Source organism: Schistocerca gregaria, chromosome 4, assembly GCF_023897955.1.
Source record: "Schistocerca gregaria isolate iqSchGreg1 chromosome 4, iqSchGreg1.2, whole genome shotgun sequence".
Classification (NCBI taxonomy): Eukaryota; Metazoa; Arthropoda; class Insecta; order Orthoptera; family Acrididae; genus Schistocerca; species Schistocerca gregaria.
The window spans coordinates 316,552,307-317,129,022 of record NC_064923.1 but is presented as its reverse complement, the minus strand read 5'-3'; the positions used below and the strand labels follow the sequence as shown (position 1 = coordinate 317,129,022).

Here is a 576,716-nt window from a genome sequence, read left to right as displayed (position 1 = left end):
AGGGATACAATTTTTTACATGGAACAATAGTTGTTTCTATCATGCACTGAAATCCTTGAAATCAATTATGTACAAATCATTTTAAATCATATTCCTATCAAGTTTAGTTTGGAGCTACAACCCTTTAAAGATTCAGAAGGAAAGAAGGGATAGGATGGTACAACCTGCGCATCGAGAAATAGCTAAGTTCATGCTTGTTTGCATCCAGCATCAGGCGTTGTTATTTAACTTTCCTGAGATGATGGAAGCTTTGAGTGAGAAATAGAATGCCACTAATCACATAAGAACCACACACTGTACATAACGCAACGCGCCTTCTAAAGGTGCTGCCAACGAGACGTAACGTCACCGGTCTCGCGGATCGACAACCTTCCTCGATACGCTATTATACTGCCGACTGCCGCCGTACAGGGCAGTATAAGCGACATGTCGAACCACACAACACAAAAAACGGGGTTCAGTGTGCTGCGGTCTCTGACGTCGAATGAAGATGGCTTAAAAAAAATGGCTATGAGCACTATGGGACTTAACTTCTCAGGTCACGAGTCGCCTAGAACTTAGAACTAATTAAACCTAACTAACCTAAGGACATCACACACAACCATGACCGAGGCAGGATTCGAACCTGTGACCGTAGCGGTCGCTGTGCTCCAGTCTGTAGCGCCTAGAACCGCACGGCCACTCCGGCCAGCGAAGATGGCTTACACGAACAACCAGTACGTTGACATGTTGCTTATGCTCGGCGAATAACAACACGATGCCACTGAATAAACCACGGCGTAAGCCATATGATATCTTAGGAGAAGAGCTCCGGCAGCTACTACGTTCTTACGTGCTGAACAATGCAGTGAACCGCCATAAGACGTATTACTGGGCCGCGGACAATCCTCGGCGGATATGACCTGTCAAACATCGACTTCGGTGGTCTATTAACGTGTGGTGTCGAATGCTAAGGGCGGATGAAACCATCGGCCCACACTACCTCACAAGTACACTGTCAGGTGAGATGTATCGAGCTTTTGTAGTCGGCAGTTACGGTGCTGTTCTTGAACATGTGTGTCTAGGCATCGGAGTCCATATGTGGATGCAGCACGGTGCTCAGTCAGCATTCGTATGCTATTGTGGAAGAACTGAACAACAGATTCCCTAGAAGATATCTGGGGCGCCGTCGTCCTTATGAAAGGCCCACACTGTCGCCCGATTTAACGCCAGTATATGTCTTTTTGTGGGATAAAGAACTGTGTTAATACCACTGAGCCCACGACACCAGAAGATCTAAAGCGGCGCATCGACGAAGCATGTTGCTCCGTGACACCGGCGACGTTACATATCGTCCGCAGATCCTTTAGAAGGCGTATTGCGTTGTGCATTCAGGAACATGGACACATTTGAAAACCTCATCTAGATCAATATTCCACCTCCAGAACGTCCATCATCACACAGTCACGAGTTATGTACAGCGTGTGGTGTCTGACTCCGAAATTTTGAAGGGTTTTAGCTCCCAAACTGAACTTGATAGGAAAGTGATTTAAATTGACTTGTACACAGCTAGTTTCAATGATTCCAGAGCATGATAGAAACAATTACTGTTCCATTTAATAATTTGTATCTCTTTGCTTCAACAATTTGGAGAATAACACAATAAACTATGTTCATAGCTCTGTAGAAAGTGTAACGTTTCGTATGTTGACCAGACGCAATAAATTTTCTTGTCACCTATTATTAGTTTATAAATTACATGGGCAAAAATTTTAACTGAAACACCCTTTTTACAATCTAGAAACAATTGATGTGGGTGTAAGAACCACCAGCGTCCTATTGGGATGAGGGTGATGATATGAACAGAGAAGAGAGAGAACGAAATGGACAGACAGCGATGGAAAAGGAGGAGATGGGCACAGATAAGGGAGATTAGGAGATGGATAGAGAGAGGGAGAGGGAGAAATGAACAGGGTGAAGGGAGTGGAGGAGATGGACAGAGAAAGAAAAAAATGAAGAGGAACAGGGGGAGAGAGGAGGAAAAAATGGACAGAGAGAGGAGGCTGAAGGAAATGGACAGAGAGGGGAGAGGAGAAGATGGAATTAGAAGGGCGGGAGGAGATGGGCAGGGAACGAAGGAACAGGTGGACGGAGGAGAGAGGAACAGATTGACAGAGAGAGGGAGAGAAGAAGCAGGAGGATATGGAGAGTGTGTGGGGAATGGAGAAAGCAGACAGACAAAGTAGGTGGAGGAGAGTCGAAAACAGGGGTTGAACGAGGAGATGGGCAGAGAGAGGGAGGAGGAAGAGATGGTCTAATAGAAGATTGGAATGAATAAATACACGGGGAATGCCAGGTACTTAACTAGTCTCCTCTGTCAAAACCAATATGTGTTCCGCAAACAGAGATCTTGCGGAACTCAGCTCACTCTGTTCGTCTGTGAGACCGAAAGCGCCGTAGACAAGGGCGCACAGGCTGATGGCGTGCTTCTTGAGTTCAGGACGACATTCGGTACAGTTTCAAATTATTGTTTAGTGAACAAAATACGAGCTTACGAGTGTCGGGTCGGATTTGCGGTTCGATTTCGAAATGCCTTAGAGATGGCACTGAACATATCGTTCTCAACGGAACAAAACTGGCACTTGTAAAGGTAAGTACCTCAAGGACTGTTATAAGGCTGCTACTACTTACAATTTATATTAATGATGTAATGGATAGTGCCGGAAGCTCCGTGAGTCTATTCGCGGCTGATGCTGTTGTCTATAGGGAGGTTTCAACGCCAGAAGACTAAAGCAAAATTGAGGAAAACCCGAAAACTATAGACCACTGGTGCAAGGATGGTAGCTGATCCTCAACATAAACAAATGTAACTTACTCTACGTACGTAGGCGAAGAAATCCACTACTGTTCGATTACACTATTAGTGACAATTCATTGGAAACGGTAACTACCTAAAGTAACCACCCGGAGCAATCTAAAGTCGATTGACCACATAAAAGAAAAAGTTGGAAAAGTAGTGCCGTACTGAGAGTCATTGGGAGAATCTCACGGAAATGTCATTCATCCAAGAAAAAAGTGGCTTACAAGGGAGAGCGTTACAAACTCCAGTGGCAGACGATACAAGACAGGCGTTGTGCTCCACGGGGAGTTTTGCTGTTGAAATTTCGAGAAGAATCGGAAGACATACTGCTTTCCCCCAAATGCATCTCGCGCAATGTTCTTGACGAGAAAATTAGATACGTAGTGTGGGACATTACCGACAATTATTTTTTCCACGCTCCATACGTCAATGGAACAGGAAAGACGGAAAAGATAATTGTACCAGAAGTAACCTCCACAACACACCACAAAGTGGTTTGTGGAGTATAGATGTAGAAGATAGCAGGGATATAATACAGGGATCGAAAGGCTATTTAGAACTTGTACAGAAACCAGACTGCGGTTATAAGAGTCGAATGATGTGAAAAGGAAGCAGCAGTTGCGAAGGGAGTCAGTCAGGGTAGTACCTTATTCCTCGTGCCATTCAATTATTGCTATGAAAAAGCGATGAAGAAAACCAAGGAGAATTTTGGAATGAGGATCAGAGTTCAGATGGAAAAGGAGGTGACGGGAATGGATAGTAATGGTAATTAATCGAAACCCTCCGATGCCAACAGGTGTTGCTGATATACCTCAATGGGGACAGTTGAAAATATGTGCCCCCGACCGGGACTCGAACCCGGGATCTTCTGCTTACATGATAGACGCCACCGAGGGCAGAGAGAATAGCACGACTGCAGTGACTTATCCTTTGCACGCTTCCTGTGAGACCCACATTCCCAACTGTCCACAACCTACATTCGTAATGTTCCAAAAGGATATTTTTGCCCATTCACTCATTACTCGCGCCAACTGATGTGACGATTCCCGTAAGAGTTCGGCAAAGTGTGCGCATTCGTACAGAAAAATGGATAGTGTCTTGAAAAGAGATTATAAGAAGCACGTAAAAAAAAGTAAAACAAGGATAATGTAATGTAGTCTAATTAAAACAGCCGATGCTGAGGGAATTAGATTATAATATGAAATATTAAAAGTAGTACATCAGTTTTGCTATTTGGGCAGGAAAGTAACTGATGATGGCCAGAGAAGATATAAAACGCATACTGACAATAGCAAGGTAAGCGATTCAGAAAAAGAGAAATTTGTTAATATCTGACATAAATTTTAATGTTAGGAAGCCTGTTCTGAAAACTTTTGTCTGGAGTATAGCCTTGGACGGGAGTGAAATGTAGAGGATAAACAGTTGAGACAGGAAAAGAAAGGAATAAATGGTTCAAATGGTTCTAAGCATTATGCGACTTAACATCTGAGGTCATACTCCCCTAGACTTAGAACTACTTAAACCTAACTAACCTAAGGACATCACACGCATCCATGCCCGGTCCCGCCTGAAGCGCCTAGAACCGCTCGGCCATAGCGGCCGGCAAAAGAAAGGAAGGTTTTGAAATGTGTTGCTATAGAAGGATGCAGAAGATTCCATTTGCACATCAAATAACTGATGAGGAGGTGCCGAAGCGAAGTGAGGAGCAAAGCAGTTTTTGGTAGAACCCGGGTGAAAGAAGTGGTCAAAAGACAGGACAAATATTAAGGCGTCAAAGAATCGTCAGTTATGTAAAAACTGTAGAGAGAGACTAAGACTCTTATACAGTACGCAGGTTCAAATTGAAAAAGGTTGCAGTAGTTACGCACAGATGAAGATACTTGCAGAGAAACGACTAGCATGGAGAGCTGCTTCGAATCTGGCTCCGGAATGAAGACCGCAGCAACAACAACTTTTTCCCCTAAGGTAGTATGCCTGCCCGGTGTAACTGGTAGCCGCACAGGGATTAGCTGAGCGGTCTGAGGTGCTGTAGTCATGGACTATGCAGCTGGTCCCGGCGGAGGTTCGAGTCCTCCCTCGGGCATGGGTGTGTGTGTTTGTCCTTAGGATCATTTAGGTTAAGTAGTGTGTAACCTTAGCAGTTAAGTTCCATAAGATTTCACATACATTTGAACATTTTTTAGCTTGGAACCAGTTTTTCGCGAGTTGTTGAGCGGATGCGAAGCTACAAAATGTATCGTGCCGCTGATAAAGGCGGAAGGAATCATCCCGGGTGTCACGTAAAATAGTTTAAGAAAACCACGTGAAACCTAAATCGGGGTGGCTGCAGAGGTAGTTGAACCTGCTCCTCCGGAATGCGAGTCTGGCGACGTAGGCAATGTGTCACCTCACTCGGTTATATACCTCGTCGAATCTGGGCACAAAAGCTACTCCGTGGCGGTGGAACGGTGATCTGCCGGCGTGGAAACTGTCTCCGGTGACGCGAAGCCGGCGCCTGCTGCAGGGTGCTATCTGTCACGGACGCGCTCCCTCGCATTTCAAAGCAGCCGTTAGCAGCGCGTGTCGGTTTCCGACCCGTAGCGCGCGGTGCGAGGCGGCGCGGCACGAGTTGAAGGCGTGCAGATGCAGCGCCGCGTGAAAAGGAGCCCGGCGTGAGCGGTGGCCAGAATAGCAGAGCGCGCTACGCGACACCGCGCAAACACGGCGCGCTCGCCTCGCCGGCTCGCCTTACACCGGGCGGGCACCAGACAGCGACACCGCCACCGACCCGGCCGCTCTTGTCTGGCGACACCTGCCAGCCGCGCTGCCTCTGTCCCACAGTTGAACGGCACCAGCCTCGGTGACGAGGCGCGCATACCCCTCACAGACTTCAGTCCGGCTGATGTACTGCACTGCTGAAGCACATTACTATGTCGCTACTGTGAAGCATACCGGACCAAAACTTAGTCACCCGCCCCCCTTCCCCCCCCCCCCTCCCACCTCCAGCCCCACACTCCCCATGAGGCATCAGAAAAACCGTAGCTGCTGGTGAACCTTTCAGGTTGTATGGTCCTGCTCCATGAAAATACTGCATTCCTACCGCTTTGTCCAGAGCTGCAATGAACATCAGCAGAGATACCCCCAGTAACGCTGAGTCTTGCCGACCGTGTCGACCAGAATATTGACGACGAGCATGCCTGCCCTCCCGTTCCCGTGAAATCTAGCATCACCGAGCGGGGTAACGCTGTGGTTCAAAATGGTTCAAATGGCTCTGAGCACTGTGGGACTTAACATCTGAGGCCATCAGTCCCCTAGAACTTAGAACTGCTTAAACCTAACTAACCTAAGGACATCACACACACCCATGCCCGAGGCAGGATTCGAACCTGTGACCGTAGCGGCCTCGCAGTATCAGACTGGAGCGCCTAGAACCGCTCGGCCACAACGGACGGCGGTAACGTTGTGGTTACCACACTGGACACGCAGTTGGGAGGACGACGTTTCAAACCAGCGTCGGAACATTCTGATTTAGGTATTGCATCATTTCCCTAATCGCTTAAGGTAAATGCTCGGATGGTTCCTTCAAAAGGGTACGGTCACTTTCCTTTCCATCCTTCCCTAATCCGAGCTTGTGCTCCGTCTCGAATTCGTTGCCGACGGGACGTCATTGTAACTGCGGACGTTAGGAATCGAAAATTTTCGCGGAACGGGACCACACAACTCGGAAGATTCACCAGCAGCTACAGTGTTTGTGATGTCTCATGGGGAAGAAGGTGGGGGGAGGGGGGGCGGGTGAGTAAGTTTGGTCCAGTGTGCTTCACGGTAGCTAGACATAGTAATGTGATTCAGCAGTGCAGTACATCAGGTGTAATTTTGAAATGAAATGTCGTGTGACAAGGGCCTCCCGTCGTGTAAACCGCCTGGTGCAGGTCTTTCGAGTTGACGCCACTTCGGCGACCTGCGCGTCGATGAGGATGAAATGATGATGATTAGGACAACACAACACCCAGTCCCTCAGCGGAGAAAATCTCCGACCCAGCCGGGAATCGAAACCGGGCCCTTAGAATTGACAGTCTGTCACGCTGACCACTTTTTTTTAATCTCATTTTTTCGCTTTTGATCGTTGAATCTGCTCGGGGCGGACGTCGTAAGACATCCGTTTTAGTTCGTTGTTGATCTATTAACTCAGTTTTTTTTATTACACGGGGTAGCTAACCCTCTGACCGAACACGCTGAGCTACCGTGCACCACTCAGCTACCGGAGGCAGACAGGTACAACTTTTACATGCATGTATTGAGTTGCTGCGTACGTTCGTAGTGGCCGAGCGGTTCTAGGCGCTTCACTTTGGAACAGCGCGACCGTTACATTAGCAGTTTCGAATCCTGCCTCGGGCATGGATGTGTATGCTGTCCTTAGGTCAGTTAGGTATAAGTAACTGTAAGTCCTAGAGGACTGATGACCTCAGATGTTAAGTTCCATAGTGCTCAGAGCCATTTGAGCCATTTGAACCATAAGTTTAATAAACCAAACGGATCCACGTAACAGAGACTTTGGTCATCAATAATGTATACTCCTTCACTATTTACAACAGTCTGTCAACGGCGGTGTAACTTTACTATTCCGCGACTGTAGAAATCACGCGGTTTTGAGACGAACAACTCGTCGAGTCACTTTGGGAGCGCATTTTCATACGGAAAGGAAGTTCATTGAAGGTTGTTCGATACAGAGCGGGAAAGATGAAAATCTGAGGGCGCTAGATAGGGTGAATAAGGTGGGTGCGGAATGATTTCCCGAACCAGCTCCTGTACAGAGTTTTTTCATCAGTGGACCGGAATGCGGGTGGGCGTTATCAGGAGTAGTATGACTTCAGGCAGCCTCCGCGGTTCTCGTTCTTGGACTGCGTCCGCAAGACGTCTTAGTTGTTGACAATAAGTGCCAGCCGTGATGGTAATATCTTGACGAAGGAATTCGTGGTTCACCACACCATCGCTGTTCCGCCAGAAGCTTTTGTATTATTTGAGCCGCCATTTGTTGGTCATTTTGTGCTCTTTTTTATTTCAATAAAACCCGAAGTCATTTCAAGCTTGTGTGTCAATTTTTGTCTCTCTGCCTACATTATTCGTGAAGTCTGATTTTGTCCATTATAAATGGTTTTCTTTAAAGCCTGCGGCTGTGAAAATACTGAGTTGTTTATAAATAATTTTTCTGCTACCAGACGTGATTTTCTTTTATTCATATTTTACACAACGCGTTTCGAGAAATGATACCCGTTTTCCAGTATGTACTTCTTCGTACTAACACATTTTTATGTAATGTTTTCGAGTTGTGAGGTTCTACCTTGTTTTGTTGGTTTTATTGTAATATACAAAAACGCGTAATTTTAGTTATTTGGCGATTTTTATATGTAGTTGAGATGATATTTGGAAGAACTTGTACATACAGTTTTCTTATGGTCCATTTGAGCAGAGTTTCACACATATTAAACATCATACATAACTCTCAGTGCACAGTACACATAGAGAATGACTCACTTAAACAAACAGTTGAAAAGATGTTTTTAGATGTAATTGGCAGAGATAATGTTACAGGTCCTCCACAGATATGCCATCATACAGAGTGTATTTATCTTAACGTTGTGGATTATAATTTGCTTAATTTATCTTACGATGGTGCTCATTTCTATATGTTACTCTTTTATTCACCGATTCATTTTCAAGTTTTTCGGTCAGCATTTTTCTTTATATTTTCCGTAATCTGTACACATTCCGAGTTCTTCTAACATAACCATTTTATGCCCTTTATTTAGTCGATGGAGTACTTTGAGATTTTGCTCTAGATTTCGAAATGGATACTCTGTGTATGTATGTATGTATGTAGCTATCACTGATGCGAACTTGTGTGTGTGTGTGTGTGTGTGTGTGTGTGTGGGTGGGTGTGCTGTGTGTGCAGGCTTTAATGTGTTCTTGACCTGGTGTTAAAATTTCGGCGTGTTTGTCCTTGGGAGTACATGAATAATTCCCGGCGTGTTATTTGGTATATTCCAGAGTCTGAGTATGGGTCATGATTACACTTTATATTATGTATTAGTTATGGTTGTAGTTTATTTGATGTAGGAAACCCAACTTTTACTTTGTGATTTTTGAAAATATTTGTGATCTTCTGTTGTATATTGCCAGTGAAGGGGTGCTAGATATACAGCTACATCTACGTGGTTACTCTGCCGTTCAAAATTAAGAGCCTGACGGAGGGTTCAATGAACCACCTTCAACCTGTCTCTCTACCGATCCACTCTCTAACGGCGCGCGGGAAAAACGAGCACTTAAATTTTTCTGTGCGAACCCTGATTTCTCTTATTTTATCGTGACGATCATTTCTCCCTATGTACGTGGGTGTCAACAGAATGTTTTCGCAATCGGAGGAAAAACCGGTGATTTAAATTTCATGAGAAGATCCCGTTGCAGCGAGAAACGCCTTTGTTTTATTGATTGCCACTCCACGTTTCATGTCTGTGGCACTGTTCGCGATAATGCAAACCGAACCGCCCTTCTTTGAACTTTTTCAATATCACCCGTCAGTCCCACCTGATATGGATCGCACACCGCCCAGCAATACTCCAGTCTCCTTAGTAAATCTGTTGCACCTTCTAACATTCGTTTTTGTCTTTTTCTTCTGTGGTATGCTTTGTGTTTGCGTCTTTCTTCACTTTGTTTAGAACTGTTTTAACCACGGAAGTAGTTTAAACATTAGCAACTGCAGTCTGTTTCACTATATTTATTTCTTGTTGCATATTTTCTTGGTTCATAGCTATTTTTAGTTGCCATATGTATCACTGATCTGTATGCTGCCCGCTTATGTATGTCCAGGTGACCTGAGGTTGCAAGATTGTGGTGTCGGTCATTGTATTTTTACTGTAAATTTTGAAGATGTATGTGTTGTTGTTTCTTGTAATATTTAGGTCCAGGTAATAGATGCTTTTGTTTTCTTCATGTTCCACTGTAAATGTAAGTTTCTCATGTGGATTACTGAAGCAATTCAGAATGACTGTTATGTCTTTGGAATCCCCTTTCACTAACAGTAGTGTGTCATCTACATATCTCTTATAAAATTCAGTTTCCTTTAGACAGGGTTCTTGGCTACTAAATAACTTTTGTTCCAAGTGATTTACGTACATGTCAGCTATGGTACCCAATATGCATAATCCCATTGCTAGGCCATCCGATTGCTTATAAATGTTGCTGTAAAGATGCAGTAGTTGTAACTTACAGTTAGCTGGTGCAATTCGACAAATTGGATGATGCCTGTGTATGCAAGTGTCTTATGTTTCGTAAGGTTCTTTTGGCTTACTGTTACAGTTTCTTGTGTGGGTATGTCTGAGTAAAGGTTGGTAATGGCAGATGATAAGAAATGAGCATCTTGGGGGGAGATTTTTACCTTTTAGTTTTTCAGCTAGCATCATACAATTTTTTATAGAATATATTGTTTCATATGTATAATTTTTCCTCAGTACGTTCTTCAGTTTCTGTGACAGTTTGTATGCTGGCTTATTTATAGAGTTCACCACAGAACGTGTCGGATTACCTTCTTTGTGCACCTTTGGCTGCGCTCTTAGGCATGGTGTCTTCCGTAAAGTACGTAATTTTCAAATATTAACGGACTTTTGGGTCAACAAGTAGATTCAAGTTTCAGAGGTAGCATAAGATGCAAACCATCAGCACACTACACAAACGACTTAGTAATCCCAGATGGACTTTGGCGACGTGCGCAGTACGTAGGTATTCCTACTCTTTATTTATATGGTCACGAGCGCTGCTGTACCATACTATCGCCACATTTTACAATAAATAATTCACCTAACAAAAGATGTTGATAGCAGTCTTAAGACTTATGATGCAAGATACAGAAAATATAGATAATAGTCGGACTACAAATATTTCAGAAAAAAGTTTCTTTTAATGCTCAGAAAAACAAAAAAAACGAGCGAGAAGACGCCATTTCGAAGAGCTCACCAGGTTGACAATCGTATGTCTGCAGTGTCCCTGAGCCTGTGTAAAAGCTCTGCTGTTTTGCGTTCTTTTGTTTTAATGTTATTCTTCGTAGTGTCCGATTTTCTCTTTTTTTATTTAATGGATCGGAGAACACAAGGAAAATTTTTAACCATATGTTCCTTGTAAATCAGACAGGCCACTTTTAATCTGAAATAGGGTAAACCAGCCTAACTTGGTGGTATTAAGAATTGTAAATGAAAAGCGAAACAAATATTCAACATAGAAAATGTATATTTTACATTTAAGAGACCAATACATTGCTCTCTAGCTCATGATAAAGAACATTTAAGAAACGAAAAACTGTTGAAATTATAAAACGTCGTAAACAAAGTGGGCATTCTATGTAATTTCGTTATAGCTTATCTAATTTTATGGCATTATATCCTTAACTTCATGGTAATGTGCTTCATTCCTTGACAGGTTTCATTTGCGCTGTTAACGTTTACTTAACGCACTTGTCATTCATTTTTAGCATCGGTTTCACTGTCACTAACATTTGCACAAGTATTACCCATAAGTGCCGTAGCGTCAGGTGAATCGATGGACTGATCTCTGAAACCAACGCAGACAAAAACAACATTCAGTCCACAACTGTAGCTGTCTTTACAAGTGATGCTGATTCCATCACTTCTCTTGTGCTTCGACATCTGCTTACCCTTACACACTGATTTCACTGTTCTACATGGGTTAGTGGAGTATTCCGACCAAACGCTATTGCCTGCATTTGTATTATGGAATTAACTAACTTAACTTGCAGTAACTCTTACGGGCAAACGGTATACCCATTTTGCCAATGGTCATATTGTCTTTGTCACCATCAGTGTAATCTACATAGTCTTGTAAAGCACTCCACGAAATAAAGAAATGTTTAGCAGCTTCGTATATCGACCACTTTTCTGACAACACTTTCTGAAGTGCTGCACGAAGGCCATCAGTTGAAAGGACTTGTCTTATCTTGCTTACATAAACCAATTTTGGCTTTTCTTTCTCCACACGTTTGCCTAGAGATGCAGCTTTTGTTTCTGAAATGAACGTAAACATTAAGAGTTGTTGTTTTCCTAAGAGAATGAATCAGTAATAAGATATTTAAATCCAATTGCCATGACTAAGGTTACAATTATGTTCAAAGTTACTTGAAAAATTTATCTTAATCAATTATTATTACAGGATCAACCAGCAACCAAAGTATTTCCATCCACACTAACATTAGTAAACTACCTGTTCCGCATACACCATTCATTCCATACCAGAACGTCTTTCCCATGTGAAGATATTCCTGCCATTTGATGAGGACGGTTGGAACTGTGCATAAAAGGCCTGCTTTACGTAAGGACAAAGAATGTGTATGGTATCACGAAATAAAGTACGTCATGTAGTTAGGTAGTTTTACCCTACAGCGAAATAATTATTAAATAAGAAAATTTCATATATTCACCCTGTCTTCTACAGGTTGAACTGATTCGTCTATATATTCGCTAAAATGCTCTGTTTCGCTATAATTTGAAAATATATGTACGTAACAAGGCAAAAATTCCAAAAAATGATTTTCTATTGACACTTGAACCAGTCAGCGTTGTTTATGAGCGTAAGAATTATTCACACTCACACAAATAGCCAATGAAACTTTATCAAAGAGGGAACGGTTTCAAATGTTCTCACAACGAATCGTACCGCTCTGTAGTCATATTTCGGACGGAAAAGAGCAGGATAAAAGGAACAGCGCCGTGCCACTGCTGCTGCCATATCGCGCGCCCCTCAGCCCCTGAATGACACCGTCACCTGATGCCGTACCAGATGTGAATGCTGAGTGGGAAAGAATGCCTCACCCCACCGGGGCGCCCAGGAAGCCGCTCCAAGGAAACTTCTCAAAACCTACTTAACAATAATGTCGCAGTGAATGAAGGTGACACGAAGAACCTGTTCCATGCAGTAGAATTGGAAGTTATGTGTGTCTCATGTTTAGTAAATCTAAAGTCACAAAATGTAAGGAAAAGTAAAATAAAAAAATGTGTTATTTCTGATGTCTGCATACGGCCGTGGTCCAAGGCATAATGCCCTACCTAACGTTTCGAGGAAACATCATCAGAGGCTTTAACGACTAGGAAAGCAATTACTGACTCGACAAGCTTAGCAATACAAACTGTTTGTTCGAAGCCACACTGCTGGACTAGACAGGTTTCATCATAAAGGGTGTAAACTTAAGTTTTTTCAATAATTTTCAAGCTCAATCAACGAAACAATTGTGTATTTTAGCGGACAATCCTGATCACAGTAGAATTTAGCACGCCTCATATACATGAAGTGTTTCTGAACATTTTATCAGATCAAACATTTTGTTCCATAGATGCATAGTGAAGAGTTTTCCGATAACGTGGAACACGTCACAAAACGAGAATGGATAATACACATTTACAAAAATGAAATACGCTGATATCCGTTCCTCACATCCTAAGTGAAACGTGTTTTCATTTAAGAGGCAATAACAAACTTGTCACAAGACCATTTTACGCTTGCGATCTGAAGTTTTCCCGGCGTATTTCCAATTTGAACAGTTCTCGGGTATCCGACCGGGTAGCGTCGTAATTGCTCCACAATATTTCGGCAGACGTACACGCTGCCAACTTCAGGTGGTTCCTGACGAAGGCTGTGCTGTTCCTCTCGGCGACCTATATATACTGGCCGTTACCCCCTCCACCATTCCTCTCCTGGTGTCTTCGGTGCGGGCGGCGAGGTGGCTACTGGAGGTGGTGGGCGAAGCGGCGCCTGGGTCTGAACTGAGGTCTCCAGTCTCCCTGCTGCCACCGTCAGGGGCGGTCCTCGATATCTGGGACCGCATCTTTCTCTCCAGGCTGAGTGCAGGGTTCCAAGCCTGACTAAGTTGAAGGCCGCTGTCTTCATTAATTAGATCGTCCTGCAGTCGGATTTCGATGGCCTCTTTAGCAACGCAGTCCCAGAAGTAGGAGGATTGACAGAGTATTTTGTTTTTTCATAGTCCATAGTATGGCCAGTCTTTATACAATGGTCAGCCACGGCTGATTTAGTGGCCTGGCGTAATTCAGTGTTGCGCTTGTGTTCGCGGCACCTCTCTTCCACAGTGCGGACTGTCTCCCCAATGTATGATTTTCCGCACTGACAGGGAATTTGATAAACGCCAAGTTTTCGAAGACCTAGGTCATCTTTCGTTTATCAAATTGACACCGTCCAGCACTGCCGTTTAATGAAACAAAATACGAGATTACTGAGCGTCGGGCCAGGTTTACGACTGAATTGAAGAGTTCCTCACAGATAGAATTCAACACCTCACTGTTAACAGGACAAAATCGACAGATGAAAAGGTAATTTCCGGAGTTTCACGAGAAAGTGTGATAGGTTCGTTACAGTTTACAGTGTATGGGGTCGTAAGCTCGTTGAGACTGTACACAGTTGATACAGTTGTCTGTAACAAAGTAGCCACGCCAGGAGACTGTATCGATTTGCAGAACGACCTGCAGAGAAAAGAACGAATGGTGCAGGCTATCACAGTTGGTCCTGACCGTCAGTAAATACATAAAAAAAGAAATCTAATATTGTACAACTACACTGTTTAAGCCAAATTGCTGTGGTCAGTATGTACCGTAAACTATCTAGGAGTGACTGTACAAAGCAACCTTAAGTGGAATAATCACATAAAACAAACAGCATATGGCAGACAAAGATTCATAGGAAGATCTTAAGGAAATGTTACTCATTCATGAAGAAAGATTAACAAGTCACTTGTTCTACTGTTTTTCTAGTATTGTTCATCAATCTTGGATTCTTACCTGGTAGGACTGACAGAAGAGACAGAGAAGATCCAACGAAGAGCGGCACGTTTCGTCAGGGGATCGTTTAGTCGGCACGAGGGCATTACAGGTTCAAAAAATGGCTCTGAGTACTATGGGACTTAACATCTATGGTCATCAGTCCCCTAGAACTTAGAACTACTTAAACCTAACTAACCTAAGGACATCACACAACACCCAGTCATCACGAGGCAGAGGCATTACAGGTATGCTCAACAAACTCCAGTGGTAGACGTTATAAGAGATGCGTTGTGCATCACGGAGAGGTTTACTACTGAAATTTTGAGAAAGCACTTTTCTGGTAATGTCGGAAAATATATTACTTCTCCCACACACGTATTGCGTAATGAGTGCGGCAAGAAAATTCGAGAAATTACAGCTAATGCAGAGGCTTATCAACAAGGGATTTCAAATCAATTGCGTATTTTTAGATTTCCACAAGGCTTTTGACACCGTACATCACAAGCGGCTTGTAATTACATTTCATGCGCGTGGAATATCGCCTCAGTTATGCGACTGGATTCGTGATTTCCTCTCAGAGAGGTCACAGTTCATAGTAATTGACAGCGAGTCCTTAGTAAAACAGAAGTGATTTCCCGTGTTTCGCAAGGTAGGCCCTCTGTTGTTCCTTATCTACACAAATGATTTAGAAGACAATATGAGCAGCCGTCTTAGGTTGTTTGCACATGACACTGTCGTTTATCGTCTAGGGAAGTCATCTGAAAATCTAAACGAATTGCAAAACGATTTAGATAAGATATCTGTATAGTGAGAAAATTGGCAATTGACCCTAAATAATGAAAAGTGTGGGGTCAACCAGATGAGTGCTAAAAGGAACCCGTTAAACTTCCGTTACACGATAAATCAATCAAATCTAAAGACCTTAAAGTCAACTAAATGCCTAGGTATAACAGTTACGAACAATCGAATTTGGAAAGCCGGCCGGTGTGGCCGAGCGGTTCTAGGCGCTACAGTCTGCAACCGCGCCCCCGTTAAGGTCGCAGTTTCGAATTCTGCCTCGGGCATGGATGTGTGTCACGTCCTTAGGTTAGTTAGGTTTAAGTAGTTTTACGTTCTAGGGGACTGATGACCTCAGCAGTTAAGTCCCATAGTGCTCAGAGTCATTTAAACCATTTTGAATTTGGAAAGAACACAAAGAAAATGTTGAGAAGAAAGCGAACCAAAGAATGCGTTTTATTGGCAGAACACTTAGAAGATGAAACAGATCTGCTAAAGAGACTGCCTACACTACACTTCTCCGCCCTCTTTTGGAGTACTGCTGCGCGGTGTGAGATCCTTGCCAGACAGGATTAACAGAGTGTATCGAGAAAGTTCAAAGAAGGGCAGCACGTTTTGTATTATCGAGAAATAAGGGAGAGAAGTCACGGACATGATGCAGGACTTAGGGTGGGCAACATTAAAACAAAGATATCTCTCTCTGCATTGCAATCTTCTCACGAAATTTCAATCGCCAACTTTCTCCTCCGAATGCGAAAATATTTTGTAGACGCCCAGCTACATAGGGAGAAACGATCATCACAATAAAATAAGGCGAATCTGAAATCGGACAGAAAGATATAGGTGTTCGTTTTTTCTGCACGCTGTTCGAGAGTGGACTAACAGAGAATTATTGTGAAGGTGATTCGATGAAACCTCTGCCAGGAACTGAAGTGTGATTTACAGAGTAGCCATTAAGAGGTAAATGTAGATTCTTCCCACACGCTGTTCGCAGGTGAATCAATTAATGATACCAGAAGGACCCTGCTCCGCTCACCGTCAGGTGGCTTGCGGAATGTTAAGTAGATTTAGATGACTGGAGAGCTATCACAACTGGTATTTAATCACAGGAGCAGGATAGAAGCCGACTGGAAGAGCAGCACAGAAATTAAAACTAGGATAACAATGGCAGAAAATAAGTTCTTTAAGAAAAGGTAAATTTTCTGCAGCATCGCTGATACAGATTTGAGGAAATGATTAACGAAATATTTTTTATTGGTTCTCCATCTGTATTTCGCTGAAACGTGGACACTGAGAAAGAAACATAGGCAAGGCTTTTGAGATGTGCACATGGCGGAGAACTGAAAAGTATAATTGGGTGGATAGAGTGAAAATGAAGAGGTACTGAGAAGAGTGGGGGAGCAAAGAAAATTACTAAATATAATAAAAAGAAGGAACTCCGCCACTGCCGGTCCCAAGTCCGGGCCTCATCTCGCAAGTGATGAGGAAGGAGGAGGGGGAGGAGTAACATCTCGTTAAAAAAAAAACCTGGGTCTATCTGGCTCCGGATGGCAACACCCTGTGAAGGCCCCTACCTATGGTTACATGTGAAGCTCCAAAATCCAGACACGTCTGCGTGGCAGCCACCGGTACTCTGGTCAGCGTCTGTTGTCTCTGTGAGCTCGGCTATGTTTGAATCTTCTGGAACTCAAAACTCTAGTCGTAATTATGTGAGATTCTTCGTGATTTCACCACCAAAACCTCAACACAAACCTATAATCATGATAGAACAATGGGAAAGAATCCTCTACCCCGGGCCCCAGTCAGTAAGACTGGGTAATAGACCTGATCATCGGATTCCAGGGGTTTAGGCACGTCATGAAGAGAAAAATCTGAGCTTCTGCAAAAACACTCAAGACAAAGAGAATATTTTACATGGGAACACTCAACACAAACACGCTACTGAAGTCAGGTAAATTGAAACAATTAACAAACACCATGGATAAATTAAACATCACACAAACACGCTACTGAAGTCAGGTAAATTGAAACAATTAACAAACACCATGGATAAATTAAACATCAAAATTATGGCAATACAGGAAACGCGATTAGCAGATGAAAGCCACTTTGATTCGGGAAATTACGGAAAATATAAGGGGAAACCAGGCATAACAATTCCAGGAGGTAATCTCAAACTCTCTAGAACAGGATTTGTAGTACATAAATCGATACTGGCCTCTGTAATAGATTTCACCTCCAAATCAGAAAAAATTTCAACACTCACAATACGATCTTCAAACACAGCCTATACACTGATTAGTGCACATGCCACCACAAATAATTATAACAGGAAGAACCGAAAGATGATAGAGGACTTCTGGGAAGATCTGGAAGAAACTACCAGCAAAATCCACAACAATCACTTAAAAGTGTTACTACGGGATTTCAATGCCCAGTTACGCAAGGAAAGAAAATTCGGAGACACGACAGGGAAACACACTGCCCACAAGAGAACAAACAAAAATGGAGAGAATTTGATAAATTTCTGCAGGAATTTTGAGCCGAAAATTATGTCAACGCAATTCCAGAAACAACCCAGAAAACTAGTAACTTGGAAATCCGCCAACAATGCTCTACGAGAATTTCAGATAGACCTATCCATGAAAAACGCTTGAGAAATAATGAACGTAAGAACTAGGAAAGGAGTTTTTGAGTCTGACCATCATCTTCTCCAAATTAAAGTAAAATTTACACCTAACAGACAGATCAAGAGAACCAACAGATCATTCAGAACAGATCCAGAGTACCTGCAACTAAACAAGAAAGAAATAATAGAAGAAATTACGAAAATCATCAGCAACAACTGGACAGAACTGTCGGAAAAAATGAGAGAACTGATAAAACAACTGGGGCAACCACCGAGGAAAAGGAAACATCGATGGTGGGACATGACATGCGAGAGAGCCATAGAAAACAGAATACAAACCTGGAAAAAATTTAACAGCCATAGAATACAAGAAAAATGGTAAGAATTCAACAGTATACAGAAAAACACTTCAAAAATAATCCGCAGTGAAAAAAGAGGTTACAAAAACAGCAGGTTTAAGGAGATAGAAGAGGACCTCACCAGAAACAACACACTGAATTTTTACAGAATATCCCGAGAAAATATGACAGAATGTCAACCTCCAAGCTTGTGCTTCAAAAGACAAGGTGGAGCACTGGAGACATATCCCAAGAAAAATTGTGAAATATTAGCTCAATACTTTGCCACATTACTCAATTGCCATGAACCAAAACAGAGATTACAGTTTACAAACCCAGAACTTAACCACGACTCTGAACCCTCAAAAGACGAAGAAATAGTGAAAATAATAAAATCATTGAAAAATAACAGAGCACCAGGAGAAGATTGACTGATTGCAGACATATAAAAATTAGACCATGAAAACATTACACCCAAAATACACAGAATAATCAAAAACATCTGGGAAACAGAAAAGGTACCAGAAGAATGGAAGTCAGCCCTAACACACCCCCTCCACAAGAAATGAGACAAAACAGACCCTAATAACTATAGATGAATTTCGTTACTGCCTGTGACATACAAAATTCTATCCAAAGCTCTGTTAAATCGCCTACAACCTCAGATACGTTCACAAATCGGAGAGTACCAAGCAGGGTTCAGGAAAGGAAGATCGTGCAGTGAACAGATCTGGCGCCTGAGAACAATATTAACAACGAGAAAGTCAAGAAACCACAAAAACATTTGTTGATTTCATGAAGGCCTACGATTCCATAGACAGAGAAACACTATTCAGTACAATGGAAGAAATGAAAGTAGACAAAAAGACCAGGAATCTAATCCAGGAAACATTAGAAAATCCAAAATCCAAAGTGAAGTTCATGGAAGAGATCTCAGAACCGTTCGAAATCAAGACAGGAATGAGACAGGGAGATGGCCTGTCACCCACTTAATTCAACGCAGTTTTAGAGAAAATAATCAAGACATAGGACAAAGAAGTCAATTTGGTAAAGATGGGGAGACACAAAAATAGAACCGTCAAGACAAAATGTCTGGCCTTTGCCGATGATATAGTCATCATAACAAATAACAGAATAGACGCCCTAGAGACACTACATGAAATCGCAGTCAGAACAGGACTACAAATTTCGTATGAAAAAAAAACAGTACATGGACAGAAAATCCACAGACAGAAACCCGTTGGTAACAAAGTATGGAAAGATAGCACAAGTAGAAAGTTTCAAATACCTGGTAGAGATTATACAGAAAACAGGACTAAATTCGACAGCCAATGAAGAAAGAGCTGCAAAGCTACAAAAAGCTTACAGACTCACATAGAACCACTACAACAAGAGAGATATTTCTGTGAATGCTAAATTAAGACATTACAAAACATCAGTTTTACCAGAAGCCTTTTATGCTTCAGAAACGACAGTAATCAGGGGAAAGACGAAAATCAAGGAAATGGAAAAGCAAGAGAGGAAAATTCTGAGAAAGATCTATGGGTCAGTTCAGAGAACGGATCTGGATAAAAAGACCGACAAAAGAACTGTACAAACAGACAGAGACAATTGCAGACAACATCAAAACAAGAACGGCTAAATTCTATGGGCACGTTTATAGGATGAACGAAAATAGGCTGAGAAAGAAGATTTTTAACATAGTGATAAGTAATACGATGAAAACTAACTTGGCAAAGGAAACCATGGAAGACCTCAAGAAACTAAATAGCTAGACAGAAGAAATAACGAACAGAGAAAAATACTGAGAAAAAATCAGGAAACAGGAATTCGAGGAAACACCAAAAGAGAAGAAACCAGGAAAGAAGTGGACAGAAGAGAGGAAGAAGCAACACAGTGAATATATGAGAGGTTTTAGGGAAGAGAAAAGAAAGAGAAAAAAACTAAATGCGATGAAAATTGATTGTGTTTTAACACTCTCCTAAATGGGTGATTAACGATAATAATAATAAAAGAAGGCAAAGAGATTGGAATAGGACACTGGAATGGACATATGCACTCTAAGAAAGGGAAAAAAACGAGGCATCACGCAGGAATTATCCGAGTGGAACGGAAACCGGTAGGTGTGATGTACAAGTACAGACAAATAAATAATTACAATTTCGGAAGAAATGGATGATTTATTCAAGATAGAGAGCTTGAAAACTGCCTCTTATGCAAGCAGTTATTTGGGTTGGCATTGCTTGACAGAGTTCTTAGATGTCGTCCTGAGGGATATCGTGTCAAATTCTTTTCTGTTGCAGCGTTAGAGCGTCAAAAACCAGAGCTGGTCTAGGACGCTCCCCGTATGCTCCAAAGGTTCTCAATTGTGGAGAGATCAGGCGATATTGTTGGTCAAGATATGGTTTGACTAGCACGAAGACAAGAAGTGGAAACTCTCGTCGTATGCGGGCAGGGATAATCTTGGAGAAATATCATCCCAGGGTGGTTTGCCATGAAGAGTAACAAATGGGGTGGAACTCATCATTGAAGACAACTCTACTCCAGTCCATTAGATTCCAGGCCAAAGATGTGTATGGGGACACCCCAAACAACAGTGGGATACCAACGTGACTGTCGCCCGCCATTTGGCCCGACATCGATTAATGGTAGTCTGGGGTATCACTTCTTTTCATAACGTGACCCCTTTGGTTGTCGTTCAAGGCACCTTTACAGCATGGCGGTACGTCGACGGTTTCTGAGCCCCGTTTTGTTGCCCTTCATGGCAAGCCATCCTGGGGTAACATTTCACCATATGGCGAGAATTCCTATTGCTTGTCTTCGTACTAGCCAAACCCTGCTTGGCCAGTAAGGTCACCGGATGTCGCCCCAGTTGAGAACTTTTGGAGTTTTATGGGCCGAGTCCTCCAACCATCTTGGGATGGTCTAACTCCCCAGTTCCGCACGTTATCCTTCAGAAGCACATGCAACAACTATATCAGTTAATGCCAAGCCGAATAACTGTTTGCATAACGTCTATAGGTGGACCAACACGTTATTGACTTGCTCAGTTGTGAAGCTCTTTATCTTGAATAAATCATTCATTTTTTCTGAGATTGTAATCATTTGTTTGTTTGTACAGGTTTATCACATCTATCGATATCTGCCGCATACAGATAATTCTTACGTTGCGCTTCATTTATTTTGTCTTAGAATGTATCAAGAAAGGAGGAGGGGCCTCTAAAAACAGACTTAGAGGAAATCGAGGCGAGAAGGACACGATAATGTAGTAGAAAATGGATGCTGATGATGATTTCTCCAAAATTTATTCGGTATCCGAACAGAGAGTTTTTTCACTAGTTAAAGAAAATTATTCTTTTCTTACTGTGTTGGCAAACTACAAAAATATTAGTATCAGTTTTTAGTTTATCTTCTTCCACTAAACGTAATTTGTTGCTTACTTTCCAAATATCTTTTAACCCTTAAATTGTACTAACTATCGAATTTTAACTACTTTGTTTTCGTTTTTTGTCTTCATTCCAGTATGTAATTTATATGCACCAGTCTTCTTATTCACCGTTTCGAGTCCAATTTAGAAGAATGAATAAAATAGCTATTTAAAACCTGACGTTATTTGAGATGCATGATTGCTTATCTAATACCTGTTTTTCCAAGAAATATTTCAATTAGGTTAGCAAACAAGATCTTGTGTATTCACTTAAGCTTATCCCAATTCGACTTTTTCCACATTCACATTATGACATTTATCTATTTCGACAAAAGAAATACTCTACTGTTTCATGTTATCAACTCTCACTTTTGGCAAGGTTTTGGTTTCATTTATCTGTTATTTTCTTTGTTTAGCAAGTCTGAATTTCTCTTGCTGTTGACTATTTTTCATTCATTTTACGAAGTACGCAGTATGCAGCTTAAATTTCTTCAAAGATATGAGAGTATTACAAAAAAATACTCCATAATAGTATGCACTCCACTGCAAAAACAAGGATTTGCTAGTGTTTTAGCTTTGTTCGATCATTCTGGAACCATGACCTCTTCGACTTCAAGAATTCATATCTTTCACCTCAAATCTTCAAATCTGTTACACACATTTACTTGTTACTTGTAAAGTGCAGTTTTGTCCCTCTCTCCCTCTGATTCTCCTTTCTGGTCTCTCTCCCCCCCTTCTCCCCCCCCCCCCCCTTAAAACCAAATTTTTAGCTGAGTAGGCAGTTTTGCTTGCACCTCTTTCAGTTATTGCTGCGATGCCCGTAACATCCACACTGCTGTTTGTTTCACGTTGCGGTAATTCATTTCCAGCTGTTACTCACTCTATTTACCTTTTTTTAGGTTCTGTTTCATCAGTAAATAGCAAAAATTATTTCAGTTTGTAACTATATGACACATTAAAACAGAGGATGCATCGGGACTCGAATATGGACATCTGGCGGTAAAAGACAGGGAAACAAGTGTTCCAGGTCTATTATGCAGCATCGATCTTTCGAAACAATTGAAGAAACTCATATTACCACCACAAGCTGCCTTTAGTTTATAGGGCTCTGTTAGTATCATTTTCAAGTCGACGTAAAAATACATTATAATAAGGACATCTTCGTACAATAGGTTACCACGTAAAACGTCATTTCCAAGTTACCAAGTGTCCATCAAGGACATTTACATAGGACTAGACCTATCGAAGCACGTCGTAGAATTGTGACAGATCTTTGCTCCTATGTGGTGAGGAGAACATATGACAGCAGTCGCCGATAAAGCATTATTTTCTAAATGCAGCTTATGGTGGTAGCATAAATTTCTTCAGACATGAGTTCTACAAAAAAAATATACTCCATAATAGTATGCACTCCACTGCAAAATCAAGGATTTGCTAGTATTTCAGCTTTGTTTGATTATTCTGGAACCATGACCTCTTCGACTTCAAGAATTCATATCTTTCACCTCAAATCTTCAAATCTGTTACACACATTTACTTGTAAAGTGCAGTTTTGTCCCTCCCTCCCTCTGCTTCTCCTCTTTGGTCTCTCTCCCTTCCCTCTCCCCCCCCTTTTCTCTCTCTCTCTCTCTCTCTCTCTCTGTGTGTGTGTGTGTGAGAGAGAGAGAGAGAGAGAGAGAGAGAGAGAGAGAGAGAGAGAGAGAGGGTGGGTGGGTGGGTTACCACAGCCTTTTCCGAGATTCACGATCTTCTGCACTCGTCAGTCAGTAATTTACCTCGTCTGTCGACTACAGTAAATCAGTTCCCAATAAAACAGCCATAATTTTCCTTTTATAGAATGAAACAGGCGCTTATTTCCTTCGCATGCTTTTTATGAGTTTCATCTTCTATAGCTTTCGATTTGCCGTGCAGGTTAAGTTCTTTACGTGAAACTGGATTCACATGTAAAATGAACTTCGTCTCATGGTCGCCATTGATACTATATTCATGTCGGTCTTTAAAGAAAGTTATTGTGTCATTTTAAGTGTAAATGGGCATGTAGTCTCCACGTTCGTCCCCGTTAATGCGTAATATAGGATAACAGTACACCGAGTCACCATAAATTGTTATTGTGCCCTTCACTTTACTGCCGCTATTCCTGTTTAAGTCCTGCATTAGCTTAAAAACAACTCCGTTTCATTTATTTTTCTATTTATTTATATTGTACTCAGGTTCTCAATGTTAAGTGTACTATACTAATAAATGTAAATTTTTCATATTTTCTATTCGATGAACTCATCGCAGGAATTCGTGTTACGATCTGTTACATCTGACAGGCCTGTCTCTAAAATAAAAAACAAGAACTCTCAAAAATTCGTCAGTATTTTGTCACGTTCAGACGTGTCTTCTTTTTCTTTTTTAATGTTCACAATTTTGATGTTTCTTATTTGTGCGCTTTCATAAGCTGTAGCCTCTTCGAAAAGAGCAGAGGGAACCCATAATTAGAGTAACACGTTCACAGTATCAACGCCTTTGAGAATGACGGCCGGAGATGATTCTGTTGTTCGATTGCACCGACAATTTCACTGCCGACACTGCATGCAACTGTGATCAAACAGTCCCTTCACATGAGTCAATAAGTTTCACTCGAATACTTCCGTATAAAATGTCAAAATCAGTATGTGTGATAGCAGACCTGTAAAATTTAGCCGACGAAAAGTTAGCAAGTGAATACAAGGTTGTACCAATAACGAGAAATACGGGATCACCTCCGGGTCTCCACCGAGAGAGGAGAGATACTCACAGACGGAAGGGAGAGGGAAAGACGAAGGAGGAAGAAAGTTACCAAGATATGATCATACGGAGTGTCTTCTCAGATATGAAACTGGTTAAAAGATGTTTTAACTGACAGAACCTGAGCGTTCTGTAGTATATCATTTCCCGACCGTCCGACAACTCTACCCACGCACAATGAATATCAGGCTATGTAGTGATTGGTAAAAAATCATTTTTGACAAAATGCTATGTTATTAATTTTATCTGAACTGTTTATGACTGCTCAAATTACCTATGGACGTTGGTTAGACTTCATCTGTTATTATTATTATTATTATTATTATTATTATTATTAATCTATCAATAAACAGACACAATCACGGTTGTAAGTATCTCCATTACCGATAACCTTAAGCAGCATCAAACTCAAGAATATTTTAATCTACAACAGAATTAAGTGGTATACGCCCATGCTCTCATGCTCTTTTGATCACAGACGCATAAAAGATTATAGAAAGTACGTCCAGGGCCCGCTCGGTTGGCCGTGCGGTCTCACGCACGGCTTTCCGGGCGGGAAGGAGCGCCTCGTCCCCGGCGGATTTGTGTCGAGATCCGGTTAACCGGGCAGTCTGTGGATGGTTTTTAGGCGGTTTTCCATCTGCCTCGGCGAGTGCGGGCTGGTTCCCCTTATTCCGCCACAGTTACACTACGTCGGCGATTGCTGCGCAAACAGGTTCTTCACGTACGCATACACGACCATTACTCTACCACGCAAACGTAGGGGTTACACTCGTCGAGTGTGAGACGTTCCCTGGGGGGTCCACCGGGGGGCGAACTGCACAATAACCCTGGGTTCGTTGTGGGGAGGTGGAGGGGTGAAGTGGACTGCGGTAGTCGTCGTGGGGTTGTGGACCAATGCGGCTGCGGCCGGGACGGAGCCTCTCAGTCGTTTCTAGGTCCCCGGTTAACATAAAATACAATACAAGTACGTCTAAGTTTATTAAATATAATTATGTCGAAGATTTCAAACTAACTGCATTGTTGCTCACAATGAAAGTATAAACAGTTATCCAAACTTCCTTTTTGCTTTATTTGTTTGGCCAGTCTGTCCTTACTTGCTTCATAATTATTGAAAGTATTTTAATTTCGTCTTTGCGATTACAAGAAAATGCATGTGTTTGTCAGAAAACACGTTTCTGAGTTATCCTTTCTTTTGGAACTGTTGCTGCAGGCCTAATTCTATATTACTTTGCAGAACTATGCAGTTCCGATGTGAAAGGCACCACGGTATATCACCACCACTGTCTGAGATATACTGTGTTGTTTTTCATATCGAGATACGCATAGTTCTGCAAAGCAGTATGGGATTAGGCCAGAATCAATACTCCCAAAACAAGGATCAACCCAAGAAAGGTGTAAGCAGACAACGTTCCTAAAAAGAAACGCGTTTGGTGACTACAACATGCACTTTACCTGTAGTTGTAAAGAGGAGACTAAAATATCTTCATTAATTTCTTTTTGTATACGCTGAAACTACAGAAAATTTGGCCTAACTAGGTAAACTCTCAATGAAAAGTAAAACTCGGAAATAGTCGGTATAAACCCTGACAGCTCGTGAAAGTATTCTACCGTTTCACCTTATGTAGGCTACAGATCCAACATGAAAATTGGTTGTTCTTATTATTGAAAAATTTATCAGCTATAGAGCAAAACATTCATTCTTTTTCAGTCCGCAAAGCAGAGAATGGAGCAATACAAAAGTTCAGAGCTGTGCCTAACATGTAAAACAATATTTTTAAGAAAAAATGGAAAGAAGAGAGAGAAGGAAAACAAAGTTCTAAAAAACATAGGAATACAACTGAAGTAAAGAAGAAATGCGATAAGAATTATGTGTTCGTAGCATTAGAGATATAATAACGAAATACTGTGGCAATATGCACATGCAATTTACGTGTCAAATCACGAAGCAGATATGTAACAGTGAGTAGGTTCATTTTGTGTTCCGGAAAAGGTAGAGTGTCGATAAGAATTTCGCACAGTCCAGTAGACATAAAAGTAAATGATCCGAAATTCAGTTACAGTAAACTCTAAAGATGGCTCGTATGAACGAATTGTATTTTACTCTACATGCGGTGTCCAACCAAAGATTTTCAAATTTTGGCCACATACGCTTCATTTTATTTACTATCATAGCATTATTGGAGTTCAGTGACACATTAATGAAGCGAGTCCACGCAAAGCTAAGAACATACAGGTACAATAAGGGGAGATTGTTCTACATACTTACGCTGTATACGATTGTTTCTTGTTCTTAATTTCTGTCGTGTGTAAGCAAAAGTGGTTTTAAATAGAAGATGTTATAATGCTTTAGTGAACTTCACAGCGTTAGGAAGGCATTTTAAACGTTTTTCTGGTCTTAAATGCATATTTGATCCAGTAATACGACGCATTTCACCTAGCTAATTTAACTTTCCTGTTCTTGCAGGTTTCGAATAACCAAGAAGAGAAGTATGTGACGTGAAAAGACTGTTTTCGTAATCCAGCATTTCCCTTATTACGGACTGACGAAACTGATGTTCCGTAATAAAATGAGGCACCTACAGCCGTCCCTATAATGTCATATATTGTATGGCTACCAGTTTCGGTGTTTTGGTGCACCATCTTCAGGCCTCAGCTGTTGATGGTTGGAGAGACAACATCACGGTTACATGTAGTCTGCGAAATCCAGTTATAGACGTTTGCCCTGATGCATCGTGTATATGGATGCTGCTAACCCCCTTAACATCAGCTAAGGGCTGAAGATGCTACACTGAAGCACCGAAACTGGTAGCCATACAATAAATGACATCATAAGGATGGTTGTAGGTGTTCCATTTTATTACATTAAGTGGACGGCCGAAGTCCCTCTCCAGTCACAAGGATGGACATACAAAAACTGATGTTCAGTGGATGTCCTCTTCTAAAAAAAAAGGCTGGGAACGTATTTTGCTATGTTTGATATATGTCAAATCTTTCCATCTCAAAGCGTTCAATAATCGGCGCAACCAAAATTCATGTGATTTCTTTACACCTGAGACTATAATCAGAGTGATTAGTACACCCGTAAACAACTCAGACTAGCATTTTTTACCTAAACACTTCCACCAGAAGCTAAAGGGGCATCAAACATGATGGAGGTACGCCGGCTTCAAGACTGTGAACGGATGACAACTTCCCTTACTATGCATTGATAATTGTGAAAGCGTTTTTACGATTGGTATTTGGAGGTGGGCTATGAAAGTAATTATTACTGCGCGTTATTTTTAACTCTTCGTAATATCATTTAGTCCCTGCATCTCATCTATACTTTGCTTACCTGCATTTAAGGTAAGGTTATATAGACTTGCGCGAGCAAATTACCGTGTGGCGTAAATTCAAAGAAACAGCATGGGCAGTAATGAGACATTTGTACCAAATAAATTAACAAACGGTAGAGCTGATCCCCCATGGTACATGAAACAGATCTGAACACTGTTGCAGAAACAACGAAAAATGCATGTTGACATCATACGAGTCAGTATTTCATCTGCAAATAAGGATGTCCAAAGGACTTTCTAGCGAACAGATCATGGAAATTCTATACAATTCTGATGTCAGTGACGATGGAAATGAATGGGACATTAATAATGAACTGAATGAATATATGGAACCTCTTGACAAAGACCATATCATAGGATCAGATGAAGCTGATGATGAAATATCAGAAGACACCACACATTCACGTGAATAAGTAGAAGAAGACGAAGAGGATGATGATGAAGAAGAAGAAGACGAAGACACTGGAGATTTGTTTGTTTCTAGAGGTGGACTACAATATTCTTGTGAACCACCAAAAGGTGGGCGGCGTCGACGTCGCAACATTTTGAACGTAACACCTGGCCCAGTGAATGATGGAAAAATAATCAAAACACTAACAGAGTCATTTTTATTATTCATCTCACCGGAAATCGTGAGCATCATTGTAGAAGAAACGAACACACACACACACACAGACACACACACAAACATGCTTCAGATTAATTACGGTAATTACATGTCCTGTTCTTAGAAATAACGTAGGACAACGCTGTCTTAGCTCAATGCCAGCTGTACAGCTCCTGTCAGTGGCAAGTGATGAACGCGGCTGGTGCTGCCATCTAGTATCAGACGCGACAGGGAGCAACTTCCCGGCTGCACTGTCGACCGCATGCACCAGGCGTGGGGAAGGATGTTAATAATGTCGATGTCCATCGCCCTGTCATCGAAGCAGCAGTTTTCAACCTGGAAAATTATTAACGTCCTTCCTCTGAAGAAATTTTTGTAGAACAAGACTGCATTGGTATCCTCCTAGGTTACACATAAAATGTCCCGTTTCGCAAATTTGTAAAATATTTCGTCCTCGATTGAAGCCATGTTGTTAGTTGATAACATAGTTAGTTACGTGTAACGTTAGTAAACGAAATCTTTGCATTTGTGAGCTCATTGTCTTTACAACGTACTCTAATAACGAAATTCTATTGTGTGTGTGTGTGTGTGTGTGTGTGTGTGTGTGTGTGGAAACACTATAAGGAAATCTAACAATAAGCAAGGAATCACTGAGAGTATTAGTTAAAACATATTTACGATTGAATTTGACTCCAAGGTTTGATATTAATCATTTTATGATCCTGACATCTCCTCCAGTCCTCTTTCCCCTTAACTGTTCTAACTCAGCAAACTTGACACTAATGCATTCATGACAATAGGGAAAAAAATATTACAATAACTACAAATGCAAATAATACTTGAACTGCCATTTCACTTGAGTATCCCTTATCTATACCTGTCACTCGTGCGACCTCCGATTTCCCTTATTTTATTATGATAATCGTTTCTTCCTATGTACGTAGACGTCAAAAAAATATTTTCGCATTCGGAAGAGAAAATCGGTGATTCAAATTTCGCGAGAAGATCTCACTGCAACTAAAAACCCCTTTGTTTTAACGATGTCCATCCCAAATCCCGTATCATATCCGTGACACTCCCCCATTTCTCGATAATACAAAACGTCCCGGTCATCTTTGAACTTTCTCGATGTATTCCAATAATCCCATCTGGTACTCCAAAACTGGTAGGACAAGAGTAGTGTAGGCAATCTCTTCTAACTGTTCTGCCAATAAGACGCATTCTTTGTTTTGCCTTCCCCATAACATTTTCTATGTGTCCTTTCCTATTTCAGTTGTTCGTAGTTGTAATTCCTAGGTATTTAGTTAAATTTACGGCCGCTAGATTTGATTTATCGTGTAACGGAAGTTTAACGGGTTCCTTTTAGCAATGACGTGAATGACATCACACTTTTCATTATTTCGGGTGAATTGCAATTTTTATCTTCTGATGACTTTACTAGATGATAAACGACAGAATCATCTGCAAACAAACATTATGGATCCGCCACCAGCTTCCATAGTGCCTTGTAGATCACTTGGGTCCATGGCTTCGTGGAGTCTGCTCCACAATCGAACCCTACCACCAGCTTTTACCAACCGGAATCGGGACTCCTCTGACCAGGCCATTGTTTTCCAGTCCTCTATGGTCCAACCGATATTGCCACAATAGGTGCTGACAGCCATGTCGCGCTGTTAGAAAATTAACTCGCGTCTGTCGTCTGCAGCCATAGCCCATTAACGCAAAATTTCGCCGCACTGTCCTAACGCATACGTTTGTCGTACATCCCTCTTTGATTTCTGTGGTTATCACGCAGTGTTGCCTGTCTGTTAGCACTGACAACTCTGCGCAAACGCCGCTGCTCTCGGTCGTTAAGTGGAGGCCGTCGACCACTGCGGTGTCCTCGTTCAAAGTCTGTTGATTTCTATCGTGCGGCCATAATCGGGTCGAAAACCGTTTTAGATGAATCACCTGAGTACAAATGACGTACGCCAATACATTGACCTTTCATACCATGTGTACGCGATACTTCTGCCATCTGTGTATGTGCGTATCGCTGTTCCATTACTTTTGTCACCTCAGTGTGTAAGTGGCTGGGTAAGTCATTACTTAACTCAGAGGATGGCTAGGTTTTTTGCTGAGTGGTTGGCTAGTTTAACGTCATACGGGGAAAGTTAGATGGGTAGATAGGTTGGCATATACGGATTTGTTCAGCATCGTACCCTTTGGGTGGTCATGGTGAAACAGTGGTTTATTTTATTTAACACTTTTAATGTTTTGTTTATTAAAATTCTAGAGCTCTCCGGTATCCGGATAGCATAGGTAGGACTCGGGCAATTGTCGTGCCACTAGTTTATATAAGGAATTTATGACGTATAACCCACGCGTGTGTCTCGGGATTTTATGAAAATGCTCTTCCTCTCACCATTAAACTTTTTCCATGTGGTAGAGGGGTGTAAGTTGTTGTTTGAAGGCTTCTATTTGGGCAATCATGCCCCATGAATTTAGTTGGCTGTAATTCGATAGGCGGATGGCTGCCGCCAATGTGGTTGCCGTTGGGTTTAACAGATAGCGCCTAAGACGTTTGCATAAGCGAACTGATCACAGGGTTTTAGTTTATGACGGATGATGTTGGTTATATTTGATTTGGTGGTATTATTTTAGGGATCTGAGAGGTTGAAAGGTTTATTCATGAAGGAACTCCGCCCCCTGCCTCCCTATTATTTATTTTATATTGACATATGGTTTGAGTTGTACTGGTGCCACTACTGCCTATAGGCCTAGTATGGCAATGTAAACAATTTTGGAGTTTTTAATTTTTTTAAATTCTTTAGTGTTAACGTGTACGGAAGTACTAATCCGATAGCTAATCGTAATTACACCCTGTTAGATGTTATATGCTGAGTATATTATTATTAAATTACATGTGCACGCACGGAGCCCTACCGAGGGCGCTTCGCTGCTAGTTGACTTGTTTAGCGTCAGTATACGCTCTGCTTCAAGACTGCTTGTGTTGCTGTCATGTTTTTCGACACTTTCTTTGAGTTGTCAAGGCTGTTCGCCTGGTTGGTTAGGAAGCAGTTGAAGTTTGTGGTATGTAACTCATATGACCAGATCTCATTTTCTGTAACGTTGAGACGTGTTGAGTGTGCTGTTCACTTATGTTTTGTACTTTTTTGTAACAGATGTCTGAAGATAGGTGTAATCCCGAAACGTATATCAACAGCGTACCACCTCCAATAGGTTAATGCTTTAAGGCACCGTAGTTTTTTTTTTTTTTTATCTTTCATTCCAACCCCGGATGGGGGAAGGCGGGCACATGGAGAACCTAACGTCCTTTGGTGCCTTACATTAGCTTATGTAATGCTGTTGTGGCTCTCTTTATTTTGGTCTTTGGGGATTCTTATTTCCATACTTCTGTAATCTGTTTAGTTATTTTGAAAATCTATATTATTTTTCTCGCTCTAGCGATTTTGTCTGTGTGGGAGGGTGTGCCGATCCTGGCATTCGCCCTTGTGCTGAGGGAAACCTCCCTAAAACCCCAGCAAGGATCCATGTTGTGCTGTTGTAGTGTCTCTCTTTGGTGTTTCTTATGTTTTGTTTTCTTGTGTTGTTGCTTCGTATATTGTGTCCTCTTTTGCTTCTGTTAGGTGTTCTATTCTGTTTTCAAACCGACCTTCGGGTTGACTATTTATTAATTTAGCAGCAATGAGTATTTGCGGGAGTGACTGAGTCGTCATCGTATGTTGAATATGGTAGCTGCGGTCTGCATCGTGGGAACAGGACGGCGCGATGTTTCGACAATAACTTTGCAAACAAGTCGCGATACAATTACCCGTGTGGGACGGGCCACGCAGCAGCTCGCCCTCTCGGCGCGGACAAATATTTTGGGGGAATGGGCCTGTCCGGAGAGGACAAAGGCGGCAATTCCACACGCGGACCCCCGGCGAGCCGCAGCCTTTCTCATGGAAATGCCCGCCGCCGCCCGACACTGTGTGTATATACAACACACCCACACTGGAATCCAGACGGCCGCTGACAGCCGCGAATTGCTCTAAAGTGACGTATGAAAGAGTCCGCCGACAAATCAGACGTTTCGCCACAAAACGCGTGGGGCGCGAGCCCGCGAGGCTGAAAGCCGGCCTGTAGGGGGAGCGATCGCTTTCTGTGTCCGACGCGGTGCCGGCGCGCACTCGCCGGCTGAAAGGGAGGCCCGTGTTGGCACCGCCTTACACCCACTCGTCCGGCCCGACGTGCCGGACTGTTTATTGCTCTATTTCAGGCTCTGCTGCGCTGCCTGGCGGGATATGCGGTGGCGCAACCACACCTGATCGGGCAGATACGCTTCATATTTTCGACCTCACTCGCGGATGGAATATCACGTGTTGTTGTTCTACTCGTCATTCCGAATATCGGTCTCATGCTGTTGTCCATGCTAGTCCATCATATGGTTCAAATGGCTCTGACCACTACGGGACTTAGCATCTGCGGTCATCAGTCCCGTGGAACTTAGAACTGTAATTAAAATCGCTCAAAAGAGGAAAGGCCGCTAGACCTGATGGGATACCAGTTCGATTTTACACATAGTACGCGAAGGATCTTGCCCCCCCTTCTTGCAGCGGTGTACCGTAGGTCTGTAGAAAAGCGTAGCATCCCGAAGGATTGGAAAAGGGCACAGGTCATCCTCGTTTTCAAGAAGGGACGTGGAACAGATGTGCAGACCTATAGACCTACATCTCTAACGTCGATCAGTTGTTGAATTTTGGAACACTTTTCTGGAGACTAGAAATCTACTCTGTAGGAATCAGCATGGGTTTCGAAAAAGACGGCCGTGTGAAACCCAGCTAGCGCTATTCGTCCACGAGACTCAGAGGGCCATAGACACAGGTTCACAGGTAGGTGCCGTGTTTCTTGACTTCCGCAAGGCGTTCGATACAGTTCCACACAGTAGTTTAATGAACAAAGTAAGAGCATATGGACTATCAGACCAATTGTGTGATTGGATTGAAGAGTTCCTAGATAACAGAACGCAGCATGTCATTCTCAACGGAGAGAAGTCTTCCGAAGTAAGAGTGGTTTCAGCTGCGCCGCAGGGGAGTGTCGTAGGAACGTTGCTATTCACAATATACATAAATGACCTTGTGGATGACATCGGAAGTTCACTAAGGGTTTTTGCAGATGATGCTGTGGTGTATCGATAGATTGTAACAATGGAAAATTGTACTGAAATGCAGGAGGATCCGCAGCGCATTGACGCGTGGTGCAGGGAATGGCAATTGAATCTCAATGTAGACAAGTGTAATGTGCTGCGAATACATAGAAAGATAGATCCCTTATCATTTAGCTACAAAATAGCAGGTCAGCAAGTGGAAGCAGTTAATTGCATAAATTATCTGGGAGTACGCATTAGGAGTGATTTAAAATGGAATGAGCATATAAAGTTGATCGTAGATAAAGCAGCTGCCAGACTGAGATTCATTGGAAGAATCCTAAGGCAGTAGGTTACAGTACGCTTGTTCGCCCACTGCTTGAATACTGCTCAGCAGTGTGGGATCCGTACCAGATAGGGTTGATAGAAGAGATAGAGAAGATCCAACGGAGAGCAGCGCGCTTCGTTACAGCATCATTTAATAATGATGAGAAATCAACTCCAGTGGAAGACTCTGCAGGAGAGACGCTCAGTAGCTCGATATGGGCTTTTGTTAAAGTTTCGAAAACATACCTTCACCGAAGAGTCAAGCAGTATATTGCTCCCTCTTAGGTATATCTCGCGAAGAGTCCATGAGGATAAAGTCAGAGAAATTAGAGCCCACACAGAAACATACCGACAATCCTTCTTTCCACGAACAATACGAGACTGGAATAGAAAGGAGAACCGATAGAGGTACTCAAGGTACCCTCCGCTACACACCGTCAGGTGGCTTGCGGAGTATGGATGTAGATGTAGAAACCTAACTAACCTAAGGACATCACACACATCCATGCCCGAGGCAGGATTCGAGCTAGCGACCGTAGCGGTCGCGCGGTTCCAGACTGAAGCGCCTAGAACCGCTCGCCACGCCGGCCGGCCCTAGTCCATCATGTACAATTATTTCCATATCTGCATACCTGCTGCACCCTAAATCCATTCAAGTCTGCTTATTGTATTGAAACCTAGTTCTTCCTGTATGTACACTGCCAGAAAAAACAACAGCATAGTCAAGGACTGTGTTCAGCGGCACCAGGGTGTAACTTAAGTTTATCTATGTTATGTGGATGTTATTTGAGGGCTGCGACTGTAGTGTAAAATTTTTATGAAATAATATATGTTGCAACACTCACTTGTTACTAATATTTTATTATAACGACGCGTTTCGGCAGCATGCTGCCTTAATCAGGAGCATTTCAAGTTACTTTTACATTGTAATTAATATGAATTGCGGATAGTTTCCTTTGTTGTGTGTGCTATTGAGGTTAAATGTCGAAAAAGACTCCTGCTCAGGAAGATAAATAAGTTATAGTGTGTACTTCATGTGATAAGCATTTTATTTTGTTAGTGTATTTACGTACATTTTTGTTGGTAATTTCGTTGTCTGCCACCCAGAGCACAGTAACAAGTACTTCACAACGTAAACCTTCTACAGTCATTTGTTTACATCAGTTCAAAGAGTCTTAAAAGCTAAGATAAATTAGTTTCTATTGTTAAGACAGTTGTATACAGGGAAGATGAAACATTTACATTTAGATGTATTTATGTCACAGCAAATATTAGGCGAGTAGTTGGTAAAGACAATTTTTTTCAATGAAATAAGCCTTCAACAGCGGTAAAGTTTTTATGGAAGTTAATGTTATTACTTTCAAGTTAATCATTTAGTAGCATTACTCCAAAAGAAAATGTCTTTACCAACTTCTCACCTAAATTTTGTCATGGCATAAATACATCTAGATATAAATGTTTCACCTTCATTGTATACCACTGTCTTAGCAATAGAATTTAATTTATCTTGCTTTTTAAGACTCTTTCAGTTGACGTAAACAAATGATTGTAAACAGGATCAAGTTGTGATGTTCTTGTTATTGTGCTCTGTTTGCCAAACAGTGAAATTACCAACAAAATTGTAAATAAATACTCTAACCAAATAACTGATCATACTTGTCACATAAAGTACATACTATAACACATTTATCTTCCTGAACAGGCGTCTTTTTCGACACACAAATTCACTGGAACACACAGCAAAGAAAACTAACCTCAGTTTATATTAATTACAGTAAAAAATAACTGTAAATGTGCCTGATAATGACATCATGCTGCGGAAATGCGTCGTGCTAATAAAATATTCGTGGCAAGTGACTGTCGCAGTATATATTATTTCATAAGAAACACGGTATAACATGTAGATACCGAACGATCATAGCGTTAGTCATTCATTTGTAGAAGTCATTGGCGATCAGATGGCACCCGCCAGGTTAGCCGAACGCGCTAACTCGCTGCTTTATGGACTCGGGTAGGCGGGCCCGCCCCGGACCGGCGGATTAACGACGCGGGATGTGGTTTTTAGGCGGTTTTCCACATCCCCCTAGGTGAATACCGGGCTGGTCCCCACGTCCCACCTCAGTTACACGGCTCGCAGACATCTGAACACTTTCGCACTATTCCATGGATTACCCTAGTCGCAGTTGGGGTACACTAATTATTTCCAGGAGGTACGGGGTGGCGACTGGAAGGGCATCCGGGCACCTCTTCAACTAACATTGCCACATCCGACTAAACATGCTGATCCTGCATATCCGCAGAAAAAATGGCACAAGCAAAAGAAAGAAAATAAAGAAAGAATTGGCGATCAAATGGAACACTGGAGGGCTGTCAGTGCACCCTGAGTTTCGACCCTAAAACCAGTAACTTTACTGAGTTTAAGAGGTGAACAGTGTCTGCAACAATCATTCTACGGTACAACCATGCCCCACCGATGAGTACGTGCTCCTGTTGAACAGCTTCAGCCATTTGAAAGGGATCGCACTGTGGGCCTGCGGGAAGCTGGATGGACGTCTGGACGGACTTGGTTCAAATGGCTCTGAGCACTATGGGACTTAGCTTCTGAGGTCATCAGTCCCCTAGAACTTAGAACTACTTAAACCTAACTAACCTAAGGACATCACACTCATCCATGCCCGAGGCAGGATTCGAACCTGCGACCGTAGCGGTCGCGCGGTTCCAGACTGTAGCGCGTAGAACTTCTCGGCCACTCCGGCCGGCCTGGACGGACTGCTACACGTGTTGGTCACAGTGTATCGGTGATGTGTCGCTGCTTTCGACAGTGGCCTGTGGAGCATTTCCACGCCTGTAGACCAAGTTATGGGCGTCCGCGTAGTATAGACGTACAAGACCAACGCATTGTGCAAGTGGCAGTGTCCGACGGAACATCATCCATGGACAAAATCCGGGCACATGTTGTACCTGATGTTTCATCGGGCATGATTAGGAATCATCTGCTTGCAGCAGGAGTAAGATCACGTGTACCTCTAGCCAGCTTACCACTGGTATCACCAGGCACGTGTGGTCAAACAGCTGACTGAAGAGTTGGCTGTCGCTCTGTTGTCTTCGGTATGAGAGCAGATTCTGTCTGTACGAGAGTGACGGACGTAGGAGTTATCGAGTAGACGTGATTAGTTGCCTATTCCAGAGTGCATTTGCCCATGAGAGACAGGTCCCACCCCAGGCTTCATGGTGTGGGGGTCATCAATTACAAGTCGTGGTCACATCTGGTGCTTCTGCAGGGTAAAGTAACCAGTGCCCGCTACATTGCACAAGTTGTTATCCCAGTGCTATGTCTTCGGCGGAAAGCCGGTGAATTTTTCAGCAGGACAACGCACGTCCGAATGTGGCTGCTGCGACGCAACGTGCTCTTCGTGGTGTACAACCATCTGCCTGGAGAACCAGATCATCAGATCTCTCGCCAACTGAACACATACGGGGCGTGGTATAGCGGAAACTTACTCGTTCTCCTGTAACAACCGTTGCCGAGTTGCAACAAAAGGCTTATTACACACCTTTACGATCGTTTGCATGAGAGAATACACGCCTACCTTTTCGCCAGAAGGAGTGTATTGTGTATTGATGCAACTCTTTGGGCACTCTTTACTACAACTAGTGTGTTTCATTTGGTATGAATTCGTTATTATACACACCTAAAATGATGAACAACCGGTCAAACCTCACTCCCCAATCAAATGACCTTGTCCTTGAAGGTGTCGCCTTTTTTCCGGCAATGTATTTAACCCTCCTCCACACACACACACACACACACACACACACACACACACACACACACACACACACACGCTTTCCACCGTCTTAAATTAAATATTCCTCGATAAAAAGCTTGTCGGAAGGGTTTTCCCATTTGTATTATATAAAAACAAATACTAGTTATAAGTTAAGAGTTGGAAGCGCATCGAAAGCTTCTGGTTGGCTACCGTTGCACACTGTCAAATAGTGCAGGTCCTTGAGTAAACCCCAGTACGTCGTAACGCTATGAGAAATCAAGACGGAAACAACCCAAAGACGAGTTTGCAGCTTAAGTCGTCAACAGTATCATAACTGGCACACAACTGGTAAGTGTGCTGAGATGAATACAAGACTGAGGTGCTCCGGAGACCGCGGGATCGCACCATGTGGTATGACATGGTCAAGGGCTGTATTTCTCCGGCCCATTGTTGTGTACTTTCCACCTGTTGTGAGTACGCGATGCTGCCGTTTGTGAAAGCAAGTACATAATCTCACTGTTTGAGTCACTGACTACAAAAATTGGTTCAAATGGCTCTGAGCACTATGGGACTTAACATCTGAGGTCATCAGTCCCCTAGAACTTAGAACTACTTAAACCTAACTAACCTAAGGACATGATCGAGGCAGAATTCGAACCTGCGACCGTAGCAGTCGCGCGGTTCCGGACCACTGACTACAGCAATCGGTCCTACAAATCTGTCTGTTCCTTTAATCAAGTTGTCTCAGACACTTCTTTCCACTCCAGTTCGATTTAGTACCGCTTTCGTTAGTCACCTGATCTATCCATCTAATCGTCAGCGTTCTTCTGTTGCATCAAATTTCAAAAGCTTTTATTCAATTCCTTCTCTTTTCAGTTCATCATCCATGTTTCACTTCCGTATACTACCACACTCCAAATAAGTAATTTCTGCGAAGACTTCCTAGTACTTAAGTTTATATCCGATGTTAACATTAACAGAATTAAAGATTCACTTTTTCGAAACCCCGTAATTGCCTCCCATTGCGACACGTAAGTTGGAAATTTGGTTCAAAGGTGCCTACAACAATCTTCAGTAAAGGTGGAGAAGCGTGGTGCCCTGCTGTGTCATTCACGGGCTCGGCGACGCTTTAAATAGCAGGTGTTGACACCTACAAAAAAAAGACCAGAGCTCAGAAGTTCGTGTGAAGCGTAAAGTGGGTTAATGATGTCCCTTTGGAACCAAATTTCATCACAGTTCTGCTCAACGACGCCATGGACATGTCATACGAAAGAAAGTTCGTCACACCCCGTGCTACTCACATTTCACACTGTCTTTTGATGCCTGCGATGGAGGTTAGAACTGCGACGCCTAGCGTTGAAATCACGCGATTTTCTTATGAGTGGACGAGGAAAACATTTCTGACATACAGCCGCTCAGAATCGACACGATGAAGGCCTCCAGGGGTCGCATAAAGGGCATTACTGGAACCATTCCTTTGCTTGGGACAGTGAGTGTTGAAGTGTCATCGATCATCGATTACTTCACACTAGCAGTCGACCACAACAAAGATACTGCATGTCAACGCAGCATGAACGCCAGCGTCATTGTCGACGAGGCTGGAGAGACGACTCCCGGAATTGCGAGGCGCCATCGAAGCACAGTAGTTACGAAATACGGCCGCATGGCATAAGCAGTATTGAGTTGTGCCTGCGGGCAAGAGTTAGTAGCAGCTGTAGTGTGGGAACTGTAGGTTGGCTATCTCTCGCAGCCCAGTGTTTTCATCTGCTTTCTTGTATTCTACTGACAACCAAGAGTTATATGTATAATCCCATTCTTGTTAGTTTCAGTCACAGCAGGCAGGAGAGCCATATAAGACACATGTTCTATCATTACTAAATAAAGGGTTGTGTTCATTTACTTTGTGTGTGTGTGTGTGTGTGTGTGTGTGAGAGAGAGAGAGAGAGAGAGAGAGAGAGAGAGAGAGAGAGAGAGAGAGAGTGTTAATCAATTGACTATTCGCTATGTTCGACTGTGTGTACAAAAGGAGAATGCCACTGTGTGCGTGTTAATCAATTGACTGTTCTCTATGTCTGACTGCCTGTACAAAAGGAGAGTGCCACGCCTTGTCCTTGACAGTCGGTTTCAAACGCGACAGGAACTGCTGATGTCTGTGAATGAAGGGCACACCGACCAGTTTCCAGGCAAACACTGCGAAGGCAACAACATGTAATACGCATCTGAACATCTGGTATCTCACCAAATGCCATTGCTCACAAAAGCACATATCACGGTGTCTTCATTGGGCCAAACAACACTTAAATCGGAGTGCAACTGACAGGAGGTGTGTACTGTTGCCCGGCGAGTTGCGAATTTGCTCTTTTCAAAATGAAGCGTATCGACCATACTTACTTACTTACTTACTGCGTGGGCCACACAAACCGCAGTCGGTCTTTGGCCTCACCCATCAACCTCCTCCAGCGTTCTTGGTCCATGTGTTCTTCTTCAGACAGCCCCAGCGTACCCATATCCTCTCTGACTTGATCAATCCAGCGGAATCGTGTTCTTCTCCGTGGTCTTTTGCCTCTAATATCTTTCTCCACTACATGTCTGATGATCTGGCCTTCTCGACGCATTAAGTGTCCATACCACTATAGTCTTCTTTCTTTGACCACTGCCACGATGTCCATTGACTTGTATAGCTCCTGCAATTCACAGTTCTTTCTTTTCCTCCATCTACACCCTCACTGGCCCAAAAATCTGTCTGAGGATGACATTCTCAAATGTCAGGAGTTTTCTTTCCATCTTTTGGGTAATGGTCCAGACCTCTGCTCCATATACGACTACAGGTTGTATTATTGTCTTATAGATCTTGGTCTTTGAGGATATCGATAGAAGCTGGGACTTCAACAGCTTTTCCAGAGCAAACCTTGACCTGTTTCCTGCTTGTATTCGTGCCGTAATTTCCTGGTCCATCTCGTTCCTTTCATTGAGTATAGCCCCAAGATATTTAAAGTCTTTTACCCTTCCAAAGACTTTGGCCTCCACCTTCAGGGGCCTGTCATCATTTTCTCTGCTAACTACGAGGTATTTTGTCTTATCCATATCAACTTCAGGCCTGTTCTCATTGCCTCTTCCATTAATGTTATTGTCATCTGAACCAGGTCTTGCTCTTTCTCTGCTACTAAAACTACATCATCCACATAGGCCAGGGTATTGATCCTTCTTCCCAGCTGTATTCCTGTCTCTAGGCTTGCTACCTTTCTCAGAGCCCTCTCCTGTACCAGGTTAAACAGCAGAGTGGATAGGCAGTCTCCCTGTCGCACTCTAGCCCCCACCTTGAACTTTTTTGATATGTTTCCATTTACTTTCACCATGCATGTTGTCTCCTGGGTGCATATCTGTGTCAGTTTCATGCGTTTTCTGGTAACTTTAGCTCTTTCGAGTTCTTGCCACATTGCTTGTCTATTCAGACTATCATATGCTTTTTTGAAGTCCACAAAAAGCGGTGAACGTTTTTGCAGAATTCCCAGTTTTTTTGTTAGCACGTGTCGTATTGTATGTAAATGGTCTACAGTTGACTTTTCCTTTCTGATGCCTGCTTGTTGGAATCCCAGTACTGTCTCGACGTGTGGTGTTAGTCGCTTCAGTAACAACATGCTCATAGTAGTGTGCTTCCTCTATAGTTGCTACATCTCATTGTGTCTGCTTTCTTTAGTACAGGGCAGATGACAGACTCCTTCCATTCTTCTGGGATCCTTTCCTTCTTCAAAATTAAGCAGACTAAGTGGTATAGTCTCGCTTGAAGAGTAGCTCTTCCCTTCTTCAGCATCTCTGCAGGTATACCATCTATTCCTGGTGCCTTCCTCCTCTTCAGCAGTTTTATGGTCGCTCTCACCTCTTCCTTACTTTTAGGAGGAAAAGGTGTTCGCGCCAACAATGTATATGGCTATTGATAATAAAGCTATTACTAAGAAGGTCGTAGTAGGTGCGCAAGTTATTCTGCATGGTCCTTCAGTGTTTTGTGGACGCCTACTGAATTTTACACTTACTAATGCTGATGCTAGTGCACATGGTAATGGTTGGGTTACTGTGGTAAAGTGGTGGTAAAGTGAAGACTGTATCGGGGCTGCAAACTTTTAACAGCCGAGAAGTTATTGCTTATCTTATATTTCAGATACGTGGGGTGTATAACAGAGATCGTGGTAGATCTTATTACATGTCTACAATGCCATTGGTTCTTAGGAAAAGGACTCTTCGTAAAGTAAATGAATCATAGTCTGTGTCCGTGTGGGTTAAAGGTGCATTGAACTGTGCTTAAATTTAAGTTGTTGGTGGTGTCACGCATTATTATAGAAACTGAAATAAAGTATGCAACAGGTGGGAGTTTTCTTTAAAAATAGAAATCTAGCTTAGCTGCACCTGCTTGCCGTTTGCTGTTCTGTTTTCGAGAAATCTGCAACAATGTTGTAAGACGCGAGGCAAGCGGAAATTCTGATTAGGGCCAGATAATTGCTTTTTTTCAGTTGCGCATTTAATAACAAGACAAGGTGCATTCATATCTGTTACAGTTCAGTTCAAATTGGGTTCTGTTTAGTCAAAGGTTAGCATACAACTTTAAGTTTGGTGACAGTTCTTCGGTACATAGTTTTCATAAAACGTAGACTTTTATAGAGTAGAAAGTAAAGTTGGGACAAATTTCAAACAGAAACAAATATAGCGGGGAAACGTAAGCAATGGGAGAGGGGGATAAGGATGTCACATCAATGGGATCGGTGGACTTTTGCCTGAATACGATTCAGTTTAAACAGTGTGTGGAGATTGTGCCACACTTAGCATTGTGCCGTAATCGGTCTTCGGTGACCTACGGTGAAACTTAACGGAAAAATGTTTGAGTTAAGTGAAGCCACTGGCGGTGTAGCAATGTCACGAGGGGACTCCGTCATGAAATATGAATCGATTAAACCGCGGACGATCACACTAAGACTTGATTCGCATTATCATGAACCTAAGGGTGCTGAGAAATCACTTTGGGTCCGTGTTGAGCCTAGCTTGCCGACAGGAATTTCGTGTGTGGTGGAACCGTTAGAAGAGAATGAAGTCTAGATCAGGCGGGTTGCATAGTTAAACGAGGTTCTGTACACATACAATAAATAAAAGGTGAAAATAGGGTACATGTTTCAACAGATAATTTTAACGCAGAGGACGTAGGATTAACAAAGGGGTTGTTAATCGCTAATATGGATAACCTGGAGGAAGAAGAATGAGACACCAGGGGTGTCAGCCACAGATGATCACTCGTCGGACGCCGCTGAAACTGCATCGCTACGAAACGTAGAGAGAGGGAAGCAATAAGGAACCCACAGAAAATTTACTTTTGAAATTTAAGGATTTATTTTTTTCAAAATGGCCATTACCAGCTACACATATTACAAAGCATTGCATACCAACGGGAAAACCGTAAACCATACAGAATACCTAGGTACTTGCAGCCAATTCTGGGGGAATCTGTCGATCAACAGCTGAAAGACGGAATAGCAGAAAGAAGGGGGTGTAGGAATAGTCATCAAGTGAAAAAATCAGTGGATGGAACACAAAAATTTTGTTGTGATTACAGACATCTAAATGCAAAAATGATTTAGGGCAATGCAAATATTTTTCAACAATGAGCTTGACGAGTGGTTATCATCAGATAGAGATTTCACTGCAGGATCGAAAATACAAAAGCGTTTTTGGTACCATGGGGTCAGTACCAAACCAGAAGAAAGCCACTCGGATTAAAAAATGCACCTCCAACGTTTCAGAGATTGTTGGACAGAGTGCTCAGAGGTTTAAAACCAAAGCAATGCTCAGTGTATCTCGTTCACATAATCAGCTATGGGAGTTATATAGAATAGCATATACAGCGATTAAGGGCAGCGTTCCTAAGGTTAAAACTAGTGAAATTAACACTGAGTGCAGAAAAGTGTAATTTTGTGATGGGAGGGGTAGATATCTACGTCATATTATAAGCAGAGATGAGGTTAAGAAAGAAACAAGATTAGTTAGAGCTGTACATGAATTTCCTGTACTACAATCTGAAAAGGAGTTGCAGCCTTTCTTAGGAGTCGCGAACTATTACCGCCGGTTCGTGACAGGATTTGCAGATATTGTCAGACCGTTGACACAGACGTTAAAATAGGGTATTAAATGGGTGTGGCCAGAGGTATGAGGAGCTTTTGAGAGCTAAAATAGGCTTTAACAACGAGCCCGATATTGGTATTTGCGGATTTTAATAGAGAATTTGTTTCATTATGTGATGAATCAAACCATGCACTTGGCTGTGTGTTGTCACAAGAGATAGAAGGCGTAGAACATCCGGTAGCTTACCTATCAAGACAAAGAAATTCTGCAGACTGAAGTTATTCCATAATGGGGATAGAGATTTTAAGCCTGATTTGTGGAATCTCTTATTTCAAATGTCATCGGCTACAGTAAAAAGTTTAGAGTAACGACAGATCATGCGGCATTAAAGTTATTGTTGGGATTAAATTATCCATCTAGGAGATTGTCGTGATGGACAGTAAGACGAAGCGAATTTGATTTCGAAGTCAGTCATAAACCTAGGAAAATGTACGGAAATGCGGCTGGCTTTAGTAGAAAAGTAACAATAGTACATGCTAACCAAATACCAGGGAAGGCTTATATACTGACTAGCGTTGAGGAGCGTGGTTATAAAAAAATCGCTTTAAATCAATGAAAGGAATCATTCGTGAGTTTCCAAGTGCTACTGGCAATGCAACTAGCACGGTGACTGTGCCTAGGGAGTTAGGAAGAAGGGGTACATTGATCGAGCAGCTTCTCATAAGCCACACATTTTTGTAGTCAATGCTGAACAACACTTGCGGTGGTGCATAGGGAGACACTACTAGACATGGGTGACGGGAAATTAATGATATGGAGTGATGCATCAAACTATATCCTATGATAATCCCACGGAAACGCTCGGGTTTGGTGGACACCTGGAGAATATTGCATTGCGAATTATGTACAGTAGAGAAACAGTTCGGAGATGGTGATTGTATCAGCACGACGGTGTACCCTGTCATAAAGCAGGCAATGATTTGTGGACAATAACGTTACTGAAACGGACTGGCCTGACAAGATCCTCGATGTGAACCAAGCGCAACACCTATGGGATGACTTGGAACGTCGACTTCGGTCCAGAACCCAGCATCAAACAGCACTGCCATCTCTGGTTTCGACTCTTGAGGGAGAGCAGGCTGCCACTCCTCCATAGACACTCAGGCACGCCATTAAAGTTTCTAACAGTTCAAGCCGTCATAAAGTCGAAGGTTCGAAATACCTTATATTAATACCCACCAACAGGAGTCTGGAAACATATAATCGTGTAATGTATATTGGCTCTTCAAGAGTCTCTTATCTAAGTTCAGTACTTAGCCACTGGGCATGTCCACCTTCCGGACATACCATTACGTTGCTTTTAGTTATTTACTTAGTACAGAGTCTTTGTTTCTGGTAATCTGGGAAGTTATGTACCCAGTTGTAGCGGTGATCCAGTCAGACTCATTTCTTTATGCGATATGTTTTATAATTATATGAAAGTGTGGTGACAGTTCCTTTCGCTGCTGTCGTACATGTTATGTAAACTGAAGTTGGAGGTCGTAGTCCCTTTGCATCTCCCCCATGCTCGCATCAAGAACTGCAGGTGGAACGCAAACGTGCATCCGCACTGAAGGTTAAGGAGTCACTGTCCATCGAGGCGAGTAAGTGGTAAGTGGAGCCAGGTGAGAGGTGGGTTGGTTGGTTGGTTTGTTTGGGGGAGGAGACCAGACAGCGACGTCATCGGTCTCATCGGATTAGCGAAGGACGGGGAAGGAAGTCGGCCATGCCCTTTCAAAGGAACCATCCCGGCATTTGCCTGGAGCGACTTAGGGAAATCACGGAAAACCTAAATCAGGATGGCCGGACGCGGGATTGAACCGTCGTCCTCCCGAATGCGAGTCCAGTGTGCTAGCCACTGCGCCAGCTCGCCCAGTGAGAGTGTGGGTCAGGCAGGGAGCGTGTCCAGGTAGTTACGTGTAGTTGCGATAAACACTTTGCCCGGATGACGTAGTGGTTAACGCTGCTGTGCAGTAACAAGGAGATCCCGAGTTCAAGTCCGAGCCCGGCACATATTTTCACTTCTCACCGCTGATTCCGCATAAAATCTCAATCCAGCTGATATCACCATTAGTTCCTTTCCTTTCCTTCCTCTTCCCCTCTTCCCCCCCCCCCCCCCCCCTCCCCCACACCTACCATCAATTTACGTAATAGCTTCATTTTGATTTGTTCCTGTTGCTTCCATCAACATTCCCTCTTAGTACTATGGAAAACGGCTTTCCCCTTCCTCTCAAACTCGAACAGATATGTAGGCGTCTATAATCGCTTTGATACGGGCCGCTCGTTAAGAACCAAATCCGCCCGCTGCTTTGCTCTGAAAGGCAATGATGACGCGACGCCGATGGGGCGTAAACAGCTGCCGAGGGCGCGCCCACCGGCCAGGAAGGAGTGTTTTGTTTAATCTCGCAGCGCGTACCTGGCGCCACGTGGCCGCACCCGTAATGAAGCGCGGGGCGCCGCCTGCCCGCCCTATACTTTAAAAAGCTGCTCTCTTGGCCGGCGCGCCACTCGGGGCACAATGTGCGCCGGCGCTCCCCCGCCGGCGGGGTTTCGATGCGCGGGATTAGCGCGGGCACAATGTGAGTGCGGCTGATTGGGGCCGTCCAATTTGCAGCTACTGCGCGGCCCCTGCTGCTACAATAGCCGCCGCCCGCCCTGCCTCCACGGGCTGCGCAGCGCCGCAGACCTCGCCGTCGGCCCCCCGCTGCACTAGCGGCGCCCGCACACACACTACCGGCACCCTCACACCTTACAAAGCCGCCCGCCTTGTGACTGCACTCTTGCCATCCTCCACCTCTTCCAGTCTTGTACTGATCTTCTCCACATTTACGCTGAGATAACGAAAGACATGGGATACTTCCTAATATCACGTCCGACCTCCTCCTGAACGGACCAGTGTAGCAACTCGACATCTCGTTGAAAGTCCCCTGTAGAAATACTGAGCCGTGCTGCCTCTATGGCCATCCATAGTTGCGAAAGTGTTGCCACTGCAGAATTTTTCGTACGAACTGACCTCTCGTATATGTTCCCATAAATGATCGCTGGGATTCATGTCGGGCGGTCTGGGTGGCCCAATCATTTGTTCTAAAAGTTCAGAACGTTCCTCCAACCCCCCTTCTTGCAGCGGTGTACCGTAGGTCTCTAGAAGAGCGTAGCGTTCCAAAGGATTGGAAAAGGGCACAGGTCATCACCGTTTTCAATAAGGGACGTCGAACAGATGTGCAGACCTATAGACCTACATCTCTAACGTCGATCAGTTGTAGAATTTTGGAACACTTTTCTGGAGACTAGAAATCTACTCTGTAGGAATCAGCATGGGTTTCGAAAAAGACGGCCGTGTGAAACCCAGCTCGCGCTATTCATCCACGAGACTCAGAGGACCGTAGACACGGGTTCACAGGTAGATGCCGTGTTTCTTGACTTCCGCAAGGCGTTCGATACAGTTCCACACAGTAGTTTAATGAACAAAGTAAGAGCATATGGACTATCAGACCAATTGTGTGATTGGATTGAAGAGTTCCTAGATAACAGAACGCAACATGTCATTCTCAATGGAGAGAAGTCTTCCGAAGTAAGAGTGATTTCAGGTGTGCCGCAGGGGAGTGTCGTAGGACCGTTGCTATTCACAATATACATAAACGACCTTGTGGATGACATCGGAAGTTCACTGAGGCTTTTTGCAGATGATGCTGTGGTGTATCGAGAGGTTGTAACAATGGAAAATTGTACTGAAATGCAGGAGGATCTGCAGCGAATTGACGCATGGTGCAGGGAATGGCAATTGAATCTCAATGTAGACAAGTGTAATGTGCTGCGAATACATAGAAAGATAGATCCCTTATCATTTAGCTACAAAATATCAGGTCAGTAAGTGGAAGCAGTTAATTCCATAAATTATCTGGGAGTACGCATTAGGAGTGATTTAAAATGGAATGATCATATAAAGTTGATCGTCGGTAAAGCAAATGCCAGACTGAGATTCATTGGAAGAATCCTAAGGAAATGCAATCCGAAAACAAAGGAAGTAGGTTACACTACGCTTGTTCGCCCACTGCTTGAATACTGCTCAGCAGTGTGGGATCCGTACCAGACAGGGTTGATATAAGAGACAGAGAAGATCCAACGGAGAACAGCGTGGATCATTTAGGATCATTTAGTAATCGCGAAAGCGTTACCGAGATGATAGATAAACTCCAGTGGAAGACTCTGCAGGAGAGACGCTCAGTAGCTCAGTACGGGCTTTTGTTAAAGTTTCGAGAACATACCTTCACCGAAGAGTCAAGCAGTATATTGCTCCCTCCTACGTATATCTCGCGAAGAGACCATGAGGATAAAATCAGAGAGATTAGAGCCCACACAGAAGCATACCGACAATCCTTCTTTCCAGGAACAATACGAGACTGGAATAGAAGGAAGAACCGATAGAGGTACTCAAGGTACCCTCCGCCACACGCCGTCAGGTGGCTTGCGGAGTATGGATCTAAATGTAGATGTAGAATCGTGAACAAATGAGTCCCGGTGACATGGCACATTATCATCCATAAACATTCCATAGTTGTTTGGGAACATGAAGCCCATGAATGTTTGCAAATGGTCTCCAAGCAGTTGAACATTCCCAGTCAGTAGTCGAGTCAGTTGGACCAGAGGCCTCAGTCCATTCCATGTAAACACAACTCACACCATTATGGAGCGACCACCAGTGCCTGCGCCTTGTTGATGGCTTGGGTCCATGGCTTCGTGGAGTCTGCACCACACTCGAATCCTGACATCAGCTCTTACCAAATGAAATCGGGACTCATCTGAACACGCCACAGTTTTCCAGTCATCTAGGGTCCAGCCAATATGGTTACGAGAACAGGAGAAGCACTGGAGTCGATGTCGTGTTATTAGCAAAGACATTTGCGTCGGTCGTCTGCTGCTGCAGTCCATTAACGCCACATTTCGCGGTACTGTCCTAACGCACGCGTTCCTCGTACTTCCCTAATTAATTTCTGCGGTTATTAGAAGTAGTGTTGATGGTCGTTAGCACTGAGAGCTCTATGCAAACACAACTGTTCTCGGTCACTGTCGGCCAGTTCGTTGTCCGGGGTGAGAGGTAATACCTGAAAGCTGGGATTCTCGGTACATTTTGGACATTGTAGATATTGGAATATTTAATTCCCTAACGATTTCTGAAATAGAACGTCCCATGGGTCTATCTCCAACTACACTACTCGCCTCTAAAATTGCTACACCACGAAGATGACTTGCTGCAGACGCGAAATTTAACCAACAGGAAGAAGATGTTCTTTATTGCAAATGATTAGCTTTTCAGAGCATTCACACAGGGTTGGCACCGGTGGCGACACCTACAACGTGCTGACATGAGGAAAGTTTTCAACCGATTTCTCATACACAAACAGCAGTTGACCGGCGTCGCCTGGTGAAACGTTGTGATGCCTTGTGTAAGGAGGAGAAATGTGTACCATCACGTTTCCAACTTTGATAAAGGTCGGATTGTAGCCTATCGCGATTGCGGTTTATCGTATCGCGACATTGCTGCTCTCGTTGGTCGAGATCCAATGACTGTTTGCAGAATATGGAATCGGTGGGTTCAGGAGGGTAATACGGAACGCCCAACGGCCTCGTATCACTAGCAGTCGAGATGACAGGCATCTTATCCTCATAACTGTAACGGATCGTGCAGCCACGTCTCGATCCTTGAGTCAAGTGATGGGGACGTTTGGAAGACAATAACCACGTGCACGAACAGCTCGACGACGTTTGCAGCAGCATGGACTATCAGCTCGGATGCCATGGCTGCGGTTACCCTTGACGCTGCATCACAGACAGGAGCGCCTCCGATGGTGTACTCAACGACGAACCTCGGTGCACGAATGGAAAAACGTCATTCTTTCGGATGAACCCAGGTTCTGTTTACAGCTTCATGATGGTTGCATCAGTGTTTGGCGACATCGCGGTGAACGCGCATTTCAAGTGTGTGTTTGTCATTGCCATGCTGGCGTATCACCCGGCACTTCGAACAGTGGACGTTACATTTCAAATGTGTTACGACCCGTGGCTCTAACCTTCATTCGATCACTGCGAAACCCTACATTTCAGCAGGATAATGCACGACCGCATGTTGCAGATCCTGTACGGGCCTTTCTGGATACAAAAAATGTTCGACTGCTGCCCTGGCCAGCACATTCTCCAGATCTCTCACCAACTGAAAACGTCTGGTCAGTGGTGGCAGAGCAACTGGCTCGTCACAATACGCCAGTCACTACTCCTGATGAACCGTGTTATCGTGTTGAAGCTGCATGGGCAGCTGTACCTGAACACGCCATCCAAGGTATGTTTGACTCAATGCCCAGGGGAATCAAGGCCGTTATTACGGCCAGAGGCGGTTGTTCTGGGTACTGATTTCTCAGGATCTATGCACCCAAATTGAGTGAAAGTGTAATCACTAGTACAATATATTTGTCCAATGAATACCCGTTTATCATCAGCATTTCTTCTTGGTGTAGCAATTTTAATGGCCAGTAGTGTACAATTCCGCCTTCGAAGTCTGTTAATTCCCATCGTAAGGCAATAATCACGTCGGAAACAGTTTCACATGACTCATCTGAGTGCAAATGAGAGCTTCGCCGATGCACTGCCCTTTCATACCTCGTGTACGTGATATTACTACCATCTGAATACGTGCGTACGCTATCCCATGACTTTTCCACCTCAGTGTATATCTACACTCCACCAGCCTCGATAATGTGAATGACAGACGATGCTTCGAATATGAGATGTAACCGACGCAAAAGGAACTAATGAACTGATCGATTCAAAACATAGCTTCGTAACACTTCTTGATTAGTTTGATTTCTTGATTGCTTATCTGTTTCGAATCAATTTTGCAACTGATTTTCAACTACCTTCCTGATGAGCTAGAGACTTGAAACTTTCAACACAGGTCACAACTGGATGATAATGAAACATGAAGACGCTTTCGTGTCTGGTGGGTGAAGGAGGATACTTTGTTTTCCTGTCTGAATATCTGTTCAATTTTTGCAACTTATTTCAAACCAGCTACCACATGACCTAAATACTTGAAACGATCAACAGTGCTCAGATGTGGATGACAATGCAATATTAATTCGCTTTCTTGTCTGGTGAGTCGCGAAGGGTACATTGTGTACCACTGACATTTAGCTAGTTTCCTCTTCCAGTCCCGAATGTTTCGCGATAAGAACGATTGCTGGTAAGCCTCCGTGTAAGTTCGAATCTCTTTAATATTTACCTCCACGTTATTTTCGCTAAATCTACATAGGAGTAACCAATATATTAGTTGACTTAGGTGTAGAGAATTTGAAAGAAACCTGAAATTACCCACACGTTTCTGTTCTAGATCAAAATCTTCCAAATCCATTGGTAAATCCCACAAACTTTTTTTCTATGGTTTGTGCCTTTGTCCTGCGGTTTCGCAGGGTCGTCGTGGTTAATCGGATTAAGCAATGTAAATTTGGGGGGTGGCCGGATGCTCATCCTGCCGCCACCCCATACCCCCTGGGACGGAATGAGTATATCCCAGCTGTTTGCGTCTAGTGTCATCATGGAATATTGTGAATGCGTACAGATGTCTGTGAGCCGTGTAAGTGAGGCGGGACATGGGGACCAGCCCAGTAGTCACCTAGTGGGATGTGGAAAACAGCCTAAAAACCACATACAGGTTGGCCGGCACACCGGCCTTCGTCGTTAATCCGCCAGGCGGATTCGATCTTGGGCAAGCGCGCCTACCCGAGTCCAGGAAGCAGCGCATCAGTGCTCTCGGCTAATCTGGTGGGTAATAAATTCAATAAACACAGACTAAAAACAAAAAATGATTATTTAAATAAAAATCTTTTTAATAATAACAGGTTTTTAAAACGGATTTAAAAGTATAAGATTATTTCTCCTAGTCCCACGCAGATTCCTGACATCATGCAGATAGTCCAAAAGATCTCTGATGTGATTTTCTAGTAGCTGTGAGAATACTTACAAAATTTAAAACGAAAGATCTGGGGCAGATACAATAGATAACCAATAAATAACCTAAAAATCACACAACTGTTAATATCATTTGCAGTGCAGTAAAATTGTTAGTGACGTTGGTGAAGTATTCGTGCTTAAATTATCTGTTGCATGCAGCCCACGTTTTCGTTTTTAATTTTGCAAGTATTATCATAGCAATTAAAAATTTACAAGTACAAATTTTCAGAACTACCTGTTCGGGGTTAGGAGTATGGATCCAGCTAGGAAAAAATTATTTTATATTTTTTAGTTCGTTTTAAAAACGTATTATATTAAAAATATTTTTAATAAATTATTAGTCTAAAATAAAGAAGTAATACGGAGCAAATGGGTTATTTATAACTTGTACAGACACCATACTGTAGTTATAAGAATCGAAGAGAACAAAAGGTACGGAAGTGGTTGAGATGGGAGTGAGACAGGGTTGTAATCTACTCCCGATGCTTTTCAGAATGTGGATCCAGCTAGCAGTAAAGGAAAGTAGGAGAAATTTCGAGAGATAAATAATGTACAGGGAGAAGAAATAAAAACTTCGACTTCTGCCGGTAATAGTGTAATTTGGCCAGAGACAGCAAACGACTTGGAACAGCAGTCGAATTAAATTAATAGTGTCTTGAAAGGAGGTTATACCATGGATTAAATCAGGTGATTCTGACAGGTGTCAGGTTCTAAACTGACATTACCACGTTCTGATCCATTGCCTCTTACAAAAAATTAGACGTCTCACAGTGTAAATCTTGATGTAGCTGCTGCAGCCATAACACACACACAAAAGGGATGCTTTTAAATAAAAGACAGTTACAACATAAGAAAATTGAAAGAGTTTTGGGGCGTTGTGGAGCGTTTCCAAACAGCTCTCCGAAGTTAACTGAAGACCTCTACATTTGAACTCATCTGCCACAGTGACGGGATAACTGATGACTCTGTGTTCCGTTTCAATTGATACCTCATATTGCAGTCACCTACGCGATCACTGTTTCGGTGCCACCCATCCCCAGAAGGTGACTCCACCAAAACTCTTCCCCCATCTCAAACAAGTAACGTCAGTCAGTCATTGTGTGGTAACCAACAGCGTACCAGTGGACGGATACGATGGAAAAAACACCGTCGATATACTGCAATAATAAGCACCACAGTTGATAGTGAGAACAATTTTAGTAAAATTACAGTAATTTCAACACCGACCAATGTTGCGACAGCATGCTTCCCATTTTCAGTAGCATCTCTAAACCATCCCCTCCTCAACTTTGCGAGTATCATTGCGAATGTAGTTAGATGACTGTGTAGTACGTCCATTTATAGTTAATTTTCGAACATATACATCATCAAAGTATACCAGAGACCGATCTACATATTTCTAGCACCTCAAGCATAGTGCATAATTTACGATCCTTCTCTATGCGGATGGGAGTCACAGGGCATTCTCGCATTCTTAGGATAAAGTTAGAGACTGAAAGACAACCCCCCTGCCCCCCCCCCACCCCCCTCCCCAGCACTGTGTTTGACCAACTTGCCCTGAGCACCGTTACTGATTTAATCTGCAGCTTACCAAAAGTAGTCCGATACATTTCGCGTCTCGTGAATGATTGGAGCTTGCCGAGTCAGTAATTGGTGTTCTGCACCCATCCAAGTGCACAAGATTTCTACAGATGCGCACATGTCGATGAGGTTAGCCCCCCCCCCCCCCCCCCCCCATATCGGTGTATAGTAGTAGATCTGGAATTGTTGTGACGTAATAACAGACGGTTAAGAAGAACAAGAAACGGGTGGTTTTTATGCATGAAGGAGCTACAGACAGGTGGAGTTCGAAGCATTTTTATGTAAATCAACTACTTTATCAATTCTAAAGTACTGTTCTAGTGTCTGGAATCAGTACTGGGAAGGTACTACTAAGAGAGAACGTAAACACACGCACTCCTAAGGCTACACGGTTCTGCACTTAAAACAGGCTATAATGTTTGATCGCTAAGGTTTCCGAACTATTAGTGATATGGAATGTAACGCTGTTAATTTTCCAATGTAAGAAATATATTTCCAGCGCATGACATACATCCCTCTTGCAGGTTTCTCTATGATAAACTTGTAAGTAGCCTGCTTATATGTGTGTATGTTGGCAATGCTTTAATCTGCATTACTATCACTGACAGTGCTGTGCACCCTCTGTAAGAGACTCTTTTTTTTTGTTTTTTGGAACTGTATATCACGGACGATTATATAATTTTTTTGAACTGGATGTCACATTATTAAGATAAAATTTGCTAAACTCATTGTTTGCTCTGCAACACAATCTTTCCTTTGCTAACCACATGCCTGTTAGTAGTTAGAATATTTTATTTACCTGGCTGTATTGGTGCTTGCTGTATCGCTTAGTTCGTGTAATGAAGTTTTTTGTGAAGTAAGTGTCTTACGAAATGTATAGGTTATTGTTATGATTTCTTCTAATTCAGAGCCATTCTTTTGTGATAATTATTTGAGCAGTCAGATTGCGTTTGAGTTGTATTTGTGAGGAATAATTCCGTAGGTCACATATGAAATGATAAATACAAGCAACGTGACAGTTCCTTCAGCTTCACTCAGCAGTTTCAGAATTAAATTAATGAGTTTCATATTCCTAGTTATTCCAGTCCAAGTAAAATATATTAAGAAGTTTCAAACATGGTAACAAACTGTAAAATGAAAAAAACTGCTTCCCTAAAATATCGATTCTGTGTGATACATGCACAATGTAGCTTTCCTGAGATGTATAGCGTCCACTGGTCACATCCCATCACGGTTAAGAAATTCTACTGTGCTCGCATCAGTCCTTTATAAAATGATCGTTAGTAACTGAGAATATCTCTTACAAGGAAACAGATAAACGCATAGCAGAGGCGTTTGACATGTGAAATTACACGTCATGCCTCCTCTAACTCTGTAAACAGGACATCTGTCACGCTGATATATACACGAGGATTGCAGTGCCTCACAAACACCTGTCATTTACTTAGAATCACCTTAGTGATGAAACTGAAGTCTCGATTAATTGTCCAAGATGCGACAGGGGAATGGAATACGTCACATAAATCGTCGTTCGTGTAGAGGAATGTGTCGAAATAGGATGGTCACGTTTCATCACATATGAGATGGAAGTTCTCTGATGACCGAGAGGTTTGCTGTTAACGATCGCAAGTAGACGGTGCCATAAGTCATACACAGAACACGTGGTTGTATAGGAATCGAACGCAGGCTATGTCACACGACTGACTGAATAACGAAAAAAAATGGTCAAATGACCTACAGCAACATCTCCTTCCCTCTCTATAATGCACCATCAGTCTGCCATAAAATCATACTTCGTTACAGCTCCGTCTCAACCGATCACTCCATCCGCTCTCTGTCATCCTTTAACGCACGTACATGTAAGTTTAGAGGAAGATGGTTCTCTGTTTTCCTGGAAAGCGTCAGGTACAGTAGTCAACTCGCGTGTATCGCTGTTACTTCAATAGACATACAGCAGGATGTTGCTTCGACGGAAAAAAAATGACTGTTTTCCTCGTTCCCCGTGCTTCCATGTCAACGTTTTCTCGGGTTCCTTTTGCGGTCGCATACTTGTTCCCGTTTACAAGAACTGTTCTGCGTCAACCAGAGGACAAGCAAGTACTTCCTCAATTTCCCCGTATTTCGGTGTATTATCCCTCAATTGATACGTATTTTCCGTCGTTTTTCGTAATTCTATGAATTTTATGTCGCTTCTACCCATGCGATCATGACATCTCTTCTCGTTCCGTGTTCTAAAATTGCTTGTAAATGTAGTACAGCTGCCAACACCTAGTATAAATGCACTATTTTTCTGGTCAGGCTGCATAGTATAGCACTGGAAAACAGAGACCCATCTGCCTCTAAACTTACATGCATCTGCGTTAAAGGATGACAAAGAGTGGATGGAGTGATCTGTTGAGACGGAGCGGTAACGAGGTACGATTTAATGGCAGACTAATGAAGCATTCTATAGAGGGAAGGAGACGTTGCTGCAGGCCATCCGTGACAGATGATTTGTTAGCAGGCTGCGATAATTGTGCACGTTCGGTGTTCCGTCTAACATAAACGGGCATATGAGCTGATAGTTGACTATTCCTCACCATACGTTTATACTCCATGGACACTGATGTTGTACCTGAGGAAGCCAACAAGTATAGTCAACAGGCCAATAGAGCATGTTTCGACAGTTAACCTGGCCATGATTAGAAAATGTGGCTTCATCACTAAACAAGGTACATGATGCATCGGGAGTTTCCTGTCGTAACGCCCATGTACAGAAGTTAATACGATTTTCATAATCGTTTCCATGCAACTCTTGATGGAGAGAGATGTGATAGGGATGGAACCTATGTCGACAGAGAATTCATAGTACACTTGCCTGACTCGTGCCTCTTCCTCCTGCTATTGGGAAGGTGCTATTGTGCGAATCAACTGCAAGCGGTAAGAACATTAATTCCCCCCTCTTCTATCGTCACTTGTTTCATTCTGTTACGTTGTCTAGGTGTTACACCACCACTTTCACTTAACTGGTGCAAGAGGATGTTAAACAATTGTGCAGAGATGATTGACGTTTATTGGGATATCTTGCCGCATACACATTTCAAGAACGAACTGCATTCTTCCTCTGTCTCCATACACCATGAGCATGTCGGCTTTTTCTGCATTGGTAAATCCCATCGTCCACTCAGGACCTATTGCTTGGACTGTCACACACTGACTAGCAAGTAGCAACGCACTTAAGGAACATACAAGCATACTGTAAGCAAACATTACAACATCATACCCAGCAACTACGGAGGTTGAATGGCACAAACCAGTGTCGATCTGGAAACTCCTCAAAATTCGATATCTCGTAAACGACTCGCACTAGAATCCTGCAACAAACACCACTGACATTCTAATTTACTCTATTTTTAGTTTGTTAAAATCCATTTTAAAAGTGTATGTTTGCCCAAAAATACACTTTCTAAGTATTATTACAATATATTTATTGGCTACCAATACGAGCTCCAGACTACCAAGCTATTCTGTGAAAACCGCACATCAATAGCACTTTTCATTTCTGCAATATTTGCGGTGCAAGTGTTAGGTGATTCATGCAGTATATCGCCCATATAAATTCAAGCAGCTTAGGCGAATGTTCAGGCGATACATCATCTTTTACTTTCAACAGTTACAAACTGGACAGAAAAAGTCAAACATGGTTCTACAGTTCTTGAAGACGATCCACGTGAAGCACATACTAAAGATTCATCCAGCCATAAAGACATAAAGAAAGTGCCCAATATTAGAAAGCCGAAGAAATAGCTGACGGCGTAGGCACGTAAGAAGAAAGGGTACTGTAAATTAGTTACAAATAACTTTGCAAAGGCGAATGCGACAATTGGTGACTGTTGACTAAAAGCAGATGTGGGAGCAAATTTATTGGCAAATTTTGGATGGTTTTATTTTAAAATAATACAGCTGAGTTCATGCTCAATTTTTTACTGTGGATGAAGAGTGGATATACCATTTCGTGCCAGAAACGAATTAGTGGAAACTGTATCAGAGTACCAAAAAAAGCGAGACTCATTTAATTTGGCAGAAAGGCATGGTGCTGTAGGAAAGCGAAAGTTACTGTTCTTTCTGATCAGCACTGAAAGGGTAAAACAATAATTGGCGATCATCTTCTTTAATTTCAACTGCTATGAACTTGTTAAACGTTACAACCAAGGTTTAGAAAGGTCTGTAGCTAACATTCGGATGGACATAGGCAGACAGGCTACATATTTTTGTAATGTATGTAATATATATACGTATATCTACAATATGCAAAGATCGAAGAGTTGTTACTACAGATCTTGAAAAGTTCTTGAACTACTTCCAGTTTTTACACGATACTCTATTGAACATTCGGATGGCATAGGCAATATATTTTCGTTATACGTTACACGTATAAATGTATATGTAGTATATAAACGGGAAAAGTTGTAACCAAAAATTCGAAATGACCTTGATGGACTTACTTCAGTTTTTTACATTATACTCTGCTGAAATTTCAGACGGAAATTCACAGAAAGAGGGGGAAAGAAGAGATCGACAGAGGCAAGGGGTAGGAAGTTATCCACAGAGATATGGGAGATGTATGGAGGGAGAGGGGACAAGGAATTTAGGATATATATGTAATTCCCATACATATTTAGTAATTGTGAAGCACTACCGTGTTCGCTAGTATTCAACACTTTTCCCCAGACATTTCTCTGTCAATTGTTTCTTCTGCTTTTATTTTTTTTCTAAATCCTTTTTTACTTCATGGATCCAATTTGTTGTTGACTTTTTATTCCACAAATATTTGAAAACCTTTTTGGTTTACATACTGTCTTGCATTAGAAATAAATGAGCAAAAAACAACAGTCTTCTTTTCTCACTAATCCTGATGTGTTTCCTGTGTTTCGATGAATTTCAAACTTTCCATGGACCTAATATTTTCCTAATGATTCCTCCTTCTAGTATCTCTAACTTACCTAAATTATGGTTTATTGCTAAACATTCACTTTCAAATCAACATTCTGGCATCACTGCTATATTGAAATGCCTTATTTTTGCATTTCCAGAGAGGCTTTTTTTTTTCTAACAGTGTTCGGTTATACCACATGTCCTTCCCATTTTTTGCAACATTCCTCTACAGCAGCATTTTCCAAACTTTTCTTGGATTACCTCCTCCAGATTTTTTTTTATTTCCAATCTGGGCAGTATTGTTTCCAGTAATTTCGGTACGTTTTTAACGTTTGTATAAAATTTGGTTTTCTCTGCAGCAATTCTATAGCCCGTCCCACTGGATATTTCTTTTAAAAGATTAATCTGTACTGTGTTACACCAGATGTCACGTTTCCAGATAGTATAAAGAAGTCGTCTGCAGATGAGAGACGATTTATTCTAATATTTTTGTTTCCTCTCCCCAGTCTTATTTGTGTAATATTACATTCATCCAGTTTTTCATTTCAAATGCTCACATATTTTTCCTGGAACACAACTAAAAAAAATTCGTGATAGGTCGTCACCTTGCCGTACCCCTGCGTTTGTTCCGAAGGGCTGAGATATGTCTCCCATAATTTTCCCTTGTTAATTTAGATTTTACCTCAAATTCTCGGATTATTTTATCTGCAGTTTGTTTCTCAACGGAATCAAAGGCATTTTTTAAATGAACAAATATCTGTATATCAATTTTTCAACTCAGTAGCCTATGGCGAATGATTGACTTGAGGTTAAACATTTGTTCACAACATGATCTGTCGTTCCTAAAGCCACCTTGACATTCACCTAAGTGACCGTCCACGGTTGTTTCTGCCCTGTTTAGCAACATGTTGGAAAATATTTTACATGGAACTGGTAGCAAAGAAATTCCTTTGTAGTTGTTAAATCCATGTTAATTGCCTTTTTTATATATTGAAGGCTACCTCCTACTCTCCTGGGACGTTTCTTGGTTTTCCAAATTTCCTCAATTAGTAGTTTTAGCCCATTTTTTATATATGGTAGAGCCCATTTCGAAACATCTGCTGTAATAGAGTGCTTTGCAATAGCTTTATAGTTTATTAAGGTTTCCCTTACTTTCTTAATTTCTTTAATAGATGAAGGTAAATCTTCTAGATTTTCATGAGTATTTCAGAATTCCAGCTTAAAGATTGGTTCTGAGCAATTAACAAACTGATTAAAATATTTCGCAAGTATTTCGCAATTTTCAGTATTGCTTAAGCCAAATTTGCCATTTTTATTTATGAAACATGTACATGAGGTTTGGTGTACCTTCTGTTTGCCCCTAAAAGTCTGATATAAATCATAGGTTTTATTTTTTGAAAAGTTTTTCTCAATTTCCTTAATTTCCCCAAGTTTCCACTTTTCGAAATGTCTTTCAGTTCTTCTAATTACCCTTGCTGTTTCCTAACTGACATTCTCCAAACTTTTCTTGGGAGCTTCCTGAAGAAAGTAGTCATTAATTTCTTGTGAAAATTTTGACACAGACTGATAAGTCTCACACCCTTAGTGTTGGTTCTTGGGCTGGGTAATGCCCTACCATGTTTCTAAGTTTGTTTTCTCTGCCTATTTGAGTACTGAAGTCACCCAAAAGCAGCATGGTGTTCATCTTCTCTATTTTGAGAACATTTTATAATCCTTCTGTTTGTTCGGATCTTCCTGTTGTCTTCATTTATTGGTGTATAGCAATTAGTAAGTATGCATTTATTGATTTGCATTTAATTGATAAGGTAGAGAGTCTTTCTGAGGCAGATTTAAATTGTGTTACATTCCCTACTACACTTTTATGAACCCTGTAATGGCGCCCCTTTCATAACTCTAATTGCCGGTATGCTTTCGAACATACATAGTTACAAGAATCTGTTACATTTTCTTCTGGAAATCTGGTTTCTTGAAATGCCAGAATTTGAATTTTATTTTTCTCTAAAAGTATTTCTAGTTTTTTTTTCTTTACCAGATTTGAGTAAGGAATTTAAATTTAATATTGTCATTATTGTTATTTCTCACAACAGAGAAAACAATGTTGGATGTACTCAAGTTTACTCCATGTTACTTCTACCTTCCTTCGTAAAAGGCGTGCATATTGAGTAATTTTTACATTACTACACGCAAGATATGGGGGTTTCAGAAAAGTACTATGTCTTTATTGTCTATACAACATCCTGGTATGCTAGACAGAGCGCTCTTCAGGAGGTAGCCGATCCGAGGGAGGGAAGCGTTTATGCACTGACGGAAAAAAATCGCAACACCAAAAAATAATTAATGTAGAGTAATGAAATTTCAGGAATACACTTGTCTAGGTAACATGTTTAAGTGATTTACATTGGCAAATCAAAGTTTAATGCAAACGCGAGATGAACCATCGTAAATGTGAATTGCTGGTACATTAATAATAATCAAATCAACCGCCAAAATGTTGAATACAAGCTAGCAATCGTGCACGCATTGTGTTGCACAGGTGCCGGATGTCAGTTCATGGGATGGAGTTCCGTGCCTGTTTCACTTGTTCGGTCAATACAGGAGCGGCTAGAACTGTTTGTGGATTACGCTGGAGCTCTCGTCCGATGATGTCCCACATGGACTCCGGTTGGACACAGATCGAGCAGACCATGGCAACACATCAGAACCCTGCAGAGCATGTTCGGTTTACAACAAAGGTATGTGGGCGAGCGTTATCCTGTTCGAAAACACCCTCTGGAGTGCTGTTTACGAATGGCGGAATAACAGGTCGAATCACTCAGTTGTTTAGGACGAGTGGTAGGGACAGAGCATCGAGTGACATTATACTGAGTGCACTATCCGAAAATTACCTTGAGCAATTAAACAGCGAACCGACTCGTGGAGATAACATCTTGGACCTACTGATAACAAACAGACCCGAACTTTTCGACTCTGTAAGCGCAGAACAGGGAATCTGTGATCATAAGGCCGTTGCAGCATCCCTGAATATGGAAGTAAATATGAATATAAAAAGGGAGGAAGGTTTATCTGTTTAGCAAGAGTAATAGGAGGCAGATTTCAGACTACCTAACAGATCAAAACGAAAATTTCTGTTCCGACACTGACAATGTTGAGTGTCTATGGAAAAAGTTCAAGGCAATCGCAAAATGTGTTTTAGACAGGTACTTGCCGAGTAAAACTGTGAGGGACGGAAAAACCCGCCGTGGTTGAACAACAAAGTTAGGAAACTACTGCGAAAGCAAAGAGAGCTTCACTGAAAAATTTAAACGCAGCCAAAACCTCTCATACAAACAGAAGCTAAACGATGTCAAAGTTAGCGTAAGGAGGGCTATGCGTGAAGCGTTCAGTGAATTCTAAAGTAAAATCCTATGTACCGACTTGACAGAAAATACTAGGAAGTTCTGGTCTTACGTTAAATCAGTAAGTGGAGCGAAACAGCATATCCAGACACTCTGGGATTATAATGGCATTGAAACAGAGGATGACACGCGTAAAGCCGAAATACTAAACACCTTTTTCCAAAGCTGTTTCACAGAGGAAGACCGCACTGCAGTTCCTTCTCTAAATCCTCGCACAAACGAAAAAATGGCTGACATCGAAATAAGTGTCGAAGGAATAGAAAAGCAACTGAAATCACTCAACAGAGGAAAGTCCACTGGACCTGATGGGGTACCAATTCGATTCTACACAGAGCACGAGAAAAAACTTGCCCCCATTCTAACAGCCGTTACCGCAAGTCTCTAGAGGAACGTAAAGTTCCAAATGAATGTACTCTTTAGGAATCGACATGGACTCCGGAAACAGCGATCGTGTGAGACCCAACTCGCTTTATTTGTTCATGAGACCCAGAAAATATTAGATATAGGCTCCCAGGTAGATGCCATTTTCCTTGACTTCCGGAAGGCGTTCGTTACAGTTCCGCACTGTCGCCGTATAAACAACGTAAGAGCCTACGAAATATCAGACCAGCTGTGTAGCTGGATTGAAGAGTTTTTAGCAAAGAGAACACAGCATGTTCTTGTCAATGGAGAGACGTCTACAGACATTAAAGTAACCTCTGGCGTGCCGCAGGGGAGTGTCATGGGACCATTGCTTTTCACAATGTATATAAATGACCTAGTAGATAGTGTCGGAAGTTCCATGCGGCTTTTCGCGGATGATGCTATAGTATACAGAGAAGTTGCAGCATTAGAAAATTGCAGCGAAACGCAGGAAGATCTGCAACGGATAGGCACTTGGTGCAGGGTGTGGCAACTGACCCTTAACATAGACAAATGTAATGTATTGCGAATACACAGAAAGAAGGATCCTTTATTGTATGATTATATGATAACGGAACAAACACTGGTAGCAGTTACTTCTGTAAAATATCTGGGAGTATGCATACGGAAAGATTTGAAGTGGAATGATCATACAAAATTAATTGTTGGCAAGGCGGGTGCCAGGTTGAGATTCATTGGGAGAGTCCTTAGAAAATGTCCATCAACAACGGAGGTGGCTTACAAAACATTCGTTCAACCTATACTTGAGTATTGCTCATCAGTGTGGGATCCGTACCAGGTCGGGTTGACAGAGGAGGCAGAAAAGATCCAAAGAAGAGTGGCGCGTTTCGTCACAGGGTTATTTGGTAAGCGTGATAGCGTTATGGAGATGTTTAGCAAACTCAAGTGGCAGACTCTGCAAGAGAGGCACTCTGCATCGCGGTCCAGGTTTCGAGAGGGTGCATTTCTGGATGAGGTATCGAATATATTGCTTCCTCCTACTAATACTTCCCGAGGATATCACGAATGTAAAATTAGAGAGATTCGAGCGCGCTCGGAGGCTTTCCGGCAGTCGTTCTTCCCGCAAACCACGCGACTGGAACAGGAAAGGGAGGTAATGACAGTGGCACATAAAGTGCCCCACGCCATACACCGTTGGGTGGATTGCGGAGTATAAATGTAGATGTAGATCACCAAATTGGCTTACAAACTCGCAGTCAGGGTGCGTGGGATAAGCACACAAGTCCTCCTGCTGTCATACGAAATCGCTCCCTAGATCGTGACTCTAGGTGTAGGTCCAATGTATCTAACACACAGACAGGTTGGTTACAGTCGCCCAACTGACTTCCTTCTAACCAACACACTGTCATCACTGGCAGCGAGGCAGAACCAGCTTTCATCAGGCAACACAACAGACCTCCACCCTGCCCTCTAATGAGCCCTCGCTTGATACAACTGAGGTCAGTGGAAAGCCCGCTACAGGGCGTCTGGCTCGGAGCTGTCGTTGAATTAACCGATTTGTAGCAGTTCGTTTTGTTACTGTGGTGCCAAATGCTGCTCAAATTGGTGATGCAGATGCAGTACGATGCGCCAGAGCCATAGGCCAAACACGATGGTCTTCCCTTTCGGTGGTGCCACGTCACCTTCCGAAGCCCAGCCCTCTTGCGAACTTACACTCTCGCGACCACCGCCGCACCAATCAAGTACAGTGGCTACATTCCTGCCAAGTCTTTCTGCAACATCGCAGGAGGAACATCCAACTTCTCGTAACCCTGTTACACGACCTTGTTCAAAGTTACTGAGGTGTTGGAAATGGTGCCTCTGTCGCCTTGAATGCGTTCTTCATTAACATCATCTCCCCACGTGCAGTCTCAAAGGTAACTAGCTTTCACGACCATTGCAGCGCGACCTGATTTGCATCTTCATACTGACACTTCTAGCGCCATACTTTTGCTACTGGTGCGAATTTCGAATAGGCGTCATCTGTCAGATGTAGAAACAAGCGTACCAACTTTCATTTTTGTTGCACAGCTCTTTCTTGGTGTAGCGAATTTTTTCCGACAGTGTATTTTTCATATATCAATTTCTAAATTCTACAGTTAACTCCCGTAGAATAAAGTAGCATGAAAACTAAGCGCTTGAAAATGTCAACAAATACTATAATTTATGAGCAACGTTCTTGTCAGTTTGTGTGAGCGCCTGCTCACACGGATGCTCTTACGACCTGATCAGTAACATCCTAGATAGTTAAAGTTTCACATTCAACAAGTTTACCGTTGGCCTATCTGCTGTCACCAACAAATCCGACAAACCACATGAAGTTGAGTAAGGGAAGACAAGGAGTAAAAGACTCTCCACCAAGAAAAAAGAAAAAATAACAATCTGACTTCCCCGAACTTAGCTGGAAACGACTGAAACAAATAGCACTCCACTCCTTTATACGCTCGTATAATCAATTCAGACTTGTGTTTATAGTCGTTGTGTTAAGTGAAATACTCTTAACGGCGAGTACACACTTCGATTTTACATTGTGAAAATTATGATGCTGTTAAAGTTATGAGGTTTTTTAATTATTACATTTCTTAAATTAACTTCATGACACATATTCGTCTCAAATATTCGAACGAGTGTTTTTCAAGTGATATATTTCTCTGAATGAGGCCTATTATTTCTTGTATGTTATATGAAAGGTACGAGAAATACTTAATCAAATTCGTAAAACGTGGCGATACAAATAGACCCTGCACAATTGTTTGAAGTTTAATGATACCGATCCACTGATAAACCTGAAACTCTAAAGAGTTATCGCAAGTCATATTGTTCGTCAATTTCCAGAGAAATGTTTTACACTGAAGAAAAATTTCTTTATGGAGAGGCTGAGTTACTTAATTAGTTCCGCGTGGAATCCTAATTGCATTAACAGTCTTTTCGTCGTCCTCCTAAATACAGTTATCGCCATTTCCAGGCCAAGAGCCCAACAAAAACAATGACATTTTCTGCAAGTGATACGAAAACGTACCGGATGCAATACTGAAATTTATTCTTTCACGTTTTTCCAGATTTTGATGTGTCGATTACAGGATTTTTTTACAACTAAACACTAGCTTTTCTTTAATTTGCCCTGAGGTTCCAGAAGCAAGAAATAAAGCTACGGAAATAATAATTACTGAGACCACTGGCATTCTTGTATACGATGGTTTACGAGCATTCATCGACTACAAAGTTACTCAGTCTTTCTTCTCTAGAAATGATAAATTGCAGTTTTCACCCAGTTCACTTGACTGATACGCTATATATCCAGTATTTTAGGGGGTAACAGAAAGCTTCGTCTTCACTTCAGCTACGAATTCCTCTATAGTACTGGCTACTAATGAGATCTCCTCTTCACGTTTACTTGCGGTAAACTTCGTAATTTTGTAACTTCCTTTTCCGTGTAATTTTCTTAATGTTTTTAACCTCGCCGGAAAATCGTGCAAATGAGTAATGTTCATTTCACCCGCAATTCATACGCCCAGGCTCCTATATTCCGCTCAGTAACGGTGTACTGACTCCTGCGAGAAGTCCGAAATCTTTCCGACAGTTTTTCTTTCATACTTTCGCTAGTTTCATTTTGGCGCATATTTCTTACTTCGTGTAAATTTTTTTTACATGTATACGATTCATCTCAGATTTTGCGAAACGAAACCAGCTTTGCATACGGCTGACGTATAAGCCTTTCCTCCCTCTTTCTGTCAACTAAAAAGTTATAGCCTATTCTTTCTCAACGAAAACTATTACTGCACATATTTTCTTTGGAATTGGAAGGTAACCTAGTTTTGTTATGGATTTTAATTATCACAACAATCATCATTTGAATCACAATTCACTTAACTGACCAAGTTATTTCTTATTTCCTCCAATGTTTCCACGATTTCTAACGAAATTTCAACATAATTCGTACGAATGTTCAAGAAATTAACTAGTAAGTAATACATATGTAGGTCTTTAGATTTCGACGGCATACTTACATATTACATCTTTGCAAGATTGAAAACATTAACTGGATTCCACATTACTATGAAACTCTGGAACCTGCACCAAAACAGATGATATCAGCAAACAAATACGAAGAAATCACTAAAAAAATTAATTCAGTTTTACCACCATTGTTAACACTTAGCGATATCATAAAGGCAACAGCTAATTGTTATGGAAATTAAATGAATTGCAAATCCGAACGAATAATAATTGCTAACAATGGTGTCAGAGAAACTATCAACGGAAACTGAAACTCGATTTACAAATTACAATGGCATTGTGCCGTGTTACCCGTTTACGATGTGCCGTCAACCAAGGAAATGTGTCCACAATGTTGTGCATGCGCTGTCAGGGGTGTACATCTTTCGAGCCGCCTGGTGAGCTACGAATTTGGCAAATGTCAACTTTTCTTTAAATACTTGCAGCATGTCTTAGCAGCTAAAATTTCGATAGTGTTTCTCTCGGAGTATTCTTCCCGCACAAAAAATTTCATGTCGTGTTGGACAGTTTCCTTGTAAATAATTATGTAAACAATCATTAATACAATAAAACGCTTTGTGTATTGTATTGTTGCTATTATTAAAATCGTACGCATCTCTGGCACGTTAAAAGTGTGGGTGGCCGCAAGTAACAATTGCGGGGTGTCGTGTGCGTATGGCCGGCCACGGTGGTCTCGCGGTTCTAGGCGCGCAGTCCGGAACCGTGGGACTGCTACGGTCGCAGGTTCGAATCCTGCCTTGGGCATGGATGTGTGTGATGTCCTTAGGTTTAAGTAGTTCTAAGTGCTAGGGGACTAATGACCACAGCAGTTGAGTCCCATAGTGCTCAGAGCCATTTGAACCATTTGTGCGTGTGACCACCCTCACCCCCTCCCCCTACCACGCCACTGACAATCACGACCAAACAATGGATCCTCGCCTGTCTTCAGGTTATGTTACAGGGCAGCAATGACGATGGGGATGACTGCAGTTTTGACATTCCACACTCATGTAACCATGATGCTCAGATCTTTATATTTCTGTTTCTACTGAACTGAGAGCGAAGGATAAACGACTTCCAATATGCATCCGTGTGAGCCCTAAACTGCTCATATCTTATTTTCGTGGGCATGGCGACACTAGGATCGTTGTGCAGTCAGCTTAGAACTTGCGTGTCGTTCGAACCTATCGGTAATAAATCTAGCAGCCCGCCTCTGAATTGCTTTGATGTCTTCTTTAATCCGACCTGGTGAGAATCTCCAACATTCGAGCAGTACTCAAGAGTATGTGGCACTAGCATCCTATATAAAGATGAACCACAATTTCCTAAAATTTTCTCTGTAAACCGAAGTCGACGATTCGCCTTCTCTACCGCAATCTTTCATTATCGTTCCATTTCATATCGCTTTGCAACGTTACGCCCAGATATTTAAACGACGTGACTGTGTCAAGCAGGACACTACTAATTCTGTATCCAAACATTGCGGATTTGTTTTCACAATAAAGCGCATTAATTTATATTTTTCTACATTAAAAGCTACCTGCCGTTCATCAGACCAACGAGAATTTTTTTAAATTCATCCTGCATCCTCCTATAGTCACTCAACAACGACACGTTACCGTACACCACAGCGTCGGTAAGAAACAGTCCACCATATCATCTACGTTTATAGGAAGTAACAGCGATCGTATCACACTCGTGACGAGACCCTTGTCCCTAATGAACACTAGTAAGAGAGGACAGCGTGCTGGGTTCTGTTACTTAAGAAGTCTTCAAGCCGTCAGAGGTGACGAAAGTCATGTGATAGTGATATGCTGATATACAGATGGCGATAGTAGCGTATGCAAGGTATAAAAGGGCAGTGCATTGGCGAAGCTGTCACTTGTACTCAGGTGATTCATCTCAAAGGGTTTCCGACGTGTTTGTGGCCGCACTTCGGAATTCAACAGACTTTGAGCGCCGAATGGTATTGGGAACTAGACATATGGGACACCCTGTTTCGGAAATCGTTAGGGAATTCAATATTCCGAAATCCCCAGTGTCAAGACTGTACCGAGCATACGGCATAACAGGCATTACCTCTCACCACCGACAACGCAGTGGTCGACAGCCTCCACTTAATGACTGAGAGCAGAATGCGTATGCGTAGAGTTGTGGTATAAGCAGCACTGCGCGAAATAACCGCAGAAACCAATGTGAGACGTGTCTGTAAAGACAATGCGTCGAAATTTTGACGTTAATGGGTTATGGCAGCAGATGACCGACGTAAGTGCCTTTGTTAATGGCACGAAATTGCCTGCAGCGCCTCTCCTGGGCTCGTGACAGTATCGATTGGACCATAGACCAGTGGAAAAAAGTGACCATGTCATATGCGACCCGATTTCAGTTGGTAAGAGCTGAGTTCGAGTGTGGCACAGACCTCAAGAAGCCATGGATCCAAGTTGCCAACAAGGCATTGTAAAGCTGGTGGTGACCCCATAATAGTGAGTGTTGTGTTTACATGAAATGGACTAGGTCCTTTGGTCCAACTGAACAGCTGGATACCATTTGCAGCCATTCATGGACTTCATGGTCCCAAACAACGATGGAATTTTTATGCATGACAATGCGTCCTGTCACTGGGCCACAATTGTTCGCAATTGGTATGAAGAACATTCCAGATAATTCGAGCGAATGATTTTGTCACCCAGACGTCCGGTATGATTCCCATCGGACATTTATAGGACGTAATCGAGAGGTCAACTCGTGCACAAATTCCTGCACCGGCAACATTTTCGCAGTTATGGACGGGTATAGAGGCAGAATGCCTTAATATTTCTGGAGGGGACTTCCAACGTCTTGTTGAGTCCACGCCACGTTGAGTTGCTGGAATACGCCGAACAAAGGTAGGTCTGACACGATATTATGAGGTATCGCATGACTTGTCACCTCAGTGTATTTGGGTACCTATTCCTTATCCTTGTACCGTAGTTCACAGTCTGCAGTGAAGAGGTTTATATACACTACTGGCCATTAAAACTGCTACACCACGAAGATAACGTGCTACAGACGCGAAATTTAACCGACAGAAAGAAGATGCTGTGATATGCAAATAATTAGCTTTTCAGAGCATTCACACAAGGTTGGTGCCGGTGACGACACCTACACCGACATGAGGAAAGTTTCCAACCGATTTCTCATACACAAACAGCAGTTGACCGGCGTTGCCTGCTGAAACATTGTTGTGATGCCTCGTGTAAGGAGGAGAAATGTGTACCATCACGTTTCCGACTTTGATAAAGGTCGGATTGTAGCGTATCGCGATTGCGGTTTATCGTATCGCGACATTGCTGCTCGCGGTGGTCGAGATACAATGATTGTTAGCAGAATATGGAATCGGTGGGTTCAGGACGGTAATACGGAACGCCATGATGGATCCCAACGGCCTCGTATCACTAGCAGTCGAGATGACAGGCATCTTATCCGCATGGCTGTAACGGATCGTGCAGCCACGTCTCGATCCCTGATTCAAGTGATGGGAACGTTTGCAAGACGACAACCATCTGCACGAACAGTTCGACGACGTTTGCAGCAGCATGGAGTATCAGCTCGGAGACCATGGATGCGGTTACTCTGGACGCTGCATCACAAGCAGGAGCGCCTGCGATGGTGTAATCAACAACGAACCTGGGTGCACGAATGGCAAAACGTCATTTTTTCGGATGAATCCAGGTGCTGTTTACAGCATCATGTTGATCGCATCCGCGTTTGGCGACATCGCGGTGAACGCACATTGGCAGCGTGCAGGCCTATTCGTCATCGACATACTGGCGTATCACGCGGCGTGATGGTACGGGGTGCCATTGGTTACACGTCTCGGTCACCTCTTGTTCGCATTGACGGCACTTTGAACAGTGGACGTTACATTTCAGATGCGTTACGACCCGTGGCTCTACCCTTCATTCGATCAATGCGAAACCCTACATTTCAGCCCTGTGTGCCTAGGTCGTATGCAGTCCTGATTGTGGCGCTCACCTGCACGGCGCCAAACACGCATACGACCATCATTGGCACCAAGGCAGAAGCGACTCTCATCGCTGAAGACGACACGTCTCCATTCGTCCCTCCATTCACGCCTGTCGCGACACCACTGGAGGCGGGCTGCACGATGTTGGGGCGTAAACGGAAGACGGCCTAACGGTGTGCGGGACCGTAGCCCAGCTTCATGGAGACGGTTGCGAATGGTCCTCGCCGATACCCCAGGAGCAACATTGTCCCTAATTTGCTGGGAAGTGGCGGTGCGGTCCCCTACGGCACTGCGTAGGATCCTACGGTCTTGACGTGCATCCGTGCGTCGCTGCGGTCCGGTCCCAGGTCGACGGGCACGTGCACCTTCCGCCGACCACTGGCGACAACATCGATGTACTGTGGAGACCTCACGCCCCACGTGTTGAGCAATTCGGCGGTACGTCCACCCGGCCTCCCGCATGCCCACTATACGCCCTCGCTCAAAGTCCGTCAACTGCACATACGGTTCACGTCCATGCTGTCGCGGCATGCTACCAGTGTTAAAGACTGCGAGGGAGCTCCGTATGCCACGGCAAACTGGCTGACACTGACGGCGGCGGTGCACAAATGCTGCGCAGCTAGCGCCATTCGACGGCCAACACCGCGGTTCCTGGTGTGTCCGCTGTGCCGTGCGTGTGATCATTGCTTGTACAGCCCTCTCGCAGTGTCCGGAGCAAGTATGGTGGGTCTGACACACCGGTGTCAATGTGTTCTTTTTTCCATTTCCAGGAGTGTATATGTCCAATGAATACCCGTTTATCATCTGCATTTCTTCTTGGTGTACCAATTTTAATGGCCAGTAGTGTAATTTAATTGTGTGTTTCACAGATACGTGGGAAAAACCCATGCCACTACTCGCCGTGCTAGCCGGCGTCCCAATGACGTTTGCCATTAAGGATCAGAGGAGTATTGTAAACGCGCGGAGTAAGCTCTAAAGTCTAAACAGTGACTTGCCAGCGGCACTGTACGGCGTATGCTGCCCGTCTTACTCGATGACTTTTCCTCGGCGGCCGGGACCTCGCACTCAGCTGAGTGCCATTCCCCCCTCCCCTCGCAACGCAGCGGGGGCAGGCAAGTGGCGGGCGCGTTGTTATTCATGCGCCGCCCGCCCCTGCAATTTGCCGCCACTTGGCCGGCGGCAGCGCGCGAGGAGGGCCTGGCCTTCCGGCCTGCGGGGGATCCCCGACCCTCGCCGCTAACACAATTGTCGTGTAATGGTTCTTGTTTAAACAGGTGTTGATTACATTTATTGAGGAGTGTCGAGTGACGACGTATTTATCTGGAAGGGAGCGCAAGGCACGCATGCTCGCCCCCTCCGTGTTTGCTCGGCTTCTCTTTCTTTACCGCTCGCTTCGCGCCGTGTGAGACGATACGTACGGCCGGTGCCATCCGATCCCGTTCCGAGCCCGCGCTTTTATTTTTACCAGACTTGCTACATATCAGTACTGGGCTACTCCAGTTTCTGTTACATGAGGAATTCAGCTGCTGACGCGCCTCGTAAAAAGTCAGTATAAATTCGAAAACTGAATCAATCATGGAATAATGCAGATAGAGAGGTACAAATTGACACACATGCTTGGACTGACATGGGGTTTTATTAGAAACAAAAAAATATAAAGTTCAAAAAATGTTGACAGATGGCGCTTCATCTGATCAGAATAGCAATAATTAGCATAACAAAGTAAGACAAAGCAAAGATGATGATCTTTACAGGAAATTCTCAATATGTCCAGCATCATTCCTCGGCAATAGCTGTAGTCGAGCACTGTAAAGCATGCCCGGAGTTATGGTGAGGCATTGGCATAGGATGTTGTCTTTCAGCATCCCTATAGATGTCGGTCGATCACGATACTCTTGAGACTTCAGGTAACCCCAAAGCTAATAATCGCACGGACTGAAATGAAATGTCGTGTGACGAGGGCCTCCCGTCGGGTAGACCGTTCGCCTGGTGCAAGTCTTTCGATTTGACGCCACTTCGGCGACTTGCGCGTCGATGGGGATGAAATGATGATGATTAGGACAACACAACACCCAGTCCCTGAGCAGAGAATATCTCCGACCCAGCCGAGAATCGAACCCGGGCCCTTTGGATTGACAGTCTGTCGCGCTGACCACTCAGCTACCAGGGGTGGACATCGCACGGACTGAGGTCTGGGGACCTGGGAGGCCAAGCATGACGAAAGTGGCGGCTAAGCACACGATCATCACCAAACGACGCGCGCAAGCGATCTCTCATGCATCTAGCAATACTTTTTTTTGGTTCTAGTAAAACCCCATGCCATTCCAAGCATGTGTGTCAATTTTTACCTCTCTATCTACATTATTCCGTGGTTTATTAAGTTTTCAAATTTATACTGACTTTTTGATCACCCGGTATATAAAGTATTTAAACCGACAAACTCTGGGAGGTTGTAGCGGACTACAAAACAAATATTTTTCTCTAATGTCATTTTTTCCTATGAGGAGTATTTAAACCGGCAGAGGGAGATCTCTCTGGCGACAAATTAATTAAACCAACCAACATTCTTCCATTTTTTTATGACAAAGAGACAATACATTAATTCCATTTTTTTATGACCAAGGGACAATACATTAACACAACCCAATTTCAATTACAGTAGATTTTCAAAAATTCCTCAATTGACACGTAAACAAAAGGTTACACTGTCGGATCATGTCCTGTCTGACACGGGCAAAAACCCCAGGAGTATCCTGAATTGTTCCTGCTGCTGCTACTATCCGGGCAACCAGATTCTCTTCTCATGCAACAGGGTTTGCGTAAATAAGGTTGTGCATCTCTCCCCACACAAAAAAAAAGTCCAGAGGGGACATACCTTGGGATCGAGCAGATCATGGTACAGGACTACCTCTGCCAATCCACGTTTCTGGGAACCGTCGGTCAAGTAATCGACGCACACGACGACTGAAATGTGCCGGCGCCCCGTCATGTTGGAACAACGTGCGTTGTTTTGTAGGGAGTGGGGCGTCTTCCAGCAATTCTGGCAATGTTCTGGCGAGAAAATTGTAATAGTGCCTGTCATTTGATGGCCTAGGTAGCAGATACGGCGCAATTAAACAGTCCCAACAACACCGACCCACACATTAACGAAGAACCGCACTTGATGAGCGCTAGTAACTATGGCATGTGGGTTATCCTCACTCCAAACATGCGAATTGTGCATGTTGAAGACAGCATCACGCCCGAACGTTGCTTCATCGGTAAACAACACAGAGAATGAAAATGTAGCATGCATTTCACACTGTTCCAGGTACCACTGCGAAAACTGTGCTCTGGGTGGATAATCAACTGATTCTAAGTTGTGGACACGCTGTAAGTGAAATGGACGTAACAATTGCTCTCGAAGGACTGTTCTTACATTCATCTGATTGGTCCCCATGTTACGTACAACTGCACGAGTGCTGATTGAAGGATCCCGCTCCACATGCTGCAAGACAGCTGTCTCAAATTGCAGCGTTCTTACCATACGATGGCGTCCCTGTCCAGGTAATCTGCTGAATGACCCGGTCTGGCGCAGACGTTGGCACACAGCAGCGAAGGTCGTATCATGCGGGATACGGTGATTAGGATATTGTTGTTGATAAACCCGCTGTGGCCGGCCGGTGTGGCCGAGCGGTTCTAGGCGCTTCAGTATGGAACCGCGCGACCGCTACGGTCGTAGGTTCGTATCCTGCCTCGGGCATTGATGTGTGTGATGTCCTTAGGTTAGGTAGATTTAAGTAGTTTTAAGTTCTAGGGGATTGATGACCTAAGCTGTTAAGTCCCATAGTGCTCAGAGCCTTTTGAACAATTTTGAACCAAACCCGCTGAGCAGCTCCTCCGTTGTGGTGCACTACGTAGTACGCACCAACCATATCAGTGTAAGCAATGCACAACTACACTGGTGGACAGCAGTTGCCTACAACTGAAGATCGTAATACGCCCCCTAACAACTGAAGATCGTAATATGCCCTCTAACAAATGAAGATCGTAATACGGCCTCCACCGGTTTAAATAATCCTCACAGGAAAAAAATGACATTAGGGAAAAATATTTGTCTTGATGTCCCCTACAACCTCCCCGAGTTTGTCGGTTCAAATACTTTTCACCATATATATATATATATATATATATATATATATATATATATATATATAGGGTGTTTCAAAAATGACCGGTATATTTGAAACGGCAATACAAACTAAACGAGCAGCGATAGAAATACACCGTTTGTTGCAATATGCTTGCGACAACAGTACACTTTCAGGCAGACAAACTTTCGAAATTACAGTAGTTACAATTGTCAACAACAGATGGCGCTGCAGTCTGGGAAACTCTATAGTACGATATTTTCCACATATCCACCATGTGTAGCAATAATATGCCGTAGTCTCTGAATGAATTACCCGAAACCTTTGACAACGTGTCTGGCGGAATGGATTCACATGCAGATGAGATGTACTGCTTCAGCTGTTCAATTGTTTCTGGATTCTGGCGGTACACCTGGTCTTTCAAGTGTCCCCACAGAAAGAAGTCACAGGGATTCATGTCTGGCTAATAGGGAGGCCAATCCACGCCGCCTCCTGTATGTTTCGGATAGCCCAAAGTAATCACACGATCATCGAAATATTCATTCAGGAAATTAAAGACGTCGGCCGTGCGATGTGGCCGGGCATATCTTGCATAAACCACGAGGTGTTCGCAGTGTCGTCTAAGGCAGTTTGTACCGCCACAAATTCACAAAGAATGTCCAGATAGCGTGATGCAGTAATCGTTTCGGATCTGAAAAATGGGCCAATGATTCCTTTGGAAGAAATGGCGGCCCAGACCAGTACTTTTTGAGGATGCAGGGACGATGGGACTGCAACATGGGGCTTTTCGGTTCCCCATATGCGCTAGTTCTGTTTATTGACGAAGGCGTCCAGGTAAAAATAAGCTTCGTCAGTAAACCAAATGTTGCCCACATGCATATCGCCGTCATCAATCCTGTGCACTATATCGTTAGCAATGTCTCTCGTGCAGCAATGGTAGCGGCGCTGAGGGGTTGCCGCATTTGAATTTTGTATGGATGGAGGTGTAAACTCTGGCGCATGAGACGATACGTGGACGTTGGCGTCATTTGGACCGCAGCTGCAACATGGCGAACGGAAACCCGAGGCTGCTGTTGGATCACCTGCTGCACTAGCTGCGCATTGCCCTCTGTGTATTGCCGTATGCGGTCGCCCTACCTTTCCAGCACGTTCATCCGTCATGTTCCCAGTCTGTTGAAATTTTTCAAACAGATCCTTTATTGTATCGCTTTTCGGTCCTTTGGTTGCATTAAACCTCCATTGAAAACTTCGTCTTGTTGCAACAACACTGTGTTTTAGGCGATGGAATTCCAACACCAGAAAAATCCTCTGTTCTAAGGAATAAACCATGTTGTCCACAGCACACTTGCACGTTGTGAACAGCACACGCTTACAGCAGAAAGACGACGTACAGAATGGCGCACCCACAGGCTGCGTTGTCTTCTATATCTTTCACATCTCTTGCAGCGCCATCTGTTGTTGAAAATTGTAACTACTGTAATTTCGAAAGTTTGTCCGCCTGAAAATGTACTGTTGTCCCAAGCATATTGCAACAAACGGTGTATTTCTATCGCTGCTCGTTTAGTTTGTATTGCCGTTTCAAATATACCGGTCATTTTTGAAACACCCTATATATATATACACTCCTGGAAGTGGAAAAAAGAACACATTGACACCGGTGTGTCAGACCCACCATACTTGCTCCGGACACTGCGACAGGGCTGTACAAGCAATGATCACACGCACGGCACAGCGGACACATCAGGAACCGCGGTGTTGGCCGTCGAATGGCGCTAGCTGCGCAGCATTTGTGCACCGCCGCCGTCAGTGTCAGCCAGTTTGCCGTGGCATACGGAGCTCCTTCGCAGTCTTTAACACTGGTAGCATGCCGCGACAGCGTGGACGTGAACAGTATGTGCAGTTGACGGACTTTGAGCGAGGGCGTATAGTGGGCATGCGGGAGGCCGGGTGGACGTACCGCCGAATTGCTCAACACGTGGGGCGTGAGGTCTCCACAGTACATCGATGTTGTCGCCAGTGGTCGGCGGAAGGTGCACGTGCCCGTCGACCTGGGACCGGACCGCAGCGACGCACGGATGCACGTCAAGACCGTAGGATCCTACGCAGTGCCGTAGGGGACCGCACCGCCACTTCCCAGCAAATTAGGGACACTGTTGCTCCTGGGGTATCGGCGAGGACCATTCGCAACCGTCTCCATGAAGCTGGGCTACGGTCCCGCACACCGTTAGGCCGTCTTCCGCTCACGCCCCAACATCGTGCAGCCCGCCTCCAGTGGTGTCGCGACAGGCGTGAATGGAGGGACGAATGGAGACGTGTCGTCTTCAGCGATGAGAGTCGCTTGTGCCTTGGTGCCAATGATGGTCGTATGCGTGTTTGGACACTAGATCGCGTGTTAGAAATTTGATTGTAAAGGAACATTAATTGTGGGTGGTGACAGGTATGAGGGCGGCTCTCAGACCAGGCTTAGAAATATCTGCCCCTGAACTCCGTGTTGCCATCTGCCAAGCACGCTTGATAGATGTACATCCAAACCGTCATCGAACCCATCGTTCTACCATTCCTAGACCGGCAAGGGAACTTGCTGTTCCAACAGGACAATGCACGTCCGCATGTATCCCGTGCCACCCAACGTGCTCTAGAAGGTGTAAGTCAACTACCTTGGCCAGCAAGATCTCCGGATCTGTCCCCCATTGAGCATGTTTGGGACTGGATGAAGCGTCGTCTCACGCGGTCTGCACGTCCAGCACGAACTCTGGTCCAACTGAGGCGCCAGGTCGAAATGGCATGGCAAGCCGTTCCACAGGACTACATCCAGCATTTCTACGATCGTCTCCATGGGAGAATAGCAGCCTGCATTGCAGCGAAAGGTGGATATACACTGTACTAGTGCCGACATTGTGCATGCTCTGTTGCCTGTGTCTATGTGCCTGTGGTTTTGTCAGTGTGATCATGTGATGTATCTGACCCCAGGAATGTGTCAATAAAGTTTCCCCTTCCTGGGACAATGAATTCACGGTGTTCTTATTTCATGGAGGTGATATATATATATCACTAACTATTGCCACCTAGAATAGCTCCGAAAGTATGACAGTTTGTGGGACAAATGTTGCATGGGACAACAGGGGCCATAAGATGACGTTGGTTTTTTGTTGCTTGGTGGGGTCGCGTCAGGGATATGAAGTTCAACTTTGTTTTTTGAAATGGGATGCTCTAGTTTCGTACTTATTTTCTGATAGGGGCTATAGAGACGAATGCAGTGATGTGTAACAGCAAGGTCTTTGAAGGTCAACGAAGGTCAAAAAGGTGGCATGAACTTCCATTTACAGAAGGTATACGAAGTGATGACCATTGCTATCAATACAGTGCTTCAATCTTCTTATCATGGATTGAGTGCTACTCTTTATCACATCGGCACTTATCAAAGCACATGCTCTGACAACTCTCTCTTGTACATCGTGCAAACGGTAAATATCCGCCTAACTAGGCGTATCCATCTAACGTGACACTGATATGTAAACATCATTCGGCGGTTTCGTAACAGAACACTAATAGGAACGGTAAGACTAGTATCGTCAGATCAAGCGAATATGAATGATGTCTTCCTTCGAAGAACAAGTCGATATGTTTCTCATGTATGGAGACTGCCAACGCAATTCAGTGAGAGCTAGAGACTTTTACGCTGAAAGATATCCTCAACGTACTCACCCTACACGTCGTACATTTACATATGTTTATGATAAATAGAGAACAACTGGATCTTTAACGCATCGGAAATATATCTGGCAAAGGAAAGTTAATAACGAGGAAACAGAAATTGGTACTCTTGCCACTGTGGTTCGAGATACTTGTGTTAGTTCGCGTCATATCGCAAGCGGATCTGGCATGAGTCAGAGTAGTGTTGTTCGTGTTCTGCATCGCCATAAAATATCATCCTTGCCATATCAGTATCCACCAAGAATTAACTGGTACGGATTGAATGCGTCGCATTGAATTCTGCCGATGGGCTCAATTTCAAATTCAGAGGGATGACACATTTATTAATTTGATTTTATTTACTGTAGAGGCTACATTCACGAACCATGGAAATGATAATCTGCATAACATGCATTACTGGGCAAATGAAAATCAATGTTGACTGCAGCAAGTTGCACACCAAAAACCGTTGACGGTGAATGTATGGTGTGGGATTCTGGAGGACAGAATTATTGGCCCCTATTTCATCGAAGGAAATCTTAATGGTAGGAAGTACATCACATTCCTGCAAGAAACATTAGGTCTGTTATTGGAAGAAATGGCTTTAGGAACAAGGAACAGAATATGGTAGCAACACGACGAGCGCCAGGCACATTTTTCGCTGATGGCGGGAAGTGAGTTGCAGACAATTCCCAAATCGTCGGATTGAATGCGGAGCAGATGCATCGTGGCCGGCTCGTTCGCCAGAACTGACGCCTCTGGATTTTTTCTTGTGGGGATTCGTAAAGGACATTTTTTATAAAGACGTTCCAACTACACCTGAAGATACGCGAGAAAAAATTGTCAGAGTATGTGCTTCGATAAGTGCCGATGTGACAAGGAGTACCATTGAATCCATCACAAGAAGATTGCAGCACTGCATTGATACCAATGGTCATCACTTCGAACACGTTCTGTAAACGGACGTTCATGCATACACGTTATAATACACGTTTGAATACACGTTGTAATTGTCGTGAGCGTTAGTTACCTTTGACACTGGACGTGGTGAGTTGATGTTAGTCAAGAACACCTTTAAGACGACAAAAACGCCATAATCAACACCTCATTGAGTTTGAACGAGGTCGTGTAATAGGGCTACTATAAGCTGGACGTTCCTTCTGCTGTACTGTAGAAAGACTTGAATGTAGCCACTGTACATGACTGCTGGCAGCTGTGGTCACGAGAATGTACGGTCGCAAGACGGCCAGGTTCCGGACGGCCACGTGGATCTACCGAGAGGGAAGACCATCGTGTTCCTTGGGCTCTGTACATACGTCCCCCTAAAGGTTTGCACATCGTGGTCTGCTACCCTTGGGAGAACTCGCCCTTTTCTCGATGTGTCACACAACTTTTTCCACAAACCGATCATACACTATGTGATCAAAAGCACCCGGACACTTGGTTGAAAATGACTTAAAAGTTCATGGCGTCCTCCATCTATAATGCTGAAATTCAATATGGTTTTCGCCCACCCTTAGCCTAGATGACAGCTTCCACTCTCGCACGCACACGATCAATCAGGTGCTGGAAGGTTTCTTATAGAATGGCAGCTCGTTCTTCACGGAGTGCTGCACTGAGGAGAGGTATCGATGTCGGTCGGTGAGGTCTGGCACGAAGTCGGCGTTCCAAAACATCCCAAAGGTGTGCTATATGGTCAGGTCAGGACTCTGTGCGGGCCAGTACATTATAGGGATGTTATTGTCGTGTAACCACTCCTCCACAGGCATTGCATTAGGAACAGGTGCTCCATCGTGTTTAAACATGCACTCGCCATTCCCGAATTACTCTTCAACAGTGGGAAGCGAGAAAGTAATTAAAACATCAGTGTTGGCCTGTGCTGTGATAGTGCCACGCAAAACAACAAGGAGTGAAAGGCCCCTTCATGAAAAACACGACTACATCATACCACCTCCTTACACACGCTGGCAAATGACGTTCACCGGGCATTTACCATACCCACACGCTGCCATCGGATCGCCACATTGTGTACCGTGATTCGTCACCCCACATAACGTTTTTCCACCGTTCAATCGTCCGATTTTTACGCTCCTTACACCAAGCGTGGCGACGTTTGGCATTTCTCGGCGTGATGTGTGGCTTATGAGCAGCCGCTCTCCATGACATCCGAGTTTTCTCACCTCCCGCCTAACTGTCATAGTACTTGCAGTGGATCCTGATGCAGTTTGGAATTCCTGTGTGATGGTCTGGATAGATGTCTGCCTATTACCCTTTACGACCATCTTCAACTGTCGGCGGTCTCAGTCAGCCATCAAACGAGGTCGGCCTGCACTTTTTGTACTGCACGTGTCCTTTCACGTTTCTACTTCTCTGTCACATCGGAATCAGTGCACCTAGGGATGTTTAGGAGTGTGGAAATCTCGCGTACAGGCGTACGACACAAGTGACACCCAGTCACCTGACCACGTTCCAAGTCCGTGAGTTCTTCTAAAGCCGAACTGTACATTTGATAGCAAATCGTGTGATATAAAATGATCAATTAACCTTACATACACAGCCTTTTCGATAACTTTTGCAAACACTGATGGCATAGAAATAGGTCTAAAATTAGCTATATTATCCCTTTCTCCCTTTTTTAAAGAGCCTTTACTACTGAGTACTTCAATCGCTCAGGAAACTGACCATCCCTAAAGAAAAAATTACAAATTTGGCTAAATACAGGGCTAACATGTGCAGCACAGTACTTTAATATTCTACTAGACACTCCATCATAACCATAGGAGTCATTAGTCTTCAGTGATTTAATTATTGACTCAATCGCCCTCTTGTCTGTATCACAGAGGAGTATTTCAGACGCCAATCTCGGAAAGGCATTTGCTAAGAAGTTTATATGATTTCCTGTAGAAACTAAATTTTTATTTAATTCACCAGCAATGCTCAGAAAATGGTTGTTAAATACTGTTCATATATCTGATTTATGAGCAACAGAAATATTATTACTGCGAACTGACTTTATATCATCAACCTTGTGCTGCTGACCAGACACTTCCTTCACAACTGACCATATGGCTTTAATTTTATCCTCTGAATTAGCTATTCTATTTGCATACCACATACGTTTTGCCTTGCTAATAACATTTTAAGCACCTTACAATACTGTTTGTAATGGGCTACTGTAGCTTGATTGTGACTACTTCTAACATTTTGATATAATTCCCGCTTTGTTCTACATGATATCCTTATCCCACTAGTCAGTCAACCGGGCTGTCCATTACTGCTAGTACCTCGTTTAGAATGTTCTAATGGAAAGCAACTCTCAAAGAGCATGAGAAATGTGTTATGGAAAGCATTGTATTTATTATCTATATTGTCGGCACTATAAACATCTTGCCACTCTTGTTCCTTGACAAGTTTTGAAAAACTCTCTACTGCTGTTGGATTAACTTTCCTACGTAGTTTGTAATTAAATACGACATTGGTTTGAGAATAAAAACCTTTTAGTGTTAAAATTTGTGCATTATGGTCTGAAAGGCCATTCACCCTTTTACTAACAGAATGCCCATCTAGTAACGAAGAATGAATAAAAATATTGACTATGACTGTGCTACTTTTCCCCTGCACCCTAGTTGGAAAAAAACACAGTTTGCATCAGATCATATGAATTTAGGAGATCTACCAACATCCTTTTTCTTGCACAATCATGTACAAAATTAATATTGAAGTCACCACATATAACTACTTTCTGGTACTTCCTACGAAGTGAATCAAGAACCCTCTCCAGTTTAAGGAAAAATGCTCTGAAGTTGGAGTTAGGGGACCTATAAACAATAGCAATTAGAAGTTTAATTTCACTAAATTCAACTAATGCTGCACAACTTTCAAATATCTGTTCAGTACAGTGTCGTGATAGTCTATGGACCCAAATTAAATACTGTTTTTTACGTACACAGCCACTCCCCCACGCCGCAAAGGGTATCGCCAGGAGTACTCCAGGGAGTGTGATAGAACCGCTGTTTTTCTCTACATACATAAATGATTTGGCGGATAGGGTGGGCAGCAACCTGCAGTTGTCTGCTGATGATGCCGTGGTGTACGGTAAGGCGTCGAAGTTGAGTACCTGTATGAAGATCCAAGACGACTTAGAAAAAAAAATCCAATTGTTATGATGAATGGCAGCTAGCCCTAAATGTTCAAAAAATATGTAAGTTAATGCGGATAAGTAGGAAGATCAACCTGTAATGCAGTATTACTAGTGTCTTGCTTGCCACAGTCAAGTCATTTAAATATCTGGGCGTAACGTTGCGAAGCGATGTGAGGCGGAACGAGCATGTGACAACTGTGGTACGGAAGGAGAATGGTCGACTTCGGGTTATTGGGAGAATTTTAGAAAAAAAGAGTGGTTCATCTGTGAAGGAGACCGCATATAGATGCTGGTGCGATCTATTCTTGGGTACTGCTCCAGTGTTTCTGATCCGTACCAGGTCGGATTCAAGGAAAACATTGAAGCAATTCAGAGGTGGGCTGCTAGATTTGTTACCGGTGGGTTCGAACAACACGTAAGTGTTACGGAGATGCTGCGGGAATTCAAATGGGAATCCGTGGAGAGAAGGCGACATTCTTTACGAGAAACACTTTTGAGAAAATTTAGAGAACCGACACTGACTGCCGAACTACTCTACTGCCGCCAACATACATTGCACGTAAGCACCACGAAGACAAGACACAAGAAATTAGGGTTCATACGGAGGCATATAGACAATCGTTTTTCCCTCAATCAGTTTGTGGGTGGAACAGGAAGGGAATTGGCTAGTTGCGGGACAGAGTACGCTCCACCAAGCACCGTACGGTGGTTTGCGGAATATCTATGTAGATGTAGACACCCTTGTCGCAGTCGGCAGCTGTACCTGTTTTCTTCGCGAGAAGTCTGTGCACCATCCTTCTTGGATATTTACGTCCTTGAGCACGTGAGGAAAAGGTACCCTCATCGTTGGACTACAAGGTTAGGTTCTGTCTCGTGCCGGCACGATCGCCGAATCTCACTTCTCTGTAATTTCTTCCTACGGTTTTACCTGAAACAGTAGGAGCGTGAAACGGCAGTAGACAATGAAAAAGCACTAGTTCTTAGCTGCGCGTCTCGCTGTATAACTGGTAATAAAGAATCTGAGAGACGGTGCCAAAATTTTATGCGCCGTTCAAGGCAACCACACCTGCTCCTCAACACCGATTTCGTCCCAATTTTATTTCCATTTTTTTACGCTACTTACACTGTAAATAAATCGAAATATCAACAAAGTATCTCACTTCCTGAAAAATTATTGATAACAGCTCTTTCGGACCCAATACTCAAAAGCTAGTGAATGATTTTTTTTTTTTTTTTTTTTTTTTTTTTTTGGTAATGACAAACAAGTTCACAAAATAATACGACGAGATTTTTCAAGACGAAAAATGACTGCCATCGTGCAGTTATCAAGTGATTTCCCTCAAACGTACTCCACTATTGCAGCGCTGCAATGAGGTAAAGAATTTGACCAAAAAGGTTCAAAATTACCGTTATAGAGAGAGAAAACGAAATCATATCCAGAGAGGAATACATAAAAATATATTCCATTGGCGAAATGAAGCATTTACTCAGGGTTTTCTGCTAAATTGTGCCATGAGAAAGAGACCCTTTTATGAATGTACACAAAGCATTTTTTTCTATACAAACTTTAAAACTGTATAAATGCATCGCTTATAGCGTGTGTGAGATGCCGAGAAAATTATTGCTGTCCTTGTTTTTACTATGAATATCATCCCAGCATATGCAAAACGTCAACTATAAAATCATAAAAGTATCTAATTTTTTATTCGAAGTGCTCATGTACGTCTTAGAATACCTTTCTGGAAATTTAACTGCAATCCCAAATTTTCCTTTGCCTTTCCTTTACATGCGGTCCATGAAAACACTAGCTTTACGCCCACTGCTTCACTCGCGACACATTTTTACAAAAAACTTTTCATCTCCCATTTCACCCTCTTAGGGGTGGAATATGGAAAAAAAACCCTTCTTAAGCGACGGCTGCGTTGTAAGAGCAGCACCCTCCCCAAATTTGAAGTTCCTATCCTTAGCAGTGTGGGCTTGGCGATGATGTGTCAGACTCACATAGGGGCTGAATGTCCAAAAGCAATGCTACACATACTTTTTTAGTTGTAACAGAGAACCCAAACACAAGTTTACAAAGATTTAGCTTTGAAAATGCTTTCATAATGAAATAATTACATAAAACTTTCCATCCTCTATCTCATTCTAATAGGGAGTTGAGTTTCCAAAACCACTGAAACACGTATTTTGTTTATTTGTAACTGAATCATAATACTAGTTGTCATAGATGTATATTTAAAAATGCCTTAGTAGTTCTTTAATAATGATTTATATTCAAAAAACTTTACTCTGCTGTTTTATCTCCTTAATGGTTTACTTCTGACTGCTAGTTACAGACCAGTATTGTTAACTCCTGTTTTCTCAAAAATTCTTGAAACAATTATGTATAATCAAGTTAGCACGTATTTAGATAACTTAAACTTAATAAGTAACAAACAATATGTATTCATGGAAGGTAAATCAACGACAGATGCTATGGATTCTCTTGTATAATTTGTTCTGGATGTGTTTGAGGCTAGGGGATTTGTTCAGGCTACATTTTGTGATCTGAGCAGAGTGTTTGACTGTGTGGACCATGATAGTTTACTGAATAAGCTATCCTATTATGGTTTTGCTAATACCAGCATAAATATGATTAAATTCTTCCTTGAGAACCGCCTACAAGTTGTATGCATTAACGGGGAGAAGTCAGATCTGATTAATGTTAGGTTTGGCGTGCCACTGGGCTCAGTACGTGGACCTCTATTGTTTTTACTTATGATTAATGACCTGCCATCTTTTGTTAACTCTCACACAATAATGTATGCCGATGACACAACTTTTTTAAAGTAAAAGCTCAGATTTAAACACACTAAAAATATAGTTAAAGATACCCTTGTTCAGAGTTCATTACAGTTTAGTGCAAATGATTTACTGCTAAATGAAAGTAAGAACCTGGCATTTCTTTAGCTTAAGAGAGATTCATGACTTAGAAAGTATAAAATTTTTAGGTGTTATAGTAGACAATAAGTTGGCATGGGAACCACACGTTCAAACATTTATCTGCCAGACTCTCAAGAGTTATCTATTTAATTAGAAACTTAAAAAGACATGTCCCTAACAGTTTTATAAGATCAGCAAATCTTGCTTTCTTTCAAAGTATCATATCATATGGAATCTTATTGTGGAAAATAGCAGTCGGGTAAAGGGCATTCTACTTTTACAAAAAAAAAAAAAAAATGTAAGAATAATAACCGACTCAGATAAGTTAGAACACTGTAAACCCTTGTTTGTTAAATTGCAATGCCTGATGGTAATAAACTTGTACATCTATAATGTTCTATTGTATGTTAGAAACAATATTTCAAATATATCATTAAGAAGGGATGTCCATACCTATAACACCAGGAACAAATCATGTTTAGATGTACCACATCAAAGACTATCCAAGTCACAGAATTCATATCTAGTTCTTGGACTTAAGTTGTACAATACATTAAGTATAGATTAAAAAGAGTTACCTGTCAATATTTTCAAAGCAAAGTTGTACAGAATACTAGTAAATAATCCTTTCTGCACAGTAGACGAATTTTTTGAAACTGAAAATAGTGTCTTTCAACACTGTATCTAGCGGATGGCCTTATGTCATCCTAACTAAATTGTATTTAGTAATTAATGTTAAAAATGTAAGTTATCTTGACGTTGTCTATTGCTTTATGAGCTGAACGACAATAAAATTTGATTGATTGATTGAGAAACAAAATTCTAATTTTGTAGTTATAGTTTCAAAATGCTTTAACAGCACATATGATCAGTTAGGTGTGGAATGTTGAACAATACCTTTTTAAAAAATGCCTAGTGTAAAGACCCACACTAGTGGTTTGGGTGGGCTATGATGACTCATTCAGTGAGTCAGTCAGTCGGGATATTGCATTTATATGTAGAGATTAATAAGTACAATATATTGGGCTTTATTTAGGTTTATTTGCAGTGTAAGAAACGCAAAAATTGGAAATAAAAATAAGTTTTTGCATTGGGACTCGATCCAACGAGCGTCTGATTATTCACAGTGTCAGAGATAGTTTCACTGTCAACACGTGACGAATGGTGCCGCCCTCTATTCGCTCTATATAAAACGGGATCTTCGCGGCCTAGCGGTTAGTCGTTGGCTCACCTCGGAAGATGTTGCTCACAGTAGGCAATGAAACTTCAGGAGGAAGAATTTCTACTGTTCGACTATGGCCTCTTAGACCGGAAGTTTTAATTAATGAAGACGCTGGCCGTGAAACCCTACAAGTTATGATTCGTCGGATTACTGTTCTGCATTCTTTGCGCGGCGCCAACTGCAGCATGGAAATCACGCTAACATAAATGTCTGACGCCTCGCCCGACCCGCATCTCTAAACACTTAACCATATGTAGCTCCCACTTATGTGAATTTTACCTCTGCCCAGGCACTGCACACACCACAAATTTGGGTGAAATCTGTGATGTCGACTAGATGCGGCCCCTTATGAGCTAGGAGGGTTGGGGGGGGGGGGGGGGGGGGGGGAGCGGTGAGGGCAACTCATATTCCTTTCGCGGTCAATAACATAATCGTTTTGAGGTTTCATGACAAATGGTTCGTGGTGCACTTTCTGCTACTCAGTGTCCATTACACGTTCTGGCTGTCTGGAAACTGGCACTGATCAGATACGTATGTGTGTCTGCGTGCCAGGGACTGGTGGAAGTTGGGTCTGTCAAGTTCATTATTGTCTAGGAGGACGAAGAGGGCAATTGGCAAGTGGATACATCGATGGCGTCATTGTATGTGTGCTTTGAGGTTGGCGGTAGTCATTTTGCACAGTTGTTATGAGCTTAAGTTGTGTCTCACACACACAACCAGCACACCTTGCGCACGCATGGCTACCAGCTCCAGCATCTCCAGCTGGAATCTGGATCATCATCTCCATCATGTTTGACAGCACACAAGATACTTCACAAACCAATCAAATTTCTCAAGTAATTCGTTATATACAAATAGTACTGACTTCCTTCCATTAAAAAGGACATCAGCTGAGGAAATTACAGAACAGATTTGTGACAGGTCTGCAAGGATATGGTCTAAAACTGAACTACTGTTTGGACAAGGATATGATAATGCTGCAGCCACAACTAGACATATTAGTGGTGTTCAGAGATGTATTTTGGATGTAAATCCCAAAGCAGCTTTTGTGACATGTAACAGTCACTCACTCAATCTCGTTTGACTACATGCAGCAATAGCTGGAACAAAATTGGCACTGAGAAAATTGTGTAAACATTTTTCTCAAGATCCACACATAGGTGGGGTGTTCTTAAACAAAGTGTTCTAATTAATGTGAAGAGATAGTGTGACAAGATGGAGCTCAACATGTGAATCTGTGCACTTGCTTGCTGAGCACATTGAAAGCATTATAGAAAATTGGAAATCTTGGGAAATAGAACAGAAGAAACACCACAAACCAAGGGGGTGCAGACAGTTCATTGGTTTGGTTTATGACCTATCCTTTGGTTTAATTCCTTTAGTTCTGGAGTGCTGTACCTACAGCAGTGAATGATGTTCAGCTGTCCCTACAGCAAAGATGCTTTTGACATGATTACTGTGCTCGAAAGCTGAAAGCACAGACTTTACACTCAGGTCATAGTGCAGAAACGGACGTGACGTGGACTCAACAAATTGCTGGAAGTCCCCTGCAGAAATATTATGACACGCTACCTCTACAGCTGCCCATAATTGCAAAAGTATCGCCAGTGCAGGATGTTGTGCATGAACTGACCTCTCAATTATGTCCCATAAATGTGCAACGGGATTTGTGTTGGGCGATCTGGATGGCTAAATCATCCCCCTGAACTGTCCAGAATGTTGTTCAAGCCAATTGTGAACAAATGTAGCCCGGTGACATGACACCATTGTTTGGGAATATGAAGTCCACGAATGGCTTCAAATTATCTCCAAGTAGCCGAACATAATCACTTCCAGTCAATGAATAGTTCAGTTGAACCAAAAAACCCAGTTCATTCTGTGTAAACATTTATGACTTCATTATGGACCCATCGCCAGCTTACCTAGTGCCTTGTTAACAAGGTGGCTCCATGGTTTCATGGGGTTTGCACCACACTTGAATCCTACCATCACCTCTTACCAGCTGAAGTCACGACTCATCTAACCAGGCCATAGAGTTCCAGTCTTCTACGATTTAACTGGAGGGGTGCAGCAGATTCAAAATGGTTAAAATGGCTCTGAGCACTATGCGACTTAACTTCTGAGGTCATCAGTCGCCTAGAACTTAGAACTAATTAAACCTACCTAACCTAAGGACATCACACACATCCATGCCCGAGGCAGGATTCGAACCTGCGACCGTAGCGGCCATACTGGCCAGCTGCCGCAGGTGATGTCATGCTGTTAGCAAAGGCACTGTCGTAAGTCATCTGCTGACATAGCCCATTAATGCCAAACTTCACAGCACTGTCCTAACAGGTATGTTCGTCACACACCCCACTTTGATTTCTGCAGTTATTTCATGCAGTACTTCTTGTCTGTGCTACTGGTCGTTAAGTGAAAACCATCAGCCACTGTGTTGCCCGTGGTAAGAAATAATGCCTAAAACCTGGTATTCTTGTCATATTCTTGACACTGTGTATCTCAGAATATTGAATTCCTTAACGATTTCCAAAATGGAATTCCCACATGTCTACCTCAAACTACCATTCTGCGTTGAAAGTCTGTCAATCCCCTTCCAACGGTCATAATAATGTTGCAGATCATTTCACATGAATGACCTGAGTACAAATGATGGCTCCCTCAATCCACTGCCATTTTATACCTTGTGTATGTGATACTACTGCCACCTGTACCACGGCATATACCTACCCCATGATTTATACACTTCGGTGTAATTTGTCAGGAAAGTCACAAAAGCAGCTGAGGGAGCCATACTAAGAAAGCCATGGAGTTATGCTATATTTGGTATTTGAACAGAAACAGGAATCATAAGATGAAAGAAGTTGACTCTGGCTTAAATTTAATTCAGGAAACTCATCAGGAACAGCTTGAGGCAATAGACAAGCTGACATCGAAATTCAAAAAAATGTACGGTACAAATGGATGTATTTCCTGAGCTATTCTACTTCCATCATTTCAAGTACTACTGGATGCAGAAAAAGCTAAATTCATTGTTTGAAACGTACAGTGTTTACTTGAGAAATCTTGCAAATTGAATGCTTCAAATATGATTGCTTAATTACATACATCATATTAGATACCAAATTTCCTTATTTAAAAAAGTTTGACGCAACTTCTCAGCCATTGCAGTGTGGGTTCCTCATCTTCAAATTCAGCAAACTAGATCTTAAAAATATTCTTACAACAGAAAGAAAAAAAAACTAAGGGCCACCCTAACATACATTTAACAGCTTTCCTTCATATGCTTGGTGAGAACTGAAAGCCTTGGTCAATGAAACTATTCATTCCTCTGACCCATTAGCATTTTATGTGACAGGACAATGTCAAAATTGTTCCTTGAACCATCTACCACTAATACCAAAGATCTGTTGGCCGTACATGTAACTAGATATGACAATGAATTCAGTTTAGAAGTTAAACGACTTCTTATATTCTTGTGTCCCCTGCAATACTGCAACCCTTACATGAGATTTACACTGCATTAGATATACATTTACAGTGATAACTGACATCACTGAGAACTTACTGCAACTCTTTAGTTTTCTTCCTATTTCAGTTCTATGCCTACCTTGCAGAGTGTATCACCAAACATTCAACACTAAAATAAAAACCTTTGCCTGTCCTAACCCTCTCTCCCACACTGCCCATTTATATCACTTTTCATGATCTGAAGAAGCAGCATACAATTCCAAGAGTTAGGGGTTTTACTTTTATTTATTTGAGTCTACCGACTTCAATGGGAGCCACACCTCCTGTATGTAAGCACTGACTCATCATTGTCACTATTTATGAGTTAAATGAACCTCAATTTTAAACGTAATAGCAATTTATACATACTTCTCTTAATTTAAGAGACAACATATAAACATTTTCTTTTATACTGTTGAATCTGTTATTGTGAGGTCACCAAGATAATTATTGTGTGATATGCAGTGGAACTTTGATTTTACGTTCTCTGATTTTACATTTTTCACGATTATTTTATGTTTCTTCCTGATAAGGTTGACCATGATTCTATGTTCTTACTTGACATCTCGTTTCACTTCAATCCATTTTCTTCCTATTGACATTTGATGTGACTGAACAATTATTAAGTAGTACAAAATAAAGACCATTTACAATACAGGTGGTGGTGGAGTTCATGGAATATTTTTGGCCATTGCAGAGAGGGGAGGCATGAGGGTGGAAATGCCAACGTAATCCACAATCAGCGATGCTAACACAACTTGCAAGATTTACGAGGGTAATCCCAAAAGTATGGTTCAAATGGCTCTGAGCTCTATGGGACTCAACTGCTGTGGTCATTAGTCCCAAAAGTATGGTCTCCTATTTTTTTTAATAAGTACAGATACTCTGATTGTGTGGCAGTTGGTCACGCTGTTATGAAGAGTGCTTCACACGCAGTCTGTAAACATGCGCACACCGCACTCGGGCGCTCAGTCTTGGCTTGGCAGCCATTGAGAATGGAGCTCCTGTTAGATGATACCACCAAGTGCGAACTGTATGCAATTATTCGGTTTTTGAACGCAAAAGGGCACTGCACTGATTGAAATCCATCGCCGATTGACGGAAGTGTATGGTGAGTCGTGCATGGATGTCAAAAATGTTCATAAATGGTGCAGAGAGTTTGCAGCTGGTTGGACCAAAATTTACGACAAACAAAGGAGCGGGAGACTGTCAATTTCTGAGGAGACATTGTTGAAGATTGAGCAAAGCATGCTTGAAGATCAGTGGATCACCCTGGATGATCTCTGCACATTGGTTCTTGAGATTTCCCAAAGCATCACTCACAGAATTTTAACAGAAACACTGAACTACCAGAAGGTGTGCCCAAGATGGGTGCCATGCATATTGACTGAAGACAACACACGGCAATGAGTAGATGGTTCCCGCACATTTCTTCACTGCCTTGCAGCTGAACACAACTTTCTGGACTCAACTGTCACAGGTGACGAAACCTGGGAATAACACTTTACACCTGAGACCAAGCAACAATCACACCAGTGGCGGCATCCTTCTTCTTTTGGGATCAGAAAGGGGTATTGTTGGTCCACTTTATGCCCACTGGGAACACAATTAATGCTGACATGTACTGTGAGACTCTGAAAAAACTCAAACGGGCAATTCAGAACCGAAGAAGAGGAATGTTGAGCAAGGGCGTACACATTCTCCATGACAACGCTCACCCCCACATCACTCGGCAAACCGTTGCTCTCTTGCAACAGTTTCAGATGGAACATAATCACCCAGCCACCCTATAGTCCTGACTTGGAACCCAGTGATTATCACCTGTTCCCTAGGTTAAAAGAACATTTGGCTGGAAAGCAATTCAGCTCCAATGATGAGGTGAAAGACGAGGTTCATAACTTTCTGAACAGCATAGCAGTGAGCTGGTATGACATGGGCATACAAAAACTGCCACAGCATCTACAAAAATGCATCGACAGAAATGGTGATTATGTTGAAAAATAGCTACATGTTCAAGCTGTAAACTGATGTAAACTATTGTAGAAATAAAGAGGTCTATGTAGAAAAATAGGAGAACTTACTACTTTTGGGATTACCCCCATAGCTTAACCGTCCAATTATGATACAACTCCTGCTAGGCTGTGGCAGAAATGGGAAAAATAGGACAGTCAACGTGAAGTGTTCTGGACCACCCTCCTTTTCTTGTGACACTTGTAACTCACTCTTGCCTTTTGCGCGTATTTCCGATGTGCTGTATTCAGCAACAACATCGATTGTCAACCTTTTAAATTCAAACACTGAGTCTCGAAGAATATTCACATAAGAATAAAGGAAACGTCAACCATTTCAAGTTAGTGAGCTCTTATTGGCTGGCAACTTGTTATGCCACACTGCAGCCACCACACCACACAACACAACACATGTATAAATTAGATAACTGTCCCATTTGCCAACACACTACTGCCACAGATTATAACTTAAAACCTGCTATTTTGAGAGTTCTTTTATTTTGTGTTTACCTTGAAAATAGCAAAAATTTATAGCTTACATGATGAAATAAACTGAAAACTGTGAAATATGGTGAAAACTGCCGGATTACAACATCTCAGCTGCAGCCATAGCTGTATAGCAAGGTGATGTCATGCTAATGCAGTGACTTCTAGCATGCAGAGTGATCAACAGCAAGCTTACTTGGCTGCTTGTTCTATAGTGACGTGACTGGTGACCAGGGATCAGTGTAAGTTAAAACTGATTGACCTAATAATCAGTCCGACGCCAAAGAATTGACATTGGTAGGAAACTGTTTATTCAGTGAAAACAATAAGCTACTTAATTGTAAACCAAAGTGACAATACACAACCAAAAGACATAAAAATATGGAACATAGAAAAACAAAGGAATGAATATCATGCATGGGAGAATGCACAAGCTACTTTTTGTAGTCGTGACATCACCCGTGAGTTTTCGACTGTTGAGTCTTGCAATCATGTTTGATCAACCTCTGTGTGAACTGTTTGCATTTCGATAATTCATTTACTTAGTAGTGTGTGTGCCGCATTAAGCTGTTTCAAAGTAATGGCACAATGAAAATTCATCACAAATACATCACCCCTACCATTAAATGTCAGTTAATAACATAGCAATGACACAAGACTTGAAGAAATGTTATAACAAACAAGACTTGAGACAAAAGTCATACAATTAAGCCTTAGCATTAAAACAGTCTGGGACTTTGTTATGAATATATTACAAGTATGTTCTCATTTACATTTTAATATGATTAGAGAACGAAGGTTGAAATAAATTTTAGTGTTTATTTCCGAATATCCAGGGGCGTTGGCAAGGGGGGGGGGGGGCTATGGGGAGTATCATAACACACCAGATAAAATGACTTCAGAAACTGTGAATATATTACTTCAACAGATTCAATCATTTTTTTTATAATTATATAGCAAAATAGATTGCATTATATTACATTTCAAACAAATTTTAACAAAATAGTAAGGGTGGCAAATAGTTTACTTTCTAAACCAATAAATATCATTTAACTTAAAATGGGTGTCTTATTATTTATTAATATACATTGGAGAGCTGAAACTATGGAAGAAAAAGTGGGCTGATGAAAGTAAAAGAGCTGAAACAGCAACTGAAGCTTTAAAAAACTGCGACAAGAATTTTTTCCCAAAGTATATGTTTCACTTAAAATATTTGGGATTATCCCTGTCACAACAAGCATTCTGAAATAAAGCTTCTCTACTTTGAGACGAATGAAGACTTATTTATGTAACACAATGGGACAGGTGAGACTAAATGGATTAGCTCTTGCAAATATACATAAAGAAATAGATATGGACATTGAAAATATCATTGACATATTCAGTAAAAAGAAACAGAGATGACAAATTGGGCAGAAGACAGAAATATCCAGTGAATTTTGTTACAGAACTTTTTTTATATTCATGTCAAGTTCAAGTTTTTGCATTCATGGCATCTTCTGTATCCAGAAAATTAATAATGAAAACTTACTTGTTGCAAGTTCACCTTTTTTATGGTTTATATAATTAATAATAATTTTTTTACCTTGAACTCCAAAACTGTTACCAAAAACTACTTTAAGCAACACCAATTTTACCAATTTGTCGGTGGAGAACCCTTACTCTCCTTTTGTTAAGTGATATTACATTCCCCCATTCCCCTTCCCCTCCCCATTAGCTCCCCCCCCCCCACCCCCACCCCCCCTGACCAATTTCCAGAACCACCCCTGCGAATATGTACGAGGGTCACTCCAAAAGAAATGCACACTATTTTTTTTAAAATACATCTTTTATTCTACATGTTTGAAAGTTTTACAGTGCGTAGATACATCCTTTAGGAACAATATTTTCATTTCTCCACATAATTTCCATCCCTCTCAACTGCCTTATGCAATCTTGGAACCAGTGTGTATATACCCGCACGGTAAAATTCTGGACCAACCTTTTGGAGCCAGTTTGGCAGTGTGCACAAGGGAGTTATCATCTTCAAACTTTGTTCCACGAAGAGAGTCTATCAGTTTCCCAAAGAGATGATAGCCACATGGAGTCAGGTAAGGACTGTAAGGTGGGTGTTTCAGTGTTGTCCATCCGAGTTTTGTGATCGCTTCCATGGTTTTTTGACTGACATGTGGTCGTGCATTGTTGTGCAACAGCAAAATACCCTGATTTTGCCGATGTGGTCGAAGACGACTCAGTCGAGCTTGAAGTTTCTTCAGTGTCGTCACATATGCATCAGAATTTATGGTGGTTCCACTTGGCATGATGTCCACAAGCAAGAATCCTTTAGAATCGAAAAACACCATACCCATAAATTTTCCAGCAGAATGTGTGGTTTTGAATTTCTTTCTCCCCCCCCCCCCCCCCCCCCTGCCCCCTTGGGTCAATTTGCATGATGCCACTCCATCAATTGCCTCTTCATCTCTGGTGAAAAATGATGGAGCCATGTTTCATCACCTGTCACAATTCTTCCAAGAAATTCAGCTCCACCATTCTCGTACTGTTTGCTGCATACCGCTTTTCTTGTTTCTTTGTGAGCCACTGTCAACATCCTGGAAATCCACCTGGCACAAACCTTTTTTATCGCTAACACTTTCATTATTCTGCAAACACTTCCTCCCCCTATCCCAACACAGCGTGACAATTCGTTCACTGTGATGCATCTGTCAGCAGTCACCAATTCGTTAACTCTCTGCACATTGTCTGGAGCGTGTGCACTACGTGGCCTGCAACTGTGAGGACAACCCTCAATATTGCCAAGCCCACTTTCATCATGTAACCTGTTTGTACTGTGATCGACAGCACTTTTTCAACCTCTTGTGGATGTTTCCCACTGTTTCGTTTTCACAGCACATGAATTCTATGACAGCATGTTGCTTCTGACGAATGTCAAGTGTAGCAGCCATCTTGAAGACATGCTGTGATGGTGCCACTCATGGGAACAGGTTGAACTAAGTTTGAAAACAAGTGAGAAGTATGTATCTACACACTGTAAAACTTTCACAAGTACAGAATGAAAACTGTATTTTTACAAAAATAGTGTGCATTTCTTTTGGAGTGACCTTCATCGTTATTTCCATGTGTGTACTTAGGCAGGAACAAAATAGGACAGCCTTATATTGCTTCCAGTGAAACGAACAGCGAAAAAATTCATATTCTACCTTGTCACAATTACTTCGCTGTTTATTTCCAAATATGTGGCAATTTCTGAGTGTTTGTTTAGGCAGGAACCTTAGAGGGCAGCTTTAATTGGTGCTATTGAAATGAGCAGCATTAAAATTCATATTCTTTCTTCCCACAAGTGTATTGTTAGGCAGGAACTAAAGAAGACAGTTTAAATTGCTGCGTGTGAACCGATGAGCAATAACATTCATATTCTTACTTTTTACATGTATGTAACACATTGCACAACCACAAATACATTCCTCTAAAGCATTCTCACTACAACTGTGTGTGTCTCCTCTCACTAACACATGCATAAACATCAACTCTGTGCTATAGCGACCAAAAAAATCGGTAGCCTCATTTCTGGTCGCCTTCATTGTGCCACATCAGTTCCTGCAAAAAGTAGTGTGAAATGTACTTGACCTGCACAAATCAGAAGCAAAAAATAAAAAACCAGTGCTCCTGGCAGCCGGGCGCAGAACTTTGATAGCTGCAATTCACTTATTACATGCAGAACAGTGTGTGTGTGACTGCCAGTGTGAAAATACGTTGACAGCTGCAATTCATTTGTTACACCATGCAACACTGCACTTAGACACACTATGTGACACTTTGCTTCTACACACTAGCATGTAACAGCTGTTGTGTCAGATGCTATAAGAGTGTGGCAAATTGAGTGACCACAGCTTTCACTTAGGTTAAATTTATATGGTTACCAGTATACCTCATACCGCTCTCCACTACCATGCACTAATTTTACTTACAGTAGTTCTGCTCAGAGTCTGTCAACGGAATCTGGAATGTATCATGCCTCTACCAATAGCAGCCAATATAGGCTACTCCATTTGCTATGTGTGACACCACAATAACAGGATGTGTTCAGTGAACAGTTGTGTGATGGCTTGTTTGTCTTTGTTGCAGTCCTCAATGGTGTTTACTGCACTGTGGTGGCAGACAGATTGTTGAGAAAGAGAAACACTGAAAACACGGCAGGCATAACTTTATTCCATATTCATTGGTATAAGCAAGTATCACACATGAAGGAAAACTTGTGTGTATATACATACTTTCATTAAATGTACTGTGTTTACACTACAGCAAGTCAGCTTAATTCACCATGCTCATCAATTTTTACTTTCTTCTGGGTGAGCACAAAGGAAAGATATCTCAAAAAGACATGTTTTGATTTTTAATTTTTGGTCATAGCATGTCGGAAAACAGCTCACTTACCTTGTACCCATATACTAGTTTCAATTTTTTGACAAGCTTTTGCTTGCTGATACAAACCTGTGATTTTTATAGAATTGATGAAATTCATTACCACAAATTATTGTTTAAACAACATGTTGACATTTAATTTCCTTCACTTGTACAGATTTTATACAATGTATTGGAGAGGATTAAGATTTTTAATCATATATGCCAATTACAAATGTTTCTGCTCATATTCTGGTGGTTTTAATATTTTCCTCAATTCTGCATTTTCCTCTATTTTGCGTTTCTTAAGTCTGGACCGCATAGAAACATAAAATAGGGGTTCACTGTAATCAGTTTTGGTACTTCCGAATATTACTGAAAATCTCTTGCCATTCCAAAAGTTTGAAAACCAAAGGAAATTTCAGTCATGATATAATCTGTGATTCATCATCATGAGATAATTTTAAATATGTGTGAGTGATATTAGTTTCGGAAAACACCAATTGACTTACTTGTTGGTGGTTTATACACACTTCCGTGACTATTCTTTATTGGATTACAGATCAATATTTCACAACTAGTGCAACCACAAATATATTCTGATGACGCTGAGGAGCACATTCCATCATGCAGGGTGGCCCAAAATGACATTTAAATGTCTTTTGCATAACATCAATGTTTGTAGAACAACAGAGCAAAAAGAACAACATTAAGTAATTAGTGTCTGTATGAAAACACAATTTGAAAGATATGTTCAACCGCATCAGTTTGAGGTGTCTGAAGAAGAAAAATGGTACATCTTTTAGTGTGCTAAATCAAGTGGTGGTAATTATTTCTGTCAGATTTGGACATAAATATAAATAAATGAACATTAAAACCATTTTTGTCCTTTCTGCAGGTATTCAGCCAATGGTCCACATTCATATTCCACATGCGGCCACCAAAGGGGATTGATGTAGGTTGCTCAATATGAATGATACTACAGAGTTTCACAGTTCCTTTTATGCAATCCCTGATAAAGGGATTCAGGATGCATCCATATTAAAATATGTGAGAGTAAAAGTTCCTTGGAAGGTGAATAAGGATGAATGTGGAAACCTAAGGGCTTTACATATGAGTATTTTCTAAAGTCCTCACAAAAAAATAAAAAAATAAAAAAAAAATTACGAAGCATAGAGTAATAGGTGTGTTTACAAGATTCCCAAGTGGTCAGACTCAAGTGCCTGTTGCAACTCATGGAGGAGATCACATGGGTAAGAAAGTATGGAGGAAAGTGAGAAGCTGTAAAATCATTCACCCAAAATCCTGAAAGACTGTGAAAGTCATCACGGTATGGGGCAGAGTGCTACAATATGTTATCTCATCTAAGTACTGGGAAACTTTTCAAACCCTACATTGAAAAGAAAGTTTCAGAAGGGCAGACAGACTTATATGTTAAGAAGTCTTTCTTTTAAGGAATTTTTAGCAGTAAATCCAGCATTAGATTTTCCTTGCCTACCGTAGATGAATATAGCACTTGCTTGCAACTTGATGTCAAGATAGAGGTGGCTAAGGAAGACACTGAAAGGAAGAAACAATTGGATACTGAGAAAATAGTTGATGTAAAACCAGCAAACAGATTTTTTACAACACTTAAAAACTAAAGAAAATGATTGTTTCTTGATTTCTTATGACAGTCAAAAGAGCTTTGTTCTTCTGGAACTTAGTGACCAATCTGTGTACTATGGTAGACAGCTGTAATACTATAATTTGTCTGTCACAAAAGGTGTGTATAATGGTTCCCTGGATCCTGATGATGATACAATATACACTTGGATTGAATATCAGTGCAAGAAATCAGTTAATGAAGTTGCATCAGTAATTTTTAATGAGTTGAATAGTTGTAATCTGACGGATCTGAAGAGTTTATGACTTGTCGCAAAACACTATCTGGTAATATTGGTCTCAGAATCACTGTGAAAGAAGACAAAAGAATAGGATGTGAATAAGATACTGCAAAAGCATTTTGGTACACCTTGGGGAGAGACAGAAAAACAATGAGAAAACCCCATGTAGTGATGAAAATTGTGATGACTGAGTGCCTCAGTGATCCAGGGTTTGCTGAGCAATTGGACACTGTAGCCATAGCAATTGATTGTTAGTTAAATTTTAAAAATTAAATTATGTTTTTCAATTTTTCAGTAGTTTTGAGGATTGATGTCAGAGACACACCATCAATATTTTTATACATTTGAAACTAGCTTTCATTTTATGAATTATTAGTTATGCCTATTCATTAAAACCTAATAACAAATATTTTCTTATTAGCTCTCGTAATTGTAATTTAGCAGTAATGATAAAATTTGTATTATAACACTCATTTTTTTAATAAAACACTCTAAACATGTTTGTTTCAAAAATGAACTTCTATTGCTATTTACCGATCAAAACCAGACAAAAAATAAATTCCAAAATGAACACGGACAACTTGATTTTCCATAATAAAATTGAAAAATTTAATGTGAAATAATATTGATAACAGTTTTTTTTAAAGTGGTTCTGCATAGGTAAAGCTAATGTAATCAAAGTTGACAACTGTAGTTTTAACATAATGACAGTCTGCACAAACATAATGTTCAATATCTTATGACAATATCTCCAGCCACTTAAAAACTGTAATTTTACTTTCAAAATTTAATCCTGTTCAAGGTTTGGATAGTGGATTCAGTTCAGATAATGAGAGTACTATAATCATACTAACAAATTCATATGCCAGTTTTTGTCTACTTACAAACTCCAAAATAATCTGCAGTGCGTTATTTTAAACAGCTCGTGTTTCAGTCAAAATTCCCTCATTTTTAATCACATGAATAAATTGCAGCAGTAAAAAACAAGCTTCATTCTTTTTCATAACCAGTGTAAATATTATTCTCTTTTACCCTGTGATGAAACCATGGCCAAATGTCACTTGGCTGGCTCAACAGCTGGATTTTATCAGTTCATCATCTCCCTTCTGAAGCTCCTTTCCTTATCATGCCAGCACATTTGTGGTTGAAATCGGCTCCTGAATTGCCAGAAAACCACTATGTTTCAAGGTTATATGTAAATAAGAAGGCTGTCCTTAAGGAATGTCTTTACATCCTAAGTGTATGGGTTTACACCACCTTGAATTCCAGAAGCTTCAAGTGTTGATGGTGTTGACTAGTCTATTATGGAAGTGGCTGACATACTTAGCACATAAGCTCTAGAAATATGACTGGGTCAAATGTAAATATCCCTGTAGCTTGGGACCCAGTAAGTGCTTTTTTTATGCTCCTATGAGACAGACCTCCTGGAAAAGCTTTGCAGTTTGGTAAATTGAGACTATTCTCCCTGGGTTGTTCTTCAGCTACTTTATTATTTTATGACTGTGTTATGAATCAAGTGGACGAAAGAATGTAGAGTCCAATGACCGAAGCCATTGGATACAATGCGATGGCAGAGACAACAAAACAAATAGATTTTCTTTAGCCCATGTTTCTGGAATTTCACCTGTTTCATCTTGCTTGCACAATACACGTGGGCACACATGCGCTTGCTCGTGCTTGTGCACTCTAGCTGGAAAAGGATTTACTCTGAAAGCCAGCAAGTTTTCTTCTGTTTCGTGTGTTCCCATCAACGACTTGATGCTTCTGCTATTTTTCAAGTGGTCTCCTTCACTTCTAAATAATTTACATTCTACCAGAATTTTACTATTTATGTAGCCTTTCTTACTATTCCATGTTGTTTGCAAAACAGAAAATATATTCTGTGCTCCTCTTTCACTAGCTCATCACCTGTAACTAAGTAAACTTTTATGTGCAATGCTTCCACGTCATCTGTTTCCTAATTAATTATGTGATTCTACCTATTTTATTTATTCAGTTATTTACGTTAACACATTTAGGATGCACTGGTGAATGTACTTCAGCTTTCTCATGATTGACATATTTGAAACACGTAACAGTAATGACTTTATATGAACATTTATTATTACTTTACTATAACAATTTAATGCAAAACAGTTACGAATGGAAAGGGAACAAATCAACAGAAAAATAACAAGGTAAATAAAAGGAGTAAACGAGCACAGAATATACTGAGTAAAAATTATGAATCTTCAATTTCAATTGGGCGCAGGAGCTAACAGGAAACTATAGGTTTTTACCATTATTCCACGAGGTACGGTAGGTTATTCCATAATTTAATACTTGTGATGTACAATTACTTGGCATAAAATTCTGGGGCATGGGGAGGGCAGAAAATAATTTGTACCATAAGTATCAAGTACATCATCAATGTAGTCATGAAAAAATGTAATCTTAGGACAAACATGTGAGGCTGTTCTCCCTGAAGAGACACTGGAACAAGCATAGCGAGCGATAAACCTCAATTCAGCTCACAGAAAACCTGAGTAACTGTCTGCAGGCAATGGTTACATGATTGCAGATAGATGCATTCTTTACATATCATACAATAATGTAAAATGAGATCAGGAGTATAACAGTAATTAATACATATAATATTACTTCCTGAACCATTTTGGATAGGGAGGATAAGAATAGTTCTATTACAAGATCTTCTAAAAAGTACGATTTTCCATCTCTTCATAGAATCTTTTGCATTGCACTCATTACATACTGAAGGTAACCTATAACAAATTGCAATATATACAGGGTGGATGACCCAAAACATGCACCACAAATATTTTGATAATGGAAGGCACCACTGATATGCAGATTTCACAAAATGTAATAGTAGGTAGGGGGTTGGGCTATACAGCCCATACATAGAGAGTTACGAATTTAAAATGTGTATTTATTTAGGACAGGTACAAATATTTCTATGAAACAATGGCTACTGACAGTCCACAATCAAAGTCAGCTAAATTACAATGTCAGTGGTGTTTGTTACAGGAGTCTAGTGCAAGCAGTTTACAAGATATCATAATTTGAACATTGTAAACACTGGCAGTTGTTTGTTTCATGTTGTAGCACAAATGAATGCAATTTTCACATGGGTGCTGCCTTACACAGAAGTTAATAAGTCTCCAGAGGTGTTGTGTTGTTAAATGGGACATTGCCTAGGACAAATGAAAGAAACAAAGATAATTGCAGTATCTCTGTGTTCAAATTGAAAACAATCAGCGTCAATACAAGCTTGTAGTCTGCCATGCAACAATTGCTGTACGCTTTCTAGCATTTCAGTAGAAATTGCAGTGCAGGCATCAGTAATACACTGTTTCATATCATCTTTAATTGCTTGAAGAGGTCAGTGTCTATTGGGATACCTTTGGGCATACAGGGTACACAAACAAACGGCATACTTCCTGTATTCACCATGAAGCATGAGCATGTTCGCCTTTTTTGCATTAGGATCTTCTAAGCACATGCTACTTCGTCCACAACTGTCAGAGTTTAGAATGTTCACAGTATGGTAACTTGTAAACTACATGCACTAACTCCCTGCAACAAGCACCAGTGACATTCTCATTTGCACCACTTTTAGGAATTTACTGTCAATAGCCATTGTCCCATTTAAAAATTTGTAACTGTTATTAAAAAAAACTGCATGTTTGTCCATGTCCCAAAATCAGTGTATTGGCTACAAATACGTGCCCTTGTTTGCAAATCCAGTTCTGTGAAAACCACGTAATGATAGTGCTTCCTTATCCAAACTATTCGTGGTGCAAGTGTAGGTTGATTCACTTCTTGTATCTCCTGTTATGCCATCCAAAGAGTGAGGTGCCAAAGAAAGGTTGGTATCCCACAACTTAACCCCAAGAATAGATAGCAGCTGTGAGTTGCTTCAATGAATGAGCGACACAGGGGTAGCCACGCCCACAAACTTTTTCTACGCAGCTGCAATGTCTTCATCTACTTACAGCTGAGCACAGTACTGCACAGCCCAGTCCACGATCATCAAGTAAAGTAATAGCATGATCTTCTAGTAGGCCAGCTGTGTAATCAATGTCTTAGACACAATTATAAGTGAAGTTATGTCAAGTGTATTTCAAGTGAAAAGATTTCAAGTGAAAAAACTTGTGGTTTGTCCGTATCAAGTGATATGTTAATGTTCAGAGCCAGTTGTAAATACTCACGACAGTTTTGTGGAAATGGACTATACAAAATTAAGTAAAGCTTCTTATCTACGTCTTGCTTCTATTACACCTACTATACACAGCAGCTGAGTCCTACAGTACATCCTATTACTAAAATAAAAATCACATTTGTAAAATAATCAGCTTTGCATCCATATGATTACAATATGCAATATAAAAAAATTTATTTATAATGTACTATACAATAAAAAAGTTATAAAGCCATTACAAAATATAACAACATTAACCATTAAAGCAGCTGGTATTTTATACCATTCAATATGAAACATTATGTATTTGATATTTTATATCATGACAATACGAATCTTATTGTCACTCCACTGCTTTATTTGTTCATCAGCTAGCTTGAAATACATCCTGCTGATGCCTCTGTAGATGTGTGGAATGACATTCTTTACTTTTAATACTCACTTTTGTAAAAAATACATATTCAAAACTGAGTTTTGAAATGAATTAATAACGAGTTAAAACAATTCGAAAATTCTCTGTAATGAGATGATCATCTTGAAATATTATTACAATATTGACTTCAAAATCTGAAAAAGAAACAAAGAATTAATATTTATGTAACTCTAAGAAAACACATTAAATAAAGTTGCAGTTCTCTTACTATCACATAAAGCGCTTACAATGTATTAATTATTCTTACAATTATCCAAGCTAATCTATCAATTTTCTGTGAAATATGAAAACATATGCAAGTATCAGAGACAAACTTTTGATATGAGAAAGAGAAAATTCAGGAATGACAAAGATTCACAGCAAGGACTTACACAAGCAGCAAGACTTACACATTAGAACAATCATCACTTTGGTGAATGGATGTCTAAGACAACTATTTTGCATCTTCAGCTTTTAGAAAAATGTGCATGCTTTTAAAAGAAATTAGTCTTTAATTTTCTTCTACTTTATTTTAAACAAAATATCTTATGTTTTTTGTTGATCTCCACTTGGCGCTTCTGGCTTCACATTTAAGATTAGTGATATACGTCATAGCTGTTACTATAGTTACAAAGTTTTAATATTTATTATTTTGCAGAACAAAAAGAACTCAATAAAGTAATGTTACATGAAATAAACTGTAAGTTCTTGTCTGGCAATCAACTGCTTCCAGTCACTATTGACTGGTGTACGGTATATTCACTAATTCTTCTAATAAATCAAGTCATGTCTTACTGATATTCTTACAATGGACAGAGAGATTAATGAGTATGATGTCACGAGACTATTTATCATATGCTCAGAATATAATGGGAAGATTGTTAAGTTTTTCTATTTTCTGGATCTGAACTGGCAAGTCGTGTCCAACATGCCACGTTTCAAACTGGATTCCAACCAAAAAACACTGAAAGTTTGTTACAATTTCTAAAGCAATAAACTGCTGCTTTTGTGTGTGTATACACTTGTTTAGATCTGGAATCAACATGAACGTGACAACTAAAAATTTATATTCCAAATTCAGTACGTGTTTGAAATTTGTTTTGGTTTGTAGATGAAACTGTTGCACGTAGGCACGTAATGGAAAATAGCAAAATAAAAACTGAAATTTCTCATTCTATAACAGAAACACATCTACATTTACATCTACACCCTGCATACCACTGTAAAGTGCATGACAGAGGGTGCAACACACTGTACCCATTCCATTCACATATGGAGAACAGGAAAAATCATTGTATAAATGCCTCTGTGCATGCTGTAATTACTGATAATCTAAGTTTGTCCTCACATTCCCTATGGGAGCAATATGTATGGGGTTGTGGTGTATTCCTAGAGTCATCATTTAAAGTCGGTTCTTGAAATTTTGTTACCAGAATTTCTCAAGCGTATCCATCTATCTTTAAGAGTCTGCCAGTTCAGTCCTTTTAACAACTCTGTGATGCACAAAAGCAAAACGAGGATAATGGAATGTAGTCGAATTAAGTCGAGTGATGCTGAGGGAATTAGATTAGGAAATGAGACACATTAAGTAGTAAAGGAGTTTTGCTCCTTGGGGGCAAAATAACTGATGATGGTCGAAGTAGAGAGGATATAAAATGTAGACTGGCAATGGCAAGGAAAGTGTTTCTGAAGAAGAGAAATTTGTTAACATCGAGTATAGATTTAAGTGTCAGGAAGTCGTTTCTGAAAGTATTTGTACGGAGTGTAGCCATGTATGGAAGTGAAACACCGACGATAAATAGTTTGGACGAGAAGAGAATAGAACCTTTCGAAATGTGGTGCTACAGAAGAATGCTGAAGATTAGATGGGTAGATCACATAACTAATGAGGAGGTATTGAAAAGAATTGGGGAGAAGAGGAATTTGTGGGACAACTTGACAAGAAGAAGGGACCGGTTGGTAGGACATGTTCCGAGGCATCAAGGGATCACAAATTTAGCATTGGAGGGCAGCGTGGAGGGTAAAAATCATAGAGGGAGACCAAGAGATGAATATACTAAGCAGATTCAGAAGGATGTAAGTTGCAGTAAGTACTTGGAGATGAAGAAGCTTGCACAGGATAGAGTAGCATGGAGAGCTGCATCAAACCAGTCTCAGGACTGAAGACGACAACGACGACGACGACGACGACAACAACAACGACGACGACGACGACAACAACAACGTGATGCTCTCCAATGTGTCAAACAAATCTATGATCTTTGATGATCCCATTCCCTGAATACATTCAATATCCTCTTCTACTCCTATCTGGAATGGGTTCCACACACTTGAGCAATATTTTAGGATGGGTTAAATGAGCAGTTTGTATGCAATCTCCTTTACATATTTACTGCATTTCCCTAGTATCCTATCAATAAACTGAAGTCTGCTATCTGCTTTACCCATGACTGAGCCTATGTCAACATTCAATTTTGTGTCCCTACTAAGTGTTACACCCAGGTATTCGTATAAGTTTACAGGTTCCACCTGTAAATCACTGATATTATATTCATAAGATACTATGTTTGTTTCTATCTTTTTTTTTTCATTTTGTTAAGAGCACAATTTTATATTTCAGAACATTTAAGGCATGTTGACAATTTTGCACTAGTTTGAAATCTTATGAAGGCCTGACTGAATATTTGTGCAGCTCCTTTCAGACTATATGCCACTGCAGATAACTGCAAAATCTACAAGAAGTCTGAGGTTATTACTAATATTGTCCATAAGATCATTACTATACAATATAAACAGCAAAGCACGCTACACACTTCCTTGGGCTACACCTTAAGTACCTCTCCATCCAGGACAACATGATGTTTCCACCCTACCAAGAAATCCTCAATCCAGACACAAATTTATTCTGATACCACACCATGACTGTACTTTTGATAACAAGTATAGGTGAGATACTGAGTCAAACATTTTTTGGAAATCGTGAAATACTGCATCTACCTGACTGCTGTGATCCACTACTTTCAGCATGTTGTGAGAAAAGTGCAAATTGTGTTTCACATGATACACTTAATTTTCATTTGGCAGGCAAATTATGTAGAATTGGATGAAAAAAAATATTTTACTTATGTTGCAGCAGGGTTAAATTCAGTCATAATATGATGTAAGGTCTGTTCTCTTTGTTAGTTTCAGATTTGTTTATAACTTCATCACTAGTATCTCACTCTATAGTAGGGCACAACATGTAATAAAACTTTCCGACACTAAAACTGTTGCTAAGCCTACACTCTTAACACACAAAAATCTGAAGATGTGGAATAAAGTTAAAAATCAGTTACAGCCCTACGCTTTCTGTGAAATTTTGACTACATATGTAATAAGCTGTCTGTACTCCATTTTACATCACATCTGAAGTGACAGTGACTGCAAGTTCTATTACAATTTTGTTATTTCTACATACAGTGTATTAAAACATGATAAGTTCCTCACCAAGCCATATGGACTCTTACATCTCTTATGTAACATTTCCAAGCACAGATTTCAGAATGGATCTTCTACATCATGATTTAAAAAAATTAAATGTCATATGACATTGCTGGTTGGAATATCCCCACAGTTGGAATTCAGCTGCCTAATGGAAAGGGTATGAGTTGTGTTATATGTGTATTTGTTGAGTGTAGGTGAGTGTAACTGATGCATATACAATGAAGTGTTACTTTTTTGTTGTTGTTGATGATGATGATGATGAGAGAAGGGAGAGGGTGGCACCCAGTGGTAACAAATAGTTTACCCCCTCAAATAGCATCAAGAGGGCCATTGAATTTTACATCCCCATCTGATGGGTGAATCATCACCAACAATGCCACACGTCCTCACTTCATGAGACACTGCAGACAGACACTAGCACCTCTCCTTGCCTTGCTGGTCAAACACTTGCAGAGAGAATTTCATTTACTCCCAGGATTAGAAGTGGGTTACCTCAGAGTCGAGTGCCACTGTGTAAACATACTTTAATGGCTTTGGCTACAGAGATCAGTGATATTGTGACTGTGCAATGTTGTATGACTTGGGGACACACATAAATAACTGATAATTTGCTGATAACAGGGGAATGGTTGAATCTCCTGCATATGCGTAAACCCACATTTTCTTTTATTTTTTGTCTTTTACAACTACATCACAGATATCACTGCTGATTCAATGCATTCAGCACATTCACTTTGTGGCACCTGATTCAAGAAATTGAGTAATTCAGTTCATTATTTATTAGTCTCTTAACAAATTATACATCCATTTTATTGCACCCCTAACCTACTTGCTACATTTGACTAACCTTGCCCAAGAGTTTTCATCGTACGTTACATCTTTTGCAATGAAAGTGGAAAAGATATATTGCCACTTACTGTAAAGCAGACAAGTCAAGTTGCAGACAGGCACGATTAAAAGACACTCAAATATAGCTTTCAGCCACAGCCTTCATTTGTCAAGAGAGAAACACACACAACATTCACACCTCAAGCACACATGACCGTCAACTTCAGCATCTCCAGTATTTTCAGCCCGAGGTGCTGGAGTTGGTGGTCATGTGTCACGCATGCATACTTCTCTCTCTCTCTCTCTCTCTCTCTCTCTCTCTCTCTCTCCCCTGATGAAGGCTGTGGCCAAAAGCTATATGTGAGTGTCGTTTAATCATGCCTGTCTGCAACCTGACATGTCTTCTTTATGGTAAGTAGCAGTCTATTTTTCCACATTGTTGATATTCCTACCTGGAATTTCCATTGTTTGATATTTCTTTTTACTGCAGATATGTTGCACTTCTTATCCTTTCTTCATCCTCTGAACAATTTAATGAATTAGAATTCTCTCCTTAGCTGACCGTTTCACTTTCCCAAGAAAAGTAAGCACAAGAAAAACATACATCTGAGTTTCCTTGTTTCTTTGGTCTACAACTGAAACTTCTGATAGGCCGAGATTTTCCTGCAGATACAATTTTTATTGTAAAATGCATAGTAATACTTTCTTTTAATTTTTTATTATACTTACCCACTTTAAAATTGCTTGTTGCTAGTGTTGGGCACGTGAATAGTCTTGGAAAAATCATGTATATGGGAATAGCCAAACCACAGGGTACATTTCCTTCCCCTATCTGGATATTCTGGATTTCTGTTGCTGTGAATAAAATAAGTACATCATTATTTCACTAAAGTACAGTCCATCAGATACATCAGAACTTATCTTTAAAACACCTATTTTTGGAAAATACTGATATATCACACAAACAAAAGTTGGGTTCAAATTAATGATATGTTGCACAAAAGTTGGGCATACAAGAGGGGAAAAAAAACTCACAGATTTAGCTTGATTTTGGACAGAGTGTAAATGAGGAAATTTCACTAAAATAATTCTTCATGAACAATGGCAATCATTTTGCAACATTCTCATTCAATTGTCCATTGTCCGAACAGTTCTTTTTCATGATACTGCTACAGCACTAGAAAACACTGGCTATTATAAATAGCCTATAATAATGGCATTTTTCAAAAATTCAATGGCATCATCATGAGGGCATTTCTGCAAATAACTTATACCCTCTACTTGAAGATATCCTTGGTTCTAACCATCTGATCACATATGAGGGCATGTTTCTTTAGTATAAGACTGACCAGCTTGAGTGTCACTTTACCTCTACACCATTCAGTTGAAGCAACAGTATTCTTTCTCTCATCTCTGGCGCTTATATCATTGTCACTTCATCACATTTATTTATGTACTCAAGTCTGAGGCACAGTCATAGGATCCTATAAACCTATAATTTCTGGTAAGGAAATAAAAGCTGTTTATACATATACACAATACAAAATTGAAATCAAACAATCTCTGCCCAGAAATGAGCAACCACTACAGCATTTTCATGTATTTTTAACAACTTCTTCTCATTGCAAGAACCAGGACAACATAAACACTGACACAGATGTTTCATTGTCTGCAATTCTACACATTCACACAGTTTCATCCCTTATGAGTATCCCCATATCATTAGGTTGTCCTTCGACGCTTTCATAATCTCTTTAGGGATCACCACGTGGTCCAGGCTGGTAAGCATTTTGTTGACTTTGCTTGACTGCTTGGATGATGAGTTATTTTGACTGCCCACAGCTTTTCTCTGGCTTTCTTGGTTGTTTTTAGCACAGATGTTGATTATAAAAAGCTCTTCCAACACTGGAATCAAGGTCTTTGTGGAGTACGTAAGGAAATAGAACAGAACGGAAGTTTACTGTCTCATAACATCTAGTATTCAAGTCATTGGCTTAATGTACAGGATACTCGTCAAAACACAAAAATTGGTTTTGCTAGTTTTCTTATAATATCATTAATACAATATACTGTACTGGAAGTGTAATTAATATGCAACTAATATTTTTTCTTAAAAAGTAACAAACTTTTAAAAATTAACAGTCCTAAGTACTTGCTCTCTCCTTCATATCCATATAGTGTGAAGTTTGAGCATAAAGTTTTAAATGATAGGTGGGCAGCATAAAATTATTTTGATTTCTGGTGTTGTAGTGTTGCTGAAAATGATTTGCTACAAATAAATTTGGATTACTGCATACAAAGATGATCAGCTCATAGATGTTCAGTGAGGGAACACTTAGTATACTTAGATTTTCTGAGTAGGTGACACAATTCCCTTCACCCTACATTGAGCACATTTTTAGTGATGGTTTTCTGAAGTATTAATATCTTACACATATGGTTTGAGTTATCCCAAATTCCAATTCTGTACCTTATTACTGACTTTTAAATGGCTCTGATATACTATTTTTATTTATTATGCCCATAATGGTAGCACTGTACAATATCCTTTATGCATTCTTCTGCTGAATAGTAACATTTCTACACTAGTTTCTCATATAAGCAAATGCTATGCTATTTAATTTATTTGCAAGGTAATGTAATGTGAGCCTCAAGATGGATTTTTATCCAGTTGCATTCCTGGGAACTTCAATCATCCAGCTTTCTGAAAATCTTTGGTTTTGTAATTCATTTGATCATCATTTCATTTTGCTTGTTTTGTTTTAGACTGCATTGACTGAGTCTTTTCATGTTTAATTTTAACCCATTTAAATCAAACAATGTTTCTGATTTTTCTGAAGAATTAGATCAGTATTGTTACTTTCAATAATTACACATATTTTACCTGCACATAAAACTGATGGACACTCAATATTAAGTGGCAGACCATTAATGTGAAACAGAACCATGGGGTATTCCTTGTGAAATGGTTTTCCATTCTGAAGTATACTGCCCTCTCTCTGAGTGGTTCACACTATAAAAGGCCTTTCATAGGCCACAAAAAATTCCTGTGCCATGCAGTAAGTTGTCTAGAGAGGACCTAATTTTATCTACAAAAAGGTTTACAGCAGATACTGTAGTTTTGCCTTTTTGAAATCCATACTGATTTTTTATATTATTTTAAATTTTTTATGAACTTTTGAATTTGTATTGTGACTACATTTTCAAATATTTTAAATGATGGAATAAGAGAGATTGCACAATAGTTTCGCTTATGTTTCTTCATGCTTACATATGTAAGTGGGTCTAGTAAATAATAATCTTGAAGACATTGGTTAACTATTGTAGAGTGTAGTGGTGCAATTATTTTAGAGACTGTTTTTAACACTTTTGCTGGTATCTCATCCCACCCATCCCATCCTGCTGATGTTTTATTTTTAGTGATAGTATCACATTTTCTATATCTTTTATAGTAGTTCTGTTGAATGTATTGAAAAGTTCAGCTTCAAATTGCTCAGTGTTAAAGATATTGACACTTTCTGGGTAATTTTCTATGTTGGTGTTTGATTTGTTTATGGTTATAAAGAATTTATTAAATAATTCTGAAACTGGAGCAGGATTTAAAATAGTTTTCACCACTATCTGGATTTCAGAAATACCATGGCCTCTAGCTGTGGCACTTGTTTCAGCTTTGATCAATGGTCTTCACAACTTTTTTAAAAGTATTTTTGTAATCTTTTACACAGCTAACAAAATCAGTACTTTTGTTATGTTTTAGTCCCGTACTTAGCCATCTTTTTCTTGCAATAGAGACTTTTATTTCTTCATTAATCCATTTTACTTTATTTTTGTTCAGATGTTACTCATTTTCTTTGTGATATATAATACACAGACATCAGTCAGTGTCTTCAGGCTAAGGAATGGTTAAACTGTGCTCAGATCTCAGTCGACAACTCATTTTGAAGTTTGGATTGTAATCAGCCAAAAAATTAATTCCCAAAAATATATATTGAGTCTCCAACTAATACTGGAATCTTGATTGCTACTGTTTCTGTTAGTTTTTGTTATTGTGTAATAATTTACCACCATTAGTCATTACAGTTGTTAGAAGTTTTCCTATCTTTGTATTTGGATGGACTTCAGTTTTGAAAATTATTGTCCTTACAGTTGTTTATTCAATTCTTTAAATCCAGACTACAATTCTAGAGAGATATGACAACTAAATTCCACAAACAAACTGGTAAAAGCCCCCACTTCAAAGGCTGTAAATAATGAATCTTCTAACATTTAGTTAATCTACTCTATGAGACAGAAAATCAACAATGATATCTATTTTGTGTTTTTTTTTTTTTTTTTTTTTTGTTGAGGTCCTGAAAAGCCACATTTGGTTTATTTTGATCTATTGGGGATATAAATGCAAAAATAATGCTTCACATTCTAAATGCTGAAACTTACCATCTCTTGCATATCCCTCAGCACATCCACATGTTTCTACACGCACCAACTGCAGTTCCACAGACTTGATAGGTACTTCACAGTGTTCCACTACAAGCTGCAAGCAGTAATAATCACATAATGTACTGGAGCACATCTGTACTTCAAGTAATGGGTACATGTATTACACATAATACATTATTACAAAATATGGAAAACAATTATTTGTATACAAAATAAATTTAGCTAGCATTTCACTGTCATTCGTGGAGGGAGATGGCGCATATATCATGCACTTCAGGGCTTCCTGCCATTTCAGCAGCAATAGAACAACAGATGATTGAGCATCATGTGTTCATTTACAACATTTTTCTCTTAAATGTAGAGCCTATCATTGCAACACCACAGATATTTCACTGCCATTTTAATCGAATAGCTCCAAGTTGTAATACAATCCTACCATAAGAAAAACATGAAAAATTATTAAAAAGAAACCACCAGGTCCTGATAAAAAGAACAATACCTTAAAATATCACTGGTGTGAGAGAAGCAATCATCGAGAGACTGAGAGGGTCCAGACATCGATATATGCACACTGTCTATAGCTGAGCAGTGGATCTGTTATAAAAATGTCATGCCTGGATTAAAAATTAAATCCACATAAAATGCTTGTTGTTCATGAGAACAAAGATTGGGTCTTTTAGCAATGAGAAGACTTCAATGCATGTACACAAGTGCTCTTTGAGGAGGATTCAAATGCAATAGTGTATTTGAGCAACGTGGGGAATCTTCATTTAAATGGGTCAGTTAACAGGCACAGTTATCACTTTTGGGCCTCTGGACACACTGTGTGATGCACCATAGCTCCTATTGGTGTAATCATATCTTATTTTTTTGAGGACCATGGTGTAATAGTGACAGCTGCCAAAATTGTGGAGACAAGAGATCAATATCAGGAACTTTAATTTTAAACAGAACAGTGCAACATCACACACTGCAAATGCATCCATGGCAGTTGTGGGGAACATTTTCCCTGTAAGCCTCATTTCTCATTTCAGTGACATGCTGCAGCCTTGATGATCATCAGACTTGCCTGCTTGTGACTTCATCTGGTGGGGGTATCTGAAAGAAACAGATTAGAAGTAATGACCTTCACAAGGGACGACTGCTGCTACTGCAGACACCACCACCTGAAACAGAAGTCAGCACTTCTAACTTTTGAAATAAAGGTTCCTTCTTCAGGAAGAAAAGGAACTGATTAGGGAATATTGGAAGAAAGGGGGTGGTAGGCCACTCTGGCTGTAGTCAGAGAAGAGGAAAGGCATCAAAAAGAGTAAGTGGTCGACTATAGTATAAGTTAGCAATCACTGTGACAGCTTCAGTTCAGTGATGAGAGAAGGGACAGCATGTAAGTAAAGATGAATTCAAAAACTGGACAAGTAGGACTCATGGTCTGAAGGTTCTGTGCAAACTTGATTATATATATAGATAATAATGATAACAACAATAACAACAACAATAATAATAATATTGTGTGGATCAATGACCTTTGGGAACTTTCAGGAGACCTATAGTTTAAAAAGGAATCAAAACCCCATGTCCCTTCTGGCAACTCCTCACATTGTTTAGAGGAGAAGGCAAGGTTAAAACGAAAACTGAAAAATCCATAGCCTGACCAAGATTTAATCACTTGACCTCTTGGTTTTCCAACATGCACCTTACTGCTAAACCATTAGGACAACATGTACGTAGCTAGTTCAGCTATAGGTTTCGATGAGGGAGTTCATGAGTACCAATATCATGACATATATGGTCTATCAAAATATGTGACATGTATGGCCATATACTTTGACTGCATTACTGAAAAGCCCAAATTATTTACACTGCTCAAGGACCACAGACATTCATATTTTACATAATTTCAACTAGATACCTCTACCTGTTCTTCGAAAATAGGACTCTTAACAGACATACAATAAATACAAGGAGAAAAAATGTTATATGATATAATTACAAATTACAGTTTTCATATTTTTTCATTTACTTGTACTGTAATATCTTGGTTCTTGTCAAATTTTATGATTCTAAGTCAATGGGAACTACCCCACAGGTTTTGAAGAGTACGTTTGAGAGTATCGAAATGTGTGAAATAAATGGCCAAAATCTTTTGATTGCACTGACTAAGAAGCTTAAATTTTTCATATCGCCAAGGGACTGTAGACCTTAGTGAACGACATAACTTTCAGCTTGATACTTTCCCCATTCCTGAGAAAAAGGGATGTAACTGTAGGACAGACAGAAGACAGGTGGACAACAAGGTGATCATATAAGGGTTCCACTTTTTCAATTGAGGTACAGAATCCTCAAAAGGAAGAGAAAATGCAAAGTGAAGCAAATTATGTAATAAATGAATAGGAAGTAGGGGGAAGAAAAAAAGTGGTTCAAATTTTCAAATGTGTGAAATCTTATGGGACTTAACTGCTAAGGTCATCAGTCCCTAAGCTTACACACTGCTTAACCTAAATTACCCTAAGGACAAACACACACACACCCATGCCCAAGGGAGGACTCGAACCTCCACTGGGGCCAGCCGCACAGTCCATGACTGCAACATCCTAGACCGCTTGGCTAATCCCGCATGGAAGGAAAAGTGGGGGAGGGAGAAAGATGAGTTACACAGAAGGGGGAAAGGGACAAGTACGTAAATAACAAAGGTAAATAAGTTATGTCAGACACCATATTGGAAAGAGAGAAGGAGAAAAGGAGGCAATGATGAATGAAGTTTCTCTTCCTATTCTAATCCATTTCTAGTTCCCACTCTGTACCATCTGTTATTCCTGAACTTAAGCTGTCATATTAATAAATGCATTATTTTTGAATGTTTACTCTGGCACATCTTTCTTCACCTTTGCCTAGGTTCTTCTTCATTCCTTCCCTACATATTGTTTATTAGAAATTACTTCACCTGTTTATTAATGCCTTCCCCCTATCTCCAACATATGTGATGAAACCTCTTCTTCCTCTCAACTCCCCACCCTCCCCGCAGTTTAACTTATGTTCAATTTCTCTCTATTCCATTACTATACAGTTAATTTCACTTTCCATTTTCTCTCACTCATCTAATCCATCTTTAGTTCGTACTCTGTCTCTTGTATCACCTGTTTCATTCTTCACTTTTGTCTCCTTAGCCTAAGAATACTAGGTCCCCATTTACAACTTCCCTTACCTATTCCTCTTTCCTAGTTACATTTCTGAAAATTAGAAGTGATGCCTTTTATTTTGAGTGTTGTGTTGGCAATGCAGGGAATTGTGATGAGGTAAGTAGTGATGGCACTTCTTTCTCTTGTGATTTTAAGTTTACTTAAATGAATTTTCCTTTTAGTGTAATTAATAAACTGTTTCTTCACATCACTTATGGACTTAGAAAAAAAAAAAACTTTTTATAATCTAATATGTTTCAATTTCTACGAAAAATGCCAGTAAATTACAGTGACATATGAGTAATTTACGAAACACATGTGAGAGCAATAAAAGTGAAATATCAGAGAGAAGTTTATAATAACATGGCATGATGAGATGAATTTGTACATCAAGCAAACAGTGAAGAATTTTTTAAAAAAATGAAAAAGAGGAATAACATTTCAAGCCAAAGAGCTGCCAAAATGCACACACATCATAGCTATTCCATTCAAAATTGATGAAGGTTTGTAAGCCTTGTTGAAAAAAAATGAATAAAATGCTTAGCACAGAGTACAACTTACAGATTTTTTTAAAAAAGTAAGGCGAAGATAACAATGATAGAACCAAGGAGAATAGCAACTTGCTTAGTATAGAAGGCACAGAAGGAATTCTCTTATCAAGGAAGCATGATTACACGGCTTTCACCCACAAGAAATATTTATATGGAGTTGAAGACATAGTACCTGAAAACATGGGAAGGAAAACATGGATTGTGGCAGATCCAGACAATAATGAAGTAGAAATACAAGCAACTAACTTTAAAATTTAAGTAGACGATAAGGTGTGACATGAGAGGTTCTTATAAAATAGACAAGGGAGGAAAAGTCTTAGAGAAGAAGGTTTAAGTTAATGGGTCATGCGCAACAGCAACCAGAAAAGTTAAATGGCACTGGAATGACAAGCAAAGGCGGGCATTTATAAGCTGAGAAAGATTAGTAGCTGGATAATGGATTATAGAGGATTTGGACACAGCAGATGCACAGAGATTAAAGCATTGACTGAATATAATAAGAAAGAGGAAACACTTTTTATTTCTTCCGAATCTATTCTTCTCTACTCTCCTCAGAAGGAACTATTAGGTCCAAATGCTAGGATAGTGCCACTGTTTGGTTGCTAAATTCAACTACATCACTGGTGAAAGCTGCCCTTCCTGGGCACAGACAAAAGTGCATGTTACCGGAGGAGTCTGGTCGTGGCAGCCAGAGATGGTGGTCATGTGTTTGCGAGTTCTGTTTGCATGAGAGACTGACACACACACACACACACACACACACACACACACACACACACACACACACACACACAGAGAGAGAGAGAGAGAGAGAGAGAGAGAGAGAGAGAGAGAGAGAGAGAGGGGGGGGGGGGGGGGGGGAGTTGTCTCATTCAGAAGAATGCCTTTTGGCCAAAAGCTTACTTAATTGACAGTCTTTTTGTTGTGCCTATCTGTAACTCAACATCTCTGCTATACTATGAGTAGCAATACAACGTTTTCATAATATTGTCATTACTGGAGGACCAGGAATTTAGAAGGACTGTACAATAGTTTGAATCCATTCAGATTGCAATGAATGATAACATTCATTAGAGAATCACTTTTCATTTACAATTTAAGTTAACATTCACAAAAAATATACAGCCTCACATTTAGTGTACAAGGTGTGTGGGTCACAAGCTATGACAGCCAACCGACAGTCTCCATTCACTACTGTTCTGTTCCTTGCAGAGGCAAGTGTACCATTAAGTGGCCCGGAATGGGTGGCCTTTTGGCCATTCTCCCTCAAGCGCAAATAATTCCAGAGTGAGCAGCACTATGCAGTGACCAGGTCAAATGTACCAAACCACTGCCGTAATTTTTATATGTGCATATGAGTAGTACTGATGATATTTCTGCTTAATAATTCAAGCGAGTTCATTTGGCCGCAAGAGGGCTGAGTAGACTCCATTCTGGATCTTCCACCACAAAAATGTCTGAAGTCACTGTGAACTGAATCTAGTATATTCACATTGTATCCACCTAAGTCAACCATTAGATCATGGATTGGAAGTAGTTCAGTTTATTGGCACTGCCAATGAAATAATGTACCAGGGCATTAGCAGACAATCATAACAATATGACCTCTAAGTGCACATCATACTTAGCTGAATCTTTTAAGTAACTTATTTGGATGTCTGTTGCTTGATTATTGAAGAGAGTTTGCCAAACAAACCCAAACTAAAAAGGAAAAAGGGAGGGAACCTGCCACAGCTACAAAATCAAACAATGGAAAATCCAGTATTCCGAGAAGGAAAGTTGCTACTCACCATATAGCCTAGTGGAGATGCTGAGTCACACACGCACACAGCAAAAAAGACTCTCACAGTTATAGCTTTCGGCCGTTAAGGCCTTCGTCAACAATAGACATACATATGCACTACACTACCCCCCCTCCACACACACACACACACACACACACACACACACACACACACACACACACATATGGTTGGGATGGTGGAAAGCGAAGTGCAGCAGGTTAGACTGAGGGCAGGGGAGAGGTGCGGGGTGGGGGGAGTAGCGGAAAAGGAGAGAAATGAAAAGACTGGGCATGGTGGTGGAATGACGGCTGTGTAATGCTGGAATGGGAACAGGGAAGGGGCTGGATGGGTGAGGACAGTGACTAACGAAGGTTGAGGCCAGGAGGGTTACGGGAACATAGAATGTATTGCAGGGAAATTTCCAACCTGCACAATTCAGAAAAGCTGGTTTTGGTGGGACGGATTCAAATAGCCCAGGCTGTGACGCAGTCATTGAAATTAAGGATATCATGTTTGGCAGCATGTTCAGCAACAGGGTGGTCTACTTCTTTCTTGGCCACAGTTTGTCGGTGGCCAATCATGCAGATAGACAGGTTGTTGGTTGTCATGCCTACATAGAATGCAGCACAGTGGTTGCAGCTTAGCTTGTAAATCACATGACTGGTTTCACAAATAGCTCTGCCTTTGATGGGATAGGTGATGTTACCGACTGGACTGGAGTAGGTGATGGTGGGAGGACGTATGGGGCAGGTCTTGCATCCAGGATTATGTAATGTCAGCAGACCTAGACCAAGGTCAAGGTCAAATCCCTGTTGGAGTTTTTCTGTGACTTACGTAATGCCTTTGGTCCAGTTGATTTTAAAAACGAAGCTACACGTGTACAAAATTAGAAGAACAGCCCTCAATATCTTAAAGTCATTTCTGTAGAGCAGAAAACAAGCATTGGAAGTGTCATTCAAGCAAGGGCAACATCTATCAAAACTATAAGACATAGAATGCGGTGTGCCACAAGGCAGCATTCTAGGACTCCTCCTAAATGAACTGATTGAACTACAAAAGCAAGATGTAAGAGTGGTCAAAAGCAAAACATTTTTAAGGGTCACTGTAGACAGTTGTTCAGGGTGGAAAGTTCGTATTGCTAACATAAGCAATAAACTTAGCACTGCTGGTTTTGCTTCTCAGACAAATTACACCACTAATGACTGGAAATGATATGTGTGTGGTGCATTTTTCATAATTCAGTTTTATAATGAACTATTTTATAGAAATCTGGAGTCACTGAACTGATGCAATTAAAATATTCAAACTACAAAAGAGAGTATTCATCATAATAGGAAACATAAGAACAAGTGACAGCTGCAATGCAGCATCTATTTTTTAAAATATAAGATTCTACTTTCTATAGTTTGTATATACACAAAATTCTGTTTCTCACTTGGGACGGTAAAGATAAATTCAACAGAAAGAAGGCCATACATCATCACCACCATCACCACCATACTAGAAACTGCATGAAACAAAGAATTCCACAGCATAACACAACTCAACTTCAGAGAAACAATGATTGCATGGCAGGAATGTTGTACAACCGCTAATGCCAAATCAAAAGTTAAATTTGAACTTTTGATGAAACAGCTACTATTAGAAACCCCTTTATATTCAATCAGAGAATTTCTTTCACATGAAATTAACTGAATAAACAGGCAGAGTTATGATGCAAAAATGTACACAGGAAGAGAGAGAAACGAAAATTAAATGGTGTAATTTTTTAAAACTATTACTGTATCTAAATTGTGTAACTTTGGTACAGTATTTTTGTTTTTAAATTTGTATTACTGTAAACAAAACGGAAGTTAGAATGTGTGTACAATATAAGACAGTCTTAGGCATTATATCTAACATGATGTAACCATGGTACAGAATTACAAATATGAAATTTTCTTTCATTTGTGTATTTAGAATATGTATGCCTCATAAAACCTTTTGGCTTACTGTATCTAAAATTATGTAATTATTATGTAAGTTCCCAGAATGAGATTTTCACTCTGCAGTGGAGTGCGCACTGATATGAAACTTCCTGGCAGATTAAAACTGTGTGCCCAACCGAGACTCGAACTGGGGACCTTTGCCAGGAAGTTTCATATCAGTGCACACTCGCTGCAGAGTGAAAATTTCATTCTGGAAACATCCCCCAGGCTGTGGCTAAGCCATGTCTCCGCAGTATCCTTTCTTTCAGGAGTGCTAGTTCTGCAAGGTTCGCAGGAGAGCTTCTGTAAAGTTTGGAAGGTAGGAGACAAGATACTGGCAGAAGTAAAGCTGTGAGTACCGGGCGTGAGTCGTGCTTCGGTAGCTCAGATGGTAGAGCAATTGCCCGCAAAAGGCAAAGGTCCCGAGTTCGAGTCTTGGTCAGGCACACAGTTTTAATCTGCCAGGAAGTTTCATTCTGTAAGTTAACTGAAGAGGTATTTTGGCTAACATTTACTAGTTAGCTAAGCCAATGTGCAGAATGGATCAATACAACTAATGTTCCTTAATGTGTAAAACCGACAAAGCACGTACATGCTTGGACATGCTCCATAGATGTACACCATTAGCTGCTAAACAAATAAATGCCTATATGAAAACCAAGAAATATTGCAAGGAAGTTTTATTTAGCATGTGACTATCAGTGTAGAGAAACATTGGATTGCTGATTGAAAGGGTAGTAGTCAAAACCTACCATTCCTTTTTAACCTTCCCTAATCTAGATCTCTCTCCTTCCCACAGAAGGAACTGCTAGTTCTGAAAGATAGGATAGTGTCAGTTTTATTAGTGCCTGTTAGTAATATTGATACCTCCTGAAGGTAACTAATAGACAGCAATCTTCCTCTCATAATTTTAGAATTTTCTCAACTTACTTTTTTTTATACAATAAGGCATAAATATTGGCCTGAAAGTAGCTCACGATCACAGGTTTATAACAGAATGGAAGCCATATGATGTTAATTTATTTAATGAACTGTATGAAGCAGTATTCTTCAATAGTGTAAAATAATGTGTTTCATATGGTGGGCAACCATCTATCCTTTAAAAATCATCTCAAAAGACTTGCAGTTGTATTCACCATCAACTATATTTATTATTTTGGACAAATCTGAAGATTACCATGAAAATCACATGGAGACGAATTAGGATGTATACATTAACATCACAAGCTACAACAGTGATGTCCATATAGACTTAACTTTCAGGTCCAAGGATTTGAGTTAAGTTCTATATTGTGGTGCAATGATCTGTAAGAGGTTAACTCTAGAATAGGTTAAGCCATGAACAGCAAACATGTAATTTTCATTATTCTTGCAGCTTTTTTCAGGTGATAGACTACCTACATTCAGTCACACCAAAAGTAACAAAGATGTTCTGTAGAAACAAACTCTGAACAGCTCAAACATTAATGCCTATAAATCAAACTAGTAGAGGAAACATTGGTTTCTGAGTATTAGGTGAAAAGGTCTGATGAATTAAATGAGTTCTGTTCAACACTGTCGAAATATTATGATCTTCGCTGCCCTGCCAGAGAAATGAAGAATGTGCACTGTTGATTTATAAAGGAAAAATACAATCAGGCTAAGAAAACATTTAAAAGTTAAATTGAGAACCTTATTAGGCAGATTAAAAACAAAGTAGCAAAGAAATCTGATAATATATGTAAAACATTCTGGTAGCTAACTGATAAATACAGTAAAGGTACTGAGAAGATGAATGTGGAATCATTCAGCACATGACATGACTAAATCCCAAACACTATCTGTAATATTTTTAATAAATATTTCATTTCTCTTATTGACTAACCAACCTGTATTATAAATGCAAAGGTCAAGACCCTATGTCACCACGCTCAATGTACTGATATTGAATTTATGGAGGGGAATGAGAAGAAAATAAGCAAGGTACCACATATGATAAATAAGAAATATTCATTTGGATAGGGGAGCACACTCAGTGCAACTACAAAAGTAAGTGTAAATGGTATCTCGAAATCTCTTATCTATCTGATTAATTGCAGCGAAAAAGTATTGACCTGTTCTAAAAATGAGTGTTGTGAAGCTAGTGTACAAAAAAGGAAGTGAGAAAAATGTATCCAGCTACAGATCAATATCATTAATTTCCAGATTTAGTACAATACTTGGAAGAATTAGCCTGTCATGGTGTACTGCCTTCTTCAAAAAATGAAAACTGCTTATAGATTCTCAGCATGGCTTTGATGACGAATCATGCATAACTCTAACCAAGCACATTGTCTGTTGTACCATAGGGTGCAGACTGCAAGTATATTTCTAGACCTGATAAGGGCTTTTGACTCGGTAACCTGCAGTTTACTTCAAAACTGTTGAATCCACATACCTGCTGAATCATAAGCAATGCACTAAAGTGACTTACAGATTAGATGACAAGATTGTAAACTTTCAACCACCAGTGACACAATAATGTGATGTGTACCACAGAGCTCAATACGTGGTTGCTTTCTCTGCCTCATATACACTAACTGATCAAAAGTATCCACACACCTATACCTATTAGTGCACATTAACATGGGGTGTGTCTACCCTGTGTCTGTGAGACAGCTCACCTTCCACTCGGAACACTTTCAGTGAAGTGTGTGAATGTCTGTGGGGAATTGCAGCCAATTCTTTCTCAAGAGGTGAAGCCTGAGAAAGTTGTGATGTTGGATGTGGGGATCTGTAGTGAAAATGACATTCTTAATGACCAGTCAAATGAAACCCAAACACCTGCTACAACAGGACCATGGAATAGTTCCACTCAAAAGTAATCACCACATGTGTTAAATATTTATCCCATTGATCTTTCTGTTTCATAGAATGTGGTTGGCTACTGAGAGATCCCCAACTGCACCCACTTCTGCACTTCTTCACTGATTGAAAATGACGTTCATGCATGTCTTACTTCAGATTGCCAAAAAGGGGGAAAGCACATGCTGAAAGATATCAGCTGTACAGAGGACGATGAAGTGTTCCCAAACAAATTGCTGAAGCACAGCCTTTGTTTCAGTGGCAATATGGGAGCTGGCATTATTGTGCAACAGGATGATTCCATGCAACAGCATTCCAACAGCCTAAGGGCAAAGGCAAAGCCAACAGTGGAAACATCCCACATCTCCCCTATCAAAGAAATCCAAAGCTACTCACACACATTCAGTTAAGGTCATGATGATGTTTTCGACTGCAGAGGGCCTCTGGTGTCAAGTTCCTCGAGCACAGAACGACAATCAATGCACAGTACTCTGAAGACACATTGCAGAAACTGCAACACTGCACATAGTCAAACCGCATGGGAATGCTCTTGCATGAAATCATCTCATTTCACGATAACACTTACCCCCACACTACCATTTGGACGAATGCTACACTTCAGCAATTTGGTTGGGAAACACTGCAACATCCTCCATTCAGCCCGGTTCCTTCACCATACGATTCTCACATCTTTCGCAACCTTAAGAAAGACATGCATATATGTTGGTTTCAGTCAAATGAGGAAGTGCAAGAATAGATTGCAGTTGGGGATCTGTCAGCAGCTGACCACATTCTATGAAACAGAAATTGGTTATTTCATCTGTTGTGGTGAGTTTCGATTTTCATTTGACTGCCCCTCATAACTCATCGGAAAGGTGTTCCACTGGATTCATGTGAAAGCTGTAGGCAGGCCAGTCCATTTCAAGAATGTTATTTTCCACAAACCATTGCCTCACAGATGCTGCTTTATAATACAGTACATTGTTACACTGATACAATCAATCATCAACTCCAAACTGTTTCTCTGCTGTAGACAGTGAAAAATGCTGTAAATGTGTTCATATCATACTGAATTTAGCATTTTCTTAAGTAGAATATGGAGACCATACACTAACCTTAAAAATGTCCCATATCATAACACGACCTCCTCTATAATTTAATAGTGACGTAATACACAATGGCAAGTAACGTTCTCCACCCATTATCCAAACTCGAACCCTCCCATCAGCAGGCTGCTTCAGACAGTAGTGCAACTCATCACTCTAAATCATTCATTTATCTTAATCCAGTGGCATTGCTCTTTACAGCAACTCAAGCATCACTTAGCATTGGCTACATAAATGTATGGCTTACGAGGAGCTGTTCGCCCACTGTACCCCCGTCTTTTTAACTCCCTACACACAGTCGCTGTGCTAACTGGACTGCAGGTAGCACTTTGGAACTCATGAGTGATTCCTTTTGCTGATTTCATAGTTACCCTCCACAATGCTCGACAGTCCCTGTTAATCAGTACATGAGGTCTGCTTGGCCTAGCTTTCGCTGTGGTTTTTCCTCCGTGTTTCAACTTCATAATCACATCTGCTTTGGAAGGTCTGAAGTTTCCCTGATGAGTATACTCAGTTGACAGCCAGCAACTAGTCAATCTTCAAAGTCTCTGAGCTCTCATGGCCAATCCATTTTCCTGTTACTGTTTCTCTACGGGCAACACAATACTTCCTGCCACATTTTACACTAGCAGGTCAGTGAATCATGATGTTTAGTTTTCAATTCTGTATTATACAGGAGTGTCCAGATAACTTTAATCAGATAATGTGTATTACATCTACATCTATACTTCACAAGCCACCTTGCCACATATTGCGGAGGGTACTTTGTGTCCACTGTCACTCACAAACTCCCTCCCCCCTCCTTTTCTGTTCCAGCAGTGAATAGTTCATGGGTAGAATGATTACCAATAAGCCTCTGTGTGGGCTTCAATATCTCTGATTTTATCTTTCTAGTCTTTTCACATGATATACAAAAAGAGGAAACAACGTATTTCCAGACTCTTCTAGGAGCATGCGCTCTCAGCACTTTAACACAAAACTACACTGTGATGCAGAATGCCACTCATGCAGCATCTGTCACTAGTTGATCATCTCTGTGATGCTACGTGCTTACTAAATGAACTCTCTGGATCATATATATTTCCTCTATCAATTCTATCTGGCCTGGATTCCATACTGATGAGCAATATTCAAGTACTGATTGAACAAGGGTTTTGCAAGCTACCTCCTTTGTTGATGGATTACATTTCCCAAAGATTCTTCCACTGAATCTCAGTCTGCCATCAGCCTTCCCAGTGATTAGATATATGTGGTTGCTCCACTTTGAATTTCTCTGTACACATACACCTACATATTTTATGGAATTTACTGCTTCCAAAGGTTGTTCTGCAATCACATAATCATACAATAACAACATTGTACAACTCATTAAGTCTTATACAACAGCAATGCAGGTAACACCTCAGTTACGTTCTGTGGTTGAGAATAAGTACGTATAATCCTTTGCTAGTAGTGGAGTAAGTGAATTAACTAAATACTATAACAATCACAGCTTCAAGATAAATATCACCAAATCTCAGTTACTGATAATTAAAATAGGCAGTTCTCGTCACACCTATGTGAATAACATATGTAACATCTTGTAACAGAAACTGACAGCTGTAAATTTGTGGGTGTGTACGGTGATGAAAACATGTGGTGGTTAAACCACATTAATTCTGTTATGCAGAACAGTCAATAGTGGCTTACATCTCCTTAGCCAGCTTGCAAAGATAATGCACAGCCAAACATTGCAAACTGTATACTATGGAACAATTTACTTCTGTCTTCACTAGGGGATTGAGTTATGGGTCTATGCAGCTGATGTTCACTTAACGAGAGTGTGACAGGAGAGGGTAATAAGTCTCATACACAGCAACAACTCATCAATAGTAGAGGCAACATACAGTCACTGGCACCAGTGAATTCATGCACCGCGGAGGAAGCAGAGACTGCTTAAAAGAGTGTTCGGGTGCAGCTCTAGTGAACTTATAATCCTAGAGCAGATTGGTGGAGGTGGGTATGGGGTAGGTGGCTAATGGATGTTGATGACAGGAGGATCATAGGGACATAGGATGTGTTTCAAGGACAACTCCCATCTACTTAGAAAACCTGGTGTTGATGGGAGGGGGATGGGGTGGGAGGTGGGGAGGGGTGGAGTGAAGGATCCAGATGCCATGGGTTGTGAAGCAACCAATGTAATCAAGCATATTATGTTCAGCAGCATGTTCTACCAGCAGGTCGTAAACACTCTGCTCCTGACTAATGTTCGGTGATGACCATTCATTTGGCTGGATAGCTGGTTGATAGTCATACCCAGATAGAACACTACGCAGAAATTGCAGAAGAGCTTATATAAGACATGGCTGCTTTCACAGGTGGACTGCCTCTAATGGGATACAATAAGTCTGCATCTGAATTGGAGTAAGATGTGCTAGCTGAGATATGACCCATATGGCAAATTGCTGGGAGCGAGTGTGGCATAGAGATGGACCAAGGTATTGTGCAGGTACCATGGGCAGTGGAATAGCATTTGAGATATGGTGGGAAGTGTTGTGGGTAGAATGATTCTCATTTCCAGGCGCAAGAACCTGTACCTCTACCGTGCCCCAGGCGCCTAACTTTACTCATTCTCTTGCCCTATCTCCTCTCCCTCTATTCAGTCACCCCCTGTCAATCTTATTGTCAGTGTGTGCTGCACGAACACACAGGTGTTGATGCCCATGTGTCAGATTCCTATCCCAGCAAATGCTGCCTCTCCCTCACTTATTCATATCCTATAAATTGTTTACATTTTGCCATAACTTCCCATTAAAATTCTTTTACCTGCAATAAGAAATGGAGAATCATATCATGAAGAGTTTGTGCAACACAAATACTTTAATCTTTATACACATTTAAATTAATTATATTTTTATAGGTCAATAATCTGAATTCGCCAATTTCAGTGGGTACATGATTACAACACCACGAAAATAAAAATCTTTCAGCACAGGACAAAATTAAAAACAATGGCATGAAGCCCATACATCAATGATTTGACTTGGTTTGACAAACTACTAAACTACCAAAGAACATGCAAAGGGAATGATTTTAACAAAAAATAAAAACTTTTCTAATAGAAAAATATTTGTACTCATTCAAGAAATTTCAGGAAGCTGTTTATGACACAAACCAGTGGCATATCACTGTATAGTAATAAGAGTGTAAAATAGATACAAGATACAACCACTGTTTTATGTAACATATTATGCAACCAAATAAAATAGAAAGAAACTTCCACATGGGAAAAATATATTAAAAACAAAGATTCCAAGACTTACCAAGCGGGACAGCGCCGATAGACAGGCACAATAAAATAACACACAAACACACACACAAAATTTCTAGCTTTCGCAACCAACAGTTGCTTCTTCAGGAAAGAGGGAAGGAGAGGGAAAGATGAAAGGATGTGGGTTTTAAGGGAGAGGAGACTTAGCTTAGGGGGAAAAAAGGATAGGTATATACTCGCACTAGCATGTGCGAGCGCGCGCGCGCGCGCGCGCACACACACACACACACACACACACACACACACACACACACACACACACACAAACACACACACACGATATATTGAAGGGCTGTCCACTCATGCGAATGGACAGTTTGTTGCTGGTCATTCCCACATACAAAGCGTCACAGTGTAGGCAGGTCAGTTGGTAAATCACGTGGGTGCTTTCACACGTGGCTCTGCCTTTGATCGTGTACACCTTCAGGGGTTACAGGACTGGAGTAGGTGGTGGTGGGAGGGTGCATAGGACAGGTTTTACACCGGGGGCGGTTACAAGGGTAGGAGCCAGAGGGTAGGGAAGGTGGTTTGGGGATTTCGTAGGGATGAACCAAGAGGTTACGAAGGTTAGGTGGACGGCGGAAAGACACTCTTGGTGGAGTGGGGAGGATTTCCTGAAGGATGGATCTCATTTCGGGGCAGGATTTTAGGAAGTCGTATACCTGCTGGAGAGCCACATTCAGAGTCTGATCCAGTCCCGGGAAGTATCCTGTCACAAGTGGGGCACTTTTGGGGGTCTTCTGTGAGAGGTTCTGGGTTTGAGGGGATGAGGAAGTGGCTCTGGTTATTTGCTTCTGTACCAGGTCGGGAGGGTAGTCGTAGGATGCGAAAGCTGTTTTCAGGTTGTTGGTGTAATGGTTCAGGGATTCAGGACTGGAGCAGATTTGTTTGCCACGAAGGCCTAGACTGTAGGGAAGGGACCGTCTGACATGGAATGGGTGGCAGCTGTCATAATGGAAGTACTATTGCTTGTTGGTGGGTTTGATATGGACGGATGTGTGAAGCTGGCCATTGGACAGATGGAGGTCAACGTCAAGGAAAGTGGCATGGGATTTGGAGTAGGACCAGGTGAATCTGATGGAACCAAAGGAGTTGAGGTTGGAGAGGAAATTCTGGAGTTGTTCTTCACTGTGAGTCCAGATCATGAAGATGTCATCAATAAATCAGTACCAAACTTTGGGTTGGCAGGCTTGGGTAACCAAGAAGGCTTCCTCTAAGCGACCCATAAATAAGTTGGCATATGAGGGGGCTATCCTGGTACCCATGGCTCTTTCCTTTAATTGTTGGTATATCTGGCCTTCAAAAGTGAAGAAGTTATGGGTCAGGATGAAGCTGGCTAAGGTGATGAGGAAAGAGGTTTTAGGTAGGGTGGCAGGTGATCGGCGTGAAAGGAAGTGCTCCATTGCAGCGAGGCCCTGGATGTGCGGGATATTTGTGTATAGGGAAGTGGCATCAATGGTTACGAGGATGGTTTCCGGGGGTAACAGACTGGGTAAGGATTCCAGGCGTTTGAGAAAGTGGTTGGTGTCTTTGATGAAGGATGTGAGACTGCATGTAATGGATTGAAGGTGTTGATCTACGTGGGCAGAGATACGTTCTGTGGGGGCTTGGTAACCAGCTACAATGGGGCGGCCAGGATGTTTGGGTTTGTGAATTTTAGGAAGTAGGTAGAAGGTAGGAGTGCGAGGTGTCGCTGGGGTCAGGAGTTTGATGGAGTCAGGTGAAAGGTTTTGTAGGGGGCCTTAGGTTCTGAGGATTCCTTGAAGCTCCGCCTGGACATCAAGAATGGGATTACCTAGGCAAACTTTGTATGTAGAGTTGTCTGAAAGCTGACGCAGTCCCTCAGCCACATACTCCCGATGATCAAGTACCACGGTCCTGGAACCCTTGTCAGCTGGAAGAATGATGATGGATCGGTCAGCTTTCAGATCACTGATAGCCTGGGCTTCAGCTGTGGTGATGTTGGGAGTAGGATTAAGGTTTTTCAAGAAAGACTGAGAGGCAAGGCTGGAAGTGAGAAATTCCTAGAAGGTTTGGAGAGGGTGATTTTGAGGAAGAGGAGGTGGGTCCCACTTTGATGGAGGACGGAACTGTTCCAGGCTACCATGTGTAATTGTTGTAACACTGTTATTTTTTTACATTTGCAACAGCCACCATTTAGATAATATGAAGAAAATGTAAATAATTAAATGTTGCAGAATTCATCACAATGGTGAGAAGTTAGTATGGATGGTGTGGAGACAAGTGGGAAGACAGTTCACGTATCCCAAATCTGGAAAGTCTTAATGTGTCAAGAGTTGCAGTAAATTATTTTCTGTATAAATAAAAAATTTAATAAAAAAGAAGAGAAAGGAAGATTAAGGGATCCAGGAGGACTATTTAAAATGATTCATCAGTTTTTACTAGTTATGTATTATTAACGGTTGCTGTGATGTCACCTTTTGGCAAGCATATTCAGTTTTGTTGTTAATTTGTGAGGCCAACAAATGTGAAAGCAAAAAGTCATGTTGTGGTGACAGGCTAATTTGTAGCTTCACCCGATGTCTGAGTTTGGTTGGAAGGTAATGGTTTGGTTGAGAGTTGGTGAAACCAGCTAATGTGTGGGGGAAAAAACCCTATATGTGATGACAGACTGGTCTGGAGATTAGACCGTTAACAGCATTTGTCACATATTTCCTATGTCACTGGTCAAAGTTAATGACATGTATCGAATACTGATGACAGTGTCATTAGAGTCAGACTCATTGTCCAGGAGAAGTTCACACATACTCAAGAATGAACTCATTAAATTATTTCACTTGCAACTATTTACATAAGAAATGCCTGCTTGCCTCTGCCAAGCTAACGATGGTAGTCAATGAAAGACAGCAGAAACGAATATTAAGAATGGTAAAAGAAACCACACACATTTCTTTCGCATTACTTACTTATCTGGCAGTATAGTGACTAATATGGCACTGTATATACAGGACTATCAAAGTAAACACCTTAAATCTGTCTTCTTCTTTCATATGCAAGAATTACCTCTCCAGTGAATGGTTTTGTGATGCAACACATGGTGGAGTCAAGATGTCCTGATACCAGAAACCTTGGAATTCGACCTTTGTCTTTAATATTTTGTAGAGACTCAGGGGTGATAGTGAATTTCACAGGATGGGGCACAGCTTTTTCAGACGAATTTGGCTGTAAATAATAAAAAGACTGTTACAATGAAGGAAACATTACATAAATGCTATCATTTTTCTAGAGATATATACATAAAACATATTAATGCACATTAACAAAGCTCTTACGTGATTTGCTGAAGTTAATTACCACAAGCAGAAAGACAGAGAGCATCTATAAAAACATTGTTATTAGTAGTAGCTACATACAAAGTACAGTGCATTTGTAGAAATTCCCATACTTACTTCTCTCAAAAAAAGGCTTAATATTTTTATCCCCATAGGTTACTTATGTGTGTGCTCTGAGGCGAGAGAAATGCACGCAAGAAACTATATCTACTTTCAAAAAAAAATCTTCTACAACAGCATATTTCATAAATGTTCACTTTTGTCACAAAAAGAAAAAGAGATAGTACCTTATACTCCACAATAAATTCAGCAACCTTGATGAGATCTTTGGCTAAAAAGTTTCTCTTAATTTCACATCTCAGAAGGTACTGAATATTCACAAAAACACCATGGTATGTCTCATAAAGTGTCCTGTTGCCTTTAGGAACCAAAGGAAATTCAAATGGGATTTCAGTCTTCCCAGCAGGAATCTTTCCTGTTGGAGAAACTTCTAGGACACAAGAGACTAGCTGTATAGGCTGAAATGCAATACCAACAAATAAAGTATAATAATTCAACATAAACACATATGATGAAATGCAGATATAGCTTCAAATCTAATAATTAAAAGTAAATAATCTTCTGACAATATTTATGAGTCTTAGTTGAGTGTGTCCTGAGAAAATGGATTCCTGTGACAAAGAACTGGGGAGATACGTTAAAGAGGATGGGTTAGTAAGCAGCATGCAGTACATTTGTGGAAAGAAATGGGAACTTGTTAGAGACAATATTTTTGTGTGTTATGACTTGTCTTGTCATCAGTTCACAGTCAAAGTTATGCAGTGGATCACCTTGCATTTTATGTACAACATATTTACTTAAATATGTATCAAAATACTTGTAGGAAGCTTCTGCATTATGTAATATAGTTTCTCTAAAGTAACTGTATAGTTCTTGTTTTTATAATGAAAAGTAAAATATGGCAAAGTGTGCTAATTATGCTGCTAACGTATCATCAGGCAACACAACAAATCCATATGCTACCACCTATTTATTTTGCACTCACGTTCATTGGTATCATTAACCCACAACCAAATAATCACAGTCCAATGTAGATATTCAGCCTAGCTACAGATGAGTTACCAAAACCAAGATTAAGGGGAAGGTAGTGGGGGGGAGACACTCCACTAACATGCTTTAGCCCCATCCACTGGCTAATATTTCGCTGGAGTCCTCATTTTAACTCTTCAGTAGCTGAATCACGTCATATGTAGGCTACTTGCACCAAGTTTATTTCACTTTTATTTCCATAAAGCATTAGTGGTCTGAAAATAAATGAATAATACAAGTTGTTGGGTGCCTGTAATAAAGCAGCTGGAGTCCACAGTAAAATATTTTGAACGAAAACAATTAGAATTTATGTTCAAATGCTTAGGAATTCCTAAGGAACCAAACTGTTGAGGGCATCAGTCCCTAGACTTACACACTACTTAAATTAGCTTAAACTAACTTATGCTAAGAACAACGCACATACCCATGCCCGGAGGAGGACTCAAACATCTGGTGGGAGGGGCCGCACAATCCCTGACACAGTGCCTCAAACCGCATGGACACTCCGCACAGAAGTTAGAATTTATAAAAATCTTACACATTGCATGTTTAAAATCAGGCCATTGAACTTCATATTGCTGCCCTATTCTTAACTTTAAAAAAATTATTGACCAGTCACCCTATAAACAGTCAAACTGCTAACCTAAAATCCAGACTGGTGTCCGGACAATAAGCACAATCCGAAAAAGCATACCACACTCGACTTTCTATCAGCACAAATAAAAGTAAGATTCCCTTTATATTCGTAGTTGGGCCCTTTGCAGCATGCAAAACTCATTCAATAAAAATGTGGTACACTGAAATGAAACATAGTCATTGGCAAAATAAATCTGTTGATCGGCTACACAGAGGAGGGAAAAAATGCAGAGGGCAACATCTGGGTTAGTTTGCGATACCAGAAGGCTGGGGGGGGGGGGGGGGGGGGAGGTGCAGAATATGTATAAATGTGTCAACTGAACCTACCGATACTGGAACTCTGGCACGTTCCATAAAATAATGATGATGTGGCGTATGGCGTCATATACGCAAGTAAATAGCGAACACAACACTGACATTGTTTCTCTTGCGTCTCTCTCTTAGCTCTTGCATTTAAGGTTGTTGTGCCAAACTAGTCTGTATGATAGCCCGAGATCTAAGTTTGGTGGAAGGTGCCAATTTCAAAGTCAACAATTGGGAATACGAAAGCTTAGATGTGGCGACATACTTATCTGTCGCGTAAACTGAAGTTTGGTTTAATTTAAAAGTTGGTAGCTTGGTAGCTATACTATTTCGAACGCTTCTTTTAATCAATGAAATTAATTATCTTGGCCTCTTTATAAATTCCGCAGAAACACGCGGTTCAATTAAACTAAACAGTGTTTCGAATTGCTCCACCCAATTGTCAACATCTACAACTGATCGAACCATCTTCAATATAACTATATACGCTTCTGCCTAAATACCTTAACAGAATTATAAAACGCTTCAAATATTCCAACATTCTTGGCGCTGAGTTGCAGGTTGACAGTTCCTTCCATCGCCAGAGTGATTCCATCATGTTTGATGTCAGACGTTGACTGAATGAAAATAACGCCGGTAATTTTCTCCTATGGAAAAACGGAGATAAATACAGAAACGAATTGTTTGGGTTGCGGACAACATAAACACAAAGAAGTTCAGAACTACAACATACTCCTTCGTGATAAACTTTATTTGCTTTTTTCAATTTGATATCTAGATTTGTTGACATTTTCCTACATAACCTCTCACGCAACTTCACACTGTTGACAGACTAGCATTACCAAAGATCACGGGTACAGACATAACACATCTACATCCATTCTTGACCAATTAAGGAAGTGTCTCGAGCCTTGCTACGTTCCGGTTTGTGGCCCGGAAAGTGGCATCACGAGTCTAGCTGCTGTAAACGCCTGGCTGAAATAACAAATGAATTGCTGACATGGGACTATGCTGAGTGGAATATGATTGTACATTCGTAGCTATAAAATTTGAGCACTTTGTCTGATTTTTATGTCTCAGTTACCCAGAATAATCTGTGGAGCAAAATATAGGGAATCTTGTAGCAACTTGTTTCCAAAAACAGAGGTATTAACTGTTATAAACACATACATTCTAAAAGCCATATTTCTTGTGAAAAGACTGCACCCAAACACTTATTCAGATTTCCACCAGTACAATACTAGAAATAAAGAAAGATTTTACATTGGCAGCCACAGAACAGCAATTTACGAAAAGGGGCCTCAGTACGCAGGTAAAAAATTAGCTAATGCACTGCCTAGTGCAGTCATGGCTCTTCCTACAGTTAAACTGAAACATCAGCTTAAGAAATTTTTAGTGAAACATCCTTTCTACGCATTTGAAGAGTACCATACTTATATGAAGAACAACAAATGCTTTGTGAAATTATGTGAATATAAATCAGTTAACATCTTATTGTAATTTTGTTGTAAATTAATGACGTATTCAGAAGAATGTGTCTTGTGTATTGTACAAATAACTTTACTCATTACTGTTTCTTTGTACATGTGCAGTGTACCATTCGATGTTGAATAAAGCTATTATTATTATTATTATTATTATTATTATTATTGCATATGCATTAAACAGATTAGCGAATGTACTAAAATGACTGATGGCTACTGAGGGGGAAAATATAGCGCTAATTACAATACAGTTGTGCTTAAGAACTTTCGTCTGACAGAAGGAAACCGTTTGATGGACACACTGGTAATCATTTGATTGAATGTACGTGGTCAAGTCAATCATCACTGTATGTTAATGAGAAATGTATTACTGTGTTGAAGCTTATCGTAAAATTAATACAAAACCATACCATATGCTACTGGCACATTTGAGATTACTTTACATTTATACTGATATTTCAAATGTAAATATTACGCTAAGTCCAGAAATTACTTTAATGTTGTACAGTTATTTGTTTAAACCAAGTAAAAAACTCTCAAAATTTCTCTGTTACCGATGGCTGTAAGCCGCTTCATCCTCGTATGTTTCTTGTTGTCTGTATAACCGGTATAGGTTAACTGACATCTCGATCTCAGTGAAATCAAAACTATTAAAATTTATTCAAACTAAAAGTGAAATCAAGATTGCTGTCATACATTGGGTAATGTCTGTGTAAATCACATCTTTGTGATAATCAGTCACGCACCTTTTGTTTCCTTTCAAAATAAGGCATTTTTCTTACCGAGCAATGGTAATACAAGGTTAATGTCGTAAATTACTGAAACTATTACTATATAATTCAGGCACGTATCTAATATTCCTTTGATAAGTCTGATTGTTTCCTTTTTCACAAGAATGGTGTTAGTGTACAGTAGAGTTTCCATAGAGACTAATAAAAAGAATAAAATGTTAACAGAAGAAAGTGTAGCATACAAGCAACATTTGGTTCTTGCTGTGTGAAAGATGAAACCACTTTCAGTAGCTTGCTATATGCCTGCTGAGTAGGCCCACGCCTACATGTCAGTGTGAGATCTAGGTGTATGACTAGCTATCTAGCTGAGCATTAGTTATTAACTACATGACTGAGTTTGTGATGAAAAATATAAAAAGCATCAACTTCACTGTTATTTATAATATAGATGTCCCCTGAAAAACAATTAAGAGTACATATTATGCCTACTGTCTTTGCCACCTTCAATACGGGTTCATATTCTATGGTAATTTGGCATTGGCAAAGCGAGTTTCCAGAATAAAAAGGCCATTAGAATAAAAAATAATGTCAACCTAGAGACTCCTGTAACCCCTGTTTAAGAGTTAAGCTATCCAACCTCTACCATATGTATACACAATGAAGACCCTTTTCTTTTTTTTTTAAAAAAAAAGCTAAAGTATGGACAGGTCATAGCAGGCTGTTTAAACAGTGACAGTCATCATGATGACAATGTTCTTTTCTTGATCTTCAGTCTGAAGACTGGTTGGACGTATTTACATCTTTAATTGCATAAACTATGCAGAAAATAAATTCCAACATCAAATGTAAAACAGAAACAAAAATAACAGAGAAACCAAGCAAAATGAGAATAAGCAAGGATATGAGACTAGGTAAACACAGCACACGTCTAGCAGCTACTTTCAGAATGGTAAAACATGCACAGCAGGCGTTCACTTAAACTATATGAGTAGAATCATGAGATGTCAGAGTCTGGTCTCTACTTCTGCAGTACAGATGGGCAAAACGGTTATTTTGGACTATGAGTTATCGCGATTACAGCTATTTATTTATATCAGTTACTTTTAATAAGTTACTTATAACTGTCAGTTATTTTTACTGTCGAATTTCCAAGTGGGGATATCGTTAAAGAAGTAAGCAGGTGGAATCTGTCAGTTAGTTTATCAGTATAGCCGGCCGCGGTGGTCTAGCGGTTCCAGGCACTCAGTCCGGAACTACGAGACTGCTACGGTCACAGGTTCGAATCCTTCCTCGGGCATGGATGTGTGTGATGTTCTTAGGTTAGTTAGGTTTAAGTAGTTCTAAGTTCTAGGGGACTGATGACTACAGATGTTAAGTCCCATAGTGCTCAGAGCCATTTGAATCATTTTATCAGTATAATTAAAACTGCAGATATTGTGAACTGGTAGGAATGTTGGCTGAATCATATTATAGCCTTAGCTAATTAACTGTCCATTCTATCTCAGTTTATGTTCTGAGGGTTAAAAGCATATCATTTCCCAATTATACAGGGTGATTCAAAAATGCATGTAAATATTTTAAGGGTGTATTTGTGAGGTAAATATAAGACAAAAATGTTCTATACAATTTTTGCTATACTTGGCTTATTACAGAGTTATGAACAAAACATGATAATACATTCAATACAACGTAAAGTATTTACTTCCCAGAGTTCACAGTTTAATTACAGTGCATTTGGACTAAAAACGCAAACTGGTAAATAAACGTGACGTAACAAACTGAAACAATTCCTCGCGAATACTGTATTACTTTAGTTCCTGTTGATTGAACTAAATCAATGCAAAATACCTAAGGAAAATACGTGAAGAATTTACAGACTGTACTGTACTGTATTTGCACAAATCTTAATGCAATGCATGTTCAAAATGCTGTCCCTGAACTTGCAGACAGACCCGTGCTCGTCGCCGCAATGATCTCTGTACATTACACATTCCGTTCAACTCTCCACGAATAATTTCACAACCACCTTCAATTCTTTGTTGTAGCACTTCTCTGTTCGGTACTGCAGAAGAATACACCAATGTCTTTAGTCGGCCCCATAAATAAAAGTCTAAAGGGTTCAGGTCAGGTGATCTGGCTGGCCAAGCAATTGGTCCTCCGCGACCTATCCATCGATGTGGATACGCATCATTGAGGTACGCCCTCACGTTGCGGCTGTAATGGGCAGGAGCACCATCGTGCATAAACCACAAGGTGGCTCGTGTTGCAAGAGGGACATCCTGTAACAATCCAGGCAATTCCCCCTCCAAAAATTCGCGGTAAGCATGCCCAGTCAGCCTTGGAGGTAGAACATGAGGTCCGAGTAAGTCATTCCCCACAACACCACACCAAATGTTTATGGAGAATTGATGTTGATATCCACGCACAATTCTCGCGCCAGGATTCTCGACAGGCCACTGGTGCATATTATGCGAATTGATTACACCCGCATGAGTAAACATGGCCTCATCTGTGAATAATATCCGCCGAATGAACATTGGATCATTCAAATGACGCTCTTGTAACCACTGGCAGAATTGCTGACGGCGAGGATAGTCTGCAGGTGTCAATTCGTGCACTTTGTGCAGGTGAAATGGATGCAACTGTTGTCTCCGAAGCAGCCGCCATACAGTAGATTGTGGAAGTCGTACAGCTGCACTAATTTGTCTCGTACTGATGGCTGGATCTTGGTCTACCAGGTCCAAAACATGTTCCTCGACGTTCACTGCATGCTCAAGTGGTCGACCTGAATGTGGCCCAGGACGAATGCCATACTCCCGCATACGTCTGTCCACAGATACAAACGTCTGATGACTTGGTAACCGTCGTCTTGGAAACAGCTCACTGTACCTTCGTCTTGCTGCAAGTGCGTTTCCATCTGCTGCACCATACACAAGGTGCATATCAGCATACTCACTGTTTGAGTACATCATGTGCACGAGACCTGTAGCCTTCCGACGATGAATGAACGACAGGAAGTACGTTTCCGTTACCAACAACATCAGCGCCATCTTCTGTACAGTAGGAGTAAACAGCAATTGCAAACACAAACAAACACTATTCATGCAGTTTCGAATCAACTGTTGGGAGATACGTATGTGCATTACGTACCAGAATATGGCATCCTGCTGCTTGCACTGACGTCGTTTTGATACGGACATGACTTTCGTATTTTAATGATAACTCTGGAATTAAACGTTTATGGAAATACATTTATAGAACATTTTTGTCTTATATTTACCTCACAAATACACCCTTAAAATATTTACATGCATTTCTGAATCACCCTGTATAAAGGCTATTAGTCGCTATTAGGAATCTGAAGTAACATTCTCACTTATTGTGGGTACATGGATGACACCTTCGAGTAGCAAATGGCAATGAGGAAACGATTAAAGTGATGGCTGTGAAATTTAACAGTATGCACCCCAACATAGAATTTGTGGTTGAGCACGAAGTTGAACAAGCTATAAATTTTCTCGATTTATCTGTAAATAGGTCCACTGATAAACTGACACTGCCATTTTTAGAAAGCCAACGTTTACAGACAATATTATACCAGTGGATTAATGCCACCGAAAAGTGCATAAATTAATCTATTTTCAGGCCATGCTAAATATGTTAAAAAAGTTGCCCTTAAATGAGAATGACATTGAAAAATATCTGAATAGTTTAGAACAGATATATAGGTCGAATGGTTATATAGTAAAAAAGTTAAGTCTCTGTACAGCAAACTTATAAACAACAGAAGCAGTCTGGAGGCAAAAACACAGCAAAAAGTAAGGAGGTAATTTCATATAAAGCAATAAAAAAGTACAGTGCAAGACCGAGCACAGAGACAGATTGTTGCTTGATGCCACTAAATACAGTGCGGCGCTCTGCTTCGAACTGTCACACGCCTCTCCCCCCCCCCCCCCCTCCACCTTCCTCAAAGTTGATTCTGCATTGAAGAGGTAAAGTTTTCATTATCTTTGGGGGAAACTGACGTGATAACGTGGAGAATGTCAATCGCTGAATGGTTTCCACCTTGAGTGCTATACTGGTCTGGTTTTCAGAGTAGGAAGTCAGAGGGTCAGCTAAAACACTAAGCCAAATACTGCACCTGAATAGCCATACACACATCTGTGATCCAGTAAATGGAGGGTCCAGCTATATCAGGCTACCTAATGATATAGCTGATAAGCAGGCATCTATTAATGTCCAAAATAAAACCGATCAGGTTTGTTTTGCATGGTCAGTCCTGGTTTTGCGAAAGAAATATTAAACAGAATCCATAGTTCACATCTCAGTACAGTCATAAGCGTTATAACTCTCATGTTATTGAGTTCCCCATCAAGATCCAGACTGTACCTAAATTTGAGGTGCAGAATACTGGAATATCGGTTCATGTTTATGGCCTGGAGAAGAAACACAAGTCAGGTGAGCAGGACAAGCAAGTTGTCGTTAACCCTCTCCATTTCTCAAAATTTGCCAGGCCACGTGGAGTGGCTGTGCAGTTTGAGGCGTCATGTCACGGATTGCATGGCCCCTCCCACCAGAGTTTAGAGTCCTTCCTCGAGCATGGGTGTGTATTGTTCTTAGCGTAAGTTAGTTTAAGTAATGTGTAAGTCCAGGGGCTGATGACCTCAGCAGTTTGGTCCCTCAGGAATTCACATACATTTGAACATTGTTTAAAACTTGTCAGTGAGTGCAAGATGCATGTAAGCACATTGCTCTTCTCTTAATATGATATTATCACTGTTTGGATCAAAGACATGTCCCACCTTATTGCCTCCCAGATGAATAAAGATTAGGGTAATCAGCATATTTGCTTTAGATGCCTGAATTATTTCTCCTCAGACAATTTATTAGCAGCACATCTAGTAGACTGCACTTCCAAGGATTCGGTACATGTTATTACACCTACTGAGGAAGACAAATTCATAGTTTTATATAAAAAGTTTAAAAAATTTAAAAAGCATAAATAGAAATAAGATATTTGTATATTTGTTTATTCATACCTAATATATGTACAGCCTGTAAATATATATATCTAAGCACCGTGTGTGTCTTGTAAATAGAATAGTTTTTAAGTTTCTCACCCCCCCCCCCCACTAGCCAACCAAGTCAGATTAGTTTTAAGTGTATACAATCCATCAGAATTATTATTATTCTGAAAACCATTGCAATTAGAATCTAAGTATACACAGTTCACAGAACTATTGAAAAAGCTATGCTTCTGGGACTGTGGAATTTAGTTGTAGTAAAGAAAGTATCTCCACATTAGTTTTTAGTATAGATTTAAAAAATTCCAGTGCCACTGGAAAAAATTTTGTAAAAAATATTCGCAATAAGTGACACTGTTGTAGGGTGTAAGTTAAAAATATCTCTGCATTGGAATAGCAGAGACTAATTGTACCTCAAGAATACTATATTGTAAACTCAAGAGCTGAACTGTAATCTCAGAAACTGAATTGTATTTTTGTGAACTGAATAAACAAAAAATCGTTAATATACGTCTTTGTTGTTGTTATTTACAAATAAGCTATCCCCTATTGAATTATATATATATATATATATATATATATATATATATATATATATATATATATATATATATATATATAGAGAGAGAGAGAGAGAGAGAGAGAGAGAGGGGCTGTGCAGGTCACAAATGGCTTTAGTTTTTCCGAAGATGAGTGCTTTTAACGAAGTTATGTTTAAGTTGGAAAATAACAAAATATATAGAATGGTTGCATGGAATTACACATATTGTGCAGCACAAATTGGGTTGCAGAAGCAGGAGGCACATGACCATGTCTGCTTCAAAAGACGTATAGCAAACGTATCTAAATTTATATCTACTATGCTACTATGCTTGAAGAAAACCAAAGGCATAGTATCTGGGTAAAACTGTAAACTGTCAAACCTGGAACAGGGTTAAGAGAAATCATACACACATTATGAGGTAAAAATTCATTTTTTTCTTATCGAAAATAAAGGAGTTTTACATTTTCATAAGCAGACACAGCAACACTGGTTTCACACATCTTCTTTCTGGGTCGATGGAGAGCAGGTTATCTGTAGAATTCCAGGTCTTGAATAGCAGCAGACTTGAAGTTTTGACGCATCCACAAGATCTTCTCCAAGCCCTTCACATAGATAATGGTATACATGCTGTCGAATAATAAAAGTGACGTCACCATATCTTTATAGGTTATGCCAGGATTACCCCAGTGAATTCCATGGTAGAAATGTTTTAACCACGTTGCACTCTTCTGTGTTTTAGCGCAATTCACATCCTTGAAGGACCTTGGTGATGCAATGTTTGCTGAAAATGTCTCCATTATTTTGGCATCTTTTGTGTATGCTACGAATGCAACATCTTTAAATATGAACTGTCTGCTCTCATCATCACAGAAACCCTCAGGGTGTGCAATGATGTTCATGCTTTGGGATGCCACTGTGGAACATTCTAGGTATGGTGCAGCACCTGCTCATTTATACACCTTGTTGCACAACATCAGTGAGCAGGCAGTAGTTGATGGCATGGTCATGTAGAACTAGAGCATATCCTGCAGTATGTTCCAGGAAATTTGTCGAAGATTCAAATTCAGTTCATACATTTTTAGGTCCAGATTTAATTATCTCAGTCTGTTTTGAGCAGTCTATTACAATGATTGGTGATAGCTTCCTGAATTTCTGTGGACTGAGTAGACACCCTCCTCCTTTTTGTTCAGTACTTTCACAGTAAGAAGCACGAAACCTTGCATACATCTCATATGTTTGACTGTATACATTTTCATCCCACTGCAGGTGTAAATTGTCGTATGGGTACACCTCTGAATTCAAGTAGACTCTGGCATTAGTTAACTTGCAGTTGTCGAATACAGTTTATCATTTGATATATTCCCTATTTTCAGTCTATCAGTCTGAAAGAAAAGTATGATGAATCTAGCCATTTCTAGATGCGAAGAGGATTTAATAGCCCCTGTTTGTGTGCTTGCAGTCAGCAGCACTGGGTACTCGAAAACCTCCCATGAGCGAAATGGTAGTGACAGATATGTACCGGAATCCTGAGATCTTATGAGCTTCAAATGCGCCTAGTCTGATACACTGATGTAGGCATTTCCCGTATTATTTTGCTGATTGTGATCGTATTCTCCTCTTTAGCTTCTTGAATGTATGAGTCGCACTCTGTACCACAATGAGTTCCTGTTTAGTATTCGCAATAAACTGCCTCATGTCCTCAAAGTAACCCATAAGCATTTTAGAGATATGCAAGCATTAAATCGTTTGTACTCTGCAACTGTTCCATCTGTCAGATCGTCTATTAACCATCCTGCACTCTCCAAACCATTCAAATCCGTGGCTGATACAGAGACGTATGTTTTAAGGTTTGATGTTATGCTGACACTACGTATACAGTCGATCTCAGACACATTGAGCTCATAGAGTATCTCTTGAAACAGGAATGCTAAAGCATTATGTGTACATTTGGATCCCACTGAAGTGCTGCCGCCGGTTATCTTGAATGGAAGCAACAGTGTGTCTTGGTGCTGAATGACAATCCTTAGTTCATCATTCTTTTTAAATGTGGTTGAAGCAAAAGGTTTATGTGAGAACTATTCCTGCTGTACAATTCGCTCATCATTCCTTCTAGACTGGTTATACTGAGTGGGGACATCACTACAAGGTTTCAAGCCCACTGATTTAAGAAACTCGTAACACGCACATGTTATCACTTTGCGGTTCAGCAGCGAAGTGACGTGCTGTGGATTGCATGCACTGGTTTTATACCTATGCCCCTCCTGCTTTAGATGTGATCGTAGAATGTTTTCCCCACCACGAAAATCGACAAGATGAATATTCTGATCCACAATAAGCAACTCCAAATAGTCCAATGTCTGAACTGTCAGTGGAGTTATATTGCATTGATGGGAGTATCAACAATCTTATACCCTGTTACAACTGAGGGAAAAATTCGTAGATAGGGTGAATCAGACTTTCGTTGAAGTAGGAGTTCATTACAATGTTACACTCGATTCGGATTGTGCTGACAGACAGTATTCCACAGTATGATCTGACTTGTAAAATTTACTAGGATCCTTCTTCAAACCTGTCCTTTTGTGAAACCCAGTAGGCGCCCTGTTGAACCTTTCTGCATAAAGTCCATCGTTGCATTCACAGTCCTTATTTCAGATTTAAGTGCACTGATGTTTGCATGTAGCCCAATACCTTTCCCAAATTGTTTTAAGACTTAGTTTAAATCGTTAATATCATATGCACCAGGTTCTATTTCCACAATGTCTTCTTCACCATGAATACCCAGATACTTCTTTTTGTTAGTCTCCATAATATTTGGGATGCTGTTGTATGTCTCCAGTCCAATCAATGCAATACTCCATTCACGCTCAAATCAATTGGTGGGAAGTAATTTGCACATAATACAGATGATCGTTTTCTTTAAGTCAAAGTGTACGATATTGCATCTGAACATCAAGTGATGAAGGAATGTTTAAAGCTCTTCCTTATATATTCTTCTCCTTCTTTGTAAATTTCAGGAGAAACATGATGAGTAGATGTTCGCAGAAGTGTGTAATAAAGTCATGGTGCGCCGAAAATTGTAGAACACACGTCTTCTGCGAGTGTAGAACACATGTAGTACTGTTGTAATTCTTCTGGCGGTTGCAGATCACTAAATGAATGGAAATAGTAGATGGTATCTGCATTTTCATAGAATATGAGACCCAGTGGGTGCCGAGATCTCTGGTAACATCTAAATTCACAATACCACATTTACCAGTTTTCCACATAGTCTTTGGCAATGTATCCTGCATAAACGTACCACAAACTTAAGAAGTTCAGTATTTGTGAATGGCCGATCTGGTAGGGCTGCTAATGGGCTTTTTTTATTTATGAATAGACCAAACCCTTTCCTGTATGGTTTCAGATATAGTCCTTTTCTGATGGCTGCTGCTTCCATCATGCAGTTATGTCTTCTTGCTTCTTCTGATTGCACTTGGGAGTTTTGAGCGTTCTTGGCTGTTCTGGCAATAGCTGCAGCACCACCAGTCAGCGAACCCCCTGCTGAGAGAGCGGAGAGGGCTGGGATGAGGAATGGAAGAAAACTACCTGATGTCTTGGGTACTGGCAGAACTCTAGATGCTTTAACCGATTCTCTTCTTATTCAGGTTACAGCTTTTTAAACTCCCTTCTTCATCTTCATCGTTCTCTTCTTCTCCAGTGCATGACATGCAACATTCATAACTCAGTTGAAATTCATCACTCATAAACCCAACTTAATTTTTCCGCACATGCTTTTATCAACAACAAATGCTGCAATGCGTTGACCTATACCAATATCCTTTTTTCTGCATATCATGTTAACCTTATCAGCTGAAATCCTATCTTCACTGTGACAACTGGGAGATCTTTATTTGCCTTGTATGCAATGTCATGTTCCATACACATTTCATCCAGCAGATTAACTCCCTTATCATCATATGCCAAGCATTTATGAAGCTTTGTTCCAGTTCCACAGTAGTCATATCCCGCAATAAGTAATTCCACTGGTAGTTTGTCTATAACACCACCACCTCCTCTAATGTGTCTCCTAACACACAAGTTATGCTACTGTGCTGGGTGTGCTCTATGCACCCCATTATATAGAAAACTATCAGCGTCAGTCCAGCTGTTCTGTGCTGCAGGAAAACCACACCATTTAACTAGTGCTCTATTTCCCCAACGTCTTACGTCTTTTCCCGTGAGAAATACACCCAGTTCACAGTTCTCTGCACTTCCTCAGCGCAGAAGCAATGTGCTATTTCTTCACCTTTACTATCCTTCAAGATATAAGTTCCAGAGTTCGTTCTTTACACTTTGGAAACTGTAAACATCTCTGTTGAGCAGTTTGGTAGGCATGATTTCTCAAATGCCATCTTGTGTTCTGAGATACATATCAAATCACCTACATTAAATTTCTGTTTACATGGATCCAGCATTTTAATGCGATAGTATTAGTATAGTATAAATGAGTCCATTATCACAAGCATCAATTCGTCTCATTTATATTGTGCTATATTTAGTTCAATTACACTGCGCACCTCCCTCCCCCCCCACATGAACCATGGACCTTGCTGTTGGAGGGGAGACTTGCATGCCTCAGCGATACAGATGGCCGTACCATAGGTGCAACCACAACAGAGGGGTATCTGTTGAGAGGCCAGACAAACGTGTGGTTCCTGAAGAGCGGTAGCAGCCTTTTCAGTAGTTGCAGGGGCAACTAATCTGGCCTTGTAACACTAACAAAAACGGCCTTGCTGTGCTGGTACTGGGAACGGCTGTAAGCAAGAGGAAACTACAGCCATAATTTTTCCCGAGGGCATGCAGCTTTACTGTATGGTTAAATGATGATGGCGTCCTCTTGGGTAAAATATTCCAAAGGTAAAATAGTCCCCCATTCAGATCTCCAGGCAGGGACTACTCAAGAGGATGTCGTTATCAGCAGAAAGAAAACTGGCGTTCTAAGGATCAGAGCGTGGAATGTCAGATCCCTTAATAGGGCAGGTAGGTTAGAATATTTAAAAAGGGAAATGGATAGGTTAAAGTTACATATAGTGGGAATTAGTGAAGTTCGGTGGCAGGAGGAACAAGACTTTTGGTCAGGTGAATACAGGGTTATAAATACAAAATCAAATAGGGGTAACGCAGGAGTAGGTTTAATAATGGCTAAAAAAATAGGAGTACGGGTAAGCTACTACAAACAGCATAGTGAACGCATTATTGTGGCCAAGATAGATACGAAGCCCACGCCTACTACAGTAGTACAAGTTTATATGCCAACTAGCTCTGCAGATGACGAAGAAATTGATGAAATGTATGATGAGATAAAAGAAATTATTCACATAGTGAAGGGAGACGAAAATTTAGTAGTCATGGGTGACTGGAATTCAAGCATAGGAAAAGGGAGAGAAGGAAACATAGTAGGTGAATATCGATTGGTGGTAAGAAATGAAAGAGGATGCCGTTTGGTAGAATTTTGGACAGAGCGTAACTTAATTATAGTTAACACTTGGTTCAAGAATCATAAAAGAAGGTTGTATACATCGAAGAATCCTGGAGATACTAGAAGGTATCAGATAGAATATATAAAGGTAAGACAGAGATTTAGGAACCAGGATTAAAACTGTAAGACATTTCCAGGGGCAGATGTGGACTCTGACCACAATCTATTGGTTATGAACTGTAGATTAAAACTGAAAAAACTGCAAAAAGGTGGGAATTTAAGGAGAAGTGACCTGGATAAACCGACTGAACCAGAGGTTGTACAAGGCTTCAGGGAGAGCATAAGGGAACAATTGACACGAATTGGGGAAAGAAATACAGTAGAAGAAGAATGGGTAGCTTTGAGGGATGAAGTAGTGAAGGCAGCAGAGGATCAAGTAGGTAAAAAGACGAGGGCTAGTAGAAATCCTTGGGTAACAGAAGAATATACAATTTAATTGATGAAAGGAAAAAATATAAAAATGTAGTAAATGAAGCAGGCAAAAAGGAATACAAACGCCTCATAAATGAGATCGACAGGAAGTGTAAAATGGTTAAGCAGGGATGTCTAGAGGACAAATGTAAGGATGTAGAGGCTTATCTCACTAGGGGTAAGATAGATACTACCTACAGGAAAGTTAAAGAGACCTTTGCAGAAAAGAGAACCACTTGTTGAATATCAAGAGCTCAGATGGAAACCCGGTTCTAAGCAAAGAAGGGAAAGCAGAAAGGTGGAAGGAGTGTATAGACGGTCTATACAAGGGCGATTTACTTGAGGACAATGTTATGGAAATGGAACAGGATGTAGATGAAGATGAAATGGGAGATAGGATACTGCGTGAAGAGTTTGACAGACCACTAAAAGATCTGAGTCGAAACAAGGCCCCGGGAGTAGACAACATTCCATTAGAACTACTGATGGCCTTGGGAGAGCCAGTCCTGACAAAACTCTACCATCTGGTGAGCAAGATGTACGAGACAGGCGAAATACCCTCAGACTTCAAGAAGAATATAATAATTCCAATCCCAAAGAAAGCAGGTGTCGACAGATGTGAAAATTACCGAACTGTCAGTTTAATAAGTCACAGCTGTAAAATATTAACGCGAATTCTTTACAGATGAATGGAAAAACTGGTGGAAGCCGACTTCAGAGATGACCAGTTTGGATTCCGTAGAAGTATTGGAACATGTGAGGCAATACTGACCTTACGACTTATCTTAGAAGAAAGTTTAAGGAAGGGCAAACCTACGTTTCTAGCATTTGTAGACTTAGAGGAAGCTTTTGACAATGTTGACTGGAATCCTCTGTTTCAGATTCTAAAGCTGGCAGGGGTAAAATACAGGGAACGAAAGGCTATTTACAATTTTTACAGAAACTAGATTTCACTGATAAGATTCGAGGGGCATGAAAGGGAAGCAATGGTTGGGAAGGGAGTGAGACAGGGGTGTAGCCTCTCCCCAATGTTATTCAATCAGTATGTTGAGCAAGCAGTAAAGGAAACAAAAGAAAAATTCGGAGTAGGTAGTAAAATCCATAGAGAAGAAATAAAAACTTTGAGGTTGGCCTATGACATTGTAATTCTAATAGAGACAGCAAAGGACTTGGAAGAGCAGTTGAACGGAATGGACAGTGTCCTGAAAGGAGGATATAAAATGAACATCAACAATAGCAAAACGAGGATCATGGAATGTAGTCGAATTAAGTCGGGTGATGCTGAGGGAATTAGATTAGGAAATGAGACACTTAAAGTAGTAAAGGGGTTTTGCTATTTGGGAAGCCAAATAACTGAGGATGGTCTAAGTAGAGAGGATATAAAATGTAGACTGGCAATGACAAGCAAGTGTCTGAAGAAGAGAAATTAGTTAACATCGAGTATAGATTTAAGTGTCAGGATGTCGTTTCTGAAAGTATTTGAATGGAATGTAACCATGTATGGAAGTGAAACGTGGACGATAAATAGTTTAGACAAGAAGAGAGTAGTAGCTTTCCAAATGTGGTGCTACAGAAGAATGATGAAGATTAGATGGGTAGATCACATAACTAATGAGAAGGTATTGAATAGAACTGGCGAGAAGAGGAGTTTGTGGCACAACTTGACAAGAAGAAGGGACCGGTTGGTAGGACATGTTCTGAGGCAACAATGGATCACAAATTTATCTTTGGACGGCAGCATGGAAGGTAAAAATTGTAGAGGGAGACCACGAGATGAATACACTAAGCAGATTCAGAAGGATGTAGGTTGCAGTAAGTACTGAGAAATGAAGAAGCTTACACAGGATAGAGTAGCATGGAGAGCTGCATCACACCAGTCTCCGGACTGAAGACACCAACAACAACATACTGTGCAATTGTTTCTGGGAGGACGTCTATCCATTTTTATGAGCCACGAAGATGCATCCACATTTGATCTCTAATTGTTCTCTTCAGATGTTGTACGATATTCGCCTTCAGGTAGGTGAAAGTGGAGTAGTGATGTATTCCATATCGTTGCATCACGGTCTTGAAATACCTATTGTAAAACTCTCCTCTGTGGTTAGTTTTGAGGTTGTCTGGCCATCAGATCATTTCCTTCTGCAGGAAACGCTCAAACACATCCATAACATTTCTCCCCATTTTTGTTCTAATAGCTAATACCAAGGAAAATTTTGAGTATGTATCAGTAACTATTAAAATATTTTTTAATCCATTATTCTCATGTGAATAATCCATCATATCTACCATAAGTCATCCAAACCTTTAATCATTACATGCCTATGAGGGAATGTTTTGTGTGCTGGTTTGTGCTGTACTGGAACTACTGGCTCCATACTTATTCGATGATACCACTGTCTCTAAGCTCAGATATTACTGAAACAACCTCATTCGAATGAGCTGTATTACCTGCAGCAGCTGATGGAGCAGGCATAGTCGATAAATTAGCTCATTGGTGTCGTCATAATATATCCACTGCGGGATTCGATTGTTCACTGCTTTATGCTCAATGTTGATACCACCACCAATGCCTCTTCTGTTGTTGTTGTTCTTTTCACCATGAAGTATTGGTTTTTAATGGTTTTATATTTTTGCAATCTTATGTAAATCAGCCAAATACAGTATTTCATGGTACATTTCCCCATTATTAACTGAATAATTTATGGTTTTTTTCTTGGGTTTTAGGAAAATAAAATTCATTAAACATAGTGTTGTCTCAAAACGCCTATCAACAATCTTCATTGTGTCATTAGGCTCCATATCCAGCATGTGCAGTCTTACCCTGCTGAGGCCAGATGTCCTACCAATCTGGCCAGGAATGTGACAGATAATGAATTCGACATTGGCAACACCATCGTTATAGTGTGGTTTGGTTTTACTGAGAGCTGCCTGAGAAATTCAGTAACCGGCTTAAAGGTCTCTCTCATTGCTCACTGTCGATCAATGTGCCATAACCTTAGCAACCATAGTTTCTCTCGAAAGGCTTGCCTCGGCTGAATGACTTTCTGCTTCGTTGTATACTAATCAGACGTCTCCGCAGTGTGAGACTTTATATATCCGCTCTTCCTCCTCTTATTATGTGCCTGATTCTCCTTCTCAACAAGGGCGCCTCAATCTAATTTCCTGTAAACAGCCTCGACTTTTTCAGTTCAGTCCGTTACTTTCTTACAGATTTCATTAACTAATTCATTTAATGGATTGATCATTTTCACAAGTGTCCAGTAACACATGTCTAGTTCCCTGTGCATACCCCTTTTATGGACGATAGCCTGAATTTTCATATCCATGTACAAGGTAATGTTCTGTTTATGTACACCCATTCTCTCTGGTTGAGAGCTAGACATGAGCGCGAATTTATCCATGGTGCTTCGTTTATCGATGTACTCACCTCCCTTATCAGGCTAAATATGCAGAAAGTCTTAGAAGTTTCACCTGTACCTACCATCATTCGGTTTTCTTGTTTTATCAATAACGAGACACCCATACTGTGAATGATTCCAGCAATCGACACATATCTTTACAAAATCATGGAAAGACACTTCCTACATGTGCCTGGTAAATGTGTTTTAAATTCAAATGTCTTGTTTGAAGACTATAATGCGGTTTGTATTATTCCTAACCAACTGTTTCTTTGGCTTGGATAAAATACATCAGCACCCATCTGACGACCAAACAGAAATATTTTGGAATTTGGTCTTGGTTTCCCACAGCAACATCGTCAAATATAAACACAGTGTTTGGCTTTACTTTTTCAGGTGTGGGGATATCACAGCTTTCTCTGAATGTCATGCAGGTAACGACTTTTTCAGCGTGCAATATCTTCTGTGATAGCTGATACTTGGGCTGAAACAGTGTTTTAAAAGTACACAAACATGTTCATATCGGAATTCATCTACATGTGTTAGGAGCGTCATGAGGACGTAAGTCTTGCCACAATTGGATGGACCTACAGTAATTGTTGGTATATTATCAGGAAGGAGCATTCCGTTCTTCTTCTTCTTCAGGTCTTCCTTTGCATTTTCACAGGACCAGTCACTGACAACAAAGTCCTGAAACTTCACCCACCCAGCCATGATAACGACTACGTCAGGTTTTGGTTTGCAGCGGGCATTTATAGAAAAAATGAACACTTGCTATAATAATAATAATATATGTAGCCACTATAGTGCACCATGTTACCGAGTGAGCTACAATGGCTATATCTTTTTTTTGTGGTCATCAGTCTACTGACTGGTTTGATGCGGCCTGCCACGAATTCCTTTCCTGTGCTAACCTCTTCATCTCAGAGCAGCAAATGCAACCTACGTCCACAATTATTTGCTTGACGTATTCCAATCTCTGTCTTCCTCTACAGTTTTTGCCCTCTACAGCTCCCTCTAGCACCATGGAAGTCATTCTCTCATGTCTGAGCAGATCTCCTATCATCTTGTCCCTTCTCCTTATCAGTGTTTTCCACACATTCCTTTCCTCTCCGATTCTGCGTAGAACCTCTTCATTCCTTACCTTATCAGTCCACCTAATTTTCAACATTCGTCTATAGCACCACATCTCAAATGCTTCAATTCTCTTCATTTCCGGTTTTCCCACAGTCCATGTTTCACTACCATACAATGCTGTACTCCAGACGTACATCCTCAGAAATTTCTTCCTCAAATTAAGGCCGGTATTTGATATTAGTAGACTTTTCTTGGCCAGAAATGCCTTTTTTGCCATAGCGAGTCTACTTTTGATGTCTTCCTTGCTCCGTCCGTCATTGGTTATTTTACTGCCTAGGTAGCAGAATTCCTTAACTTCATTGACTTCGTGACCATCAATCCTGATGTTAAGTTTCTCGCTGTTCTCATTTCTACTACTTCTCATTACCTTCGTCTTTCTCCAGTTTACTCTCAAACCATACTGTGTACTCATTAGACTGTTCATTCCGTTCAACAGATCATTTAATTCTTCTTCACTTTCACTCCGGATAGCAATGTCATCAGCGAATCGTATCATTGATATCCTTTCACCTTGTATTTTAATTCCACTCCTGAACCTTTCTTTTATTTCCATCATTGCTTCCTCGATGTACAGATTGAAGAGTTGGGGCGAAAGGCTACAGCCTTGTCTTACATCCTTCTTAATACGAGCACTTCGTTCTTGATCGTCCACTCTTATTATTCCCTCTTGGTTGTTGTACATATTGTATATGACCCGTCTCTCCCTATAGCTTACCCCTACTTTTTCCAGTATTTCGAACAGCTTGCACCATTTTATATTGTCGAACGCTTTTTCCAGGTCGACAAATCCTACGAACGTGTCTTGATTTTTCTTTAGCCTTGCTTCCATTATTAGCCGTAACGTCAGAATTGCCTCTCTCGTGCCTTTACTTTTCCTAAAGCCAAACTGATCGTCACCTAGCGCATTCTCAATTTTCTTTTCCATTCTTCTGTATATTATTCTTGTAAGAGCTTCGATGCATGAGCTGTTAAGCTGATTGTGCGATAATTCTCGCACTTGTCAGATCTTGCCGTCTTCGGAATTGTGTGGATGATGCTTTTCCGAAAGTCAGATGGTATGTCGCCAGACTCATATATTCTACACACCAACGTGAATAGTCGTTTTGTTGCCACTTCCCCTAATGATTTTAGAAATTCTGATGGAATGTTATCTATCCCTTCTGCCTTATTTGACTGTAAGTCCTCCAAAGCTCTTTTAAATTCCGATTCTAATACTGGATCCCCTATCTCTTCTAAATCAATTCCTGTTTCTTCTTCTATCACATCAGACAAATCTTCACCCTCATAGAAGCTTTCAATGTATTCTTTCCACCTATCTGCTCTCTCCTCTGCATTTAACAGTGGAATTCCCATTGCACTCTTAATGTCACCACCGTTGCTTTTAATGTCACCAAAGGTTGTTTTGACTTTCCTGTATGCTGAGTCTGTCCTTCCGACAATCATATCTTTTTCGATGTCTTCACATTTTTCCTGCAGCCATTTCGTCTTAGCTTCCCTGCACTTCCTATTTACTTCATTCCTCAGCGACTTGTATTTCTGTATTCCTGATTTTCCCGGAACATGTTTGTACTTCTGTGATGGCCCTTTTTAGGGATGTCCATTCCTCTTCAACTGTACTACCTACTGCGCTATTCCTTATTGCTGTATCTATAGAGTTAGAGAACTTCAAACGTATCTTGTCATTCCTTAGAACTTCCGTATCCCACTTCTTTGGGTATTGATTCTTCCTGACTAATGTCTTGAACTTCAGCCTACTCTTAATCACTACTATATTGTGATCTGAGTCTATATCTGCTCCTGGGTACGCCTTACAATCCAATATCTGATTTCGGAATCTCTGTCTGACCATGATGTAATCTAATTGAAATCTTCCCGTATCTCCCGGCCTTTTGCAAGTATACCTCCTCCTCTTGTGATTCTTGAACAGGGTATTCTTTATTACTAGCTGAAACTTGTTACAGAACTCAATTAGTCTTTCTCCTCTTTCATTCCTTGTCCCAAGCCCATATTCTCCTGTAACCTTTTCTTCTATGCCTTCCCCTACAACTGCATTCCAGTCGCCAGTGACTATAAGATTTTCGTCCCCCTTTACATACTGTATTACCCTTTCAATATCCTCAGACACTTTCTCTATCTGTTCATCTTCAGCTTGCGACGTCCTCATGTATACCTGAACTATCGTTGTCGGTGTTGGTCTGCTGTCGATTCTGATTAGAACAACCCGGTCACTGTTCACAGTAACACACCCTCTGCCCTACCTTCCTATTGATAACGAATCTTACACCTGTTATACCATTTTCTGCTGCTGTTGATATTACCCGATACTCATCTGACCAGAAATCCTTGTCTTCCTTCCATTTCACTTCACTGACTCCTACTACATCTAGATTGAGCCTTTGCATTTCCCTTTTCAGGTTTTCTAGTTTCCCTACCACGTTCAAGCTTCTGACATTCCACGCCCCAACTCGTAGAACGTTATCCTTTCGTTGATTATTCAATCTTTTTCTCATGGTAACCTCCCCCTTGGCAGTCCCCTCCCGGAGATCCGAATGGGGGACTATTCCGGAATCTTTTGCCAGTGGAGAGATCATCATGACACTTCTTCAAGTACAGGCCACATGTCCTCTGGATACAGGTTACGTGTCTTTAATGCAGTGGTTTCCATTGCCATCTGCGTCATCATGTCGTTGATCATTGCTGATTCTTCCGCCTTTAGGGGCAATTTCCCACCCCTAGGACAAGAGAGTGCCCTGAACCTCTATCCGCTCCTCGCCCTCTTTGACAAGGCCGTTGGCAGAATGAGGCTGACTTCTTATGCCGGAAGTCTTCGGCCGCCAATGCTGATAATTTTAAAAATTTAGGCAGTGGCGGGGATCGAACCCGATACAGAAGACGTTTTGATTATGAATCAAAGACGCTACACCTATACCACGGGTACGATTTTATAATGATGGGGTAGTGAAATAAGAAACACAAGAAAGATTCGCGATTGTATATATTTCATTTACATCTCATCAATGATACACCAGCTGCCTTAAATCAACAAAAACAACTGATTCATTTTACGGTATTCCCGAGTAACTGTTTCTTGTATGTAGTAAATTCGACATGTTTTTCTCTCAAACTGACTGGAGTTTCTTTAGCTTCTTCTTTTGACAGCGTATTGATGTGCTGTTCTATATTATCTGCATACACATTCTAGTACAGAGATAGTTCACGATGCCTTTATACACAGTTTGAACATAAGGCAGCCCACAGTTAAGTCTTTCCAGCACAAGGACAGTGTCGTCTGTAGACCAAACAAGTTTGTAACGGTGGAGTGTTGGGATCGATCTCCAGGTCTGACCATGAGTGCCACGCTGCCAAATAATGATGTTATAGAAAGCCTCAGATCCCCACAGTAAATATCTGGAGATGGAGAATACTCAGGGTCGTCTGTTCATTGATGTTATGTTCTGCACGACACAGTTCAATCCTTTCCAGCTCCATAAATCGCAGTTTGACACATTTCGATGCATTTGCAATTTCTAACACAACACGCCAATCGATGTCCACTGATGCTTCTTATACCAATATTTAAGCGCTTTGAACCACTAGCTGTTAAATTATAAATTGAAATGGAAAGCAGTAGAAGCTTGGGGGAATCGGTTGCTTCTCATCCACCACATCAACACACTGTTCTTACAGTAATACCGAAATGTTCTGGATGGTGCATACGTCAGAGATCAGTACTGACCCATACCGTGTGGTGTACGGCCCCCAGCACACGTCTTCTGAGAACCAGAGACTTGCTGGGTATCTAAATCAATGAGTGGGACAGACAAAAGCATCTTGTTGTCCTGCTCCAGCAAGTGGGCTATGTGCACTACAGGATCCCAAGTGCAGCTACGGCTGCTAATCCTGACATGCCAGAGATCGCTGCAAGTCCCAACGAGGCAGTGGTGTCTGCTGCTGGTCCAGGCACCCAAGAGGTCGCTGAACAAAGAAGAAACAATAAGAATCCACAGACAGTGAAAAGAGTTGAGCAAAGAATGGGAGCAGCTACATAAGTAATAGCAACAACGTCATGTAATTAGTACTTACTTTTAACCTTCTTCTGTGATGAAGTCGCAAATAAGGATCTCGACTACTGGTGACACTTGATGATTTTTCTTCTTCCAGAGATTGACTGCGACTGGGAGTGGAGAGCTATCGCGCTCCCCTTATATCCCCTCCATCACGATCACGTGACCAGAAATTAATTATTTACTGACTTCAGCAGTATTTCTGGAACGATTCCCAATCAGGCATTTGCCTTAGAAGGACGGAGTTCTAGCTTGCGTCGGTATTCTGTAGACGTTTATTTGATAAACACTGCTTTTTTTGCAGTTCGGTCTGACCACGACCAATAGTGCATGCAGGCCCAGCAGGACAAGAAGAGAAACGGAGGAAGAGCATGTGTTTCGACAGGAATTTTTCGAGTGCTTTTGTTTGAGGATTAGTGTGACATTCAGCCTGTCAGTCACATCGCCCAAGCAGTTTCTTCTGGACAGGCAATCGATTTAAGTACTTCTTTATACGATCTGCATCTTCCCAAAGCGGAGAATGATGAGCAAGAGAAATCCAACCCCTGCAAACAGAATTTTTACAAATAAACAATATACCTATGTAACTGAATTTCCTGTTGTGAGATCCCTCCTCTCCAGCACAGAGCCGTCAATTCCCTGGTTGGGAAGGAGAGGGGAGAGTAGGGTAAGGGGTTTTAGCAGAAGAGGAAGGGGTAATTAATTAATCAATTTAAGAAGTAGTCAACCAAATTGATAAGAGTGAGAATAACTCAGGTCTGAAAGTATATCTCTATCAGTGAAGGAGAGGGTTGGAGGTTTCCTGAGCGGATTGGGAGTGAGGAAGGGGAGGGGTGGGGGAACAGGTTCTTAACCAGTGAATCAAAAGGAAGGATTATCCCTAGGGGGTCATAATCCACTTAGCAAAACAATAGGTTGAAGACCTGTCAATCAAAAGAGAACAACAGGTTTGCTCCTGAATGTATATTTGCCCTTGATGCAGGCAACCTGCACTAAGAAAATACGCCCATGCTTGCTTTGTCCCACTACTTACATATACACTAAAGGTTAATTTATGAACTAATGTACCAACAGCAATAGGAAAATTGGTCTGGGTTAGTGTAAATACATACTTAATGAGGGAGCTGTTACATATGATAAAACCCTGGCACTCAATGAAGAATTAGATAAGTCAAACTATATGGTGCTTAGGGGCATAGTATGCGTTTTGGATACAGATGGAGAATTTATGATTTTCGTGACTTTAGACAATTTTGGCCTGGATGAGATGAGTCTACCAAAAGACCTAATTGTTGCCAGTTTGAGTGTCTTGGAAGAAGATGATACTGATAGGTCAGGTGACGACCACAGCTACAACCATGCTATTAACAGCTCTGCACTACATGATTAAGTTACACACTTGCAAGCACTTACAAGGGAAAGGTAGTGAAGACATGGAAGTTTTACTGCTTAGGATCACAGTTTTGTTCAGTACAGTGAGTTTTTTTACCAAAGACATTGATTACACAGTATAGGATACAAACAGGAAGCAATGCTCCGTTATATAAGACACTATACAGGATCCCAACGCAGTTAGAACCGCTAATGGAGGAATTCATTGACCAACAGTCGGCTGACGGAATCATTGAGGATAGTAATAGTCCCTGAAATGCATACATAGCCAGTATGCCCAAACAGTCATTGGATAGTACCAAAAAATGTAGGTTCTGTTGCGATTATCGATTCTTGAAAGCAAAAGCCGTCGACAATATGTATCCCATCCTGAACAACCTGGAGACACTCTACAGTCTGAGCCAACGTATTATCTTTTGACTATAGATTTGAAGAGTGAGTGCCACCAGCTTGAAGTAGTTGTAGAAGACCAGTCAAAGACAGCTTTTTCCACATCATGGGGACATTACCACTATTGCAGAATGCTGTTTGAACTAAAAAACGCACCAGCTACATTTCACTGACTCTTAGGTGGAATGCTTCACAGATTGGGACCCAAGAAATGCATGTTGTGTCCTGATGATATAACAGTATTTTCAAAGGATATGGAAGAACACAAGACATGACTGGAAGAAGTCTCTAAACGACTATCAACAACATGCTTGACACTCAGTGCCAATAAGTGACATTTCACTAAAATGAAATTAAATGACCTAGAACATTTAATTAGCCATCTACTGTTATGTTTAATATCAGCAGTTCATGATTTTGTACTAGCACAAAACATTACAATCATTTTTAGGCCTTTGTAATTATTGTACAAAATTCGCAAGGGACTTTATACAAATTGCCAAGTCCCTGAATTATCTACAAAGGGAAGTAGTAAAATTCGAGTGGTCAGTAGAGTGTCAAGCCACATTCGAGAAAACTGAAACATGATTCAGTATCCAATCAGGTGTGTTGATATTTACTAACTTCGACTAAGAATTGATCCTGCACTGTGAAGCAACGAATATCACACTTGGTTGTGTTTTGACCCAGATCGTGGATAATAATGAATATCTATAGTCTCATGCATCGAGGCAGCCGAAAAATGCAGAGTACAATTATTCAACGACATTAGAAGGGATGTTAGCCATTACATATGGTGTTACCTACTTCTACTGTTATTTTTACAGACAAATATTTGAGACATTAACTAATCATGTTTCCCTTAAGTGGATATTTGGATTGAAAAATACTTCCAACAGGTTAACAAGGTGGTACTGAAATTAAGTGAGTTTAATTATGAGGTAGGGCGTAAACCTTGGAAAGCACACACTAACACAGACGTGTTAAGCAGTAAATGGAAGAAAGCACAAGCAATGGACATATACTGTTGGGCTTTTGGGTCACAGCTACAGTTTTTGGTGCATAATGGTTTGCTGTGCAGAAGTACGAAGTTTGAATTATTCGTGGAGTTTCTGTACTGTATGGAAACAAAGTCTTACAACACTCACATGATCATTTCTTGGCGGATCATGGAGAACGTACAGTGACAGACAGACGTGTAGCAGAAAATTTTTGGTGGAGAAGTAGAAAGCAATATCTTGACCAGTATGTGAAAGATTGTGTACCATTCGCATAAAGAGCAGTTTTGAGCCACCAACATTTGCCATTACGAGGATTACCAGCTTTTTAAAATATTTCGTTTAGGTATTCTTGGATCTTTCTATAGGACAGCAGCTGGTAACACATATATTCCAAAGATAACAGATCATTTTTCCCAGTTCAGGCCAATGACAGCGATTCCAGACCAGTGAGCAAGCGCAGCCAGGAACGCTATGGTTAATAACTGGGTACTAACATTTGGTGTCTTGTATACAATAATTACAGATCAAGGTACAAATTTTAAGTCAGACCTTCTGAAGCACTTATGTCGCCTGCTTTGTATCTGAAAACTTTGCCCTCTCCATTGACAAGCGAATGGTCATACTGAATGGGTTCACCGTACAATTTCGGAGACGATAAGCCATAATAAAAATAGCACAATAATTAGGAGACATATTTGCAAATATCGTCTCAGCTTATTATTAAAAAAATACACTGTAGTGCACAAATTTCACCAGATGAAGTAGTACATAGTAGATAGATACTATCTCTCTTCATGGTTCTGAACCCTAAATTAGGTGCCAATGAGAAGTCAGTTAAGAAGTTTCCAAACTGGATAAGAGAAGTTTGGCACAACGTCAAATAAACGAATACAATAACATTTGAACTTCAAGAGAAGATGGGCCAACATACAGGGATATGTGATTGGAGGCTTTCCTGGCGTATGTGTTGTTTCCAGGGCTCTTGGGTGTCCAGCCAGATGTGATCGTTGAAGTCCAACGATATTTCGGTCAAGAACCTGTCCACCATCATCAGGTGGTTCTGATGTCATCAACATATAGGGCCGATTTCACGTGCGCCACTTATGGGGCATCGGCAGTGTAGAAGGATTACAACAAGAGCCCAAGCACTGACCCCTGCGGCACTCCCGCTCGAATCGGCCACTTCATTGATCTTCCATCCTCTGTGCAGACGTGGGATGTTCGTCTGGCGAGGTAGGAGCGGATCAGTACTCCATGTGGCGTTGGTACCACGTGCACAAAGAGTTTGTACATGAGGTCGTTGTGCAACACAGATTTGAAGGCCCTGGAAACATCGAATAGCACTGCCCCATGGTATTCTCGCGTCTCCAGGGCGTGCATAGTTTCTTCCACCAGCCTCAGCAGCTGGTGGGTGGTGGAATGTCTGCCCCTGAACCTGAACTGCTCGTCGGGATAAAGGACTCTTCTTCGACGTGTCGCAGCAGCCTCTTGACATAGAGTCTCTCGAATATCTTTGAGAGGGATGAAACCAGACTAATGGAACAGTAGCTGGTGGCCAGACGAGGTTGTCAATTCCATAAGCTCCTCTTGCCTTTATGATGTTCAGCAGGCGCAGCTGCTCTACTACATCCTCTTCCTTGATGGGGGTGATATCGTCATTCTCTTGCCTCATTGATAGGTATATTGGAAGTTCTTCATTCACATGTCAGATGTGATCTAGGCTCATGTCGTTCTCAATAGCTGCGAAATTCTCCACGAAAATGTCTGCTGATACGCTGGCCTTCACGTCTGGGTTGCAGTCGTAGTTCTGTCCGATCTGTAGTGGCGGGATACGTTGCCACTGGCGAAGGAAACTTTTGACAACTCGCCATGTGCTGCCGTCCTCTGGGTTTAGGGAGGCGACCAGGCCAGCCCAATCCTAGTTCGTATAGTATTCCACTGATGCCTTGATTTATCGCCTCATCTGGTTTAAGCAGCACTTGGTAGCTGTTTGCCACGTGAGCTGACACTCTCAGTAGATCTTGTTATTTTCCATGATGGCCTCTTCGATGTGAGGAGGGAGTTTACAGGAGCGGTCCTGCTGCTGAGGTGGGCGTCTCAGTATGGCTGCTTGTAGAATTCGGCGGTTCATGAATTCAAGAGTGGCGTTGGCACCCACAGTGTCAGGGTCTGGTAGGTTCTCCAGCACGTCGAGAACATTTTCAAAGTGCTGTAAGCTCATCTTCTTGTAGCAGTGGCGACGGGGAGGTAGTACACTACCTACAATGTCAATATCGTAGATAGCTGGCAGATGGTCCGGTGACATGGCGCAGGGAGTTGTGGTGGCCATATGTTGCTTGACGCCTTTGATGATGGCTACGTCAAGGACATCTGGCTGCCATCTGGCAGGGTAATTGTTGGGTCAAACGGCCCCAGTATGATGGCGCCACTTTGCTGGGCGGCGTGCAGTAGGCGGTGACCGCTGGCAGGAGGCAGCGACCGCTGTCATTTATAAGGCGGGAGTTCCACTGCTTGTGCTTTGCGTTAAAATCTCCCACAATGAAGATCCTCCCCCGCTTTGTCAGCAATGCTTGAATGTCAGCAGCCTCCAAGTTCTCTCTCGGTGGTCGGTAGGTCGCAATGAAGACGATCTGCTCGAGCATCGTATTGACAGTGACTCGTGTTGCGTACATGGTGTACAGTGCTGGCAGATGCACCAAGTGGTGTTTCAGCGAACTCTTCATGTATACAGCAGTGCCACCGCCAGCCGTCAGCTGTCGTTTCGGTAGCATTGGTAGTTTGCAGCTGGCATGTTGACTCCAGCTTAGAGGTGAGTTTCGTACATGAGACATATGTCGCTTCTCTCGCCATGGAGGAATTGGCGAAACTTATCCTGCTGGAGACAGAGACTGTTTGTGTTGAAGCCGCAAACTGTGAGAGCATGGATGTGACGAGTATCCATGATGGTTCTTCATGGGAACGGTGCTGGCCTGGAGAGGTGCCATAACAGCCGTCACAAGGAAAGGCAGTTGTAGTAGGAGCTTGTTGAGTGATCTCAAGAGTGATCGGACTTCTCCGGCATCTTCTCTCTGGGCAGGGGCAGCCATGGTGGCGTCCTTTGACCTGGAACAGTGCAATGTGACTGGGTGGCGGCTGCTGGCTGTTGTGCAGCTCGTTTTGAGGGCCGCGGTGTGGTGAAGGGGGCGGGGCGCTCCGTACATCGGCCTCCCCCTCTAGGTGCTGTCTGCGGAGCAGCTGCTTCTTTATCTGGCTGCTCCTTGCTGTTGGTGTGGGTTTGTGGTGGGTGCTCCCACTTTGACGGCATCCACAAAACTAGTGCCAGGATGCACCTTTTTAGATGGCACTGCCTTTCCTTGCTGATTGTTGTTGGACTTCTTGAACGCCTTGCAGCTCTTTTAGCTTGCCACATGAAGCTCACTGCAGTTGCTGCATTGTGGTGCGTCTTATTTCTTCAGAGAGCACTCTGTTGTAATGAGGGCCTGCACATTTGATGCAGCAAAGTGGCAGGAAACAATACTGCACCAGGTGGTCTAGGCCCTGGCATGAGTAACACTGAGGCCGCCTTCTCTTATCTCGAAGGGACTCGACTGTCACTCGTACTCGGCAATGTGCTGCAGTTGGAAAATTTTACGATTTTCGACCAGGACAACACAAAAGAAAGGCATGTCCCTGTGCATCCTCAGAGACTTTATCAGGCTCGTTGATTGGACACCATAGCCCAGCACCTCCAGTTTTTCCTTCATATGGCTAGGCTCCATCTTCATTGGTAGATGGCGTATGACCACCATGAGGAGTTTGAGGAGGTCCGCACTGCGTGCGTAACAGTGGAGCCCCTCCTTACTGAACATGTCCATGAGTTTGCTCTGTGCTTCAGTGCTGCCGACTTTGACCTTAAGAAGGTCGTTTCGCGACTGTTGTTGGTTCGATCTCTGCGATCAGGTGCAGGAAATCGTTGTAGGTACCACCCCACCAGACGACGACAGGCGGCGGAGGAGGAGGTTTTCCCCCCTGTGACAGCTTGGGCCACTCATGCCAGCATCCCTCGAATCAGGTATACCATTGAAACGATTTTGGATTGGTAGCTGTTGCACTGGCTGGAGCACGTTGGCCCTAGCAGTGTGCTTCCGGCTTGGAACGAGAAATCCTCGTCATCTTCCTTCCAATTAGGAGCAGGCGCAGTAACGTCCTTCTGGACCCTCTTCTTTTGACAGCGACTTGCTGCTTGCAGATTGTGTTGTGGAGTCTTCTTCATCAGAGGCGGCTCTGCGTTTCCGCGAGGATTTCAAGTGTTCGCGATCTTCTAGGAGCGTATTCTTAGGGAGAATTCCCTTTAGGAATCCCAGGGCATCAGCAGCATCCTGGATGCGTGCTTCTGTCTTATCGGCACTCGGTGCAGGGTCAGCAGCCTGCGTGGTGGGCCTGACGACCGCCGTCTATGTCTTCCAAGCTGCCACAATGATTTTCGTGTCCCCATCTTGGCGATAGAGGTGACCTCCCATAGCCACGCAGTGCATGGCAGCGTTGTACAAATCAACAGAGTCGCTTACATGCACAGATGAATCTGTGTGCTACGCAGGCTCGCAATCTTCCAGCGACGTAGTGCGAGTGCCAGTCGGTCGTAGGTGGCAGGCAGGATGTCGCCGGAGGAGCAAGCTCCATCAAACGATGATCCACAGGGCCCTCGCTTCTGCAGCCGAGACTGCGTCCGCATAACGACCCTCCAACCCTCTAGTAGTGTCCTTCTTGTGTTCCACTGCCAGAGACTGACCATCGTAGACGACGAGCAGGAGGGTACCGCCGACAGAGCAAGCTACACCAGACGGCCCTGTGCCATGCCACTCGCTTCTGCGACCGAGACCGCGTAATCGTACCCCTGTCCCATTCTCCTAGCAGCGTCCGTCTGGTCGACCGGGTATGAAAGCTGGTCCGTTATATCTGGGAGGCCGGATGGGGCCGCCGACAGAGCAAGCTCTACTGAAAGGCGATCCGCCAAACCCTTCCCTCCATCACCGCTTACATCTCGCCTCATCATCTCGCAGTCTGTTAGCTCATTGTCGGTGTTATTTATGTCCGTCAGTCGGGCTTCGATTCCCTGCGCCGACGGTCCGTTGCGGCCGCCGACATTCCGATTGCGTGTGCCAAAGTTTCGATCCGTTTGCGAGCGCCGACCCAGATCCGCGCCATCCCCGTCGCGCCGGGTGCTGAAATATCCTGTAGAGTGTCCCAGTGGCCGTTGTGGAAGGATCTTGTGTCCGCTTGAGGCGTGACTCATTCGCTGGAAGTCGGGCATTCAGCATCGTCTCCGTCAGTCTGTGACACGAAGCCATAGGCCCCCACTTGTATGGGAGACAAACCAGGAGTGGTTTCGGCTGTGCTTTTATTAAAGCTCAGACTATCATTCACATTGTGATGGCACCAGCGGCTGGATTAGCAGCTGGTGAGCATTGTGTCTTGTTAGCTGCGGGTTGGCGCTATTTGGCGCGCGTCTTCCTGGTGTTTCAGGCCGCTTTTCCAGCCACTTCGGGAGTCTTATTGCTGCCGCACGCACTCCACCTGCTCCCCCGAGGCGTAGGGCATTTTTCAAAGTCAGGATTTGGTCGCTGGTCACACACCCGCTTTTGGTAGGCAGTTAGTGCCGGTGTTGTTGCTGGAAACGTATAATGGTGACAACAAAGGCAACACCCGGTACTCTCTTGGCAGTTTTACTTCGTCTTACTGCTCTTTACATGGACCCCCTCCAGAATGTAGGCGCAACAGTCGTCCCACTGGGGGGGCTCGTCGATCGCAATTTTACACAATACAGAGAACGTGAGCAGGAAGCCCTCAGCTCCAAGCATATCTACCAATCGTCCGCCCCACCACCCTATCCCCCACAGCACTCTGTGAACCCACCAGAACTTTTCTCGTCCCCATCCATCTCCCTCTCGAAAGGCCAGTAACCGACAAGCCTCCTCCCCCCCCCCCCCCCAGAACCGAAAGGTAAATTCTACCAAATACGACATCGGCACCAAGACGACATACGTCAGACAGGTGTCAGGCACGCAGACAGCAATCGCTTGACAAAGAAAAATGCTCCCTTAAAACAAACAGGCATGATAGGAAATCGGATGAGATAGCCCACTTGCATAACAAAAAATGCACGGTCGGAACACTCACTAGAAAAGTCTCCCACAGCCAATCGAGGCGCCCAAGAAACAGCCCTCAGAAAAGCACCCTTGGACATGCTGATAGTGGACGACACGGTCCCAGAGGCAAACATTAGCCTACCATTCGATAGCGAGCAAGCCCTTCGAAATGGCCAGAAGAACGGCTCGCCGTGCGTCACGTCCAGGAACAACCCACACCCACCTCCCTACAGGAAACACGTTCGACGCAGTGACGTCATCTTATTTACTGGCAACAGTCGCGCCAACACGCCCACCACCACCAGCCAAAAAATTTAAGATCCCACCCATAGTCGCATAATTCCCAAACACATACTCGGACCTCTATAACACCATCAAACAGGCCTTGGGAAACAGAGGTTACCCAGCGAAGTCAGCAGGGGGAGAGAGGATTAAAATCATCCTGTGTCAAACACAGAAGACTACCTCACAGTCAAAAACGCGCTAAAAGAGAAGAACATCCCTCATTATACATTTATTATATTCACTGAAAAGCCGCTAAAGCCAGTTTTCGGGGAATACCTACCAAAATAGTCACTGAAGACATCAAGAAAGACCTAATCTCCCAAGACTTTGAAGTACGCTCAGTTGGGCTACTCAAAAAACCAAGGAGGAGGAAAACAATGCCACTGTTCCTAGTAACACTCCCTGACACCCCTCAGAATAGGAGGAACTTTCAAGTCACGAGAGTAATGGCTCTAGACGTGACTGTAGAGACACTCACACAAAAAACAGGCCTCAGGCAGTGCTACAATTGCCAAGGGCTTTCACATGTCGCAACAAACAGTGACATGCCCCCCCTTCCCCCCAAATGCGTATGCTGTGCAGAACAACACCCCTCACAAGACTGCCACATGAAAGAAATGGGAGACAAAGTAAAATGTGTAAATCGTAAATAGACAGGACACCCCGCTAGCTACCGAGGCTGTGAGGTAGTAAAATGGACAACAGACCGCATGAGAGGAAAAAAGCAACAAAACCAAACAACCGAGCGGCACATTCCAGAACCAGGACAGAGCGCAACACAGCTAGGCAGGCACCCACTAGGCAAGCTGCATCTACCACCAAAACCGCACCAGCATGGAACAGTGGTAGGGAATCGCCGACCTACGCTGAAACAGTGTCCCCCGAGGGAGAACCGATCCACCAGGACAGGACAACAGACCAGGCGACAAGAGCCATTCCACATTCCCTTAGTCTCAACCAGTACGCCGGTCTAAGGACGCAGAATGCATGCAAACACAGTTTGTCACCCACAACAAATAGCCGCAGTTGGTCTTGAAGCATGCAGTAGCCATCCCAACTTCCAACAGGCCAACAGGAGACGCAGGTTGCACAACTGGCCCTTACTGCTGCTGAGCGTCCTGCGTGATAAATCAATGATAACACCTGGTGGTCACGATAATATACGTGCATGATGTGGTAAACCCAAAATCAAATTGTGTTCTAGATGATATGAGAGTGTCTACGGAATAGCATGTGGAGAGCATGCGCGACTGCAGCGATATACCATATCGACCTCGCTGTGTCCAGAGATGCCGCCTGAGCGACGCGCAGCAGCCGGCCGCTATTGTGAAGAATCGACAGCATCGATGATTATTACTTTAATTGTTAAAAGTTGGCGTGGCGTTGCGTGTTTGTTCCTTTTAAATGGTTCCAATTGTACAACGAAAAGGATTAGTTACTTCCCGGATAGACCTCTCACCGACCAAGTGGTGATAGTGGTGTATATTAGGTCTGATCTTATAGCGTTTCACTGCGTGGTCTAGTGAGGCTACTCAGTTGACAGTCTTGGGAGAGTGCATGGAATTTTGCCGATTATAGTTGTGGGAACAGTTTCGTTCGTAAAATTTGCTGGTGTGAGTCCCGCGTGAGCCTGATTTAATTGAGAGATTGATTTGTTAGGTGCTGAGCTTTGTGGAATCGGTGTGACCGATATCCCGTTGCATTGTATGTTGAGTGGTCGCCACGAGCCCAGAGGTAATTGGGTTGCTTGTCGTTTTTATTGAGGTGGTTTGGGTATTGTGCATGTGTGTATCGAGAAGGGAAAGCCTCGAAAACGTGTTGGTAGTTGTATTTTCAAGACCACTAGCTTGAAGCAGACAGCGAATTGGATCATAGGACGACGAACTGTTTTACTATACGGTGATGGTGTGCACGTATCACTGAGTAGACAACCGATAGTAAATTGAAGGAACCATTTAACGAGCTACACGTAGCTGAACCAAAACTTGATTCATCAAGGTGACGAGTGGCCGATTTAAATGTTAGGGAACTTAGCGGGTCGTGTATGGTCAACGCCTGAAGAGGTCAAGATTTGCTTTTAAATTGTAACTTACGGTTAGTTAAAAAGTGGCGGTGACATTTAGGATTTTTAATTTTTTATTACTTGTTTCCGTATTGTGGGGAATGATAATATACTTGCTGGCACTCGTTCACTGGTGATAACCAACGTGTATTGAAATACCTAGAACGAAAATAAATCCAATTTTATTGGGGTTAAAGGAAACCTTCCAGTCTATTTAATTGGTATCTAGTGAGAATATATTTATATCATTTTCGGAAGTATAAAAGAGTGTAATTCAGAGATATTGATACAGTGGAGTCGATATCACATATAATGTGGTGTTTTTAAATGTGCTTGGTAAAAGTTTCTTGAAAGAATAAAATTATAAATAATCTACTGAAAGTAGATCTTCTCAGTATTAAAGAGAAGATTTCAATTAAGGGAAAAAGTTTTCTAGATGATGAATAAGTTTAATTGATTATTTACAGAAAGGCCAAAGACTTTGCTACTAATAAAGATTCGTTATTCCATGACGCATGCGAAGCCTCATCACTTACATATTATCGCCGCGTCGCGTTGGAAAATTATTTAAGGGAGAATTAAATATGTTTTAATTCCTAACAGTAGTGATGGAAGTGTCCATAAACAGAATAATCAATTCAAGACGGTAGACAGGTTGGTATTCTAGTACAAGTAATAAAATAATCCGAGTTTATGTCAGAGAGTACGTACTGCGTTGTGAAAAGCTCATTGGGAAAGATAATAATTGCTAGTTGGATGTCGCATTTATCATCACGCAAGATAATCAGGTACTGAAATTAAAGTAATTTGCTGCTCTGACGAGATCAGTATCGTAGACAACGAGAGTGGTTCATTAAACAGGCCCATTTATTCACTACTGCTTAACTTCAGTAATCTTTGGTGTGTAAATATTGCTAAGTGATTATCCGTAGTTCTATCGTGGCTCAGTACTATTTCGGCGTTGTCTCTAGGCAGGGTGTTGTTCCCATTGTTTGGCAGACAGGCTGTTTGCACGGTCAGCAGTTGAGGTGACTGCAATATTAAATGTATTAAGGCCGATTTCATGTCCGATTAGTTCATTGCCAGTGTGATTGCAGCGCAGGCTAGATTCTTGTCGTCATCAGAGTCTTCTCTCCAACTGGAATCTTCTGCAATTAGATAGCGTTTTGCAGTCTTATCTATTTAAAAATAGGAAACTGTACTTAATTAAAGGTGTGGTGGTCGACTGGTGGCCTAGTACTTTGCGCAACAGGATACTCTGCAATAACGGCATAGAGACGTTGGTACAGTACGATCTCTTGTCGTTGTCAATCGATCTTGGGCATTGCCAGTCACGGACCAGTACAATACCCAAAGTTACGTCTGGGTAGGTGACACTATAAACTCCTCAAAACAAGCATTTCTGTTCGGATTATCCATCGGAAGCAAAGGCCCATCAGGTAAAGGGAAACGTCTGTTTATCGCACACATTGGCAGCAAAGCAGGGTTCGTTGAAGAATGTTTGTGGACTTTCGAATCCAAGAAAAGTGGAGATTACCATGAGGAGATGTGCGACGAAACCTTCGAGAAGTGATTTCAAGATGTTGTTCCTCGGCTTCAGGAAAATGCAGTTAATGTTCCTGATAACGCGCCGTACCATTCTCGAAGAATAGAAAAAGTTACCAATGCGAATTCCAATAAGCACGAAATATCAGAGTGGCTAAAATCTAAAAACATCGATTTCGAAGACGGTATGTTGAAGAAAGAACTTTTAGATATAGTTAAAAATCACAGAACAGCACACAACGAATACGCAATAGATGTAATGGCGAAGAATGCGGTGAAAGCTTTTCTCAGAATTCCTCCGTACCATTGTGAATTAAAAGCCATCGAGTTAGTGTGGGCCAGAATCAAAGGCTATGTTGCAGCGAAAAACAAAACATACAAAACGCCCGAAGTTAAAGTACTGCTAGAAGAAGCAGTAAGAACAGTGACTACAGAGGATTGGAACAAGTGCGTTCTCCATGTCATAGAAAAAGTGTAAACTCAAATGTGGAAATTAGACTGTATTATAGAGGGGAGAGAGAATCGGTTTGTTGTAAACCTCAATGAAAACAGTGTAAGTGAACCTTGTTTCGTCCTTTATCATTATTATTACTGGTATTGTTACTAAAATTAACAATTAATTGTGTTTGAATGGAGCGTTTTGTCAGCAACCTGAATGAAAAGAAATCTGCCTCGACAGAATGAACTCAGTTTTACATTATTTTAACATTACTGGTATTGTTAAATTTATTTCGTACATTGTTGCCCTGGTGTCTCACAGTCCGCTGTGACAGCTCGGCAGCCAGCCGAACGCCGCCAGCTGCAAAGCTTGCGCCAAGGATTTTCCACACCCCTATATATCACGTGAACACCGAATGCTTCCTCTGGAAAGAGGGGTAGTCGCTCACGTGACACTGTTTATGTTTCGTCCCAGCTCTCGGTGAATAGACTTTAGTAGCCAACTTATTTATGGAGAGTTTCGAAAAGGAGGCACTACAGGCGGCCGACCATAAACTTGTGTGTTTTTTTCCGATACGTGGACAACACGTTTGTCATCTGGTCCCATGGATACGATCATCTACAGGCGTTTTTCCGTTCACTACAACATACAGTTCACAATGGAAATCGAGAAGGAAGGTAAATTACACTATTTTGATGTACTTGTAGAGTGGAGATCAAATGGCACACAGGGTCATAGCGTGTACCGCGTTCCTACACATACAGACTTATATTTACGTGCCTCAAGTTGCCACCATCATGAACAACTCAACGGTATGCTTAACACAGTTCTCACAGGGCATACTCGATATCGGACGAACAAAATCTGCTCAAAGAACTCAAACACTTAGAAAATGTGTTCCGCAAGAACGGATACAGCAATAAACAGATCCAGACAGCACTCAGATGACAGAGAAACAGCGGAAACCCAGATGAAGAACGTCTAAAGATGAGGAAGCAGGCCTTGCCTTTCTACCTTTCTACGGGCAACGTGACGTCAAAAATTGGGAGACTGCTAAAACAACGCAAAATTGACACTGTCTTCCGACCACCATCCAAGATACGCGCCTTACTGGGTGCAGTGAAAGACGGATTCAGCCTCAAGAAAGCGGGCTTATATAATATTCCATGTGGTTGTGGTGAATCCCACATCGGTCAAACAAACTGAACAGTCGAAGACCGCTGCAAAGAACACTAATGCCACACGTGCCTAGTCCAGCCCAACAAATCGGCACTGGCACAACATTGCTTGGAAACTGGACACAACGCAGAATACGAAGAGACTAAGATTCTGGCTCCTACCAGCTGCTACTGGGACAACATATTCAAGTAGGCCATTGAAATTCGTGTAACAGACAATCTCATAAACAGAGACACATGTTTACATGTTTTTAACTCAGAAAGACACGGAAACCGCTACTTAGCTCCATCAAGGAGTCCATCTCAAGCGGACTCAAGATCCTTCCACGACGGCCGTTGAAGGCACTCCACGGGATTCTGCATCTTAGCAGCCACAATCAATTCGTCAGTGCTTGCAATTGGAACGGCGGCGGCCACTGCACGGCGAGCGGGGTCTGGCCTACAGCCATGATGAAAAGGCCATCGCCCTCGCCGACACCTTTGAGAAGCAGTTTCAAGCGGCAGAACCCCAGGATGAAGAATATGAAGAGGTAATCTGTCGTCAACTGGCTGTCTTCCTCAATGCTGAGGAGGATCCAGAGGACAAACCCCCGCATCCGAAGACGTGACAAAGCAATTAGGTCCCTCCCTACAAAAAAGGTGCCAGGACACGATAATGTCACCAACCAGCTAGTTAAAAATCTTCCACCCTCGGCTATCGAACACCTCTATAAATTCTTCAATGAGATTACTCGAACCCGCGAGCTCCCGGCTTACTGGAAACACGTGGAAGTGGCCGCGATACACAAAACAGGGATAGACCCTTTATTCCTGCAGCACTACAGGCCGATTAGCCTCTTGCCAACTCTCAGCAAGTCCTGGGGCGCGTTTTGTACAGTCTGTACACTGTGAACTCTCCCGCAGCTCTCATGGTGCACACCACACAGTATGCTGACGACACACCCTTTTACTCTCGTAACGCGAATAAGGACCTGATCATTCTTTGGCTACAGAGGCTTCTAGATGACACAGAAACCTGAGCCTGTCGCTGGCGCATCACCATCAACCCTGGAAAGACACAGGCCATACTGATCACTCAGAGGCTCGGGAGACGCGGACCCCCTCAACCCCTTCTTCACCTGCACTTACATGGATCTCGACTCCCCTGTCACAGATCTGCCAAGTATCTCGGTGTAACCATGGACTCGAAACTAAGGTGGAAATCCCACATAGACGAGATCCACAGGAAGGTCTGTGCCAGAATGTCCAGCCTGCACCCAGTCCTCAATACAACCAGCTCCCTTCCCTGCTCTGTAGGAGTAAATGTCTATCAGGCCCTTATACAGCCAGTAATGGAGTATGCATGTCCTGTCTGGGGATAAGTGGGGAAGCAGCATCTGGACAAACTCTAGAGGCTGCAAAACTGCCCCCTCAGGAGGGCACTGCATCTACCCATTGGATTCCTCACTGATGATCTGCACACCACTTCCGAAATCCCCCTCCTCAAAGAAAGATTCCAAGATCTGGCAAGGTCATTCTACAAGAGCTCTTCCAGATCTGGAAATAACCTCATCCTCTCCCTAGGTCGGTATGACATGTCCTGTGATAAGCAAAAACGTCCTATGACGATGTTCGACGACTAAGCTAAAGAGAAATATCCCAAAACCTCCAAATCCTAATAGCAATCAGTAATCCTTAAAATACCCAACATCTCACCAACCTCAGGAAAGTACAAGACACTATCAAGACACTGCCACAATACACAGACAGCCAAAACTATCCAAGATAATCACATACACATCATACATTGTGGAGTAAAAGCCAACAGGCTATAAATTCCTCCATAGACTTACCCAAGGAGGGGAAAGTAAAAGGTAAGAGAGAGAGAGAGAGAGAGAGCAATCAGACATTCAGTGCAGGGAATCGTAGCTCGACTGACAGACATAAATAACACTTACAATGAGCAGACAGACCATTCCATCTGAACCACCTGATAATGGTGGAAAGGTTATTCGACGAAATATCGTGGGGTTTCGACGATCGCATATGGCCGGACACCCGAGACCTCTGGACAGAACATACAGAGAAATCACACAGTATCAAGTAGGTCAGTGGGTTTTGGTAACTAACCCATACACAACAAAAGGAAGGACGAAAATTTTTTAACTAAGTACTAGGGTCCATAGTAGGTGACAAAGATGATATCGCAATTGTGTATGAAGATCTAGTTTCTGATGAAAACATCAGTTATTCATGTAAGAGAAGTCAAACCCTTCAATGGAGTGGTAGATGTGTTGCCACAGATTCCAACACCACAGGTGGCGCGGAATAAAAACTCTAGGAAGGAGTTAAACCTTCAGAATTCACATAGCATACCACATGCATTACTTTCTTTTGTTAACCATGTACTTTTTTCTTTCAATAATTGGGTTTTGTACTGTTTTGTTTTGGGTTTTTTTGTTATTATTTGTGCTAGACCGTTTAATGAGTTCATGTTGTGTAATACTCAGATGTTACTAAAATGTAGACTTTCACGGCCGGAAATATCATGTCCATTATAATTATCCGGGCTGTTTTGCGATGGTCGGTTGATGAATTCTGTGTCGATTCCCAACGTTTCGTCTCCGTCTCCCGCAGTCGGAGACAAAACGTTGGGAATCGGCACAGAATTCATCAACCGACCATAGCATAACAGCCCGGATAATTATAATGGACAATACTCAGATGTATTTTGTTATGCACAGAAGCTTTTGGAAGGAGGGAGGGAAATTCCTTTCTCTCAGGTGGTATACCAGCATGGGCTGCCAGGAAGAATATGGTAATTTTGCTGCTCCTACACTTTGTAGATTAGGGAACAGGGGTCGAAATATGAAACCATCCTCTTGAATTTGGACTGTTTTTTCAAGACTTCCAATGTCCTGTTAACTGGTCATCGGTGGAGACTTGGTATAATGCTAAATGTATAGAAAATGAGAAACAAGGCCCATGGATTAGAAGATACCTGTAGGGAATTCCAGAAAGAAAGTGAGAAAAAGGAAGTTCTAGCGGAAATGGAAGTGGAATATTGAGGTAACTTTAGCAAAGTACAGCTGAAGTAGATAATCGACCTGGTGATGAGCACATTGATTCAGAAAAGAGAGAATGGATAAATGTAGGTGGACAACTATTAAAATCAGTGTTTGGAACAGCAGATGACACATATGTTCGAAGTTTAAGTAACACACTTTTGTCACCACAGCAGTTCTTAGCAGGACTACAAGAAGGGCAAATGGATTTTATAAGTGAGTGATAGCATATAGCGGAACCAGATGAGGGCAACTATGCATTATTTTACCACATGTCAGTAGTTGAAGTGAGAATGGATGGAGCACTACTACATATGTCAGTACATTTTCCGTTAGTAGGAGCCCAGTAATAATGTTTCATTATACACCCTTACCCAATGAAATGGAACATGGTAGGAAAATGGGTTTAAGTATGCATTAGCAAAGTACTGATAATTTCGGAGAACAGAGAAACATTTGTGCTCATGTCCAAAGAAGAGTTACAGGATTGCCAGCAAGAGAGTATTATGGTCTATCGAAACAGAATGGTGTGAACTGACATGTACACACGTGATTGTTCCTGAGGAAATCCAAAGCAACAGTGTGTCAGAGAGAAGTATTAAACCCTTATCTGCATTACCAAAGAATAGGTCCACATTGGATATATTCGTTATACTCTCCAAAGATAAAACTTTTGAATTGCTATAAGAAAGGAAAATCATGGGGTATGTCCAAAACGGAACTAAAATATAGAGGAATCTTAATCCTTGACTGGGCATACTGTTTTATATAACATGAGTGGGCATGTGGTGACTTTGTACACAAGTAACGAATGGCTTCCTTTATGCTACCAAGGCAAATATATATGAGCAAAATCGCAGTTTAATCATAGTTGAATGAAACAACGATGAGATAAACTTAAACAATATGAGCTAAAGCTTTGTTTAACTACACAATAATGGAATAAACTTTCATTATATCACTCTGTTGCCATGGACAAATGTTATCCCACAGTAATGGCCCACTCGAAACATTAAACAGTGCAGTTGTCTCAGACCCCAGGCAACTGCTTATTGAATTACTATCTCCTAGACAACTGCCTCGTTGCGAGACTGTGCTGCTAGCTCGTAATCTAGGTCATTTTCTTGCATGAATCGTTTCTTTCTCATCTTGCTAGCCGTTTATTTTACACTGACGTACAAAAGAGACTGGTATAGCCATGGGTATTCAAACACAGAGATATATAAACAGCAGAATACAGTATTGCGGTCGGCAACGCCTGTATAAGACAACAAATGCCTGACGCATTTGTCAGATCGGTTATTGCAGCTACAATGGCAGGTTAGCAAGATTTAAGTGACTTTGAACGTGGTTTTATAGTCGGCGCACAAGCGATGGGATACAGTATCTCCAAAGTAGCGATGAAGTGACGATTTTCCTGTACGATTATTTCACGAGTGTACAGCGAATATCAGGAATTTGGTAAAGCATCAAATCTCTGATATCACTGCAGCCGGAAAAAGATTCTTGCAAGAGCAGGACCAAAGACAACAGAAGTGTAACCCTTTCGCAAATTACTGCAGATTTCAGTGCTGGAACATCAACAAGTGTCAGTGTACGAACCATTCAAAGAAAACATCATCTATATGGGCCCACTCGTGTACCCTTGATGACTGCACTACACAAAGCCTTACGCCTCACCTGGGCGCAAACAACACTGACATTGGACTGTTGATGACTGTAAACATGTTGCCTGGTCGGACGAGTCTCGTTTAGAATTCTGTCGAGTGGGTTGACGTGTACAGATAAGGAGATCAGCTCATGAATCCATGGACCCTGCATGTCAGCAGGAGACTGTTCAAGCTGGTGGAGGCTCTGTAATGGTGTTGGGCGTGTGTAGTTGGAGTGATATGGGACTCATGGTACATATAGATACGACTGTGACAGGTGACACATACATAAGATTCTGTCTGATCATCTGCATCCATTCATGTCCATTGTGTATTCCGACGGACTTGGGCATTCCAGCAGGACAATTCGACACCCCACACATCCATAATTGCTACAGAGTGGCTCCAGGAACACTCTTCTGGGTTTAATCACTTACGCTGGCCACCAAACTCCCCAGGCATGACCATTATAGAGCACATCTGGGATGTCTTGCAACGTGCTGTTCAGAAGAGATCTCCACCCCCTCTTACTCTTGTAGATTTATTGACAGCCATGCAGGATTCATGGTGTCAGTTCCCTCCAACACTACTTCAAACATTAGTCAGGTCCATGCCACGTCGTGTTGTGGCACTTCTGCGTGCTTGCAGGGGTCCTACATGACATTAGGCACGTGTACCAGTTCCTTTGTCTCTTCGGTATATTTTACTGCTGCTCATTTAGGCGTATGAAAACACGATTTATCACTTTGTTACCTCAAGCAATAATGAAGTAATAGGTATGGGCTCACAGTTGTGAAGTAACAGTGGAACGGGTTAACAATTTTATATGTAAGTGGCTCACTTTATACACAGGTGTACCTTCTCGAGGATTAATAAATGGTACAGTTTGCAATATAGCCAGAATAACTTTTCACTTACCAGCAACTGTTATCAAGTCGAGACATCCTCTATCATGTTGCCCAGAAAAGCCGTTGGAGATACTACCAGTCAAAAACTTAACATTTTAAATAGCACCCTAAACCCTGACATCCTTTGCTCAGTGGAGCAACATAGCATCACAGAAGGGGCGGATTTCCACAGAAGATACATTACAGCACATCCAACAGGACCGCAAGAGGTGGCATTATCAGACTGTAAACAAAGGCATTTCAGCTACAAGTACTAAAGTGATTCGTCGTCATTTGAGTGACTTACAGAGAAAAACTATACAACACCAAAAATTATCTACTGATTAGTTTGAAGATACGACAGAATAAACTACAGAGTAGTTAGAATGAATGATAGGTCTAAGCACTAGAAAGTACGAGGAAGGAACTGATTAGAAATTAGTACAATATTTTACGGGGACTAAGAATTGTGACACTGACTTCGATTTTTATGACAGGGCGGATTATTAAGACATGTAGACTAGAAGGTAGGTATGAACATTTGGGACGAATTTTATAAACTATGGTGGAATGTTGCACAGTAGAATAGTAAGTAACTGCAGCAATAAAATTTTGTTAATAACCAGTGGAGAGATTGGCAAGTGAGGTGCACCTGCTGGCTATGAAACAGCGTCATAACTGAATGTCAACAGGGAGGCCTTAAGTAAACCAAGTTGGAGATTGTTTCGTCAGACTTTGCGAGAGGGGAGTCAAGAACCCCTGATTCAGCACTTTGACAACAGCGCAGAACAGACAGAATGTGCTATTGTAACCGGTCTAAATGTAGTAAATTCACTGAGAGACGTCATAAAAACGCTTTTCACGATGCAAGCTTTGCATAAAGGAACGGTTTGAACTCCTGAAGTTAAACAACAGAACAGTCTAGAGCACTGACAGGCTCGGAAAACGAGAGTATGCTCGACCACGCTCGGCCACCAATGTGATAAGCATCACGCCATCGCCTGCCATAAGACCTCCAAGCTCCTCAAACTCATTCTCAGCATTAGGCCATTACATCCGCATTATGGATACCAATAGAAGATAAGCTCTACTGAGGTGCAGGATGCTCTGGTGAATTCACCAAGTGCCTACAAGCTGTCACTAACATGGAGTTCACTGCTGCAAATCATCTGGCGGTGGAGGGAGCTTCTGATTCGCAAGCCACAGTTGCTGGTCACTATGGTGACTGACTGAGGATGGGGACCAGGCTGATTTTCCGTTGATGAAAAACTAGTCTTTCCATTTGCAAACTGTTCAACTTCAACTCTGCACACCTGGGTCCCCACTACTGGGACAACAGAAGAACCAACTTACTGTCTGTGTGTTCAGACTGCCACTTTGGCTGCCCTTTGTGGGGCTGCTGGGACTGTCATCTACACACCACCTTGACAACTAACAAAAGCTGCATGCAGATTTCTGAGGCGAAGCCCAAACACAACTTTACTCATCGAGAGCCCTGAGGTTCTGTTGGACATCCACAGCCACACCAGGCTGCAGGAACGCAAGGCCCCTGCATCCTTCTATGACAGACCCACAGCACTGACCACAGGCATGACAGACCTGTGTTCAGCAAGTTCCTAACCAGGCACTGATTTGCCACGTAGCGCTTTCATGCAGTACATACAAGCTTGTACAATGGTTGCTCCTAAGCAGTGCCGGGAAGAAGAGGGAGTCATTGTGATACTCATCATCATCATCATCATCTAAGACTGATTATGCCTTTCAGCGTTCAGTCTGGAGCATAGCCCCCTTATAAAATTCCTCCATGATCCCCTATTCAGTGCTAACATCGGTGCCTCTTCTGATGTTAAACCTATTACTTCAAAATCATTCTTAACCGAATCCAGGTACCTTCTCCTTGGTCTGTCCCGACTCCTCCTACCCTCTACTGCTGAACCCATGAGTCTCTTGGGTAACCTTGCTTCTCCCATGCGTGTAACATGACCCCACCATCTAAGCCTGTTCGCCCTGCCTGCTACATCTATAGAGTCCATTCCCAGTTTTTCTTTGATTTCCTCATTGTGGACACCATCCTGCCATTGTTCCCATCTACTAGTACCTGCAATCATCCTAGCTACTTTCATATCCGATATCCTAACCTTGTTGATAAGGTAACCTGAATCCACCCAGCTTTCGCTCCCATACAACAAAGTTGGTCGAAAGATTGAACGGTGCACAGATAACTTACTCTTGGTACTGACTTCCTTCTTGCAGAAGAGAGTAGATCGCAGCTGAGCGCTCACTGTATTAGCTTTGCTACACCTCGCTTCCAGTTCTTTCACTATGTTGCCATCCTGTGAGAATATGCATCCTAAGTACTTGAAACCGTCCACCTGTTCTAACTTTGTTCCTGCTATTTGGCACTCAATCCGTTTATATTTCTTTCCCACTGACATTACTTTCGTTTTGGATATGCTAATCTTCTTACTATAGTCCTTACATTTCTGACCTAGCTCTGAAATATCACTTTGCAAACTTTCAATCGAATCTGCTATCACAACCCAGCCAGTCTATTGTTTTCAACATATGATCCATAAATAATATGAACAATAGTGGCGACAGATTGCAGCCTTGTCTTACCCCTGAAACTACTCTGAACCATGAACTCAATTTACTGTCAACTCTTAACTGCTGCCTGACTATCCATGTAAAGACCTTTAATTGCTTGCAAAAGTTTGCCTCCTATTCCATAATTTCGTAGAACAGACAATAACTTCCTCCTAGGAACCCGGTCATATGCCTTTTCTAGATCTATAAAGCATAGATACAATTCCCTGTTCCACTCTTAACACTTCCCCATTATTTGCCGTAAGCTAAAGATCTGGTCCTGACAACCTCTAAGAGGCCTAAACCCACACTGATTTTCATCCAATTGGTCCTCAACTAATACTCGCACTTTCCTTTCAACAATACCTGAGAAGATTTTACCTACAACGCTGATTAAAGAGATACCTCTGTAGTTGTTACAATCTTTTCCGCTTCCATGTTTAAAGATTGGTGTGATTACTGCTTTTGTCCAGTCTGATGGAACCTGTCCCAACTCCCAGGTCATTTCAGTTATCCTGTGTAGCTATTTAAGACCTGACATTCCACTGTATTTGATGAGTTCCGACTTAATTTCATCCACCCCAGCTGCTTTATTGCACTGCAATCTATTGACCATTTTCTCCACTTCCTCAAATGTGATCCTATTTCCGTCATCATTCCTATCCCATTCGACCTCGAAATCTGAAACATTACTGATCGTATTTTCACCTACATTGAGCAACTCTTCAAAATATTCCCTCCATCTGCCCTAGGCATCCACAGGATTCACCAGCAGTTTTCCTGACCTGTCCAAAATACTTGTCATTTCCTTCTTACCTCTCTTTCGAAGACTGCTAATTACACTCCAGAATGGTTTTCCAGCAGCTTGACCCATAGTCTCCAACCTGTTTCCAAAGTCTTCCCAAGATTTCTTCTTGGATGTGATACTCTTACAAATAAATGATTGTTAACTGAATAATGCTCCATTAGCGTCCCAGTGCTCTCCAGGATCAAGCACCCCCACTCTCCACGCAGCCTCCTGACATCAATGCAATTGCGGCATGTTCTGTAATGCTATGCACGTTCAGAAAAGCATTTCAATTTCAAGACACGCTCTTTACTACTAGTCTATGAGGCCCACTCATGATGAATGAGTAAAAAGATTTTCATATAAATAGGGTGTTTCTAATTAAAAATGCGGATTTTCGCGCTGTAGTTCTGGTATTCTAAGTTCACTGCCAGACCACTTGAAGTGGTTGTGTCGTTCTCTGTTTACGTGTCGTAACATGGGCCTTGTACTTTTGATATTTTAGTGTTCTGTGGTCCCCTACCATTGTTGCTCATGTTGGTTGGTGTTTCGTAAACTAACTACTAATATGCCTAAGGGAAAGAGCAAGCTTACTAAAGAACTGCAAGAAAAGTATTCCTGTTGTAGATGTTGCAGGGATGAATTTGAATGCAAGTTTAGGGCCTAAAATATAGTTTTAAAGCAGTTGGTTGCAAACATTCCACTGACATCTGATGAATAATAAACAAATTTTGAAATCTATACACTTTACAGAAAGTATTCTTGGGTGATGTTAATCAGTAGCAAATGGCAGAGAACGAATGATAATGTACTGTAATTGTTTCTAAATACAAAAATGTAGAAGTGCAGAATAAATATCATCATCCATGTTTTCTCAACCTGCAAGCTCCACACTTCTGATAAGTACTTGTCAGTAGAAATTCGAACCACATGCAGCTACTGTTGACCTGTGTGACCTAACAACAACTGTGTTACAACAAGTGGGATGTACTCAGGGTCAAGGCAGGGGAGATATTTGCAAGTGCATTCTAACTTTCTGCAGGTAGGGAAGTAAGGGCTAAAAGAACAATAATTCACTAAAAAAAGACAATACAGTTGCTTTCCCAAAACTTGTTTGTTCACACATCCCTACATTTTACAAAGATTGGCTTTCACATATGAAAAATCCAGTGATATGATATTATTTTTTATGGCACACTGACAAGGTATAGAATAAAACATATGTATGAAAATTAAACTGTAGGAAACAAAAGTTGAAATGTTAAGGCAGTGAGAAGTCTGATCCAAGAAGTACAAGCTACTTCTTTTGAATAACTTCAGTTTGTGCTCTGCTGTTCGTAGCACAATGTTATGTTTCATCACTTACTTAAAAATGGATCCAACGAAATGGTCTTAGGATCTTTCTTAGACTGTTAATTAGTTATTTGCAGCTGGAACTGTCATTAGATATCAGAATACTAAGTGCATTTGTTTCATTATCGGGTGATTCATGAGGAGGATATTTTGTTTTAAATATTAGGCTGTGTGGAATAGTGTAAGATGACTTTTATTTCTTTAAAATATACTGTTAAAGTTTAACCATATCTCATTTATAAACCTGCCCCTTCTTTACAGATATATGATTTTTTTGTATTTTCTTAAATATGGAGGCATTTCTTTTATTTATTATGGTTTGCGTGCACCATTTCATGCACCATAGTCTTTGTTTGTGAAATACTATAGAACCTGCAATCATTTCAATATTACGATCTCTGATAATCAGTTTAATTATAATTTCTGAAAGATAACATATTTAAATAACAAGTCAGTAATAAATTTTGCCAGTAGATATGCTCTCCAAGCCAAAACTGTAGATTATTGCTACTTCCAGAAGAAATTGCATTAACTTTCGTAAAAATTCTGAAATAAGTAAGTCATTTAATGAAAAGGGCCCCAGTTTCCTTCAACGTTGCCGCCATTGCTTTTCACTTTAATATAAAAATAGTTCACAACTCGAAAATTTCCATTCATATTAACTGCAAGTAAGATAATTAAATCCCAGTTAAAAGGCAGTGATATTAAGTTGGCGACCTCAGACGAGAAATGCCAAGTAATAAATAATAAATGAAGTTTTATTGTGGATATAATTGTTACAATTTTATATTTTTAATTATATATATTTTCTGTTCCATGTATGAAACACATAACTAATGTCTTCAATTGAGAAACATCAAGAGTGTGAACCAAGAAAAGGAATAATAAAAGCAATAATGCGATAAGAAATCGCAACTGTAAGATAAGGAAAAACAGTTTAAGGCCAAATTTTGTACTACGTGTTAGAAAGCATATGGGCTTGAACTCCTTTCCTGTTTGAATTCATAGAATTATTTGATGTGACTTTTAGGTACATATGTGTGAAAGCTACGCACCACAAATGTTGTTATTGTGGTCTTTAGTCCTGAGACTGGTTTGATGCAGCTCTCCATGCTACTCTAACCTGTGCAAGCTTCTTCATCTCCTAGTACTTACTGCAACCTACATCCTTCTGAATCTGCTTAGCGTATTCATCTCTTGGTCTCCCTCTACGATTTTTACCCTCCACCCTGCCCTCCAATGGTAAATTTGTGATCCCCTCATGCCTCAGAACATGTCCTACCAACTGGTCCCTTCTTCTTGTCAAGTTGTCCCACAAACTCCTCTTCTCCCCAATTCTATTCGATACCTCCTCATTAGTTATGTGATCTACCCATCCAATCTTCAACATTCTTCTGTAGCATCACATTGCGAAAGCTTCTATTCTCTTCTTGTCCAAACTATTTATCGTCCATGTTTCACTTCCATATATGGCTACACTACTTTCAGAAACGACTTCCTGATGCTTAAATCTATACTCAATGTTAACAAATATCTCTTCTTCAGAAACGCTTTCCTAGCTATTGCCAGTCTACATTTTATATTCTCTCTACTTCGACCATCATCAGTTATTTTGCACCCCAAATAGCAAAACTCCTTTACTACTTTAAGTGTCCCATTACAAAAGTGACCTAAAACCACAAATAGCGGAATTTATTCATGGATTCGCGGAATGGCTAAATGTGGTTAGATTGTTCAGTTTTGTTGGTAATTATTGCATCTGAAAGTGATTTTCAGATATAACATTTGTGTTTGTTGGAAAGTGTATTTTTGTGTCTACGATTTTGGTCTATATAACTCATGGATATGGGAAAAATAGGAAAGAATCCAACAGTTGAGGACGAGGAGAATGTACACGATTCCTAATTAAATTCCGACGATCGGCAAATTCCGCACGTTGAACCAGAGGCTTGTTCTGCTGCAGACAATGCTGATGTGCCAGTAGTATTGGAAGCCAAAACTGAGTTAAGAACTCTTGTACAAGAGATTGCGTTGCAAGATAACCAGCGGAATGAAGAGTTCGTTACGTGGCTGCATGAGAATGACAACCAGGTTACCAAGCATTTAACAGCACAACGTGACAGATTTATAGCTCCCTCGTGAACTGGTTGCATCAAAAGGATTCACAGGTTAACGAAGCGCTTAGGACTGAAATACACACATTAATTAACCGTAATTCAAAATTCTAGTGCTGAAGTGTTGTTCAGCGTAACAAGGAGAATAGTGATGTTAAAATTGAATTAGAACAAATTAAAGCGATGCTAAAATGTGATCTTCCTAAGTGGAAGGATGACGTGGAAGAACACATAGGCAAACTGTAGCACAAGTTCTCAGCTGTGCAGGCGGAAGCCCAGCAGCTGCGGCAACAAACGATCCGCATATGCTTTTACCGTCTCCACAGTTGGATGTGTTGTACAGAGAAACACCATCCAACAATTACACGAATGAGAGGTATTAGTCATGTGATACAGGGGTAGCAAATGCATCGATGAATGTCTTGTTGCAAGAAGTTTGCTGAAGCATCGTCAATTTCACACCTACGACCCAGACAAACAAGGGGACCAATGCTCCATTGTTTTCATAAAGAGTTTCCGAGGGATACTGGCCAGATCCTGGATAGACACTCAATAAGCATCAGAAAATATAGATAAATATGAAAGATATGAACAATTCGAGAGAGTGTTTTTATCAAAGTACTGGTCTCCAGACCTGCAAGAGAGATTAAGAAAAGAAGTGTACTCATTTGATGTTTGCAACAGTAAATAGGGTACTTTAAGCAAGTATTTTGAGAAATATATCAAAGACAAGATATTGGGATGATACTGTATCAGGAAAGCTGTGATTCGAATTTTAAAGGCGAAATTACCTTTAAATTTAAGAGAAAAGCTATTGCATGCTCCTGAACATGATATTGAGCAGTTCATGTCCATTGTTGACTCGATATACTTGTTGCACGAGGACACAAAGCCTGGACTCAAGACAACAGGCAGGATAAACAATGTGTACCACAATAACTGTGCTAATGGGAACCAGAGCCGAAAACTTAACAGTAACAGTGTCTGTAACGGGAATGGAAATACCTGAAATACATCCCCACAAGTTTATAGGAGTAACCATGCACAGAAAGGCAACAACCGACAGCACTTTAGAAAGAAAAGAAGGTATGATAATCGTGTAATCCCGGTTATCGGAATGACAACCACAGGAATAACCAGAGTAACAACATAATGCCACCAACATGGCCAACTAGTAATCGAATACTATACCACGAAACAGCTGACAACAGCATTCGATTCAGAATAATAACCCAAACCAAAGTAATCAGAATAACAGTAATAATACTGACGGGTACAAAACCAACCTGTGGGGCTAACTGAAGTGATTGAAAATAATCAGCTTTCAAACAGCCTGCCAACAAACTAATTTAGATCACATCGAACCCTCAGATAGTGGTTGGGAATAACGTAGGGAGCAATATTCAAAATCAGATCAATCTGATCCGTTATAATAACGGCGTTGATATCCGTGATGAATTGTCCTCCGAGGAAAAAATCTGCAGAAAGGAAAACAATACAGTGACACAGACAGCATTTGAAGCTGAAGTAGGTAAAGTACCTACAGTAGTAACTGATACCGCTGCATCGGCAAACTTTATTTCGTATAATTTGTTTAAACAAATATGTACTTCCCACATTACCAGTCGAGAAGTGTAGAACTGTTGCTGCGAGAGGCACCAGGTCGAAGAATATTAATGGGCAGAATCAGTTGGAAATATTGACAGGAAATGGAGCATTTTACTGCACACTCCTGGTGGTTGACAATTTGTCAGCCAACTTCATTATCGGTGTAGGATTTCTGCAAGAGAAGAAGCAAAACTCGACTACTCAGCCATCAATTGTTATATTACAGTTGATTGAAAAAATTTAATTCTAGATTAGCTCAAAACAAAAGATCGCCATGGCAAATTCTTTCAGTAAGTGAAAAGTTTGTAGGTATTTAACCTCCACTGACAGGTGGTAGTTCAATTACTCTAGCTGATGAAACAAAGTATGCTAATGTTGACGACAACAAGCAAGATCTCGAGGCAATATTACTACGCAAGATATAAGGTTAGATTACTTATGTGAGTACCAGAGAAATGATCTATCCAATCTCTTGCATGGATAGCTACATGTCTATGCAAAAAAACCAGTATAATAAAAGGACACGTATATCACATGCAAGTTTAGCCTCATGAAACATACTGTCACACAACCTATTCGATTCCTGGACCAAGAAAGAAGCTGCAAACAAAGATATCAAGAAAATACTAGAATGAGAAATAGTAGAATCATGCTACCAAATATAATTAGGGGTTTACACCCAAATAAACATCTCAAAAACTGTATTTAATGAATGTAACATTTCTATTATATATACGCGTGAAAATATTTCATTTCTGTTTTCATGTCCACAATAGAGTTAGTTGTAAGAAGAAAAGTCTCTAAGCAATTATATGGATGTAGTAAAGAGAGGCTGAAATGCATTTAAAGGACACTAAAAATTGCATTGTCAAGACTCCATCTTGCCTGTAAAGCCAAAACCTGTCTTATAAAGACATCTCATGTAATAAATTGTAAGTAATAATATAGTTTTTTAATAGAATTTGTTGATAGTGTTTTAGTTTTAAGATTATTTATACTTTGGCTCCAAAATACGTGATTAGTATTTATGCCAGAAGTACATGTCCCACAAGCTCAAGATAAAAGTTTTGAATAATAGTGTATGTACTCACATGCATAAATACTGAAGGACATATTTTCTACAGGATGATGTCCTGTGTCAATACTTTAGCCATCAGGAAAGAGTTTCAGGTCATCTATCTTGCAATTACAAAAATTTTTCAAATGGCTCTGAGCACTATGGGACTTAACATCTGACGTCATCAGTTCCCTAGAACTTAGAACTACTTAAACCTAACTAACCTAAGGACATCACACACATCAATGCCGAGGCAAGATTCGAACCCAAGACCGTAGCGGTCACACGGTTCCAGACTGAAGCGCCTAGAACCTCTCGGCCTCACCGGCCGGCTATCCTGCAATTAAACTATGTGCTTATTTTGGCACTTATTAATGTCCTCAGACATTAGTTTTGAATTTTAGTGTTATTTTTATGTGTACTTTTTTACTGGTATGGTACAAGATTGGAAATGGCCCTTGAACTAGTTTTTACTAGGAATTAAGAAATAAACTGGGTGGTACATATTAACAAAACACATGCATATAAAGCACAGCCACACAACACATAAAATAATGGTGAAACACAGTACGCAACGAGAATTTTCAAAGAGATCGAAAAAACTGATATAATTAGTGTTCAAGTACAGCCTTGTTCCAAAGTAAATATCAAACAAGTAAGGTAAAATTATGTCACATCCAAAGATTCCCCACACAGCGAAGGAAACCAGCTAATTTGAATGTTAGATTTAATGCATAGCTTCCTTATCAACGTAATTTGAGTCAAAAGACTGCATGAAATTGCAAACGAGTAACAAAAGGAATACCAAAGTAAGTGCTATTAAAGGCTTCCATTCCCACGCCCGGGTTCGCGGGTTCGATTCCTGGTGGGGTCAGGGATTTTCTCTGCCTCGTGAAGACTGGGTGTTGTGTGCTGTCCTTAGGTTAGTTAGGTTTAAGTAGTTCTAAGTTCTAGGGGACTGATGACCATAGATGTTAAGTCCCATAGTGCTCAGAGCCATTTGAACCATTTTAAAGGGTTCCAGAGAAAGCTGTAGTACGTGAACTTTGTGTGCAAATAAACAAAACTGTGCAATGGAACTAGTCTGTGAGAACAGTGACCATACTAGCAATGCAAAGTGCATAATAACGTTGACGCTTACCTTCAGTGAAATGTTCAATCATGTGTGCAGGTGCAGCATCTTGTGTAGAAACTCTTAGGTAAAGCACAAGAAGCCGTTCTAGGGAACTAACAATCTTCCACACGAAAATCTGGATTGTTGCGGTGGAATGTAAGCCACGTGATCGCCCAGTACTCACAACATTTCAAAACGTAGAGGCTTGTTATCGCTAAGCAATGAACGCTCTTTTAGTGGAAAAAGTAATAGTATTATATGCCAACAAATAAACTGCAATACTCATTGCAAACAATTAACAATCGTCATGCAGTCGAAAGAAACGACAACATGGACAACAGTACAGATAGCAAAACTTCACTGCAGCAAACAAAACGCAAACGAAAGAAATAAATGGACAGAACGAACTATAAACTATCATTACAAACAGAATATACAATCATTATATGCATCCATAGGATAATATTCTTGCTATTACCACCTCGTTCAGCCAAACCGCGTAATTGCATTGCATATTAATGCTTAATAAATTGTATTCCATGAATCCCATACCCAAGATGCCTGTTCTGTGGAAGACCAAGACCTAGCAACCTGTATCCAGTAACCAACTGCAAATCCTGGCATGTCTTCCATGTTGTTGTCCGCACATTAGGGTCCTGGCATCGACTACTGTCTACCAGTAAGACCTGTCGCTCCAGCAATCCATAGCAAGATCTATCATCACCTCTACAAATCATTGTATTCGACTGTGAAAGATTCTTAATCAAACTCAATTTTTTAAAGACTGTTGTTGTTGTGGTCTTATGTCCAGAGACAGGTTTGATGCAGCTCTCCACGCTACCCTATCCTGTGCAACCTGCTTCATCTTCAAGTACCTACTGCAACCTACATCCTTCTGAATCTGCTTAGTGTATTCATCTCTTGGTCTCCCTCTACGATTTTTACCCTCCATGCTGCCCTCCAATACTAAATTGGTGATCCCTTGATGCCTCAAAACATGTCCTACCAACCAATCTCTTGTTCTGGTCAAGTTGTGCCACAAACTTCTCTTCTCCCCAATCATATTCAACACTTCCTCATTAGTTATGTGATCTACCCATCTAATATTCAGCATTCTTCTGTAGCACCACATTGCAAAAGCTTCTGTTCTCATTTTGTCCAAACTATTTATTGTCCATGTTTCACTTCCATACATGGCTACACTTCATACAAATACTTCCAGAAAAGGCTTCCTGACACTTAAATCTATACTCGATGTTAACAAATTTCTTTTCTTCAGAAACGCTTTGCTTGCCATTGCCAGTCTACATTTTATATTATCTCTACTTGGACCATCATCAGTTATTTTGCTCCCCAAATAGCAAAACTCATGTACTACTTTAAATTTATCTTTTCCTAATCTAATTCCCTCAGCATCACCTGATTTAATTCGACTACATTCCATTATCCTCGTTTTGCTTTTGTTGATGTTCATCTTATATTCTCCTTTCAAAACGCTGTCCATTCCATTCAACTGCTCTTCCAGGTCCTTTGCGGTCTCTGACAGAATTACAATGTCATCGGCAAACCTAAAAGTTTTCATTTCTTCTTCATGGATTTTAATTACTACTCCAATTTTTTTGTTTCCTTTACTGCTTTCTCAATATATAGGTTGAATAACATTGGGGACAGGCTACGACCCTGTATCACTCCCTTCCCAGCCATTGCTTCCATTTTCTGCCCCTCGACTGTTGTAACTGCAATCTGGTTTCTGTACAAATTGTAAATAGCCTTTCGTTCCCTCTATTTGACCCCTACCAACTTCAGAATTTGAAAGAGAGTATTCCATTCAACATTGTCAAAAGCTTTCTCTGAGTCTATAAACACTAGAAACGTAGGTTTCCCTTTCCTCACTCTATCTTCTAAGGTAAGCTGTAGGGTCAGTATTGCCTCACGTGTTACAACATTTCTATGGAATCCAAACTGATCTTCCCCAAGGTCGGCTTCTACCAGTGTTTCCATTCATCTGTAAAGAATTCGTGTAACTGTTTTGCAGCTGTGACTTGTGGCAAGCGAATCTGACAGGAGCCAGAGTAGTGTTGTTCCATTCCCCTATGACTATTAAATTTTCGTCTCCCTTCACTGTCTGAATGATTTCTTTTATCTCATCGTACATTTCTTCAATCTCTTTGTCATCTGTGGAGCTAGTTGGCATATAAACTTGGACTACTGTGGTAGGCGTTCTAGTATGATAAAAAAATTAAATATTGATATATTTCAATTTTTCAATTTTATTCTAATACTCATATAGGTGTTGTATTTCATACCGTGTTCCAAGTTTGGCACAGCTTTGCCACAGACAATGCGAAACAGGCCGAAGACATCCCTCTTCTGGTCGGCTCCTGATCCTTATCAGAAGGAGGCTAGTTTTTGATTACACAATGGCTTCTGTTTTTTGGAAAAGTACAACCCGGATTCCTTTACGTAATCAGTATGAATTTTATAAATACCTAAGGGACCTTTAATAATGAACAATAAAAATTGCATTTGCAAATGAAATCATTAATAAATGGGGCAGCTATGAGTTGTATAGAAAAACAAGGAATGGCTTTCTGCCCACGACCAGGATACCACAATATTCTCTGCTGTAATAAGGCTGATTGACATTTACAAAAATAATATGACATGGAGGTAAAAAAGGGAAAGAATAGACTAAGAATTCTGTAAAAACTAAATATATTCAAATAATTCTCACAAACAATTAGGGCTTATTTATAAACAGAACAACTTACATAAGTAATTTTCTGACTATGTTGGTGTGATAAGATTTCAACCTGTCCTGAGATCGCTTCTTGGTTCACGTCTGTATCACAAACTAGACTCATTATCTTTCTCTTTCTTTTGATGCAATTCTTTCACTGTTTAACACTTTTATAACAATAGTTTGCCGATTTACAGCACCGAACCTAAATTACTTGAATTTCACCAATTAATAGCTGTTGTCTGCACGCTGGCAAGACCGCTCATTTTTATGGCTCACAATCGACCTTTTTTACCCTTTCACATTACGAGAAAACGTGCGATAAAATCTGAAGATCTATAAAAGGTTTTACCATCATCTTTTTTATTTACACCAAAGCAGAACGCTCAGTTCAGCATCTGTTAAAACGTTTCTCTGACTGTGCAGTTGATGTATTAGCGTTTGCGCTAGATGTGCATCTTTACAGCTACCTAAATTATATAAAGCAAATGTTTTTCAAAGAATAGGTCTCATCTTATAAGTTGATCCTTTTTTTATGTAGCCTGGTGAATGCCTTTCCAAGGATACTTACAGCTTTCTTACTACAGAAAGCCCAATAATATTACACCGTTGGCTTCATGTCCATCTTGGCTACAATAATCCATTCACTATGCTGTTCGTAGTAGCTTATTGGCACTCCCGATTTTTTATTCATTATTAAACCTACTGGTGAATTGCCCCTGTTTGATTTTGTACTCATAACACTGTATTCACCTGACCAGAAGTTCTGTTCCTCATGTCACCGAACGTCACTAATTCCCACTATATTTAACTTTAACCAATCAATTTCCCCTTTTAAATTTCTTAATCTACCTGCCCAATTAAGGGATCTGACATTCTACGCTCCGATCCGTAGAACGCCAGTTTTCTTTCTCCTGATAACAGCGTCCTCTTGAGTAGTCCCCGTCCGGAGATCTGAATGAGGGGTTAGTTTAGCTCCAGAATATATTACCCAAGAGGACGCAATAATCATTTAACCATACAGGCTGCATGCCCTCGAGAAAAGTTATGACTGTAGTTTCCCCTTGCTTTCAGCTGTTCATAGTACCAGCACAGCAAGGCCGTTTTGTTTATTGTTACAAGGCCAGATCAGTCATTCATCCAGACTGTTGCCCCTGCAACTACTGAAAAGGCTGCTGTCCCTCTTCAGGAATCACACATTTGTCTGGCCTCTCAACAGATACCCCTCTGTTGTGGTTGCACCTACAGTACAGCTATCTGTATCGTTGAGGCAAAATTTAATGTGTTTTCAAAACGACATGACAAAATACCTACGAATTTCTGAAATAATTTGCATGGTCTTGTAACATGTAAATATGATGGTACTTCGATATCCAAATATTCAAATAATTTTCAGTGAACAAACAGACTGAGGACTGTACGTCCATCCCTTGATTTTTTTCCCCATTTTCCTTTGGACTATGCCTGAATAGGTGGACAAGTAATTACAGTTGGTGTACAAGTTAGAACAGAGGCCTCAGTCAAATAACAAGGGCATCAGTAAAGTGTAAATTTGAAGGCAAATGTACTCAAATAATCGTCCTTTTCCTGACATGAATGAAGAGGTATCCATGTCACATATAAAACTGTGAACTTATGCCCGTGAACTATGAAAACAACAAATTAAGTGATTCTATTTAAATGTTGATCTCCGACAGTCAAAAAAGTGTGATCTCAACATTTAGGGGCATTTTATAACGTCCCCAACTTTTACATGAAATGTACTCATTGTTGTTGTTGTTGTTGTTGTCTTCAGTCCTGAGACTGGTTTGATGCAGCTCTCCATGCTACTCTATCCTGTGCAAGCTGCTTCATCTCCCAGTACCTACTGCAACCTACATCCTTCTGAATCTGCTTAGTGTACTCATCTCTCGGTCTCCCTCTACGATTTTTACCCTCCACGCTGCCCTCCAATGCTAAATTTGTGATCCCTTGATGCCTCAAAACATGTCCTACCAACCGATCCCTTCTTCTAGTCAAGTTGTGCCACAAACTTCTCTTCTCCCCAATCCTATTCAATACCTCCTCATTAGTTACGTGATCTATCCACCTTATCTTCAGTATTCTTCTGTAGCACCACATTTCGAAAGCTTCTATTCTCTTCTTGTCCAAACTAGTTATCGTCCATGTTTCACTTCCATACATGGCTACACTCCAAACAAATACTTTCAAAAACGACTTCCTGATACATAAATCTATATTCGATGTTAACAAATTTCTCTTCTTCAGAAACGCTTTCCTTGCCATTGCCAGTCTACATTTTATATCCTCTCTACTTCGACCATCATCAGTTATTTTACTTCCTAAATAGCAAAACTCCTTTACTACTTTAAGTGTCTCATTTCCTAATCTAATTCCCTCAGCATCACCCGATTTAATTTGACTACATTCCATTATCCTCGTTTTGCTTTTGTTAATGTTCATCTTATATCCTCCTTTCAAGACACTGTCCATTCCGTTCAACTGCTCTTCCAAGTCCTTTGCCGTCTCTGACAGAATTACAATGTCATCGGCGAACCTCAAGGTTTTTACTTCGTCTCCATGAATTTTAATACCTACTCTAAATTTTTCTTTTGTTTCCTTTACTGCTTGCTCAATATACAGATTGAATAACATCGGGGAGAGGCTACAACCCTGTCTCACTCCTTTCCCAACCACTGCTTCCCTTTCATGCCCCTCGACTCTTATTACTGCCATCTGGTTTCTGTACAAATTATAAATAGCCTTTCGCTCCCTGTATTTTACCCCTGCCACCTTTAGAATTTGAAAAAGAGTATTCCAGTCAACATTGTCAAAAGCTTTCTCTAAGTCTACAAATGTACTCATAGTAATGTAATTATGCCAGACACCTCTGGATATTATACCGATAATTATACAAAGACAATAATGTGTAATTAGTATAAATAGTCGTGAAAGAAGGGTACTGGTGGGTTTTCTTTTTTGGTCTGCTCTTTTGCTCTTTTCTTTTTGATGCTGTGTTTGTTTGTCTCTGTCAGTTAGCTTGATTCGTGTTACGCAATTAATTCTGTGGGTCCAATGAAATCGTCATAGAAGATCTTTCTTAGGCTGTTACTTGATTATTTGCAGCTGTAACTGTTATTAGACATCAGAGTACCAAGTGCGTGTGTTTCATTATCGCGCTTTTCATGTAGAACATATTTAGGTTTAAGTATTAGGCTGTATGGAATAGTGTATGTTGACTTTTATTTGTTTAAAATATATTGTTAAAGTTTAACCATATGTCATTTATAAACCTGTCCTTTCTTCGCAGATTCATGATTTTGGTGTTTTCTTGAATGTGGAAGCATTTCTTTTGTTTAACATAGTTTGCATGCGCCATTTCATACGGCATAGTTTTTGTTTGTGAAATACGATGGAACCTGCAATCATTTCAGTATCAAGAAGCGTGATAATCATTTTAATTCTAATTTCTGAAAGGAAACACATTTAAATTCACGTTCAATAACAAATTTTACCAAAAGATATGCTCTCCAAGCCAAAACTGTGGGCCATTGGTACTTACAGAAGAAATTGTATTAAGTTTTGTAAAAATTCTTAATTAAATCAGTCATTTAGTGAAAGAGGCCCCAGTTTCTTTTAAGGCTGCCACCATTGCTTTTCATTTTAACATAAAAATAGTTCATAGCCTGAAATTATCTTTCATATTAATTGCAAGTAAAATAATTAAATCTCAATTAACAGGCAGTGACGTTAAACCATTCTAGCATCTCCTCAAAACGTTAGTCCCATTCCAGAACCTCTTTACTGAGCCTGTCTCTCTCCTCACTACTACCAATCCATTCACTCCTGCCTTGTACATGCTTCCTAAAGTTCATAAACCCAGTCACCCAAAACGCCCCATTGTGACCAGTTACTGTGCCCCCACTGAGAGGAACTACAGCTCACAACCCGCAAGCTACCCTCCTATATAGAAGACATTAATCATTTCCTCCACTGTCTCTGGTCCTTTACGGTCCCAGATTGTCACGATTGATGGCAGCCCACTTTACATTACAAGTAAAATTCCTCTCCCCACCGCCTTGCCGCTATTAGACACTACCTTTACCAAACCCTGATTGATTCCAAACCTACAACATCTTTCCTGGTCAACATGACCAACTATATCCTCACCCTCAATGACTTCGCCTTTAAAATAATCACCAACAAAATGATATGTGGTACAGCAATGGGTATTCCAATCGAAGGGAGGACTATGTCCAAAAAGATACATCTGATCTACAAGCTACACTACAACCACTGAGTTGCGTTCTACGTGGGCATGGCAGCCAACAAACTGTCTGTCTGCATGCTTGGCCACAGACAAACTGTGATCAAAAGACAGCTGGACCACCCAGGTGCCGAGCAGCTCTCCAACACGTCAGTGAATGCTTCACAGCCTGCGCCATGTGGATCCTTCCTAGGATCTGAATTGTGCAGATGGGAGCTCTCCCTGCAATACGTCCTATGTTCCTGTAACCGCCCTGGGGCCCTATTCTGTATCGCTCATACCGATCGGTCTAGTAGGTCAGTCTCGGTAGTGACGTCATTTTAAGTTCTTTATCGAAATATCCTATTCTGTAACCTTCTGAGACCTGTTACCTAACGGTCCTCCCACAGATTTTACAACAATTGTACCGAAAGGTTTTGGATTTCGGTTTGACCCTGTCGATCGGTGAGCTGTGGTTTACGTACACCTATAATTTGTTATTTTAAACGCATTTAGGGGTTTTAGCTTTGGATTTAGTGATTGTGTTATTAAAGAATCATATGAGGAAGCATCCAGTTGGAAAGTAAGTCCATAATAGACTATTTTCCTTTGTTAGAAATATAGTCAATATTCTCTCAAAATGTGTGTTATTTTTATGCAAATAAGAGTTTAAAGATCATCAAATATCATGACATCAGCTCAGTTTACGTATATTACATGAGTGCGAACTGACGTTACTACTGCCTTTGGGTAATTTTTCCCACAAATTACTTAGTTGGTAATTATCGAAACGTGTTTACAACTTTCAAGTAACAACAGAAAGAAATTTTGTGAAGCCTGATATTGGAAACCTTCCAAACTATCACATATTTATGCCTTACACAGCACCGTTTGGCAGCCTACGTTACTCTACACAATTGTACGAGAACTGAGCACAACATTTCTGTTGTTTGAGGTGGCCAAGTGATGCCGGCACGGTAGCTCAGTGTGCTCGGTCAGAGGGCTAGCTGCCCTCTGTAATAATAATAATAAAAAACTGAGTTAATGGATCAACAACGAACTGGAACGGGTGTCCGCCCAGAGCAGATACAACGAACGAAAACGAACAAAAGGAGATTTAAAAAAAAGAGGATTAGCTACGCTCTGTAATAAAAAACTGAGTGAACGGATCAACAAGGAACCTGAACGGCTGTCATCGGACGTCCGCCACGAACAAATTCATCGCCGAATATAAAGCAAAATGAGGCAAAAAAAAGTGGTTAGCGCGGGAATTCGATACGAAAAGAGGCGGGTTTGCGCACGGATGTGTGCTTTTTTTCCCTTTTCATATATGCAACACTTTCTGAGACATTGTTATTCGTGTAAGTTAAGACTTCTCTGCAATATTCGTTATTACTTACATGTAAGAGTGCACTTCCTCAGTAATGATTTCGTGATTTCTGTGTGTTTAAAAAACGAAATATGAAATTGCTGGAGCAGAAATTGCTGTGAATGAAACAACCGACAGTGACCTTTATATTTTTTCTTGTCAGAAATAATTCACCATTTTTTCCGAATATGTAGTGATTTCCAAGTATGCGGTTAGACAGGAATCTAAGAGCAAAACTTAAATCACTGGGAATGTAACTAGCATCAGTCATCTACATAATCTTGGTTGTCACAAGTATTTATCTGCGATAGAATCCTCAACAACAGTAGACAGAGATGAAAGATCTCCGCCTTAATATTTTTAGACCATAGCGCCATATACGAAACATTTTCATTCATGAGATGCACTTTGTAAGCTTCGACGAACTGCAAAAACTCTCGAAAATGTACTTTTCCAATTTTGATTTTAAGACCCAAATTGTTGACGTATTATATAGGGAAGTGGGCTACTTAATGATTTGGAACTCTGGGAGCTAGTTATAACCACATTCTGTTTATATTCTTATTCTTTGACACTCTCAGAATAAATTTTTCGGGTATTTTTTGGATGTATTAGTACAATTTGGTACTACACACTATTCATAACTCATTTTCCGAAACGTAAAATCCAAAACACGATGTCAGTGTGAATAAGATGACATAATGTCGCATTTACGACCATATGCAGAATACAGTCAAATACGCTATCTTTATTATGCATGCATGGAAACATGCGGTCAGGGAAACGCTAAAAATTTCTATGCATTTCAGCTGAGAATCATGGAAATGGATATACTGCGCCTGATACTGTTAAGGAGGAGGCAAGAACGATGAAGGCAGGCAGTTCAGCTCTTTGGAATGCGGCACCATGCGTTATGGCAACGTAAACGCAATTTTCGGTACTTCGATGAATAGGGCGCCTGTGTCGTCTGGTAGCCGCTTTGTGTTCGTGGCTGCAGTGCGCCCGCGCGGATCTACAGCCGCATGCTTTTGGATGGCTTGCGCGACGCGAACTGACAACAGAATACAGGGGCTCTAGACCGTTCGGTGCTCGTGAGTAACGAAACCATCAGCACAATGGCCCAAAGATACACAATAGGCACCCTGGCCTCAGCTTTCGTTAGTCACTGTCCTTCAACCATCTACCCCCTTCCCTGCTCCCACTCCAGCACTATATAGCCTTCTATTCCACTGTTCCACCAATACACCCACAGGTTCGTTAATTCTCTCTGTTTCCACTCCCCCACCCCCCAAGCCTCTGTCTAACCTCCCAATTCCACCTAGCTGCCCTACCATGTCTCCATCACGCCCCTAAAGGCTGCCACAAGCAGCACTTTACCGTCACTCACCTTACCATGCTATCCCTCCCCACCCCAGCCTCCTCCTTGCTGCCACCATTGCATCTCCTATTATTTGCTGTTGCTTGCAGTCTGGCCTCAGTGGCCAGAGACAGTGGTAATGTGTGAGTGAGCTGCACTTGTCAGATTGTGTTTATGCTACATTTTTTCTGAAGGATAAAAGATTTAGCAGTCTTTTTGTTGTGGCTTGTTCAAGTGGCTCTGAGCACTATGGGACTTAACATCTGAGGTCATCAGTCCCCTAGAACTACTTAAACCTAACTAACCTAAGGACATCACACACAGCCATGCCTGAGGTAGGATTCGAACCTGCGGCCGCGGCGGCTGCGCCGTTCCAGACTGCAGCGCCTAGAAACACTTGGCCACAGCAGCCGGCTGTTGTGCCTGTCTGCAAGTGAACATCTCCACTATATGTTGACTAGAATCTATCCTTTCCACAATATCGTCAAAATTTGCCCTTTTAAGTTGACTGAAAGACCGTTAATTTCAAATCAGTTTACCATTTTTGCAAATGAGTTATTTACTAACATTCTTAGTATATTTCCTGAAGGATTATTAATTGATATGATAGTGTCATCGACTAACGCAGTGATCTGTCCATGTTCTGTGCACAGAGGCGAATACTTTATAAACATTAGAAAAAGCAGTGGGCCTAATACTAGCTTTGAGGCTTTCCAATGGTAATGAAGCCACAGCTGAAGATACATTACTACCATGTATTCCTTCCATTATTACTTTTGCTTTCTACCATAAAGGTGAGATTCAAGCCACTTGCCTACTCCTTCACACGTTATGAAGGTTTTGACTTTATTCAAAAGAATATGGTAACTAACAGTGTCAAAAGCTTTTGACGAACCACATAATATTCCAGCTGTCATAATATTGTAATTTATGGCTTCCAAAACATTGTCAAGAAATGCATTATTGCATCCTCTGTTGATACACCTTTCTAAAACCCAAACTGGCTATTGCTGAGGATGTTCTATTTTAGTAAGATGCTCAACCATTCTGCTGTGCATCAATTTTTTCCAGCACCTTACAAAAACTGAGAGTACTGACATGATGATACAGTGTATTGGTCATGTTTTAAATATTAGAATGCTTTCATGTTGCTTGTCACATGAAAATCACTGAAATTTGTATGTCCTGCATATAGTTTGGAAAATCTGGAGCCATTGTTGCATGTCAGGGTCTTGACACAGGAGTTCCTTCATTGTAGTTGTACTATATTTTATTGCATGTGAAAGGGTAACATGAAGTGAACAACACTTAATGGAAACATTTCATTTTGACGTCACCCACACTTATCAAAGACCACAGGAACTGCTGTCAACTTTTGTTAACATTCCATGATGGGTGTTTGGAAAATACTATTTTGGATTCTGTAATTTTGTATTGGAACTTGCGTTTTATGGAAAAAGTCCATTTCAAGGCAGTGGCACACTGAAGATTTATAAAAACATATCGTTCTTGGTGCGATTTGTCATAGTTAAATGTCACATAATGACGTATTGGTGGTTAAGGCCTTCACAAGATTTAAGTTACATTACAAAGGGTAAGCTTTTGTATTCATATTAGGTTAGCATCTTGGTGTATCTCTATGTTAAAAGGTTCTGAGACCATCTCAGTAAGTCATCAGAAGTAGGTTCAGTAATATTCAATGTTATGTAAATATAAGAGTGCTCTCTCTCGCTCTCTCTCTTAGGAGTGAATTGTCTTGCCAATAATTTAAAAATCAAGCACAAAACATGCAAACACGAATTAAATATTGAAAACACGATGATTATCTGGTGAAGCAAACCATCACTCAGAATAAAAACCCAGAATAGACTGACACATGAATCAAAAGGTAACTTAGTCACATCAATGTGACCTTTTTCCTAATTCTTACAACAAATTTTACCAAAACCGACACGTTTTCGAGATATCCTCAGTGATTTGGTTGTCTGAAACAGCACTTATTTTATTGGATGTAAGATAAATGGGCTGCTGGTTTAATACATTTGCTAGAATGGCTACCCATCCTTTCTAATTACAGACCAACTCCCAAAACTAATTTTCAGGATTCCTAGAAATAAGCTTTAAGGAATACCATTGAATATATACGAGGGTATTTCGGAAAGTAAAGATACACTGTACGCCAGAGGAACAGAAATGTTTTGGAGAGCAAGTTGGTGTTAACCTTAAACCATTAGCTTTCTCCTCGCGGTTGTTAGGCAGTTGAACGTTGCTTCTGGTTGGAGTTGGTTGTGTTTAAAATGGCTGCGCCAATTCAGAATCCCACCAAATGTGGAGTGCGCTCCGTCATACGTTTTCTTCATGCAAAAGGTCAGCGACCAGTGGCTATTCACAAAGAAATTGTTTCTGTTTATGGGAACATTATGAATCGAAAAAATGTAACGAAATGGTGTCATCATTTCTCTTAAGGTAGGACCGATGTTCATGACAAACAAAGAACAGGTCGGCCATCTGTAATCTTTGATGTCCTTCTTCAGAGAATGTAGGAAGCCATTCGTGTGAATAGACGTCTCACATTGAAAGAATTGCACCAGATGTGTCAATGACAACTCTTTATGATGTTGTGACTGTCAAGTTAGGGTACAGGAAATTGTGTGTGGAATGGGTTCCAAAACTTCTAACAGAAGAACACAAAAAGAAAAGGATGGGCTTTGCACTCGACTTCCTCACATGCTATGCTGAAGCAGGTGATGAGTTCCTTGATCACCTGAATCCAAATAACAATCAATGCAATGGCGCCATTCGAATTCACCAAAAGCCAAGAAACGCAAAACGTCTATTTCAGCGAAGAAAATCATGGCTTCTGTTTTTTGGGACAGACAAGGCATTCTTCTGTTAGAATTTATGCATCCTGGAACGACAATTAATGCTGCTGCATGTTGCCAGACTTTGAAACGTCTTCAAAGGGCAATTCAAAACAAACGCAGGGGAATGCTGACAAGTGGAGTCCGCTTGCTTCATGACAACACTCGGGCTCACACAGCGCTTGTAACCAAAGCACTGCTCAAACAATTCAAATGGGATGTGTTGGACCATCCACCATAGAGACCGGACCTTGCGCCCACCAACTTCCACGTATTCTGTTACCTGAAGGCACAGCTTGGTGGAAAATGATTCCACGATGATGAAGGATCAAAGATTAAGTTGAAGTGTGGTTCCAACAACAGGCGGCAACCTTCTATGACTGTGGGAAACAAAAGCTTGTGCACTGACTTAACAAATGTTTGGATAACGGGGGTGATTATGTCGAAAAATAACAAATAATCCAGTTAATAAGATGTAAATGAAGTTTTCTAAATAAATGTTCTATTTAACGACTGAGAGCCATTGAATCTTTATTTCTCAAAATGCCCTCGTATGTTATTGTTCAATGCTGGCTGGTTTCAGTTTTTTTCTGTGTAAACCAGAAAATCGCCTCACTTTCAGCGTTGACGAAGGCATATTAGGAAAAATGGTACAAACATTTTGGTAAGACTCAGAGTAGTCAATCAGTATTCATCTGATTGGAATTAATGATGTGTGTCTTTCCTCAAGGTTCCATCTTGTATCCATTGCTTTTTCTTGTGTATATTTATGACCTCTCGTCTGCTATGTTGTCAGAAAAGATTTGGCGGACAGGGTGGGTAACAGTCTGCAGTTATTTGCTGATAACGCTGTGGTGTATGGTAAGGTGTCGAAGTACAATAACTGTAGGAGGATACAAAATGACCCAGACAAAGTTTCTGGTTGGTGTGATGAATGGCAGCAATGTAGACAATGTGAGTTAATGTGCAATTAGTACAGTCCTGCTTGACACAGTCACGTTGTTTAAATATCTGGACATAACGTTGCAAACCAATATGAAAGGGCAGAGGCATGTGAAGATTATGGTTTAGTGGGAGAATTCTAGGAAAGTGTGGTTCCTTTATAATGGAGACTCCATGTAGGACGCCAGTGCGATTTATTCTTGAGTGCTGCACAAATTTTTGGAATTCACTTCAGGAAAGGAAGAGATCGAAACAATTCAGAGGCACGCTGCTAGATTTGTCACTGGTAGGTTTGAACAACATGCAGCTGTTGCGAAGATGCTTCAGGAACTGAAATGGGAATCAGTGTAGGGAAGTCAATGTTCTTTTTGAGAAATACTATTGAGAAAATTTAGAGAAGCAGCATTTGAAGCTGACTGCAGAACGATTCTGTTGCATCCAACATACATTGTGTTGAGGGGCCACAGAGATATGATATGAGAAATTAGGGCTCATGCTGACACATACAAACAGTCGTTTTTCCCTAGTTCTGTTTCTGAGTGGAAACGAAGGGAAATGACTAATAGAGGTATAGGGTACCTTTTGCCATGCGCCATGAGGTGGATTGGGGAGTATCGATTTAGAGATAGATGTAGGTGCTACAGTTGCTTTGCTTGCAGATGATAACAAATATTGCAGTACATAAAAAGTCAAATACAGATTTAGAAATGGCTGTTAATAAAGTTTTCATTGACATTAGTAAATGGTTTAAAGGTAATTAATTGTCATTAAACTCTGAAAAGACTCAGTATATGCAGTCCAGAACTTTTAAAAGATTTCCTTTCAGCATGTGTATAGTATACGAAGACATGACGATAATAAATTAAGTTGTAAAGGGCATACCATAGAATTGCTGAAGCACATAAAAAGATTGCAGATTCAGGATATAGAAATATAAAAACATGCATACCTTGCTTACTTTCATTCCATTATGTCACATAAGATCATATTCTGAGGTTACTCATCAAACTGAGCGAAAGGTTCTAGAGTGTAATGGCCTGTGTTAAGAATCATATGTGGTGTAAACTCAGGAGTGTCATATAGGAACATGTTTCTCAATGCATTTATTCCTTAATGAAATTTGTTGCAAGTAACATGTCTCTATTTCCAACCAATAGCTTGATACATAGTAGCATTAGTAGGAATAAGAACAATCTACATAAAGACCTAAAATCACTTACCTTTGTCCAAAAATGGGTTCAGTGTTCAGGAACACAAATTTTCGATAAATTGCCAGCAGCAATTAAGAACTTGGTTTCAGATAAAGCACAGTTTAAACAGAAGGTTTTTTGGTTTGCAACTTCTCCTACTCTATAGATGAATATCTCAACAGGGACTGTTAGACTGACTTAAGCAGAAATGTCTTTTAGATTCAGTTTTGACAGCACTTGCTCGCAATAGTCAAGATTAAGTATTTTGTGTATAATAAATTTATTAAAAGTGCACAACTATGTTTTATTCTGACAGTGTATTAATTCTGTAAATATTATCAGTTCCAGCTACTGTAATGTATTCACATATCTTGACAATCTCCTGACAAATTTTCAGGGAAGTATCATATTCAAAAGTTCTATGTTGTTTACTGTTATACTTTCTGACATGTTCCACATCTATGGGAATCATCAAATTTTGGGGTTTGTGGAACGAAAAGTGAATCTAATATAATCATGGATATGACGCTTCATAATGATATGGAATGTGTCACTTTCACATTAGTTTTCTTTACACAAAATAATTTTTTTTTACAGTTACTACTTCATAGCTAAAAATTCACCTGCTGAGTATAAGAAGTCGTCATTTGGAAAATCTTTTAATTTGCTTTTAAATGTTGGTGGGTTGTCTGTCAGACTTATTAATGCTATTTGTGAAATGACCAAAGATATTTGTGGCAACATAATTCGCCCATTTCTGTGTCAAAGTCAGATTTAACACAGAATAGTGAAGAATATCCATTCTTCTTGTGTTGTAGCTATTCACTTCAGTATTATACTTGCATTGGGATAGATTATTAATAACATATTCTATAAGCGAATATATGTATTGCAAAGGTATTGTGAATATCCCGTGTTCCTTAAGTAAATGTCTGCAAGGTGATATTGGGTGCACCCCAGCTGTTATTCTGATTACACGCTTTTGTGCAAGGAATACATTTTCTCTTAATTTTGAATTAACCCAGAGTATGATGCCATATGAAAGCAGTGAATGAAAATAGGTATAGAAGCTAATTTACTGATACGTTCATCACCAAAATTTGTAATAACCCTAATAGCATAAGTAGCTGAACCTATTCATTTCAGTAGATCATCGATGTGTTTCTTCCAATTCAATTTATCATCAGTACACACTCCCAGAGACTTTAAATATTCTGCCCTAGCAATAAACTTCTGTTCATAGTTTATATTTATCAATAGTGTAATGCCATTTACTGTACCGAATTGTCTATACTGTGTTTCCTAAACATTTTGTGAGTGTCCATTTGCAGAGAACCACTTAATAGTTTTCTGAATGACATTATTTACAATTTCCTCAGCTCATTCTTCTTTTTTTGGGTGTGATTACTATAATTGTATCATCAGCAAAAAGAACTAGATTTGCATCTTCAAGAATACAGAGTAGTAAGTCATATATATATTAAGAACAATAGTGGACCCAAGACTGAACTCTATGGGACACTGCTCTTGATACCTCTGCAATTAACGGTCTCTTATGATTTTTTTGCAGATTATCTGTACTGTTAATTTTAACATTCTGCATTCTTCCAGTTAAATATGAATTAAACCATTTGAGCACCGTCCCACTCATACCACAATACTTAATCTTAGCTCTAGGTATTTCATGATTCACATGATCAAAAGTCTTTGACAGATCACAAAAATCCTAGTGGGTGTTGCTCAGTTATTCAGTGCATTTAATATTTGATCAGTGAAAGAATATATAGCATTTTCTGTTGAAAACCTTTCTGAAAACCAAACTGACATTTTGTTAGTACCTCATTTTAATATACATATAAAATGCTACTCTTAAATACATTACTTTTTGGAGAATCCTGGATAAATCTGTCGGAAGTGAGATTGGGCGGTAGTTGTTAGAATGAGACCTATGACATTTTTTATGCAATGGTTTAACACTAACATATTTCAGTCTATCTGGAAAAATGCACTGTTTCAGTGAGCTACTACATAATTATGTGGCTGAGAATCCCACTTATCTGTTGGGAACAAGTTTTAGTACTCTACTGGAAATGCCAACAATTCTATGTGAACTTTTACTTTTCAGCGGAATTTATTATTTTCCGAATTTCAGTAGGAGATGTTGGTTGATTGTTAGTTTTATCAAACTGCATAGGTATTACGTCTTCCATACACTGTCTTGCATTTTCTAATGAATAGATGGGTCCTATTTCCTCTATAACACTTAAAAATAATTATTAGAAATATCTTCTACTTCTGAATTCTTGTTAAGAAACTTTTAATTGAGTTTGGTAGAAATATAGTCTTACTGTGCTATCAGTTATTGCTGTGTTTTCCTTTTAACAATCTTCCAAACTGTTTTCATTTCATTATCAGATGTGCTAACCTCAGACATAACCCAAATACTTCTGGACTTTTTAACAATTTATTTAATACAGTGCAGTAGTTTTCATAATGTTTCTCTGTTTTGCGATCATTACTCCACTTAGCTATAAGACTCATTTCTCTTTTCTGTCTAAAATATTTTTTCCCTTTAGTAAGCCATGGATTTTTACATGGTTTCTCACAGTTATATATCCGTTTTCTTAGGGAAACTGTCTTCAAATATACTCACAAGTGTATCACAAATTAGGTAAAATTTTAAATTAGCATCATGTTCCCTGTACACCTCATCACAGACTCACTGTTTCAAGTTTCTCCTAAAAGTTTCGATTGTTAAATCGTTAATTGAACGAAATATTTTGGAGGACTGTTATGCATTACCATATGCAGCTATGTCATATTCAGTAACTAGCTGTGCATCATGATCAGACACACCTTTCTTAAAGGGAAAAGTTTTTATTTGATTAATTTTATCTTGGTCTATAAAAACATTATCTATCAGTATACTGCTTCTATGTACCACCTGAGAAGGGAAATAAAAAACTGATGTCAGATTGAAAGAACTAAGTAATATGTCAAGGTCAAGCTTTCCATCGGACTTTTTCAGAGAGTCTACATTGAAATCCCCACAAACAATAATTTACTTCACACTTTCTGGCAGATAACACAATAAAAAATCCAAGTTTTTCAAAAATAGCTGAAAATTTCCCAATGGGGACTTGTACATGCCCAAAATTATAAAAGTACCACTATTTAGTTTAAACTCACATGCATATACTTCTGTTTGTTGCTCTACACAATTTTTTTTAGTTTCCAAATTTTTCCTACTATGACAGATTATAACATAAATGGCAACTCCTCCTCTCCCCATAGTGCTCAAACTTATATCCTCTTACATTTACCATTTTGATACCTGTGACTACATGATATTCAGACAGGCATTTTAATTCTTGCCAACATTTTAACGTCTCGCTCATCTGTAGCCCAGTTCACATGACTCCAGAACTTTACGTATTTAAAAACAATGTAACTTCGAGGTTAACGCCCATGCTGCTAAGAATAAGTCTAATCACCAGTTTAGTCTACTAGAGGTGATTTTTAGTTATATCACAGTCTAGCAAAACAGTAGTGACACTTGGTCTCGATTTCGTTGCCTACTGCGCCAGCAGCGCACCGAGCGGCCAGTAACTAAAACTATGAAGTTCTGTGCGATCGTGAAAGTTGTTTATTTTGGTTTGTACAATGGTCTTTACAAACGGGAGCAACAACAACAACAAGATACAACCTCTTTTTCTAGGTTTCCTAAAGACACTGAGAGGTGTATACCGTCAGAATTCGCTTGTGAACTACTTGTACATATTGATGATTAACGTTTCGTTTTAGGTGCAGAAAAAGGGTAGTGAACAGCAGACTAGAAGATCTTGTGAAAAAAGAACCTGTTTTGTTCGCTTCATGTCAAACAAAACAAGTTCATGAATGTAGACAATAACAAACTCATGTGGAACGCAGTAATCACACGGTTTGATATCCCAAATAAGCCACCTCACTGACAACGAAGAGGAAACTGCCACAAACGTTCGACAATCTGTATAAGGCTGTAAAGCACTCCTATGACAAAGAAGCAGCCAATTCAGCTCTCCATGTATCAGTGCCAGAGTCATCTGCGTCAGTAACACAGACCTGCGTTGATGATGAAGTGGGAAAATTAAGTGCAGTTATTCGTGTCTACAAAGAGCGTGTGGAATATAAGAATGTGCAGATCGCTAGACTTCCTGCAAAACTGTTGCAGGACATGGAAGTGCCTATCATTTTGAGTGAAGACAGCAACAGAAACTGCAACAGAAGGATCAAGTGAAGAAGGACAAACAAATTTTTAAGATTATAGGATCGCAATATTTTAAAAAAGATGCCCTTGACTTGTTGCTGAGTCAGATTAGAATGCCACTGAAGGAGAAACGTGTTGCAAGATGGAAGCTGTTTGCTCTAAATTTTTTATATTACAGTAATTAGGCATACGGCTTTTATCAGAATGTTTTATGCTTCCATCAGCGCATACTTTACAGAGGGATGTGGAACACATACAAATAAAATGTGGGATAAGTGACAATATATCCACCTTTTAAAGCAGAAGGTACAGCATTTCCCTGATACTGATAAGCTAGTGAATATATCTTTGGATGAAATATCTGTTATGGCATATTTAATATATGACAACAGTTCTGACAATGTTATTGGCTTTGAGCAACTAGAGTTTACACATACAGCATATTTCTCCCGATATGTGGCAGTTGCTTGTCTCAATTAGAGTAATATAATCTGGCAACAGGCGACAACGACTAAATCACAATAGGCCTACGAAATGACAAATGGGGTGTCGATCCCTTTTGCTCACAGAGGTACATGTCAGTGTTCTTACGTGGAAATCTGTGTGTTTATATGCTTTCGATATCAACGTGGGAAGCTGCAGTTCTATCCAATGTAACATGTGTTTCTTCAAGAACGTGTTGTAACTTGCCACTGGATTCATGATTTTTATCCTTACTTGCAGTTATTTTAGAATCATTTTTAGAAACATCTATGTCTTCTGTTATTACACAAACTATTGGAGGCAACAGAATAATTCAAATATTTTGTAAATCATGTAGGAAAGGGATACAAAACAAACATTATGCTTACGATGCATCTGACGTTCTCCTTTCTCGCCGCTTGGAGCGCTAGTGCCACTCCAGTGTCAAATGGTTACAACTTGTACAGCAGTGAGTGTCGCGACTGTGGTTATATTGTTCTGAACATCATGTTCGTCTCGCGTGTTGTGAATCGAACGATTACGAAAGTCGATACACAGTTGCAGGGGCGCCGACTTATAAAAAATCTTGGGGGGCCGGGGGGCATACTGGGGGGTCCTACCCTGCGACATTTTCTAAATTTCAGATGAAAAATAGATAGTGAAAAATGGTTCAAATGGCTCTGAGCACTATGGGACTCAACTGCTGTGGTCATTAGTCCCCTAGAACTTAGAACTACATAAACCTAACTAACCTAAGGACATCACACACATCCATGCCCAAGGGAGGATTCGAACCTGCGACCATAGCAGTCCCACAGTTCCGGACTGTGCGCCTAGAACCGCGAGACCACCGCGGCCGGCATAGATAGTGAGTTTTAAAGCTTTTCAAGCATTTTAGAGTAACATGATCGACATTGGACCCCTGAAAACTGAACTCTCGATAACTCAACACTCCGGGAAACTCAACAAGCATGACACATTTTTTGGCTTTGAAAAAAGAAAGAAAACATAAACATGCATGGTATTTTCGTAAAAAGCCACTTTAGGTTACAGTAATAATCATGCTTATAGACTATTTCAGAGCAGTGAATATGTAGCTCTCAAAAGACTTAAATTATATTTAAATAAATCCTAAACTATCATTAAAAGAATAAAACATAAAATATTGCTGTTGCACAGTAATACCACTTTGATTAATAAGTGAAATAGCTAATTTAAGCTTACTTTGAATAAGGCTTTGGATTCGTTAAATAAAAACAATATCTCAAAGTTAGTGCTTTAATATGGTTAATACAATATGCCTAAAACTTTTGGTCTAAAAGTATGTAAATAGCGGGTTTCAATTGGATCTTAAAATCTAAAAATAGTACTAAACTAGTACTAATATTTCGAAACTGAAAATTTAACATTATGTATGTATTTAATTCTTTATTTTATAAAGATTTTTAATATTTCTCTAAATGCCATTATTAGGCCTAGAGTGTCTTTAGAAAGGTGCAGATGTCGACCGTCTGACTGAATTACTGGATATGAAGTCGTTGATGACTGGTCGGATAACCAATGCATCGAAAAAATCTTGGTGGGAATGAAGAACAGCCAAGTTGTTCGATCGCTTCTGTCCCATTGTTGATCTGAGATATGACTTCAGACACCTAAGGACGCTATTTAACCGTTCTGCTGTTGCTGTCGTTATTGGAACTACTTGGAGAAGCTTAATGCATTTCACTACTTCACATAACATTTCTCCAACTGCAGGCTCCTGTATAATGTTCTCTCTTATGTCAGAGATATTTTTTTCATACCAGTTGTTTTTTATTAGTGATATCGGATAACATATTTAAGTGTAAGTGCAGTCTCTCAATGTCTAGGTCACGTTTTAAAAACTCAGTTGATTTTTCCAAATTTGTTTCACCTCTGTTTACTAAAAGCAAGCGCTCTTGTTCAGTTGCAATGACCTGTGTGAGTCCAGTTGAAGCAAACCGCTCAGTAATGCAAGATTGCACCATTTTACAAACTTCAATGTAAATAGCTTTCTAGTATTCCTTTGGAGTTTTGAAAGTGTGTGGTGAGCTGGCTTCGTTGTTTTCACATCTCTTTGGTATACTTCGATTCCAAGGAACTGAAGGATCATCAACTTGTGAAGGTTTTTCTTTTAACCACAATTCCCAGATGTGTTCAAAACTATTCCGCCTTCCATTCAATATACAAATCAAGCCCGCATATATTTTTTCCAGATCAGCAACAATTAGATGAGGGCACTGAATTTTTTCAGTGACATCCTCTACTGGGTTCATAGGATGGTAAAAAAGACATAAAAAGAAATAAGTCTTGAATTGTAACATTGAGTCAAGGTAGCGTGCACTTATGTAACCTGCCTCTGTTTTGTCCTCTGCAGGAAAAGTTTCAATAAACTCTAGACGTTCTTCAAAGTTTTTCCAGTATTCTCAAGATATTAGAAGCTCACGTAGTCCATTGAGTCAGGCAAAGGGGTCGTAGACCAACCTGGTCGTTGGCGCTCTCACAGTGTATGCTTCTAAAAAGTCCCATCCTTTTGTTGGATTCCCTTACAGTGGTTATTAAGTCACTGGCTAAGGCCATTATATCCTTCACAGATGTAAGATGACAAAGACTATCTACAAACTGTGAGCAATGCAGTGCACATAGCGTGCTTTTGGTTGTACATCCAAAACTATCTTTTTTAGTCCTTTGAACTTACCTCTCATATTCGAGGCAACATCATAGCACTGTCCTCTTAAGTTATCCATTGACAAATCAAGACGAGCAAAACCGTCTTTTAAAATACTAAACAGAGTCTGCGATTCAGTGTTGGGTTTCTCATATAAGCCAATGAAGTCTTCATTGATAATTAAGCAATCATAGACAGTATGAATACAAAATGACACTTGTTCATGAATCGAAGAATCACTTGTTTCATCAACCATAATGGAAATATGTCCAGTCTTCTTGATTGTAGCCAATACCTTTCTCAACACAGACTTTCCTAGTAGATCAATGATCTCGTTTTGAATATTGTGGGATGTCCACTTATACCCCCACTGTCCTAGCCAATCTTTCAACTCACATATGTTATTCTTTCGGAGTTACAACAATTGAAAAAAAATTGAGCTTACATCTTTGTGCCCTTTAATTGCTAGTCGTTGTCGGCTTAGAAATTGTGTGGTAGTAAAAATTGTCTCAAGAGCAAAACGGCCTTTCTTCATATCACTATCTAACTATTCATCCAATTGGGAGACCACACTTCGGTTAGTGATAGAATTTAGAAACAAAACACCTTCTTTTGTGTAAACATATTTTCATAAAGACAAAATTTTTCTAAAGCCTTTTTCCAGTTAGAAAACCCTATGGAAGTAAATGCATCTTCTTTGTTAGAAGAAAATTGTAATAGATTTTTAGCAGCTGCCTCTTTCCAGGTTCTGCAAAAAGCTTTTTTGGTAGATGTTTCATATTTTAGCCATGTGTATTTGATCAACCAAGACTTCTGAAATGATCTTCCCTTATCGGATCGTCCAGGTTTCGGCTGTGAACGGTTCTCGCCTGAAGACACTGAAGCAGTTGACGACTCAATAATTGTTGGAGGTTGACTTGCAGTATCATCAGCTTCCAAGTGCGCCTTTTTGGTAACAAATTTATTCATTGCAAACTTAATTCACAATACACTGAGAGAAAAAAGTAAACAAATAAAATATAGTCATATAAAATAGTCTAATAGACACTGAAGTCGGAACACTTAACACGTCGGCAGCATGTACTGAATGAAACTATCCACACTGAATGACTGCAATAGTAGGTTGGGCTTTACATAGCCGAGGCGTCGAAATGTCTCGAAGCGTCAAGGCGACGCGAGGCGGAGGGTTCCAGGCGCTTCTACTCCAGGCCTTTCGATGTCACCGCGGCTGCAGCCCTGGCTCGCTGGCGCCAGACTTTACCCGATGGTTCGCACAGCGGAACAAATCTTGTGTGCCCACAGCACCGTAACATTATCATGATTCACACCACTCATTTTCAGTTAACCTGCTTACTACTGTAATAATTATTTGTTTTAACTCGTTACTGAATGTATTTTAAAAGGTAACTGTCGTCAAACAAGGAAAATAAAAAATTCCAAGATAGTTTTGTGATTTTTACACAGTATAATATAACTAATAATTCTCTTAAATTATTGGGAGCACCGTCTCCAAACGAATTTTTGAGGGGGCTCGGGCCCCCTCAGGCCCCATTGAGTCGGCGCCTGTGCACAGATGGTTTCGTCTTCAATACAGCGTGTGACGTCAAAACGACGTCACGTGTGCATGAATTCCTGTGAAATGTAAACGTAAACAGCTGGCCGCCAAACATGTCAGAGATATAACTGTTTTTTGAGCTGTCAGGTACAAAGTGTCAGAAGTGTAGTTGACGTTTCTACGTACTAATCCGATAGCTTTAGATATATTGTTTTATTAGTGAAACATGGGACTATCGTCCATCATTTTGGCGCCTTTTAGGTGGTACAGAAGGAACGTCGTAGACAAAATACTAGAAGCAATCTATTCCAGGCTTCGAAATAAAATTGATAATACGTCAGAAGTCGTTCTCAAAGCCGGCGTAGGCGCAGCTGTATTATCAGTAGTTATTTGGACATCAGTATTTTTATATGTAGCATTTTATTACACCTATATGCCGTCTATTAGTCACACAAGACCGGTGCATTTTCAGTTTGAGTAAGTACACTGAATTGTATTTTTTTTTTTCATGTGGTCCGCCTGTAGCTAAGGTAGACATATCGTAGACTTAAAATCTTACATTTTGGGTTATCACTGTATAATGATAAATTAGACAGCACTGACCAGCCCTCCAGTTTAGAAGAAAATTAACATTTATAGCAGTTTTACAATTTGTTTTAGTTCGCTCCCCCCCCCCCCCCCCCCCCTCTCCAGACAGTTAATTGAAACTCGCTAAGTATTTATAGTGGAAAGCACTGTGAACTGTTCATGTTAGCTGTATAGTCGTGTAGCGGATAGCTAAAGAAAAATAAGTTATGAAGACAAAAAAAATTGTAAAAATGTTTTTGTGTACAATGGAAGAAAGCGACAAAAACTGGCCATATACATCAAGCTAGTGCACTTCTCGAAAGAGAATTGAAGAGGTCAAGAATTATTGTACTTTATTCTACTAATTAATAAATAATTTAACAAGTGTTAACAACAACTCACCGAACAGGTGAGGTGCTGAGTCATGAAAATGCTCATAAACAAAAGACCGAATAAAGCTAGCTTTCGGATAAATCATTTCATAAAGCTACAGATTAAACATACACATACATACTTATACACAAAAAGCAACTGTATAGCTATGTTGTGCTGTCTGACTGTACTGTGTTGGCACTGCAGCTTGAGTGGAAAGGAGAGGCAGGGAGGGATTTTTGTATCTGGTGGGGTCACAGAAGTCTGTCCTTTCAGAATGCCTTCCAGTCAGCCCCATACCGAAATCCAATCATACAGAACTTGTCAAAGACTTAGTCTCTTTCATCAGTGGAAACACTATTATTGTCACTGGCAACACGAGCTAGTCACAGACAATTCCAACTATCCTCTAATGCAAGGTGATGATTGTGTTCGTGTGTGGAGACCCATGGTGAGCTGCACCTGTGAAATGTCCAGGATATCGACAGATTTCCAAGATTCTGTGATGTTGTGGGGAGGCTTTGGTGTTGGCAGCCACACAGATCTTGTCATTATCCCTCATCGCCTTACTGCCAGACAGTGCATCGAACAGATCCTGTTTTCCCATGTGGTGGTCATCAATTTGTTCTAATGCCAGGGCCTATGTGGCAGGCATCAGCAGGGTTGTTTTGCAAAGCCTAGATATTGAAGTAATTGAATGGCTGATGGTGGGTCCTGACCCAAACCTCATCATGTATACTTGGCACATGCTTGACAGATGTGTTCATGGCCATCCTGCTCCATCACAGATCCTCCAATAACTCTCATGGTCCCACATTGAAGAATAGATACAGATACCAAAGGGTGTTAGGCAGTGATAAATGCTCACGGAGGGCAACCACCTTGTTGAGGCTCTCAAATTCCAATGAAAAGCAGTCAGTGTGACAGGATGAATTATTGTTTCTATTTTGTTTTTGACACACTGTTGCACATTTCAGTTCTTTTTATGTAAATGATTGAAGATGTAATGATGTTTTATTGTGTAGGCCTACTTAATTTGTGAAAGATACAGTTATAATTTTGCTGCATTCACAGGCCTCAGTTGTTGCTCGAAGGAATGTGGCAGATTCTCAAAGTCATGTTCCCTAATTATTGTGAGCAGTGGATCAGCAAAATATGCACAGACATGTATAAAACATTATCTACAAACAAGTGAAAATTATGTGACTTCTGAAATTTTCTCGGCGTATTTGTTCTTCTAATAATTTACGGGTATGCAGCCAGATCCCGTCGACATTCTGCCATGATATTTCGGCCCAGAGACGTCCGGCCATCATCAGGTGAGTACACAACTACTGAAGAGCCCAGGTGCAGTCGCGGTATTTATGCCGAATCTCGCGCAAGCGAAATGTACTGGCATCCTACAGCGCACGCGTCAGGTGTTGACATGCGCGGCATATCCGAGTTGTACGTGCTGCCCTCGGTGGTGAAAATAAAAGATCATCTAGTCATTGAGTATCGAATGACGCTGTCGATTCCGCTGTGATTGTATAATTTTAATAACAGGATTCCAATTTTTATCCAGCTGAATCGGTGGAAATATGTCTTGCCGATAATCTTATAAATCGTGACAACGGCTTTCAGCTGGATAAAAATTGGAATCCTGTTATTAAAATTATACAATCACAGCAGAATCGACAGCGTCATTCCATACTCAATGACTAGATGATCTTTTATTTTCACCACCGAGGGCAGCACGTACAACTCGGCTATGCCGCGTATGTCAACACCTGATGCATGCGCTGTAGGATGCCAGTACATTTCGCATGCATGAGATTCGGCATAAATACCGCGACTGCACCTGGGCTCTTCAGTAGTTGTGTACTCACCTGATGATGGCCGGACGTCTCTGGGCCGAAATATCGTGGCAGAATGTCGACGGGATCCGGCTGCATACCCAGAAATTATTAGAAGTGAAAATTATGATTGAGACGAAGCATTAGTGTTATATCCTGCATAGTGATCCCATCCTAGAAGTCCAGTATAACTTCCCATCCTTACCCAAATCCATAGGGCCATCCCAAAAACTCTCCTCTGAATCCCTCTACCTCCTGAAGCTAGTGATCCCTATCACACCCACCTTCTACATGCTTTCCAAAATTCATAAACCCAACAATCCTGGACATTCTATTGTAGCTGGTTACTGTGTTCCACCAAAAGCATTCCTGCTGTTGTTGACCATGATTGGTAACTAATTTCCTGCTCCCTAAGCTCTCATATTAAAGATGCAAAACCATTTTCTTTGTTGACTGTCATCCATCCCCATCCCTTTACTGCATGGATTCCTACTCATAACTGTTGACACCATTTCCCTATACACCACCACCACCACCTGTGCCCATGGTCTTGCAGTTATCAAACACTACCTCTCCCAGTGTCATTCAGACTCCATACCAACCAACTCATTCTTTATTTAACATCCTTGCACATAGCTACTCCTCCTGTGAGTGGAAGGTATATAAACAAATCTATGATATGGCCAGGGCACCAACGTGGCATGTTTCTTTGGCAACCTATTTATGTACTACATAGAGGAAAACTTACTAGACAGTCAGAATTTATGGCCAGGGCACCAACATGGCATGTTTCTTTGGCAACCTATTTATGTACTACATAGAGGAAAACTTACTAGACACCCAGAATTTCAAACACCTTGTCTAGTTCTGGTTAACTGATACCATTTCAGAATCTGGACTCCGGACCTAGACACACTGTCCTCATTCCCTCATGGCCTTCAACACTTTCTCTCACATCCACTTCACTTGGTTCTCCCCAGCCCAACATGCCATCTACCTAGATGTTGATGTCCAATTGTCCACTGTACACATAGCTCAGTATCCATCAACAGTACATATCTTTTGATGGCTGTCATCCTGCCCACAACAAAAAAACCCTTCTACATACTCCGGACACCCACTGATGGTGCATCTGCAGTGACAAGAAACCCTTTGCCCAGTATGCAGAAGGGTCATTCCATGGTAACTCATGTTGCAAAGTGATGTTTATCTTATAAGTTTTGGACAATTAACGGAAGGAAATCTTTCTATTAAATATTTTTTTAACCTCAAAACATACTTTATGCAGAATGCTCTATAAACCTATATCATAGTAATTGTTACATTACTATATTTATAAAACCAAATCTTATAATTATAGTTGGCAACTCACTTTACATTCCCAAGAAATGGCTTTTGCATATGATAAAGAAAATACAAAACTCTGCTCTGTTTTATGTGAACATTTCTTGTAAGTTTTACACACAATACCAGAAGGTCTTATAAGTATTTTAACAAAGTCCCAAACATTTAATCTCCAATAAAATAAATATTAAAACATTGTGAACAAGTAACTCATGTTACAACATACGCTAACTCACGTTGCATTGTCACAGATCACAGTCAGACTTGAAATAACCACGGGAATTTACAGCACTTGGAGGGTTCACTTTTCTGACAAGCTTGTCTTTAGTGTAGTATTTCTCTTCTTTAATTTCAGGCCACTTCCTAAACTTCTCACCTTTCATCATAACAATCAACCTTAAAGTCACCATTTTTAATTTTAGTAACATTACCAGAAAAACATGAATTGTCATATTTTACCACCACCAAGTCATCTACTTATATGCCTAGCGATTTTTCTGTTCTGTTAGTGTTTTCATCTGCAACTGATGAAGTGGTGTCTCCTACAACTCCATTATTATAGACTTCCAAGTGATAAATTTTAGAAATGTTCAAGAAAGGCTTGCAGCTCTCGATTAAGGCCAAGAGATGTAGTTTTTTGCTTCTTTGGCTAAAGTCTTCTTCACCCATAAGAACTGTTGTCACATTAGAAGAAGAATTCAATAATGCTTTTATAAAATCTGTTGCATTGTTTACAATACATTTCCTACTTTTCACACGAGACCAGACTTGGCATTTGACAGCCCCACCAATTCCACCCACTGGCCCCTTCCCATGAGAAGTTGCAAAGTACTTCCGTATAATTCTTTTGGCATGACTCTTACTTAGAATTTTTATAGCCTCTGCAATATATCTGATTTTAAACTAGGAAGCAGGACCGTCTGACCAGATTAACTTCTGTAATATTTTTTGGTAGGTCTTCAAGAAGTCTATCAAAATCGGGAATGACTGTTTTTTGTGTGGTCCAGATTATCAGATACCAATATGTAGGGGTGAGAAGTACCTGAATGCCAAATCATGGTAGTAAAAATACTAATTTGATTCTGCTGCCAATGTGCACTTTGAATTTCATCTTGACTTACACATGTAAAATTTTCAGAAAAATCGATTTGCATGATGGCAGTTAGAATCGCAGAAGGCAGCGATACCTTATCACTCTGATAGTTCTTTTATTGTTCTCTCTTAAAGTATCAGTGCTCTAAAAATTTAGGTCCCATGGTAAGAATGTGATCAATAAGATTCTGTAATATACCTTCTTCCCCTACATTAAAAATCATGCCATCACTCTCCTGCCACACATACCATTTCGCACCATACTCTTGTACAACAGCACATAAACCAAGAAGTTTAACTGCCAATAAATCTTTACATTTCATGCACTTTTCCAACCAACAATTGGCTGTAGCCTCTGCACATAGAAAAAGTTCTGGCCAGTTACTGGTGTACTTAGGTATTGCCTTTCGCATCTTTTACAGTCACAACGTCTTTGTATCGAGGGGCCTGTCTGCTAATTTCATCCCTTTCATAGAATTTGCTAACTGCACTTATTATTTCATCACTTATGTTTTGTTTAGAGATTGTTTCTACTTCTAAAGGTTCAACAAATGTATGATACAACCTTCTAATAACATATTTTTGTTTTCTGGATGATGTTTGAAGTACACATTTCGCTTTTGATATGGCTTTTCTCAGTGAAGACCTATTTTTATATGGCGGAGAGGCAGAACTACTTGGCGTAGCTGAAGATGCTTTCTTTAGTCGCTTCCCGTACTTGGTAACTCTTTCTCTAACATTCCGTTTCCTGTCTGCAGCAATTATTTCTTGTTCTCTTTTACTCAAACATTTTTCCTATTACTGTTTCTTTTTCCTGAATTTTTTCATAGTTCCCTTGTGTTTGATTTTATACTCTTCATATCTGCCTTCATCTTTCAATTTCTGCCATCTCACCTTTTCAGCAGTACTTAAAGGCATTCTGCAAAAATTGCAAAATGTTGTAAAGTAGGAATAGCTATTCCCTATGGGATTTTATGTGTCATATGGAGATAAATATACATTAAATATGTTGAAATACACTCCTGGAAATGGAAAAAAGAACATATTGACACCGGTGTGTCAGACCCACCATACTTGCTCCGGACACTGCGAGAGGGCTGTACAAGCAATGATCACACGCACGGCACAGCGGACACACCAGGAACCGCGGTGTTGGGCGTCGAATGGTGCTAGCTGCGCAGCATTTCTGCACCGCTGCCGTCAGTGTCAGCCAGTTTGCCATGGCATACGGAGCTCCATCGCAGTCTTTAACATTTGTAGCATGCTGCAACAGCGTAGACGTGAACCGTATGTACAGTTGCCGGACTTTGAGCGAGGGCGTATAGTGGGCATGCGGGAGGCCGGGTGGACGTACCGCCGAATTGCTCAACACGTGGGGCGTGAGGTCTCCACAGTACATCGATGTTGTCGCCAGTGGTCGGCGGAAGGTGCACGTGCCCGTCGACTTGGGACCGGACCTCAACGAAGCACGGATGCACGCCAAGACCGTAGGATGCTACGCAGTGCCGTAGGGGACCGCACCGCCACTTCCCAGCAAATTAGGGACACTGTTGCTCCTGGGGTATCAGCGAGGACCATTCGCAACCATCTCCATGAAGCTGGGCTACGGTCCCGCACACCGTTAGGCCGTCTTCCTCTCATGCCTCAACATCGTGCAGCCCGCCTCCAGTGGTGTCGCGACAGGCGTGAATGGAGGGACGAATGGAGACATGTCGTCTTCAGCGATGAGAGTCGCTTCTGCCTTGGTGCCAATGATGGTCGTATGCGTGTTTGGCGCCGTGCAGGTGAGCGCCACAATCAGGACTGCATACGACCGAGGCACACAGGGCCAACACCCGGCATCATGGTGTGGGGAGCGATCTCCTACACTGGCCGTACACCTCTGGTGATCGTCGAGGGGACACTGAATAGTGCACGGTACATCCAAACCGTCATCGAACCCATCATTCTACCATTCCTAGACCGGCAAGGGCACTTGCTGTTCCAACAGGACAGTGCACGTCCGCATGTATCCCGTGCCACCCAACGTGCTCTAGAAGGTGTAAGTCAACTACCCTGGCGAGCAAGATCTCCGGATCTGTCCCCCATTGAGCATGTTTGGGACTGGATGAAGCGTCGTCTCACGCGGTCTGCACGTCCAGCACGAACGCTGGTCCAACTGAGGCGCCAGGTGGAAATGGCATGGCAAGCCGTTCCACAGGACTACATCCAGCATCTCTACGATCGTCTCCATGGGAGAATAGCAGCCTGCATTGCTGCGAAAGGTGGATATACACTGTACTAGTGCCGACATTGTGCATGCTCTGTTGCCTGTGGTTCTGTCAGTGTGATCATGTGATGTATCTGACCCTAGGAATGTGTCAATAAAGTTTCCCCTTCCTGGGACAATGAATTCACGGTGTTCTTATTTCAATTTCCAGGAGTGTATATTGTTGGTTGTGTTGTATGTAATTCAGAACAAATCTGACTCCTTAAAATTATAACTAATCCTACAAAAATTATGGTAACTCACATTACATAAATAAAGGTAACTCACGTTACATGAATTAAATATCCTATACCAGGAGAAGCCTTCCGGGAGGCAATTTATTTGAGATACTAAATTAGCAGGTACACTTATGTGAAGGACAGCATGGAATATAAGTTTCTATACTTTAATGTATTTTGTGAAAATCTTGTGGTTCATGGTGTGGGTTCCTGTAGTCATGTCCTAGTTCATGAACCACGGGCAACGTATGAGTGGCCAAGTAAGTGGTTCTGACAGTCGGGATACCAGTTACTTTGGAATAAGGCAGGGCATCTCGGACATATTCTGAGTCATGGTCACCTTTGTGCTCATACGACAAAGACTACCAAATCCCACGGTTAGTCCCTCAACCGTTACGTGTAATACCCAATGGGACTCGGGGCAAGTAAGGCTAGCAACCTGCTTCCCTGGTACTTTAAATATGATGCTGGCAACAATCAGAGCAAAATGCCTCAGACCTTTGGAGGTGACGGAGTCCCACCCCTAACTGACAAACCAGGGACTCCTAAGATACGACTTGGCAAACAAATGGTAATGAGATGGGGAGCTATTAATATCAATGGGGGCTACTCTGAGAAGAAGGTAGAGCTGGCAGAGGCTGCAAGTAAGATGGGGCTGGACATTTTAGCTGTTAGTGACATTCGGGTAAGTGGTTAGAAAGAAGAGGAAGTGGGAGAATACAAGGTCTACCTGTCAGGAGTCAAAGCAGGGATAGCACAATGGGGTGTAGGGCTTTACATCAGGAAAGAAATGGAACCCAGCGTAGTTGCAATAAGGTATGTAAATGAATGACTGATGTGGATAGATTTGACAGTGTCTAGCAAGAAAATTAGGGTTGTGTCAGTATATTCGCATTGTGAAGGGACAGATCAAGATAAGATGGATAGTTTTTATGAGGCACTCAGTGATGTAGTTGTTAGAGTAAAGGACAAGGACAGTGTTCTGCTCATGGGTGATTTTAACGCCGGGATTGGAAATCGAACAGAAGGGTATGAAAAAGTTATGGGTAAATTTGGAGAGGATATGGAGGCCAACAGGAACGGGAAACAACTCTTGGATTTCTGTGCCAGTACGGGCTTAGTAATCACAAACTCCTTTTTTAGACATAAGAACATTCACCGGTATACTTGGGAAGGCAGGGGAACTAGATCTGTCATTGACTATATAATAACAGATCAGGAATTCAGGAAGGCTGTGAGGGACACACGTGTATTCAGGGGATTCTTTGATGACACTGATCATTATTTAATCTGCAGTGAAATTGGGATTGTGAGGCCGAAAGTGCAGGTGGTCAGGTCCATATGTAGGAGGATAAGAGTGGAGAAACTTCAGGATAAGGAAATCAGGCACAAGTACATAACAGTGATCTCAGAAAGGTACCAGTTAGTTGAATGTAGTCAATTACAGTCATTGGAAAAGGAATTTACAAGGTACAGGGACACAGTACTAGAAGTGGCTAAAGAATGTCTTGGAACAGTAGTGTGTAAAAGCAGGAAGAAGCAAACAGCTTGGTGGAATGACACAGTCAAGGCAGCCTGCAAAAGGAAAAAGAAGGCGTTTCAAAAATGGCTACATACTAGAACACAGGTAGACAGAGAAAGTTATGTTGAAGAAAGAAACAAAGCCAAACAGATAATTGCAGCATCCAAGAAGAAATCTTGTGAAGACTTTGGAAACAGGTTGGAGACTATGGGTCAAGCTGCTGGAAAACCATTCTGGAGTGTAATTAGCAGTCTTCGAAAGAGAGGTAAGAAGGAAATGACAAGTATTTTGGACAGGTCAGGAAAACTGCTGGTGAATCCTGTGGATGCCTAGGGCAGATGGAGGGAATATTTTGAAGAGTTGCTCAATGTAGGTGAAAATACGATCAGTAATGTTTCAGATTTCGAGGTCGAATGGGATAGGAATGATGACGGAAATAGGATCACATTTGAGGAAGTGGAGAAAATGGTCAATAGATTGCAGTGCAATAAAGCAGCTGGGGTGGATGAAATTAAGTCGGAACTCATCAAATACAGTGGAATGTCAGGTCTTAAATAGCTACACAGGATAATTGAAATGGCCTGGGAGTTGGGACAGGTTCCATCAGACTGGACAAAAGCAGTAATCACACCAATCTTTAAACATGGAAGCGGAAAAGATTGTAACAACTACAGATGTATCTCTTTAATCAGCGTTGTGGGTAAAATCTTCTCAAGCACTGTTTAAAGGAAAGTGCGAGTATTAGTTGAGGACCAATTGGATGAAAATCAGTGTGGGTTTAGGCCTCTTAGAGGTTGTCAGGACCAGACCTTTAGCTTACGGCAAATAATAGAGAAGTGTTAAGAGTGGAACAGGGAATTATATCTATGCTTTATAGATCTAGAAGAGGCATATGACTGGGTTCCTAGGAGGAAGTTATCGTTTGTTCTAGGAAATTATGGAATAGGAGGCAAACTTTTGCAAGCAATTAAAGATGGGTAGTCAGGCAGCAGTTAGAGTTGACGGTAAATTGAATTCATGTTTCAGAGTAGTTTCAGGGGTAAGACAAGGCTGCAACCTGTCGCCACTGTCGTTCATATTATTTATGGATCATGTGTTGAAAACAATAGACTGGCTGGGTGAGATTAAGATATGTGAACACAAAATAAGCAGTCTTGCATATGCAGATGACTTAGTTGTGATGGCAGATTCAATTGAAAGTTTGCAAAGTGATATTTCAGAGCTAGATCAGAAATGTAAGGACTATGGTATGAAGATTAGCATCTCCAAAACGAAAGTAATGTCAGTGGGAAAGAAATATAAACGGATTGAGTGCCAAATAGGAGGAACAAAGTTAGAACAAGTGGACGGTTTCAAGTACTTAGGATGCATATTCTCACAGGACGGTAACATAGGGAAAGAACTGGAAGTGAGGTGTAGCAAAGCTAATGCAGTGAGCGCTCAGCTACGATCTACTCTCTTCTGCAAGGAGGAAGTCAGTGCCAAGACTAAGTTATCTGTGCACCGTTCAATCTTTCGACCAACTTTGTTGTATGGGAGCGAAATCTGGGTGGATTCAGGTTACCTTATCAACAAGGTTGAGGTTACAGATATGAAAGCAGCTAGGATGATTGCAGGTACTAGTAGATGGAAACAATGGCAGGAGGGTGTCCACAATGAGGAAATCAAAGAAAAACTGGGAATGAAGTCCATAGATGTAGCAGTCAGGGCGAACAGGCTTAGATGGTTTGGTCATGTTACACGCATGGGAGAAGCAAGGTTACCCAAGAGACTCATGGGTTCAGCAGTAGAGGGTAGGAGGAGTTGGGGCAGACCAAGGAGAAGGTACCTAGATTCGGTTAAGAATGATTTTGAAGTAATAGGTTTAACATCAGAAGAGGCACCAATGTTAGCACTGAATAGGGGATCGTGGAGGAATTTTATAAGGGGGCTATGCTCCAGACTGAACCCTGAAAGGCATAATCAGTCTTAAATGATGATGATGATGATGATGATGATGATGATGATGATGATGATGTGAAAATCTTAAAAAAATTGGCATTTGGTAACTCATGTTACACATTTTGGGTTAGCTTATATAAATGTTTTTGTATTTATCATCCTTAAATTGTTTGCTTCTAAAAATATACCAAAAAGAAGAAGAAGTTTTGCACTTTAAAGTGATATACAAATCATAAAGAAATATTATAAATTTCATGATTTTTTTCTTACCTTGAAATTGATCAAATCTCCTGCATGAGCAAACACAACAATACAATCTTCAAAACAATGGCTCCCAGAAGTAAATTATAGGTTTTGGAGGGAAAAAATCAGTCTTCCCAACAAAATTAAATGCCCAAGCTACATATGTAACAGGAGAAACTATTCCCACAGAAAAATTAATTTTTTGATAATGATTCCTCATTTTCATGGAATGACCCAGAAGGTCTTACAAAAGGCCTTCACAGACACTTTTTCCTTAACCACAAACATTGTCTGCACAATATCCTCACATGCCACTGACCAACCCCAAGAACCAGTTGCAAAGGAGCACCGTCATCATTGCCCAGTATCATCCCACACTGACACAACTGAACCATGTCCTTTGCCAGGTCTTTGATGGTTTATCATTGTGCTCAGAAATGAACTCTATCCTACCCACAATCCTTCCCACACCTCCCAAAATGGTAAACCATCACCAAACCCAATCTAAGGAATATTACTCCATTGTTATGCCACTTCCATTTCAAACAATTTGTCAAAAAGGTCATACTTCTGTGGAAGACTCAAGTGAAAGACTTGTCCAATGCAAACACCCAGCACATCATACTACTCCCTTCCCATCATGGACTTACCATATTGTATCAGTGCAGGGACATCCATAAGAGCAGCATTTCATATACCAGCTCCATTGTAATTTCTGCAGTGCATTTTATGTGAATGTGGCCACCAGCTTGCTATTCACCTGAATGAATAGCCACCACCTAACTAGGGCCAAGAGCAAAGATGAACACTCCATTGCTGAACAGATTGCTGAGCAGAACATGTTTTATTTAAATGAGTGCTTCACAGTTAGTGCCATTTTGATCCTTCTTCCCAACACCAGCTGAATTATGTAGGTGAGAGTTGTTCTTGCAAAATGTCCTTCAACCCTGTGATCCACATTGCCTCAATTCAAACTGGGGTCCCACATCCAACATCACCACCTTTTACATATAACCTAAATTTTGTTACTCACTTTGTGAGGACAAAGGATCTTCTCACTATGGCAGCAATAGCACCAGATGCCGATGCTCACCACAGTATTTAGTATTTAGAAAGGTGGCAGAATAGTTGAGAAATGGGTCTACATTTAGAACGGAAATAGTTCAGATTCCTATCTTGCTATCCAGATTTAAGTTTTCTGTGGTTTCTCTAACTTTTGTAAGATAAAACACAGGGGTGTTCCTTTGAAAAGAAAACTCCCTATTTACTTCTCCACCCTTCTGCAAAGATAGTTTGTGCTCAGTCTCTTATTACCTCTGTTACCATGTGCCACAGTCAGACCATTGAAAGCCCTATGTTGTCAGAAAACCTGTGACGTGTGAATTCTGAACACTATGTAGAACATGGGTTACATGATTGTCAAGAGGTCATTCTATGACATGTATCCCTTGGTATGCTCCTTGCACCTATAGACCTTTGGGGGGCTGAGGTGGTCAGTGGTTTTTAGGCAAGTAACGTCTTTCATGTTTGAAGATACATAATTGGATGGATGAAAACCTACTTACCAGGTGACTGTAGGAGAACACACAAAAGATATGGAAATGTGCAAGCTGTCAGAGCCAGTGGCCTCTTTAGGGGAGACTTACTGGATGGGGTGAGAAGGAGAGACTGATTTTTGGGTCATGCACCAGCCAAAATTTTAAAGTTTATGAGCATAGAGGTGAAAGATTGGGGTAATAAGCAAGACAGAGGTTACTGAATAAAACTTTGTGCAAGTGTTAACAAGAGTGGAAAGCTAAGTGAATTGTATATGGTAGACAGGTGAGGGTGCAAGAACAAATACAGTTGGAAAATAATGGAAATAGAAAAATAGAGTGAGTCAAGAAAAATAATAGTTACTGAAAATAAATGGTGAGACCACAGAAATTTACGTAAACTTAGGCCAGGAGGGTGGCTAATACCAAGTACATGTTGTAACACCAGTTCCCACCTGCAGAGTTCTGAGAAACTGGTATCAGTGTAGAGTATCAAGATGGGCCATATGATGAAACGAGACACCATGGTCACGATTGTCATGCTGTAGAGTATGCTTTGCAACAGGATATTGTGTGTTGCCAGTATAAACCTTCTCATTATGTCCATTCATTTTAGCTGATAAACTGGTGGCAATCATGCCAATGTAAAAGGTTGAACAGTGTTTACGTAACAACTGGTACATGGCATGTGGCAGTTACAGATTGCTCTCTCTTTCACAGTATATGTTTTGCCAGTTACAGGGCTGGTATAGGTGGTTCTAGGAGGATGCACTGGCCGAATCTTATAGCGAAGAAGGTCATAGGGAGATCCAGACAGCAGTACATGATATTTCTCATCTCAGCCTTCTCTGCACTTAATACCCCACCACTGTAGTTCGAAAGGAGATTTTCCAGACCATCACATCCTGTTCTGATACTACTGATCCCTCCAAAAAACAACAACAATTTAGGAGTACATCTCTTGTCACTCAGTGCTGTCCTCATCTCGACTGTATTAACCAGCTACTTCAACAAGACTACGACTTCCTAAAATCATGCCCTGTAATGAGGTCCATTGTGTGTGATATTTTGCCCATCACAAATAGAATAGCTTTTTGCCATACCCCCCACCCTGCCCCTCTGAACCTTCACAGTATCCTGGTCAGACCGTATGCTCCTTTGGCGCCCATTCCCCTCCGCTATGGATCTTACCCCTGTGGCCATCCCAGCTGTAATACTTGGGCAGTGCACCCTCCTAGCATCATCCATATCAGCCGTGCAGCTGACAAAACCTATATACTGTCAAAGGGAGAGTCACCTATGAATAATGAATGGGGATGGAAAGAGGGTATAGGCTCTATACTGGCAACACACAATATTCTCTCGCAGAGCATGCTCTACATTAATTTCTGTTGCCTCAGTTTTGTTTTCAGTAACTCCACCTGATCTTTGCTCCCTTTTATTTTTCTATATCTTTTATTTTCTGAATGTCTTTTTTTCTGTGCCCCTCCCTCACCTCACCTCTCTACCATGCATAATGCACCTAGTTTTCCATTCTTATTGACTCTTGTACTATATTTTTCAAGGAATCTCTGTCTTGCTTATTATGCTATCTTCCACCTGTAAGATGTTGGGTTTCCAAATCTCATCTGGTGGTGCAGGTACCAACAATCAGTCTTTTCTTCTCATCTCATCCAGTAAGTCTCCCACAAATTGGGGCTCTCTGTGGCCTTTCCATAATTCTCCCCATTTCCTAAACCTTGTCAGTCCTTTTGTTTCAGATCTCTTTCTTTCCCTTCCATCCTTTTACCAGAAGATGATGCCACTGGCTCTGAAAGCTTGCATATTTCCTTATCTTTTATATGTGCTGCCACTTGTGGGGTCGACAGAAGTGTCCGATCCTACCATGACGTAGGGGTGTTGTCGTGTGTGATGTCATGACGGCGCGGAGTTTGGTTTGTGAGTATGGCGTGTTTGTAGATGTCGTCGTATTGTGGTTCGTTGTGCTCTCTGGTGCTATGTTCAGGGTTTTCGTTTGTGTGGTGTAATGGGCTCAGTTTGCTTTTGCTCATTATCCAGAATTGTTCAAGTGTTGGCTGTGTTTGTAGTGGAATTCATTTCAGTGAGTTAACGATTTTGTGTGAGGGTTAATTTAGTGTTTTTTGCTGTACATCGGGTGGTAATTTTAGTAAAATTAATCGGTTGTTGGTTTTGTTCAGGAATGGATATGATGGATAAAATTAACAGTGTGCAGGTCAAGGGAAGTGTTCGATCCCAATGTGTGTATGTGTATGTTGATATTGGTATCGGGAGATGTTTTTGTGCTATATAGGCCAAGGGAGGTGTTTGATCCTAATTTATGGGATCGGGAGCTGCTGCTGAGATATATAGGTCAAGGGAAGTGTCCGATTCCAGATGATATTGTGTTTAGTGGTATTTGGGGAGTTTTGTGATGTCGGTTTTTCTCGTCGTTTTGTGTGGGGGTGGGTGTCTAAATTTGTTTATATTTATTTTGCCCCCACCCAAAAACACTCCATTTCCCGTGCTTGTCCCATTAGTGTCATTAGGCTTTTTGTGGAAAGTGTGTGTGTATGTTTTTCGATGTATTTTCATCCTTATAATGTGTATGTACCAACTTTAAATGCGCCATATTGGAATCGTGATTTATGGTCATTTCGACCATATTTGTGACGTCATGGGTCAAAGCAGATGGGCGGGATCGGACGCTTCCGTATTTCCCACTTGGGGAATAGATTTCTTATCTATCTAATTATATGATATTTTCAGACACTGATTGCTTTCAATGATATTTTTCACTTTTGGGTACACTTTTTAGGTGCAGCAGTGCCTTAAATGAAGCTGCTGAGATTGTGAACATAGAATGTCGGTAAATTACTGGTCAAATAAGCAGCAGCATTTAATGTTAGTGATTGTATAGTAGTAAATGAGATCTGTTGTAAAACACAACATTTGGCTGTATGCTACTTTAACCAAAAATAAATGAAGCTGCTTGTATTACTAATGATAAGAAACTGTTTGCTGTGATTCATCTGCACACAACTGTGTTTTGATCTTGAACTGTCTCCTTAAACTGAGACAAGTTTAATTGAAACCAGTCATCTCAGTGACACTTACGTATAAGGCTACACTGCAAATGAATACTCACAGAAAATACTTCATAACACTTACAATTATATTAAATATAATATAGTTCTTTTGTTCAGGAAATCTTTTCTTCAGTTTCCAGCTAATCTTTCTATTCTCTCTACTTCTGATTGCATGAGTTATTTTGATGGTCATATAACAAAACAGCCATTACCTTTATTCTCTCATTCTTTAATGTAATTTCCTCATGATGACTTGACTTAATTTGATTATATCCAATTACTTTGGTTTAATTTTACTGCTGTTCATCTTGTCTCCTCTTTTGGGGACACCAACCATCATATTCAACTGTTCTCTGAAGTCCTTTGCTGTCTCAGACAGAATGTAACCTGGAAGTTTTTATTCCTTCTCACTGAACTTTAATTCTCTTTCCAAATTTCTCCATGGTTTCCTTTACTTTGTGCTTAATGCACCGATTGAATGACATGAGTGGTATCCTATAACCATGCCTCACTACCTTCTCAATGACTACTGATTAGTGTGTCCTTTTCATGCCCTTAAACTGTCATGATAACAGTGTGGCTTCTGTACAGGTTATAGATTTATTCTCATTTCCTGCACGCTATCCCTGATAACTCCTGAATTCCAGGGTGTATTCCAGTTAATGTTGGAAAAAGCTTCTTGTAAAAGTACAGATGTTATACTTGCAGCTCTGCCTTTCTTCAGACTACTTTCTAAATTAAGTTTTGCACATACAGAGTGAGATTATTAACTGTGTACTTAGTTTGATGTTGTTTAAGTATTGGCTGATCATCTGACCTTTGTGAGGCAACTGTAAAATTATTGAGAAACAGAATGACTGACCACTACTTAGCTTGAGTAGTGTTAATTCTAGTACTACAGATACACATGTAAGCATAAAAAACAATTCCTGTATTTTCAAAATATTAGTTCCTTCATCAGAGAGGAAAGGGTTATAGCTTGGGAAAATTAGAAAGATGTGGCAGGACCCTCCTGTTGCAAAAATAAAAGGAGACCTGCAACAAAGATGACGGGGAAGGCATCAAGGTAACTGTTTTGTGCCCTCACTAACCACAAAGCAGGGAATGCAACCTTAAATGTTGGTAGGGAGATAGAGGACAAAATTGAGTCACTGGATGTAGCAGTGTATGAAATTTCACAACAGATCGATAAGATTGACATATAGTGTGTGGGGGGAGGAGGGCACTCTAAAAAACAAATGTTTCCACTGTATTCTTTGAACTGTTAATATTCAGTTCTTTTATTTTAGTTAAGTATATGCTCATCTTGAAAGATGGTATTGTAGTCTGGGGACTGCCAAATTGCCAAATACACCCTACACAGAAGGAGAACATGATACCAATAACCAATTATGTACACACTCCTTTGTGCATCAGAGGTTGAAGATCTTGCTATTGAAACAAGGTACACATTAAATGGTTGCCATTACGACAATTTTTACAGTTTAACTATAGTTACAGACAAGGATAAATGGAAATTTATCAAACCATATACCTAATTTCTTGTTGCTTGAGCCATTTCGGAAAGAACAGACACCATATCCATATAAGTATATAGTTCTGGCAATACCAGCCATGACCTTCTCCTTCTGTGTGGATGCACACATATTATCTGAACTCTTACGGGACTTGGTAAGAATGTCTTCCACGAGTAATGAGTGTATTGGGTAGGGACACTATGAATAAGGTGAGAATGTGGGTCTCGTCGGAGGCATGCGCGAGATAGCCCCAGCAGTTGCACTATCCTCTGTGCCCTCAGCGGATCAGGTGGATAGACTGTCTGCCATGTAAGCAGGAGATCCCGGATTCGAGTCCTAGTTGGGGCACATTTTCCCCTGTTGATATATGTCAATGCCCATCAGCAGCCGAAGGTATTAATATATAATTCTAATTTCATTCTAGTCGGCTTCAGGTCATCATAAGTGTCTGTTCTTTCGGACTTGTGTGAAAGAACAGACACCATATCCATATAAGTATATAAAAAAAGTCTTCTGCTCTGGGTGACACTGCTGAGTTTGTGGTGCGTGACCATCAGAGCTATGTTTTGGGTCAACCTGTGCTGTATTGGGCAGTTGACTGATGAGCAGCTGCTACACACAAGAGTTAGTCATAAATTAGAGCCTCATAATTTGTCTTGCAGTTCACAAGAAAACAAAGTGTACACCCAACTTTTGTAAGTATTGTTTCACTTTTCAGTGTAATTTCTCTGAACAAAATGATACAGGGGTGAAGATATGGGACCAGCACTAGGGAGGTTGGCAGTTCAGATCTCCTTCTGGGCATCCAGATTTATGCTTTCCGTGTATTCCCTCTAGAGATCAATTAAGGCAAATATAATAATAGTGTCTTTGAAAAGGACCTGATTTCCTTCCAGAGTCAGAACCTATTTTCCATCTCTAATGGCCATCTTATTGATAGAATGTTAATCCTTAATGTCCTTTCATTTTTCAATATGATTTCCAGCCCTTTGGCAATCCATCAGTGAGCTCAAGTATTGCCAACTATATTTGTTCCTCCATCATTAGCACAGGTATTTTTATGAAATCTTCAAAGTGAAAACTGTGAATGATGAACTACATTTAGTTTTGCAGTTGGATTGTAGTCTGTCTGATAGCACGAGATTCAGGCTGTATTGTAGATGAGGCAAGATTTCCCATCCAAGTATTGCAGTCTGAACAGTGGTTTTCCAACTCAATTCAAGTCTTGCCTTTGTCTGCAAAACTTCCTGAGTTTTTAGTGAGCAAACTCGTGAAGAAATGCTTTCTTTAGTATGGTGAAATACTGCACTTAAAAACACTACGATCTCTCACTACTGTGATCCCCAAAGACCACTGTCATTGTATTCGTAGCATATTAAGTAGTTTTCAACTTCACTTTCCTCAGAAGTGTTGCAACTTTGATTAACAGTCTGTCACAGTATTTGCTAAAAATTCTATGTAATCCATTTTGAAGGAGGGTTATAAGTTTGTAGCTACTGTATTCTTTGCCTCATTATTATGACGAATCAACATCCTCAGTACCAGTGTGTGCAAAAAATTGTATGTATAACCAAATTTATCAGTAACAGTAAACACACTTCATTTAGTAATGGGAAAATTGTATCACACTACTTCTGTTTTTACCTGATTGTTAGAAGGGAAATAATTGTTATGCTGTGTATTTGGTGACCAATCACTGACTGTGGCAGGTCAACCACACTGGTTTTGATCTGCCAGCAGGATTTTGTTCACCCATCAACTTAAATAGGGTGAAAAACTCAGCACTCAACTTTGCTGATATCCACTTAGCATTCCTAATACTATTCATGTCATGGTTACAAATCAAAATTTAACCTTCAGCATTCAGGGATTCTGTCACAGCTTCTTGTCTGATATTCAAATGACTATCGTTGTTTCCTGTCTCATTGCAAAGTTATCACATGTTAACTGCACCTACCAAAATTAAAAAAGAAAAGCATAGGTAAACATTATAACTTTTGCCCCCAAAGTGAACTTGTATCTTTACTTTATTCCAGTTCCTCAAACATGTCACAAAAGTCAATGCTCTCTTTTATTGTCCTCTGTTCCTTGGAGTTTCTTGTTTATCATTTCCCTGTACTGAAGCCAACTTTTATGTATTTCAGCTGTTATGGCTCCTAAACACTACAAAAACAGCCATTTGTGAAATTTAGACAGATGCTATATGATCAACCATTTAGCTTTGTGCTGTTATGCCATATGCTGAACAGATGTGTCCATCACACAGCCAGATGGTTGAATATACAGCATTGACACTCTGAATATGGTGAATAAATGCAAAGCTACATTGAAAATTATTAAAACAGACATGAACTGGTATGACAAAGTGCATCACTCACCAATTCCACAACCCGTCTCAGTGGCTGGGATTTCTAACTCACACTTCCGCGGTGGCGCTCGACCTGGGTGTTAGCCAGTTCAAATCCTGTTGGTGGAAAAAATTTTCACTGCCGGTATTTGGTTGGCAAAGTGAGGAGACATGGTGGCATATAAAGTTCATGATCACCAGACCTTGGCCAATGCCCTGGTTTGAGTAGCCTACCAAACCTCTTCGCAGTGTCTCATGAAGTGAGGGCATGTGACACAGTCGATGGTGATCTGGCGATTAAGCTTGGTAAAACACACACACACACACACACACACACACACACACACACACACACACACACAGTATTACAGAAAGTTGTAACAGAACATGTTGCGAATACGCAGAATCAATTCCACATGTGATTCTAAATACACACACTTACTCCATTCTCACTTAGATGACAATGTTGTGGAGGGTGTTAGCGAAACAGAGGCTCTACCACCCATACAAACAATAAACTGACTGACAGGTTTTGCTGAACTGGTGTGGTCTAGAGGGTCATCAATGGACCAGCAGCTAAGTTCAGTAATTCTGGGGTAGATTATTACAGTTGCCCTACAAATTTTTACCGATGGTTAAAATAATTATTCATGTCTTAAGTGTAGGCACTTATTCAGAATGCTCAAAAATATTGGTAGACAAACCAGTTCATAAGAAAGAAGGCATAGCATCTACATATACATATTGACCTATATCACTGATTGATACCTATAAGATAAAAAAATAATAGAACAGTGCATACATAGACACACAATCACATATTTTGAATCTGATGATAACTTAACCTATTCACAATATGGGTCAAGTTCAGTGTTTTGACAACAAAATAGTTAAGAGCATGATAGATTAGATTAGATTTAGTTTTCATTCCATAGACACAAAAAATGAGATGATTCTCATGGCTGTGGAACATGTCAGAAGGTATAACATAAAAAAACATAAAACATTTGAATATAATACTTATTTCCCTGCTCATTTGTCAAGAGGTTGTCAAAATAGGTGAATATATTACAGAAAACTGGAACTGCTAATATTTACAGAACTAGTACACTCTCAGAATGAAACATTGTTATGCACACTTAATAAATTTATCATACACAAAACACCTAATCTTGACTGTAGTGACCAAGTGCTGTCAAAACTGAAGTCCAACAGACATTTCTACTTGAACTGATCTAACAGTCCCTGTTAAGATATTCATCTATATAGTAGGAGTTACCTATCGAACAGTCTTTTGAACTCTCTTTAAACTATACTTTATCTGAAACCAAGTTTTTAATGGTTGCTGGTAATTTATTGAAACTGTGGTTTCCTGAACATTGGACCCCTTTTTGGACCAGGGTAAGTGATTTTAGGTCTTTATGTAGATTGTTCTTATTCCTAATATTGATAGTATGTATTGAGCTATTGGTTGGAAATAGATATATATTACTTGCAACAAATTTCATTAAGGAATAAATATACTGAGTAGCAGTGGTTAGAATACAAAGTTCCATGGACAGGTTTCTATATGATGTTCTTGGATTTGCACCACAAATGATTCTTATCACATGCTTTTGCACCCTAAAAACTTTTGTTCGGTTTGATGAGTTACCCCAGAATACATCCCATATGACACAATAGAATGAAGGCAAGCAAATTATGCAAGTTTTCTCTTGTTTGTATTGTCTGCAGCTTGTGGTCTCATGGTCGCGTTCTCGGTTCCCGAGCACGGGGTCCCGGGTTCGATTCCCGGCGGGGTCAGGGATTTTCACCTGCTTCAAGATGACTGGGTGTTTGTGTTGTCCTCATCATTTCATTATAATTCATGAAAGTGTCGAGACCGAACTGAGTAAAGGTTGGGAATTTGTACGGGCGTTCATAACCGCGCAGTTGAGCGCCCCACAAACCAATCATCACCACCACCTATTTGTATCTCCTATGTGTGACATCGTTATCACTGCAAATACAGACTTGTTTAGGCACTTAAGCAATTCTGTGGTATGCCCTTTCCAACTGAATTTATTATCAACTTGTAATGCGGGATATTTAACACTGTCAACCTCTTCGATTTGCACGTCTTGATGTGTTATACACATGCTGGAAGGAAATCTCTTACAGGTTTTGAACTGCATATAAAGGTTCTTTCTAAAGTTTAATGTCAGTGAATTAGCTTTCAAATCATTTATTAATGTCAGTGAAAATTTTATTAGCTGATATTTCTAAATCTGTACTTGACTTGCTATGTATTACAATGTTTGTATCATCTGCAAACAAAACAAACTTAGCATCTGGAAATGTAACAGACGAGAGGTGATTAATGTACACAAGAAAAAACAATGGGCTCAAGCTGGAACCTTCAGGAACACTTTATGTAAATAACTCCCAATCAGATGAAGACTGGCTGCTTACAGTACAGGTATTCCGCAACAACACCCTTTGTTTTGTTAGTTAGATAAGACTTAAACCATTTTGCAGCATTTCTGATGACACCATAATATTGTAAATTACTTAAGATAATTCTGTGGTTCACGCAGTCAGAGGCTTTTGACAGGTCACAGTAGCCTCCAATTTATTATCTAATGAATTAAGTACATTCTCACCATAAGTGTAAATAGCTTTCTCTATATCAGACCCCTTAAGGAATCCAAACGGTGACTTGGTCAATATATTATTTTCAGTCAGATGCTTCATGAGGCGTTTGAATGCAATCTTTTGAAATATATTTGAGAAAGTTGGCAAAAGTAAAATTTATTGACAGTTTGATAATGTCTCTTTGTCCCCCTTTTTGTATAGAGGCTTAACGTCAGCATATTTTAGCCAGTCTGGAAATAGTCCGCTGATAAGAGATTGCTTACACAAATAGCTTAGGTAGAATTCAACTTGCGTGAGCCCTCTTTGATACATTATCATACCCACTAGAATATTGATTTTTAAGGGTTTTGCGATGTCTTTGGGAGACACCAGTGTCATTTCCATTTTACAGAAGTTATTTTTAAAGTCTGGTTGCACTGTTCACTGAACCTGATATCTGCTAGCTGTCAGTAACAGAAATGAGGCACTTATTTAAGAGGTTTGCAACACTACATGTGCTTGCTATCAAAGTCTCATTTATATTTAGAGCTATCTGTTCCTCTAGTGTTTTGGCCCCACCTCTGTCTGTCTACACTATATCCCACACAGTTTTTATTTTGTTGCTCGATGTAATTATCTTATTCTCATAATAAAGCTGCTTCAATCTCTGAATTGCTTGCTTCAATATTTTGCATTATTATTGGTTATGCTCATAGAGCTAACATCAGGTGCACAATTATTTTGAAAGTGAAGAGATAATCTGTGCAACACCTTTGAACCTAAGGAAAACATTTGGTATGGTCTCTCATAATATTTTTCTCAGGGAACATGACTTTGGAGTAAGTGAGACTGCCCTGTGACTGATACACTCTTCCTAAAATAGCAGAAAATAATTAGTGAAGATAAATAATAAAAAAGTCAGATTGGCTTCCAGTTACGAAGGCATCTGTTCATTAATTATATAAATGATTTTGCCCACAATTGTGACGTGTGATGCAGTGCTATATGAAGATTTATTTATCTATCCATCCATAGAAAATGTAAATTTTAAGCATGTTGTTGTTGTGGTCTTCAGTCCTAAGACTGGTTTGATGCAGCTCTCCATGCTACTCCATCCTGTGCGAGCTTCTTTATCTCCCAGTACCTACTACAGCCTACATCCTTCTGAATCTGCTTAGTGTAGTCATCTCTTGGTCTCCCTCTACGATTTTTACCCTCCACGCTGCCCTCCAGTACTAAATTGGCGATCCCTTGATGCCACAGAACATGTCCTACCAACCGATCCCTTCTTCTAGTCAAGTTGTGCCACAAACTTCTCTTCTCCCCTATCCTATTCAATACCTCCTCATTAGTTATGTGATCTACCCATCTAATTTTCAGCATTCTTCTGTAGCACCACATTTTGAAAGCTTCTATTCTCTTCTTGTCTAAAGTATGTATCGCCCATTTTTCACTTCCATACATTGCTACACTCCATACAAATACTTTCAGGAACGACTTCCTGACTTTTAAAGCTATACTTGGTGTTTACAAATTTATCTTCTTCAGAAACACTTTCCTTGCCATTGCCAGTCTACATTTTATATCATCTCTACTTTGACCATCATCAGTTATTTTCCTCCCCAAATAGCAAAACTCCTTTACTACTTTAAGTGTCTCGTTTCCTAATCTAATCCCCTCAACATCACCCGACTTAATTCGACTACATTCCATTATCCTCGTTTTGCTTTTGTTGATGTTCATCTTATACCCTCCTTTCAAGACACTGTCCATTCAGTTTAACTGCTCTTCCAAGTCCTTTGCAGTCTCTGACAGAATTACAATGTCACTGGCAAAACTCAAAGTTTTTATTTCTTCTCCATGGATTTTAATACCTACTCCAAATTTTTCTTTTGTTTCCTTTACTGCTTGCTCACTATACAGATTGAATAACATCAGGGAGAGGTTACAACCCTGTCTCACTCCCTTCCCAACCACTGCTTCTCTTCCATGTCCCTCGACTCTTATAACTGCCATTTGGTTTCTATACAAATTGTAAATAGCCTTTCGCTCCCTGTATTTTACCCCTGCCACCTTCAGAATTTGAATGAGAGTATTCCAGTCAACATTGTCAAAAGCTTTCTCTAAGGCTACAAATGCTAGAAACGTAGGTTTGCCTTTCGTTAATCTAGCTTCTAAGATAAGCCGTAGCGTCAGTATTGCCTCACGTGTTCTAATATTTCTACGGAATCCAAACTGATCTTCCCCGAGGTCAGCTTCTACCAGTTTTTCCATTCGTATGTAAAGAATTCGCATTAGTATTTTGCAGCTGTGACTTACCAAACTGATAGTTTGGTAATATTCACATCTGTCAACACTTGCTTTCTTTGGGATTGGAATTATTATATTCTTCTTGAAGTCTGAGGGTATTTCACCTGTCTATACATTTTGCTCACCAGATGGTAGAGTTTTGTCAGGACTGGCTCTCCCAAGGCTGTCAGTAGTTCTAATGGAATGTTGTCTACTCCCGAGGCCTTGTTTCGACTCAGGTCTTTCAGTGCTCTGTCAAACTCTTCACGCAGTATCTTATCTCCTATTTTATCTTCATCTACATCCTCTTCCATTTCCATAATATTGTCCTCACGAAAATCACCCCTGTATAGACCCTCTATATACTCCTTCCACCTTTCTGCTTTCCCTTCTTTGCTTAGAACTGAACACATAAACACAGACACAGAGCTACATAAATGCACACAGTTTACACACATAAATAGATACATACATTTCTTGTCTTCTGAGTTACTCATTTGGACATTGTATGTCACTGTTCTATTGAACATATTGTAAAATGCTTCTGAATTGCAGTAATTAGTAAGTAGCACAGTTGTCAACAAAATTTACACATCATTTTAGTTAATCCTTTACAGTATAGAACACTTCCCTAACAAATAATTTTTAGGGTATTTGTAAAAGCAAGTATTTCACTTTTGTCTTTGATCTCTTGTGGTAGTTTATTGTATAGCTTAATTTCATGATATAGCACACTATTTTGGGTTTTTATTTTGTTTTTCCTATTGAGACATAAGTGGTGGCTGAATCTGGATCCATGTTTGTGGAGAGACCTGTTCGTTGGGTACTGATCAATGTGTCTTTTGCAAAATGTACTCACATGGAACAGTCAAGGTTCCCATAGATTTAAACAACTCAGTGCAGTGAGTTCTCTTGCTACTTTTTGTCATAATTCATACAGCCCTCTTTTGTAGCTTAAAGATAGTTTTTTCTTCTCGTTTGTTCCCCTTAACAAACAAAAAAAAGTGACACAACACTTGTCATATGTGATACCAACTTCGAAAATGTCCATCACAGTTTGGTGGTAGTGATGGAGAGGCCTACCACTTGGTCTGAGGCTAATGTACTGCGTGATTGTAATTAATATTAAAACTTTCAAACGGCTGTAGAAAGAACACCACTGGTCTACATCTACATCTACATCTACATGACTGTTCTGCAATTCACATTTAAGTGCTTGGCAGAGGGTTCATCGAACCACAATCATACTATCTCTCTACCATTCCACTCCCTAACAGCGCGCGGGAAAAACGAACACCTAAACCTTTCTGTTCGAGCTCTGATTTCTCTTATTTTATTTTGATGATCATTCCTACCTATGTAGGTTGGGCTCAACAAAATATTTTCGCATTCGGAAGAGAAGGTTGGTGACTGAAATTTCGTAAAAAGATCTTGCCGCGACGAAAAACGTCTTTGCTGTAATGACTTCCATCCCAATTCGCGCATGATATCTGCCACACTCTCTCCCCTATTACGTGATAATACAAAATGAGCTGCACTTTTTTGCGCCCTTTTGATGTCCTCCGTCAATCCCACCTGGTAAGGATCCCACACTGCGCAGCAATATTCTAACAGAGGACGAACGAGTGTAGTATAAGCTGTCTCTTTAGTGGACTTGTTGCATCTTCTAAGTGTTCTGCCAATGAAATGCAACCTTTGGCTCACCTTCCCCACAATATTATCTATGTGGTCTTTCCAACTGAAGTTGTTCGTAATTTTAACACTCAGGTACTTAGTTGAATTGACAGCCGTGAGAATTGTACTATTTAACGAGTAATCGAATTCCAACGGATTTCTTTTGGAACTCATGTGGATCACCTCACACTTTGCTTTATTTAGCGTCAACTGCCACCTGCCACACCATACAGCAATCTTTTCTAAATCACTTTGCAACTGATACTGGTCTTTGGATGACCTTACTAGATGGTAAATTACAGCATCATCTGTGAACAACCTAAGAGAACTGCTCAGATTGTCACCCAGGTCATTTATATAGATCAGCAATACTTCAGTTTTACTTGATGATTTGCCGTCTATTACTACGAACTGCGACCTTCCTGACAGGAAATCACGAATCCAGTCACACAACTGAGACGATACACCATAGGCCCGCAGCTTGACTAGAAGTCGCTTGTGAGGAATGGTGTCAAAAGCTTTCCGGAAATCTAGAAATACGGAATCAACTTGAGATCCACTGTTGATAGCGGCCATTACTTCGTGCGAATAAAGAGCTAGCTGCCGTGCACAAGAGCGATGTTTTCTGAAGCCATGCTGATTACGTATCAGTAGATCGTTCCGTTCGAGGTGATTCACAATGTTTAAATACAGTATGTGCTCCAAAACCCTACTGGAAACCGACGTCAATGATATGGGTCTGTAGTTAGCTGGATTACTCCTACTACCCTTCTTAAACACTGGTGCGACCTGCGCAATATTCCAGTCTGTAGGTACAGATCTGTCGGTAAGCGAGCAGTTGTATTTGAGTGCTAAGTAGGGAGCTACTGTATCAGCGTAATCTGAAAGGAACCTAATCGGTATACAATCTGGACCTGAAGACTTGTCCGTATCAAGCGATTTGAGTTGCTTTGCAACCCCTAAGGTATCTACTTCTAAGAAACTCATGCTAGCAGATGTTCGTGTTTCAAATTCTGGAATATTCCATTAGTCTTCCCTGGTGAAGGAATTTTGGAAAAATGCTTTCAATAACTCCACTTTAGCGGTACAGTCGTCGGTAACAGTACCATTGGCACCGCGCAGTGAAGGTATTGCCTCCGTCTTGCCACTTGTGTACTTCACATACGACCAGAATTTCTTCGTATTTTCTACCAAATTTCGAGACAATGTTTCGTTGTGGAACCTATTAAAGGCATCTCGCATCGAAGTCCGTGCCAAATTTCGCGTGTCTGTAAATTTTTGCCAAGCTTCGGGATTTTGCGTTCTTATGAACTTCGCATGCTTTTTCCGTTACCTCTGCAACAGCGTTCGGATCTGTTTTGTGTACCACGGGGGATCTGTTCCATCTCTTACCAATATATGAGGTATGAATCTCTCAATTGCTGTTGCTACTATATCTTTGAATTTGAGCCACATCTCATCTACATTTGCATAGTCAGTTTGGAAGGAATGGAGATTGTCTTTTAGGAAGGCTTCTAGTGACACTTTATCTGCTTTTTTTAATAAAATTATTTTGAGTTTGTTTCTGATGGATTTGGAAGAAACGGTATTGAACCTAGCTACAATGACCTTGTGATCACTAATCCCTGTATCAGTCATGATGCTCTCTATCAGCTCTGGATTGTTTGTGGCTAAGAGGTCAAGTGTGTTTTCGCAACCATTTACAATTCGCGTGGGTTCGTGGACTAACTGCTTGAAATAATTTTCGGAGAAAGCATTTAGGACAATCTCCGAAGATGTTTTCTGCCTACCACCGGTTTTGAACAAGTATTTTTGCCAACATATCAAGGGAAGGATGAAGTCCCCACCAACTATAACCATATGAGTGGGGTATTTATTTGCTACGAGACTCAAACTTTCTCTGAACTGTTCCGCAACTGTATCATCGGAGTCTCGGGGTCGGTAGAAGGAGCCAATTATTAACTTAGTTTGGCTGTTAAGTATAACCTCCACACATACCAATTCGCACGGAGTATATACACTCCTGGAAATGGAAAACAGAACACATTGACACCGGTGTGTCAGACCCACCATACTTGCTCCGGACACTGCGAGAGGGCTGTACAAGCAATGATCACACGCACGGCACAGCGGACACACCAGGAACCGCGGTGTTGGCCGTCGAATGGCGCTAGCTGCGCAGCATTTGTGCACCGCCGCCGTCAGTGTCAGCCAGTTTTCCGTGGCATACGGAGCTCCATCGCAGTCTTTAACATTGGTAGCATGCTGCAACAGCGTAGACGTGAACCGTATGTACAGTTGCCGGACTTTGAGCGAGGGCGTATAGTGGGCATGCGGGAGGCCGGGTGGACGTACTGCCGAATTGCTCAACACGTGGGGCGTGAGGTCTCCACAGTAAATTGATGCTGTCGCCAGTGGTCGGCGGAAGGTGCACGTGCCCGTCGACCTGGGACCGGACCGCAGCGACGCACGGATGCACGCCAAGACCGTAGGATCCAACGCAGTGCCGTAGGGGACCGCACCGCCACTTCCCAGCAAATTAGGGACACTGTTGCTCCTGGGGTATCGGCGAGGACCATTCGCAACCGTCTCCATGAAGCTGGGCTACGGTCCCGCACACCATTAGGCCGTCTTCCGCTCACGCCCCAACATCGTGCAGCCCGCCTCCAGTGGTGTCGCGACAGGCGTGAATGGAAGGACGAATGGAGACGTGTCGTCTTCAGCGATGAGAGTCGCTTGTGCCTTGGTGCCAATGATGGTCGTATGCGTGTTTGGCGCCGTGCAGGTGAGCGCCACAATCAGGACTGCATACGACCGAGGCACACAGGGCCAACACCCGGCATCATGGTGTGGGGAGCGATCTCCTACACTGGCCGTACACCTCTGGTGATCGTCGAGGGGACACTGAATAGTGCACTGTACATCCAAACCGTCATCGAACCCATCATTCTACCATTCTTAGACCGGCAAGGGAACTTGCTGTTCCAACAGGACAATGCACGTCCGCATGTATCCCGTGCCACCCAACGTGCTCTAGAAGGTGTAAGTCAACTACCCTGGCCAGCAAGACCTCCGGATCTGTCCCCCATTGAGCATGTTTGGGACTGGATGAAGCGTCGTCTCACGCGGTCTGCACGTCCAGCACAAACGCTGGTCCAACTGAGGCGCCAGGTGGAAATGGCATGGCAAGCCGTTGCACAGGACTACATCCAGCATCTCTACGATCGTCTCCATGGGAGAATAGCAGCCTGCATTGCTGCGAAAGGTGGATATACACTGTACTAGTGCCGACATTGTGCATGCTCTATTGCCTGTGGTTCTGTCAGTGTGATCATGTGATGTATCTGACCCCAGGAATGTGTCAATAAAGTTTCCCCTTCCTGGGACAATGAATTCACGGTGTTCTTATTTGAATTTCCAGGAGTGTATTTCAACTTCACTACAAGATAAACTACTACTGACAGTCACAAACACTCCACCACCAATTCTGCCTAATCTATCTTTCCTGAACACTGTCTGAGACTTCGTAAAAATTTCTGCAGAGCTTATTTCAGGCTTTAGCCAGCTTTCTGTACCTATGACGATATTAGCTTCTGTGCTTTCTACTAGCGCTTGAAGCTCAGGGACTTTTCCAGCACAGCTACAACAATTTACAACTATAATTCCGACTGTTCCTTGATCCAAGCACGTCCTGCATTTGCCATGTACCCTTTGACATTGCAGCCCACCTCGTACTTTCCCAAGGCCTTCTAACCTAAAAAACTGCCCAGTCCACGCCACACAGCCTCCGCTACCCATGTAGCTGCCAGCTGAGTGTAGTGAACTCCTGACTTATTCAGCGGAACCCGAAACCCCATCACTCTATGGCACAAGTCAAGGAATCTGCAGCCAACACGGTCGCAAAACCGTCTGAGCCTCTGATTCAGACCCTCCACCCGGCTCTGCACCAAAGGTCCGCAGTCGGTTCTGTCGACGATGGTGCAGATGGTGAGCTCTGCCTTCATCTCGTAAGCAAGACCGGCATCCTTCACCAAATCAGATAGCCGCTGGAATCCAGAGAGAATTTCCTCAGATCCAAAGTGACACACGTCATTAGTGCCGATATGTGCCACCATCTGCAGCTGGCCGCACCCTGTGCTCTTCATGGCATCCGGAAGGACCCTTTCCACATCAGGAATGACTCCTCCCGGAATGCACACGGAGTGCACACTGGATTTCTTCCCCTCCTTAGCCGCCATATCCCTAAGGGGCCCGATTATGCACCTAACATTGGAGCTCCCAACTACCAATAATCCTACCCTCTGCGATTGCCCGGACCTTGAAGGTTGAGAATGATCCTCTGAAACAGGGCAGGCAGCTGCATCTGGCTCAGCCAGAGACAGTGCTTGAATGATGTCAAATTGCAATAGAATGTTATCGGAGAAGGGGGAAAAGTCTAACAGAAGAAAAATAAATAGGCTAGTTACAAAATGTAGCATAGATGGCGCTGTAAGCATCATAATTTAATAGTGGTTGACCATAAATGACAAATGAATTGTACAACAATGCCTAAGGTGTACGTTTGACGTTAAACACTATTCACTGTCCATGGGTGTACAGGTGTGATACCGTCAGTTACGTAAGCCCATCCACCATGGCAAGGTCATATCACATCAGATGGGAAAAATCGGTTTTTAATTGTCCAGAGACAAAAAAAACTGCATAAAAAGCATCAATCAAAATTGAATCAGACTATTAATGTGACTGGTGCAAAAGGTGTTCCATATGCTGTCCATTGTTTTCTGCAACAAATTGAAATTGAGAAACAGCGTGTTCCACAACTGATCGAAGTGTTTACGGGGTCACATTCAGAATGTGTTGTCCAATGTTTGCCATCCTTGCAGCCTAGTTTTCAGTCTGAACACTGAACACAACATCTTTCAGATAGCCCTGCAGCCATAAGTCCCACGAATTAAGATCAGGTGATGTGGATGGCCAGGCTGTAGGAAAATGGCAACTGATAATTCTAGAATTTCCAAAATGGCGCTTCAGCAACTGCCCAACTGGATTTGGAATGTGTCGAGGTGTGCTATCTTGTGTAAAAATGATCCCATCCACCCTGTTGGAGAGCTGGAATGATGTGGTTGTGCAAAAGACATTCATAGCGCTTACTGGTTGATTTGCATGTGGATTTTCTCTTGCCCATATTTGACAATTCTGTGCATTGACATATCTTGTCAGATGGAAGTGGGCTTTCTGTCTACAAAATCATCCATGGCCAATCATTGTCTACTTCCATGCGAGCAATAAATTCTAAAGTAAGGTCTTCTTGGTGACAGGTCAACAGGAAGCAACTCGTGCACATGGGTAATTTTGAATGGATAGCAAAGAAGGATGTTTTGTAGGATTTTACGTACCGTGCTCATGGGTATGTCCAATGTTGAGCAATTCTCCATGCACTACATGTTTGCATACCACCAGTTATCTCCTCCCACATTGCTGTGGCCCCTGCTTCCACTGACATCAAATCAGTTTGTTTCCTCCCTCTACCAGGTTGAACACCAAAAGAACCAGTCTTTTCGAATTTTCGAACCATTTTCTCCAGACCCATGGCAGCCATTGTACCAACGCCTTTTTTTAAACCCTTCAGTGTCCTGAACTTCTGCAGAGTGACGTGTGTACGGTCATCATTCTTGTAACATAGCTTTACAAGCAGAGCACGATCCTGCATTGAGACAGTCATGGCGAATGTTGCAGATGCGAAAGAAGGAAAAACCGTGTACCTGGCATGTTTATACCAACTTCGTGTTCTGACACCTACAACACAATATATTGATTAACTTTCACACTATTTTTTTTTCTTCTGCCAAACGATTTCCCCCCTTCTCCAATAATATTCTGTTGCAATTTGACATCATTCTGACCAGTGGTGCTATTTCTAAAGCATTTTGATAGTTTAACTTTAATTATAATCACCTTTACTACAGAACAAGAACAGTGAAGTGTAAGACATTATATTCAATCCAAATGCACCCAGTAATGATAAAAAAGTTTATATGGATTTCCCATAGAAAAAATCCTTGATTGGAATATTCAGTAAATAACTCCTATTACAAGCATGTTTTGCATTCTTCCAGTTACACTTGAGCTTCTAAATACTCCTGTGGGATAATTTTTAGGCTCAAGGCTAGTGCTTAAAGGGCAAAAGGAAGTCATCAGGTGAATTGCAGCACTTAACTGACATGAATTGCATAGAGATTATTTCAAAGATCTTAATGTAACAAGAGTACCTAATCTGTATATGTATTTGTTAAAGAAAACCTAAGTATAATCTAAGTATGACCATAGCAACTACAAATATCTTGGCTTTGTCTACTTCTATTAATAACCAGAAAGTGACTGCACTGTGCCATTAAATAAATTTAAAAACAGCATTGTAAAATGTATGAAAAGTAAATAATTTTACTCTTCTTAGGTGCGTGTGAAAAAAGATATACATATCTTATGTGAATAAGCTATAAGCAAAGAACAGACTGTAATTAAAACCATAAATCACACTGATTATAAATATAAATCACAATGATTATAAATATTATTATTGTCCTATACTTATTGTCATTTACCTAACTGTTTGATAATGACATGATTGTTACAATAAATATACCAAATAGTTGCTTATAATAAAGAATCTTAATTTACATTTACAACAGACTGTTTCGGCTTTATTGCCATTTTCAAGTACGTGCAATTACAATTTCGGTATGGATGCCAATGTCATTCATATTAAAATAGCTGTCTCGTACTGATGTCTAAGTTGAAGTGACATCCTTACTGTTTGTGTGTTTCAGTTTTTAATTATATATTGCTGTTCACCTAATTATGGAGTTCATTTATATTCTAAATGATTACTATTTTTATTCAAATTTACCTAATTATGCAGGATTTATTTTGTACCTATTAACATTTACCTAATTGTTCTGTTTAATGACACTGATCTCATGAATAAAGTGAATGAACAATTGGAGTATGGGTCAGCTGTATGTGCTTACATTTTCTGGGCTCACTGCATATTCCTGTTGATTCTCTTTCCTCAAGGGGTTCATGGCATGCCATTTGTATTGTTTTTTTATTGTTACTGCAAAGAAAGAAACTACATGTACATACATACTCTGCAAGCCACCATATGGTGTGTGTCTGAGGTACTACAGTCTACAAAATTGTTTAGGCTTTCATGGCCACTTGTTGACAAACTGCCTATTGACTTCTGTCTCGGGTTCTTCAGCCGATGTTTATCTAATGATTTTACTGACATTTCGCCAGCATGAGTGGCTAGTATTGTCAAAGCTTCACCCTCCATTGCCACATTGTCGGCAATGGAGGATAAAGCTTTGACAATGCCAGCCACTCATGCTGGCGAAATGTCGGCCGAAGAACCCAAGACAGAAGCCAATAGGCAGTTTTTACTACAGTCTACCACTCACAAATAGAGTGAGGGAAAAATGACAGTCTGTTTGTCTCTGTACAAGCTATAATCTTTCTAATTTTATCTTCACGGTCCTTACATAAAGTGCACCATGGTGGCAGTAGAATCATTCTGCAATCAGCCTCAAATATCGATTCTCTAAATTTTTTCAATAGCACTCCTTGAAAAAAAATGTTGTGTTCCCTCCAGTGATTCCTATTTGTGTTCCTGAAGCATCTCTGTAATACTTGCATGTTGTTTGAACCTACCAATAACAAATCTGGCCTCCCACCTATGAATTGTTCCTTGTCTTCCTTTAATCCAAGATGATGCATATCCCAAAAATCCGAACAGTACTTAACAAAGTGGCACCATAGTGTCCATCTCAGTGCTGTCTTTATGTATTTTTGTATAATATTTCCATACTTTAATTAATATGTTTTGTTTAAGCTCATGTGTAGAGAAAAGAGGAATATGCAGTTATCCTTCTGCTAAAGTGCAGCTAACAAGAAAACAGTCACTATTGATGGTAGGACAGCAATACAAAATGTCTCTTAACATAGAGATGCCAGAATCACCTGTAAATAAAAGGCTCGGTAAGTGACAAGAAGTTTGAACTTCAATAGAAGTGACATAAACTGTATTTTCTTAGAATCCATGGATCATTTTGTGCATTGAATTGTAATGATGTGGAATAAGTGATTTTACATGCACATTGCAAATTAATTTACAAATATGGCTATATGCTGAATATTTCTAAGTTTTTTTTTTTTTTTTTTTTTTTTTTTTTTTTTTTTTTTTTTAAATACAGACACATGTTCGTAATTTGTACCCTATGGGTGTGTGTTGAATCTGCTAGTGTTAGCAGACAAACTGCCACCATAGCCACCTCCACTTGTAATTGAATTCTGAGGTGATATAGCTAATCCCCTAGCTTTTGTTTTTCATATTAATATTTTTTACTTTATATGTACATTTGTTGGCAAAATAATGGAAACAAAAGAGATGATTATCTTTACTAATAAGATGTTCAACCAAATCTGCTTCTGATGCATTTGGTACATCTTTTGCCAGCGGAGTTGTTGTAACTCTCACTTTAGGTAGCAACATTATTGTTTATTGTTCTGTAACAGCAACTTAGATAGTTAATTGGTCAATTATTCTATGATCATCACAAAGCAGTAGAATAAAGTCCAAGCATGACTTAGCCAGATAACATGTATCTCATCATCAAAATTCCATATAGGGAAGAGGTAGTGGAAATAACAAGTTCATGATTTGTACCACTATAGACATATAATAAACAGCTGGAGCACTGCAGGGTCCACATGTAGAAGTGAGTCAGATAACAGTAACTGTGATTGAGATTGCTGTTGGGTGGCCTTATATGTGGCTCGCTAGGGAAGCTCATGTGACCAAATCTGTGATATGAGCCTTGTTCCCGGTGCTGGTACTCTTGCAGGATGTATGCAGCATTAGTCATGTTAATATGTCAATAACATCCATCTGCATATTCAGGGATTACTAAAAGAGCTATGAAGCTTTCAAATTTTTCATTTCATAATTTTGTAACAGTAAATTATTGTATAACCACAAAATTCATTCTTTCCTTCTCATCCCATCCAGTAAGTCTCCCATGACCCGGGGTACTGGGTGACTTTTCTAAATTGTACCCCTTTCCCTAAATGTCCTCAGTTCTTTTCCTTCATCCCTCTTCCTTCCCCTTCAACTCTTGTGCCAGAAGAAGGAGCCATTGGCTCTGAAAGCATGTGAAAGTTAAATCCTCTTGTGTGTGCGTTCCCCTGCCACTGCTTGGTGAGTAGACTTTTTTATCGGTCCACTTACAGTAAATTACTTTAACATGACATGTGAATTTTGTTCTGTTATCTGAAAATTACAGCCAGTATAATTTAAAGTGGATGATTAAATAAGCACGTGTATGGTGTACTCAAATGTTGCTGCACACTGCACATGTATTACTTGAACTCATATGCTTCTGCTGTAAGTATGTGTGTCACTCCAAGCACTCTCTTTTGAGAAGACTCTCCTTATTGATATCAAATTGATTATCTTCATCCAACTACCACAAAATGATGCCAGATTTACAGAGCATGAACCTTTCCAGCAATAGTATTCCAAACTGTACCCAATGGAAATCATCATCCCAATTGATAAGGTCCCCACATACGTATTTATTTTTTATTTGTGCAGGCGTAGAGGAGATGAGTATGACGTTGGTGCTTCACAATGCTGTGATGTTGATACAGTGAATCTTTCAAAACTTGGGACAACTCTTCAGTGTTCTGCAAGTTTTGTAATTCAACATAATTTTTGGCTCCCTTTTGCATCCTAATATATTTTCATGGTTCATTTACAGAACTGTTGCTTGATAGTGAGTTGTGCACAAATTATATAATAAAATGATACACTTTCACTGTCTTTACTGCAGTTTTTCCAACTCTAAAGTGGAAAAGATAATTATATCGTTTCTCTATCCATGTTCTACTTTGGGTGCATCGTCTTGGCACCATGTTAATGTTCATCAGCATTTCATGTAATCATCTACCTGTGAACGTTTTTGGTAATCTGATTTGGCAGTTTCCTACCCTGTTGCACTTATCTGCTTGGTATAATTATCTTGTCAGTGTCTTGTATGTTAAGTTTTTTTATTGGGTACTTTATCAGCAGAAACACAGTTTCTGATACACTTAGCAAACCTATATCTTCCTTTCCAACTATTGCAATTGTTTCTTTTTGATTTTGTACATATTTTCTAGTTATGGACATGACTGTATTCAGTACACAGGAAGTATGAATGACCACACCTTCACTCACAATTTTTTCAAGTTTTATTGAATCATGCAGCACATTTTGGACCCTGTGGGTCCATCTTCGAGTGCAGATTGTTTTAATATGCTGTTTACTTCTGCTCTAGTGTGAGGTGAAGTGAAATGCTTGTTCTGAAAAATCCAGATATTAAACAGCATCTGTGATGTATTTTGTAATGTGCAAGTATGTGCCTTGAGTTACATAATGTGTGATTACAGAATGGGTAAGTCAACACCTTCTGACATTAAAACATTAAAAATGTGCTTTCTGAATTTTTTGGAACATACATTTCACATCACGTCATTCAAAGGCAGAAATAAACATTGTATTAATACAATTTGCACTAGGTCATGATGAACCTACAGGGTTCTTTGTGAGATTCAATGTGCATTATGAGGTTCAAGAAAAAGAAACAAAAAAATAGTAACTGAAGGTGTAAAGTGTTATTATTAATGCTTCCTGTGTATAAGCAAATAATTATTAAAAATGGAGTTAGGCACCAACATTTATCATCGTTTGCCATTCCTCCACCACATACAAGCTCTGCCATAGTGATACCATCCCAGAAGTCCAGCATAACCCCCATCCGTACTGAAATTCTTACATCCATAATATAATATCTCCCCTGAGTCCAGCTCCCTCTCATCCCAATTAACACTGCACACCCACCTCATACATGCTTGCCGAAATCCACAAACCCCACAATCCTGGACACTCCATTATCACTGGTCATTGTGCTCGCACTGAAAGAAGTTCTGCTCTTAGCAACCAATACCTCCAACCAATTGTCTGGAGTTGAGCCTCACACATCAAAGATACTAACACTTCCTTTGCTGATTTTGACTATCCCCATCTCATTATCACCTGGATCTTCTCGTCACTGTTGATTCCATCTACCTGTATTCCATTATCCCTCATGGCAATGACCTGTTTGCTATCTAGTACTAGCTCTCTCAATGTCCTCCTGGCTCCAAGCCAACCACCTCATTCCTCATTCACCTTACCAACTACATCCTCACACTAAACTATTACTCCTTTGAAAGGAAAGTATATAAAAACAATCATGGCAGAGCCATGGGCACTTGCATGGTAACTTCATAATCCAACCTGTTGAAGGAAACCTTCCTAGCATCCCGAAACCACAGGCCCCATGACTGATTTAGGTTCATGGATGATATCTTTAATATCTGTATGATCTGAACTCAGGGCCAAGGCACCATATCCCCATTCCTCCACAACGTCTAAATCTTCTCTCCCATCTTTCACGTGGTCCCCATCACCCAAATGTGCCCATTTGTGAGGTGTCGTCTTCAACCTCACTGATCACTCTGTCCACACCTCTATTCATATTAAACGCACTAAGCACCAAAGAGTACCTGAACTTTGACAGCTGTCACCCATCCCACACCAAAAACTTTCTTGCATACAGCCTGGCAGAGAGAATTATCTTGTTCAGTATGATGGTTTCACCGGGGCCTTGATAGATAGGCACTACACCCCAACATAGTCTGCACACAAATTTCAAGTGCCACACCCTCTCACAGCCCTAATCCTGCCACACCCCTCAGGAGAGTCCCCCATTAACCATTATCATCCCAATCTGGAGCAAATGAACCATATCCTTCACCAAGGCTTTAATTATCATCATGCCTGGAAATGATGGACATCCTACCCAAGATCCTTTTCACCCCTCCTAAAGTGGTATGTATTCCATCATGTACCTAACCTACACAACATCCTGGTCCATCCCTACATCACTTCCACTCCCAACTCATTGCCACAGGCTTATATCCCAGTGGAGGAGCATCAGCTTTTCTTAAGTTCATAATTGAGAGTTATCCTTACAACACATCCTCTGCTCCCATAATCCTCCTGGCTTCAATCTCTGCTAACCAAATGTCTCCACTCTTTCTACCCAACAGTTTGCCTTCCCTCTGTTCTTTCACCCTCTTCTAGTCAGTACCTCTATTTGTCTTCATTGAGTTCTGTACCTCACTGGCTCTGATACCCATTTGTCACAAGCCTAGCCTGTGCAACTGCTACTCCATACTCCCCGCATTCCTGGCCTGCACACCTGCTGCCACCCTTTGAGCCATTCCCAACTCCTCATCCTGCTTTCCTCCTCTTCTCCTTCTACCCATCCCTGAAGAGCATTAAAAATTTGTCTGGTTTGAGTATCATTCACCTGAACGAATTGATTTGTTAATTTCAACTATTTACATATTGATAAAAGAGAAAAATGTTATGCAGTATTGTTTTTCAATACTTCCAGGTATGTTTATGGCATGTGTACATTTGTATGACAGAGGTGCAGAGTTCATTTCAAAATCATGCAAGTCCGGCATGCTGCATTATAGAAGTCCTCTTCTGCAGACATTGTCAACTGTTGTTCTTTCACCTCTTTTGATATTTGGTTCAAAAGAAGAGAAGCAAATAATAACACTTGAAATGTTTAGTGACCTAGAAGATGACCAAGTAAGTATTTCCAGTTCCTAACACTTAGAAAAAAATTCTTTTAGGATGTTTAGTAACATTAAAAGTGAAGTGGTCATATATTGGTGTAAATTTGTACTGGTGAAATTGAAAAATTTGTTTTTCCTTTGTCAGTAATCACATGTTAACCTAAATTTTAGATTACACTTTTGGGTTTATTGTTAAAAATAACAATATTGAATTGCTGATTTATTTATGTGATATATTAAATAATATGCCATTTTCTTAGACAATAAATGTTACTGTGATAGAGTGGAGGGCATGTCAGGAAACTGTAATATGAGGTGAAGTGAGTCTATAAAAATGGGCTTAATATTTAACAAAATTTGTAGTCCTTTGGACTGTTGGTATCACAGAGACGTGCTGTTTGATGCCTTCTCGACATAGGGACCTCAGAGCTGTTGTGGAAAATGCCCAGTACTCCAATGGGAGAACTGGTCATCACTGTGGTGAGCCAATTTATATGCTAATTCACTGGAAAAGTGCAAGCACCAGAAGAAGGCCAGGGTCTTTAACATCGTTGTACAGGGCACTGACTTACCGAGTCTCTTGTTGGAGAAATGAAACACATACAAGTGCTGCTTGGGAAACCAAACAAGTTGTAGGTCCCAGCAGGTGTACTCAAGCACATTGATGGTGCCCAACCTAGCTCTTCTGCCTATTAACTATCAGTGTGTTCCTACATGATTTGTTTCTCTGTAGCTGAAGATGTCTTAACAACACTAACACTGCTTTTCACACTTTGCTGAGCTGAAAGCCTGTCTCTCTACTGATTTAATTTTTTGTTGTTTGTTTGTTTTTAAGCTGTTTCTTTAATGATGTAGTCACAGTAGGTTGAAGTAGGTGAGAGGGTTTTGAACTTTCCATAGTTCATGCCATATCCCATGTCTAAACAGTTGTTGGTAACAGTAGATTTTTCTGGCTGATATAACCATTTGTGATGTCTATGTTCATCACATTTGCCTTCAACAATGTGACATGTCTGACATATGTATGAGTTCCCACAGTGATAAAAGGTCTTGTGTATTCCTGGATTCATTAGACTAAGTTCATTTTTTGTAGAAATCATCATGTGCACTTACCCAAGAGGACAGCGGAATATTTAATTTAGGATTGCTTGAAACTCAAACTGATCCTAAGGGAGACATTGCGAACATAATGCAGGAGCTCTTTGTATCTGTGTCTTATCATGATGATTAATGCATGCAGGATATAAATTGTGGTAGATGGCCTTTCCAAAATACGAATTCTGAACAAATACAGAACAGTGATGGCTAAGTTCTGCTGACAGTCTTAAGATCTGAGATAACTCATGCTCCATAAATGAATATCCGTAATACATTGAGATGGGTTATGAAAGTTAAAAGCTCATAAACATTGGTCTGTATCTTTTGATCCATGAGACACACTGTGACCCCAAAGTGGTATCTTCTTTTATATGAACCATGATATTCAAAACAGAAGGTTGTCTATTTTTTTCACTTTCATAGTTTAAAGAAAAAAATGCCAGGATGGAGTGAGTTTAGATGTTCTAAAAGTGATCTAAGTGATGTTTGCTCATATGGTCATATCACAAAGATATTACTAGTACATCTGCAAAAGCATGTGTCTTAAAGAACCACTAGTCAAAATGCTTTATTCTCAAAGTCTTTCATAACAAGGCAAGTTATGGGACACCCTCAGATTGTTCAGTATAGTGGTTATTGAATAAAAAATTGACCAAGATGGAGCACATGTTTGAATAGATGAGTAAGTCCTTTTCCAGCTTACTTTTGTGTATTTCAGTGAATCCAACAAATGCGAGACTACATAAAAATCACTAAAAGGTCAGTTGTTTTGTGGCTTGAGTCGATGTATGAAATCTTCCAGATAGCAAATGTTGTGTTCTCATTTTCAGCAAATGGCTCAATAGGGAAGCCAGATGTCTGACTAAGTGTCTCAGGGTTCTGCCAGTAACATGATCACTTGATAAGGAGCCTAAGAGTTGAATGACCATTGAAGGTTTTATGGCCTATTAATGATATATAAAGAATTTCTACTTCACCCCATTATTTGAAAATACATGGTCCAGTCACATTAATGTGACCACCATCTATGTTTCAACATGCAATTGCCACTCACAGGCAATGAGTGCCAGCACTAGCAGTGGAGGATATGTAAAGCATGTTAGGACGGATGTGGAAAACGTCCAAAAGGCCACCATCTTTGGCTTTTTGGCCAAGGGTGGAAGCATTTTAAAATGGCTAAGTTTGTAAACTGTTTGCATGCACCAAGGCTAAAATATTCCATGTGTGGCAAAATGGTGCTATCCAAAACTGGCACCAGGCAAAAGTAGGTCACAGGTGACAGAGGTGGACAATAACTCCTTGGATGAGTATAGACGAATAGATGTGCAACAGTTGAGAAACTGCTCACACAGGTGAATGAAGGGGGTACCAATGGTATCTTCTCAGTGACTGCTTAGCAAACATTTCTGTGTGTGGGCTTCCACAGCCGGGACATGATTCATGCACCCATACTGATTGCTGTTAATCAGTGACGAAGACTGGAATTTGCGTGCAAATACTGCAACTGCCTGTTCACTGAGGGTGAAAGGTGGCTTTCTCAGGTGAATCATGTTTTATGCTCCATTTGACAGATGGCATGTGTGGTGTGAAACATCTGAAAACAACAATTATCAGAAGTGTCCAGGCCAGAGGAGGGAGCGTTATGGGCTGTGGAATGTTTTCATTGTTTTTCCTAGCACAGTAGATAAACCCAAGTGTGCATCTATCCTTGGCGACCATGTCCGCTTCAAACTGTGTTTTTTTTCTTTTTTCTTTCTTCTTCTTCTTCTTCTTCTTCTTCTTTTTTTTTTTTTTTTTTTTTTTCCCCAGCACAATGGCATCTACCAAGAGGTAAATGTAAGATGTCCCACAGCTCACAGTGTATTTGCATGGTATGAAGATCATCAGGATGAGTTTACCATACTCCCCTAGCCAACAAATTCCCTGGATTTAAATCCAATTAAGAACTGTGGGACTGCCTCAATCAGGCTGTTCCCATCACCGATCCTCAACCAAGAAACCTTCTACATCTACATCTACATATATACTCCACTAGCCACCAAACGGTGTGTAATGGAGGGCACAATTCGCGCCAAAGTCAAATTTTCCACTTGCGGACCGCACGAGGGAAAAACGACTAACTGAACGCCTTAGTACAAGCTTTTTGAATGGTCATCATTACGCGATTTGAAAGTTGGTGGGAACTCTACATCCTTGGTGAAGATTGGATTTCGGAATTTAGTGAGCAGCCCCTTCCATTTAGTGTGCTGTCTATCTGCAAGTGTGTCCCACTTCAAACTTTCTATGAGATTTGTAACGCTTTCGCGATGGCTAAATGAACCAGTCATGAATCTTGCCGCTCTTCTTTGGACCTTCTCAATCTCTCGAAGCAGACCCAACTGGTAAGGGTCCCATACAGATGAAAAATACTCTAAGTCTGGACAAACTAATGTATTGTAAACTATTTCCTTTGTTGAAGGACTGCATCGCTTCAGGATTCTACCAATAAACCGCAATCTAGAGTTTGCCTTACCCGTTACTTGTGTAATCTGATCATTCCACTTGAGATCATTTTGAATAGTCACACCCAAATACTTGACGGATGTTACTGCTTCCAAAGACTGGGCATTTATTTTGTACTCTTACATTAATGGGGATTTTCACCTTGTTTACACCTTAGGTTACACTTACTAATATTGAGAGATAACTGCCAGTCATTAAGCCACACATTTATTTTCTGCAAATCCTCATTGACTTGTTCACAACTTTTATGTGATACTACTTTCCTGTAGACTACAGCATCATCGGAAAATGGTCTAATGGTCTAATGCCGCTGTCCATACCATCAACCAGATCATTTATGTAAATCGTAAAAAGTAGCGGACCTTTTACGCTGCCCTGGGGCACACCTGATGTTACGCCTGTTTTTGTTGAAGTCACCTAATTGAGGACGACATACTGCTTTCTGTCTGTTAGAAAACTTTCTATCCAATCGCATGTGTCATTGGATAGACTGTGCACACTTTTTGGGGCAAGCGACAGTGCGGAACTGAGTCGAACGCCTTTCGAAAGTCGAGAAATATAGCATCAACCTGGGAGCCAGTATCTAGAGCTTGTTGTATATCATGCACAAAGAGGGCCAGCTGTGTCTCGCATCACCACCATTTCCTAAATCCATGCTGATTTCTGCAGATGAGCTTCTCTGAATATAGAAAGGTCATTATGTCTGAACACAAAATATGTTCCATGATTCTACAACAAATCGATGTCAGTGAAATTAGTGGGTAATTATGTGCATCTGATTTTCTACCCTTTTATAGATCGCTATGACCTGGGCCTTCTTCCAGTCCCATGGTACTTTCCGCTGTTCCAATGATCTCTGATAGATGATGGATAAGAATGGTGCTATATTTGTAGCATAGTCAACATAAAATGTTACGGCGATACCATCTGGGCCAGATGCCTTCCTGGCGTCTAAGGATCTTAACTGTTTTACAATCCCAGATACACTAAACACTATGTCAGACATCCTTGCATTTGTTCAATTATTGAAAGGGGGAATGGTGCTGCAGCCCTCTACCATAAACGAGTTTTTGAAAGCTAGTTTTTGAGTTTCGGCCTTCTGTTCATCATCATCAGTTACATTACCCATAGTGATAGCAAGAGAAGGTATTGAATTATTTGTAGCATTCATAGATTTTATGTACGACCAAAATTTTTTGGGGTTATTTTTAGAAGCTGCAGATAAAAATTGCTTTCAAATTCGCTAAAATAATCTCTCATTATCCTTCTGACAGCTGCTTTCATTTCGCATAATTTCTGTTTGTCAGCAGGGCAGTGACTACGTTCAAAATGACTGTGCAAAATTCTCTACTTTCTCAGCAACTTCCTCATATGTTTGTTGTACTGAGGTGGATTCTTTCCCTCCACTATATTTTTGCTATGCACATACTTCTGTAGCACATGGTGGACAATACCTTTAATTTCTGACCAAAGATGCTCATTATCTTTGTGTTCCGCAGTGAATGCTTGGAGCTGACTATGAAGATATTCACTAATGACACTTTTTTTGCTTTCCCAAACAAGAAAACTATGCGCTGTTTCTTTGGTTTGTGCATCTGGTCAAGGCACTGGAGTGGACATGCCTCCACATCCCTGTTGGTGCCTTCCAGCACATCTCGCAGTAGTCTGTGCTTCAAAAGGCATTTATTCAGGCTTTTGACAAGTGATCACATTAATGTGACTGAATAATGTTTTAGGACCTGACAAAAGTTAAATACTTTAGTGGCAGATACCTATCAATGCACAATTCACTCATATCTGTATTGTCATACCACTCTTGACAATGCACAGACTTGAAGCTGTCTTGTCATTTACAAATAACTATGTAGAAAAGATTTATATAGCAATAAATCCTGATTGGCCCAAAGACTACACGAGAGTAAGATAATATATTTTTGCAGACGTTAGTAAGGAACTGGGCATAGTGTCCAGGAAAAAGTCACAAGTGTTGATAGACTGGTGCCACAACTGAGTAATGAAAGAACTCTCTAGTATGTTTTTGCTAAAGGTAGTTGTAGTTTGGTTGAGCCTGTTGAGATACTAAAATGTTAGGCAGTTGGCAAGACAGATCACCAGCATATTTCCCATCTCTCCAGTGTGTTGCAAAAAAAAAAAAAAAAATGAAGAAGTTTAGCAATTTTTTCAATGGATGGAAACTAAGAATAATCCAAAGATAATCGCAAGATATTTTACATCAAACACAAAAAAGCTGCTACTTTTGCTGCAGTGATATTTGAGAAAGAATAGCTTTTGGTTTTGTGATACATGTTTTTTGAATAGATACTTGCAAGATGTAGAAACAATTGGAAGTTACATGGCAGCTCAGACAGTGTGGCGGAATGGTGAATAAACCGAGACACTGCATAGAGTAGGAGGCTGGGAATGTGCTGATTATCTGTTCTGCTATCTGGTTGACATTTTGTCTCAGCTCACAAAAGCTGTGGGCTATAGGGAACAGAATTGGGCAAAATACTGTTCAGTAGGATGCTCAATTACATTTCCAAAATTTTATGAATAATATGGCAGAATTACTTTTCAGAACAAGTTAGACTCACTACTACTTTTTAACATGATGGAATTAGTGGTAATCTATTTAATTGAACTATTGAACTGGTGCTCATTTATCCTACACAGGATGCTGAAATTGATGAAATGACTGTACCTAGAGTAATTTATAAGTTTATTTACCTGTGGCAAGAGAATTGTATCACATAGATTTGGCATTTCAAATGTATTGTGTTGTGTTCATATTGATGCTACCAGAGTTAACTGATGGCAGTTTGGTACACATCCTGAACTCCAAAGGTTAATGTGCTTCATAATATGTGGTGAAATAGAAAATAAATCAATTTTTGTTTGCAATATTAAAAAGTCTTGCATGCCTGTTTCATACTTTCATATTTCTATGCTATCATAAAATGAATAACAACAACAAAAAATTATTGCTACACGTACACTGGTGTGCAAAACTTATGGAAGAAATTTACTTATGCCTGATTGTCACTGCCAAGTAACATAGCTTGAGGAAACTTGGACGATACAGAACTACTGCAGTATAGTACAGAAGGAACTAAAAAAATATCAAGTGAGAGGAACAGGAGACATTTTTATTCAAAGACAATAATTACACCGAAGTCACTGTAATTTATGACGGTCTCTTGGACATTGGTAGAGGTGTCATAAGGTTCTAAATAGGGTGTGTGGTCACCACGGACCACAGTGTGTGCTCTGCAACATGATACTCCCATTCTGGCCACAAGGTTGCTAAGGAATTTTTGTGGCAGGACATTCCATTCCATCTCACCTCCAGTGTAGTTGACAACTGCTGGATTGTTGTTGGTGCATGTGAGCATGCTGCATTACATTTCCCCACCACATCCCACACTTGCTTGATATGATTTAATCTGGGAGAATGGGCAGGCTAGTCCATTTTCTGAACATTCTCTTGTTCCTAGAGCTGCTCTACCTACTCTGTTCGATGCTGTCACGCATTGTTACCCATAAAAATGAAGTCGGGATTGAATGCAACACTGAAAAGATGAACATAGGAAAGGAATACAGTGTCACTATAATGTAGAAGGGGACTGTAACATGTTCAAAGATTTGGAAGTCAGTATGCCCATGCAAAATTAGACTTCTCTGAGTCATAGTACCTTGAGCTCTGATATGATAACGTTCTACAGTGCTGGATGTTCCCTCATATGGTGAGAGGTAATGTAGCCAGGAACATTGTCTGACATGATCATTATGGTGTAGAAAGGCATAATGTTGCATTGGCATAATGACCTCGAAATCTAGGAATATGGAACACTTAGTGGTCATCGTTATTGTGACATCGTACTCCATCACTGTGTGCATCTTATTTAGAGGTACATTCAGTCCTTACTTCATTTTGATGAATGACAGTGTGTGACTGTTTTTAACAGCACAGATGGATGAGCTTTTGGAATGAGAGGATGTTCAGCAAATGGACTATCATGCCTTTCCTCTCAGCTTAAATCTCGTTGAGCATGTGTGGGGCATGTTGGGAAGATGTATTGCAGCTTGTCCACATGCACCACTGACCATGCAGCAGTTGTCAGCCATGCTGGTGGAGGATCAGGATGCCCTACTTCTTACCAACCTTGCAGACAGCCGGGAGCAAGTTGCAGGGCGTGTACTGCCATCCGTGGCAATCACACAACCTATTAAGAACCATGTCCTGACTTTTGTAATGTCCAGGGGCTGTCATAAATTGGCACTGACACATCATGTGAAAGTTAATTTTGTCCTTAAGTTTTGCAGGCAAGTGTTGGTGCAAACTGTTGTTTACCGGGAAGTGTAACATGCCTGTACAATTAGCCTTTACTTTGGTGGGAAAAATCTTCTGAGATTAAACGAGCTTTAAAACCTAGATACTGTGTAAATATTTGTAAAATATTGCAAAATTAGAAAAATGCAAGAAACTGGCATATTGTATTGCCTGACTACTATTACATGTTTAATGCAACTTCATTTTTGTATTTAATTTTTGCCAGGTACACCCTGTCACAGACATATTTGTGGAACTCCAGACTCGCCATATAGAACTGTACTCAGCAACTTTGAACATAAATGCTCGCTTCACGGGACTGCGGTATCTGATGTACAACTGGCCAGTACTTTCTGCCATTATTGGGATAAGCTCAAACATGTTTTTCATCATGATAATTTGTGTCTTGTCATGGCTTCGTGTTGTCAGATCAGATAATATGTCCGAATTTGAGGCAGAACTTCTACGTAGAAATTCCAGCAATGGCAGCAAAGCTAGTTCGCAGTTCACCGGAGGTATGTGAAGTCATGAAAATATTTCTTCTCTTCTTTAACCTTCTAACTTCTTACAACATATATGTCCATCTCTAACTTGTGCAGAATATGTGTTAATGATATATATATATACATGGCAGGAGTCAATATTGGTAGGAGTGTGAATGTTGGATGTATATGTTTCAACATTTTAACTTTTAGTTCACCATGAATACGTGACTTGCCTTACAATGAATTATGCAGTTGTTGGTCATACTAATAACTATGTGTTAATACTGCTCATTCCTTTGACAAGACTGTAGTGCATGGCCATGTTAGGAAGTAGTTTGAGGATGTGCAAGCATTGAGTGTCAAATGCAGGAGTTGAAAGGTTAGTTTATAACAGTGACAATGAAGATGAATGTACTTTTCCTTTGTCATTAGATGAGGATGCTGTGTCTGCTGTTGTTCTTGGCATTTCAGCATCTCATGGCTGATAATGTCACAATTCCCATGCTCACTGTACAGGAGTGAAACTAACTGCAGTGATGAAGAGGATGACAGCAGAGATTCCTCTGGTCTATTGATCATTTTCAGCTACAGTAAAAGGAGCTATATCCTGTGACACTCAGCTTCATCAAATTAGGATGTGATTTGTACATTTGTTGCAATATAATGTAAATGTTTAAGTATGATTTATTTTCGCAGACTGTGGAAGAGGCACCAGTGTATCATAAATATGTCAGGTATAATGTTGTCAGGAATGGAGAAGGCAAACTTTTATAATACTGGTCAAGAGATTCTCTTCTCCATACTCCAATTTCTGGTCATATAAGGTCTTGAGATATTTAGTGTTGTTCCATATGCTACATTTTTATGATAACAATATTCCTTATCAAGGGAACAAATTGTTTCAGACAAGTTCTGTTGCTGGGTATGTAAAAGAAACATTAGATCTGTTCACATGCCACTTTGATATATATGTATTTATAAAAGCGTTCTCCTGTCTGGTGGGTGCCTGCTTTCAAGCAGTATGTTCCATCAAAAACAAGGTATTTTGGAATATAAAAATTTGTTCTGTGTTACTATGATCCTGATCATCTACTATATGTTTAGCTTAGGCAGCTGGAATGACTGATATAGTAACTAGACTAGGTTGAAACTTCCTGGCAGATAAAAATTGTGTGCCCGACCGAGACTCGAACTCGGGACCTTTGCCTTTCGCGGGCAAGTGCTCTACCAACAGAGCTACCGAAGCACAACTCACGTGCGGTACTCACAGCTTTACTTCTGCCAGTATCTGTCTCCTACCTTCCAAACTTTACAGAAGCTCTTCTGCGAACATTGCAGAACTAGCACTCCTGAAAGAAAGGATACTGCGGAGATATGGCTTAGCCACAGCCTGGGGGATGTTTCCAGAATGAGATTTTCACTCTGCAGCGGAGTGTGCGCTGATATGAAACTTCATGGCAGATTAAAACTGTGTGCCTGACCGAGACTCGAACTCGGGACCGTTGCCTTTCGCGGGCAAGTGCTCTACCAACTAAGCTACCGAAGCACGACTCACGTGCGGTACTCACAGCTTTACTTCTGCCAGTATCCGTCTCCTACCTTCCAAACATTACAGAAGCTCTTCTGCGAACCTTGCAGAACTAGCACTCCTGAAAAAAAGGATACTGCGGAGACATGGTTTAGCCACAGCCTGGGGGAGTGCTAGTTCTGCAAGGATCGCAGAAGAGCTTCTGTAAAGTTTGGAAGGTAGGAGATGGATACTGTCAGAAGTAAAGCTGTGAGTACCACACGTGAGTCATGCTTCGGTAGCTCAGTTGGTAGAGCACTTGCCCACGAAAGGCAAAGGTCCCGAGTTCGAGTACACAGTTTTAATATGCCAGGAAGTTTCATATCAGTGCACATTCCGCTGCAGGATGAAAGTCTCATTCTAGACTAGGTTATTTAGGAAAAATTGGGTGATATAGTGATAAAACTTCTGTAATCGTATTTGGGAAGATGGCACAAGTTATACATTGGCAATTGGTACACAGATCCAGGTGTGTTGCAGTATTTGCTTTAAAAGGGAACTAATGTATGAAAAGGGAACTAATGTAATTGGTCCAGTGTGTTTATATATAAAAGAAGCAGCCAAGACTCGAATGCATGTTGCAGAGAGGAGAACATGAAATTAGCGCAGTGACTATTATAACAATAATGTAGTGGCACTTCAGAAGAGAAGTGTGTATGTTGTCCATATATTGTACAGCTGAAATATCATAAATAAGAAAAATATACGACCGAAGCAGTCTTGAGAAACTGAAACCAAAATGTATGTCGGATTATGATCGCTTAACTGAAGCAGTATACAAGTGTGAAATGATACTGAGTGTATTAAACAAAAACCCTGAAAATCACTTTTTCACTCACTATACATGTGTACTAAATTATTTATCAATTCCATATGGGGAAACTGTATCAAGTCGGAGCTCCATTTCACTTTTATTCATGAAATTCTATGGAAGATTCGCCAAGAAAGAACAAAATCGAGAGACTACTGAAAGGAACAGGAAGATTCCTTGTGAAAATAGGGAAGGCACTTTTCAACCATTATTGAAAAGAAAATGACCTTTTTGTAATGTAAGTCTCGTGCAGCAGAAGGAATCACAGCTATTTTGCAAATGATACTGTATGGGACTGTGTGCTTTTCCATGCTTCGAACTGTACAATACCCAAAAGATTGATGATATGTAACATTTTCCTTCATTTCACTGTTTTGTTAGTGTCAGTAAACAAACAAACAGAAAAAACTACTATGATAATTTAGCATGGAAGGTGTGCTGCTATGTGCAACAGAAATGGTGAGCACAGCCAGGAATGGCATGAGGTGCACTTCTCAACACACAGCAAGTGCACTGCTGGCATGAACTCAGCAGTGAAAGGGTTCTTAAGATCAGTTTTATTCAAAATTATGTTTTGGACTGTGTACAGAGACTGCACAAATATTGCACAGATTAGTCTACAAAATGCATTCAATAGTACACCTTACTTTGGTGATACTGCAGCAGCCATCTACTGGAATCCCTCGCATTTCAGATCCACCTGTGTCTTCTTCATTTTATTTAAAATTCTCTAAATATGTCCTTCAAGGTAAATGATTAATGGTCTGAAACTGACTTTTCCCTTGTGTGAATGAGTGACCACTTCTAATTAGTATAACACTATTAAAGACATTGTAAATGATCTAGATGATATTCTGCACATTTTTAATGGCTTTCACTTCAGATACCAAAAAATAAATTAACTTTTTAATAGCTTTGCTTTCATTTTTACAGAATTTTGAGTCTAAATATGACACAGACAAAGAGAGGATAGACATACGCTTTTATTTTTAATACCAGAAGATCTGTTGAATGAAAATTTTATGCAGTGCTGTATCAGTAGATATTGACATTTGTATTGTTTTTGCTTCAGACATCTCCCAAGATGACTCAAGCCTCATGGGTGACAATGGAAAGCAATCTGAATCTGATGTAGTGCCATTGGAGAGTAGAGAGCAGTCAGAGGTTTCTGAAGCTGAAAGTTTTGATCTTATTCGTACATCTAGTGTTGAAGTTATAAGAAGCTGATTAATTTTATTGCCTTAAAGTGCAAAGAATTATGGTTGCATTCACTGTGTGTAAGGTACAAATGTTAGTACAAATGTTGTTAATTTCTAAATAAGATTTTTTATTATTTTCTTGCCTGTTAAGAGAAGTCTGAATTCATTCCCATTCCACTGTTGATTATTGAAGTGTGTATGTACTGTTCATACCTTGACATTCTGTCAAAAGTTCCTCTTGATATTACTGTCGTGAAGATTTAATGTAGTATAATATTGTGATTTGGATTCTTGCTGTATGTAGCTATGATTCATTCATATACATACAAAGTCCACATCCTTTATGAAAGAAATGGCTTTACAAAGACTGATAAACAGTGATACTAGCAGAATTTAACATAGAATTCACATTATGAAAAATGTAAAATGTTACCAAACACCTTTTATACCAAGCAAGAATAATAATACAATATTCATATTTTTTCAGTCTTTGCAAACATAACATTGAGTAATTTTAAATAGTTACAACAATTATTTTACTGCATAAAGTTACAATAATTCCATATACCAGAAGACCACAATAACAGTCAATGGAAATGTTCATTTCCTAGTTGTAGAAATAAAGTACACCTCTGTACAGGGATCATGGCAATCATTTTTGATATGTTACTCATTTTGTGAAACATCTACTATTGAAAGTATGTACCTGTATTTTACTGCTGTTCCTTCTAGGCGTTGCTGAATTGCTTGTACTATTAACATTAAAGATTTTGAGAATTATTTTTTACATTCTTTGTCTGCTGACTTTGATATTTATGCAGTAGGACTGTTATGATTTTACCTTAGACTGCTTAGTATTACACTGGTTACTGTGAAAGAGATTTTATTGATCTTTCATTGCATTTTATGCTGTCAAAGGCTTTATTGTATTGATATACACTTAGAATTAGTTTGTGTTGACTACACAGTTATCTGTTTTAATAATTTTGAGGCTGTGTGTAAAACAGTGTATCACATTGTTAACCAAAAATTAGAATGCATTCTAAAGATATCAGTTTAATTCATATTTAGTATTTCTTCAGTCTTGTTTCATTTTAAAGAGGGCTTGTGTTGATAGAGACAACTTTTTATTGGCCATTAACCATATTTTATATAGTACACTGTAATGAAGTTGCTGTTGTATGATATCTTATTTTATAAAAAGTTTTCAATAAATATAATAATAATAAAGAAAAATGTTGTGTACGCTCTGCACATGTATCTGTTCACAGTGTTAAATTTTTTATTAATGCATTTGTAGATTATGACTGATAACTCATTTCATTAATGTAAACAACAATGTCCACTATTTGGAATAACAGATGTGTGTCTTTATCTCTTGCGTAGGACATTTTGTCCATTCAGTGTCAATCACACTTCATAAATCACTCAGTCAGAATAAATTTGAGACACTTATAGTTCAAAGTCCTGTTGGAGATGAATTTGTTGTGCTTTGGAATGAGTAAGAAAGATGATGGAACAGGTCTGACTGTGTAGAGTACACATCTGAATTTATTAGCTTAGGTGATGCTCCATCCAACCTAGGTGACAATAGCTGTACGAGACCTCATTGCATCAATTTAAGATTCAAAGAAATGTCCCCTACAGATTAACTGATTAAAACTCTAATGATCAACTTCCAAAGCATTCACAAATACGTCAGAGTTTGAAGCAGTTCTAAAATCAGTGGAGCTCGTATAGCATTAGATACAGTAAGTTAGCTGAAACTCAAAATTGACAGCCTGCTATTCTGATGTATCTCTTATTTATGCACATGTATTTTGGAATGAATGGACACAGCATATCTGCAAGCCTGGATGTTGATAGAAATGTTACTCTGTTTGTGGTATCTGCTGGACGGATGGTTTATGCCATTTCATTGCATCCTGCCTTGGCGATACAATGCAAGACATGGAAGAGGAACGGTTGTGACAGTCCCAGTGACATCACAGGGATTAGAGAAAAACTACCATCTGTATATTCAGTTGGTATCTGTTAACTAAAGCAGACCACTTTGGACATTGTCCATGTTAATGTATCTGTAATGTCCTACATAATGAACCAATTTTGTACGTATGGTCATTATAAATGACAGTACAATACATGACACATTGTTTATGAGAAGCACCATAATTATTTAAAAAATGTGGGTGTTGGGTTGTACTCTTAACTTCCTGTAATAACTGCAGCACTTCAAGAAGCGAAGTCCGATCGGGAGATATTGGTGAGTGAGAAGAAAAATAACAAGGATAGCAAAATTGGATAATAGAAAATTGTAGCTCCTGAGGAGACTTTACCTCACCAGTCAGTGATAAAGAAACACGCGAATATCACATAGGACATGTCATGAAGCATCAGGGAATTATCAGTTTGATAACCGAGGGAGCTGTGGAGGGTACAAATTGATGAGTGAGACCGAGGCTTGAATACAGTTCGCAGGCTCAAATGAATGTGTATTTCAGGACTTATACAGAGATGAAGAGGTTTGCACATGGTAAACTAGCATAGAGAGACGCATTAAATCAGTTTTAGGTAAAGCTGGTGGCAGAGTTTGTTTCTAGGGCAGGACACTGAGAAAGTGCTATCACTTTATGAAGGAGTGTGCCTACAAATGACATGTGAATCTCATCTTGGAATATTTCTCAAGTAGATGAGAGCCATACCAGCTACGGATAAACAAGGATATTGAACATATTCCAGCTGGTCACAGCTTTGTCTCAGTCATGAGAGATCATCATGGGACTGCTGAAAAACTCAAACTTGAAGACAGATGAAAATTATCCAGCAAAGGCCTACCTACAAAGAATTAAGTGAAGAATTTAGAAATTACTTCAGCCCACTACGTAAGGCAAGATAAAGAGTAATTAGAGGATGAATAGACGTATTTTAATAGTCATTCTGCCTGCACACCACAGGTGATTGAAGTGGGAAGAAACCCCAGCATGAGGGAGAATCTAAGTACTCTTTGCCATACACTTCATGGTTGTTTGCAAAGTTTATATTTAGATGTAGGTTCACAGGAAAGCACTATGGAATATAATGGAACAGATTTCCACAGAGATTGATGTAAGAATTCTCTGTTTTGAATATATATGGCGTCTTTCCCTGCCCACCTGGTGTTGCCTGTTGCCAACATAGAAAGTATGTCATGGTAATTGAAAATTTGTGCCAGACCAAGGATCGAAACATGATGTGCTGATTATTGTGAGCAGACACCTTAACCAATTAGGCTATGCAATTGTGCTTTCATCACAGATTCAGTATTTATGAATGGTTTTCGTTGAAATTCATTCATTCATTGTGTTCCCTAAACCTCACTTCGAGGGAATGCCTTCAGGAACATGGAATGAGTAAAGTTGTTTATTAACAGCCAGAAGCAGCCACTGCTGGCAACTTCCGTAAAGTATACTAAAATAATAATAATAATAATAATAATAATAATAATAATAATAGTGCTAATCTGTTCACAACCTGATAATTATGGGAATTACTTCTAGATTACTTGATATATGTACACTTAGAGGTTTGCCAATGACATTGTAATTCTGTTATAAAGCAAAGGACTTGGAAGACCAGCTAAATAAAATGGACAGAGTCTTGAAAGGAGCATATAAGACAAACATCAACAAAGTAAAACAATGATAACGGAATGTAGTTGATTTATATCATGGGATGCTGAGGGAATTAGATTAGGAAATGACACACTTAAAGCAGTAGATGAATTTTGGTACTTGGGCAGCAAAATAACTGATGGTGGCTGAAGTACACAGGAATAAAATGTAGACTGGCAATGGCAAGAAAAGTGTTTCTGAAGAAGAGAAATTTAACACTGAATATTCATTTAAGTGTCAGGAAGTCTCTTCTGAAAGTATTTGCATGGAGTGTAACCATGTATGGAAGTGAAAGATGGAGGATAAACAGTTTGGACAAGAAGAGAATAGAAGCTTTTGAAATGTAGTGCTACAGAAGAATGCTGAAGTTTAGATGGGTAGATCATGTAACTAATGAGGAGGTAGCTAAACAGATCCATCCCTGATCCACTCACAAATAGAGCAACGGAAAAGCAACTGTCTATATGGCTCAGTATGAGCCCTTATTTCTGGTACCTTACCTTCGTGATACTTACATGCAATGTATGTTGGCAGCAGTAAATTCATTCAGCAGTCAGCTTTTAATGCAAGTTCTCTAAGTTTTCTCCAGTTGAATGTCGCCTTCCCTCCAGGGATACCCACTTGAGTTCCCAAAGTATCTCCAAAACAACTGCGTATTGTTCGAACCTACCAGTAACAAATCTAGCAGCCTGCTTCAGAATTGATTCGATGTCTTTCTTCAATCCGACCTGATACAGATCCCAAACACTTGAGCAGTACTCAAGAATCGGTTGTACCAGAATCCTATATGTGGTGTCTTTTACAGGTGAACCACTTTTTCCTACAATTTTCTCTATAAACTAAAGTCCACCATTTGTCTTCCCTACTACAGTTTTCACATGCTCGTTCCACCTCACATCGCTTTGCAATGTTACACCAAGATATTTAAACCACTTGGTTATGTCAAGCAGGACACTAGTAACACTGTGTTACAGGTTTGATATTCCTTCTCATCAAAATTATCTTACATTTTACCACATTTAGGGCTAGCTGCCATTCATCATACCAACTGGAAATTGTGTCGAAGTTGTCTTGTATCTTCCTACAGCCACACAACCTTGATTCCTTAGCATACACCATGGCATCATCCGCAAACAGCCCCAGGTTGCTGCCCATCCTTTCCGCCAGATCGTTTATGTATACAGAGAGCAACAGCTGTCCTGTCACACTTCTGTGGGGCACTCCTGATAAGACTTGTCTCTGATGAACTCTCACTGTCAAGTACAGCAACCTGGGTTCTATTATTTTAGAAGTTTTCGAGCCACTCACATATCTGTGAACTTATTCCATATACTCCTACCTTCGTTAACAGCCTACAGTGGGGTGCCATGTCAAATGCTTTCTGGAAATCTGGAATCTGCCTGTTGCCCTTCATCCATAGTTCTCTATATATCATTTGAGAAAAGGGCAAGCTGAGTTCTACATGGGCAGTGCTTTCTAAAACCATGCTGATTCATAGACATAAGCTTCGGAGTCTCAAGAAAGTTTATTATATTTGAATTAAGAATATGTTCAAGGATTCTGTACCAAACATAAGTTAGGGATATTGGTCTGTAATTTTGTGGGTCTGTTCTTTTACCTTTCTTATATACTGGAGTAACCTGCACTTTTTTCCATTCGCTTGGGGCTTTTTGCTGGGTGAGAGATTCATGATAAATGCAAGCTATGTAAGAGGGCAATGGCATAGAGTACTCTTTGTAAAATCAAACTGGGATTCCATATGCACTGGGCGATTTATTTGCTTTCAAATCTTTCAGTTGTTTCCTTTTGTCAGGTATGCTTATCAGCTTGTCCTCTATCTGGGAGTCTGTCTGATGGTCAAATAATGATGTGTTTTTATGATTCTCCCACGTGAACAATTTCATGAGTGTGAAATTTAAAACTTTGGCTTTTGCTTTGCTATCTTCAACTGCCACAGCAGACTGGTCAACAAGGGACTGAATGAAAGCCTTAGACCCTCTTAGCAATGTTACATAAGACCAGAATTTTCTCAGGTTGTCTGCTGGATCTTTTGCTAAGGTGTGATGGTGGTGGTGGTAGTAGTTGTTTGCTTCGTGCATGGATCTTTGCAGAGATGCATGAATCTCTAGTAGGCTTCGCCTGCCATCATTTGTGCATTCCCTTATGAACCAAGAGTGCAACAGCCTCTGCTTCCTCAGCATCCACTGAATTTCATTATAAAACCATGGTGGATCTTTTCCATCCTTTATCCACTTACTAAGCACATAGCTCTCCAGACCACAATTTACAATGTGCTTAAACTTCACCCAAATACCTCTACATCCATCTTACTGGAACTAAGTGATGCCAATTCACTGTCTAAGTGAGATGCTGATAACTGCTTGTATGCTTTATCTAGCAGAAACTCTCTCTTAGCCTTCTTGACTGATTTATTAACTTTTGTAATCATAGTTGCTATAATGACATCGTGATCACTAATCCCTGTTTTTGTAGGTACAAGGTCTAAGATATTTCCATTGCATGTGGGCTGCCAAACTAGCAGCTCAAGACAATTTTCAGAAAATGTTTTGAAAAGTATTTCACATGACGGTCTGTCTGTACCCCTGCAATGAATCCATCGACACCCTGGTCTTTACTTGTGGGGTTAAAGTCACCTCCAACTAGTATGGATGATGTGGGCATTTTCATGCTATTGACTGCAGACTTTCTTTGAATGACTCTAAAACTGTCACAGTAGAATTGGGTGGCCAGTACTCAACTTTGACCTCTATAGACACAATATTTTTGTCAGCTCCAATGAAGACTACCCCCCCCCCCCCCTCTTGCCTCTAATCTCTCTTCCTGACATATGTTCCACAAACTGCTAAATATCTCAGAGCTTTCCACTTCGGGTTTCAGCCAGCTCTCAATCCCAAGAATAATTTGAGCATGAGAACTTTCTGGAAGAGTAGTAAATTCAGGAACTTTATTACGAATACTTCAACAGTTTACTGGTAAAATAATGACAGTCAAAGTGTCTTTATTTTGAATGCTGTGGTGAGTGCTCATCAGAGCACCTCAAACTACTGCCTAGCCTAAAAATCCCTCATGTGCACTGCATAAGTACTCTACTACCTGAATAGCTGTTTCCTTTGTGTAGTGCACAACTGACCTATCTAGGGGAGTCCTACAAATTCCCAAATGACAACGCAGGTCTAGAAATCTGCAGCCAAGGCCATCACAGAGTTGACAGAGCCTTTGGTTCCAAACCAAAGAACCCCGATCAACTCTGGGAATGACACTGCAAATTGTGAGCTCTGCTTGCACCACGTGTGAGGCCAGCAGTCTTCACCACCTCCACCAGTATGAACTGGGGATCACCTCAGAACTCATGTGGCAGGCACGGTTGGTGTCAACACGCAGATGACTGCACCCTGCATGCTTGATAGCTTTAGGCAAGGCTGACTCCACATCTCAGATGAGACCCCTTGGCAGACTCACTGAGTGCACATTGGCTTTCTTTCCAGCCCTGAACCCTATGTACCTACGGTGATCTGTAACATGCCTAACATTGGAGCTCCCAATAATGAGTAAAACCTTTGGCCCCCTCCCTCCCCCGTGTGTCTGCTCGTTGAAGGTAACCTGTCCACTCACAGGGCGAATGGGTGAGGCCAGGTGGCTGGTCTCTGCATTGAACCTCCGCCTTAAGTGACGCAAACACATTACCACCCACCACTCACCCTGCTATGATGACAGATCCACTGCGTCGGGAGCGCTAGGAGGTGCCTTGGAAGCGGGGCCCATGCACAAAACAAGTAACACCTGAGGTGTCCCATTTGACTCACAAGATTCTCCACCACAGCTATACTCTGAGGCAGCAGCCTGAAGGTGATTGACCATAGCCAAAAGCACATTCTGCTCTTCATTTACCTGCACACAGTGTGCACCCTCCTAGCAAGACTAACCAAAGAAGTGCACTTTGAAAGCAGACCGTTCTGGATATGCAACTTTCTACCCTCCTGATGTGTCACTAATGGATGTTGATGCATTAACGAGCTATGTTCTATTTATTTTGAGTGGCAAATATTCCAATCACTGTGAGATGTAATGTATTCTTCTTTAAACGGAAATGAAGTTAAGCAAAGTTATTACAGTCAGAAGCTAGATGAAATATAAATAATCTGCACAGGTAGGGTAACTCAGTATCAGAGAATACTTAACTTGAGATCTCATTGTCCTGGAGTTTTTGCTGAGAAATGGATTCACATTTTAGGTTCAATCAGCATATGATATGAAATAAGAAACAGGTACACCATAATACTGCACACAGTTACACAGATGTTGTGCCACAAAACGTCCCTTGATCAACAATGACTCCAAGTGAGCTGGCTTTTTCATTTATTATTGTTATTGTAGATTTTTGATATTACAATTAAAAATAATTACATTCAATTGAACTGACTCTCCTGCATTATACTTCTAAATAATCCCATCAGTTTTGGAAATACAGTTCAGCCAGATTACAAAGTTATTACAGGAATTCATGTCAAACTAGTAAGACAAACAATCACTTTCCTAGTTTTCTTAATTACATAAAGACAAAATTATGTTCAATGTTTCTCCCATGTTTTTGGATTATATATGATTAGACCCTTTATTCAGTATGCACAATAGTTCTGTTCTTTTACACAGATTTTCTGTTTGTCAATTTATTTACATCTTTCAGGCTGCACTATTTTGTGAATTACTTTAATTACTATGAGAATTAAAGACTTATGTTACATTTATTTGTTATACATTTAATTTCATTCACAAGGTAGGGATTACTGGTGCGAACACTGTATTTACATTATACTTATAATTTTAATTGGTATCTGGCTGATTACTTGCCATAAATGAACTAAGAGTTGTGGTACTGACAAGTGCAGTATACATCATAGACTGGTTTGTAACATATTACATGACAGGATGTTAAATCCTAATCTTCCTTCTTGTCAACATTATACAGGGTGCCCCAGGAGTAATGGTCAATATTCAGTGATATGACAGAAATGCTCATTTGAAGCAAAAACTTCATATGGACATATGGCCTATTCCAAATCATTTCTGAGGTAGAACACACTTAATGAACAGTTTTATTGGTAACTTGTTTATAAGTCCAGTCATTTTAGAACAGCAAATGGTGGGACAGAATTATCTGCATTTTTGAGAAATTTTATTTGTTGAACACCTTGAGGATGTAACTTTGGCCACATGGACTGCGATGTAGCTTCCAGCATGACAGACTTCCTCCACATCTTACCACACGTATGAGGGAACATGTCAGCCGTATCTACCCGAATCACTAGATTGGTCATGGTAGTACAATTAACAGGTCACCAAGGTTGCCAGACCTTAAGCCTTTAGGTTTTTGTTTATGGGTTTGGATGAAGCCAGGGGTGTACAAACAGAAATAGAATATGCAAGTTGAGCACATTAATTGTAAACTGTACAATAGCTGTAATGTAACATGTGTGATAATGCTTAGAGATGAATATGTTAAAAACATGTATTTTTCAATTGATAATTTGTAAAGCAAATGTTGTCAAGTTCACCAACTATTGTACATGAGTTCATGCATAAATCTGAGAATATATTAAATAACACAGAAAATAAATAACAATGTACATTAAATGTGTTCTGTCTTGGAAACCATTAGGAATAGGGCACATGTTCCTATGCAGTTTTATGCTTCAAATGACCATTCCACCCAGGACACCCTGCATGTATGTGGAGTTTAGTAGATGTTCAGAAATATTTTGAAAATTTGGGGTGAGTGTTTCAATTCACATCTGAAAATTTCCACAGATTAACATCTTAAATGCTTACAGCTCTTAAGTGTCTCCTTACTTTATGTCACTTGCATTAAATTATAACTACTGGCCCCTCAGAATAACCCAAATTCATCAGCTGGATATATGTCTATAACCTACTGTGCTTTGTAAACACTGTAAATTTAATTAACTTGTAATTATGATTTTTTTTTTCTAAGTGTTAAACAGGTGTATGTGTATTGTTGAAGAAAAACATTTTCTTGTCTGGTGCGATATTAGACATATGCTAAATAAATAATAAGTATGAAATTATCACCATTTAGTACACCCAACAGGAATCATTTTGTTCATATATATGATATGAAACAAAACAAACTTTATACACTTCTCACCCACTGACTTGAACTGTAAACTGTATGTCCTGATTCCTCCATTTGTGACAAGATTTAAAACAAATTAAAATGAAAAATGCAACTGTAGATGAAGGATAAATTGGTAATTTGAGGTGGATAATTTTTTTTACTTGTCCAATAAATAAATATAGCTGTTTGCTGATATAAATATATTTTTATTTTCACCGTGGGCATAAATTAAGTTTGATGTGATTATTCACAACAACTTTTGAGAAAATTTAGTGAATTATACACTGGAAGAAACAGAAACTTACATTTCTGAAATGGTATCTCCTTTCACCCTCTCTTGCATAAACTTGATCAGATCCGGAAGAGGAAGTGATATTTCCATATTACTCAAAACATCATGTACTTCAAAGCATGGTGGTGTACCAACTGCCTTTTTACCCACAATAATTATAAATGGGAAACCACTTTTTCGTCCTTCCATTAACCTCTTTCCAATTGTTAAATGACATCTGTCATCTATCACAACATCATTTTTGAATAATTCTAATGAGTTGATTGTATCATATAATTCTTCAGACAAATGTGTTGTAAAACTTTCTTTACTGCCCTCCTGAAACACAGAAACAGCAAATATTACAAATGTGTATACAGATAAAGGATAAAGTATGTGCAACATCACTGTTGTAGAATATAAACTGGAAAACTCAGAATCACTTCTGGTTAAAGCTGCTGAAGCTACTTCATAAAATTATAAACACTAAAAAATTGCAATTATGAAGATACAAACAAACTGGCTAACACTTATCTATAGAAGATGCACTTCCTAGTATTGCCTATAGGAACACTTAAAATGGAAGCTACTCATCCTAAGTTTTGGACCTATACATTTCTCTTTCAATGGTAAATTGGGGAAGCTTGGAAATGGCCAGGAGGGAGGTGTGGAGTCAGTAGAGGGTGGGGGCAGGGGCAGAAAGCAGTGTGGTGGCCTGAATGGTTGTCTTTGTGTGTGTGCGTAGTTAAGTAGAAGCTAGTAGGCTGTAGGGTGACAAAAGGTGAAGTATCCTATGAAGCAATTGTGAAACCTAGTGTGAGGCTTTGGGTTTACCATATTTCAGCCACTCAGCCTGGATGGAGGGACGGAGTCACGAGAAAAAGTTTTGTATGCTGAAGAGTCTGATTCCCAAGACCAGATACCACAGTAGTGGAGACTGTCTGCACAGAGGAGGGTGCTGACAGTGGTCTGCCTATGCATCATAAAAAACTTGGAACTCAGTTCGAATACAATTTCAGGTTTTGGTAATATCTTTTTGGACAGATTTGGACGGAATATTTGAAGTGAGGAATGATTATAGGGGAGGGAAGAATTGTCCTGGAACTGTTCCAGGAAAGGTTAGTTTAATACTCACTGTGTCAGATGTGAGTAGGACTGTTTGGCAAAGTAGTATTTCTAATTGAATGTACGGGTGAATAAGAAGAGATCATTAACTAGGGAGTGTAATTGAATGTGAACAAGTGGTGAGACATCTCTGTAAAACATCTCTCTCTGTAGCCAACAGGGATATGCCCAAGAGGTTTCAGCGTTGTCACAATTTTCTCCAAGTGAAATTACCTGCTTTCTGGACAAGTTTTGGCCTTTTTCCCTCACAAATTTTGAGATCTCAAGGTTAAGTTATGGTACAAGAAACAATAGTGCATACGAAGAAATATCTATATATATATATTAAAAAAAAAAAAAAAACAACCTTACAAGCAGATGTCGTTTCCCGATGTGAGCAAAAATCTTAAGCACTAACGTCGACATCTTTTGTAATGAACTGGCTTTATATGGAGAAAAGAAGCCAAATGGTATATGTTTTTCATTAAGGCCATTGACGTTATTTTTTTATTCTGATAAAACAAAACACACATTTGGTGACAAAAATACCCATTTCCTTGGAATCGCTTAGATATATTTAAAATATCTTTGTTGATTTTAGAAATGACCTCAGAAAAAGGTAAGCCTCTTTAAAGAAGTGTATAAGGTGGAGAAAAATTGTGTAAACTGTCACTGCAGGTGACAGCCAATAAAATGTTGGTTCTACTACATTTGTTACTGTCTGTTATTACCCACTGTGTTATATCTATTAATTTGGAGGTATTGTGTGTTTTTCTTTCGACAAATATATGAGTGCATAGCGTACAAACCACCAACAACTGACATAATTTTCTTCTTCTGTTCTTCTTATTATCCATACTTTTTAACATATAAACTACTTTTCAAGTGCCGAAAAGTACTAGAACAAATTAAATGTGTATGAAACGCAACACTGTACAATGTGCATGTGGTGAGGCAGTCACGATTCCTGAAATCCATCACCCATAGTCTCTGGCCTGCTGAGGAGTACTACAGTCCTGGGTCCACGGATAAAACATGAAAATCCACTGCATTATGCCACACAAAAACAGACCCAGCCTGCGGACAGATCGGTGAGACTAGATCCAACGGGCAGGGCTTGCACATTTGTGGGACCATATGGCTTCAGATCGGCAGGCGCGATTCATTACAGATTCCTGCAGAAACGGCACTGGTTTTGAGCCATCATGGAAATCCACTCATGTGGTCAGCTATTCACTAGCCTCAGACAGCATGTTGAAGAAATGAGACCATGGTGATCAATCCATGCAACAGATAACTTGTTCAAATTCTCTGAGAATCAATAATAAATGAGGATTCGTAGCAACTCACCATAAAGATGATTGCTGAGCCACAGACAGGCATGTACGAAAGACAATCACACTCACAACTAAATTTTCAGCCAAAGGTTTTGTCAGAAAATGAGAGCGCGCACACACACATTCACACAATCACTCAGACATAACTCGTGCACACATGACCGCCATCTCTGGCCACTGTGTCTTCAGTCTTTGAGAATCAGATCCAAACAAACCACACCTTATGCCTCCCTGCCTCACATTGGCAGCTGCTAGGCTAGTGGCAAGAAATGGTGGCAGCACTGATGTAAGCTGAGTGGAACGGTAGAAAGGGGAGAAGCAGTTGGAATGAGGGAGTAGGGAAGTGGTGCACTTACTCAGCTGCACCCAGTCAGCGATGATGCATGACACCTCAGTAAACAAACCATTTTCCCAGAGGTTTTTCAAATTTCCCTGATAATTTCCTGATGCGTTTGAAATTCCCTGATTCCCCTGACTTCCTGAACCTATGACAGCCTTGAATTTAGGACTGAAGGCAGGCTGGGATTGAGAGGTAGTGTTGTGATTATAGGTCTCATTGAGATGGGTTGATAGATCTGGTATGAATGGAAGTTACAGCAAAGAAGCCAAGCTGGGTTTGTTGTTAGGAGCAGGAAAATGATGTGTATGGTAGGTGCAGGCAGAAGAGGTATTTTTTATAATGGGAATGTTTACACAGAATTCATCTGCCACTGATACATCTGCCATTGTCCCTCACCAGTGTACATCTTGCACCACATTATACTCCTAAATTGTGCATTTGAGGAACATTCATGGCCAAAGGATTGTTTGTGTGGGCTTAAAGGTCATATGCCTTCAGTTCTTCTGAGCATTTTGAATGAAATGTACAGGGTGGCCCAGAACTCCACCAGCAAACTTTCAGAGGTTGTTCAGGGGTACTTTCTGATTATTTTGCTGTAAGGAACCCACAGTCTCTGGAGGCTCATTACAGAGTAATAATGTAATTACGATTTATTCAGAGTGTTAGTGCAATTATCCTTGTATCTGGGAAAATACTTTCACAACAGTGAAAAAGCTGGTAATACACAATCACAAAGTACAGAGTAATGCCACAACCCTCAGATGTAAAAGTACTGTCACCAGTGCATAAACAGTTCTTCCATTGCAATCAGTGAAACAATACACAAGGTGCATGTCACCCAGCTCTTCATCAGTAAACCTATCTGTCGTATCACTGGAAACACATGGGTATACTGCCGAAAACAAAACCCTAAAGAGAACCAAGCATTACTGAATATTATCTTGAGGGCTATGAGTCAAAGAGGGCATTACTCTTGCAACTGCTGGTACCAGTAGCAAACGGAAATAAGACACACAGCACATACTGTTGATAATTGCACTGTTGTGCATTATTTTTGCTGCCATACAGATACAAAGCTAACTATGACAAGAAAGTAAACAAAATGTAATAACTCTGTAAAAAAGACAATGTTTTGAATGTCACACTGTTGCTACTGTATCCTTGAAGTCCACACAAAGGCTTAGGAATTGCTTGCAACAAGGAATGGTAGAGGGAAAAGTGAAAGGAATGAGAGGAAGAGTTAGGAAGATTGGAATGATGGACTACATTAGCAGAGAACAAATGTACAAACAGATGATGGAAGATGCTCAGAACAAGATGCAATGGAGAGCCTCCAGTTGAAACCTATGATATGACAGATGTACTTAAGAAGAAGAACAAAGGCATAACACAACACCTGGTTTGTAAACAATGAGAAAATATGATGCCAATCTTCTTTAAGAAGTTAGGGATAGCCCTTTTAAATTCTCTAAGCAATTCAGTTCTACTTCAATTGCATCCCATAATGCTGAAAGTACCGGGTAAGCTTTAAAAATTTTCATTTCTGCCAACTCTTAATCAAAAGCCATTTCTAGGCCTGGAGCAAGCAAGGGAGGATATTGAAGATACAAAGAATCCACTTCTGTACATGGAATGATTTCTGGATGCTTGGAATGAATGCTGGATAGACAACCCAAAGGTTTTATACACATCTAAGCCAACAATATTTTCCATTGAGGGTTCTTCTGCTGTAACAAGACAAAGGGTCCTGGTTACCTGCTTATATATTAGCCCCAGAACTACCTGGCCCATTATCAGAATTTCATGATGAGCATAAGCTCACAGCTTAGCTGCTACTGATTTTATGGGTGGAGATCCCAATCAGAGATATGTAGGCTGATTATTATATTAGACTAAGGTCTCAGTATCAAAAAGAAATAAAATGGGGCTACCATGAACTATTGCTGACAGTGTAAAACAGTGTACTGCTATCCTGGACCCTGTGATGTTATTTATTTGCACTGAAGCATCTGATTGTTGACAGTGCAACTGGCTCTAAATAAATTTCCAATGTGACCTTGGTGAAGACACTGTCAACAGGTGTTACTATAATGTGGGAAATTATGTCTAGCATATACAGAAAAGCAATCAGGATAACTGGACTGCAAGGAGGCCAAGCCGTGTTTATTGCTAAGAGGAGGAAGGTGTTGCATGTTGTAGCTGTGGGAAAGGGGGGGGGGGGGGGGGTTAGCAACACCATTTTTGATGAATTTGATTAACATGGTGGAGAGCTTTGTCAAGTGGTGGAGCCATTTGATTCACATTTCTGGCTGGCTTCAAAAAGAATTGTACTTACTACGCTCAAAGATCCAGAAGCAGAAAAGCTATTATGGTGCTGGGTTTCATACTTACCTGGTTCACTGGGAGCTGCTCCACTGCCAACTACACTGCATTTCATTTCTGCAGTTTCACCAACCGAAAAAATATCAAGGCTGCGATGCATTTGCCAACTGAGATGACATTTCCGATAGCTCAGTGTCCATCGAAATGGAAGACTGAGCTGCATGAAAAATCTCAGAAGTCCCAGCAACATGTAAAACTTCAGACAAAGAAGGATCTGACTGTTGTAACACTTGAGCATGCACTTCATTGTCTGGTGACAATCTAATTACCATGCCAGGCACTAATGTTTCTGAGTATGACTGTCAACAAGAACATGTAAACTTGCATTTTTACTTGTGCATTGTAGGTTTGTGATCTATGATGAAAAACTAAATAAGTGGCCAAGATAGATATTTTTGTAGCAATATGTTCACTTAAAAGGGAGTGAATGTTGATAAGGGGCAGCACTAGTGGGTCACACAAAGGGACATAATAAGAGTTATGGGATTGTAGATAACAGAAACAGTCAATGTCAGTAGGGGCACTTAATGTCATTTGCTTGGAACTCAAGTGCTACATGATTCTGATACACTTCCCAGTCCTTCTGAGCTTCACTGAATGTCTGGAAAGCTGGGATTGCCAAGAGAAATTATAAATGTGCCAGATCTGTCAACTTTGAACTGCTGCTTAATCTGTCATTTTTAAAGCTGTGTAATCTACTGCTCTACCATAGTTCAAATACACATCAAAAACAGCCTGACAAGTCCTATTCTGGTATGAAGTGGGTTGCAGTTCCAAAAAATCTTAGCACCACTGATGTAAGTACACCTTTCCAAAAACAAATATTTTACTAATCACAACTTACCTACAATTGAATCACAGAAGGTAACAGTTCCTTACTCTTCCCTAAATTCACAAAACAAAAGACTTCTGGAGGTGGATACCTCATGGTCAACCCAGAACTTTGAATGTTTATTGAACAATTCACATATTAGTGTTTGAGAACACTGTTTGTAGGTTTGTCTAGGAAACATTTAAAAATGAACCACATTTTCAGTGCACCCATATGCTATCAGTTCATTCACTGCAAATACAGTGGTCAGCTGAATGGTGAGCAAAGACAGCCCTGCATTACACAGAAAGACAAATCTGTGTGCTAGCCAAATGTCATTGGTAGGTAACAACAGAGACCAAATCTCAGTTTAGCAGAAAAGCACAAAGCGAAGGGCCATCACCAATAAATACAATGGTGGTGGTGGTTAGTGTTTAACGTCTTGTCGACAACGAGGTCATTAGAGACGGAGCACAAGCTCGGGTTAGGGAAGGATTGGGAAGGACATCGGCCTTGCCCTTTCAAAGGAACCATCCCGGCATTTGCCTGAAACGATTTAGGGAAATCACAGAAAACCTAAATCAGGATGGCCGGAGACGGGATTGAACCGTTGTCCTCCCGAATGAGAGTCCAGTGTGCTAATCACTGCGATAAATACAATGAATAGTTTGCTGTAAGCACCAGCTATTCAACACATGAGGCTATGGCAATCTGCAGCAGCCCATAAATGTGCTGTGGGTGTTTTTGCCAAGTGATCTGGAACCTGTGGGTGTATCCTTCCACACCATGTCTAGAAATATCACTGGAAGTATGCATAATTATATCAACTGTCAATACACCCAGCAGGATTACAAGAATATCTATCTGTAAATATGTAACATAAATTGAAGCAGATTTTATAGTTTCTTTCTGGTATTGACCTATATTCTTAGGTTTTGAAACATGTTAATGTCTAAACTCAATTTTAAAACCTTCTTCAAAATTATGTTTTACACTTACATTGAGCTTTACTAATGTCATCATGTATTGTGTGTTGCAACTGATGCTTCAAAAATAAACTAAGTCAAATGTGCCTAAATAAAATTTTAACAGTTCCTTTATTGTCACAAAAATGACTTCACAAATAAAAGAAATCCAAACAAATCTGTTAAAATAAATGTAAAAAATTTAACACTTTTATATATCTGTGGAAATTTTATGAACCCCAGAGAAGAAAAGTTAATTCTATACCGTATTGTTTAAGGTTTAACCAAAATAATAAATGTTGCTGAAACTCTCATACATTACATAACCTGGCTCCAGCTGCCAGAGACTGTGGTCATGTGTGAGTTGTGTTTGTGTTTGTGTGCACACGCATGTGTGTGCATTCTATTTTTAAAAAAGATCGTGTAGGCCGAGAGCTAACTTTCTGACAGTCTTTTCATTGTGCCTTTTTGTAACACAGCATCTACGCTATCTACATCTACGTGATTACTCTGCTATTCACAATGAAGTGCCTGGCAGAGGGTTCAATGAACCACTTTCAAGCCGTCTCTCTACCATTCTACTCTTGAATGGCGTGTGGGAAAGATGAGTACTTAAATTTTTCTGTGTGAGTCCTGATTTCTTTTATTTTATCGTGATGATCATTTCTCCCCATATAACTGGGTGCCAACAGAATGTTTTTACAATTGGAGAAGAAAACTGGTGATTGAAATTTCATGAGAAGATCCCATTGCAATGAAAAATGTCTTTGTTTTAATGATTGCCACTCCAATTCACATATCATGTCTGTGGCACTACCTCCCCTATTTCACGATAATACAAAATGAGCTGCCTTTCTTTCAACTCTTTCAATGTCATCTGTCAATCTTACCTGATGTGGACCAAACACTGCACTTGCAATACTCCAGGATAGGGCGGACAAGCATGGTGTAAGCAGTCTCTTTAGTAGACCTGTTGCACCTTCTAAGTATTCTGCCAATGAATCACAGACTTTGGTTTGCTCTACGCACAACATTATCTATATGATAGTTCCAATTTAAGTTATTTGTAATTGTAATCCCTAAGTATATAGGTGATTTGTGTGATTTATTGCGTAATTGAAATTTAGCGGAGATTTCTTTTAGTACTCATGTGAATAAAATCATACTGTTCTTTATTCAGGGTCAATTGCCACTTTTTGCACCATACAGATATCTTATCCAAATCATTTTGCAATTCATTTTTCATCTGATGAGTTTACAAGACAGTAAATGACAGTATCATCTGCAAATAATCTAAGGGGGCTAGTCATATTGTCTCCTATGTCATTTATATAGATCCGGAACAATAGAGGACCTATAGCACTTCCTTGGGGAATGCCAGATATTAATTATGTTTTAGGTGATGACTTTTTGTCTATTACTACAAACTGTAAACTTTTTGACAGGAAATAACAAATCCAGTCGCACAACTGAGGCGATACTCCATAGGCACACAGTTTGGTTAGAAGACCCTTGAGAGTAACAGTGTCAAAAGCCTTCTGGAAATTTAAAAATATGGAATCAATTTGACATAAACTGTCAACAGCAGTCATTATTTCATGAGTATAAAGAGCTAGCTGTGTTTCACATAAGAATGATATTTTCTGAATTTGTGCTGACTATGTATCAATAAATCATTTTCTTCGAGGTAATTCACAATGTTTGAACACAGTATATGTTCCAGAACCCTACTGAAAATCGACATTAGTGATACGGGCCTGTAATTCAGCGGATTATTCCTATTTCCCTTTTTGGGTATTGGTGTGACTTGAGCAATTTTCAGGTCTTTAGGAATAGATCTTTCTATGAGTGAGCAGTTGTATATAACTGCTAAATATGGAACTATTGTATCAGCATACTTTGAAAGGAACATGACCTATAGACAATCTGGACTGGAGGCCTTGCCTTTATGACATGATTTAAGCTGCTTTGCTACACTGAGGATATCCATTCTATGATTCTCATCTTGGCAGTTGTTCTTAATTAGAATTCAGAAATATTTACTTTGTCTTCTTTGGTGAAGGAGTTTTGGAAAACCGTGTTTAGTAACTCTCTTTTAGTAGCACTGTCATCAGTGACTTCACCTTTGTTATCGCACTGTGAAAGTACTGATTGCATATGCCACTGGTGCGCTTTATGTATGACCAAAATCTCTTTGAGTTTTCTGCCAGATTCCGAGACACAGTTTCGTTGTGGTAATTATTAAAAGAATTTTGCATTGAAGCACGTGCTATATTTCAAACTCTGCCAATCTTGGGGATTTTGCATTATTTTAAATTTGGTGGGCTTTTTTCATCAACTATAATTTGTGAGTAGGGTACCTATTTGAAATGAGACTCAAGTTTTCTTTGAACTGTTCAGCAACTATATCATCTGAGTTGGGGTGTTGGTAAACTGATCCAATTGATAGTTTAGTCCGAAAACTTCCTGGCAGATTAAAACTGTGTGCCCGACCGAGACTCGAACTCAGGACCTTTGCCTTTTGCGGGCGAGTGCTCTACCATCTGAGCTACCGAAGCATGACTCACGCCTGGTCCTCACAGCTTTGCTTCTGCTAGTATCTCGTCTCCTACCTTCAAACTTTACAGAAGCTCTCCTGCGAACCTTGCAGAACTAGCACTCCTGAAAGAAAGGATACTGCGGAGACATGGCTTAGCCACAGCCTGGGGGATGTTTCCAGAATGAGGTTTTCACTCTGCAGTGGAGTGTGCGCTGATATGAAACTTCCTGGCAGATTAAAACTGTGTGCCTGACCAAGACTCGAACTCAGGACCTTTGCCTTTCGCGGGCAAGTGCACTACCATCTGAGCTACTGAGGCACATCTACATCTACATCTACATCTACATTTATACTCCGCAAGCCACCCAATGGTGTGTGGCGGAGGGCACTTTACGTGCCACTGTCATTACCTCCCTTTTCTGTTCCAGTCGCGTATGGTTCACGGGAAGAACGACTGCCGGAAAGCCTCCGTGCGCGCTCGAATCTCTCTAATTTGACATTCGTGACCTCCTTGGGAGGTATAAGTAGGGGGAAGCAATATATTTGATACCTCATCCAGAAACGCACCCTCTCGAAGCCTGGCGAGCAAGCTACACCGCGATGCAGAGTGCCTCTCTTGCAGAGTCTGCCACTTGAGTTTGCTAAACATCTCCGTAACGCTATCACAGTTACCAAATAACCCTGTGACGAAACGCGCCGCTCTTCTTTGGATCTTCTCTATCTGCTCTGTCTACCCAATATGGTACGGATCCCACACTGATGAGCAATACTCAAGTATAGGTCGAACGAGTGTTTTGTAAGCCATCTCCTTTGTTGATGGACTACATTTTCGAAGGACTCTCTCAATGAATCTCAACCTGGTACCCGCCTTACCAACAATTAATTTTATATGATCATTCCACTTCGAATCGTTCCGCAAGCAAACTCCCAGATATTTTGCAGAAGTAACTGCTACCAATGTTTGTTCCGCTATCATATAATCATACAATAAAGGATCCTTCTTTCTATGTATTTGCAAATATATTACATTTGTCTGTGTAAAGGGTCAGTTGCCACTCCCTGCACCAAGTGCTTATCCGCTGCAGATCTTCTGGCATTTCGCTACAATTTTCTAATGCTGCAACTTCTCTGTATACTACAGCATCATCCGCGAAAAGCCACATGGAACTTTCGACACTTATCTACTAGGTCATTTATATATATTGTGAAAAGCAATGGTCCCATAACACTCCCCTGTGGCACGCCAGAGGTTACCTTAACGTCTGTAGATGTTTCTCCATTGATAACAACGTGCTGTGTTCTGTTTGCTAAAAACTCTTCAATCCAGCCACACATCTGGTCTGATATTCCGTAGGCGCTTACTTTGTTTATCAGGCGACAGTGCGGAACTGTATCGAATGCCTTCCGGAAGTCAAGGAAAATAGCATCTACCTGGGAGCCTGTATCTAATATTTTCTGGGTCTCATGAACATATAAAGCGAGTTGGGTGTCACACGATTGCGTTTCCAGAATCTATGTTGATTCCTACAGAGTAGATTCTGAGTTTCCAAAAACGACATGATACGTGAGCAAAAAATATGTTCTAATATTCTACAACAGATCGATGTCAGAGATATAGGTCTATAGTTTTGCGCATCTGCTCAACGACCCTTCTTGAAGACTGCAACTACCTGTGCTCTTTTCCAATCATTTGGAACCTTACGTTCCTCTAGAGACTTGAGGTACACGGCTGTTAGAAGGGGGGCAAGTTCTTTCGCATACTCTGTATAGAATTGAATTGGTGTCCCATCAGGTCCAGTGGACTTTCCTCTGTTGAGTGATTTCAGTTCCTTGGACACTTATTTCGATGTCAGCCATTTTTTCGTTTTAACTTCCATATTCAGGGATGCTGGAATGGCCTTATGATCACCAATTCCCTGTTCTGCACTTACAGAGTCGAAAAGTTCGGGTCTGTTTGTTATCAGTAGGTCCAAGTTGTTATCTCCACGAGTCAGTTCTCTGTTTAATTGCTCAAGGTAATTTTTGGATAGTGCACTCAGTATAATGTCACTCGATTCTCTGTCCCTACCACCCGTCCTAAACATTTGAGTGTCCCAGTCTATATCTGGTAAATTGAAATCTCCACCTAAGACTATAATATGCTGAATATACACACCTCAAGCCCTGTCCTCACAGCTTTACTTCTGCCAGTATCTTTAGTCTCAGTCGAGCACACAGTTTTAATCTGCCAGGAAGTTTCATATCAGCGCACACTCCACTGCAGCGTGAAAATCTCATTCTGGAATAGTTTAGTCTGATTGTTAAGTATAACATTGTCTACCCATACCATTTCACAGGAACTATGTACTTCAATTTCACTACGAGATAAACTACTTCTGACACCAATAAATACTCCACCACCAACTGTATTTAATCTATCCTTTCTGAGCACTGTTAGGCTGTTTGAAATATTTCAGCTGAACTTATTTCTGGGTTTAGCCAGCTTTCTGTACTTGTGGTTTCCTGAGACCTTCTGACCCAAAAAGCTGCCCAGTCCCTTCCACACAGCCCCCGCTACCCATGTAGTCATTTCCTGTATGTAGTGGACTCCTATATGGTGAATAGCAACTATCCTTTTCATTATATTTTCACATTACATCCTGGATTTTCCATTGTTAAAGTTTTGAAAAGACTATTTTGATGAAAAATGGCAGGGTAAGAATAGGGAGAAGAGGGGAGAGGGACTGGGCAACAGTTTGTGTAGATTATGACACCAAGTACTACATGGAGAAGGAAACAAAAAAGAGACCCAGAAAATGATGAAGGTGAAACAACTGTAATTCTCTCTGAAGTTCAAAGAATGGGCTCTTGGCAAACACAAGTCTAAGATGAGTGATGGACTCTCGATTCAGCAGCTAATGAGATGACATCCTTTTATGATTGAAATACTCGTAAAAGTCATCCTAAATTACACAGCATCAAGGCAACTGAATAACTTAGCTCTGTTAGTACTAGGCCATGTAGGTTGGAAGTTGTTACAATGAAATTCCAGTATCAAATGGTTTCAGCAGTATTTAAATAATAGAAATTCAGAAACTTAGAAATCTATGAGAATCATTATGCATTGTTATCTCAAATATCAAAGCAAAATGAAGAATATCCAGATTAGACACTTGTAGAAGGAGGAGGATTATTTAAATGCCATTGTTCATTAATTTTTTTCAGTGGAGGAAAAGTTGAGACCACTAACATTTATTTGTTTGTACCAAACCAGCGATTCACACGTTATGAATGCTTGGATATCACATTCACTGAAGAACATTACACAGAAAACGATTTTGGAGGAGAAGTTATGAATTCACTAGCACTCGAGAAATACACTTCACAAACTGGCACACATGTTTAATTTTTTCAGAACAATAAAAACTTAAGAGAAGTTATTAGAAATGCTTTATTTCCTAAAATGTGTTAATATAGTAGCAAATTTACACAAACTGTAAGTTTCCAACATTTTGGAATGTATACTGGGAAGAGATTTCATTTTACAGATATAGAAATGAACACACACACACACACACACACACACACACACACACACACACACACACACAAACACAAACACAAACAAAACCTGCCTGTATGAATATGGTGCCCCAGCTACTGACTACACTACAGCAAAATTCTCAGTTTTGTTTATGTACTCAGCAGTTCCACTATTTGATTAGTTATTACCTTTAATTCTTAACTTATTTATATTTCACCATGAACTATTCAATTACTGTTTATCTTTGCCTGATGACATAACAGGTACATTATTATTCAGTGAAACATAAAACAACATTTTAAAAATGTGACTGTAAGGGCTAAAGATACGGGAAGCAGTGACAATTCCTACAACTGCCCACCAGTATGTGTGAATGCTGTTGGGGAATGTATCAACATCTGGCTTGCTACCCACCTGTACAGTGTGTAAACTTTTAGATGGCAGACCTCTCCCTAGTCGTGAATCGGCAGAAGTCGGTAAATGTCGGGCAGCTTCAGTAGGCACGCAGTTTAGACTGCTGCCAACATTACGTAGCTGACTGTGTTGTACAAGGTAGCCATTGTTGTCTGCTTCATTATTGTTTTGCGCTGTACTGTTTTGCGTGTTTTTATTGTGCAGTTGTGCTAAACATTATCAAAATGAATGAAGAGGCAGTTGCTGGCCCATCTCGGGAGTCGCCAAGAACCCCTACCGGTAGGCCTACAGTTAGAAGGAAACCAGTATTATGTAGCAATGCTCGCAAAATTATATTGCGTGTGATTGAATGCTGCGAAAGGGAAAGGGAGCAGAAAAAATTGCTTCACCCCATTTACAAATCTTCAGTGAGAGCTGCTACATACACAGGACAAACCATGCGTAGCATTGTAAGATCCAAACAGTTTTCCAAGAATCATCCTGGCGTATCACCACAAACGCCTGGCAAGAAAAGGTGAGTTTCCATTTCAGATATTTTGTTCGCGATCACTTTGAAGGAATCACCAAAATTTAATCGCAATCAGATGAATGGTTTGGGAACGAACAGAGGGCAGACATACATACATTCATTTTTATATATAGAGATTGACAGTTATGTTATGCTATATGACCTGTTTAAGGATATTTAAATTTTATAATTAATAGTTTAACATTGCGGGGAATTAAATAAAATGGAAAAAAAAAAATTGCGTGTAGTGGGAATCGAACCCGTGACAAGCCTTTACCTAATCAATTGCGCTACGCATAAAACGGTGACCTAACTGTAGAAACAGTGCACATTACTGTTTACGGGCGTTCAGAGAACAACTCACCAAAGTTTCATTGCAATCGGATGAATAGTTTGTGAGCACATAGTAGACAAATATACATACATTCATTTTTATATATATAGATGTTAATGTACATGACGATTTCAGTTTCGTTCATGAGCAACATTTAAAGGGAGTTTTACTTCCAAGCCTTTCGTCTGATTTCGTGTAAGCATGACGCGCGATTTGTAGTGTCAGCACTGCAACTGGTAGGCGTGCCTTGTCCCCCCCAACGGCTCATCTCCCCTCGCCAGCCAATGCTTGCTTCCTCCTAGCTGCTGACAAGAGGAAGAAATCAGTCTGTCCTGAATCAGAAATAACGGCCTGGTATAGTAAAGATGATTATGCAACATGTTTTTTGTCATAAACATTACTTGCTCAGTATATGTGTACTTATGATCTATATAAGAGTGCAATGGTTACCATTGGGTAATTACGTGAACCTAGTACAAGATCCCTTCATAATTACCTACCTTTGGTGGTATGATTAAAGTTCTGAATGGAGCTAAGGAAAAGGGTAATCTAATTTCTGATGACGAACACAGAGATTCAATAACAGCAGCTAGAATTCTTGTAAGCCCCAGGCCAAAGCACCCCATCTGCAAAATTCCGTTGGTGCCATCTGATGTCTGAAACACTGCTTTTAGTGGAGCTGAATATCTTGTACCAAGCAAGAATGTATGGCCCACCTGGAACAAACAAATATTATATAAACCATCGACATATATGGTTTACCTAGATGACATTATAGTCTTTTTGAAGGATATACCAGAACAATTATCACATTTAAGAGATGTCTTTAGAACATTGCAGTCGGCATGGTTAAGATTAAGTTTAGGAAAATGTAATTTTGCTCAGATGCAGGTCAAATATTTAGGTCATGTAATAAGTGAACAAGAGGTTGAAACTGATTCTCGGTTAACAGAGGCAGTTCAAAATTTTCTGACACCATGTACAACAAAGCAGTTAAATCGTATATTGGGTTATGTTCATATTATTGTAAATTTGTAAAGGATTTTATTAAAATAGTCAAGCCGTTAACAAAGTAAACTAAGACGTCATTTGTGAAAGCCAACAAATTGTATCGCATTCTTCAGCTGATTCCCAGTGCCTGGGCCCATAATCTTTAGTTGGGCATTTTTTAATATAAAAATGAAAGCTTTCTGAAATAATGTTTTATTAATTAGTCAGGTCGTGATAACAATAACTGCATATCCCAGAACACACAATCACCACTGAGTAATAACAATGAAAAGGAGTAAACAAAAAAATTGTCAATATCAATTTACATATTTCAACACATTCTGAGGGACATAGTTTATCTATGTGCTGGTGTAAATGAGAAGTGAATGTGGGTAGATCTGCTTCTAGTTTTTTTTCTGACATTACAATGAAATCATCAGGCAATGTTAGAGTTGCGCCATACAGCATCTCCAAAACTGTTGAATTATCTCCTCCTCTCAGACAGCTATGCTGTCCTACAATAATTGTTGCAATTATGTCACTCCATTTATTTTTATAATGAGCTCTGAAGGCTGCCTTCAATGTTTGATAGAATCTCTCTAATTTCTCATTTGATTGTGGGTGGTATTCCATACCCCGAATTAATTTAGAACCACAAACATTAGCTAATGCATGGAATAGCTCTGACTGAAACTGTGCTTCAGCCCGGTGAAACAATATATCAGGCTTTTCAGTCCACAATGGAGGGAGTTTCACACTAACTTTGTCCACTTCAATTTTTCTACCACTGTCTGGTACATCACTATTCGCTCTATCTGCCATCATATTTGTTTCTTGTTTAGATTGTGTCAGGGTCACCAGTTGCTGGTCTTCTTGTAAAATTAATCACAAAAATGTTACATGATGAATATCACAACAACAACACAACTGAAGTCTAGATCTGTTACTCTGTGCATTTCAAAATGTCATTTATTTTGAAAAGAAAAATCAAGTAACGCAACGAACAATTATTTACACAACTGCAGGTTACGAGCATTAACATAATTCTACACAGTATACAGTATTTCAAGGGTACGTGAAAAGAGGTGGCGGCATGAGGTATCAGCAAGAGTTGCTGATATTAATTCAGTTTATTCCAAAGTGAATTTGTGTCACCATTTGAAAGCAGCTTTACTAAAAAATGATCTAGAAAATCCATTAAAACAAAAATAAGCCATGGATAACACAAGGAATTAAAGTCTCATGTAAGAGGAAAAGGCAAATTTACATAAAGGCCAGAATGGGTCTATATCTGGCATTAGTTGCGTAATATGAAAAATACTGTAGTATTTGAAGCAAAGTCATTAAAAAACCCAGAATTATGTACATCCTGACAGAAAAATTATGTACATCCTGACATAAATAAATAATGCATATAATCAGATTAAAATTATACGAGATATTTCCAAATGGAAGACAGGACAGCCATTGAGTGCACAAGATACAATAACAATTACAGTAAATGACAATGTTGTGACTGGTAATTCACAAGTTGTAAGTATTCTTAACAATCACTTTCTACATATAGCAACAAGAGTAGGAATAAATGGTCAGTTGAAGAAGCAAGAGAATATATTATAAGAATCATTCCACAGAACTTTAAGCAAGTACAAGTAGCACCAACATCCTTCACTGAAATTAACATAATTCTGAAAAGTTGTTCCAATGCAATAAGTAATGTCCATCATGATGAATGTAATGCATCAATGGCACGCCGAATTTTACCATATAAATTAAAATATGCATTTGTGAAACTGCTTTATAAGAAAGGGAACAAGAAAAATTTAAATAATTATCATCCAGTTTCCTTACCAACATCTTTTTCCAAGATATTCAAAGTAGTAAAGTACTCAGGAGTAGTCTCACATTTCAGTAGAAACAATTTGCTTGGCATAACATAGTTTGGATTCCTGAAAGGTTGCTTGAATGAAAATGCTATTTAGACATTCATCTAACAAATATTACAGCCTTAGATAGTTAAATATCACCAGATGGTATTTTTGTGACATTTCCAAGATGTTTGATTCTGTAGATCATGTTGTACTCTTATACATACTTAAATTTAAGAAATTAATGGCTTTAAACAACTGGTTCAAATCATGCTTAACAAATGGTAAGCAAAAAGTTATGCTGATTAAACACACAAACATAAGCCCAAAGGCTTCAATTATGGGTTGACTCCTATTCCTTATATAATAAACAGTGGTGGCTGTGGTTTAAGAGCATGTGAACATCTTAACTTTTACACCTTGAAAATTTATTGGTCTGTCTCACTTGTTTCTGTGATATTCACTTAAATGTGGTGTGGAAGATAGGGTGCTTTTGGCCTTTATGGTTCTCAGTGCCTCATTTGTATTCCAGTCCATTGACCTTGTTGCTGGATAATACTACTTAAATTTGATCAGTTCTGCAAACAGCAGTTTGTTGTTGGGAATTAGTTGTTTACTGTGCAGGAATTGGATTTCCTGCGCAGTGTCAATGTGAACTCTGTTGAATTTGTTTTAAGTGTTAACAGAAAAGAAATTACCTGGAAAATTAGCCACAAAGAAACTAGGTCTTTCGGGCCAGATCCATTGTTTGAGAAAGTGATGGAATCAAATAAGCATGATAAAAGTGAACATTTAACAAAGAAGTATATAATTAGTGTAAGTTGTTGTGTGGGTGCAATGTAAGAATGTCTGCTGTTCAACGTGGAAGTTAATTCATTAACTAATACATATATTGGGGATATTGCACATTTGCCCAAAATAATAAAAAAAAAAAAACAACCATGAGAACTCCCACTTACACAAAAATCTGAAACGGGGAGTAGTGAAAGCTTAAACATAATTCCATTCTTGTTATAAAGAGTACTTAATTACATAAAAAGCAACACAATTCTTTTTTCAGTCAAGTTATCTGTATTATTATTATTACTATTGACAGTGGCTGAAGCCATATAAATATGTTGATAACCATAACTGCTACACATCAGATGCTATTCATTTCATGTTCTTGTATTTATTTGATTTTAAAAATCTATGAACTAGCAGAATGAGCCACCTTTCACTCAACACTCAATAAGCAGAATTGGTACTTTTTGTAGACAATACTAATGTTATGACAAATACCATTACAGAGAAAGCAACAGATGAGATTCTTAATTATGTTTTTCAAAGAATTATTAAGTTGTTTTTTAAAATGGACTCTCCCTTACTTTTGACAAAACACAATACATGCAATTCTGTACAACAAATAGAGTTATAGCAATAACTGATGCAGCACATAAATAGGAATCAGTAAATAGGATAGAGTGCTCCAAATTTTTGGGTGTACACATTGATGAAAACTTCAACTGGAAGAAGCATATTACTGAGCTTGTCAAACAATTACGTTCAGCCGCTTTTGCTCTTTGTATAATTGCTGGTCTTGGAACAAACAAATGAGTCTCCTGACATATTTTGCATATTTCATTTCAAAAATATCTTATGGAATAATTTTCTGGGGTATCTCATCACTTAGTAGTGTTCACCTGCAGTCATCTTGTAGGTACCGTTCACCATTTTAATTGCACTATCACAGTACACATATTATGTAATAAAATTTGTCACAAATAGTTAATCACAATTTGAAAAGAATATTGATGTCCACATCTACAACACTAGAGGAAAAAAATGACCATTAGCACCAATTATTAAAACTGTCGGTGGCTCAGAAAGGAGTTCAATGTGCATCAACAAACATTTTTGATCATTTGTCTGACAGGTAACAAAGTAAGTTTCAAATATAACTGAAAATCATTTCTTCTAGGCAACTCCTTCATGTTGCAGCAGATATTTGTATTTTCATTGTTGTAGCACATAGATGGAGTCAGCCCAAACCAATAATACTCAACATGTCTTTCATATGATGCACAGCATCAATGGAAAGTATCAGTTAGTTTCTCATTATATATATAAAATGATTTTTGGAAGTGGAATTTAATGGGTTCATTTGACAAAGCAGTCCCAAATTAGTATTGTGCATTATTCATTTTATCAATATCTATTAGAAACAGTAAAGCCTGGAGAATAATCAGTAGTTCAGCAGCAACTCAGCAGCACTTCTGCATGGCAGTGCTGTTGCTGCTGGAGTAGCAATTATTCTTCATTTTACTACCTCTATTAATACACATGAATAGAAGGAATATTGGACTAGACCAATCTGGGACCACTCTGTTAAATGGGCACATAAAATTCTACTTTATAAATCATTTTGTTTGTAACAGGAAACAAACAGATGCTTTCAATCAATGCTTGGCATTACATGAAAAATGTGATGAACATATTTGTTTGGGCTGACTCCAGCTACACATTGTAAGAAAAGAGACTGTAGATATCTGCCAAAATATGAAAGACAACGTGCCTGATGGCTATTTGGCTAGGTACTCTTGTGTGTGAGTGAGTGTGTGCATAGAATAGAAAGAGTTGTCCAGAAGAAGTGAGTTTTGGGTACATTTAAATCTTGCTTTACTTCTTGCCAGACATTTTATGTTATCGAGCAAATGATGAAACATTTTTGTTGCTGCATATTGAACTCATATAAAAGCTAGTTTTTGGTAATGTTGCATGAGTAGTAGGATTCAAAAAATAATTCACTGATGTTGGCAGTGAACATGCATACATATACTGAAGAATGATAGAAATAATCTATGGAACATATAACAAACAAACGTACCTTGAAGACACTTCATGTCCATCTGAGCCAGTGTATATGCACAAAACAATACAACTCCCAAACAGTTTACTATCCAAAACAAATTAACTAATAAAATTACTTTTACTGTGACAATCATCATTCTTCATTTAGGCAGGCACTGGGTATCACATTGCTTTGCCAAAAGTGTTGCGTTACATCACAAAGTGCTGACCAGTATTTCCCTTCAGGAGGCAAAATGTGTAGTACTACCAGTAAACACATGTACAAGTAAAAGTAAGACACTTAGTTTTCAGAACTAATAGTTCCTCCACCAGGGAGGAGAGGGAGTTAAACTGGCGAAAGTGGAGAGAAGAGCACTTCACTTGTACCCCAGTGAGAGAAGGGACCACTTATAGTGAGGAAAAAGGTACACAATGATGTAATATATAGAGAACAGACAGTAAAACAAGAGATATTCTTTAAATGTACTGTTTATGGTTGTATACAGAAATTTTCCATGAGGGAAAAAGAATAAAAACTTGTCATTTTTTATAGAATTGATTTGGTGATGCTGCAAACATGCCATGCACTAAGAACTAAATTTCATAAGAAGTATACAAAACATATTCTACATTGATTATCTACCTAGTGTTTTTAAGGTAGATTACTTTGGCACCTATTCCGTAAGCATATTTCTATAGTACATGCAAAGTACATCTTTCTATCTAAATGTAGTTTCTGTTGTTTCAGACACGACCAAAGAACAGACACCATTTTAACCCAACAGCTACTATGAATTAAACACAAAGGAATTACCAATACTGGCAGCAAGTGGGCACTGATGTAAATCAACGAGGAAAATTGAAAATTAGTGCCAAAACGGGATTCGAATCCAAGTCTCCTGCTTACTAGACAGATGCTTTGACCACTAAGGCATGTCACTGCAGTGCTCACTGCAACTGCACAGACTACACTAGCACCCCTCCCATCAGACACCAATTCTCAACTTACCCACACGCTAGTAAGCAGAAATTCAGATCCCATTCCGGCACTAGTTTTCAACTTTCGCCATTGATTTACGTCAATACCTACTTGCAGCCAATGTCTGTCATTCCTTTGTGTTTACATCTTTTTTGTTGTTAACATGAATATGTATGCCACTTTTGGATTTAGTGATCTGAAATTACATCCTCTTATGATTTAGTCCAGGGTGCCTAATGAGTTAAGAAATGAAGCTAAAATCAACAACAAAAATAATTGATTCATACTCGCATGATGTTACGTTGAAACTGAAATTTAAAAATTTGAAATAGTAAAAAGTCAGAAAGGCTGAGAAAATACTGATGATATGAATAAAAATGCCACATTAAACCCTCAAAGCAGAGAAACAGGAAATAAACATTTAAAAAAGCTTATTAACTATAATGCCATTTATCTCACTTTATTTCCTTTACAACTTCTATTCACATTAATAGATTTATGGTAGTACTTTCATGATTTTAACTTTTTAGTATCAGCTGGAACAATGACGCTGAACAATAAGCGTTTTGAAAGATACATTTTTTGGATTGGTTAGGTGAAGTGTAGCCCAAGAAAATTATACCACTAGATGAATGTGGGAATCCTCCAAAAATGCGCCTCAAATTTGCCAGGAAAATCAAATTTTAGCAGCCTAGAACTACACCAAAGTAATCTCTCCAGTTTGCCACATTATTGTGCAACATGCCTACTGGAATGTGGAATTCATAGCTCTGTGATTGCACGTGGCATTGTGTTGCACCTGTAGACTTTGACAGTGTTTCAGTCCTGGAGGGCACATGTTTTTGACCTTGAAATTCCACATTTTCCCCCCTCTTTTATATCCCAGAAAATTGTATTTTCTTTTTTTGACTGATGTGTTTGGGATTAAGTGTATAAGTAAACACATGCAATATAACATGGCTGTGTTCTTTCAAGTGTGCTAAAACAGCTCTGTCACGTAAAACTCAATGTAGAATTAGCAAGCCATAATGTTTTTTTTCTTTTTCCACAGACATTTAGTAAACTATTGTTTAAATTCTGTTTTGCATCAAGGGGAGGGGGGATTCTTATGGAAACTGGGGACAGATCATGGAATCTGTGCACCATGGTGAGAGACTGGCTCTTTTTTTTGCAGCCCCTAAAGGAGAAAGGGACAGAAAAAGATTGAAGATATTGTTTCAGCATGGCTCTGCAAAGGTTTTGTATCCATCTTCACTGGAGGCCAGCACCAAACCACAGCTGTACCAAGGAATTGGCATAATTTCACAGAACAGAATGACAACTAAGAATACTAAAGGTATGTAGTCACTGATAAAGCTGCAGTATTTCTCATCTCAGTCAATGTTAAATTTGCAGTCAAGTGGGGTCACAGCCAATGACTGCTACAAATTCAAGAGACTAATGTAATAAATAAAATGTCTGTACCCAGAGAATAAGAGAGGGCAAGAGGTCCCTCTTGGCCCCTATTGCAGACAGCTAACGTACTGTTAAATCGCTAAAAAGCAAATAGGACTGCAAGAAAATGGGAAATTATTGCTAAATGCTGGAAAACAGTAGCCACCCAAGAAATGTGCCTTCGTACCAATGATGAGGATGAAATGATGATGGGGACAACACAACACTCAGTCTATGAGTAGAGAAAATCTCCACCCTGGCTGGGAATTGAACCTGACCCCCTGCATGGGAGGTAAGCACGTTACCATTCAGCTAAGCAGGTTGGTCTATAAGTGAGGGAAGAAACTAACACAGAACAGGGAGAGGAGACCAATCAACAGTGAAAGAGGACAACCAAACAACAAAAGTGGACTGTGAAGTAATGAAACAATATTGAAAAAAGAAAGGAGGTCACTAAACATTGAAAAAAGTATGCTAAATAAAGAAAAAAGATAACTAAATAAAGGAAATGATCACTTGTCAAAACCAAAAGTTTAGTGAAGAAAGGCACCAAACAATGAAAGAGGATCACTAAATAGGGGAAAACAATTGTGAAACAAGGAAAAAGGTTGTTGAACATAGGAAAAAATGGTTGCTACATATGGAGACATGGTGCGTGGACACTAAAGGAACTCAAATTGTAAAAGGAGTGCCAAAATGATAAAAAAAAGATGACATAAATGACTTGCAGATAACACACAACAAAAATTATATCTGGCATTCCCTAAGGAAGTCTGATGAACACCCTGCTGCTCCTAATCTGAACAATAGATTTAGGAGACAATCTGAGCCAGCATTTTTAGATTGTTTGCAGATGATGGTGTTGTTTACCGTCTAGTAAAGTCGTCAGAAGATCAAAACCAATTGAAAAATGATTTTGACAAGATACCTATATGGTGTGAAAAGTGTCAATTGACTCTAAATAATAAAAAGTGTGATGTCAACCACATGAGTATTAAAAGGAAGCCATTAGATTTTTATTACATGATAAAACCCACGAATCTAACGGCTGTTAATTCTACTAAATACCCAGGGATTACAATTACAAACAACTTAAACTGGAACAACCACATAGAAAATGTTGTGGGGAAGGTGAACCAAAGACTGCATTTTATTGGAAGAACACTTGGAAAATGCAACACATCTGACACTGCATACACTTATACTTGTGTGTTGGCTTCTAGAGTAATGTTGTGCAGTATGGGATCCTTACCAAATAGGACTAATAAAAGACACTGAAAAAGTTTGCAGGAGGGCAGCTCATTTTGTGTTATTGTGAAAAAAGGGAGATAGTGTCATGGATGTGGTATGTGAGTTGGGGAGATTATCAATACAATAAAGGCATTTTTTGCTGCAGTAAGATTTTTTCATGAATTTAAATTGACAACTTTCTCCTCTGAATGGAAAAATATTTTGTTGATGCCAACCTACAAAGGGGGAAATGAACATTTTAATAAAACAAGAGAAATCAGAACTCGCACAGAAAGATTTAAGGGTTCATTTTCCCAGATGCTGTTCTGGAGTGAAACGATAGAGAAGTAATCTGAAGGTGGTTCGATGAAGCCTCTGCCAAGCACTCATGTCAGAAGGCAGAATAGTTGTGTAATTGTAGATGAATGAAAGAAGAAGCCAGAAAAGTGAATGATTGTATCAAAGAATAATTCAGACAAGAAAACTAATAAATTACGAGTCAAATTTTTTTGTTGGTAATTACTTTGAAGAGGCAAAATAAGTTGTACCACTGAGAGACCCATGTGAAAGTGATATACCATACTTCTGAGCTTTCAAAACAAGTATTTTCTCCCTTTGGTGGGGAGACAAGAATAAGTTGGAGAAGGTTGAAAAGAGGGGCAGGGCACCACAACTTTAAGATGAGAGCTATCTACCTGTAGCCTATCTTTCAAGCAATAGAAAAGCCAGGATGGAATGTAATAATATAATGAAAAGCATAGTTGCTACTCACCATGTAGGGGAGATGGTGAGATGCACAAAGGTACAACAAAAAAGCTGTCAGATAGTTAGCTTTTGGCCAACAAGGCATTTGTCAAACAAAGACACACCACACACCACACCACACCACACACACACACACACACACACACACACACACACACACACAAATGCAGCTCACAAACACAAGACCAGAGTCCCTGGGAGCTGGAGCTATTTTTGACAAAGGCCTTGTTGGCCGAAACCTAGCTATATGACAGTCTTTTCGTTGTGCCTTTCTGTAACTCAGCATCTCCACTATATGGTGAGTAGCAACTACCATTTTCATTATATAGTTGTAGTCTGTCTTTGTCATCTATACAGGTCAGTTCCTCTTAATCTGGGGTCTGAAAGACCTTTCCTTCCTGTAATTCTTCTCCAGCTTATTACTCTCTCCCTTCCCCAAGGAAGAAAATATTAGCTTCAAAAACTAGAAAGTGTATTACCTTTACATGTGTTTATTGGCACTACAACACATGTTGCCTCTTAAAGGTAAAAACTGGCCAGCAATTCTCTCCCAAAAACCAAATTCATATGTCTTAAATGCATCTGTCTCATATAAGACACTGTCAAGACTACATGTGTGCTACAATATTGTGTCATTGTTGACACGACTGATGATGGTTTTGGAGGATTCAAGGAAAAGTATGAAACACAGTGCACATAGCCCAATCCTCTCATATAGCAACAAGGAGATCACCAGTTTAATGTCTGCAATATTTTCGTAGCAGGTATAAAATGGGCAACACTTGATGTAGGAACATATTGTGACTGTAATCAGTGGCTGATGATGAACACAAAGGGCTTGAAATGTATTCTCCTATCAACAATATTTACTGGCTTAGACTGGTTCTTATTTATCAAAGACAAAGCAGTATGTCAAAACATAAAAAAATCACAGAATCCAAAGTGCTAACAAGGCATAACACACTATGGAGAAACTAACCTATAAGTAGGAATAGATACGTAACAGGAAGATAAAGAAAGGAACTATAGCCACATCTGAAAGTTCAGAGTTGATGTCAGTATTGTGGGTAAGGTATTTTGAGAGTAAATGAGCCTCATTTACAGAAAAATGATTTGTACTTCTAATAATTATGGCCATTAGTGAGTTGTAAATTTTTTTATAATGTTCAGCAGCTGTAAAAGTGTATGAAAACTGGAGTGCCTGAGTGTTGATAAACTATGCAGTAGTCTTATCATAAGACAAGAAAGCACACTAAAAAACTTTAAAAATTGGGGAAGAACACAATATATATTAAAAAAATAGCAGTTCACTATAAGTCTAGCTTTAAGAATATATTGTATATTAATACCTCTATCCCACTCTGTCTCTTGAAATTTTTGCTTTTGCATTCTGGGCATTCTCCAGAAAAAATGTCTTCACTTACAACATAGTTGCAACTTTCACAAATGTATAATCTGTCTTCCCCTGCTTCAGAAATGAAGTGGTACTCATGGGAAAGAGTCCCACCCATTATACCAGATGCCGCCTGAACTGAGAAAAAAAAAGGGACTGATACATGTAAACAGTACTCTAGATTATGGAACAAGTTTATATTCTACTACTACTACTAAAAAAATAATAAAAAGAAAATAAAAGACATTAAAAATACAAAAAAGTCCATTTGTTCAGTGTACTGGGAGTGTTGTAAACTGCAGCACATTTTCAAAGCAGCTGTAAGAGAAAATACCTAACCCTTAGGCATACTCTAATACACACTACTGAAGTGCCGCTTGAACTGAAAGTTGTTAGTTGGAATTATGTTAGACAAAACAAGTTTATCTCTTACATTTGGCTGGTAAGAGGCAGAGAGGTGGTGCAGCAATAGCTTGGGTTAAATACCAAACATTTACATTTTGATATGTGTGTGTTTAAAAATTACCACTCAGATAAATGCTGAAATAACATAGAGAAAACAACAGCCCCCCCTCCCCCCATACACACACACGGGAAGAACATCTGAAGCTATAAATTCTGTTAAAAAAAAAGTTGAAATGTAACTGTAAAGTATATCAAATAAGTAGGACTGTGTCATTAGTGAAAAACTGGAGAAGCCAGCTATTCTGAACATCTGCTAAAATCGATCTCCTTAATTTAGATGGAAACCTGGGTAGAAAAAATTTTAAGTTTCATGTCACATTTGTCTCATCAACCAGAACTGAGGACCTGTTTCCATGCTAGACTACAATTATCTTTTCTCAAAATAAAAATATGTTAGTATATGATATATGAAAAGAATAATGCTTCATGCCCACAGACTGACAATTGTTCTCATCAAAGGAGATAGCCAAGTGTCATTGGATGGGGGGCATCTTATTTTCAAAAACGCCAGGAAGTTGTCTTTCTATTGGAGTGGATACAAAGATATTTACCACAGGTGAGAGGTACGGATAATAAACTACAGCTTCTCATTTGTTGTCACCGCCACTCACTCATTCACTTGCACACGAGCTTTCTCCTCTGCAATGCAGAAATGGGATGAAAAGAAACTTTAAAGTGTGCTACCATTTGCTTCATGCTCATATCTTCGGTTGCTTAATGAGATGGTTCATTTCCATATCTTCTAATGTGTTGTGATATCCAGCAACCAACTAAGCAACAAGTGGATTCCCTTTCATATTGTTAGGTTATATTTCTGACTTGACTCTTTATTTTGGCATTTGATGTCACTTGTTCACAACATCTCTATCAGCTGTTACCACAGACAATTTGGTGGTTCTAGTGGGAAATGCAAGCCAACTTATATAAAATTCTTTATACCTTTTTTGAAATAAGTGATATTAGCTTACATACATGCATCAGCTCACAGTAAGAACAATTACAAATGCCTTTATGAATTCTCATTTCTCTCGTGAAATCCAGTCAATGGATTCATCATTTGTATGGGCGCATTGTCTGTGGCTGCTTTATAATTATCACCTATGCACGTACCAGGTATGTTCAAAAAATTCCAGAACATTCATAATTTTGTGGCGATGGCATGTTGGCATCCTAGCACATGCCTGTGTTTAATGTGTAACTGCCAGAAGTTTCACTGTTGTATGTCTGTCAGGTATTGTTCTGTGCTGTATTGAGTGGAACATTGTATCACAGAGTTTGTGAATTTCAAGATGGCAGGTTTAAAGGAGCAAACGCATCTGCATTAAATTTTGTGTGAAACTTGAGAAAACCTTTACAGAGACACACAGAATGAAGCCTACAATGATGAGAGCTTATGCCATACTCGATGTTATGAATGGTTCACATGGTTTAAAAATGGCTGGGAGGAAGTTAAAGATGACCCTTGTTCAGGACACCATTCGACCAACTACCAATGATGCTCCTGTCAGGAACATCAACAATATTGAAGATTGATTATACAAGAGATTGCAGAGAACTGTAACATTGCAGTTGGATTATGTCATAAAATCTTGACACCGCATCTTGCAATACGTCATGTTGCTGCCAAGTTCATCCCACGGCATGAGTCAAGACCAGAAACACCATCACCTTGCAATCTGTGAAGAACTTTTGGATCGTGCAAATGAGAATCAAAACTTGTGGTGAGACATGAGTCTATAGTTACGATGTTGAGACTAAGGTTCAGTCTTCAAAATGGGTCAGGAAAGGTTCTCCAAGACTAAAAAAAGTTCGTCTTGACAGGTCAAATGATAAAGCCATGCTGACAGTTTTCTTTGACTTTGAAGGATTAGTTCATTATGAATTTATGCCACAGCGATAAACTGTTAATCGATGGTACTATTGGGACATGTTGCGATGCCTGTGAGAAAATGTGAGAAGGAAATAGCCTGAAATGCGGCCAGACAATTCATGGCTCTTGCATCAGGATAATGCACCCACTCACTCATTCCTATTGGTGCATCACTATCACACAAAAAAGCAAACCCAGTGTGCTGCCTCATTCTCCGTACTCTCCAGACCTGGACTTTTTTTTATTTCCAAAGTTGAAAACCGCATTGAAAGCACAAAGATTTGCGATACATGAGATAAAAGAAAATTCACAGATGGCACTCTGCGCAGACCAGCATTATTCATACCAAGACTTCTTCCGGAAGTGCAAATGGTGTTGGGAGTGGTGTATCAATTGTGGAGGAGAGTATTTTGATGGAGACCATGCACAACAAGTAAAAGATAAGCATAGAAAAATTTTGTGGACGAAGTTCCGGAATTTTTTGAATAGATCTCGTATTAACACCCCGAATGGCCAGAGAAGCTACTACAACACAACCTGGCTACTGTTTCATAAACAATTTCGATCTGCGCACCAGCAGAATGTGGAAGTTGTTCCTAGGGACATGTAATGCTCCTGTGTATTTGCTATGAAATTAGCTACACCACAGGATGTCAAGATGCAACAAAGAAAACTGTACTTCTTTATTAATGCAATATCATGAAATGTCAAAAGAACCAATTACAATAAACATTCAAGGAGTCAACAAACTGTCACTTAGTCTGCTCCAAAGAAGAGACAAAAATACACCGTGTGAATTTATTCTGCTGATGGCAACTCAAACACAGCCTTCCCCTCCCCCACTGCAGTAGAGCAGAGGTCCTGGAACATAATGGTACTTGGATATATGTGCCAGCCTGCTTTAGTGTGGGTTCCTTTATGTGTTGATGGCAGTGTTTTACCTGCTTATGCTGTATCCTCTTTGGTCCATACCGGCATAGTGGGTGCAACTTTCTTCTGCTGCTCATGCCTTATTTCATTAATTGTCACCATCATGTGTGTGGGCTTTACCCATTCTAGGGACATGTTTACCATTGCAGTCTCTTTGCATTGTATGACCTCTTTTCAAACTACTGTACAGCTGAGCATATGACGGTTGCAAAGGTGGACATACTGCTTCAGTCCACAGCATTAAATGGAAACAGATGCTCGGCTCTTTGTGCACAAAAATATTTTGTTCCCCTTGTCATGAGCCAAGTGAGAGCATAGTTTGACTGTGTGTCCCTTCACTTCCTGCAGTACATATGGTAAATCTGTTGTTGCCAGTTCTGAGTGTGCTGCAAAAAAATATACTCACAGGTATAGAGTTTCTCTGTACACCATCCCTTCTGTAAAGCCCCTATATTTGGTTAGCATGCAGAATGTAGACTAGCAAGACTAATGGCTATGTGAAGAACCAACTTTCCATATGGCAAATCAATGACAATTTTAAAGTTCTGTGCCAGCATTTGATAATGTTGTTACTAGCTCGGTGGTAGCTAGTTGTTTGACAGTGCCAAAACCAGCATAGATTGGCCAGTTCCGAGTACAGCGTAGACTCAAACTGCTGCCCCTGGTCTGCAGTCACTTGCAATAGGCAGCCAAATCTTGCTATCCATGTCACCAGAAAAAACTCTTGCTACTATCCCTGCTGAGATATCTGTAATTGGTACTGTCTTAGTCCATCACGTGTATCTGTTGATGGCAGTAAGCAAGTAACAATATCTTTCTGAGTGTGTCAGTTGCCCCATGATATCCAAATGAACATATGAAAATCATTCTGTTGGCTCTGGGGATTCTCAGACTGGTTTGTGGATGTGACTCATTATCTTGTATCTCTGGCATGCTATACATGCCTTCATGTGACAATCTTTTCACAGGTTTGGCCATACAAATCTAGCGGCTAGAAGCTTTATGCTATTGTTGGTGCTTGGACAGGAAGTTATGAATAAAAGATCACTCTCTACGTATGAAAGATCTAGGTATATTTTGACACACATCATGCCCCTTCTGGTAGTCCTTTTTAAAATACAGAACTGCAGAACTTCTCTTTAGATACTTTGTTAGTTGGGGATCTGTAGCATGTGTGGCAGCCAAGTACTTGTAATGTACTGTATATGAGATGGCTATGACTCTTGAGGAAAAATCAACTATGACATTTTCAGCCCCCTTAATGCTTTGTATATCTGTAGTGAACTGTCCAATAAATTCTAACTCGTGTGACAGTCTGGGGGAGCAGTTCTCCTTGGACTTATTGATAGCAAAGGTAAATTGTAACAGCATTAGCCTCCACATATGGGCAGAAATGTTTTACTGGCTCATAAATTGTCAGCAGCTCTCTACCATACATGCTCCACTTCACTTGAGATTCTGTGGGCTTGTGCAAAAAAAAATCTAAAGGCTGCCAGTGATTGTCTACATATTGGTGGAGGGTCACAATCACCGCTTGTTGGTTGGCATTAACTATTACTGCTAATGACGGGATGTGCTAATAGAATCACGTTTTGTAAACTGACCTTTACTTTGAAACTTCCTGGCAGATTAAAACTGTGTGCCCGACCGAAACTCGAACTGGGGACCTTTGCCTTTCACGGGCAAGTGCTCTACCATTTGAGCTACCGAAGCACGACTCACGCCCGGTACTCACAGCTTTACTTCTGCCAGTATCCGTCTCCTACCTTCCAAACTTTACAGAAGCTCTCCTGTGAACCTTGCAGAACTAGCACTCCTGAAAGAAAGGATATTGCGGAGACATGGCTTAGCCACACTCTGCTGCAGAGTGAAAATCTCATTCTGACCTTTACTTTGTCAAAAGCCCTCAGCATATTTGGGGTTCACTGCAATGGCTGTCGGCCTGTTGTGCTCTTACCTGCTACTGCTTCAGTCAAAGGTGCTGGTATCTCAGCTGTCCTTGGTAGGTACTAATGATAGCAGTTTATGACCTCTAGAAAACTCCTGAGCTGGGGAAAATACTGGGTGAGATATTTCTCTGATTATGTCTATTTTGTGCTTCAATCTGCTGGTTCTGGCTGCCAGTACTACATAGCCCTGAAACATTACTTGCTGCTGTTGAAAAGTAAACTTCACCTCATTTCCTACTATACCATATTTATTTATGCAGCAGAAAACTGCCTGGAGATGTTCTTCATGCAGTGCCACTGACTCTGAAAATAACATAATGTCATCAAGGTATGCACAATATTCCTATCCCCACAGTATGTTGTCAATGAAATGCTGCCACGACTGCAGCATTTTTCACCCTGAATGGCATTAGCAAAAATTCAAACAACGCAATGGTGTTATTGACATGATCTTTGATATGTCATCTTCCACTATAGGTATCTCATTGTACAGCTTTTCGTAGTCAGTCACATTGAAAATAGTTGTTCCTGCCAAGTGGTGATGCCCAAGGGCAACTAGGCCTTCGTATCATGCCCAATCAAATTCTGTTTTTGCCACCACAGAACGGCAGGGGCAGGTAGGAGGCAGCTAGGTGCAATCGAGAGGTTAGAAGTAGGGCAGGTGGGAAGCGGTGGGTGCACTGGAAAAAGAAAAAAGTAAAAAGACTGTGGATGTGTTGGCAGAATAGAGGGCTGTGTAGTGCTGGAATGGGAACAGGGAAGGGGGTTGTTGGTGAATGTATTATAGGGAGAGTTCCCACTTGTGCTATTTACCTGGTGTTGGTGGGAAGGATCAAGATGGCACAGGCCATGAAGCAGTAACTCAAATGAAGAACGTGGTGTTGGGCTGCATGCGCAGCAACTGGGTGGTCCAAGTGGCCACTTATGCAGACAGACAGGTTGTTGGTTGTCATGCCCACACAGAATGCAGCATAGTGGCTGCAGATTATCTTGTAGATCACATCCCTTTGATGGGATATGTGATGCTAGTGACAGGACTGGTGGGAGGATGTACGGGACAGATCTTGCATCTAGCTGTATTACAGAGATATGAGCCATGAAGCAAGGGGTTGGGGTCAGGGGTTGGGTAAGAATGGACAAGAATATTGTGTAGGTACAGTGGGTGCCAGAATAGCACTATGGGAGGGGTAGGAAGGATAGTGAGTAGGACATTCCTCATTTAAGGGCATGCATGGCAAAAGGTAGTCGAAACCCTGGTGGAGAATGTGATACCGTTGCTCCAGTCCTGGATGGTACTGAGTCATGAGGAGAATGCTCCTCTATGACCGGATGGTGGGACTTAGGGAAGTGGTGGGTGAATGGAAAGACAAGGCTTGGGAGATCTGTTTTTGTACAAGGTTGGGAGGCTAATTACAGTCTATGAGGCCTCAGTGAGACCCCTGGTAGTTTAGAGAGGGATTCCTTGTAACGAAAAATGTGATGGCCACAGGTGATTAGGCTGTATGGAATGGACTTCTTGGTATGGAATGGGTGGCAGCTGTCAAAGTGGAGGTATCACTGGTTGTTGATAGGTTTGATATGGACGGAAGTACTGACATTGTCATATTTGAAATGGGGGTCAACATCAAGGAAGATGGCTCATTGAGTTGAGGAGGACCAGGTGAAGTGCTTGGGATCTAGATGGCGTTGCGGTTTTGGAGGAATGTGTATAGAGTGTCTTAGCCTTCAATCTAGATAATGAAGATATCATCAATGAATCTGAACCAGGTGAAGGGTTTGGAATTCTAGATGGTTAGAAAGGATTTCTCTAAATGGCCCATGAATATGTTGGCATAGGACTGTGCCATGAAGGTGCCCATAGCTGTACCCAGATTTGTTTTACCTTCAAAGGAGAAATAATTGTGGATTAGAATTTAGTTGGTCATAGTGACTAGGAAGTAGGTTGTAGGTTTGGAATCCATCAGGGTTTGTGAAAGGTAGTGTTCAACAATGGCAAGGTCCTGGGTATTTGGGATGTTAGTGTATTGAGAGTTGGCATCAACAGTGATGAGCAGGACACCACGTGGTAAAGGAACAGGAACTGTGGGAGTCAGTCTAACCATCTAACCTCCCTACAGCATCTATCTGCCCTACCTCTCTCCACCTCAGACCTGTATGCTCCTGTTCTTTCTGACAATTGCGCAATCATGCAATTTAGCTTTCTTTTACACAAAAGTCTGAAGTCTGGTCTCAGGTATTCAGGACATATATAATCACTGGTCACATTTGGGAATTTCAAACTTTATTATCTTTTTGTACACTTCAGTACAACATGTTTTTATTTCATTCATCAAAATTGTAATGAAACCTAATTATTCTGCAAAGATGTAAATAATTCTGTAATAAACTGCAAGACAAACTGACACTTTTATTTTTATGCAGTCTCTTATATGCTGGGTGGTGAAGACATATTCAATTATCAAAACTAAATCTGGTGTAGGAAGGTAAGTTATTTTACTGCCAGTTTACAAAAAATACAGTACAAAAAATAGGCTTGGAAAATTTTGGTAGAATGTAAATAATTCCAGAGAAGGAGATCAGTCACTGAGTAGCAGAAGTGTTCAGTCATCAACAGGCACACACAAAGAAAGACAAGCTAGCTTTAACTTACATTGCGCTGGCGCGACTCTCTCTCTCTCTCTCTCTCTCTCTCTCTCTCTCTCTGTGTGTGTGTGTGTGTGTGTGTGTGTGTGTGTGTGTGTGTGTGTGTGCGCTTGTAGTCTGATTCAATAAGAGATTTATTCTAAAAGCTACCAAGTTTTATTTCTCTTTTGTGCTTGCCTGTCAGCAACTCGATGCTTCAGCTATTCAGTGAGCAGTCTTCCTTGCTCCTGAATTATTAATGCTAAAAGAAGTTCTTTACCTCCATCAGATACTGTATGACAAATTGGAATTTGTGAAGAAACATAGTGAAGTGAAAATTATAAGTGGTTCTGCACTCTCCACAAATAAAAAACTGTGTTATCAAGCAAGGTTTAATATAAGTGTATTTGCAACAATTTGAAAAGAATTCATTCGCAGAGATTCAACGGAATATTACAATTAAGTCTCAGTCAAATTCTGCTCAGATTAATACTGACAAAACTGTTCTTTACTAACAACCAGATACTGTCTCTGCATACTAATACTGCATAGAGATCCAATAGAGTCCACAACAGACAGGTAATTTTTGTACTTACAAAATAAGTGGCATTATATGGAAATGTTTGCATTGTCAAACAATATACTTTGCTGTTAGATCTTTGAGCTTGATTCACTTTCATACAATCTTTATGTATCTATTAAGAGTGTCACATTTTGTGCCATGAGTGTGAAATAATACGACGTATGAGTGGTCTATTAAAATATTGTAAAATCTGGATTTGCAATTGTGCTCTACTGCCTGAACTCTCCCATACTCTGCCAAATCTAAAAATAAACTGGTTCTCACTGACACCATCCTATCCCATTATATGTTGGCATATTTGAGTAAGAATGAAATTTCTTTAATCCAGGCTGCCACTTCTCCAAAAACACTGTTCTTCACGTCCTCTTACCAGTTCTCAGATAAACGCAATTCTGTGATCTCATTTCTTATTAATTTTATTACCTTTGCACATGACATAATTATTTCATATTTAAGACATAAGAGGAGTAATTTCAAGACTCTTGGAACCATAAGTCTTTATGAGTCATTAACTGGGCTTCTGGTCATCCTATTTTACAACAGTTAAACCATTTCCCTAGACAGATGGGTCGTCTACGAATGCTGCCTTCTTTAATTCTGATGTTTGTGTACTAGAGGCCAGTCAGTAGCTTTCACTGACACTGATCTGTTTAATGTCAGCAACACCTGTCCACCGTTTAATACTTAAGAGTCATTAGCTACAGTCCAATCATTTACTGAAATTACAGTTGGGTTTTCACTTGATCTGTACCATCAGTTATCATAATCTTATTAATCAACAAATTTCTCAGTGTGGATGCATTCAAGTATGATAACTTGTTTCATTGTCTCATTATTTTGAAAACATGTATTATTCCTCATCATGTAATCATTCATCTATCTGCCAGCACTGTTTTATCATTTAATTTGTGTAGCCTTCTTATTTTGTTTTTCAGTTCTTTAAAATAAAAATTCATTAAACCCGAATTTCATTACGATATGTCGGAATACATATGATGTAGAAATAAATTTTGTAATTCAATGACTGAGTTCTGGTTTAACCATTAAAATGTGCTGTTAGACTTGTGTGATCAATACTTTGATGATAAAAATATTGTGAGAACTATATATCATCATGTTGAATAATTCTTTGCCCATCTTTCCTGCAGCCACAAGCTGAAAATTTACCAGATGGTAAAGTTTTGGTTAACGATGTAACATCTTGAAAATATCTAAAACCATTGGTACATATTGAAATTAGCTGTAGGTATTATTAAAATATTTGAACTTTGAATAAGAAAGACTAGCTAGATATAGAACAACAATAATAACTTACCTTTCATACATTCAACCCCTATTTCCTTAAAGATGTTGCTGTAAGCTGTAGTTACAGTGTCATATGTGACTTCTGCATTTTCAACTGAGGTATCAAACGAGTACAAGTCTTTCATAATAAACTCTCTTGCTCTCATTAGACCAAACCGTGGTTTCATTTCATCTCGGAACTTACTTCCTATCTGATACAATAAGAGTGGGAAATGGTGATGTGATAATTGTGGTACAGATGATATCAGGTCAGTAACTGCTTCTTCATGTGTCTTGAAAAGGAACAGAAAGGGATATCAATCAAAAATGAAATCACAAGGATAACAAAATGATTTATTAAATGTTTGGAACCCACATATAAAAGTTAGTTTATTGACATAGTGAGAACATTTCTTTTCAGTGTCTTGCTGGTAGGTATATCACAATTTTTTTTGGCCAAAGAGGCTTTTCAATTTAATTGCTACAGCTGATTTGCAGACAACACCCCCTAGCTCAAGAACAAAGATGTAGTTTACGAATTTCATTTAATTCATCGCAGTATCATAATCTTTTCTTTGGAATGGAGAATTTATTAACATGGTAGTGGGTTAGGTGGGATGTGGTGTGATGGAAAAGATTGAGATGTGATCAGGTGGAGAATGGTGGGTTGGGGTGCAGTGTGATAGGACAGAGTGGGGTGTGGTGCACTGTGGTGCAGAGGGGTGTGATGTGATGAATTAAGATGGGCTGGGGTGGATTAGGGTGTGATAGGGTCGAGTAATTTGGAATAGTGTGTAGGAGGGTGCATGGTGTTAGAGTAGGTTCGATAGTAGTGGTGTAGGGTGGGTAGCGGTGGAGTAGGGTGGGTGGTGTTGGAGTAGGATGGGTGGCAGCAGTGTAGGGTGGGTGGAGGTGACTTAGAGTGGGTAGTGACGGAGTATAGTGAGTGACGGTGGAGTTGGGTGGGTTGCAATGGATAGGGTACGTGGCGGGTGAGCAACAGTGGAGTGGGGTGGGTGGCAGTGGAGTAGGATGGGTGGCAGGTGGTATGGTGGGTGGCAGTGGCGTAGAGCGGGGGTGATGGAGTAGGGTGAGTGACAGTGGAGTAGGCTGGCTAGCAGTGAAGTAGGTTGGGTGGTGGTTGGGTAGGGTAGGTGGCAGTGGAGTAAGATAGGTGGGAGTGGTAGGTGGCAGTGGTGTAGGGTGGGTGGTGGTGACAAGGGAGTCATATTGATAAAAAAAAGTCACAGGATTTTGTGTAAGAACTGGAAGAATTTTAACCAAACATGTATGCTGTGAAAGTAAAAAACACTGTAGCACCCCACAGCTTAGGAATTGTGGTGTTGGAGGTAATGGTGGAATGTTTGGAGAAATTTAAAAGTAAGTAGGTACACTTGTGATTGCTGCCTGGAATAAAATACTGAGGGGCTGAGACAACTATAGTATTTCAGTGGAATGGTGTTGGGGAGGGAAGGAGACACCACATAAAAGACTACCATTGAGTCCAATATGTAGGTTTTGTGTCTGCTAAGCTGATTGTCATGGCAACAGTAACCTAGGGATAGCATTTTTGACCCTTAATCAAAATGTCATGGCCCTGGGTTCAATCAACGACACTGTTTAGATTCTGGTCAAAGATTCTATTATAAGCAATCACCCTCTATATGCCAAAAGCTTTGTCAAACAGAGAAGATAAAAGTTGTAATGGAACATATTGAGGCTGAAGTATTGTAGAACACAATAAATTGGTTTGGAATATGAACCGATTCAGCCAATTCCATTACGTACATTGGATATACTTTTGCATTTTAACTCGCGACTATGACCAATCTTTATAAAATAATGTGTGCAATGCTACACACTGTATATTTGTCATTCTCAGTACAAACTGGAACAAAGTAATTTATATAAAATATTATGAATTGTCATAAGAAACCACTACAATAGGAAGTGAAATTATAATATAATTATGTTTAAAGAACAGTTTATGAAATTAATTATTCAAGCACTTACAATGTAAATTTTGATTTGAAAGAGTGCAAATTTATTACGTTTCACTAGAGAAATTGTAATTATGCTTTGTCATGCACCTGACGGTGTGTCTAGATGATTACTGTTTTTAATTGTACTTTCTACAAGGATCCTGGGTAATACAAGAAGAGACAGGATAAGAATGAAACAATATGAAACACTGAAACAACCTTTAGGTTAATTCCCTAAACGAAACTAAGAGAAAAATAGGCATAAATGGTTTGGCCATGTTAAAAGAATTGGCCCAGAAATACTTTCAAGAAAAGCTCTAGAACAGACAGAATCTATATCTACATCTATATTCTGCAGACTACAGTGAAGTGCATGCCGGAGGTTATATCCCATTGTACCAGTTATTAGGGTTTCTTCCTGTTCCATTAATGTATGGAGCATGGGAAGAATGATGGTTTGAATACCTTTGTGCATCCAGTAATTATTCTAATCTTATCCTCATGATCCATGTGTGAGCGATATATAGGGAGTAATCATTTAAATCCAGTTCTTGAAACTTTATTAATAGACTTTCTTGGGATAGTTTACATCTGTCTTCAAGAGTCTGTCATTTCAGTTCCTTTAGTATCTCTGTTACACTCTCCCATGGATTAAACAAACCTATGACAATTTGTGCTTCCCTTCTCTGTAGACATTCAATATCCCCTGTTAGTCCTATCTGGTATGGGTACCACACACTTGAGTAATATTCTAGGATGGGTCATGACTGATTTGTAAGCAATCTCTACTGTAGACCGAATGCACTTCCCCAGTATTCCACCAATACACCGAAGTCTAACACTTGCTTTACCAATGAATGAACCTATGTGATTGTTCCATTTCATATCTCAGGTACTTGTATGAGTTGGCCAATTTGAAAAGTGACTCATTGATGTTATAGTCATAGGATACTACGTTTTTTTGTGGAGTGCACAGTTTTACATTTTTGAACATTTAGAGCAAGTTGCCAGTCTCTGCAGCATGTTGAAATCTTATCAAGGTTTGACTGAAAATTTATGCAGCCTCTTTCAGATAGTACTTCCTCATAGATAAGCACATCATCTGCAAGGAGCCTGATTTTACTATTAATATTGTCTGCAAGGTCATTAACATGCAACATGAACAGCAAGCATACCAACATACTTCCCTGTGGCACACCTGAAGTTGCTTCTACGTTTGATGATAACTCTAAATCCAAGATAATATGCTGTGTCCTCCCTATCAGAAAGTCCTAAATCCAGTCACAAATTTCATTTGATACCCAATAGGATCATACTTTTGACAATAAGTGTAGGTGCAGTACTGAGTCAAATGCTTTTCAGAAATCAAGAAACACTGCATCTACCTGGTTGCCTTGATCTAAAGCTTTCAGTATGTCATGTGAGAAAAGTTCAAGTTCAGTTTCTCATGATTGATGTTTTAGAAAATCATGCTGATTTGCACTGAGGAGGTCATTTTGTTCAAGATACCTCATTATGTTTGAGCTGGGAAAATTTCCAAAGATTCTACAACAAATTGATGTCAAGGATATTGGACGGTAGTTTTGTGGATCAGTTCTACTACCATTCTTGTAGATGTGTGTGACCCGTATCTTTTTTCAAGAACTGAGATGGGTTTTTGTTCGAGAGATCTATGACGGATTGCAGTGAGAAGAAGGGCTAATTCAGCTCCAAAATCAGTGTAGAATCTGACAGGGATTTCATCAGGGCCTGGAGCTTTGTTCAGTTCTAACAATTTCAGCTATTTCTCAACACCACTGACACTAATACTTATTTCATTAATCTTTTCAGTGGACAAGGATTAAATTGGGGCAATTCTTTTGGGTTTTTATTTGTAAAGGAACATTTGCAAACAGAATTAAGCCTTTCACCTTTAACTTTGCTACCCTCAATTTCAGTTCTTCTCTCATTCGCTAGGAACTGGACACTAACTTTGGTGCCACTAGCAGCTTTTACATATGACCAGAATTCATTTGGATTTTGTGAAATGTATTTTGACAATATTCTGCTACAGTAGTCACTGAAGGCATCAGGCATTGGTCTCCTGACAGCCGACTGTATTTCATTCACCATCTCTCTATTTATAGATGTGTGTTTTGTTTTACATCTATTATGCAGTAATATCTGTTTCTTTACAGTGAATGTATACAATGGAGGTTCCCTCCCATGATGAACTGTTCTACTGTGTACATATCTATCAAGTGCACGGTCAACTATGCTTTTAAATCTGAGCCAGAGTTCCTCTACATACTCTTAACCTGCGCTGAATGTTTCAAGTTCCTCATTGAAATATAACATTACTGATGTTTTTTTTCTAGTTTACTGAACATATATAGCTTTTTCTTGTTTTGGTTGTCCTTTGTGCTTTGGTAATCATTGTTGCTGCAATCACATCATGGTCACTGATACCAGTTTTGAAATGGATGTCCTCAAACAGGTCAGGTCTATTTGTTGCCATTAGATCCAATATATCTCCATTATGAGTAGGGTCCCTAATTATCTGTTCTAGGTAGTTTTCAGAGAAGGCATTTAGTAATGTATCACAAGATGTCTTATTAAAATCACAACTAACCAAACTGTAATTTTCCCGGATAATTGTTGGATGATTAAAGTCTCCACTAATGACTACAGTATGATTGGGGAACTTCCTTACAAGTGAACAGAGGTTTTCTCTGAAGCTTTCAGTTACATCAGGAGATGAGTCTGGTGGGTGGTAGGAGGATCCAATTATCATTTTATGCCCACCCCTGATACTGAGCCTTGCCCAAACTATCTCACATGCAGCTTAAATTTCCATTTTGGCGCATTTGAGTTTTTTGTCTATTGCAACAAGTACACCACTTCCATTTCCCATTTGCCTATACACTTAAATTTTCCCCAAAAATCTCACTGCTGTCAATTTTAGGTTTGAACCAGCTTTCTGCACCTAGTATTATGTGACCTTCACTGCTTTTCATGAGCACTTCAAACTCTGGAATTTTGTTGTGAATGCCTTGGCAGTTTATCATTAGGATTTTAACACTACCACCTGTGGGAGGTATTTGTTTTAATCTCTGCCAGTCACTGGAATGAACCAAGAATGACTTTGGAGCCCAGACCACAAGCATCATTTGTTTCAATGTGCACCACAATATGCTGTTGGTTGCAACCTGTTTCCTCTATGGCTGCTGAAATAGCCTCTTCAACATGTTGAATGAGGCCCCCGGGCATACACACTAAGTGCACCTGGTGTCCTTTCCAGGACTTGCTGCCATTTCCATAAGGGGTACCATCATTCGCTGTACATTTGAACTGTCAACGATTTTGTGTTTGCCTCCTCATGTCACTGGGAAAAGAAGATTTCCCCACAACAGGTGAAATGAGTCCTACTGGGTCAGTTTCAGTTTCAGGGGGATCAGTACAACAGCCTGAGCCCTCCCAGGTCCCCATCCACCCTGTACAGGATGCCTAGATCCACCACTGACATGCCACTTGCAGTCAAGTGCATGGGTAAGGACAGGTCCTGTCCTTTCTGCAGAGAGACAGAATCTACAGGAGAGGAAAGTACCTGAGGTACCTCTGACATAGGTATCACAGGTACACAACTCTTGGAAGCTCTTCCAGCACACCGATTTGCAACAGCTGTCAATTGTTTGACAGTAGTCAGGGTGGTTTCCAGCTGCTTATGAACATCAACCAACTCATCCTGTGTTTGAGAACAGCATTTGCAGTGGGGCTGCATTTTGGCTGGTGCAATACATTACAAGGCAATGAACAAAGGACTTTAAATTATTCCTGGTGATTATCTTTTAATCAGTAGAGCTAAAAAGTTGCCAATTCCCTATAAGAATTGAAGCAGATACACAAAATGAGATTTCCATTAAAGCAACACAAAAAACTGTGGTAAAAGTTACTAGTTTCCTAAAATATTTTGTTGCTAATTATAGTTGTTAGCAAACTTGAAAAGAGAGTTAATTTATGATAAATATATAGGGCTACTCCTTTTAAGGGAAAACTAGATGTACCACAAAATGTTAATTAGAAAATCTGCTACAGTAACTAAATTACAAACCCCAATTTGTTACAAATTGGTCATAGATTATACAAAAAGCGATGTTATTATCAATAATGAATGTACTGCTCTATACTATTAAGAATATATTTATACTTTGGTAGCTGTGCCCACCAAACCAATACATTGCAGAAGAGTGTGGTATGGAGTTGATGTAGTATGCCTTGTCTACAAGTTAATTCACAAATCAGTTACAAGGAGTTGTAATGTTGTGAAAGTGGAAGCTCTACTCTCTCTATGTTCAAAAGTTATTTTGTGAATAAATGGCAAAGAGTGGTCAAACAGTGGAGTTTGAATGCTTATTTTAAAGGAAGCAGTTAATATCTCTGAACTGAAAAATTTAAATGCAAGGATCTCTCCAACAACAAGCACTCAGATTAAACATCAACGAAGTATCAACTACAAATGTAGCATCACATGTTCACTGCAATGAACAAACTATTTGGAACTTTGTTATGGTACAATATAATTAAAGCAGGGATGTGTTACAGTATTGAGGACATTTTCTTGCTCTTCATGTGGGTAACTGCCCATAAAGGTGGCAGAATCAGCAATGATCAATGGCATGAGGATACAGAAGGCAATGGAAACTCTTGTAAACCCTACTGGATGTACTGACAGAATATTCAGAACTACTGACAAATATCGTTACATTTATGACTGACAAGAATGCTACCAGCAAGCAAAACACAGCACCTCCCAACACTGTACACTGATCTTTACTGGTGGTTTCCTAGATGAGCACACCAAGGGGCCAGGGTTTGATTCCTGGCTGGGTCTGAGATTTTCTCCGCTCAGCGACTGGGTGTTGTGTTGTCCTCATTATCATCAGTGGAAGGTAACAGGAAACCACCACTGGAATCACTTCCCTAGGTACTCAGGCAATGGACTTCTCTGAAGAGGCTTTCCCCATGACAAGATCTGCCATGAAGCAGAACACAAAGTTCAGTTTCCTAGACTTTGCCGGGTAATGAATCAGACTGCTCTTACTTTTGTGCAAGTTGACTATCCCTGTGTGAGATTTCTGTAGAGAAAGTTACACTTCAGCACCTACTGACTGGTATTCTTACTCAGCCAAGCAAACCAACTATTACTGTAGTGATTTCCACCATTACCTATCAGTACTGCCACACCTATGTTACCAACTGGCAACTTTCCTGTATTCAGTTTAACCTGAATGCACAGTGAATTAATTGTAGTAATTCTTTAATTTCTTTGTGGCTTAGGACAATTATTTTATTTTATTGTGAGCTTATTGACTTTTGTTTCATGTTGCAGCATATGTATGCAAGAGTAATAATTAACTGTTGTCATAGAAGAGCAAATCACAAAAGAAACCATTGCATTAAAGGTACTTCTATTATATGTACCCACAGGAAATGTGGCCTGTAACTGAAAAAAGCATCATGATGATCTCTCCATTGGAGAAAGCTTTTGGATTGGTACTCTGTTCAGATCCCAGAGAGGGGACTGCCAAGGAAGAGCTGACCATGAGAGAACATTGGAAAACCAACATAAGGGGAACATTATGCGTCAGAGCATGGGAAGTCACAAGTCTGAATGTGGTAGGGAAGTTAGAAAATTTTGAAAGGGAAGCCAAACACTCCATCTAGATATAATAGGAGTTAGTGAAGTGTAATGGAAAGAAGATAAGGATTGCTGGCTATATGATTAGGGGGTAATATCAATAGCAGCAAAAACTGATGTGACAGTAGTTGGATTCATTATGAATAAGGAAAAAGAACAAAGTGTTAGATACTATGAGTAGTTCATTGACTGGATTATTCTCATTGGTACATATGCTTCAAACTATATCTCAAGTATACATGCTGATGTTACAATCAGAAGATGAATGGAGAGAGAAAGAAAGAGAGAGAATAATAACGGAAAGGAATTAGAATTTTTTGTTAAAAAATCATTTGCAATACCACAGTCAGTACCATGCAGAATTAAAACAGAGACTGAAGTGGTAGTGAACCAATAACGTCACAAGTGGCTCATACCTAGATACACATTTCAGTACAGTCACAAGCTGCCAGACACTTAGTACACATTCAGCAGAAAGATGACAGAGACAGAAAACTAGAGCTGAGGGAGAGAGACATGTGTTCTACACAAAAATGCATAGAGAGAGCCTAATGAAATAATTAACAGACTGTAACTTAAGTGAAAGTAGCAGAACAAGGATTACTGACAACAGAGAATAAGCAAGACGCATACATATACTCCCATGCTAATCCCTTCAAATACCCTGGATTTTCAGCTATCAAGGGAGTTGATCACTGGGACTGATGGCATTTACAGGAATAGCATTCAGTTCTGTGATTAGAATAGAGTACTGAATCTGTGTCCTACATGTTCCAGCACCTCCCATGAACTAGCCGAAGATGTTTTCGATAAGCTGAACTATACTTGGTGAACTTCTTGCAGCTCACTGCCTACCATGTATTGATGGAGGGACTTAAATGTCTTCCATGACCACCACGTCACAAAATGCTGATTGTACTAGCGTTGTAGCAGAAGCCAGAAGTGAGAGCCTGTCCATCACATAGGCACCTCTGGGTTCTGAGCTCTACCATACAAGTGGGGAGGAGATCAATCGACCACATGGCTCTTGACACTGAGTAGATCACTGATGGGTCATCAAGGGTCACCACAGAATTCAGAGTGGAATAGAGTACACTCTAACAACCAGTGTGAAACCGAATATTTGTACTGTATTTGCACTGTTGCAAACAGCTACAGCCTACCAAACAGCAGCCATGCTAACCAGACATCAGCAGGAATCCTATGAGTAGCTAAATGGGACTTCATCCAAGGCTGCTGTGGAAAGCACTGAGTTGCAAACATAATGAATATAATTACTGAACTCTTAACACTGTTTTAATAGTGTGGAGGATGCTTCACATGCTCTCCTCCACCATCCTGACCACACATGGGTGTCTCCCCTTGGCCCCTTGCAATATAGAAAAGAAGACAAGAATCTAATGATCATGGGGATTTGGAACACTATAGGAGAGGAAGGAACAGAAGACAGAGTCAGGGGAGGATATGGGTTTGGGGTTGATCAAATAGTGGGAAGCAACCTTCCACCCCCATTCATCAACAGACATGACCACATTTATCAATCACAATTATGGGCGTACGAACTGTATTCACAGATTAAGATTGAAACAGGGAGGAAATTGACTGCCTAAGCTCTGCAACAAATTTCAGCTAGTAATAGTAAATACACTGTTCAAAAATCACAAGAGGTCATGATATATTTTGGAAAAGGCCTGGAGACACAAGAAGATACCACCTATACTACATCACATGAAAGGATATAAAAGATGAATTTAGAATAATTGGGCTATTTCCAAGAAGAAACAATCCGTTTGAGTTATGTGACATATCTTTGGTAATTTCCACTATAACAATAATCAATAAAAAGAGCAGATAATTAAGTAAAGCCCCAATCATCTTGGGTGTGTGTCAGGGTGCTACAGTGCTTTATGTCAGCAATTATTGGAGATGTTTTGTGTTTGCTTCTCTGCAGTCAGAGAACTGGCTAATCCTGCTAGTTAGATGACAAGCTACAGTATAACATGATGTTGTTCTTGTGGTCTTCAGTCCTGAGACTGGTTTGATGCAGCTCTCCATGCTACTCTATCCTGTGCAAGCTTCTTCATCTCCCAGTACCTACTGCAGCCTACATCCTTCTGAATCTGCTTGGTGTATTCATCTCTTGGTCTCCCTCTACAATGTTTACCCTCCATGCTGCCCTCCAAAACTAAATTGGTGATCCCTTGATGCCTCAGAACATGTCCTACCAACCGATCCCTTCTTCTAGTCAAGTTGTGCCACAAACTTCTCTTCACCCCAATCCTATTCAACAACTCCTCATTAGTTATGTGATCTACCCATAAAATCTTCAGCATTCTTCTGTAGCACAACATTTCAAAAGCTTCTATTCTCTTCTTGTCTTAACTATTTATCGTCCATGTTTCACTTCCATACATGGCTACACTCCATACAAATACTTTCAGAAATGACTTCCTGACACTTAAATCTATACTCAATGTTAACAAATTTCTCTTCTTCGGAAACGCTTTCCTTCCCATTGCCAGTCTACATTTTATATCCTCTCTACTTCGACCATCATCAGTTATTTTGCTCCCCAAATAGCAAAACTCCTTTACTACTTTAAGTGTCTCATTTCCTAGCCTAATTCCCTCAGCATCACAATGACTTAATTCGACTACATTCCAGTATCCTCGTTTTGCTTTTGTTGATGTTCATCTTATATCCTCCCTTCAAGACACCATCCATCCCGTTCAACTGCTCTTCTATGTCCTTTGCTGTCTCTGACAGAATTACAATGTCATCGGCGAACCTCAAAGTTTTTATTTCTTCTTCATAGATTTTAATACCTACTCCGAATTTTTCTTTTGTTTCCTTCACTGCTTGCTCAATATACAGAGTGAATAACATCGGGGATTGAATAACATCGGGGAGAGGCTACAACCCTGTCTCACTCCCTTCCCAACCACTGCTTCCCTTTCATGCCCCTCAACTGTTATAACTGCCATTTGGTTTATATACAAATTGTAAATAGCCTTTCACTTCCTATATTTTACCCCTGCCACCTTCAGAATTTGAAAGAGAGTATTCCAGTCAACATTGTCAAAAGCTTTCTCTAAGGCTACAAATGCTAGAAACGTAGGTTTGCCTTTCATTAATCTAGCTTCAAAAATAAGCCGTAGGGTCAGTATTGCCTCACGTGTTCCAATATTTCTACGGAATCCAAACTGATCTTCCTCAAGGTTGGCTTCAACTAGTTTTTCCATTTGTCTGTGAAGAATTCGCACTAGTATTTTGCAGCCGTGGCTTATTAAACTGATAGTTCGGTAATTTTCACATCTGTCAACACCTGCTTTCTTTGGGATTGGCATTATTATATTCTCCTTGAAGTCTGAGGGTATTTCGCCTGTCTCATACATCTTGCTCACCAGATGGTAGAGTTTTGTCAGGACTGGCTCTCCCAAGGCCGTCAGTAGTTCTAATGGAATGTTGTCTACTCCCGGGGCCTTGTTTTGACTCAGGTCTTTCAGTGCTCTGTCAAACTCTTCACGCAGTATCATATCTCCCATTTCATCTTCATCTACATCATCTTCCATTTCCATAATATTGTCCTCAAGTACATCACCCTTGTATAGACCCTCTATATACACCTTCCACCGTTCTGCTTTCCCTTCTTTGCTTAGAACTGGGTTTCCATCTGAGCTCTTGATATTCATACAAGTGGTTCTCTTTTCTCCAAAGGTCTCTTTAATTTTCCTGTAGGCAGTATCTATCTTACTCCTAGTGAGATAAGCCTCTACATCCTTACTTTCATCCTCTAGTCATCCCTGCTTAGCCATTTTGCACTTCCTGTAGATCTTATTTTTGAGACATTTGTATTCCTTTTTGACTGTTTCATTTACTGCATTTTTATATTTTCTCCTTTCATCAATTAAATTCAATATTTCTTCTGTTACCCAAGGATTTCTACTAGCCCTCATCTTCTTACCTACTTGATCCTCTGCTGCCTTCACTATTTCATCCCTCAGAGCTACCCATTCTTCTTCTATTGTATTTCTTTCCCCCATTTCTGTCAATTGTTCCCTTACGCTCTCCCTGAAACTCTGTACAACCTCTGGTTTAGTCAGTTTATCCAGGTCCCATCTCCTTAAATTCCCACCTTTTTGCAGTTTCTTCAGTTTTAATCTACAGGTCATAACCAATAGATTGTGGTCAGAGTCCACATCTGCTCCTGGAAATGTCTTACAATTTAAAATCTGGTTCCTAAATCTCTGTCTTACCATTATATAATCTATCTTATACCTTTTAGTATCTCCAGGATTCTTCCATGTATACAACCTTCTTTTATGATTCTTGAACCAAGTTTTAGCTATGATTAACTTATGCTCTGTGCAAAAATCTACCAGGCGGCTTCCTCTTTCATTTCTTAGCCCCAATCAATATTCACCTACTACATTTCCATCTTTCCCTTTTCCTACTACCGAATTCCAGCCACCCATGACTATTAAATTTTCGCCACCCTTCACTATCAGAATAATTTCTTTTATTTCATCAGACATTTCTTCAATTTCTTCGTCATCTGCAGAGCTAGTTGGCATATAAACTTGTATTACTGTAGTAGGCGTGGGCTTCATATCTATTTTTGCCACAATAATGTGTTCACTATGCTGTTAGCAGTAGTTTACCTGCATTCCTATGTTCCTATTCATTATTAAACCTACTCCTGCATTACCCCTATTTGATTTTGTGTTTATAACCCTGTAGTCACCTGACCAGAAGTCTTGTTCCTTCTGCCAGCGAACTTCACTAATTCCCACTATATCTAACTTTAACCTATCCATTTCCCTTTTTAAATTTTCTAACCTACCTGCCCGATTAAGGGATCTGACATTCCATGCTCCGATCCGTGTAACGCCAGTTTTCTTTCTCCCGATAACGACATCCTCTTGAGTAGTCCCCGCCCGGAGATCCGAATGGGGGACTATTTTACCTCCAGAATATTTTACCGAAGAGGACGCCATGATCATTAACCATACAGTAAACCTGCATGCCCTTGGGAAAAATTATGGCTGTAATTTCCCCTTGCTTTCAACCGTTCGCAGTACCAGCACAGCAAGGCCCTTTGGTTAGTGTTACAAGGTCAGATCAGTCAATCATCCAGACTGTTGCCCCTGCAACAACTGAGAAGGCTGCTGCCCCTCTTCAGGAACCAAGCGTTTGTCTGGCCGCTCAACAGATACCCCCCCTCCATTGTGGCCGCACCTATGGTGCATCTGTATCGCTGAGGCATGCAAGCCTCCCCACCGTTGGCAAGGTCCATTGTTCATGGGGGGAGTATAACATGATATACAAAAGAAAGTGGGATGTTCACAACATAATTGCTATATTTCAGAAAGCTCTATACTCCATTGCCCATAGGAATGAAGTGTGTGTCCAAAATTATATGTACAGAGTTATATAAATAATGTAAATAAAATAGAAAGAAACTTCCACATGGCAAAAATATATTAAAAACAAAGATTCCAAGACTTACCAATCAGGAAAGTGTTGGTAGACAGGCACAATAAAAAAAAACACACAAACACACACACAAAATTTAGAGCTTTCGCAACCGGCGGTTGCTTCGTCAGGAAAGACGGAAGGAGAAGGAAAGATGAAAGGATGTGGGTTTTAAGGGAGAGGGTAAGGAGTCATTCCAATCCCGGGAGCGGAAAGACTTACCTTAGGGGGAAAAAGGGATAGGTATATACTCGCGCACACACACACACACACACACACACACACACACACACACACACACACACACACACACACATATCCATCCATACATGAGTTATATATATAAACATGAGTTATATAAATAAAAATAAATAAAGTTACCTACTGGGCTCAAAACATATGTCTTGTTGTGTCGATCCTGTAGAGTAAGCAGCTCTTCTGTGGTCCATCTACCTTAGAACAAAGAAAAGTAGACTCTTAGTAAACAATAAGCATTTCTGATAGTTGACATATGAACAAAAATAATCAATTTTTGAAAATATTATATAATTGGACAGATAAAAAATCTGCTCATCATGCCTTGAAAAGACAAAACATATTGAAAAGGTTAAGTAAATGTTAATGTTCTTTCTGTTATAACGTCAAGTTGAACACATATATTTCGAAACGACACAACACATGTAAGTCATTGAGCAAGTTGACAAAGCAAGCCATGTGAACATGGTAACATTCGAATGAGCACCGTGTCCAAGTCTAGCGGCCGCTGGCTGGCTGGCCGCATAGGTGGCATGCCTTCTGCATGGCTGGCAGACAGCGCCGGATGTAGAGGACGCGTGTGATTGCGCGGCGGCACTTTGAATCATCGGTGAGTCACAACACTTTTTGCACTGGTCTTGATGGAGGTGGACTGTAGACTGCTAACATCCATAGGCACTGTTTGACTGGCCGTAAAGTCTCGAGGAGGAGGCTTCCCGTACGGATGGAAGTGTCCCCGATGATAACCGGTCGAGATGACAGGAGACATAGGGGTAGAATCTGCTAGGGCCCCGTGTACCAATCTGCCTGTTGCAGCAAGTACAATTGATATAACAGGAGGCATAGGCAATGTGTCAGTGTCCGTAGGAGGAGGAGGAGAGTAGAATGGCTCCAACAGATGATGGTAATCCGGTTCCTGTATGGGCACGTCTCCTGGTGGCGTCCGTTCTTGTACTGGCACTGAGATGGCGGTGAGAGGGCTGCGTTGTGAGTAATGAGAGGTGCCAAGATCCCAAGCGTCACGTAGAGCTGAAGGTGGTGTAGAGGCATTCGGAACAGGCGTTGCCAGCACATGAGGTCGAAGCTGGTCCAAATGATGCACTGCAACCCCCGTGTTCATCTGGATTTCATACAGGCATAGGCCACAGTGTCATAAGATGCACCCCGGACTCCACTTTGGCCGCCTGCCATATTCTCATACCCGGACAAGGTCGTTGGCGGTGAACCGGCCAAGCGAAGGCACCCGCGCGCGTTAGGTGGAAGGCTGCAGAAGATGAAATAGTGTGCGATGCTGTCGGTCATGTAAGAGCTCAGCCAGGCTGTGGTTGCCCATGGGGGTGAAATAGTAAGAAGCCAGAAAATGGAGAAGCGCATAATCAGCAGCAGAAGAAGTCAGGAGTTTCCACATCTGAGCCTTAAATGTGCAGACCAGTCATTCAGCCTCACCGTTTGATTGTGGATGGAACGGAGAGGCCGTGACATGCACAACGCCGTGATGAGCACAAAAATCTGCAAATTTGGAAGAGGCAAGTTGCAGATTATTATCAGTAACAAGAGTGGAGAGGAGGCCTTCCAAAGAAAAAATGTGGGCGAGAGTACTTGTGGTTGCCGCGGTGGTAGACGACGTGCAACGGACAATGAAAGGAAAGTTCGAGTAGGCGTCAATTATGAGGAGCCAATAAGTACCTAAAAAAGGTCCCGCGAAGTCAGCATGAATGCACTCCCAGGGCGTCTCAGGTGAAGGCTACAGTGACAAAGATGACTTCGGGGCGGCGGCCCGTGACTCACAAGGGCCGCAGGCAGCGACAGTGTTTGCTATTTCAGGGTAGATGCCAGGTCAGTACACGACGGCGCGCCAGAGATTTTGTGCGAGAGACACACCAATGCCCTTGGTGAAGGAGGCGCAAGACCGAAGCATGCAAAGACGCAGGTACCACAACACGTGGCGAAGCATTGTCAGTGGAAAGGAGGATAACACCATCTCTAGCTGTGAGGCGGTAGCGCAAAGTGTAGTAGTTCCGCAGTGGGACAGAAGTCTTAGCGGATGGACACTCAGGCCAACCCTTCTGAATGCAGTGTAAAACCGGGAGAGGGTAGGATCAGAACCCGTAGAAGCTGCCAGACGGTCCCCGGTGATGGAGAACCCGTCCACAACACACTGCTTGGCAACATCCCGGTGGAAACACAAATGTTTGTCCCTATCGAATGCCAGATCACGACCCATGGGAATGTGAGACAGTGCATCAGCATTCGCATGTTGGGCCATTGGCTGGAAATGAATCTCACAATGGAAATGAGACAAGTAAACAGCCCAACGCTGGAGGCGGTGTGCAGCCTTGTCAGGAAATGGCGATGATGGATGAAACAAGGAAACAAGTGGTTTGTGATCCGTAAAAAGATGAAATTTGGATCCACCAAACTTATGAAGAGCATAAATAATGGCTGAAGCTTCTTTTTCAATTTGAGAATACTTTTGTTGGGCATTCGTGAGTGTTTTGGAGGCATAAGCAATGGGTTGTTCAGAGCCGTCAGAAAACGGTGCGCAAGGACTGCACCGACCCCGTATTGAGAGGCATCCATGGCAAGAACAAGATGTTGGCCACGTCGATAAGTAGCCAGGCACGGAGCCTGTTTCAGCACAGTCTTTAATTTTTGGAAAGCCGCAGTGAAAAGGCGCATTTTTATGCAACAGGCGACGCAACAGCTGAGCCACTGACGCAGCAGATGGTAAAAACTTGTGATAGTATGCTATTTTCCCCAAGAAGGCCTGCAGTTCCTTAACAGATGTAGGGCGAGGAAGGGCATCGATTGCAGCGACAGTTTGCTGAAGCAGACTAATACCACTGCGAGGGAGTTAAAACCCCAAGTATGTGATAGATGCCTGAAAAAATTGTGATTTTTGAAGATTACATTTAAGACCGGCAGTCTGTAAGACATGAAAAAATGTTCGAATGTTCTGAACATGTTCTTCAGTGGTGGAGCCAGTGACAACAATGTTGTCCATGTAATTTACTCTCCCAGGGACAGGGAGGAACAATTGTTCCAAGAATCGCTGAAAGAGAGCAGGGGCACTGGCAACCCTGAATGGCAATCGATGGTATTGATAGAGGCTAAAAGACGTGTTAAGGACCAGAAACTGCTGGGAAGCAGCGTCGAGAGGAAGTTGATGATAAGCTTCTGACAGGCCAATTTTAGAAAAATACTGGTCTCCAGCAAGTTTAGTGAACAATTCTTCAGGTCGGGACATAGGGTAAGTGTTGATGAGGCATTGCGCATTGACAGTGGTTTTAAAATCGCCACAGAGACGAATAGCACCATTGGGCTTAGCAACGACAACGACAGGAGAGGACCACTCACTGGAAGTGACAGGAAGCAAGACCCCTGAAGTAGTGAGACGATCCAGCTCCCGTTTTACCCGATCACGAAGAGCCACAGCAATGGGCCGAGACCGAAAAAACTTAGGCGAGCAGTGGGTTTGAGCGTGATATGAGCTACAAAATCGTTGGAATGGCCTAACCCAGGAGAAAAAGGGGACGAAAATGTCATCGACAAGGAATCAAATTGGGCATAAGGAATAGCATCAGAGATGATATTGACAGAGTCATCTATGAAAAACCCAAAAACGCGAAAGTCACCGAAACCAAAAGATTCTCTGCGTTACTATGGTCGACCACAAATATGGGAATAGTGCGAATGACGGATTTGTAAGATACCTCAGCATCAAATTGTCCCAAGAGAGAAATATTCTGTTTATTGTACGTCCGTAATTGCCAAGTGACAGGTGATAGGAGTGGTGAACCCAACTGAAGATACGTCTGAGAATTAATGATAGTGGCAGCAGAACCAGTATCCACCTGCATGCGAACCTCTCGACTAAGTATTTGGACAGTGAGGAATAACTTCCCTGAAAGGGAAGAAGTACAATTGACAGACAACACAGAATCAGAATCAGTGTGATGTTCATGAAGATCATGTATTCGGTTGGATTTGCAAACTGAAGACACACGACCCTTCTTTTTGCAATTGTGACAAACAGCCCAACGTTGGGGACAATCCTCGCGTGAATGTTTCTTAAAACTCCGTGGAAGGAAGTTGCCAGGGGTTTTGCTGCAGTTTGTTAGAGGGTTGGTTATGGTTAGGCCGAGGCTGTGCGTGGGAGTGTACTGCGGCCACGTCGACTGGCGGGGACGCATCACACGTGTCATCAACAGCGCACATAGGTTGTATTTCCCTGACGTCACCCCACACTTCTATTTGCGCCCCAGTGATGCGAGAAATTTGAAAAGACTGCGGGATGGATAGGACTTCATCTAGAGTTGGATTTGCCAACTGAAGGGCACGTTGCCGAACTTCTTCGTCGTGCGCCAACCGGATAATAGCATCCCGTACCAAGGAATCGGCAAAGGATTCTTTGTGAACGTCAAATACAAATTGACACTTTCGACTGAGGCCGTGAAGTTCAGTAGCCCAAGAGGGATAGGATTGATGCAGTTGTTTTTGAAAATGATAAAAGGCAACACGAGAGGCTACCACATGCGTTTGCTTTTGAAAATAGACAGACAGAAATGAGCACATTTCAGCAAAGGACAAAGACCCAGGATCTTTCAAAGGAGCCAATTGCGACAACAACCAATACATTTGAGGTGAAATCCAGAAAAGGAACAGAGACTTACATGTTTGTTCGTCCCTGACATGAAATGCCAAGAAGTGCTGTCGAAGACATTTTTCATAATCAGACCAGTCTTCCGCCGTCTCGTCGTAAGGAGGAAAATGTGGTATAGACAACGATGAGAAACGACCTGCATTTGATGCCCCGACGAAATTGCGAATCCCCGAAGTTAGAAGCGTTTGCTGTTCAATGAGGACTTGCAATAGTTGCTCGACAGTAGCCAATATATTTCAAAATGACACAACACATATAAGTCACTGAGCAAGTTGACAAAGCAAGACATGTGAACATGGTAACATTCGAATGAGCACTGAGTCCAAGTCTAGAGGGTGCTGGCTGGCCGCTTACGTGGTGTGGCTGCTGCATGGCTGGCAGACAGCGCTGCATGTAGAGGACGTGCGTAACTGCGCGGTGGCACTCTGAATGATCGGCGTGTCACAACACTTTCCTTCAAGGGGGACCACACAGACATGCAGAATTTTTGCAAGAAATTGCTGTCATTTGATTGTTAACTGTTTCTTTATTTTACACAATCATGATTTCAGCTTTATATCCATTCTCAAGTGCATGTTGAACATTGAACAGCCAGCAAAAAAAACACCAACCAACATATTTCTGTTCTTATAAGCCAGCTGTCATATTACCAGATGTGAGGACATATTGAAGATACATAATATGGCTGACATGTGCACAGTGGAAAACAACTATCGCACAGTTTGGGATCTTTAACAGTCAATATCTTCCTGTAACATGTGTTTATCACTTCTGCTGTGGTGGGCAAAATGTCAAACAGAATGAACCTCTTTTTGGGACTAGATTGTGTTACAACTTGTTCTTGGTTCCTGCCATCCACCTGGCCTTAATTCACATTAATTTATTCAGTCTCAGCGTTCCTTCTAAGTAACTATTCCTTTCTTCACTCCCTTTCAGTTTTCCATATCTTTTACTTTCTGTCCTGTCAATTTTTCTCTGCCCTCCATCTCTTACACATATAATGCACTTAGCTTTCCGCTCTTGCACGATGGTTTTGTCAGTAACCTCTGTCTTCCAACTGAGGCTTGTAGGTTTTCAAATCTTGTACAATGCACTCTCCAAAAATCTGTCTTCCCTTCTCATCCCATCTGGTAAGTCTCCCCTGCCTCATGATGCTGGATGACTTTTCCGAAGTCTCCCTATTTTCTAAACCTTGCCAGCCCTCTTCCTTCCGCTTCAACTCTTCTGCCACAAGAAGGAGTCACTGGCTTTGAAATCTTGTACATTTAGTTAACATTGACATATGTTTTCTCCTGAAGCTGCTTGATGAGTAAATTTTTTTATCTCTACAATTACACTTTAGATAGCTGGGATTTTATATCTCATAAGACATGTAACTGAAAAGAATAATGGCTATCACTATTTTTCAGCCTCTCACAAATAAGCCAGGTATGCTAGTGGACTATTAAACAGACGGCACAGGCCAATAGCATATATCGAAAGTATACATTTAAGTTATTACACAAAATTCATTTCCACTCAAAGAGAATATATATAACAGCATCAAAAATGTGCCACAGGTTCATAGAACCACCCTTGGAATATTGTGTTCTTATCTAGAATAGTGTCAACAGTGTGCTTACACAAAAGTTATGAAACGAACAAAAATGAAAAATACCCTCAAGAAATCAATACAGAGAGAAACTAAAGATCACAGGATTCCGACTACCAAGAGCTGTAAATATAAGATTAGACTAAATTAAATGTACTTTTTGTTCCAGTAAATCCACGGTAAGGAGATCCTCCAGGATGTAGAACATGTTAGAAAAACAAGAATACACATTAAAAGAAAAACAAATATAGTACACTGAGATGACAAAACTCATGGGATGGCGATAAATGCATATACAAATGGTGGTAGTATCGTACATGCAATGTATAAAAGGGCAGTGCATTGGCAGATCTGTCATTTGAACTAAAGTATTTCATGTGAAAAGGTTTCCAATGTGATTATGGCTGCATGATGGGAATAACAGACTTTGAATGAATAACAGTTGGAGCTACATGCAGGGGACATTCCATTTTGGAAATTAATTGGGAATTCAGTATTCTGTGATCCACAGTGTCAAGAGCATGCTGAGAATACGAAATTTCAGGCATTACCTCTCAACCCAGAGAATGCAGTGGCCGACAGCCTTCACTTAATGACCAAGTAAAGCCGTGTTTTTGTACAGTTGTTAATGATAATTGACAAGCAACACTGCATGAAACAACTGCAGAACTCAATGAGGGATGTACGACGAATGTATTCATTAGGACAGTGTTGTGAAATTTGAAATTAATGGGCTACAGCAGCAGACGACCTACGCAAGTGCCTTTGCTAACAGCATGACATCACCAGCAGCACCACTCCTAGCTTGTGACTATATTGGTTGGACCCTAGATGAATGAAGAGTCATGGTCTGGTCAGATGAGTCCCGATTTCAGTTAATAAGAGCTGATGGTGGGGTTTGACTGTGGTGCAGATTTCATGAAGCCATGGACCAAAGCTGTCAACAAGGCACTGTGCAAGCTGGCAGAGGCTCCATAATAGTGTGGGCTGTGTTTACATGGAATGGACTGATAGTTGACTGGAAATGGTTATGTTTAGCTACTTGGAGACCATTTGCTACCATTCATGGACTTCACAATCCAAAACGACAATGAATTTTTTATGGATGACAATGTGGCAAGTCATCAGGCCACAACTGTTTGTCATTGGTTTGATAAACATCCTGGACAATTCAACCAACTAGTTTGGCCATCCAGATCACCCAACATGAACCCCAGCAAACATTTATGGAACATAATCAAGGGGTCAGGTCATTCACAAAATCCTCCACGGGGAATACTTACACAGTTATGGAAGGCTATATAGGCACTATGGCTCAATATTTCTGCAGGGGTCTTTCGATGGCTTGATGAGTCCATGCCATGTCAAGTTGCTGCAGTACTCCAGGCAAAAGGAGGCTTTACATTTTATTTGGAGGTATCCCATGACTTTTGTCATGTCAATGTAATGTACTTCCACAAATACCAAGTGAAATGGTCCTCGTGGACGTGGAACAAGTAAAGAAATTAAAAAAAAAAAAATCCTTTAAAAGGTAGTATATAACTTGTCACAAGACATAAGAAACCCTGTATTGTTGGAGCCACATAGCATGGGTTTTATCACAAGAGAACAAATGATTAATACTAAACGGAAGAATGATTACTAGACAGAAAGCAAACTTTTAAAATTTCTAAACATAGACCCAGCAGGGACAGGTAGTATTTTCTACCACTTCCACACAATATAAAGATTATGAAAAACACATCATCTTTACTTTATTCTGATTTGTTCATACAGCACAACACACTACAAGTATCCAAGTCAACATAGCAGACAACACTTACCAATTTTTAATAACATGTATGTTTATGTATAAGTTTCAACTACGTTCAAATAATGGAAAATTCTGGATGGGATAATGACAATATTATGAAAAGGATAGATTGCCACTCACCATACAGTGGAGATGCTGAGTTGCAAATAGGCACAACAAAAAGAGTATCAAAAGAGTAAGCTTTCACTCAAAAAGGCCTTCATTGGAATTGGACAATATGCACACACACTGTTACATAAATCTAACTCTGACACACACATGTCCACAGTCTCTGCCTGGCCTTGGCAGCCAGAAAATATAAATATGGTCATGTGTGTGAGAGTTGCACTGTGTGTGTGTGTGTGTGTGTGTGTGTGTGTGTGTGTGTGTGTGTGTGTTTGTTGTTTGGTTCTGATAAAGGCCTTTGTGGCTGAAATCATACTTTTTTTACAGCGAAAACCACAGCACTGCTGATAGGAACAGTGAAAATTGAAAACAGTACTCCATATTCCTAGCTATTGGAACAATATAAGGGGTAGTCAAAGTTTTAATCACCATCTTGAAAAATAAAGTTATGCAATTAATTGTTTCTTGTTTGCAGATATATGCCTGCACTCCTGGAACACACTGAAATCAAGCACCACAGTGCCACAGCACACTGCTAGAGGAGCTGAAACAAAATGGCACTGATCATCATCAGATATTTCTGTCGTTCAATGAAGTGGCCTCTCCAAGTACTGAGCTCAGGTATATCTGCAACTTCATTTTCCATGAGAAACAGTCTTGAGCGACATTCAGCCAGCTATCTCCACTGAACTTCTGTAGGTCTTTGCCCTATTGGTCTGGCTGTGTTTCTCACTGTTTGTCTTTGTGTCTTGAACTCCATTCCTATGCCATCTTTGTCCATTGGTCCACCATTTGTCTGGTTACATGGCTGGACCATTGTACATTTCCAACCACACTCCATTTATTTACGCATAACATTTGTTTTGGAAAGATATATGTTCAGTCACACTGCCTGACATTCTGAGGTGAGACCCATTACCTACATCTACATCTATACTCAGTGAACCACTACGAAGAGCATGACAGAGGGTATGTCGCACTGTACCAGTAAAGTAATCCACAAATCTCAGTTTGTTAAATATTTTTCCACTGATTCTAATTTCTGATCCTTCCCATCTCAATTCTGACATTGCCATTTATAGGACAGCAGAGGACAACTTGTGGAAGATAGTTGCTCTAACACCAAGTCAAACAATTATATTTCTAGGACAACACAATACATGTAAGTCACAGATTACAAAAATGAAGTAAGACGTGTGTACAGTGGGACAGTCAAATCAACACCACGTCCAAGTCTAGCGGCTGCTGGCTGGCTGGCCACTTGGGTGGCGCGACTGCTGCATGGCTGGCAGACAGTACCGCATGTAAAGGACGCGCGTAACTGCGCGGCAGCACTTTGAAAGATTGGAGTCACAACACTTTTGCCCCATTTGAATTTTTTGCACCGGTCTTGATGGAGGTGGCCTGTAGATTGCTAACATCCATAGGTGTTGCTAGGCTGGCCGTAAAGTCTCGAGGAGGAGCCTACCAGTACAGATGGAAGTGTCCCCGATGATAACGGGTCGAGATGACAGGAGACGTGGGGGTCATATCTGCTGGAACCCTGTGCTCCAATCTGCCCATTGTGGCAAGTCCGGGTGTTATAACAGGACACATGGACAATGTGTTGGAGGTCGTAGGAGAAGGAGGCGAGTAGATTGGCTCTGACATATGATGCTCATCCTGTTCCTGTATAGACACGTCTCCTGGTGGTGTCCGTTCTTGTACTGGCACCGAGATGATGGTGAGAGGGCTGCGTTGTGAGTAATGAGAGATGCCAAGATCCCAAGCGTCAGGTAGAGTCGAAGGTGGTGTAGCACTATTCAGAACAGGCGTTGCTGTCACACGAGGTCGAAGCTGGTCCGAATGACGCACTGCAACCCCCGTGTTCGTCTGGATTTCATACAGGCATCGGCCATGGTGTCATAAGATGCGGCCAGGACTCCACTTTGGCCGCCTGCCATATCCCCGTACCCATACAAGGTCACCGGCGGTGAACTGGCCAAGAAAAGGCACCCGTGACCATGAGGTGGAAGGCCGCAGAAGATGAAGTAGCGCGCGGGGCTGTCGGCCATGTAAGAGCTCAGCTGGGCTGTGGTCGCCCATGGGGGTGAAACGGTAAGATGCCAGAAATTGGAGAATTGCATCATCAGCAGCAGAAGTAATCAGGAGGTCCCACATCTGAGCCTTAAATGTGTGGACCAGTCGTTCAGCCTCACCATTAGACTGGGCATGGAAAGGAGGGGCCGTGACATACATGACATCGTGACAGGCACAAAAATCCGCGAAATCGGAAGAGGCAAATTGTGGACTATTATCAGTAACAAGAGTAGAGGGAAGGCCTACCAAAGAGAAAATGCGAGCTTGAGCATTGGTGGTTGCCGCAGTGGTAGGCGAAGTGCAACGGACAATGAAAGGAAAGTTAGAGTAGGTGTCAATAACGAGAAGCCAATAAGTACCTAAAAAGGTTCTGTGAAGTTAGCATGAATACACTCCCTGGGCTTCTCAGGCGAAGGCCATGGGGACAAAAATGACTTCGGCCTGTGACGCACAAGGGCCGCAGGCAGCGACCATGTGTGCAATTTCAGAGTCGATGCCGGGCCAGTACACATAATGGCGCACCAGATATTTGGTGCAAGACGCCCCAGTGTCCGAGGTGAAGGAGGCGCAAGACCGAAGCACACGAAGACACAGGCACCACAACACGCGACAAAGCATTGTCTGTGGAAAGGAGGATAACACCATCCCTAGCCGTGAGGCGGTAATGCAAAGCGTAGTAGTTCTGCAACTGATCAGAAGTCTTAGGGGATGGACGATCCAGCCAACCCTTCTGAATACAGTGTAAAACCCGGGAGAGGGTAGGATCAGAACCCGTAGCAGCCGCCAGCTGGTTTCCGGTGATGGGGAACCCGACCACAACCCACTACTCGGCAACATCCAGGTGGAAACACATAAGTTTGTCCCTATCGGACCCATGGGAAAGTGAGACAGTGCATCAGCATTCGCATGTTGAGCAGTCGGTCAGAAATTAATCTCATAATTGAAACAAGACAAGTAAAGAGCCCAACGCTGGAGGCGGTGTGCAGCCTTGTCGGGAAGTGACGTTGATGGATGAAACAAGGAAACAAGTGGATTGTGGTCCGTAACAAGATGAAATTTGGATCCATAGAGAAAAACACCAAACTTATGAAGAGCATAAATAATGGCCAAAGCTTCTTTTTCAATTTGAGAATACTTTTGTTGGACATCTGTGACCGTTTTGGAGACATAAGCAATGGGTTGTTCAGAGCCGTCAGAAAAATGGTGCGTAAGGACTGCACAAACCCCATATTGAGATGCGTCCATGGCAAGAACAAGATGTTGGCCAGGACGATAAGTAGCCAGGCACGGGGCCTGTTTCAGCATAGTCTTCAGTTTCTGGAAAGCTGCATTGCATGACACGGGCCAGTGAAAGGGCACGTTTTTATGCAACAGGTGATGCAACGGTTGAGCCACCGAAGCAGCAGATGGTAAAAACCTGTGATAGTATGCTATTTTCCCCAAGAAGGCCTGCAGTTCCTTAACGGATGTAGGGCGAGGAAGGGCATAATTTGCTGAAGCGGACGAATACCATCCCGAGAGAGTTGAAACCCCAAGTGGGTTTGAGCGTGATATGAGCTACGAAGTTGTTTGCACGGCCTAACCCAGGAGAAAAAAGGGACGAAAATGTCGTTGACAAGTAATCCAGTTGAGCATAAGGAATGGCATCAGAGACGATATTGACAGAGTCATCTATGGAGAACCCAAAAACCTGAAAGGCATCGAAACCAAAAAGATTCTCCACGTTACTATGGTCTACCACAAATATGGGAACAGTATGAACGATGGATTTGTAAGATACCTCAGCATCAAATTTCCCAAGACAGAAATCTTCTGTTTATTGTACGTCCATAATTGCCTAGTCACAGGTGATAGGATTGAAGAAACCAACTGAAAATATGTCTGAGAATTGATGATAGCGGCTGCAGAACCAGTATCCACCTGCATGTGAACATCCCGACCAAGTATTTGGACAGTGAGGTATAACTTCTCTGAAATGGAGGAAGTACAATTGACAGACAACACAGAAGCAGAATCAGTGTCACACTCATGAACACCAGGTATGCGGCCAGATTTGCAAACAGAGGACACATGACCCCTCTTTTTGCATTTGTGAAACATGGCCCAACATTGGGGACAATCCTCCCGTGAATGTCGTAAAACACCGCGTACATGAAGGAAGTTGCCGGGGGTTTTGCTGTAGTTTCTTAGAGGTTTGCTGAGGGTTAGGCTGAGGCTGCGCTTGGGAGCGTACTACAGCCATGTCGGCCGGCGGGGACACATTGCATCAACAGCGTACAGAGGTTGTATTTCCCCGACTTCACCCCATGCCTCTATTTGCACCCCAGTGGCACGAGAAACTTCAAAAGACTGGAAGGTGGATATGACCTCATCGAGAGTTGGATTCACCAATTGAAGGGCACGTTGCCTAACTTCTTTGGTGGCCGCCGATAATAGCATCCCGTACCATGGAATCGGCGTAGGATTCTTTGTGAACTTCAGTAACAAATTGACACTTTCGACTGAGGCCGTGAAGTTCAGCTGCCTTGGCACGATAGGATTGATTCGGTTGTTTTTGACAATGATAAAAGGCAACACAAGAGGCTACCACATGCCTATGCTTTTGAAAATATATGGACAGAAGTGAGCACATTTCAGCAAAGGACAATGACGGAGGATCTTTCAAGGGAGCCAACTGCAACAACAACCGATACATTTGAGGTGAAATCCATGAAACGAACAGAGACTTACATGTTTGGTCATCCGCTACATGAAATGCCAGGAAGTGCTGTTGAAGACGTTTTTCGTAATCTGACCAGTCTCCCACCGTCTCGCCGTAAGGAGGAAATGGAGGGATAGACAACGACGAAGACGCCCTGCATTGGATGCTGTGACGAAATCACAAATCGCCGATGTGAGAAGCGTTTGCTGTTCAATGAGACCTTGCAATAGTTGCTCTAAACTAGCCATGGCACCCGTGGGTCAACGATGAAAAAGAAAAATTCACTACCTCGCCACCAATTGCTATAACGTCAAATCGAACAATGATATTTCTAGGACAACACAATACATGTAAGTCACAGATCACATAAACGAAGTAAGATGTGTGTACACTGGAAGAGTCAAATCAACACCGCGTCCAAGTCTAGCAGTCCATGGCTGCCTAGCCACTTAGGTGGCACAGCTGCTGCATGGCTGGCAGACAGCGCCGCATGTAAAGAATGTGTGTAACTGTGCGCGGCACTTTGAAAGATCGGCGAGTCATAACAATAGTATCACCTCATTTCCGTCCTATGTGGATTGGAGAGTCTTAAGTTGGTTCCCTGACCCTAACAAAAGCTGTAGAAGTTTTGTATATAGGGACAGGATTTTAGTATCCACCTCTACCCCTTTCTCAGCTAAGGTTTGTACAGCAGCAGAATGGTTAGGTAAATCAAAGGCCTTTCCAAAATCTGCAAAAGCTATACAGAGAGACATCTGATATTCATTTGCTCCACTAACCACTTCCCAGAGAGCGTAAATGTCATCTAGCAAGCAGAAGTTGCTGTGTGTTGTACAATGTTACTGTATGTGCATTATATGTCACAGTACTTTAGTATAGAGAATAAATGAAGAAAGTTAATCTCATGAAAGAGATAGTAGATGATACACAATATGATCACACTGCATTGTTCTTATGTAGCTAATGTTCACAAAGACACACCCTCCCACATGCACACACAGGCACACACACACACACACATTTACTCTTCAAATGGCAGTAAGCTTCGTATATTTTTAACAAATCTGCTGTTAACATGAGCAACATATTCTCTCAATTAATGTTAAATTATGGTACTTCATAACAAAGTTTAAACAAACCTGATGCTTTCCACAACTGTGCATTTGTCAATAATGGTAATAGTATTTTTTGTGCACCAATAGTTTGCATGTACTTTTCAACAATGTTAACAAGTTTTTGCAAAGCTCTTTCTCCAAGAGGTAACAGATGAAAAAATCCTGGGCTAGCAGCTCTTATAAAGCCCATGTCCAGCATCAGCTAGAAGAACAGAGGAACATAATATTAAATTGGACATGAGGAGAGGTACACTCACTGCCTTTAAATTCAACTGTGAGGCATTAATGATGATATTTAGTATGATGATATTCACTACAATAATTGTTTCACTTATCACATAATGTATGCACAGTTTTTTGTAGCAACTGAAAGTGCAAATGTTCCTCTGTGTTTTGTTTTATTAACTCCATTTATTTTCAGCAGTGAAATGAAACTAAAATAGAATACATAATCTCAATATATTACCTTCGCTATGCATTACTGATACTCTTTACTAGTTGTGAGTAACAGCATACATATGGAGGACAACTGTAGTGAAGTGGTGCCCTGTCCCACTAAAGATGAAATGCTGCTGATGAACTACACTTCTTCTTCAATTTCAGTAATACACTTGCATCACCCAAAGAAGTACCACTTTCCATAAAAGCTTTGTAATCAAAAAATCTTTTTGTTGAGATCAAAAAATCAACAAAGTCTACTAAAGTGGGTTTTCATGAAACAAATTACTAATAATTGAATATACTGGCTGAAATATGTCACTGTACAAGAAGGTGGATAAAGAAATATTCTTCAACATTTTAGAAAAGGTTAAGTATGAGTAGAGCATTGAGACTGATGACAAATAATACACTGTCTAAGTTACAATTTAGAGTTTTACTTTTTTAAAAATATGTTTCATGTCTGTCAAGAACTCTTTAGTAAGTCTCTGTTAAATGAATATTAGATACAAGTATATTGATTCTTGTACAGCACAAGCTTTTGCTGCTGGCATCAGTCTCCACAAAATTCTTCTGGGTTGCAGATCTGGCCAGACTATATTGCAATAAAATAACATTTTGACATGTTCCTCACCCATGAGAATCACCTCATTTTTGGGTCTATGGAATGAAAACTGAACCTAATCTAATCTAATATTTGGTCACCATTGTGTGTACCTTCATCAGCTTTTGGAATACTACTATCACAATGCAACTCTAACATAATGCTACCATTACAGCTTCTACAACTCTTCAAAAGGAGTAAATAAAATTTGTTGACTGTTTGGATGACTGGTGCAGGAGGGAAAGAGCTAAGATTCTTGATCAAACATAGTTTATGATGGAATTTTGTTGGTCTAAATGAACAAGTCATACTGGTGCATCTTTTGTGATGTGGTGCTACTCCCACAATGTCAGATATTGGCTAGGATGGGTCACTGCACTGTGCACCTTTTGCGGAAGTGTTGACAGGTGTGTGTGATGGGGTGGGTTGGTTAGTAGTTACATTTTCTATAGAGACAGGAATGATTTTTTTTTACTGATATGTTGTCGAAGAAGTCAGATTAAAAGATACGTATACGTATTAGTTTCAGTGGATGGCCACATGCTGCTCATTTACAAGTTCCTAAATTTAATGTTAATGAACATATTCAGTCCTACTCATGCATCTCTCTCTCTCTCTCTCTCTCTCTCTCTCTCTCTCTCTCTTACCCCCTTTTTTATGGGCTAGTGGTTTTCACATAAAATTTTCTCTCTGGAACAGAAGGAATTGTCCAGAAGAAATGATTTTAAGTTAGGTTTAAAACTTGTTTTGATACCAGTCAGACATTTTATATTATTAGGTACATGAAAAAATATTGTTGATGAATATTGAATGCCTTTCTGAGTACCTAACAGTTTTACTAATGGGTAATAAAGCCCATTTTCTCAAATATTGCAAGTAACGACATCACTATTCTTGTCATATTGTTGAGAGATTAATTATTTATGATGAATTTCTTTAGTGTGTGTGTGGGCCCCTCGTACACCAACCTATTTATAGGTCACTTAGAGGACGCCTTCTTGGTTACCCAAGCCTTCATGAAATCCTCCCCACCCCACCAAGAGTGTCTTTCTGCCGTCCACCTAACCTTCGTAACCTTTTGGTTCATCAATATGAAATCCCCAAACCACCTTCCCTGCCCTCTGGCTCCTACTCTTGTAACCGCCCCCGGTGTAAAACCTGTCCTATGCACCCTCCCACCGCCACCCACTCCAGTCCTGTAACCCGGAAGGCGAACACGATCAAAGGCAGAGTCACATGTGAAAGCACCCACGTGATTTACCAACTGACATGCCAACACTGTGTAACCTTCTATGTGGGAATGACCAGCAATAAACTGTCCATTCGCATGAATGGACACAGGCAGACAGTGTTTGTTGGTAATGAGGACCACCCTGTGGCTTAACATGCCTAGGTGCATGGCCAGCACATCTTGGCACAGTGTTTCACTGTCCGGGTTATCTGGATACTTCCCACTGACACCAACCTAGCAGAACTCCGGTGATGGGAACTTGTCCTTCAATATATTCTCTCTTCCCGTTACCCACCAGGCCTCAACCTCTGCTAATTTCAAGTTGTCACCCCTCATACATCACCTGTCATTCAACGACATCTTTGAATTGTACTTCCACCTTGACCGACATCTTTGCATTTACATATGACTGCCTGTGTCTGTATGTGTGCAGATGGATATGTGTGTGTGTGTGCGAGTGTATACCTGTCCTTTTTTCCCTCTAAGGTAAGTATTTCCGCTCCCGGGATTGGAATGACTCATTACCCTCTCCCTTAAAACCCACATCATTCCGTCTTTCCCTCTCATTGCCTCCTTCCTGATGAAGCAACCTTGGGTTGCGAAAGCTTGATGACTTTGGGTGATCACAACATAATACTCTCAATGCTTACTTTCATTGTAAGTAATGAGTTATGCCAGGAAATAATTCCATAAGACATTATTAAATGGGAATATGCCAATTTTAGGAGGCTGTTTAGTTTGTTTCCAAGAGTAGCACTTCTATGAAGAGCAAAATTAGATGAACTTAATTGTTTGATCAGTTTAGTGATTGTCTGTTCCAGTTCCAAGTTTTCACCCAAAAATTTGGAACATTCTAACATGCTTACTGGCTCCTGTTCATATGTTACTTCAGTTATTTGTATGGCTATTTGTTATACAGAACTGGATACAGTGACTTTTCTCAAATCTAAGGGAGAATCTATTTTCAGAGATCCACTTAATGATTTTATTGAAGAACTTTATTAACTTGTTTCATTACTTTCTCTTTAATGAGATTTATTGTAACACAAGTATCATCTGAGAAATGTGCCAGTTCTGCCTGATGAATGTTAAGGAACAGAGGCAGACCAAAAATTGAACCCTGTGTGACTCTTTTCATGATTTCTCTGTCAGAAAATTTTCTCTCCTTCTGACACTGACTAAATTATTCAGCACACATTTTGCATTCTATTTGAACTACAATTCAAATCTTTTTTTTTGTATAGTCATAATTTAAGTTCTTCTAAGAGAGTAACATGATTTATACAATCAAACGTCTTGAACAGATCACACAACATACAAACTGGCAATATTTTAAGGCTTGTAATATCTGGTGAGTGAGTGTACAAATGGCATTTTCAGTCATGCAAACCTTCTGGAATCCAATCTTCGGTGTACCAAGTAAATTGTTTCTGTTGAAATGTAAGACTACACTTGTGTACATTACTTTTCAGAATATTTTTGAAAAAGACACCAGTAAAGAAACCGAGCAGTAATAATTCGAGTCTTTTATTTCACATTTCTTATAATGAGGTTTAACAATGGCATATTTTAATGAGTGAAAAAATTCCTGTGCCAGTGAAGCACTACATACACCACTAACAGCATTAATAATATAGTTACGACAACTGCTCAGAATTCTGTTTGAAATTCTATCAACACCATAAGAGCTTTAATTTTTGAGAACTTTTATAATTCTATTAAGTTCAGTAAAGGATGTTGTGCTAATTATTGTTGCTCAAAGTTTTGTGGAATGACATTTTTAATATGTTTTTATTGTGATACGCCGATCATTCAAAGTGCCGCTGCGCAATTACGCACGTCCTCTACATGCGGTGCTGTCTGCCAGCCATGCAGCAGCCACACCACTTAAGCGGCAAGCCAGCAAGCAGCCCCTAGACTTGGACTTAGTGTTCATTCGAATTTTAACGTGTTAGCATGTCTTGTTTTGTCAACTTGCTCAGTGACTTATATGTGTTGTGTCGTTTTGAAATATATTGGCTACTGTCCAGCAACTATTGCAAGGTCTCATTGAACAGCAAACGCTTCTAACATCGGCAATTCGCAATTTCGTCGCAACGTCAAATGCAGGGCGTTACTTGTCGTTGTCTATACCTCCTTTTCCTCCTTACGATGAGACGGTGGAAGACTGATCTGATTATGAAAAACGTCTTCAACACACTTCTTGGCATTTCATGTCACGGACGAACAAACATGTAAGTCTCTGTTCCCTTCCTGGATTTCACCTCAAATGTATTGGTTGTTGTCGCAATTGGCTCCTTTGTCTTTGTCCTTTGCTGAAATGTGCTCATTACTGTCTGTCTATTTTCAAAAGCAAACACATGTGGTAGTGTCTAATGTTGCCTTTTATCGTTGTCAAAAACAACCGCATCAATCCTATCATACTTGGGTTGCTGAACTTCACGGCCTCAGTCAAAAGTGTCAATTTGTTACTGACATTCACAAAGAATCCTATGCCGATTCCATGGTACAGGTTGCTATTATCCGGTCGGTGCCCGACAAAGAAGTTAGGCAACGTGCCCTTCTGTTGGCAAACCCGACTCTAGATGAAGTCCTATAAATCGCGCAGTCTTTTGAAATTTCTCACGCTGCTGGAGTGCAAATAGAGGCATGGGGTGACGTCGGGGAAATACAACCTCTGTGCGCTGTTGACGACATGTGCGGTGCGTCCCTGCCAGCCGACGTGGCTGCAGTACGCTCCCACAAGCAGCCTCAGCCTAACCGTAAAAAACTCTAAGAAACTGCAGCAAAACCCCCAGCAACTTCCTTCATGTCTGCAGTGTTTTACGAAACATTCATGGGAGGATTGTCCCCAACGTTGGGCTGTGTGTCACAATTGCAAAAAGAAGGGTCATGTGTCTTCCATTTGCAAATCCGACCGCATACATGATGTTCATAAACATGATGCTGATTCTGATTCTGTGTTGTCTGTCCATTGTACTTCTTCCCTTTCAGGGAAGTTATTCCTCACTGTCCAAATACTTGGTCGAGAGGTTTGCATGCAGGTGGATACTGGTTCTGCTGCCACTATCATTAATTCTCAGACGTATCTTCAGTTGGGTTCACCACTCCTATCACCTGTGCAATTTAATGCTGAGGTACCTTACAAATCCATCGTTCGCACTGTTTCCATATTTGTGGTCGACCAGAGTAACACAGAGAATCTTTTCGGTTTCGATGCCTTTCGCATTTTTGGGTTCTCCATAAATGACCCTGTCATTATCATCTCTGATGCCATTCCTTATGCTCAATTGGTTTCCTTGTTGCTGACCTTTTCATCCCTTTTTCTCCTGGGTTAGGTAGTGTAAATGACTTTGAAGCTCATACCATGCTCAAACGCACTGCTCAGCCTAAATTTTTTTGGGCTCGGCCCATTCCTGTTGCTAAGCTCAATGGTGCTATTCGTCTCTGTGGCGATTTTAAAACCACTGTCAATGCGCAATGCCTCATCGACACGTACTCTATGCCCCGACTTGAAGAATTGTTCACTAAACTTGCGGGAGGCCAGTATTTTTCTAAAATTGACCTCTCGGAAGCTTATCATCAACTTCCTCTCGACGCTACTTCCCGTCAGTTTCTGGTCCGTAACACAACTTTTGGCCTCTATCAATACCAACGATTGCAAATCGGGGTTGCCAGCACTGCTGCTCTCTTTCAGTGGTTCTTGGAACAATTATTGCTCCCTGTCCCTGGGTGTATAAATTACACAGATGAGATTGTTTTCACTGGCTCCACCACTAAAGAACATCTTCAGAACCTCTGCACACTTTTTCATGTCTTACAGACTGCCAGTCTTAAGTGTAATCTTCAGAAATCACAATTTTTTCAGGCATCTATCACATACTTGGGGTTTTAACTCTCTCAGGATGGTATTCGTCTGCTTCAGCAAACTGTCGCTGCGATCGATGCCCTTCCTCGCCCTACATCTGTTAAGGAACTGCAGGCCTTCTTGGGGAAAATAGCATATATCACAAATTTTTACCGTAACCTGTGTCAGTGGCTCAGCCATTGCATAAAAACGTGCCTTTTCACTGGTCCGAGTCATGCGATGCGGCTTTCCAGAAATTGAAGACTATGCTGAAACAGGCCCCGTGCTTGGTTACTTATCGCCCTGGCCAACACCTTGTTCTTGCCACAGACGCCTCTCAATACAGGGTAAGTGCAGTCCTTGCGCACCGTTTTTCTGATGGCTCTGAACAACCCATTGCTTATGCCTCCAAAACACTCACGCATGCTCAACAAAAGAATTCTCAAATTGAAAAAGAAGCTTTGGCCATTATTTATGCTCTTCATAAGTTTGGTTTTTTTCTCTATGGATCCAAATTTCATCCTGTTACGGACCACAAGCCACTTGTTTCCTTGTTTCATCCATCAACGTCACTTCTCGACAAGGCTGCACACCGCCTCCAGCGTTGGGCTCTTTACTTGTCTTGTTTCAATTATGAGATTCATTTCCGGCCGAGGGGTCAACATGTGAATGCTGATGCACTGTCTTGCCTTCCCATGGGTCCTGATCTGGCATTCAATAGGGACGAACTTTTGTGTTTCCACCTGGATGTTGCCAAGCAGCGGGTTGTGGACGGATTCCCCATCACCAGGGACCATCTGGCGGCTGCTAAGGGTTCTGATCCTACCCTCTCCCGGGTTTTACGCTGTATTCAGAAGGGTTGGCCAGATCGTCCGTCCGCTAAGACTTGTGACCTGTTGTGGAACTACTACGCTTTGCACTACCGTCTCAAGGCTAGGGATGGTGTTATCCTCCTTTCCACCGACAATGCTTCGCCGCGTGTGGTGGTACCTACATCTTTGCGTGCTTCGGCCTTGCACCTCCTTCACCAAGGGCTCTGGGGTGTCTCTCGCACAAAATCTCTGGCGCGCCGTCAAGTGTACTGGCCTGGCATCGACTCTCAAATAGCGCACATGGTTGCTGTCTGTGGCCCTTGTGTGTCACAGGCTGCTGCCCCGAAGTCATCTTTGTCACCATGGCCTTCGGCTGACATGCCCTGGGATAGCATTCGTGCTGACTTCGCAGGACCTTTTTTAGGTACTTATTGGCTCCTTGTAATTGACGCTTACTCTTACTTTCCTTTTATTGTCCGTTGCACGTCGCCTACCACTGCGGCAACCACAAGTGCTCTCGCCCACATTTTTTCTTTGGAAGGCCTCGCCTCCACTCTTGTTACTGATAATGGTCTACAATTTGCCTCTTCCGAATTTGCAGATTTTTGTGCTCGTCACGGCGTTATGCATGTCATGGCCCCTCCGTTCCATCCACAATCAAACGGTGAGGCTGAACGACTGGTCTGCACATTTAAGGCTCAGATGTGGAAACTCCTGACTTCTGCTGCTGATGATGCGCTTCTCCAGTTTCTGGCTTCTTACCATTTCATCCCCATGGGCGACCACAGCCCGGCTGAGCTCTTACATGGTCGAAAGCCTCGCACCCTATTTCATCTTCTGCAGCCTTCCACCTCAAGGTCGCGGGTGTCTTCTCTTGGCCGATTCACCGCCGTTGACCTTGTCTGGATACGGGGATATGGCAGGTGGCCAAAATGGAGGTCGGGCCGCATCTTACAACACCATGGCCAATGCCTGTATGAATTCCAGACGCACACGGAGGTTGCAGTGCGTCATTCGGACCAGCTTCGACCTCGTGTGCAGCAACGCCTGTTCTGAATGGTGCTACACCAACTTCGGCTACCTGACGTTCAGGATCTTGGCATCTCTCATTACTCACAACGCAGACCTCTCACCGTCATCTCGGTGCCAGTACAAGAACGGATGCCACCAGGAGACGTGCCCATACAGGAACTGGATGACCATCATCTGTCGGAGCCGATCTACTAGCCTCCTTCTCCTATGGAGGCCGACACATCATCCATGTCTCCTGTTATAACACCTGGACTTGCCGCAACGGGCAGATTGGTGCACAGGGCCCTAGCAGATTCGACCCCTATGTCTCCTGTCATCGTGACCTGTTATCATTGGGGACAAATCTGTCCATATGGGAAGCCTCCTCCTCGAGACTTTACGACCAGTCAAACAACGCCTATGGATGTGAGCAATCCACAGGCCACCTCCATCGAGACCAGTGAAAAAATTTCAAAGCAGGGAAAAGTGTTGTGACTCGCCGACCATTCAAAGTGCCGCTGCATAATTACATGCATCCTCTACATGTGGCGCTGTCTGCCAGCCATGCAGCAGCCGCACCACCTAAGCGGCCAGCCAGCCAGCGGCTGCTAGACTTGGATTCAGTGCTTATTCGAATGTTACTGTGTTCACATGTCTTGTTTTGTCAACTTGCTCAGTGACTTAGATGTGTTGTGTCGTTTTGAAATACATGTGTTCGACTTGACATTATAACAGTTCTCATGATTCTTCAACAGAACCATTCGACCCCATTTTGTTGCTATATTTGGGAAGTGATTGTTAAATATACTTGCAACTTGTGAATTATTAGTCATAACATTGTCACCTAGTTTGATTGTGATCATATACTGTGCACTGAATAGTTGTCCCATGTATCAGTTCACAATATCCTGTACAGTTTAATCTTATTATCTGCATTATTGATCTGGCATGATTTGCATTTTCATTAAAAAATTTTAGGCCTCTCCTTAAAATATTACAGTATTTTTTGTGAAATACATGAAATGCCTGCTCTTAACTTTTTTCATCTTTACATAAATACTTCTTTTCCACTTATTTGATATTTTAGTCACCTTTTTAATTGGGTTTTTATGAATAACTTTTTAGGAAAACTGCTTTCAAATCTTGACACAAATTTACTATGAATCTATACCTATAACTATATGTACCTCATACCACACCACCTCTTTCAACTTATTCTTAAAATAATAATACCAGAGACGGAAAGTTGCTACTCACCACATAGCAGAGATGTTGAGCCGCGATAGGCACAACAAAAAGATTCACTCATTTATAGCTTTTGGCTATTAAGGCCTTTGTCAGCAGTAGACACACACGCACACACACTCATGCAAACGCAACCTGCACACACGTCTGCAATCTCAGAGAACTGAAACCACAGTGTGTGTCTACTGCTGACAAAGGCTTTAATGGACGAAAGCTATAAGTTAAATTAGATGTTAAACTCTGTTGGGTGTATTGGTTCTATGTGCTTTTTTCAGGTGTAGTGGTGTCAGAAATATTGGGAACCTCTGATCTAAGTAGTGTGTCTAGAGTTTTCATTATGTTCAACATTTATGGAATGCAATCTTATGATCCAGTCAACAGCAAATTGTTAGAAGTGACTTCTTAGAAACATGTTTGTAAATTGGTTGAATTTACTGTTGTTCAGTTCCTGTCAAGGGGACAGTCTGCTCTGGTAGCTGAGTTGTGCCTCCTCATTTTTCCTGTGCATTGTTCAAAAGTAGAACAGCAGAGACGTAACTTGAAGGTGGCTTGATGAACCATTTCTCAGTCACTTAATTGCAAATTGCAGAGTAATCATGTATATCAATGAAAATAATCAATTTCTGAAAATGTAATAGGATAGATAAAAAATATATTTATCAAGTGGCAGCAGGAGAACACACGTATAAAAGGTGATACACATGTAAGCTTTTGGAGCCAGTGGCTCCTTCAAGAGAGAGAGAGAGAGAGAGAGAGAGAGAGAGAGAGAGAGAGAGAGAGATAGATACATAGACAAAGATGAAAGGATGTGGGTTTTAAGGGAGAGGGTAAGGAGTCATTCCAATCCCGGGAGCAGAAAGACTTACCTTAGGGGGAAAAAAGGATAGGTATATACTTGCACGCGAGCGCGCGCACGCGCGCGCGCGCGCACGCACGCACGCACGCACGCACGCACACACACACACACACACACACACACACACACACACACACACACATATCCATCCATACATACACAGACACAAGCAGACATATTTAAAGGCACAGTGTAAGAGCAGAGATGTAAGTCGAGGCAGAAGTGTGGAGGCAAAGATGTTGTTGAAAGACAAAACTCTACCATCTGGTGAGCAAGAAGTATGAGAAATGCGAAATACCCTCAGACTTCAAGAAGAATATAATAATTCCAGTCCCAAAGAAAGCAGGTGTTGACAGATGTGAAAATTACCGAACTATCAGTTTAATAAGCCACAGCTGCAGAATACTAACATGAATTCTTTACAGACAAATGGAAAAAATGGTAGAAGCCAATTTCGTGGAAGATCAGTTTGGATTCGGTAGAAATGTCGGAACATGTGAGGCAATACTGACCATACAACTGTAACCTCTTCAGTGGAAATATTGGAACACGTGAGGCAATACTGACTCTACGACTTACCTTCGAAAATAGATTAAGGAAAGGCAAAGCTACGTTTCTAGCATTTGTAGACTTACAGAAAGCTTTTGACAATTTTGACTGGAATACTCTCTATCAGAAGGTGGCAGGGGTCAAATACAGGGAGCAAATGGATATTTACAATTTTTTCAGAAACCAGATGGCAGTTATAAGAGTCGAGGGGCATGAAAGGGAGGCAGTGGTTGGGAAGGAGGTAAGATAGGGTTGTAGCCTTTCCCCGATGTTATTCAAAATGTATATTGAGAAAGCAGTAAAGGAAACAAAAGAAAAATTAGGAGTGGGAATTAAAATCCATGGAGAAGAAATAAAAACTTTAAGGTTCGCCGATGACATTGTAATTTTGTCAGAGACAGCAAAGGACTTGGAAGAGCAGCTGAATGGAATGGGCAGTGTCTTGAAAGGAGGATATAAGATGAACATCAACAAAAGCAAAACGAGGATAATGGAATGTAGTCAAATTAAGTCGGGTGATGCTGAGGGAATTAGATTAGGAAATGAGATGCTTAAAGTAGTAAATGAGTTTTGCTATTTGAGGAGCAAAATAACTGATGATGGTCGAAATAGAGAGGATATAAAATGTAGACTGGCAAGGGCAAGGAAAGTATTTCTGAAGAAGAGATATTTGTTAACATTGAGCATAGATTTAAGTGTGAGGAAGTCATTTCTGAAAGTATTTGTATGGAGTGTAGCCATGTATGGAAGAGAAACGTGGACGATAAATAGTTTAGACAAGAAGAGAATAGAAGCTTTCGAAATGTGGTGCTACAGAAGAATAATGAAGATTAGATGGGTAGATCCCATAAGTAATGATGAGGTATTGAATAGAACTGGGGAGAAGAGAAATTTGTGGCACAACTTGACTAGGAGAAGGGATCGCTTGGTAGGACATATTCTGAGGCATCAAGGGATCACCAATTTAGTGTTGGAGGGCACTGTGGAGGGTAAAAGTCACAGAGGGAGACCAAGAGATGAATACACTAAACAGATTGAGAATGCTGTAGGTTTTAGTAGGTACCGGGAGATGAAGAAGCTTGCACAGGAAAGAGTAGCATGGAGAGCTGCATCAAACCACTCTCTGGACTGAAGACCACAACTAAAACTATATGCAAATGACCTATTTTAACTATGTGTTTGAAATCCCATGATATCCTTCTTGGCTGTAGTATATGACATGCATCTTGTTACTTTGTTTGCTCAATTTTTTCTCTGTCTACTAAACTTTGGAAATTCCCAGTTTCAACCAGATGGCTACATCACCAGTTACAGCAAAATGTTTGGGGGAAAGCACGTGATTTGTGGTTCACAGATTGCCTTACAGAAACTTCTGAGAAATGCCTGGCTATGGTATATGGCCAAACTTATGAAATGTTAAACATTGTAAGTATGTTGGAATCAAAAGCATTTCTTTTGGTCGAATAAAGCTAGTATATGATACTTTGGTAACACTGGAGTGCTGAAAGCTGACACAAAGGCAAAATTTTTTCCAGCACAGCGCTGGCCATTTTCATTACATTTTGTACTTCTGTCATGTCTCCTAGTTATAATTATGCTTGCCGATATGTTGAGACAACATCACAACACCTTAAGTGTTAGTCTGCATTAACTTTAACTCATTGTTCTTCAAGATTCTTACTTTCTATTCATTTACACTCTTGGCCTTTAAAAGAGCAATAACAAGAAGGATGGTAAATAATGGACTGTTATTTATTGTGCATGCACATTATAGGAGAAAGAATACATGAATAAATCTGTAGGTGATTTGGGGGTATTCAGGACATGTAATTTAGTACACACAACTGCTGCTAGTGGTTGCAGCAATGGCTCTAACACGTCTAGGCATTGCGTGTTGGATGACAGATACAAGTACTTTATATGATGCTGCTTTGATTCTGCGCTACATTTCATCATAGTGGCTGGCAAGTGCACGAATACAACTTTCTATGCAACCTATCATGACCAGATGTTTTCAAAGAGTCACAAACCAAGAGAACATACTGGCCAGGCCAACAGTTGAACACCTTTCTGTATCAATGTAGGTCAGGACAACATGAGTAAAATGCAATCTTGCATTAACTTGTTGGAAGATAACATAAGGCAGGCCTCAAGGCTAAAGCACAACTACTAGCCTTTACACGTCAGAAACATAAATCCTGCTGCCCAAATTACAGGCTATGTGAGTCAGAGGGGACTGTGTTGTGTATCCAGTGGTGTCCCACACCATCAGGCCAGGTGCTAGGCCCTTATTGCCAGACAAATGCAGCTTTAGTGCTACTACCCAGTTTTTGAGCAAAAGTTATAAAGTAATAACAAGTAGTTAGGCAGTCACTGTGGAGTGTTGTGTTAGCAGCCATGAGCCAGTAGCCGCCAATGTGACAACATGTGGGTCACAATAACAGAAACGCAAGTGGATTGTGATACAAGAATAGCTGAGGGCAGTAGTAAGCTGCACCACACAGTGGTAACCGTGTAGGAGCCGGACAATGCCACTACATGAGGAAAAGACTCTTGTGATGGGTGATGTGATTAAGTGCTGGGTTTCAGTGAAGCAAGTGTATGCCAAGGCTTACACTTAAAACTAAAGTTTGAAGCAGGGGGCACTTTCTGTTGCCAGAGACCAGTAACGTCACCACAATGCCAGAGCTATGCTGGTCAGCGAGGTAACTGGGCACCACCAGCAGCAACCTGGGTTTGAAACCATGCAGTGCCTGCCACTAGCACTGAGTCCTTCATGGGACTTCATGCCACAGCTCTGCTAAAATGCCATATGTGCCTTCTGTCAGCTGACGTCTGAGTCGGACTTGCCACCTCAGCACCATTCACCACGTGGCACCTACCAGAGGGCAGCAAACCATACCCCTTAGACAGTGGTCTCTATGTGCTGCCATGGTGATGTGTGGGGAGCAAGGGGTCACCAGGTCTCCATGCCACCAGGGGAAGTAACATGCCACTGACGTAAATGTTGGCAGCCTCTAAAGACTGCTGTCAGCACTGCAGGGCACCAGCTAAACATCCAAGGTGGAAGCTGCCACCTGTATCTCAGTGCTGACCAGGGACAACAGAGAGAGGTGTGTCTGCCTTACTGTGCTGTGACACATCATGTGCTGGAGTTCAATAAAGTCATTCTTTACTGTCAACAGCATTTCCACTGGGCCCTCCAGCCTATCACCACCACCATGTACTCCATGGGTACTTAAGAAAGGTGTCAGGGGTGCTGACATTGCCACGATCAACAGCGGATGGTGTGCCAGCCCTGCAGTGCAACATTCAAGCCACAACCTACAGCATCGTCATTTGGATTGAATGAGACTATTTTGTGCTTTAGTGGAGGCATTCCTGGGGTCAAGGATTACGGAGCACGATAATAGTAGGATCACATTTGTAAAACCAGAGGGACCATTGAGCTTATTGCAGTATAAGGGTAATTATAGAAATAAAGGCTTATTAGCTGTGCATTGTACAGAGTGCAATGTGCTTGAGCATTTGCCCTTTGTGCTGTATCTGTATCAATTGCTCCATTCATGTGTAATTGTCTTGGACACATGGCTAGGCAATATAGAAAGTCCAGGTGCCTCATGATTAAACAGAAGTAGATTGGTAGTATACATGGGTTGTGGAGTGTTTTATCTCAGTTATTAGTGGATTATTATTTTTGTATTGGTTTGAGGTATTAATTCCGACTTGAGAAGATGAGTGACTCTGAGGCAGTGGTAAAGTCGCAGATACAAGGTGTTACCAGTGAGGAGGCTATACAGTCACTGCTGAATCAGGTAGCTCAATTAATGGTGGATAAAATGGTTTCAGATAGTAAAATAGTGGAAAAAATGAGGAAACAGAGGTATTAAGGTAACAGGCTCTAGAAATGAATCCAGCAGTCACTAGCCTTGTTTCTCCCTTCTCTGGTATGTCATCTGAGGATGTGTGAGCATTTGTGGTGGAGCACCAGAAGAGAGAGCTCCAGTTACCTGAAGCATAATGTGCACTGAGCTCGAGGAAATGACTGATATGCATTATGATTTTCTGAATATTGTTCTTTTGTGTACAGTCTGGTGTGTTAACTAGATTTTTGATAAAATTATATGTTTTTGTTAAGTGTTTAGGTGTTACAAGATGCACACTTCTCCAATGAAGTTAGCAGCACTTGAAAACTTTGTGCAAGTGAGGTTCGCCCCGATAGCTGAGTGGTTAGAGCGATGGAATGCCATGAAAAGGGGCCTGGGTTCTATTCCCAGCTGCGTCAGAGACTTTCTCTGCTAAGGGACTGGGTGTTGTGTTGTCATCATCATCATCATCATTTCATCCACATCAACACGAAAGTCACCGAAGTGGTGCCAGCTCAGAACACTCGCACCAGGCGACTGGTCTACATGAGAGGAGCCCCAGCAACATGATATTTCATTTGATTTGTGCAAGTGAGGGAGTAAGAGGTGCTACAATTGGCAGAAGATGAAACTGACAAGTGTTGATGACCAAGGGTGACCTTCAGCGGTGTCAGAGCGGGGTAGTCACCATATATCTGACCAAAAGATTTTGACAGGTGGGAGCACATGCATCATGCAGTTGTTCAGACGTAAATAAGAGGGATCCCCTTGCCAAAAAAAGTGACCGAACCAAAACTGTATTTCCAGAGAGCAGGTTTACATTGTGTACACTCAGTGTGTAACAACATAGTAGTGGCTGCTAATTTATATGAGCAAGTGAAATTCATGGGTGTGATATTATGGGACCCACATTTCATTTATCAGCTACTATTATGGTAGTTCTCTGTTGAATGGGACACAGCTGCACCTGTATTGGCCAGACAAACCTCTGCAAATGATATCCAAACAAAACCATGTCTTCCTTAATGACACCTGGCAACCTAGTCTGGACTATTTGCTAAGTCAGACGGTAGCAGTACAGGAGGGACAGATCACTCTAGAGCATTTCTTGCAGCATGTGGAATAGTATCAGGATGGTATATGTAAGGTAACCATGACCTTGAGTGTCATAGTTCTTAGTGCTGTGGTGACTGATCTTGCTCTGCCTAGATCTGATGTATGTGAAACAATGAATTGTGTGTGTGTGTGTGTGTGTGTGTGTGTGTGTGTGTGTGTGTGTGTGGAGGAAATAATGAATTGTGTGGAAACTCAATGCAGCAATAATTCAAGTTCCTATAGACTGGATCCCCCAAGCAAGGTATGATAGACAGAGTTACAAAGCTGCAGATTAATAGAGCAATTGCATAGTAGTTAAGAGTAGTCAATTTAGTATTATGTCCTTATTTTGCAGATTAAAGATGAAGGTAATTACAGTAGAGAACCATGTCAGAGCAAGATTTGGGGGACTCCAAGGAGGAAGGGGGGGGGGGGGGGGGCAGTGTAGTGCTGCTACCCACTCTTTGAGCAAAAGCTATAAGAAGTAGTGAGAAAGCCATTGTCGAATTCAGACATGTGCAAGTAGATGTTTCTCTTCTTACACAAGACACAACACGATCTTTTCATACACAGTCAACACTCAAATGCGGTGTTCGTACGTGACACACACTGTATAATCTTTTCTGCTATAAAATAAGCAGGCATCATCTTTCATATATATTTTGTGAAATTGTGCTGAAATCCTAGTAATATGTATATCCACGCTAATCTGGAGTTGAATGCATGCCATTTTACAATGGAGCAATTGCAATGGCCAGCTGTGAGTCTCTTAAGATCGTTCTATCTAGGAACACAAGGAAACACATGGCAAACAAAAAAAGGAGATACAATTTATTGGGTCATGAAATGAAATCAACAATAATAAAATGAAAGTAGTTTACATGTTTCGAACACATTTAACAACTGGGATTCCAGAGGACCATGCTCTTATGCTGGTATAGTGCTGTGTGTGCAGGGAGCACCTGGTTATGGTGGTCAATCACTAGACTGTCCCTGGCAGACACTTTGGGTAGCTGTGGGTGTGTCCTTTGAATGTTGGCGCACACTGAGCTTGCTGTAGAGGCCCCACTTACTGTGGATGGTAGGTGTACTACCTCGTGGGTTACTAGACTCTTCCTTTCATGCAGGGGAAAGACCAAGCATTGCCATCAGCAAATGCTGTGACTGAGACATCCATAGAAATGCTGGGGCCGGCAGCCAAAAGCATGAGATGTTTCTGATATGCCCAGATCAGTGCGTACAGACGAAAGTGAGTGGGATGAGGGCACCCCACTGCCAGCAGATGTCAGGGCTACCTGTGGACAGCACTGGCAACAGGGGGATGGGAGCCATATGGACAACAGAATCCATGACAACATGTGCAGGCAAGGGCAGCAATAATGGTGGACTGGAGAGGTGGGGCTCTGGTGGTGGAGATCTAGCTTCCCATCCTGGAGTGTAACTGGTTCTGGTGGCATACCATGAGTCAGTCTTTTGTGCAAACCACGACAATGTGGCAACTGCACTGGCAATGAATGATGGCTGGAATCCAGTGAAGACAGCATCCAAATGCCCTGGCCCAGACTAGTGCGCCATGTAACAATGTCAATAAAACTTTCACTGCTGGAAGATGCGTTTCTGGCAGCAAGAAGCTGAGCGGTGTCTGTGACTGATGGCTTTGCAGAAGCTTGGCAGGACTCTTGGTCATAATTGGCGTTGTTCTGTAAGAGCTTAAAAACAATGTGAGAGCCTCCTTGGTCATGAAATCTTCTATGTACTTGAGAATCTATGTCTTAAATGTTCGGATAAGCAGTTCTGCATCACCTCAACTGGTAAGGAGGTGTTAAGATGTGGCGAATGCCACTGTGTGTACAGAAGTCCTTGAAATATTGTCCATGAACTGAGTACCATTGTCCAAAACCAGGCAAGGTAAGCTTTCTACGGAGATTATACAAGAAAGGCCCTGCCAGTCACGTCTACTGTCACAGACAGCTAATATGAGTGACACAAGGAAAACAAGAAAAAGCACCAACTGCCAATAACCATGATGTGTCTAAAAATGACCAGTGAAATCAATGTGGACTCTTTCCCGAAGTTGTGTATGTAAGGGTCGGCAGGGTGGGGGGGGGGGGGAGAAAAAAAAAAAAAACAGTGAGTGGCACAGCAGCTAGTTGACCGGAGCAGTTGTGGGAGGCCATCACAAGGTGTTACATCCCTCAGCCGATGCCTGGCCAAAATTTGTGGCTGGGCGTCAACAGTTTTGTGTGGCAGGCCCCCAGAGACCCTGATGTAAGAAATGGAGGATCTTCCACCACACAGCTGCTGGACACACTATGCGAGAAGTGAACCCTTGTGCTGACAGGAGAATAATCCCATCCAAGAAGGAGAGGTGATGGCGTAAAGCATAAAAAATTCCAAAGTGGGTCCAATGATCAGTCAAGCCACCAATTTTGTATCATGCGTACAACCTGCTGGAGCACCACATATGCTGCCACGGCAGAGGCAATATAGGAACTGATGATGGGGAAAGCATTCACCATGTTCCTCCTCACCTCTGTATCCAGTTGAAAACAAAGCATACCTCTTGGATAAATGAGGGGTCAGGGCCTGTGGGGAGTTGGACAGAGTGTCGGTGTTTGCATGTTGGAATGTGAGACAAAAATGGATCTCATAATTGCATGGGGACAACAACAGAGCCCAATGCTGAAGATGGTCAGCAGCTTTGATGGTAAGGATGCCAACAGGTGTTTCAGGGAAGCTGAGTGCTTGTGGTCAATAACAAAATGAAATTTTGTAGCACACAATTCCACATGAAATTTTTTAAGGCCTAGACAATAGCAAGACCTTTTTTCCCCCACATGAAAATAATGTTGCTGGACCAAGATAAGTGATTTTGATGCAAATGCAAAAGACTATTCAGAGTCATCTGAATGGTGAAGGGCCTAGACCATCCCTGCCCCGTTCTGGGATGTGTTCATAGCCAGGACCAGATTCTTGCTGGACTGAAATGTTGCAACACATGGCAAAGAGCAAAGAGTATCATTAAGCTGCACAAATGCTTGCCCACAGGCTGCAGACAAAACAAAAGGAGCACCTTTCCAAAGCAGCATGTGCAAGGGGTGGGCAACAGTACTTCCCTGGGAATGCGATATTACACCACTTTGGCGATGAATGCCTGAAGTTCTCATCGATTAGACAGATGAGGCAAAGCTGTAGTGGCAACAACATGTTGTTCTATGGAATGTACGCCCTGTGGGGAAATTTCATGAACCGAATAAACAATGGAAGTCTGGAAACTGTGAACCTCAGCAAGATTGTGAAGTCACTTCTCATAAGCATCCCAGTCTTGCGGATTCACCATAGAGGGTTGGGGTTGGGGTGGAAGTGGGGGTGGGGGGCAGTGGCAGGTGAACAACTGCCAGTTGAGTCTGGGTCAATGTAGCTAACAACTGTTCCAACATGGATGTATGCGACTGCTGTTATTGCAAAAGGAATCAGAGTAAAGCCTCCATTGAAGAGCCAAATGGCACAAAAAGTACAATATCTGAAACACGTGCAAATTTGACCCTCAATGTCCCCACATGTGTTCTAATTAGAAACACAACAAAACACGGGGCCATAAAGTGATCCAATTTATTAAGTCATGGAGAGAAATCAACAAGAATACAAGAAAAGTAATTTACACGTCTATCGAACACAACCTTAGGAAGATGCATGATGGATCTGGTGACAGTGATCAGTGAGTGGGCTGCATCTGGTGGCTGTCTAAGGTAGTTGTGGATCTGACATTTGAATGCTGGCATGCACAACACTTGCTATATTGGCTTGACTCAATTTGCTATGGGTGATAGGTGTAGCAACCCAGTGGGTTACTACAGATATGCTGTAGCACTCTGAACAAGAAGGTGCTCTTTACAAAATAACTTAATGGAATTAGTGCAAATGCCACAGGCTGTAAATTCTTACTTATATATAAACCAGAGTGTTTTACCAGAGAAGCCATTAAACATGCACATGCTCCACATTTTTTAGAATTCTTCTGCTAACACCAAAATTAAAATGGAAAAGCTTCGAAGGGTCCCTCTTGCATGGTTCAAGTCGTATTTCAGTAATGGAAAGATGAGGGTAACATTAACAAGCGATACCACAGGAATAAAACTAAATATAGACTGGAAAAATATCACATATGGAGCAACACAATGTTCAGTGCTTCTGACATGACCGTGGGTCCACACAAAGACCACAGAGCGCCCGCAACGGGCAAGAGTCTGCAGGGACTCATGGATAGCAATCACCAGACGAGAATGAGGAAAACACTGGTCGAGAGCTCGTAAACCGCTCAGGGAATCGCTACAGATAATGAAGGACTCACCTGAGCAGGAGCGGATATACTCTAGGGCACGAAAGATGGTGACCAGCTCAGCAGTGTAAACGCTGCAGCCATCCGGCAAGGAATGTTGTTCGGAATGGTCCCCTAGAGTTAGCACATAACCGACACAACCAGCAACCATCGAACCGTCGGTGCAGAGAATGCCAGAGCCCTGATACGTGGCCAGTATGGAATAAAAGCGGCGGCAGAAGGCCTCTGGAGGGACTGAGTCCTTCGGGCCCCATGCCAAGTCGAGCCGAAGGCAAGGGCGAGGAACACAACATGGGGGTTTATGCAAAGTGGCCCGGAAAGAAGGTGGAACAGTGAAAACCCGAAGCCTGGAGAGAAGCTCTTTGACGTGGACCGCGATCATACAACCTGACCGGGGCCGACGTTCTGGTAGATGGACGACCGATTGCGGGAACAGGAGACGATAGTTTGGATGCCTGGGCAAACTAAAAACATGGGCAGCATAAGTGGCCAGTAAATGTTGGCGCCTCAATCGCAGTGGAGTGACACCTGCCTCCACAAGTATGCTGTACACAGGGCTAGTCCAGAAGGCACCAGTGGCAAGTTGTATTGGGTCCAGCACCCGCAATGCAGATGGGGATGCTGAGCCATAAGCCAGACTCCCATAGTCAAGACAGGACTGGATTAATGCCTGGTAGAGCCGTAACAGGGTAGATCGGTCGGCGCCCCCGCGGGTGTGGCTCAAGCATCTCATAGCATTTAGATGCCGCCAACACGCCTGTTTAAGCTATCGAATATGAGGCAGCCAAGTCAAACGGGCATCAAAAACTACACCCAAAAACCTGTGGGTCTCCACCACAGCAAGAAGTTCGTTGTCAAGATAAAGCCGCGGCTCGGATGGACTGTTCGGCGCCGGCAGAAATGCATAACGCGGGTCTTGGCAGCCGAAAACTGAAAAACATGCGCTACAGCCCAAGACTGTGCCTTGCGCATTGCACCCTGTAGCTGACGTTCAGCAGCTGCAATGCCAATAGAGCTGTAGTAAAAGCAGAAGTCGTCAGCAAACAGGGAAGCGGAGACAGAATTTCCCACAGCTGCAGCGAGCCTGTTAATGGCTATTAAAAACAGGCAGACACTTAAAACAGAACCCTGTGGCACACCGTTCTCCTGGACTTGGGAGGAACTATATGAGGCCGCGACATGCACGCGGAAGGTACGATACAACAGAAAATTGCGGATAAAGTTCGGCAGAGGGCCCCGAAGACCCCATCCATGAAGCGTAGAAAGGTTAGGATGACGCCATGTCTTATCATACGCCTTCTGCATGTGGGAAAAGACAGCGACCAGGTGCTGACGGAGGGCAAAGGCAGTACGGATGGCCGACTCCAGGCTCACCAGATTGTCGGCGGCGGAGCGGCCTTTACGGAACCCACCCTGAGACGGAGCCTGAAGGCCCCGAGACTCCAGTACCCAATTCAAGCACCGGCTCACCATCTGTTCAAGCAACTTGCAAAGAACGTTGCTGAGGCTGTCCACCTCCAAAGGGTTCTTCCCTGGTTTCAGAATGGGGACAACAATACTTTCCCACCATTGGGATGGAAACTCACCCTCGACTCAAATACGGTTGTAAAGGTCGAGGAGCCATCGCTGGCAGTCCACGGAAAGGTGTTTCAGCATCTGACAGTGGATGCTTCCGGCCCAGGAGCGGTATCAGGGCAAGGGGCTAGGGCACTGCGAAATTCCCACTCACTGAATGGTACGTTGTATGATTCTGGATGGTGGGTGTGAAATGAAAAGCGTTGACGTTCCGTTCGCTCCTTAATGGAGTGGAAGGCCAGGGGGTAATTCGCAAAAGCAGAACTCATTGCAAAATGCTCTGCCAAGCAGTTTGCAAAGACGTCGGAGTCAGTACAAACTGCTCCATCCAGTGAGGGCGCAGGGATGCTGACAGGGGTCCGATAGCCGTAGATGCATCGAAGCTTGGCCCAGACCTGAGATGGAGTGACATGGAGGCTAATGGTGGACACATACCGCTCCCAGCACTCCCGCTTGCTTTGGCAGATAAGGAGGCGGGTCCGCGCACGCAGCCATTTGAAGGCAATAAGGTGGTCTATGGAGGGATGGCGCTTGTGACGCTGGAGCGCCCGCCGGCGATCTTTAATCGCTTCACCGATCTCAGGCGACCACCAAGGCACAGTCCGCCACCGAGGGGACCCATACGAATGGGGAATGGCAGATTCGATGGCAGTAACGATGCCGGTGGTGACCGATTGAACCACCGCATCAATGCCATCGTTAAGAGAGTGGCTCAATAGCGGCAGTGGAGGAGAACAACTCCCAGTCAGCCTTATTCATAGCCCATCTGCTAGGGTGCCCAGAAGACTGACGCTGTGGCAGTGACAGAAAGATTGGAAAGTGGTCACTACCACACAGGTCGTCATGCACTCTCCATTGGACAGACGGTAAGAGGCTAGGGCTGCAGATCGAAAGGTCGATGGCGGAGTATGTGCCATGCGCCACGCTGAAGTGTGTGAAGGAACCATTATTTAAAAGCGAAAGAACGAGCTGTGCCAATAAATGCTCAATGGTGGCGCCTCGACCTGTCGCCACCGACCCACCCCACAGAGGGTTATGGGCGTTGAAGTCGCCCAGTAACAAGAAAGGTGGCGGCAATTGGGCTATCAGCGCAGTCAGGACATGCTGCGCAACATCACCATCCGGTGGAAGGTAAAGACTGCAGACGGTAACAGCTTGTGGCGTCCACACCCGAACAGCGACAGCCTCTACGGGGTTTTGTAGAGGGACAGACTCGCTGTGAAAAGAGTTAAAGGACATATACCCAGACGCCACTAGACACCCTGTCATAAGCTGCCCGGTTCTTATAATAACCCCGATAGCTACAGAGGGCGGGGGTTCGCATTGCTGGAAACCAAGTTTCCTGAAGAGCAATGCAGAAGAAAGGGTGAAGGCTGATAAGTTGGCGGAGCTCAGCTAGGTGTTGGAAGAAACCGCTGCAACTCCACTATAGGATGGTATTGTCCATGTCTGAGAAAGGTGTTACGGGACTTGGAAGGCACATTACACCGCTGTGGCACCTGCCGCCTCTGATTGAGCACCTGTGCTAGTGCTATCCATGGTGTCTGAGGGACCGGCAAGATCGAGGTCCTCAGCGGACGCCAGAATCTCCACCTCGTCCTCACAAGCAGAGCTGGAAGGTTGCGGTGGGATGGCTGCTACCGCGTGTTCCTTGGGCTTAGAGCTCTTCTTCTTGGGTTTCTCATGCTGTTCCTTGGGTTGCACTGGCTGGGAGGGCTTCACCGATTCAGTCTCCGGGACAGAGGAGGATCGTGAAGCCCTACGACCAGCTGATTAAGGGCACTTATGCCACTGTCGGACGTCAGCCTTCCCGCTGGTGGAAACCTGGGAAGCGAGGGACCCAAGGGACCCCTTGCGAGCGTGAGAAGCTGAAGAAGTTGGACACTTCTCTGGCTTAGAAGTGGGGACGGACGTCCCCGATGGGTGAGATGGTGTTGCTCCTGAGGTATTTGGCACAGGAGCAACCCGGTGGGTAGAGCTCCCCACTGGCGAGGGGGCAGGAGGAGTTTTACTACTCGTCGATCCGGCCGCAATTCGAGAAACAGACGGGGTTATCACAGGTGTTGTAGCAGCGGCGTACGAAGATGTCATTCTCACAGGATGGAGTCGGTCGTATTTCCTTTTGGCCTCAGTATAGGTCAGTCCGTCCAGGGTCTTGTATTCCATGATTTTACACTCTTTCTGGAAGATTCGGCAGGTGAATGGTAGTCCCCACGGTTGACACAGATGGGAGGCGGGGCACATGGAGTATTGGGATGTGATGGGCGTCCGCAATCTCAACATGTGAGGCTGGAAGTACAGCGAGAAGACATATGGCCGAACTTCCAGCACTTAAAGCACCACATTGGGGGAGGGATATAGGGCTTAACGTCACATTGATAGACCATCACATTGACCTTTTCTGGTAATGTATCCCCTTCAAAGGCCAAGATGAAGGCACCGGTAGCAAACTGATTTTCCTTCGGACCCCGAATAAAAACGGCGGACGAAATGTACACCTCGGCGCTCTAAATTGGCGTGCAGCTCGTTATCAGACTGCAAAAGAAGGTCCCTATGGTAAATAACTCCCTGGACCATATTTAAACTCTTATGGGGTGTGATCGTAATGGCAACATCCCCCAACTTGTCACAAGTGAGTAAGTGTTGTGACTGGGCAGAGGATGCCGTTTGTATCAGGACTGACCCAGAGCGCATTTTCGACAAGCCCTCCACCTCCACAAACTTGTCCTCTAAATGTTTGATGAAGAACTGAGGCTTTGTGGAGAGAAAAGACTCCCCATCAGCTCTCGTACAAACTAAGAATTGGGGTGAATAACTGCTACTGCCACCCTGAGACTTACGTTCCTCCCACGGAGTAGCCAGGGAGGGGAACGGTTTCTGAAGAATCCTGAGGAAAAACAATCTGAAAACAAAGGAAGTAGGTTACAGTACGCTTGTTCGCCCACTGCTTGAATACTGCTCAGCAGTATGGGATCCGTACCAGATAGTGTTGATAGAGGAGATAGAGAAGATCCAACGGAGAGCAGCGCGCTTTGTTACAGGATCATTTAGTAATCGCGAAAGCGTTACGGAGATGATAGATAAACTCCAGTGGAAGACTCTGCAGGAGAGAGGCTCAGTAGCTCAGTATGGGCTTTTGTTGAAGTTTCGAGAAGATACCTTCACCGAAGTGTCAAGCAGAATATTGCTCCCTCCTACGTATATCTCGTGAAGAGATCATGAGGATAAAATCAGAGAGATTAGAGCCCACACAGAAGCATACCGACAATCCTTCTTTCCACGAACAATACGAGACTGGAATACAAGGGAGAACTGATAGAGGTGCTCAGGGTGCCCTCCGCCACGCAGCGTCGAGTGGCTTGCGGAGTATGGATGTAAATGTAGATGTAGAGGTAGAAGGAGTTGCCTGTCAAAAAGTCTTTCAAACTCTGTTTAAACTGTGCTTTATCTGAAACTAAGTTTTTAATCGTTGTTGGCAATTTATTGAAAATGTGGGTTCCTGAATATTGGAGCCCTTTCTGGACCAAGGTAAGTGATTTTAGGTCTTTATGTAGATCGTTCTTAATCCCAATATTGATACTATGTATTGACCCATTGGTTGGAAACGGAGATGTATTACTTGCAACAAATTTCATTAAGGAATAAAGAAGAAGTGGTTAGAATACAAAGTTCTTTGAACAGGTTTATAAATGATGTTCTTGAATTTACACCACAAATGATTGTTATTACGTGCTTTTGAATGCTAAAAAGCTTTTCTCAGTTTGATGAGTTACCCCAGAATATGATCCCGTATGACATAACAGAATCAAAGTAAGCAAAGCATGCAAGTTGTTCTAAATTTGTATCTCTTACATCTCACTGCAAATACAGAATTGTTTAGGCACTTGATCAATTCTGTGGTATGCCCTTCCCAAATGAATTTATTATTGAGTTGTAATCCCAGAAATTTAACACTTTCAACCTCTTCAATCTGCATGTCTTCATATGTTATACACATACTGGAAGGAAATCTCTTACAGGTTCTGAACTGCATATAGTGGGCCTGTTCAAAGTCTAATGACAGTGAATTCGCTTTAAACCATTTATTAATGTCAGTGAAAATTTGACTAGCAGCTATTTCTAAATCTGTACTTGACATACTGCTTATTAAAATGGTTGTATCATCTGCAAATAAAACAAACTTAGCATCTGGCAATGTGACAGATGAGAGGTCATTAACGAACACAAGAAAAAGCAATGGACCCAAGATGGAACCTTGAGGGACACCACATGTAATTAATTCCCAATCAGATGAAGACCGACTACTTATTGCACAGGTATTTTGTAATGACACCCTTTGTCTCCTGTTAGTTAGATAAGGCTCAAACCACATCGCAGCATTGCTGGTGACACTATAACATTCTAATTTACTTAAGAGAATCGCGTGGTTCGCTCAGTCAAAGGGTTTTGACAGGTCACAGAAAATGACAGTAGCCTCTAATTTATTACCTAATTAATTAAGTACATTCTCACTGTAAGTGTAAATAGCTTTCTCTATGGGGATGATATATTTTTTGCAGTCAGATATTTAAGGAGACGCTTGAACGCAACCTTTTCAAATATTTTTGAGAAAGCCGGCAAAAATGAAATTGGTTGATAGTTTATGGTATCTCTTTACCCCTATTCTTGTAAAGAGGCTTAACTTCAGCATATTAGCACCAGTATGGAAATGTTCTGCTGATAAGAGACTGATTACACAAGTAACTTAAGACAGAACTCAACTCACTTGAGCACTCTTTGATTAACTTCATTGGTCTGTTACCATACCCACTAGAATGCTTAGATTTTAAGGATTTTATGATGGATGCTACTTCTTTGGGAGACGTGAGTATCATTTCCATTTTACTGAAGTTATTTTTAAAGTCTGGTCTCAGATGCTCCATTGCACTGCTCATTGAACCTGACAACCCCAAGCTGTCAGTGACAGAAATGAAGTGCTTGTTTAAGAGGTTTGCGACACTACATGCACTTGTTTCATTCATTTTTAGAGCTATCTGTTCCTCTTCCTTTTTGGCCCCACCTGTCTCTTTCTTCATTACATCCCATATAGTTTTTATTTTGTTGTCCAATGTAATTGTCTTTTTCTCACAGTAAAGCTGTTCCTATTTCTCGATTACTTGCTTCAATGTTTTGCAATATTCTTTGTAATGCATTACAATACTAACATCAGAGCTGTTCCTAGATAGTAGATACAGTTTCCTTTTTCAACAAGATAATGTGTCATGTCACAAGGCCAGGAGTGTGACGGAGTGGTTTGAGGAACACAGTGGTGAGTTCCAGTTGATGTGCTGCCTCCCCAGTTTGCCAGGTCTGCACCTGATCAAAGACATCTGAGATGTGATTGAAAGTGGCATCAGAGCTCATCGACTCTAAGTGCCCTAAATCAGTACTAGCTGAGATGAAATGTCCACATACAATGACTTGCCAGTTACTTCTACTCAGTCTTAGAAGTTTATGCACCTAAGGTAAAAAAGTATTTATTTAGAGAAGCTCACAGTAAGAATATTATGCAGTAATCAGCTAGAACATTACGACCACCTACCTACTAGCTGGTATGTCCACCTTTGGCATGGGTAACAGAGGCAATTGGTAGGTTGCTGGAAGGACCTGGTACCGCTTCTGCACACACAAGTCACCTAATTCCCACAAATTACAGGGAGGAGGTCGATGAGCTTTGGTGCCACGTTCAAGCACATCCCAGTCGTCTTTGATCAGGTTCAGATCTCGCGAGTTGGGGGCCAGCACATCAACTGGCACTCACTGCTGTGTTACTCAGACCACTCCATCACACTTCTGGCCTTGTGCCATGGCACATTATCTTGTTGAAAAATGCCACTGGCATCAGGAAACACGATCGTCACGAAAGGGTGTACATGGTCTGTAACCAGTGTATGATACTTATTGACCATTGTGGTGCCTTGGATGAGCTCCACTGGACTCACGGATGTTCCCCAGAGCATAATGAATATGCGCCAGCTTGTATCTGTCCCACAGTACAGGTGTCAAGGAGCTGTTCCCCTGGAAGACGATGGATTCATGCCCTTCCATCCACTTGACGAAGAAGGTACCGGGATTCATCAGACCAAGCAATGCTCTACCACTGCACCAACATCCAATGCCAATGGTCATGTACCCTTGTGATAACATTGGCACACCCATGGATCGTCGGCTACGGAGATTCATCGTTAGGAGTGTTCAATGAAATGCGTGTTCAGACACACTTGTACTCCGCCCAGTAATAAAGTCTGATGTTAGTTCCACAACAGTTAGCCGCCTGTCTTGTTTTACTAATCTGCTCAGCCTATGACATCCAACATCTGTAATGAAGGATGGCTACCCAACCCCACAATGTCTGGATGTGGTTTTACCTTGGTTTCAACACATGTTGAAGATGCTCACCACAGCACACCTGAAAAGTCCTGCAGTTTCCAAAATGCTCGTGCGAAGCCTCTGGGCCATTGCAATCTGCCCTCGGTCAAACTCAGATAGACTGTGCACCTTCCCCATTCCACACATGGACAGCATGCTCACTGATACCACAGTGTGTGTGTCTGACTGGTGTTCATTCCTTGCCAGGTGATGTTGCTATCACCTGGATGGGTTTATATTGATAGTAGGTCAATGGTCATAATGTTCTGGCTGATCAGTGTGTAATGTCGATAACAAAACATTTGGTAGAAGTCTCTTAACGGACACAGGGTTTTACAGAAAGTTAAGTACAACACATAAGTAGTGCAGCCCAGAAGTAGCTTGATTTGTACCTCAGAAATTTTTATTGGGTAGTGAAGATGATGTCCAGCATCAACAACATGGGTTACCATCATATGTGGAGTGCCTCAAGGTTGTTCCGGGTCCCTACTATACATATATTATTTTTATTAACAATCTACTTCTTTGTACAGAATACTGAAAGTAAACCTTTGCTGATTGATAATTCATTGAACAAAGTTGAGACGTCACAAAATAAAGTTTTTTTTATTGATATTATGGGCTGGTTTAACATAGTCTATCCGTTAAATTCAGTAAAATGAGCTTTATTTAGTTTCACACAACCTCTAAAGATGAAGAAATAGGTGCAAAAATTGGCTGATCAGCAGATAGCTATGATGGGTGTTACAAAATATTTCAGATCAGTGACCAATTTGTGATGGTGTGCGCCAGTATGCTGCCGGTATCTGAGGAAAGAAGCATTAAAATAATTTTTTAGGGCGTCTAAATTAAAAAAAAAACCTCTTTTCATAAATTTAGTATCTAGTGGATGGTCAGCACTTTGTTTTCCTTAAAAAATGGAAGGCAGTTCCTATTGCGAGGGTCATACTACATTTATAGAACAGTTCATGATCCGTATGTACAATGTACATGCACCTGTAACACTCAGATAAATACCAGATCCTTATTTGTGTGGATGGTTATATTTTATTAATGTAAGCATGCTTACACTTCATTTTTCTGTAATAGAACCTCAGGCATACATATCTTAATAAGAAATGAATTAATACTATCTATGTAATACTACAGGATTCATTGTAATAACTGTAATAAACTTGAAGCTTCCTTGCACGTTAAAACTGAGTACCAGAATGGGACTTGAAATTGGGAGTGTTTCCAGGAGAGCTGGTCACACAAGGTATGCAGGAGAACTTAAGAGAAGGTTGGAAGGTAGGTGAGAAGGTACTGGTGGAAGTGAGTGTGTTGGTGTAGGTAACAGAAGTAAATTAACTGTCAAGATAAGAGCGTAATTTATGTTAGCATTCAAGTGTGATTTAACCAAATTTTCTTTTTCATTTTGTTAAGATATAATAGTGGCAGTTGCATGCATTGATGATGAGTATACATCTAAGGATGATAAAGTTTTAAGAGTATTAAGAGATGCACATGTAATGTTGTATGTACAAATACAGGATGCTTCAAGGCTTTGCAGCATTTATTATGATCGACTTATAGTTGTGACTAATACATCAAAAGAAACAGCAATTCAAACAGTTTTGTTTGTGTGCAAAAGAAAGAGTACAGAATGACCAAGAAAGACTGAAGAACATACAGAATGAGTAAGAGATTTTCATGTGTAGCCCCAGGAAATCAGTTTGGGAGGCTAGTCATGAATTAGCAATTCCAGTGACATCTATCTGGAGACTTTTAAGGAGATGTTTACAACTATGTTTTTATTGTTTGCACTTGGTACAAGCTCACAAGCTTACAGACTACAGTTTACATGCCAACTTTGCAAATGAAATGTTGCTGCGTGACAATGAAGATTTTCTGGATTGTGTTGTCTTCAGAGATGAATTGCCATTTCACCTAAATGGGAATGTGAACACATACAAGGCACATCTAATCCCCACAAGATGGTACAGTTCCAATGAGATTTTCCTAAACTGAAGGTTTTCTTTGCCACTTCCTCAATGGAAATTCATAAGAGTAATGAACAAAGAGGCAAAAGAAACTTTCAACCATAGATTGCAGCAAACGGATTGGTCTTTAGTATGTAGCCTTGATAATGTTGATATTAAATTTAACTGTTTTATAAATGAATTCTGTGCTCTTTTTGAAGAAATATTTCTAAGGAAATGGGTCGGAAACAGTGCTTCTAATTCTGTAAGCAAGCCTTGGATTACAAAAGGTATGAAACAGTCATGTAAAACCAAAAGGGAAATTATGCTGCAATAAAATTATGTAAGGATGTAAAAAAATGGGAACACTATAGATCATAATATAAAATTTTAAACAAACTAATAGCCCTTTATTATGAGAAGAAAATAGATAATTCTAATAATAATAAAAACAATGCGTGAAAAAAAGAAAGGAAGAAAAAGAAACAGGAAGAGCTACAACAAGCAAAGAAGGTGTAAATAGAATCAGATATGAAGGTACCCTAGTAGATAACCCCAAAAGTGTAGCTGAGATTTTTAATAAACACTTCCTACTAGTAACTCAACAGATTGGTTGCATGCCCAATGATGATGAAGCTGTAACTCTTTGTCAAGCTGTATCCTAGGTTGCGGTGCTGGAATTTTGTTGGGGTAAGTTTTTATTTTTCTTGTTCTTAGCATTTTGTTGGGGTAAGTTTTTACTTTTCTTGTTCTTAGTGTATTTGTTGTGTGCTGGGGTTGAGGGACGTGTTCCATTACAATGTGTGGTTGTGGCTGTGGGTGTTCCAATATCGAGAGTTGCTGTTGAGCTATATAGGTCAAGGGAAGTGTTCGACTCCAATTTGTGGGATTGGGAGCTGCTGTTGAACTATATAGGTCAAGGGAAGTGTTCGATTCCAGAGGATATTGTGTTTAGTGGAATTTGGAGAGTTTTATGTTGTGGTTTTTTTCGTCATTTTGTGTGGTTTGGTATGGAAAAAACAAAATTTCTTGGAGTGCACATTGACAACAAAATGAACTGTTCTTCACATGTTATAGATCTCTGTACGAGGCTTAGCTCTGGTAAGTATGCTTTATGGGTTGTCACTAAATGTGTTGAACCTAACACTGCAAAAGTGGGATACTATGGCTTTTCACTCACTCGTTGAATACAGCATTATTTTTTGGGGCAGCCAGTCATTAGCAAGGAAAGCGTTCATTGTTAAGAAGTGAGCTTTAAGAGTTATATGTGGATTGCACCCAAGAGACTTGTGTAGAAATAGCTTTCGAAAACGTAAAATATACACAACTACATGCCAATATATTTTTCCTCTCATGTGTTTTGTCAGTAAAAATATAGAGATATTTCAATCAAACAGTAATTATCATGAGCATAACATATGGAGCAAGAATGACATTCACAGCAAGCATAGAAATTTGAGCTTGAGGTAAAAGGGTGTCCACTACACTGGAACAAAACTCTTCAATGCTCTTCCTCCTGAATTAAAGACAGAGATTCATAACAAGAGTAAGTTTAAGAAAACACTAAAAATATTTCTGCTGGATATAGCTTTTTACAGTCTAAATGAATTATTAAGTAAATAATTTGTAAAATGTTAATATTATATAATACAAGTTGACATAATGTCACTAAGAATGTTATTTAACTTGAGTTCTGTATGGGTCATTCCATGCCAAGTGATCTAGTGGCTCCCACATGACCCTCATGGATTTTGATGAAATTTTGTATAATCATTCACACATGTTCTCAATGAACACGATAAAGTTTCAGTTTCAGAAATTCAATACTTTTAGAGATACAGTCACTTGTTTAAGACCATAGCACAGCTTTCTATAATGCATCCTTGAATTTTCAGCACCTTTGAGATGACATATCTCTGTAAGTATTTGCATGAAAGAAACAATACTTGGCCATCTTATACAACTTTTAGAGCTCTCTAAACTAAAATATTAAGAAAGGATTTCTCAGCAATTTTTATATAGATAATTTGAAGCAAAGTTGGGCAAAAAAATAGCTGTTTAAAAAAATGCGAACTTTAGTTTTCATATCTCCAAAAGTAATTGTGGGATGTACACAAAACTTTGCACACCATAACTCACCAACACAAGGTCTTAGAATATACAATTTCATTCTCCTATTGCTTTCCATTATTTCACAAATCTAGGGTGAAGTTGACAATTTTTCAAAAAGTGCTAAAAATGGGTATTTTTAGTGAAAATTTTCAAAAAAATGTTTTCTCCAAACTCTTCTAAACTATGGTCATTAGAAAGAGAATATTCTAAACTATCTAGAAAAATGGATTTGGTTTTGTAATGCAAGAATATAAGGACCTAAAAAGTAGCATCATCAAAGACGCACGCTGGAAGTTTGAACACATTTTTCTAGCACTCAAACTACACCTGAAATCTTTTATTTTGCCTTATACATGTTTATTAATGTCTGGGATAAGTGAAATAAGGAGTCCTGAAGAATAGGACCTAGCTTAAGTCTGAATTGCAAAAGAAAAAAAAACAGAAACAATGTTATTTCTTAATTGCCCCTCCCCCCCCCCCCCCCTCTCTCTCTCTCTCTCTCTCTCTCTCTCTCTCTCTCTCTCTCTCTCTCTCACACACACACACACACACACACACACACACACACACAATGACCAGTTTACTGATGGAAAAGAAGTGCTATGGTCCACGGTGGCTTAACCACTGCTAGTTTCATTTCAATTTCACCTGAGAAAACCGGCAATCCCATTGCCATAGGGACCTCGCTCGATAGCTTAGTAACAACAGCCACGGGTGGGTTTCTTTACCACAGGATCCCAAGCCTGATAGTAAAATTATTTAAATGCCCTGTGTAAAATTAGAAGGCACTCTTGGGTTCCTTAGATTTTTTCCTCTAACCTATTTCAATTTTTTATATGCGCTATTAATTTTCTGATGAATATCAAGAGGAATGGTGTATTGTCGGCTAGACGAATTTACTGATGGAGCTGGAATAACTGCAATGATGTGGTGTCCCGGAACCCAGCACTTGTCACTTCTTGGTGGCCAATAAAATGAATTTGCTTGACCATGAGGGTGCATAAAGTTTATTAATGCATCCCTTTGCTCTGTGGAGGTCTCACAGACATTTCCAATCCACCACACATTTTCATAGATGCATACAACACATTGTCCTGGTTGGAGAGCAGACATTAATATGCCTCCTTCATTACTGTGACCCACTTTAGCTAGGAAAGATGAACAATCATTTGAAACTCTGCTAACCTGAATTGTTGTTTCATCAATAGGTAAAAAGTGATGATTTACTCTAGTGCCTGCTACAGTTTGTCCAAGTTTAAACCTCTCTTCTTGTGACACAATATTTTTTTCAATTTCGTCTTTACTGATGAAAACAAATTTAATTCCATTAGTGGTTTCAGAGCAGAAGTGAAACAGGTCTAGGGGAGTAAGAATTTGTCCATTAAGTGGCAGTTGCAAGCTTGCTCTTGCTGCTAACTGCTTTGTTGTACCGCCAATCCCATCACAAGGTGATTTCCCGTGACTAGTAGCAAAAAAATTCCATTCGGCTGTCATTCCAAAATCACTCTTATGATACCACAAACTTAGGAATTTCTTGGAATTTTTATATTCAGCACTGGAGCCATCACTGAAATAATGAATGTGGGATATCTGTGCAAACCGTGCTTTTATATATTTGATGAGCTCCTTGATAAAAACGTGAACTGTAATAGTGTCACCCCGCAAACAACCACTGATAATGCAAAAACTTAAAGATTCTACTTTCTCATTTTGACAAAAGTAGATAACAAATGGATGAATTGTTGATTGGAAGCCTTGCACAGCATCCTGAATGATAAAAGAATAATTTTCTGCAAAATCCATTAGGACAACAAGCTCTTCGTCTTTCAGATGACATTTAAGGCATTTAAGATGCAAGCTTTGATGCTTGGCAATGTAATGATGGCATGACAGACTCGATATTTTATTTTTTACATCTTCAATAAATTCATCCACTACCATTTGCTTCGTGTCCAGTGTGGCCCGATCGGTATGCATCCATTGCTTAAACACAATAACTTCCTGTGGCTCATGATCTAGGAAATAGCTGGCAATTTCAGATGCTATAGCTTCGGGCCCAGGACACCTTTCACAGCGATGTAGCATGCACTGTTTAGAGTTCAAACTGCAAACTGCCTTGCTGAGAATCTCCTTATAATTTTCACATATACCAGCTCCGCTAAGCATAAGCTTAACAGTTTGGTGAATTGCACAGATGCAAACTGCATGCATTCCATGGGTCTAAGTTCAGAAAACTTTGAGAACCCTATTTCTGGACCATTTATATTCTTATAGATAACATACATTTCCCGTAAATTGCAAAGTAACGATCTTTTCTGCATGTATGTCTTTCTATTTAAATGTCTAACTGAAATACTATTTTTTTTTCCAGGGCACACCCTACTATACTCATCGTCTTCAAAAAAAAAAAAAAAAATCGCTCTCTACTAGCAACTTCTGCTGGTAATTTCCTGCTTTGACTATTTTCGGGAAGTGCCAGAATGCCCTACTCTGCCTTTAGCTTTCGAGCATTCTTCACCATTCTTTCGGACACGCTGAACTGAGTGGCTGTTTGTCTGACTGTCCAACTTACAAGTGCCAAGGTTAAAATTTGCATCTGTTCTTTATGAATTGCATTCTGGGTCTTGGCTTTCAGTTCAGTCAGAAAATGTGCATAGTCGGCACATTTTCCACATTCCTTAATTTCACTAGCATCTTCAATTTGCCGATTTACTCCAATTGCATTTACAATTCTGTTTTTAATCACATTTTGAGCCTTTTGAATTTTCGTCTTCACTTATTGGGGCTTATCTCTGTAGCTTACTGTTCTCTTCAGGGGTGTAATACCGATAGACAATAAGCTATTATTTAATTCTTCTTGTATTGTGTCAATAACAGGGCTTCATGGTGTAGGCAAACTTGAGGCGTATTGTCCAGCTTTGCTTCAGAATGTCAGACCAACAACTCTTTCTTCTCATCACCAAAATCCGTAAACCATTTTAAAGTAGCTTTTTTGGCAAAGAAAGTGACATGACACTTTGTTCCACTATCTCCTTGCCCAATTGAGCAGGAAGGTATGCTGTTCCCTTCTGCATCCATATCTAATCAGTAATGAATAATGTATTTGGCCTCTAAGTGCAAATTATAATCTGCTTAAATTTCAGACAAATTGCTACTGAATGAAATTATACACAATGTATAATACCAATGAAAAAATCTAAAAGACATATATGCTATAAAAGACACAATCAAAACAATTTATTGTAAATTAGATTAGAAATTTTGATGGTCTTACGAATCACTTAACAAGCCACACTCAGTCAAGAGAACCTACTCACTATGCTGCAAACACACCACTGAAATACTGATTGTTGAAACAAGGCTCACAATAATGAAACAATCTGATTGTTAAAGCAATTGTTGCCATTATATTTCCTATAAACAGTGAATCTTGTGAATTTTGTCTGTGAAACTAGTGGTTACGTATTTACCAAGGTAGTAGGCTACATTAATGTGTGATTAAATACAAAATTAATACTCTTAGATGTTTAACCAACCAATTTCACATGTTTCCCTAATAACTTTAAAACAAAAATCCACAGGTTACAACACCTAGGTATTAAAATCTCTGCAATATTGATTGGAAAATTTACATCACTTGATGCATGATTCAAGCAAACCAATTCTTTTTTGGAAAAAAATGTTTTTTTACAATTGAATCCAAAAATTAGGTCTTCATTTTCCACTTGTAAATATTTACAATTTTGAGAAGTACAAAAAATATGAAGCTATTATTCATTGAATTCTTTATGATCTCTCTCTCTCTCTCTTTTTTTCTTTCTTCTTCTATGTCTTCTTCTTTTACAAATGAGAAGAGTTTTATGCAGGTGAACACTTACAATAAAAGCAGAAGGGCTTTTCAAGTTTTTCTGACAGTCTCATTGCCTATTTACCAGATCTTTTTATTTCAATTACTAAAGGCACTAATAAACATTTATTAGGCATAATAAAATGTTTCAGGTATAATTTGAGTGCCAGAAAAATGTGTTCAAACTTCCAGTGCGCCTCTTTCATGATGCTACTTTTTAGGGCCTTATATGCTTGCATTGCAAAACCAAATCCACTTTTCTAGATAGTTTAGAATATTCTCTTTCTAATGACCATAGTTTAGAAGAGTTTGGAGAAAACATTTTTTTGAAAATTTTCACTAAAAATACCCATTTTTAGCACTTTTTGAAAAATTGTTGAATTCACCCTACATTTGTGAAATAATGGAAAGCAATAGGAGAATGAAATTTTATGTTCTAAGACCTTGTGTTGGTGAGTCATGGTGCGCAAAGTTTCATGTACATCCCACAAATACTTTTGGAGATATAAAAAACTAAATTTCGCATTTTTTTAAACAGCTATTTTTCCGCCCAACTTTGCTTCAAATTATCTATATGAAAATTGCTCAGAAATCCTTTTCTTAATATTTTACTTTAAAGGGCTCTAAAAGTTATATAAGATGGCCAAGTTTTGTTTCTTTCATGCAAATACTTACAGAGATATATCATCTCAAAGTTGCTGAAAATTCAAGGATGCACTATTGGAAGCTGTGCTATGGTTTCAAACAAGTGACTATATCTTTGCAAGTATTGAATTTCTGAAACTGAAGCTTTACCAGTGTTCATTGAGAACATGTGTGAATGATCATACAAAATTTCATTAAAATCCATGATGGTCATGTAGGAACATTTCTCGATATTAGACCACTTGGCAAGGAATGGCCCGTATCTGTTTTTCTGTAGTGCTTTAATGATTCTAAGAAAATATGTACCGTCTTTATTCTGTACTGCTGTTCAAAGAGTTAACTGTTTAAATTTTTATATAATTATGTATTCAAATAATTATGTATATGCTATAACATTATCATATTGTATTTGTAAAAAACTGACTCATTCCATGTCCTTGTGAAGCAAACACAGTTGGGCCTATGGAGCACGAAATAAAATCAATCAAATCAATCAATCCATATTCTGGCAGAAAATTTGGGGGGGTACATGACCACCATGGTCACACCCAGTCACCATCCATTTTTTTACCTTTGGTGTTCACAAGGCATGATGCATATGTGACTCTGCTACCAGCTCATCTACCATACTTCAAAATCAGCACTGTAGCAGCAGTCATTCCAGACTCACTAATCAAGGTTTGGGAAAAACATGCCTATCAACTAGATGTATGAGAAATGGTGCTCAATTTGAACACATGTAAGAAAAATGGTTTGAGTTGCTCTTTCATTTGATGTATTATTTATAATTCTAAGTTTAATGTAATAAATGCTGCAAAGCCTTAAAACCCATATATTCATTCTGAAACACCCTGTACAATGGAAATCATGCATGTTTTATCTAAGTCCATACAATAGAGAATCTCTACAGCTGAATGAATGAATGCTCAATTTGAAGTATTGGTGGAGCAAACAGAAGTTTGGTAGTCTACCAGGAAGAACAGTGTTTTTCCCCAAAGTAGTTTCTTTTCTGATAATAAACAGCAACAGAGTAATCTAGAATAATTCTCATAATCTTTGATGTGAGCAGATTAGCATGTAATTGTTTGTTAGGATATTTTACAAAAGGAGCCTGCTTCAACTAACTAAAGTATAATTTGACACAGTCAGCATTCTTGAAGAATGGCCTTCATGAAGAGATCCCTGCAAGTGGGAGGAGGAGGAGGAGGAGGAGGAGTAGATTATTGTTTAACATCCCATCGACAATGACATGATCAGAGATAGAGCATAAGCTCAGATTAGGGAAGGATGGCAAAGGAAAATGGTCATACAAAGAAACCATCACAAAATTTACCTTACGCAATTTAGGAAAATCTTTGAAAATCTAAATCAGGATGGCCAGGTACAGGTTTGAACCGTCGTTCTCCCGAATGCAAGTTCAGTGTGCTAACCACTGCACTACCCCACTCAGTGGATCCATGCAAACATCCATATGTGAATGAATGAGTTAACTATGTACGGCCTGATCAGCATGACTATCACCCACTGGGTCAGGTATTTCCACACACTGATGGATAAACAATTTTGTTGAAAGTATTTTGTAAGTTTAAAAACATTTTGTTCCCTCAAGGAGCTACAGAGTCTTACCACAATAATTCAGCTTGTCTGAGTACATTAACACCACCACGTGCATTCATGCTAGAAACATTGTTCGTTACTGCCAGCATCAGCAGACTCTTGAAGGCAGACAGAAGCTATCCTGACATTCACTCTGTCATGCACTTGACAGCGGTTCATAGAGTATAGATGTAGAACAGCTATGCATCTCATTGCCATGTAGCTTACACTGAAACTGTGTTTTTCCTTTTGGGAGGGATGTGCTTTCCTTATTTTCCAGTTAACAAAGACGCCTTCATCCCAAATCTGTTTGACATGTGATGTAACATCCTCAATGGCATTAGGCTACTGAAGTTCATGGTGACTGCAGTGGTGTTTACCTGTCCTACCTTTGGTTAAGTTAGGCAAGGCTCTCCCCCTCGCCCGACACACGTCTCTTATTCCTTAATTATTTATGTTCCTGCCATGGAAACATCGGAGATAGGCGACACAGACAGCGAAGCGATGGAGTACAAAAGTATTTGAACAAGAGGAACATCATGAACTGTTTTTCAAATGTCGACACAGTCGGCAGTTTGCAACTGCAGCATCTTTAATATTGACAGTGCAGCATCGAATGACGCATCAGAATCGCCTGATTAATTTAATCAACAAACAAAACTAATGAGTTAAATGAATTAAAAACGCACAAACATCAAGTGAATTGATTGATGGGGATGGAATCATTAAAGCTGCAATGCCATAAAACTCTATTACGCTATTAATGCAAAGCGTTCAGATATGCACAACCAGCAATGTGTACTCAAATGTAGCAAATATTTAGTGATTAAAAAAGAAAAGAAAACCAAGTCAACGCACATGATTGACATCACACTGCCTAAAAATTCAAAAATACCTTCTGACTCTTCGAAATTCCATCGTATTGCACTTCGACGTTTTTCGGTAGAACATTTAATGGTCGAAATAGCTTCGAAAGTTTATTTCTCGCAAAACTCATATTTCTTAACCTCTCGTATTCCCACCTCACTAGAGTTTGTAAACACAAGGTACGAAATGTTTTGCGTAAAGATATGTCTAGTCTATGTAGAGTTGTAGTATTTGTTGCAGGATTTATCTAATGATCAAGAGATTGCTTGTATCTACACAAATAAATATTTACTGCCTTCTTGAAAATCATAATCTTTTATGTATATATCTGCGACACATTGGGTTATAATACTGTCAGGAAAGTCCTTAACCCAACAGCTTGTACTTGACACAGATGTCGTGGTGTGTGACGCAGTTGTTGAATGTTTTCTGTTATCGTGTCCTTTCATCAACTGCTTTGGTGTTTATAAAATAGTATCAAAAGGACTGCACGTAATAAGAGTGTAGCAAGTGACAGTGGCAGTAGTTGTTTACACTGATAATGTTAATATTGCTGACAACATGTCAAGACACAGAAATGTTCGTTCCTTGAACTATAGCGATGGTAAGTTGATACGTTTAATGTTACTCGTTTTCGATAACTGATTTGTTGCCCAGGTCAAGTACATGACGAAATATCTGATATTGTTCCAGAGTATGATGGATATGATGATGAGTATGGACAGTCTGTTGAAGACGAATACTGCATTTCTCCTAGTGATGGTCAGTTTCGCGCGAAAAGGAAGTATGAATGCAAAGTTGGAATGACGTGTTGTTTTTATTATTTGTAATTGAAAATTTTCTTTATAGCTGCCCAGTTCATGTACGACAGAAACAGACAATCCACACAGATTTCTGCTTTCTTCGATGAATCTGACAATATCGCTGAGGAAAATGAGACAGAAGAAAGCATTGGCAGTGTCAGAAGATCATCTGACACCTTTCAGAAACCTCATTTGAGTGAGCTGGAGGAAGTCAGGCTCCAATCGTGCCTAGATGAAATTAGAAATGTGATTGGTGACACTATTCCAGAGAATATAATTATTGAAACAATTCTAAAGAATAGTTTTGACTTAAATAAATCTCTGGATGCACTGCTTTCCTATGAACCTTCAGCCAGCAAATCTGGTGAGTGCAGTTTAAAACAGTTGAATTTAGCCCATGTCTCTTAGTGTGATTTGCAGCTAATGTATCTGATATTGTTATTGAATTATGTGGTTGTCATTTTCGCTTATGCTGACACTACTCTATCCCCGTCAATCACTGATAGCTTTTTCCTTTGATCAAAAATAATTTCATATTATATACAGATAATGTCAATTATCCATGTCCCTTTTCCCTAGAGATTTTAGTTTAAACACACCGCAGCAGTGTCTAAAAGTCCAGAACAGTATCTAACAATTGCAGATTTGTTGGAACTTGACAGCAGCCCTGTCTTGATTTGCAGTTCACAACTAATTCAGATTAATGAATTTTTGGTGTAACTTGAAATACAAGGTTTAGCTGAAATTTTTGTACTTGTAAATTGTGATTTGTAGAGACAATACTGCGAAACTGGAAAGTCCTGCATGAAATACAGGTTATGCAAGAAATAAAGGAGCCACTTTTTACCATATAGCTGAGATCGACATACACACAAACAAGATTTGAAAACAATGCTTTTGTTTTTGTTTTGTATTAGTTACTTCTGTAGAACTCAAGCTGTTGAATACTCAACACCTCCTCTATATAGTGCATGGTTACCATTGCTCCTTACATGGTTTGTTATGGTTTTTCTTCAGATTAAGTCTTAAATAAGCTTATTTCTTCATCTGATGTAATATTTCTCTATCAGCACAAAAGCATCACACTGAATTTCTCTCTCTCTCTCTTTCTCTCTTTCTCTCTTTCTCTCTCTGTCACCAAGAAAAATTTTGAAAACTAGTGTAATATTCTGCCTTTTAAGGGTGGTATATGCCACTCGTCATTTGTAAGTGGAAAGGGCACCATAAAGTCCTGTAAAATGGGAGGAATCGTCTCTTATTCACATTAGTGATGTGCATAGGGCTTGACCGGAGTTTGCAGTACTACCCATCTGCTTTGATGCATGATGCAACTATGTTGTGTTCTGTGACATGTTGGTGCAGCATATCTGTAATGGATCCGGTCTACAGAGGCCATGTTGGAGAATGCAGCAACCCTGTCTAGTGTGGATTATGTTTAAAAACTGTTTAGGAGTGCTGATTGTGATGCATTGGATTTCTTGAGTGCCGTTTGTGAGAATTATTTTAGAAGAGTTTGTGCCAACTTGTTACTTATTTTGATGTTGGCAATTAATGGCAATATATCTGTTTTTGGATTTGTTATTGTTAGTGTTGTGTGTTGTTTGTGGTTGGAGATATAATTTTGTTTCATTAGGTATGGATGTGATGGGAGAAGGTCACGTGTAGGTCCCTGTGTGGAGCAGCGTGGGACAGCATGTTGACCACAGTTAAATACCTACAGTTATTTGGTTTATTTCCAGAGTATGTGAAGTGTTGCATGTGTGGAGAGGATATGAAATTGGCTGAGTTGCTGCATCTTAGACCAGTGACCATTGTGTGCTGCATTGTTGGTGGGACAACATATGGTATCCTCCTCAGAGAGGACCCTGCTTTGTAAAGTCTAGGCTGGCCGTTTGTGAGATTGTGTTGACATGTTACTTTTGCATACTCTGAATAGAGTTACTTTCTGATTGACTTTGCAGCAAGTCGGTTGGTAGGGGTCAGCCCCCAGCCATTTGTAGTTTCTTCTGGTACATCACATGCTCACTGTAGGTTACATCCAGAGCTTTGTGAAACAAGGCTGGCTGGACGCCTGCAACACTGTCCCCCATCCCTGCAATCTATCAGTCATAAAAATTATTTTAATTGGGGTAAAGTATGCATGGTATGGTATACGTGTTTTGTGCATTGTTAGGTGTTTTTTGTGTGTTGAAGTTGGTGTTCAGGCAATTTTTAATGGATTTTTTGGGTTGTCTTGTTAGCTTTTGGTAATTGTTTGATTGTGATTGGAAGGTATCAAGGAGTTTGATGTATCAACATTTGTACATTTGGGTTGGCGGGCTTCATATTAGCTATATAGGTCAAGAGAACTGTGAGATACTGCTGTTGCGGCCTTTCGTTGGTCGAACCGGGACTCCAGATGACAGAGTTGAAGCTGGGGCCCATCGCGCTGTATTTCGTCAAGAGGCCGAGCAAGTGCAATAGCGTCAAGGAGCAGTGAAGAGTGATACAGTGGTATTTGTAAGTATTGCTTTATTCGGCTAGTTTACAGAAGCATAGTGTCGGAGCGCTGCCCGCGCACTCTTCCGCGAGTCCAGTCCGGTCAACAATTCCTGGTATGCCGACACCGCTGCTACCGTCATCAAGGCTGCTCAGCTGGAATCTGGCCGCGCTCTTCCCGGTCACTGCCCGCCAAGGCGTTGCGTCTTGCGCTGCGTAGCTGCCCCAATTCTGTAGACTGCTACAGTCCCTGGTCTTCGCTGCCCTCGGCCCGTTTGGCCTGCTCCCTGGACAAGACCGAACTTGAACCCACTCACTCCTGGATGCGGTGCCACAACTTGCCGCTAGTGGTGCTTGCCGGATGGCAACACCCGTCGCTGTCTCTGGTGCTGCTGCAGCGCTGCCACACCTCCTGCAGCGTATGCCTTGCTCAGACCCCAGTACGCCAGGTGGTAAGCGAATGTGGCCTGTCCTGGACCTGCTGCAGATCGTTGTCAGTTCTCTCTTTCAGACAGACTGTGCATTCTCCAAGTACTTGGCTGCCGTTCCGTCCCACCCCGGTGTTGTGTCCCGGGAGGGGGAGTACCGCCCGAACAAATACATAGAAACAAAGTACAGCTTTACACAGAAAATTTACAACATCGCTGCCAGGCTGGCCCCTATAAGTGTAGACCAGCACAGGTCCAACACGACTCTCAACTGACCTGGCACACCTCTTAAGCTAAAAGTGCCTGACTATTTGTACTGCTTTTCCCCTCATTTCTGACATAGTGTCAGAGAGAGACAGAAACTATGGCAGGGGTAAATTCCCATACGTCAGCCACTTGCACATCGCAACTCCCGGCTCTGGCCTGTTGCCTCGCCTCATACATCGCAATAACTTAAAGCAAAACTGCAGTTCCTCCACTGCATACGTGCAATACGCTGCTGCAGCTGAGCGCCATGTTTACTCTGCCTGGCCTACTGGCTGCCGACTATTACCACGCACTGTCAGCAGCCCCAGACTTCATCGCCCAACCGCGCCTTTACTGAATTTTAACAAAATTCCCCTTTCCTACGACTAAGACTGTTACTAGCGCAGCACACCATCCTCCTTTCAACAATATTCATCCAAAATTGAAATGTAACAGCCGTGGCCTGTGGCTATGTGAACATACCTTGTTCTTACATGCCACAGGCTGAAACTAATTAGAACATAAAAACATTAACGCTACCCCTATACACTGTTTACACTGGTTATCCATGGCGTAGCCAACTGATGTGTTGGCACCACCTCTACTGATGCTTGTTTCCACACTCTCAACAAAGCTATACTCAAGAAAAATAGGAAAATGGCACACTCTGTGGCTGAAATGCTCACTGTTGTTATTCTGTCGGTGTGATGCTGTTGTAACATTCGAATGTGTTCCAATACTTTATTAACCGTGATAGATCCTTCCTGTGCATCAATATAGGAATGCAATATTTAAAAAAAAACTCTGGATTTAATGTAGAGTTTAAATATGTCAGATTCTGCATTGGTAATATCTCTAGAACCCCTTCCCACTGCAAGTTACTACATCATCATACGACGTTCTCAAAAATTCCCGATACTTCACTCTCCCTCCTTCGAATTATCTGGAAAAAAAGAAAAAGGTCTCCCCCATACAGTGACAAAACTAAGACAAACAATCAATAAAAAAAGCAACTATTGTCTGACCCACTAAAACACAAAAAAGCAAATTCTTCCTTGATACAAAAATACAAAATGTAAACATGCCATACAATATTACACATATAATAATTTACTCTCTCCATGACCATAATGCATACAGAACATTATGCATCTCCTGTTCTCTCTGCTGCAACCTTCTTCTTCCGTTACCTTTTCCTAGCCTCTGCAGTTTGGTCACTTGCTTGCAATTGAGGTAATCCGCCCACCATTACTTTAAAAGGCTTTACTCTACTTACATGGTTAAAGATGTTTTTGTTGGCAGCTGCACTTTAACATTTACAGGCGAAGTCATCTGCACGACCTGGTATGGTCCACAGTACTTCATCAAGAATTTTTTCGTCTTTCCCTTAGGTGTATATGGATTCGTGATCAGTACCCATTGATCTATCTTGTACTGTGGTAAAGGACCCAACTGATTATTCTGTTCTTCCTGCCTTTCAATTGCTTTCATATTCGCCTTCTGTACCCTCTTCCGTAGAAATATTGGAACACGTGAGGCAATACTGACCCTACGACTTATCTTAGAAGAAAGATTAAGGAAAGGCAAACCTGCGTTTCTAGCATATGTAGACTTAGAGAAAGCTTTTGACAATGTTGACTGGAATACTCTCTTTCAAATTCTGAAGGTGGCAGGGGTAAAATACAGGGAGCGAAAGGCTGTTTACAATTTGTACAGAAACCAGATGGCAGTTATAAGAGTCGAGGGACATGGAAGAGAAGCAGTAGTTGGGAAGGGAGTGAGACAGGGTTGTAACCTCTCCCTGATGTTATTCAATCTGTATAGTGAGCAAGCAGTAAAGGAAACAAAAGAAAAATTTGGAGTAGGTATTAAAATCCATGGAGAAGAAATAAAAACTTTGAGGTTCGCCGATGACATTGTAATTCTGTCAGAGACAGCAAAGGGCTTGGAAGAGGAGTTGAACGGAATGGATAGTGTCTTGAAAGGAGGATATAAGATGAACAACAACAAAAGCAAAATGAGGATAATGGAATGTAGTCAAATTAAGTCGGGTGATGCTGAGGAAATTAGATTAGGAAGTGAGACACTTAAAGTAGTAAAGGAGTTTTGCTATTTAGGGAGCAAAATAACTGATGATGGTCAAAGTAGAGAGGATATAAAATGTAGACTGGCAATGGCAAGGAAAGCATTTCTGAAGAAGAGAAATTTGTTAACATCGAGTATTGATTTAAGTGTCAGGAAGTCATTTCTGAAAGTATTTGTATGGAGTGTAGCCATGAATGGAAGTGAAACATGGACAATAAATAGTTTGGACAAGAAGAGAATAGAAGCTTTTGAAATGTGGTGCTACAGAAGAATGCTGAAGATTTTATGGGTAGATCACATAACTAATGAGGAAGTATTGAATAGGATTGGGGAGAAGAGAAGTTTGTGGCACAACTTGACCAGAAGAAGGGATTGGTTGGTAGGACATGTTCTGAGGCATCAAGGGATCACAATTTTAGCATTGGAGGGCAGTGTGGAGGGTAAAAATCGTAGAGGGAGACCAAGAGATGAATACACTAATCAGATTCAGAAGGATGTGGGTTGCAGTAAGTACTGGGAGGTGAAGCTTGCACAGGATATGGTAGCATGGAGAGCTGCATCAAACCAGTCTCAGGACTGAAGACAACAACAACAACAACAACAACAACCACCACCCTCATCCAGACTTCCCGTATTGTCCATTCAAATTTCCTGACTGCGTCCTCTTTAGCTCCCAATTTTGGATATATAACATCAAACAGTGATGGCATCTTTCTTCCATAGGCCACCTCGAATGGTGACATTCCGATGCCCGAATGTATTTTGGTGTTATAATTTGATACCAAGTACGGAAGATAAACGTCCCAGTTATCATGGTTTTCATTCACATAGTAACTTAGCATTTTCTAAATTGCCTTATGTACTCAATCTGTTCTCCCATTTGCCTGCGGATGAAAAGGACTGGTCCGTAATTTTTTAATTCTCAATAACTGACACAACTGTGTCATTAATTCGGACATGAAGTTTGTTCCCTGATCGGTAATTATCAGGCACCCTAAACTTCAGTAACTAGTTATTGACTAAAGCTTATGCTACTGTACTTGCCTGTTGGTCTGGTATTGTGACCATGGCTAGAAACCGCGAAAAGTGATCAATTATAGTTAAAACCTAACAATTTGCCACCGATGTTTTGTTATAAGGCCTGCAGATATCTAGCCCGATAAATTCGAAAGGTTTCAAAGCTTCTGGTAACCGTTGCATAGGAATTCTTGTGTGTGTCACATCCGTTCACTGCCCACACGGTAGACAATTTGCTACATATTGTTCCACATCCATTCTCCAAGTGCACCACCAAAATTGTTCCGCTACTCGTCTTTCTGTTACTTGACGACCCCCATGCCCTGAAAGAACATGATCATGGCCAGCTTTAAGACTTCCTCCCTCAAACTCTTTGGTACCACTACCCGTAGTCCACACTAGGTAACTCTACACAACAAATTTCCCTCAACAATGAAATGTGGTTGAGTTCTAAAACCCTGGCACTCCTCATCCTCTTCTTGTGCCCTTGGCATTCCACAACACTTTTACCCGTTACTTCTAATGCATCGAACCTGCGGCTTAATGCATCTGCATTTTTGTGTTTCTTCCCTGGCTTACGAATTGCTTCAAAGTCAAACTCACCTAATTTTAGAGCTCACCTTGTTAACCGACTAGAAGGATCCTTGAGTCCCAGTAACCATCTCAACACTGCGTGATCTGCCACGACCTTAAACTGCCTACCATAAAGGTAACAACGAAAATACGTTAATCCATATATTACAGCCAATATCTCCTTTTCTGTTGTGGAATAATTCCGCACTGCCCTATTTAACTGTCTGGAAGCATACACCACCAGATGCTCCTGTCGCATTACCATTTGCCCCAGAACACATCCTAATGCGCCATTTGAAGTGTCACATGATAAGGTGAAGTCTTCTTCAAAATTCGGAAACACCAACATCGGACCAGAAACTAATCTCATTTTTAATTCATCAAAAGCTTGCTGGTATTCCTCTGTCCATTGAAATTTAACCCCTTTCTTTAAAAGCGTTGTTAACGGCTCGGCTATTTTAGCAAAATCCTTTACAAATTTATGATAATATGAACATAACCCAATATACGATTGTAATTGCTTTGTTGTATGTGGTGTTGGAAAATTTAGAACTGCCTCTGTTAACCGAAGATCAGTTTGAATCCCTTGTTCACTGATTATATGACCTAAATATTTGATCTGCGTCTGCACAAAATTACATTTTTCTAAACTTAATGTTAACCGTGCCGACCACAATCTTCTAAGGACTTCTCTTAAACGCAATACATGTTCTGGCATATCCTTCAAAAATACTATGTCATTTAGGTAAACCATATACGTCTTTGTTTTCAATCCTCTTAAAATCCCATCTAATAATCACTGAATAGTTGCCGGTGCATTCTTCAACCCGAATGGCATACGTATATACTGATAGTATCCCCCAGGAACAGTAGAAGCTATCTTTGCCCTATCCTCTGGCACTACTTCCAACTGGTGGTATCCTTTCCATAAATCTATTGTCGTGAAATAATTACATTGTCCCAGATTGTTCAACGTGTCCTTGATATTCGGAATCGGATATGCGTCCGAAATGGTTTTGGTTTTTGCATTCGGAAACCTATAATCGCAGCAAAACCTATATTATCTTATACCATCCACTGACTTCTTAGGTACAAGAACTACATTGTTTGAATATGGACTATCACAATGCTCTATGATTCCATCCCGTAGTTGTTGTTCTATAAACTCCTCTAGTAGTGGTTGCATATGCCGTGCTACCAGATATGGTTTCTGAAACAATGGTGCATTATCCTCCATTGGTATGTGATGCTTCGTAATCGATGTTGCCGGTAACCTACTCTCCATTCCGAATAAATCGCTAAATGTCAATAACAGTTCCTCCAAGGAGACCCTGTCATCTCCCTGCAAATGCTGCAATATTCCCCTCAATTGCACTGCATCAACGTTTTGCTTAAGGCTTGCATCTAAATTCTCCCTATTGAGGCCATCTTAAAACAAAACGGTGGCCAATAACAACCCTTTCAACAAGCTAAAATCTACTCTTCTGAAGTTACCTATACTTACAGGAACCCTATAATCTCCCTTCACGTAACTTGTGTGAGCTAAACTCATCCGCACAATACAGTGCGCGTTATCCGACTCCTCATTACTCCAGAGTGGCTCCACCGTGTACAGCGTCTCCTTTGGTAAGGAGACCACCCTCTAACAGCTGAAGCAGTCCTGTTCTTATTTAGTGGCTGCTGTTGCCGGGGTTCCCACCTACTTTTACTCCTGCAGTTCACTGCCCGGTGACCCATTTACCCACATAAGTAACATCGCAACTGACACTGACACTGCCTCCTAATATGCCCTACCTGGCCTTAATTTCCGCTGCCAGAACTTTTTGGTCCACCCTTTGCTTTGTTGCATAATCTACCTCCTCAAAGTATGTGGCGACCCTTAGAGCCGCCGCAGATCATTAGGATTCTCCATTCTCACCTGATGTGACATCTCCGGCATTACTCCCTGCAAAAACATATCTAACGCCCTGTTCTCGGCCTCCTGTAACAGCACTCTATTTGTCTCCCCATTCAGTGACAGTTCGAACGTTTGTGCATTCAGGTTTTGAATCCTGTCTGAGAAAATCTCCACCTCATTTTTTGTCATAAATAACGCACTTAATCCTCCCCCCCCCCCCCCCCCCCCCCCAAAAAAAAAGGCTTTATTCTGTTTTTGGTACCTGTGGCATAATTCAGCCTCAAGCTCTGCAAACGTCCACACATTGTTCAATGTTTCATGGTACAGTATGTACGACTTGGCATTCCCTGTCAATCATAACTTTGCCACTATCAACATTACGACATCTGACCACCCATTGGCCGCCGCCATTATGATAATGTCGTTAAGGAATACGGACACATCCTCTGTTGTTTTACCAGAAAAGGGGTTAATCAATGCTGCATTTGCTGGGTCAAACATTCTGACACTCCTCGACCTGCAATGTACTTTCACCCGACGTCGCTTCCCCTACTTGCAGTGCCTCAAATCTCCCTGCTAATACTTCATATTTTTCTTTGTCCCTTACCCTTGCCTCCTACAATACCCGAATTTGCTCAGTTAGAGCGGCTACAGCTTCCGCTGTAGTCGATGCTGCAGTGTCCGCTGCTTGCCATGTTTCCATCATTCTTGGTTATAGCTCTACTGTTAGTATTAATTCCACTCTGCTATTCCGAAAACTTAGTTCTTGTGAAGAATCACCACCCATCTACATTCTGAACAATTGAATGCCAAATGTGTTACAAATAAAACAACTCTTTCGCGCCCGCTTTGTATACAGTAATCCCTGATCTGACAGGCTACAAAAAGTGCATCGCTTAGGCACTATGTCATCATGTCCCCCATTTCCCGTGAATTCAGATAAATCTACAGGCTCCTCTGGTCTTATAAAAGACGCCTTTAAAAAGTCCATCCTAATTGACACTTAACCCCGTAAAACACAAAAGAATGATACATAAACAATACATCAAATGTCACTCACCCATCCCCATCATGCTCGTGTGCAGGTGACAGTCCTGCTTTCCTCCCTAAACTGGTATGGACAAACACTTCCTGAATGACAAGACATAACAAGAAGTGTATGACCACCCGTCATGAACGCAACCAAGCACCTCAACTACCCCTCTACACAGGCATACCTCAACCCTACTTGCTCGACATAAGATGTGGGAGTGGCAATCCGGTACCAGAGTTGTAACCAGCACCACTCCTGACTCCACTGTTGCGGACCATAGATGGTTGAACGGGGGGCTCCAGATGGCCGAGCTGAAGCCGGGACCCACCGCGCCGTATTTTGTCGGAAGGCCGAGCAAGTTCAATAGTGTCAAGGGACAGTGCAGAATGATACAGCAATATTCCTTTATTCAGCTAGTTTACAGAAGCGTAATGTTGGGGCGCTGCCTGCGCGCTGTTCTGCGAGTCCAGCCGGATCAGCAACTCCTGGTATGCCGAAACCACTGCTGCCATCATCAAGGTCGCTCAGCTGGAAGCCAGCCGTGCTCTGCCCGGTCACCGTCTGCCGCCGCGTAGCTGCCCCGGTTCTGGAGACCGATACAGTCCCTGGTCCTCACTGCCCTCGGCCCGTTTGGCCTGCTCTGTCGAACCATGGGACAAAGGTGGATGTACTGGTCACTCGTGACCCCCAGGCCGCAGCTGCTCCCAGAGCAGCACTGGATTTGAACCTGCACCCTCCTGGATGTGGTGACGCAACTTGCCGCTAGTGGTGCTTGCCAGGTGGCAACACCCGCCACTGTCTCTGGCGTAGCTGCAGCATTCTCACGTCACCTGTAGCGTACGCCTCGCCTGGACTCCAGTACGCCAAGTGGTAAGCGAACGTGTCCTGTCCTGGATCTGCTGCAGACCGCTGTCACTGCCGTCCTTCAGGCAGACCAAGTACCCGGCTGCCATTCTATCCCACCCTGGTGTTGTGTCCCCGGAGGTGGAATGCAGCCAGAAAAAGCACATAGAAACAAAGTGCAGGTTTACACAGAATATTTGCAACATGGCTGCTAGACTGGCCCCTGTAAGCGTAGATCAGCAGAGGTCCGACCCGACTCTCGACTAACCTGGCACACCTCTCAAGCTAAACGTGCCTGACTATTTATACTGCTTTTCTCCTTGTTTCTGACATAGTGTCAGAGAGAGACAGAAACTGTGGCAGGGGTAAATTCTCATACGTCAGCCACTTCCACATAGCCACTCCCAGCTCTGGCCTAGTGCCTTGTCTCATACATCGCAATAACTTAAAGCAACGCTGCAATTCCTGCCTTGCTGTTGCTCCACTCCAAACAAATCGTACGTGTAATACGCCGCTGCAGCTTTGCGCCATGTTTACTCTGCCTGGCCTACTGGCTGTTGACTATTACCACACACTGCCAGTGGGTAGGGAGGGGGTTGTCAAGTACCTGCTTGGTACACACAGGGACCAGTCTCCAAGCAATGGATTACTGGCCAGGTAGCTGTCGTTGGGGCTGGGTGGCACCGATGAGGAGAGCCCCCACATGGAATGGGTGGCACCATGGCAGATGAGCCACAAATGAATTAGATGAAGTTATCTCGCACTGATGGCCATGTGCCCCCAGTATTCTCTAGGGAATGAAAGTTCTCTTTTAATGTAGAGAGAGAGATCTCACCACTGTGGGAGGAACATAAGGTTAGGTGGCAAGCGGAGCAATGCTCCCTGCAGTACTTGGTTTTGAAAAGGACTGATGTTGAATCCTTCTTGACCACAAAGCCCTTATTCTTGTGGAGAACTTAGAAGACAAGTATGTGGAAGTGTCAGCCACCTCTAAAATGAAAAGTGGATCAATTTTGATCAAAACAGCTTCCCCTGACCAGTAATGGATGCTGCTCGCTTGTAACAAGTTGGGTGACATGCTGGTGACTGGCACTCCCCATAATAGTCTAAATGTGGTTCAGGGCATCATTTTTCATGGAGACTTGCTCTTAAAATCTGTTGATGAGCTGAGCACCAACTTTGAGCGATGAGGTGTACAGTTTGTTCGTTGTGTCCGTTGGGGATCAAAGGACAATAGGGTCATTTCTGGTGCCGTCATCTTGACCTTTGAGGACAATTTGTTGCCTGAAAAGTTCAAACTGATGGTAGACTGATAGAATGTGAAACTAAATGTCAATGTCCTGCTGTCATCCCCTCCCCCATGTGGTGCTTCAAGTGTTTGAAATTCGGGCATGTATTTGCGTGACAACATTAGTGCCAATTGTAGAGATAGTGGATGACTGACTGCTGCATGCAAATGCTCCTTGTGCCCCCCCCCCCCCCCCCAATCTATGTTAACTGTGGGAAGCATTATTCTCCCTGCTTGCCATATTGCACTGTTTTTCCAGAGAGAGAAGAAAATACAAGAATATAAGCCCCTCGGCATATTAACTCTCCAAGAAGCCAAGTATTAGTATGTATGGTTGCAGCGATGACAACTTCGTCTCCTTTGGTAATAGAACACCCACCTGTTACACCTCCTAAAGTGGGCCCTCAGCCCCCCCCCCCCCCCCCCCCCTATGGTCGGGGCTCTCATATTGTTGCTTCCCCCTCACTTACTGTGGGATTGTTGGCTTCCCGCCCACTGGGAACACTGGTCCCCACCTCCCAGCCAAAGCCAAATCGTTTTCCTCCAGCTTCTCTTGTCAGGAAGGGGTCCTTCATGCTGTTTCTTCCAAGGTTTCTGCCAGTTTACAGCTGGACATCAGCAAGTGACTGAAGAAACCACAGGCTGCTGTTCAAAGGGCTTCACATCAGCATCTTTACCTGAATCTGATTCAGAGAAGCCCTCACAATGACTGAAATCTGCTAAGGAGAGGAAAGACAAGATTCTGGGGACCCCCACGCCACCAGATCCCACCTGTTCCTTTCCTGTGCCCAAGGTGGCAGAGATCTTGGCAGCTCCTGTGGCCTTGTCACACTTCACAACAGAACCCAGAACCTGTGTGTGTTGATGCCTTTACCCTTAAACCAGTGGCAGGAGATGACTTTAGGGATAACCCGTAACCGTGGTCCCTTCATGGCCTCACAGTACATCAACAACATTATTCTCTAGTGGAATTGCAGTAGTTTTTTTTCCACCATCTCAACTGAGCTACAACATGTTTTAAGCTCTTCACCTGCCTTCTAAATTTCCCTTCTGGAGACTTAGTTTCCAGCAATGCTGACTCTGGCCTTTCATGCTACCTGTGACAGGTGTAGGGCAGAGTTTGCACATATGTTCTGGACACACCATATAGCGAATTTGTGCCTCTTGGTATACCTTTGGAGGCTGTGGTTATTCAGGTAAAGGCATTTCAGGTTATTACCATCTGCAATGTTTACCTTCCTCCTGATGGTGAAGGATCTCAGGACATACTGTCTGCAATGGTTTCTCAGCTCCCCACACCTTTCCTAATCTTTGGTGATTTCAGTGCCCATAATCCTTTTTGTGGGGTGGACCTATGATCACAGGTCATGGTCGAGAGCTTGAAAACTTACTGACACAACTTGACCTTTGCTTCTTGAATAATGGTGTCCCCACAAAATTCAATGTGGCACACAGTACGTAGTCAGCCAATGACCTTGCCATTCACACTCCTTGTCTTCTCCCATCCATCCACTGGAGAGTCCATGGTGACTAGTGTTGTAGTGACCACTTCCCGATCTTCCTGTTCCTCCCTCAGTGCCACTCCCCTGGATGCCTACCTAGATGCTGACTGGTGTGTTTTTGCCTCTGCTCTCGGCTCCCTACAGCATGGAGATATCAATGAGAGAATCCAGAATATAACTACAGCATTCTTTCACTGGCTGATGTAGTGATCCCCTGTTCCTCGTGCCCGCCCATATAGAAGACAGTACCTCAGTGGTCATCATCAATTCCACAGGCCATTAGGAGCTGTAGGTGGAGTCTCCAACCCCATAAGTGGCAACCATGGTTTGAGCATCTCATTATCTTTAAGCGGCTCTGTTCTGGGTCCACCATCTAATAAAACATTGGAAGCAAGAATGCTGCGAACAGTTATTTTCAACCATTGGATTACATATCTCTCCTTTGCAGGGTTTGGCAAAGATCAGAAGTCTTTACAGATAACAGACAGCTACAGGTGTACCTAGTATTACCTCGAATGGCGCTGTCTACACTTACCCAGATGCTGTTGCTGAACATTTAGCTCTGCATTATGCTCAGTGTTTGAGGATATCAACTTGCCTTTTGTATTCTAAACCAGAGAGTGGATCGAAAGCAGTATCTTATACCACACAGCAGCTGAAGCCATATAATGCTCCATCCACTGAGCGAGAATTCGCCAGTGTCCTAGTTCACTTCCCTGATACAGCCCCAGGGCCGGACTGCATCCACGAACAAATGATCAACCACCTACTGGTGGATTGACAGCATCATATCCTTGCCATCTTTAACTGCATCCGGGCAAGGACAAGTTCCCATTGCAATGACAAGAAAGCATTATTGTCCCAGTACTGGAACCAGGTAAGCACCCTTTAGAGATGGACAGTTATCGCCCAATTAATCTACGTCTACATGATTGCTATTCACAATAAAATTCCCGGCAGAGGGTTCAGCGAACCATCTTCAAGGTGTCTTTCTACGGTTGCACTCTTGAATGGCGCGGGGAAAAACGAGCACAAAATTTGTCTGTTTAAGCCTTGATTTCTCTTATTTTATCATGATGATCATTTCTCTGTATGTAGGTGGATCCCAACAATGTTTTCGCAATCAATGGAGAAAACTGGTGATTGAAATATCATGAGAAGATCCGATTTCAACGAAAAACGCCTTTGTTTTAATGATTGCTGCTCCAATTTATCTATCATGTCTGTGGCACTATCTCCCCTATTTCGCCATAATATAAAATGAGCCACCCTTCTTTGAACTTTTTCAATATTATTTGTTAGTCCCACCCGTTACGGATCCCACACCGCACAGCAATACTCCAGAATAAGACGGACAAGTGTAGTGTAAGCAGTCTTTATAGTAGTTCTGTTGCACCTTCTAAGTGTTCAGCCAATGAATCAGTCTTTGGTTTGCTCTACCCACAACATTATCTACGTGATTGTTCCAATTTAGGTTTTTGTAATTGTAATTCCTAAGTATTTAATCAGCAGCTTGTGGTCTCGCAGTTGCATTCTTGCATCCCGAGCATGGGATCCTGGCTTCAATCCCTGGTGGGGTCGGGGATTTTCACCATGTCAAGATGACTGCGTGTTTGTGTTGTCCTCATCATTTCATCATCATTCGTGCAAGTGGCAAAATTGGACTGAGCAAATGTTGGGAATTTGCGCATGTGCCAGTAACTGCACAGTTGAGCGCTCCACAATCCAAACATCATCCCTAAGTATTTAGTTGAATTTACAGCCTTCAGATCTGTGTGACTTGTCGCATAATCAAAACTTAGCAGATTTCTTATAGTACTCATGTGAATAACTTCACACTTTTCTTTATTCAGGGCCAATTACCACTTTTTGCACCACACAGATATCTTATTTAAATCATTTTGCAATTCATTTTTCATCTGATGACTTTACAGGATGGTAAATGACAGCATCATCTGCAGATAATCTAAGAGGGCTACTCAGATTGTCTCCTATGTCATTAATATACAGGATGTCCCAGCTATCTTGTCCACCCAAAATATCTCTGGAACTATAACAGCTATTGGAAAACGACTTTCACTGGTATCAACGTAGGGCTGGGGCCCACGAATGTACATATTTGGAAACATTCTAAAACAAAAGCATATGCGTTTTTTTAACACAAACTTACGTTTTTTTAAATGGACCATCTATATTTTTTCTTCAGCAATCTATAGCATGACTAAGCACATACACAATGGCGTTGATTGCATCCCAATATTCCCATTACATCCCAAGATATTGAGACACGAAGTTGACGCTTGAAACACCCGACATGCGCCGCTAGCGCACATCCTAAGGCTCAGGCGTGAACCCCATGCTGCCCGTAATCGTGATGTGATTGACATGTGTAATCACACCTCCATACTTATCAAGAGGTCTGAAATGAATAATACGGTCTGCTGCCTTCAGCTCTCATAAGCACATAATGGTGAGCCTCAGGACGTGCGCTAGCAGCGCATGTCGAGTGTTTCAAGTGTCAACTTCGCATCTTAATATCTTGGGATGTAATGGGAATATTGCAATGCAATCAACTCCATTGTGTATGTGCTTTGTCATGCTATGGATTGCTGAAGAAAAAATATAGATGGTCCATTAAAAAAAAAAAAAAACAAAAAAAAAAAAACATAAGTTTGTGTTAAAAAACACACATGCTTTCGTTTTAGAATGTTTCCAAATATGTACATTCATGGGCCCCAGCCCTACATTGATACCGGTGAAAGTCGTTTTCCAATAGCTGTTATTGTTTCAGAGATATTTTGGGTGGACAAGATAGCTGGGACATCCTATAGATCAGGAACAATTGAGGGGCTATAACACTTTTGTGGGGAATGCTGGATATTACTTCTGTTTTACTTGATGACTTTCCGTCTGTTACTACGAACTGTGACCTTTCTGATGGGAAATCATGAATTCAGTCGCACATCTGAGGTGATATGCCATAGGCACACAGTTTGGTTAGAAGACACTTGTGAGGAATGGTGTCAAAAGCCTTCTGGAAATCTAAAAATATGGAATCAATTTGACATTCCCTGTCGATAGCACTCACTACTTCATGGGTATATAGAGCTAGCTGTATTCCGCTAGAATTATGTTTTCTGAATCAGTGCTGACTGTGTGTCAGTTAATAGTTTTCTTCGAGGTACTTCATAATGTTCAAATACAGTGTATCTTCCAAAACTGTACTGCAAATCGTTGTTAGTGATATGGGCCTGTAATTCAGCAGATTACTCCTATTTCCATTTTTTGGTATTGGTATGACTTGAGCAACTTTCCAGTCTTTAGGTATGGAACTTTCTGTGAGCGAGCGGTTGTATATAATTGCTAAATATGGAGCTATTGCATCTGCATACTCTGAAGGGAACCTAGCTGGTATACCATCTGGACTGGAAGCCTTGCCTTTAGTAATTGATTTAACCTGCTTTGCTACACTGAGGATATCTACTTCTGTGTTTCTCATCTTTGCAGTTGTTCTTGATTGGAATTTGGGAATATTTACTTCGTCTTCTTTCATGAAGGTGTTTCGGAAACTCGTGTTTAATAACTCTGCTTTGGTGGCACTGTCATCAGTGACTTCACCGTTGTTATTGCGCAGTGACGGTATTGATTGAGTCTTGCCACTGGTGTGCTTTATATATGACCAGAATCTCTTTGGCTTTTCTGCCAGATTCTAAGACAGAGTTTCATTGCAGAAATTATTAAAAGCATCTTGCATTGTAGGATGCGCTATATTTTGAATTTCTGCAAAACTTTGCCAGTCTTCGGGATTTTGCGTTCTTTTAAATTTGGCATGCTTTCTTCGTTGCTTCTGCAACAGTGATATGACCTGTTTTGTGTGCTGTGGGGGATCAGTACCATCACTTATTAATTTATGTGGTGTATATCTCTCAATTGCCGTCGATACTATCTCGTTGAAATCATTCTACATCTTTTTTTACCCTTACGTGATCAGATCAGGAGTAGTGGAGACTCTCTCTTAAAAAGGTGTTAAGAGCATTTTTATTGGCCTTTTTAAAATAGATGTACTTTGTATTCCTTTTTGATAGTTGTGGGTGTTATGGTATTCAGCCTAGCAACGACTGCCTTGTGGTCGCTAATCCCTGTATTCATCATGATAACTCCCCATTTGTCAAGGTTTATTTGTTGCAAATAGGTCAGCTATGCTTTCACAAACATTTACAATTCAGGTGGGCTCATGAACTAATTGTTCAAAATAATTTTCTGAGAATGCATTCAGTACAATTTCAGATGATGTTTTATGCCTGCCGCAGGCTTTCAACACATACTTTTTCCAGCATATCGAGGGTGGATTGAAGTCGCCACAGACTATATTTGTATGAGTGAGGTACCTATTTGTAATGAGACTCAAGTTTTCTTTGAACTGTTCATTAACTATATCTTCTGAGTTGGGGAGTCGTAAATAGAGCCAATTAATAGTTTAGTCTGATTGTGATTGTAAAGTATAACCTCTACCCATACTATTTCACAGGAACTACCTATTTCAATTTCACTACAAGGCAAACTACTTCAGACAGCAATAAATACTCCACCGCCAACTGTATTTAATCTATCCTTTCTGAACACTGTTAGATCGCTTGAAAGAATGTCGGCCGAACTAATTTCGGGTTTAGCCAGCTTTCTGTACCTATAACTATTTGAACTTCAGTGCTTTCTATTAGGGCTTGGAGGTCTGGTTCTTTTACAACACAGCTACGATACTGATCGTTTCTACCACTACCTTACTGTGTTTTACCTGCCCCCTTTTAGATGGATGCCCTTTCTGTGGTTTCCTGAGACCCTCTAACCGAAAAAACCACCCTGTCCCTTCCACACAGCCCCCACTACCCATGTAGCTGTTTCCCGTGTGTAGTGGACTCCAGACCTATTAAGCGGAACCCGGAAACCCACAACCCAATGGTGCAAGTCAAGGAATCTGCGGCCTATAAGGTCACAGAACTGCCTGAGCCTCTGATTCAGCCCTCCACCCGGCTCTGCACCGAAGGACCACAGTCGGTTCTGTTGACGATGCTGCAGATGGTGAGCCCCGCCTTAATCTTGGAAGCAAGACTGGCAGTCTTTACCATTTCCGCTAGCCGCCGGAAACCAGAGAGAATCTCCTCCGATCTAAAGGGACACACGTCATTTGTACTGACATAGGCCACCACCTGCAGTTGGCTGCACCCCGTACTCTTAATGGCATCCGGAAGCACCCTTTCCACATCTGGAATGACTCCCCCCAGTATGCATACGGAGTGCACACTGTCTTCCTCCCCCCCCCCCCCCCCCCCTCCCTCTTGGCAGCCATGTTACTAAGGGCCCATTACGCGCCTAATGTTGGAGCTCCCAACTACCAGCAAACCCACCCTCTGTCCTCTGTGAGTGCCCAGACCTAGCGAGCCGAGAAGCTTCCTCTGGAACTGGTTGGACGACTGCATCCGGCTCAGAGACTTCATCAGCCACAGATTAAGCCCAAAACCTGTTCATCAAACAAACTGGGTGGTCCTACGATCAGCCCCACAGAAAGTCTTTTGCTGTCTGCAAGACTTTGGAATGATCTCCCACTCGACTACGGGTGTGGGGTCAAGCTTAGTTCAGACAGTACCTGGCACGGCCACAGCAGTGGATTGATTGGGGGACACATGAGTCGTGCTCTACTTCCCTTGCATCCCCGCGTCCGACCCTCCACAGTGATGCCCCTTGGCACCAGCCTCAAGCTGTGTGACGGAAGCCAACACTGCCTGGAGCTGTGAGCAAAGGGTCGCCAACTCAGCTCGCATCTGTGCACAGCAATAACAGTGCCTATCCATTTCTGAACTCGCTCCTGTTTGAAACTCGTAAAGATACATAATAAATAAATGGTGTACTCACCTTATTTGCAGCAGGAACTCGGAGTGCTCTCTCACCGCTTGTCTAACCACCACTGAGTTGTTGTATGCAAAACGAACAAAAGCCTGTATGATATGATGGTGGATACGATGGTTGATAGCAGCAGCAGTACTGTACGCTACACTGTTTTTAAAATGGTAAGTTGCTCCTAGTAAGCACTCAAACACACAAGAAATTACATCTTCATCTACATTCATACTCCGCGAGCCACCCAACGGTGTGTGGCGGAGGGCACTTTCCGTGCCATTGTCATTACCTCCCTTTTCTGTTCCAGTCACGTATGGTTCGTGGGAAGAATGACTGTCTGAAAGCTTCCGTGCACGCTCGAATCTCTCTAATTTTACATTTGTGATCTCCACTGGAGGTATAAGTAGGGGGAAGCAGTATATTCGATAACTCATCCGGAAACGCACCCTCTCGAAACCTGGCGAGCAAACTACACCGCGATGCAGAGCACCTCTCTTGCAGAGTCTGCCACTTGAGTTTGCTAAACATCTCCGTAACGCTATCACGGTTACCAAATAACCCTGTGACGAAATGCGCCGCTCTTTTTTGGATCTTCTCTATCTCCTCCATCAATCCAATCTGGTTCGGATCCCACACTGATGAGCAGTACTCAAGTATAGGTCGAACGAGTGTTTTGTAAGCCACTTCCTTTGTTGATGGACTACATTTTCTAAGGACTCTCCCAATGAATCTCAACCTGGTACCCACCTTAATACAGTTAATTCTATATGATCAATCCATTTCAAATCGTTCTGCACGCATACTCCCAGATATTTAACAGAAGTAACTGCTACCAGTGTTTGTTCCGCTATCATATAATCATACAATAAAGGATCCTTCTTTCTACGTATTCGCAATACATTACATTTGTCTATGTTAAGGGTCAGTTGCCACTCCCTACACCAAGTGCCTATCCGCTGCAGATCTTCCTGCATTTTGCTACAATTTTCTAATGCTGCAACTTCTCTGTATACTACAGCATCATCCGCGAAAAGCCACATGGAACTTCAGACACTATCTACTAGGTCATTTATATATATTGTGAAAAACAATGGTCCCATAACACTCCCCTGTGGCAAGCCAGAGGTTACTTTAACGCCTGTAGGCGTATCTCCATTGAGAAGAACATGCTGTGTTCTGTTTGCTAAAAACTCTTCAATCAAGCCACACAGCTGGTCTGATATTCCGTAGGCTCTTACTTTGTTTATCAGGCGACAGTACGAAACTGTATCGAACGCCTTCCGGAAGTCAAGGAAAATAGCATCTACCTGGGAGCCTGTATCTAATAATTTCTTGGTCTCATGAACAAATAAAGCTAGTTGGGTCTCACACGACCGCTGTTTCCGGAATCCATGTTGATTCCTACAGAGTAGATTCTGGGTTTCCAAAAACAACATGATACTCGAGCAAAAAACATGTTCTAAAATTCTACAACAGATCGACGTCAGAGATATAGGTCTACAGTTTTGCGCATCTGCTCAATGACCCTTTTTGAAGTCTGGGGCTACCTGTGCTCTTTTCAAATCATTTGGAACCTTACGTTCCTCTAGAGACTTGTGGTACACGGCTGTTAGAAGGGGGGCAAGTTCTTTAGCGTACTCTGTGTAGAATCGAATTGGTATTCTGTCAGGTCCAGTGGACTTTCCTCTGTTGAGTGATCTCAGTTGCTTTTCTATTACTTGGACGCTTATTTCAATGTCAGCCATTTTTTCATTTGTGCGAGGATTTAGAGAAGGAACTGCAGTGCGGTCTTCCTCTATGAAACAGCTTTGGAAAAAGGTGTTTAGTATTTCAGCTTTACGCGCGCCATTCTCTGTTTCAATGCCATCATCATCCCAGAGTTTCTGGATATGCTGTTTCGAGCCACTTACCGATTTAACGTAAGATCAGAACTTCCTAGGATTTTCTGTCAAGTTGGTACATAGAATTTTACTTTCGAATTCACTGAACGCTTCACGCATAGCCCTCCTTACGCTAACTTTGACATTGTTTAGGTTCTGTTTGTCTGAGAGGTTTTGGCTGCGTTTAAACTTGGAGTGAAGCTCTCTTTGCTTTCGCAGTAGTTTCCTAACTTTGTTGTTGAACCATGGTGGGTTTTTCCCATCCCTTACAGCTTTACTCGGCACGTATCTGTCTAAAACGCATTTTACAATTGCCTTAAACTTTTTCCATAAACACTCAATATTGTCAGTGTCGGAACAGAAATTTTCGTTTTGATCTGTTAGGTAGTCTGAAATCTGCCTTCTATTACTCTTGCTAAACAGATAAACCTTCCTCCCTTTTTTTATATTCCTATTAACTTCCATATTCAGGGATGCTGCAACGGCCTTATGATCACTGATTCCCTGTTCTGCACTTACAGAGTCGAAAAGTTCGGGTCTGTTTGTTATGAGTAGGTCCAAGATGTTATCTCCACAAGTCGGTTCTCTGTTTAATTGCTCAAGGTAATTTTCGGATAGTACACTCAGTATAATGTCACTCGATGCTCTGTCCCTACCACCTGTCCTAAACATCTGAATGTCCCAGTCTATATCTGGTAAATTGAAATCTCCACCTAAGACTATAATATGCTGAGAAAATTTATGTGAAATGTATTCCAAATTTTCTCGCAGCTGTTCTGCCACTAATGCCGCTGAGTTGGGAGGTCGGTAAAAGGAGCCAATTATTAACCTAGCTCGGTTGTTGAGTGTAACCTCCATCCATAATATTTCGCAGGAACTATCCACTTCTACTTCACTACAGGATAATCTACTACTAACAGCGAAAAACACGCCACCACCGGTTGCATGCAATCTATCCTTTCTAAACACCGTCTGTGCCTTTGTAAAATTCTCGGCTGAATTTATCTCTGGCTTCAGCCAGCTTCCTGTACCTATAACGATTTCAGCTTCGGTGCTTTCTATCAGCGCTTGAAGTTCGGTACTTTACCAATGCAGCTTCGACAGTTTACAATTACAATACCGATTGCTGCTTGGTCCCCGCATGTCCTGACTTTGTCCCGCACCCTTTGAAGCTGTTGCCCTTTCTGTACTTGGCCGAGGTCATCTAACCTAAAAAACCGCCCAGTCCACGCCACACAGCCCCTGCTACCTGTGTAGCTGCTTGCTGCGTGTAGTGGACTCCTGACCTATCCAGCGGAACCCGAAACCCCACCACCCTATGGCGCAAGTCGAGGAATCTGCAGCCCACACGGTCGCAGAACCGTCTCAGCCTCTGATTCAGACCCTCCACTCGGCTCTGTACCAAAGGGCCGCAGTCAGTCCTGTCAACGATGTTGCAGATGGTGAGCTCTGCTTTCATCCTGCTAGCGAGACTGGCAGTCTTCACCAAATCAGATAGCCGCCAGAAGCCAGAGAGGATTTCCTCTGATCCATAGCGACACACATCATTGGTGCCGACATGAGCAACCACCTGCAGATGGGTGCACCCTGTACCCTTCATGGCAACCGGAAGGACCCTTTCCACATCTGGAATGACTCCCCCCGGTATGCACAGAGACTGCACATTGGTTTTCTTCCCCTCTCTTGCTGGCATATCCATAAGGGGTTCCATTACGTGCCTGACATTGGAGCTCCTAACTACCAGTAAGCCCACCCTCTGCGACTGCCCGGATCTTGCAGACTGAGGGGCAACCTCTGGAACAGGATAAGCAGACATCTCCGGCCGAACATCAGTATCAGCCGGAGACGGAGCCTGAAACCGGTTCGTCAGACAAACTGGAGAGGCCTTCCGTTCAGCCCTCCAGAATGTCTTTTGCCCCCTGCCACAACTCGAGACGACCTTCCACTCTACCACAGGTGAAGGATCAGCCTCAATGTGGGCAGTATCCCAGGTAGCCACACTCGTAGTCTGATCGGGGGATGCGTGGGACGAGCTGGCCGTCCCCGACAAACCCCCATCCGGACCCCCACAGTGATGCCCATTGGCAACAACCTCAAGCTGTGTGACCGAAGCCAACACTGCCTGAAGCTGGGAACGAAGGGATGCCAAATCAGCCTGCATCCGAACACAGCAGTTGCAGTCCCTATCCATGCTAAAAACAATTTGTGCAAAGAACGACTGAATTAATCTGCAGAGAGCACAAACAATTCGACACAAAATTTAAACGGTTATTAAAATACAAGAGTGCCTAGTAAATGAAGTAATGCTGCTACTTGCGCACTGCTGACACACTGCTTGGCGGCAGAAGGAGACTACGCGATTTTACACTATTCAGGTACTAAAAACGCGATGCTACAACTCTCAAGTACTATAATACGCCCGAAATTTATGAATTAAACAATGCAAGTACCAAAAACACGCAAAGAAATTAAGAATTAAACTATGTAACAAATGAGTGAACTAGGAGTATACGACTTGCTGCTGCAGCTGCTTATCCAGCGGCGGCAGGGAGCACACTGTGCACAAAAATAAACTAGTAACTACAGAGGTAACTGAAAAGAAGTTGCTCCTGTTTGAAGCTCATAAAAACATGTGATAAACAAACGGTGTACTCACCTTATTAGCAGCAGGAACAGTCTCACCAATGTTCTCTGTAAGTTGCTTGAATGCATGGTGAGCCCGCAGCTGTGTTGGCTTGGCTCCTTGAGTCTCAGGGTCTTCTGGCTCGATCCAAGGATGGTTTCCGTCAAGGCCATTCCACTATTGATAATGTTTCGTACCTGAAGCCTGCCATCTGAACAGCTTTTTGCACAATGCCGACACCTTATAGTTTCCATTTTGACCTGCAAAAAGTTTGACACCACATGGCAACACCACATCCTTGGTACCTTAACCTAGTGGTGACTCTAGGATCTATTCCCAATTTTTATCCAGAACTTCTTGTCGCACTGTTCTTTCCGGGTTAAAGTTGGTGCTTCCCACTGTACCCCCTATATCCAAGTGTATGGGGTCCCCTCTCTTTCTAGTAGCCATTAATGGCCTAATAGCAACTGTGAGGTCCTCAGTATCGCCCTCGTTGTACGCTGATGACTTTTGCCTCTACTATTGCTCCTCTGGTGTGGGTATTGCTGAACGTTGGTTGCAGTGTGCCATACGAAAGGTGCAGTCTTGGCCTCTCACCCATGTATTTCGGTTTTTAGCTGCCAAAACTCATATTGTGCACTTCAGCCAGAACTTTACCTTGACGACCAGCTTCTGGATATGGCGGAGACTTATTGTTTATTAGGATTGGTCTTTGATGCTCGTTTGATGTGAATCCCCTGTCTTCACTAGCTTAAATGAAAGTGATGGTTGCTCCTCAATACACTGTGATGTCTGAGTCACACCAGCTGGGGTACAGATCGCATTAGACTTCTGCAGCTTTACAAAGCCCTGATACAATACCGTCTTGATTATGAGAATCTGCCGTATGGTTCGACATCACCCTCAGCATGGTGCATACTGGATCCGATATACAACTGTGGGGTTAGAATTGCCACAGAAGCCTTTGATATAGACTTGTGGAGAGCTTACGCTTGAAGACTGGGGTCCTCTCATGTGGAACAGGCACCAAAAACAGCTTCTTAATTATGCTACACACGTTTTCAGTCCACTTAAGCATCCAAACTACTACCTCTTCTTTCCAAACACTGAAATCCAATCCTGCAACAGCATGCCAGATTAGGAACTATGATCTCCATCTGCTTTCACTCCCTCCTATCTGAACTTCAGATGTTTCTGCTACCAGCTGTCCTCTGGGTCTTCTCATGTATGCCTGCATGGTACATCCCTCGGCCACAGCTGTGTCTTGACCTATCACAAGGTCTGAAAGTCTCGGTTCATCCCAACGCCCTGTGCGACCAACTGTTTTCCATCCTTGGTGCATCCCTGTGTTCAAAAGAAGTCTACACTGATGGCTCAATAGTTGCTGATCATGTAGGCTTTGCTTATATTCATGCGAAACATACTGTGCTCCTTGCCAGATGGCTATAGTGTTTTACAGTGGAGTTGGTAGCCATCTCTTGTGCTCTTTAGCATATCTGTTAATGCACTGGGGAGTCCTTTCTCATCTGCAGCAACTAATCGAACAGTTTGTAAGCTCTCGACCAGTGTTATCCATGCCATCCCTTGGCCATAGTTACTCAGGATTCCCTGTATGCCCTTGAACAATGTGGATAATCAATGACCTTTGTCTGGAACCTGGGCCATATTGGTATTGTGGGAAATGAAATCGCAGATAGATTAACCAATCTGGCTACCAGTAACCCGACTTTTGCGATAGATATTCCAGAAACAAACCTCCGATTGTATTACACTGTCAAGTTTTAGGGATCTGGAATGTGGAATGGTTCATCTGACTTCACCAAACTAGGGATGATAAACAAGACCACAAATCTGTGGCGGCCCTCCATGCAGACGTCTTGCAATGACTGTACTGTCCTTTTCTGGCTCCCCATTGGCCATACTTGGCTGACTCAATCATTTTCTCTGTTGTGAGCACCCACCTCACTGTTGTTGTTTTTCCCTTTTGATGTGGGGGGGGGGGGGGGGGCACTTAATTTTATCATGCCTACTGAGGGGTTCGTAGAACAGTCTGTTGCCTTCTTATACTCTTCTTCACTCCTCTAGTGTGCTCATCTGTGCTTCTCTTGCTCTGTCCATGTTGATAGTCTTTCCTAGGCAGTTTAGGAGGGGCGTACCTCTGGTAAGTGGCAGTTGCTGGGGGACGTATGAGACCTGTTCAAAAAATTCTGGAACCTTGGCCACAAAACTTCTCCATGCTTTTCTTTACTTACTGTGCATTGTCTCCTTTGAAACACTCACTCATACAATCAACACACTGCTCCCAACCCTGTTTCCACTTCCGAAAGCAGTCTTGGTATGCCTTGTGCTGGATTGTGTGAAACGCTGTCTGCTAATATTCTTTCATCTCATCTGTTGTTGCAAATTTCTGTCTTTTTTTAATGGGGTTTTCAACGTTGGAAACAAAAAAGTCTTCACGGGCAAGGCCTGGAAGGTACAGAGGATGAGGCAGCACAGAGATTTTGTATTTTGTGCAGTAGTCATGCACCAATAAGGATGAATGTATAGGTGTGTTATTGTGATGTAAGAGCCATGAATAGTCTCACCACATTTCAAGCCATTTCCTTCTCACATTTTGGTGCAGGCATCCCGATATTACCATCAATTAAGCTTCTCAGTGCAGTACGAATTTACAATGGACTAATCCTTCAAACTCAAAGAAAACTGTCAGCATGTCTTTAACATTTGACCTGTCCTGATGAGATTTTTATGGTCTTTGAGAATTTTTCCAGATCCATTATGAAAATTGAACCTTGGTCAGAACATCATAACCATGGACTCACGTATCATCATCAATTATGATTCTCTTAAGGGATATTCTGTTGTTATTGACATGATTCAAAAGCTCTTCACAGATTGAGAGATGAATGTCTTGACTCATGAGCAGTGCGACGAACTTGGCAACAACACGATGCATTCTGAGATGCTATGTCAAGATTTCATGACATGAGCCAACTGAAGTATTACATTCTTCTGCAGTCTCTCGGGCAGTTGGTCTCCAATTGGCACTCAGTTTCTTAGATGTTCCTGAGATAAGCATCACTGGTGGAGACGAAGTGTGTCCTGGTTGAGGGTCATCTTTAACTTCCATCTGGCCATTTTTAAATTGTGTGAACCATTCATAACACCGAATACCATATAAGCCCTCTTCCAGCATAATTTGGTGTGTCTCTGTAAGGGTTTCCGTGAGTTTAATGGAAAATTTAATGCAAACACGTTTGCTTCTCTAACTCTGCCATCTCAAAATTTGCAAACTGTGCAACACAATGTGCTACTCAGTACAGCACTGATCAATAACTAACAGACATACAGTAATGAAACTTCCAGCAGTGACACATTAAACACAGGTGTGTGCAGGTGTGTACACTGCATTTCGCTCCAACACACCACTGGCTCGAAATTACGAATGTTCTGGAATTTTTTATAGAGACTCTTATGTCACTTCATTGTATTCTGCTTTCAGGGGTTTCTGGCTGCTCACTAGATAGGGCGTCTCACCTGCCTTTCTTCCTATATCCCTCCTTTCTTCTTTTTTATCCCATTTCTAGCCTTCGTTGACTTATGGTAGTTCTTGGGGTTTTGTGTGATACGCCATCTCTCATGTACAATCATGTAGACCTGTGTGTTCAAGGAAAAAGGGACTGATGACAAAGTAGTTTGGTCCCTTTTAATCATCCATCCATCCATCCAACCAGCCAAAAACTGACACCCACAGGACACCAAATATGTAGGATAGAAGAGTGATGTAGCTAGTCCAAATGGATGAAGAAAACGTATTTCCACTTTTCATCAAGTTCTTTGTCCACCCCTGGTAGCTGAGTGGTCAGCGTGATGGAATGCCATACCTAACGGCCCGGGTTCGATTCCCCGCTGGGTCGCAGATTTTCTCTGCTCCAGGACTGGGTGTTGTGTTGTCTTTACCATCATCATTTCATTCCCATTGACACGCAAGTCGCCGAAGTGGCATCAGCTTGAAAGACTTGCACCAGGCGAATGGTCTACCAGACAGGAGGCCCTAGCCACACAGCATTTCCGTTTTTATCAACTTCTAGTCTGAAATATCCTGTAACTTCAGTTTGTCTGGTGATGTAGTTACTTCCATCTCCCACACCTACACAACATCTGAAAAGTGTTTCACTAATAACTTTGATGTAGTGTTAGGAATGAATGCATGAAATTGCTGTGTTCCTTTGATTTTCAAAGCTTCTTCAAGCCAAATTTTTAAGAGCATTTCTGAAACAGCATCATCTTATCTGTATTTTTCAGCTTGGTTTCATCTTTCCTACCTTTATCACAAATCATGGAACCATTAAGTATTTGTGCAAATAACTCGGGCATCCACGCTGTGATATCTCCGTTTTTTTTTTTCCTTTTTTTCTGTTTCCAATAAAATGGTTTGATTTTTTTCAGAGGATTACAACAGAGCACTTTTTGCTTGGTTCCATATAGTAAAAAAAAATCACTTAAACATTCATTCAGGTTATAGTTTTACTCATAAATTAACTGTTTAAAACACCAAGTTCTACTAAAATATATTTACGTAATGGTTCAACGTAGAGGTAGTAACTGCTTCATACTGATACCTTGCTACAGTATAATGGCTTAGGAATACTAATATAAAATAATTAATTATCCACCTTAGGAGAAACAGTACAGAACCCATTGTCTCAGCAAAGGCTCTGGTCACTGAGTGATGTATGGACAGCATGTGTGTGTTGGAGGCAGACTGTGCTTTTTCAACTTGGGCGCAGCACGTATGCTCATACAGGAACCAAGTTGCTCAGCCTACATACAATGACTCAAGTCTGTGGAAACTGAATGTACATTTTCATTAATGTAGACCAAAACTATTACATCAGTACTTACATTTTTTTTTTTTAAAGCAATATTTAAATTTACAGTTATAGGTCTCGTGTTAAATATATTTGTTTTGTCAGTTAATAGGCTATCAGCTTAAATTGTATATAATTGAAGTAAGCAATCAGCTTAATTTAATTATAGAATATGCTGATTGATTTTGTTATAAGATAATGATATTTTGATATTTCTGATATTTTTTAGTTACCTTTCCATATATTTTAAATTAATTCCTATTTGTTAAAGGCAGGTTTGGTGAAAATGATGCTGTTAGTGAAAAGCAAGCCAGGAATAATTTTTTAAGCAAAGAAACTATCATCATCTCATATTTATATTTTGCCATGTGATTTACAACAGTATGAAGCATTATGGAAATATTTTGGAAAATTTATATTATGTACTTCTGGAAAAACATTAAGTCAAAATTTTGATTTACATTTATGTTGTGTTGTATTTCACTGGAAACAGCATAAAAATGCTGCAAAATGACTCCTTTCCCCTGCCCTCTAGCTCAATTTGGACAACTTCTAGATTTGATTCCCCAGCATATTTCTTGCTCGGAACAGTCCACGGGTGTACTGCTGGTCCATAGTGTCCAACGGGCACAATATTTCAGCGATCAGACATGTCACCATCATCAGGTGCGTGGCCGCTCACCCACAGGAGATCAGTTCGTCAGCACACCTGATGATGGCGACATGTCTGATCGCTGAAATATTGTACCCATTGGACGCTATGGACCAGCAATACACCTGTGGACTGTTCGAACTTCTAGATTGATTTTAAAAAGTCTGTTCATGTTTTTTTGGACAGTTTCTGAAAATTTTAAATAACTATATTTCAGAAATGCTCTGAGATAAAAAATTGCAATTTGGTATTTTTCTTAGTCTCCACACCCATGAGCATTTTAGCAAAATCTGAAATGGTGAGGTACAATTTTTATGTAAAGTGTGTTGATTTGACATGGAATGGCTCATACATTTAGTTTGTCCCCAGCCAAAACCCCAAATTTCAACAGTTGTTATAGTTATTTCTGCTATTAAATGTTTTTAATAGTAGTGTGTCTTTTCATGTGGGGAATGAGTTCATGGGTGCTAATCTAGGAATAGTGTTCTGCCACCTTGGTGATGTCATGGGTGAAAGCCGATGGGTGGTGCCGCAATCTTCGGCTTTGCCCAGGGGTAGGCTCACCATATTTTTTTGAGTCCAATCAAGGTCATGTTACCACATTTTTTAGTGTCCAACCCAGGACATGTACTTGAAGTTGCCCAAAAGGCTTAATAGTTTATTGAAACACAAAGCTTAATTTATTCATTTTTTTTAGAAATCCTTGGTTTCATTTTAACATGCCGACTGTCACGAGGGAAGCAGTGGCCAAGTTAGAGCCTCTTGTGCCTTCTATCATGTGCCCACCAGCTCGGCAGTGAAACATCCATTACTGTGCATGCTGCACTCAACATGTTAATTACATCATAAACTCCACAACAAGAAATGTCTGAATTAGCAGACATTTAACGGTAGATACCGAAGGTCTACGCCCATTATACAGACCAAATGTTCACCAAAATTTAAAAAAAATTCACAAGCTTAACCATTTTAGAAGTATTGCAACATGCAATGTCAGTCTTTTGAAACAGCTGAAAAGTTGTTTTCCACATTTCTTCAATAGCATCTGGTACTTTTACAGAACCTGGTTTTGAATTACCTGCTTCAGCAATGTGTGTTCAGTGAGTAGATTATCAGTATGTATGGAATGTTTTATAATTTAGTTAACAACTAATGCACTCTCTCCTAAAACAGACCAGGCAATTCACTTTATAAACTTATTCACTGAAAGTTAACAACTTTATCATACTGTGTGTCCACAACCAAAAGTATTGGACACGAATTATAGAAAAAACTGTCTATAAATGAGAAGAATTTTTCTTTCTGAACATTATTATTTTCTTTTAGAGTGAATATCAAATATTTGGCAACATATGTTAGAAATTTTTGGATTTTTCTTGTTTGTAATTGACAATTTAATGCAGAATATGTATGAAATATTCTGTTACTGCGATAAAATTAACGTCCAAAAAATCCCTCTTGTTTGGTGAAACAGTACCAGTGATGACACCCCTATGTTTAGCTCCTTTCACATGGTATTTAATACCACACTTTGCTTTATGTGCAACAGAAAATTTACCGTCAGGTAATGTGCAATAAATATATTCATTCTACATCTATTCTCTGAAAACCACTGTGAGTTGCATAGTAGAGTATATGTCCCATTTTACCAATTATTAGGGTTTCTTCCTGTTCAATTCCCATATGAAATGTGGGAAGAATGATTGTTTGCATGCCTCTGTGTGCAGTAATTATTCTAATCTTAAACTGACTAAACCAGAAATTGTACAGAGTTTCAGGGAGAGCGTAAGGGAACAATTGACAGGAATGGGGGAAAGAAATACAATAGAAGAAGAATGGGTAGCTCTGAGGGATGAAGTAGTGAAGGCAGCAGAGGATCAAGTAGGTAAAAAGATGAGGGCTAGTAGAAATCCTTGGGTAACAGGAGAAATATTGAAATTAATTGATGAAAGGAGAAAATATAAAAATGCAGTAAATGAAACAGTCAAAAAGGAATACAAACGTCTCAAAAATAAGATCTACAGGAAGTGCAAAATGGCTAAGCAGGGATGGCTAGAGGATAAAAGTAAGGATGTAGAGGCTTATCTCACTAGGAGTAAGATAGATACTGCCTACAGGAAAATTAAAGAGACCTTTGGAGAAAAGAGAACCACTTGTATGAATATCAAGAGCTCAGATGGAAACCCAGTTCTAAGCAAAGAAGGGAAAGCAGAACGGTGGAAGGAGTATATAGAGGGTCTATACAAGGGCGATGTACTTGAGGACAATATTATGGAAATGGAAGATGATCTAGATGAAGATGAAATGGGAGATATGATACTGCGTGAAGAGTTTGACAGAGCACTGAAAGACCTGAGTCGAAACAAGGCCCCGGGAGTAGACAACATTCCATTAGAACTACTGACGGCCTTGGGAGAGCCAGTCCTGACAAAACTCTACCATCTGGTGAGCAAGATGTATGAGACAGGCGAAATACCCTCAGACTTCAAGGAGAATATAATAATGCCAATCCCAAAGAAAGCAGGTGTTGACAGATGTGAAAATTACCGAACTGTCAGTTTAATAAGCCATGGCTGCAAAATACTAACGCGAATTCTTCACAGACAAATGGAAAAAGTAGTAGAAGCCAACCTTTGGGAAGATCAGTTTGGATTCCGTAGAAATGTTGGAACACATGAGGCAATACTGACCTTACGACTTATCTCAGAAGGAAGACTAAGGAAAGGAAAACCTACGTTTCTAGCATTTGTAGACTTAGAGAAAGCTTTTGACAATGTTGACTGGAATACTCTCTTTCAAATTTTAAAGGTGGCAGGGATAAAATACAGGGAGCGAAAGGCTATTTAAAATTTGTACAGAAATCAGATGGCAGTCATAAGAGTCGACAGGCATGAAAGGGAAGCAGTGGTTGGGAAGGGAGTGAGACAGGGTTGTAGCCTCTCTCCGATGTTATTGAATCTGTATAGTGAGGAAGCAGTAAAGGAAACAAAAGAAAAATTTGGAGTAGGTATTAAAATCCAGGTAGAAGAAATAAAAATGTTGAGGTTCGCCGATGACATTGTAATTCTGTCAGAGACGGCAAAGGACTTGAAAGAGCAGTTGAAAGGAATGGACAGTGTCTTGAAAGGAGGGTATAAGATGAATATCAACAAAAGCAAAACAAGGATAATGGAATGTAGTCGAATTAAGTCGGGTGATGCTGAAGGAATTAGATTACGAAATGAGACCCTTAAAGTAGTAAAGGTGTTTTGCTATTTGGGGAGCAAAATAACTGATGATGGTCGAAGTAAAGAGGATATAAAATGTAGACTGGCAATGGCAAGGAAAGTGTTTCTGAGGAAGAGAAATTTGTTAACATTGGGTACAGATTTAAGTGTCAGGAAGTCGTTTCTGAAAGTATTTGTATTGAGTGTAGCCATGTATGGAACTGAAACATGGACAATAAATAGTTTGGACAAGAAGAGAATAGAAGCTTTCGAAATGTGGTGCTACAGAAGAATGTTGAAGATTGGGTGGGTAGATCACATAAGTAGTGAGGAGGTATTGAATAGGATTGGGAAGAAGTGAAGTTTGTGGCACAACTTGACCAGAAGAAGGGATCGCTTGGTAGGACATGTCCTGAGGCATCAAGGGATCACAAATTTAGCATTGGAGGGCAGTGTGGAGGGTAAAAATCGTAGAGGGAGACCAAGAGATGAATACACTAAGCAGATTCAGAAGGATGTAGGTTGCAGTAGGTACTGGGAGATGAAGGAGCTTGCACAGGATAGGTTAGCATGGAGAGCTGCATCAAACCAGTCTCAGGACTGAAGACCACATCAACACCTTTGTGAGCAATATTTGGGGATTGTTGTATATCCCTAGACTAGTAATTTAATGACGGTTCTTGAAACTTTAACAGATTTTCTTGGAATAGTTTAAATCTGTCTTCAAGAGTCTGCCAGTTCAGTTCCTTGTTGTTACTGTCATTACACAATTTCAAAAATTGTATTTCTGTAACAGCGTAACATTAAACAAACACTTTTTTTCTTCCATTGCTAAACAGTGAGCCAAAAAAGTGAGAGAGCAAAAATGATTACAAACATGTAGATGAATTAGTTATTTCACATCAATAAACAAAATAAACACATTGCCCCTATGGTGTTGCCAAGTGATAAAGTGAAAAGTTGTGATGAAACTGGTAGCCTTGCCTCACCATTGATATCAGCACTTGCTGCAAGGACAGAGGCACAGCCATGAGAGAACATTTGAAAATGAGGTATTGAACATATAGGTCTACAATTTTAAGAAATACTTAAGTCATAAAATTCTCAAACTCCAGACATTTTTGCAACCTCATTACCCCAGACAGCTCTAGAAACCAGGACTGTTTGAGTTAATTCTAGGCATATGTTAAGCCTACCTTTGGATCAACTGAGACGTGTGGTGCTGGGCCTCAGCTTTTATGTTTGACATATCAGTGTTATATTATGTGCCTCATGCTGGGGTGCTGTATTTTAAATGTGGCATGTTTGAAGAATATATTTGAGAACATGTAATGATACTCTCTAGTGTGTAATGTTGATGTTTTGAAATTTTGTTGTTGTGTTGTTATAAAATGGTTACAATTCAAGCTAGAAAATGGAGAGTCCTTTGTTTTGTGATTTGGTAATATTAGTAGTAGTCATAGATATTATAAAGAAATATAATACAGAGTTGCCATAAGTTTTGGAAGTCATGGCATATCAGGGAAATTTGGAAAAAAACTGGAAAATTTTCATTTTTGTGTCAGTAGATGAAATAGTTTGTTTACTGAGATGTGATACATCATCACTGGCTGGATGCAGCTGAGAGTGTATGCCTTCCTACCAATTCCTTCAGCTTGCAGTCAGTGCTGTCACCACTTTTGCCACTAGCCTGGCAGTTGCCAACGAGAGGCAGGGAGGCATGACGATTGGTTTGTTCGGATCTGATTCTCAGAGGCTGTAGACACAGGAGCCGGAGATGATAGTCATGTGTGCATCAGCTGTATGTGAGTGATTGTGTTGAGTAAATGTGTGTGTGTGTGTGTGTGTGTGTGTGTGCACTCTTATTTTCTGACAAAGACTGAGGTCAAAACCTTAGTTGTGATTATCTTTCCTACATGCCTGTCTGCAGCTCAGTGACTATCTTTATGGTGAATTGTTACCTATCATCTTTATTATTGATTCTCAGAGTATTCACACAAGTTATCTGTTGCATGGATTGATCACTGCGGTCTCATCTCATCAACATGCTATTGGTAACTCATGAGTAGCTGGCCAAATGAGTGGATTTCCATGACAGGCCAAAACCGTAGGCCATTTCTGCAGCTATCTCTAACAGATAGGGCCTGCTGATCTGAAACATGTCGTTTCCCACTAACGTGCAGACCATGCCGTCAGATCTAGTCTCACCGATCTGTCCAGAGACTGGATCTGCCTCTGTGTGGCATAATGTGGCAGATTTTCGTGGTTTATTCATCGACCCAGGACTGCAGTGCTCCTCGGCAGGTCAGAGGCCAAGGGCGATGGATGTCAGGAATTGCAGCTCTCATCCCAAGTACATTGTACAGTGCAGTGTTTTATAGACATTTTATTTATTGTAGTACATTTTGGCACTTTGGAAGTAGTTAATGTATTAGATTGTATGGACGATAAGAAGAAGACATTTGTGGCAGTTGCTGTCGGTTTGTATGCTATGTGCTCATATCTCTCGAAAGAAAAATTACACAATACCTGTAAAACAGTACACATAACGCAGTGGGTAATAAGTGACAATAACGATCATAGTAGAACCAACATTTTATTGGCAGTCACCTTATGTGTTGGTTTACATAACATTTCCCTGCCTTATACATTTATTTAAAGAAGCCTACTTTTTTGCTCAAGTTATTTCTGAAAACAGTGAAAGTATTTAAATCTGTCTTGCGACTACAACGGAATGTGTATTGTTGTCACCAAATGTGTTTTGTAGTATTGAAATAAAACAACAACAGTGGTCTTAATGTAACACACATACCATTCCACTTGCTTTCTCCATCTAGAAACAGTTAATTACAAAATATATTGATGTTAGTACTTAAGATTTTTGCTCACATGGGGATAAAATACAGAAGTCACTACATATTTTTGAGATCTCAAAATTTGTCATGGAAGATAGCTAAAACCTGTCTGGAAATCAGGGAATTACACTTGGGTAACTTGTGACAACACTGATAATAGCTGTTCATTGAATGTCTCTACGGACAATGATATGGCCAGCACCAACACATTTCTGTAACTGCATGGCTTGCTGGCTGGATTTGTAAAGTGTCATGTGTGGCAAGCATGAGACGATGACAAAATTGCTGTTTCTCAGTTTGGGGGCAAATATATGTGGCAGTACCATGAAGAAATTTTGTGGCGGTCAATTTGTCGCAGTTCCTTGTTTGAGAAATCTAGATTGTCAATCTAGAATATAGTTTTCTTGACACATTATTTTTGTAATTCTGTGTCAGTGTGCTTCTGTGACGAAATACATTATGTATTGTATGGTTTGCGGCTCATTTTCTTTTCGTCAGAAATATGTTCAGAATTTATTAGTTTTGGGTACTCACAAACACATTTTTTTTGTAATCTACACACAAATTACATACCTGGTATTTTTGACCTTATATTAATTTTTTATTCTGTCAAGGCTGCTTTTGTTCTTCAGAACATCATCTGGTTGCTGAGTTGCCCCAGTATCTTGATATAAATAGGTCTGACTGTCGTGCTTAATGTCAGAGACAATATCTGGAACAGTCTGCAGTGGGGTATGGTGTCAGATTCATTCTGGAAATCTATAAGTATGGAATCTGCCTGTTGCCCTTCATCCATAGTTCTCAGTATATCATGTGGAAAAAGGGCAAGCTGAGTTTAGCATGACTGATGCTTTCTATACCCATCCTGATTCGTGAACATAGGCTTCTTAGTCTTAAGAAAGTTGATTGTATTGGAACTGAGAGTATGTTCAACGACTCTGTTGCAAACAGAAGTTAGGGATATTGGTCTGTAATTTTGTGGGTCCGTTCTTTTACTTTTCTTATATACTGGAGTCACCTGCGCTTTCCGTGATCAGGGTTCAACGTCTTTTCTATTGAAAGTTTAATGTCGTTCATTGAGATGCGGTCCCAGATCAAAACTCTGTGCTCTGATGTGTTGCAGCATTTAGATGTATTGGAACTGTGATGGAAAAAAAACCACCTCATCTTCCCTATTCAGTTCAAACTCAAGAGAAACTTAGATTGAGAATGGCTGTTCTTGCTTGTCCTCAATGATCCGGTGCACAACAAACTGTCTGGCTGGGTGTGTTGCGGCATTCTCTTCATTGCATCTTACTTGTTGATCTTAGTTTTCACCCATACAAAATAATGATTGTTGAGCAACTAAGTGAAATTGATTTTGCGCAGTGCGGAGAATTTTGTGGCATAATGGACAGTGTTTTTGTGGAAGAGCAGATGTCCCAGTATTCATGAGTGATGAAGCCCACTTTCATCGTGATGTTTATGTTAATGTGCAGAAAATGTAGAAGTGTGATGTGGTATCTCCAAATTGGAAATGTTAAAAAACTTTCTTCATCCAGAACTTCAAAGGCATTGGCTGAACAAGGGGGAAATCTGTTTCACTAGGACGGTGCCACAGCTCACACAGCAAGAGCATCTATGGAAGTGGTATGGCTGTTGTTCCCAGACATGTCATTTCACGATACGGTGATATCCTTGGGCCTACACACACACACACACACACACACACACACACACACACACACACACACACACACACACACTCTCACTCATTGGATTTCTCGATCTGTTACTTCTTTTTTGTGGGGCTACTTGAAATCACTAGTGTATGTAAAACAGCCCAGCACAGTCAATGACCTCAGGATTTCCATTCATCAGGAAATTGAAACTGTGCCGAATGAAATGTCAGAGTGAGCCGTGTGAAATTTTCAGGAGAGGAACAAAATTTGTGTCCGGTAAAGCCATCATCTCAATAACATTATTTTCCAAACATAATTAACGTATGTAGATTTCAAAAAGGTGACAAAAGTACTATCTGTGAATGCAAGAGTATTAAAAAATATAACCAGGTTTCAGTTATTCAGTAGTGAAAAACATCCATTTTCTTTGTTCACACTGTACAACTCGGACTCGCAAGTAGCGTCCCTGGAAGGTGGGTGTCGACTCACAGGTCCCGAAGCATTACAGTAAGACTCTGGCCGCTGCTATGCTAGTGTAGCCCAGACGTGGCATGACGTGCACAGTCGGTGATCCCGGCTGTGGCCGAGCAATGTCACGGCTGGCGAGATAGGCTGACAGAGTCCACTAAGTTCTGAATCCCACCCAGCTGTGGCAATTAACAGGTACAGAGATGTGGGAATTGAACCCTGGACTGGAGGCTGGCTGGCGCCAACTGATGCTGGCAAGTGCCCCAGTGGCTTGATGGTTAGGAGGGGCTTAGTACAACCCTTAGCTCATCAGACTGTAGCTGGTCTCCTTGGCAGGCAGTCTTGTCAAGATACTGGCTGTGCGGTGGAGGATGACACTGTAGACAGTTGGCTACTCATTGACTTGCTGCTTCAGTGGATGACTACCCTGGCCAGAGGGCCACTATTTATATGTACCAAAGTGGGTTTGATGTAGTGTTGCTGCTTCAAATAATATGTTTGACAGGTGCCGTAAGGTCGCTGATTTTGGTAATTGGCTAGGCACTGACTGGCAGGCAGATGGAGATACCTGGCAGATGCCTTGGCACAATGCTTTGCTAGCAGATTGGTGCAAGTAGCCTGCTTTACGGCATCGAGCTCCTTTGCCTAAGCTTGTGCTGTTTCACCAGCCACCTCAGTTGATGTTGCTCTTTTGATTTGTGTACAAAGCATTTGAAGCAGGATTCCTTAGGAACATATTCAGACCCTCTTTGATTCCATCTTATAACACATTGAGCATTATACAGCTAAGCGGTTCACCTCAGATATTTCCAGAACTGTCTAAGGTATAGTAATTTGTTTTTCACCCAAATGAATTGTGAAAAAGTCCTCACTTTATGCTACATTCTCTACTTTCATAGGTATATTAATTACAGAAATATTAATATCAACTTTCAAACCATGTAAACTCAAAGTTTCTATTATCAGCGACATTATAAACGGGATAGATTTGCTTCTCTCCATAAAGATGACACGTTGACATGTTGAAATGTAGAAAGGCATAACGAAAAGATTGTTATACATTTAACTGTTTGCAAATAAAATGTGATGAGCTGATACACTCCAGAGGCACTTACAGTTTCCGTGGAGCTAACCTGTGTATTATCAGCAAGAACTACCAAAATGTTGTATTTTATTTACTCTGCTGATTGCAGGCTTGCTGCTTACTCTCTGCATAGCTTCCATTAACAATTTTTTGCACAGTTGTTGAATTGTCTTTCTTGTTGGACACTGATTGTAGTTTTGTATCAGCAACTCGGTTGTTCTCTTTGTGTTCTTTTTGCACTTTCTGTAAAGAAGTAGCATATCTAGTTTGTCCTGTTCCCCCTCTGCCCCTCCCCTAAACTAATCAGTACTGGACACACTTGAGTGATCCAGATAGAATGAAAACTACACTTTTTCCGTTCCCCTTTTATACTGCTATCACAGCAGTGCAAAACACAATTTACTATATGTCAGATGTGTCATACTTGGGTATGAAATCACTTCCTTATAAGACAGCATGTGGTTACATGTGTAAAACAGATGATTCCTGAGTTGTATGTACTGTAATTACTTTGAAATTGGATTTTGAAGAGTGAAATGTTGATGAATTTGTCTATTGCAAATACACTATACTAAAAGCGGAAATTACAATAGTTTGATTAGAAAAGCAATGTCATACTGATATTTCTGTAATTAACATAGTTATAAAAAGAGACTGTCCTTTGTGTAATTGTTGAAGTCAGAGGTGCTTTCAAGTTCTGTAATCAAATTAGAACTAGTTATGTATTTCGAAGTATCTAATCTACAATGTACAGTAGATTTGTCACAGATCAACTTCAAGAAGGTTAAGTTTTCTCAAACATTGGTATCTTTACATTGCTAATAACTGGTGTTTTTCACACTGTAAAAACTTGCAGTGATTGCACTTAATGGCAGATGTTAATAAGTTTCTTATCTGTTGAACTGTAGAATTTTCATTTAATGTCATCTGATTACTTCCAGTCTTTTCTGCAATGTTTATCAGCATTGAAGCTATGATGATTAAGATTGTTAAACTCTTCTCCATGGGTTTGCTCCATGTGTCCTCTTTGTTAGAGGTTAACTCTTATCAAAACATTACTGCCTTGTGTACAAAGCATCACATTGTTCTGACCAATTTTTTCCTCATGATTTTGAAATCAGCAACTACTCTTTGGCATTAACATTGTAACAAAATCATTGTAATGTCAGTTTATCATTTCTAGCACTTTGTAAGTGGTTTTCAGTCTAATTATCAAAACAGAAACCTAAAAAGTGGCACAGAAATTATGAAAGCATTAAGTGTAGTGAGTTTTTGTATGAGGAACGTAAGAATTAAATATTGGTGTGCACTTTGTGTCTACAGTGTTGCATATGATATCTTCATACATTGGTCTGTATTTATGTGGAAGACTTCTGATCTGCATTATATTTTCTTTGCATAGCGTTGATATCATTATTATTTCGCTGCTTTGCACAACAAGCTATTTTACTTCACCATCACAATATTTTACTCAATATGCCAATTACTTTCACATTGTATGTGTTACTTGTGCTATTTTCATACATGCGGTGACTCATTAATAACCATGGTGTCACATCTGTATTTCAGTTGAGATATTGGACCTATTCATTGTGAATCATAACACAATAAATATGTTTTTGAATTGTTTTTACTGTTGCAGATGACCCCAAGCCACAGCGAGAGAGGAAAGATCGAAATCGAGGTGACTATTACTTTCTGTCTTAGTTTACTATGGGTAAGATATTTCAATTGAAGATTGCGTTAGTGGTCTTATTCACCCTACTTTTGCGTTAAAACAAATACTGTTTGCCAGTATCTCTGTAGGATAGAGTTTAGCTGTACTAGCAAAGTAGATAAAACTTCTTTCCTTCATTGGATGAAGGCGTTCACGACTGGGTGACAAAGCTTTCTGAATGTGAGGTCATGGTTTAAGAATCTCTTCTGTTCCCGACGTTTTGTCCAGGACTGTGCTGGACATCTTTAGAGACGCTTCTCCACTGAGTCTTGCCGAATGACTGGTCAGACATCAGAGAGCGACATATATACTGTAGGAAAGGGGGCGTTGTTGAAGTAACATGCGACGAGCAGAGATAATCCTTGTCAAAGGTAAAACTCAACTATTGATTGTCGTCTTTTCAAAGATAAAATTGTTTAGCGATTCTGCAGAGCTACTGCCCAAATGTCACCAAGTTTCATTGCCTCCTCTTTTCTATTAAAATTATCATGATGCTTATAAATTTCATGGCTTCTCTGCATAGTCGTGAATAACAACTTGACGTTGTTGACAAAATTTCTTTTTTCAGAAACTTACTTTGTGGTTTCCTGACTGAAGAGTGTGCTCTGCTACAGCCGATTTTTCTATTTTTCCTAGTTGGCAAAGACTTTTGTGCTCTTTTACTCGTATATTTACACCTCTCTTGAAGTTCCAGTATAAACTTTACTACATGTACACGGAATTTTGTATACACCACATGTCAACAGAGAAGGGCATTTATCCTTCACAGATCAGAGTACTTGACTGATTTTCTTTGTTGGTCTAAAGACCGATCTGATGTCATGCTTCTGTTAAATCTTACCAATCTGATCTGTTACTTTTTTAATAAAAGGGAGAGAAATTGTATTTTTCCGTTGTTGTGGTTCATCCTTGTCCGTCCGTCTTATTTTCCTTGGTCACCAAATTCTATTTAACTCTGTGCCTGAGTAACCATTTTTCTCTAAGGCCTGCTTAAGATGTTTTATTCCAGCATCCAGGTGTTCCTAAGTGCATATCTGCTTGACTCTATCGCCCCTCTCTTGTTGTGGACGGTGTTTGGAGTTTTTATGCAAATACCTGTTGGTATGTGTTGCTTTCTGAAAAACTTTGTTCCATACTTCCATCGGATCGTCTCATAACTAAAACATCCAAGAAAGATATTCTATTATCATTTTCCATTTAGATGGTGAACTGGATCTTTTGGATTAATTTTATTTAGATGACGAAGTAATTCGTCCAAAGCCTTTCTACCATGGGACCAAACCACAAATGTGTCTAGAATGAAATTTTTACTCTACAGCAGAGTGTGCGCTGATAGGAAACTTCCTGGCAGATTAAAACTGTGTGCCGGACCTAGACTCAAACTCGGGACCTTTGCCTTTCGCGGGAAAGTGCTCTACCGACTGAGCTACCCAAGCGCGACTAACCCCCCGGACTTAAAGCTGTGAGGACGGGGCGCGAGTCGTGCTTGGGTAGCTCAGTCGGTAGAGCACTTGCCCACGAAAGGCAAAGGTCCCGAGTTCCAGTCTCGGTCCGGCACACAGTTTTAATCTGCCAGGAAGCTTCATATCAGTGCACACTCCATTGCAGAGTGAAAATGTCAATCTAGCAGCTCGTTTACAACCGTATATTGGGAAACTGACACATTTGTGGTTTGGTCCCATGGTAGAAAGGCTTTGGATGAATTCTTTGATCATCTGAATAAAATTAATCCAAAAATCCAGTTCACCATCGAAATGGAAAATCATACTAGAATATCTTTCTTGGATGTTTTAGTTATGGGACGGTCCGATGGAAGTTTGGAACATAAAAGTTTTTCAGAAAGTAACACTTACAACAGGTATCTGCATAAAAACTCCAGTCACCGGCCACAACAAAAGAGAGGGGTCATTAAAAGTCTTGTCGATAGAGCAGAGCAGATATGCACATCGGAACACCTGGACGCTGAAATAACACATTTGAAGCAGGCCTTCGAGGCAAAGAGGTAAAGAGAATTTTGTGACCTAGGAACATAAGACCGAAGGACAAGGATGAACCACAACAACGGAAAAATACGGTCCTCTCCCTTTTATTACAAAAGTAACGGATCAGACCGGTCTTTAGACCAACAAAGAAAATCAGCCAAGTAATCCGATTTGTGAAGGATAAAGGCCCTCCTCTGTCGACATGTGGTCTACAGAAAATTCCATGTATATGTGGTAAAGTCTATATTGGAACTACCAAGAGGAGCGTAAATACTTGGGTAAAAGAGCACAAAAGTCTTTGCTGACTAGGGAAAATAGAGAAATTGGCTGTAGCAGAGCATGCTCTTCTGTCAGGAAACAACAAAGTGAAGTTCTCTGAAACAGAAATTTTGTCTACAACTTCAAGCTATTATCCATGACTATGCAGAGAAGCCATTGAAATTTATAAGCATCATTATAATTTTAATAAAAATGAGGAGGCAATGAAACTTAGCGACATATGGGCAGTAGTTCTGCAGAAGTGCTAGACAATTTTATTTTTGACAAGACAACAATCGATAGTTAAGTTTTATCTTTGACAAGGATTATCTCTGCTCATCACATGTTACCTTGACAACACCCCCTTTCCTACAGTATATATGTCACTCTCAGACAACTGACCAATCATTTGGCAAGACTCAGCGGAGGAGCACCTCTGAAGTTGTCCAGCAGAGTCCTGGACAAAACGTTGGGAACAGAAGAGTTTCTTGGACCAAAACTTTTTTTCTCTAACATATAGTTAGTTATGGAACATAACTGCTTTCGAAATTTCCTGCCAGATTACTACATTTGTTCTTCAAATATAAAGGAAAAATGTCTGCCTTTGGTCACAGTTGTAAGCTTTGTAAAAAAAAAGCTCAATGTATTTTGAGTTCTGAAGGCCTATTTTTAGGTACTTAAACTTTTATTGTTATTTCTAAACAGTTCCAAATTCTATGTTTTCATAATGTAAATAATATCTACTTCAAATCTGTACAACTGATAACAGAAGCAGACCAGTGGCAACTGTCAAATAAAAATAATGATCAAATGTTGTAGAACATTTCAGAGTGTAAAAACTTTTGGATTAAAGGAGACCACTCACCGAAAAGCAGAAGTGTTGAGTTGTTGATAGGAACATGCAAAAGGAAAGAAAACTTGCCAGCTTTTGGGGTGCTCCTATTTCCTGACACACACACACACACACACACACACACACACACACACACACACACACACACACTTATGCCTCTGCATGGTTACTGCTGGATAGCACTATGTGTGTGTGTGTGTGTGTGTGTGTGTGTGTGTGTGTGTGTGTGTGTGTGTGTGTGTACTGCACGCATTTTACACTAGCTCGTAAAAAGATTACTCTGATTTTCTTTCTTTTTATATGTGCCTCTTAATAACTCAATACATCTACTTTTTGGTGAATGGTCTCCTTTAATCCAAAAGTATTGACCAAATAACACATTAAGCATCTGGTGATGCACTTTCACAGCTTGAATGCATATTGCAATTTTTTTAAAGTACAGAGCACAATTGTGATTGATGACAGAGGTTTTCCTTTTAAATTTTATGAACTTACAGCAGTCACAGATACAACGGTAGCCACTATGTACAAAGTTACGCTCTTGTCATCCAGAAGAAGGGATGCGGACATATTATCGTACAACTATAGTTTGAAAATGTTCGACTGGCTAGTAACTGAAACACTTAACCCTCTTACTGCTCTGGACGTGTTAACGCGCGCACCTTCTTACTTGTCCCAGTGTGCTCTGAACGTGTTTACGCGCGCGATCAGGTCTTCTACCTGGTACTCTGAAAGTGTCTACACAAACATTTGGTGAATTAACCCTTTAACTGCTCTTGACGTGTCAACGTGCATGCCTTTGTACCTGTACCTGGTGCTCTGAACATGTTTACGCGTGCTATCAGTCCTTCTACCTGACTGGTGGTGCGTGCAAACACATTTAGAGCACACAGGGACAGGTACAAAGGCACCCTCTTCCATGGCTGCAGCAAGATTTGTACATATACTGGTGAGCAAAATTTAAGGATGAAAGTAAATTTTGCATGATGTCACTTCAGCGTAAAATAGCATGATAAAACTTGGACATACATGGAAAGAATTGCTACATTGTAGTACAGAAAGTAGCTGAAAGAAGAACACAGTGAGACATTTCTATTCAAAGGCATGATTATACTGATGTTACCATGTTTCATGATGGTTCCCTGGACTTTACAAAAGGCAGGACATGGTTCTCAATGGGGTGTGTGATCTCTGCAAATGGCAGTGGATGCTTTGCAGTGTGCTACCATGGTGACAGCAGAGTTTATAAACAGTTCGTGTGGTAGGTTGTTCCTTTCCTTCACCAACATAGTTGGCAACTTTTGCATGGTCGTGCATGTGGCTGTACTGTGACACGTCTCCCCAACACATCCCACACTTGCTCAATGAAATTTATCACTCCTCCAACTACATCGTTTGATGCTGTCCTGCATTTTCACTCGTAAAAGTGAAGTCGGGCCAAATGCATCCATGAGAAGATGCACAAAGGGAAAGAGTAAGTGTCACAATAACACTGACTGTTTGGTGTACAGTGTTCAGAGATTTGGAGGTCAGTACATAAATGCAGCATTATACCTCCCCACACTATAACAACTATATCATGAAAATGATAATGTTAGACAGTGCTGGATGTACAACATGTGGCAAGAGGTGGGAATGTGTAATGGGCCCAGAAACATCATTGAACTTTGCCGTTTTGGTGATCCAGTTATTGTGGTGTGGGGAGGCATAATGCTGCATGGACGTACTGTCTTGCAAATCTTTGAACAAGGTTCATTCACAGTTCAACATTATTGTGACACTGTACTCCTTCCCCACGTGTGTCTTTTCAGTGGTGAATTCCTTTACATGGGTGACAGTGCACGATGACATTGAACAGCATAGGTGGAGAAGCTCTTGAAGTGAGAGGATATTGAGTGAATGGCCTGGCCTGCTGGTTCCCCTAATTTAAATTCCACTTAGCACGTGTAGGGTGCATTGTGTAGATAATTGCAGCACAGCCACATTGACCAACCATACAGCAGATACCAACAGTGCTGGTGTAGGAATGAAAAGCTGTATCACATGAAATGTTTACCAACCTTGTTACCACCATGGTAGCACACTGCAGAGCATGCATTACCATCTGTAGTAATCACACACCTTGTTAAGAACTATGTACCTGCTTCTGTAATATCGAGATGATCACCATGAAATGCAGTGGTATCAGTGTAATTATTGTCTTTGAAAAAAGTGTCATTTCTGTTTGTCTCACTGCATATTTCTTTCAGTTGTCTTTTGTAGCATATTGTGCTGATTATTTCTATGTATGTCCAAGTTTCATGAAGCTATATTACTTGGCAGTGACACATCATGTGAAAGTTACTTTTGTCATCAACTTTCGCACACTAATGAATTTTCAATGTACAGGGTGTCCTAGGAGGAATCGTAAACATTCAGGGATAGGAGGGAAATGATCATTGGAAGAAAGAGTCTACCAAATATGAGCTCTTGAATGTATACCTAAGAGCTATGAGGACTTCTTCACCTTCTAGTATGAAACAAATGTTTTCTGCTGCAAACTCTTTCTTTGTCGACTGTATTTTGAGAGGAGGTAGTATGGACCAAAACAAGAAAAAAAAAGTTTGGAAACAAAGGCTCTAAAGTGCATTACCTAAGAGCTATGAACCCTTCTTTAGTTGAAGAGATGTGTTTCATAGTATTGAAGTGCTCATAGCTGTTATGGTATGCACCTTTAAACCCATGGTTACTAGGCATTTTTGTTCTTTTTTTTTTTTTTTTTGTTCTTTGGTACTTACTACCATCCATCCATCAAGATATGGGAAGGTAAGAGCTTGTAGTAGAAGAGATTTGTGTCACTGTATCAAAGATGAAGTGCTCATGGCTCATGCATTTTGGATACCATGTTTCTAGAATTTTTTGCTTTGAATGATAGTTCCTGTCATATATTGACGATTCCTCCTGGCTGCAACACAAAGGAAACAATAATCAGGTAGACTGTTATGGGAGACATTCAAGAAGTGTACTGTACCTGGACATTAAGAGCTGGAAGGTAGGGAAGAAGAAGAAGAAAACTACAACTTCGTATTGGTTTTTCTTTGTTGTTTACTGAGAATCAGTTTAGCAAGAAATTTATGCAGTGTGTGCATTTCCCATATAGTATGTCATTTCACACCATTTCGTGCCTTCCTCCATCCATATTTAATGACTGAGGTTTATTCATTCTTTTGCTTATGTGCACTATATGAAGTTGCATATTAACAGAAAAATTATAGTAAGATTTCTGTTGTTGTATGAAGTAGAGACCTTTCTTTAACTTCTGCCCAGTATATTAAAAAAATAATGGCCTCTCTAAGCTAAAACACACAAGCCCCTCTGTTTCATTTACTCTCCTTTTTTTCAATGACAGTTACCACACTTCACTTTTGGTTATCAGTTGTCATTTAATGTGAACTATGTAGGCAGATTTGTCTTATGTCATTGTTGTTTTCATATTTGATTTAGTTATGTTTTTATTAATTTATATTTTTACTGTTGTAATAACATATCAATTGTTTCCTTTCCTTTTCTTTTCCATATTCACCTGTCATCTATGTGGAATGTCATCATCACTGCTCAATCATTATTAATGCATCTGCCCTCCACAAAATGACTTATTACTGGTGATGTGGAAGGTAAGATGATGATTTTAGTGATTTTTATCCCTGTGTGCAAAGTCATTTGACAAGAAATCAAGAACACAAATATTTCAATATTCATTGTAAAACTCGGAAACCACAGAATAATTGTTTGAATGCAGACTTTTTAATGTTAAACCATTTAGCAGTAGACAGTACAAATTTGTCCTCTGATTTTAATATGAAACAAAGTAATTTGCCCAAGGAATTTTCGCTAACTGTTAATGAAAGAACCGAGAAGTTTGGCAGTGTAAACAATATTTGTGGAACTATGAATACTTCAGGAAACTCTGGGATGCTGAAAATTAACAATGACTCATCAAATGACAGAGTGAAGGCTGTTAATAGCTGTCCTGAGACCCAATTGAAATTTCAAATACCACGCCTACAGAAGCTTCGTAAAGATTCAGATAAAGAAAACATAGCAGAAGGGGATGATTCAGATTCAGATGAAATAGCATTTTCTTCACTGGCTACACTTGCAAAACAGTATTCTTTGAAGAATGTAACTCCTTCAGAAAAAAAGTTAGAAATACTGGAGATAAGTCAGTCTGAACTTTCATGCAGGGCACCAACAGTTCCATCTTTAAGAAATTGTGATACGACAAGTGAGATGTTCATAGATGCAAATTGTCATGGAGCAGTCTGTGATGAACTAGTAAAATGCCACAGTGAAAGTTTTGGTTCTGCAGATGCTCCGGACACAGCAAGCAAAGATATAGTACCCCATAAACCCCATTGTGAACAATATTCAAAAAATGAAGACAGACATTTATCTATTGACGACATAGATGCAACATCTGAAAGTGGAATGGCAGAGAGATTCAGCAAATTGTCAACACAGAATGCAGGTGAATCTGCAGGCCCATTAGGATCTCCAGTTTTATTAAATTTGTGTCAGAGTGATACAAAGTCAAAAGTTCAAATGCTTAATCATGTGCCTTGTTTAAGGAAAGTGAAGAGCAGTGACAAAACAACATCATCATCTAGAAATCAAAACTTATCTTCTTTGTCGGAAATTGTCAAAAATCATCTAGTACACAAATCATCTTCATACTGCAATAGCCCTCATGCAGTTGGTAATTATGAGGTTATGAAGTCAGAATCATGCCCACAGTTTGTTATACCACGTCTGCATATTGCACAAAAAAGGAGAGGTATATCTGAATCTTTGTCTGATGGTAGTCAAGATTTAAATACTTCTAGTACGGATAGTGCTATGGCAGATGAAGACAATGATACAGATAACTGGGTTATAGATTTGAAATGTGCTCTAAAGAACACACAAGGAGAGAGCACTAAAGATTCTGTTGTGGTTGACTACCCAACACAAGATAAACGTTTTCCTATTGACTTGACATCAGAAGATCGTTTATTTGTTCCTAACTTACCTTGTTTATTGGATGCAAGTGACGCATTAAGAGAGAAATATAGTCAGTCCAGGAGAGAACCATCAGCATTTGGTAAAGTGTTGTGCAGAAAGTGGAGAGTCCATCATGTAAAAAGTGTGTCCAAAAAGAGACAAATATCTGAAAGTATAAGCAGATTTACTTTCAATACTCCATCTCCAGATGATGTTATTTTGACCTATCTTAGGCTGAAGTGATGAGTGTATTGTGCAGTTTGAAATATGGTGTTAAAATTTGTAGTGTTTGAAAAAGAACGACACCTCAGGTAATTAATAAGAATCGTTGACATTTTAAATCATTGTGTCGTACAGTATATGTTTTTTTTTTCATTTAATTAGATTTTGTTAAGTCAATGGTATGGGCTTCTTTCTGTCTTTGGGACCAGGAACATTTACACTTTTATACAAACATTTTCTTTTTTTACTCCATTGTCCTCACTTGGGAATTCTCTGGGTCACTACTGTAAATCATTTGTCATTGTGTTCTGGTTTCATGTCTCTACATAGATATAACATTAATTCATTGGCTTTGGAGTACTTTGTTGTTGAATAGTGAGCAACTGACAGACCTGTGCATACAGTTTGTTGGATGCAGTTTAAAACTCTTATTCACACAAACTACATTTCCTTTTGCTTAAGTAATATATTTTTACTCATTGAAAAAGTATTTCAATTAAAACTAAAATTATTTAACTGAGGTATAAAATTTGACGGTTCGGAATAATATTATCGCAATTTACTTCCGTAAAATTTTACAGGATAACAAATGTAAAGTTTCGTTGTTTCTCAAAAATCACCACTTAATTTTACAATCTTGTTGTTTATTTAGAAAGACCATTTGTATCATTGGCATTCACTTTATTTCAGTGATTACATATATGGAAGTGTTTTGGGAGTGAAAATTGCTGTTAAATTCGTTAGTAACCAGAATTAACAGCACTTTAAGATTTTATTCCTCTAAACGTACATGGTTGTCAATGCAAGGTGCACATGTTAAAAAACTATGTTGTGCTCTGTGAATGACAGTAACAGTTGAAACCACAGAGTCAATTCAGCAGTGAATTTCTGTGCATGGACACACATGTAAGTGAAGTACAAAAAAATTTGATATTAAAAAAACAAGATAAAATTTAAACTGAAAATGTAGCTGTCATCAAAATACAATTATTACACACCTTTATTCATCTTGCTTAACATGAGGTTCACACAATTTTCTGTTGTGGTCCAATCTGTAACCTTAGAATATGCCTCTTTGAAATAGAGAAAAAAGTCACTTTGCCAGATCTCAGACATGTATCATTTTCTATCTTGTTGTCCTGTAGCAGTTGGTGTATACCATTGAGCTGGTATATAAATGCTGATGCCCTTTTTTTGGCTCTCTTATAATGCCATACATGCTGTCTCCTTCATTTTTAATGTGCTCCTTCTCTAAAGACTAAATTGAATCAACTGACAGGTTAGCTACACTGAGGAAACACATGATAATGACAAATCTGCTTTGATGTTGGCCACTGCAGTCATCATAAATAGAAAGAAAATTTCCAGTGCCCTCATCCCACATTGACAATCTTCTTTTCTCTTCCTTAGATTACAGATAGTAAAATTGTAAGTGACGAGTTTTCATTAGTAGTAGAATAAAGATGTGTCAAAGTAGGGAGAATTCAGTAGCTGCTGGAGATTAAAGCAGGCACACAGGAATGTGTTGTCATTCTGGCCCTTCATCTTGTCAGTAATGTTTCTCTGCAAACACCATAATTATCTTTATTCAGTAAATGTCTGCCTGTGGTATCTTCCAAGGTAGCTTTTCTTCCCGTATCTGGATCCATGTGTGTCTCCCACACATCATAGTTATCTTTTTTTTCCTTTCTTTTTGAAAAATCCTAGTTTGTACTCAGCATTAAAAACTTTTTCGTTCATCCAAGCAGAAGAATATATGTTACCTATTTAATATTGTCCTATGTTTTCAAAAAATTCTATATGATCCGTAATCCCTTGCATAATAACTTCTGATGTGTGATATCTGGTGTGCTTGCATTGTTTCCTGTAACTCTCTATAGATTCAGGACTAGTTTTTGCTGAAATTGTTTTTACCCACTGATCAGTAATACCAAACATTCAAAATCATTGTTTTATTACACAGTTGAATGCCACCATAGAACTGCCAAACAATATTTATTTGATCTCACAAGCCTCATGCTGTACCAATGTAAAGGATGATGTATCACAGAAATCTGATCTGGTGTCTAGTTATGATGTTTGGTCTTTCATGTTTGCAAGCTATACCAATAAAGATAGCATGTACAGTCATATTACACCAGATAAATGTGAGGTTGGACAATGAGAAGACATGTAACTCTATTGATAGTTAAGATAGTATTGTTCTGAACCGTTGAATTGTATTAGTATTGAATTAAAAAGACTGAATTGATATTTTCTTTTTACGGTCCTTTTGTCACTATACTGAGGCAGAATTTTAATGTAGATTGTGGTGTTATTAGTGATTCATTGGTCTCAAATAATGTGCACTTGTGATTGATTTTTATTTTTTTATGTATTTATTACAGTACAATGACAATTTGCTCACATATGGTACAAATTTCTCTCTTCGTGTGATAGAATTAGTTTTTTAAAGAAAATGAAATCATTGTTGAAAATATGGTTGTGCATATTGCAACTATTGATTTTTATATGTTTAATAAAGGAAATTCCCATTTGGTTTTTTTTTATTTAGCTGTGCCAGCTTTATCTCTGTATGTGGCAAAGATACTCAATCATCTTCCTTCAGAGAGACATTTTCTGTTCTTAAGTCAAGTTGAAAAATGGGCAAAGAAGTTATTTCATGCCTTTTCCCAAAACATTATTCTTAAAATTCTTTCTTTTTTGGAGTAGAACTACATGGTTCAGATCTTAAAAGTATGCCAAGCTATTTCCATGTGTGTTGCGAATGGTAAGAACTGAGCTTCCCACATTTGGTATGTGGGTTTATCAACTTGTATATCACTTGGTTATAATTGTGTTCTTTCTCTTAAAACTTCTGATTGCTGTTTTAAGATATATGCATAAACCATAACTGAAGGCAGCAATTTCATGCTTTAAGTGCACCATCTGTCTGCAATCATCAGGAACAATACAAATTATAAACCAAAATGGAGTATAAAGCCTATTCCTTACACACAACACTTTGTCAAAGCTATGTACTTGATAATGGCTTTAAAATTCTAAAAAAGTTACAGAATGGAGAGGTGGTCTGTGTCAGTATAAAGTAAGTGGAGAAAAGCCACCTTCATTTAATAAACTTATGGTTGTGGAGCCCAGTATGAAGATGATGTAATATATAAATCGAAAGCGGCATTTGCATTTGGGAACAGCAGCTTTAGAGACACAATACTTAGTTCTGTGGTAGTGAAATACCAATCTAAAAAATAAAAAAGGCATAAAGTATGCATAGAAAAGATTTTTTTAAATTTCTGATTGGTTAAATTGGGGTGCACAGAGAAAAATTACTCTTGCTGTTGTGTCATAACTGATGTGTCCATGTGTGTATTTATTCGTGGAAGGTATAGATTGTTAAATCTCAGGAACAGTTGTTGCCAGCTGCACGTTGGTAATCTATTTCTTTCCACAAAGTCCAGTATTAAGCTATCTGTCATCATTCAGCTGGGATTTATTGGATTGGTGCACAAGTTCGTAGCATTTTTCCATAAGTTACACACACACACACACACACACACACACACACACACACACACACACACGTGACAGAAACACTTTAGTCATCAATAATATATTCACCTTCACTATTTACAGCAGTCTGCCAGTGGTTGTTGTTGTTGTTGTTGTTGTTGTTGTTGTTGTGGTCTTCAGTCCTGAGACTGGTTTGATGCAGTTCTCCATGCCACTCTATCCTGTGCAAGCTTCTTCATCTCCCAGTACGTACTGCAGCCTACATCCTTCTTAATCTGTTTAGTGTACTCATCTCTTGGTCTCCTTCTACGATTTTTACCCACCATGCTGCCCTCCATTGCTAAATTTGTGACCCCATGATGCCTCAGAACATGTCCTACCAGCTGGTCCCTTCTTCTAGTCAAGTTGTGCCACAAACTCCTCTTCTCCCCAATTCTATTCAATACCTCCTCATTAGTTATGTGATCTACCCATCTGATCTTCAGCACTCTTCTGTAGCACCACATTTTGAAAGCCTCTATTCTCTTCTTGTCTAAACTATTTATTATCCATGTTTCACTTCCATGCATGGCTTCACTCCATACAAATACTTTCAGAAACAACTTCCTGACACTTAAATCAATACTCGATGTTAACAGTGATTATGTGACTGTAGAAATAACGTAGTTTTGGGGCGAAGAACTTGTTGACACATGTTTGGAGTGCACTTTCATCTGGAAAGGAAATCCCTTGAAGGTAATATGTAAAATATTACTTCTGCACATCTATGCTGTAATATGATTAATTTAAATAGTATCATAAACGAATTTCCTGTTTGATGGAGCATTGCGACAGTAGACCAAGGAGTATCATAAGCATCTCAACACATTGTCCAGTGTACCGTATGTACTCTAATCTAAGCCGCACCTGAAAAATGAGACTCGAAATCAAGAAAAAAAAATTTCCCGAATCTAAGCCGCACCTGAAATTTGAGACTTGAAATTCAAGGGAGAGAAACGTTTTAGGCCGCACCTCCAAATCGAAACAAAGTTGGTCCATTGTAATATGAGACACAATTTAGGTCGAATGAATGACGATACAGCTACAGTAGTTTGGTTCGAGTCGTAAGCTTAGCAGTTAAGCTTTACCAGGTAACCATTGCTATGCGTCAGGCGCTCTGTCCGTATTTATACGGGTACCCTTCTTTTTTCACGTGCTTCGTCTGGTTTGAATCGATTGTTTATTTTTCTTTGATATGATAAGTTCTGTTCTCTTTGTTATAGATTTTTACGTCACTCTAAGCTAAAAATGCATCATTGTACTGTGTCATACAATGTTTGTCGCATTTTGATAATGTGTATTTACGACCTATCGCCGCTCGTGGCATGGCTTGCTTTTGTGCGCGCTACCGCTTCTTACGATAAAAAAAAAGAGAGGAATTGTCTCATTAGCAAAACAATGGCAAGAGACTGCTATTTGTTGTTACTTACACTGCTGCTTTCTTTGATAATGATCAACAAGAACCAAATAATAAAATGTGTATGATAGACGATGTTCTGAACGAGAGTTAAGCTAAAATTTTCACCATTTGAAAATCTTTGCAGGCGTCTCTTCAGTACATTACATTCTGCACACAAATTAGTCATCTTAGATTTAAAAACCTAGTCAGTTGCCGTGCTTCATTTCTGACTATCACGATTCAGCGTAAGAATAATACAAATATAAACATGACATGATATGTGTATTCTTCCGCGTTTGCTGTTGTCTCACTCTAATTTCGTAGTTTATTAGGCAGACAAGATTTAAATTAGATAGTAGCAAACACGAAAAAATACATGGCATAATGTTTACATCCGTATTATTCTTATGGTGAAGAGAATACTGCATGTGATTCACAATTCATAAAAGTTCCTATTAGCAACCATCTCTTCTCACAGGTAGGAAAAAATGTTGACAAACATCCCAAACAGTCTTTCCAGTCAGATTTTCGTAGTACATTGAAATGCTTCTACATTCGAAGATGAACAATACGGAATTTTGTATTTACTTTGTTGGATAATGTATGAAAATGCAGTGGTCAAAACTCGGGGCGAAGAAAATAGCTCGTCCTCCACCTTTTTTTTAAATTTATTTACTGACTCAGAGGTTTTGGCGCCAGTGTTTATCTTTGTACCTGCAAAGCATGCCTGTGTAGCGCTACATATATTCGACGGCAGAAGTTGGTTGTGGTGGCACCTGCCAACATTTTCCAGAACTTCTGCTTACTTTGCACTCGATTCTAAGCTGCAGACGATTTTTTGGATAACAAAATCTGGATAAAAAGTGCGGCTTAGATTCGAGTAAATACGGTAACTTAGGAAAAACGGTACCTTGAGATATTTACTCATTCTTGATAGTTTTCGGTGACTTGTCTTAGGTGCCTCTTATCATGTATTATCGAACATAGGATTCGACATAAAAATTTTTTCTTAGGAAGAACAGTCATTTAATAAACAGAAGTAGTGTTGCAAAATGGTCAAGCATTAAAAAAAGTTATTGTAGCTCATGTGTCACATTTGCTTTCTAGAGGATCAGCTGAGGTAGGTGGAAGAATGTGGCATAAGCAAAGTACAGGTAAAATGAGAGACATCAATGGAAGTCAGTAAAAATGTATGAAAACAGGATCAGCTGAGAAAGGCCAAGCAAGAGCAGTTACAGGCTTGCTTAATGAAAAACATAGTTAAGAGGAGGACTGATAATCTGAATGGTACTGGGTGGTCAGGGGACTAGAGGAAGGTACCAGAAACATGTCTTGGACGTGGATTAGTGATGATTGAGGCCGGGAGGATTCCAGTGCTATAAAATTTATTTGACAGATTGTTGGCACCTGTACAGATCTGAGGACCAAATTTTTGCTTGAAGCTCCAGGTGACATGGTATTGTGATCAGTTTCGGTTGGCACTTAGTTGAAGAGTATGCTTAACATGAGAATGGTAAACCTGGCTCTAACTGTAGTTAGTGTGTGGTTGTTCATACTAGTGGACAGTTAGACACTTTGTAGTACCCATGTGACCATTCCAAACCAGTACACCTGTTAAGCCTATGTTAATGAATAAAAGTTAGCAGTAGGATCTGTACACAGCATTAAAAGAACTCACATGGATCAGCAATTTAGTCAGTGTGTTGTTAATTGTGATGGCAAGGCCTGAATGGACTGAAAAGTAATATACACAGAGTTGGTGATGATACCAATATTTGTAAGGTGCTTTTGTGAAATGAAATGACATCTCATGTGCCTGCCCTGCTTGTACATCAGATTCACCCATTACTCATCTGCAGGAGCTTATTGGATCTACATCTACATCTACATGATTACTCTGCAATTCACATTTAAGTGCTTGGCAGAGGGTTCATCGAACCACAATCATATTATCTCTCTACCATTCCACTCCTGAAAAGCGCGCTGGAAAAACGAACACCTAAACCTTTCTGTTCGAGCTCTGATTTCTCGTATTTTATTTTGATGATCATTCCTACCTATGTAGGTTCGGCTCAACAAAATATTTCCGCATTCGAAAGAGAAAGTTGGTGACTGAAATTTCGTAAAAAGATCTCGCCGCGACGAAAAACGTCTTTGTTGTAATGACTTCATCCCAATTCGCGTATCATATCTGCCACACTCTCTTCCCGATTACGTGATAATACAAAACGAGCTGCCTGTTTTTGCACCCTTTTGATGTCCTCCGTCAATCCCACCTGGTAAGGATCCCACACCGCGCAGCAATATTCTAACAGAGGATGAACGAGAGTAGTGTAAGCTGTCTCTTTAGTAGACTTGTTGCCTCTTCTAAGTGTCCTGAAAATGAAACGTAACCTTTGGCTCGCCTTCCCCACAATATTATCTATGTGGTCTTTCCAACTGAAGTTGTACGTGATATTAACACCCAGGTACTTAGTTGAATTGACACCCTTGAGAATTGTACTATTTATCAAGTAATCGAATTCCAACGGATTTCTTTTGGAACTCATGTGGATCACCTCACACTTTCTGTTATTTAGCGGCAACTGCCACCTGCCACACCATACAGCAATCTTTTCTAAATCGCTTTGCAACTGATACTGGTCTTCGGATGACCTTACTAGATGGTAAATTACAGTATCATCTGCGAACAACCTAAGAGAACTGCTCAGATTGTCATCCAGGTCATTTATATAGATCAGGAACAGCAGAGGTCCCAGGACGCTTCCCTGGGGAACACCTGATATCACTTCAGTTTTACTCGACGATTTGCCGTCTATTACTACGAACTGGGACCTTCCCGATAGGAAATCACGAATCCAGTCACACAACTGAGACGATACCCCATAGGCCCGCAGCTTGATTAGAAGTCCCTCGTGAGGAACGGTGTCAAAAGCTTTCCGGAAATCTAGAAATACGGAATCAACTTGAGATCCCCTGTTGATAGCGGCCATTACTTCGTGCGAATAAAGAGCTAGCTGCGTTGCACAAGAGCGATGCTTTCTGAAACCATGCTGATTACGTATCAATAGATCGTTTCCTTCGAGGTAATTCATAATGTTTGAATACAGTATATGCTCCAAAAACTCTACTGCAAATCGACGTCAATGATATAGGTCTGTAGTGAGATGGATTACGCCTACTACCCTTCTTAAACACTGGTGCGACCTGCGCAATTTTCAAATCTGTAGGTACAGATCTATCGGTGAGCAAGCGGTTGTATATGAGTGCTAAGTAGGGAGCTATTGTATCAGAGTAATCTGAAAGGAACCTAATCGGTATACAATCTGGACCTGAAGACTTGCCTGTATCAAGCGATTTGAGTTGCTTCGCAACCCGTAAGGTATCTACTTCTAAGAAACTCATGCTAGCAGATGTTCGTGTTTCAAATTCTGGAATATTCCATTCGTCTTCCCTGGTGAAGGAATTTCGGAAAACTGCGTTCAATAACTCTGCTTTAGCGGCACAGTCGTTGGTAACAGTACCATCGGCACTGCGCAGCGAAGGTATTGACTGTGTCTTGCCACTTGTGTACTTTACATACGACCAGAATTTCTTCGTATTTTCTACCAAATTACAAGACAATGTTTCGTTGTGGAACCTATTAAAGGCATCTCGCATTGAAGTACGTGCCAAATTTCGCGCGTCTGTAAATTTTAGCCAATCTTCGGGATTTCGCGTTCTTATGAACTTTGCATGCTTTTTCCGTTGCCTCTGCAACAGCGTTCGGACCTGTTTTGTGTACCATGGGGGATCCGTTTCATCTCTTACCAATTTATGAGGTATGACTGTCAATTGCTGTTGCTACTATATCTTTGAATTTCAGCCACATTTCGTCTACATTTGCATAGTTAGTTCGGAAGGAATGGAGAATGTCTCTTAGGAAGGCTTCTAGTGACACTTTATCCGCTTTTTTAAATAAAATTATTTTGCGTTTGTTTCTGGTGGATTTGGAAGAAATGGTATTGAGCCTAGCTACAACGACCTTGTGATCACTAATCCCTGTATCAGTCACGATGCTCTCTATCAGCTCTGGATTGTTTGTGGCTAAGAGGTCAAGTATGTTTTCGCAACCATTTACAATTCACGTGGGTTCGTGGACTAAATGCTCAAAATAATTTTCGGAGAAAGCATTTAGGACAATCTCGGAAGATGTTTTCTGCCTACCACCGGTTATGAACAAGTATTTTTGCCAACGTATCGAGGGAAGGTTGAAGTCTCCACCAACTATAACCATATGGGTGGGGTATTTATTTGTTACGAGACTCAAATTTTCTGTGAACTGTTCCGCAACTATATCAGCGGAGTCTGGGGGTCGGTAGAAGGAGCCAATTATTAACTTAGTTCGGCTGTTAAGTATAACCTCCACCCATACCAATTCGCACTGAGTATCTACTTCTACTTCACTACAAGCTAAACCACTACTGACAGACACAAACACTCCACCACCAATTCTGCCTAATCTATCTTTCCTGAACACCATCTGAGACTTCGTAAAAATTTCTGCAGAACTTATTTCAGGTTTTAGCCAGCTTTCTGTACCTATAACAATTTCAGCTTCTGTGCTTTCTATTAGTGCTTCAAGCTCAGGGACTTTCACAGCACAACTACAACAATTTACAACTACAATTCCGACTGTTCCTTGATCCAAGCACGTCCTGTATTTACCATGCACCCTTTGAGATTGCAGCCCACCCCGTACTTTCCCGAGGCCTTCTAACCTAAAAAATTGCCCAGTCTACGGCACACAGCCTCCGCTACCCTTGTAGCCGCCAGTTGAGTGTAGTGAACTCCTGATCTATTCGGCGTAACCTGAAACCCCACCACTCTATGGCACAAGTCAAGGAATCTGCAGCCAACACAGTCGCAAAACCGTCTGAGCCTCTGATTCAGACCCTCCACCTGGCTCTGCACCAAAGGTCCGCAATCGGTTCTGTCGATGATGCTGCAGACGGTGAGCTCTGCCTTCATCTCGTAAGCAAGACTGGCAGCCTTCACCAAATCAGATAGCCGCTGGAATCCAGAGAGAATTTCCTCAGATCCAAAGCCACACACGTCATTAGTGCCGACATGTGCCACCACCTGCAGCTGGCTGCACCCTGTGCTCTTCATGGCATCCAGAAGGAACCTTTCCACATCAGGAATGACTCCTCGCGAAATGCGCACTGGATTTCTTCCCCTCCTTAGCCACCATATCCCTAAGGGGCCCCATTACGCGCCTAACATTGGAGCTCCCAACTACCAATAAGCCCACCCTCTGCGATTGTCCGGACCTTGAAGGCTAAGAATGATCCTCTGAAACAGGTCAGGCAGCTGCATCTGGCTCAGCCAGAGACAGTGCCTGAAACCTGTTTGTCAGACACACTGGGGAGGCTTTCTGATCAGCCTCCGGGGACGTCTTTTGCCACCTGCCACGCCTTGGAACGACCTTCCAATCAACCACAGGCAAGGGCTCAGCCCCACTGCGGACAGCAACCGGGGCAACCACAGCGGCAGACCTGTCTGGGGCAGACGGGACAAGGTTGACATCTCCGTGATACCCAAGTCCGGCTCCCCACAGTGGTGCCCATTGGCAACAGCCTCCAGCTGTGCGACCGAAGTCAGCGCCGCTTGCAGCTGTGAGCGAAGGGATGCCAACTCGGCCCTCATCCGAACACAGCAATCGCAGTCCCTGTCCATTCTAATTGATGTTGAACAACAGTTACTGAAACACGAGTCTGTGCCTAGATAACGCAAGGGAAACACACAAAGAATGTATTAACTAACCTGTACAAATGCCTAACGACTGCGCTACAATCTGCCTGAATTTACGATTACAGTAACTAAAACTCGAAATTACACCTCCTATACAAAACTCGCACGCAATTTAAGTAAGAATCTACAACGTAAACACTAAAGCGCGATGCTACAACTCTCAATTACTAAAATACGCCCGAAATTTATGAATTAAACAATGCAAGTATCAATAACACCCAAAGAAATTAAGAATTAAACTATGTAACAAATAAGTAAGGTAGGGGTATACGACTTGGTGCCGCAGCTGCTTATCCAACGGCGGTAGGGAGCTCCCCACAGTGGTGCCCATTGGCAACAGCATCCAACTGCGCGACCGAAGTCAGAGCCGCTTGCAGCTGCATGTGTAGTAAAGCTGTACACCTTCTCATCAATCCCTACGTGCCAGAGCACACGTGCATGCTTGCATATATATCTGTGTGTGTGTGTGTGTGTGTGTGTGTGTGTGTGTGTGTGTGTGTGTGTGTGTGTCAACACCCCATTGATTTAGCGTTACTTGCTGTACCTTCAAGGTCAACTAACCTCAATCCTAGTGAGTGCTTTGAAGATTAAAGTCAGTTGAGGTCCCAGTGACAGCCAGAATGAAAAGAAATGCAATTAGTGTCTGGAGAATGCTTGAAGAGGACTCCTGCTGTTCAGTGTTCTTTCAGGACTCACTTCCCAGTTTTAACAAAGATCTTGCATGGCAGTATGCATGTCAGGAATGTTCACTGTTTGTGGTTGCCACACAGTTCAACCCAGGAGCAAAAGCTTTCATATTTGGTGTACCATTGACAGTGTTAATGTGTGCAGCTGTTCAAAATCTGATGCATCTGCATTCTTGATGACGATATTTGTCTCCTAAACCAGACAAGAACAAGGAAAGTAGGTGATGCAAGTGGGCACTTCAAGAATTAAGAGCAGGCTATTGTGCTGGAATGTCTGCCTCAACTTCTCAAGGGCAAAAAAAACAAAAAAAGTTCAATAGAAAGGTCAATAGAATTTCTGTATGGGAATTCATTCCATCATGAGAACACATGTCCAAAATCAAAATACTTGCAACATCAACACGTTTAACTCCAAACCTGATTCCAGATTAGATTAGATTAGATTAGATTAGATTAATACTTGTTCCATAGATCATGAATACGACACTTCGTAATGATGTGGAACGTGTCAGGTTAATAAAAGATGTCTGTACAAGAAATTACATTACACAAAATATTGCATGACACTAATGATTAAGTTTTTTTTTTTTTTTTTTTTTTTTTTTTACTTACTTTATATCTAAAAATTCAGCCAATGAGTAGAAGGAGTTGTCATCTAGAAATTCTTTTAATTTATTTTTAAATGTTAGTTGGCTATCTGTCAGGCTTTTGATGCTGTTTGGTAGGTGCCCAAAGACTTTTGTGGCAGCATAATTTACCCCTTTCTGTGCCAAAGTCAGATTTAACCCTGCATAGTGAAGATCATCCTTTCTCCTGGTGTTATAGGTATGCACACTGCTATTACTTTTGAATTGGGTTGGATTATTATCAACAAATTTCATAAGGGAATATATATACTGTGAGGTTACTGTGAGGATCCCTAGATCCTTAAATAGATGTCTGCAGGATGACCGTGGGTGTTGCCTTAATCTCGTTTTTAAACTGTAAGGAACCATCTGTGTGAATCATTTAAAAACTCTACTTAGAAAAACAGTCTAGGTCACAGAAATCACGTTTATTGATGACTGGGTTCATTCCAAAGATGGACCGTAGTCAGAACATACTACGAGGCTTGTGTGTGGAGATGAATCCCTGGAGCAGGAACTGCAGAAGTCTCCAGATGGTTTCAACTGCTGAATTAATCAGCTGTTCATAGCATTTGGAGGATTCTGCAGTTCCTGCTCCGCACATCCATCTCCAGACGTCAACTTAAGAATATGGTCTGAAAATGGTCTGCATTTGCATTGAAGCTGGTCACTAGTAAATGTGATTTGTGCGATTTAGTCTCCTTCTCTATGTACAATTGGGCAAATCCATCACTGTTTTCCCAAAATGTTTTTGAAAGTATATCATTTCAAAACATTGAAATGATCTTACATAGTCTTCACATGGAGGCATACAGAGAAGCTTTCACTAAGTGGTTTGAGATGCTTCAGTGGGGTATGAAACTGCAAGGGGAGTTATTTGTAAAGATGTGAAGGTAAGTTTTAAGAAAGATACATGTATTAAGGAGACCTATACTTCCGACATGCCTTCACAAATGTGGGTCAACTATGGATATTTTTGTTATAAAATAATTTTGTATTTTTCAAAATTCATTTTTCCTGAAGAGGGCTATTGCAAAGGAACAGCTCTGCTTACTCATCGTCCTTAATACATACTTCTTCACATTGTTCAGACCGTTACAAATCATACAGTGATAACCAGGTTTAAACCCATTTGTGATATGAAGTTCTCTTTTATCATTCAGCAGAATGTTTTGAATGAGGAATTTGATCCAGGTCAAACAAATGTTTAGCATTTTGTGGACTGTTAGAATTGATACTCGGATCTTAAGTAAATGTTTTAATCACTGTGATCTTTCTTTTTGTCTCTCTTCACTTTTATGTTCTTTTGTTATTTTTGCAGTCTTGCATTGTGATTGGTAACAGTTTATCCAGATCTTTTGACACATCAATTCAGTCAGTTATATTGGAACCCATGAGCCACCAACTTGCCAATTTACATTGGAGATCCAAAGAAACCGGTAAACGTGCCTAATATCGTGTAGGTCTCCTGCGAGCTTGCAAAAGTGCCGCAACATGATGTGTCATGGACTTGACTAATGTCTGAAGTCATGCTAGAGGGAACTGACATAATGAATCCTACAGGCCTGTCCATAAATCCATAAGAGTATGAGGGGATAATCTACTCCGAACAGCATATTGCAAGGCATCCCAGATATGCCCAAAAATGTTCATGTCTGGGGAGTTTAGTGGCCAATGGAAGCTTTTGGACTCAGAAGAGTTTCCTGGAGCCACTCTGTAGCAATTCTAGACGTGTGGGGTGTCGCATTGTCCTGCTGGAATTGTGCAAGTTTGTCGGAATACACAGTGGACATGAACGGATGCAGGTGATCAGACAGGATGCTTATGTGCATGTCACCTGTCACATTCTTATCTAGATGATTAATGGGTCCCATATCACTCCCAATTCCACACACCCACACCATTACAGAGCCTCCACCAGCTTCAAAAGTCCCCTGCTTATATGCAGGGACCATGATTTCATGAGGTTGTCTACATCTACATCTACATGGATACTCTGCAAATCACATTTAAGTGCCTGGCAGAGGGTTCATAGAACCATCTTCACAATTCTCTATTATTCCTATCTCGTATAGCGCGCCAAGAGAATGAACACCTATATCTTTCCATCCGAGCTCTGATTTCCCTTATTTTATCGTGATGGTCGTTCCGCCCTATGTAGGTCGGTGTCAACAAAATATTTTTGCATTTCGAGGAGAAAGTTGGTGATTAGAATTTCGTGAGAAGATTCCGTCGCAATGAAAAACACCTTTCTTTTAATGATTTCCAGCCAAAATCCTGTATGATTTCTGTGACACTCTCTCCCATATTTCGCGATAATACATGTCGCGTTTCTTTGAACTTTTTCGATGTACTTCATCAGTCCTTCCTGTAAGGATCCCACACCGCGTAGCAGTATTCTAAAAGAAGATGGACAAGCGTAGTGTAGGCAGTCTGCTTAGTAGGTCTGTTACATTTTCCAAGGGTCCTGCAAATAAAATGCAGCCTATGGTTAGCTTTCCCCACAATATTTTCTATGTGTTCTTTCTAATTTAAGTTGTTTGTAATTGTAATTCCTAGATATTTAGTTGAATTTATGGCTTTTAGATTAGACTGATTTATTGTGTAACTGAAGTTTAACGAGTTCCTTTTAGCACTCATGCGGATGACCTCACACTTTTCGTTATTTAGGGTCAATTGCCACTTTTTGCACCATGCAGATATTTTTTCTAAATCGTTCTGCAGTTTTTTTGATCTTCTGATGACTTTGTTAGTCGGTAAATAACAGCGTTACCTGAAAACAGCTGAAGTCGGCTGCTCAGATTGTCTCACATATTGTTTATATAGATAAGGAACAGCAAAGGGCCTATAACACTACCTTGGGGAACGCCTTAAATCACTTCTGTTTTACTCGATGACTTCCCATCAATTACTATGAACTGCAACCTCTCTGTCAGGAAATCGCAAATCCAGTCACATAACTGAGACTATATTCCATAAGCACGCAATTTTACTACGAGCCGCTTGTGTGGTGCAGTGTAAAAGCCTTCCGGAAATCCAAAAATACGGAATCGATCTGAAGTCCCTTGTCAATAGCACTCAGCACTTCATGTGAATAAAGAGCTAGTTGTGTTCCACAGGAACGATGTTTTCTAAATCAATGTTGACTGTGTGTCAATAGACCGTTTTCTTCGATGTAATTCATATTGTTCAAACACAATTTATGTTTTAAAATCTTGCTGCATATTGACGTTAATGATATGAGTCTGTAATTTAATGGATTACTCCTACCACCTTTCTTGAATATTTGTGTGAACTGGGCAACTTTCTAGTCTTTGGGTATGGATCCTTCGTCGAACAAACGGTTGTATATGATTGTTAAGTAAAGAGCTAATGCATCAGATACTCAGAAAGGAACCTAATTGGTATACAGTCTGGACCAGAAGACCTGCTTTTATTAAGTGATTTAAATTGCTTTACTACTCTGAGGATATGTACTTCTGTGTTACTCATGTTGGCAGCTGTTCTCAATTCGATTTCTGGAACATTTACTACTTCTTCTTTTGCGAAGACATTTCGGAAGGCTGTGTTTAGTAATAATGCTTTGGCAGCACTGTCTTCCATAGTATCTCCATTGCTATCGTACAGAGAAGGCATTGATTGTTTCTTGCCGCTAACATACTTCACATACAACCAGAATCTCTTTGGATTTTCTGTAAGGTTTCGTGACAAAGTTTTATTGTGAAAACTGTTATAGGTGTCTCGCATTGCACTCCGCACTAAGTTTCGAGCTTCTGTAAAGGATCGCCAATCTTGGGGATTTTGCGTCTGTTTAAATCTGGCACGTTTGTTTTGTTGTTTCTACAACAGTGTTCTAACCTGTTTTGTGTACCAAGGAGGATCAGCCCCGTCGTTTGTTAGTTTATTTGGTATAAACCTCTTAATTGCTACCTTTACATCCATCCACTTGATGCAATTTGAAACAAGACTTGACCGACCAGACAACATGTTCCCAGTCATCAACAGTCCAATATCAGTGTTGACGGGCCTAGGCAAGGCATCAAGCTTTGTTTTCTGCAGTCATCAAGGGTACACGAGTGGACCTTTACCTCCAAAAGCCCATATTGATGATGTTTCATTGAATGGTTCAAATGCTGACACTTGTTGATGGCACAGCATTGAAATCCACAGAAATTCGCAGAGGGGTTGCACTTCTGTTATGTTGAATGAGTCTCTTCAGTCCTCATCGGTCCCATTCCTGCAGGATCTTTTTCTGGCTGCAGCAATGTCGGAGATTTGATATTTTACTGGATTCCTGATATTCATGGTACATTATATGCAGTTCAGAACCTGTAAGAGATTTCCTTCTAGCATGAGTACAACACATGAAGACATGCAGTTTGAAGAAGTTGACAGTGTTAAATTTCTGGGATTACAACTCGATAATAAATTCCGTTGGGAAGGGCATATTGATTAAGCATCTACACAAGTCTGTATTTGCTGTGAGAATGCTGTCAGATGTAGGAGATATAAATATAAAAAAAAAAAAAAACTTGCATACTTTGCTTACTTTCGTTCTGTTATATCATATGGAATCATATTCTGGGGCAACTCGTCAAACCAAGCAAAGGTTCTTAGGGTGCAAAAGCATGTGATAAGAATCGTTTGTGGTGTAAATTCAAGAACATCTTTTAGAAACCTGTCCAAGGAACTTTTTATTCTAACCACTGCTTCTTAGTATATTTATTCCTTAATGAAATTTGTTGCAAGTAATACATCTCTATTTACAACCAATAGCTTAGCATATAGTATCAATACTAGGAATAAGAAAAATCTTTGCCTTGGTCCAAAAAGGGGTCCAATATTCGGGAATCCACATTTTAAATAAATTGCCAGCAAACATTAAAAACTTTGTTTCAGATAAAGCATGGTGTAGACAGTGTTTGAAAGACTTTTTGACAGGCAACTCCTTCTACTCCATAGATGAATATCTTAAGAGACTGTTAAGTCAGCTTAAGTAAAAATATCTGTTAGAGTTCAGCTTCGACAACACTCAAGATTAGGTATTTTGTGTCTGACGAATGTATTAATAGTGCATAACATTGTTTCATTCTGACAGCCTATTAATTCTGTAAATATTATCTGTTCCAGTTTATTGCATTGTACAGGGTGTTTATAAATGAATATCAGGGTTTTAACACTTTATAATATATATTATATTAAACTTACAGTTATAGATGATATCTCAAATGAAAGAGCAACTCAAACAGTTTTACCAAGAACATTATAAATGTTCAATGTGAACACCGTTTGTCACCCAGCACACACAAAGTCTATAGCTGAGTTGTTCCCAAACGTTGATAAGTGTGTCTTCAGTGATTGTAGCAATAGCTGCTTCAATCTCGTTGCTTAATTCAGGGAGGTCTGCAGGTAGCAGAGGCATGTACACACGATCCTTGATGAAGCCCCAAAGGAAAAAAATCACATGGCGTTAGGTCGGGTGAACGTGGAGGCCATGCAAAGCAAGCCCTGTCATTGGCATTTGGGAAGAACTCGGCTATAGACTTGGTGTGTGCGCTTTTGTCTTCTTGGTAAGGGTCATAATGCTAGACTTCATATGCGACATACGACAAATGATGAAGGTTACGGTACAGCCAAAAGTAGCACTTTTGTAACTTTCCTGGTAGTTCTACTTTATGCACAGGTGTAAAAATCCACACTGAGTCTCCTAGTCTGTATCTCACTGGGTGGTGCTTTGCATTAGAGTGCTCTCGGTCTTTCTCTTGGATATCCAGGGTCCGTATATTAGCCAGTTGCCTTGCTTCTTCAGTCCTGGTGATGAGGTATTCCACACAATCATCTCAAGTATATTCCAGTTGAAATGATTACAGCATATAAACTGTAATTTCACCTCGCAATTGTATAACAGAAAGAACAGTGTGAAGACTGTAGTGTCTTGCTTCGCTATGTTGCACGTGAATGTCGCAATGGGCAGTACTCTAACCCAGTCTCTCTGTTCGACATCAGCATATATTGAGAGCATATCTGCTAATGTCTTATGAAAGCCTTCTTTGAAGCCATTCATCTGTGGATGGTGGGCATATTTCATTCTGTGGCTGATGTTACAATGTGAAATTACCTTTAATACTAGTCTCGACTGAAAAACAGTTCCACAATCCAAGATCGTTACACAGGGTGCTCTGTGCTTAAAAATACACTCCTGGAAATGGAAAAAAGAACACATTGACACCGGTGTGTCAGACCCACCATACTTGCTCCGGACACTGCGAAAGGGCTGTACAAGCAATGATCACACGCACGGCACAGCGGACACACCAGGAACCGCGGTGTTGGCCGTCGAATGGCGCTAGCTGCGCAGCATTTGTGCACCGCCGCCGTCAGTGTCAGCCAGTTTGCCGTGGCATACGGAGCTCCATCGCAGTCTTTAACACTGGTAGCATGCCGCGACAGCGTGGACGTGAACCGTATCTGCAATTGACGGACTTTGAGCGAGGGCGTATAGTGGGCATGCGGGAGGCCGGGTGGACGTACCGCCGAATTGCTCAACACGTGGGGCGTGATGTCTCCACAGTACATCAATGTTGTCGCCAGTGGTCGGCGGAAGGTGCACGTGCCCGTCGACCTGGGACCGGACCGCAGCGACGCACGGATGCACGCCAAGACCGTAGGATCCTACGCAGTGCCGTAGGGGACCGCACCGCCACTTCCCAGCAAATTAGGGACACTGTTTCTCCTGGGGTATCGGCGAGGACCATTCGCAACCGTCTCCATGAAGCTGGGCTACGGTCCCGCACACCGTTAGGCCGTCTTCCGCTCACGCCCCAACATCGTGCAGCCCGCCTCCAGTGGTGTCGCGACAGGTGTGAATGGAGGGACGAATGGAGACGTGTCGTCTTCAGCGATGAGAGTCGCTTCTGCCTTGGTGCCAATGATGGTCGTATGCGTGTTTGGCGCCGTGCAGGTGAGCGCAGGAATGCATACGACCGAGGCACGCAGGGCCAACACCCGGCATCATGGTGTGGGGAGCGATCTCCTACACTGGCCGTACACCTCTGGTGATCGTCGAGGGGACACTGAATAGTGCACGGTATATCCAAACCGTCATCGAACCCATCGTTCTGCCATTCCTAGGCCGGCAAGGGAACTTGCTGTTCCAACAGGACAATGCACGTCCACATGTATCCCGTGCCACCCAACGTGCTCTAGAAGGTGTAAGTCAACTACCCTGGCCAGCAAGATTTCCGGATCTGTCTCCCATTGAGCATGTTTGGGACAGGATGAAGCGTCGTCTCACGTGGTCTGCACATCCAGCATGAACGCTGGTCCAACTGAGGCGCCAGGTGGAAATGGCATGGCAAGCCGTTCCACAGGACTACATCCAGCATCTCTACGATCGTCTCCATGGGAGAATAGCAGCCTGCATTGCTGCGAAAGGTGGATATACACTGTACTAGTGCCGACATTGTGCATGCTCTGTTGCCTGTGTCTATGTGCCTGTGGTTCTGTCAGTGTGATCATGTGATGTATCTGACCCCAGGAATGTGTCAATAAAGTTTCCCCTTCCTGGGACAATGAATTCACGATGTTCTTATTTCAATTTCCAGGAGTGTATCTTCTACAAGGAACTTTCCAATTTTTGGAGCTTTGATGACAGCATAGTGGCAGAAGCAGCCAGTGCAGACTGTTATCCATTGATTTCTGTTTGTTGTCTGTGGGAATCTCCCAAGGAGGTCACATATTATCTGGTGGAATAGTGCTGCCGCAGGCGGGATTGTTACCAGATTCCCTGCTGTGCTACAGTTGTTGACATTCTCTGTAATAGCTCAAGTAGTGAGTAACAGTTCGGTAGAGAGCTGGACAGTGATAGCTGCTGATGAGATTCTGGAGCTTCATGAAAATACTTGTGGGTATCTGGCAATGGGATGGAATGATGAGCAATCATTTATGCCCCACTGGTTCACAGTTCATCTTGTACAATACCTCATTTCTTAATTGGAATTCTCCTTTGGTTGGTTCCTCCTCCTTCAAGGCCTCTAATATTTTCAACAGTTCCCTTTTCTTCAACGCTTCTATGATTTTCAGTAGTTACCTCTGCTCAGCAGTGGTGCCGTTTAATGCAGTGATGATAGATTTCATCCACACTGCTGTGTTCTGCCAAAGGATTTGTGTAAAGGCATTACGCATCCTTGTTTGCGTTTGCTTTTGTAAACTGCTATGGTGTCATACTCCTGAGGCCTCTGTGTCTGTCTTGCCAGTAGACCCAACGAATCCTTCAGGCTAATGTGTCTGCATTCTCATCATACAGACTGGAGAAGGTGTTAGCATGTCCTTAAGAATAGGGAAAGGTTTTTCGTGCTACTTATTTCAGGAAAATTAGGAATCTCACTGCAATAGCTCTTGCAAGGGACGTGCCTTGCCACAGAAGTCCTCTATGAATAATTGAGTAGTATGAGCACATTTAAACAAAATTACTCACATCACGAATGTGCTGAGAAAATTTGTGTCTGCTGTTATTTTCTCTGGATCAGGACAGTCTGCATTGACATTTACTAGATGCACCACACATTGTCTGTTTATAATGTCAAAGCAGGTTGTCCAGCAATGTTTGAAGGTGGATGGTGCATTACACAGTTCCAAACAGCATAACTTTAAACTTGTCAAGACCGTCAGAAGTAATTAAGACAGCCTTTTGCATTCAGCCTGGTTGAACTTGTTTTGGCATTAGCCTTTTTACATGGCCACAGTTGAGAAATACTTTGCTCCTTTCAAGCAATATAAATGATATCATCAGTGTGCAGCAGTGGATAGACATCTTTCTCCATGATTATATTCAGTTATCAGAAGTCAGTACAGAGAAGCCAGGAGCTGTCCTCCTTTCCAAGGATCACAGGAGAGGACCAAGGATCGCAGAAGAGGACTGATGATGAATCTTGCAGCATCTTCTGTACTTCCTCTCAGAGAAGGTGTGTTCATATGGCATTTTAGTGTGGGCCACTTTTCCCCACTCTGGATTTGAAAGCGTCTGAAAACTGATGCAGGTTGGCTATAACTTGCAGATGTCATTCCTTGGTGAGACCAGATGCTATTGGCAGTTTGATAGTAGCTTCCTCCCCTGGGTAGTGTGTAGTGGTAGTGGAGCATGATTCTTTGTTGTTGACATAAAGCTGCCATTCACGGACTGGTTTTGCTGTTCCTATGCACATGTCTGTTGGGATGAGTTGTGGCTGCTGATATTTATTGATGATAAGTTCTCTTTGATCACCTACAGTGCTCATGAATGTTGCTGGCATGTAGTTTCTTTTAAGATCTTGAGTTTCTTTTTGAAATCAACAAAAAGCTTCACAGTATAACTGGGCATCTCAACTGATTACTGTAACTTATGTTGTTGATGAGCACGATTTAACCTCTTCAGCGCCAAACAAGTGCACAGAGCACTATTTGTTCTGTGTGCTTGTTGGAATTGATTCGTCATTCTGATCTTCATCAGTATGTGTTTATTTCTGTTGCTTGCAAGAAGTCCCATCTGAGAATATTATTATGACTACATTGCAACAAAATGACGAATCCAGTGCTGTGTTAAGTCTCTAATAGTCTTGCAGTATATGTTTCTATTGACTGGGTATATTTCCCATTTATTACCTTCAGTTTAATAGCTTTCTTATTGTGGAACATTGTCTTTTATAGTTGACAATGATAAGCATCCGCCATTACAGAAAAAATGCTCCAGAGTTGACCAATTGTCTTAATCTGTAGGATATTGTGTGTGGAATAACAGCAGTTTTTTGAAAAATTTGACAAAATAATAAAATGGTGGACTTTGAAACAAAGATGTAGTTTTGTTGTTTGTTTTTGGTCACGCTTTCTGCAATAATTAATGAATAAATTGAGATACAGTGTATTTCGAGCTGAAAGAATGGATTATGGGTGCACTAAAAAGATTTCTTTCTGAAATTTGGCTGAATTACTCCTCTGGCATGTTGACAAAGAGTAATAGGCTAATTATTTTTTATTTTAATTCATTCATTCGTTATTCCAAAAACCATGACCAAAAACACACAACAAAATTATATCTTTGTTTCAAACATCCACCATTTCATTATATTTTCAAATTTCAGAAAAATGTTGGTTTACTTTATGTGCAGCCACCTGTGCCAACACTGAACCTCCAATCCGTCAATACACAGCTTTTCTCTGGCCTTGAGGGTCCATATTTTGCAACCATGAAAGAAGACAGAAATCAAGAGCGTTTCAAGAAGCCAAGTCTTTCTCTTGTTTGTAATTGCTCTGTTCTGTCATATCTTGGTGAGCATGTTCATAGCCACTTGCCCTACCATGATCTGCCTTCTTATCTCATCTTGCCAACTTCCCGCATAGCAAATTGTTAACCCAAGGTAGATGAAGGACGGCACAACCTCCCTTTCCTTTAATCAGCCTGTGAGCCGAATCTGTACTCCTCATTCAATTATCATGATTTTGGACTTGCCTGAGATTGATATCTAATCCATATAATAGACTAAATTGTTTACTTTTACCAATAGTTCAGCAAATTTCTCTTCGTTGCTGGAAAAAAACATGGTGTCGTCACTGGCAACATGGAGGTTGTTAAGAGTTCTTCCACCAAACTCTGCAAACACCCGACACAACAATTTCCAGACTACATTCAAACACCTTCCATAAATCAATGAAGTAGATGAAAATAAGAATGCTCACAGTTTCTCATATATTTGACATATGTTGAGGATTTGTTCACAACTTCCTTTTCCTTCAACAAAACCTTCCCTGTGGATATGTGAGGCTGAAAGACTGGTAAGTTGCACAGGTCACACCAATATTCAAGAAAGGGAATAGAAGTAATCCAGTAAATTACAGGCCCCTTATCATTAACTTCGATATGCAACAGGATTTTTGAACTATGTTCAAACAGTATGAATTCCCTTGGAGTCTATTGACATACATTAGAAAACATTATTCTTGTGGAACACAACTACTCTGTACTCACACGAAATATTAAGTACTATCAGCAAGGGATTTCAACTTGATTCCATATTTCTAGATTTCCAGAAGGCTCTGGACACTGTACCTCACAAGCAGCTTGTAATCAAATTGTGTGCTCATGAAATAGCGTCTCAGTTATGTGCCTGGCTTTGCAATTTCCTGTCAGAGAGGTCACAGTTCATAGAAATGATGGAAAGTCATTGAGTAAAATGGAAGTGATTTCTGGCATTCCCCAAGGTAGTGTTATATGCCCTCTGTTGTTTATATATGTATAAATGATGTAGGAGACAATCTGAGCAGTAGTCGTATGTTGTTTGCAGATGATGGTCTTCTCTATCGTAGATTAAAACAAATTGCAAAATGATTTAGAAAATATATCTGTATGGTGCAAAAATTGGCAGTTGACACTAAATAATGAAATGCGGAGGCCATCCACAGGAGTGCTAAAAGGAATCCATTAAACTTTGGTTACACAATAAATCAATCAAATCTAAAGTCCGTAAATTCAACTAAATACTGATGAATTACACTTACAAAACAGTTAAATTGGGGAGAACACAAAGAAAAAGTTGTAGGGGAAAGTAAACCACAGATTGCATTTTTTAGGCAGAACCCTTAGACTGCCTACACTACACTTGGCCATACTCTTTTAGAGTTGCTGTGCAGTGTGGGATCCTTACCACATAGATTCATGGAATATGTCAAGAAAGTTCAAAGAAGGGCAACACATTTTGTATTATTGACAAATAGGGGAGAGAGTATCATGGAAATGATACAGAATTTGGGGTAGATATAATTAAAACAAAGGTGTTCTTTGTTGCAGCTGAATCTTCTCACAATATTTCTATCACCAACTTTCTTCTGTGAATGTGGACATATTTTGTTGATGCCAACCCACATAGGGAGAAATGGCCGTCATAATAAAATAAGGAAAATTAGAACTTGAACAGAAAAATATAGGTGTTCGTTTTTTTCTGTATGCCGTTAAGAGCAAAATTTGGTTTGCGTGGGATGTAAGAGCACTAATTCGGTGATTGGAGCAGTTACTGATTGACACCTTCTTTGTGCAAGGGGATGCAGATGGACTTCGACCATTATTCTGGCCACTCCTAAGTTTCCCATATTCTTTTACATGATGAATGCAGTCCATTCTTTGATCAGCCCTGCATGATATGCTGTCTATATCAGGGGAATACAACTCTTCAGATGTTGAATTGCATTCTCTATTTCACTGTGTCCTCCCTCCATGAACCATGGACCTTGCCGTTGGTGGGAAAGCTTGCGTGCCTCAGCGATACAGATAGCCGTACCGTAGGTGCAACCACAATGGAGGGGTATCTGTTGAGAGGCCAGACAAATGTGTGGTTCCTGAATAGGGGCAGCAACCTTTTCAGTAGTTGCAGGGGCAACAGTCTCGATGATTGACTGATCTGGCCTTGTAACAATAACCAAAACGGCCTTGCTGTGCTGGTATTGCGAACGGCTAAAAGCAAGGGAAAACTACAGCCATAATCTTTCCCGAGGGTATGCAGCTTTACTGTATGATTAAATGATGATGGCGTCCTCTTGGGTAAAATATTCCGGAGGTAAAACAGTCCCCCATTCGGATCTCCAGGCGGGGACTACTCAAGAGGATGTCGTTATCAGGAGAAAGAAAACTGGTGTTGTACGGATCGGAGCGTGGAATGTCAGATCCCTTAATCGGGCAGGTAGGTTAGAAAATTTAAAAAGGGAAATGGATAGGTTAAAGTTAGATATAGTGGGAATTAGTGAAGTTCGGTGGCAGGAGGAACAAGACTTCTGGTCAGGTGACTACAGGGTTATAAAAACAAAATCAAATAGGGGTAATGCAGGAGTAGGTTTAATAATGAATAGGAAAATACGAATGCGGGTAAGCTACAACAAACAGCATAGTGAACGCATTATTGTGGCCAAGATAGATACGAAGTCCACACCTACTACAGTAGTACAAGTTTATATGCCAACTAGCTCTGCAGATGATGAAGAAATTGAAGAAATGTATGATCAAATAAAAGAAATTATTCAGATAGTGAAGGGTGACGAAAATTTAAGTCATGGATGACTGGAATTCGGTAGTAGGAAAAGAGAGAGAAGGAAATGTAGTAGGTGAATATGGACTGGGGCAAAGAAATGAAAGAGGAAGCCGCCTGGTAGAATTTTGTACAGAGCACAACTTAATCATAGCTAATACTTGGTTCAAGAACCATAAAAGAAGGCTGTATACATGGAAGAAGCCTGGAGATACTGACAGGTTTCAGATAGATTATGGTAAGACAGAGATTTAGGAGCCAGGTTTTAAATTGTAAGACATTTCCAGGGGCAGATGTGGACTCTAACCACAATCTATTGGTTATGACCTGTAGATTAAAACTAAAGAAACTGCAAAAAGGTGGGAATTTAAGGAGATGGGACCTGGATAAACTAAAAGAACCAGAGGTTGTACAGAGTTTCAGGGAGAGCATAAGGGAGCAATTGACAGGAATGGGGGAAAGAAATATGGTAGAACAAGAATGGGTAGCTTTGAGGGATGAAGTAGTGAAGGCAGCAGAGGATCAACGAGGTAAAAAGATGAAGGCTAGTAGAAATCCTTGGGTAACAAAGAAATACTGAATTTAATTGATGAAAGGAGAAAATATAAAAATGCAGTAAATGAAGCAGGCAAAAAGGAATACAGACATCTCAAAAATGAGATCAACAGGAAGTGCAAAATGGCTAAGCAGGGATGGCTAGAGGACAAATGTAAAGATGTAGAGGCTTATCTCACTAGGGGTAAGATAGATACAGCCTACAGGAAAATTAAAGAGACCTTTGGAGAAAAGAGAACCACTTGTATGAATATCAAGAGCTCAGATGGAAACCCAGTTCTAAGCAAAGAAGGGAAAGCAGAAAGGTGGAAGGAGTATATAGAGGTGGAAGAGGATGTAGATGAAGATGAAATGGGAGATATGATACTGCGTGAAGAGTTTGACAGAACACTGAAAGAACTGAGTCGAAATAAGGCCCCTGGAGAAGACAACAATCCATTGGAACTACTGACGGCCTTGGGAGAGCCAGTCCTGACAAAACTCTACCATCTGGTGAGCAAGATGTATGAGACAGTCGAAATACGCTCAGACTTCAAGAAGAATATAATAATTCCAATCCCAAAGAAAGCAGGTGTTGACAGATGTGAAAATTACCAAACTATCAGTTTAATAAGCCACGGCTGCAAAATACTAACGCGAATTCTCTACAGACGAATGGAAAAACTAGTAGAAGCTGACCTCGGGGAAGATCAGTTTGGATTCCATAGAAATGTTGGAACACGTGAGGCAATACTGTCCCTGAGACTTATCTTAGAAGCTAGATTAAGGAAGGGCAAACCTACGTTTCTAGTATTTGTAGACTTAGAGAAAGCTTTTGACAATGTTGACTGGAATACTCTCTTTCAAATTCTGGAGGTGGCAGGGGTAAAATACAGGGAGCGAAAGGCTATTTACAATTTGTACAGAAACCAGATGGTAGTTATAAGAGTCGAGGGACGTGAAAGGGAAGCAGTGGTTGGGAAGAGAGTGAGACAGGGTTGCAGTCTCTCCCCAATGTTATTCAATCTGTATATTGAGCAAGCAGTGAAGGAAACAAAAGAAAAATTCGGAGTAGGTATTAAAATCCATCGAGAAGAAATAAAAATGTTGAGGTTTGCCGATGACATTGTGATTCTGAAAGAGACAGCAAAGGACTTGGAAGAGCAGTTGAACGGAATGGATAGTGTCTTGAAAGGAGGATATAAGATGAACATCAACAAAAGCTAAACTAGGATAATGGAATGTAGTCGAATAAAGTCGGGCGATGCTGAGGGAATTAGATTAGGAAATGAGACAATTAAAGTAGTAAAGGAGTTTTGCTATTTGGGGAGCAAAATAACTGAGGATGGTCGAAGTAGAGAGGATATAAAATGTAGACTGGCAGTGGCAAGGACAGCGTTTCTGAAGAAGAGAAATTTGTTAACATCGAGTATAGATTTAAGTTTCAGGAAGTCATTTCTGAAAGTATTTGTATGGAGTGTTGCCATGTTTGGAAGTGAAACATGGACGATAACTAGTTTGGACAAGAAGAGAATAGAAGCTTTCGAAATGTGGTGCTACAGAAGAATGCTGAAGATTAGATGGGTAGATCACATAACTAATGAGGAGGTGTTGAATAGGATTGGGGTGAAGAGAAGTTTGTGGCACAAGTTGACTAGAAGAAGGGATCGGTTGGTAGGTCATGTTCTGAGGCACCAAGGGATCACCAATTTAGTATTAGAGGGCAGTGTGGAGGGTAAAAATCGTAGAGGGAGACCAAGAGATGACTACACTAAGCAGATTCAGAAGGATGTAGGTTGCAGTAGGTACTGGGAGATGAAGAAGCTTGCACAAGATAGAGCAGCATGGAGAGCTGCATCAAACCAGTCTCAGGACTGAAGACCACAACAACAACAACAACAACATTTCACTGTGTAAGGTTGAGGGTTCCAGTGTAAACTGCTCGACTGCTGGATTGTCAATGCTGTTTTTAATTCAATGATGTAACTTTTCACAGTATTTTTTCCACCTTGGAACAATGTCTTTCTTGTCTTCATAGGGCTGCCATTCTACTTGCCTCCCACCTACTTGTAAGGGATAAATTCATTATCAATGCTGTTGAGTTTTTTTGAAGAGATCATGTACCTGACAGTAATATGATGATGTTCTATCTCATCAGACATGATTAATGAGCTATCAACTGTCTCTTCAATTCCTTTGTATTTCTCTGCATAGTTTCTTATATCTGTCTTGAACCTAAGTTGTGGAGATACCAGTTTTTTTCAGACTGCTTCTCTCTTTAATTAATTGTAATATGGACTGTGATATCCAAGGATGTTTTACACTTTGTGGTCGTTCTGGTGCCATGTTAGTAGCACTGGTGCTTCCTTATCAGGACTGGTTATGTGGAGTTTTCATCTTACAAACTCACCAAATGCCTGAAGAGCTTCCTTGTTTGTGAGTCTGAGCGGTCTTACTCTGCTCTACATTGTAGATTTGAATGTAATCTGCATATTCATGGAAACAGATTGTTGTGATGTCCACAATCAGCTCCAGGAAGGATCTTCAGTCTTACTGAAATCTTCTGTTGTCTTCATACTAAGATGAAGTAAGTAACTGCTTCATCCATTTCTCTTACCTCAATCATAAGTCCAATCTTATGTTGTAAGTGGGTGCCCTGGGTAGTATATCTACTTTTAATATTAAAGTCTCCTTGAATTCTTGTCCGGAGTTTGTTTATGAATTTTCTAAGGATTTATTCCAATTGTTCGAAGAACTCCTCTAGTTCCTCATCCAGCTCTACAAATGATCCAAAAGATGTTGGGTTTACACAGAGAAGCATTCAATTTGATAGAGATGATGCTGTCATTAACAGATTTGTAATGTGGAAAGCAGTGGTTCAGATTTCTAGGAATGACTTATCGCTACTCCATTCCTGCTTTGGTCACTACTCCCTGAAAAGTATACAATCTCTCTCCCTTGGGTCACAAGTCTTAAATAATAAAATAATGCCAGTTGGTATTTTTTGTGATCTTTTCAAAGCATTTAATTGTGTAGATCATGTTATTCTCTCAGATTTATGGAATTGATGACTTTACCCACAGCCGATTTGAATACACAACAAACAGAATGCAAAAAGTTGTGGTGAATAGTTCAGACAATGTTGGAGGGTAGAAAATTTTAATGACTGGCGAGAAATCACAAAGGGAGTCCCACAGGGTTCAATTTTGGGTCACACTCCTATTCCTGAGGCATGTGAATGACCTTCCACTTAACGTTCAGCAAGCAGAATTGGTACTTTCCTCAAATAATACTAGTGTTATTATAAGTTAATTTTTTGTTATATGGGTCCACAGCTTCTGTATTTCAGCAGATTTGATGATAAAAAATGACAATGTTGCCCAAAAATTTGGAATATTTCGGAAACCAACCTTTGCTGACAACATAATCCACAACAGTTTGTGCCACCCAGTGGTGCGCAAGACAGCCTTTTTCTCTACACGACTCACAGAATTATTAACCTCGCGCTACAACAGAATTAAATTACCCTAGAGTTGTATATACTAAAACATATACCAACAACTGACATTACGATGCTGATATGGGAGACAAAATGTATGCTACAAAATTGAGTAACAAAAACAACACAATAGATAAAGAAATAACATTAACAAGTGAAACAGAGCCAGAAAAAGTGAAGTACATTGTTTTACTCATACTAATGTACGAATTGGGCTCCACACCAACAAAAAAGTAGGGGCAATAGTCACACACAACACCCACAAGACTCTTTACATAATCAGGAATTTATAAAATGAATTTTAGTGAATACGAATATTTTTGTGTGGGGCAGGAGGAGGAGAATGAATTAAGGAATGAATGAATGAATGAACACACACACACACACACACACACACACACACACACACACACACACACACAGAGAGAGAGATAGAGAGAGAGAGAGAGAGAGAGAGAGAGAGAGAGAGAGAGAGAGTACTAGCTAGCTGTATTAAGTTCTGAATTACAAAGAATCATACCAACAATTGATGTAGCACATGAAAAGGAGTCAGCAAATAGGGTAGTGTGCTCTAAATTTTCTGGCATACATGTTGATTGAAAACGTGAACTGGACGAAGCATATTAGCGAGATTCTCACACAAATAAGTTAAACTACTTTTTCTCTTTATAATTGCTAGTCTTGCAAGCAAACAAATTAACCTCTTGACATGTTTTGCATATTTCCACTCAGTAATGACTTATAAAATAATTTCTTGGGTATCTCAGCACTGTGAAAGAAAGTATTGATCACACAATAATGAGCAGTAAGGATAATATGTGTTCACACATTGATGTCGTGTAAGTAAATCTTCAATGTGCTAGGCATTTTAATTGTGCTCTCACAATACACGTGTTCACTAATGAAGTTAATCATAAGTAATGTGTCACAATTTAAGAATAACATTAATGTCCATACCTACAATACTATAGGGGAAAATGACATTTAGGTACCCCTTATTAAAGCAGTCAGTGGCTCAGAAAGGAGATCAATATGCAGCTTAAAAAAATCTTTGATCATTTGCCCAATAATATAAAATGTCTGACAAATAGCTAAGCGGATTATAAATCTAAGTTGAAATAATTTCTCCTGGACAGCTCCTTCTATTCCACTGACATATTTCTATCTAAAAACTGGTAGGTTGTATAAACTTATTTTTAAGTGTAGTTGTGTGAGTAGGACTATAAAAAAAGTAATGTTAACACTAATAATGTATACATATCCTGCAAACTGACTCATTCCATATCATTTTGGAAAAAGAATTGTTCAAATCATGTGTAGAATATGTTGCACTGTAGTGTTGGTCTAATGACTTCTCCCAGTCCTACCTGCCCTCCAGATTTGACTGGGGTGGGGACTTCAAGTTCTGGTAATTTGGAACTGAATAAAGCCAAGGGGTTCTCTTCTAAAGGGGAAAAAAATGTCAAGGGTGGTTTCCTGTTGCCTTCCACTGACCTCCTGATCCTGTTTGTCCACTGACTCAGTTTTTGCTGTGGGCAAGTAACCCAATTCCATATCCATTTTTGAGCTATCTGTATAGATTTGAGTATATCCATGTACAATGTAGGTGAAAACTGCCTATATCCTTGTCCATTGCAGGGACAATCCACGTATGTTACAGAAATAAACTGAGAAGAGCTATGATGTATTGGAACATTGGTAGGACTTAAATTGGATGCTTGTTATTCCTGATGCTAGAGTGGAAATGGATGAGAAATGATTAGTGGATGGGAAGTACCTGCCATTTTCTGCGAAACATAATGATCACACAGCATTGTCCTGTGGAGATGTAAAGGCATTTCTGTTGCTTTCAGAAGAAGGGATAAGTGGTGGAGGAAAGCACAGTTCCGAGGTAGATGCAGAGGTTTTTGCTTTATAGTTTGTCCAGCAGCAATAGGTATTTTTTGGCAGCATTGTGAGGCATCCCCCGCCTCCTCACTCATGCTGTCGATGGTTGGAATATGAGGTCTCTATCTCTTTGAGGCATCAAAGAGTGCACGAAGGAATCTAGTCTGAGAATTTATTTATATTTTATGAGCAGAGAGCTGGACACTGCTCAAAAAATCTGGTATAGTTTGTTTCATGGAAGAATTACTGATTTTTTCCATATATATCTGCAACCTACAGCTGTGTAATGTTTCTTGTAACGTTTACGTCTGATGCCTTCGATATCTTGCAGACTACCTGATCCAGACTGTTAGTCAACACACACGAGTACAAATATGGTAAGCAGAGGATTTTTACAGGAGAGGGGATAATTCTGTCCAGCTCAGTAGTATGTAGTGCAGAGAGTGTGGTACTGAGGACCCTTCTTGGAGACCTCTTATAAGAAGACGTGGTCCAGTTAATTTAGCCCAGAAGCGAACCCATGGCAAGGAAAGTGCCAATTACGTAAATCAGCTATGGAGAGATTTCAGCAGTTTCCAGCTTCTGTAGCAACACAGGTATTTCAACATTATCATACGCTCCAAAAACATCAAGAAAGAGGGCTGTAAAATCCTTTTTTTCTTGTTGCTGCATCATAGATGTCAGAGGTTAAGATATTTAAATTATCAGTTGTTCCTGTGCGTTTTGTAAACCCACAGTAACTGGACGGCAATAACTGGTTCTTTTGCAATCACCATTCGAAGCAATTTTTAAAAAGTTTTTTCAACGCAGGAAGAAAAAGAAGTAGATGTATATGACATGGCGTGCTCTTCATCTTCATGTGGTTTCAGCGTACGTGTCACTGCTTGAGTTATCCAATTTATGTAGTATGTTGTTCATCCAAATTTAGTTAAATATCTGTAACCGTTTTCTGAGTGCTACGTCAGGGAGATTTTCTATCATCGGGTAGGGGAAGCCATGCTTGCTGGGTGAGCACTTTGCCACCATTTTAATACCCTTCATCAGTTCTTCGCATGAAAATTGTACCACGACAGACTTAATGTATTCCAAGGGATGAAATATTTCATGGTTTTCAAGCTAAGCATTATTTAATGACTGATGATTAGCTAAATTCTTGTTTTTTGACAAACTTTAATTTCTTGTTTCCATCAGTAACACTGACATTATTAGTTAAGGATTCAAAAAAAAATTCCTGTTGATCTTTTTATAGTCTTTTAAAATGATGGCTTCCTTCTTTCTTGGAATGGGTGTTATGCAGCTTCTTCAATAAATGAAATGAGCTGTTGATAGACAGCTTTTGGCCCTAGCAAATTGTTAAAAGATTGAAAATTCTCCTGGACTGTTGCAGTGTAATTTGGCCAGTCAGCTTCCTGGATATACCAGCTGCTGTTTAGATATATAATATTTACCAGATTTGTAGGGGAATCCAGCATAAATTCTTGGGGGAAATAATCCAAGCCAAAAGAGTCATGTTTGATCATCCATTCCATTACACAGTGGAAGTCAACAGAGCACAATGTGGAATCAGTGATTGAATGTGGTATGTATGGGTTATGTATCATAACATTAGAGCCACCATTTATTTGAGATTCTTGAGAAGTGCTATCCTTGTCATTTGTTTCACAAATCCCATACTGAGTGGAGGTATTCAACTTGAGGTTGAAGCTCTTTTGTCTGTATTTACTTTAACATTAACATATGTTTTATTATTATGGCTGTTAAACATAAGGAATGTTCTTTACTGTTTAAATACATATAAATATTAGTTTCTAAATCACAATTACAGATTTTTGAAGAGCACATAAAATTGTGTATTCATACCTTCTTACCACATTGTGTGGTTTTCCTGCTGTATGTTAATGAGTGGGAGGTGTTGAAGTACGCAAAAAGAAGAAATGGCATTTGAATCTGGTCAGTAATCTAATCTGGGGCAAGATATAGAATTTTACACTTAGGTGGTTTGTAAATGGTGGCAATGGTAAATGTGCCTGTAGGAGAGTAAATTACAATGGACACTGCTTGGCCATCTGTCATCCTAAGATTGATGTCAAATTTTTTTAGTCTGAATTGTCTCCCGAATGAAAATGGCTATGGTTCCTTTTCCATTGTCTGTTGTGCGTAAGCATTGCATGGCTTTGAATTGTAATAGGTGAGCTGGCTTAAACCAAATTTTGCAAATACAAGCTACTAATATGTGGTTGCTGCTAAATTCCTTAGAAAGACTTCCACTGGAGGACTTAAAAGTCATAGTCAGATTTGCAGAATTCAACAGCATTCTTTGTAAGAGCCTGTGTCATTACCGCATCTCTTTCATTTTTAAGGGAATGAAAAATCTGCAATATTAAAGCACAGAAGCTTTTAATAATAGCTTCTCAGTCTGGCTGAGATGTGACCCAAGGAGAGGGAGGATACATATTGTTTTTTATTGAACTCTGTGGCCCTCAAAATTTGTATAAAATATCTGAATAACATGTATGGACTGTGAGTGATTTTTTTTTTAAGTTTTTGTAAGATGTGGGAGCTGGAGCCATTACAACTGCGTGCTTAGACCCCTGCTGTTTTCTGTCTTGTTCAAACCTTCCTGCATACTTTAGACCAGTCACTAGGAGAGAGCACTCAAGTTGGAGAAACATTGGGAGTAATCTGTACAAATGATGGTTACTGGGACAGAGCATCAAATACATAAGAATTGTTTTAGGCTTCATTGATCTTAGATTCCATGTGCTGTTGATGAATTTGGCAACAGCAGTTGGTGGTGGCATGGTTTCTGTTGTCATGAATATACCTGAGTGCTCTCCCATGTGAGCACTGCATAGTCTCACAGGCTCCTCTGCACAGCGAGCACTACTACGACATTGTACTTTTAAATGGAAATACCTAAGACAATTATGGCATTTCAAAACTGGATGTATGGTGCAACGGGGCAGCATATACTACACAAATATACAAATTGGTGAAGTTTTTGAGATTTGAATGTTACGACTCATTTAGGTGAGAGAATGACCTTCACCTTTCCATCTCTAATAACTTCCTTTGTGAACCTTCTAGTGTCCGTTACTAAAATTCGGACTTTATTTCTGCATTGATGATGCATTAGATAATGCAGAATCAACATCTCAAATAATACCACTCCTCTTTGTGAGAAAGTTAGGGATGTAAGCTTCCATATTTTTGTGCCGAAAAACATCAAGGAATGCCTAGTTTTGATTTCAGTATTATACCTATTTCTGCCAGTAACTGAAATATTATGAACTTTATGTCTTAAACCGACACTTTCTTTAAATAAAATTCTTTCCAGGGACGTTGTATGTAACGTTCCCACATTACCATTTTCACTCTATACGAATACAAAATATGGCTTCATGTCTGTTAATTGATATATTTTATTCCTGCTAGCATATTTCCTGTTGATAGGGAATTTGTGAATTCCTGTAGGAGTGATCACAGTGGGCACTAAAATGTCCAACTTTTTACTACCCGACTGTTGGGAATAGGCTGCCCGTTGCAAGGACTTTTTACTGAGTTGGCATACAAGTTACTGTTTCTGCCTATGACTTCCACAGTGTATGTGACATTTGCAGTATCAACCATGTCAGTATCTAGACCATTACCACTTAGTTTTTTCTTTGCCTTCACCTTCTTTGGCACATTTGTTTCAGGAACTGGTGTCTGTAGTATTATCAGTGTCTTTAGTTTTGTCATTGGGTTTTGTTTCTCAGAGGCAGTTATATGTGATGAGTGACGTACCACTTCCATCTGATAATTCTGAGGACAGCAATTTTGGCAAACATATTTTGGTGGTACCTGATTAATGCTTGTCTGCAATTAGCATTGTTGACAGAGATTGTGTCATGACTGGTTTGATGGTAACACTCATATGCAGTTCCGTAGACAGCACCTATCGGCTGGAAGGATGTCATTAGTCCCAGTTTAACTATAGCTGCTGACAGTAATCTCCCAGCTACTTACTTAAACACTTGTTGTGAATGATTTGTTTGTTGTAAAAATGATGTGTAACCAACACTTGAACATAAATACACGACGGATGGACCAGGGAAAAGTGTACTGCTATGCACTAAACTTGGTGCTCTGTTGACCCTTCAGAATCTTGGTGACAAATGTGTCGCAACGGGGTCACATCTTAGCAGCAGAAAACAGTGTCATATTAACATATGAAACAACTGGAGTAAGATTATATTTGGATTGGGGAAGCATTAAATATGACATTCCACAAGGTTCGCTGCTAGATCTGCTCATGTTCTTTACATAAATAATTACAGTATGAAACTCACAATGTGCAGACACACCAAAGTGGAGCACCACTTAAGCAAAGGTAGTTCATAACCTGCACAGATTATTTACCCTGGACATTGGAGAACTCTTCGAAACTTTGATAGTAGCTGAAAAACAGATGTACTGGTAAATGACTGAAACACAGCTATACCAGATCCAGCCAAGTGAATAATGGATCAGGCTTGCCACTGGTTCACAGCAAACAGCTTAAACTTTAAGCTTACAAAGACACATATTACGCAGTTTCAGACAGTTAAAAATGACATACAGATACTAGAAGTGGAGATCAATGGGCCCACACTGGAGAATGCTCAATGTTGAAGTTACTAGGAATAAACTAAGGTGACACCAACACATGGGCAAGTTAATCAAAGAGCTCTCATCATTGAGTTGACATGTAGACAGCATTGCTAGAATACTTTGCATACTTGCACTCAGTACTGTCCTACGACAGAATCTTGTGGGTCAATAGAAAGAAAGTAGAAAATGAACATAAGTGACACTTTAGTTTCTACTGCCATATAAAATGTTATATCAGCTGCAGCCATGTGACACTTCGACAAGCCTTTATATTTTGACAGGGGAACACCCTGTTGTTTCCTAAGTGCAAATGCAATGTGAGAAGTTTAAACCATTAGTAGGCAGGGCTACACCGATCAAGAACCATATTATGGCATGTGCAGAAAGACAACACAACACATGTGGAGGAATGTACCTTTGCTTGCAGGAGTTAGATAAACATTGCATTAGGAGAGTAAGATAGCAGTGTGCACATTTTTTCACCGTGTGTGTGTGTGTGTGTGTGTGTGTGTGTGTGTGTGTGTGTAACAGAGAGAGAGAGAACTTTTTTTGAACATGCTGTATTAGGTTTCTAAGCTGTTGTAGCTCTGCTCACCGAGGGCTCAAGCTTCCTTGCACTGTGTGCTCTTGTTGCATTTGTGCTTGAAAATAACAGGGTGTTCACCTAGTGGTTGTCTAAGATGTCACCTGGCTACATTATATAAAATGTTTGAATGAAAAAGCAGTTGTACAGAAACATGCAGTAAGAATGGTGTGTAAAGTTGATAGCTGAACATCATGCAGAAGCCTCTTAAGAGATTCATAAGCACCAGTGATTTATATTCCTTAAGATCATTAAGATTCATAACAAGATTGAATGTAGGATGAACTGTGCAATTCACAACCAGAATACTAGAAATAAAAATGATTCAGGATGGAGTTTTGTATTCTGGTGCAACAGCCTGTCAGGAGACTTCCGCTGGAAAATTTTAAATCACCAGAGAGTCGAAAACAAAGTAAAATACTACTATATTTGCCACTCTTACAATTTATATTTTGACTCTGGGATGCAAATTCTGTTTAACTCTAATATTTGTGCTAAATAATTGTTGGCTTCCCGTATATAAAGATATTTGATAACATTCTGTGTAAATTTGTGTAAATTCTTTCTTTAAATTATGGGATAAAAACAGGAAATGTGTAATTTAAAAGGAGGGGCAGACTGTTTCTCCAAAGTAGCTGTTTTTCTTTGGATACTCATATACATATTCCAGTAATTATTGGTGTAAGCTCAACACTAGTCAGTGGTTGCTTCTGCTGGTTACCATATAACTTTACTTGTTCCACATCCCTGTATGGCTGGTGCAGTGGTTAGCAACTGGGGTTGCATTCAGGATGATGATGATTCAGACCCACATCCGGCTACCCTAATTTAGGTTTTCTGTGATTTCTCTAAATTGCTTCAGACAAATGCCAAGATGGTTCCTTTGAAAGGGCATGGGTGATTTCCTTCTCCATACTTCACTAATCTGAGCTTGTGCTCCATCTCTAATGATTTTGTTATTGGTGGGTCATTAAACACTAATCTCTTCCTCTCTGTAGGATCTTACGTCATAGTGGGATTTACAGAGCATGATGTGTAAGTGGGTGAATGAATGAATGAATTAATTATTTTTTTATCCAAAATAACTTTGGATGACATTGTCAATTCATTATATAAAAAAGAAACTAAGATCGTAAAGCTGCCCGCAGTTTGCACCTCCAAGTAATGTTACAGATCATCTCCAATGAAGTAAGTTATCAGTGGAGTTACCCAATGTGAAAACAAAGTAGTTTTCCTCCCCAACTGATCTTAAAGCTGTCTCTGCATAACAGTAAATCTCTTTCAAGATATCCAATATATAGCAGTTATTATTCCTCAACTTCTTCGATGGTTGTCCACAAAATAAAGAAAATTTTTGCATAACTACATAAAAACAGGAGATACCAATGCAAAAATGCATTTACACAGTTACAGTACTTTACTCTATTTTTTCAAAGTATTCCCCATAGCTGTCAAGGAGCTTATTGTAATGTGGAACCAATTTTTCAGTTCCTATGTCGTATACCTGTACCACTGAAGATTTGAGCCAGTGTATCGCTGCTTTTTTGAGGCCTTCATTGTTTGTGAACTGTTTTCCACCCAAAATTTCATTTAGTTTTGGAAATAATTGAAGGTCACATGTTACCAAGTCAGGGCTGTAAGAAGGATGTCCAAAAGTTCCCCACTTAAGACACTGAAGTGTGTTTGTGCCGATGCGTGAGGCCGCACATTGTCAAAAATCAAGAACACCTTTGCCTGCAATGTAACACATTTCTTGATTTGGATAGCATGCCGAAGTTGTTGAAGTGTTTCACATTAGGCCTATGAAATGATTGTTTCTCTTCTTGGCATGAACTCAGAAAATGAATGACACTATGCACGTGCATTTGTCAGGGCTTTCGATGGGCACCTCCATTCAAAAGGTTACAGAACAAAAAGCTGTGACTGCTCAGCAAAAAATCTTGGTTCACTCTTAGATGGGGGAGGGAGCTAACTGGCATGCTTGCAATCACAATGGTGAGGTTGGGGCCAGCCATGGTACCCAATCATTCTTTACTTTCTAGGCATCCCTCATACATGGCAAACTAGCTCTAAGAGACCACTCAGGCTTGTTCAATATGCACTTCACTTCCGTATTCTAATTTTAGTTCTGTAGTCTTTGGCAAATGAATTTAGAAAATGGTCATTTGGGAGGAGGCTCTGATGGCAGGAAAAGGCGGGAGGGGATGTAGCACTGAAGTGCTACCCAAACATAGCATGGTGGAGGGTACCCTTTACCACAGTTAGTCACTTCCTTTCCTGCTCCACTCGCAGTTGGAGCAAGGGAAAAAATGACTTGTCTATCTGCCTCCATCTAAGCCCAAATTTCTTGTATCTTATCTGCATGGTCCCTACATGAATTGGATGTGCTAGCAGTAGAATTGTTCTGCATTTAGCTTCAAATGCAGGTTTTCTAAACTTTCTAGTGGTGTTCTTCTAAATGAATTCTTCTTCCTGTCGCAGATTCCCACTTGAGCTCCCAAAGTTTGTCTGTAACACTTGCATGCTGATCGAACCTACCGGTAACAATTCTAGCAACTCATCTCTGTATTGCTTCAACATCTTCTTTCAACACCAAACATTGGAGCAGTACTCAAAAATGGCCACACTAGCATCCTACATGCAGTCTTCTTTACAGATGAATCACACTTTCCTAAAATGCTCCCAACAAACCAAAGTTGACCATTCGCCTTCTCTACCACAGTCCATTTCATATTGCTTCTCAACATTATGCCAAGATATTTACGTGACGTAACCATGTCAAGCAGGACACTGCTAATGCTGCATCTGAACAAGTTTGTTTTTCTTCCTCATCCGCCTTAATTTACATTTTTCTACATTAAGAGCCAGCTGCCGTTCATCACACCAACTGGAAATTTTGTGTAGGTCATCTTGTATCAATCTACAGTCACTTATCTTCGACATCTTCCTGTACCCCACAGCACCATCAGCAAACAACCACAGGCTGCTGACCACCCTGTCTGCCGGATCATTCATGTATACAGAAAATAACAACTTTCTTGGGGCACTCCTGTTGTTGCCTCTGTCTCTGATGAACACTCGCCATCGAGGACAACATACTGGGTATCTTTGAGCCAGTCACATATCTGGCAGCCTATTCCATAAGTACGTACCTTCATTAACAGTCTGCAGTGGGGTACGATGTTGAATGCTTTTCGGAAATCTAGAAATATGGAAGCTGCCTGTTGCCCTTCATCCCTTAGTTTGCTTATATCATGTGAGAAAAGGGAAAGCTTTGTTTTGCACGAGTGATGCTTTTTTAAGCTGTGCTGGTTCATAGACAAGAGCTTTTCGGTCTGTAGGAAATTTATTATATTCAAAATCAAAATATGTTGTGGATTTCTGCAGCAAACTGATGTTAAGGATATTGGTCTGTAATTTTGCAAGTCTGTTCTTTTACCCTTCTTATATTCAGGAATCACTTGCACTTTTTTTCCAGTAGCTTGGCACCTTGTGCTGGTCGAGAGATACACAATGAATGCAAACTAAGTAAGGATTAGGATGAGAAGGTTAGTGTTTAACGTCCCGTAGACAATGATGTCATTAGAGACGGAGCACAGGCTTGGATTAGGGAAGGATGGGGAAGGTAACTGGCTGTGCCCTTTCAAAGGAACCATCTCGGCATTTGCCTGAAACGATTTAGGGAAATCACAGAAGACGTAAATCAGGATGGCCGGAGATGGGTTTGAACCGTCATCCTATCGAATGCAAGTCCAGTGTGCTAACCACTGTGCCACCTCACTTGGTAAACTAAGTAAGGGGCCAATGACATAGAATACTCTTCTTTAAAACAGAATTGGAATTCCATCCAGATCTGGTGACTTACCATTTCTAACTCTTTCAGTTGCTTCTCGACACCAGGGATGCTTCTTAATGTGTCATCCATACGGGACTCTGTGCGATTTTCAAATGATGGTATGTTTGTATGATTCTCCTGCATGAATGATAGCTTAAATGTGGAATTTTTCGCCCTTCCTTTTGCTATATTCTACTGCCAAACCAGCTGACAAGCTGACTAGCTGTGGAAGCCTTGGACCTGCTTAGAGATATTATATAGGACCAGAATTTTTTCAGTTTCTCCAACATATCTTTTGTTAAGTATGACAGTGGTAGCTGTTGTATGCTTCGCGCATAGATCTTTTCAGAGTCATGAATCTCTGTTATTCTTTGCCTGCAGTCATTTGCATGTCCTCTTCTGAACTGAGAGTGCAATGGCTGTTGGTTCCTCAGCATTTTCAGATTTTCGTTATTAAACTATGGAAGGTCTTTTTTATGCTTAATCCATTTACTAGGCACATACTTGTCTCAAGCATGATTTATGATCTGTTTAAACTTTTCCCATAATTCCCCCATGGTCATCATTCTGGAAGTAAGTGACTGCAGTTCATTATCTAAATGAGGTGCTAACAACTGCTTATATGCTCTTTCTAGCAGAAATTGATTTATTAACTTTGTAACCATAGTCAGTATGATGACAACATGATCCCTGTTTCTGTGCTGATGCCATTTATAAGGTCTGGCTGTCTGTAGCTACAAGGTCCAAGATACAGAGTGTACCACTCGAAAGAGGCCCCATAGATGTCTAGTAATTCCACTGAAACTGCACCATGTAATTTGTGACGTTTGATGTGGCAACACTGCACTCACTCTGCAATATTGTTTGATGCAACAGTGTGTTTCCTCATGTTGCTGTGGCTGGAGATCAGTGTTCCGCGTTTAGTGACAACGTATCGCAATTCTGTCAAATAACGCATTTCTTGTGAAACAATATTGGATTACTGGTTCCATTGAAACATGTCAACAAATATTTATTGAATGGTTTGGTGACCAGCATACACTGTCTAAATGCTGCCTACAAAAGTTAGTGAACAAGATGGAGAGCAATTGAGTGGTGTTGGATCTTCATGGCAGGGTAAGTCCACCATTTTCAGGAGAAAAAGTGTTTGATGTGAAGCAATGGTTGTTGGCCTCTCTGGCAAAGTCTGTTCGATGTTTATCTTAGGAATATGGAATGTCATGGAGCACATGTCACAGAGCTGCAAAGAAAGCCAGCATGCATCCATATAGGTTTATAGTTGTTCAGGAACTGAATGTCAGTGACAAAGATGAATGCATTACATTTTGCTGTTGGTTTGAGCAAATTTTTGCTCAGTGGCCAGGAATATTGCAGCACGCATGGTTCAATGATGAGGCTTAGTTCAACCTCTCTGGTTATATAAAAACTCAGAACACGTGCTTGTGGTGTAACGAAAATCCACATGCACTGTTTGAGTAACTCTTGCACTCATGAAAGATTGACGTGTTTTTTCCCATATCACAGTGTCGCTTCATCGGACCAATTTTTTCGAGTCTACTATGACAAATGCAGTTTATATTGAAATATTTCGGGAATTTATAAACCAGTTGGATGATAAAGAACTTATCCTCAGCTTGTACCGACAGGATGGCACCAAATGTCTCAAGTGACTATGGGTGAGGTTGAATAATTTTTCCACAGCAGAGTGATTTTGAAAGGACTGTGGTCCCCAAGGTTACCTGAATTCTCCCTGTGGGGTGGCCTAAAAGCCAAGGTCTACAGGAACGAACCGCACAACTTGGGAGATTTATGAGAGAACATCATCTATGAAATCCAGGTAGTGACCCCAGAGGTTCTGGCAGCGACATTCAAGAATCAGCAGCGTCACATTCCACTGTGTTTACAAGTGGAGAATGGTCACTTTCAGCACCTTTTGTGATTCACCTTTTATTTCCCCATGAACAAGGTATGACATGTTCATTTCTTTTCCTGATTTTTATTCAGAGCCCTTAATTGTAATTTAAGCAAACGTATTTTTGTGGGGCCTCTTTTGAGTGTACTTTCATTGCATATGGTGCTGAACTAGCTGCTCAAGAAAGTTTTAGGAAAATGTATTCAGAAGTACTTCACAAGACTGCCTGTCTGTACCCCTGCAATGAATCCATACATTTTATACACTTTACTTGTTAGGTTAAAGTCACCACCGACTAGTATTGCATGATCTGGGTATTTACGCACAGTGAACCATAGACTTTCACACTGTCACAGTGGAGTCAGATTGTCCGTAAAAATATCCAACAATTAACTTGGTTTCACCTAGACCTGTTCTGTGTGACCAGATATCTTTACTATCACACTCAATTTCAACCTCAGTAGAGACAATATTTTTGTCAGCTGCAATGATACTCACCCTCCTACAACTTCTAGTAAATTTTGGAACTTTTGTTACGAGTAATTCGACAAGTTACTGATGAAATTTTTACAGTCAAACTGTTGCTGTGTTTATGTTTAGTAGAAGATACCATTCTGTTTCAGAATGACATTTTCAGCAGCTCTATATCTGTGGCAGGTGCATGTAACACCTGATGGCTAGTTATGCATCTTACAGTCTCCATGGAGAATAAAAATTGTGAGAGCTATTTAAAGAAGTTATTGAGACCACCAACTCTCCAGAAAGTCTTGAAGTGGTAGGTATAAAGAACACACAATTATTTACAGTTTCATGATGATTGCTGAAGTAATTTCCTTTGAATCAGTGGTGCATAACCATACACATTTTGATGATATATCCAAAAGCTTGGAGAGGTCACCTTAAGCAAACTTTGTTGTTTGTGAGTAATTCCCTTAGGGCACTGCAGACATTGGTACTAGAATTTTACTACTTCATTGTAATTCTCTCTTTTTTATTGTGTATTTCTTGTTATATTGTGGTTATCTACATGTTTGTACCAAATTGCAACTGGAATTATTGCAGATAAATGTGCAACTGATACATGCAGATATACAAAACTGTACAGCTGTTCATACTCATACGTTGTGTGATCAAAAGTATCTGGACACCTGGCTGAAAATGACTTAAAAGTTCATGGTGCCCTCCATCTGTAATGCTGGAATTCACTATGGTGTTGGCCCGCCCTTAGCCTTGATGACAGCTTCCACTCTCGCAGGCATATGTTCAATCATGTGATTGAAGGTTTCTTGGGGAATGGCAGCCCATTCTTCTGTTTGCCATATGTCTCACATTGATTTCTATGGTTATTTCATGCAGTGTTGATTATCTGTTAACACTGACACACCTAAGAAAACACCACTGCTCTCACTTGTTATGTGAAGGCTGATGGCAACTGCATTGTCCATGGTGAGAGGTAATGCCTGAAATTTGGTATTTGTGGAACACCCTTGACACTGTGAATCTCAGAATATTAGATTCCCTAATGATTTCTGAAGTGGGATGTCTGATGCATCTAGTTCCAACTACCATTCAGCATTCAAAGTCTATTAATTCCTGTTGTACGCCCACAATCATATCGGAAACCTTTTCACATGAATCACGAGAATACATATGACAGCTCCACCAATGCACTGCCCTTTTGTACGAGATACTACCATCACCTCTATATTTGTTCATGTTGCTGCCCCATGACTTGTGTCACCTCGGTGTATTCTTTTCTCCTATTTCAGTCAATGGTCATCTGATGCTGTCTTTCAAATAATTAGCAACCTTTTGTTCTTTCCATTTATCTAGATCCCAGTTCTTCAGCTTTCTACCTTTCTGCAGTTTATTCAATTTTAATATCCATTGTTGTGAACAGTAACTGAATTGTGGTATGTGCAAAATTCAGTTGGGTAGCTTTCCTTTTCATTTCATTCCCCTAGTCCAGCCCCTCCTATAATTTTTACTTGTCTCCATTTTCCTACTGTCAGGTTACAATCCTCCATCACAATTAAATTTTCATCTCCCTTAATTGTCTGAATAATTTCTTGTATCCCATCATAAATTGTTTCAATCTCTTCATCTTGTGCGGATCTAGGTGGCACATAAACTTGTGCTACTATGGTGAGTTCTAGCTTTGTGTCCATTTTGGCAGCTATAATGCATTTATTATTTTTTATCCATTATTAGATGTACTCCTGCATTATCCCCATATAATTTTGTATGTATAACCCTGTACCCACCTGATCAGCCGTCTTGTTCTTCCTGCCACCACACTTTATTAATTACTGCTGTATCTAACTTTAAGTTATCCATTCCCCTTTTAAATTGTCTAACTTTCCTACCTGGTTAAGGAATGTAAGATTCCATGGTGTAACCAGTAGAACACAGATTTTGTTCTTCCTGATGATAACATTCTCCAAAGTTGCCCTGCCCAGAGATCTGAATGTGGAACTATTTTTCCCAAGGACTTACCATCATTATTATGCTGTAGAGTAGAACTGCATGCCCTCAATCAAAAATAATGACTGTAGTTTCTTCTAGCTTTCAGCTGTTTGCAGTATCAACATAGCAACATCTTTTTATAAGACCAAATCGGGCAATCATGTGGACTTTTACCCGTGCAACTACTGAAGGACTGCAGCCCCTCTCCATAAACCATGGGTTAATCTGACCTCGAACAGATACCCCTGCATTGTGGTTGCACCTAAGATGTACAGCTATTGTTGAAGCGTATAAGGCACCCTGCATTGCAAAGGTTCATGGCTCGTATACGTGTTAGTATACACAAGTGCTTTAAACACACCTATTTAGTAGCACATGTAGTATAGTAATTCATTCGTGGTAGGGTCATTTTATAATGGTAAAGGAGTTGTCAGCGTAATACAAGAAGAAACACAACTCATGTACACGGACATGTAAATATATACTTGTGTGTTCAATAATGAGAAGACAGATGGGCAGCTACGGCCGTTTGAATGAAACATCCTGGCAGCATTCCCCTGAATTTTTTCAGTTAGTGTTTTATTTCCAGAGCCAGTTTAAGGCCCATGCAAAACAAGTGATTGCTTGGAGCGCCAAATTGAGAGGGGCATCAAATGTGCCCAAGTTACACTAAAGATGGGACTGCAAATGAGCTGTTTCCAAGATAATTGTGAATGTGTGGTTACGAACCACCGCTGGATCTGTTATCAAAGACTCTCCTAGTTAGTGCACCTGAACTGGAAATAAAACTTTTTGAGTCCCAATCTATCTGGGCTTAACTTTCACCAATACCCTACGTACTATACCTATGAAAGAAAATCTGCTGAAGGAAATACACTGATGGGAAAGAAAATTGCAACACCAAAAATAATTAATGTAGAATAATGAAATTTCAGGAATAAAATTGTCTAGGTAACATAAGAGATAAGCCATTGAAAATGTGAAATGCTGGTACATTAATAACCAGTGTAACACCCAGACTGTGGAATGCAATGCATACATTGTGCTGTACAGGCTCCGGATGTGTGTTTGCGGGATGGAGTTCCATGCCTCTTGCCCTTGGTCGATCAATACAGGGATGGTTAATGCTTCTTGTGTATGATGCTGGAGATGTCATCCAATGGTGTCCCATATGTGCTCAAATGGAGACAGATCTGGTGATTGAGCACGCCAAGGTCAAGATGTTAACACTATAGAGTGTGTTGTTGTACAATGGTGGTATTTAGGTGAGTGTTATTTGTGGGGAAAACACCTCTTGCAATGCTGTTCATGAATGTCAGCACAATAAGGAGTCACCAGAGTGATATACAAATTTGCAATCAGGATGTGTGGAACAACCACTAGAGTGCTCCTACTGTCATAGGAAATTGTTCCGCAGACCATAGCTCAAGGTGTAGCTTCAGTGTGTCTAGCACACAGACAGCTTGGTTGGAGGCCCTTAATTGGCCTCCTCCTAACCACCGCATGGCCATTAGTGACTCTGAGGCAGGACCAGGTTTCATCACAAAACACAACAGACCTCCATCCTGCTCTCCAGTGGGCTCTCACTTGACACCACTGAAGTCGAAAATGGCTGCGATTTGAGGTCCGTGGAATGTACAGTGCAGAATATGTCTTAGAGCTGTTCTTGAAGTAACCGATTTGTAACAGTTCATTGTGCCACTGTGGTGCCAACTGCTGCTGCAGATGCAGTATAGTGTGGCAGACGCATTCACTGAACACAATGGCCTTCCCTCTCAGTAGTGCCCTATGGCCGTCCGGAGCCCAGTCTTATCACGATCGTACATGCTTGTGACCACTGCTGCCAGCAGCCATATAGAGTGCCTGCATTCCTACCATGTCTTTCTGCATTACCACAGAAGGAGCATCCAGCTTCTTCTGTTCCAAGTGGGCTATCCAAACACAAGTCATGATCTACCTTCATAGCTTCACCTCCAAAAGTATCACAACTCGGTTCCAACCTTCACAGAGGTTCTTGTGAATGCTATACGGAAGTAGCATTGCTGCAGGAAAGTGTATTACAGAGAAATAGCTTAGCTGTAGCCTTTGGTTAGTTCCCAGGAAAAATTTTTACTCTGCACTGCAGTGTGTGCTGATTGTAATCTTTATGGTTGGAGGGTAGAAAAATTTCAGTTTAACAAGGAAACTTGTGTGAAACTTTTACTCTTTCTCTATAGTTTTAAATAATGACAGTGTTTTGAATAAGTGTAGCCATTTGGATAAGGGTAGTTGTGGGGATTAAGAGAGAACATCTTTAAAAAGGAACCGAACAACATGATATAATAATGATAAATTTAGGATACATCTATGTATATACATTTCCATGCACATAATGTCGAACAGAATTCTTAACTGGCTATCACATTAACCCGGTGTAAACAATATTTGGCATAAGATTCTAATCATTGTGTACTTTTTGTTTTCTTGAAGAGATACAAAAATGTTAGTTGATTTAGTTACCCTTGAAAAGCCTACATATAATTTCCCATGAGTAAAGACAGGATATGGTAAATACAATCCTGTTCTTTGAAGTATTTGTCCCTGCTACTTGTCTATAGTAATTGCAAATGCAGTTTTAGTAGGTGACTGTCTTCTTGTTAAGTGGAAAGGCATGCAAATCAGGTGGTGTTAAGTTTGTCCATGGTATTACAGCAGTTTTCCTGGGGTCAATCAGCTGAGCATTAACTGTAAACAGGTTATCTTGTCAAAACTTTTGCACTTTTATAGTTGTAAATAGTGATGGTATTTGGAGTAAGTGTAGTTGTTGGGATGAGGGTTGTTGTGGGAACAAAGAGTAAAAAACTTCAAGAATGAACTGAATGATGTGAAATAATAATATGAATTTATGGTACACTTTTGTATAAACATTTTCATGCGCATAATTTGGAACAAAACTATAGTACACTAAACACATTAGGCCTAAGAAGTAATAGGTAAATCACAATTTAAGGCTAAAATAATAAATATGTTGTCATTTCAGAAAGTATATTCCATTAGAAAAATCAACTTGGGCAGAGATAATGACTGCCACAGTGGTCATGGGTATTAAATATGACAAATTATCCAGTTAATACAATTATCCAGTTAAAACAAATAGAATGGTATTTGTGATAAGGTAAAATGAAAAGGGTGTCTCTTATTCATGATTAATAAGTTAGCTTTGCAAAGTACGAATATGGCTATGAACCTGGGCATACGATAGTTAAAAGTCTCTCATGTTAAAATTTTCCACCAATAGTAAGTTTTCACATAAAATTTGTAAGCAATGTCATAAGCTCGTTAAAAAACCTTTCTAAGAGAGGGATACCTCATTTATCTCTGTATGATTAGTGTGTATTGAGAAAAAGGGAGGTTGTCTTGGGAAATAATATGTATAATCCCTTCTATCCAAGGAAAAATTGTGAGTACATGTACTGAACAACTATAGGAACTGGACATAACTTATTAACAGAATATTTCTCTTTAATGTAGCAGATGATTTCGTGTTTTTCTTTTTGGATGGATGTATAGAAATCTTGACCATGTTCATCAATTTTCAACAACTTTCTTTCCACTCAGTTTAATAGACAGCACATTTTTATTAAGGTTGGAAGAGATGATCTGGTTCTTTCTTGTTTCACTAAAGGCTTTTGAAGATCTCAGGAATTTTCTTAAATGGAAATAAATTATTTATTCTTTTAATATTTAACACTGGAATAAGATTCATAAAATTATTTTTGTTACAGAGTATTGTCTGTATGTATACCAAATTTACCCAAGTATGAGGCGACCCCCCACAACCACCACTTTTTAAGAGGCTCCTTGAGAAAAATTTGTGTTCAACTTCTTCTGACTAATTAAAATTATAAACTTTTACTGATGTAAGGGATCTGCCCAGAAAGTTAACATTACACTTGTTCTAAAATTATACATTTATTAATTGTCTGTGTATTGATAATACAAGGAGCAATAAAATAAACAAAAAAATTGTGAAATTGTTTGTATTAATTTCCATTTTCACTGCCTTTTTGCTTACTTAGCCTGTCGTCTGTGGTATCATTATCTTTAAAAATTATCATCTTCGTCATCCTAACAGGAACATTGTGAAAGTTATATTTCTGTTGTCACAACTATTTGGTTGTCTGTTCTGAATATGCTGTGATTTCTGAGGTCCTGGTTACTGTGAGAACATAGCTGTTTTTTTATTATTACACATAGTAGATTTTGCCTCTATACAGATGTGAAAATGAAAATGTTACAATGTCTTTTGCTTCCAAACACATCATCTGCCAGCTACTCTCTCATTTGCTGTGTAGAAGCAGCAGCAGCTGATGCACCCTTAATCATTTCTGTCATGCCTGACTGTCAGTGTCTACAGCACTGCTGTACAAAAAACATAATTACACCATTGGCCCCTGTCTAGACTTAAACGTCTCCTGCAGACAGGTATGCTATTATTATTTGTCCATTTTGGAAGTCAGTTTGATTCCGAGTGCAGATGGATTCAGGTGAATTGCAGCTTGAAATTTCTGTGTGCTCAACGCTGAATCATGACCTTGAGAATGTTGCTACTGGATTTCAATCCTTGATTGAAAATGCAATTTTGAGGGTTTCATTTATTTTATACTTGGCAAATGTTACCCCATACTGTTTGTTGTTCCACGATCATCTATAGAACTATTTCTGACTTGTTTTTCCTGCTGTACGTAGCAGACTGGTAGATGAACTCATTAGGTGCAGTAAGGATACCCAGTCAAAAAGATTGCCTTAGAATGAGCCTGATTAGCACTTTTAGTTATTGTTCTTCTGGCCTTTCACAGAAATTGGCACCTCGTATAGTGCTCCTGACTTTTTGTTTTCATCAAAACGAGAATTTTTGGCCTGTATTACAGACAGACTCTCATGAAAGAACAAGTACTGTCCTACTTTCCAGAACTATTAGTTCTTTCCTTGGGGAGCAGAGAGTGGGGTGGATTGAGGAATGTTAAAATGGGAGGGCAGTTCATTCAGATCCCAGAATGAGAGATATGTTGGTTTCCCATTGTCCACTGGCCGTAGTGGCTGAGAGGCTCTAGGCGCTACAGTCTGGAACCGTGCGACCGCTATGGTCGCAGGTTTGAATCCTGCCTTGGGCATGGATGTGTCTGATGTCCTTAGGTTAGTTAGGTTTAAGTAGTTCTAAGTTCTAGGGGACTGATGACCTCAGAAGTTAAGTCCCATAGTGCTCAGAGCCATTTTTTCCCCATTGTCCCCATTGTCCTCACATCCTAGGATGAGTGACCTAACCCCCTTTTTAACCTACTCCAATCTATCCTTCTCTCTACAACCCCTAGATGGAACTACTAGTTTGGAAAGGAAGGAAAGTGTACATGTTTCTATGTGTGTCTGTAAACAGTACTGATAGTTCTTCTCAAAGTCTTGTAATTTTATTGACCTCTTAATTTTTAATTTTTGTATTGTCTTCCTGGCTTAATGCTGTGTTGTGGGTTACATCATCATTGTGATAGCTACGTAATCCATTGAGTGCATTCCACCTGTTTCAGCGAAATGGTTTTGCATCTGTTCAGTGTTTCCTAATGCCTATCGATTTTTTTCTTGTTAATGTACTCCCATGTTTCATTTGTATGTTATTGTACTTGTACTTGTACATGTCTTTTTCGGGTCCTTGTTTTATGATGTCCCACATGGAATTACATTTTTGTATTATTTTGTAATTAAATGATTCTTTTTCTGCAGCAAGCATTGCCCACCTATTTATCTTTTTGCGACTGTGATGATAAATTAAGAACTCTGGATTGGTACATTGTGTTTATAAAGAACTGACATATTTAATTATCTCAGATGACTTTATGTTATGTGCAGTTGTCCACTTGTTTCCATCAGCTGCTGCTAAAGTGGCCACGTTTGTAAATGTCCCTTCAAAAATTAGTTTGAACAATGTCACAGAATTTCGAGAATTTTGCTTCTTCTTTGTTCTCTGTACACACTTCATCCTAGATTTGGTTTTCCAATCACTTGTAAAAGTATTATTTTAAATTTAGAGAGGATCTTTTTGTAGGCCTACAGGTATGCGGGATTTATCAAGCCTCCCTTGGCTTCCCCCCCTCCCCCCCCCCCCCCCTTGCTGCTGAGAACTGTAAGCACATGCTTGAAGATTGCTCTTGAATTTTTGGCTGCATTTGTAGCAGTGTTTAGAGTTTGTACCATGCCAAAAGTATTCAAAATTTTCATTCTTAAAGCTAGTGTTTATGCCCACATCTCCACAGAAGATTGTTATTTTTAGGAGCTTAGGTTCTGTCCATGAGTTCAGTTAATTTGTGTTAAAAATAGTGTCTACATTACCTCAAGGCGAGTGGTGCACACATTCCAAATGGTTGTTAATAACTATTATTGATATTAAGCTGTTTAGTTGAAAAAATAGATGTCAAGCTTTGTGAGTTTAAAGCTGACATTTCAAAGTATTTGTTGTTGTTGTTGTCTTCAGTCCTGAGACTGGTTTAATGCAGCTCTCCATGCTACTCCTCCATCATGTGAAAGCTTCTGAATCTCCCAGTACCTACTGCAACCTACATCCTTCTGAATCTTCTTGGTGTATTCATCTCTTGGTCTCCCTCTACAATTTTTACCCTCCACACTGCCCTCCAATACTAAATTGGTGATCCCTTGATGCCTCAGAACATGTCCTACCAACTGGTCCCTTCTTCTGGTCAAGTTGTGTCACAAACTCCTCTTCTCCCCAATTCTATTCAGTACCTCCTCATTAGTTATGTGATCTATCCATCTAATCTTCAGCATTCTTCTGTAGCACCACATTTCGAAAGCTTCTATTCTCTTCTTGTCCGAACTATTCATCGTCCATGTTTCACTTCCATACATGGCTACACTCCATACAAATACTTTCAGAAATGACTTCCTGACACTTAAATCTATACCCGATGTTAACAAATTTCTCTTCCTCAGAAATGCTTTCCTTGCCATTGCCAGTCTACATTTTATATCCTCTCTACTTCGACCATCATCAGTTATTTTGCTCCCTAAATAGCAAAACTCTTTTGCTACTTTAAGGGTCTCATTTCCTAATCTAATACCCTCAACATCACCCGACTTAATTCGACTACATTTCATTATCTTCATTTTGATTTTGTTGATGTTCATCTTATATCCTCCTTTCAAGACACTATCCATTCCGTTCAACTGCTCTTCCAAGCCCTTTGCTGTCTCTGACAGAATTACAATGTCATCAGCGAACCTCAAATTTTTCTTTTGTTTCCTTCACTGCTTGCTCAATATACAGATTGAATAAGATCGGGGAGAGGCTACAACCCAGTCGCACTCCCTTCCCAACCACTGCCTCCCTTTCATGTCCCTCGACTCTCATAACTGCCATCTGGTTTCTGTACAAATTGTAAATAGCCTTTCGCTTCCTGTATTTTACCGCTGCCACCTTCAGAATTTGAAAGACAGTATTCCAGTTAACATTGTCAAAAGCTTTCTCTAAGTCTACAAATGCTAGAAACGTAGGTTTGCCTTTCCTTAATCTAGCTTCTGAGATAAGTCATAGGGTCAGTATTGCCCCACATGTTCCAATATTTCTACGGAATCCAAACTGATCTTCACCAAGGTCGGCTTCTACTAGTTTTTCCATTCGTCTGTAAATAATTTTCGTTAGTATCTTGCAGCCGTGACTTATTAAACTGATAGTTCGGTAATTTTCAAATCTTTCAACACCTGCTTTCTTCAGGATTGGAATTATTATATTCTTCTTGAAGTCTGAGGGTATTTTGCCTGTCTCATACATCTTGCTCACCAGATGGTAGAGTTTTGGCAGGACTGGCGCTCCTAAGGCTGTCAGTAGTTCTAATGGAATGTTGTCTACTTCTGGGGCTTTGTTTCGACTCAGGTCTTTCAGTGCTCTATCAAACTCTTCACGCAGTATCATATCTCCCATTTCATCTTCATCTACATCCTCTTTCGTTTCCATAATATTGTCCTCAAGTACATCGCCCTTGTATAGACCTTCTATATACTCCTTCCACCTTTCTGCTTTCCCTTCTTTGCTTAGAACTGGGTTTCCATCTGAGCTTTTGATATTCATACAAGTGGTTCTATTTTCTCCAAAGGTCTCTTTAATTTTCCTGTAGGCAGTGTCTATCTTACCCCTAGTGAGATAAGCGTATACATCCTTCAAAGTATTTATCTGCACTAATTCTGATCTGATCTTGCATATTTTTAAAATATGTCCCACTTCTGATATAAATGCACAATTCTCCATGCTTTATGATAGTTCAATAAGAGCACACTGCATTTCATATGCTTAAGCACGGCATCCTGTTTCTCGTTGCCTCTGCACAGTCCTCTGTATTGCATAACATTGTGCTCTTCAAAGATTTAAATCAAATGATAGGTTGCTGTCCTTTATATTTAATAGAATATATAGTCTTTGTCATAAATCCCTGCCTGCAGAGACTAAGTGTGAATGGTTCACTTAAGGTGCCAATAAAACTGGCCAAACTCAGAATTCTAGTCCAGCCATCTTCATGATCTAGCAACACTGTTGTATGGGCAAGTTTCTGGAGGAAACAAGGAACCCATACTGACTGTGCACCTGAAAGGAAAAACAAGAAAGTGTAGTCAGGTGTTTTTCATTCAAGGAAATGATTTAAAAATCGGTATTACATAGGTTTCTAACAGAGTTGGAACTTTCTTATAGTTACTTACAAGTTGCCACTCATCTTCAAAAATATTAAAAATACTCCATACTCCCAGATGTAGGTGCGCTCCCCCGCCCCCCCCCCCCACCCATCCCTCCTATAAACTATTATATGTGTGCCCTTCCTCTCAAGCCATTACAGTGCTGTATCTGCTTGTGATCTATTGCTAAACGTCACACTTAAAGACACAAAATCATAAGTTTGTGTCCACTTCTTCCTTTATTTTTTAAACCGCATTTCAACTGTGTGCTAAATATATCTATCTGAGAAATTGCTAATAAAACTTCTGTGACGCCTTTACAGTGTAACACTGGTAGAAAATAAAGTTAAATTTGTCCTTTGTAGCTGCAAATACATATTTATTATGTAGTTTAGTCAAATGCATACTTACAGATTGTAGCTGCAATTTTTCATGTTAGTGACCCATCACCCGTAGTGGACTGCACCCTGCACCCTGCGCTCTTTATGACATCTGGGATGAATCCTCCCAGTTTGCACACAGAGTATTCACTGAACTACTTCTACTCCTTAGCAGCCATATCCTTATGGGGCTCCATTATGCTCCTAACATTGGGACTCCCAGGTACAAGTAATCCCACCTCTGTGAATGTCTGGATCTTGCAGATCAGGATGCTTCCTCTGAAACAGAACAAGCAACTGTGTCTGGCTCAGTATCTTTATCAGCCTCAGATAGCACTTGAAACCTGTTTGTCAGATGAACTGAGGAGCCCTTTGAGCAGACTTCCAGAAAGTCTTTTGTTGCCTTCCACACCTTGGAATGACCTTCCACTTGACCAAGGGTGAGGTGTCAACCTCATTGCAGGCAGTAACTGGGTGGTCATACTAGTGCTGGTTGCCACTGGGATTGCCACGTTTGGCCCTCCACAGTGATGCCCATTGGCAACAGCTATATGACAGAAGCCACTACCAGCTAGGGCTGTGAGTGATGGGTCACCAACTGAACCATCATCTGAATACATCAATCACTGTCCCTATCCATACTAAAGATGGTGGGACTTTACACTACACGGTTATTAATATATGGGACTGTGCCTAGTAAGTAAGCAAACATATAAGAAATTTAAGATTAAAGCTCTAAGTATGCAGGTAAATGAAAATAAGTCACCTGTAGAATTTTGGAACATATATTAGTACCTCGAAGAGAATGGTCTATTGACACACAGTCAACACCGATTTGGAAAGCATCATTCTTGTGAAACATGTTGAATGCTATTGACAAGGGATTTCAGATTGACTCTGCATTTGTAGATTTCCAGAAGGCTTTTGACACTGTACCACACAAGTGGCTTGTAGCGAAATTTTATGTGTATGGAATATCGTCTCGGTTATGTGACTGGATTTGTAATTTCCTTTCAGGGAAGTTGCAGTTTGTAGTAATTGTTGGAAAGTAATACAGTAAAACAGAAGTGATTTCTGGCGTTCCCCAAGGTAGTGTTATAGGCTCTTTGCTGTTCCTTACCTGTATAAATGAATTAGGAGACAATCTGAGCAACCATCTTAGGTTGTTTTCAGATGATGCTGTCATTTATCATCTATTAAAGTCATCAGAATATCGAAACAAATAGCAAAACGATTTAGAAAAGGTATGTGAAAGGTGTGAAAATTTGCAATTGACCCCAAATAATGAAAAGTTTGAGGTCATCCACAGGAGTGCTAAATGGAATCAGTTAAACTTACGTTACATGATAAATCTGTCAAATCTAAAGGCTGTAAATTCAACTAAATACCTAGGAGTTATGATTATGAACAACTTAAAATGGAAAGAGCATGTAGAAAATGTTGTGGGGAAGGGAAACATAAGACTGCATTTTATTGGCAGGACACTTAGAAAATGTAGCAAATCTACTAAAGAGACTGTGCACACTATGCTTGTCCATCCTCTTTTAGAGTACTGCTTCATGGTGTGGAATCCTTACCAGACAGGATGAACAGAGTACATTGAGAATGTTCAAAGAAGGGCAGCACATTTTGTATTATTGAGAAATAGGGGAGATAGTGTCACTGAAATGATACAATATTTGGGGTGGACATCATTAAAACAAAGACATTTTTTGTTATGGCGGAATCTTCTCAAAAAATTTTAATCACCCACTTTTTCCTCCGAATGCGAAAATATTTTGTTGATGCTGACCTACATAGGGAGAAATGATCATCATGATAAAATAAGGGAAATCGGAGCTCACATAGAAACATATAGATATTAGTTTTTTCTGCGCGCTCTTCGAGATTGAAATAATAGAGAATTCTAGGGAAGGTAGTTTGATGAACTCTCTTCCATACACTTAAATGTGATTTGCAGAGTAGCCATGTAGATGAAGACGCAGAAATCTCATGAAAAAATTCTCAAATGAACACTACACTCCTGTTGGTGTTGCTGGAGTAATGTTAGGTGCATAATGAGTCTCTTAAGGATTTGGCTGCTGAGGAGGGAAAGAAGTCCAGATATGGAATGGGTCCTTCTGGGTGCCATGAAAAGCACAGGATGCAGCCAACTGCAGGTGGTGGCTCGTGTTGGTACTAATGATGTGTGCCGCTTTGGGTCGGAAGATACTCTTTCTAGTTTTGGGCAGCTATCTAAACTGGTAAAGACTGCCAGTCTTATGTATGAGGTGAAGGCAGAGCTCACCATATGTAGCATCATCAACAGGACTGATGATGGAACTTTTGCACAGAGCTGAGTGGAAAGTCTAAATCAGAGGCTCCAAGGTACTATGACCATGTAGGCTGTGCAGATTCCTTGACTTGCATTATAGGATGGTGGGGTATTGAGTTCCGCTTAATAGGTCAGGGATCCATTACACACAGGAAGTTCCTATATGGGCAGTCTGTGTGGAGTGGACTGGTTGGTTTTTTAGGTTATAGGGTTTTGGAAAATAAGAGGACGGGGTAGGGGGTTCAGTCACAAAGGGTGTGGGTGAAACACATGATGAGGGTAGACCAAGAACCAAAAATATTACTGTAGTAAATTGTCATAGCTGTGCTGGGAAAGAACCAGAGTTTGAAGTGCTAACAGAAAGTGCTGAAACTCAAATTGTTATAGGTACTGAAAGCTGGCCAGAGCCAGAGATAAGTTCAGCCAAAATTTTTGCAAAAGACCAAATGCTGTCCAGAAACAATAGATGAAATAAATTGATAGCAGTGTGTTCGTTGCTGTTAGAAGTAGTTTATCTTGAAGCAAAACTGAATTAGATGCAGGGCCAGTTTGCTGTTTGGAGTGGCAAGTCAAGAAGGGTGCCAGAGGTACCCAAGTGTGAGATTTGTATACTGTGTGTATCACAATTAGTAGCAGAAAATGACGTGGGTGAATGTTTGTGGGGGAAAGGGAGAAAGGAAGGGAAAGAGATGATAACTCGCTTGTTTGATGAATGATCCATGCCTAAAGACTGCAAAGTTGCACAGGTCTCACTTATAGTCAAGAAAGAAATAGAAATAATCTGCTGAATTACAGACACACACTGGTGCTGATTTGCAGTAAAATTTTGGAACATTTACTGTGTTCAAACATTATGAATTACCTTGAAGAAAACACGGCATGGATTCAGAAAATATCATTTTTGTGCAACACAACTAGCTTATTATTCTCATGAAGCAATGAATTCTATTGACTGGAGATCTCAAATTGATTTCATTTCTCTAGATTTCCAGAAGGCTTTTGAGAAGATTCTTGGCAAGTGGCTTCTAATAAAACTGCATAACTGTGGAATATTGTCTCATTTGTGTTCCTAGATTCACAGTTTCCTGTCAGAAAGGTCACAGTTCATTGCAGTTGACAGAACATCACTAGGTAAAATACAAATGATATCTTGCATTACTCAAGGAAGTGTTATAGGCCCTGTACCTTTCCTAATCTATATAAATGATTTTGGGGACAGTATTAGCAGCCAGCTGAGATTGTTTGCAGATGATGTTGCCATTTATAACCTAGCACAGCCATCAGAATATCATAACCAAGTACAAAATATGAGGGTAATCCCAAAAGTAAGGTCTTCTTTTATTTTTATAAGTACAGAACTCTGTTTGTGTGGCAGTTGGTCACACTGTTATGAAGAGTGCTTCATGCGCTGCGTGTAAACATGCGCAGGCTGCACTGCGGTGCTGTCTTGGCTTGGCAGCCGTTGAGAATGGAGTTCACGTTGGATGTTACTGCCAAGAGTGAATTGGTGCAGTTATTCGGTTTTTGAATGCAAAGGGCACTGCGCCGATTGAAATCCATCACCAATTGATGGAAGTGTATTGTGAGTCGTGCATGGATGTCAAAAATGTTCGTAAGTGGTGTAGAGTTTGCAGCTGGCCATGACGAACAAAGGAGCGGGAGACCGTCAATTTTTGAGGAGACAGTGTTGAAGGTTGAGCAAAGCATGCGTGAAGATTGGCGAATCACCCTGGATGATCTCTGCACATTGGTTCGTGAAGTTTCCCAAAGCACTGCTCACAGAATTTTAACGGAAACATTGAACTACTGGAAAGTGTGCCCAAGATGGGTGCCACGTGTGCTGACTGAGGGCTACATGTGGCCACGAGTTGCTGCACATTTCTTCACCGCCTTGCAGCTGAACAGAACAACTTTCTGGACTCAATTGTCACTGTTGACGAAACCTGGGCATACCACTTTACACATGAGACCAAGCAACAACGACACCAGTGGTGGCATCCTTCTTTGCCAAAGCCGCGGAAATTCAAACAAACACGGTCTGCTGGTAAAGTCATGACAGCCGTTTTTTGGGATGGGAAAGGGGTATTGTTGGTTGACTTTATGCCCACTCGGACCACAATTAATGCTGACAGGTACTGTGAGACTCTGAAAAAAACTCAAACAGGCAATTCAAAGCTGGAGAAGAGGAATGTTGAGCAAGGGCGTACACGTTCTCCATGACAACGCTTGCCCACACATCGCTCGGCAAACCGTTGCTCTCCTGCAGCAGTTTCAGTGGAACATAATCACCTACCCACCCTATAGTCCTGACTTCGTGCCCAGTGACTATCACCTGTTCCCTAAGTTAAAATAACATTCTGCCGGAAAGCAATTCAGCTCCGATGACAAGGTGAAAGAAGATGTTCATAACTCTCTGAACAGCATGGCGGCGAGCTCCTATGACATGGGCATACAAAAACTGCCACAATGTCTACAAAAATGCACCAACAGAAATGGTGATAATGTCAAAAAATAGCTAAATGTTCAAGCTGTAAACTGATGTAAATCGTTGTAGAAATAAGCAGGTCTATGTACTTATATATATATAAAAGGAGATCTTACTTTTGGGATTACCCTCGGAATTTCGACAAGGTATCTGTATGGTGCAAAAAATGGCAGTTGATCCTAAATAATAAAAAGTGTGAGTACACATGAGTACTAAAAGGAATCCATTAAATTTTGGTTAAATTATAAATTGCGCAAGTCTACAGTCGGTCAGTTCAACGAAATACCTAGGGATAACATTTGTGAACAACTTAGGATCAGTCACGTAGGTGACATTGTGGGAAAGGTGAACCAAACCAAATACTGCCTTTTATTGGCAGAACTTGTAGAAGACGCAATGAACTTTCTAAATAGACTGGCTATGTTTCACTGTCAGTACTCTGCTAGAGTATTGCTGTGTGGTGTGGAATCCATACCAGATAGGGTTCATGAAGGATATTGAAAAAGTTCAAAGAAGGGCAGCTCATTTCTTATTATTGTGAAGTAGGGGAGAGAAAGGCGTGGGTATGATAGTCAAGTTGGGGTAGGACTCTTTAAAACAAGATGTTTTTCGTTGCATTAAGATTGTTTCAAGAAATTAAAAATCTTCATCTTTCTTCTTTGAATGCAATAAGATTTTATTGATGCCTCCTACACAGGGAGAAGTGCTCATTGCAATTAATACAAGAAATCAGAGATTCCATGGAAAGATTTAAGTGTTCTTTTTCCCCCCACTCATTGGTCATAAGTGGAACATTAGAGAAGCAGTGCGAAAGTGGTTCAACGAACTTTCCACCGGGCACTTAAGTGTGAATTGCAGAGCAGTCAGGAAGATAAAAGTGAACTGAGTGATTACTGTAAGTAATATTATTACTCAACACAATTTGCTCCACACTTTATATCGCATGTTTTTTTTTTTTTTTTTTTTTTTTTTATTTTTTTTTTTTTTTTTTTTTTATTTGTGCACTGTAATGATTCTTTATGCACCTCATTTCATAATAATTTTTACATATTCGATGATAGGTTAAACATTGCTCACATTACAGTTAAATCATGCCCCATTCTTTGCAAATACACATCAAGGTTGATTTGAAAATGACCCCTCTTGTATTTGACATCATTTTAAATATTCTTGCTTGATGAACATAGTCCTCAGTTCATGAGCTGCTAGTGATATAAAAGTGACAATATAGTTCATTGTTGTGGTATTTACAAAAATTCTGCAAATAAATCACCAGGTATGAATGGAATCCCAGTTCGATTTTACAAAGACTTCTCGATGGAATTGGCCCTGTACTTAGTTTGCATTTATTGTGTATCTCTTGGCCAGCACAAAGTCCCAAGTGATTGGTAAAAAGTGCAGGTGACTCTAGTATATCTGAAGGCTAAAATAAAGGACCTGCAATATTACAGACTAATATCCCTAACTTCTGTTTGCTGCAGAATCCTTGAACATATTCTCAGTTCAAATGTAATAAACTTTCTTAAGGTTGAGAAGCTCAACTCAGTGAATCAGCATGGTTTTCGAAAGCATCGCTCTTGCGAAACTCGACTTGCCCTTTTCTCACATGATGTACTGAGAGGTATGGATGAAGGGCAACAGGCAGATTTCTGGAAAGCATTTGACACGGGGCTGTTAACAAAGGTGCAAGCATATGGAATAAGTTCACAGATATGCGAGTGGCTCGAAGACTTCCTAAATAATGGAATCCAGTGCATTGTCCTCAATGGTTAGTGTTCATCAGAGACAAGCATATCATCAGGTATGCCCCAGGGAGGTGTGATAGGGCTGCTGCTGTTCTCTGTATACAGAAACGATTTGGGGGACAGAGTGGGCAGCAATCTGCAATTGTTTGCTGATCATGCCATGGCATATGATAAGGTGTTGAAGTTGAGTGACTGTAGGAAGGAAGAAGATGACCTAGATAAAATTTCTAGTTGTATGATGAATGGCAGCTAGCCCTAAATGTGGAAAAATGTAAGTTAATTTGGATGAGTAGGAAGATCAAACCTGTAATATTTGGATACAGTATTACTAGTGTACTGCTTGACACAATCAATTCATTTAAATATCTGGGCATTACATTGCAAAGTGATATGAGGTGGAACAAGCATATGAGAATTGTAGTAGGGAAGGTGAATGGTCAGTTTTAGTTTATTGGGCGAATTTTAGGAAAGAGTGGTTCACCTGTAAAGGAGACCACATGTAGGAGATTAGTGTGACCTATTCTCGAGTACTGCTTGACTGTTTTGGATCCGTATCAGGTTGGATTGAAGGAAGACTTTGAAGCAATTTAGAGGTGGGCTGTCTGATTTGTTACCAGTAGGTTTGCACAATACGCAATTGTTATGGAGGTGCTTCGGGAACTCAAATGGGAATCCCTCAAGAGGAGGCGATGGTCCTTTTGAGAAACACTATTGAGGGAATTTAGAAAACCAGCACTTGAAGCTGAGTGCCAAATGATTCTACTGCCACTAACATACATTACATGTAAGGACCACAAAGATTAGATGCATGAAATTAGAGCATATAGACAGTTGTTTTTCCTTCTCTCAGTTTCCGAGTGGAACAGGAAAGAAAGTGACAGGATACCATCTACCATACAGCATACTGCGGCTTGCGGAGTATCTATGTGATGTAGATGTTGAATTGCATAACCGTTTGCTGTGCAATTGAAATGACAGTGGCTACATGGCTTCTATATGTTTCAGTTCGTTAAATAATCAATCACACTTTCACTGTTCTGAAATATACTGACCATTAGCTACTTGAATAAAGAAATACTGCACTCTGATTCACATATTTGCCACAGTATGGCTAACAATGAACACTGTTAAAATAAAGTAGTGGACTATGGCATCGAGAATCAGGAGCACCCAGCACACTTGCACATTGCTAATTCTCTTATGAATATTGTGGTAGCTTAGAGGGGTCATTTGCATGAAACCGCCATGGACTAATTTAATAGCACTCTGCACTGACTGTAAGGCTCTGCATAGAAATCACCACCACATTTGGCTAGGTCAAGCTGTTGTTATTTCGGGTTCTCTCTTTCTTAAGTGTACTACAAGTTGAAAAGCTCTTCAACGTGGATGCTACTCAATTTTATTGACAAAGCTTCAGCAGTGATTATATTGTAATCATTATGAGTAGATCATACTTTCCATTCTTTCAGTATAGACTGGTAGTGTAGCTGGAGGAGGATTTATTCTAGACATTATTGTGAGTGTTTTGTGTTCCTTGTTCCACAAACTGATGACAACTGCTTCTCCTTTCATGTTAGCAGAAGCTGGAATCAAACTTACATTGCACACATTCACTGGTTTCTCCATGGCCAAAGCCTTGAGCCCACTTTTTCAGTCATTCTTAATTTAGAACTTTGTTGTTCATAGCTCACAAAGTCGCTACATGGGTGTTCACGTTTTGCTATCAGTGCTGCGTTATCTTGTCATTTGTGTTCCTCTGTTTTGGGGATAATGCCTATGACAGCATTCTTAAGGAAACTCTTTTTGAAGTTTACAGTGATCAAAAGATGTGTTGCCTGCTCATAGTGTTTGCAATGTAATGACTGGAGATGATTAAAAAATGTGAATTGTATCTGGTGAATGAGCTTTTCAGTTTTCAGTGTGCTTAAGGCAGAATAACGAAAATTGTGACTGTTGTTGATTTGGTGTTTAGTTTGCAGTTGGTGTGTCTGAGTATTATTAGTAACTATGCTCTAGTCCATAAATCTAGTCACAGAAATGGGAATAAAGCTCATTGGCGTATACTTTAGATATTCAGGCCCTTGGCACCCACAACTTTGAGATCCAAGTGATATTCCTTACTCGTGCGCTTTTTCTGTTGTCCTTCTTTTTATAGTTTTCATTAATTTAGTCACATGTAGCTTATAGTCATTCTTCTATTGCTCTTTTTCTTCTGTGTTAACTAAATTTCTTAGTCTGTTGCACCCCGTGCTGCCACTTTTTGTGTTGTATTGCTATCATTGCTCAATTAATGTAATATGATAATTTACCCAGGGCTTACCATGTTCCTTAATTGCTCAGTGGATTGTATTGTTTTTTATTGCCTGTTTCTGATTTTCCAATCCATAGTTAGTTGTTTGATGTGTGTTATCCTTCACTTGCTATTTTGCTGTATTTATATAGTTTTATCTGTCATTTACTGTGTTTAGTTTATTGACAGTTATCTCTCAGTCTTTACTTCGAATTTGCTATTTATTTTTGATTCTCACATATGTCTCCAGGATGCGTTTCACTTTATTTGATTCAGTTTTTTACTTGATCATAATGGTGTCAGTTGGATTCTTTCCTGAATTCCCCAGTTTTATCCATCCATAATGCCTTCTTTGGTGAATGTGTAATAATGTATCTGAGATTGTCAGCTGCTTTTCCGAGCAAAATGGAGAGTCCTTACCCTCTTCAATTTCTAGTGCTTATTCCATACTTTCCGGTCACTAAGCTTTTTGTCTGTCTCTTATCACATCATTCCAAGCGTTTTTACACTACTTCGATTTCATTACCACCATGCCCAGACATTGGCAGATGTATTTGGATGGCATCTAAGACAAGTGGTTCTGCTTTCAGGGTAGCTGAGATTTTTGTATTATTATTATTATTATTATTATTATTATTATTATTATTATTATTCCTGAGGTCATGCAGCTTTACTGTATGGTAAATGATGATGGCGTCCTCTTGGGTAAAATATTCTGGAGGTAAAATAGTCCCCCATTCGGATCTCCGGGTGGGGACTACTCAAGGGGACGTCGTTATCATGAGAAAGAAAGCAGATGTTCTACAGATCAGAGCGCAGAATGTCAGATCCCTTAATCAGGCAGGGGTGACATTCTCTCAGAATTATTGAGATCTTTGGAAGAATAAGCCATGAGAAGACTATTCTCCACCGTGTTTGCAAGAAATGGGAAATAGGCAAAACGCTCTCAGACTTCAAGAAGACTGTAATAATTGCAATTCAGTAGTAGGTAGTTGCTGAAAAGTGTGAATATTCCTGAACTTTAGCTTCAAGAAGTCATGCTTGCAAAATACTAACACAAAATATTTACAGAAGAGTGGAAAAACAGGTATAAGCTGATGTCACAGGAGGCCCTACTGACGCTACAGCTTATCTACAATTATAGCATTTGGAGATTTAGAGGAACCTTTTGACAATGTAGACTGGAATACACATTTCAAAAATCTGGTTTTTACAGGATATATAAGGCAGGAAAGGTTTTGGCTCAGGATAGAGACGATTATATATATATATATATATATACACCAAGCGGGAAAGCGCCGGCAGACAGGCACAATGAACAAAACACACAAACACACACACAGAATTACTAGCTTTCGCAACCGATGGTTGCTTCTTCAGGAAGGAGAGGGAAAGACGAAAGGATGTGGGTTTTAAGGGAGAGGGTAAGGAATCATTCCAATCCCGGGAGCGGAAAGACTTCCCTTAGGGGAAAAAAAATAGACAGGTGTACACTCGCGCGCGCGCGCACACACACACACACACACACACACACACACACACACACACACACACATCCATCCGCACATACATAGACACCGTGTCTGTGTATGTGCGGATGGATATGTGTGTGTGTGTGTGTGTGTGTGAGTGTACACCTGTCTCTTTTTTTCCCCTAAGGGAAGTCTTTCCGTTCCCGGGATTGGAATGATTCGTTACCCTCTCCCTTAAAACCCACATCCTTTCATCTTTCCCTCTCCTTCCTGAAGAAGCAACCATCGGTTGTGAAAGCTAGTAATTCTGTGTGTGTGTTTGTGTGTTTTGTTCGTTGTGCCTGTCTGCCGGCACTTTCCCGCTTGGTAAGTCTTGGAATCTTTGTTTTTAATATATTTTTCCCATGTGGAAGTTTCTTTCTATTTTATATAAGAATATGGTCCATTTTACATGAAGAATCAAGGGACAGTTATGTGCTAGTTTGATGGTGCATTTATTGAATGCTAACTGGAAATGAATTTCTCATTAATGTTTGAATTGTCTCCGAATAAATCCAGCTAAATTGGTGGCCTGATTATGTACAGTAGGTACATTTGGAATGTAGTAGATGAGGCATTGGCAGAAGTAAAAGCTGTGAGGTCAGAGCGCGAGTCGTGCTTAGTTAGCTCAGTTGGTAGAGCAATTGCCCGCAAAAGGCAAAGGTCCCGAGTTCGAGTCTCGATCCGGCACACAGTTTTAATGTGCCAGGAAGTTTCATATCTGTGCACACTCCGCTGCAGAGTGAAAATCTCATTCTGAAGATTTCCCCAGTTGTGATGACCAGGTGGAATATCTCACAAACATTATCCCTCCTTCTGCAGAATGTTCCTTTCCTCACACTTCCTCTTTACCATTTCATGTCACAGTCCCTTGATGGATTGAGGCATGCCGTGACTCAGTTCGCTTATGGAGACGTGCTCTTCGCATTTTTAACCGTCATCCTACAGTGGCAAACAGCATTTGTTATAAACAAAAGCATGCAAAGTGCCATTGCGTTCTTCGGGGTAGCAAAAGAGCTAGCAGGATTTCATTCACTAGTTCTTTTAACAGTTCCACCCCTTCCTCTGTCATGTGGACCAACCTCAGACGGCTATCTGGGACAAAGATCGATTTCTGAATTTCTGGCCTCACAGTAGCAGACAGTGTCCTTGTGTTACTATTGCCATCTCCAACACCTTGGGCTGCCATTTTACCAAAATTCTGAGCTCTTCCCACTTTTACCCTGCCTCCCTCCATCCAAAACGAGTGGAGGAGGCTTGGGGTACCCCTCTCTTCTCTGAATCGTGAGTGCTACAATGCCTCCTTTAGTATGAGGGAGCTAGATCATCCCCTCAGTTCATCCCGATCCTCCGCCCCAGGGCCAGATGCCGTCCACATTCAGATGTTGCAGCACCTTTCTCTTGTGGGCAAGTACTTTCTGCTTAACACATACAACCGCATCCGGGCAGAGGGCACATTTCCCGGACGTTGGCATGAAGCCACTGTCATACCCATTCCTAAGCCCGGTAACAACAAAAAACTTCCTTCTGACTACCGCCCCATATCTCTCTCACCAGCTGCTTTTGCAAAGTGATGGAACTTACGATTCATGCCAGGCTGGTACGGTGGCTTGAGTCCCCCAATTTACTGATGAATACATAGTGTGGATTTCGAGTGTGGCATTCTGCAGTTGGCCATCTCCTTACTTTGTCTACCCATGTCATGAATGGTTTTCTGCGGAAATGCCAGACTGTGGTCGTGTTTTCTGATTTGGAGAAGTCCTACAACATCTGCTGGAGAACTGGTATCCTCCGTCCTCTTTACATGTGGGGCTTCCATGGCTGCCTTCTTTGTTTCCTTCAGTAATTTTTAAAAGACAGAGATTTCAAGGTGTGTGTGATTTCTACCATGTGGGACACCTTTCTCCAGGAAACCTTTGCCTCTCAAGGTTCCTTTCCGAGTGTCATCCTCTTTGCTATCACCATTAACTGTATAATGGCCTGTCTCCTGCCTGGCATTTCTGGCTCTCCTTTTGTAGATGATTTTGCCGTCTATTGCAGTTCTCCATGGGCCTGTCTCACTGAGTGGCATCTTCAGCGATGTCTTGATTGTCTTTACTCCTGGAGCTTCAACAGGGCCTGTTGCCCATTCGTTTGTTGAAACTACGAAATTTCTGGGGCACATGCTCCATAGGAAACTCTCTTGTTCCTCCCATTGTCTTACCTGGCAGCCCGCTGTATGCGGTTCCTCAATGTCCTATGTGTCCTCAATGGCACTTCCTGGGGTGCTGATCGAACCAACGTCCTCTGTTTGTACTGGTCCCTTGTCCGTTCGAAACTCGACTGTGGATGCTTTGTTTATGCGTCTACATGTCCATCCCTCTTATGCTGTCTCAACACTATCCACCATCGTGGCATCCCTTAGGCCACTGGTGCCTTTTACATTAGACCGGTTGAGAGTCTGTATGCTGAAGGTGCTGAACTACCACTGCCCTACCACCATGACTTTGTCCTTAGCAGGTATGCATGCCATTTGCCTGCCATGCATGGGCACCCATCCTATGCCTCCTTCTTCAATGATTCCTTTAATCATCAGTATGGGGTGCATCCCTCTTCCCTGTTACCTCCTGGAGTCTGCTTTCGGCACTTGGTACGGGAGCTTAACTTCACACTACCTGCAACTTTTCCTGTGGGTGTGAACCCTTCACCACCATGGCTTCGTGAAGCAGCTCGTGTTAACCTTGGCCTTCATTCACTTCCTAGGGACACTACTCCAGCCTCACTCTATCGCCTTCAGTTTCACAACCTTCATCTACATCTACATCACTACTCTGAAAATTACATTTATGTGCTTGGCAGAGGGTTCATCGAACCACAATCATACCATCTCTCTACTATTCCACTCCCGAACAGCGAGCGGGAAAAACGAACACCTAAACCTTTCTGTTCGAGCTCTGATTTCTCTTATTTTATTTTGATGATCATTCCTACCTATGTAGGTTGGGCTCAACAAAATATTTTCGCGTTCGGAAGAGAAAGTTGGTGACTGAAATTTCATAAATAGTTCTCATCGCGACGAGAAACGTCTTTGCTTTAATGACTTCCATCCCAACTCGTGCATCATATCTCCCACACTCTGTCCCCTATTACGTGATAATACAAAACAAGCTGCCTTTTTTTGCACCCTTTTGATGTCCTCCGTCAATCCCACCTGGTAAGGATCCCACACAGCGCAGCAATATTTTAACAGAGGACGAACGAGTGTAGTGTAAGCTGTCTCTTTAGTAGACTTGTTGCATCTTCTAAGTGTCCTGCTGATGAAACCTTTGGCTTGCCTTCCCCACAATATTATCTATAATTTCGGAAAACTGCGTTCAATAACTCTGCTTTAGCAGAACGGTTGTCGGTAACAGTACCATCGGCACTGCGCAGCGAAGGTTTTGACTGCGTCTTGCCGCTTGTGTACTTTACATACAACCAGAATTTCTTCGGATTTTCTACCAAATTTCGAGACAATGTTTCGTTGTGGAACCTATTAGAGGCATCTCCCATTGAAGTCCGTGCCAAATTTTGCGCGTCTGTAAATTTTAGCCAATCTTCGGGATTTTGCGTTCTTCTGAACTTCACATGCTTTTTCCGTTGCAACAGAGTTTGGACATGTTTTGTGTACCATGAGGGATCAGTTCCATCTCTTACCAATTTATGAGGTATGACTCTCTCAATTGCTGTTGCTACTATATCTTTGAATTTCAGCCACATTTCGTCTACATTTGCATAGTTAGTTCGGAAGGAATGGAGATTGTCTCTTAGGAAGGCTTCTAGTGACACTTTATCTGCTTTTTTTAATAAAATTATTTTGAGTTTGTTTCTGATGGATTTGGAAGAAATGGTATTGAGCCTAGCTACAACGACCTTGTGATCACTAATCCCTGTATCAGTCATTATGCTGTCTATTAGCTCTGGATTGTTTGTGGCTAAGAGGTCAAGTGTGTTTTCGCAACCATTTACAATATGCATGGGTTCGTGGACTAACTGCTCGAAATAATTTTCAGAGAAAGCATTTAGGACAATCTCGGAAGATGTTTTCTGCCTACCACTGGTTTTGAACAAGTATCTTTGCCAACATACCAAGGGTAGGTTGAAGTCCCCACCAACTATAACTGTATGAGTGGGGTATTTATTTGTTACGAGACTCAAATTTTCTCTGAACTGTTCAGCAACTATATCATCGGAGTCTGGGGGTCAGTAGAAGGAGCCAATTATTAACTTAGTTCGGCTGTTAAGTATAACCTCCACCCATACCAATTTGCACTGAGTATCTGTTTCGACTTCACTACAAGCTAAACCACTACTGACAGACACAAACACTCCACCACCAATTCTGCCTAATCTATCTTTCCTGAACACCGTCTGAGACTTCGTAAAAATTGCTGCAGAACTTATTTCAAGCTTTAGCCAGCTTTCTGTACCTATAATGATTTCAGCTTCTGTGCTTTCTATTAGTGCTTGTAGCTCAGGGACTTTTCCAGCACAACTACAATAATTCCGACTGTTCCTTGATCCAAGCATGTCCTGTATTTGCCATGCACCCTTTGAGATTGCAGCCCACCCCGTACTTTCCCGAGGCCTTCTAACGTAAAAAACCGCCCAGTCCACACCACACAGCCTCCACTACCCGTGTAGCTGCCAGCTGAGTGTAGTGAACTCCTGACGTATTCAGCGGAACCCGAAACTCCACCACCCTATGGCGCAAGTCAAGGAATCTGCAGCCAACACGGTCGCAAAACCATCTGAGCCTCTGATTCAGAGTTCACGTGGAACTTCACGATAGTACCTGACGGCTCTCGGACTGACTGTGGGGTTGGCTGTGCCTTTGTCTTTGGCACCCGTGTCTTTTGATATCAGCGTCTGGCACACTGCTGAGTACTTACGGCCGAGGTGTTCGCCCAGTATCAGTCCATGGAGTACATCTGGCAACAAAGCCTTCTCAATTGTGTCCTCTGCTCAGACTCACTCATTGCCCTTCAGAGTCTGTGCACTGTCCACTGCCCATCCCTTAGTGCAGCAGGTCCAGGAAAAATGCCACTTGCTCACTCTTGGTGGAGCCGTGTGATGCTTCTGTGGGTTCCCGGTTGTGTCAGTCTGCCAGGAAATGAGGCTGCAGTCCTTGTATCTAAGCCCTCTAGTTCCTGTATTCCATCTGATGATCTCTGATCTACCGCCTGTCAGGATGTGTGTACCTTTGGCATCGCCAATGGTCTGCCCTTCATGGAAATAAGCTGCAGCTTATTAAGCCTCTCCCAGTGGCTTGGATGACCACCTCTCAGGCATCCCGCCGGGATGAGGTCATTTTAACTAGGCTGCATATTGAGCACTACCTTTTTAGCCATCATTTGATAAGTGGTGCTACCCCACGATTTTGTACATGTTGCGCCCAAGTTTTAACTGTCAGTCACTTCCTGACGGATTGCTCATTCTTTAACTGTTTACGTTCCTGCTCGGGTTTGCCATCTGAGTTATTGGCTGTTTCAGCAAATGGCATGCAGGCTGTTGACAGCATTTTACTTCCTATCAACCAAAGCAAATAGGGCGACCACCATTTAATTTTTAGTTTTGGACCTCCGTTTCTGTATGGTGTCTTTTTTAGTACTTTCTCATGTGCCTGTTTTTAGCTGTCTTCTCTTGCGTCGATAGGGACTGATGTATAGTCATTTTTTAACGCCTTTCTCTCTTCGTCTTCTATAGTTTTGACTTGAGTGCGTATGACCCCAGTTGTTTTTTGTGCTCTAAACCAAAACAAAACAAAACCAAACCGAAAGCTTTTTAAAAAAGTGGGAAGAGACCAGAATTGCAAAGGGAAAGGGGGGGGGGGGGTTCAGTAGGAGTAATTTTGTATGTTGGAAGTTAGTCTTGTCCACACATTGGTGGCAGTGCTGGTGTGAACATTGACTAAAAAAGACTAAAAGAGAAACATGTCTGATGCACGGATCCCTGCTAGTGCATTTGTGACTTTGATTATGAATAATATTGCTCTGCTGTTCCTGAGAATTTCAGAAAACTTGGCTTGGAAATAAATATGGTGACAACAACTGAATGAATAAACAAACTCAGTTTCCAAATGGCAAAGACAGAAAACAAACAATGTTGTCGTCAATGTTTGGCCGGTATAGCAATTTTAGCCCAACCTCCTTTGATGTTTGGTCCATATACTGACAAGCAATAGAGTTGTACCAACATTGGGGTCAACGTTGGTTCTAAAACTATTTTATCGATAGACACATTGGACTAACATTTTTTTCACTAACGTTGGCCCTAGTATGTGGACCCATCCTTATTAGATAAGACAAAAGCGTCAAATGATATATTAAAGATGATGTCAAGTTTGTCTGAAAAATTTGGTGAGTCAATCCAGAACATAAAGGTAACTGTCAGCAAACACTCCTAGTGGGATCTCTGAAAGCACTGTGGTCATGTGTTGTTGTATATCCACATCATTACAGAGATAAGATCTGGTGCTACCAAAGCAATCCAGACATCAAGCAACAGTCAGTGGAAAGGTGTTCATCTTCTCCACCTCCCACAGGTAGCAGATCATGATGGGACAGGCTCGCTTGCTGTTGGAATTGGCTATCATCATCGTCTTACTCTTTGATTTTGTCAGTTGACTATTTTTGGAAGGCAGGGAAGATTGAATACCATGCTATTGGCTGTTGTTTGGTCTCTGAATTGTGTTGGTAGTAGCAGGTCTCATCTGCTCTGATGAAGCAGATATGCAACAGTATGTGACAACAGTGCTTCTAGCAATTCACAGGTAGCATTTGTTGATTGTTTCCACCAGCCATACAAGCAATGCAAAAAATGTATTGTAGCTAATAGTGATTACTTTGAAGGCCAGTAAAGGTATTTTGTTTGTAACACTATTTTTTTTATTTTCTTTGGCCATGCACTGAACTTTTCAGATGCACTGTGTGTGTGTGTGTGTGTGTGTGTGTGTGTGTGTGTGTGTGTGTGTGTGCGTGTGTGCGTGTGTGCGCATTTGTCTTGTGACTTTATGCAACAAAACAAGATCATGTGGTCTGAGCTTAAGCCAGATGAATATTTTTGTGCTCTAAATAATTCTGGAAACTCCCCTGATTATTCTGCAATAAGGATAAAAATTCATCTCTCCGTGTTGTTGTGGAGCTGAAAACAAAACAAAATTCTAGTTTGAGTGCATTTCTAAATTTCCTGTGCTGTGCTAGTTAATCAGCATATCTGTGGAACTTGCCACAGGGTGTGAACTGCTACCAAGCATTTTTTTTGTCATATTTGGCAGTACCATACATTTAGTGTGGTTATCTGATCCTGATTGTTGTTTTTAAAATGGAAGGAACCAAATTAAAAAACCAGTTGACAAACAAAAACTGAACAAAATCAAAACGAGTGAAAGCACAGCTACTTGTGAAGTATTCAATGATTTTAAAAGCACGATTTACCTGCAGAGCCATCAAAAAATTCTAAAAAGGTTTAATCACATGTAAAATCATGTAGTGCAATAAAACCATCTGGCCACATGCTAGTTGATCATGACCACACAGAAAAGAAAAATGAAAACTCATCCCCTATCATTTTGATAAAAGGATGTCAGATGTAAAATAAGCGAGTGGAGAATTGAAAATTGATTCATGTCACTCCTTAGAGAAAGCCTGGTGGATATGCCCATTAATTTCTGTTTTGAATGTGTGGAAGAACTGACAGCACTATAGCAACAATTTATTGCATTATTGTGGAACAATGATTGGACTGAAGAAAGGTCTAGGTCGTTCCAGCCTATAATGAGGAGGGGGTTGGGGTGGAGGAGTTGACATAAAAATGTATAAAACAGCAGATATATCACAGTAACATCAATATATTGTAGAATTATGGAACATATTTTGTGCTCTTGTTTGATGAATTCTGATGACTGAACTATTCTTACGTGTTTGTTGATCACCACATAGGAATTACTCAGTCCTCAGAATTCATCAAACAAGAGCACAAAATATGTTCCAGAACACTACAATATAATGATGTTACTGGGATATATATGTCTACAGTTTTATATATTTTTCTGTCACCCCCCCCCCCCCCTCCTCCCTTTCTCCTCCTCAGTGTGGGTTGGAACGAGCTATACCTTTTTTTTGAATTCAGCAATGTGGCACTTGGTCATTGTTCCATAATCATGCAATAAATTGTTGCTAAAAGTGCAGCCAGTTCTTCCACACATTCAAAATGGAATTTATTGCATTCCATCATATCCAGTGGCCTTCATCTAAGAAGTGACACAAATTGATTTTCAACTCTCCACTCGCTGATTTCTGCATCTGTCGTCTTTTTATCAGGTGTCTGCCAAAAGGAGTTGGCAGTATTAAGACAATGTTGATCGTCTGTTTCAAAAGCAAGAACTTGATCCATCATGAATTTCTATCTGAGGGAGGTGGAGAACTGACTGACTGCATTGCATTGGTCTCATCTCTGTAATTACGCAGATATACAACAATGTGCAACCAGCGTATGAAACATCCCAGTAGGCAGTTGAATTAAAGACTTCCTGGTAAGCAAAACTCAATATGTTGTTCTTAATGGGGAGGTATTATTAGAAGCATTATTATTGCTTTATCATGTATCTTCTTAATAGTAACAGCTCCAGAATTTTCTTCTGTGACCTTCTCCTTACTAGATAAATAAATTTCTTTTGACCATGCTGTATCAAGAAGGCATTGTCTTCGTGGTACAAAATTTTCATAGTAAGATTCTTGACAGACAGAAATCCTACTAAAGAAGACCTCTCTCCAAACTTGTAACAAACACTTAGTGAAAACTTTTGATACCATTTTACACTTTTTTCTTCACATTAAAGAAGGAGCATATCCAAAAAAATGTTATCAAATGAATTTATAAAAAAATTGAAATAACATTAATTCTTTACCACACATTGTATAATTGTGTTAGATTTATCATCCTATGAGTCATAGAGAGAGGCGAGAGAGAGAGAGAGAGAGAGAGAGAGAGAGAGAGAGAGAGAGAGAGAGAGAGAGAGAAAAAAGAAAAATTACAGTATTTCAGATATCTCAGTTCAGGTACACTACAAGGGTCATTTTCTTTTAGGACAATTTTCAGGATGTAAAATGCCTAATTCTCTGCCAAAGTTACATGTCACTGTTCCATCAGTGTTAATATTACTTTGACTACTCACTAAACTTTCTATGAATAAAATACAGAATAGCACACACATTACACTTTTAAAAATTATTTTCTGTATACTTGTCAAAACTGTCATTGACTTTCTCTCTATATACTAGGTGTTACTAGCCACACATTGTTGTGGCTCAGTCTGATTAAATGGAAAAGAAATAAAGGTGAAAGCACGTGTATATAATATGTTTGGGAATTGGATATGCATCCTAATCTCCTTCTCCATCTGTCTTTGTCTTGGCCAATTATAGACTGCGTAGAACCTAAAACATGGCTTTTTCTTCTTATCTTCCCAGAACTTCTTCAGGTGTTGGCTGATGACCTGCCTCTTTTCATTTGACATCACTGTCTTAGGTTGTTTTTTTTTTGGATAGGAAAATTTGCAGTACTGGTCAGAAACCTGAAATTTTCCCTGTCCTGGTGTCTTCTGTGACGTTAAGTTTTCTCAAATACCTTCTTGTGTCTTCCAGTCATCCCATGGTGATTTTAATTTGGAGATGAAATTAAAAATGTTCTTCATTAGCCTGTTTTCATTCATTCTGTGAATATGTCCGTAAAACTTTAATATCCTCGATACAAAGTCAAATCATCAACAAAATTTACATTTTTACACAACCCTTACACCACATATAAACAACTTCATCTTCCTTATAATAAACACACATCCTGACGATGAATAGCATCATAGAATAAAAGTAAGGTGCATCAATATCCTTACTGTAAACACCACCAATATCAAAAGTATGGTAAGTAATCGTGTCATGATTATTAAAACTATCAAGGCCATCAACGCTTCAATATCTCCACAGCATACAATAGCCACAGTAAGCCATCTGGAACCTTGACTAAAAGCATCAGCCTTTGTGATTGTAAAATTCTAAGTACCACCAACAAATAAACAAGGACCATTAACTACAGCCTGTGAACCAGTGCCTTTAACCTTCATTTTTTCTCTGTGACTCATTCACAGAAACTGCCTGTGCAGCAGATCAAGGAAGACTGGCACTGCAACCAGATGTGGTCGAGCTCATATAGCATGCTAAGCAGTGTTATCAGTCACGTGTAACTTCCAAAATATGCCCCAGCCTCATAGCAACTCTTTTTGGTGTTGTAGCTATCAGAAGCACTCTGGGATACTTTCTGTGTGAGGCATCCCCAAGCATTCTCTGTGAGTTGTGTATGAAACAACATAGCCTTCTCACCATAGTAGTTTACTTCAGTATGTGCTGGGCCACAGCCTCTCTAGTTTTACTAAGAGGCTGGAGCAGGTTTCAGAAGACAGAAGTGGCTGATATAGTTGATAATGCTGAGCACACTGTGTAATCATGGTCACATCCAGTTGCCCTGCCAGTCTGGCCCAGGCTGCTGTGCAGATAACTGCTTTGAACGGCTCACAGAGATGCATTGTTCCAGGAGGAGCCCACACTCTCGTGCTACTGTTTATAAAATGATTGAGAAAGTTACTTTGTGTACTGGACACCTAGTACATCGAAAAATATAATGAAGGTTAAAGGCATTGGTTCACAAGCCATGGTTAACACTCTTTTTATTTGTTGGTGGAATTTTGAATTTTACCATCACAACGCATCAAGGTTCCAGATGAGTTACAATGCCTATTGTTCACTACGGAGGTATCGAGAGTATTGATGGCCTTGAAAGTCGTAATAATCATGTTGTGGTTAGTTATGGTACTTTTGACATAATAATTTTTCTCCTTTTTTTTTACTACATGTTTATTTATGTCTTAGAAATATTGTAGAAACAAACACACACACACACACACACACACACACACACACACACACACATATATATGTCTACAGTTTTATATATTTTTCTGTCACCCCCCCCCCCCCCCCCCCCTCCTCCCTTTCTCCTCCTCAGTGTGGGTTGGAACGAGCTATACCTTTTTTTTGAATTCAGCAATGTGGCACTTGGTCATTGTTCCATAATCATGCAATAAATTGTTGCTAAAAGTGCAGCCAGTTCTTCCACACATTCAAAATGGAATTTATTGCATTCCATCATATCCAGTGGCCTTCATCTAAGAAGTGACACAAATTGATTTTCAACTCTCCACTCGCTGATTTCTGCATCTGTCGTCTTTTTATCAGGTGTCTGCCAAAAGGAGTTGGCAGTATTAAGACAATGTTGATCGTCTGTTTCAAAAGCAAGAACTTGATCCATCATGAATTTCTATCTGAGGGAGGTGGAGAACTGACTGACTGCATTGCATTGGTCTCATCTCTGTAATTACGCAGATATACAACAATGTGCAACCAGCGTATGAAACATCCCAGTAGGCAGTTGAATTAAAGACTTCCTGGTAAGCAAAACTCAATATGTTGTTCTTAATGGGGAGGTATTATTAGAAGCATTATTATTGCTTTATCATGTATCTTCTTAATAGTAACAGCTCCAGAATTTTCTTCTGTGACCTTCTCCTTACTAGATAAATAAATTTCTTTTGACCATGCTGTATCAAGAAGGCATTGTCTTCGTGGTACAAAATTTTCATAGTAAGATTCTTGACAGACAGAAATCCTACTAAAGAAGACCTCTCTCCAAACTTGTAACAAACACTTAGTGAAAACTTTTGATACCATTTTACACTTTTTTCTTCACATTAAAGAAGGAGCATATCCAAAAAAATGTTATCAAATGAATTTATAAAAAAATTGAAATAACATTAATTCTTTACCACACATTGTATAATTGTGTTAGATTTATCATCCTATGAGTCATGAGAGAGAGGGAGAGAGAGAGAGAGAGAGAGAGAGAGAGAGAGAAAAAAGAAAAATTACAGTATTTCAGATATCTCAGTTCAGGTACACTACAAGGGTCATTTTCTTTTAGGACAATTTTCAGGATGTAAAATGCCTAATTCTCTGCCAAAGTTACATGTCACTGTTCCATCAGTGTTAATATTACTTTGACTACTCACTAAACTTTCTATGAATAAAATACAGAATAGCACACACATTACACTTTTAAAAATTATTTTCTGTATACTTGTCAAAACTGTCATTGACTTTCTCTCTATATACTAGGTGTTACTAGCCACACATTGTTGTGGCTCAGTCTGATTAAATGGAAAAGAAATAAAGGTGAAAGCACGTGTATATAATATGTTTGGGAATTGGATATGCATCCTAATCTCCTTCTCCATCTGTCTTTGTCTTGGCCAATTATAGACTGCGTAGAACCTAAAACATGGCTTTTTCTTCTTATCTTCCCAGAACTTCTTCAGGTGTTGGCTGATGACCTGCCTCTTTTCATTTGACATCACTGTCTTAGGTTGTTTTTTTTTTTGGATAGGAAAATTTGCAGTACTGGTCAGAAACCTGAAATTTTCCCTGTCCTGGTGTCTTCTGTGACGTTAAGTTTTCTCAAATACCTTCTTGTGTCTTCCAGTCATCCCATGGTGATTTTAATTTGGAGATGAAATTAAAAATGTTCTTCATTAGCCTGTTTTCATTCATTCTGTGAATATGTCCGTAAAACTTTAATATCCTCGATACAAAGTCAAATCATCAACAAAATTTACATTTTTACACAACCCTTACACCACATATAAACAACTTCATCTTCCTTATAATAAACACACATCCTGACGATGAATAGCATCATAGAATAAAAGTAAGGTGCATCAATATCCTTACTGTAAACACCACCAATATCAAAAGTATGGTAAGTAATCGTGTCATGATTATTAAAACTATCAAGGCCATCAACGCTTCAATATCTCCACAGCATACAATAGCCACAGTAAGCCATCTGGAACCTTGACTAAAAGCATCAGCCTTTGTGATTGTAAAATTCTAAGTACCACCAACAAATAAACAAGGACCATTAACTACAGCCTGTGAACCAGTGCCTTTAACCTTCATTTTTTCTCTGTGACTCATTCACAGAAACTGCCTGTGCAGCAGATCAAGGAAGACTGGCACTGCAACCAGATGTGGTCGAGCTCATATAGCATGCTAAGCAGTGTTATCAGTCACGTGTAACTTCCAAAATATGCCCCAGCCTCATAGCAACTCTTTTTGGTGTTGTAGCTATCAGAAGCACTCTGGGATACTTTCTGTGTGAGGCATCCCCAAGCATTCTCTGTGAGTTGTGTATGAAACAACATAGCCTTCTCACCATAGTAGTTTACTTCAGTATGTGCTGGGCCACAGCCTCTCTAGTTTTACTAAGAGGATGGAGCAGGTTTCAGAAGACAGAAGTGGCTGATATAGTTGATAATGCTGAGCACACTGTGTAATCATGGTCACATCCAGTTGCCCTGCCAGTCTGGCCCAGGCTGCTGTGCAGATAACTGCTTTGAACGGCTCACAGAGATGCATTGTTCCAGGAGGAGCCCACACTCTCGTGCTACTGTTTATAAAATGATTGAGAAAGTTACTTTGTGTACTGGACACCTAGTACATCGAAAAATATAATGAAGGTTAAAGGCATTGGTTCACAAGCCATGGTTAACACTCTTTTTATTTGTTGGTGGAATTTTGAATTTTACCATCACAACGCATCAAGGTTCCAGATGAGTTACAATGCCTATTGTTCACTACGGAGGTATCGAGAGTATTGATGGCCTTGAAAGTCGTAATAATCATGTTGTGGTTAGTTATGGTACTTTTGACATAATAATTTTTCTCCTTTTTTTTTTACTACATGTTTATTTATGTCTTAGAAATATTGTAGAAACAAACACACACACACACACACACACACACACACACACACACACACACACACACACACGTACAGCTTTGCTTCCGCCATTTTTTCCCCAACATTTAAGGCTTTAATGAAACAAATTGGTTACACATGTATCATTCAAAGTATTTTCCATCGCTGGCCACTGCTTTCTCTCATGTTTCGGGCAGCATAAAAATCGTGTGTCGAAAAAATTGTTCATCTTTTGAAGCGATCCACAAATATATCCAATTTGTGACTTCTTCATGAGATTAGAAGTGTTGGTCAGCGAGGCCATGCGCCATTGACCAGAACAGTCAGAGGGAGCAATATCAGAGAATACGGTGGGTGGGGTATGTTTAATGTTTCCAAGCATGTTTTGACCTCTTTTGCAACGTGGGGTTGAGCGTTGTCATGCTGCAAAATCACTTCGTGCCTCTCGCTGTATTACAGCTGTATGTCTTTTAATGTCCTGCTCAAATGCATTAATTGCATTTGATAATGAGCACCTGTGATTGTTTCACTTGGTTTGAACACCTCATAGTACATGATGCCGAGCTGGTCCCACCAAATGCAGAACATGATCTTGGAGCCATGAATATTCGGTTTGACTGTCGATGTGGAAGCAAGGCTGGGATTTCACCATGATTTTTTGCATTTAGGATCATCGTAATGAACTCATTTTGTCGTCCTCAGTCACAATGCGATGCAGAAATCCCTTCTATTTTTGCCTCTGAAGCAAGTGTTCACAAACACACAAACGCTGTTCAACGTCTCTTGGTTTCAGCTCACATGGGGCCCAAGTTCCTTCTTTCTGAAACATGCCCATAGCCTTGAGACATTTTGAAATGGCTTTCTGTGTCACTCCCACTGATCATGCCAATTCTTTTTGAGTTTGAAGTGAGTCTTCACTCAGCAATGTCTCCAAACTGCATCTTCAAAAACATTCTCTGTCCACCACTACGCTGGTCTATGATCTTAAAATCCCCATTCTTCACGTGTTGAAACCATTCCTGACATATTCTTTCACTAATAGTATACTTGAGCGCAATCAATGAGACTCAGCTGCTGTTTTCTTTATATTGAAACAAAACAGTAACACCACCTACAAATGATGATAATTGAGCTTGTAAATTGTCATTTTCAATCGAGAACAACTTTATGATGAAGACACAAATTGACTGATGTTTGAATGAGATTATGTTGACTGAGGTCCAAGCTAACTGCCTGACGTATGCGATCTGTTTCTTTCGACCGTTACTTACCGTTGTCACCACCTATCGGCTCTACATCGGAAATTTTCAAATGAAATAGTGTGTCAAAGTTTCAAAGCAATCAGTGAAGAACTTTTGGAGATTTAAGATTGTATGGAAATAAATATTTACATTTTATTTATATAGACAGAAGCACCACCTTCATGACATATATTTGGTTGTTTTTTTTAAACTGGAAAACTTTTGCAATACTTTCTTGACCTTAGTAACTTACAATCACATATTTAATGGAGCTAAACATACACCTAGGACGACGGTTCAATCCCGCGTCCGGTCATCCTGATTTAGGTTTTCCGTGATTTCCCTAAATCGCTCCAGGCAAATGCCAGGATGGTTCCTTTGACAGGGCACGGCCAATTTCCTTCCCAATCCTTCCCCAATTCAATGAAACCGATGACCTCGCAGTTTGGTCTCTTCCCCCAAACAACCCAACCCATACATCCAGATTCTTGCTGCAGTTTAGTAGTGTGTGTAGAGTCTCCAGTTTTGAATGGGACAGTGAGGCTTGTGCACACAGTTCCATCTGTCAGCACACCTTGAAGAGCCATACAGCTAAGATTGTGAGAACATTTTCACTTCACAACAAGGAGAGTTGTTATCATGGGAAGTTGCCCATTTTATTGATGAACACCACGATAATGTCATTCAAATAGTCATTTGCTATTATGAGATCCAAAATATTCAAAAACATTCCTTTCAGTGTTGGCCTGTGGTCATGAACACGTCCTGATGATTACAACCTACATGTTATGGCCTGCCCCCCCCCCCCCCCCCCCCCCAAAAAAAAAAAGATAAGAAAAGAAAACCTGTATGCTGCATTTACAGAGAACTGTGTTACCCATGTTGACCCAGACAGTATATAATGATCTCCACATGATCAATTTGGCCTGTAGGCATCCAATATGAACAACAGTAAAAACCCTGCAAACACTAGTACACGAAGATGATGAGCAAGAGCACTGAATATTCAGGCCTTTGGTTCTTATTTCACAAATTTCAATACAAAATGATACTTTACCAACTTTGTCACAGTGTTGTGCACCTTGATATGATGTGTGTTCTTCTGTATTGACTTTAGATTAATTGTAAGTGTAAAAATCTTGAATGATAAATAATGCAGATTGTATATGTAATAGGAGTTTTGTATTGTAAGTGAAGCATATAATAAACACATTTTGACTTTATCTGCAGTAACTGTTTTAAAAATGTTATAGTTAAACATTATTTCTTGGACAAAAAAACACTGTTTTCATTCTTAGCTGAACTTGGGAAATGACTAACAAGTGACACGCAACTCAAAAAATTTAATTTGTAACCATGCAAATAAATGGAGTAAAACTTGCTCTCACATGCAGGAGAAATCTTTAAACAAAAATTTTGAAATTCAGCAATGGACAACCTAGAAATCTTTTGATTAAACAAAATCACCACATTGTTAACCATTTGAGTTACCTAGGATCAGTTTAAGTGTGCTGTTTGTTGTCGCAGCAACTCTCGTTACATTCTGGATGACTTTTGGATGCTAACTGTTGAAAAACCTTGGGCAGACAAGAACTATTACTACTGAGCTACCTTGTGGTCGGCATTTAAAGGATGGACAAAGTATATTGTAATGCATAGAGTGCGGGAGCATTGTATTTCATGTTTACCAGTAGCAGATTTTGATTCCATGTATGTACAAAGGTGTTCTGTTCCAAACAGGATTGCTTTATTTGGAGTATTGTTTTATTTTATTTCACAGTAAAATTAATTTTTAATTTTACAAGGCTTTCTCTTCATTCCTTCATTTCATTCAATACAGTACCACATGCATTCACAGATATGCACATCTCATATAAACATAAATTAGAGGAAAGCACATTTGAAGAAAAATGAATAGTGAACTGCCATCTTTTTGTAAACAGTTTGTAAATCATGAAGTAAAATGAGATACTGTTTGGGGAACATTAGTTGCTTTAGATTCATGTTCTTTACTGGAACTGTGTATATAATAAAATGATTAGTTCTTGCGTATGTTCAATAAGCTTTTGAGTTTGTTTGGGCCACTCATTTTTAAAACCTTATTTTGAAGTTTATGCATATGCAAAGTAGAGGCATATTTTAATACGACAGGAGGAATTTTACTGATGGTTAGATGAACTGGAAGTTAGATCAGAAGTATGTATGGTAGTTATTTATATGGTTCAGGGGCCCAGGTGAAGTGGAGAAGAAAGTGTCTCACTTTCTACTTCACTCGATTTGGGCTTTTGTGAACCATGTAAATAACTATTGTACATCTAATTTAACTTCCAGCTCATCCAACCATTTCTCATTTGATCAATGTGCTTTTGTTACAAAATGTATCCCATTTTAGTATTTCATATTCTTCAAATTCCATCTCTTTCAGATCACTTCTGATTTCTTGGAACCAGTTGCACTAGGCAGTTTCTTTGTGGTTGGCATCTTTAAAAATTCCCTTACATATCTTTATTTCATTCATCCAAACCAGATTGCTGTAAAATATCAATTGTACATTTCCTCATCATCACATTTAGTTGTTCAGTTTTCTTGTAGAGACCTACATTACTCCTGTTTCCATATTCACTATTGTGTTTTATTGACCGCAATATTTTTCATAGGATTTTTCTATCTATGTCCAAGTTTTCTTGTAATCTATGTTCATGAAAATTGAAATAGTTTTTATATTTGTCATATTTTCTTTTTTTGTGCACCTGACCATTTACTGTTATCTTTCTGAGTTGTTCTTCCAATTCTCAGATCACATTTTCCATAACACTATTGAACAAAATGGGGGAGAGAACATCTCCTTGTCTAACATTCTTCACTCTTGGAAAGCTTCAGATACTATTTTTAAAAATTTAACTTTAATGATTCTTATGCAAAATTAATTTTTAATAACATATAATGTGCCTTGAATTATTGTTTCCGAGTAAATCCACCAGTCTCTGTATGAATGAAAGTCATCTTCTTTGATATGGAGGACGTGGCTGAACACTAGGTGAAAGTTACATTAAACAAGAGAAATGAAATAGTCAGCCATCATATCATATTTTGTGTATCTCACAACATTTCCTTGAGGCAATTACATTGTTAGATGGTGACTGACTGTTACTGCTGGCAAGTGGCAACTACCATTGTCTGCATTGCAGTGGTCTGCATGGAGTCCTTGTTTGAAAGTCATACATATGAGATAGACAACATTATGAAAAGCATAGATCGCTACTCACCATTAGGTGAAAATATTGAGTCAGAGACAGGCAAAACAAAGAGACTACTAAAAACATAAGTTTGTCCCTAGCAGCGAGAGACAATGGTAATGTGTGAATGTCATCTATTTCAGAAGAAGGCCTTCTGGCCAAAAGCTTATGTGTTTAACAGTCTTTTTGTTGTGCCTGTCTGCGACTCAAGTGTCTCTGCTCTATAGTGAGTAGCAATCTATCCTATTCATAATGTTGTCATTATTCCAGCCTGGATTTTCCATAGCATGTGGATAACATAGCATGTGGATAACATAGCATGTTCAGGGTCTCCTACCAGGAGCTGAGTTGTAACCTTCCATGTATGCACAGGGTCACTGGTGCTGTTGCTGAATGTTGCTGTGGCTGGCAGTCAAACCAGAATTGCTGCTAAACGGATTATACACTATGTTTTTGTTTCTCTCTACATCTAATGTTAACAGGCACTGGGTTCCAGGCTGTACTCAATTGCAAGCCTCATTCACAGTGTGAAAGTGTATTTATTGCCTTCTTTATCACACAGTCCCAAAAAGACAGCATTGAGGATATAATCTAGGGCCTTTCACACATCATCCAATATCCTGTACTAAAGGAGAGCTCTGGTGTTGAAGATTTACCTGGTTGGTTCAGGCAGGGCTGTTCTGTGAATAACATCCCTGGTGTTGATAAGTAACTGAAAGACTTAAAAACAAATAAGTTTCCAGGTCTGGACTGAAGCCCACTTCACTTTTACAGAGAGTATTCTATGCCATTGGCCCCTTCTTAGCTTGCATGTATTGCAAATTTCTCACAGAGGGCAAAGTTGTAAGTGATGGGAAAAAGCTGTAGATGATATATAAGAAGGGTAAAAGAGTGGACCCACAAAATTACACACTCATTTCCTTAACATTGGTTGCTGTGGAATTCTTTAACATATTCTAAGTTTGAATACAGTAAATTTTCTTGAGACAGAAACACTTCTGTTCACAAATCAGCAGAGATTTTGAAAGCATCACTCCTGCAAATTTCAGCTTGCCCTTTTCTCGCACAATATCCTGCAAATCATGGATGAAAGGCAACAGGCATATTCCACATTGCTAGATATCTGGAAAGCATTTGATACGGTGCCCCACTGCAGATGGTTAACTGTGATCCGAGCATACGGATTATGTTCCCAGATATGTGAAGGAGTGTCATAGGGAAGTGTGATAGGGTCACTCTTGTACTCTATATGCAAACGTGAACTGATATATAGAGTGAGCAGAAGTCTGTGACTGTTTGCTGATGATGCTGTAGGACACGGGAAGTATCTTCATTGAGTGACTTCAGAAGTATACAGTATGACTTTAGACAGATATTTTATTTGGTGTGATAATGGCAGCTTGCTCTAAATGTAGAAAAATTTAAGTTAATGCAGATCAGTAGAAAAAACAACTGTTTGGTGTTTGAATACAGTATTAGTTCTGTGTTGCTTCACAAGAACATATCAATTAAATATCTAGGTATAATGTTGGAATACGATATGAAATGAAACATGCACATAAGGATGATAGTAGGGAAGGTCACTGGTAGGCTTCATTATATTGGCAGAGTTTTAATAAGTGTGCCTCACCTACGAAGGAGACGATGTATTTGTATTAAAGGTAGACATCGAAGCAATTCAGAAATGTGGTACTAGTTTTGTTACTGGTAGTTTCAATCAACGGGTGAGTGACGAGTGTTGCAGAGATGCTTCGTGAACTCTAAAGGGAATCCTTAGAGCAAAGACGATATTCTTTTTGTGAAAGATTATTGAGAAAGTTTGGAGAAGAGGCATTTGCAGCTTACTACAGAATGATTCTACTGCTGCCAACATATGTTACATGTAAGGACGATGAAGATAAGATAAGAGAAGAGAAATTGGGGCTCTTATGTGGGCATATGGACAGTTGTTTTTCCCTTGCTCCATTTGCAAGTGGAATAGGAAAGGTAATGACTAGTAGTGGTACATGGTACCCTTCATCATACACTGAACAGTGGGTTGTGGAATGTATATGTAGATGGTGGATCTGATCTGGGGGGCTGCTTCAGATATTTTTTAGTTAATATGTTGCCAGTGAACAGTATTTTGAGCTGCCTAAAAGGACAAAAAAATAAAATACAATTACCTGCCTGAATCTGTTTCTCACCCCATTCACATGGTTCTGTAAATTGGCTGGCTCAACTGGTTAACTACCTAATTATCCTCAGCAATGTATCAAAAGTTCTTAATTTCCTAATAATGTAATCTCTGTTATAAGATACAGTTCTGTGCCATCTGGCTCTTGTTTTATTTGTTCGTGATCTGTCAAGATGTTACCAAAGTTTTAATAATGATTAGTAGCTGTAGCTTGTTGCTTTCTGGTTGAAAACTTGCCTGAATTATATGCACATTATATACGGTCTTCACCCTACTGTGTGTTACTTTCACTGTTTATACAAATATTGGGTTTGCTTCTTGTAATGTAAGTGTTGCCATATTATTTTTTGAAGACAACTAAAGAAATCAGTCTTCACATGAAAACAGACTATGCATAAAAAGTCTGTTTACAAGGGTGAAAGGCAACAGGAGTTGATAATTGTTGTTGTGGTTGTCTTCAGACTGATGACTGGTTTGATGCAGTTCTTCACATTACTGAAATCTGTGCAAGAATCTTCAGTTCTGAATAACTACTGCAACCTGCATCAATTTGTACCTGCTTGCTGTATTCATGTCTCGATCTCCATCTACAATTTATACCCATCCCCCATTCCTGCTCCCACACTTCCTTCCATTACGCCAGTGTATGTTCTATCAGCCAATCCTTTCCTTTAGTCAAGTTGTGCCCCATTTCTATTTCATACCACCTCATTATTTGCTCAGTCTACCCATATACTGTATTCAAACATTATGAATCACCTCGAAGGGAATGATCTATTGATACGCAATCAGCATGGCTTCAGAAAACATCATTCTTCTGCAACGCAGCTAGCTCTTTATTCGCACGAAGTAATGGCCGCTATCGACAGGGGTCTCAAGTCGATTCCGTATTTCTAGATTTCCGGAAAGCTTTTGACACCATTCCTCACAAGCGACTTCTAATCAAGCTGCGGGCCTATGGGGTATCATCTCAGTTGTGTGACTGGATTCGTGATTTCCTGTCAGGAAGGTCGCAGTTCGTAGTGATGGATGGCAAATCATCGAGTAAAACTGAAGTGATATCAGGTGTTCCCCAGGGAAGCGTCCTGGGACGTCTGCTGTTCCTGATCTATATAAATGACCTGGGTGACAATCTGAGCAGTTCGCTTAGGTTGTTCGCAGATGATGCTGTAATTTACCATCTAGTAAGGTCATCCAAAGACCAGTATCAGTTGCAAAGCGATTTAGAAAAGATTGCTGTATGGTGTGGCAGGTGGCAGTTGACGCTAAATAACGAAAAGTGTGAGGTGATCCACATGAGTTCCAAAAGAAATCCGTTGGAATTTGATTACTCGATAAATAGTACAATTCTCAAGGGTGTCAATTCAACTAAGTACCTGGGTGTTAATATCACGTACAACTTCAGTTGGAAAGACCACATAGATAATATTGTGGGGAAGGCGAGCCAAAGGTTACGTTTCATTTTCAGGACACTTAGAAGATGCAACAAGTCTACTAAAGAGACAGCTTACACTACACTCGTTCGTCCTCTGTTAGAATATTGCTGTGCGGTGTGGGATCCTTACCAGGTGAGACTGACGGATGACATTGAAAGGGTGCAAAAAGGGGCAGCTTGTTTTGTATTATCACATAATAGGGGAGAGAGTGTGGCAGATATGATATGCGAGTTGTGATGGAAGTCATTAAAGCAAAGACGTTTTTCGTCACCACGAGATCTATTTACAAAATTTCAGTCAGCAACTTTCTCTTCCGAATGTGAAAATATTTTGTTGAGCCCAACCTACATAGGTAGGAATGATCATCAAAATAAAATAAGAGAGATCAGAGCTCGAACAGAAAGGTTTAGATGTTCATTTTTCCCGCGCGCTGTTCGGGAGTGGAATGGTAGAGAGATAGTATGATTGTGGTTCGATGAACCCTCTGCCAAGCACTTAAATGTGAATTGCAGAGTGATCATGTAGATGTAGATGTAGATCTAATCTTCAGTATTCTCCTGCAGCATCACATTTCAAAAGCTTGTATTGTCTTCTTGTCTAAAAAGATTATCATCCACATTGACTTTCTTGTACAAGACTATTTTTTAGGCGAATACCTAATCGTAAATTTATGTAACATATTACCAGATTCTTCTTTTATCATAAATACTCTTTGTTCTGTATAGCAGTATGCATTTATATCCTCTCTACAAATCAAAAAATTCTTTGCTGTGAAGTAAAATCTAAACAGTAAACAAAATAAAGATAACATTTTCTTTGCACATCTGTCAAATCAAACTCTATTGGGTATCAGTGAATACTGTGTTACTCCACCCTGTCATTAGAACATGTTTATATTCTTGTAGATATACCATCCACAAGCTCTTTACATCCTTTGACAGTGCCTCTCCTGACCCAGAGTGTGAAAGATGAACCTATCACCAAAATGTAGACTCTGTGGCTGGTAAATGGGTTGGAGGGTCCTATTTTGATACAGCACAGCCCTTGATCTCCAAGTTATACAACCAGAAAGATAACTGATCCACCTCTCTGCTGAACCCTGGAAACAGCATGCCTGATATGTCAGATCAGTCCTGCAGTTTGTGGTGGAGAGAACCAAAAACCATTGAGTTCCTTTCTAACAAGGAACCCTTTGAGTGTGAGGCTGCAAATGGGGAACAATGTTTATGGCATTCAATTCCCCACCTATTGTCTAGCATGCAATCATAATATGGTTGTATGAGGTTCTGGAACATAGTTCAACTGTTTAATTGGTGAGTATCTCCTAATATTGCTACAATACTAATGGTGTTCACACAAAACAGAGCAATGACAATGATAAAAAATGCAAAAATTGCATTGTATGTAGAACAACAGTTGTCAAAGTTAACATTTCATCAGAAAGGAACAAAGAATTTTGCAGAGTGAGAAAAAAGTGGTGGATGACATAAAAGAGTTTCTGCAAGAAGAGTAAGTGGAATGTGTGGTGTCATGTATGCTCGACTTTGTAGACAATGTACTTGATGCATACAATAAAGGTGATAGATGCATAGCAAGTGGAGGTGCTATTGACAGCCATTCTTGTCGGATACAAAGCAATAAATCATCATCAGTGAAATGTAATAAAGGACATTTGTTGTCCAAGGAATGGGTACTAAACGTAATATGTACGTGGAAGATCATCCACAGCCTAGGGGAAAAAAAAAAAGAAATTATCAACAGATTTTTGAATAAGCCCACAGCAATATGACATATGACCATGTAGAGCATAAAAAAACTTTGGGTACTCAAGGGAGAACAAGCCGCACTTTTACAAAAAACTGGTATTCACTCATTTCAAGGATGCTTGATGCAGTTTACAGGATGTGCAAGAAAGTGACCTATTATGTTGTACACATCAAATTGCCTGCAACATAAGAGTACAGTGATTTAAAAGGAATCAGTGGGTGGTTACATAACTTTAATAGTACCACAGAATTGGAAGACATAAGGTAATGAAATTTTAAACAAAGTGTCAACTTGAGATGCACAGCAAATTATAGAATTGGTCTGAAAATTTGTAGATGAGGTATACAAACTTATCCCATCTGTAAGTAAGTAGTATGTTTTCAACTCCAACCAATTGGGATTTTAAAAAGGAAATGCATGCTAAAGGAACCCTGGAAATTAGAGGTACCAAGAGAGTTGCACCAATATCAACTAACAACTTAATGCATGTCGACTATTACTCTGGATGGTAAATTGGCTGGAAGCTATTTATTGTGCTGCGAGAAGTTGGCAGTGCTGCTCTGCCCCTTACAATTCTTTCCCATGTGTGTGACCTTGCAAGAGCAATAGGGGATAATTATGTCACAGCAAGAACGAGTGAGGAAAAAGAGTGTAAGAGAACAACTACTATGGTATGAGCACTGATTTTGGCCAATAGCTGGTCAAAATGATTTGTTTTGCTTGATTCCTGGTCTGCTTGTAAACAGCATTATTCTTTAGAGCAAACTATTCATCCTGAAAAATGAGAGACATTGCAATTCGTACCATCTGGAACCATTGTACAAATCCAGCCTCCGAATGTTTTGTTTTTTCTGTGCCTGTAAAACATATCATCACACTATCTGCAGCTACACCTCCAAGGATAGCCAGTTTCACATTTGGTTGCATGTGGTCATATTCCATCACTTCTCATCACCCCGTTACACCAATATGATTATATATGCATTCTTTATACCCAGCTGAGTGTCCTGCACAGTTTGTAACTCCCAAGGAGTTCACCATCCATCTTGATGATGTGAACCCTTGTGATCACTGTGGCATGCCATTTCTCATTAGGTGTTCATGATGCAAGTTGATGTATGTTGACGAGGTCCATTTTTTGAAGTGTAATATGTGCAACCCATACAAGGTTGAGCACTGCACCTCCCGGACACTCATTTTCTGCTGCTGTCCTGATGCACATGTTGAGTCATTGGAAGGTAATATTTTTCCTGTCGTAATTGTTAACACTTTCAAATGAGCTGTACTAAAGATTGAACTTGCGACCTTGCACTCAGTGTTCCTCATAAGTGTTCCCAAGCACACCTTCTTCAGGGGTTGCAATATTGGACAGTTTGGAAACAATTCTTTGAGGTATTTTGTAACACTTTTATGACTAATTTTCTGGACAGCTAAAAGTTAACTAAAAACACAAATAGTACAAAAATTGTGTTGATATATAAACTGGATGGACTACTGAGATCAAACCTGAAGATAAGAGATACAAATATAAAGCAGGATGCCTGTGTGTGTGTCCAGGACCAGCACTGTGAGGTTTATAATGGTTTTTCCTGCCCCTGACATACAGGTTGCCTTGCATGACAGGCATATTGTGTGGGAGCAATATCGACCTGCCATAGTAACTTTTGCAGGCCAGCCTACATGTCAGGGACAAGTAACATTTCTCCAGGCCCCGACATGTAAGCTTCCCCTGTATGACAGGTATGTTGTATTGGAGTAGTACTGACATGCTTTATCAACCTGCTCTGCATGGTGACGTGTACGCAAGGGGCAAATAAATGATTTTCAAGGCTCTGATGTGTAGCCTGCACTGCATGGGAGGTGTATTGTGGGAGCAGTATTGGCATGATTTATTGAATTGTATTGCATAGCCTACACGAGCCAGTGTTGATATAGACAGAGCGAGGGGGAGGAGGAAATGGACAGAGGAAGGGGAGGAGTGGGTAATGCATGAGGCATGTGGAAGGTGTAAAGGGTTGGTGGGCATGTGGAAAACGAAGGGGGAGAGGTGGAGATGCTTAGAGGGGAGAGAGGATATGGTCATTGTAGGGTCAATGTTGGAAACAGAAAAGGGAAATAAATCAGAAGCATTAGAGATTAGATATAGAGGGGATCACAAAGACTTTCTGAGCTGAAATAAAATCCAGTGAGCAAGTACTGAAAGAAAGTATGAAAAAAAAATGACATTGATTAACAGTTTATAGCACAGCAAAACTAAATTATGTGGACACCTACATTGAAGAGCCAAAACATTATGACCACTGCCCATTGCAAGATTCATTGTTGCCTAGGGGTGTTGTGGGCACATGACATGATAAGTAGGGTGTATAAATTGGACTGAGACTCAATGGAAACATGTAATCTGGTTGGATGAATCACGTTTCTTGTTACACCAGCTTGAAGGCTGAGTCTGGATATGCTGTTATTGAGGTGAGCAGCTGCACAAAACATGCACCACACCATGGAGGCAGGCTAGTCATGGCAGTATTATGCTATTGGGTGGCAAATAATGTATTTTGAATTCTGTTGTTCAATTCCGCTTGATCTAATCTTCCTTATATTCCCAATCCCTGACTGAGATATCTTTTTCTCTGCACTTCCTTATTAGTAATTCTCTTTCCTCTCTCAGGATAGCTCAATTTTCTCAGACTTCCAGTCTTGATTATATTCACTGTTATCATTATATTCATTTTTCGTAACATATTACCTGTTGTTTTTGCAAGGAGCTTTATCTCACTCTTTGCACTAGCTTCCGGTTTTCTTCTTCCAAATCCCCACTGTTTCACCCAAGCTCCATCTCTGTGAGGAAGAATATGATATTCTGAAAGCTTGAAATGGCCTGTCATTCCATGTATGTTTCATGTTATAGGTAACTGTTACTTTGATCATCAGCTGTTTGGTTTGCTGTCATATAATTTGGTAAATAAACTGGTGCCACGAGTGATGATACCATTTCATTATGATTTTCGTTGGCTATTACATCTTTTAGTGTAGAGTAACTACATTTCTTTTGCATTATAGCTTTGTTGCTGAATGTTCTTTCACTCTGTTCAACTATATCTGTACTGCTATAACAATAACACAATAAATCCACTGCATAAAAAGTTTACATTTATTATCACCATATTATATAAGTTAATGAATTTAATATTATAAATGCTCATCTCTTCATAAATTCTTGAATATAAATTACAGCTTTGTGGTCAAAAGCTTTTACACAATAGATGGCGATGGGCTTAGCCTTGTCTTCAAGCCAAAAGATCTTGTTGGTATTGAGCAATCAGACTGTGAGCATGTACCCAGTTTCCATGTGGCGCACATAGTGAAACATATTCTTGTCATTGTCGAGGTAAGGGAAGGAGTAAAAAAAATGGGATTCTTGATTACCTTCTCCTTTCTTCCATACTTTATCCCATTAAGTTTTTCACTTATGCTGTCTTACTTGCTGCTACCAAGATAATTGCAACCATTTTTAGTGAATTGTGAGTGGTAACGGTTTTTACATTGTGTGTCCAAAATTGTGTGTTGTGTGTGGTGTCAGGCTTTACATCCTAGACCACGTAAGTGCTGGAATAACATGGCAACACCATAAATTTAGTTTCTGTCAGAATGGAACATTGGAGAGAAATGGGCAAGGACATGGTTGAATGAGCTCAAGTTGAGATTTCGTAGGTTTTACATGTGTACAGGTCCATTATTAGTGAAGTTTTTCATGATCATATACTTGCGAAGAAGATGCTGCTCACAAGAATCTGTGTATAACATTGTTTAGAGTAGTGTCTAGGAGGCTTATATAAAGTAATTAGTGAACAATTACATTGTGTGGTACTTGTATGTGATAATTTGTGTGCTTCTTTCCTGTTTTTGACTTAGTCCATTAATTTTTGTCAGTAGCAAAATTGTTGCAGGTTTTTATGAAACAATTTCACACAGTATGTGCTCCTTAAAATGTGATGACAGTTTATAGCTGGGTATTTTGTATCATGATGATAAAGCCCATATAAAAAGCAAAAAATATAGCACTGTAGATCAAATGATGAAATGTGGCTCTGCTAGAAGTAGTATACTAAAAGTGCAGACTGTTACACCACTGAATATTTTTGAGATCACTAGAGCTTTGTCAGCACACAGTATCACTTTGCCTAAAATTGTGGCAACAACTGTTGATCACACTTGAGGAAGAGAAGAAACAAACTCTACCTGTATTGTATCAGAGTATAGATCAGTGCCTTCTTCACACACTGAATGTAGCTAAGTAGCTAAAATAGCTAAAGGAGACAATACATATTATTCAGCTACATGGCTAGGATTGTTAGAACAAACAACAATTGATGCCTGAGCATGTTGGCCACTCATTGTATATGTTCTTAATCACAATTTTTGCTACTATATTTAATGATTGCAGAGAACTGTCTTATAATTGAGGTTACTAATTCTATTTATTAATTTGAGTGAACAACAGAAGAAGCATACATTTTTATTTATTTTTTGTCACAAGTAATTTTTTTGTTGTGCTCGAAGACTGGTTTGTTGCAGTTATCTACTCTTCTCTACCCTGTGCAAGCCTTTCCATCTCTTAGTGACTTTTGTAACCTACATCCTCATCAATCTGCTTACTGAATTCTTCTCTTGGTCTCCCTCTTCAATGTTTACTCTCCACACTGCCCTCCATAACTAAATAGGTGATCCCTTGACATTTCAGAATGTGTCCTATGAACCAATCCCTCCTTTTAGTCATGTTGTGCCACAGATTTCTTTAATTACCATGTCTGTTCAGTACGTCCTCATTAGTTACATGATCTGCACATCTTGTCGTCAGCATTCTTCTGTTGCACCATATTTCAAAACCTTCTATTCGCTTCTTGTCTAAACTGTTTATCATCCATGTTTCAGTTCCATAAGGCTACAGTCCAGACAAATACATTCAGGAAAGACTTCCTAACACAGGTTTATATTCGATGTTAAGAGATTTCTCTTCTTCAGAAATGCTTCTCTTGACATTGCCACTCAATGCTTTATATCCTCTCTACTTATGTCATCATCAGTTATTTTACTGCCCAAATAATGATGCTCACCTACTATTTTTAATGTTTCATTTCCTTATCTAATTTCCACAGCATTACCTGGTTTAATCAGATTACATTCAATTATCCTTGTTTTGCTTTTTTTGTTGTTCATCTTATATACTCTTTTTTAAGGCACTGCCTGTTCCATTCAGCTGCTCTTCCAAGTTCTTTGCTGTCTCTGACAGTATTATAATGTCTTTGGTAAACCTCAAAATTTTTATTTCTCCTCCCTGAACATTAATTCTTGCTACAAATATTTTTTTGGTTCTTTTACTGCTTGCTCACTGTACAGATTGAATAACATTGGCATAAGCTACAACCATGTCTCACTCATTACTCAATCACTGCTCTCCTTTTATATCTCTCAGTTCCCTAACTGCCATCTAGTTTCTGTACAAGTTGTAAATCGTCTTTTACTCTCTGTATTTTACTCGCGGTACCTTCAGAACTTCAAAGAGGGTATGCCAGACAACATTCTTCCTCTAAGTCTACAAATCCTATAAACATAAAGTTGTCTTTCCTTAACCTATCTTCCATGGTTAGTCATAGGGTCAGTATTGCCTCACGTATTCCTACGTTTCTGTGGAATCCAAACTGATCTTCGCCAAGATGGGCATCTATCAGATTTACAGTCTTCTGTAAATAATTTATGTTAGTATATTGCAACTATTGATTATTAAACAAGGATAATGGAATGTAATCTGATTAGTAATATTCACACCTGTCGGCACCTGCTTTCTTTGCAATTGGAATTATTACATTCTTCTTGAATTCTGAGGGTATTCCTCCATGCAACCAAGTGGAATAGTTTTGTCATGTCTGGCTCTTCCAAGGATATCAGTAGTTCTGACAGAATGTCATCTACTCCAGGAGCCTTGTTTTGACATAGGTCTATCAGTGCTCTGTCATATTCTTCTTGCAGTGTCATATGTCCACCCATATCGTCATCACACCCTCTTCCCTTTCTATAACATTGCCTTCAAGTTCATTTCCCTTTTATAGTCATTTAATATACTCCTTCCACCTTCCAGCTTTTGCTTCTTTGCTTAGTACTGGTTTTCCATCTGATTTCTTAAAATTGATAGAGTGCCTTCTTTTTTCACCAAAGATCTCTTTAATTTTATTATAAACGATATATATCTTTCCCCTAGTTATATGTTGGTGGTGGCCACTTACCTTACTTTCGGTAGCCACAAAATTATGGAGCTGTTTTGAAGAGGGCCATATTTTTTGACTAATAATTAACTTAAATGAAGAAAGACTATTTTTAAAAATAATATTATTGAACTATTTTATTACACTAGAAGAAACTGCAAATTACATTTGTGATGTGCTTTTTCAAGCATTTACTTTTACTGTGAGCTCTTGGAAATCTGACTGACAATTGGTGAGTGCAGTTTGCACAAGTTCACTTAAATGTTCATCAGATAGAACAGATCGATATTTAGATTTGATAGAATTGAGTATTGAGTACAATGTTTCAAACATATAAGTGATTCAAAAAATAGAGATCAAGCTCTTGGTACTCTCTTCTGTTAGCGGATACTTTTTTTCTTATGGAACCTTCTTCCGAAATTCACCAGTTGAACAACCGCTATGTTTCAGACCCTTTAGTGCTTCATCCTCTTGAGCTCCAACTGTACAGCTGCTTAATTCTTAATAACTGACGTTGAAATGGGACAGCCACCTTCCATAGTATCAACAGGGAAAGGATTTGCTAAGAATGAAAATGATGGGTTAAGTGCCCTCAAATCAGTAATCTGACACTTATTAGTAAGGTCAGACATTATGGTTAAACTATCTAGTATTTGCACCTGAATGAAAAGAAGGCTTTCAGTAATTTCTTCAAGCATGTGAAACAAGCAAAACATTTTGTCCTCAGGTTATTTTTGAAAGAATCATAATTTGATATGAAAACTGAACATAGACTGCACTAAGTCAGAAATAAGATTCTCTTTTCCTTGTAATGATGTATTTAGTATCTGTAAATGCTGAACATCAACAGTAAAAAAAAAGGCCATATCTAACAGCCACTGTGGCTCATCAAGCTGAGAGAAAGATTTTCCTTTTTCTTGCAGAAATTGCATGATTGAAGCCAGTAGTTGAAAAAAATTTGCGTATATCCTTACCTACTTATAGCCATCTCATTAAACTATACCAAGATTTATCATCAGGAAGGTCGTCATTGCTGATTTATTCTATGAAGGACTTTTTTTTTTTTACACACACACAGCCCTGAGTAGCACCCTTCAATGTAGCAAGGCCTAAAGATCTAAGAGCTCTTCCCCCACCTCCAAATCATTTGATACTTACCTTACAAATATGGCAAGCTACTGTTTATCTTTGATATCTGTAGACTCAACCAAAGCCAGACTCATTGTTGAGTGGCCACTCGTATATTTTTTGCAAGTTACTTGCAATATCATCACTAATACCAGAAACTCATCTCTGTATTGTATGTCTAGAAACAGGAATTTTGTCAACCAATTTTTGCAGTCTCTCATTTTCAGGGTCCAAAATAGAAACAACTTGAGCAGTATTGATGTTTAGTATGTTATCCAACCTCAGCAAACATTTGCGCAAAAGAAATTTAACTTTTTAACCTTTTTTGGGCACTTAGTGCCCTTCTTCAGAAGATTATACGTATCGCATATTTTCAAGTTCAGCAATAAGATGCATATAGCAAAATGCCATGGTCATGTGGTTCATAGTCCTGTACAAATATTTTTATACAGGCACTGTAAGCTAAATGACCATGGCATAAAGTGCTTCGGAGTGAGTCTCCGGAACAATGAATCATACCACTTAACAGGAATGAAAAAAATTTTTTCTGGCTATTACAATGACTTTGCTGTAGACTGAACAACTTATTCTGTAGCTATCAACAACGTTTACAGAAGCCACAATCGTGTGGAACCAAATTCCTCCAAAAGGCAGTAGACAGCAGAGCACAGATTGACACCATTTTTCTTGTCTTTGGAGAGTATTCAGTACAGCCCCACACCATTGCCTGTGAACAAAATAAGAGATTTAAGGTGGAATAATGAAATAAATCTAGCTCTGCAGAAGGCCAGTCATACTCAGATGCATCGTAGAATTTTCCATTTTAGCGTGAGACAAAGATGTGGTTGTGAAACGTCAATAAAACATCATTATTTGCCACAACAAACAAAATTTGTGATGAATGCACAAGTCGTAATATGTATTTTGGGATAGGTTCTCATATTCAGGTAATATATACAAGAATCTTTAACAAATGTTATTACTGTAATTGACAGACTGAGTGATTTGCTTCTTACTTTACATTCAGTTCTGTTCATATTCTATTGGCATTATTGAACCCACAATCTTGACTCCTTCTGACATTCAGCTGACACACCTCAGTCACTTGTTCTGATGCATGTTTGCTAGGAAATGTTAATTGGCGTCCTGGTGCAAATATCACACAAGTCAGCAGTGCACTGTGCTGTTTTTCTTTCAGCAATGTAAAAATGTATCACTAATATGCATGTGTATTCTCCATGCTTATTGGGTGGTGATAAATTGCTTCTGTATGCAGTTGGCAGTTGAATAACCAGTTTACATAGCAGTCACCTTATCTATACCTGGACTGTAGTTATGCTTGTTATGTTGTCCTGAGGATTGAGGGAGTTGTTTGTAGTACCCTAACAGAGCTTCTAAAGTAAATACTTGAGTCATGTGTGAATTGGCCATTCAAGGCCAGCCGGGATGGCCGAGTGGTTCTAGGCACTACAGTCTGGCACCGCGCGACTGCTACAGTCGCATGTTCGAATCCTGCCTTGGGCATGGATGTGTGTGATGTCCTTAGGTTAGTTAGGTTTAAGTAGTTCTAGGGGACTGATGACCTCAGAAGTTAAGTACCATAGTGCTCAGAGCCATTTGAACCATTTGGCCATTCAAAGTATTCTCACCTAACTACTATGCAAAAACATTTCCAATGTTTCAAGCAAGTCCAGTTTCTTGCCTTTGTGAAGTGTATGTAATACTTCAAAGTGTTGACTGACTTCAGTCAGTGGATGCCCAGTATCACAGACATCTTTATGCTAATTGTTTCTTATTTAAAATTCCTCCCCATCTGTCATATATATTTAGCATTACATTCATCCATATTTCTTGTACCTCTAAGGTGGTATGATTTGTTTGGGTTTGCATAATATATTTCTTTGTTAGACTAGGGGTTAAGCTGTTCCTGTGAATTTGTTGTAAGGCTTTTCCAGTATTCTTTTGATTGTGCCTGGTATGGATGTGCGCTGACCCGTTATTGGTATACTAGTGCCATCAGTAACAGAACAGTTTTTGAAGAGTGGTCCAGTGTTCCAGGTAAATCATTTATTATGTAGGCCAAGAACAAGAACAGAGAAGCATCAACATTTGTGGGACACCATATTTATTGTTCCTGCATTCCTAATTTAGTCATGTTCCTGTCAATTCATTGTTTTCTCTTGTTAACATTTGACTCTATTTGCGCAAGGTAAAAGCCTTTTACGCCATGTATTTTTACTTTTCCTAATAGAATTTTGTGATCTACACAACAGAAGGCCTCAGCAAGATCACAGAAAATGTTGATACGGCAATTTTTCTTGTTTCATTTCTTGAGATCATATATTGCCTTCTCAATAGAAAACTGCCACTGGAAGTCAAACTGAGCTGCTGTTAAAAGTTTATTCCTAGAAAAGTTTTTTAATGGTACGGGAAGGATGTGGGTCTATAATTAGAAATCACTTGCTTATCTCACCTTTGTAAATGGCTATTACTATAACATACTACAGTCTTTCAGGAAATATTACTCCCTCTGTCAGGCGCAATTGGCCTGGCAGGCACAGCTGACGTGTTTTTCTCCCTCGCTCGCCAAGTAGGCGTCGTGGGATTTCCCCGCCACTAGTAGCTTTCTATCTTCAGGTGCTGTTTACAACTCGCTCCATTAGTGTTTGCGTGACCCTCGTGGAGAGGAGGCGTGATGTTCATGGCCTCTGAAGCTCATTGCACCTGATCACATCTCACTTACAAAGGTGCATATTTTTTGTTCTTTTTCATCAGAGTGCTAATTTTGTTCATTTGATGGATGAGTAACCTGAATTTTGTGAATTATTTACACAAATATATACTATTTTGAGCTCAGCCTTTCAGGCACATTGCACCTGAACATGTAATTATCCTGGTGTTTTCTCTTTTACGCCCCAGATTTTCCACAAATATGGCCCGGAATTACTATGGTCTATCTAACCCATGTCATCTTGAGGAAATACAGGATTTGCCGATGTGCGCTGAAGAGGAAGACCCCATGCTGATTGAGGATCTTGGGGATGAGAGTGACATTGATTCTGATGACAAGGTGGAAGGACGTGAAGGTTATTCTGTAACAGAGCAAGATGGTGAGGAGACTGATGAAGATGAAGAAAGGAGAGAACAACAAAACAAATAGTTTTTATTTAGGAAGAGATAAAAAGACCATGTGGGCCAAAAAGCCACCTGGGAAAAGATACCACAAGAAGTCTCACAACGTCATCACTCACCTTCCTGGAATTATAGGAAATGCTAAGAATGCTAAAACTGCAGTTGAATGTTGGAATAATATATTCACTGATTACATCCTTGATATGATCGTTAGATACACAAACCAATACATGGACACTATCAAGGATCATTTCTCTAGATAGATAGATAGATAGAGAGAGAGAGAGAGAGAGAGAGAGAGAGAGAGAGAGAGAGAGAGAGACACAGACACATCAGTTTCACAGATGTAATTGAACTAAGGGCCTTTATTGGCTTGTTGTACTTACCAGGAGCATACAGAGGGAACCGTCAAAGTCTTGGGGGCTGAGGGTGATGGCGTTGAAAAATTCAGCCTCGTGATGAATCTCAAATGATTTAAGAGTCTGATACAGAACCCAACAGAACCGATTCGTGAAGTTTTCGAAAAGTTTCAGGAAAATTGTCAAAAGAGCTATTCCCCTTGTGAAAACGTCACAACAGACGAAATGCTCCCAGGTTTTCATGGAAGATATGTTTTTTGTCAGCACATACCATCAAAACCAAACAAATATGGAATAAAACTTTTTGCTCTTGTTGATGCTAAAATGATGTATACCGTAAACATGGAGATCTACGTTGGATGACAGCCATTGGGTCCCTTCTGTGTCAGCAACAAGCCAAGTGAAGTTGTCAAGAGAGTGGCTAAGCCTTTTTTGGATCTGGTCGCAATATTAAAATGGATGGAATGCTACAGCAGCATGTTTGGCTTTAATTATGGGAAGGTTTTGGTTTCCTATATACCATGCCAGAACAAAAATGTGATTCTTGTATCTTCGTTGCACAATGATGCTGCTATTGATACCAAATGTGGAGAGAAAAATAAACCACAGATTGTTACATTCTAAAATTCAACAAAAGGTGGTGTTGATACTGTAGATCAAATGTGTGCTACTTACAGTGTCAGCCGAAACACAATGCGCTGGCCAATAATAATTTTTTTCACAATGCTGAATGTGGGTGGTATCAACTCACAGGTAATTTATCTTGGAAATCAACTGAAGAAAATGCGTAGAAGAGTGTACCTAAAATCACTGGCACATCAACTTGTTCTTGGAGAGCTACACAGAAGTAGTATGAAAAAAGTTGGAATCCCCTCCAGCCTCCAAAGTCGGCTCAATAATTTTTTTTTCATCCACTTTCATATGCTCTGTCTCTACACATTCCCATGAAAGTAACTGATTACATTTAGGGTACTAAAGTTGAGAATCTGAGATAATAGATGATTTTAAAATCTGTGCCTGTCAGGCTCATTGCGCCCGAACTCAGGAGTCCCAGAATTGCGCCTGATCGAGGGTTAACTCACTGAATGGCTACGTAGGTAGCTCAGTGGGGCAGTACCTGCCATTGTCATATGAGCTCTGCTTTTGAATGACATAATGATTTTTTGTGACCTTCTTAGCATGTGATGTGACGAAACTGCTATCTGATGGTAGAGTATGCGATGCCTGTCTAAATAAGTGTAATGAGTTTGCTTTTGAGGGTGTTTTCAGTCTCTGTGTTTATAGTTACTGATGTGAAGAACTGACTGTATAGTAGCTATTTATTTGAATTTAGTATTGGAGCAGAATATCATTTCCGTATTTTGTTCCACTTTACTTCTTTATTACATTTCTTTCTGATCAGAGCTAGCCTGGTGCATTAAATAAAGCTCTCTCTTCAAGACACAAGTAAACTCTGATCCTAGAAGTTAGTCACCCTTTGTCTCAGCTTTCACTGTAACTTTTTATGGCTCATTATAAGGAAAAGCTTAGGAATATTCATAAAAATAATTACATTTTTCATCTATTGTTTATTCTTGATAAACTCCTTCCAGTGGTTCATTATTTAAATTATCCCTGAATAGTATAACTGAGTCAGCATGTGTGGTTCTGTGAAACTGTATGTTTCCCTTCTTGTTTACACAATTGATGGAGATGCTTTTTTACTGCCATCATGGGCAGATAAAGCATTTGTTATCGGGCTCAAATCTATTTCATGAAAGACAGTTGGAGTTAGAAATAAATTATCAATTATGGTTGCATTATGCCTTTTTATTCTGGGTAGGAATGCTACTGCGGGGATCAAATCAGAGCTGGGTGTCAGTAACTCTTGATCAGAACACTCTGAGATGAAATCAGTATTGAAATCTTCACCTATAATTATCTACCAGTTATTTCTATATCATATTTGTATCCTCTCTGGCAGCTTAATGAAGTGTGGAACATGTGCAGTCGAAGGTATGTACATTGCCACAACCTCTCTCTTGTATGTTTACAATCCTGTCACAGGAGTTCATCATTCAAAAGAGCTATTCAGTGCAGTACTCATGTAGGTCTGTGGTGTGGAAATGTACTTCACTTGTGTATATTATGCCTACAGTAATGTGATATTAACTTGTATCCATCTAACTGCATTCATTCTCTTTCAGAGACTTCCAAATGATGATCTTTCACTCATAACACATATTTAGAAACACATCTGTGTCTACATACACAGTATGTGTACACAGAGAAGTGGATGTTTTAGGGGCCAGAGGAAACTACCACATGTTAGGGTTTCTTCCTATCATACACACATTCATAGATGCAAACATGTAAGTAGCACAGGAAAAATGGCTGCTTAAATGTCTTGGTTGAATCTTGTCCATTCAGGCTCTATGATACAACTACATAGGGGGCTGAAGAATATCCTCAGATTCTCGTCAATTAATACTAGTTCCTGAAATTGTTAAATTACGATTTCATGTGGTAAATCTTAAGACTTCTGCCAATTCAGGTTTTTCAACATTTCCATGGTGCTCTCCCACGAATCAAGAAACTTGTGACCATTATCACTGCTTTTCTTTTGTGGCCATCTTCTGTATTTTTTATTTCTTTAAAGGTTGCTTATCGGTGACTTTAAACTAACTTTAAAATGTGCCTGTCTGACATGGTCTTCCCTCTTCTATTCAGGTGTAAGATGTGGTTGATATGTCTCCAGTTCCGAATTGAAACATTAGGTACAGCCAGATATATTTTGTTGCATCTAACAACAACCCATTCAGCTCTTTGTCCACAAGGCCAACAGCTATGATAAGTCAGGCCTGATCGTAGATCTGCAAAACACTCCACAAATCCACTCTAATGTGTGCTGTTGCTACTTGTATTCTTTATATGTTCTCTTTAATATTGGTGTGTAATGAGCAGAACAATACTCGAAAATGTATAATTGTCTATACAGTTAGTATAATTTCTCAATTACAGGGTAGTACTAAAAATAAAAATACAAACTGTCACAAAACACCTTAATGTTAAACGGGAAGGACTGAAGAATGTCATGTCAATCGAATGTAATTAATGTTTTTTAATTGTTTTCTTTGGTGTAGACCTAGCGAATGTTAAATGTTAGTTCATTGCAGAAAGTGACACTTAATTGAATGTTGAAAATATTGGATTGTGTAATGAAAAGTATTGCACAAACTCTAACATCTACCAGAGTGAAATATCAGCCAGGTTCTGATACGGGTGATAGGTGTAGCATTGTGCAAAGATATTTTCATGTGAGGGCTGAATCATTAATACTGGGCAACTATTCATTTACAACTTCTATAAAATGGACACATGTTTCAAAGTTTTACTGTCCTTCAAAATAGTCTTTTATATTGTATGTAACCAAGCAATCTGAAAGTTGTAGGATACCCTTAGCAGTGTGAGTTGTGCTTATAATGCAAGTGGAGCAATCTGTTGCCCAAAGAATCTCTGTAACAGTTCTGAAGCGAATGCCAAGAAGTACGTATTTGAATTTAGGAATCAAGTTGATATCACAAGGGCTTAGTCCAGTGAATGTTTTGAATGGTACAACACTTCCCAGCCCCATCGATTGAACAAATTGGTCACAACTTGCATCATATGCACCTGAGCATAGGCCTGGAATATGGAGGGCATGTCCTGCACACAGTGTCGCCACTTCTTTCTCGAAGCTGATCACTGGCTTTGTCTCAAAAATGAACATCTTAGAGAAAGAAGTGTCAACACTTTGTGCAGGTACTGTTCATAATTTTGCAGGGCATTACACGGGCACATATGGCTTAAGTTAAGACTAATTTGTTCAGTTGATGGAGCTAAGAAGTGCTGTACGACCCACCACACTCTCGGGATATAAGATCTTGTAACTTTAACTTGATTCCTAAATCAAAGGAAGCACTTCACAGCATTTGCTTCAGAACTGTTACAGAGATTCGTTGGGTAATAGACTGCTTCAATTGCACTATGAACACAATTGACAGTGCTAAGGGTATCCTAAGATTTTCAAATTGCTGGCAACTGTTTATACACAATGCTGATGACCACTGTGAAGAAAAGTAAGACTCTGAAACACATATCTATTTTGTAAAAGTTGTAAATAAATGGTTACCATTATTAAAGTTCCAACCATCATATTTTGTGTAAATCTCTCGAATCATTTCCTGTTCTCTCTCTCATAGGTCCTCCTTAATGACTTTGGTATATTTTAAGTTCCTTCCCAGTAACTGTACATTTTTAATCACTGATTACAGACTGTTTACGTATGTGGTTATTTAAAACTTGTAACCTTGTTGAGGATCATTTCTTTGGATTACTATTAACATCTCACATTGTTCTGTCTGCTAGTTTACAAGTAATGGAGCCTTGGATACTGCACTGGCCCACTCCCAGAAAGTTACTGTTTGTGAAACCATCAGGAACAGTACAATTTGTAAAACAGACTGAATTTAAGCACATGATGTGAATATGTTGCAATTTTATACACATGTTCTCCATCTACATATGCATCTATATCTAGAAGCCACTGTGAGGTGTATGGTGTGGGGGCTTTGTGTATCACTGTCATTATCCCCTTTTCCTGTTCCAGTCATGAATAGCCCACAGGAAGAATAATTGTTGATAAGCATTCGTGCTAATCCAAATTTCTCTGTTTTCACATGCATGGCATTTTTTTGAGAGGTATGTGGGAGAAAGCAGTATATTAGTTGACTTTTCTAGGAAGGTATGCTCAAGGAATTGTAACAGTAAACCCCACCATGATGCATGGTGCCTCTCTTGTAAAGTCTGCCACTGGAATTGGATGGGCATCTCCATGTTGCTTTCACACTTAATAAATACACCTGAGATGAAATGCAGTGTTGTTCTTTGGATTTTCCTGTATCAGTCTTGTCTGATACAGGTTGCAGGTTCTTTGCAAATTTCTTAGAATTCTCCCAGTGACTCTGAATATGACATCTGCCTTACATTAGTTTTATACAACTGTTTCACTTTAAATTGGTTCATATGCATACTCCCAGATATTAATTGAATGTGACTGTTTCCAGTGATGGTTCTACACTTTGTCTTCATTAGTTGATAGTTGTTGGGGAGAAGAAAAAGTAAAATTGATACACATGGTTAAATTGAAGTATAAAAATGTTTACATGTGTTTCTTTCCTATCAAAACTGGAAAATCTATTCATTTGCATGAAGTTAGAATGTTATTTAACTCTAATATGAAGTGTAATCATGATGAACACAGAATGACAAGCAGGACCATTTGTCCTTTTAAATCTTTGATGCTTCAACATCTGTACAAAAGTCATGTGAACACTAAATTTAGTGCTCAAGCTGTAGAGCAGCAACATACAAGATTACCTTGTAACTGTTTTGCTGATTGTCTTAAAAAGCCACAAGTGTTTTAAAAAGAGGCAACACCAATGGTATTGCTGAATTGGCATGAAATGGAAAAAGAGGGCAGAGCAAATACAGATGGGATGGGGATGAGTGAAAGTTTACTGTGAAGTTGTGGGATACAAGAGTGTTGCAAAAGAGCAGACATACTATTCTTGCAACTCTTATCAGCTTGGGGAGACAGGTGGAGGAATCAGTAATTATGAAACTATGGCAACTGTTACTTTTTTTTATAGTTTCTTTTATTCAATCATCATTATATTTTCGAAAGTATTGTTAACATCTCTTTCTAGAATGAGATTTTCACTCTGCAGCAGAGAATGCGCTGATATGAAACTTCCTGGCAGATTAAAACTGTGCGCCCGACCGAGACTCGAACTCGGGACCTTTGCCTTTCGCGGGCAAGTGCTCTACCATCTGAGCTACCAAAGCACGACTCACAGGCTGTGGCTAAGCCATGTCTCCACAGTATCCTTTCTTTCAGGAGTGCTAGTTCTGCAAGGTTTGCAGGAGAGCTTCTGTGAAGTTTGGAAGGTAGAAGACAAGATGCTGGCAGAAGAAAAGCTGTGAGGACCGGGCGTGACTCATGCTTCGGTAGCTCAGATGGTAGAGCACTTGCCCATGAAAGGCAAAGGTCCCGAATTCGAGTCTCGGCCGGGCTTACAGTTTTAATCTGCCAGGAAGTTTCAATATGTCTTTCTGTTTGTATGGTTGAATAGTCTGGCATATCACTCAAGTCTGAAGCATATGCTACACTGTATTTGTAAAACTTACAGAAGTTAATGAGTAATACAATTGCAGAATAGCTTTGGAGAATGCCCTGCTTATCTGTACCTGAAAAAAGGAGCAGCTTGATGCATGCACAAAGAAAGAAGGAAAAAAAGATTTGAATCTTGAGAATTCACCAATTAAAAACAAGTTCCCCTCTCAAATGGAAAAACAGTTAGGAAGCTGTAAACGTTAACTGAAAGAAGTACATATAACGAATATCAAGAAAACCTACTCCAATCTCCATATAAATAAGGAGACAGAGTAACAGTAGACTGTAGCAGTCAGTTGTATACCAAGGTGCTAATGTTGCTTGGGAGCTTAAACACAGAAGAAAAATCACAATGTGGAGATGGTAATGAAGGATAAGATCTGAACTGAGATGATTAGAATAAATAAATAAATTCAAAAGGAGATAGAAATATTGAAATGGCAAACAATGAGAACAAATAGATAAAGTAACAAAACAAAGCTGTGTAAGGTGTGTGGGGTAAGCAGAGTGATAGTAAACAAGTAGAATTTAAGGCCACATGGATGGCAATCTATCCAGCATATGTTGTGAAGACAGGTTGCTTCTTTGAACACCCTGATAGTTGGGGATGAGATAAAGTGAAAGATGTGACACTGCAACAAGCATTTGACAGTGCACTGAAATATCAAAATTGGAACATGGTGTGTGAAGTAGAGAACATTCTCTGAGAATGACTGAAACCCATGGCACAATCAAAAATGATAAAAAAAAAAAACCTGGTATGCAAAGTATGAGAGACAGGCATAATGCACTTTAGACTTAAAGAAGAATGTATAACCCTAATTTCAAAGAAGCTAAATGTTGTCAGGTGCAAATATGATCGGACTGTTTGTTTAATAAGTCATGCTAGCAAAATACTGACATGAGTTATTTACAGAAGAGTGGATAAACTGGTAGAAACTGACCTAGGGGAAGATCGATTTGGGTTCCATGTAACTGTAGGAACATGGAAGACAGTGCTGACCTACAACTTATTTTAGAAGATATGTTGAAGAAAGTTCTATGTTCTTAGCAAATGCAGATTTAGAAAAAGCTTTTGCAGTATTTCCTGGAATACATTCTTTGAAATTTTAAAATTACAGAGCATAAAATATAGGTTATCTACAACTTGTGCAAGAACCAGTCTGTTGGCAGTAGCTGAGAAGGAGTGAAAGAGGGTTGTGGCTTATTCCCCATACTATTCAGTCAGTATATTGGGTAAGAAGTAAAGGAAACCAAGCAGCAGTTTGGAAGGGGACTTAAAGTACAAGGAGAAGAAACAAAAATTTTGAGGTTTGCTGACAGTATTGTAATTCGTTAGAAAGGATAAAGGACTTGGAAGAGCAATTGAACCAAATGGATACTGTTTTGAAAAGATTTTATAATATGAACACCAATAAAAGTAAAACAATGGTTATGGTATATAGTCGAATGACATGAGGTGATGTTGACAGAGTTACATTAGGAAATGAGAAACAAAAAGTAGTAGATGAGATTTGCTAACTGGGCAGCAAAATAATTGACAGTGGCTAAAATAGAAAGGAAATCATTTGCAGAATGGTAATAGCAAGAATAGCATTTCTAAAAAAGAAATTTACTAACATAAAATATAAATTTAAGTGTTGGAATGTCATCAGCCAGAACACTACGACCACTGACCTACTATTGATATAAAACCATCCAGGCGATAGCAGCATCACCTGGTGAGGAGTGGTTGCCAGGCACACACACACACACACAATGCCTATAGTATCAGTGAGTGTGCTGCCCATGTGTAGAATGGGGCAGGCGCTTGATCTATCTGGATTTGACCAAGGGCATATTATGATGGCCCAGAGGCTTGCCACAAGCATTTCGGAAACTGCACAATATGTTGGGTGTTTGAGGAGTGCTGCGGTCCGTGTCTACAACACACGGCAAAACCAAGGTGAAACCATGTCCGGATGTTGTGGGTTTGGGTGGCTACCCCTCATTACTGATAGTTGATGTCATAGGCTCAGCAGATCAATAAAACAGGACAGGCAGCGAACTATGGTGCAAATAAAAATCAGACTTTAATGCTGGGCAAAGCACAAGTGTGCCTGAATACACAGTGCACTGAGCACTCGTAATGACACCCCCCCTCCCCCCCCCCCCCCCCCCCCCAGCTGATGGCCCATACATATACCAATGTTAACACCACAACATCAGTAATTGTGACTGAAATGGGAACATGACCATTGACACTGGATGTTGGTGCAGTGGCAGAGCATGGCATGGTCTAAGGAATCCTGATACCTTCTTTATGATGCTGATGGGAGAGTGCAAATCTGTCATCTTCCAGGGGAACAGCTCTTTGACACCCGGACTGTGGGATGGAGACGAGCTTGCAGCGGCTCTATTATGCTCTGGGAAACATTCACATGGGCATCCATGGGCCCATTGGATCTTTTGCAAGGCACCATGATGATCAAAGAGCATTGTGCAATGGTTGCAGACTACATACACCCCTTCATGACAATCACATTTCCTGATGGCCACGGCATTTTTCATCTAGATGATGTGCCATGTCACAAGGTCAGGAGTATGTTGGAGTGGTTCGAGGAATAGAGTGCTGAGTTCCAATTGATGTGCCAGCCCCCTAACTTGCCAGATCTGAACCCAATTGAACACATCTGGAATGTGATTGAACGTGGTGTCAGAGCTCATTGCCCCGCCTCCCCGGAATTCACAGAAATTTGGTGTGTGTGTGTGTGTGTGTGTGTGTGTGTGTGTGTGTGTGTGTGCATGCACAGATGTGGTGCCAGCTCCCTCCAGTGACCTAATAAGGCCTCGTTGCTTCCATGCCATGATTTGCTGCCTCTGTTATCTGTGCTAAAGGTGGACATACCAGCTACTAAGTAATGTGGACAATAAACAATTCAGACAAGAAAAGAATAGAAGCATTTGAACTGTTTTGCTAAAGGAGAATGCTGAATATTAGATAGGTTGATAGTATAACTAATGAATAGGTACTGAATATAATCAGGGAGAAAGGTGAAACTTCCTGGCAGATTAAAACTGTGTGCCCGACCGAGACTCGAACTCGGGACCTTTGCCTTTCGCGGGCAAGTGCTCTACCAACTGAGCTACCGAAGCACGACTCACGTTCGGTACTCACAGCTTTACTTCTGCCAGTATCCGTCTCCTACCTTCCAAACTTTACAGAAGCTCTTCTGCGAAACTTGCAGAACTAGCACTCCTGAAAGAAAGGATACTGCGGAGACATGGCTTAGCCACAGCCTGGGGGATGTTTCCAGAATGAGATTTTCACTCTGCAGCGGAGTGTGCGCTGATATGAAACTTCCTGGCAGATTAAAACTGTGTGCCCGACCGAGACTCGAACTCGGGACCTTGGAAGGTAGGAGACGGATACTGGCAGAAGTAAAGCTGTGAGTACCGAACGTGAGTCATGCTTCGGTAGCTCAGTTGGTAGAGCACTTGCCCACGGAAGGCAAAGGTCCCGAGTTCGAGTCTCGGTCGGGCACACAGTTTTAATCTGCCAGGAAGTTTCATATCAGCGCACACTCCGCTGCAGAGTGAAAATCTCATTCAGGGAGAAAGGTATTTATTGCACAAGCGACTGAAAGAAGGATGTGATTAACAGATCCTGGGACATCAGGAATAGTTAATTTAATAACTGATGTAAATGAAAGCAGTAAAAATGTACAGGTATACCAAGGCTAAATTGAAGGTGAAGTGTATATAGATAGAAATAGTTATTAAAAACAAAGATTCCAAGACTTACCAAGCGGGAAAGCGCCGGCAGACAGGCACATGAACAAAACACACAAACACACACACAGAATTACTAGCTTTCGCAACCGATGGTTGCTTCTTCAGGAAGGAGAGGGAAAGTGTCTGTGTATGTATATGTGCGGATGGATATGTGTGTGTGTGTGTGTGTGTGTGTGTGTGTGTGTGTGTGTGTGTGTGTGTGTGTGCGCGAGTGTACACCTGTCCTTTTTTTCCCCTAAGGGAAGTCTTTCCGCTCCCGGGATTGGAATGACTCCTTACCCTCTCCCTTAAAACTCACATCCTTTCGTCTTTCCCTCTCCTTCCTGAAGAAGCAACCATCGGTTGCAAAACCTAGTAATTCTGTGTGTGTGTTTGTGTGTTTTGTTCATGTGCCTGTCTGCCGGCGCTTTCCCCGCTTGGTAAGTCTTGGAATCTTTGTTTTTAATATATTTTTCCCATGTGGAAGTTTCTTTCTATTTTATTTACATCATCATTAGATAGAAATAGTTACACAGACATGAAGAGGCTTGTACAGGACAGACTAGCCTGGAGTGTTCCATAAAAATAGTCTTCAGAAAGTGGACAACAACACCAAGTATTTGGAGTGGGCTCTAGAAAAGGTGAATTTTTTAAACTTTGATAGTTTTATTGCCATAATGACCAGGGCCACAAAAATCTGTGTAGTGCACTATTGAATTTGCCTAAAGTTTATTAATTTTGAGAGTGTTTTCCAACTGTAGCTTCAATATATGATAAAAGTTGCTCAGAACAGAATCACATGCCACCAAAATAATTTTCCGAATTGGACAAGTTTCTGAATTACATAAACTCTTTAGGCTACATAAAATTTCTGACATTAGAGCAATAGTCTGTTACACTTAATGATAAATAATATGGCATTTCTGTATTTTTTCTTGAACTTTAAATTCGTTTATTGTTGTATGTACATACATATTATTTCCTTGTTTGTTTACTTGACATTTCACATTTTTAACCACGTAACAGGTTTGCCTCCTTGATTAGTTTCCTGTTCAAAATTGTTCCATCTACTCAATTTTTTGCACTATACAATAGTTCCAACAACTTAGGTGGATTTGTGTGTGCAGCAAATTGTATGACATCATTTATGCACGCAATGGTGTTTTCGGCATATGAATTCTAGGGGTCATCATTTTGCTCCTCTTCTTCTTCCCTTGTTTCTTCCTGATCATCTTCTATGTTGTGGATTTCTGTTAAACGAAGTAAAAGTGAAGTGAGTTGGCAGAAAGTCATCACTTCAAATGTAGCCATCTGCACTATATGAAATGTTCTGCATTTTAATGAATTCAGTAATTGCTGCTGCATTGTCTTGAGCTTCATTGGCCACAGAAGTGTCTTGTTCTTGAGCTCCAAACCCTCCTTTGTTGAAGCACTTTGTAAGAGTTTCGGGCTTTATTTCCTTTACCGCCAAATCATTTTTATTTACTGTATCCAGGACAAAAGCTGACCATCTGAGAGCAATTTACACTTTTGGCTTCTTAAACATGACTGCAACAATAATCACTTACAATTGGACTTGAGTGTGTAAATAACTCCCTCCATGGGTTGTGAAAGTTTGGTTCAACCTGATAGGAATCAAGCCAATTTCACACTTGATAACGTGACTTTTGAGTGGCAGGTTGCATTGTCTTGGAAAAACAGAACTTGGTGATTTCCATTTTTCATTTTAGCATTGGAAGAGCCCAGCCATTCTTCCATAAGACCACTCTCCCTCTGTGCCTTTTTATTGCTTCACCATGTGACTGGAAACTTACTGACATTTATGTTTCTGAAACAATGTGGTTTTACCACCTTTTTCCAACCAAACAGTGGCATCTTCAGTTCACCTAACATTGTAGAGTACAGTGAGTCTTACCTTGGACATTTAATCACCAGTACACTTTTCACCTCGAATTGCTAGAGATTTTAGAAGGTAGTGTGATAAAACCGTCGCATTTCATCGACATTGAACAAGTCATTTGGGTCATAGTCCACAATCAGGTTGCTACACTTCCTTGTACATCCTTAGCTTTCCCACACACTTCATTCCACACAATGCTGTGCCTTAAACTCCTTATTTTCAAGTTTGTTAGTGACTTTCAGAGCCTCACTCTGCAACATGGGTATAGATGAAGATAAGTTTCTTGCCATGCACTTATGTACCCTTCCCCACTATCTCACTAAATTCATCATTTCCCATCTTTTTCGACTTTCTTTTCATTTGCTCAGTCCGTTTCATCTCCTCCTTAACATTTGACATTCACACACATATTGAATCATATTTATCATGAATGTCACAGAGAAGATTTTTCTGAGGTGTGAGTATGTTTCGTCATATTTGTTTAGTGTAAATAGTTCAGTTTCATATTTGCTTGATAGTGATTGTTGTTTAAACAGGTTCGCGGATCACTCCAGCAATACCACAACAGGGTGCAGAAGAGAAATGTTCCCAACAAAGTCAGCCAGAACTACCTGTTAAAGTAATTCCTTCAAAAGCAAATGCAGTAAATGTAACTAAAGGTTTTGAAGTGCACCATGATACAAGTGAAAAAGGTAAGAGATATATATAGTTTCACAAAATCTGTATAAGAGTGGTTTTCATGGGCTGATGGCATACTATGAAAATTGTGTTTCACCATAATGAATGAAAATATATTTTATTTTTAAAGGCAAAACTCAATAATACTACAAGAGTATATCCATGTTACTCAATCATTCATTTTTGTTTTGTGTTCTTCACATTCTATTTCCTGGCTGTAGGACAATCTGTGTTTCATTGTAATATGGAGAAGCAGCTGGTGTACATTGATTTTGTGTACCCCAGTGATTGTTAAGAGGTTCTACAGTGCTGGTGACTTTGTGTTATACTAATCAAACAAAAGTCCTCAGTTTTGTTACCAATTTTCTGTTGTCTACACTAGGTGGACCTAACAGCAGTTTTGAAAAAAAAAATTAACGATATTGAAAAACCTAATTTTATTATATACATTTTAAAAGTACATCCTTAAGGCACTTATCATACCATGGCACAATTTCTTCAGTACCGTCTCTATAGAAATCTGCCGCTCTTGATTGCACTGGTTTATACTGTCATGCAGTTCAGCATCAGTATCAAAGTGTTGTGTAACGAGCCATGTCTTCATTGTTGGGAAGAAGGGGGGGGGGGGGGGGGGGGTAGTCACTTGTTGCCAATTCTGGACTGTATGGAACATAATCAAACACCTCCCAACCAAATATCTCAGGCAAGATTGCCCATATGGGAAAACAAAAATTTTCACTAAGTTTTCATTGATGCTTGTTTTGTATTGCCTGCCTTAACTTTATCAGTGTTTGACAATACCTCTCTGAGTTAATTATTGTGCCACGTTCAAGGAAATCACATGAATCACTCCCTAAGAGTTCCAGTAGACAGTAGCCGTGATTTTTTGTGCTAACAGCATTTGCAAACATTTCCTTGGTTTCTTGGGAGGATTTGTGTGTCCTCATTACATCAACTGTGTTTGTTTTTATTTTATTTTTTTCACAATTGATATGCATCACCCAAGTCTCATCTCCAGTTACCATAAGATCAATAACTTTGTTACCATCTCTCTCCTAATTTTCAAGGGAATGCAGTGCTGCAGCCAGTGACTGTTCTGTAATTGTGAGATGACAATTTTCACAAGTTTTGTCATTGATTTTAAACATCAGTTCATCAGTCACAAGGCCTAGGCCTACCATTGCGGTCCTCAACATGAACGGCAGTATGGCTATTTTTAAAATCAATGCACCTTTGCCCCCATTAGGCTTTCAGTCATTATTCCTTTTCCTTACATGTTAAAAAGGCGGCATTTTTTGTTGCTGCCCACATTTTAATATGTGCTAGAATACAAAGCAGCAGAGACAGATCACACACTACCACTGCTGGGTGTGTACTGAGTGTAGGAACATTATGGTACAAAGATTGAGGCTATGACCCTGTCTACCGTTGAGATAGACCAAAACTTTTGCTACTCTCTGGATAGCCCTCATACTTTTTTTCAGTGAGATGATGTGTAATAGAGGATGATAGGCTGTGACTCAAATGGCTGTAGAATGATTTCAAGTGACTTCCTTGTAATAGAGTAACTAATGATATGAATTTTTCTTGGTAAATTAAGGCTGCGTGCTGGTGTAGTACTGAATTTAAGTCTCTGACTTTGTAATCAATTATATCTGCAGAGCGCTACTACAAAAAATATTAATAGCTTTTCAGGCAGGTAAAGGTGGATAAGGAATTCTGCAAACATAAGAAATATAAACTGTATACTAATAATAAACGTGTAAAACCATCATGTCTGTCGGTCTGAACACACTAATCTCCGAAACTGCTAGAAAAATGTTCATGGGACTTTCAGAGGTAACTTGACTGTAGCTTGGGGTAACATATAGGCTTTAGTTTCTAAAGGAACACAGTGCCATTTGACTGTTTTATTGTTTATTTAAGTACAAGCCATATTTCGTCCTTTTATGCCATTTTCAAGTATTTGGTTTTATGTCTTTAACAATATATTGCAGGACACTTAAGATGTCATGGAGCTAAAGTTGGCTGTCTTTCATCAAAAACTGACCACCAGGGATTGGGGAAGGTGGGGTGGGTGGGGGAGATATGTTGATTTAAAGTTTTATCTAAAACTGTCATGTCTGTCTGTTTATCTTTTGAAGACGCAACATGCTTATCTCCAAAGCAACTAGATGAATTTTCGTAGGGCTTTCACACCTAACATGAGCATGGATTGGCATAATGTATAGGCTTTATTTCATCAAAATTGGGTTGTAGAAAATGAGATGTCATGATTTAAAGTTTCATCTAAAACCATCATGTCTGTCCATCTGTTTGAATATGCTAATGTGAAAAACTACTAGACGAATTTTATGCTGTTTTCACGAGTAATTTGAGTGTAGATTGGGCAACGTGTAGGCTTCATTTAATCAAAATTTGATCACAGAAAAGGGTGATATAATTTAAAGTTTTATCCGTTCTAATATTAGATACTTGAAGTCCGGCGGATTCTTCATGAACAGCTGAAAACTATCCTTGCAACAATTCACACGATTCCATTTTTGGTCAATTTGAGCAATCTCAGAGCCAGTCTTGCCGATACCTTTCTCATGTCCAAATGTTTATGCAAAATATTATGTACCTGTTCAGTCGAGATGCCCACAGCACTAGCAATCTCATGCACCTTAACTCTTCTGTTATCCATCACCATATCATTGATTTTATCAATGATTTCTGGAGTCATAACCTCCTCAGGACGTCCAGAATGTGCCCATATGGCCAATCTGCAAATTTTGAAACCACTGATAAACTGGCGAAGAGTTCTCGGGCTTCCAGCCGGGTGGCAGTGTCTTCAAACTGCAATGTTTCGACGAGTGACATACTCATCATGTTCTGGCAAAGATGATGATGAGTATGTCACTCGTCGAAACGTTGCAGTTTGAAGACACCACCACCCGACTGGAAGCCCGAGAACTCTTTGTGAACTGCATACTCCGGGAAAGCATACATTCGCACTGATAAACTGTTCTAATCAAAGGTGCAAAGTCACCGTAATGTTTATCAAGCTTCTCTTTAGTCTCCTGAGGTGTTTTGCCTTTCATAAAGTAATGTTTAATCACCACATGAAAGTCAATTTCTTACATTTTTTGACAATCACTCGACTTCCTTTATTCTCGCGAATACCAAACACAAATAAATAGACCAATATGGCTGAAACTTGGCGAGTGTTCTTTCCAAAGACGCTGTAGACAGAGTTTTCAAATGCCCCTTACATATGAGAATAACATAAAACACAAGATATACTTTAAAAATCTCAGAGAAGGAAAGTTGCTACTCACCATATAGCAGAGATGCTGAGTCGCGATAGGCACAACAAAAAGATACACACACAATTATAGCTTTTGGCCATTAAGGCCTTTCACTCACGCAAACACAAATTGCACACACGTCTGCAGTCCCAGAGAACTGAAACCACACAGCGAGCAGCAGCACCAATGCATGATGGGAGTGTCGATTGGGTGGGGGTAAGGAGGAGGATGGGGTGGGGAGGGGGAGGGATAGTATGGTACGAGTGGTGGACAGTGAAGTGTTGCAGTTTAGATGGAGGCCAGGAGAGAAGGTGTGGAAGGGGGAGGGGGTAAATAGTGGAAAGGAGAGAAATAAAAAGAAATTAAAATACCTCCACCTCAGAGATGGCTACATCAGTACCTCCGTCCATATCCAACCTACTAACTGCCAGCAATACCTCCACTTCGACAGCTGCCACCCATTCCATACCGGGTCCCTTCATACAGCCTAGTCATCCATGGTCGTCATATCTGCAGTGAAGAGCAGCCCTTCTCAAGATATACCAAAGGTCTCAAGGAAGGCTTCACTGACTGCAATTATCCTCCCATACTTGTACAAAAACAAATCTCCCATACCTTATCTTTCCAGTCTCCCACCACCTCCCAAAGTCCCACAGTCCAGCCACAGAGGAGAATTCCCCTCGTAACTCAGTACCATCCAAGACTGGAGCAACTAAATTACATTCTCCACCAGGGTCTCGATTACCCCGCGTCATGCCCTAAAATGAGAAATGTCCTGCCCACTATCCTTCCCACCCCTCCTACCAAGGTATTCCATCATTGACCGTACCTACACAATATACTCATCCATCCTTACACAACCTCTGCTCCCAATCCCTTACCTCATGGCTCATACCCCTGTAATAGACCTAGATGCTAGATCTGTCCCATACATCCTTCTACCACCACCTACTCCAGTCCGGTCACTAACCTCACCTATACCATCAGAGGCAGAGCTACCTTTGAAACCAGTCATGTGATTTACAAACTAAGCTGCAACCACTGTGCTGCATTCTATATAGGCATGACTACCAACAAGCCATCTGTCCGCATGAATGGCCACCGACAAACTGTGGCCAAAAAACAAGTGGACCACCCTGTTGCTGAACATGCTGCCAAACATGATATCCCTCATCTCATTGACTGCTTCACAGCCTGTGCCATATGGATCTTTCCCACTAATACTAGCTTTCCTGAATTGCGCAGGTGGGAACTTTCCCTGTAATACATCCTACGGTCCCGTAACCCTCCTGTCCTCAACCTCTATTAGTCACTGTCCTCACCCATCCAGCCCCCTCCCTGTTCCCTTGTTGTTGTTCCTTTGGGTCCTTCGTTGGTGGTGTTTGGCCTCTCCTGTTTGTGTTGTAGAGGCTGCGCCGTGGGTCCCACCGCGCTTTCCGTCACGCAACCCCGTGACCATTCCGGTCGCAGTTACAACATTTTGGCGATGAGGTAAACGGTGGTTGTTGTTGGTATGGAGGCGAAGTTGATCTGTCTTCTGGAGCAACAGTAGCAGCTCATGCAGCAGCAGCAGCAGCTCCAGTTAGACATCTTCCAGCAGTCACTGCGATTGCTAATGGACAATGTCGATACCCGGGACGCATTACTGTCTCAGCTTCCGAGTCCAAAGGGGTCTGATGTGTTCCCCCATCTGCCGTCGTTCCCACGATTTAATGATGCTAGAGAAGACTGGGAGATGTACTTACATTGACTGAAACAGCATTTCATGGCTTTTCAAGTTACAGATGACTCCTTGCAGTGGTTGTTGTTTTTGTCTTGGGCAGCCCCAGACAAGTTCTTTCTTCTCTGCAAGTTGGCACCCTTGTCCAATCCTGTGACTCTCTCCTTCCAGGAGATATGCCTTTTGCTGACAAACTATTATTCCTAACGCTTCCATGTGGTTGCCTCTCGGCTGGAGTTCCACCAGTACCGTAAACAGCCTGGTCAATCATATCATTCCTAGGTCATGGACTTGCAAAGTCTCAGCCGTTGATGCGATTTTATGTGCACCAATCAGCAGTGTAAGGCTTCATATGCGGACTCCCTGATATGGGATGTGGTCGTTCCGCTGGCTCCCGATCCTGAGGTCCTTACTGCGACGTTGAAACTTGACAACCTCTCCTTGGAAGAGATTCTCCTTTGAAATTGCTCAAGCGACTTACAAGCATCTTATGGCATGGCCACAGGTGGTGGCAATTGAGGCATCACGGTGGGTTCCGCCCTCGCGACACCGACGTGGCCCAGCCGACAGAGGCCAGTGCCATCGGGACTCCTTTTTGTCCGGCGTCTCTGTGGTATCGGCACCTCCGGTCGCCCCTTGTCGCCGGTGGCATGACCCATTTCCATCTTATCCATAGCGCTTTATTGCACATTCTTGAGCTGGTTTACCCCACCATTGGGAAAAATGCACGCTGTGTAACAAGGGGGGCCACATCTGATAGGTTTGTCGTAGTGACTCGACTTGCTCCAGTCCTGCCCCGCCAGGGCCTCATGATACAGTCCATGCTCTGCAATCGGTCGTCCTACAGCATGACACGCCAGCGTGGAAGCTTTTCCTCCTGCACCGCCTTTTCACTGAGGATGTCAGTTTTCAGGTCGACACTGGGGCTACTGCCTCCCTCATTAATATGGCGACATATACCTGGCTGGACTCTCCTGAGTTGTCACTTCCCTCTCGCCATTTGGTCGCCTGTGGAGATGGCTTCATTCCCCTTCATGGGCAGTTCATCATCCAGGCGACGTACAAGCGTGTTCCCTGGCTCCTTACCCTGTTTGTCGTTGACCATCCGTCAGCTTCCAATGTTTTTGGCCTGGATGCATTTCAACTGTTCGGCTTTTCAATTTACAACAAAGCTAAGGCTGTTTCCACGGCTGTTCCTTTTCAGGACTTGGACGATCTGTGCTCCGGTTTTGCGTCGTTGTTTGCAACATCCAAGGATGTGCTTCCAGTTTTCAGGCACACATCACCCTATGACCAGATGCACAGCCTCGCTTTTTCCAGGCCTGTCCCCTTCCAGTGCCCTTACAGCCAGCCGTCAAGCAGCATCTTGATCGACGCCAGGCTGCTGGCTTTCTGGAGCCCGTGACTTACAGTGCCTGGGCGACGCAATTGGTGGTCATACGGAAACCCAATGGGTCCCTTCAACTGTGTTGGGACTTTGGCGCTACAGTCAATGCTCAGTCCCTCATTGACAATTACCCCATTCCCTGACAGAAAGATCTTCTCGCCAAGCTTGCCAGAGGAGAGTATTTCTCAAAGATCGACCTTTCTGAGGCATACCACCAGTTACCCTTGGATGTCGAATCTCACAACTTCATGGTTATCAACATGCCTTTTGGATTGTATAAGTACAAGCACCTTCCCTTTGGTGTCTCTTCGGCACCGGCCATTTTCCAGTGGTTCTTGGAGCAATTTACACAGCCTATCCCTGCCTGTGTGAATTATCTGGATGTCATCATGATCACCGGACGTTCCCACCAGGAACATTTGCAAAACCTCAGCACTTTATTTCACGCTCTGCAATCTGCTGGTTTATGTTGTCGGCTGGACAAGTGTTATTTTTTTCAACCAGAAGTGGAATACTAAGGCCACTGGCTAGCAAAGATGGCATTCACCCTTCGAGTCTTAATGTCGTGGCCATTGAGGCCCTTCCTCGTCCCAAGGACTTACATGAACTGCAGGTGTTTCTGGGCAAGGTTCCTTACTACTTAAAGTTCTTGCCCCAGGCTGCCTCCGTTGCTCAACTCTCAATCACTTGCGTTGCAAAGGTGTACCTTTTGATTGGACTCCTGGTTGTGACCATGCTTTTCTCAACTTAAAGGCGATGCTGAAGTCCGCGCCTTGCTTTGGTCCCTTCTCTCCAGACCACCCCTTGGTTGTGGCGGCTGATGTGTTGGCATACGGCATTGGGGCCGTCCTTGCGCACCAGGAAGACGATGGCTCCGAACAGCTAATCGCTTATGCGTCTAAGACGTTGACCCCAGTGCAACGGAACTACTTCCAGATTGAAAAGAAGGCCCTGGCGATCGTGTTTCTAGTCCACAAATTTCACACCTATCTCTTTGGGGCAAAGTGGTAAATGACAAAAAAACATTGAACTGACTAGGGATAAAGCATCGGGCCTTTAGATTGTAGTCTAGCACTTGCTCACTGAGCCACCAATCCACATCATACAAAAACAAAGGAAGGAAAATTGGGTAATGTCCTGTCAATGTCGAGCTCCTTAGAGATGGAGCACTAGCTCAGATTGTGTCAAGGATGGGGAGGAAATTCAGCTGTGCCCTTTCAAAGGAACGATCCTGGCTTCGGCGAGTAAAGATTTATGTAAATCATCGTTAACCTAAATCTGGATGGAAGGATACAGGTTTGAACCCTCATCGTCCTGAATGCAAGTCCATTGTGTTAACCATTGTGCCACCTCACTCAGTACATGGGAACAGAATATTTATAGAATGTCAGTTGTGACTCCAAGAATGTAAACACCTAGAGCTGAGAATAATAAATTATTTCTAGTTTTGGGAACACTACACCAATAGAGAGAGAAATAAGTGTGTTGCTTCATTTTTAATATTAATTATGCTATTTGTAAACTTCTTTTTCGCTTTTGTTGCCTATAATTTCATGAATTATGCAAATATGTTTTTGTGTTGGTAGAAAACAGGGAGAGACTGAATGCAGATACTGGTGGTGGTATATCTCAATCTCAGTCCCCTGAGCCTGAAGCTTTACCACAACAGAACGGTGACCGTGAAGACACTGCAGACATAAAAAATCAAGCAGTAAAGGATGTAAACAAGACTACAAGGTATACATAATTACTTTGTACTGTTTTTGTGTTAGTTTGATGGTATACATAGTTCTTTCATGTATAAGGGGTTTCATTCTTTTATTTTTACATTGTTATATTGTATTTGTTCTATTGCATGCTTAAAATTTTCTCGCAAATTTACAGTATTTTATTATAATTTTTTAAGAAGAGTCATCATATATAACAATGAATCAGAAGATACAAAGTAACATTATCTTAGCATTGTACTTTAGCACACTCAAGTTTTGTTTTAATTACTGTCCCCAATCATGGTGACAGCGCATAACATTCTTGGCACGCATTTCAGTATATGTCAGTAAAGTATCGCTCTCTGTTAGGCCTAACTAAAGAATGGGTCTCATAGTACCCACATGGCATTATCAAATATAAAGTGATCCAATTTCCATCTAATCTTTATTGCAGCAATGTCACGAATGTGTATTTAAAAAATCAGCAATGTTACATTATAAAAATGCATTTCATTGTTTTTTTCTTTATGTTCTCTATTTTATTATTTTGCTCCAGGAATAGTGATGTCAAAAATGAAAGTAATTTACATATCTTGAAATTTTTTATTTATTTTTTTATTTTTTATTATTTTTTTTGTGCCATGTTGCAGTCTACCTCAAAAATTTAATTTTTGGACAACTGAATTCTGAAGACTGGGTTTAACTAAGAAATAAATTATTTATCTGTAATCCCATTTTTAGTAATTTTTGTCCAAAGAACCATGAACTAAAAACGCAAGGAAAATCAGCAGATGATGTTATGGTATTTTAATTTTACATTAAAATAATGAAATTTGAATACAAATTGTATTAAAAATTGTCTATTTCTGTAAAATTAAAAACAATTACATTGAAATTTATTACTGAAAATTTTTAATCTTAGATAATTGAACTACTTTATATCTGTGCATGGTTTTCAATGTCTTTTTGTAATTGTGGTTTCTATTGAAATTATCCATACAATTATTAGGTACAAAGTATGTGATGTCAACCTTGATAAAACCTAATGAATGAGTAGGACAAGAGTATCCTAATTAAATTAATTGATGAACTACTGCTTCATAAATTGTTTAGAGTGCTGTGTTGACTGCCTCTACACATAGACTGTGTGTTGAACAGGCTGTGCCATGTGTTCATCGGAATAGCACATCACCAATAATTTTCATTCTTCAAATTCATTGCCCCCCCCCCCCTTTCCTCTCACTCCTCCTCCTCCTCCTTATTGACAGTTGATACAGAATTGAGTAATTTATGCTACATAAACATTGTGTTTGCAGATAAAAAAAAGGAAAAGAGACACATGAATGCACAATTTCAGCTCCTACAAAGTAACAACAGTACTAATTTTCTACATATGTTATTGTGTAGTTTTTTGTACATTAAGATTTCTTTGTCTCACTATATGTTCACTAAATTTTGTTTATTTCTGATTACTCCTCCATGTTGTCGCAATTTTTTTCATACATACATATTGTGATAAGCTGCAATTTTTTTCTTTGTTTATGATTATTCACTTTGTAGAAATATTTATTGAATTTCACCCGAGGAGTTGCATATCTCTCAATATATTCCATAAAAATGTCTGACTGATAAAAAAAGGCAGAAACTTAATAATAGATTTAAAAATACGAATAACATGAAGTACAACTGATCACTCTTAGGTATAGTATAAGGGGTTTGCTCAGACCACACTCTCCATCTTCACTACCTCTTTCTATACTACCCTCCAGTCTTTCTGACACCCCTTACCCCCATCCCCACCCATCTGTTTTCCTCCTCAAACCTCCAAGCAAGTTAGTATAGCACAATAGCTAAGACAAAAGAGTTGCACTTAAGAGAAATGGGGATCAAATCTCCATCTGGCCGTTTAATTATTAGCTTTCATTAAGAAATTTGGGCAAATGAGAGCACGATTCTCTGAACAAGGCTGCAGCCAACTTTCTTCCCCACCTTGTCCATTGGAGCCAGTGCTTTTTCTCTAATGACCTAAACCTCAATATATGTTAAATCTCAGGCTACCTTTTACAATCCTTATCTTCCCCTTTGATTCTAATTCTACTTCATCCTCTACTTCCCCTCCTTGCCACTCTCTCCTAACTTCCAATATCCTCTCCTACCTCTGTTCCTCTTCCAGCACAAAATATCCACTTCATCTTGCTCACAAGACCCATTCTTCCTTCCTCTCTGCCTCCTTTCTTCCTTCACCTATATCCCTCTCAACACAAACTGCTTGCCTTCAATAGCAGTCACTCTTTTCAATTTAGAACTGTCCTCTACATCTCATCCACTTATTACTTCCTCTGATCTCCTCCTTTTCCCTGTCTTTTCACGTGAAATGTGGTAGCATTTCTTCTGATTAATTAATTTTGTAGGTAATCCACTGTTCAATTTATTCTTGCATTTAGGATTCGAGCAAAACTTGATGTTGTAGCTCAGTATCAGCAGGACCGTGGAAAAAGCAAGGAACAGCTGCATATGGTTGTGATTGGCCATGTTGATGCTGGAAAGAGCACACTTATGGGACATTTGCTCTATTCCCTTGGTCAAGTGAATAAGAAAACTATGCACAAATATGAACAGGAGACCAAGAAAATTGGAAAACAATCATTTTTGTATGCCTGGATATTAGATGAAACAGGTGAAGAAAGGTACATAGTCAGTTTCACTTCCTGTCTTTAAAAAAAATATTTTTTTTTTACTTGAAAACTGAAGATGTAATTTTAGTTTTGTGAAACAGTATTCATACAACAAATGTCATCATGTTTAAGTGTAAAGTTTCAACAAGTAAGATGAAATTCGTGCCAACTATGTATTTTGTGTTTTCATTTTTTCTCATTTAATAGATCTCGAGGTATAACAATGGATGTTGGACAGTCTAAATTTGAGACACCAAACAGGGTCATCACCCTTTTAGATGCCCCTGGACATAAGGACTTCATACCAAATATGATTACTGGTGCTACACAAGCGGATGTTGCCTTGTTAGTGGTTGATGCAACAAGGGGAGAATTTGAGACGGGATTTGAAAGTGGAGGTCAAACAAGAGAACATGCACTACTAGTTCGCTCCTTAGGTGATTATTTGTGATTAATTATGGGTCTTCTGTTACTGTGGTTCATACTTATTAGCTGCATAATAGCTATTTCCTATTTTTAAAGGAAAATTATCATTAATTTTATTGTTGATTTTGTTTTTGTGGCTTATTAGTTTCTTAACAGTCAATTAAAAAATACAAAAGTAAAACAACTCCAATGGTGTATCAAAATGTTCTCTTTTTCTCAGGAGTTTCTCAGCTTTGTGTTGTAGTTAACAAATTGGATACTGTGGAATGGTCACAGGAGAGATTCCAGGAAATCACCGGAAAGCTTGGATCATTCCTCCGGCAAGCTGGTTTTCGTGAATCAGATGTAACATTTGTCCCCTGCAGTGGTCTGACAGGTGAAAATCTTGTTACTAAACCAAAAGAGGAAAAGCTAAACAAATGGTATAAAGGACCATGTCTAGTGGAAGTTATAGGTATGTGAATTAATTTTACTTTGCTTTGATCCTTTATCCTGAAAACACAACTATAGAGTTTTGTTATATATTTTATGATATTTATTTTCATTTCATGTGAAAATCAGGCAGTGTAACAAAATACGTAATTTTATATATTAAGGAACTGTTTTTGTTATTTAGCTACAAGACAAGCAGAAAAAATCTCAGGTTTGGATTCATTATTGTGTTTTTGCTTTGGTTTAATATTCTAATTGATAAACAATATTAGATTTTATCACCTTTACAGATAAATTCAAACCTCCAGAACGCCCTATTACAAAACCATTCAGGCTGTCTGTTAATGACATATTCAAAGGTACTGGCTCTGGTTTTTGTGTGTCAGGAAAAGTGGAAACAGGAGTGGTTCAAGTTGGTGATAAACTTTTAGTGCTGCCTCATAATGAAGCTGCGCAAGTAAAAGGTATGATATTCAAAATTTATTCCTTGGTATGGTCTAATTAGTGTGCAGTAACAGTCATTCCATCTTTGATAGTGATATTGAACCTGGTGTTCCTTTAAAGATTTACGTAAAATACATCATTCAAACACTGATAGACCATCAATACTATGTTAACAATATACGTTACAGCATCTCATTAAATGTTTCTATTTAAGGTATTTGTCAACAAAAGTAATCAGTTGTTGAAAATACAATGTAAATTACTAGATAAAAAATCTACTCACCAAGCAGCAGCAGGAGAAAACACATCTAAAACAAATTACAGTTTGCAGGCTTTTGAAGTCAGTGGGTCCTTCTTCAGGCAGAAGGGTTGAAGAGGAATGAAGAGGACTGAAGGAACAGAACTAGTGAGGGTTAGAAAAAGGGGTAGAGTTCAGAACACTGGGTCAGGGGAGACTTACTGGATGAGATGAGAAGGATTTTCGTTAGTGTGCCAGTAATATTGAACTTGCCTACCCTGGTAGCTGTGTGGTCTAACGTGCTGCTTCCTGAGCGGCAGATTAGTGTTGAGGTCCGATGTGTCAGCCAGCCTGTGGGTGGTTTTTAAGGCAGTTTCCCATCTACCTCAGTGACTGCAGGCTGGTTCCCCTTATTCCACCTCAGTTACACTATGTTGGTGATTGCTGCGCAAACACTGTCTCCATGTATGCGTACACCATAATTACTCTACCACACAAACATTTGTGGTTACAGTCATCTTGTGTGAGATGTTTCCAGGTGAGAGGGCGGAGGGGGGGGCTCCACTGGGAGCCGAACTGCACAATAACCCTGGGTTTGGTGTGGGGTGGCGGTGGGGTGGTTGGACTGCTATGACCTGTTGTGTGGTTGTGAGCCTCTGAGGGCTATGGTGGGATGTAGCCTCTCCATCGTTTCTAGGTCCCCAGTTAATACACAATACAGCAACATTGTTCTTGGTGTTCAATATTCCTTTTCACCCTATCTGATAAGTGAGTGACTTTTCCGAACTGTAAATCTTTCCCTAAACCTCACTAGTCGTTTTCCTTCATGTCTCTTCCTTTCCCTTCAACCCTGCTGCCAGAAGAAGGAGGTACTGGCTCTGTAAGCTGTTAAGATAATATACAAAAAACTATTGGCACAGTGCTTCACTAATTTTTATTTTTAAAACCACTATGTATTTGATTGATGAGGAATGGCATCATCATCATCCATGTCAATTATGATACAAACACAGAACAAACTATATACTTGACATACACTGTAATCATCTGCATATGTTGTTGTTACAGTTTAATTAAAATTAACTATTTATAGCAATGTTATGACAAATTTGCTCCACATTTATACACAGACAATGCACACTCAGTTACTAAGTGAAAATACCTCTGCTTTCTTCACTGTCAGCTTTGGCTTAATTGAACTCTGTGTTATGAGTAAACTATCATGTTCCAAATTTGCAAGTACCCTTTTAATGAATAATTGCACTAGCATTTACGTTTTATGACATTTTCATCCATTGTACTATAATACTGACTCTTTTTTCCCCTGTAACAGGAAGTAATGAGAATGTAACAGCTAGGAGACAGACTTTTAAAAAAGCATTATCATGTACAGATATATTATTATGTAAGCCCAACTGAAAAATTTGCTCACAAAGGGTTATTTTGTAAACTGTAATACAAATTATATGTCTAACTTGATTAAAGTAAATATTTTCTTTTACAGTTGTGTTTGTTATTCATTTGGTTTCAGCATTGACAATTGATGATGCTGCTGTACAGACTGCTTATGCTGGAGACAATGTCAGTGTCACTCTTCAGGGAGTAGAGATGCAAAATGTGTCTATTGGTGATATACTGTCTGATCCTGTTAATGTTATTCCAGTCACATCGAGATTTGAAGCTCGAATAGTTGTTTTCAATATCAAAGTCCCCATTACCAAAGGCTGCTCTGTAAGTAGTAAATATCTTTCCAAAGTAGTTTGTTATGTTTAGGCACTATTGTTATGAGTACACTTGTAAAAGATTTGTCTGAACATCTGTACAACAGAACTGAAAGACAGCTATTATGGTGCTCACAGAAAAATCTTTTTAACTCTGTGCAACACATTACAGGTTGTTCCATAAAAAGTTGGAAAACTATCAGATGTTCATAACGTGCAGCTATAATATTTCATTGCAGAAGTTTCTGACCATATTTACATGGGCAGCTGGAAAAGTACATCGGCTTCCTCTGTTTAAGTCCTCATTGGTGCATTCATGGTATAACCACAAGGTGCAGTACATGTGTTACTTGAGTGCATGTGCTTTCACTGGAAGTCAGTAGGCTGCTCCAAGCAACTTCCACAGAGAAAGCTTGTCTCTTCAATGTCACACCGATTTTTCAAGTTTGTTGAACTATGAGAAAAATGTTGATTACAAGGAGGGCCTATCTGATATTGGAAGGGCAAGCCTTCTTGACAAATGGGTCTTGGAACAACCAACTGATAATTCAGACCATACACTTCTTCTGTAATACATGTTCTGCAGATTGTGAGTACATTATTTATTTATTTATTTATTTATTTATTTATTTATTCATTCATTATAATTCAGTTTTTTAAACTAAGTAATGGACTTTATAAGTTTTAACTTGCATAACTAGTCAATATTAAGTTTTTAGTGTCATGTGGTTTTGTTCTACGCTAAATCTCGTGAGTTGGCCATGCATTTGTCACCAGTAGCTTAAATAAAGGAACAAAGTGTTCTTTTGTGAGTTTCCATCTTATAATGGATGGAAGCCTCTGTACTGTGATATTGTGACAGCAATTTACAGACATCTAGCAGTTTTTCAAAAGTATTGTTTATAATCTTCAACTGAGAAAGTCTTGAGTTTCACATCAAGCAACTATTTAGAGAGGAAATGGTGCAGTATATCTGAAGGTTGTGCAATTTATATGAGAGAAGAGAGAGGTTATTGGGCTCACTGGTATTTTTATTAAGTTGGAGATGCAAGAGTGTTACTCATGACTTTGCACTTTACTATTATATTGTTGTGAATAATGTCAAACGTAAAACAAAAGAATTCATTTTATTCAATGTGAATTGGACTGTGTTCCTAGGGATACATATCATAAACATTTAAAAATGGCAATAAGATTTTCTTAACTTTGTTGGGACTGCTAACTGTCACTACCATTGGTGAACACCTCCACAGTTGGGAAGTAGTTGTGTTTGACTTCTGTCCTTGCAAATAACGGATAGAATTATGTCTCATACATATTCAATCATGTATACATTAACAGATACCAATATAATAAAACTGTAAGGTTTAGAATTTTTGTAGATAGACAGTGTTTTGTCTTGGCGGATGGATGGTGTGACATGACCTAAGTCTGTGACATGACCTAAGTCTGTGACATGACCTAAGTCTGTGACATGACCTAAGTCTGTGACATGACCTAAGTCTGTGACATGACCTAAGTCTGTGACATGACCTAAGTCTGTGACATGACCTAAGTCTGTGACATGACCTAAGTCTGTGACATGACCTAAGTCTGTGACATGACCTAAGTCTGTGACATGACCTAAGTCTGTGACATGACCTAAGTCTATCTGGCTCGACAACAAGTCTACAATGAGACAAGACTGCAAGTTTCAACTGACCTAATTTTGTTGCTACTCATGTTCCATCACAGTTAATTTGATTTTGTCAACTCCGTCCACTTACCACAAATGAGGCAGAGAGATTTTGTCAAAAGTCTTTCCCAGTGCTGCTGAGAAGCAGTATGCAGAAGTGTAATATTTCACCTATGAAAAAGACAGCTCTCCTTAACTGTGAGTAAGGCTTGATATAGTGTGATAGTATGTTAAGTACAAGGATACTTTTACCATGGTAATTATTAGAGAAAGTTACATTTATTTGAAGTATCATAGGACTGACAAGGGCTCATGGGGTGAGCTCCAGGATATAGCACATAGTGTTTTGAGATTTATTGATGACATTTATATTTTGGCCCTTGAGACAGGAGAGTCTCTGTAGGTTTCTACAATAACTTAACTTGATGTGTCATAACATAAAATTCCCTATTGAGATTTAAAAAAAAATACTTTTTTGCTCCTTTTAGAGTCTTTAATGCAACACAAGAATAATGATACACTTGAACATTTAGTGTATCAAAAGCCCACTCATACGAAACTTCGTGGCAGATTAAAACTGTGTGCCAGAACAAGACTCAAGCTCAGGGCCTTTAGCTTTTGTAGGCATGTGTCCTACTGACTGAGCTACCCATGCACAACTCTCAGCCTGTCCTCGCAGATTTATGTCTGCCAGTACCTCGTCTCCAACATTCCAAACTCCACATAAGTCGTCCTGTGAAACTTACAAGACTAGCACTCCTGGAAGAAAGGATATTGCAGAGACATGACATAGTCACAGCCTAGGGATGGATTCACTGCAAGTGAAAATTTCATTCTGGGAACATCCCGCAGGCAGTGGCTAAGCTATCTCTCTGCAGTATCCTCTCTCCAGGAGTATTAGTTTCATAGGAGAACTTTGTGAAGTCTGGGAGGTAGGAGGCAAGATAGTGGTGGAAGTAAGGCTGTGAGGACAGGTCATGAGTCATGGGTTGGTTACTCAGCTGGGAGAACACGTGTGCAAAAGGCAAAGGTCCTAAGTTGGAGTCTTGGTCTGACACACAGTTTTAAACTGTCAGGAACTTTCATATCAGCACACACTCTGCTGCAGGGCGAAAATTCCATCCTGGCCCACTCATACAATTTTTTATTTGCAGGCTACTAGCTGTCAGTGCCCAGTGTAGACTTTATGTGTTATTAAGACATTGATTGATAGAGCTCATGCCATTTCAGGTGCAGATAAACCTGCAGCCCGAATTGGTACATCTCCAAACTGTGTTAGTGGGAAACAAATGTAACCCTTGTCAATGCAGAGGGCACTAGAGATGCATAATCAGCAAAACAGGGGAAGGAGTACAGCTTTAAAACTTGCATGCTGTACATTAGAAAAGTTTTAATTATAATAGATAGAGCACTAAGAGGACACCAAATTAAAGGATGTCAACAATGTTGGAAAAAACAGATTGGTATTTACTGTAAAGAAGACACTTTATGTTGCAGATAGGCACAATTAAGGCACTTACATAAAGCTTTTGCCCACAGCCTTCATCAGCAAAAGAGAAACACACACTGTTCATACTCACAAGCAAGCACACCTCATGCATACATGAATGCCAACTCCACAATCTCTGGTTAGAGTTACTGGAATTGGTGGTCATGTGTGCATGAGGTGAGCTTGTTTGTGTGTATGAAAGATGTGCGTGTCTCTTTTGCTGATGAATGCTGTGGTCAACCTAGCTTCTAACACACATTATTATTGTTTTTCATTGTTGAGTGTCCTTTCTGCCAACTAGAGTGTAGCTGTTAACCTTGTGTGGCATTATATTTCCTTAAGTTTCTTATAGTAAGTCACATATTAGGTAGATGGATAGGTACTGTGTCCATTGTATGTGGATGCAGGAGGAGTCGACCACAGTCAAAACACAGCTGGAAGCTTTGTTGGCCACAGTCAACAGGCTCCAGAGTGCTACCTTGAGGTGTGGTGGGGATGGGGTGCCTGGCGCAGCCTCTGCTGTACTAGAGTACTAAGCCGACCTCAGGTAGATGCAACTGAGCAGGCTGGCCCACACTCTGCTCAGTGTGGGTGGCGGACTGTGTTGAAGTCTCGAGCCTCAATGCGAGGGCTGCTTGGGGGAGACAGGCTCCTGCCAAATCCCATGCAGTTTGCTAATAGATCCAGTGTGTGTGTGTGGGGGGGGGGGGGGGGGGGGGGGGGTAGGCTGAGCCGGATCAGAATGCACCTTCTGCCAGGATAGTGGCCCCTCCTCCAGCAGCAAGATCCAGACAGGCAAGTGGGAATAGGGGTTTGTTAGTTCCTGGCAGCTCCAATGTTATGCAGGTCATGGAGCCCCTCAGGAACATAGCGGCTAGGGTGAGGAAGAAGCCCACCATTCGCTCAATGTGCTTGCCGGAGGGCCTTTTCTGGGATGTGGAAGAGGCTCTTCCGGCAGCTATCGAGCTTGCGTGGTGCAGCCAGCTACAGATTGTTGCACATGTCAGCACCAATGATGCCAGTTGTCTAGGTTCTGAGGAAATCCTTGGGTCCTTTTGATGGCTACCTACATTGGTGAAGGCAGCCTCAATCTCTCGAGGAGTGGAAGGCAAGCTGATGATTTGCAGCATTTTACTCAGGGTGGACCGGGGTCCTCTGGTTTGGAGTCGAATGTAGAGTCTAAATCAGAGGCTATGTCGACTATGTGATGAAAATGGTTGTAGATCCCTCAACCTACACTATGGGGTAGAAGGTTGTAGGACACCTCTCGATAGATCAGGGGTGCACTACACGCAGGAAGCAGCTACGTGATTAGCACAGTACTTGTGGCATGCACATGGGTTTTTTTTAGATTAGGTTCCTCTCCATGGGAAACGAACCGTTGGCCTGAAAAATTACCAGTTTATGACACTGATGTGAGTGTGCCAACTGTAAAAATTGTTAGTTCGCCTAAACAGGGCATTCCAAAGGATTTAAATATGCTAAATCTCATCTTAGTAAATTGTCGAAGTGTCTGTAGCGAGATCCCCAAGTTACTCTCTGAAGTAAACTGTAGTAATTCCAATATTGTATTAGGTACCGAAACCTGGATGAAACCAGACATCTATAGCAGTGAAATTTTGAACTGGAATTGGACAATGCTTAGTAAGGATAGGACTGATGCAATGGGAGGTGGTGTGTTAATTGCAATTAAAAGCCGTTTCAATGCAGTTGAGATCGATACTGGGTTGGACTGTGAAATAGTCTGGATCAAGCTGTCAGTCAGACAAGGAGTGACCATTGTATTGGGATGTTTTTATAGAGCACCAGCATCCGCAACAAACATTGCAGAATATTTCAGGGAAAGTCTTGAGTACGTAGGAAATAAATATCCCAATTATCCATTAGTTATAGGTGGAGACTTTAATCTGACGTCTATTGGCTGGGAAAATTACATTTTTATCACAGGGGGCAGAAGCAAAGACTCGTGTGAAGAAGTTATTATAGTAGCACTCCCAACATACAAACTTGAGCAGTTGGTTAGAAAACCAACTCGAGATGGGAACATATTGGATATCGTGGTGACAAACAGACCTGATCTTTTTGAGGAAGTTAATCTAGAAGAAGATATTAGTGACCATAATGTCATTGTGGCTTCTATGTCAGGGAAGTTGCAAAAAAAAAAAAGGTACTGTCCACCACGTGCTAGAGAAATATATTTTCCTTGCATAAATATAGAGGAGAGAAAGGATCCACCTTGGTTAATATAAGAGTACAAAATAAATGCGCAGTCTTTGGAAGTGGTAACATCTTTCAAGTATCTGGGTGTGACTATTCAAAATGATCTCAAATCAAACAATCAGATTACAAAAGTAACAGGTAAGGTGAACTCTAGGTTGTGGTTATTGGTATAATCCTGAAGTGATGCAGTCCTTCAACAAAAGAAATTGCTTACAATAGTTTAGTTTGTCCAGTCTTAGAGTATTGTTCACCTGTGTGGGACCCTTACCAGTTGGGTCTGATTTGAGAGATTGAGAAGGTCCAAAGAAGAGCATAAAGATTTGTGACTGGTACATTTATCCATCGTGAGTGCATTACAAATCTCATAGAAAGCTTGAAGTGGGACACACTTGTCGTAGACTATGCGCTAAATGGAAGGGCTTGCTCACTACATTGCAAAATCTGATCTTCTCTGAGGATGTAGAGCATATATTATTATCACCAACTTTCAGATCGCGCAATGATCACCATTCAAAGATAAGGAAAATTAGAGCTCATACTGAGGCGTTCAGAGAGTCGTTTTTCCCTTGCGCAATCCGCAAGTGGAACAGATCGGGGAGAAGTATGACTTTGTCGCGAATAGTGCCTTCTGCCACACACCAGTTGGCGACGAGCAAGTATATGTGTAGATATGTAGATGTAGATGTAGAAGTTGAAGTTGTAAGGCCTCTACATAGTAAACAATTCATACTGTTCAGAAACACATTGTTAAACATCGGGGTCCTACTTGCTTCCTTCAAATCAACAAATACATTATTACAGAATGTCGCAGGTCATTCAAAGGACTTCAATAAAAAGAAGATTACAGCTCATACATCCAACTTTTGAGAGTCTATCACTCAGTGTCGGCTGAAATTTGACAGAGGACCTCACAATTAGACAGTCATTTCGAGTTAGGTAGAACATGAAATCCTATAATTAGTCCTTTGCTTTCCATAAGCAGACACAAGGTGGCTCCATACATTCACATTTAAATTGCCATCACCTGGTGAGCGAGGATGCCACAGAGAGTTGCGTGGTCTCTTTGTGGAGACAAAAAGGCCACTGATCAACAGGTAGGGTATATGTTAAAACAAAAAGTTCACTTTCATTCAGATATATTTCCAAAACATTATAGAAAAAACTATTCAGTGTATGATATTTTGTGCAACACTCACCAGGGTGGAGGGCTGGGTTTCATGTGCAGGAATACACAGCTTCATGCCTGCCACTTTTCTTTTTTCTCTCTGAACACACTGCACAATCCATATGATTATTTCCATGAAGCTTGTTAATAATCTACAACTGTCCATTGAAGTGTTCCTACTCATCAGAAGTTGAACAATATACTTGTTTTTGCCCTGGATTTCTTTCTTCACCAACCAAGTCTCTTATAACACTTTTACAGAATACTTTGTGAGGCGGCGTTTTCAAGTTGTTTTTCTTGCTGTGATTCTTGTGTAGCAGATAGCTAGGATTGTACATTTTGAATAACACATGACCCTTGAATGATCCTGCAGATCCATCAGCAGCCAAATACCTATATGATCGATAAATTTTGAGAAACTTGCGGATCAAGTTATCCAACACATTATTCAACAATCAGAAATACAGCTTTTTCGACCACTGCAGACTTCTCATTATACAACCATAACTGGACATAAAATTGTCACATTGAACAGCTTCACCCATCTTCAAAGTATAATTAATAATCACATTTGGTTTTATTATTTCTTCCCTTTTTTTTCTGTTTCTCCTTTCTGTAAGTGACACTGAGTTATTTGCTTTTGTTGAAAGTGTGAAAACAGTTCGTTTATCTTGCCATGCCAGAACCATCACTTTGTTGTTGTAGAAGCATTTTATTTCTTGCTGCTTCAGGTGCAGAACTCCTTTCTTGATTACTGCTCGAAGGCTTTGCAATTGGCTTGGATCATTCCTGTGAGGTGCACATTCTGTTTCAATAGTTCATCAGCTAATGCAACTCCTGAGTTAAAGTGTACAAATGGTACCCTGATTGCAATATAGCATTTCTGATGATGTTAGCCAGCAATCGAAAAACTATTCTCTCTGAAAAATTCAAGTCTGTACAAATCAATGACTCTGTTGCGATAGCACCAAAATTGGATATCAAACTGCAGTTATAACTATTTGATGAATCTGAAATCATATCAACTCTAAATCTCCATTTTGTTGAATTTTGAGGATTGTACATTTTGAATAACACACAATCCTTGAATGATCCTATGGATTCATCAGAAGTAAATACCTATATGAGCAATAAATTTTGAGAAACTTGCTAGATAAGTTATCCAACACCTTATTCATTTTACTCAGACATTACTGAACTTGAGTGTTGAGATTTGTGGCACACTCTGAATTAGAAACTAGAAGTGCCCAAAAACTTGCATGAATTGTCTAAGAGTAAAACAGTTTGAAAAGAAGTTAGGTGATTGTAAACATTCTCCTGAAAAAATACCTGAAAGTTCTTACAGTTTTGTAATGCCATGTTCAATAGCGCACCATGGAAGCGTTTCATCTCTTCCTTGGTAACATTTCTCCAGTCCCACCACAGAGAATGTTGTGGAAGTGGTGACACTACATACCTGTTCATCTGGTCTGCTATTTGTTGAAATAGGTTGTCTGTAAAAATTAACTGAAAGAAACACATTTTCACAGTTTTCATTGTCATCTTCAGTAGAATTTTTAGAAATGAATCACACTCATCATCAAAAGCACTCTCATCATCAAAAGCACTCTCACTACCGATGTCTCTTAAAGATTCCTCTAAAAGCTGTAAAATCTCTTTCTTAGAAAGAACTGAACATGAGAAATTAGCCACTGCACGCGTGCGACCTTGAATATAGCAATTCCAACATTACTTTCTACACAGCTGCAACAGTTTGACAATGAGTTAACACAAGTTCTCCTAGATGGCAGCACTAAGCACCATTCGTGCCTAGTACTGTCAGAATTGAGACCTGGGCATGTGAGAGCCATGAAAAATCGTGACGAATGAGGCTAGGCATTGGAGCAGAAAACAAAATTTGCTATGTGGAGTGCCACTCGACATTGGAATGTAAAGGGTTATGAAGCTATTTTTTATGCAATCAGTGTCTTTCTGCTAGTTCAGTGAGCAAGGAAGATTCTTCTGATATAAATAAGTAAGCTGTCCCCATGAAGGACACTCGGAATGACTGAACAGTTTATGAAGTAACCCATAACTTGTGATTACACAACACATGCACCATGGGGGCTCAAGTTGAGGATCTCAGCATAATTACACCTGTGAGGGAATACTCAACTAAACATGGTCAGAATCTGGACAGTTGAATGAAAATGAGACAGAGAAAAATAAATGAGAAAAACTGTTTATTATTTCAAAAGTAATCACCATAACTGTTTATGTATTTATCCTACTGCGAGACTAGATGGTAAATGCCTTTATGGGGAAATGTTCGCAATTGCCTTAGGAAACTGATTGTGCCCAGGCCTGAACCTCTTCGAGTCAAGCAAATCAGTAGCCACAAATGTCTTTGTTCAGGGCTCCAAATATATGGAAATCACATGGGGAAGATCAGGACTGTATAGAGGATATGTAAGAGCTTCCCAGCAAAACTTCTGCAGTTTACTTGAAACAACGTTGGCAGCATGTGGATAGGCAACATGGTTCCGTAGGCAGTCTCAGACATTTTTCCATGAAGGCATTTACTGTCTTGTCTCATGTGGAATGCATGAATTAACAGTTATTGCAGTTATTTTTGAAATAATAAATGGTTTTCTTACTTATTTTCCATCTGTCTCATTTTCAGTTGATTGTCCCTTACATTTGAGTTAGAAACAGTATATGAGTTGTGATCAAAAAGTAACTGGAACTTTTAATATTGCAAGCTTCATACATCCAATTTTCAGTTTTTTTATCTATCTTGTTAGTACACTTTTTCCTGATGTATGTTTGCATTTTCAGCTGTTTTAAATATTTAGCATATTGTTGATCATTGAAAAAGATGTGTGTTTTCGAGCATTCACCGAATTTTTGCTTTATAAAAAAATGGATCAAAGAATTTGCCGTAAATTTTGCTTGAAAAATTGCATAAAGTGCAACACTACATTCAAAATTTTGACTGGGGTTTTTGGGCAAATCTGCTATGAGTAACACATGAGTTTACAAGTGGTGTAAATGTTTGAAAGCGGTTTGAGAAGATGTTGAATATGACGACCACCTTGTGTGCCCTAGCACATCAGTTAATATGACAATATGGGAGCAGTAAAGAAAATGTTTCTGGAAAATCACAATCAGAGAGATTGCTGATGATGTCAGCATATCCTTTGGCTCATGCCAAGCAATATTTTTTTACCCAAAATTGTTGAATTTTGACCAAAAACAATCATGTAGACATCACTCAGAAATCGCTGAATGAAATCAACAATGATCCAGAACTTCTAAAGGTGGTTATAACAGGTAACAAAATATGGGTATATATGTACGTATTCGAAACAAAGGCCCATTCGTCCCACTGGAAACTTCCTGAAGAGCCAAGACTGGAAAAAAAATTCAACCAGTTTGATTACGTGTGAAGGTTCTTCTCACTGTTTTTTCTGGGTACAATGGGGTAGTACATCATGAGTTCCTGACTTATGAATGTACTGTCAGTAAGGCACCATTTTCATGAAGCAATCTGAATAAAATGGCCAGAATTGGGGTAAATTCACTTGTAAAAATTGTCTCATGATAATGCTCCCACTGACACCTCAGGGCTTGTATGTGATTTTTTGGCTAAAGTCAAACCTTTTATGTTGGTTCAGCCACTGTATTTACCGGACATGGCCCCTTGTGACTTGTTTCTATTTTTGAGGTTGAAGGAAACCATGAAGGGACATCGTTTTGCCACCATTCATGAGATAAAAATGCAATCGCTGAAGAAGCTGAACACCACAACGAAAAGCGAGTTTGAGAAGTGCATCCGAGACTGGAAAAAATGATGGCATAAGGGTGTTACAACAGAGGGGGATTACTTTGAAGGATGAATAAGTAAAGATCCTTTAAGAAAAACATAAATTCCTGTTACTTTTTTAGCACACCTTTTATATATCTTGAGGCAGCATAACACACAGTGTGCCGATTACCCCGACTATACTCGTCCAGTACTTATGAAGAAGAGCACTTACTGACTACCAACAAAATGTGTACATAATTTCAAACTTTCATGAAACTTTGTCTCACTAACATCCCCCACAAAGTGATGAAAGCAAAAAAAGTTCATTGCTTACTACATTTTCCCTGTTGATGCAGTAAAATTGCAGAATCAGGTATGATGCTGTAATTTATTGCTTCTTTACTATTGCCCCTAGATGGAACACTGTTGCAGGCAGCATCCATGCACATATACTTTGTATGATGCACAGTTCAGGATATATGACATCATAAATGTTGAGATGAGTGAAAAACTAGCTTTTGCTTAATGCGGAGTGTAAATTACTTGGGCTATACTCATCCATTGCTTGATATGAGAGCACTTAGTGATGTCCAAAAATGTTTAAACATTATTTCAAACCTTTTGTAACCTCTCTCTCTCTTAAATGATTAACCTGAGATATTTAACACATTAACTCATTTGTAATTAGATTTTTGAAACTTTTTTACATTTAGGAGCTTGATCCTTTAAGGAATTTGGGGTATGGTGTTTACTATTGTGAAATAAAATGGAAAAAAAAAACAGATATCATAGGTGTTAAATATAACTCCCATTGGTCACATGGACAATGTACAAGTGATATTCCATTTCATGCCACACATTCTGAAGCACACATGGAGCCACCAACACAAGTGCATTAAAAATGCACATTTTGAGCTCTGAAATTGCATTTAGCAAAGGAGGCACATACAAAAGGTCTTTCCTGAAACCCCAGCACAAAGAAATCAGTGGGCATCAGCTCCAGAAATCTGGTTGACCAAGAGCAGAACATCGTGTGACAATGTCCATTACGACAGATTCAACAGTTTGAAAGATGTTGATTTAATTATATAGGAACTTCCATATCCCAGTGTTTTAGTGTTTAATCTTTCTAAAAGATGTGATCCTGGAATCTAAATGAAGCTATGGCAACAGCCGTTGCTCAAGCATGTCTAAGTAATCATTTACTGAACCATTCAGTTCAGTGGTGGAAAAAAAAGCACCATACAATTTTTGTGTTGAAATCACGCAGAACGCATTTGATGAGCCCTGCTGATTTTCAGTTACAGACAAAGTCTGTTTTGTACGTATATTCAAATGTTACACTGGCTAACTGTACCATTTATGTGGATGGTTGCCTCACCGCTAAAAATTAGACATGTAGCAAAAGTTTCTTCTCTGTTTCTTCCATCATTGCTGTAGCGTAATTTCTTCTCTGTTTCTTCCATCATTGCTGTAGCATAATTTGAATGTTTGATGTAGTCTTCCCATTTCATTCCTGTAAAATTTGAATTATGTTTTCACTTTTATTTTGAGAGAATGCCAAACTATTATTTGCGACATTTGTAAAGATAGAAAAGTATTCATTGCACAAAAACGTGTAATCAGAATAATTGCTGGAGCCCACCCACGGTCATCCTGCAGACATCTATTTAAGGATCTAGGGATCCTCACAGTAACCTCACAGTATATATATTCCCTTATGAAATTTGTTGATAATAATCCAACCCAATTCAAAAGTAATAGCAGTGTGCATACCTATAACACCAGGAGAAAGGATGATCTTCACTATGCAGGGTTAAATCTGACTTTGGCACAGAAAGGGGTAAATTATGCTGCCACAAAAGTCTTTGGGCACCTACCAAACAGCATCAAAAGCCTGACAGATAGCCAACTAACATTTAAAAATAAATTAAAAGAATTTCTAGATGACAACTCCTTCTACTCATTGGCTGAATTTTTAGATATAAAGTAAGTAAAAAAAAAAAAAAAAAAAAAACTTAATCATTAGTGTCATGCAATATTTTGTGTAATGTAATTTCTTGTACAGACATCTTTTATTAACCTGACACGTTCCACATCATTACGAAGTGTCGTATTCATGATCTATGGAACAAGTATTAATCTAATCTAATCTAATCTAATCTAAATCTCTGGTAACTTTGTATGTTGATTTCCTTACGTGACATTCAAATGAAATGCAAATTCTTTGAACATTTTTTGCTCATACACATAGCTGGCCAGTACTTTCCGATCTACACAAACATCCTGTTCTTCAAACTGCCAATGCTATCCACAAAAGTCATTTGCATATGGAGGGGTTTGATTGTACCACTGACAAAATCTTCTTTGCATTTTGGTGACAGAATGACAGTTGTTAGAATTTAACAGGAAGAATCCTTCTGCAAGAGATCTGCAATTTTGATTTATGACACAGAGCTGTTTTACTTATGGATGACCACACATGCTGTAGCTTCTGATTCACTGTGATTGTGCTACAATCAAAATTTTGCCCTTTCTTTTACATTCTCTGTAATTTACAAAGCATCTCAAGAAAATAGTCCATCTGTGTGGCACAGATACTTCCAGTGTGAGAAAAGAACAAAGTGGCAGATAATCTCTCTGTGAAGAACCAAGAACTGCAGCAGAAGTGGAGGCCAAAGTGCTCGAAGACTGGCATATCACAATCTATGAGATAGTGGAAAAAGTGAAAAATCAGTCATGAATCAGTTTTCAACATTTTGAATGTGTCAAAGACCACCAATCACTGTCCTCACACCCATTGAAAAAATTCACTAAACAGGGGCAGCAGTGGAAATATTGGATCAGTTTGAGGACAATTCAGATAACTTATTGTGCTTCTGATGACTGTAGAGGAGTGCTAGGTATATCACTATGACCCTCAGACAAATGAGCAAAGTAAGCAGTGGAATCATCTGGATTCAACACTCCATGAAAAGGTGAAGGCCGAACCATCAGTGGGCATGGTGGTACTTAGTGGTTTTTGGGGCTACCATGATGAATGTGGTGTTAACACATTGTGCTCATAAAATGCTAATACTAACAAAATTTCTTGATCACATTGCTGGAGGCCATCAGCATGATGAAAGCATGATGCATTGTGAGAAGCTGTCTAAGGTTATGGTTTTGCTACAGAACAATGTCCCAGTTCATTCTGCAAAGGACATTGTCACGCATACTGCTTCCTTGGCCCATCAGATTTTAAATTTTGCCTACCTATAGCCTCCCCTTATTTTCCTCACATTGCATCCAGTGACTACTTCCTCTTTCCTCAAATGAAGAAACCATTTCATGGCAGGAATTTACAGAGTGACTGTGAGGTGATTTTCAAGATAGAATGTTTCCTGAACAGCCGTAATGCAGGTTTCTACAACTCGGGCCTTAACCAAGCATCTGGCATTTAGGAAAATGTGTCACACTGGAGGGTGAATGTTTAGTGGAAGACTAAACCATCACCAAATTTCAGGGCTGCAGACTGATATTTTGAAGTGATAATGAAAACTTTGATTGCTCCTTGTATGGTGCAGTCCTTACACAGAAATTTGAGACATATAGAGGATGGGATGTCATGTAGAGCTGCACAAAATTAGTTTTCAGGCTTAAAACAGCAACAGCAGCAACAACAACAACCACCAAATCAACAACCATTTAATTAGGATATATTTTACTACTAGAATTTCTTTCAAACATTCCAGATGACACATTCTTGCAAACACTATAGTACATTACTTTTTTTCTTTATTACTTATTAGAGAATTCTTGTCCTTCTGAACCACAGTCATTGAATACTTCTTCAAAAGCATCAAAAACATTATATCATCGAATATTGCCGTTACAAAGCTGTGGCCATGCATGTACAGTGGGGTAGCAAATACACAAGTAATTGCAAAAAGCAATACGTGACACATGGGTGTGAGGAGGGCAGGGGAGGGGGGGGGGGGGGGGGGGGCACAAAACAGAATTTCAGCTATGAATTTTTATGAACGTCACTAGCCAGACTTGGCTAACTGCTATTGCCAGAGTCCTGCTCCTGCACTCTCTATGACATGTTAATAATGAAAAGGAAGCGTTCCAGAATTATTAGCAGATGAGGTGTTTGAAGCCATTCAAGGTATGAGAAAAGAAATGTACCAGAAACCAATGGCATTTCATTACAAATGGTTAAACTTGGAGGTAAAGTAGTACAGGAGGAACTTGCAGATTATTTATAAAATGTCTGCTGACTGAGACAATTCTCCAGGATTGAACTAATACTGTTGTCATAGTACTTTACAAGAAAGCTAACAGACAAGACAGGAATCTGTAGTCCTATGAGCCTCCTCTTCACAATGTGGAAGATATTTACTAAAGCTACCAACAAGCTCATGGAGGGGGGGTGGGGTGGATTTTTACCAGGTAAAGAAACAAACTTAATTTAGAAGTGGATTTTCCATAATGAATCATTAGCAAGTTGTGAATGAAATCATAGATTGGAGCATTGAGTATGAATCACCACTTTGTCTGGAATCCTTAGATTTTGAGAAAGCTTTTGTCTCAGCTTAAATTAAAGTAACAGTTCTTTGTCTGTTTACTTAATTTGCCCACTTTTGTTCAGCAAACAAACTTGTACTGGAATACAGTAATAGTCTTCAGTTATGTTAATAATACATTATTGTTCTAAATAAAATAGAAAGAAACTTCCACATGGGGAAAATATATTAAAAACAAAGATTCCAAGACTTACCAAGCGGGAAAGCGCCGGCAGACAGGCACATGAACAAAACACACAAACACACACACAGAATTACGAGCTTTCGCAACTGGCAGTTGCTTCATCAGAAAAGAGGGAAGGAGAGGGAAAAATGAAAGGATGTGGGTTTTAAGGGAGAGGGTAAGGAGTCATTCCAATCCCGGGAGCGGAAAGACTTCCCTTAGGGGAAAAAAAGGACAGGTGTACACTCGCACACACACACCCACACACATATCCATCCGCACATACACAGACACAAGCAGACATATTTAAAGGCCCTTTAAATATGTCTGCTTGTGTCTGTGTATGTGCAGATGGATATGTGTGTGGGTGTGTGTGTGCGAGTGTATTTAAAGGCCCTTTAAATATGTCTGCTTGTGTCTGTGTATGTGCGGATGGATATGTGTGTGGGTGTGTGTGTGCGAGTGTACACCTGTCCTTTTTTTCCCCTAAGGGAAGTCTTTCCGCTCCCGGGATTGGAATGACTCCTTACCCTCTCCCTTAAAACCCACATCCTTTCACTTTTCCCTCTCCTTCCCTCTTTCCTGACAAAGCAACTGCCAGTTGCGAAAGCTCGTAATTCTGTGTGTGTGTTTGTGTGTTTTGTTCATGTGCCTGTCTGCCGGCGCTTTCCCGCTTGGTAAGTCTTGGAATCTTTGTTTTTAATATACATTATTGTTCATGTGATGTGTTCACTTTCATTCTGATATAATATAATGATGAACACACAAAGTATATAGTTACATATTAATAACAAGAATGAAGACCATTTCTTTATTCCGAAACAGTGTGACTGATTTGCTTGTGTTGTCCTATTGAATCCATGTACCTGTTGCACATGCCAAATGACCTGATAGTCAGAAGTGGATTGCTTTGTATTTACTTTGAACAGAACTTTGCAGGTAGAGCAATAAACAACTTTGATGGAATCAATGACTTTAACACTTATTATGGAGTAGTGTTTAGAGTATGTATTTCGCACTATAGTATGAAATCAACGTGTAGTAGTGTACAGCTCCACATGTTGGTAAACTAAATAGTTTTAGCAAGTCAGTATTTTACATCTGTTCCATATAAGAATTATGTTACACTTTCAGCCCTTTACAAGCATTTTATCACTTATATGTACCTAATAGTGATCTTAAAATAATTAACGTTTAACAGTCATTGCAGCATATGTTGAGCTAAAAATATGGTTCTTTTAAAATTTGTTCTAGGTAATTCTGCATCATCAGTCATTGCTAGAGCCAGCTGTTATTACAAAGCTTGTTGCTCAGTTGCACAAAAGTACAGGTGAAGTAATTAAACGACATCCAAGATGTTTAGTTCGTAATTCTAACGCCTTAGTACAATTGGAAACATCAAGGCCCATATGTATGGAACTTTATAAAGACATCAAGGAGCTGGGCCGGTTTATGCTTCGTGTTGGTGGCGTTACTGTGGCTGCAGGACTTGTTACGCAGGTGGGCTAAACTTTTCTGAAACAGTAAGATTTCCATTTTGTGATCAGTCCATTTTAATTACCTGTACCAGTACTCCTACTACCATAATTAATTTTGTTAATTTTTCTGTCACTGTTGTGATTAATACCTTGAATTTCTTTTGTTTTTGTTTTTTTGTTTAATTATTGTAAACTGTGGGAAATATGAGATTGAGTTTTTTTCTTTTGACAGCCTTCAATATTAATATTAGAAAGAAATACCAATTGTACACACTGATCAGCAAAATTAGATTGCTGGTTGCATAATTTGTAACCTTTGAAACTTTCAAAGCATGCAGAAAAAACCTTATTTAAGAAGACACAAAACAAAGACATACTCCACCATTAGTAGAAATGGTTGTCAAAGAATAGACACCATGACACAAACACTACTGAATATTTGTCTATGTCAATATACTTACATGCTACGAGATCTTACCCCTTTGTGAGTGCAACACAAGGACATTGTTGATATAAAATCTGTGTAATAATATGTCAGTGTGATATTTATAATTTCTCTCTTTCCCACATATTTTACTAATGAAATAACCCATACAAATTACACATTTCCTTCAACTGGTCTAAATGTTAGACAAACCATTACGAACATTTTGTGTTCTGGGTCCACTGGTTAGCTGTGCTTGATAAATGGAGAAAAATCTGCTAGGGTTTGTTCTAAGTGAATCCAGTACTAATATCAACAATTGCTTGCTAGTTGTTGTGTTATGGTTAAAGACAAACTGTCTGGCAGTAATTGATAAAAAATGTAAAATATGTTTTGTAGTGCATTTTGGTATTATTAATTACATTCCCTTCTAACACTGACAAGTATTTTTGTGGTTGCTATATTTTTATTGGTGCAGAATTGGATCAGTTTCTAATGAAAAGTGTAAATGTCGTGAAATTAGTCCTCTAGAACGTGACACTGTCCATATCTTACCACACTTACACAATCTCATCCACTTTGTGCATCGTGGTATCTTACCATTATGTGTGGTCATATACACTCCTGGAAATGGAAAAAAGAACACATTGACACCGGTGTGTCAGACCCACCATACTTGCTCCGGACACTGCGAGAGAGCTGTACAAGCAATGATCACACACACGGCACAGCGGACTCACCAGGAACCGCGGTGTTGGCCGTCAAATGGCGCTAGGTTTGCGCAGAATTTGTGCACCGCCGCCGTCAGTGTCAGCCAGTTTGCCGTGGCATACGGAGCTCCATCGCAGTCTTTAACACTGGTAGCATGTCGCGACAGCGTGGACGTGAACCGTATGTGCAGTTGACGGACTTTGAGCGAGGGCGTATAGTGGGCATGCGGGAGGCCGGGTGGCTGTACCGCCGAATTGCTCAACATGTGGGGCGTGAGGTCTCCACAGTACATCGATGTTGTCGCCAGTGGTCGGCGGAAGGTGCACGTGCCCGTCGACCTGGGACCGGACCGCAACGATGCACAGATGCACGCCAAGACCGTAGGATCCTACGCAGTGCCGTAGGGGACCGCACCGCCACTTCCCAGCAAATTAGGGACACTGTTGCTCCTGGGGTATCGGCGAGGACCATTCGCAACCGTCTCCATGAAGCTGGGCTACGGTCCCGCACACCGTTAGGCCGTCTTCCGCTCACGCCCCAACATCGTGCAGCTCGCCTCCAGTGGTGTCGTGACAGGCGTGAATGGAGGGACGAATGGAGATGTGTCGTCTTCAGCGATGAGAGTCGCTTCTGCCTTGGTGCCAATGATGGTCGTATGCGTGTTTGGCGCCATGCAGGTGAGCACCACAATCAGGACTGCATACGACCGAGGCACACAGGGCCAACACCCGGCATCATGGTGTGGGGAGCGATCTCCTACACTGGCCTTACACCTCTGGTGATCGTCGAGGGGACACTGAATAGTGCACGGTACATCCAAACCGTTATCGAACCCATCGTTCTACCATTCCTAGACCGGCAAGGGAACTTGGTGTTCCAACAGGACAAAGCACGTCCGCATGTATCCCGTGCCACCCAACGTGCTCTAGAAGGTGTACGTCAACTACCCTGGCCAGCAAGATCTCCGGATCTGTCCCCCATTGAGCATGTTTGGGACTGGATGAAGCGTCGTCTCACGCGGTCTGCACGTCCAGCACGAACGCTAGTCCAACTGAGGCGCCAGGTGGAAATGGCATGGCAAGCCGTTCCACAGGACTACATCCAGCATCTCTACGATCGTCTCCATGGGAGAATAGCAGCCTGCATTGCTGCGTAAGGTGGATATACACTGTACTAGTGCCGACATTGTGCATGCTCTGTTGCCTGTGTCTATGTTCCTGTGGTTCTGTCAGTGTGATCATGTGATGTATCTGACCCCAGGAATGTGTCAATAAAGTTTCCCCTTCCTGGAACAATGAATTCACGGTGTTCGTATTTCAATTTCCAGGAGTTTAGTTATGGATGATAAAAGGATTTACAATTTAAAATAGATAGAATAGTATACAGAGAGTTGTTGTACAAAAAATGAAACATTAAGGAAGACAACAATTGACTAGGGTCCTTATAGACATCGTTCTACAAATTTTACAAAGAATGTGAATTGCCTGAGGACTTTGGGATATAACTAAAACCAGTTTGTGCCAGTGGCCTCAAAAACTTTGTCACACTAACCATTCCAAAATGCACCTGTCAACCTGCACAGCTCATTTTGCTTATAGGCATGAGGCCCCTACTTCAAAAAATGTCTGTTCTTTTTTTACCCCCCATGAATTCATCATTGTTCTCAACACACAGTTTAAACTTAAATGTACAGCTAAATTTTATTCTTTTCCTTTCGTTAGCAATTTTCTCACTTAATACTAAATCATTGATACCCCATCTCTCACTAATATAAGGCATGTCAGATAAATGACATCAAAGCTACTGAACAACCAAATTCTATGTAAATATCTCTAAATTGTTGACAGTAATTAGAATGAATTTTCAATCTGCAGTGGAGCATGCAATTATTTGAATTTTCCTATCAGATTAAAAGTGTTTGCCGGGTTGGTACTTCATTCTTGGACACTTCCCTTTTGCAGGCAAGTGCTCTACCGACTGAGTTATCCAACCACAACTCACAACCCAACCTCACAGCTTTTGTTTTTCCAGTATCTCATTTCCTACCTTCTAAAGTTAATAAAAGTTTTCTGGCATACCTTGCGAAGGATATTGTGGAGACATGGTTTAGTCACAGCCTGGAGGATTGTGTCGTCATTCTATTCTCGTTGTACTCCTCTAATTTTTGGACTTTCTTATCTGTTTTCTTATTAGTTACTTGTAATTCAGCCTTTAAATCAGCAGTTGTTATGTCTAGTTTATTGTTTAGTTCAGTGAATCTAACATCTTGGGTGTTTATAATAGCATTGGTGGTATCTAGCATAGCATTTAACTCAGTCTTTAAATCTGCCAGTGTGTTCAATATTTTTTCCTTACTTCTAATCTGTACTGGCATATGTTCAAAATGGTTCAAATGGCTCTGAGCACTATGGGACTCAACTGCTGTGGTCATTAGTCCCCTAGAACTTAGAACTACTTAAACCTAACTAACCTTAGGACATCACACACATCCATGCCCGAGGCAGGATTCGAACCTGCGACCGTAGCAGTCGCACGGTTCCGGACTGGCATATGTCTAAAAGAGCAAGAAGCTTATAACAAAATTAACCTCCACCATACCAAACACTCATAAAAAAAATCTGAAAAGGATTGTTGCCACTCAGCACACAGCAGAGATACAGAGTCGCAGCCACAACAAAATGAATGTCAAAAAGTGCGCCCTCAGCCAACAAGGCTATTGTCATAAATAGGCAACACACACACACACACACACACACACACACACACACACACACACACACACACACACACACACACGACCACAGTCTCTGGCTGCGGGTCGTGGTGACTGGGGTGGGGAGGGAGGGGAATAGGGGTGTGGGATGGTAAAGCAATAAAGTGCTGCTTGTGAGAGTGTACAGGGATAAAGTGGAAGAGGGTAGGGTAGCTAGATGAAACTGGGAGGATAGACAGTTTTTTGGTTGTCATGCCCATGTATAATGGAGCACAGTGGTTGCAGCTTACCTTGTAGATCACTTGACGGGTTTCACAGATAGCCCTTCATGGGTAGTGTAGGTGATGCTTCTGATTGGACTGGAGTACGTGGTGGTGGTGGTGGTGGTGGTGGGAGGAGGTTCGCAACAACAGTGGTGGGGCCTTTGTCGGCAGGTAAGACTATAATGTCAGGATCAATTCTTAGGTTGTGGATTCCATTCTTTCTGCGGATGTAGGATTAGTTTGTATGTTGAGGGATTTGTGGAATGTTGGTTTGAGGCAAGGTTAGATGTTAAAACATTCTGGAAAGTTAATGGGGGGTGATTTGGGGGCAGTGGGTGTGGATCATGGTTGAGTGGAGGAGTGAACTGAGTCAGACAGGGTTCAGTATTGGTCTTTGGTTGAGGCTGGTAGGGTTGGTGGGGAAAAGTGTTTCCACTGTAGGGACCAGGAAGAGGAGAGAAGGTCTTTAACAAGTCCTGCATGATTGGATTTGGGAATAGGGCAAAAGGTGAGGCTTTTGGAAAGGACTGACACTTCTGAGGGGCCAAGGCTTGCACTGTCTTTTTATTTCTCTCCTTTTGTGCTACCCCACTCCTGACCTCTGTCTAACCTCCCAGCCACACCTAGCTCTTGGTGCTCTAGCTTTCCACCTCAACCCTGCATGCTCCCACTAGCAACACTTTACTGTTTTCCATCCCTACCCTGGTATTCCTCCCTCTCCCTGCCCCAGCCTCCACCTTAACCCCACCAGGTTGCCTCTCCTGTCATACGCTTGTGCTCGTAGTCTGGCTTCAGCTGCCATGTGGATTCAGGAGGATGATGGTTCAAACCTGTGTCCGGCCATCCTGATTTAGGTTTGCCATGATTTCCCTAAATTACTTCAGGCAAATGCCAGAATGGTTCCTTTGAAAGGGGACAGCCAATTTCCTTCCCTAATCCGAGTTTGTGCTGCATCTCTACAGGCCTCCTTGTCAATGGGACATTAAAACACTAATTTCTTCCTCCTCATCCTTCTCCTCCTCTGAGAGTCTTTGTGTTGGATGTATCTACGACTCATATTGTCTGCCATGAGCTTTCACCCAACAAAGCCTTTATTGAAAAACGCGTGCGCACACGCACGCGCACACACACACACACACACACACACACACACACACACACACACACACACACACACACACACACACACACACAGTCCCTGGCAGCTGAAGCCAGACTTTGAGCAGCAGTGCATGATGAGAGAGGCAATCCCGCAAAGCCTGGGGTGGGTAGAAGGAGGTGCAGGAGGGGGGGGGGGGGGGGGGGGAGGGAGGGTGGTAAAGTGCTGATGGTGGGAGGAGCATTCAGGGACAAGGTGGAGAGAGGGTAGGGCAGCTAGGTACAGTTGGGAGGTTATAAGGAGGGTGGGTGAGATGGTGGTAGTGGAAAAGGAGAGAAGTAAAAAGACTTGGTGTGTTGGTGGAATAGAGGGCTTTGCAGTGCTGGAATGGGAACAGGGAAGGGGCTAGATAGGTAAGGACAATGACTAATGAAGGTTGAGACCAGAAGGGTTACTGGAATGTGGGATATATTGCAGGAAGAGTTCAGAAAAGCTGGTGTTGGTGGGATCAAGATGGCATAGACTGTGAAGTGAAGCAGTCATTGAAATGAAGAATATCCTGTTGGACGGTGTGCTCATCAATAGGGTGGTCCAGTTGTTTCCTGGCCACAGATTGTCAGTGGCCATTCATGCGGACAGACAGCTTGTTGGTTGTCATGTCCATATTGAATGCAGCACAGTGGGTGCAGTTTAGCTTGTAGATCGTTTGACTGGTTTCACAGGTAGCCCTGCCTTTGATGGGATAGGTGATGTTTATGACTGGACTGGAGTAGATTATGGTGGGAGGATGTATGAGACAGGTCTTGCACCTACATCTGTTACAGGGATATGAACTGTGAGGCAAGGGGTTGGGAGCAGGGGGTGTGGAGGGATGGACGAGGATATTTTGTAGGTTCCGTTGGCAGCAGAATAACACTTTGGGATGAGTGGGAAGGATAGTGGGTAGGACATTTCTCATTTCAGGGCAATATGAGAGGTAGTCAAAACCCTAACGGAGAATGTAATTCAGTTGCTCCAGTACTGGGTGGTACTGAGTAATGAGGGGAATGTTGCTCTGTGGTCGGACGGTGGGACTTTGGTAGATGGTAGGTGACTAGAAGGATAAGGCACGGAAGATCTGTTTTTGTTGCTCTACCCTCTTTGCTCCTCATCCCTGCATGCTCCCACAGGCAGCAATTTTTGTCTGTTGTCTATTTTTGACAAGTACCTTGTTGGCCAAAAGCTTATTTTGTGACACTTTTTTTTGTTGTGCCTATCTGTGACTCAGCACCTCACCTACAAGGTGAGCAGCAACTATCCTTTTCATAACATTATTATATTCATCCTGGGGTCTCACATAGGGGAGAGAGAGAGAGAGAGAGAGAGAGAGAGAGAGAGAGAGAGAGTCAGTTTAACAGTTCATCAACATAAATATTGTACAAAATATTTTATTTAATGTAGGTAAGGGTGAGGAACAAGGAAGTCTTTATTTTAATTTCCTTAATAATGTGTGAAATCACCAACAATTTTAATTTTGTTACACTCCGCGTATCGTACATAAGTATCATATAAACTACTTCTATTTTTGCATGATTCTACTGCAGTACTGTTACATTGTTGGCTTTTACTCTCAGGACTTGTTGTGCTACTCCAAACCGGGACAATGATGCATGAAGAGTGCACAAATGTTCACGCAAGTACTTCAGCTTGTGGAATTACTGCGATTACCGCCCCACTTTCAAGACACATGGCGTCCCTCGTACACCTCAATACATGCAAAGATACATAAGAAAACCTCCAGTTCCCTCCAGTTTCATGCTCATAACTATTAAACAGCTACATCGTTTAAAGATACACATATCACTTGTGACTAGGTAGACATAAGGTTGCACATCACTCTATTGGAGTAATGTAGCACCAAAATATCCATCTTTGGTTTTCTGTGAAAACATAGAAAAAGGCCAATTTTTTAATGATTGCCCTCGGAAAATGACAAGTAGGGCATTTATCATGAAGTTAATGCTGTCTGTGTTATCCGTTACAACATTTTCACATCTAGTAGAGGAACTTACTTTAGGACATTGCAGATTTCTTAGTGATAAAATTTACATTTGTGAGAAATGGGCAGGACATCTAGATGGATTTCCTATTCTTAAATCACAGATGCTTTATGAGCAAATCAGAAATTAATTCGTAACTAAATTGACATTATTACATTGTAGGGAAACAGATGTAGTGAGTTTCTAGCTGACTGTTATTTATCATAAGATCATTTAGTACTCTGTACTGATTATATACAAAGTCTGCAGAACCACAGATTACAGAGAAAACAGTCAACAGTTCAGAAAAGGGAAATATGCATTAGTGGACAAAACAAGAGAGATGAGGAGGGGGTTGGGATGGAGGAGGGAGCTGAAGCTAAGGGAGGAATATATATAAATAAAATAAATGTTTGGAGCAGATAAATCATATGTCTGTATCTGTAAAGTAATTGTCCCCAGAATACAATAATAGATAAATTCTTTTCTATTGTAATTTAGCAGTAGTTTCGTTTTGGACTTACTTTTCCGTGGAGAAAGGCTGACAGACAAGAACATTTTTCATAGTGGTGACAAACAACTCTTGGAGCAAAATACCGAATTTTGCTCATACTGTGTCATGTGCCATTGATTCATGAATTTTCCCAAAAATGACTTCAGGTCCTGCAAGAATAAATAATAGTAATAATAATAATAATAATAATAATAATAATAATAATAATAATAATAATAATTACAATACAATACAAATACAAATACAAAGTTAACAAATACAAAATCCTAAGTGAAATTTATGGGAAAACTTTCAAGACCGTTTGAAATAAAAACTGGGGTTAGACAGGGTGATGGGTTGTTGCCTTTGTTGTTCAATGTAGTTCTGGACAGAGTCATGGAAGAATGGGAGAAGAAACTTGAAGAAGAAAAGTGCTGGAAACCAATTTCATTAGGAACCAAGAAACATAACCTAAGAATCCCCTACTTAGCCTTTGCAGACGATCTCGCAATAATGGCAGATTCTAGTGAGATGGCTATAAAACAGGTAGAAATTCTAAAAGAATGTGCAGAAAAAGTCGGCCTACAGATATCATTTGAAAAGACAGTGTTTACAACAACAAATTTAGAAATTTCCAAATTACAAACAAAATACGGAGAAATCAACAGAGTACCATATTTCAAATATCTTGGAGAAATTATCTCGGAAAAATTTGCACAACAAGAAAGAATACAAAAAGCTCGTAAAGGTTTAGGATTAGTGCAAAACCTCTATAATAAAAAATGTTTATCTTTAAATGCAAAAATTAGGCATTACAATACAGTCATTAAACCATCAATGTTATATGCCAGCGAAACCTTGGCACTAAACAGGAAAACTGATCTAGAAAATCTAAAGAAAGAAGAAAGAAAAATAACTAGAAAAATTTTGGGACCAAGATGGACCGAGAATGGATATAGATTACAGAAAACATCAAAAATTGAAGAATATTCTAACATAGAGATAGACATGAGGAAAAGACGCCTTAAATTCTATGGCCACATAATGAGACTTCCTGAACACAGATTAACAAAAAGAATTGTAAAATACATAGATTCTCTTGTTAATGGAGGAGAATGGATCCAAAAAGTTAAAAAAGATTTGGAATTAGCAAAGAAGAAATAGCTGCAAGGAACAATTTTAGAATAAAAGTTGAAAAGTGGGAGGTTAAACCAGAGACAAAAGCACCGAGAACCGGAACAAAATTGAGCGAAGAAGAAGAAGAACTAAATTTTCGCTAACAATGAAAAACTGGTGGGCAAATAAAAAGAACCAGAAGACCAAGAAGAACGGAAAGTGAACCAGCTTTACTTAGCGTCTTCCACATGGGAGCTTTACGACTAATAATAATAATAATAATATAATAATAATAATAAACAATAAACAATGAATAAAAGTGATCATAGTGGTTGTTGGCACACTGGATGCAGCGTCAAAAGAATTCAGTGGACACTTGAAAAATATTGGCATCAATAAAATATCCATCTACAAAAAGCCAGTTTGAAGGGACTGCATGCATACCTGTCAGTACATCAAGTAGTCTTAGACACTTAGGAAATGTGTGAAGGAGATAAAATTTGAAATCCAACTTAGTGATATTGTTTGCTGTGTTCACTGTTGTAATTTTTTGTCAACAAATAATTACTGTTAGTATACAGTTGTCTTCAGCAGCAAAAGACTGTGTTTATGGAAATGGAAGTGAAGTCCCATGCTTCTTGACAGAGTGTAGGGGAACGACACAGGAGAGCTGCACCACCATACTAGGCAAGATCCTAATAGGCGTGGTTTGGCCTCTGACTGTAACGGGGATGAATGATGGTGGTGATGACGACACACCACCACCCAGTCATCTCGGGGCGGGTGAAAATCCCTGACCCTGCTGGGAATTGAACCTGGATCCCCGTGCTCAGGAAGCGAGAACGCTACCGTGAGACCACAAGCTATGAACTCTATGTTTATATTTGAAGCATTTCCTAAATGGTTACCTGCAAATCATTCTTTTCTTGTGGGAAGAAATGTGAATGTGATTTCTCCATTTCCCATTTTTTAAATAAATTGTAGCAAGTTTAAGGCAGTAGTTTCTTAAAAGACACTCATTTGTTTTTGTTGTGTTGGCTGTTTTAATGTCACTGTAGCAATAATAAAATATTTCTCATGTTATGCTTTCTTGTTTTCAGATCTTCTAATGGTGAGAGGGAAGAAATCAAATGACTGTTATACAGCACTTATCAGAAGAAATGGAAAACTGATTTTCTTTTCCAAGAAGTAATATAACAAGCATGAAGTACAGCTCTCCTAACGTGTACCTCATTGTAATCTCCATGAATAAAACGATTCTTTGAAAAACCTCTTAGTACTGTGGTATTATAAAATTGTCAGTCAGTTCCCTCATAATTTGTTGCAGTTTCTGACTACTGCATGTAAAAATATAAGATAATTTCATTCCACTGCAACAGAAATGCATATTTTTGCAACATGCATCAAGAGTGTGGCTTACCATAAGCAAGTTTGGAGGAATACCTGGAATAAGAGTAATACATATTCACAATTGGTCTCAGTTGTGGTTGCTTCAGTAAGAATTCTTAATACTAGTATACTTGAGTTGAGCAAAAGCTGTTTGTATGGATAAGCACACTTTAAAGCATTGTTGGACTTTTAGGATGATGATGATGGTGATTATGATTATGATAATCATAATGATGGTGCTAATTGATATGAAAGATATTTAAAGCAGATACAGCACAGAGAAGACTGACTTTAATTTGGTAATTTTACTGAAACAAGAACTAGCAATGATACTGTAACAAAAATCCATAAAAATCTGAGCTTGCCTGTGAAACTTGCGTCAGTCAGTCACTTTACATCTGTTGAGTCAAAGAGTCTGTTGTAAGTACAAATTTTCGTTGTTTAGTAATTCAGTCTGGTTCATCAGCTGAGAAAGAGTCAAACAGCAATGATATAGATGTCATTGATCTCTTCAGGTGGCTTAGGAAGATGTTTGACTAGCTGGTCACCTGTGTAGTGGATGATGGGTTGCAAAAGTCTTATCGGTCACATCCTTGTTCCTGTTTTCAGAAATTATCATTTAGGTATTGATAACCTGAACCATCCAGAGGTAACTTTGCAAACAGTGCCTGACATACTGTATTATGTCTTGAAATGAGACTTTCTGCTGATTACAAATGCAATATGTTTCATCAGCTCAGTGACCTAAGTGATAGTTCAGCATCACTGACACTGATGGTAAGAGAATAATTCTCAGGACTATGGCCAGATTTCTGTGTTCAGTTGGCAACTGACCATGTTGCTGTTGTCAGGTGCACTGCTGAACTGATTTTTGAGGGGGTGTGTATTGCTTTTATTTCAATGTCCCCTTCACCACCCCTCCTTTCACTGTGTTCCATTAGCCCATAGTGGGGCTGTTGCCAGTCCATTGGAGGTTTGTTCGCAGGGGTGCATCTAATGCACAGCATATCCATGACAGCAATGATATAGATGTCATTGATCTTTTTGGTGGCTTGGGAAGATGTTTGGCTGGTCACCTTGCTCATTATTATTGTTGCAGGGAAGCTCCGTATAACTTTTAATTAATCCAGGTAGAATTTCCCAGGCCTTGCTAAAGTTGTAACCCTGGTATGTTACATCTCAATTGACTCTTTTGTGATACAATACCACTAGTTTTAGTTTTGTTTCATAGCTTTTGTACCAAGTGAGATGGTATGGTGGTTAGCACACTGGACTCACATTCAGGAGAAGCAAGGTCCAAATCCCCATCTGGTGACCCTAATTAGGTTTTGCATGATTTTCCCAAATCACTTATGACAAATACTGGAATGATCCCTCTGAAAAGGGCATGGCCAGTTTCATTCAACATCCCTTGATAATCCAAAATTGTGCTCCATCCTTAAAGACCTTGTTGTTAAAGGGACATTAAACTATCTACTTGCCTACCTATGTAAGAATTTTGTGCCTTTGTTGTCTTTGCTCTGTAGCTTTACAACTGTGAATGTGTTTGGCTACAGTAGTTGAGTATGTGGCTCATGTTTGCAGCAGTGATCTTTAATAATGCACATCATCAACCCAATATATGTGATGCCACATTGGCACGGGATCTGATACATTCCAGATTTGCACAGTCTGAGGCCGTCATTCACCCTACTGTGTAGTTCCTGTGCTTTTGGTAGGTGGGCAGTTTTAACACAGTGTCTCTGTAGAATCTTTTTAGATGCATACCACTGTACGGAAGAAGTGCAGTAGTAACAATTCCACTTCTGTTTCCTCTAGCTGCACTATCAGTGTTGGGCATACTGCTTCCCAAATTTATCATTTTGCGTAACTGTTCTGACAAAAAACCAGTCGTCAACACATACTCCAGGCACAAGCATCAGATGGAGTGACAACAGACTTTCACAGATGGCTGGAGGCAGTTGGGTGAAGAAGGTGAGGAGATGGAGATAGAAGCTCAATGGTTTGCTAACCGGCAGACTATCAGGGTACTTGATGATGGCAATGTAGTCACTTGTTGTCCACTGGTCACAGAGATCTGGTTGTGTGTCCCATAATGACTCTCTCAATGGACATTCATCCATACTGAAGTTGTCATTCCTTAATTCGCAGTATGGAATTGATAGTACTTTTATTCAGCAGTCTTTCCAGTGGAATTTTTAAAGTACTACTCGCCCTTTAACAGCATGTTGTCCACATTAAGGAAGTAAGGTCAATACTTCATATTTATCTTCATTTACTTAACAACAACAACAACAATAACAGCAGCAGCAACAACTCATGTGGGGTTGCTAATCACCCATTGGGTAGATTTAAAGTTGGCAGATAAAGGAATGCCTGACAGATAAGGATAGCACCAAGGAAATGAAATATTCTGGGCAGGCCAAAACTACCTAAGAGAAGTGAAAAACTTTAACAAGGAATTGTAACTTCTTTGTGATTAACAGGGCTCAACAGTGAAGAAGGCACATGTATTACAGTCAACTATCAGAGAAAGCCTGATTTGTCTTTTTGCTGACAAGTTTATCACACCTCGCACTAGATATAGAACACATCTCAGTAAAATGGAGAGTCAAAGAAGTCTTTGAAGGAAAAAAAAGTACTGCTTGGAGAATGCCAGGGTACCTCTGGAGCTGCCACTGGTGGTGGAAGCATACAAGCCAGCAGTAGTGGGGAGGGTTCCAGATCAGCTCTCTTTGGTTTACCAGAACCATCTACCACCAGTTGGCTGCATTGCAATTGACCACATCTTGGATGCCACCTGCTAAGGCATTACAAATGGGCCAATGATATGAATGCATTCATTATGCTCTAGCATTATTTAATTGCTAAACTCATACTAATCTCATCAACTGCGGAACGGAGCTACATGCGAAATTTATTAACCAGAACCTTACTTTGCAACCCACATAATAGAGAGTTGAAGATCAAAGACATGGAATTGTAGTAAGGAAAATGACGCCAATACTAACACTGAACAACATAAGAAAAGATACTGTTCAAATTGTACAAAATAATCAAATCACTAATAATACCCAGGAGACAATTTTACCTTTGAAGAACACAGAAGATAATCATGAATACCAAACTATAACTGATACAGAATGGAAGGAACTGTGCAGCTGGAACTGGCTGATGAAAAAATTGAAAACTTTGGCACTGCTCTGTAAACCTTGGATTAAAATGTTTCACATTTTAAACACCACCATTCTGCTAAAGTACCTACTGCAAAATACACCATAGTTTTGATGAGTTCAGACAGCTCTCTATGCTGCAGCCATGTCAGCCGTGAGATCAGCAGGTAAGAAGATAGCGGCAGTATATGGGAACATATTCATTCACACTACATACCACCATTGGTAACATGTTCTCACTAATGATACACGAAGGTCAGTCAGAAAGTAATGTTGTCCTTCACTCTGCCCCACCCCTTTTTATTTTATTTTATTTTATTTTGACAAGAAAAGCAAATGTCATATACATAGTATAACAACTTACAACATTCACTGCCACTTTTCAATATAATCACCTTCTTTGTCCACAGCTCTTTCCACCTTGACACCTTGACCTGTTGGTAAAAATGATAGTCCTACTTCCTCAACCACTGGCATACAAAATTTTTCAGTATGCCTACATCTTCAGAGGGATGCTCCTGATGAGCTGCTTCGAGTGATCTGGGGATGGAAGTCTGATGGTGTGATGGCAGATGATTTTCTTGACATGTTCGCTGTTATGTGAAGTCACTGCAGTTGCTGGTTGGTTGC

General features: G+C 40.5%; 4 protein-coding genes and 2 non-coding genes across 9 annotated transcripts; 3 read left to right on the top strand and 3 right to left on the bottom strand.

The window, feature by feature from the left end:
• Positions 1-102,971: 102,971 nt before the first annotated feature.
• LOC126267301 (vacuolar protein sorting-associated protein 26C) lies at positions 102,972-132,936 on the bottom strand. The gene is made up of 7 exons (XM_049972375.1): positions 132,725-132,936; positions 132,495-132,638; positions 130,251-130,481; positions 129,695-129,853; positions 111,951-112,047; positions 108,246-108,371; positions 102,972-103,360 (listed from the first exon to the last, which is right to left on the bottom strand). The coding sequence occupies exons 1-7, from the start codon at positions 132,779-132,781 to the stop codon at positions 103,278-103,280; spliced, it is 897 nt and encodes a 298-aa protein (XP_049828332.1). The 5' UTR covers positions 132,782-132,936; the 3' UTR covers positions 102,972-103,277.
• Positions 132,937-208,567: 75,631 nt separating this feature from the next.
• On the top strand, positions 208,568-260,540 carry LOC126266963 (seipin). 2 transcript variants are annotated; one of them, XM_049971688.1, is made up of 6 exons: positions 208,568-208,719; positions 208,834-209,049; positions 242,928-243,073; positions 247,579-247,781; positions 255,925-256,213; positions 259,634-260,540. In XM_049971688.1, the coding sequence occupies exons 2-6, from the start codon at positions 209,006-209,008 to the stop codon at positions 259,786-259,788; spliced, it is 837 nt and encodes a 278-aa protein (XP_049827645.1). In that variant the 5' UTR covers positions 208,568-208,719; positions 208,834-209,005; the 3' UTR covers positions 259,789-260,540. The 2 variants fall into 2 exon arrangements, with proteins under 2 accessions (XP_049827645.1, XP_049827644.1); XM_049971687.1 differs by having other exon boundaries at positions 208,610-209,049.
• A 9,209-nt stretch (positions 260,541-269,749) lies between these two features.
• On the bottom strand, positions 269,750-371,791 carry LOC126266962 (probable proline--tRNA ligase, mitochondrial). 2 transcript variants are annotated; one of them, XM_049971685.1, is made up of 7 exons: positions 371,672-371,791; positions 332,764-332,941; positions 318,803-318,870; positions 305,315-305,576; positions 295,537-295,718; positions 284,593-284,808; positions 269,750-270,174 (listed from the first exon to the last, which is right to left on the bottom strand). In XM_049971685.1, exons 1-7 carry the CDS (start codon positions 371,771-371,773, stop codon positions 269,866-269,868), a joined length of 1,317 nt encoding a protein of 438 aa, XP_049827642.1. In that variant the 5' UTR covers positions 371,774-371,791; the 3' UTR covers positions 269,750-269,865. The 2 variants fall into 2 exon arrangements, with proteins under 2 accessions (XP_049827642.1, XP_049827643.1); XM_049971686.1 differs by having other exon boundaries at positions 371,635-371,723.
• Positions 371,792-371,970: 179 nt separating this feature from the next.
• On the top strand, positions 371,971-572,800 carry LOC126266961 (protein HBS1). Of its 2 annotated transcripts, XM_049971683.1 has the most exons (13): positions 371,971-372,247; positions 372,337-372,405; positions 372,493-372,810; positions 412,671-412,712; positions 531,959-532,114; positions 540,084-540,234; positions 542,651-542,893; positions 543,089-543,318; positions 543,528-543,761; positions 544,030-544,203; positions 545,953-546,152; positions 562,464-562,709; positions 572,625-572,800. In XM_049971683.1, the coding sequence occupies exons 1-13, from the start codon at positions 372,205-372,207 to the stop codon at positions 572,631-572,633; spliced, it is 2,115 nt and encodes a 704-aa protein (XP_049827640.1). In that variant the 5' UTR covers positions 371,971-372,204; the 3' UTR covers positions 572,634-572,800. The 2 variants fall into 2 exon arrangements, with proteins under 2 accessions (XP_049827640.1, XP_049827641.1); XM_049971684.1 differs by lacking the exons at positions 531,959-532,114; positions 540,084-540,234; positions 542,651-542,893; ... (4 more) ...; positions 562,464-562,709; positions 572,625-572,800 and adding an exon at positions 419,497-423,617 and having other exon boundaries at positions 372,164-372,247.
• Positions 528,831-528,905, bottom strand: Trnas-cga (transfer RNA serine (anticodon CGA)). Its single transcript has one exon. It is a non-coding gene; the product is annotated as a tRNA-Ser (tRNA).
• Positions 529,219-529,293, top strand: Trnap-cgg (transfer RNA proline (anticodon CGG)). Its single transcript has one exon. It is a non-coding gene; the product is annotated as a tRNA-Pro (tRNA).
• Positions 572,801-576,716: the final 3,916 nt, after the last annotated feature.

Coding starts and splice junctions, on each gene's coding strand:
- LOC126267301 (XM_049972375.1), bottom strand. CDS start 132,781: ATGTCAACAAATCTAGATATCAAATTGAAAAAAGCAAATAAAGTTTAT. Junction 130,482..132,494: donor CGTTTTATAATTCTGTTAAG/GTATTTAGGCAG, acceptor ATTGCATTTCAG/CCTATACAGCTAGTCTCTTG. Junction 129,854..130,250: donor AATTTATTGTGGAGTATAAG/GTACTATCTCTT, acceptor TATTATTTACAG/CCAAATTCGTCTGAAAAAGC.
- LOC126266963 (XM_049971687.1), top strand. CDS start 208,799: ATGGGACTATCGTCCATCATTTTGGCGCCTTTTAGGTGGTACAGAAGG. Junction 209,050..242,927: donor CCGGTGCATTTTCAGTTTGA/GTAAGTACACTG, acceptor GTTTTGTTTAAG/CTCATGTGTAGAGAAAAGAG. Junction 256,214..259,633: donor TAGTTCGCAGTTCACCGGAG/GTATGTGAAGTC, acceptor TTTTTGCTTCAG/ACATCTCCCAAGATGACTCA.
- LOC126266962 (XM_049971685.1), bottom strand. CDS start 371,773: ATGAGTTTTGCGAGAAATAAACTTTCGAAGCTATTTCGACCATTAAAT. Junction 284,809..295,536: donor AGAGACAGAGTGGGATAGAG/GTATTAATATAC, acceptor TGTTTGTTCCAG/GTGGGCCATACATTCTTGCT. Junction 270,175..284,592: donor CTTTAATCATACCACCAAAG/GTAGGTAATTAT, acceptor TCTGTGTTTCAG/GAGGGCAGTAAAGAAAGTTT.
- LOC126266961 (XM_049971683.1), top strand. CDS start 372,205: ATGTCAAGACACAGAAATGTTCGTTCCTTGAACTATAGCGATG. Junction 372,811..412,670: donor ACCTTCAGCCAGCAAATCTG/GTGAGTGCAGTT, acceptor TTACTGTTGCAG/ATGACCCCAAGCCACAGCGA. Junction 532,115..540,083: donor CCATGATACAAGTGAAAAAG/GTAAGAGATATA, acceptor TTGTGTTGGTAG/AAAACAGGGAGAGACTGAAT.